The 576,716-nt window shown below is 40.1% G+C and overlaps 3 protein-coding genes across 23 annotated transcripts; 1 reads left to right on the top strand and 2 right to left on the bottom strand.

Annotated features, from left to right (window-relative positions):
* Window positions 1-367: 367 nt before the first annotated feature.
* On the bottom strand, window positions 368-77,546 carry LOC134568302 (2,4-dienoyl-CoA reductase [(3E)-enoyl-CoA-producing], mitochondrial-like). Its single transcript, XM_063426793.1, has 11 exons — window positions 77,400-77,546; window positions 63,353-63,536; window positions 56,960-57,000; window positions 56,006-56,232; window positions 46,952-47,173; window positions 44,474-44,545; window positions 44,041-44,257; window positions 42,279-42,487; window positions 37,578-37,650; window positions 26,670-26,787; window positions 368-824 (listed from the first exon to the last, which is right to left on the bottom strand). The coding sequence occupies exons 1-11, from the start codon at window positions 77,413-77,415 to the stop codon at window positions 629-631; spliced, it is 1,575 nt and encodes a 524-aa protein (XP_063282863.1). The 5' UTR covers window positions 77,416-77,546; the 3' UTR covers window positions 368-628.
* An 11,889-nt stretch (window positions 77,547-89,435) lies between these two features.
* LOC134568303 (2-epi-5-epi-valiolone synthase-like) lies at window positions 89,436-101,106 on the top strand. Its single transcript, XM_063426795.1, has 5 exons — window positions 89,436-89,778; window positions 95,327-95,954; window positions 97,906-98,139; window positions 98,744-98,996; window positions 99,836-101,106. Exons 1-5 carry the CDS (start codon window positions 89,483-89,485, stop codon window positions 99,910-99,912), a joined length of 1,488 nt encoding a protein of 495 aa, XP_063282865.1. The 5' UTR covers window positions 89,436-89,482; the 3' UTR covers window positions 99,913-101,106.
* A 49,129-nt stretch (window positions 101,107-150,235) lies between these two features.
* Window positions 150,236-383,541, bottom strand: MITF (melanocyte inducing transcription factor). Of its 21 annotated transcripts, none has more exons than XM_063426782.1 (12): window positions 383,359-383,541; window positions 351,660-351,701; window positions 224,519-224,768; window positions 178,592-178,651; window positions 175,005-175,097; window positions 170,909-170,938; window positions 170,275-170,389; window positions 167,046-167,102; window positions 164,346-164,421; window positions 160,602-160,661; window positions 154,368-154,515; window positions 150,236-153,157 (listed from the first exon to the last, which is right to left on the bottom strand). In XM_063426782.1, exons 1-12 carry the CDS (start codon window positions 383,460-383,462, stop codon window positions 152,762-152,764), a joined length of 1,431 nt encoding a protein of 476 aa, XP_063282852.1. In that variant the 5' UTR covers window positions 383,463-383,541; the 3' UTR covers window positions 150,236-152,761. The 21 variants fall into 21 exon arrangements, with proteins under 21 accessions (XP_063282852.1, XP_063282846.1, XP_063282841.1 ...); XM_063426776.1 differs by having other exon boundaries at window positions 170,350-170,389; window positions 178,433-178,651; XM_063426771.1 differs by having other exon boundaries at window positions 178,433-178,651.
* Window positions 383,542-576,716: the final 193,175 nt, after the last annotated feature.

A 576,716-nucleotide genomic window follows, 5' to 3' on the forward strand; every position in this document is an offset into this window, starting at 1 on the left:
GCAACATAAGCAGGAAAAAGTAAAAGTGGCTTTGGACATACTGCTTACCAAGGCCAAACCAATTGCAGGGTTATTCACTAAAAATAAAAATGTCAAGTATTCAAAGTGAATTTAACATTTAAGGCCACAATAGTCAATCAGGAAAAAAAATCACCTAACTTCGTGTTTGGCTACTTTGGCCTTACATTTGAAATTCACTTTTAATTCCTGACATTTCTTACTTGAATAAACTTGATGGTTTCTGTCTCTCTTTGGGTTTTGTAATCAGTCCTTACGATTCACACAGTACCCTGTTTACTGAACAAGCCTCTATGCATGCAATAGTCCCGAAGAACACACAGTACTCAGTATCAATAATCACAGTGTCTTTTCTAGAACAAGATGATATTCATTTTCGCATTTATTATCTGACATAAGTTAATTACTTGTCTTTGTAATAGTACAGGGAAGTAACAAATGTATTCTTAGGAGGTAATTTATAGTTTATGATGTTTCAATTGTATGATTTAAATAATGGTACAATATCAATCCTTATTTTTTATGTGCTAATGAAGGCTCATCTTGCGTTGTATATCACTGTGCTTACGGCTTTTTTTCCCGTGTTATTGATATCACACCGTGCTACTTTCTACCAAAGGCTCTGGCCTCCTTCGATGACTAAATTGTGTCCCGTCATGTAATCTGAAGCTTCGGATGCCAAAAACACAACTGCAGCCTGGAGGTCTGTTACTTGAGCCAGTCTCCCCGCAGGAATATCATTCATCCAGCACTGAACGAGAGGCTTAAGCGCATCTGTGTGTATCAATGGTGTGTCTACTATGCCCCTACAAAAAGAAAGAAAAATACATAAATATAAAATTCAATATATCTTGGACAAAATTAATGGTTATGTGATGATTCAAGTGCAGCAGAGCTGCAAATTTAGGATGAGGTCTGGATGAGACTTTATCAATGTGCAGTCCAAGTAATTGGTCTAGCTACATTCCAAGATATTACATTTATAGAATGTAACAAAAGCTGCAATTTGCAAGTGATGTTATTTTAATCCTGAACTGGGGATTGTTAAATGTATTTTATGCTTTCTTCAAAACCATTGGGAAAGTTGTGTCAGCTTTTTGACAGCTGTTAAAAATCACTTCCGACCAAGGGTACGTTGACCTAGATGACAAGTGATCCCATGAAATGCCTTTTATTTTGTAAAATGTGGTAACTCTTAGGAGATTCTTTGGCAACTGGCCTTTATCAGACTATACACCGCAATAATCAAGTAGATTAATAGTGTTTCATGTAATGGCTGTCAATAGTACCTGGCCAAATTTGAGAGGGGGGTATTGGAGAGGATTCAAATTACAGCAATACTGTAAATTCGAACTCCATGTCCGTTTGTTTTTCCCATTAAACTGTCATGTGCTCAAAGTCCTAGACTGATGTTAGATGTGTTGTTTAATGCTAGGAGCTCTGAATACTTATTATGCTTCCTTTTTTGACAGTGTATGTCATTCAGCACCATTCGTTGACAGGGAAAACATTGCCAGTGTAATTTTTCCAGGTTATTTTACAGAAGTTCATTGGGTACTCTTTTGGAAAGACTATAAGTAGCCCATCCTCTGTTGTCATAGTACCCAAAAGTTGCTTACTACTTTTGAGTGGGTTGTGGTACTGAGGTCTTGAGATAATGCTTCATTTTGACTATTCTGCTTTCTGTATTCTTGACAACTTATTTACCAGCTATTCTGTCTCCTGGCTTCCCAAACCTTTTCTAATTTGTGTTTACTCCACTGATTAGGTGTCTGGGTTTCACTAAGGTGTAGCGATATGACTTCATATCATTTTCATACTCTTGTAATTTGATATCTAACCTATTCACAGTGTTGTATATGAAATAAGCACCATATAGACAGCTCCTGACTCAATTAGATGTCAGTATTTAAAATTCTAATTTTAATTTAAAAAAAATTAAAACCAATTTTTGGTTTTTAATTGGTACTATTAGGAATGAGAAAAGGTTACATAAAAATAATACATTTTCACAGAATCATGTTTAAAAACAAATTCAAATCTGATTTTCTACACATATATACTTGACAGATGTTATAATATGACCAGTAAGTTAAGACATTGATAAATCAATTAAACAGGAATTCTGAATCATATAAATTCTACACAATGTAGGACAGTATTGCTCATGTGCTGCCCATCAACGTGAAGTAGATATGTGTGTACAGGAAAGTGTTGTTGTTAATCATAATCTTAGCAGAAAGCTAACTAGCTATCTGGTTGGCTTCATCTAACCAATCTCCAACCACCAATGTTGCCAGAGTACACAGCTGTCTGTAAATAAGCAAGAACTTTCTTAATAAGCTATCTCGTAAAAATCTGAAACATTTGCCCTCAAACCTGAGAACCTGCCCATTCATTTCGAGATCCCGAAAAATCAGAAGACCTTTTTTTGTCATGAATAGCATATCTTTATAACAGTCTGACTACTACACAATTGTGGCTGGGGTGTTAGACAGACAAGACATCACTTTCATAGACCAATATGCAAGCTTACAAAAAATATTGCACAATCAAACAAAATATTGATGGGCAGCATAAGTCGTTCACCGATGAGGAATTCTACAGAATATACATTATACATACTGCAGGGTATCACGTTTCATGTAACGACAATCACCATAAATTGATGTGTCTCCTGAAAAAACATGGTGGATATTGAAATCCTACTCATAAACGTTCCCTTCTTTCCCCAGTTTTTATTTTATATCTTCTCTGTTGTTCCCTCTTTTTACACATGAAGGGTACATCGTGTCTCCTATTGTTCAGCCAGAAAGGGATGAGGTGAATATACTGAATGTATGTAAGAATGAGGGGGAGTGTCAGTAATTGTAAATCTTGCAGGGCAAAACACTTTGACATGGGTTTATATGTATTCAGAATAGGAAGATCTTTGCAGAATGAGTGGTAGATAAAAAATAAAATAAAAAAGAGAATGTAACTATTTTATTTGTAGCAGGCTTATGTCTATGCACCACATCTACCATAACATTTGACTTAATGATTCATTTAAGTTGAAATTCTCGTGGTATGTTGAGCTGTACCAGCCATTGCTGTGTGGTGGTATAAGAAGGCCACTATGCTCCTTACTACATGTTCCAAAAATTCCATTCAGAGTTGTTGAATAAGATTTTCCTCTAATTCCTACTGCCAGTGCGTATTGTGCCTTGAGTTAGATCCAAACCCGACCGAGCATCATCCAGCCGATGGAACCCCGCTTCACAATGCATTAGCGATTGGTAGAAAACTGCCTGTTTTTAACATGCAGGTATCCCAGAAGTGGTCCTCCAGTGTGAAAACAGGAACCATTGATCACTGGGAACATACTCTATTTAAACAGCATATCTAAGGTCAATAATCAGTCTTCTGCTTTGTAACACACAGCTACCTCCCCTCCTTTGTGCGCCCTACATCCTGAGGCCCCAACATCTCACTAATGCCTGCTTTTGAAGAAATTTAGTAGCAGGCCTCATCCGAACTCATACAAGGATATAGCTCTTTTTTTGTGATTTGTCTCTAGCTACAAAAAACATTAGAAAAAGTTATGGAGAAGTAACTGAGAAATAAAAGGATCCTTTACTGATGATCTTTTCCTATGAAATTAACTTTGACTTTTGATAATCATATCTATACTTTTGAAGATCCACTTTCACCTAGGTAAAAATTCTTACACTTTGGTGGTTTTAAGATTAAATAGATGGGGGTTAAAGATTTAGCTGATTAATGTGAGCAGGATAATGATGATCTCCTGGAAATGATTACTTCCCACCGGAAATACACTGGTAAAAAAAAATTGTTGCGAGTTGAGGTTACTCAGAATATTAATACTACTCAGAATATTTAGCGAAGGCTAAAGTCCTAAATGGTATAGTTGGTACTTGCTAGAGAAGTTGATAGTTCACCTGGATAGTAAATCTGGCCTTAAGGAATGCTAGAAGAATTATAATTATAATTTTTCTAATCTAAAAGTTAGGGATCTGGGTTATTTAGATTACTTTTTCACTTTTAAGATAGTTTTCTCTTTTTTACTTTATTATATTGACACTGAGTCAGACTGAAAAGCAGGGCCGGATTAACATAGGGGCTGATGGAGCTGCAGCTCCAGGCCCAGGCCCATGGAATAGGCCCATTGGTTTTAAAAAAAAAAAAAAAAAATGTTTACATTTTTTTTTTTTTTTTTTTTTACACACTACTCTTAGGGTTGCCAGGTATTTCTCATGTATTTCTTAGGGTTGGCAGGTATTTCTCAGAAGTATTTCTCAGGTATTTGAGGCTGCCTAGCCGGTGCCGGTATTGCAGTAATACCGGCAATACAAATGTCTGTCTCAGTATAAACATAGATTATTCTGCAATACCAGCGCCGGCCAGTAGGGGTCGCTGTTTGTGTGGAGAGAGGCAGTGATAAAAAGTTACGGCATCTCTCTCCCTGCCTCTCTCTACTCACTGATCCGCGGGGAGCAGCTCTGCACAGAGAGTCCAGACAGCAGCTCCGAGACATGGGGACGCTGAGACATTGGGACACTGGGGAACATGGGGACCCTGAGCATGGACGTCCGCAGGAATTTTTCCGGGGGGCAAGGGGGGGTATAATTGTAATGACATCCATGCTTGGCCCCTTTTTGACAGTGTCATGAAGGGGAGGAGCATAGTCATTTTCACATAAAGCAAGGATGAATAGCGTTTTCACAACTATGGTGTCAGGAATATATGTTTGTATTCCTGACACTATAGTGTTCCTTTCATCAAATTACAGGAACATTCTGGTCACCATAACAACTTTATCTAAATGAAAATGCTGTGATGCAAGGAGGCCCCCTGGGTGCTCTTTCTTTGAAGGGTAAGGGGAAGGGGAAACCGTTTACCCCCAAAAGGCTTCCTTCAGCTTCCTTCAGCTCCAGATCTCCAGGTCGCTCAGTGATATTCGACTTCTGAAACAGAGTGTCAGGAAGTGCAGATTGACGTTGGGCATGGGTGCCGCGGATTGGCTAGAGTGGTCAGCTGACACTCTAAGCCAATCGCTAGTTCCCGATTCATAAAAATGTTTTACGTTTTTATGAATGGGGAGCTACTGATTGGCTTAGAGTGCTAGCTGAACCATCTAGCCAATCAGCGGTACCCCTACCCAGCGGCCCTCTGTGTTTCCTGACACTCAGTAAATAAAAGTGAACACATTAACACTGATATTGTTTGTTTTTACTTGGGGAGATGAGAAGGTCCAACGTTTCCCTGCCAGGCCCAGGTACCAAAGCCTTATGATGTGGTGTCCAGAATGAAGTGCTACAATCTCATTTTCTTCTCCTTCATTTGACACAGTCTTCTTTGTCTTCTGAGGCTCCTTCTGCTCCTTTACCTTTCTGCTACTTTCTGCTTATTTTGCGCCCTTCTGCTCCTTTCTCTTTCTGATCCTTTTCTGCTCCTTGATGGCTCTTCCTGCTCCTTGATGGCCCTTCCTGCTTCTTTCTGCCCCTTCCAGCTTCTTGCAGCCCCTTGCTGATCCTTTCTGTTCCTTCTGATTCTTCCTGCCCCTTCCTGCTCCTTGCTGCCCCTTCCTGCTCCTTGCTGCCCCTTCCTGCTCCTTGCAGACCCTTCCTGCTTTTTGCAGACCCTTCCTACTCATTTCTGCCCCTTCTTTCTCCTTGCTGCCCCTTCCTACTCCTAGCAGACCCTTACTACTCCTTGCTGACCCCTCCTGCTCCTTGCTGACCCCTCCTGCTCCTTGCTGCCTCTTCCTACTCCATGCTGCCCCTTCCTGCTCCTTGCAGACCCTTCCTGCTCCTTGCAGACCCTTCCTGCTCCTTGCAGACCCTTCCTGCTCCCTCTTCCTACTCCTTGCTGCCCCTTCCTACTCCTTGCTGTCCCTTCCTGCTCCTTGCTGCCTCTTCCTGCTCCTTGCTGCCTCTTCCTGCTCCTTGCTGCCTCTTCCTACTCCTTGCTGCATCTTCCTACTCCTTGATGACCCCTCTTGCTCCTTGCAGACCCTTCCTACTCCTTGCAGACCGTCCCTACCCCTTCCTGCTGCCCCTTCCTATTCCTTGCTGACCCCTCCTGCCTCTTGCAGACCCTTTCTACTCCTTGCTGACCCCTCCTGCTCCTTGCTGCTCCTTCTACTTTACCCTCCTGCTCCTTGAAAACCTTTCGACCCCTTCCTGCTTCTTGCTGCCCCTTTCTATTCCTTGCTGACCCCTCCTGCCCCTTGCAGAACCTTTCTGCTCCTTCTACTTTACCTTCCTCTATGCGGTCTCCCCCACCCCCCATGCCTCACTTACCTGCTCTGTAGGCTACCTCTGTGCTGCTCCCCTGCGGTTTCAGTCATGAGAGAGAGGCAGGGGTAAGCTGTAGTTTCCTGCCTTTCTCCATTCACAGCGCCACCTACTGGCCAGCGCTGGTATTGCACTGTATTCTCACACTAAAACGAAAAATAGCAGCACAAGCTGAAAAATCCGGGGGGGCCAAGTATCCCCCTTTACCCCCCCCCCCCCCATTTGGACGCCCATGCCCCTGAGACACTAGGGACACAGTGGCCCCTAGTCTGTCTCCCCATGTCTCCCAGCCACTGTCCCTAGTGTCTCAGTGTCCCCATGTCTCTAAGTGTCCCCTAGTGTCCTAGTGACATCAGGACACTGGGAGACATGAGGACACAGACTCTAAGGGACACTGGGAGACATGGGGATACAAACACTAGGGGACACTGGGCGACATGGGGACACTGAGAGGCATGGAGACACAGGGAGACATGGGGACACTGGGCGACTTTGAGACATAGGAGACATGGCAGTGTCCCCATGTCTCCCAGCCAGTGTCCCTAGTATCTCAGTATCGCCATGTGTCCCTGGTGTCTCTCAGTGTCTGTAGTGTGCTAGTGTTCCCTAGACTCCCAAAGTTCCCTAGTCTTCCAATGTCTCTGTGTCCCCATGTCTCCTAGTGTCTCAGTGTCCCCTAGTATAAAAGAAAAAATCTCAGGCACTCACTGTGATAGATTAAGGCAGGTTTATTGGACACCGCAACGTTTCGACCTGTACCCAGGTCTTTATCAAGTCTCCAATGTCCCCTATGTATCAGTGTCCCCTATGTATCAGTGTCTCAGTGCCCCATGTCTCTCAGTGCCCATAGTGTCTCTGTGCCCGTAGTGTCTCAGTGTCCCCTAGTATAAAATAAAAAAATCTCAGGCACTCACTGTGATAGCTTTAAGCAGGTTTATTGGACACCGCAACATTGTGACATGGGGACACTGGGAGACATGAGGACACAAACACTAAGGGACTGGGAGACATAGGGACACAGACATTCCCCCTTTTTGTGTATGTTCGCCCTTTCGGCCGTTCTGGGTATGTGATTTGTGTCAGTAGCCCACCTTTTTACCGCATCCATAGACTTCCTGCTTTACTGGACACTGCTGTTAGGGGGTATGGGTTTACTTGAAAGATGAAAGCATGAGATTAGCAAAGGGTATGTGTTTTCTCATAGTTGCATCCTATGAGTTTCCCTACAGCATCATCTCCATCAGATACATGACGCTTAGGAGGTAGGACTTTTTTAGTGTTTTTGGTCAATAATATTTTGTTATTAGGCCCATCATAATTATCAGGACCAGGCCCACTGGGCTCTTAATCCGGCCCTGCTGAAAAGATATTAATAAGCATATTAAAAGAGGAAAGTGGAAAGTTTGCTATCACTGCCTGCTGTACTGTTCTACTCCTTGAATTAGACCTAGATCATATTGTTAAAGTTGGTTATTCACAATTTAATACAACTAACATTGGTTTGTAAGATAATACTGTAGATTTTTGTTGTTTAGATTTCGTTGTAACCATTTTTTACCAAAAGGCATTAGATCTAGATTAGTATTATATTTTGTAAAAATTGGGGATACACAAGTTATATTTTGCCCCTATACACATGTTGGTTAACTATCTAAGGTTTTTACGGACAACACTAGGGACTTTTTACCAGTTTCACTGTCACTACTTTTCGTTATAAGTTTTGACTTTAATTGACAGTCTATTTATTTATTATGGTAATATAAATGGGCTTTCAGTACATTCATGGAGGTAGCCTAGATGCATAGCATACTTTAAGGTTAAATTACTCAACACTATTATGAGAAAGTGAAAAAAGGAAAGCATTTTCTTCTTTTTGGTAACACGTCCTCTTGAATGTACCCTGTTTTTTTTATCAGAGTTTAGAAATGCAAATTTGAGTGCACCAGAGAGCATGAGATCCTTTATTGGTGTATATGTTTGTTGTATATTTTTGCTGCATTGGACGTTGCTTGGTTTACAGGTGAGAATCCCGAATGCTATGTACTATGGGGAATTTAATAGGACATTATGAAACTTAAGGGCTTGAATTCCCTGCAAAAGAGATCAACTTAATGGTCAACTTAGTCAACTTATAATTTCAAGGAATCTCTGATCGAGAGAACAGAGAGAGTCTCAAGGGGAATGTTATTATTGGGTGGCAATATCAACTGTGTTGCTGATACTGCACTAGATAAAAAAACTGACAAGAGGAAACAAACTTAACTCTACGGCAAAATCCTTTGCCTTAAAGTGAACAAAATGTATCTCAATTAATTATTTATTGGATATTTGAAGGACACAGCATCCTGTTGAAAAGGATTTCACATAGCACTCTTTCCTACTCATGCATAGATGCTATCTTTACAAAATCCCTTATTTTAAAAAATGTATGTCTTCCCAAATAGGCAATATTGAGTGGTCAGATCCTCCTCTTGTCTTTTTCACACTTAAGAACAATTCCTAATATAGTATAAGACTGGACTGTAGATTAAATGAATACTACTTGATATCCAAGAATGCTAGATTGGATTTGATTAAGGAGGTACAGCAATTTATACAATGAAATAATAATAAGAGGCTACTTGATTAAATCCAATATTTTTCTGAGAAAGCAGAGAGGAAGACCCCTCTCAGATCTATACATCACACTGGCTAATCTCAAGCAAGAATAAATTAGACCATTTACCAGCATTAGCAGAAGATATAGGAAGGATCCAACAAGAATTAAGGGTTATACTGGATGAGAAGCTAAAAAGCCATTTATTTCACTAAACAGAAGTGGTACTACAACAGCAACGGGGTGAATAAAATCCTCACTAACAAGAAGAAATCATTAGGCAAAAAGATATAGAATTAAAAAGCTTATAGTAAATAACAAACCAATATTAGGTCCCTCCCATATTGCCGAGGCTTTCAAGAATCATTATAGTTTGTTGTGTAATCTGAGAAAGAAATACTCCCAGACCTTTTGATTAAATATTTTTTTGTGGACATATAATTTACCTAAAATACGAGAGTCAATTGTTCCTCCTTAACCTTTTTCTCTTGTCAAAGGTAAAAATGCTATTTGTAATTTAAAAAAGGGGAAATCACCGGGCCCCCATGGGTACTCTACATTATTTTACAAAATCTTGGATGAGCTGATCTCTCCTTAACTGGTCAGGATGCTCAATGAGATCACAGCAAATAAACTCTGAATTGCTGCAGGCTTCTATTTGGCTGATCCCTAAACTTGCAATATATCCCAGCTTTATACCAAGTTACAGGCCAATATCCATGATAAATCTAGATATTTATTTATTTTTGAATGTCCTGACACAAAGGCTACAACTAGTTATGGCTGACTTAATTCATCCAGACCATTTGGGATATATCCAAGCAGGAGAAGATAACATACGTAAATTGTTTGACCTGATTACTAAGACACACCGAACACCTACCCATACTGTCTTTCTGCCATTTACACTAAGAAGGCATTTGATAGGTTAAGTTAAAACGTTCTAGCTGAAACCATGGACACCTTTGGGATAAGGGGTTTCTTTTGTAATAGCTCTTTAGCTCTTTATATCAACCTCTGTGCTAAAGTAATGGGCCCATCTTTGAACTCATGTGTTTTAAAATTGGTCAAGGCAAAACACAGGGCTGTACGTTTGCTCTCCTGCTTTATGCCCTACCAGTTGAACCACTGGCTGTTGTAATCAGGAATTTGAGTGAAATTAGGATAACTGAGCTAAGTAATCAGATATATAAAATAATATTATGTATGGATGATATCTTCTTCATCTTGATATCTTCCTCATTCTCGTTCCCTGCTGTTCTCCTGGTTTTCACGAAATACACTAATTATAAATAAAAATCTATTCACAGGTCATCTCTGCATTTTTCTCATCTGAACAAAGATATTCTCTACAGTATAGTTTCCATTTCAACTGGATCAATTATAGAATTGGTTATCTTGGGGTAAGACTGTTATTCGATCTAAACCATACTCTTATGGTTAATTATGACATTCTGATTGAAGATCTTATTAAGCAGACTGATAGATTGAAGGTGACAGAAGTATTGTGGCTTGTGAAGGTAAATATGATTAATGCCTACTTGGTTCCCAAGATACTTTATCTATTAGGAGTATTCCCTTACGAGTGCCTGGGAAAGTTCAGGATAGGTTGTCTAAACAATTGGTCTCTTTTGCATGGAATGACAAGAGATTCAGAAAATCCCACAACGTTATTTAAAGGGATCAGAAGCAAATTGGTTTGGGCTTCCCCAATTTAATTTTACTACTCAAAGTATCTATGTTTTTGCATGTATTGGTTTGGGACACTAAGAAAGATAAGAATTTGGAGTGGCATCAAATTGAGAGATATGGATAAAAACCCATTCCATCTGTTATGAGAAAAACCCTCTTTGCTGACATATCTAATATTCAGAAGCCCTATAATAGGAGACGTTGTAAAAATAGGCATAGAGACACTTATGACCTCAGCTACACCGATTGAACCATTGAGATACTACATTGAAGACATTGATTTTACAAGTTGGACGGTGTCAAGGGTTAGTGCCCTGGAAGACATAAAATAGAATAACATTATTTTAACTCATAATGAGATTCAATCAAAATTCCCTCTCCCGAATTTATAATATTTTCATATCTCAGAGTTAAGTACTCCCTTCTTGTAAATCTCATTGCTCCTCCTTTAGAATTGGATGCATTTATTGGGAAACAGTATAAGTATACATGAATTTCCATAGAAAAATGGGAAAATAACTTAAAGATTCACGTCTGTGGATAAAGCTTGCGAAAGCAGTCCACTCTGTAAATGTACATGAAGTTTTCTACAAACTGCTCCTGGTACTGGTATCATGATCCTTCTTGTTTAAATACATTTGATAAATGGGTCTCAGGAAATTGCTAGAGATGCAACTTATTAGTAGGGACATTGTACCATATTTGATGAGACTGTACAAAACTGGATAATATTAATTCAGCGTTTACTAAAATTCTTAATTATATTCTTAACCCAAGCCTGTCTCTGAATCCTCAAATTTGGCTGGAAGTATCAGTGCTTTATAAATCTCTTTTATACCCAGTAATAAATATACTGCTGGCAATTAAATTATGGTCAGCATAGCTAGAGTTTGGTGTAAACCTGATCCTTCTTTATGGACTGACATAATCAGTTTTACTATCAGAACAATAGGAAAATATTTTTCTGCTCTAACAATATGTTAAAACCTACAAAAATATTTGGTCTTACCAACTAACATTTTGTCCCCCGATGGGATGGTATAAACTATTGTTCCGGATTCATTGTATGTTTGACTTTATTACTCAGTGTTCCAAATGGTCATTTGTGGATTAAATGTTGGTATGCCTATGTAGATGTATGAACCCTTTTTAACTGTTCTGTTATTTTATTGCTGTTGAGATATGGTCACTATAAGTGTTTCTCTTTTAAAGTCTCCTCTTTACCACATTCTAGTCCGAGATTTGAAATTGCTTGGCTTTGTATGTTTGTCTATTTCAACATTTTAAAAACTAATAAATAATTCAACCAATTTTGAAAAATGCAAAGTTATGCACTTCGGCGTAAAGAATACACAAGCAACGTATACCCTTAATGGAAGTGAATTAGCGATAACAACACACAAAAAGGACTTGGGAATTGTTATAGACAACAAACTATGCAACAATGTGCAATGTCAATCAGCAGTGGCTAAGGCCAGTAAGGTATTGTCATGCATGAAAAAGAGCATTCATTCTCGGGATGAGAATATCATTTTTCCTCTTTATAAATCACTGGTAAGACCACATATTGAATATGCTGTGCAATTTGGGGCACCTGTTCTAAAGAAAGATATTATGGCACTAGAAAAAGTGCAGAGGCGGGCTACAAAATTAATAAAAGGAATGGAACATATCAGCTATGAAGAAAGGTTAACAAATTTAAACCTATTTAGTTTAGAAAAACGTCGCCTGAGAGGGGATATGATAACATTATACAAATATATTCGGGGCCAATACAAACCATTGTGTGGAAATCTATTCACAAACCGGACTTTACATAGGACAAGAGGCCATGCGTTTAGACTAGAAGAAAGAAGATTTCGTCTAAGGCAAAGGAAAGGTTTTTTTACTGTAAGAACAAACAGGATGTGGAATTCTCTGCCTGTAGAAGTGGTTTTATCAGAGTCCATACAGATGTTCAAACAGCTACTAGATGCATACTTGCAAAAACAGAATATTCAAGAATATAATCTTTCAATGTAGGGTAGTGATGTCGCGAACATAAAATGTTCGGTTCGCGAACCGCGAACGTGAATTTCCACAAATGTTCGCGAACCGGGCGAACCACCATAGACTTCAATAGGCAGGCGAATTTTAAAACCCACAGGGACTCTTTCTGGCCGCAATAGTGATTGAAAGGGGGGGGAGACCTACTCTCCTTCCCCCCCCTGGCCCCCACCCCTATGCGGCGGGTGGGGGCCATAAAGATAATGAGGGGGGGACCTACTGTCCTCTCCCCAGGCCCCTACCCCTGTACGGCAGGTGGGGGCCATAATGATAAGGAGGGGAGGGACCTACTGGATTTCAAGCCATCCAATCACAGTGCTCTGTGTCATTTTACACAGCGTGGGAAAGTTCTTTGGAATTTTCCCACGCTGTGTAAAATGACAAAGAGCACTCTGATTGGCTTAAACCAGCCAATCAGAGTGTTCTTAGCCTAATTGCAGGGCGTGGCAAGGCTTTATAAGCAGAGCTCAGTCCGCGCGGAGCCCTCCATGGGTGAAGATGGATTATTTTTTTTTTGCGCTCGTTTTTTTTTCTCAATGCTTTCCTATGGACGCAAGCGTCTTCTCACTGTGAAAATCCCAGTGCGAAGCGTGGAAGCGCCTATTGCAGCTGTCAGTGAGCCAGTCACTAGAGGCTGGGTTAACCCAATTGTAAACATAGCAGTTTCTACAGCAGGCAGGGTTAACCCTAGATGGACCTGGCACCCAGACCACTTCATTAAGCTGAAGTTGTCTGGGTGCCTATAGTGGTCCTTTAAGTCTAACGATGAGGGTGTTGACACTGATTTTTCATGATAAGGTTAATTCACTAAATGGTGAAACGTGTGAAATTAAAATAGAATTGCTAATTTTTATGTAAAATAGCCAAGCTGTGACTTAAAGGATCACCATGTATTCCTGATCCTATAGTGTTATAACCACCATCTAGCCCCCCTGGGTCCCTCATGCCTCCATTAATTCAGCAAAATCTTACTGTATTCAAGCTTGAAGCTGTAACTCTGCATGCTGTTTGACTCAGAAAAACAAGCAGTCTACTGACATCATCAGAAGTGGTGGCCTGATCCAATCACAATGCTTCCCCAAAGGATTGGCAGAGACTGACAAAGAGGCAGATTAGGGGCAGAGCTAGCACAATTCAAACACAGCCCTTGCCAATCAGCATCTCCTCATAGAGTTGAATTGAATCAATGAATCTCCATGAGGAAAGTTCAGTGTCTGCATGCAGAGGGAGGAGACACTGAATGTTTGGATGCATTTTAGGCAGCCATGACCCAGGAAGGATCTCTAGCAGCCATCTGAGGAGTGGCCAGTGAAGTTATCACTAGGCTGTAATGTAAACACTGCATTTTCTCTGAAAATATAGTGTTTACAGAAAAAAGCTTGAAGGTAATTCTACTCACCAGAACAAATTCAATAAGATTTAGTTGTTCTGGTGACTATAGTGTCCCTTTAAGCGGTGTTGGAGAAGTTTTGAAAATTAACTTATGTGTGTGTGTGTGTGTGTTTAATAGGTGTTTGGTATACATGGGGATTGCTATACACACAGTCACTCATACACACTATACAGACACACACTGAGAAATAGTATACACACACATTGCTACACATAAACAATGGTACACACACAGTAAGACATCCTATACATATTGTAAGTAGTTGTTTAGTGATTTAGGGAATTATCCACTTTTTAAATGTTATTTTTTGTTCTTGTGTCACTCCCAGCAATGTTACATAACATCATGTGATGTCATGTCCTGTGATGTCACACATATATAATTAACTATGCAAATTAGCATGGTTGGCAGTTTTTGCCAAGAAAGGTGTCAACCCTAACTCTGCCAAACTCCTGCACATTGAGAGGGAGGTGTATGCAAACAGAAATGCCCACAGATTTCAATGCAGACACTGGTCCATCGGGCAAGTTCTACTTTTCCTGTAGGTACCCTAAATGCTCCAACTAGCAGTGAGCCTAAGCATATCCCATTGCTCCACAACAATGAAAATCAAAATAATGTACTCGTTGTGAAACAGAATCAAATGCATTCATAACCTGTTAGTGTAAATAATCCAAATATTCCACTAATTACAGTAAGTACATAAATCAATATCAGAGTCACCAAATCTGTATTGGTACTACCCAAAAGAAACATTATTGTGCTGTTTTTATTGTTGAGGAGAAACATATTTACAGCAAGGTATAGTCAAACCAGAAGATCCTACAATAAGTGAGCTGAACTCCTCCCTGACGTCAACCCTGATCAAAACAATCTGATCTTAGCGTAATGTTGTAGTGGGAGCTGTAATCTCTCACTTAGTAGTCAGCCAGGAGCAACAGCACTCAAAACAATGATTTTCTATGATTCTCTAACCTACAAATAGCATTCACATCCAATTTTATTAATGATAACAGACCACAATAAACTCTAGCATTTCGATTTCCCCAGGTTTTCTGAATATGACACTGATTGGTGATATCTTTGTCCTTTCCGGCATATTTATGTTTTGGATTTTTTTTTTTCTAGCAATGTATAATTTCTTTAGCCCCCAGAACAAATATATTTACATAACTCTGCTTAACAAGAAATTACATTTAACTTCTCAGGGATGACAGTAACTAAAATCGGAACTGCCAATTCTAGTTCATTAGCGTGGCAGAAAAGCATCCGAAATGTTAATAAAAATTCCAACATGCTTCTAAATTAGCGCTTCTAAGGAGCATGTGACACCTTGGTTAACATATTCAACCTCAATTATATTTGCCTTCAGCACCCTGTTATCTGGGACTTTTGCTGGCAATCAGAGGTGCTGTTTTTCAGCAGCCAATTTTCTAGATAATGTAGCTTATCAACACAGTGAGTAAACTTGCCAATGAAATCAGTCTGCACTGAACCACACACGGGCTAATTGCCTTCTTTTTTATGCATATTTACAGTCTGTCATTTCAAAGAAATCAGTGGCCCATTGAGTTACCCAGTTAACTGGAAGGACTGTCGCTTGCAAATGAAAATTAGCAAACAAACCACTGATAAATATGAAATGAGCAAGTATGAAAAAAAAAAGTATATATTTTTTTCTCTCTTTACACCCCGCATCCACTCCCCCATCTTGAAGCATCATCTTCATTTTAATTTAGACTATCAAAGGTCCTCTAGATGTGGAAAAAACAGTTATGTATCTTTTTAATGGTATGCCTGTTAAGAAAAAAAAAAAATAGCTAACAAATTTCAGGCAATTTACAGATAGAACGCTCTGTTTTCAGTAAAGGTTATACAGAGAGCATTGTCTCAGCCCTGGTGTGTTAAATACAATTCAATTATTAAAGCACATGGCATTTATGAAAATACGTTATTTACGCATGCAGCTTGAGTAACTCTTTCACTCCCAGGGAGATTGCAATATATTGCTAATAAAAATGCCCACTGTGCTCATATCATTCGTAGGACTACCTAACCAAAGTCACACATTTTCACATGTATTTATACTTCTAAAATAGAGATTGGTGATCGTAAAATATGTGATTTTATATTTCTTATATACATAGATGCTTTCAGATCTCCAAACTAAATTCTGATAAGTCAAACACGTTTTCAAAGAAAGCTGAATTAAATAAATGATTCTGATACCAGTTTGATGCTTATCCATACACGCACTATTAAATAATAACCAAGCATGGGAAATAAATTAATTTAATTGAAATCATTCTGGTAGTAAATAAAGTCGCCTATCAAAAACAAAACAAAACAGCTATTTAACATCAATTGTGCACTATGGGAAAAGAGTGATAATAACCACTTCTACCACAATGCACATTGGGTAGGAGCGGGAAAAAGTACTTTTTAATGGCCACCCAATAAATGGTACCCCGTATTTTTACTAAACATCTGCGAACATGTGGATAATGTGTAGTGTGTTCACTATTCTTCCCCTATCCCATGGAAAGGATGGATAATTAAATGTAAGTTGGAGCTCTGGGATACATTCTATCTTATAATCCCAGAAACTTTAGGTTAGATTGTTTTAGGAACTCCCCAATCTCCTTTGCTGATGCCTCATATTTCCTAGAGTGAGAAGAGAGTGCACTGTTGAGTCGGGTTAGCATCCCCTATCTACTGGACCCTATGCACATTCCCATACACATCCACCTTCTAATGTAAGTCAATCACTATTTTCTTCCTAGTTCACATTAATGCATGGTCCTAAAACTTGGGGGCTATATATAATATATTTAACAAATAAAAGCCCCTGGAGTTTTACAGAGCCATTGCATATCCCTGCAACCTATAGCAGTGTGACCTGCACAGTATGATGGTGCATTAAAATCTGTGCATGCCTATGAGATGCATACTTTGTTTCCCACTGATCTCATTGCCAATGACAACCAATGAGTGTTATTAATATAATGATCTCAATATTATCTCACCTTATACTTCCAGGGACATCATAATAATTATTGCACACCGACAGTCTTGTCATCCACAGATACTCTGGCAGCTTGGTCAGCCACATATATCCTAGTGGCCCAGTCTAGTCCTGGCTAGCACTGAGACCACAAAATCACAGTGCTTGAACTCTCACAATGCCAGACTAGCAAATGCCTTGCACAATTCCTGCCTGCTTCCTTACTCCTGCAGTACTGTGCAAATATTAATTTCAACATACTCCCCACTATTTTAATGTTCAGAAGAATGGTTTGAGGATGCTGGCCACAAACCCATTACCAGCTCACACATGCTAGTGTCCTGCCCCCCCTGCTTCCTTACCAGTCCAACCATTGATTCAGGTAATGACAAATGCAGACACTTTGCAGGTGATGAAGAAAGGTTTTGATTTACGTATTTTATTTATTAATTTTTTTGTGCAATAGAAAATAAAAACTCATGTGCATACATGGTTTTCAAGGGAACTGCTATTTATTGGCACAAGCCAAATTGATTTGTTTGTATTTGGTTATAAGGCCCACCATGTGTTGATGAAAAGGCCACTTTTCTTTAGGTTTGCATTTAATCTTTACAATGTATTGGCAAAAGCATCATTACTGCAGAAGTCAGATACAAAATTAATAAGGGGAATGGAAAACATTAACAAAGAAAGGACAGACAAACTGCATTTGTTTTCTTTTGGAGGCCTTTCAGAAAGAATAAGGTAGCACTTTAATTTCCATTAGCAGAATATACAGCAAACAAGAGGTTATCCACTGAAACGGGAAGAATGGTGTTTTAGCTTACAGTAGAGAAAAGGGTTCTTTACAGTAAGAATAATAAAGATGTGGAATTGTGTGCCCTAATAGAACATGTTATATTGCAGATATTATAAAAAATAAAGGCTTGGGTGTTTCTGTTTTTTTTTTTTTGTTTTTTGTTTTTTAAGCCAGAATATTTCTTGATATAATAATAAATATGTGAACAGGTTGTTGACCCAAGGAGAAATCTGATTGCTATTATGGAATCAAGAATTCATATTTTTCTCTTTTTGTGGCACTATTGGCCATCAAGTCAGATTGCTTTTGTTTGCGTTCTTTTGGATCAACAGCATTCAAAATGTGTTTAAAGGTTGAACTTGATAGTCAAGTCTTTTTTCAACCTAGATTACTATGTAATAATGTAATTAGACCTGCCTTCCTACTCTTTCAAGATGGTGGCTGCAAATAGACAAGATGGCTGCACATGTGCCTGTCCTCAAGTAATATGCACACAATTCCAAAACCCAGCATATACAGTATTGTGGTTTAGGGATTCTGTGAATGCCAAATCTACAGTATTTACCTATAATAAAAAGAAATGGAAAAAATAAATGCTAAACAAAATATAAGCTATATTTTATTCATGTGGCCAAAAGAGGGAAAAAGAGGAGGAACTGTGTAGGGATATAAACGGATGTATTCATGTGTTATATACTTATTAAATACATATGTTATGAATGTATGGATGTGGAGCAGTTTAATGCTGCTCCTCCATTTTTCCATTTGTTCATACTTTTCACTTCTGTGAATAAAATCAACATCTAGTTACTGTCCGATATATTTATCAATCATCTTTTTTCCTTATCAGTCATTTCTTTTTTTACTGCCATGGATGGAAGTCTGGGTCACAAAACAAATGAACACGCTCATCCATTGTCTGGTTTGTTTATTCATTGCATATCCTTGTAGTGATTCAGAGTTACACAATTCAGACAAAGCACCCAAAATCTGGACTGAACGGAATGCAGAATTTTATTGAGAACTATTACTCTAAAAAGGGAAATGGGCTGTGATCAGTGATGTACATACCATCACTCCAGGGGACCCAGCCGCTGTGTGAACCCCTGCAATCGCCGTGCCTGCCGGCAATGTGGGGTGGCCCTGGCCTGCACGCTACTACCGCCGGGGGCACGTGTTCAAGGGCCCATCGAGTGGCCCATGCTGCTAGGACCACCCAATGGCAAATTATTTCCAAGGGTCTGGTCAGAGCTGTGGCCCTTTAACAGCGCGACCGGAGCCCCCTGTGATGATGTCTGAACGCTGGGAGGAAGTGATAGCCGGTCACTTCCTCCCAGCAACCACCGGGAGAAGGAGAGCGCCGTGAGAAAGGAGAAGGAGAGGAGGGAGTCAGAGTGGGAGCTCTGACTCCCATCAGCCTGAGCCAGCTACTGGACCCCAGGAAAGTCACCCTCCTGCACCTAAAAGGTAGGAAACAGGAAGATAACTAAAAAAATTACATTTTGCATTTGTGTGTGTTTGTGTATCTGTGTCTGGATGTGTACCTGTATGTGTATTTGTATTTGTGTGTCTGTGTATATGTGTGTCTGTATGTGTATCTGTGTGTCTGTATGTGTCTCTGTTTGTATGTGTATCTGTTTGTCTGCTTATGTATTTGTATGTCAGTGTGTGCTCTATGTATCTATATGTGTGTCACTGTTTGTATCTGTATGAGTGTCATTCTGTGTATCTGAATGTTTGTCATTACGTGTCTGTGTGTCTGCATATGTGTCTATATGTGTACCTGTCTGTATGGGTGTCTGTTTATCTGTATGTGTGTCAGTGTTTGTATCTGTAAAAGTTTCATTCTGTGTATCTGCATGTGTATATCAATGTGTCCGTGTATCTGTATGTGTGTTAGTTTGTGTGTCTGTGTATTTGAATGTGTGTCAGTGCGTGTATCTGTGCGTTTGTATCTGTATGTGTGTTTGTGTATCAGCATGTGTGTCCATGTATGTATCTGTATGTGTTATATGGTGTGTATCTGCAATCATGTTAGTGTGTTTGTCTGTTTATCTGCATGTGTGTCAGGGTATGCACCTGTGTGTCTGTGTATCTGACATCCCCCACACACACTGTCACCCCCATTCACCCTGCCACACTCACAATAACGCTCCCAACCCTGTCATTCACACATGCCATACTCACCCTACCACACTCACCTCCCATCGCCCTGCCATACTTACCCTATCACACTCACCTTCTCTCGCACTGTCACACTCACCCCCCAATCCTGTCACAATCATTCTCCATCACTCTGTCACACTTGCCCCCTTTCGCTCCGCCACACTCACCCTATTACATTAACCCCTAAAATTCTATCATACTCATCCCCCCAACCATACCACACTGAATGAAACACATGGAGGGGCTGAGGGGCGTGAATGTGACACATGGAGGGGCCTGGTGGAGGGGGGGGGGGCAAGACATTTTCACACCGGGGCCCTCTGGTTTCTAGTTACACCTCTGGCTGTGATCATGCAATATTAAAAGTTGCCACCATCTCAGAATAAAATTTCAAGGTTGTTTGGATGGAGGAAATTAAAAATATATATACTTAAAAAAATCAGAAACACTAATTGTCCTGCATATCTTAAACAATACTTAAGATATAATCACCTGTATTTTGACATGGCTTAAAAAAGGAAATTGCAACTAGTTTGTTTCAGCGACTACAATAGATACCATGTGACCTTCATGTCGCCATTATAACTAAAATTTAACTCAAAACCTCACTGACATTAGGGCATTGGTCCTATTGTATTTTTTTTTTGGCATTGCTTGGTACATTATATATCAATAAATTCTTACTTTTTTTAACAACACTCCGAAAATGCAATGCTTGATAAAGATGTGCTTTGGGTGTGTGCTTTGTAGACCTTTGGCACTCGTTTATGGAGGTTTTTACAAGAAGGAGTCTTTGAATGATGCATCAATATCGAAAAAATTTTAGCTGTAATTTAATATTGGAAAACTGCCATTGAGCATCTTCATAGGCAAGACTCATTTGAATTATATCCAGATTACCTAAAACAAGTGCCAATGTGCTAATGCTCTCATGTATTGACTATTCCATACTAACAACCTATTAGCGACTTCTTTTCCATGCCAGGATTTTTATTTAAAAAGAAAATGCTTTTCTTAGAGCAAATAGGAACCCATACATTTTTGTAATAAAGATCTTTAATATGCAAAGTGCACCTGTCATGCAAATATGGTGTGTTGGCACTTTATAGGGCATACAAAATGCTTTTATACATTATGTTATTCAAATTGCTAGCAAATGTACATCTAGACTCAGCATTTTATTGTAAAAAATAAAATAAAAGAAATAAATAAAATTGAACTTATAGATCTATAGCCTCACCATTTAGGCATCCATTAAGTTCTAGGTTAGTACATAATAATAGATAACATGGATGCATGCATATGTTACAGGCTGTTGATTTGTACATAAAAGTGCTCTTTGGCAGTGTATGAAAATCATATGTTAATGGTGATACATTCATGCATAATTCAAAAGGGATCATTTGTGATCGTGATTAATTAATTGCGCATGAATGCCATCTAATGTCAATGAAAATCAAACAATAGCATGTAGAATAAATATGGATCTTAAGAAGAATCTTCAATGGATTGATGCGCATCAATGCGGTCCCAGGGTGCTAAAAACAGTATTACAACACTTAAAATATGAACATTTTCCAGGTTTTTCTAAGATGACGTACCTTGCCTCGCCAAGGATCCAAACTTCTGTTGAGCAGAACATTTTATTACACAGGTTTTTGTCCACAAGGACAAAATCGAATTAATACTGACTACCGCAATGGCAATTCTCCTATTTACTAATGTCAAATACAATCATTAGTAGGTAGAGAATATGCAACAGTCATCCAGATGCATTTTGTGTCTATAGTAAAAACAGGGCTTCCTAATGCAAATCCTATACAAAGTATAGGATTCTGAAGATTCACAAAGCATGGTTTTACAAAAATTTGGGATCTAATGCAACCGATAGGATGCACATTCGCTAATTATCATTTACATACTTTTTACACGTGAATGATCATTTCAAGTACTATTTGCTCACTGGCAGGGCTAGCAGCCAGTGAGCAAATAGTTAAATAAGCCTCGGCAGTGCAAGGATTAACCATGTGCAGCTGATCAGCGCTAAATAAGGACTAAAGACTAAATGACCAAATAAATAATTAATAAAAGCCTATGGGGGTCAAAAATATCCACATATTACTATAAATAAAGGTTTTAAACCTCTCTATGCCGCCACCTGCTGGATATCTACTAAATCTTTAAAGCTAGCGACTGGGCAGCAGTCTTCCCCATCCCGTTTATAAATACTTTTTTACGCTTTGAATTTAAAGCGAATCTCTCTTTGCTTGAATTGATTGACTTATCAGTGAGGCTTGTGTGTCAGATTGCTTTGATTGGGTGGCTTACAAACATTGAGAATTCAAAGCTTAGGAGAGCCTTTCAAAAGGCGTTTCCCACAATGAAACCTCCTTCCGCATGGAGTCATCATGGGACAAAAGTGGATTTACTTTTTTGCATTGATTTGGTTTGGTGATCAGTACTATGACAGGCAAATCACGCTTGAAGTCAACCAATCAGAGTCAACCCTGTTTTAATTTTTTTCCTCAGATTTTTGCGATCAGGTCCAACCAATCAATTTTCCCACTTTGATGCCACATTCTGGGCAAAGCCTTTGTGGGGGGGAAGTTGGATTCACTTATTTGAATCCTGATTTTAATTTTTGCCATTGCGTATTATGTTTTTTTATTTGGCCTTTGTGGGGGCTGAAGTTAAGAAGAATTAAAGATACTTTTTTTTTTTACAGGTATTAGTTTTAATGCTCACCCTAACTATAATTAAAGCGAGAGGGGGTAGGTAGTGTTCATATAGTTTAAGGGGGTGGCAAAGTGGTTTGGGACCCCTAGACAGCCAGGGAGGAAGAGACAATGGCAGCATTGTGGGAAGTGGACACTAGCATTTCACCCCCCATTGTATATTATCATTACAGACCCCCATCTGCCACTAATGTGGAATGCTGTGGCGAGGACATTAGGTCCCACCTTTTTAGTAAGCCTATAGTATCCCTCACCTACTGAAATAACCCCCCATTATGTAATTTAAAGTCTCCCAACCCAATGTCTATGCCCCCTCCCCAATATTTTACAGGCCAAATCCCAAAGGGATTGGGCCTTTGTAGTGACTGGGCAGCAATGGCTAATATAATGCTAACAGTGAAATGGGAGAGCCAATTTACTTCTTCCCCCTCCTTGACTGTATAAATGGTATCAGCCACTAAAACTGTATTTACGGTTTATAATGAGGGGGTAAATTGGTGTTCAGTGTGCTTGCAGGCATTAATTCCTTAAGGACCAAACTTCCTGAATAAAAGGGAATCATGACATGTAACACATGTCAGGTGTCCTTAAACAGTTAAATAAGTGACTATTGGCAGAGAAATGCAGCCATATACAGGCTGATAATCCTCCCTGGAATATAAATGAGGGTAAGTGATGCTTTATGGATTACATTTTGTTCTGCAAAGTACATGGAAGTAAAAACTTTTTTCGAATTAATTCTGGAAGTGAAGGGGTTAATAGAACCAAATTACACTGATCAACCACAACATTAAAACCACTGATAGTTCTGCCTTTCTGGTAATGATTAAGCCCATGGGCCGCCATCAAACGTCGGGAATATACGCAAGGCAGGACCTGTCCCAGCCCGGCGGTAGCCAAGGGGGCGACGGGGGCCAAGAGCCCGACCAGAGAGGTAGACGACTATATAAGCTTCCATAAACACTGTCGAAAAGCTTTGTTACATAGTTTAAACATTATCGTTATCGTGAAGTATTGCAATATATAAAATATAAAATAAACAGCAAACCAATGGTACTTAGGCAAACCGGTACAAAAGACCAAGTAGGACGGAGGACACTCGTGACAAATTCCAATACCAAAGATTCTGACTGTATTAACATAACTGTTACATTGTACCTCGTCAATTCTGTATTTGTCAAGCGCTTTATCCATAAATAAAGTATTAAAAAAAAAAAAAACACTGATAGGCGAAGTGAATAAATTGATTATATTGTTACAGTGGCTACAATGGTGGGAAATATTAGGCATCAAGTGTCAGTTTCATGTGTTGGAGGCAAGACTCATTGAGGCACGTGTCTGCTCAGATCACATGTAGCAACATACACATGCATTGCTATACACATACACTCTACACACATGTACGCACACATATATATTTGGGTATATTTCTGTGGAGCCTCAGTGTGGGAATGTGGGGGTTTATTTTTGTTTAGCGTTAGTGTTTGAATGTGGGGATGCATTTCTGTAAACGATCTATTTGCTGACATGATGGTGTAATTCTGTGGAAAATCAGTGTAGGTATGTAGGTGTGTATTTTTGTGGAGCGTCAGTGTGCGGTTGTGGCGGAATATTTTTGTATTGTAATATTGGGGCTCCTCTACTTGGAGAGGTAAGTATTAAACAGCATCAGATTTTTATATGTTTCCTGTTAATTAGAAGTGGCTCAGCTGGATCTCATATTTTCTGGTGGTATAAGATATACTTATACCTTTAGTGAAGCGCTAAAGTGCAAAAAGTAAATGGGTAACTTACCCCACATTTGTATTTAGATGTATAAGGGGATATTTTGAGTACATAAAAGACAAAAGAGCACAAATATAGTGCAGATGGTAATTATAAACATATAGTGTATCCCTAAATGGTCGGATCACTCACATGTAATGGAGCCTATATATATGTGGCTGTTATGCTCTTAGGGCAGCAACACACCACTACTTTAATGGAATATACCCTCCAAAAAGAGAAGAAGAAAGAATGGGTCACCAATGTGTAATTTCATTAATATAAAATGTATAAAATATTTAGGTAGGTATTAAGCTCCCCTTATATAGAGCCTAAGTCTCAGCTCTAAGGTATGCAGGTATAGTGTCACTATAAAGGGGATTGAACTTTCCGCAATGAAGATTCCTGATTCCTGAGGCTGCAGAGGACTCTTAATATACTATATCAATTTATTAACAAAAATTGGCTGACAATTGACTGACAAGGACCTTTTCTACAAGTGTGGACAGTATTTTATTTTACGTAAAACACTTTTTGTAAGGACGCCTCTCTAAAAGGAGGCTATTCTTTTTGGATGTTATATTTTGATCATGCTTTGCTACCTTGAAAAATCCAACCTAGCTGGGGTCAAATTAAAATGTGAAGCTTTTCTCTTCGTTCATGCTCTATATTATAATAATATATGATCCTCACAAAATTCTAAATTAAAGGTTTCTTTTTCTATTTAAAATAATCCAAAACTAATCTTAGCTAATGAACACAAAGAGAACCCTTCGCTAAAGCTAGCAGATATATTGATATATTTTACGAGTTCAGCTACATTGGCTTTACATTTTACATTCACTTTGAATACCCATCAATTCTTACTTTAATGATTAACTCTGTCAGTATCAAATTGGAAATGAGCATGGAAGAGATTCTGAACCACATTGGTTGCACAGAGTATGCCCACCTAATGCTTCTCCGTCAGTCCGTCATTAGCAATGTGTAACATATACACATTGCTTTACAGTTGGACTTCATAAAAACGTTGGCCTCATTGGATAAGCTTTTCAAATAATTGAATGTTATAAAACATATTTTTATGTTTTTTTATATATGAATATAATTGTTTATATATTATATATTTTTAAATTATATTTTGGAGAAAAAAAACATTTAAAAGTTTATTGAACAAAAAAAAAATTTAATTATTTGAAAATGTTTTTCCAACAATATTAAATCAAGGCTTTTGTCAGAAGTCTTTTTATGAAAAAAATGTAATATTCCCATACATAGAAAGGTATTATGCAATGAACCGAAGCAGGGAAGAGCAAACAGGTTAGTTATTTTATTATCAGCTTTAGCAACAGATACCTGTAATCGGTGTCTCAGTTGCCTGCAATTTTTAAACTTTCTTATCATCATGACCTACTTCAAAAATAATATTATATTGCTTCGTGAAATCTTATAATTTTTTTATTAATAAACTACTATTTTAGAATATAATCATCACATTTATAATTAAACATAATTACACAAAATATTGGTTTTAACTTGTCTACCAAATTCAAGTATTCACAAGTCTCTGTTCCCACTGTCAATCCTAATGAGTACCAATTGTAGCATAAAAAAGGGAAAATCCTTCTCGACTGCAAAAGAGAGGGTTTCGCTGGATTGGGAACATAGTAAAATCAGCACATATATTATTATTATCCTGAATATCCTGTTTAAAAAAAAAAATAATCCTCTTTTAAAATATATCTACTAAATCTGGTCAAACTACATCTTCACTGAATTGCACATCTTGTATCAGTGTACTCCTGCTTTTAGTAAAATCTCCTTTATGCAAGTCTCAGTGGATGAACTTTTATCATTTGTGCAGTCCTGTTAATGAAAGGGTTTTGTCCTATTTGTCCTATTTGTATAATGCCCTTTTTTTTTTTATAGATAAAAATGTTTCCACGAGAATGTTGCATGAAATACCCCTCCCTCACAAGTAGTTAGTTCTGTTATCCTACCTAGGGAGCATAATGTGTCAAAGTTGCTGCAAAAAGTCAGACTAAGGAACCATATCACAAAGATACAATTTAATATTTCAACCAGCACTACTCATAAGAGACTAAGCCAAATAGGCATACTTTTTTTTTTAATATATATATATATATTTAAACTTACGGTGATATACAATTCACTCGAACTCCTCTGTCAATCCATTCTGTGCCCAATGTCTGTGTAAGTTTCACCACTCCTGCTTTTGATGTGTTATACGCCAACTGCTTCTGGGGATGAGGAACTAAAAGATAATGAGTCAGTTAAATTGATATTACATCTGTTTGTATGGAACGCACAATGAATATTTTTGTATAACAGGCACAATGAATGTGTTTGTATAGAAAAGAATGTTACACCATTATGCCAGCTGAGAAAATTGTTTGATTATTGCCGTTTACCTGTGCTTATCAATGACTCTACGGAGGAAGGAGCTGTAAAACAGATCTTGTACTACAAATTGCAACAATCACTCTTAAAAAGCTGCCTGTTTCGGCAACTTAATAATATAGAGCTAAGTATAATTAAATCTTTGTATGATATATATTATATCACACATATTGTTTGGTAACGTGTTGGTTTTCTTAAAACCTGTAGACGTCATCTCTTCAAAGAGGTTTACAAACCATTGTATACATCCATTCTTTATTTTAAATATTTTTTGTCTTGAAGAACACATTCAGTCACATTATAATTTCCCTTGTTTTACAGTATAAGGCATATTCATTTTATTGACAATATTAATCTCTTAGCCTATGTGTATAAATTAAGGTTCATGCTCAAAACAGAAAGTTTAAATAAAAAAATTGGCTTAGGAAAGATGGGCAAAGATCTCTTGCTGTGTTGTATCAAATTTGGGACATATTTATAAGATGCAGGTTAAGTGAATTAACATCATTATGTTTCAGCTTGCCAATTTATTTCTTAAAGAACACTCTAAGCACCGAAACTACTGCATCCTGCAGTAGTGGTTATGGTGCTAGTGTGCTCTGGCCCTCCCAGGGCAGGGAGTCAACACACTTGAGAAATGTCTGACAACTTGCCTGGTGTCCTTTGTTCCTGCAAGTTAGCTCCACTGACCTATACCTCGCCATGCAGAGACATTGCCATGCAGCTCATTGGCTAAGAGCGTAAGCTTTCAGCTAACATACACCTTGTTACACCACCAGACTTAACTCTGCGCAGCTACTTCCCCAGGTGAGCCAAACTGTTTTTCTAGTTACCCAATGGGTTGTAGTGGTTATGGTGCTTGAAGTGTTCCTTTAACTTCAGAGTTATTGTTATTATTTTATCTGCAAAATAAAGACTTGCAAAGTCCTTTGTTTACAGTACATAATGAGTGTATTATTTGTAGAGTGTAATAGGTAGGGTAAAGGGCATTCGTTTTAAGTAATTCCATAACGCCAGAGCCAAAAAGGTCACGTTAAAGGTCCCAAACATTTACTTTCTAGCTGATAGTGTATATAGCTGTTTTTGCTGTTTGTCAGGGAGGCAGGGAATTATTTGGCGTAGATGTTTAATTGATTGTTATACGATTTATGCCACTACATGCACACATTTGATTTGACGTTGATCTCACAGTATATAGAGAGCCTCTTTAAAAGTGGGCATTATTATCAGCCTTAAAAGAATCTTGTATTAAAGGGCAACCGTTACTAGCCATGATATTTAATACTATAATTGCATACCTCCCATTTTTGATAAATATGTGTTTGCAAGATCTGAGATATAAAATTAAATGAATAAATTCACAACACTTTTTTTTTTTACTTCTTGTCACATGTTAATCATTTCCTACAATTCTTTGTAGCCGTCTCCCAGCAGAAAAACAAACAAACAATGTTTCTGTTCCATGCAAGTGTGTCCTGGCTTTGTCAGAGTAAAAACAGAGTATCATTAAAAAAAAAAAAAAGGTTACCAAAAATATAGATTATATTCAATGGTTTGTTAAATATTGTAATTTCAGAGAAATTATCCCATAAATGTCTCAAATTACCTGTCATTTTCTTATGTTTAATAACATTTTCAAACCCCTTGTTTAATTTAATGATTCACGTATGGTGTACTTTTTAATGTATGTTCATTCTTTAATGAATTTTTTTCTTTTCATTTCTGTATGTCACCTATAATATGTCATAGGAGAAATAAAAAGGGATACTAGTTAAAAGGGATACTATAGACACCAAAACAACCTTAGCTTAATGAAGCAGTTTCGTTGTATAGATCATGCCCCTGCAGCCTCACTCAGCCATTTAGGAGTTAAATCACTTGTGTTTTTATCCATGCAGCCTTAGCCACACTTCCCCTGGCTGTGACTTACACAGCCTGCATGAAAAAATAGTTTCATTTTCAATCAGAGCTTAACTTACTTTAGTAGTTTGTATCTCCTGCTTTGTAAATTGTATTTTAATCATGCAGGGTAAATTAAACAAAATGAGCAATCAGGAAGTTGAAATATTAGATCTCTTTTTACAGGACGTGTTTAGGAAGGCTACGCAAGTCACATGCAGGGAGGTGTGGCTAAGGTGGCATACCCAAAGGAATTTAACTCCTACATGGCAGAGGGGCTGCAGGGGCATGATCTATGCACCAAAACAGTTTCATTAAGCCAATGTTGTTTTGATGCCTATAGTGTACCTTTAATTATATTTAAAAGTCAAAATGAGTCAAAGTTAGAGGAACACTCCAGGCACCATAACAACTTCATTGCACATGCATTTTTTTATGAATGGGGAGCTACTGTTTGGCTTAGAGTATCAGCTGACCACTCTAGCCAATCAGCGGCACCACTGCCTGGCAGCACTCCACGCTTCCTGAAAGTTAAAAGCCGAATAACGCTGGGAACTTTGTAAATCCACTACTGCAGGCCACCTTTGGGGGTTAAACCAATATAGAATGGTTTAACCCCTTCAGGTAAGAAAGTGCCCAGTGACCTCCATGTACCATATCAACTTAATTTAATTGTGTACCTTTAAATTTGTGTTCCTTTAGATTTGAGTGTTCCTTTAAATTTGGTAGTTTTTGTATCTGGGGACTTATTCAGATTTACAAACTTCATCAGTCATTTTTCTAATCAGTATATTGAAATTGGTTTTAGAGCTAAAAATGTGTCTTAGTTAATAAAAGCCTTTATAAAACAAAATCATTCTTGAATTCCTGCAAAATTATTAATACAGGAACTCTAACGTTCTTGCCTGGCTGCTTCTCTGCTTAGATTTGTCAATCTGTATAGTAGTCAAAATATTTTACCAGGAAAGTTACACTGATATATTCATGTATGTCCTGTGTCATACAAGTTATTATTTCATAGGATTATAGTTAACGTATTGTTATACTGTATTGCAAGGCACAAATAGCTAATCACTTTGGCTAATTAAAGGTCTATTCTCACAGAGCCTAAGCTACAACGTGAAGACGTCTTAAGCATCAACTTGGCATTGGAGAAACTCTTGACAATATATCTAGCCGCTTTTTACTCTAACTAGAGATACAAATAAGGCACTTGGACATGCATGCATCATTTTCCAACTTGATTATTGCGAGTGCCTACTCATCAGCTATCCATACACTTGCATCGCCACTCTTCAGTCTGTAACGAATTCAAGCAGGCTGGTCTTTCTGGCTGACATCTACTCACACTTTTGCCTCCTGTGCCCTTTAGGATCCAATTCGACCTGCTAACACTAACGAACAAAGCCCTTAATAATTCCATTCATAGTTAATAGCTCCCGACTGATTCCTCTCTTGCAACTGCCATTAGTGTAATACTATCCTTAGCCTTTTGTGTCACTTTACCCCACTCCCTCTAGCATGTAAGCTCATTGAGCAGGGCCCTCAACCCCTCTGTTCCTGTGTGTCCAAAGGATATTTTCAGCATTTAAATGGTCTTCTATGACTATCAATCATAAATAGGCTGTACGATCAATGGTACATGTGCAGCAATCCCCACAGTGTATCATTTCACTTTTGCACACAGAAGTATGAGAAGTAGTGACCACAAGGCCTAAGGAGTTTAAATGGATGTCTTTCTGACCACCAAAGACACTAGAGTCACTCAAGGCATGTTTGTGGCCAAATGCAAACATTGACATTCCTCAGAAATGGCAATGTTTTTCGTTGTCTGAGAAAAGTGACATCATCTATGCACCAAATCCACTACATTAGGAGTCGAAACTTGGTCCAGTCACCGTACTGGTGGTTGAATAATGTTACTTTATGTTAAATTTTGAGTTAATGCTTATTACTCTAGTAAACAAAGAGGTGGAGGCTTCTGTTCGATAGTGTCTCTGTCACGATTCGGGGAAACCAACACGCTAACACACACACACAGAAAAGGTGCAGTACCGGACCTTAGAGTGGCCGGGCTAAGCACACACAGAATAGTCAGGAGACAAGCCGAGTAAGGGGAACCAGAAGACAGAATAACGAGAAACAAGCTGAGGTCAAAGGGTAGGAGAAAGTCACAAAGTCAGATTAACAAGCCAGAGAGTACATAACCAGAAAACACAAGTTCAGTATCAATACTAGTAAGCAAAGACCACAACAGGGCAGGGAGGAACAGGAAAGGTAAGTATTTAAACCAGAAGGTTAATTCTGATTGGATAATTTCCAATCAGAATTAACAATCACACGTGGGAGATATCTAAACCTCCCACTGTGATTGAAGCACTGTGCCTTTAACGCCAGGCCAGGTGACTGACCCCGGCGTGTAACAAATTGGGCGGTCTCCCAGCGTGCAGCGTCATGCATGCTGCCGCTGGGGGACTTGGAGGAAGATGCGGGCGGCATCCGTGGCTGGGAGGATGCCGCCCGCCGAACACATGGCAGGAAGGGGACCGCGGACGGCTGGAGGGTGAGTGCCGCGAGCGGACTGCAGCCTCCCCTCACAGCCCCCGCGGGATCCTGACAGTCTCTTGGCATATCCTACTACAGTCTTTAGTGAATGGCAGTGTCTAGCCTTTATCCTTTTTTCAGGAAACATCACTTTATGTTTGTCTGAATGTTAGGGACATATTATCCAGAAGTTATCCCTGTCAGTCTATTTATCACCTAATAAGGAATGTGTTGCTTTTCCCTTGGGCTATATATATATATATATACAGGGGAACAATAATAATCCCCTAATTGTAGAACCGATTCTTCAAAAGGCACATTTGAGTGAATAGTTCTGCAGCAGATTAATTCCCCTTGTTTTCCCTGTGGCAGTGTACAGATAAACATACTTTTTATTAAATCCATTTACTGAACAGTCAGGGGCTCCCCCGTAGTTTTTCAGCAGACTCATTCAGTGTTTTCATGAGGCACATTTCAGCCTTCACAGAACTTGTTATTGTGAAAGATGGTTTAAAGTATGAAAAATAAGCCTTTAGAGGATTGTGCATTTCTCACAGAGAGACCAAATGCCAGTATAGGATTTTACAAGGAGATGAATTAGAAACTCAACTTGATAATAACACTGTAAAAAAGGTTTACATTTTGGTAACTGTGAAGTCCGGCAATTGAGATTTAGATTTAAAGGTATACTTTTATGGGGAAAAAAAAAATGTTTATTCAAATTATTTTTAGTGTATGGCTAAGATTTCAAACTATCAGCCCCCAGATGTTTGCCGGAATCTCCAAGAATTCTTTGAGCACAGTAGCTAGCCAGAGGATCATGGGAGTTGTAGTTCAGTAATATCTGAGGGGTAGGGTTTGAAATACATGATGTAATATATAATCTCTTTCCCCCGTGCATAGGGCAGCTTTTTTCTTAAATGCGCCTTGTGATATGAAAAAGAGTAGAACATTTAACATCTGCATACTTACGAATATTTCCTGCTTACTTCCCTGGACATAGATGGACAGGGGATAGAGTAGGGATCAAGGGGATTTGCTGAAAGTCAAAGGAGGCATATCCACCGGCCAAATGTGGCAGGCCCATCCAACAAAGGGGAAGGATGTGCCTGCGAAAAGGAAGTGCTCGAGCAGACCATGCATGGAGCACTGCTAAAGTTCTCTGTGAATTGTCCTAGTGCCCAGTCCTCTCTTGGATTTTGCAATCTTCCAGCAGATTTTAAAATGTGGAACAGGTCCCTGGTACTTACATTTGTTGGGACAGTACCCCTAAATAAGTTTTGTCCTGGCAAATGAGGAACTTTTGGCACCTATGCCTAATTCAGCTGCACTTCTTTAACAATACTGCTGCTGTCAAATAGATTTTGATCACTAAAACAAATCAATGATGATGAGCCCCAAAATGTGAAACTGTACGTTCTATGGCCCTCTTGGCCTTTTTTGCTAAAATCGAGTGGAGTATCTCTGTTTCTCTGTAAGGAAGCACTGATCCTCTGGCCAGAGATATGGAGAAGTGTGTTGAATGTTTTCAGCTGCAAGAGTTTAACTAAGCCAACTTTGTACCAGGAGACCTCAAGACCTTCTTTCTGTTCGCTAATTCAAGGTCACTTGTCACTTGTTATCTGTACGCTTTAGAAAAATAAGTCATGTGGTGAATCATTTGATGGAAAAAAGAAACACAATAAAAGTCTATTCTCTAAATAAAGAAAATTACTTTTACGAGTTATATCTCTGAGAATCAGCTTCCGTGAAGATATTGCTTAGAAAAAAATAATTCCATACTGACACATTGAAAGATACACATAGCTCACCCTGTCTCACTGGGATCTGTCGCCTGTCTCGTTAGCTTTTGGGAAGGGTATATCCTATTGTAATAGCACCACCCCTTCACTTCTTTATCAATGCTCCTTTTCTTCAAGATACAGACAAAAACATATAATTTCTAACGGGTGTTTTTTTTTTTTTTTTTTAATGCTCCATTTTATTTTTGAGTGCTAGATAAAAGAGCTCTCACTTATTTTTAGGAGTGGGTGATTACATTTTATTTCATGCACTTTGTGCTTCATGGAAACAGAACCTAATTTATAGGAAAATTACTTACTTGTACTTACAATTTATTTTTGTTTAATTTTTACATATAGTAGCAATTCTAGGGCAATGGTGCAGGGATAAGCAGGGATATTGGCGTGGTGATTCCCCTATATTTAGAATGAATATACTCTATTTACATAGGGACCAAGCAACATCATTCTGAGATTTTACTCTAACCTTAATACATCCCAGCAATAACCATCAGTGTGATCTGTATAGAACTGGGGAACATTCATAAAAATATATGCAGTAACTGATCCTCATGTCTCCATTACTACCAATGATTGCCTTCTTATGAGGTTAATGATTCAGAAAGCTGTCTCATCAAATCTCAAAAACCACTTGTAGAACCCTCCACACCACACATTCACATCGTAGACTAGCAGTACAGTCCACCCATGAAGCCCCATATACTGCAGTCTCCCTAAACCAGTGGGCCAGTTCAGACCCGGAGACCCTTGAGATAGCATGCCTTGCATTCCTTTTAATCTGAAAAACAATGGTTCTGTGAGGTTCCAGCCCACAACCTACGTACACCAGTAGCCCCATTACCTACATTGCCAGCCTTCCCCTGGAAGCCATAGTGGTCCTATTTTAAAAGAAGGGAATGATGAACCTTACCTTTCTTTCCCAACCACAAGTACATATTATCCCTCCATGTAACAAGTATGAGTAAGGGATTGATAAAATAGTATATGTATCTACAAGTTAGATACCCCCCCAAGAATTATATTTCTCTCAGCCATAGAGGCATGGCAAAAATAAAATCTATTGTAACCAAACGCATATCCCAATAAAATAAAAACATGCCATGTTTATTTCATACCCTTCATCTGATCTCTCCCAAATACACATCGGGGAAACAATTTACTTGGCCACTTACAAGGACTTTTTTCATATTTTTAAACCAACTTTACTGTGAGCCAATCTCTTAGGGCAGGGACAGGCAACCTTCAGCACTGCAGATGTTTTGGACTACACCTCCCATGATATTTTGCCAACATTATGGCTGTAATAGCATTGTGGGAGATGTAGTCCACAACATCTGGAGTGCCGAAGGTTGTCTACCCATGTCTTCGGGTACAGATACCTAAGCGTGTATTTCTATTTTAGGACCGACAATGCCAGGGCTGATGCTGCAAACAGCAAGAATGCTTAACTGTTTAAAGCTCTAAAATGCCTCTTTTGAAGGTTTTTTGTTTTTTTTTAAATATGTCTTTGCGCAAAATCTGCACTTATACTGGGAAAATACAATCTAATTTGTAAAATGGGGTCCACTAGCAAGGGATAATCAGAGGTGTAGCAAGGTCAAGTTTATTTGTGCCCAACTCTACACCCCCCAACCAAGCATTAGGTTTCCCTGAGGACCGCGGTCCTTCTTTTGACCCATACACTCACTGACAGACTGTACCTGGGAGGGGGATACACACTGACACACAAACATTAATTCACACACACACAGACACTTTCACTACCCCATGATATGTCCTGTGGCACCCCATCAAATCCTATTCGCGTTGACAACTGCTCCCTCTGCACTCCCTTTTGCCACGCCATGTGACAAAAGAATGGCAAGATAGTGTGTAACAAATCAAAACACCCGAGCAATGGTTATTGAGAAAGAATACACTGTTTAAATAGAGATGGAGCACACAGAGATACTATGGTAAGTGTAGAAAAGTATGCGTATGAATTTCATCTCACATATCTAATTTCAGCATTATCTATCATTTACTTTGCTTTTTTCTTAAATGTTTAAAATATTAAAAGTGGCAAATGTGGGCCAAATTGTGAAAATGTAATTGTGTGTGTGTGAACACGTAAGCTAGAACCTCAGATGGCTGCAACAAGAAGAAAGTGATAATGTTTTTTATTCTAACAGTTAAAGGAAATTGGTCATTCGGCAGTGTGTTATTAGATTAATGAAACTGCAATTATTATGTCTGGTAGCTTGTAATTAGTTTTTGTATTTTAACACAATATCATGTACTGCAAATATAATTGAGTTTTTTTTGTTATTGCTGTTATTTATTTTTTTATCGTTTTTGTTTTGTTTGAAATAACCTTTCATCGTATCCCCTGAATTCTACTAGTAATCCAAATCGACTTTTCTTATCAATCAGCTTTTTTATTCTATAATGATGCCAATTTATAGAGAGAACATTTTTAAAAAAACTGACCATGATTAAAACATTGATTTGCTATTTTACAAAACACCTAATTTATTTTATATTTTACAGCCCTCCCCGTGACTATTTAAATTTATAAGAAAAAGAAAGTATATATATTTTTTTAATTATAAATAGGACAGGTGGCGTAGACACTTAACCAAAGACTCGTAACACAATTATAAATGCATTTTTGAAGAAACATTTTTAGTTGCTCTGTAATAAAGCGAACAGAATGCTGTCAAATGTCACACTGGGCACAGTAAAAATAAATGTTATTCCCAAGGAAAATAAAAAGGCTACATATTTATATAACATTCAGCAGATGGACGAAATATTAACTTAGTGTTTTTTTGTTGTAGTTTTATAGCTACTAGATTTCTTGCCTAACTTGGCAGCCCAAAGCACCGTTTGATTTTTGGATTTGGACAATACTGAAACAGATGTCCAGACCAATAAAATAAATTCCTGAAGGGCTATGCTTAATTTGTGTAATTGATCAATTTCTGTTCCATGGCCCTCAGATCACCAGCAAGTAACTGCCTTCCAGATTAGCTCAGCAGTTGGGATTTTGTTCCATATGTTAAAATGGTTTATTTAGCTCGTTGACTACACTGCTGATACAGCAGCACTAGACCAGGCACCTGTTGGCAACAGTAAAAACGTTTTACAACTGGCATTACAGTCTGGAATAGTGAACGTTACTAGACAAATATTGCACATAATTCTTGCTTAAAGCACCAGATTTGTGTCTTTAAATGCCTTCGCTTAAAGGAGTTTTGAGTGCTTGAAGTAAAGTTCGATCTTTCTCCCTTTACCCAAATTGCACACAAAAGGCTTGCCCAACGTACTTGCAGATAAGATATTATGTACTAAAGTAGCCCTTTAAGGGTTAATCAAATACAGATAGAAAGTTCATACGCAGCTTATTATACATTTAAGATTTCTACTACCAGAAAGCAAGGGAGATGTGTTCTGACCATTTATGGGTCCCTTTGTTTTTTGTTCTTTTTTTTTTTTTTTTTTAACCAGGCTATCAAAGAGAGGGAAGACACATTGGGGTATGCTATCTGTGAAGCTTTACACTTCAAGGGGATGGGGTTTGGCCACAATATGTTAATAGTTCACTCAAATGAACACTCCAAGCATTATAACCAGCACAGCCTGTTGTTGTGGTTATCATGCAAGGAATGCCCCGGCACCATCCTAGATATGTAACCAAATAATAATGCTAATGGAGAGGCATATATTGGTGCTGTCAGTTAACACAAATCAAAAAACGAATTTTAAGTAAAACATTTTGCTTGGCTCATGGGTAACCAGGGTTTTGGGATGGCACTGCCCTCCTTGTGATAGATACCATGATAACCCATTGGCACTGCCATCCTTGTGATAGATACAATGATAACCCATTGGCACTGCCATCATTGTGACAGATGCCATAATAACCCATTGGCACTGCCATCCTTGTGACAGATGCCATGATAACCCATTGGCACTGCCATCCTTGTGATTGATACCATGATAAACCACTGGCTCTGCCTTTCTTGTGATAGATACCATGATAACCCATCGGCACTGCCTTCCTTGTGATAGATACCATAACAACCCGTTGGCACTGCCTTCCTTGTGACGGATGCCATGATACCCATTTTACGTAATGTTACCTTTGTAATCATTTATTACAAAATAGCCATGCTCAGCCCCACAGTAATTATAAGAGTCTCTAAACTGTATCTCCGACAAAATTCCAGCAGATCACATAGGTGCTCCTCTGTGAAACAGGTTAAAAAAGCCATGAATGTTTGCTAATATATTATTTGACCTGCTACAAAGTGTCAGTGATTTACCACTTTCCAATACATGCTTAATTAAATCAGATGGCATGATTACTAATTAAACTATGAATTCTAAAGCTCAACTGTCAGCTGTCATCACTCACCTATTAAACTCGCCATAGACGCAGTATTAATTATCTTCCCATATCCTTGACTCAGCATAACACGGCCTGCAGCCTACAGAGAAGAATTAACGGCATAGTCAGTAACCCTCTCAAATGATTATTTTTTTTTAAATACAGAGCTGTTTAATTACCAGCCTACCCCTCCCCAAAAAAATATATTAATATTGTTAAAGAATCTTACAATCTGACTCTTTTCATGTGTTTGCTTAAAAAAGTAATCTCTTTGATTCTGCCAGTACCTACTCCAAGTCTCTATATTTATCAATTAAAAATAATGAAATCTCTAAATTAATTAGCAGTTTCAGCTGTTAATGCTAATTAATGATTACGCTATGGTACAGAAAGGCAGTGCTTCAAAGTGTACATAAAGTATTAATACTACTTTGCATCAGAGAGACACTGAATTAGCCCATTTGTAGCTAATTTCTGTTTCTGTCACTTAACAGAATTAACGTATTTGCCCACATGTAAAAAAATAAAAAATAAAAGGAAAATAGAGTTTAGTTATCACCACTTGCATTCATTAAGCATTTCCACTTCATCAAGCGTGTTCGTTACAGAGGTTATTAGCAGTATATACAACTTTCAGCAAATATATATTTAGATGTTTTTCCCCCTCCCCTTTTTCCATTTTAATACTATGTCTCATAATTTAATTCATTAATTATTAACTTTTCATGAGCGTTTGAACATCCTCTTCCCTCCAGTAAGATATTTTCCTCTTGGAGATCATTAGATGAGAAATGCAAAATTGTGTTTAAAACTAAACCGCAGGTTTTAGGTTCTCCAAGATCCCAAACACTACACACTGACTTCACTCACTGGGAGAGTCTCATGGAGGCTGTTTAAAATTAAGCTGCATGACACATCTGAGAGTTTCGATCAACATTTATATAATCAATCTCATTACTCTTTTCTGCCACGCACAAGTTTTCTGCAACTCTATTTCTTGAATTTTGCACTTTGAATGTATCCAACAGATATAATTCATCTGTTTTGTTCAGGACATTTTGTCCATTATTGATCCGATCTCTTTGTACCAGTGATCACGCACGCCTTTTGCTCTAATTTGTGCTTATATGTTTTTATCTCTCTCCAATTTTAGCCTTAGCAAGATCTTGATCCCTACCCTCAATCTTTTTACTGGCCTTTTCCCATACGGTAAACTTACTTTGTCACAAAACCTTTAGATTTATAGAATACACACCTGGATTTCTTCCCTCCTTATAATTCTTTACTCGTCATCTGTTTAACCATTTACTCTATGATTTCTTCTGTGTCCCTCACGTTCTGATTCATCTGACGTTCTGATTCACAGCCCTCATCACTTTACATCACTTGTGACTGCTCTACCTCTCACCCAATACTAGCTTCTCCCAACTTGCCCCTTCTCATACGTGACATTCTTAAGTGAGCCAGTCAACAGTCCATGTTCTATATTGTCTATATTTTCTTCTCCAATTCCTCCCTCACTACTAGTGCCTGCCCCCCCCCCTTCTATCTGCCACGCAAAATGCATAGCTCACATTTCAATTGTTTTCCCTTCTTTCATCCTGATCCATTCTTTCATTGCTATCTACTCTTTCTTTTCCCACCCACCAATCCAGCCAATATGTCACAACAAATAAAATCGGCTCTTTACTTTTCTCACTGGACCTGGTCTTGCTGTTAGCAGTAACTCACTAGCTTCAGGGCCTTTTCTCTTTTCATCCCAATACTTTGCAAGAAATCTTCACAGTCTTATCTGTATAACATGCAACGCTTCCTTCATTACCTCTAAACAATATGCTTAGTGAAATGCCCATTTAAACTACAGCAGAAGTAAATCCACACCTGTACATTATTTCTTTATCTGCACTCTCCATAGCTTCTTGGCTCTTCTGACACTACTACCCCCGCTTTACTATATTATGAAGGGTTTTTGCTGTCCAACATCATCAGGGTCACTGACTGTAAAGTAGATGGGGTGTGTATCTTATAACTCCAGCCCCAAACTTTAAACAGTGATCTTTTTCCCTCCACTCTCTTTCTCTTCCTTCAAAGTCATTGCCATCTGCTTATTTAAACCATTCATTCTTTGTAATACTGTCACTTATTCCTTCCATATTTCCTTTCTTAGAACACTTGTCATATTTTCTCATTCTGGGTGATTCCAAAATCCCCATCAACACCTTTGCCAACTCTGTGGCCTTCTTTCTAGACGTTCTTTATTCAGCTTCATGCAATAGACCAACTCACCTTTACTGTCTCCACTTTCCCCAATATGTTTATCCTCTTTCCAGACCACCATGTTCTGGAATGCAAAGTCATTCTAACCTTCACTACCCATTACCAAACTCAGACATGTAACCTGTCACAGCCTTACAGAAATCTTATTGCACTCCATTGAAAAACATTTTCTAGAACTCTCAAATCTCTCCTGTCTACCATCTCCAACTAAGCAACCTTCTTGTAAAGCTCCACCCTCTCATCCTTCCTGGAGAAAGCAGCGCCAACAAATATCTACTCCTTTCTACACCAAAACTCCAACTCTGCAATGCAAAGTTAACTTGATACTTCTAATGGAATTCTAGAAGAACTAAGAAAGCATATGTGGAGAATGTCCCCTATTTCATTCAATGCCCAGCACTATATGTTTATGCTATGTAAGTATAGCTTGGCACTCCCCCTTAAATACTTAATCACCATCTTCTCTCATTATACAGAATGCCTCCCCAAAACCTACAACACAAATGTATTTATCCAATTGCTGCTTCAATGTCCCATCAACCTTACAGCTCCATACGTTGGATTCAACTTTGCTGAAGAGATTTCCAAAAGAAGGCAACAAAAATAAACTTGTATTGCACCCTATCTCTCTCTATATCCTAAGTTTGCTATTAGCAATTACTGTTAAAGATATATCCACTCTCTTCTGTCAAGCTATCTTACCATATGTCTACTTGACACCTTTTCCTCACATCTTTATCAGTCTTTGTCCACCACAATTGTACTGTCTCTCACCAAAATCTTAACTCTCTCTCCTACGTTATCTTTCCCATCCAATTTAAATATGTGTACATTCATTCTCATTTTAAAAAGCTTATACTTGATGCGAATTCTCTATCCAACTACTATCCCAACGCTATGCTACATTTTGCCTCTATTCTTGTTAAACGGTTAGTACATAGCAGACTGCCAAATTTCATAGAATCCCTAGCTCCCTACTTGACCCTCTCCAATCTGGTTTCCACATTGCACTGAAACTGCTCTAAATAAGGACACTGATGATTCAATTTCACAGTACCCTTTTAGTCAACATGACCCCATATTAGAATAAGTGAGCTAGTGAGCTTTTAAACCTCCCTTACGACCCTACATGATATGACGCTGTTGGGGCATATGCTCTAAAACGTGAGCAGCCATTGCTGCCAAGTTGCTTGAAAATCTCCATAGACCACTCATAGGTGGGGGGTTGGGGGTCTTACGTCCCCCTATTATTTTAATAAGTAGCCCCACCAGCTGACCATTGAAATGAGAGCATGGGTGGACCTGTTCCCCGGGCAAGTCTCAAGAAAAATAAGACCTGCCTGTGTGAGTGTTCTGATTTGTTGGCTTACACACCAACCAATCAGAACTCTCAACTGAGATTTCAAAGCATGGGAATTTTGTGTGGAGCCCTTTTTTTCATTGAAATTACAGGAATTAATGTATTTGTTTGGCCTTTAGTGGAGCTGAAGATAAGATTTAAAAGAGAAAGAAGACATCTGATAGTAAGTATGCACATTTTTTACAGGTATTATATTTTTTTGGTCCTTTCATCACTATTATTTGATTGTGTGGGTGGTTTAGGGATTATGAAACTTGAGTTGGGAGGATTAACATGGGGGGGCTGGAAGGAATTTGGGTTCACAATTTATTATTACATTAATAGCCCAACCCACTGCTAATGAGTGGGGGCTTGGGGGGGGGGATTAGTTTCCCCTGCTTATTCATTTAACTATGACTCAACTAAACCTTTAATGGAAGGTATTGACCTCAGCTTTTACTGTCAAATATGGAGAACCAAATTGAATAGGCTCTAGAGCAGGTATAGGCGACCTTCGGCACTGCAGATGTTTTGGACTACACCTCCCATGATGCTTTGACAGCATTATGGGTGTAAGATCATTATGGGGGATGTAGTCCACAACATCTGGAGTGCCAAAGGTTGCCTATCCCTGCTCTAGAGACATACCTATTTAGTTGTTTATTGAATCCATATAATAGTAAGTTCCTATATTTACATTTTACATGTGCCTAGGTTCAGGAATCATGGAAATCCCAGCCCCTCACTGATTTTAGTACATTCCTATATGAATGCAATCCCGTTGTTTTTTTTTAGTTCAGTCATCTACAGAGGTTTGTACTGTGGACCTGTGCATATTCACAAAATTGGGTTTTAAAAAAAATGAATACATTTTAACTTGAGGGCTTGAAAATAAATTCAATCTTCGCTCCTCCCTACGCGTTCCATGCTCAGACATGTGCTTACATCGTCTAATTTGGCTCCACTCATCCACAAGCCTGACATAAAAAAATCTACCAGCCTATCCCAGCACAGAAAGACACTTTTTTTTTTTGTACAGATGTATTAATTTGCACTATTAGCTGACAAATGTTAATGACCCTTAACAACACCTTAGAAACATTGTAACACACCTGACAGCACATGAAAAGTCCTCGCAAATTCACGTTAAATGTTTTATCCCATTCTTCCAAAGTGGTATCTTCACTTGCCGAATTCATGTTAATTCCAGCGTTGTTACATGCTATGTCAATCCTTCCCCAATTAGCTACAATATTGTCCACAATCCTTTGTACATCTTCTTCTTTGCTCACATCAGCTGCCATAGCAACAGATTTTATTCCTACAGAATATTTCAGTAAATACAAAATTACTATTAGTTCATTTGAAAAAGTTGGAAATAGATGATGGAAAAGTAATAAAAAAAAAAGATGCATAAATTGCTTTATATGTAAATAAAAAAATAAAATAAATAAAAAATATCTTAAGAATAACATAACACCTAGATACTGAGAGTTTAGTTTATTATAAAAATGATGTCAGTTATATAATTCTTCTATATAACAAAAATGACTCTCTTCAGTTAGTATTTACTGCCACCTACTGGTAGATATATATAATGCATACACAATGTGCTTAACAAAGTTGTATCATATCATAAGTGTAGACAGCCACAATCCACCAGCATAGAGGGACTGCTACCCAGGATTAAATCACTGTAAGTGATAGAAAAGTGCAAAATGTATAGGATATAAACCAGTGTTTTTGCACGTTTAAAACTATACATTTTGCACTTTTCTATCACTTACAATGATTATAGTCGAATCTTTGTCTCTTTAAAAATTTTAGATTATGCAGATATTATATACACTTCGACTCCAAATGAGTCGTTCTAACCTATTTAAGGGTATTTCTTTTTATACACTTCCCCTTACATATAAAAACTCTGTGAATTTGATGTGCTTTATGTGTTAAGGATACTTTATATTAATACTCTGCAATCTTGATCAAGGATCTGTAATTGATAATGGAAATAACCTACTTAAGGGCATCTCTTTATACACACTTTCTTCTATATATGAAAACTCTTTGAACTTGAAGTGCTTTATGTGTGATTTTGATCAAGGATTTATAATTGATAATGGAAATTTCTGTACTCGTATACTCTGGTCTTATCTTTTTACTGTATTTATGTTGTATATGTGTTTTTTATGTCCTTTATACACTTGGATGTTATGTCAGTATCCACATAAAAATAATGTATACATTTTTAAAGCTCGTTCATTATTGGCAATTAAGTATTAGACTCTCTTTCTAATTAATGTAATTAATTTAGTATTGTTGATAAGTAGTATACTACTTCCAGCTGTTAAACTACTCGCTTAGGATACTGATTCACATGTGTATTTTATAATTGTGATTGTTTAAAGTTTGTTATATATATTGTAAAACTGATGTATGTATCAGCTTGACAAAGACCTTTTGGGGTCGAAACGTTGCTGTTGTGTTTGATTCCGGTTCAGCAAGCACCCTGGCTCAGATTTGTGGGAGTGAGTGCAGTTCCACATATACTATTCAAAGTAATCATAAAATAGTCCAATGGAAAAGTTATTGCAAAATACTGCAATTGTTAGACTGAACAAAACTAAAAAGTTGTGAATAAAGAATATTTTCAACTCTTTATTATTAATTTAATTCTGATTAAAAAAACATGTCATTCTATCAACCTCCCCTTCTGAAATGGAAAAGGAAAACAAATAACATATATTAATTCAAAAGCAAAGCAATTCTATAACAAGGGACCATTTTCAAAGCTAGACATTTATGGAATTGGCTTTTATTTTCAGCTCCATGTATTCCTGTTAGGTCTACGACAGAGAGAGGAGAATCTCATACCTTTTAACTCTAATTCGAGTGCCACAGTCTTGGCCTTTTCAAGTGCTATGTCAATAACGGCAATTTTGGCACCAGCTTCTCCAAGAGCATGGGAAAACGCTCTTCCAATCCCCTGTCCACCTCCAGTCACATAGGCTACCTTTCCATCCAAACGAAGACGGTCTAGTATGCAACATCTGTTGTAGCCCGAAAACACAGCATCATTGGATATGCCTTTCTATGCGTATAAAAGAAAATCACTGATTTATAATAATAGTAAAAAATTGCAATGCTCAAATAGAGAAGAACAATGCTACATATGAATTCGCTAGCACCCTGTTTTTTGCTCTATACATTTCTGGTTTCTAGTATGATATCCACTTTCTCCATCAGCACCATAGGATATGACACTCAACTCTACTGGAATATACAGACAATAAGAATACAGTCATACCTCCAGGACAACAGTGGGTGGTAACGGTTTCCTTTTTGCAACGGTAACTGAACAATATCCAGGACAAAATATCTATAAGAAAAAAGCAGAACAAAAAACTAATTAATTACACAAATACTTTACCTGCCTGTGTTCACTTATTTTAAAAACAATGTACTGGATTTATATTTTCATGTGACTTCAGAGCTGAAGGACATCTCAACTCACATTCCTCCAGAGTAGTCTGCAGAGGAAACATGCTCAAAGCTATAGACCATCCAGCAGGTAAGAGTGGAGGCAAGACACAAGTGGGGAAACCCTTGGTCTTCACAAGGACTTATAAAGGGCCAATAACGGTTTCAGTGGGGAACAGGAGGAATGCACCGCAGCACTCTCATCAAAGATGAGAGCCTCGAAAAAGATTCTGAAATCATTGAAGCTGCTATGCAGCAGATATTTCTAAAAAATAATAATTTGTAAATGGAAACTGGTGACAGGGGTATAATGTCTTAGCCCTATCGTTTTTGAACTATACTGTCTGGAGGGCCAAGGTTGGACAGCTCTGATCTGTGAAGTTCATAGTTCACTATTAAATAATTTAAGGTGTAACATTCTATGTGTGTATGTTTCCAATAAAAAAAAAACTCCACAATGAATTGTTGTTATAATAATTAGGGACAATGAAAGTCTGAATTTGCTGCATGTAAAACAATATTTAAAAAAGTGGGTGGCATAAAAAAGTAACTATTAATAGTTATTAATACCCTATACCCCCAATTAGAAATATGTTAGCAGAAACATGACCAGCCCCTGGTGCTTATTGCACCCAAACATGGATTACAGAATGTAGCAGAGCATTTCAGTACTCACTCCCCTAGTGAGCCATGTGCTGCATCATTCCCACTTGCAGAGCCTTGTGTCTTATGTGCTTCCTTTACTCCATGCAGAACATGTTTCTGTTTCTCAAGCTCTGTAATGCATCCTGCTACCTACATCCCTCTGGCAGAGCCTTGTGCAGACTAATTTTCCGTGGGGAGCCATGTGCTTCCTGCTGCATCTCCAGGATGGTGTATTCCTTCTCAATACCAGCAGAAGCTTGTTTTACCTCCCACTTGCTGCACAATCATAGACTACTTTATCCCTTCCCATAAATGTCTATACCATCATAAGAGCCATCATTTTCTCCCTGCAGAACTCTATTCATTGAAGACTTGTGGCACTCATTCGCTGATTCCTCTTCCCATTCTTGTAGTACCTCCTCCCCAGGGCCAGTGGAAGGCCAGTGGATGCATTTAACATAACGCACCCCCCTCACCCCCTCACCCCCCCCCCCTAGAGAAAAAAAATCATCATCACCTGTGTGCCTCTTAACCCACCTTTTGTGTTTCTTATCCCCTCTTTTAAATGTCTTAACCCCTTTAGTGTATCTTATCTCCTATTTTCTTTCCCATTGTGTGTCTTACACATCCCTTGTGTATCTCTTTCATCTCCACTCCACTCCCCCCTCCTTTTCTTGTCCCTTAGTGTTTCTCTCCCCTCCCCTCCCTGTCCCTTGGTGCACCCACACACCCTTAGTGGTCCCTACCCCTTCCTCGTGTGCATCCTATCTCTCTTGTAGGGTGGTCGAGCGGAGCGTGGTACAGGAGCTTCAGCAAATGGCACGCGAGGGAGCAGAGCAAGGAGATCACAGCTCCCTCGCCGCCTCTGATTCTACCACAGCTGCACGCTGGGGGGACCATAACGTGACCTGGTAGGAGGAGGCCCTTCCCTCCTGCCGGTCACTGGAACCTTGCACCCCCCAGAGCCAGTGCGCCTTAAGGCGGCCGCTAGAGCTTCCTTTTTGACGAGCCAGCCCTGCTCCTCCCACCTTCCTGTACACTCTTCTGTAAAGCCTAGTGGTACCTCTCTGTTTCCAAGTTTTGTACAAAATCCTGCCCCTGCAGAGCCTTTGCCAACCCCATCACTTCCTACAGTGCCTTGCCTTCTCCAGAGTCTTAAATTACCCTGCCCAGACGGTGGTACCTATTTCACAGTGACTTGTGTGACATCATTCAACCTGCAGAGACTTGAAATGCTTTGTTCTCCCCAGCAGTGTCTGATTTTACCTCTACGCTTTTTGCAGAACCCCTTACCTCTATACATAGCCCTGGAACTGTGGTGAACTGACAAATTGCACAGTTTAGACCAATATAAATAATTAAAAAAAAAATAGTTGATAGTTGCAGTTTAAAAAAAAAAAAAGATTTCTAAAATGTTCCTACAATTTGCAACTTATCAATTCCTTATCAATTCTTCACTATTCCCAGTTTATTCAACAAATGTCTTTAACACTTGGAAATCTAAAAACAGAGCAACATGTCTGCTACACCTGCAACAGTAACAGTGATAAAGACAAACAGACAGACAGACAGCTGCACCCCTTTCGAAATGTATCACAGAATAAATCACGCACAACTCGCCCGCCTCCAACACTTTTTTATCAAATCTTACAGTACTAACCTGTTCCACCCCAGGGTCGGCGTTAATTACATCTGTTATTTTCCTGGCCACAGTTTCATTTTCATTGCTGCTATTCATTTGGCTTGTCTTCGTTTGCAAACAGATCACACCATTCATTTTTAACATATTGCTGCTTATAATCAAGTTGTAATAGTTTATAAGATTTTGCTCTGTAGCATCGATAAACACCGTGTCAAATTGCTCGCCTGAAGCTACCAACTCCTGCAAGACAACAAACAGATGTGTAGCATACAGATAAATTCAGATCAAGTGTGAAAATGAACACCGACTTGTGATAATAAGCAAGACGCACTTCATAGGCAGAACCAAAGAAAGAATAGGCTTGATTTGCCGTGTTTATTCCGACAAGTGAGATGTAGCTATCTGCTCAAGTAAGAACATGCAATCTTAAAGTGGCATTAAATTGCATAGTGGCCAAGTAAAGCTCAGAAAAAAGCCAGAGTAGAACACCAACTAAAAAGCGTGAACAAGATTCCTGTGCCTTATTGTCTGAAGGCTGCAGAGAGAATTATTCAAAACAAAAATCCATGTAATTGTAGCTACATACAATATGTCACACTTGAAAGACCCAAGTACCTATTAATCTCTGGGAGCAAGGGGATCTTTACAATAAGTTTTTAACCCCTTGACGGCTAATGGCACACCACGCTGGCATAAAACCTGGTATTTAAAGAGCTTATATCAATATGGAATTTTGTCAGTACTTGTCAGCTTTAACCATTAGTAGTTAGTTTTTAAGTCCTGCAAATGCATTAGCAAGACATTACTTTTATTAATATAGTTGTTAATAGTATTTATGTATTGCCATGCTTTACAATCATTTTAATGTGAAAAACAACTAAGAAATAAACTACATACCTCCCAAGTGTCCCTATTTAGGAGGGACAGTCCCTGATTTGTGCCCAAATTGCTCCTAATGAATCTATTTTCTAAGAGCTGCATATTGTTACTGGTTCTGATTGTATAACAGAGCTCCACGGCAATAATACTCCCAATAATGAGTTTTTAAAAGATACCTGTACTGGAATTTTTATCTATGGTCTTTTGAAAGATAACATTCCATCTACACAGTGTGCTAGCAGTTGTGGTAGCAAATGTATGGATTGGGAGAAAAAACTATCTAAAAATAGGTTTTTCTCTTAGCTTTCAGTCAATGCCGAGGCAGACACAGAATGCAGAGGCATTGACTAATAAGGTCTTTCTGCTCTCCCAAGTATAGCAACCGCAGCGCATGCACAACATCACTTTTTTTTATGCCAATGAAGCCGGCATGCTGATGTCATGGAAGAGGGGACCACCCCAAGCAGGGCCAGTCAAGTTTTTTTTTTACTACAGTTTCACCTTAATCTACAATAGATGTGTTAAGAAATCAGTCTGCGCAAATAAGATACATTGTTTTTGTTGCATAAATTGTTGTTAGTAAGTCACCTTGGAACAGCCTGTGGTTTAAAAGAAGTCGTTATGCTATGAAATAATAGTGGTATATAGCATGAAATGAGAGTCACCATTAGAATAAAATAGGAGATGATGTGAAATGAGTTGGGTAACTGATAGAAAATTGGGTAATTATGTAAGGGAAACTCAGTCTGAAATATAGGGGCATGGATTGGAGACAGCTGGCATACAGTGAGGATACATTTATATGAGTAAAGAGAGAAGTGACAAATAGAGGATTGAAACTTGTATGAAAGAAAATAAACCTGCCACAAAAATCTTTAAGAAGCGTTATATTTTGTTGTCTTGTCATCAAATTGTGGTCCTTATTTTTTAGAGGTTAAAACATGAATCTCAAATGCTACTGAATAAGCTATTTAGCAAATCTACCCACACCATGATTTCACTCTTAATTAAAATTATACGGCCTTCTCCCGGCCTCTGATCACAACATTAGTTCACTTGCTGGATATTTAAATTGTAATTCTGCTAAGGTCAAGCAAAACTTCTACTATTCCAGAGCGCTGATAGAGGATAATTTTATGTTAAAATAAAAAATCTAATGCAGTAACATGCATATTCACTAGCCTTACAATAGGGAGCTCAAATTAGCCATAAAATGATCACTTCTATCTGGGTCAAAAACAGACGCAGAAAAAAAAAAAAGAAGAAGAATACAGGCATTAAGAAAATGGAATAAAGGTTTTAAAAGTACGCTGCAGTTTTCTGCTCTTTGTCATCGGCCCTTAGACTGAATTCAACTGACAAATCATGATCAAGAGAACAGGAGACAATTTCAAAACCCCAGAGAGTGTTAATGGGGAGAATGATTACTCGTATAAAAAGGGTTTTTAACTGATGGCATTAGAGGATGTGACACTGGCATTTAATATCCACTCTCGTACAAGTCTTTCATTTCAATACAACGCATTCATTCGCCTTGCATCGTTATCCTATCGGAGAAGGTTGAATGGTTTTAGTGAGCTGTTTGGTGTAGATGACTATTCTAAAAGAAGATTATGCATCCTGGTATGAGACTAACTCTATAAGTGAGAATTGTCACGTATCAAGATTGTTAATATCATGTTTAGTAATCACTATAGTCTTTATTAACAAATATTAAATGTAAAATGTAAAAAAAATTTAATTCAATGTAGCAATACACACTTTGTTTTTAGCTCCCAGTCAATCATTGTTACAAGCTCTGTCCTTTACAAATGGCAGCCAACATAGAGAAATCATATAAAAGGAGAATCAAACATTGTTTCTATTTGTCCTCATTTGCAGTGTTGTGAAATCTGAACTGGATTAAGATGCCATTTGCTAAATCTTTATACAGGGCCTGAAATTTCGAGCACTATATCACTATTGGGGTTTTAAAAATTACATGGACAGTCCATGTCCAAATTACAATTTCTATTATCATGGGCTAAATTTTCACTTGACAATAGCTAGTGGCGAGTGTGAAGGATTGCTTTAAAGGGTGCAAATTATTAGTTTGCTTCTTGGTCTGGGCAATCCAAGAATGCAACGTATGAAACAACAGTAAGTGAGTACAATCCTCATCAAACTATAAAACATGTATGTGTTCAGGAACCATAGGGGGAAATTTACCAAAGTAAAACCAGATGCTAAATAAGGATAAGTCACCAATGAATTCTATAGAATGTCCCCACAATTTAGCACTTTGCACCCAAATAGCACCTGTTTTGTTTTTATAAATCTCACGAACAGTGGCCTCGATTTAATATTGTTGGAAGAACTTTTCAAATTATTTATTATTGGATAAACATTTTAAAAAGTTATTTCTTCAAAATATTAAAATATCAAAAAGTATATTATATATATATATATATATATATATATATATATATATACATATCATTGTACAGCGCTACAGAATCTGATGGCGCTATATAAATAATAAAATAATAATAATAATAATAATAATATATATATTACAAAATTAAAATGTTTTTCCTAATATGAAACAATTTTAAAAGTTTATAAAAAAAACAATATTAAATCATTTGGAAAAAAAGCTTGTAAAAAATATTAAATTGGAGTCAGTACTCTCTGTAGAATTACATAGTGTAACCAGTTTTGGCTTCATGTAACTCCCATTCATGACAAAACTGCATTCAACTAGCAGGTTTGCATCCTGGCACCATTCATCAGATAACAAAGGAAAGGGAAGAATTTGGAAGGTAGGGGAGGGGAGAGTGTTCAGGCACCAAGAGTACCAGATTTCATATCAAAGTGGACTAAAGGAAGCAGGTTAATAGCAGGGAAGGTTGCTAATTCAGAGTGAGGTCATCCATCCTCTGCAGCTCATGCAAAGCCCTCTTCTTAAAGCTAGGTGTGAGCCAAAAATTAGGGAATCTCATGCAGATTATCTTTATGACTCTTTTCAGCTACTATAAGGCAAATGCATAATAGATAGTTTAAGCATTTTCCTCATGTGATGGGTTTTATCAGACATGAGTTTCCATCATCCTCAGTTTGTGGCTGATTCAGTGTGATCGTAGCAATACCTATAAATAAGGTACAGTAATTGTTTTAGTCCAATATAGATGGTAATTAAATATACATGGCAGAAATACACATGTACATACACCTACAACTGTTGTCTTTTTATGTTCTAAAGAAATATTTACTGAAATATTCTTCAATTTTAGAGTATTAATTTTCAAACAATTTTTTATTGAACAGTATTTTAAAATATTTCACATTAATTTGGTATATAAAGAAATCAACACTTAACAATAGAAACGAGTAGAAATAAGAAGGGAAGGATAAAAAAAATGATAAAAATGCAAATAGAAATAAAAAATCTTTATAGTAACCTTTTTGGGGTTTGGCTATAGGGCAACAGAGAATTCTGTGCTTACAGATTGACCATTACTGACCATGCTTAAAGGGACACTACAGGCACCCAGACAACTTCAGCTCATTAAAGTTGTCTGCGTGCACTGCCCCAGGTTCATTAACCCTGAGCCGGTAATTATTGCAGTTTTTAAGAAACTGCAATAGTTACCTGCTAGGGTTAGCTCCACCTCTAGTGGCTGTCTACCAGACAAGAGGGACGTCTGGGCTGTTGGCGACTTTTTGGACACGCTATACATTAGGATGTCCAGCGTCACCTAAAACCCCATTAGTGCTGCCATTGCCGGACAACATCACTGGACCCAGGTAAGTAACAGAAAGGGTTTTTAAAGGGGAAGCTAGTGCCAGGTAAACATGTTTGTTTTCATAGCACTATAGTTTCCCTTTAATGTTACATAATACACTAAATGATTCTAAAATCAAAATTTGCTTTGTGGAGCTTTTCCTTTAACACGGCAGAAGTTCTACTCCACATGGTAATGAAGAGATGATGAAGGATCCCAGTGTTTCGCAGTAGTACAGTGCAGGTTTCCAAATTGGTTCTAACTATTTGCAATTAAACATGTATTCACTCTTAATACAGTGCCCTCTGGTTAGCTTACATTTAAATTAAAACATATTTAATTATTACTGTGCCCTTTTTTTATTTCAGTCTTCTTTTGCTTGTGGACTTATACTCTGCACGTCCCTAAATGAAATTCCTCAGTGTGTGTTCTCTGGTAAAGCTGGGTGTCAAGGGAAAAACAAAAGAGAAAATAAATGCAATTTTTGGTAATAACAGCTCACAGCATTGAGCACTAGCCACTTATCCCTCGAATTCTCAGCTATTTGGGACTCTTTTCTGAATTAACCTTTCATATCAAAAGGAGCAATTCTACACACTAGAGACTTCAACACAATTTCATGCATAATTTATCCACCCAGTTTAACATTAAATGCTGAGTCCTTGACTTTGTGAAGGTGCTTTCTGTTGGCAGGACTTGCAAGCAGTTATTCGGTGTAAACGAGTGTGTATGATAATGTGATGCCATTCTGTCTTGAGAAAAAAAAAAAACAGGAGGCTATACACATGGATGGCAGCAGCGAACAATTGTCACTTTGCAAAATTGAAGAAGGTTCCTTTTTATGCTCTCAGTATCCCAATTCTCTAATATCTAATATATTACATAGTAACAAGAAATGAGTTTGGGGCACTTTCTATGCCCATACCAGATATAATCTGGAGTATAGATAAAGTATGAAAGATGTGGCCCACGTATTTCTTTCCTTTAATATATGCAGCCTCCTGCAAATAGACATAATTAAAAGTAAAAAAAAAGACTATTATGCTATATGAAAAAACTAATCCCCCTTCTGATCCCTTATTTTTGAATGGGAAAAGAGTCGGAGGAGGGGGGGGAGTCTGAGGCCTCTTGTTGGTTACTAAAGAAGAATTGTTACCTTAATGATAGTGACAGTACCCCATTCCATCACTCCTACTAAATGCTATAAAATGATGAAAGTAGGAGCAGAGTTAGTTAAATCTAGGGCCCTAGGTAGGATTCAAGATTGGGGTCCCCTCTTTGAGCCCTGGGATCTATTTATGTGAGTGTTGTGTGTGTGTGTGTGTCTGTGTGTTGCATGTGTGGGAGGGGAGACTGAGTGTTGTGTGTGTGAGAGTGTGGGGTGGCTGAAAGTTGTGTGTGTGGATGAGACTGGGAGCAGTACAGGAGGACTGATCATATCTGCTTGTGCCAGTTGAGTGTTGTTTGTGTGGTGGCGGAATTTTGTATGTGGATGAGTGTAGTGAGGGTATAGGGAAGTCTGATGATAGCTAAATACTATTTGTGGAGTTTCTAAGTGTGTGTGTTTTTGGAGGAGGGGTTGTAAACCCAAGGCGTGTGGTGGAGGCCATTCTGGGTGGATCCCTGATGGTCCAGTGGAGGCACAATGAGGATCCCTGGTTGGGGGGGGGGAGAAGGTTGTGGTCTGCACTTAAATACCTTCCTCTCAGTCCAGCACTCTTAAAGTCTCAGAGGGGACTGTGAGACAACTTTTGAAGTGACAGACAGATGGGCTGAAAGATGCTATAGATAGATTATAGATTCATATAGATTCATTATAGATTCATATTGTGTTCATACAGCGCAGCCCTTGCCCTCGCCAAACAGTCATACTTTTCCTCTCTCATTAGTTCATGCTCCCGCAATCCCAGGCATCTCTTTGACAGTCTCTTCTTCGCCCTGCTGTGTCCACCCCTCAATCTAACCTGTCACGGGAGATGGGACTCCTCGTACGTGTTCCCTTACCTATACTTTGTATCGTCTAATGTTTCCCTGCATTCAAATGGAATTCTTCCCTTCTGTTCGGTTACCAAACAGATTCTGTGGGCTCCCATTGTTCTCAAATCATGTTTAGGCTTGATTGGAAGCTTGTGCTTGACCCATTCTAAATACGATAAAGATTAGGCTTAAGTATTAATCTGTGGATAAGTATTAATGTCTCTTTTGGATATGATATTGGAACACAAGGCTTGTTCATATCAAAGGACGCCTTATCTACAAGGGAATCAAGACATATGGCAAATGAGAGAGTTAGTTTATACTGAAACCAGACTTCCAGGGCACTTATGTGTGACTTCCCACACCTTACAGAGTGGCTCTGCTGGGGTCCCAGCTTCAAAGAGGATTTTAGGTTGTAAACTCTGACCTCCCATACAGTCAAATTAATCCTTTTTGAAGTTGACAATCCCACTTCTACCAGGCAGCCAGTTCCTTTATGCACGAACATAACGTTTGTTTTACAGAACCGATCTGAGCGTTTTTGGATCAGATCGGGGCTATTCGGGAATATAATTTTTGTGGGGTTCCGATGCTGTTGTCATGTATTTTTGTGATATGTAAAAATTATATGTAAGTTTTCCTATTTGAGAGATAATTGGATTAGCTTAATTGGATCTCAATTATCTATCATACAATGGCTTGTGGGAAGGAAACCCCTGTGATTTTGTAATTGAAACCACATGCTTGGGGCGCTACATAAAAAGCAGAGTGTGGCCAAATAAAGTCATTTGCTGCTTTTACCCAATATGACTGGTTGCGTCCATTATATTGGGGAAAATCTATACAAAGGTAATACTTTCACCATATTCAGCACATCTGGAATTAGGATTAGTGGAGGATTAAAGGAATAACAGCAATAGACTCACAAACCCGTGACAATGCTGTGGCCACCCCTCAAACTAACCTTACAGCTGAGAGCTTTGCATGCTACTTTACCGACAAGATTTAACAGCTAAGGAAATAATTCTCCCCACCCTGCCTTTCTCTTTCTCAATCACACGTAGATCCTGCCGTTCCTACCCTTCAGACTTTCTCCCCGGCCACTGAACAAGAGCTGGCTCCGCTTCTCCTTTCCTCATGACCCACCACTTGCCCGCTTGATCCTGTCCCATTTCACCTTACTAGATCTCTCTCCCCTTGTCTTATGCCTTCCTTAACACACATCTTCAACTGCTCTCTCTCTTCTGGCATTGTCCTTGCTGACCTTAAACATGCTACTGTAGTAAGTATTCTGAAAAAAAGCATCCCTCAACCTGTCCTCCCCCTCTAACTATCGTCCCATATCCCTGCTCCCTTTTTACGCCCCCTCCACTCCACCGCTGCTCGCACCCATATGGACAACTTTCACTTGCAGGACTTCTCACAGGCAGCTCCCTTCCTATGAAATAGTCTGCCTACTACCATCATACTCTCCCCGAGTCTTCAATCGTTTAAGAAGTTCCTTCAAAACCCATCTCTGTAGGAAAGCTTATGGCCTCCCAGAGTAACCTCTACCTCACATACCTGTCTCTTGCTCTCTTCTAAAGGGCAGCCCTCTACCCTCTCCTCCAGCTCTGCTTCCATCCCACCTTATATGATTGCTATTTCCTGTCCTATTGTGTTTTACACCTCAACTCCTATAGACTGTCAGCTCGTTTGAGCAGGGTCCTCTTCAACCTATCTTCTAGCCTGTGAGTTTTCTTGTATTTGTCCTAGTTATAGTTAAATTCCCCCCTCTTCCCCCTTCTAATATTGTAAAGTGCTACAGAATCTGTTGGTGCTATATAAATGGCAATAATAGATAGATAGATAGATAGATAGATGGTTGTATGGACAGACAGACAGTCAGTCAGACAGGTCGGTGGGCAGACAGGCTGACAGCAGATGCAGCAATGTTTGTACAGTATAATGTTTACAATTTCAATGTTACTGCAGTGGAATATCTTTTTTATACCAAGCACGGAATTTGGCAGTTAAATGCTAGAAATTGCCACTCTACATGATAGACCTTTAGTGGCAGCACACTGACAATGGTTTTGAATTAGCATTATTTTGGCATATGGATAATATCACTTTCTTATTTGAAGCCACAAAATCTGCTCTAAATTTGTCAGTTTAGGTGCATGTCAATTTAAAATAACCATTTTCAGTCCAGTCGACGGAATGCAAATTAAATTTAGAAGCGAACCACTGGAAATGTAGAACAGATGTTGAAAGCAGTAATTATAATGTTGTTGTGTTAATCTGAAGAAGGAATGCATTTGTTTTAACTAGTTAACTGCCAAAATGTTTTAATTTGGCATCACACCCATCAGTTTGTATAAGCTACTCTTTCCTTCGGATAAAAAAATAATGTGAAACACAAGCAAATTAATTATAATTAAACATACACGACATGGCATAAAAAGGTCACCTTCAAAATGTCAGTGGTTGGTCCTATTCTCATGTCAATGCTCTCCTTCCATAGTGATCCTTGGGTTACTTCTTTTTCGTGTAAGTCAGACATTCCCACAACTATCCTGCCATCTTCTGGTACTAGAACACCCAAAGAAGAAAGCACGGAAGAGCTGGAACAGTCAGGAAGATACAGAATGTGTTTGGCTCCTGTTAGTTGCAGAAGCATTTTATGAATTGTGTTGCCTATAGAATATAAAATAAAAACGTGTTTAAAAAAATTAATGCAACCCCATATAAAAAAAAAACTAAGATATTATTTCATCACAATTGTCCAATTAACAACCATTGGAACCGAATTTAGCTTTTTAAAATCAATCTTGTGTCCTCTACCATGGATAGGCAACCTTTGGCACTCCGGGTGTGGTGGACTACATCTCCCCTGATGCTTTCCAACATTTTGGCTGTAAGAGCATTATGGGAGATGTAGTTTAAATAGTTAGATTTAAATTGGGACAGATAGATAAGAAGTATGGAGTGCTACTTCTTCTAATAATGAAAGCATTGCATGGTGCGGCAGAGAAAAATGAGAAATGGGTGGAATGGAAAGATCATGTAGGGGATAGAAATGTTGGGATACTTCACAGACCTGACCCTGGAGTTCCAAAGACCCAGATAGTGAGTATCATACGGTAATAGCCATATAAGGGTCATAGAGACCTTGTCATTTATTATGTCACCAATTGGAGAAATTTAGGTGCTCTTGATCGCATCAGCTATTTGGAGAGATTTGGTGATGTAAAAAATAGCAAGGCGTTCAGAACCCTCAAAGGTTAAGAAAAACCTTGAATGGAAAGCTTTTGCCTGGACAGATCAATAATATTTCAAACAAAATAAGCATGCTCAATTAGTACATTCATTTGCATAAAATATATAAAATATAGGATTTTAAGAATTTATTTTGTATTGTTACCTGTGTGTTCTCTAACTTCAGCCATTTCTTGGTATGTATCTCTAAATAGAAAAATAGAAAGGAAAAAAAAGTAATTAGTTACTTTTTTTTTTTTTTTTTTACTGAAAAGTTTATAGACTTTTATGTAAATCAAACAGGACAGGAATTGAGTACAGAAAATCAAATTGGGGGTGGGGTAAGGGTTACACATTATAGCATATAGGTGCATATACATAATATGCAAATAATGATACATTCATAATGTGACAGACATTGCAAGAGTCACAAACTGCCTCAAAGACTAGCAAGTTGTTAGAGCTGTCCCAAATGCCTAATTGTGCCCAAGAGTTACAGTATCATACATAGACTAGTTCTGTACACCAGGTATTACCAGGAGCTAAACCGCTCCACCCACAGCCCCGACTCCTTATTTGTCAGTCATCCACAGTGTCCAAATCTGGGCCAACCATTTTTTAATTTTAGGAGAATGGGAAGGCAGTAGCTTATGTACGTAACTGAGCAGTATTTTTGCTTTTATTTCTGCTAAGCTAGGGATAGCCAAAGTCTTCCAGTATGAGGTAATAAGGCTTCTAGCTGGCATCAAGATATAGAGAGCCAAAGCCTTACTCACGTGAATGATGTTTTCCCAAAAAAGAAGGAACAAAAATATATTTATGTCCAGTGCCCTTGCCACAGTACTGCAGTAATAATTTATGTACATTTCCCCAAAACTCTGAGAGATCAGATATGTTGTGTAATCAGTTAATTTTAAATAAAACTACCCACATTTTATTCTCTCCAATCTGGCCCTCTGGTCATGTTATCAGTAGAGTAGTGTTTGCAAGAAAGAAGCGCCCAGAAGAGCTTTGAGATGTATATCATGGTTTAAGCAAAGTCTCATGAGTTTTTAAGCATTGTTTGGAACATAAAATAATCTTCAACCACACACTTATATTCTGTAGTTTTTTTTTTTTTAGTTTTTTTCCTAATAATAAATAGTTATCAATAAAATCACAATGACCTGTATCCATATCAGTAATTTCCACACCTCAACATACAATGCATCGCCTGAATTACTATTTTCTTCACTAATGCTCACACCCTTATCACATTATTTAAGGGTCACTACAGGTTGTAGTTAACCTATGTTTTTTTGCATATTATAAAATTAACATAAAAATAATAAAACAAAAAAATAGAAGACACTTACGAGAAGTTTCTGAATTTGGTGCAAAACATTAAACTGTTCAGAATGTACAGCAAACTCTCATCAAACCAGATGATTGAATTTATTTTTTTTAACTTTTCATAGCATGGTTACGGTTTACCCACAAAGTATAAAACGGTATCACCTAAAACACAATTTCCAAAGCTTAAGACTTTTGGAGCTTAAAATGATACATTGATACATAAAATGAACTTAAAGTGATGCTATAGTCACCAGAACTACAACTTATTGTATTTGTTCTGGTGAGTAGTGATGTCCTGGACGGTTCGCCGGCGAATAGTTCCCGGCGAACATAGCTTGTTCGCGTTTGCGGCGGCGGGCGATCCGCCCCTATTCGTCATCATTGAGTAAACCTTGACCCTGTACCTCACAGTCAGTAGACACATTCCAGCCAATCAGCAGCAGACCCTCCCTTCCAGACCCTCCCACCTCCTGGACAGCATCCATTTAAGATTCATTCTGAAGCTGCATTCATTTTTTTTTTCTCAATTTATTAATTTTTTTTTCAGTGCATATAAATGTTACAAGCAGATACTCCCCCTAGACACTCTGTGTTACTGCAGATACTCCCCCCAGACACTCTGTGTTACTGCAGATACTCCATCCAGACACTCTGTGTTACTGCAGATACTCCCCCCAGTCCCTCTGTATTACTGCAGATACTCCCCCCAGACACTCTGTGTTACTGCGGATACTCCCTCCAGGCTTATAAAGCCTTGCCACGCCCTGCAATTAGGCTAAGAACACTCTGATTGGCTGGTTTAAGCCAATCGGAGTGCTCTTTGTCATTTTACACAGCGTGGGAAAATTCTAAAGAACTTTCCCACGCTGTGTAAAATGACACAGAACACTCTGATTGGTTAGATTCCAAGCCCACCAATCAGAGTGCTCTTTGTCATTTTACACAGCGTGGGAAAATTCCAAAGAACTTTCCCACGCTGTGTAAAATGACAAAGAGCACTCTGATTGGTCAGATTCCAAGCCCACCAATCACAGTGCTCTGTGTCATTTTAAACAGCGTTGGAAAGTTCAGGGCGTGGCAAGGCTTTATAAGCCTTCCCCGCCCTGCAGAGCTCAGTCTGCGCGAAGCCCTCCATGGGTGAAGATGGATTTTTCTTTTTTGTGCTCGTTTTTTTTTTAAATTGCGTCGGTTCTTATGGCTTTTTATTTGGCCTTTTTTGGGGCTGAAAAAATAAGATTTTAGAAAAAAGAAGACGTCAAATGGTAAGTTGAATTTTTCTTTACAGGTTAGTTATTTTATTCCCCCCTCACTATTTTTTAGGGTGAGGGGGGTAGGTAGGGGGTAACTTGTTTTGGGGTGGGGGGTGGGTGACTAGGGGATTGGGGACCCCTAGTCACCTTTGATTAGGGGGGGATTTTTATTTAGGGCCCCCACTCAGGGGTGGGGGCTGGGGGGGAGGACAGTAGGTCCCCCACTCCTCATTATTTTTATGGTCCCCACCCACCGCGCAGGTGTGGGGGCGGGGGAAGGACAGTAGGTCCTCCCCCCATTGTGATTTATGGCCCCACTCACCGTGCAGGGGTGGGGGGGCAGAAGGTGTGTCCCCCCAGTGTGTATCAGGGTCTTTGAGGACAGGTGTCAATCCATATGTAGGGGGAACAGTCCCTATTCTGCTCTGTGTCAGTGTGTGTCAGGGATCCTTAGGATAGGTGTCAATCCATATCTGCCAAGTGACCCTATGTAGGGGGAACAGTCCCTATTCTGCTCTGTGTCAGTGTCTGGGGGGAGTATCTGCAGTAAGACAGAGTGCCTGGAGGGAGTATCTGCAGTAACACAGGGTGTCTGGAGGGAGTATCTGCAGTAACACAGAGTGTCTGGAGGGAGTATGTGCAGTAACACAGAGTGTGTGGAAGGAGTATCTGCAGTAACTCAGAGTGTCAGGAGGGAGTATCTGCAGTAACACAGGGTGTCTGGAGGGAGTATCTGCAGTAACACAGAGTGTCTGGAGGGAGTATCTGCAGTAACAGGGTGTCTGGAGGGAGTATCTGCAGTAACACAGAGTGTCCGGAGGGAGTATCTGCAGTAACACAGGGTGTCTGGAGGGAGTATCTGCAGTAGCACAGAGTGTCTGGAGGGAGTATCTGCAGTAACACAGAGTGTCTGGGGGGAGTATCTGCAGTAACACAGAGTGTCTGGAAGGAGTATCTGCAGTAACACAGAGTGTCTGGAGGGAGTGTCTGCAGTAACACAGAGTGTCTGGAGGGAGTATCTGCAGTAACACAGAGTGTCTGGGGGGAGTATCTGCAGTAACACAGAGTGTCTGGAGGGAGTGTCTGCAGTAACACAGAGTGTCTGGAGGGAGTATCTGCAGTAACACAGAGTGTCTGGGGGAAGTATCTGCAGTAACACAGGGTGTCTGGAGGGAGTATCTGCAGTAACACAGAGTGTCTGGAGGGAGTATCTGCAGTAGCACAGGGTGTCTGGAGGGAGTATCTGCAGTAACACAGGGTGTCTGGAGAGAGTATCTGCAGTAACACAGAGTGTCTGGAGGGAGTATCTGCAGTAACACAGAGTGTATGGTGGGAGTATCTGCAGTAACACAGAGTGTCTGGAAGGAGTATCTGCAGTAACACAGAGTGTCTGGAGGGATTATCTGCAGTAACACAGGGTGTCTGGAGGGAGTATCTGCAGTAACACAGAGTGTCTGGAGGGAGTATCTGCAGTAACGCAGAGTGTCTGGAGGGAGTATCTGCAGTAACACAGAGTGTCTGCGGGGAGTATCTGCAGTAACGCAGAGTGTCTGGGGGAAGTATCTGCAGTAACACAGAGTGTCTGCGGGGAGTATCTGCAGTAATGCAGAGTGTCTGGGGGGAGTATCTGCAGTAACACAGAGTGTCTGGGGGGAGTATCTGCAGTAACACAGGGTGTCTGAAGGGAGTATCTGCAGTAACACAGGGTGTCTGGAGGGAGTATCTGCAGTAACACAGGGTGTCTGGAGGGAGTATCTGCAGTAACACCGAGTGTCTGGAGGGAGTATCTGCAGTAACACAGAGTGTCTGGGGGGAGTATCTGCAGTAACACAGAGTGTCTGCGGGGAGTATCTGCAGTAATGCAGAGTGTCTGGGGGGAGTATCTGCAGTAACACAGAGTGTCTGGAGGGAGTATCTGCAGTAACACAGGGTGTCTGAAGGGAGTATCTGCAGTAACACAGGGTGTCTGGAGGGAGTATCTGCAGTAACACAGGGTGTCTGGAGGGAGTATCTGCAGTAACACAGAGTGTCTGGAGGGATTATCTGCAGTAACACAGGGTGTCTGGAGGGAGTATCTGCAGTAACACAGAGTGTCTGGAGGGAGTATCTGCAGTAACGCAGAGTGTCTGGAGGGAGTATCTGCAGTAACACAGAGTGTCTGCGGGGAGTATCTGCAGTAACGCAGAGTGTCTGGGGGAAGTATCTGCAGTAACACAGAGTGTCTGCGGGGAGTATCTGCAGTAATGCAGAGTGTCTGGGGGGAGTATCTGCAGTAACACAGAGTGTCTGGGGGGAGTATCTGCAGTAACACAGGGTGTCTGAAGGGAGTATCTGCAGTAACACAGGGTGTCTGGAGGGAGTATCTGCAGTAACACAGGGTGTCTGGAGGGAGTATCTGCAGTAACACAGGGTGTCTGGAAGGAGTATCTGCAGTAACACAGAGTGTCTGGAGGGAGTATCTGCAGTAACACAGAGTGTCTGCGGGGAGTATCTGCAGTAATGCAGAGTGTCTGGGGGGAGTATCTGCAGTAGCACAGAGTGTCTGGGGGGAGTATCTGCAGTAACACAGGGTGTCTGGAGGGAGTATATGCAGTAACACAGGGTGTCTGGAGGGAGTATCTGCAGTAACACAGGGTGTCTGGAGAGAGTATCTGCAGTAACACAGAGTGTCTGGAGGGAGTATCTGCAGTAACACAGAGTGTATGGTGGGAGTATCTGCAGTAACACAGAGTGTCTGGAAGGAGTATCTGCAGTAACACAGAGTGTCTGGCGGGATTATCTGCAGTAACACAGGGTGTCTGGAGGGAGTACCTGCAGTAACACAGAGTGTCTGGAGGGAGTATCTGCAGTAACGCAGAGTGTCTGGAGGGAGTATCTGCAGTAACACAGCGTGTCTGGAGGGAGTATCTGCAGTAACACAGAGTGTCTGGAGGGAGTATATGCAGTAACACAGGGTGTCTGGAGGGAGTATCTGCAGTAACACAGAGTGTCTGGAGGGAGTATCTGCAGTAAGACAGGGTGTCTGGAGGGAGTATCTGCAGTAACACATGGTGTCTGGAGTTAGTATCTGCAGTAACACAGGGTGTTTGGAGGGAGTATCTGCAGTAACACAGAGTGTCTGGATGGAGTATCTGCAGTACCACAGAGTGTCTGGAGGGAATATCTGCAGTATCAGAGTGTCTGGGGGGAGTATCTGCAGTAATACAGAGTGTCTGGGGGGAGTATCTGCTTGTAACATGTATATGCATTAACAAAAAAAAATAATAATAAATTGAAAAAATAAATAAAATGGTTGCAGCTTCCGAATGAATCTAAAATGGATGCTGTCCAGTAGGTGGGAGGTTCTGCTAGGGAGGGTGTGCTGCTGATTGGCTGGAATGTGTCTGCTGATTGTGAGGTACAGGGTCAAAGTTTACTCAATGATAAAGAATAGGGGGTGGACCGAACATTGCATGTGTTCGCCCTCGGTGGCGAACGCGAACATGCTATGTTCACCAGGAACTATTCGCCAGTGAACCGTTCGGGACATCACTATTGCATAAACAATAATAAGGGTGTATATAAAATGTTACCTTTGCATAGAGGGTACAGATTAGTCAAGGGGTCTCCTTTTTTATAACAGATTAAACTTTACACCACTTTCTCCTCTTTGTGATAGATGCTACGAGGCCATATATTAGGATTGTCAATTACTTGAATACGTATGAATTCTTTACTATCTGGGGCAGGAGTCAGAACTTAAAGGTACTGCCCAATAGCATCCCAGTTTAATATACTTCCAAAACAAAATCAATTAATCGCAAAGGAAATGCTGTTATGGAAGCATACAAATTCAACAAACTGTTCTACAGCACTTTCAAACCCTGACAGACAAAATTAAGATTTCATAAGTATCCCTAGAAAACATCAAATTAGCAACCCTGCCAAATATGTGTCTTTATCATTTCTAAGAGATACGGAAGTTATTATATTACCTGCATATTGTTCCAGGACATTTTATATCATCACTTTCAACTTTCTCTGGGAAATGTGTCAATTTGCTGATAATGGAAGAGGCTGTTTGGAGACAGGTGTGTAGTTCTTCAGGAAAATCTGCATTTTTATTGCACAAATCTGTGATTTTCTGGAAATACAGAGAAATGCTTTCCAAAGCTGTGTCTGAAATAGAAGATGTCAGTTTGTTATTTGGAATCCATCAGCAAGCTGTGATCTAAACTACAATGATAAAAAGTCTAAAGTTAGCTTTATAAATGTTTACCCCAACAAAAAACAGTGGTTAAAGAAAATGTTGTTTTCCTTCCTATCCTAACCACCCAGGTCAAAGATAAAAAACAAATAAATAAAAAATAACAATACATTTATCTATGTTCTAGGGCTAAGGTCGAGTTCTCCCCTCAGCCCAATTTTCCTCCACTGATGGCTAACAACACCTCAATAACCCTACGAGAGGTGGAGTTACACCTCCAGAAGCAAAGGGGTTAAACTCTATATATGAAACATTATGTTGCAAAATGCTGCACATACAAATTCCAGGCACCGTTACTACTTCACAACACTAAAGTGGTCATGGTCTTGCAGTAAAACTTTAATTATCCTTTGAGCCAGTTTATTTTAAAGGATTACTCCAAGTACCACGACCATTTGAGTGATATGAAGTGGTAATGGAGCATGTAGTCTATATGTGCAGCATTTCCCAATGGAGGTTTAAATCTACCTCTGTAAGTGTCATTAAACAGCCCAGATCGCTCGCTGACGTCAATTCTGGCCACAATTGGCATCTGACAACAGCACACACAAAATGCTGGTGCCAGACAGCCAATGGTGGCATGCCTTCTCTCCTCTGAGTCCTCCTTGCCCTACTTCCACCTGTAGCGAGGGAAAATATGGTCAGGCATGGACCTAGGTGAGGAGTGGACATGGTATCAATGATGGAATGGAGAGTTTTAGCGGTTTTTGTTTTACTTTTAAATGGGGTGGTGGGGATTACTCTAAACAAAACCATTTATTTTTAAGAAAATACTCTTTTGCTTGGAGTAACACTAATTATTACAATGAATTTGCTTCAATAAGCATATAAATATAAGTTAAACTGTAGCAAAAATAAAAATGCATAGTTCGCCACATGCTGTACAAAACTCAGTTTTGACATCCAGGTCATGTCTATTAGATGTCAGATTAACAATAGAGCATGGGTTAGAGCATATATTAGCCAACAGAGCAGCCTCACTAGCCAACAACAAATTTAACAGTATAAACACCATCACAGTGTGAATTGTTGGGACTTCAAAGTGCATTTTAAATGTTAACCCCAAAATAGAAAAAAACTAAAAGTTGGCCTAAATTTTAAAATTCACTTTGAATGTTCAAGAATTCACACTTTAGCGAATAAGACATGACCAGTGTTGTAGATGTAACTGTTTTGTTTTCAAATATGAATTTCACATTTAATTCCTTTTTAATTCCTAACTTTTCGCATTTTAGTAAATAACCATGTGTGTCTATGTGATTGGCTGAGACAATCATTTCTGATCAAGGCCTGGCCAGCAGCAGCAGACTGGAATAAAAGGTAAGAGTTTACTATATTTAGGGAGAGAAGGGAATGCCAGGGGGGCAAGATGGTGTTTTTAACACTATAGGGTCAAGAATACATTTTTGTGTTTCTGACCCTATAGTATTCCTTTAAAAATAAATAAAAGCCACAGCAATGGAATCTTTGCCACAAAACCACTTTAGTGGGATGATGTGGTCATGGTGCATAGAGTGACTCATGAAGTGTATAATTAGTAATTAGAGATGTCGCGAACATAAAATTTTCCGTTCGCAAACGGCGAACGCGAACTTCCGCAAATGTTCGCGAACGGGCGAACCGGGCGAACCGCCATAGACATCAATAGGCAGGCAAATTTTAAAACCCACAGGGACTCTTTCTGGCCACAATAGTGATGGAAAAGTTGTTTCAAGGGGACTAACACCTGGACTGTGGCATGCCGGAGGGGGATCCATGGCAAAACTCCCATGGAAAATTACATAGTTGATGCAGAGTCTGTTTTTAATCCATAAAGGGCATAAATCACCTAACATTCCTAAATTGTTTGGAATAACGTTCTTTAAAACATCAGGTATGATGTTGTATCGATCAGGTAGTGTAAGGGTTACGCCCGCTTCACAGTGACAGACCAAACTCCCTGTTTAACGCACCGCAAACAACCGCAAACAGTCCATTTGCACAACCGCAAACTCCCCATTTGCACAAGGTTGGATACCAAGCTAGCCATGTCCCGTTCCTTGTCCTCACTGATGTCATTGAAGGTATCTTCCTCCACCCAGCCACGTACAACACCAAGGGTCCCCGAAAGGTGACAACAAGCCCCCTGGGATGAAGGGGATGACCCAGCAATGTTGCTCCTACCTGACCAACCCGACATGCTTAATAGCGGTCAGCAACTCGACAGAGTCTTACTTACCTGCACGTGGCAAGTGTGGCCTGGTGCTCACCGGGCGGGAGAGGCGGCCGATCTCCCGAGGAGTAGCTACTCCCGGGAGAGGCGGCCGATCTCCCAAGGAGCAGCAACTTCCCGGCAGGAGCTCCGTTACCCCCCCCCCCTCGGACCGGTGGGGGTTATCCCGGTCCACCCCTGAGAGGCAGTCTGGAGCTAATGGATGCACAGGCTGACATACTCATCTGCGACTCTCCCAATATGGCGGCAGCTGCGTGTCCTCCTGGTACCAGCAAAGCATGGCAGGATATTGAGTCTAAGCTGGATAGACTCTTTAATCAATTTTGGAAGCAAATAACAAGCAGGAAGCCCCAACAAGCTCCACCACAGCCCCAACAAGCTCCACCACAGCTTAGCGAAGCAGTCCTCATTAAAATCCACCAACGCAAAAGGCGTTGAGTTTATTGTCGTAGTTCCTTACATGCCTTTACCTTAACCGTTCATGTATTATGTTATTCACTAGTCTCATCTCATGGGGCGACTCACACTTGATTTATAACTAGTGGTGGAGCTGCTGATATAAATACACAGTTGATAACGTGCATGCTACACCCTAAACATGACAGCCATCTTTCACAACAATGTACTGCTATATACTCATACCCTCAGTGCAACTAGCCATGATATACGCACGTTCAGCCTAGCATGCTCAAATATAACACACTTCTGTCTAAAAAAGAATACAAAAAAAAAAAAGAATGCAGCTTCCAAATGAATCTAAAATGGATGCTGTCCAGGAGGTGGGAGGGTCTGGGAGGGAGGGTCTGCTGCTGATTGGCTGGAATGTGTCTACTGACTGTGAGGTACAGGGTCAAAGTTTACTCAATGATGACGAATAGGGGGCGGACCGAACATCGCATATGTTAGCCGTCCGTGGCGAACGCGAACAAGCTATGTTCGCCAGGAACTATTTGCCAGCAAATTGTTCGGGACATCTCTATTAGTAATTTCTAGTTTAAGTCATTAATACCACACACATAAAGCACATATGCTTGCTGTCAATATTGTGACTATTCATAATAGTGTAGATTTCAATAGAAAGCACTGCCTTTTCTCTTCACAATTAGCTATATTGAGAAACACACGTGTGCAGGGGCATGCTCGTGGTTTCAGCACATAGGCTTCTCAAACATTTTTTCACAGAACGTTTGGGCTGGGAAAAAAGGGGAGGGCTTGCAAAGGCTGCAGACAAGAGATCCACAGCCTTTGCAAGTTGCTTTTAGATATAACCCCAATAAAATAAATGCTTAAATAAAGCAAATTTAAATCTTGGTACCATCTGTACTACATAAACACACTGTTTTTTGAAATAACACCATCTTGCAGTTTGTGTATATTTAATAGCCACTGCTTAAATTAGTAATGAATAATGAGTAACGAGCAAACTAAGCTTTTCTATTTACACCTTTTATTGATATTTATTTCTAAACATGACACCCATTTTGAATACAAATTTCCTCTGTATGAAAGCAATTTAGTTACTAATGTGCTTATTTTGTCACAAAGCATAACAAATACAAAAATAAAATACTTTATTCTCATATATACACAATATTATATTCTCAAAGTATATACATATAAAGCAGAGACAGCTGGTGGTTGCAGGAGATGCATTGCACCAGGCCCAGTTCTGCAACCGGCCCTGCAAAGACTCTGCTGAGGGCCCTTATCCGGCCCTTAAAACAGCAGCAGATTATAGCGCTTCATGCTTTCACTAAGCGCTGCATTGGAAGCTCTTTGTTTGTGAGTGTATTTACTTCTTTTTTTAATTTTGGTTGTTTTTAATGGATTGCACTTTTTCATTCCTCTTCACTTTTATATATTTTATGTGTGAGGCTCATGTTCTAAAAGTGTCATTGGAGGTACCCATGTTCCTGTAAAACTCGTGACTGATTATCCCCCACATATCCCGTGGCAAGGATTGTATTGTCAGATGTGGATACATGAGGGTTAATAAATAGCTCCTTGGTTTTTTTTTTTGTTGCCAATTAAGAATTATCTTTTGGGACTATTTAGTTCACATATCTACCAAGTACTAACATAATTGTAATGTTATTTGTTGCAACCTGTGTTCTCTCCTTATTCATTTCACTCTTTCACTTAAATGTTAGGATATCCAAGTCTCAGTGTTTGCTGCCCTCTGGAGTCAGCGCTGCATCAATCTAACCCATTTACATGTGTATCTGTCTGTACATGGAGGGAAATCCCACATGAGGGTACCAAATTAGGGAGATATATACTTAACAGCACCCTAATTTGATATTTACATAGGGCAACCCCATATAAGGGAACTCAATAAGGAAGCTATATGCTAACATGCACCCTAAATTGGTATCCTTAAGAAGGCAATCCCACATAAGGGTACCACATGAGGGTACCAAATTAGGGAGATGTACTTAACAGCACCCTAATTTGATATTTACATAGGGCAACCCCATATAAGGGAACTCAATAAGGAAGCTATATGCTAACATGCACCCTAACTTCGTATCCTTAAGTAGGCAATCCCACATAAGGGTACCAATTATAGTGATGTTTAAGAGATAGCGTTATAATTTGGTATCCTAAATAGGGCAATCCCACATAATGGTACAAATTAGGGAGCTATCTACTAAACTGTAGTCTAATTTGGTGTTCTTAAATAGGGAAATTCCACACAATGGTACTAATTAAAGAGCTATCTACTAAACAGCACCCTAATTTGTTATCCTTAAATAGACAATCCCACATAATGGTACCACATTAGGGAGCTATCTATTAAACAGCGCCCTGTAGAGAATAACAGATGTCTGGATTTCTAATGTTTATATTTTGGGCCAAATTTAAGTTTGTTCTGAATTGATAATTACCAAATTTCAGCTAAACTAAAAGGAACCAAAATATATAAATTTTTGTCCTGTGCACTCACAATTTTCAGTTCCCTAGGCACCTACTCTTTTGGAATATGGCATCAATGCTCTTAAAGTGGCAGTCAAGCTGCAGGGCATTCTCTCCATATAATGTGGAGAAAAGACAAAAAAAAAAAAGTATATAGTTTTTATGTGGTATTTAACAGGTAAAAAACCTACACTTATATACTTGAGTGTGATTAAAATAAACTTCTAGGAGTATGCACTTAATGCTAATAAGTGTAGCAAGCACCCCTCATTTACATATAATTATATTTTTTAAAAGATTGACAAAATTAGATGCAGAGGCCACAGGGGGCTCGGCCCGGCTGGACGGACCAACGTTGACACAATTTTTTGGCATTTTACCATGGTAAACATTAGGGCATTCCTGGTACTTTAACCCCTTAAGGATTGGACTGTTTTTGCGATGTTGTACATTTGCGACCAGGCCTCTTTTTACACTTTTGTGGTGTTTGTGTTTAGTTGTAATTTTCCGCTCTCTCATTTACTGTTCCCATACAAATTATATATTGTTTTAGTGTTTCAAAACAGGAAAACGTATCACAACAATTATATCATCAGTAAAAGTGCTGTTTGTGTGTGAAAAATGCAAAAAAAAAGTCACTTTCACTGACAATATCATCGCTGTGATATGTTTTACTGTTTTGAATCACCCATATTTGTGTTCAGCAAAGTTTCCCGAGTAAAACAGTACCCCCCATGTACAGGTTTTAGGGTGTCATAGAAAGTTACAGGGTAAAATATAGTGCTAGCAAATTAAATTCTCTGAACTTTCGGCCTGGGTTGGCAGGCAGGTCCCTCAAATTGCAATCAATAAAATTACTTAATTATATAAAAATATTACATAAATACGCACATAGAATTTAAATATATATGCATATTTATATATTTGAAGTCTACGTGTATATTTATATAATTATTTATGTACTTTTGTATATGGACATATGTATATTTCGTTTATTTATTTTTATTTATTTATATAGACATAGATATATATATATACAATTTCATTCTAAGTGTATTTTGATATAAATACAGTTAGAATAAAATTTCATATAGATATATATATTTTTTTATTATTATTATTATTATTATTTTTTTTAAATTCTTTATTTTAGTAGCGCAGGTAGACACAATATTTCGACAAGCGCCACAACAGCGTATTTCAAGTTTTTTACATGGTAGACAGTGGCATGAGAATTTGCACAATTTTTATATTTAACAGCTTAACTAAACAGTTGATTTGTCTTAAGAAGGTTGAGTAAGATAAAATTAAGTAATGATGCTGGTTGCACAGCTAGATCGCCTGTGCTACTTGTGCGCCATATTACATTTTTGTGTGCACAGACATGTAAAATGGTATGCTTAGCCACAATAGCTTCTGCAGGCACAAAATATCACGCAAGGACATTGTCCTGGCTTTGGTACCCTAGCACATTTTCAGTTTAACAAGAGTAATTCAGGCTAGCATGTAATTATGTCCCAGTAGTTAGGGTGTGCTTAAACTGACAGGTTAGACAGGTAAACTGGACTTAACTAGGTAAAACAGTATGAGTTAGTTACATGTTGGGAGATAATAAAAATAGAAATAAAAATAATAATAAAAAAAATAAAAAAAAATAGGTAGACTATTATCTAAACATTTCTGCTTCATTTAAACGTTGCTTTGTAATACTAAGACTTAGGTATTGTTGCTCTTATGGCCCTAAACATCTCACCAAGGCGTTCACACAGATAGTATAATACCACCTAAGATTGTTATCGCATTATAAAACTCAAATATAACTTTAAATATAACTTTATCACAAGATGGCCGCAACAGAAGCTACAGCAAAACCTGTTCCAGGTAACTATAGTGCTGGTGTATTATCCCCTCACTCTTTCTTTGAAGATGTACGCCAGACAGTTAATGCATGTTTCGTTGTTCACTATCTGGATACCGTACTGCTTGTGCTTAAAGTGTAGTGTCCTAGTGCGTGGGCAGGACATTGCGTGTGTCCATGAGTGGTAAGGGATGGTTGAGTTAATGGCACGCTGAGTTAGCTGTCATGTTAGGTGCTTGAGATATTGTTAGGCGCTTAGATAAAAAGAAAAAATGCTGAAATAAAACAAAAGCTTGTGGCTGATCATGGGTCTAAAACTTCCACAGCGCCTGCATAGCTGGTATCTGTGACATCTAGGAGTCAGCCAACCCCACACATGGGCCACTTCGGGAAGTTAGTCTCTTTATCGGAGCTGCTTTGATACTATACTGGTAAACCGGTGAGCTAGAAAATAACAGTATGCGAGGCAGATATGTGTCAGGCCTAGGAAGCATATAAAATGATAATAACATAAAAACTAACAAACCAAACAAAGTCAACGGAAAAGGCATACATCATGGTACATTAGGAAGCGGTAGGTCTTGGCTTAATGAGCAGTGAGTAACCTGTCCCGGTGCTCAGCCCATACCCTTTGGGGGTAAGATGTAAGCATGCTTACAAACGCCCGGTCGTGACACATGTCCCATGCGCGAGAGTCTCAGTCCCGGTATCATATATAAGTGAGGGCATGCTGTAGGCATCATCCCGTCCTGAGCCCGGTATATTGCGTGCTTCAGGCACCTTGCTTGCTTGGTAAGGCGGCAGGCTCTGTTTTCCCTGACCTGTTGCTTGGTCGCTGACTTGCATCTGTAAACGCCGGTATTCCAGGAACTAGGCTGCCCGCTCCGGTCACTGTCAGGAATCCGTGCTGGGTCTCCATGGAGCTTGCCCTTAGGGGCAGTGTTTGATGGTGTGTTTGTGGTCCACTGTCGGCTCTGCTGCGTGGGTGTCTTCTGGGTGCTCGGAGTGCTTGTGCGATTGTTTCCCCTTCTGAGGCGCCATGTGCGGGTGAGCCGGAGCGACAGGAACTCGTCGCCATTTTGGGGCCTTCATCTTCTCATGAGTTGCAGGCGTCTTTCGCTTGTTTAGGGATGGCAATGGAGGTGAGTGATCATTAGTTTGCTGTTGCGCAGTGACATGCATTCTCCCCTCCAGGTTGCGCCAGGACTTGGCAAAGGCTCTGTGTCCGGTCGTGGGCTGATCAGGGCATCCATTCCCAGCCAGCTGTCGTGCTGTAGGTGTTCTGGACCTCTCACTAGCCTGTGGTGGCTGGAGCTTGTGCTCTAGTCTGGCCCAGAACTGCTCCCACATGGCTTCAAACCTTGCGTTGGAGGCCGCAACCCAGTCATCTGGGGGCTGTTGCTGTGCTTGGGCAGTGTTGCCGTTGGCCATTTAAATCAGGCCTCGTGGATCACACTTGAAGTTTCGTGCCTTGGTGCAGTGCGTGGTTGGATGTTTTCCGGACGGTTTTGTGAAACGGGATAACCCCCACCGGTCCTGGGGGGGGGGGGGAGGACTTCTTCCGGGGGTTCCAGTCCCTGCTTTTGTGCCCGGGGAGCGGCCGTCTCCTTGTGGCTCAGCCGTAGGTAGGCCGCAGGCCTCGGTGTGTCCAGTTGCCCGTGCCGGTACTCGTGTGGGGTACCGTTCGGTGCAGCAGCCTCTCCCGGTTGTGACTATCCAGGTCTGTGAGTCGTGTTAGCTGGGTGTAATGCCCCGATTTCTGTTCCCAGACGTGGGAGCTCTCGGCCAGCACGTCTGGGCTGCTCAGTTGCTTGGCTCAGCCCCCCTTATTATTATTTTTACATGTTTTTATTTAATTTAAATTACTTATTATTTGTATTTTATAATAATATTTATATAGTTATTATATATATTATATATACGTGTGTAAGTTAATTATATGTGTATTTTTATATTAATATAAGTACATATTAATATAAAAATACACTTAGTATGACATTATATATATGATATATAGACATATATTTTATATATAATATATGTCTATATATCATATATATATACACATATATAATTTTTTATTTTTTTCATTAACTTTAATTTTTTTTTATGATTTTACACTAGCAGGGAGACTGCCTGTCAGCACAGGCAGTCCCCCTGCAGGCAGACACATGGACACCTATTGTGACCATGTGATCCCTCTGTTGAGCAATCACATGGCCCCAGGGGTCCTAATCCGCCGCGGGGAGACTGTCTGGGCTGCAGGCAGTCTCCCCACAATGGGACCGACGACGATCGGGTAAGTACATTGGACCGTTAGGAAAAAAAAATGCCAATGACGGTCCTGAACTGTCCTCGGTCCTGAAGGGGTTAACCACTAAAGCAGGCTGTTGTGACAATGGTTCTTGAATGTGTTTATTCAATTTCAATCAGAGAACTGAGCAAGTGAGCATAACCCAAAAAGTCATAGTCAGTACGGAATTTTTTACATTCACAGCTCAGCACTTGGCATCATTTTATAAACAATACATTTACGTAGTTTACATTTCTATTCGTTTTACAAAGATTACATTAACATAGTACTGAGATACATGTAATACAAGCAGCAAAAGTCCCCAAAATTTCTTTGTATCGTAATAATAAATGTGTCAAGAAATATTTTGCTCAATGACAAGAGGAAAAAACAAATACATTTTTGGCAAATCATTCTGCAGCATATGATAAAATAGTAGGTTTATTAAATAAAAATAGAGTGGATTCACCACCAGGACCGCCAGGGATTGCAGTAAGATTCCCCCTTGCTGGACAAAGGTAAGATGGGAGGGGCGATATAAACTACAAACTATACATTTTTTAAATTAAACAAAATACATATATTGTTTTAATCTGCCCCCCACCCATAAACTGCACCTCTCACACACACTGCACCCCCATATACACACTGCACCCCTAAGTAAAGGAGGAGACTATATTTAGAACTGCCTCTCTTAAGTTAGAGAGGCAAAGGTTTAAAAATAATATCAGGAAATATTACTTTACTGAGAGGGTAGTGGATGTGTGGAATAGCCTTCCAGCTGAAGTGGTAGAGGTTAACACAGTGAAGGAGATTAAGCATGCGTGGGATAGACATAAGGCTATCCTAACTATAAGATAAGGCCAGAGACTAATGAAAGTATTTTAAAAAAAAATTATATGCCTCTATGTTTCTCATACACACACTGCACCCCACTAAATTCATACTAAATTAAGTTCCATATATAAATATTTGCTTAAAACGAAAGCCCTATTTCTCCTGAACAAAATGGTATATAATATGTGTGGGTGCATTTATTATGAAAGAGGCAAATTATGGTTGAACAGACACATAGCTCAAATTCTAGGTTTTGCTTTGGTACAGAACATTGACTATCCTTAAGGATGTATTAAAGGGTGGCTAGGGTCTTGGGCTACCTTAGCCACCTGGATATATAAAAGGGCTTAAAATAAAGTGGGTAGACAATGGCAAGTCCACCCCCTCCCCCCCATATTGAACTACTGACCCCCACCAGAAGCCCATGGGTACAGTGGCTAGGCGAGGTTAACAATAGTAATGTTCACTGCCCATCATATTTATAACCCCAACCATTGTCCATGGCAGGGGGGAAATGCCATCCATGTATCTATATTAGAGCCTCTACTTACTATCCATGTTGGGCAGGAGGGTGGACAGGGACATGTCCACCACTCCTATTGTAAAAATATAGTTTCCACTTGATGCTTATGTTAGTGGGCATGGGGGAGTACCAGTGCCAGGTCCCTCATACTCATTTATTAAAGGGACATTTTAGTGACTGAGACTGAGAGCAACAGCTGTTTCATGTAATGATGCTCACTGTTTAGCAGATATACTCCCCATGTGAGAGGATATTATAATTCTCCCTATAGTTAGATCAGGGTCGTACTTACCGCCAATAAGTTTTAAAATTATTACTTATATTTTTCACTGTGAAGTGCAGGGAGACGGATCAGTGCTGATCCTGCCCCCTGTAAAAAAATTAATAACGTTAAATTAAAATCCCACCCCCCTTTACCCAGTTTAATAAAAAATTAACCCCTTCCCTGCCAATTGATCACTGACTACAGTGATTCATTTTACTATGATCTGACTTTTTTTTTTAACCCCTGAGGGTTAATTCTTTTTTTTTTAACCCTCAGGTTTATTTTATTAATTAATTTAAATATTTTAAAATTATAAATTTAGGGAGGGTAGAAGTTAGTGGGGAATTGGGGGATTTAGTGTTAAGCTAACTAGGGGTTAACGTTAAAAAAAGTTTTAAAATAAGCTTTAAAAAGTTAAAAAATTAAGTTAAAAAAAGTTTTAATAACGTAAATAAAATAAAAAACACCCCTCTTACCCAGTCCAAATAAAAATTAACCCCTTCCCTGCCAGTCGATCACTGCCTACAGTGATCAAAATACAGATCACAGTATTATACTGTGATCTAATTTTTTTTAACCCCTGACGATTAACTTTAATTTATTTTTTAACCCTCAGGGGTTACATTTATTTAATTAACTAATTTAAATATTGTTTAATTAAATATTTTGCTAGCTAGGGTGGTCGGGAGTTATGGGAAAATGAGGAATTTACTGTTAGTGCTGCTTGCTGCTAGTTAGGGGTTAACGGTAAAGAAAAAGCTTAGAAAAATGACAGGTACTCCCCCTGCTGCCTGGAAATAAAATAAAATAAGTTAAAACAGTGTAACAATAAGATTATATATACTTAGATCATATATATTTATTATATATATGATCTAAGTATATATATATATATATATATATATATATATATATACACATATACACATATACATATAAATATGCATACACTGTCAACGTGTAATTTAATATTAATATATACATAATTATATATATATATATATATATATTAATATATATGTATATACACGTACAATGATATTGATTAAATATATATATAATTTTCATTATATATATTTATATATAATAAAAAGTAAATAAATATATAAATATGTTAAAAAATAATAAAAAATAAATAGATTAAAAATATATAAACATGCGTAATTTCGTTCTAATTGTATTTTAAAATTAATATATATATATTGATATCAAAATACATGTAGAACGAAATAATATATATATCTATATACATAAGTATATACGTATATATCACTATATATATACCTGTATATAAATAAAAATAATAGAAAATGTGTATATATATATATATATATATATACACATATATATATATATATATATATATATACACACATATATATATATAATAATTCTACGTATATATTTATGTAATAATTTTACATAATTAGGTCATTTTATTAATTACAATTTGCAGGACCTGCCTGAAAACCCAGGCCGAAAGTTCAGGGAATTAAATTTTCTAGCACTATATTTAACCCTGTAACTTTCCAAGACACCATAAAACCTGTACATGGGGGGTACTGTTTTACTCGGAAGACTTCGTTGAACACAAATATTAGTGTTTCAAAACAGTAAAATATATTACAACGACGATATCGTCAGTGACAGTGAATTTTTTTGCATTTTTCACACACAAATGGCACTTACACTGACGATATAATTGTTGTGATACGTTTTACTGTTTTGAAACACTAATATTTGTGTTCAGCGAAGTCCCCTGAGTATAACAGTACCCCTCATGTACAGGTTTTATGGTGTTTTCAAAAGTTACAAATATAAGGTTTGCGTTTCAGTTTTTTCACATTAAAATTCGCCAGGTTGCCTTTGAGACCGTATGGTAGCCCAGGAATGAAAATTATCCCCATGATGGCATACCATTTGCAATAGTAGACAACCCAGGGTATTGCAAATAGGGTATGTTCAGTTTTTTTTAGTAGCCACTTAGTCACAAACACTGGCCAAAATTTGCGTTCAAATTAGTTTTTTGCATTTTCTAATATTAACACTAACTTTGGCCAGTGTTTGTGACCAAGTGGCTACTAAAAAAGACTGGACATACTCCATTTGCAATACCTTGGGTTGTCTACTTTTGCAAATGGTATGCCATCATGGGGGTAATTCTTATTCCTGGGCTACCATATGGTCTCAAAGGCAACGTAACCAATCTGGCGAATTTCAATGTGAAAAAACTAAAATATGTAAAACGCTATATTTGACCCTGTAACTTCCAAAAACACCATAAAACCTGTACATAGGGGGTACTGTTTTACACGCGAGACATCGCTGAATACAAATATGTGTATAGTATTGCAGTAAAAGCAAACAGTATTTTGACATTCACAGTTAAAATGTCACGTAGAACTAAAACAATTAAAAAAATTATTATTTTCTCCCATTTATTTATATTTTTCATATTAAATTATGTTCCATACCTAAATATTTGATGTTATACGAAAGCCCTGTTTCCCCTGAATAAAATGATATATAATAAGTGTGGGTGCATTTAATATGAAAGAGGTGAATTACGGTTGGACAGACATATAACGCAAATGCCAGGTTTTGTTTACTTTTTTTTTGGATCACAACTTGTACATTTGGCTGCGGTCTTAAGGGGTTAAGGGGTTAAATACTTTTTTATTATTAAATGTTGTGCAGCACTGTGCCATGTGTACACCAACAATTAAAACAGATACATTGAGAAGAGTGAAAAAGAACAGGAGGTTAACAATATTAACCCAGCCCCTTGGAGAACCCTAAAAGAGAGAGTAGCCAAATGTAAATCTTTATTTATCCAGTATAAAAGGTAAATAAGAAGCGATTAATCCATACCTGTGCAGCTCTGCATGTTTCGGTATAGTAACCCTGAATTCCTTTATCAGCTGGGAAAGAACAGTCTCACTATCCAACGTGTGGACTTAAAAAAAAGCTATCTACTGTTGCCCAGAGTGTTCTTCACAATTAGAAGGGCATTGGGTTCAGAAGCTGATATGTTCCCCTGTGGCTATACTGAGCTTGTCCAGACGAGCAGGTTTGCCTTCTGAGAGACAACCCTCAAGAAGGAATGTTGTAACACTTCTATCTTTGTGTCAATTATAGCTTATACAACATGGTGTGTTACACAAGATTGTATAGAACTTGCCCAACCCATTTTTTAATCCAACAAATTATGTTATACAATTTTATGGAACAGAGTTAGATTCTACTAGAATAAATGTATGTCTCTGGTAAATCAGTTGGAATGTCCTTGTAGATGACAATGGGAGGAAAGCTATATAGCTACCAGAGTTAGGTTTACCTGCTGCAAAAGAACCCACTCCATAAAGAGAAACAAACAGTATTTTGCAATTATCAATTTAATTATCTATGTAAGTGCAATATTTCATGAAGCAATAATTCAGGCTGCACAATATATTTTCTTCTGCTCTATTCCCCAGTGGTTCTCAAGCTTTCCTTATCTCAATATATGGTATCTATTGTTTTCACAATACAAGTATTATAAATCAGGTATATATTTTTATTATGGTTTTTATTATTACTTTTTTTTTGTCTTTTTAAATCACACATGTAGGCAAATTATGTTGTACTGGATATTTCAAAGGTCCTTCTAATCACTATGTCATTAACTATATTTCAAGAGAAACTCTAGTCACCAGAAGCCCTACAGCTTAATGTAGTGATTCTGGTGTCTATAGCATGTCCCTGCATGTCCCTGCATGTCCCTGCATGTCCCTGCATGTCCCTGCAGGCTTTTCAATGTAAATGCTGCCTTTTTAGAGGAAAAAGTAGTGTTACATGCTGCCTAAGAACACATCTAGTGGCAGTCTCTCAGACAGCCACTAGAGGTGCTTCCTAGTCCAGTGCTGCACAGCGCCTTCATTCAGCATCTTCACGTGACATGGAGACGCTGAATGCTCTCCATAGAGATGCAATGATTCAATGTGGATATGTATTTTGTTGTGCATGCGCAATGTCCTCCCATTGCTTTTCTATGGGAAGGCATTGGATTGGCCAAGCTCATCAAGTTTGATGATCACAGCCATGGAGGCAGAGCACTCAAGACCTGCAATTTGTATAGGGTCGGGGACCTATACAGCCACTCAAGCACTTTAGTGTTAGGAATACACATTTAAACTGGAATTCACATTTTCGCTCTAAACTAGTCAAACTGAAGAATTCAACTAAATCTGCCAGAGTGAGCTTTTACAAGATCAGCTGTGATTAGCTCTGACTTGACCTAGCCAACCAACTTGTAAGGGAAGACTTATGTAATAATATGAGGATATAAAGCCCTGTAACATAAACTTCTGATTTGAGATGTACATGTGGAAGCGTGTATAATCTTTCTAGTGCACTATTTTTTTTATTTGTTTTGGAATTATACACATTTATATGATAGATATATATATATATATAGATAGATAGATAGATAGATAGATAGATAGATATAGCTATGGTGTATGGGCAGGGGAAGAAGAATTAATAACCATGAGTATGCACCCTACTTCACTAGGAAGTTCATTCTCTCTCCACAGGAGAGTCCTACATATAGTCCTTTCATTATAAGCTAGGCTTCCCGTCGATTTCCCTCATGCTTTGTAGCACTAGATGCTTAATCATCCATGTGGGTTTATCTTTTGTAACATAACCTTATACATCTAGACAAAGTAGACCCAACTTAACCAAAGAACTTCCTTCGAGGCATGCAAAATACCTGCCAGCAGGTAAATAAACATAAAAGTTGGACCAATCAAAGTCATAAAAACTAGAATGTGGTCTACTCCGATAATGGAACCCAAGAACAGAATCATCAAAATGTAAGCCAAAATTAAACCATTGCATATAAATAACCAGTTAAATTGGACATTTGTATAGGGCTAAGTAAGTCTAAGGACTTGTAATCAGTATTTAGAATTGGTGACAAGCATATCTGTGATAGACTGGCCTGCATAGAAGTTGCACATGAGCAATCTGGATTGCACTTAAGTCGGCAGAGATGGTTGCCTCCTTAAGGTATCCTTAAGGTATTGTGTTCTGCACTAGTATTGGGTGCAGATCAATTTACAAGCTCCCTCATGGTCCCAGTCACTTCTGAATAATTAAATAAACTACAACCAGTGTTCTGAGTCATTAAGGATCTTAAAGTGGTCCTCACCAGAAAATGGTGCAGACCACCATGCTCCCCGACCAGGCCACCTGGGGTCCAGTTCACCCTCCACCAGACCACCATGGATTCTGCTCTCTATATGCTTCCACCAGACCAGCATGGAAAGATAAGCAGGAGGGATGAAATAAACACACACATGCACTCTGCTTACTAAACACACAACTCTCAGCCACAACCCGAATCACCCACACACTCACTACATTTAGCCACCACACATCAACCTACACACAGGCACATTCACACCCCCTCCAACATACAACTCTCAGCCTCCCCCACATATACAACATTCAATTACTATACACACTCTTACACACTCAACACTCTCCCCCACCCATACAACACTCACAGAACAGAGCCTGTCTCTAGTAGAGGGCCCCGGTTTGGCATCTTGCCTAGTCCCCTGGGTAGCCGTAATTCAGCTCTGCATGTAAGCCAACTTTACCACTAAATATGGGTCAAAAAAGGGTTGGGCTTGTGCGGTTCCCACCAGAAGCACTACCTTCCAGTCTAGTGCTTTCATGTGCATCATATGGCAAGAAAGGGGACAATGTCCATTACAATATTTTAGTAATAGTACTTTCACCTCAAGAACTGAGTTAAGAGAGAAACTGGGCCAGAAGGAGTAAAAGTGCATGTACGGTGCGAGAAGTATTGGAGAGAAGTGAGAAAAAGGATTCTCACTGTAGGAGATGAATCAAAGGCATAAGCAGTAGGACTGATTTTTGAAATGTGACAGGGTAATTGTAGGAAAAATTAGGAGCTTGACCCTCTGCTAAAATAATTAATTATAAGCTGCAGGGCATACACACTGCTTTGAATTTAAAGAAATCCTTAAAAACAAGAATGCTGTTACCTTTAACCGTATCTTAATTAGTTCTTTTTTGTTTTTTGTTTTTTTTAAGTAAATATAAGCATCCAAATGGATTTCATAGCAAAGATTACAGAATTTTTAAGTAATCATGCTAGGTAAGTCTATTTAATAAAATGTCACTGGCAAGAATATTGCTTTTTTTTTTTTTGGAAAATTGTAACTAAATCATTAAAGTTCAGGAATATGTTTTATGTTTCCTACCCAAATTAGTGAAATATAGGCAAACTGGACAAGTTTTCAAGGGACACTCCAAGCACTATCACCACTAAATCGGTCTATAGTGGTTATGGTGTCAGTGGTGCCTGGTGCACCTCCATTATAAGTAGTAAACTGTTTTAGGGCTGTTTGACTTCATACAAAGCTCATTGGCTGAGACTGTCAGATGATTTCTCTCAGCCAATGGACTAAGCTCTGCACTGCCAGATTCCCGCTCTGTGGGTGTTTCCATATTGGACATACGGGTCGGGGATTAAAACATGGTGGTGTAGGGGGAAGGTGACTCACCATCATGGCCGACAGCTACGTTTAGTGTGAGCTCTTCACACAATTTGAGCAATCTATAACTTTAAAGTGAAGTGGCATCCCACAGATCTACCCAAGTGACAGTTAACCTGTCTTTGACAGATGGAGAGCCATTTAGTGCAACTCTGGAGCCATACTTTCTAGCCTACAGCCTGTCAAAGCTACTGAGCTACTAAGAGAAATCGCCAATCTCCCAGCATGGTGCCACAGGTGTGAAGCAGCTGCCCTGTATCCCCCCCCCCCCCCAAGACTGGTCCCCACTGGGGAAAAAGCAGCTAGCATTTCTACAGCAAGTCCTCGTGGCACGGGAAAATGGCCGACATGCAGACAGTCGTTTGTGAAGCAATAGGAGGCTAAGTTCCAAGCCGCCTTCGATGAAATCTGCACAGCTTTCTGGCACCGGGTTGAATCCCGTAAAATGCTGCCACAACCCCTTACACCTCCTGAAAATCAGGTGGTCGCAGCAGCTGACCCCACAGCCTGTCTCACCTCCAAACCGCAGACCAGTATGGCACAAAGCCCCCATTCACCAGCACCTGACTGCTGTCCAGATGACTGTACCACCCACCCGATGCCCCCCTTTCCCAATGACACACAGAGACCGTATTAAGTTGGGTAAGGGCATCGGCCACAGCTTTATTTAATTTTTCCATGCCAGCAACATAAAATACTGTCAGCTGTTGGGGTGATTGCCCAATAGACAGGTCTATCCCCACAAACCATGAGTCCATGAGCAGCCTGCCTCCGCCATCAGCTCCCAACAGGCTGCGACTCCCCAAGCCTCCTCGGCAACTCCATCACTTCTGCCTGCGCTGGCCAGGACTCCCACGTGCTGTGACAAAACAAGAAAAGACAAACCAACAACAAGCACCAGAAACAAAACCCACATTCCTTCAATAACCAAATGTCCTAAGGGCGGGAGGGCGGGAAAGTCAGGATCCCTGCACTTCCAAGAGCTGACTGGTAAGTCCCCTCCCCTAACTGTCCTTATAACTGTCTTCCATCTTAGCAACTATGTATCCATATATCCCCCTCCCATCTCCTATTCCTTTAAGACTCCTTAGCCTAGCCGCAGTCATGTCCCCCCTTCCTTGTCAGTCCAGGGAGGTGTCTTGACTGCTGTCTAGATGACTGTACCACCCACCCGATGCCCCCCTTTCCCAATGACACACAGAGACCGTATTAAGTTGGGTAAGGGCATCGGCCACAGCTTTATTTAATTTTTCCATGCCAGCAACATAAAATACTGTCAGCTGTTGGGGTGATTGCCCAACAGACAGGTCTATCTTCACAAACCATGAGTCCATGAGCAGCCTGCCTCTGCCATCAGCTCCCAACAGGCTGCGACTCCCCAAGCCTCCTCGGCAACTCCATCACTTCTGCCTGCGCTGGCCAGGACTCCCGCCACCACGATGACGACTTCCCCTCATGCCTCCTGCCGTCATCGCGCCCCCCGCCGACAGCGCAGCCTCAATCCCACTCTGCAAACCCGTGTTAAGGATGTCCAACCCTATCTCATTTAAGTGGACCCCATCCCTCCTCATTAAGTTCTGGTTCTCTCCTTCCAGCTCCACGTGTCGGACGACCACCCCACCTAGCTGCCAGACAAATTTCCCCACTGCAATATTCAGCTTGCGCCGGCTCTTCTCCAAACCGCGAGAGTGCGGCAGCGCGCGCCAGCACGGCCTGGAAACCACCTCCGACCAAACCAAGGTCATGTCCGGAAACAGCGCCATGCACCTCGCCAAGTCGTGCCAAATCACGTGGAGAAGGTCCACCGTCCTGGATACCCCCAAGTCGTTTCCGCCCGCATGGACCACCACCACCACCGGCCCTGACACAAACTTACGGAGCGCCACGAACTCTGGATATACTTGCTGCCATCGGAGGCCCCTAATGCCATTCCACCTGACTCGGGCCAAGTCCACTGAGAACCCCAAATTTCGTCCGTAGGCCCGGTCTTCAGCTCTCCTAGCTGCCCAGTACACATAGGAATGCCATAGAATCCACACGTACCGGGGCTGCCCACCTACAACGAGAAGAGGGTTACAGCATATGAGGTCAGACATTAGACTTAAAACGCCCCGACTCCCATCTTCCAATGCGTTGAATGCCCGCAGCCGAGTAACCCAAAACACTTGCCTGGGTAGCAGCCCCAATCCGAAAGGAATGGGCCGAAAACCCTTGACCTTCCATACCACCCGCGGCCAATGCTCTCTTCAGCATTGCCGAGAACTGATAGCGTGTTAGGGGAGACCCATCCGCGTGAGCCAACAAAGGGCCTCCCCGCTCCGGGCGCACCTCCAGAAAATCGTGAAAAGCCCCGACAGGACAGACTTCATCCCTCGTGGCCCCTAAACGAACCCAGGCACCCCAGGCCGCCTGGTCCGTCTTAGATCGCCGCACAAAAATGTCAACGGAGGAAGTAGACCACCGCACATCCGACAATGCCAAAGGCGAGGCCTTCCCCTTGCTCGGGGCTACCAACTCGCCGATGCGAAAGGCTCCAAAAAAGCAGACCGAGAAGGCCACGCGAAACAACTTTGATACATAATTTTTTTTTTTTTCTTCTGAGCTAGGTGCCCATCTGGGGGTTACCCTCCACTGCCGTACATGAAACCCAGGGAGACAACCGGATTCCGGAGAGTCCATGGGCCCATGACCCTCATAAGGGGATCAATGAACATACAGCATGGGCTCCCATTAAGGCCTCAGGCCGAAGACCCGCGGTTACCACATGCTGTCGGCAGCAGCGGCATGCAGCAGCGGCATGCTGTCGGCAGCAGAATATACAACAGTCTGTACACAAGCACTGGAACAACACTGGGCTTTCCAGTAAGACCTGACATGGGGTCTGCCTTTCTATATTGGCTTGCGTGTGGTGTGTGCTTTGCATTGCTTGCATTAGCTATTGTGACATTACAGGCCTGTTGTAAACTTTTTGCACAGAAATAATTAAGATTGAAAAAAAAAACATGGTGGTGTAATCAGTTTGTTTTTTGATGTTTAGAGATCGAGTTTAATAATGTGTTCATGCGCACTTTACTGGACGAAACGCGTTGGTAATCTAGCAGTTATCTGGTGAAATTCAATGTGATGTGTTCCAAATGTTCTTTTATTGAGTATTGTTATTGTTATTTAGATCCTGCTGCACACTTTGTTTTTATTTTGACTTTTAGTATTTTTTAGTATTAGTGTTTATTTAGTACGGAAAGCCAAGCATAACATAGTCCAGTATGTAATTGTTTGGTATCCAAATCATTTGGATTTCTCCCTATATCTGTGGTTTGGGAGTGCAATTTACCTACCACATTTGGGGGTTATTGCCTAAACAGTTCTATTTTTAAGATTATTTTGTTCCCATGCTGTACCTCCATATTGTTGCAAATATATATATTTGCAAATTTAGGACTGGGAATCCAGGGTGGAGTGAACTATACTTAATGCAGCAAGTGCTGTGTTAAAGGGATACTGTAGTGCCAGGAATACAAAGTTGTTAAAAACCCTTTAAGGGGGCGGAGCCTGACCTGCAAGCTTTGTAGACGCGTCTGCCACGAGCTCCCGCCGAGAGGGCACAAACCGGGGCAAAAGCAGTGGCTGCCCAGCCCAAAGCTACTCAGGGGTACATCACCCACGTCGGGGGTACCCTCTGGAACCCAACGTTGCCACCCCAGAGCCCGTCGAGGCCGGGAACACAGAGACACAAATGCGGCCTACTGCGGCTGAAGCCGGGGAGAGGCAGCCGCTCTCCTCGGCACGAGAGCCCTTAAGCGACTACCCTCCGAGCTACCCCCCCTCCCCGGACCGGCGGGGGATATCCCGGTCCTCACTAGACACAACGACCAGGTAGGAGACCTAGCCACAAGCCATATTGGGGCATCTGACCCGCGGGGCAAAGCCAAGATGGCCGCCCAGCACACACACAAAGCGCAGACCATCCAGCCACCTAAGTCCCCTATGGAGACATTCGACAGCCTATGCACAAGCTTCAAGGATATAGATAAAATAGCAAAATATAAAAATGTGCGAATCATCATGCCACTGTTTATCTTTTAACAAGCTTGTCATACTCTGTTGTGGCGTTCGTTGAAATCTTGTAACTATCTGCACAACCAAAAATAAAGAATAAAAAAAAAAAAAAAAAAACGTTATTTACTTACCAGATGCCAGGATACTATAGTGCCAGGAATACAAAGCTGTTAAAAACCCTTTATTTACTTACCAGATCCCAGCGCCAATGTCCCTCGGTGCTGGGTTGAAGCTCCGTCCCTTCCTCTGTCCCGCGGCAAAAAAAATAATCTGACGCTGGAGGTCTTCATGCAGAATCTGTTACGATTCCAGAAGCCATCTAGTGGCTGTATGCAGTGGTGTATTCCTTGTTTTGTGCTGCACTAGACATGGCAAAACTCAGACCCCTTCCATATTTCTCTTCCTGACAGACACACAACTGATGCATACACTGACATACACTCACAGATACACAGTCATTGTCACACACATTGTTTAACCAGCACACAATTTCACTGAAGCAACCATTCACAGAGATACACACTCACTCATTCACAGTTACACACATACTCACATTAACCAACAGACACACATATACACTAACTGACAGATACGCATTCACCAACAGACACATGCACACTCACTAACAAACATGTATACAGTCTCACTGACAAACACACATGCACACTCACTGACAAACACATATACACTCTCAGTGACAAACACACATTCACTAACACATACACACTCTAACAGACACACACTAACACTTACTAACAGACACACTAAACCTCTCAGACACACTAACAGACACACACATTTACTAACAGACACACACTTACACTAACACACACTCTAACACACTCACTAACACACACACACTAACACACTCACTAACAGACAACACTAATACTCACTAACAGACACACACCAACACACACATTAACACACACACACTAACAGACACTTAATAACATATCACAAACTAACAAACTCACTAACAGACACACACTAACGCTCACTAACAGACACACACCAACACACACACTAACAGACAATACTAATACTCACTAACAGACACACACATTAACACACACTAACAGACACACACTCAACAACAGACAAGCACAAACTAACATAACTTTAGGAGTGCTGGAGTGGATTTTTCCCTGTGGTCCAGTGGGGCTGGCTGCAGCTTGGCGGGCGGTCAGGAGGTCTGGCAGACAGGTGAGCAGTGGAGGTGAGCGGTGAGGGAGCTCTGATCTCTCTGCTCAGCTTCCTCGCATGCCTCGTAGTGATGCATGGGCCGGCGTGACGTCATATTTCCGATCTGGCATCACTGCAGTGCACGCAAGTGAGCTTAACAGGTAGAGCTCAAAGGAGAGTGCTCCCTCACCAGCCACATGGAACATTAGCTCATGCCAGCCTTGAGGTGGGCCCTGAAGTGGCTCCTGGACCCCAGGACAAGAGGCTGACAAGGCATTTGCCAGGTGTCATGCCTTAACTATGGTATCCTCTTACTTCCTGGTTCCACGGAGCCTAGCCACACCCCTTTATGACACGGTCTCCTTATTTAATCCGACCGCACCAGCTGATCGACGCTGGATTATTGAACTACGTTCCGTACTCACAAACCGGCTACAACTTCGTTGTGAAAGCCCTCTGTTACCGGACCGGACTGGAAGACTTCAAGTTCCCTTCACCTCTCCTCATCCACGACTAAAGCTGAACTCTCTTCACTCATGATAACCGCCTCTGAGGAGATCTCGGGAACCAGTGTTCTATGTGCCGGAAGCTAAGTAAAACCTCTGTGATAAGCGTTACATCTCAAAGCCGTTATTTCCTGTCTCCAAAGTCCTTCGATAAAACAAACCAGTTACAGCTAACTTCAACTCATACTCTATATAAGTTAGCTGCATCTGTCTTGCTTCAGTTAAATGCTATGGAACAGCTATTGTAACTTCTTATCACCTAATTCATTAATACTACTAAGAGACTCTTTCTGATTCAGTGTCTGCTAATTACTACCGTTTACTACTTAAAGCTACAGTGCCTGTAATTGTGGACTTCAGTTATCGTTTACTACTTAAAGCTACAGTGCCTGTAATTGTGGACTTCAGTTATCGTTTACTACTTAAAGCTACAGTGCCTGTAATTGTGGACTTCAGTTATCGTTTACTACTTAAAGCTACAGTGCCTGTAATTGTGGACTTCAGTTATCGTTTACTACTTAAAGCTACAGTGCCTGTAATTGTGGACTTCAGTTATCGTTTACTACTTAAAGCTACAGTGCCTGTAATTGTGGACTTCAGTTATCGTTTACTAATTAAAGCTACAGTACCTGTAAATTGGACTTAACGTCAATACCTTTTACTTTTTATAATAAATATTCAAACTATAAGAAATCTGCAGTTGTGTTCCTTCATAACAAATGTTTAGACGTGACACCAGGGTAGTTTGGGGGCGTTTTTTTGCCACCCCCTGAATGTGCCGCCCAAGCAGGGCCGGCCTTAGGGATGTGCGAGCTGTGCGGCCGCAGAGGGCGCCATGGAGCAGGCGACGCCCTGCGGCCAACACAGCTCACAGTTTGCCGGCTACCCTGGAGAAGGATTTCATTATTCTCCACCTGGGATAAAGAAAACAAACAAAAACAAAATTGCAGCGGGTGCATGGCTTAGCTTGCGGCGGGGACGGGGCTAAATGATGGTGGGGGCAGGGCTAGAAGTGCCGGGCAATTGCTGCAAGGCGAAGCAGGAAGGAGTCCCTGCTTCCCCAACAACCAGAATTCAGGAGCTGCACTGCTTCCACCTCCATAATGAACAGAGGTAACTCTGTGTTACTGTCTGCCTGTGTGTGTGACTTTCTGCCTGTGTGTGTGTGTGGGGGGGTGTCTGTGTGTATGTGACCGTCTTACTCTGTGTGTGTGTGTGGCTGTCTGCCTGCGTGTGTGTGTGTGGCTGTCTGCCTGCGTGTGTGTGTGTGTGTTGCTGTCTGCATCTGTGTGTATGTGTGTGTGTGACTATCTGCATCTGTGTGTGTGTGACTATCTGTCTGCCTGTGTGTGTGGGGCTGTCTTCATGTAACGGTGTGTATGTGTGTGTGTGTGTGCGTGTGACACTGTATGTGTGGCTGTATGTACGTAACTGTCCATCTGTACCTGTGTCTGTTTGCAATTGTCTGCCTGTAAATCTGTGTGTGTAATGAATATTTATTTTTAAATCAGTATTAATTTAATAAATACCCTATACAATCACTACACTTCTATCCACACACTATACATGGATGACAGGAGAGAGGGGGGCGCTGTGACAATGTTTTGCACAGGGCGCCTAAAGGCATAAGGCAGGCCCTGTGCCCAAGGCAAATGCCTTGTCAGCCTTGCGCTGGCTGTTTGATAGACAGCCACAGAGGGCAGACTTAGAGGTCACTTTTCATTAGAACTGAGGATAAAATCTACATTGAGTGACCGTTCCCTAGCCATCACTCATCTTTATCAATTATCTGTTTTTTTGCTCAGCCATTAGACATTTAATTTGTTTCATGATTCAGCTTAATTCCTATTCAGAGTTTCAGAAATTCGAACAATCACCTAATTGGCCAAAATTCTGACTAATTGTAGTTTGTAACAAATTTAACGTTCTAGTCTATCGTTTACCAGAACTAGCTGGCATTATAACATTGTAGAGTCCCTACGGAAGTAAAGCACATATTCATTAATTTATGAAATACATAATAAAACAAAACAAAAGATTTTTTTTAAACACAGCACTCCAATAGGCAGAATTACAGCCAGTTTCCATAGCTGTAATAATGACACAATTATTTTAAAAGTAAAAACCAATTAAAAAGAAAAAAATCTAGTTATATAATGAATAAAATGGTTGTACAAAAGAACATGCAAATGTTTGGTTTCTGTAGAAAATGTTCTGTGCATTATTGATTTCTAAGAATCACTTAAAGCAAAATACTGTGAACTGGTTCTCTGAATATTTTAAGTTGTTCATTTTCATACCACGGGGATCTCCCAGTGTATAGTTTGAAAATGTGAGGATGTTATGCAAGCAGAAGTTTCAGAGATTCGGTAAATTGTCTATAATCTGACTTACACAATATGTCACTCTGATTAGACTTGTGCATACGTGGTATATTTCACACCCTTTTTTCAAGTTATACAACACAGGCTTTTATAAACCAAAGAAAGATGAGATGATGGTTGTGCTAGATCCCTCCCCAAATCAGTGGTTGGATAAAACTATAAATACCTGTTCCTATGGTTTGAATGTCCAAAGAGTCTGTTTAACGTACTTGTTGCAAGACTTGACGAACTGTCTATTCTAACATTCTGAAATGCCATTGGGAGAGTTTTATGCATTGACAGAAGTCAGAGGAGCACAAAAAAGAGCAGCACTAATAAGGGAAATGAAAAAAGAGTCACTCATGGTTTCACCTATGGGTACATCAGTCAGCCCCAAAGAAGAGGCGATAAGAGGGACAACCAAGATAACACAGACACCTAATTGTACAAGCAATGAAAAGGAATACCAGCTAATTCAAGTAAAGAACACATGGCGTCGAGTTGACTGCGGGCAGGAGATACCACATTCTTGGGGAGAAAATCATTTTGTAGTTTCTCAGGCGAAAATGTGAGTATGTATCTATTTCACAAATTGCCACCGATTATTGCTGCAGACATTTAAAATAAAGATTTACATTTTTTTTCGACAGACAAAGAAAATCCCATTATATCATGATATATGAGAATCATGGGAGTTGTAGCTCAGCAACATCTGGAGGGCCGGAGTTTGGGGAAGCCTGGCATAGCTATTAAGAAAAGGGATCAAGATAGAGCAGTTCAGGTTCACTTTTCCTGTAATTCTTGGAACACCTAAATTCAGTATTACATGATAATTGAACCTGGTCACTTGTGAACATCTTTTTTGGCCCACAATTATCCCTACAGGCTAGCACAAGAGTTCCTTTGGTATGCAAGTCATTCCTTCTACCAATATGGCATTAAGAGGGGGTTACAGGTTCTGCGTGCATTCCCATGTTGCCTGCTACATTTTATTGGAGTACAATTTCAGACAGCTCGGAGATTTTACCTTCAGATGTACAGGTTCTCTGTTATCCTGTAGCTATGGTTACATATATATAGTAAGATTAAGATAATGAAACAGGAATTCATAATAAATCACTGACAAGCCAGTTGAAAGCAAGCTCTGGATTCTTTGCGTTCTGTATGCAAGTTATATATCTTCAGTGTTGTGGAACTGGTAATACTGGATTTTAGAAACTCTGAATGAAATTAAAGAGTTGATTATTCTACTGGAACCTTTTTATAAGATAGTATCAGTAAGATCACACTTGCATGGCTGTAGATAAATAATGATGGCATCTGGTACAAAAATAATCAGCCAAACTCTCCAGGAATCTGGAACCTGGAAAATCACTCTCCGGTTTCCAATGCTTCATTAAGCCAGATGGCCAACATGGTATCACAATGTGAATAACTAAGCTAATGCACAATATCTGTCCCCAGGATGGGCTGTCCACTCCTGCATCTTTATATGAAGAGTTATTGGGAATAAAGTCTGCTCCATCTGAACATATCAATCTAGAGGGTACTTTAGTTATGGATCCTAGTAAAGAATATGAATGAATTAAAAATAATGAAAGGAGCAAAATTGCAAGGGAGAATATTAATAGTGCAATATAATTTAAGATTTTTACACAAAATTCCAGGTAAAAATGTTCCAATCTCCTTCCTAAATGCTACATTCCATGAAAAATATTTTCTTGTGCGTGCATTGTGTGTTTCTGTGTGTGTGAGGGAGGCATTGTGTGTTTCTGTGTATATGTGCAAGGGATGCATTGACTTTGTGTGTAATAAATGCATTGTGTGTTTCTCTGTGTGTAAGGGAAGCATGGTGTGTTTCTGTGTGTGTGTGTGTGTGTGTGTGTGTGTGTGTGTGTGTGTGTGTGTGTGTGTGTGTGTGTGTGTGTGTATTGAGAGGGCTGAGTGGGTAGCAGCTCATTCTTTTTCTTATTATATTTATTTTGTTAATCTCATTTTTTTTTATGTTTTGCGTCTTTAGTGTATATCTTACAAGCCCTATGTTTGTCTCTTACCCCCTCTTTATATGTCTCCTACATCCTCCCAACTTCTTTGCGTGTCTTACTCTCCCCAGCCCCTTTGTGTGTCTCCCTCCCGAGCCCCTCTGTGTGTCTCTTTCTCCTCTACCAACCCCTTTGTGCTTCTGTTCTCCCCATTCCTTAGCCTCTCTGAATGTCTTCCACTCCCCTGTCCCTTAGTAATCTCTTTCACTCCCCCCGTCCCTTAATAATCTCTTTCCTCTCTTCCCCCTGTCCCTTACAGCTCTCTCCTCTTGTCCCTTACTGCTCTCCCTGCCTGTCCCTTAGTGCTCTCTCCTGCCCCCCCATGCCTTGGTGCTCCCCCTTGTCACTTAGTGCTCTCCTCTCCCCCCTGTCCCCCCTGTCCCCTGGTTGTCTCTCCTCTCCTCTCTACCCCTCCAGGTGGTCTTTCCTCCCGTCCTCCACTGGTGGTGTCTCCCCCTCCCCTTGTGGTCTCTCCATTCCCCCTCCCCTGGTGGTCTCTCCTCTCTCCCCCCCAAGTTGTCTCTCCTACCCCCCCCCCCTTCCCTCCCAGATGTGCCTCCTACCTCTAGTGTAGCGTGGCCGAGATTCGCTCCGGTCCGCAGTACAGGAGCTTTTGTCCGGTCCGCAGTACAGGAGCTTCCTGTCAGTCCGGCCGGGTACAGGAAACGGATGCTCCTGTACCACGGACCGGAGCAGAGCTTGGCCATGTTACACTGAATGATTGACTCCGGCTGATCCCTCATATCTTGCATCCCTGGGCCAGTGCGCCCTAATGGACGCACCGGCACGGGCAGTGCTGCAGCCACCTGAGGCTCTTTTTAGAGCGCTCAGGCGACTGCAGCATTTAAGGGGCTGGCGCTCCTGGCTGCCTAAGTCGCGTATAGGAAGCGCCGGCCCTGCTTCCACCTGAAGTAAGTAGATAGTTAATACATTGCTAAACACAAATACACACACCAGTCAAGCCAGAAGACTTGCTTTTCCCACAGAAATTTCACTTTAACAGTGCTTTCACTACTGCAAGTGATTCTGGGTAGGCATATACAAATAAGCTCAACAAAGAACCACATTTTTGCCTCATAATTCCACTTTATCCATGAATTCCTTGCCTACCCAGAATTCAGTGCAGTAGTGAGAGCACTGTTAAAGTGAGATTTTCACAACTATTTTGTACTTTATGTCTTTAAAGTATGTACTTTACAAGTGTCAGGGCTTACCTGAATGGGAGTCTGTAGCGCAGATATATGTGCTCACCCTTTCAAGTAATTACAGGCCAAGGTGGTCAGGTAAAAATTCACCTGGCCTGTGAGTCTGTGCACGGGGCTGTGCAGGATGATGCTCCAAGTCGCAGTGCAGATACGGACATAAACAGGAGAATCGTCGTTGGTAAGCCAAAGGTCAGTGGGTGCCAGAAATCAGGATAAACCAGTAGAGAGCCGAGGTCAGAGGATGCCAGAAGTCAGGGTACACAAAATAACAAGCCAAGGTCAGGAATCAACAGGAGAACACTGGAACACAAAACAGCAATACGGGAACCAGAGTCAGTGAACTGACACTGACACAGGGAGAGGCAGTGTCTTATACCTGGCTAATTGGCCATCAGCTTCAGGTTTGCTGAGAATATTGGAGCAGCCACAGATAACGTCCAGCCCCCAGTGTATTTGTGGTTAGCAATGTATTAACTATATATATATACTGATCAACCACAACGTTAAAACCACAGAGATGTGAATGACATTATATAACATGATAACATGATTATAATGTTACAGTGGCACCTGTCAAGGGGTTGGAAATATTATGCAGCAAGTAAACAGTCACTTCTTGAATTTCATGTGTTAGAATCAGAAAAAAACGGGCAAGCGGAAAGATCTGAGTGACTATTCAGAAACCGGACTTTACATAGGACACAAAGTCATGCGTTTAGACTGGAAGAACGAAGATTTCGTCTGAGACAAAGGAAAGGTTTTTTACTGTAAGAACAATAAGGATGTGGAATTCTCTGCCTGAAGAAGTGGTTTTATCAGAGTCCATACAGATGTTCAAACAGCTACTAGATGCATACTTGCAAAAACAGAATATTCAAGGATATAATCTTTCAATGTAGGGTAATAACTGCTTGATCCAATGATAAATCTGACTGCCATTCTGGGGTCAAGAAGGAATTTTTTTCCTAGCTTGTTGCAAAATTGTGCTTCAAACTGGGTTTTTTGCCTTCTTTTGGATCAACAGCAAAAAACAAATGTGAGGAAGGCTGAACTTGATAGACGCAAGTCTCTTTTCAGCTATGTAACTATGTAACTATGTGACTTTGACAAGGGACAAATAGTGATAGTTAGATAACTGGGATAGCGCATTTTCAAAACGGCAAGTCTTGTGGGGGGTGTTCCTGGTATGCAGTGGTTAGTAAAGGTAACAGAGAGGAGGTGATCAGCAGATTTTATATACATACGATACAGATGATATTCTTAATATATGAATCTATAAGTACAAAGCAAGAAACAGATTAGTTTGCAGCACATTGCATCACAGTTTGCTGTGTATGGGGCTGCGTAGCCATAGACCAGTCAGAGTGCAAATAATGACCCCCGTCCACCACTGAAAGCATCTTCAATGGGGATGTGAACATCAGAACTGGACCATGGAGCAATGATAGAAGGTTGTCTGGTCTGATGAATTACGTTTTCTTTTAGATCAGGTGGATGGTCGGGTGTGTGAGTGCGTTTTACCTGGGGAAAAGATGGAATCAGCAAGGATGTACTTATGAGAAGAAGGCAGGGTGGTGGAGGCAGTGTTATGCTGAGTGTGCTGCTTGGAAGCCTTGGGTCCTAGCATTCATGTGAATGCTACTTTGACACGTACTACCTGCCTAGAGTTTGTGACAGATTACGTACACCCCTTCATGGCAGTGGTGCTCCCTGATGGAAGTGGCATCTTTCAGCAGAATAATAAAGCCTGTAACACCGCAAAGATTATTCAAGAATGGTTTGAGGAACATGAAAAAGAGTTCAAGGTATTGCCTGGCTTCCAAATTCCTATGATCTCAATCTGATTGAGCATTTGTGGGATGTCCTGGAACAACAAATCGAATTCACAGAGGCCCCACTTTGCACCTTGCAGGACTTTAATCTGCTGTTAATGTATTGGTACCAGATACCAGAGGACACATCAGAGCTGTTTTGACTTGCTATTTGGCAGGTGGTAGTTTTACTGTTGTGAAAAAAAGTGTGCATGTGTGTGTATGTATCCATCTATCTACATATATATCTATTTATGTATTTATATTATCAAAGGTAAGCTCTATCTTCCCTGTAAAATATTAAAGGACCACTCTAGGCACCCAGACCACTTCAGCTTAATGAAGTGGTCTGGGTGCCAGGTCCTTCTAGGGTTAACCCATTTTTTCATAAACATAGCAGTTTCAGAGAAACTGCTATGTTTGTGAATGGGTTAAGCCTTCCCCTATTTCCTCTAGTGGCTGTCTCATTGACAGCCGCTAGAGGCGCTTGCGTGATTCTCACTGTGAAAATCACAGTGACAGCACGTAAGCGTCCATAGGAAAGCATTATGAATGCTTTCCTATTTGACCGGCTGAATGCGCGCGCAGCTCTTGCCGCGCGTGTGCATTCAGCCGACGGGGAGGAGAAGAGGAGGATCGGAGGAGGAGAGCTCTCCGCCCACCGCTGGAAAAAGGTAAGTTTTAAACACTTTCCCCTTTCCAGAGCCGGGCAGGAGGGGGTCCCTGAGGGTGGGGGCACCCTCAGGGCACTCTAGTGCCAGGAAAACGAGTATGTTTTCCTGGCACTAGAGTGGTCCTTTAATTAAAATATTAAAGTACAAAAAAAAATATGTGAATGCATTAAATACAAAATAAGGAAATTACAGTTGAAGACTAAGCAAATATTTAAATTGGGCCAGCTTGTAAAACTCTATGATATTAATAAATAAAACAGTTCAGAAAAGTTTAAACAAGAAAGATCATCATCAGGTCGAATCTGTTTTGTATTGATTGTTTCCCAATGCAGCTACAAGTTTGAATAAAACTATAATATGATGTTATTTTTTATTTCTCAACAGAAGTGAAAAAATTACAGAATCAGAAATCTCGTGGACGGTGCAAGCACCAATTTACTTCCAATACAAAGTCATAGAAAGTCAGAACCTATTAGATCCCTGTAATATGACACTTCTCTATGGCCATATATCAGATCCCCAAGAGCTAGAAGTTTACAAAAAAAATCCACAAAAACGATTTATTGTAATAGATGTGAATGTTGATGAATTATATGGCTCTAAAGTCAGAGAGTATTTAGAGGCCAACAATGTCACTTTTAAAATTCTTGCCCTTTCAACCACAGAGGAAACCAAGTCTATGAATCTGGTTCTGAAAATACTAGAGGAAGTTCACAAGTTTGGCCTTGATAGACGGACAGAGCCAATCATTGCCATTGGAGGAGGTGTATGTTTAGATATAGTAGGTCTAGCATCATCCCTTTATCGGAGACGCACTCCATACATCCGAATTCCCACCACACTCTTGTCTTATGTGGATGCAAGTGTTGGAGCCAAAAATGGGGTCAATTTCTGTAATTGCAAAAACAAAATCGGGAGCTACACTCCTCCTGCGGCAACTTTACTGGACCGCTCGTTTCTCAAAACAATTCCACGGCGTCACATCTCTAATGGTCTTGGAGAAATTTTAAAGGTATATCTACAGTTTAAACCATTACATGGTCCTTAATATGTGATAATTAGTAATATTTTGTTATTCAACTCAAAGAAACAGCTTCCATGAACAATGACAGATTTTGACAAATTAGAAAGGTGAGGTTATTATATAATGTATATATAAGTTTGAATAAAATCCATAGAAAAAAAAAATACTAAAAAATTGTCGTTGCAATAGTTGGGTAGCAGTAATATCTATTAGAGGGATACTTAAACCTGAAGCTGTGCCATCAAAAAATATAAATAAGATGCCTTAAGAGTTCCAGCAAATGTCTAAATTTTCTCGTACAGCTTCCTTTATCTAATGTGGCTTTGTTCATAACTTTTTTCATGAATGCAGATGCCCCAAGCAATGCATACACACTGCGGTTGTTTGAACTTTCTCATAAAAACCTGTACAAGGGCCAGTTAAGACATGCAGTGATAATGTCACTGTTAAAGTTGAGAAAGAAAAATTATTTAAAGAAGCAAAGGATATTTGGGATAGGCATGTACATTGATATATTTTTTAGAAAAAAATCCAGAATGAAAATAGTGCAGTGAACAGTGACCCAAAACATGGCACATATAATATAGTGAAACCTAATTTTAAAACCTCTTGAGGAAATAAACCCACCATAAAAATAGAATATTAATATGAATTAAAGGTTTGCCATATTTAACATAAAAAAAAAAAATGTTCCATGATCTGTAGTAGACTTTTGCATGTTGAATTAATCTATTTTGGTCAAATCCTTTCTGCCAAAATAGAATATGTTAAAGGACCACTCTAGGCACCCAGACGACTTCAGCTTAATGAAGTGGTCTGGGTGCCAGGTACCTCTAGGATTAACCCTTTTTTTTATAAACATAGCAGTTTCAGAGAAACTGCTATGTTTATAATGAGGGTTAATCCAGCCTCCAAATCCTCTAGAGGCTGTCTCACTGACAGCCGCTAGAGGCGCTTGCGTGATTCTCACTGTGAAAATCACAGTGAGAGCACGCAAGCGTCCATAGGAAAGCATTGTAAATGCTTTCCTATGCGACCGGCTGAATGCGAGCGCGGCTCCTGCCGCGCATGCGCATTCAGCCGATGACGTCGCGATCAAGATGGAGAGGAGGAGGAAAGCTCCCCGCCCGGCGCTGGAAAAAGAGGTAAGTTTAACCCCTTCCTCTCTCCAGAGCCCGGCGGGAGGGGGTCCCTGAGGGTGGGGGCACCCTCAGGGTACTCTAGTGCCAGGAAAACGAGTATGTTTTCCTGGCACTAGAGTGGTCCTTTAAAGAATAGTCGCATTTTAGTCATATGGTGGTTAGGGTAGGTAATATTTTCTTAATGAATAAAGGTTCCAATAAACAAATCAAACAAACCAAAATGCATTGAAATGGGCCATTCAGTGTACTGAAAAACATATTATCTATATTTTGCAGGACACTGATAGGCGCCTTTTCCTGTCATTTGGTTCTTTAGCGCCAAGGGTGGAATTATGAATCCAAACGAAAATGCGCTATTGCATGTTTTATTTGGTTTATGATTCAGCTGAATTTCAGCTCATCAGAATTCAAAAATCACCTAATCAGTCAAAATAAGGACAGAATGCAGTTTGTAATGAAATGCATCTCTAAATCTAGTCTAGCGTAGATCATGTTGCAACATTCCCAAAAAGTTAGTCAGTTGTTCAGTTTGCTGATTTAGGCAAAACATCCCATTCAGCTATAATTACAACTTGGCCTTTAAAGCCCAAATTTTGCAATTTGGTTTTCAATTTACTACAATACAGGATTTAGTGAATAAACCCTACACTTATAGTCTTGATATTTACCAAATGTTGGCATATCAACATACTGTAAATGTGCTCAATCCATTGGAAAAGATTGTTTAACTAGAACTGCTGTTAACATTTATTCACACAACTAATAAACAAATTAACTAATTATATATATATTTTCAGATGGCCTTAATGAAACACAAAGGTCTGTTTGAGCTGCTGGAAAGCCATGGAAAATATCTCTTAGATACAAAATGTCAGTCTAAAAATGGTCTCACAAGTCACAGGGATGCCGCACTCACAGCCATGCGTTTAGCGATTCAAACCATGCTTGAAGAACTGGCACCAAATCTTTGGGAGGACGACCTTGATCGCCTGGTGGATTATGGGCATGTCATAAGTCCTGAACTAGAAATGGTATGTTCAAATTGACTAATTATAACTAAATGTATAAATTCCATGAAATAAAACCGAGTGGTACCCAGCTGGTCATTATTTAAATCAACATTCTATAATTATCATGTAGAAATTTAAAGTCAATTCAACTGCAATCAACTGGACAATAAACTTTACAGGATTAGATAATACTTCATACTTATAACTAATAGCCAAAAGTGGTTTGTGATTGTTGAGACCTATGTTTGTTTGCCGTATCATAATTAATGGGGATGGGTGGGGGAAATGACCTAGTATGAATAATCTGAGTGCCCTTGATATTAAGCAATGGCCAATTAAAGAAATGAATGACCTCATCAAATATAATACTACATCTATGGTTGCCATAAGGCTCTATTTTAAATTTCCATTCCGTTACATAATAGTTATATCCATGCGCCTTGCACAGAAGGATGCTTTTATTGCACACATTTCACACACCCAAAAAAAAATGAATTTACTGAAGATATGATGATGTTCACTTATTAAACAGGTTATTTAAAAATGTTAATATATTTGGTGACCTTCTTTTTTTATTTAAATCTATGTGTCTTTTTAATCTGTGATAATTCTCTTCACGATATAGAAAGTGTTACCAGCACTGATGCACGGCGAAGCTGTGAATATTGACATGGCGTTCATGACATATGTATCATTAGAAAAAGGGCTTCTTACACCACAGGAAAAGGATCGCACACTCCAATGTATGAAAGGCTTGGAACTGCCAGTTTGGCACAAGGATTGCTCTCTACAGCTTGTCACCAAAGCCTTGAGTGAAAGATTCAAACACAGTGGTGGATTATGGCGCCTCCCTCTTCCTACTGGCCTTGGGGTTGCAGGTATGGTATATATTTACAGGGATATTACTAGGCTGCAAAAAGACCAGGTGGCTTCAGCCCATGAGTACATGTATAGCTCCTCCTACATATATTGATTTAAGCCACCCCAAAACCAGCCCTACACAATGCCAACCTTAACCTTGATGTGTTCTATAAATCATATTGTGACACCAAATCTTCGAATAAATTCTGAGTATTTTGTAGAGCTAGATATAGAAAATCCAAGCCTTCTGTATTAACATATCATGCTGCATTAACCACAAACCTGCACCTCCCTACACTACATTAGAACTCTGTACCCAGAGTGATACAGCCACAGAATTAGAACATTAAAGTGGTACTGTAGTACATTATCTAATTGCAGGTGTTACTAGTCTCTCAATATATCATGGGGCTTAGGGCTAACAATGAAAGGATGCCAGGATCAGAGCCAAGGCTGTTTGGCACAACTCCCAATAGCTTTAGCTAGAATCTGATTGAGCATAATAGGTGTTTTAGCCCTGCAGTGATCAACATCAGTAAGATGAATTAATTATGATGCTTAAATCGCACATTTAGGAATAATGTCTATAAAATAATTTTTGTATTTACAGTTCAGACAAACTGGCCAAACCATTCATGCATTCTGAGAGACTGAATGAATGATCATTCTACTCATTAATGTTTCTTTAACACTGTATTCAGAATAGCAACACAGTAATTCAGTCTGAAAATAAAGTCATTTATTAAGTACATTTTCATGTACCCTCTATTGCTGCTATTGATCCAACAAAGGAATTAAATATTAATATATTTCTTCATGTCATCTTTCTAATTCTATATATTTCTTGCTTTTTCAGAAATCTTCAATGATGTGTGTGAAGAAACTATGAAAAAAGCCTATCATTTGTGGAATAAAGAGTGCAGAGAATTATAGTTCTAAAGAATTAGACTCCTTTAACTTCCATGAATTCTGTAAAGGAAGTGCCTGGATTCCTTTTTAGCTATAAACCGTGTGCTTTGAGCATGTTTTTATAAGTCTTACGGAAATCACCATTTTTGTTGCACTGTAATGTAGAGTTAAAAGTGAAACGCGTTGTTACAAACCTAGTATTCTGTGTAGTTCTAAAAGTGCAGTGCCACATTCAGTACATGAAATATTGTATTTTTGTCTTTTAAAAATAGGCAAGTTGTCTTAGATCTCCGTCTACATCTCTTAAAAAAAAAAAAGTCTAGCAAGATTTTTGTGAACTTAAATTAAGAATGTTCTAAAAGACATCACCATTAAAGTCTATGGCAATTTTTGTAGATAAATCATTTGGAAAGCTTATTAAACCGGGGACATAGTTTTTTTTATTAAACAATCACATTTCAAATGCATTAACACCATCATATAAATAGTAAAAATAATTCATTATTGTGATCTTGTATTTTAAAACAATTACATATATCCACAGCCGTACTCTGAATGTGTTAAGCATAGTAATACCATTTTCTGGTGGCACTGTTTGTGAGGTTTTTCACTCTACACATTTACTCTATGTGTTTACAGATTCCGTAGCAGAGAAGGGTGAAGTGAATTTCTAGAACATTTTCTCTAATTGTAGATATCATTATATTCTGCAGCTCAAAAAAGCTGCAAATAAGCAATGTAGCATACATACTGTTAAAATACATCTTTATATATTGAAAGTGAAATGGGGTTCTCTTATCGCACTGACACAGTATGTTCTTATCATGTTCACCCAGTATATTAAAAAAAAATGTTGTATATTTTAGATTAGTTTAATAGTATGTATATATGTTGTGTTTGTTTTTTGCTAATGGCATAATTGTAGTGAATCATGAACTGAATTGCAAAATGTAGACAAAAATGTGGCTTTTAAAAAATAATTACTAAGGCAGATCTCGGTTAACTGAGATTTTGCATTCAGATTGGGTTGTGAGTAGGTGTCTTTTCTTGTTTTCCTGCCTCAAATCACCAAGATATTGCATTAAAAACTAGTGCCACTATGAGGATTGGGAACAACAGTGTAGAGAATAAAATATTGTACCCTGTGGGTACTGTAACTATGTCTGGGTTTTTTGCCCAAGCATTCAGCTATAAAATTACTAGTAAAAAAATAATAAATTGTGATATTTCATAACGTTTTGGATTTATTTGTCTTGTGTTTAGTTGCAATAAAATAATAAAACAATGTTATTTAAACATATGTATTTTTTTTATTAATTCTAGTAATAGGATCCCTGGGTAAAGCATTGTCTTGGACACCTGGACATTCCTCCTCCCCTCCCTCTCCCCCTCACCCTCCCCCCCCCCCCCCCCCCCACTCACTGGGGGGAACTAAAGTAAAGAGCTGCAAGACATACTTACACAGGCATATACACTGACAGACCACTGACAAATACACACAAAGACAGACATACTGACACACATATATTAACTGACAGACATACTCACACATTCACAGACATACTGACATGCACACATACACATACACTGACACACACATATATACTGACAGACATATTGACACACATGCAGACACACACACAGACACACATACATACTGACACATACACTGACAGACATGCTGACACACAGACATACACTGAAGGACATATTGGCACACACATACACAAACACACTAACATACATACTGACACAGACACATACACTGAAAGACATACTGACACACAGACACATACACTGACAGACATACTGACACATTCACTGACAGACATACTGACACACACAGACATACTGACACACACACAGACATATGAATATAGAAAATAATCCAGGCACTCCAACGAATTCCAAAATATAGGCAATCTTTATTGGAACAAGGAACCAAACAGCAACGTTTCGACCCCTAAGGCCCTTTGCTTGACAAGGCCCTTAGGGGTCGAAATGTTGCTGTTTGGTTCCTTGTTACAATAAAGATTGCCTATATTTTGGAATTCGTTGGAATGCCTGGATTATTTTCTATATTCAAATGCTACAATTGTTCCTTTTTTGGTACTGGGACATATCCAGTTGAGCACCCTGAATTCCAGACGAAGAATTGAGTGCACTTCCATCATCTATACACACACAGACATACTGACATACAAACACAACCGCTGATAGACATACTGACACACACCCATATACTGACAGACATACTGACACACACACAGACACATACACTGTTACTGGGCCCAAGGCAGCTGTCCTGTTTGCCCTGCATTAAAGACAACCCTGAGCAGTAAGATATTCATGCATTGTACTGAGCAGTAAGATATTCACACATTGTACAAACACATTGACACACACACACATACAATGACAGACATGCTGACACACTCAGACACATACACTGACAGACATACTGACACACACACACATATACTGACAGACATACTGACACAAACACACACTGACAGATATACTGACGCACACACAGACATGCAAACTTTACACTTTTAAACCATTTTCCTACCTTGGAGGGTGGCTTCCTTGGTGTCCAGATTGGGGGCTGAGGCTGTAGGGGCATAGCGACTGTCTCTCCCATGCCAGACCCCTTCCTCTCTGCCTCCTTGGTCTCTCCCTTTCGGTTCTCTGTGGGAGGAAGTTGGCTTGTGGCTTTCACTTCCTCCCAGACTGCCAAAAAGCAAGGAGCCCAAAAAGCATGCGAACGGGCCCCTGCGTACAAATGCCCACTGGGTGGCCCGTAGTACATGGGGAGGGGGCATAAATAGTTGAGGGCAGGGGGGCACACAGGGCAGCTGCTTTGGGTCTGCCAGGTGTTACAGCTATTCACACATTGTACAAATTAACCTATATTATAAGTATGTTTTAAAAAAAAATATTTAGAAAATCATTACCTTAAATCAAAGATGAAAATGCCAGATTACATTTAAATTGCCCTAAAAATATGTATTTAGCTTAATGAAGCAGTTTTGGTGTATAAATCATTCCATTGCAGTCTCTGCCATTGTGGAGTTAAATCACTTGCTTATACAGCCTTCCAAAACACTTCTTGAAAAGGAACCTAGATGTTCTAGACTCCTGTGTTGCACAGTCTGCTTAGTCTAGAAAGACTTATCTCCAGCTCTGTTAATGGCACCCGAGACCCTGCAGGAGCAGTTTTCAGAGCAGGAGATAAAAATGACTAAAGCAGGTTAACATCTGAATGAAAATGAAACCAATATTTTTATGTAGGCTGTGTGAGTCACAGCCAGGGGAGGTGTAGTTAAGGCTGCATAAACAGAAACAAAAAGAGAAAGGGGTATGATCTATAAACTAAAACGGCTTCATTAAGTTAAAATTGCTTTGATGCCTATAGTGTCCCTTTAAAGTTTAAATGTTAAACTTTAATGTTAAATGTTAAAACACATATGGGGTTTAGTCAATAAACAACGCTTTGTAACATACTGAAAAAGAAATAGGAAATTCAGACTATAACAGCCAAAATGTGATTAGTGCTGAGTTTGTTTATTTTCCAGATCAACTATATTGGCATCAGTCTTGCCAACATAATACAGTTTAATGGAGCACACATTATCAACCTCAAATAAATCATTTATTTTATGACAACTATGAGAGTGCTGGATCGTGCAGTAAATTATTGTCTAAATATTCATATATAAGATGCGATATAAAGTTAATATTTTTTTAAGATTATAAACCAAACTCCTATACAAGGAGGAGGTGTATCCTCAAAAAGTGTTTCACGTGAAAAAATTATTTACTTATAGCAGCGCTACATGGAAGTATGGGATACCCACTTTCCCACATGCCACATCAAACATAAACCTTCTGGTGGTATCAGAAAAAACGTACACCGACAGTGCAGTAATAAATGGGGGTAACTTACCCCAGGTATATAAACATATATTCCAGGGGATATATCCAATACATAAAAGGAAGAAAAAAAAAAACACGATATATAGGGCGAAAGTGCCACCCCCTTTTTAGTGTTACTATACTACATACCTCAGATACCTACCTTTATATTTTATCGATTTTATATTTTGGTGATTTTACACATTGGCGGTTTCTTCTTTCTTTCATGGGAGAATAGCGCTTATTGAAGGTGTGAAGCTGCCCTAACAGCATAACTGCAATTTTTACAGAGCCAATTTATATATGCTCTGCTACATGAGAGTGATTTGACTACTTGGGGGTAGTGATGTCCCGAATGGTGCGCTGGCGAATAGTTCCTGGCGAACATATGCAATGTTTGGTCCGCCCCCTATTCGTCATTATTGAGTAAACTTTGACCCTGTACCTCACAGTCAGCAGACACACTCCAGCCAATCAGCAGCAGACCCTCCCTCCCAGACCCTCCCACCTCCTAGACAGCATACAATTTAGATTAATTCTGTGTTTGTGTTTATTATACATTATCCTCCATAGCCAGTAACCTGTGTTTATTATACATTATCCTCCATAGCCAGTAACCTGTGTTTATTATACATTATCCCTCCCATAGCCAGTAACCTGTGTTTCATATATATTATCCTCCCATAGCCAGTAACCTGTGTTTATTATACATTATCCTCCCATAGCCAGTAACCTGTGTTTATTATACATTATCCTCCATAGCCAGTAACCTGTGTTTATTATACATTATCCTCCCCATAGCCAGTAACCTGTGTTTATTATACATTATCCTCCCATAGCCAGTAACCTGTGTTTATTATACATTATCCTCCATAGCCAATAACTTGTGTTTATTATACATTATCCCTCCCATGTGTTTATTATACATTATCCCCCCATAGCCAGTAACCTGTGTTTATTATACATTATCCTCCATAGCCAGTAACCTGTGTTTATTATACATTATCCTCCCCATAGCCAGTAACCTGTGTTTATTATACATTATCCTCCCATAGCCAGTAACGTGTGTTTATTATACATTATCCTCCCATAGCCAGTAACCTGTGTTTATTATACATTATCCCCCATAGCCAGTAACCTGTGTTTATTATACATTATCCTCCATAGCTAGTAACCTGTGTTTATTATACATTATCCTCCCCATAGCCAGTAACCTGTGTTTATTATACATTATCCCTCCCATAGCCAGTAACCTGTGTTTATTATGCATTACCCCCCCATAGCCAGTAACCTGTGTTTATTATACATTATCCTACCATAGCCAGTAACCTGTGTTTATTATGCATTACCCCCCCATATCCAGTAACCTGTGTTTATTATACATTATCCTACCATAGCCAGTAACCTGTGTTTATTATACATTACCCCCATAGTCATTTATCGTTGGACCTAGGCAGCATGATGTCTTAGGCCAGCCCAGAGAGTGAGTGAGTGAGTGAATAATATAATATATATGTTCAGAAACATTATTAGTAATATATGTAAATCGGGTTCATGCAAAGAGGGTGAAAAGGTATTAAAGAAAAACACACTTATTGCATCAAATTTACAAAGCCAAACTTTTAGAAACTTTCCTCATTTCTTTCTCGGGATGAGGAATATATTGGTTGTAGACTGAGGATTTCCATCTGCCCAATCTTTTAATAATGTGCACTGGAGTGTCAGTGTTGAAGGAGACCGAAGCTGCCCCTATTCTAAATGAAAGACCCGAGACATGGATACAACCCAATCTTAGGAGTAGTGTTCTGATGTAGAAGATGAATTTAGCCGTAGTCGGAGGGATTCAGTGAGAGTAGTGTTGAAATGTGTGTGGCATGACTGAGTGTGGGTAAGTAAGAGTCAAGTATTTTAACTGGGCACTAGTTCTAGGTGGGATAAAGTGGTATAGCAGATGGATGAGTAGTTTGGTTCATTTTAGAGGTTTGTAGAGAAAGTATATAGTAATCATGATTTTTAGCGATATCCAATATTTTTAAGGTGGTCTCAAACAAACATAAAATGCTATATAAAAATTGTGGGAATATCGAATAGTCGTGTACAGTAAATCAGAATATCGAACCATCGATCGGTAACCTGGATGAAGTAGGGGGTCTATCTGTTTTATTAAATACGCAGTAATATGCTTTTAATGGGATAGGACGTTAGGAAAGGTGTGTGATTGGGATAAGTGGTTGTGGCTGTATTTACCTTATCCTGGCACCGACCTGGCTCCTAAGCTTGAGCCGCGCGTGGCTGGATCACTCCTGCCTCTACACGGGCCGCATGCGGCTTGATCTGGTGGGAGCCAAAAGTTGATTCAGGCTCCCAGTGGCCCACGTCATTCCAGCACCTCCACACACGAACGTTTTGGGGGCATAGGCATGACGTAGGCCAATCAAATGTTAAAGGATATTTAAACTTCCCTAGCCCTATCCACTTTGTCCTATCGTGGTTTCTGTGTCAGTACCCTTTAGTGCGTTCCTTGATCTATTTTGTTTATTTTGGTATTGACCATGGCTTGGTTCTTGACTCTGAATTTATCTTTAACCCTTTCCTGTCTTGTTTGCCCGTGTGACTGATTACCATCTACCTGACTGCTATTAAGCATGTCGGGTCGGTCAGGTAGGAGCAACATTGCTGGGTCTTCCCCTCCTGGGGTGAAATTTGCTTGTTGATAGCTGCTTAAAGTGAGATATTGAGGGAGCTCACACGAAGTGCGTCTTTCCTCCATGACAGCTAGGCCCCGCCCCCCGGAAGCTGCATTCTTAGATAGAGGAGGGACAGTGTAGCTGCTGCTGATTTAATAGAGAAATCGATAGCTAGGCTAGTGTATTCAGTGTCCACTACAGTCCTGAAGGACTCATCTGATCTCTGCTGTAAGGACAGCACCCCAAAAAGCCCTTTTTAGGGCTAGAACATCAGTCTGCTTTTTTTTTGTAATCTAATTGCAGTTGCCTGCCTGCCAGCGTGTGTGTCAGGCTCACAGCATATACTGTGCCCACTTGCCCAGTGCCACCACTCATATCTGGTGTCACAATAGCTTGCATTTAAAAAAAACAAAAAACTTTTTTGACTGTAATATGATAGCAGTCAGTTTCCTTCACACGTGTGCGTTTCAGGGCCTGCCAGGGCACAGTGTCACACCAGTGTAACTCATATCTGGTGTAACACTAGTGTACATTTAAAAAAAAAAATACAGGGGCTTGTTGTTACCTTTCGGGGACCCTTGTTGTTGTACGTGGCTGGGTGGAGGAAGAGACCTTCAATGACATCAGTGAGGACAAGGAACGGGACATGGCCAGCTTGGTATCCAATCTTGTGCAAATGGGGGTTTGCGGTTGTGCAAATGGACTGTTTGCGGTTGTTTGCGGTGCGTTAAACGGGGAGTTTGGTCTGTCACTGTGAAGCGGGCGTAACCCTTACACTACCTGATCGATACAACATCATACCTGATGTTTCAAAGCACGTTATTCCAAACAATTTAGGAATGTTAGGTGATTTATGCCCTTTATGGATTAAAACCAGACTCTGCATCAACTATGTAATTTTCCATGGGAGTTTTGCCATGGATCCCCCTCCGGCATGCCACAGTCCAGGTGTTAGTCCCCTTGAAACAACTTTTCCATCACTATTGTGGCCAGAAAGAGCCCTGTCCCTGTGGGTTTTAAAATTCGCCTGCCTATTGAAGTCTATGGCGGTTCGCCCGGTTCGCCAGGTTCGCCCGTTCGCGAACATTTGCGGAAGTTCGAGTTCGCCGTTTGCGAACGGAAAATTTTATGTTCGCAACATCACTACTTGGGGGTTATACTTTAACCCCTTAAGGACCAAACTTCTGGAATAAAAGGGAATCATGACATGTCACACATGTTGTGTGTCCTTAAGGGGTTAAAAGTTCAATTACCATCGGCACTATATACTGTGTTTTTTCTGTCTTTTATGTATTGGATACATCCCCTGGAATATCTGTTTATAAACGTGGGGTAAGTTACCCCCATTTATTACTGCACTTTAGCGCTCCACTATAGGTGAAAAGTTTTTTCTTTTACCACCAGAAGGTGTGCATTTTTAAGATTGCTTGCACTAACCGCACTCCCTAAAAATGCAGAGAATACAATACAAAAAGAAAGCAGAACTGCTAAATAAAATGGTATTTATTCACAAAAGTAAAAGTCAAAAATGTTATCCACTAAATGGGACGCACAAGTGGTACTTTCCAAAAATAAAAAGGACAATTGAAACTTACAATACCAGAGCTGTGACCTCAGGCATCCCCATCCAAAACATTTTGGTAAGCCTATGCTTTTCTCCTTCCCATAAGCTTGCCAAAACACTGGGGACAGCTCTATTTGTGCTTTGTGTCATTTTGAGGTCTTAGTATGTATTTTAATGTTTACTTTTGCTAATTAAAAATAGTTTAATTTTATGTTATTTTGGTTTACTGCTCTTCTTTTACTAAATATTTGTAAAGCATGATGGGTGGGGAAGTTCTATGGTTACATTTAGGCAACACTGAGCGAGAAAAGTTAAAAGAACTTCCATTCCATGGTGGCCTCTGTTTGAAATCTCATAATAGTGGCTTGCTTGGTTTTTATGAGACAAATCCGCCACAATTTACCACTTCACTACATAAATCAATTGTATTTTTGCGGAATGAAATTTAGTCTAAAAAGAGTCACACACATATTTATTCTCTATGAATGATTGCTAGCCTGTCAAGTAGCAAATTTCTCTGTCAGAAGCCACTAGTCACTGTAATGCTTATAAATTTGCTGAAAATGCAGACCACACCTACACCTATATTATACTGCTGGTCAACTAATTAAGGTTATCTTGTGGCATGCTCCACCAGAGACTAGAAAATGGGCAGATTTAGAAGTGGGATTGATGGGATGAAGCCACGCAGAATTTTATATTTGATACTCAGACAGCTCAGTCTACTTCTGTCAGGATTACTGCAGATGCCCAACACGCAGAACTTAAGTAGATGATAAGAAAATACCTAAGATGAATTTCTGGGCCTTAGAATGGCCAGATTTAACATATAAAGGCAAAAAGACACAAGACGGGGTAAAGACAAGACAGAGAAATAACGGAAACGATGCACAAGCCACAGGTCAAGGAATGTAGAAATCAGAATAGTTAAGAGCCAAGCGAAAGGTCAAGGAATACAGAGATCGGATAGCCAAAAAGGGAAGCCAAGGTCAGATACACAAGAAATCAATACAAGGAATGCGCTCTCGGATAACCAATATGGAAACCACGAAATGGCACCGAGAAATGGAAAAACTAAGTTTTAAATAGCTTAAGATGTTCCCTGATAGCCTGTAGGGAAACATGTGACCAAGCGTGTGTGTGTGTAACACACCCATATAATTTTTAACGATCTGGCCCTTTAAGGGTTAAAGAGACAACCCTTAAGTTAAACACAGTTGCAGCGGCCGGCGTCTTTAATGATATAGACCCGTACGCTGAGGGAGGAGGAGCCACCACTGGTGAGTGATTGGCTGCATTCCCTTTACCATGTGGGAATGCCGCCGGATCGAGCTGTATCCGCCGGGTATGAGTGAACCCGGCAGGCGAGGACCTAGGTAGGAGATCGGCGGCATTCCCCTTAGCGTGTCAAGAACATCCTACCCAGCCACCATTAATTCCATTAATTTGTGGGATAGACAGCACTCAAATATGGGTTGAAGACCGTTCCGCGCCAATGACCCTTTCTGCGAAACACAGAATTGCCAGCAGGAATGATGGCTAGAGATTTGACTGGTCTTCAGAGGAACATAAACCTGTGCTAAGATTATAGACTAATTAACTTGCCAGGTCTTTCAACTCTATACAGCAGCAAGAAGTCTGCACAATGCCACAGGACCACTGGTGAGTGTAATGTTCCTCCTCCCAGGCCATAGGTAAGAGGCAGTGAGAGGGAAATAAAAAAAATATATATATACATATATATATATATATATATATTTTTTAAAATAATAAAAAAAAAAGCTTTTTGCCCACAGAATTCAGCTCATATCATACCCACATACCGTATTTATCGGCGTATAACACGCACTATTTCTCCCTGAAAATAAGGGGAAAATCATGGGTGCGTGTTATACGCCGATATCCCATATTTACTTACCTGTCTTGAAGCGTGGGCCGGTGTTCAGCGCGCACTGCGGTACTGGAACTTAAATTTCAGGTTCCGGTTTCCGGCGGGACTGAAAGAAAGTGTGCACACTATTGTGTGCACACTTCCTTTCAGTCCCGCTGGTACTGGAACTTAAATTTCAGGTTCCGGTTTCCGGCGGGACTGAAAGGAAGTGTGCACACTATTGTGTGCACACTTCCTTTCAGTCCCGCCGGAAACCGGAACCTGAAATTTAAGTTCCAGTACCGCGGTGCGCGCTGTGAAGCCGGCCCACGCTTCAAGACAGGTAAGTAAATTTGGGACAAGAGGGAAAGTGCACTAGGGGACACTATGGGGGGTGGATAATACTATGGGAGGGGGGGGGAGAATACTATGGAAAGGGGGGGACACTATGGGAGGGGGAGAATACTATGGGAGGGGGAAGAATACTATGGAATAGGGGGGGAACACTATGAGGGGGGAGAATACTATGGGAGGGGGGGAGAATACTATGGGGGGGAGAATACTATGGGAGGGGCTGGAGAATACTATGGAAAGGGGGGGAACACTATGGGATGAGGGGGGGGATTACTATGGGAGGGGTGGAAATTTCCTGCCATTTCCTTCTGAAAATGAGGTGCGTGTTATACGCCGGGGCGTGTTATACGCCGATAAATACGGTATTTACACACATACTGAATCCACTACACAACTACACAAACATACTGCATCCACTACACATATACTGCATCTACTACACAAATACACACACTGCATCCACTACACAAACCCTCTGCATTCACCACACACAAACAGTGCATCCATTATACACACCCTCTGAATCTACTATACACACACTACCTGCATCCACTATATACACACACTGCATCCACTACACATACTCTGCATCCTTTATAAACACACTGCATCCATTACACCAGGAGTAGTCAACCTTTTAATACCTATTGCCCACTTTTGTATCTTTGTTGATGGTAAAATTTCCTGAAGACCTTTACAATTTTGCAACAAACTAGGAAACAATTGACTGTCAGTCAGATCTCTACTTGAATCAACAAGCTGTTATCCCATAAATTAAATTATATTTATATTTATATTTTATTTAATTATATTTAAATTATATATCTCTGAATATCATCTTCTTGCAAGTTTTCAACCAGTTGCTGTACAAACATATTTACATACGTTGAGAAAACCATCTCTTTAGGAAGAGAATTACACATCCTTATTGTTTTTTCTGTAAACCTTTATTTTGCCTTAGGCTAAATCTCCTTTCTTCCAGTCTAAATGTGTGACCTTGTATCCTATGTATAGTTTTGTTTATGAATAGATTTCCAGACAATGGTTTGTATGGCCCTGAATACATTTGTATAATGATATCATATCCCCTCTGAGACACTGTTTTTCTAAACTAAACATAGAAACATAGAAATATAGAATGTGACAGCAAATAAGAACCATTCGGCCCATCTAGTCTGCCCAATTTTCTAAATACTTTCATTAGTCCCTGGCCTTATCTTATAGTTAGGATAGCCTTATGCCTATCCAACGCATGCTTAAACTCCTTTACTGTGTTAACCTCTACCACTTCAGCTGGAAGGCTATTCCATGCATCCACTACCCTCTCAGTAAAGTAATACTTCCGGATATTATTTTTAAACCTTTGTCCCTCTAATTTAAGACTATGTCCTCTTGTTGTGGTAGTTTTTCTTCTTTTAAATATAGTCTCCTCCTTTACTGTGTTGATTCCCTTTATGTATTTAAATGTTTCTATCATATCCCCCCTGTCTCATCTTTCCTCCAAGCTATAAAGATCCTTTAACCTTTCCTGGTAAGTTTTATCCTGCAATCCATGAACCAGTTTAGTAGCCCAGAAGGTATCAATATCCTTCTGAAGATACGGTCTCCAGTACTGAGTACAATACTCCAAGTGAGGTCTCACCAGTGTTCTGTACAATGGCATGAGTACTTCCCTCTTTCTACTGCTAATACCTCTCCCTATACAACCAAGCATTCTGCTAGCATTTCCTGCTGCTCTATTACATTGTCTGCCTACCTTTAAGTCATCAGAAATAATCACCCCTAAATCCCTTTCCTCAGATGTTGAGGTTAGGACTCTATCAAATATTCTGTACTCTGCCCTTGGGTTTTTACGTCCAAGATGCATTATCTTGCACTTATCCACATTAAATGTCAGTTGCCACAACTCTGACCATTTTTCTAGTTTACCTAAATTATTAGCCATTTGACTTATCCATCCTGGAACATCAACCCTGTTACATATCTTAGTATCATCAGCAAAAAGACATACCTTACCATCAAGACCTTCTGCAATATCACTAATAAAAATATTAAATAGAATGGGTCCAAGTACAGATCCCTGAGGTACCCCACTGGTGACAAGCCCAGGCTTTGAATATACTCCATTGACTACAACCCTCTGTTGCCTGTCACTCAGCCACTGCCTTACCCATTCAACAATATTGGAATCCAAACTTAAAGATTGCAGTTCTATGTGCAACAGTGTCAAAAGCCTTACTGAAATCTAGGTAAGCAATGTCCACCCTGATCTATAATTTTAGTTACCCAATCAAAAAAATCAACAAGATTAGTTTGGAATGATCTCCCTGAAGTAAACCCATGTTGTCTCTGATCTTGAAATCCATGTGTTTTTAGATGTTCAACAATCCTATCCTTTAACATGGTTTCATTCACTTTCCCCACTACTGAAGTAAGGCTTACTGGCCTATAGTTGCCCGACTCCTCCCTATTACCTTTCTTCTGAATGGGCACAACATTCGCCAACTTCCAATCTTCTGGGACTACTCCTGTTATCAATGATTGGTTAAATAAATCTGTTAATGGTTTTGCTAGTACACCACTAAAAAACAGATTTGTTAACCTTTCTTCATACCTAAAATCTTCCATTGCTACCTGCGAGTCTCTCGAGCTGCGCAGACCTCCTCCTGCCATGCGGTCAGACCACTCCACGCGGCCACGCAGCATACTGAGGGAATCTCACCTCCCTCGAGCCACGTAGTCCTCCTCCTGCTGCGCAGTCTGACTGCATTGCACATTTAAATGCATTCACCTCCTCCTGACGTGCGGCCTGACTGATCCACGCAGCCTCGTGGAAGGACACCTATGAATAGAAAGTAGACGTGACGTCATGCCGTTCTTAAAGTGACCACGTCATCACTGTGATCCTAATCTATTTTGAGTCACAATGATGACATGGACCTATCTAAACATAGGTAAGCCTATTTAAGGCTTGTTTTAGCCCCCGTGCATTGCCCTATCGTGGTTTCTGTATAGATCCTCACTTTGTGCTCTTAGTGATTCCCTATTGATTTTCTGTGTTACTTCGCATTAGTCCTGTGATTTCTGGTATCCTGACCCGACTTTCTATTGACCTTGTGAATTCTGATATCATGACCTCGGCTTCGTATTGACTTGTTATTTCTGGTATCCTGACCTTGGCTTTGTATTTGACTTGTGATTTCTGGTATCCTGACCAGGCTTGGTATTTGACTCGTGATTTTCTGGTATCCTGACCCGGCTTTGTCTTGACTTTGTGTATTTCTGTATCTTGACCTTGATTCTTGCTATATTAATATGTTAAGTCCAGCCACTTGAAGGCTCAGTAATATGCCTTTTGGATCCACCTTTTGTGGGTTTCCACTTTTCCTGCATGTTGGTGTAAAACTCCCATGACAGATCTGCAAGTCTCAGTGTCTGCTGTATTATTTTCACTTGATACCTTTGAAAAATGTATAAAAAATATAGTTACAAAAAAAAAATTCCATTCCTTTTATTAATTTTGTAGTCCAAATTTGGCTACCATATATCCTAAGACAGGGATTGCACTGTCCATGCTGATGACAGTAGAACTCTCCTTGGCTCTTAAAAGAATGAGTTAGTATTTCAGCACATTAAACGAAATACACGTTATTATTTTCATATTGCACTATTGTTTGTCTATTTTTATTTTTTTTTTTAATCTGAGATCCAATATAATGAATCTCAATTAATTTATATAAGTATAAATATATTATTGAACTTAAGGGCAATAATATAAAATATTAACCTATTTGGTGTGGTTTATCTATTTTATTTGGTTTATAATTTTGTAGTCCACCGCTGCATTTTTTCAAGTGTCATAATATCCTTCTTCAGAACAGGTACTCAAAATAGCACAGCATATGCAAGGTGGTCTTCCCATTGATTATTATGCTTTATACCTCGGAACTTTTTCCTTTTTCTTTCAATAATTTCTTTTTCTATACCCTTATAGGTATGATAACAAATTTGAACGATGGTATGCAAGAAGCAATGTAATTTAATAATTTAAGTTATTGAATTAATCTGGGAATGGGTGTGCAATTCGTCTCTTCAGCCTTTTAATATATGGTGTCACATTTATTTTACTCATGTTGAGAAAGTTCTGGTTGCAAATTTGAAATGCGTCCAATGTTCATTATTTGTTTTGTATTCGAACACCCCCCTTCATACAGGTGTGAGGACACTTATTCATATTTATTTTTATGTCTATTCACCATAAGTTGGTTTGTACTTTAGCCATGTTTTATTTTCCTAATAAATCAGTACAAGTAAAGATTGGCTTCATGGATATTTTTCTTGAATCTTGTGAGTGCAGTTTTACCCAATTTATTTATCACCCTTTCTTGCTTTAGACAACTGAAATTCTCGTGAAATGTAGTCTTCCTTCGGAAAAAAATGCAGAACTAGCCTCAGTAAGAGAGATACAAAGACATAGATATTAACCTCTACCTCACATACCTATCCCTTGCTCTATGCTAAAGGGCAGCACTCTACTCTCTCCACCTGCTCTGCTTCACTCCCACCTTATTTGATAGCTATTTCCTGTCTAATTGTGTTTTATACCTCACCTCATATAGACTGTAAGCTTGTTTGAGCACGGTCCTCTTCAACCTATCGTTGCTGTAAGTTTTTTGTAATTGTCCTATTTATAGTTAAATCCCCCTCTCTTATAATATTGCAAAGTGCTACAGAATCTGTTGACGCTATATAAATGGCAATAATAAAAATAATACACTCATCAGCCAAACCATTAAAAACCAACTGGCTAATATTGTGTAGGTTCTCCTTGTGCTGCTAAAACAGCTCCATTGTGTCAAGGCATGGACTCCATATGACCTCTGGACATGTCATGTGGTATCTGACACCAAGACATTAGCAGCAGATCCTTAAGGTCCTGTAAGCTGCGAGATGGGGCCTCCATGGATCAAATGTGTTGTTCCAGCACGTGAGACGTCAAGTGACATGTGACCAATATAGGAAATTAAAGGAGGAGCAGTAAAACAAATGTATACTTCCAAGCAGGATTATTTCAGAAACTTTGCCTGCAACTAAGGGCTGGATTTCCCATTACATAGAGTAGGCACTGACCTATAAGCACTTGTCCTTTAACACACTCTGTTAAAATCCCCCTACCTACATCCTGTGTGATGTCTGCTGGCTCCAGCACTCTGTGTTATTTTTATTATTGCCAACAGCGCTTTACAATATTATGAGAGGGGGGATTTAACTATAAATAGGACAATTACAAGAAAACGTACAGGAATGATAGGTTGAAGAGGACCCTGCTCAAACGAGCTTACAGTCTATAGTCAATATATCCAGTCTGAGGAGTCTGATCTGAGCATGTTAACCCCACCAGCAGACTGAATACAGCAATCTGCAGGAGGGAGAGAACTGGCCATGAGAAGGAAGAGGACTGGACTCTGGCAATCTAAAATGACAGATACACACACACAACCCTTTTAACCACTCTCTGCCCACACTGCTCAGCTACCCACCCAATAACAAATGTCGTAACAATTTGAAAGGCTACATGGACAAATTCAGGATTACTGGAAATTATTTTTTTAGAAGAATTGATTGAGCCCGACCAAATATTTCTGCTGTGCACAATTCTACTTTTCATAACATAGAATTTTATAAAGTGATATTCACTAAATGTCTTCGTCAGGTGTTAAGATAATTGAAGCTCAAAATTAACTTATAAAATCAATTATTCAACTTGTTGTTTTGAGCGCTTAGTCATCATGGGTAAAAATATAGACGTCAGCAACAGTTATACAAGACTAGTTTTATAACTTTCTAAGAATTAGAACCTCACCCGCGGTAAGGAATGTTATTTGTCAAGGCTCTAATAGTGGTTCTTTACTAAGGTCCAAATGCCCTAGTCCAGATCTGCAGGAATTATTAGAATCCGTTCAGATTTTACAGTACTGTCTCCAACCAGAATTTGTCTGGACTTGAACCTGTCTGAATACAATTGAAATCACAATTCATCTTGCTAACATTAAAATTCAAAACTATTTGCTTGCTGGCAGCACTAGAAAATAATTAAAAGTAGTTTAATTAGTTACAAAAAAATTGTTTGGAACAAGGGGGTAACTATGCAGTGCTATTAGCGGAATCTGTTGGCGCTATATAAATGGTAATAATGATAATAAAATTAATAAAAATAATAATAGGCAACCTGTAAATCCATTGACCCCCTTGTATGGTACTGGTTTTTGTTTCTTTCAGTTTTGTCGAAATTAGGTAATTAGCAATTTGATACAAACCAAAAATTGGTCAAATATTTTGGAAACATGATATTCGATACAGTGAACTGTTTCGTAGAAAGCTACCTTATTTAATACATAAATATCAAAATCAAAGCTCCAGGACTCAGCTAAGTACATTAAAATATAGTGATTAGCTGCTTTTTAGAAGATAAAAATACACCCAAGAAAGAACATAGCCCACCAAGTAATCACCTCATGCGTTTTGTGTTTAATCATTACACTTAGTCATAGGCATAGGTATGGTCCGGTATGGTCCGGTATGGTGCAACATAATAGAGAAAATCTTTATTAGCCACTTAACTAGTTAATTATTTAAGTTATGAAAAATCAAACTGTGGCAGCAGTTTTCCTGTAACACACCTCACCTGAACATACAGTGACGGAAAAAGTGTTTCATCACCTACTGATTTCAAATGCTTGTCCACTGACAAAGAAATGATCAGTCTATAATTTTATGGTAGGTGTATTTTAACAGTGAGAGACAGAATAACAAAAAAAATCTAGAAAAACACATGTCAAAAACATTATAAATTAAATTTCCTGTCAATAAGTGAAATAAGTATTTGATCCCCTATCAATCAGCAAGATTTCTGGCTCCCTGGTGTCTTAAAAAAGGTTAACGAGCTGAGATTAGGAGCGCTCCCTTAAAATGAATGCTCCTAATCTCAGCTCGTTACCTGTATAAAAGACACCTGTCCATGGAAGCAATTAATTAATTAAACTCTCCACCATGGCCAAGACCAAAGAGCTGTCCAATGATGTCAGGGACAAGATTGTAGACCTACACAAGGCTGGAATGGGCCAACACCATCGCCAAGCAGCGTGGTGAGAATGTGACAACAGTTGGTGCGATTATTCGCAAATGGAAGAAACACAAAATAACTGTCTGTCTCCCTCGGTCTGGTGCTCCATGCAAGATCTCACCTCGTGGAGTTTCAATGATCATGAGAATGTTGAGGAATCAGCCCAGAACTACACGGGAGGATCTTGTTAATGATCTCAATGCAGCTGGGACCATAGTCACCAAGAAAACAATTGGTAACACACTACGCCGTGAAGGACTCAAATCCTGCAGCACCCACAAGGTCCCCCTGCACAAGAAAGCACATATACAGGCCCGTCTGAAGTTTGCCAATGAACATCTGAATGATTTAGAGGAGAACTGGGTGAAAGTGTTTGTGGTCAGATGAGACCAAAATCGAGATCTTTGGAATCAAAGCAACTCGCCGTGTTTGGAGGAGGAGGAATGCTGCCTATGACCCCAAGAACACCATACCCACCTTTAAACATGGAGGTGGAAACATTATGCTTTGGGGGTATTTTTCTGCTAAGGGGACAGAACAACTGCACCACATCAAAGGGATGATGGACGGGGCCATGTACCGTCAAATCTTTGGTGAGATCAGGGCCGGCCTTAGGGGTGTGCGAGCTGTGCGGCCGCACAGGGCGCCATGGCAACAGGGGCACCGGGCGGCCGACACAGCTCGCACTCAGTCACTCACAGGCCGGCCCAAGTCATGTGCAGAGCAAGTCAAGTGCATTGTGCTGTGCACTTGACTTGCAAATTATGAAGAGAGCAGCGACCGGGAGAGAGAGGAGGTCAGGAGCACGGAGGAAGAGCATGCTCCGCCTCCACAGTAATTCGCGGAAGGATCCGCACAGTGAGTGTGAGGGAGGAGGTCAGTGCTGGTATCAAGGTCGGCAGACTGGGACACTGTCAGGAGGGTCCAGGGAGCAGCAAGATTTAATGTGAGTCTGCTTATTCTTGTTGTAACTATTGTTTTTCTTTTATTAAATAGATTGTTGTTTTTGTGTGTGGGGGGTTTGCAGAACGGGAGCAGAGGTTTTCTGGCTGAGATTTTGGGGAAGGGGTTTTGTAGAAGGGGAGGGGTTTTGGTTTAGGGAGGAGCAGAGGTTTTATAGAAGGGGTTAGGGTTTTGGTGTAGGGAAGGGGTTTTGTGGAAGAGGGGGCAGGCATTTCTGGTGAAGTGGCAGGGGAAAGGATTTTGTGGAGGGGGCATGGGTTTTGTTGAAGGGGAGCAGGGGGTTTATAGAGGGAACAGGGGCTTAGTTTAAGGGGGCAGGAGTTTAGTATAAGGGGGCAGGGGTTTAGTATAAGGGGGGCAGGAGTTTAGTATAAGGGGGCGGGGTTTAGTATAAGGGGGGCAGGAGTTTAGTATAAGGGGGCAGGGGTTTAGTATAAGGGGGGCAGGAGTTTAGTATAAGGGTGCAGGGGTTTAGTATAAGGGGGCAGGAGTTTAGTATAAGGGGGCAGGAGTTTAGTATAACGGGGGCAGGAGTTTAGTATAAGGGGGCAGGGGTTTAGTATAAGGGGGCAGGAGTTTAGTATAAGGGGGCAGGGGTTTAGTAGAAGGGGAGCAGGGATTTAGTATAAGGGGGGCAGGGGTTTAGTATAAGGGGGACAGAAGTTTAGTATAAGGGGACAGGGGTTTAGTATAAGGGGGCAGGGGTTTAGTATAAGGGGGCAGGGGTTTAGTATAAGAGGGGCAGGAGTTTAGTATAAGGGGGCAGGGGTTTAGTAAAAGGGGAGCAGGGGCTTAGTATAAGGGGGCAGGAGTTTAGTTTAAGGGGGCAGGGGTTTAGTATAAGGGGGACAGGGGTTTAGTATAAGGTAGGCAGGGTTTAGTATAAGGGGGGCAGGGGTTTAGTAGAAGGGGAGCAGGGGTTTAGTAGAAGGTGAGCAGAGGTTTATGTAGAATGAGTACAGGGCTTTTGTAGAGGGTGGCAGTGGTTTTGGTGGATGGGGAAGGTTTTTAGTGATATTATGTGTACATTGCTGTATAGTTGATATATATAATGATAACATGTGTTTTGTTAAAGGGGGAGAAAAAACTTTGTAGAAGGTTGGGCAGGGGTTGTATTAAAGGGAGAGCAGGGGTTTTGTAGACGGGCAGGTGTTTTGTAAAAAGGAGGGCAGGGTTTTTGTAGAAAGAGAGGCGGGGGTTTTGTGGAAGGGTTTTGTAGTAGGCGGAACAGGGCTATTGTAGAAGGGGCAGGGGTTTTGCTGAAGGGGGGGCGCCATATGTTGGGCTCGCACAGGGCGTCTGATCACCTAAGGCCGGCCCTGGGTGATATCCTCCTTCCCTCAGCCAGGGCATTGAAAATGGGTCGTGGATGGGTATTCCAGCATGACATTAACACAAAACACACAGCCAAGGCAACAAATGAGTGGCTCAAGAAGAAGCACATGGCCTAGCCCATCTCCAGACTTTAATCCCATAGAAAATCTGTGGAGGGAGCTGAAGGTTCAAGTTGCCAAAAATCAGCCTTGAAACCTTAATGACCTGGAGAAGATCTGCAGAGAGGAGTGGGACAAAATCCCTCCTGAGATTTGTGCAAACCTGGTGGCCAACTACAAATAATGTCGGACCTCTCTGATTACCAATAAGGGTTTTGCCACCAAGTACTAAGTCAAAGGGGTAAAATACTTATGTCACTCATTGACATGCAAATCAATGTATAACTGTTTTGACATGCATTTTTCTTGATTTTTTTTTTTTGTTATGCTGTCTCTCACTGTTAAAATACACCGACCATTAAAATTATAGACTGATCATTTCTTTGTCAGTGGGCAAACATTCAAAATTAGTAGGAGATCAATTTTTTTTTTCCTCACTATACCTAACAGAGATACATTTATACTATCCACAAAGAAATGGCATATATATGGTATAAAGTAAAAAATAATGAAATAGATAATCCACATTACAAAATATTCAAAATATACATAAACATACCACAATTCATACTGAATGGAATATATATAATGAATGGTCCCATATGCTGTCATTTCCCAAATCCCAAAAGTAAATTAAATCATAGAAAAACAAAACAATATTTATAAAATTATTAATAATAAGAAAACTACATCCTGAAACTGACAATAAGCCCATGAATGTGCATGATTTAATTATATTACACATAACAAATCCCATCAAATACAGAGTTCAAACCACTGGGTATTCTGGTCTGCCTATAAAATAATAATTTAGACTAAATATTTCAGGGTACTAATTATATCACCTCCCCTATTCTTTAGTTCTGCTGGATGTCTTCTATTTAACATTAGCTCGACTGTATTCCCTAAAATGTAAAGTTTCAGAGGATGGATTCAAATTCATAGTATAATGTGTACCTTCACACAATTTGTTTTAACACCTGTTTGGTCTGTCATATATGTTGTTTCTTGCAATATGTGGAAGTAAGTAAAAATTTCACACTTATAGTGTTACAGTTAGTATAATCAAAATTCATCTAACCTCGACCCATACTTGAACTAGTGAAACTATGACCTACTAAAATATGGATATACATCATAAATGATTTAGTACCACATTTATATGTACCCTTTTAATTCAACCATGTGCTATCACTTTTTGATGCGATGTAAATAAAGATGGTAACATTACGTTACCTAGTGTAGGCGCACGTCTAGCCACTGCTTCACACCCACATTTAGTAAAAATGTTAAATGTATTGTCACTAGACAAAAAGTGGGTCATATTTGTTTTTTTCTTTTCTTAATTGAGTAAAACAGAGGACTATAATTTGTCACAAACACTGTATAGGTTTCTTCACAAAGCCATGATTCTTTAATAGTGATGTCCCGAACGGTTCGCTGGCGAATAGTTCCTGGCGAACATAGCGTGTTCGCGTTCGCCACGGATGGACATGCAGACACGGATGGACAGCAGACACATTCCAGCCAATCAGCAGCAGACCCTCCCTCCCAGACCCTCCCACCTCCTAGACAGCATACAATTTAGATTAATTCTGAAGCTGCATTCATTTTTTTTTTTTGTTTGTTTTTTGTGTGTTTATTATACATTATCCTCCATAGCCAATAACCTGTGTTTATTATACATTACCCCCCCATAGCCAGTAACCTGTGTTTATTATACATTTTAACCCCATAGCCAGTAACCTGTGTTTATTATACATTATCCTCCCATAGCCAGTAACCTGTGTTTATTATACATTATCCCCCCATAGCCAGTAACCTGTGCTTATTATACATTATCTCCCCCATAGCCAGTAACCTGTGTTTATTATACATTATCCTCCCATAGCCAGTAACCTGTGTTTATTATACTTTATCCCCCCATAGCCAGTAACCTGTGCTTATTATACATTATCTCCCCCATAGCCAGTAACCTGTGTTTATTATACATTATCCTCCCATAGCCAGTAACCTGTGTTTATTATACATTACCCCCCCCCCCCATAGCCAGTAACCTGTGCTTATTATACATTATCCCTCCCATAGCCAGTAACCTGTGTTTATTATACATTATCTACCCCATAGCCAGCAACCTGTGTTTATTATACATTATCCCCCCCATAGCCAGTAACCTGTGCTTATTATACATTATCTCCCCCATAGCCAGTAACCTGTGTTTATTATACAGTATCCCCCCACAACCAGTAACCTGTGTTTATTATACATTATCCCCCCACAACCAGTAACCCTGAGCGGCGGTGGGGGTCCTAAATAAAAATTGGGGGAGGAACCTAATGTCCTCCCCCCTGGGCCCTGCCCCTGAGCGACGGGTGGAGGCCCTAAATACAAATGGGGGGGACCTAATGGAGGGGCAAAAGAGTTACATGGGGGAGGGGGATCATAAAAGGTTCAGGGGAGGTAATAAAAGGTGGGGGATATTGAAAGGCACAGGAGGGGAGGTGGGACAATGAAAGGTATAGGGGCAGGGGGATATTGAAAGGTGCAGGAATGCTGGGGGGCACAAAGAGAAACTCATAGAGGCTGAATAGGGATAAAGACACACAGAGGGGCTGAGGGGGGTCTAATAGACAGACAGAAGGGTTTTGGGGAGAAAGAGGCGTACAAAGGGACTGAGGGGAAGAAAGAGCCACACAAAGGAGCTGGGGAGAAGAAAGAGACAGACAAAGGTGCCGGAGTAAGTAAAAATACACAAGTCGGTTGTAAGAGACACACGAGAAGATAAAACATAGCAAAGCGGGTATAAGACACACAAAGGAGAAAAAGGGAGCAAGATATTCGAATGATAGGATATAAAACACTGAAGGGGGTAAGAAATTCAAAAGGGGGGGTTACATGACACACAGGTAAAGATGCATTTTTGGGGGGAGGAGGGGCGACAAAATGCATCTTCGCCTGTGTAATCAAAAATCCTTGCACTGGCCCTGGTAAAGTATACCCTTTTTCCTTAAATTTATTATTATCTGTACCAACCACTGCATTTCTTGGTTCTTATATATTCCCAGGTGGTTGATTATACCACCTCTGCCTATTACCACCAGAGCAGGTTATTTGCTCATCTCAATGTAAGTAGGATACTTGGTCTATTTATATACCTACCCATTGTGTGCCATTGGTCTTTGTGCTTTGGTTCTATTTCTGCATATCTCCTTTGGAGTGAAGACCACACACTGTTCCAGAGCTACCTGTATCCATAGACAGGGATTATACCATCCATGCCTATCCCAGTAGAGCTATTGGTAGCTCTTGGAAGGGTGAGTTTATTCACTCAATTATTTTATCACCACATCCAAAATTTGTCTATACTTTTTTAAGGTTCTTGCTGCTGATACAAACCCCATGTATTCTAATATCTACTTGTATGTATTATGTGTTTATATCACCTGTAAGGATTATAGTAATATTCCTATCTATGATTTTCACCAGGCACGGTTACCATTTATTTCATGTGTGTTTTGCTTGTTGTAAGGTTTGGGAACACCTGCTTAGGTCACTGCTGCCTTTTTGCAATATTATAGTGAGCGCCTATTATTGTTTTAGAAGTAACACCCTGAGTTTAGTGTAATTGATGCAGGAGCTGATTCACAAAAAAATTGGTATATAAAAATTTTTTTGGGGTATAATAATACCTATATTCAAATGAAAGTAAATCAAGTATTCCAGGAAAAAGTGCAACACTTATATATGGTGTGTACGTCTTTAAATCTGCTAAAAACAGAATCAATTGAATAAACGCCAAATGTTATACTTTGTGCAAAAAGATATAAACAATATAGAAGAACAGTATAAAGGAACTGTTTCCGATAACATAATGGGCTTGGTTGTGTATAATATCACAGCTATATGTGGTGTGTACGTCTTTAAATCTGCTAAAAGCGGAATAAGTAGAGTATATAACACATAAAAAACAAATTTATTCCTAATTTCTGTACTTTCTATAATCTATAAATATCACCCCTATAAGATCCACATATCTTTATATTATATTTATTTATACACTTCTAGATTCACACACAATGTTTGATCCTATTTCACCTGTGTATATATCATACACCATGAGTCCATTTTTAATACTATTTTTAATACTATTTTTAATACTATTTTAAAACTGGTCCTAATCTCTATATACACTTTTAGGTGTCCATCTATGTTATATATATGTCCATTTGTATGCACCCATGCCCACCCGTCTGTGGTACACAGATGGAATTCAGAGAGAGTACTATCACTAGCTGATATATCCATCAGACGATAATATAGTTATTTCTATTCCGACTTTTTATCTTACATAGAATGTGACGGCAGATAAGAACCATTCGGCCCATCTAGTCTGCCCAGTTTTCTAAATACTTTCATTAGTCCCTGGCATTATCTTATAGTTAGGATAGCCTTATGCCTATCCCACGCATGCTTAAACTCCTTTACTGTGTTAACCTCTACCACTTCAGCTGGAAGGCTATTCCATGCATCCACTACCCTCTCAGTAAAGTAATACTTCCTGATATTATTTTTAAACCTTTGTCCTTCTAATTTTAGACTATGTCCTCTGGTTGTGGTAGTTTTTCTTCTTTTAAATATAGTCTCCTCCTTTACTGTGTTGATTCCCTTTATGTATTTAAATGTTTCTATCATATCCCCCCTGTCTCATCTTTCCACCAAGCTATACATGTTAAGATCCTTTAACCTTTCCTGGTAAGTTTTATCCTGCAATCCATGAACCAGTTTAGTAGCCCTTCTTTGAACTCACTCTAAGGTATCAATATCCTTCTGAAGATATGGTCTCCAGTACTGTGTACAGTACTCCAAGTGAGGTCTCACCAGTGTTCTGTACAATGGCATGAGCACTTCCCTCTTTCTACTGCTAATACCTCTCCCTATACAACCAAGCATTCTGCTAGCATTTCCTGCTGCTCTATTACATTGTCTGCCTACCTTTAAGTCCTCAGAAATAATCACCCCTAAATCCCTTTCCTCAGATGTTGAGGTTAGGACTCTATCAAATATTCTGTATTCTGCCCTTGGGTTTTTACGTCCAAGATGCATTATCTTGCACTTATCCACATTAAATGTCAGTTGCCACAACTCTGACCATTTTTCTAGTTTACCTAAATCATTTGCCATTTGGCTTATCCCTCCTGGAACATCAACCCTGTTACATATCTTAGTATCATCCGCAAAAAGACACACCTTACCATCAAGACCTTCTGCAATATCACTAATAAAAATATTAAAGAGAATGGGTCCAAGTACAGATCCCTGAGGTACCCCACTGGTGACAAGCCCAAGCTTCGAATATACTCCATTGACTACAACCCTCTGTTGCCTGTCACTCAGCCACTGCCTTACCCATTCAACAATATTGGAATCCAAACTCAAAGATTGCAGTTTATTGATAAGCCTTCTATGTGCAACAGTGTCAAAAGCCTTACTGAAATCTAGGTAAGCAATGTCTACTGCACCACCCTGATCTATAATTTTAGTTACCCAATCAAAAAAATCAATAAGATTAGTTTGGCATGATCTCCCTGAAGTAAACCCATGTTGTCTCTGATCTTGAAATCCATGTGTTTTTAGATGTTCAACAATCCTATCCTTTAACATGGTTTCCATCACTTTCCCCACTACTGAAGTAAGGCTTACTGGCCTATAGTTGCCCGACTCCTCCCTATTACCTTTCTTGTGAATGGGCACAACATTCGCTAACTTCCAATCTTCTGGGACTACTCCTGTTAACAATGATTGGTTAAATAAATCTGTTAATGGTTTTGCTAGTACACCACTAAGCTCTTTTAATAGCTTTGGGTGTATTCCATCAGGTCCCATTGACTTATTTGTCTTTACTTTTGACAGTTGAAATAGAACCTCTTCCTCTGTAAACTCACGTGTAATAAATGACTAATTTATCCTTTTTTTAACAGAGGTCCCTTTCCTTCATTTTCAGCTGTAAATACCGAACAAAAATATTCATTGAGGCAGTCAGCTAGACCTTTATCCTCATCTACATACCTTCCTTCTTTTGTTTTTAATCTAACTAATCCTTGTTTTACTTTTCTTTTCTCATTTATGTATCTAAAAAAAGTTTTGTCCCCCTTTTTTACTGACTGTGCTATTTTCTCTTCTGTGTGTGATTTGGAAGCTCTTATAACTTGCTTAGCCTCTTTCTGCCTAATCTTATAGGTCGTTCTGTCTTCCTCACTCTGATTTTTTTTATAATTACTTAGTGCTAACTTTTTGTTTTTTACTATTTTGGCGACATCTGCGGAGTACCACAGTGGTTTCTTGAATTTTTTGCTTTTACTGACAAGCCTAATGCAATTTTCTGTTGCCTTCAGTAGTGCAGCTTTTAAATAATCCCATTTATTTTGGACTCCATTTAAATTGCTCCAGTCTGATAATGACTCCTTTACACATATTCTAATTTTAGAAAAGTCTGTTTTTGTCTAAAACTTTTGTTTTTGTGTGGTGTGACTCAGTCACTGTTCTTATATTAAACCACACTGACTGATGATCACTGGATCCTAAACTTTCACCTACAGTAATATCTGATACCAAATCTCCATTTGTTAACACTAAATCTAATATGGCCTCTTTACGAGTTGGCTCCTCAACGACTTGTTTTAGAGACAGTCCCAGTAGGGAGTTTAGAATATGTGTGCTTCTGGCATCTTTATATCTTTATATATTTTTTTCAGTTCACTCTAAGTTATATTCGAGTTCTCTCCCAAATCGAGGGACATTCTTCTTAATGGCCTTTTTTGACCACTAGCAACACCAGGACCATAATAAACATGAGAGATGCTTTCAGTATATCGATCTCTCTTGATGCCAAGCATAGATTATGTAAACACAAGATTAACCTGATGGTAGTATCATTAAACCATTCTCAGTAATTGATACACTACAACATCACAACACAATCCTGTGTATCTTATTAATTCATCTAATGATCTACAGATCATCCGAGACACGGCCGTTACATATCCACTAAGAAAATTCACTCACGTGTGACATATCAAGTTACATTATACATTCATAGGCTCTCAACTCGACATGAATTGATTAGGTTTCTAATAATGCTTTATAATATCTTACTGTATTGACTTGTATCAGTCACCAATATCTATTTTTATCACCTTCTAGATTTATTTATTTATACATTTATAAAAAAAATGTATAACTAATATTTAACTAATTTTGTTTTCTCATTTCTCTCCCTCTCTTCCTCTTCTTTCATATCCCCAACGCTGGGCATTGAGTATAGTTAAACAATGAAATCGTTCAATATTTTAGTTGTTCAATTTCTTTAATTGTATTTGAACTCTAACTTCCATTCTGAACAAATTTTAATGTATTATCTGTATCTTAAAATACCATTGCTTAAGGTTTGTTATATAAATGTGTAACAAAGTATCAACTCTGAGATATTTACATCATAACCAATATATGTATATATAAATCAATACATAATTCGGATATTGTTGTGCAGTATAGTAGTAAATTTTAGGTATCCGAAATTGAAATCATCACACCACTTCTGTATATATACATACTTTTTTATATATACTTTTTATATATACATCCTTTCTATATATACTTTTATATATATATATATATATATATATATATATATATATATATATTGTTTTATGTATATATATATATTTTATATATGTTTTATAAATACTCTTTATGTTTTTATTGTGCATCAAGGATTAATGAATTAGTATCTAATTATCATAATGAATTGTTGTATATAGGTAATGTAATTTATTGGCAATTAGCCAGATGCATATTTAAACCATTGCGGATCAACGAAGCTCTATCCCGTCTCTGAAGAAGTGGGGCTGACACCCAGTGGTGTATCCTGGTTTTGTGCTGCGCTAGGCAGGACAAAACTCAGGCGCCCCCCCGCGCCAGTCCCACCCAACCTTTCCCCCCGCCCCGCATTCTAAATACACACACACACATTCACTGACAGATACGCATACACTAGCTAACAGAAACATACACTCGCTAACAGAAACACACACACACTAACAGACACACTCACACTCAGTAACAGACAAACATACTCACTAACAGACGCACACTAACAGACACACACTCACTCACTAGCAGACACAAACTAGCAGACACACACTCACAGGCAAACACACACACTAACAGACACACACAGTCAGACACACACACTAACAGACACACACAGTCAGACACACACACACACTCACTAACAGACACACACACTCACAGGCAAAGACAGTAACAGAAACACACTAACAGAAACACACTAACAGACAAACACACTAACAGACACACACACTAACACACACACACTCACCCACATTAACACGTTTTTTAAAATTTATTTAAACACCCCCCCAGCCTCCTTACCTTTGGAAATGCTGGGGGGGGGTGTCTCTTCCTCCCTGGTGGTCCAGTGGCTGCTGGGCGAGCAGCACTGGCTGGCGGCCGAGCGGCACTGGCGTGCGGCTGGCGAGGGAGCACTTCCTCTGAGCTGTCTGCTCAGCTCCCTCGCGCGCCTCAGAGTGAGGCTGGGAGCCGGAATATGACATCATATTCCGGCTCCCAGCCTCACTCTGCGGCGCGCGAGGGAGCTGAGCAGACAGCTCAGAGGAAGTGCTCCCTCGCCGACTGCCCAGCAGCCCACCGGCAGCCCAGCATGTCTGTTAGCCGCAAGGCTAACAAGACATTTGCCTTGGGCATTTGGGGGCGGCTTTTTTTGCCGCCCCCTGGAAAATGCCGCCCAAGGCAAATGCCTTGTTTGCCTTGCGGCTAATACGCCCCTGCTGACACTCACGAAACGCGTTAGACTGAAACTGATCAAGCAGGATACGGACGCAGTCTCGGAACCAGCAGTAAGGATTTTACGTCTACCGAAAAACATCCCACGATCTGGGGACCGATTGGCTCATAGCGTGCATCGCTCAGAGTGAGGTCTGGGCCGCACGCTAACCTCACAAACGGCCGAAAGCTAGAGATATCTTTTTCTGTTACAAACTATCCACATCAATCCTAGCCGGTCCCTGTGGTTAACTCAGAATAAGGACAACAATACTGCTGGTAATATTCTTGCATACCGTTCCTGGCTTGTATTTTAAGTATTTTTATATATTTAATATGTTTAATAAACTTTGTAATTTTTTTCAATGTTATCCATCATTTTTAATCTACTCTATTTAACTTAGGTGGTTTAAAGCGATACCTAATTTTATTGCACTATAGAAAACAGTTCCATATACTGTATTTCTATTTCATAAGGTTTATATATTTTTGCTACAAAGTATAACATCTGGTGTATACTCTACTTATTCTGCTTTTAGCAGATTTAAAGACGTACACACCACATATAGCTGTGATATTATACACAACCAAGCCCATTATGTTATCGGAAACAGTTCCTAATACCATTCTTCTATATGGTTGATATCTTTTTGCACAAAGTATAACATTTGGCGTGTATTCAATTGATTCTGTTTTTAGCAGATTTAAAGATGTACACACCACATATAGCTGTGATATTATACACAACCAAGCCCATTATGTTATAGGAAACAGTTCCTAATACCGTTCTTCTATATGGTTTATATCTTTTTGCACAAAGTATAACATTTGGCGTGTATTCAATTGATTCTGTTTTTAGCAGATTTAAAGACGTACACACCACATATAAGTGTTGCACTTTTTCCTGGAATTTTTTTTATTTACTTTCATTTGAATATAGGTATTATTATACCCAAAATTTTAAAACCAGTGATATTCCAACAAATAGCCATTTTTTAGTGAATCAGCTCCTGGATCAATTACACTAAACTCAGGGGGTTACTTCTACTACTTTATCTCTCTAGACAGATCTTTTGGTGAATTCCTGTCTGTATCCAGTTTTGAGCAATTCACTACAAGTCAGACTCCCTCATCCCTGTGTGTTGCAGTAGGCATACCAGACCAATCTAGCCTATTATTGTTTGTTTTCCATTGATACATTACGTGTGTATTGCAAACAAAAATGATTCATAACAGAGGATTACATAAAGTGAAACACACTGGATGTCTTCATCAGGTGTTAAGATCAGTGAAGTCAAAACTGACATATAAGATCAGTTATTCAGCTTTTTGCTTCAAGCTATTCGAGTCATCATAGACAAAAACCTGCACATGTAAGTAACAGTTATATAAGTCTAGTTTTATAACTCCTAATAATGAGAACCTCACCAACAACAAATTAATGTTATTCAACCCAAGGCAACGTTAAGGTTATTTACTAAAGTCTGAATGCCTCTGGCATGGATTTGACAAATTCCTACAAACTTGTCCATAGCTAATTTTAAATAAAAATCGGGATATTCTTCAATTATTTCACAATTTCCAGATTGTACAGTCTTGGCTCAGAGTGAGCCACAACTTTGTCTGGATTTTAGCCTGTTTGAACATCACTGGACTGCTGAAATCCAGATCTGAATTATGCAAATATGGTCCTAGCGGTAGGATCATGTATTAGATGAATACGCTACCACCCAATGTACATTGGTAGTGGATGTACGAGGTGGACAATGGCCTCTTCACCCCACTTATTAGACAAATACACCTCACCATTTAATTGCCATTGGTTGGGGGATTGAGGGGTGAACAATAACATTGGCACGTCAAACTCCAAGTTTACATTTGATGCTTAATTAACCCCTTAAGGACTAAGCCAAATGTACATGTTGTGAACAAAACAAAACGTAAACAAAACCTGGCATTTGCGCTATATGTCTGTTCAACCGTAATTCACCTCTTTCATATTAAATGCACCCCCCCCCCCCTTATTATATATAATTTTATTCAGGGGGAACAGGGCTTTCATTTAATATAAAATATTTAGCTATTAAAACATAATTTAATATGAAACAAATGGGAGAAAATAAGAAATTGTGTTATTTTTTTAGTTCTACATGACATTTTAACTGTCAATGTCATAATACTGTTTGCTTTTACTGCAATAAAATACACATATTTGTATTCAGCAAAGTCTCACGTGTAAAACACTACCCCCTATGTACAGGTTTTATGGTGTTTTGGGAAGTTACAGGGTCACATTTGCACGTTACATTTGAAATTGAAATTTGCCAGATTGGTTACGTTGCCTTTGGGACTGTATAGTAGCCCAGGAATAAAATGTACACCCATAATGGCATACCATTTGCAATAGTAGACAACCCAAGGTATTGAAAATGGGTTATGTCCAGTCTTTTTAGTAGCCATTTGGTCACAAACACTGGCCAAAGTTAGCATTAGTATTTGTTTGTGTGTGAAAAATGCAAAAAACGCAAATTTTGGCCAGTGTTTGTGACTAAGTGGCTACTAAAAAAGACTGGACATACCCCGTTTGCAATATCTTGGGTTGTCTACTATTGCAAATGGTATGCCATCATAGGGGTAATTTTCATTCCTGGGCTACCATAGGGTCTCAAAGGCAACGTAACCAATCTGGTGAATTTTAATGTGAAAAAAATGAAACACAAGCTTTATATTTGACGCTGTAACTTTTGAAAACACCATAAAACCTGTACATGAGGGGTACTGTTGTACTCGGGAGACTTCGCTGAACACAAATATCTGTGTTTCAAAACAGTAAAAAGTATTGCAGCGAGAATATCATCAGTGTAAGTGCTGTTTGTGCTTGAAAAATGCAAAAAACGTCACTTTTACTGGCGATATCATCGTTGTAATACATTTTACTGTTTTGAAACACTAATATTTGTGTTCAGCGAAGTCTCCCGAGTAGAACAGTACCCCCCATGTACAGGTTTTATGGTGTCTTGGAAAGTTATAGGGTTAAATATAGTGCTAGCAAATTAAATTCCCTTTACTTTCGGCATGCGTTGTCAGGCAGGTCCCGCTAATTGTAATTAATTAAGATACCTAATTATGTAAAATATTACATAAATATGTATGTAGAATTAATATATGTATATATACGTATGTGTATATGCAATGCACCAGCCAGCTAACCCGGCCATGTGATTGTGAGGTCCTCGCAAGGACCTCACTCTCACATGGCCGGGGGGGCCCCCAGGAGGACGGCCATTTCACGGGGGGCTCCCTGGGAGTCCCCCAAACCGCGATCGCCGGCGACCGGGTAAGTTAAAAAAAAATGGAGGGCGTACTATTACGCCCGGCGGCGTTAAGAGACGCTTAAAATAGGGCGTAATAGTACGCACTCCGGTCTTAAGGGGTTAATGTACAGATCCTATTCTTCATATAGAATTCAAATACTTATACTGATTTTAAGCCAGACATTGGGACAAGGACAGGTTCCGGTATAACTCACCTTCCTCTGCACCCCACAGCCATCAGACAGTCAGACAGCCATCAGACAGTTACAGAGCCTCTTTAACAACCTACAACATATTCAACAAATAGGCTGTTTTGGCCAAAATTTTGCTACATTTCTTTTCAAATCACCACCATTTCTGGTTAATGAATAAACAATTAGATTCTATGCATTACATGTTTTAGAGCTTTTTTTTTTTTTTTTTTTACATTTACCTCATATTGCCTTGTTCATTGCAAACACAAAACAATCATGTCCTTACTGTATTTCTGATATGTGTGAAATATAATTATTTAATTGAATATTTAATAAATATGTACTACATTTAAGACACCTACATAGGGGAATTAACATTTTCAAAGTTGTGTTCCTTTAAATTAAATATATAACATATTAATTAAACAGCAACTAGATGCATACTTGCAAAACCATAATATACACTGATATAACTTTTCAATTGTAGTGTAATAGCTTGTTGATCCAAGGATAAATCTGACTGCCATTCTGGGGTCAAGAAGGGATTTTTTTCCCTAGTTTGTTGCAAAATGGGAGGTGCTTCAAACTGGTTCTTTTTAATTTATTTTTTTTGCTTTCTTTTGGGTCAAAAGCAAAAAAACATATGTGAGAAAGAAAAAAAGGATGATAGGCCCTCACTATAGTAGATGGTGAACAGGCAGCAGTATACAAAATAAGGATTCCCAAACCTTGTGAATAGTTTACAAGAAAGAAAGGAGGTGTATACCGCGCCTAATAGTTTATATATGCAAAATATACATACATATATTCTCAAGTGTATCCAGAAAATCAGAACCTCGGAATAAAACAACAAAATAAAAATAATAGTGCAATACAGTATGTTAATATCTGAAAGTGGTGAATATAGCTATACACAATCCACTCACATTAATATGAGCTATAACAGAGCTCAACAACAAATGATACCGCACTCTATATTAAATAATGCTGTAGAGCTGATTTTTTGCAAATATAAATTTATTAAATATCTAAAGATAAATATCTCGAAAAGTATTATTAATGGCAAAACGTATCTACAATCTCACCATGACACCTAAACAATAATAAATATATACACAATAAGCCCCCAATATAAACCGAAAATGCCAATAAAGCAACGTGCACAAAGGCACTAAATGATAGAGAGCCCTCTATCTGCTATATACAATGTACACCAGAGTCCATCAATAATGTAGAAAAAATGTATGTGGAAAATGGAAAAATGTCCAAAAAATGAAAAAAGAAAAAAAGGACAAAAAGAGAAAAATATAAAAAGGAAAATATAAAAGGAATATTATAAAAAGAAAAATATTTACAGTCCAGATATGTGTGCACTGATAATTGTATGTAGATGTTGCTCCAAATGCTTAATGGTTAGATTTCACCACAATTAGAAGTCAGAGGATTCCCTTTATCGTCTTCTAGTTGTATCTGTGACTGAGGGATTATCTCCGGTCTATGACAGGATAGAGGGACGTCCAGTGAGTCCTCCCTTGTCCAATGCGTCCTCCTATATCTTTCTCTTTGTTTGCTGGATGCTGTAGAGGGTCTCTGTTTGTCGTCGGTGGGGTGCTGTAACGGGCCATAAAAATTCAGAAGCTCCACCAGGGAGGCCCATAGTCAGTGGAACGAATTCGGTATTACAACCGCCAGCGGTGATTCTCGACAAATACTTGATTAAATATGTACCCCAACAGAAATCATATATCAAAGACACAAATGAATTCCTTAAATGAATAGACAGTCTGATAATTGAGGCACACACAGAGGTTTGGCTAGTCACGTTAGATGTCCAGTCATTATATACATCGATCACCCATACTGAAGGCATAGAGGCAGCAGAATGGACATTGGACCAGGATGACACACTAACATTGCACCCGGACACAAAAAGATACATTTTAGAGCTATTACATTTCGTCCTAACGGAAAATTATTTCCTATTCGAGGATAGGTATTATAGACAAATAAAAGGGACTGCCATGGGCTCGAATGTAGCCCCAACCTATGCGAATATGTATATGAACAGATTGGAGGAACTGTATATTTACACCACTCCATTGTTTAAGAATTGCATTACATGGAAGAGATTCATAGACAATGTCTTTGTCTGTTGGGGTGGGACAAAGATACAATTGGACACATTTTTCCATACTTTGAATATGTTAGATCCCAATATCAAGTTTACAATAACTTGAGACATAGAGTCTGTACCATTTCTAGATACCCGTGTCCATTTACTTGACAATAAGTTATACACCAACATCTACACAAAACCAACGGATAGGAATAATCTTCTTGAATATTCGAGCTATCACCCGCGCCACCTTAAAAATGGCCTACCATATAGCCAACTCCTAAGGGTTAGGAGAATTATTTCACAAGATAGTCAAGTGGAACCGGGACTAGATTTGATCTGTAAAAAAATTATGGATAGAGGTTACCCATCAGACATAGTCAACAAACATAAGGAAAGGGTTCAACTTATGGATAGGAATATCATACTTAACCCCACTAGAACTACAGAGAAAATGGAGAGAATACCCTTCATATCTCCATACACCCCCTATAGTAAGGACATTAAAAACATTATCCTTAAACATTGGAACATCTTTGAGGGGGATATTAATCTTCCAACTGAGTTTACAAATCCCCCACCGTTCTCCTCTCGTAGGGCACAGAACTTGAAAGATAGATTGGTACATTCTGACATTGGGAGCAGTAAAAAACAACGGAGATTTTTCTCTGAACCTAAAAAAGGTACTTTCCCATGCCTGAATTGCAGACATTGTAATAGCATCATAAGGGGTGAATACTTTGCACACCCTTTATCGGGGAAACAATTTAAAATCTCGGATTATTTCACATGTAACTCAGATTATGTGGTGTACATACTGAAGTGTCCCTGTGGTTTTCTTTATGTTGGAGAGACTACAAGACCGATTAAAGAACGTATTGGAGAACATAAGAGAGATATCAGGGCCGCTATACAAAAGGGAACTGATGCTAAACCAGTGCCTAGACATTTTATTCAACACGGTCACAGCGTTAACCAACTACGCTTTCAAGTGATCGATACTGTCAAGCCCCTACGTAGGGGTGGTGATAGACAGAAGGCACTTTTATGTAAGGAGACCAAGTGGATCAGCATTCTGGAAACATTATATCCACAGGGTTTAAATGAGGATTATGATTTGAAACACTTTTTATAATGAAGGCTCTCATTGTTTAACCTTATATGCTCTGCATACAGCTCCGAGTAACCATTATAACATCATGATTTTATTTTATTTCACATCAGATTTGACTGGTCCGCTTGGTCCCTTATCTCCTCTTTTGGCTCTTACAAAATTGACCAACGGTGGTCCGCAACCCGAATAATCACTACGGGGTCCACACTTAGAATAGCCACGGATATATTTCATTGAGTACACCACTGGTGAGTACATTTTTACTTTATAAGTGGGCAGGATATTTATCTCTGAGAAGCTGCTACAATGTTTCAGTACGTTATAGACACACCATCAAGGACTAATTGGTGTCATGGGAATAGTAAGATATAAATGTTTGTCTTAACTACTTGATAGCAGACTGTATGTTCCTGTACTAGTCTTCGTTTAGATTTTTTACCCCAAGAGGTAGATATTCCCTCACTCAAACCGTTTGGTATATATTCTTGGATACCCTTGTAATAATTTTACCAGCAACAAATTAATTTTTTCGCTTACGTGACATAAGAGTTCCAGTACCTATTTGACGACATACGTAATCTATATTCTTAAGAAAAGTTCTTCTGAGTTACAAATATCTTCTATAATAGGGAAATCAAACAGTCATGATTAAATAATTGATTGAATAATAGATGACTTAATAAAGGGACTGTGTCTCTTTAAAAATGATATGGAGTAGACAACAGCCATAGTATCTTTCTATAATAGAAACGACATATGATCTATAGAACAATATTTTCCCTTTTAGTTATTATTCATTCACAACTATAAATATATAACATACTAGTACTTTGGTTTTATGTTTATTTTATTTTTAACATGTTTAAAGTCTTTTCTGGGTATTCGGGAAGAGGATTGAGAGTTTGTAAATATGTAAATATGTTGATAAAGTTATTCTGAAAACTCAGCTTCACGGAGCACATTCATGCCGATCAATGTGTGACGTCATCACAGCGCGACCCGCGAGAAAGGGCGGGCGCGCTAAAGAGACATAAAAAGCATCTCACACTCACTCCCGATAGGGCCATTGAAGGGATCGTTGGATTCCGAGCGCGCAGCCCGTTACAGCACCCCACCGACGACAAACAGAGACCCTCTACAGCATCCAGCAAACAAAGAGAAAGATATAGGACAAGGGAGGACTCACTGGACGTCCCTCTATCCTGTCATAGACCGGAGATAATCCCTCAGTCACAGATACAACTAGAAGACGATAAAGGGAATCCTCTGACTTCTAATTGTGGTGAGATCTAACCATTAAGCATTTGGAGCAACATCTACATACAATTATCAGTGCACACATATCTGGACTGTAAATATTTTTCTTTTTATAATATTCCTTTTATATTTTCCTTTTTATATTTTTCTCTTTTTGTCCTTTTTTTCTTTTTTCATTTTTTGGACATTTTTCCATTTTCCACATACATTTTTTCTACATTATTGATGGACTCTGGTGTACATTGTATATAGCAGATAGAGGGCTCTCTATCATTTAGTGCCTTTGTGCACGTTGCTTTATTGGCATTTTCGGTTTATATTGGGGGCTTATTGTGTATATATTTATTATTGTTTAGGTGTCATGGTGAGATTGTAGATACGTTTTGCCATTAATAATAATTTTCGAGATATTTATCTTTAGATATTTAATAAATTTATATTTGAAAAAATCAGCTCTACAGCATTATTTAATATAGAGTGCGGTATCATTTGTTGTTGTATATATTATTGTGAGGTACCAGGAGTGGGTTACCCAGATATCCAGCACCTATTAGATGGAAGAGTGCCTGCACATTTCTCTTTGTTGTATATAACAGAGCTCAGCTCAGCTGTGATGCGCTTGGACGGTGCAATCCCCGTCTTAGGATATGTTGTTGTGGTTAACGCAGATATTTCCAAAGTGCAGTATGCGTGGTATATGTAAAAAAGGAAATAGCAGCCAATGGTGAAGTAAGTACTAATAATAAAATAAATAATGAATAGTATTGTGCTTACAATTGCTAGAGCATACAACTTGCTCTAGTATAATCAGCTTAGGTGGTATAATCCCCACCAAGGATATGCAGGATCCAGGAGGTAGAAAAAAAGAATGAGTATAAAAAGTAACTAAAATGGTATACTTTAATATAAACAAACATATAAAAAACCATAAAAGGTTTAAAAGAAAAGTCCCACTTTATATGTGAGAAAGGCTGAACTTGTCTCTTTTCAGCCTATGTAACTATGTAACTATGTAAATTGTTTCCAAACCAAGGCAGAGATGCTAAGAACAGTGGTTTGGCCCCAGGCCCGTAGGAACTCACTGTACCTGATAATCCATGCAACCATTTAAAAACACAGCAGTGGGCTACCTGCTTTGAAGCCTGCAGGAAAATTGGAAATATTGTTTAAAATTGCCTTTAGACATAAGTAATGATATACCTCTCAATCTGAGGTATAATATGAGATGTTGTCTTCATTGCCTATGGCAAGGTCTACAAACAGCTGTAATGAGAAAGTTTACATTTTGTTGACGTTTGTAAAACAAAAATGCTTAACTTCATGAACTATTCAAATACGTTACCTTTTTGACAAGTGTGGACAACACAACACAAAGTGCTTGTGTATGCATATGATAAGAAAAATGAGTGGAAAACTCAAGTGTGATTATTCCTTAACCCATTCAGGCATTGGAAACACCAGAAAAAGTTTTGAATTTCTCTATCTTTAAAGCCTGGTCCTGTCATGAGAAAGGTATATTGGCCTGCAGTCTGAAAGGTTATTATAAATCATACATATTATATGCTTCCTGCAAGTGTGTTATCTTCTACTTCCCGGAAGTAGGACATTCGGGGAATAGAGCTATAGTGCAAGGTGCTGCATTTGATGTCATACAAATAAATAAACTGGATTTGTTTATTGCTTGTGAATTCTCACAAATGTGGTTCCTGTTAAGTTTTAATAAGACTGCATTAAATTGAAAATAAAAATGTAAAACAGTGATGGTCTCTTTCTCTAGAGACAAGTTTGAGGTGAATAAAATTACAAAAATAATCTAATTTTCAAGTTTACATTATTGTTAAAATAGCTATAAATTTATAGCATTTTGGGGGGCAAAATTGAATAGCCTTTTCTCAAAAGAATGCAAAATCCAACCACAAATATCATAAACGTAAATACAGAAAAGTGATATATCTCAGATGCAAAAAAATAAAACATATTATGACTTCATATAAATATGAATTGGCTTCTCTCAACTCTCAACAGTTGAATATAGCCCTTCTATTATTTTTTTTTATTTTAAATTCTTTATTTTTTGTTGTGCAAGTTTTAACAATAAGCTTACTCAGCCACGACAGCAGTCGTAAGCAATAACAGGCATAACAGTCAAAACGTGGCATATGAATAGACAGCACAATTTTTGATTATGTTGAAAGAAGGTATAGACGAAACATATAAAAGAAAATTTTAGCTTTCTTGTCTGTGGTGAACATGTTGGGTGTTGGTCTTTATCTCTCGCTTTAGTGTGTGTGTGACAGGGTATCTCTCGCTTTAGTGTGTGTGTGACAGGGTATCTCTCGCTTTAGTGTGTGTGTGACAGGGTATCTCTCGCTTTAGTGTGTGTGTGACAGGTTGTCTCTCGCTTTAGTGTGTGTGTGACAGATTATCTCTCGCTTTAGAGTGTGTGTGACAGGTTATCTCTCGCTTTAGTGTGTGTGTGACAGGTTGTCTCTCGCTTTAGTGTGTGTGTGACAGGTTGTCTCTCGCTTTAGTGTGTGTGTGACAGGTTGTCTCTCGCTTTAGAGTGTGTGTGACAGGTTGTCTCTCGCTTTAGTGTGTGTGTGACAGGTTGTCTCTCGCTTTAGTGTGTGTGTGACAGGTTGTCTCTCGCTTTAGAGTGTGTGTTGCCCTTCTATTATTTTTAAGTCTGCCATTAGAACTTCTGAAGTGGTTTGGGATTCCTACACCGTTTTTAGATTCTGCATCACATTGGAATGGCCAGGGCTGTGGAGTCTTAATTAAATATTCGGTCATGTGTGAACTGCTTCAGTTTCCGAAATGTGTACCCTTTCTACAATAAGTATTAATAATAGCTGGAGTAGCATTGTACATTTGACCATTATTATTTACACTTGCCAATGATCCTAATTTGAACAAGACTACAGATCCCGCTGGCTTGCTGTCCTGATGTCCCATGTGTTCCTTAGGACTTTTTTTCACTGCTAGCAGCATTAAGGTAGTTTCTGTGGCACTGAACTTGGACAGAGTCTTGGCACAATGTCACTAGTCACAGCTATTTTAAACATCTTGCTTGTCAAGTGGTGTCAAAAATTACACATTTATTTTGTAACAATAATACATTTGTTTGTAAATAATAATAATACATGAAATTTGAAGAAAAAAAATTACAAATATATGAGGTCTGTCCAAAAAAAGTCCAGCAATTGTAGATATTACGAGAACAGTTTGAACAAGGTCGATATAACTTGGCAGCCAAGAAGGGTGGACTGAAATGTGCATACGTGAACAATGACTTCACTGTACTAGTCAGTGGAGGCACAAGATGCTGTTGAGTAAGCAGGTGTACTTTGTGGCCATCTCATTCAAAATGACTGAGCGAGTAGAGCAACGGATCTGCTAAATTTTGATTAAGCTTGAACATTCCTCCACAGAAACTATTCAGATGATTCAAAAGGCTTTGGGAGACGAAGCAATAAGTGCAGCGCAAATACAAGTTTGCCACAAACTCTTCAGAAATGGTCAAGAATCTGTTGAAAGATGTGAAGCCCTGCGACTTCTGGCTCTTCCCAAAAATAAAATCAACTTTAAAAGGGAAGCGATTTCAGACAGTGGATGAGATTCAGGTAAATACGATGAGGCAGATGATGGGGATTCCAACAAAGGATTTTGAAGCGTGTTTTGTACAACGGAAGAGACGCTGGGAGAATTGTGTGAGGTCCTAGGGTGCCTACATTGAAGGGGACTGATGCCTCATGTCCTATGTACATTGTTTCTTGTATCTTATATCTTCCTCAATAAATGTCCCATATTACATGGTTGGATACTTTCCGGACTGACCTCATAGGTTCTCTGGGTTTTAAATGTACTATATTTTATTCTAACGCCCTGAAGAGATCAAGTTGTGGTTAAATTGACCACAATCTTTTGCAATTTATGACACAATAGCAGAATTTCAGATATTTACCATCTTGTCTATTTTGGACATTATGTTACAATTTATCAGATCTAATTGTTTAATGAATATGACATTTCACATTTTTTTCCAATTTTCTTTAATAGGAGAACCATACTCCAACCTCTTTAGTAGTGATGTCATATAATTGTTTTTAAACAAATCACCAGCAACATACCAACATGTGGACAGCCAATTGGACATTTACTGATGGTTTAGCGTACTAGAGACTATTTTGAAAAAAAATCCTTTACAACTCAACGTATCCCTCAATACCCTAGTGTCACGACTCCCAGTCCGCGACACCACATGACCTCACAAACAATAAACAATACTTACCTAAGTTGCGGCGGATCACAGCCAGATCTGCCGGTGCGTCCATTCCCAGCGAGCGCGGCATTCCTATGGACACCGGTCACTGTAAAAGCAGCACAAGATATAGCCCTGCCTCCAGCATGGTTAGAGGTCGTGTGCGGCTACACAAAGGACGCACACGCACGTTCTGAAGTCAGGTCCACCAATAAATGAATGGGAAGGGCTATATAAGCCCATTTCTTTATTTCTTCCTTGCCCTGTTGTGGTTTCTACTTCTATGGTTATACCAGAGCATGTTTGGTTTATTGATTCCTGGTTTTTGATCTTGGCTTATTCTGATTATCCGTATTTCTTGTATCCCTGACCCTTTGGCTTTGTCTTCTCATTTTTGCTCCTGTCTGTGCCCCTGACTTCGGCTTGTTTCTGGCTATTCTTTATACGTTAAGTACGACAAATCTAAGGACCGGTAATATGTTTTTATAGTTGACTTGATTCTGCGTGTTGGGCCACAGCCCCCTACGGACACCTAGACCTCCAAATTGTTATGGTACAATTACCCCAACATGCAGTTCTTGAACTCACTCTGTCCAGATACTTAAAAAGTAGAAGTCCATTACCATTCCTTGAAATGATCAAGAGAATAGTCAAGACAGGCCATGGTTGAGGGAAAGCAGGTATCAACTTTAACAATGAGAAAATCCAGATCAGCGATATGGAAATCATGAGAGTCAGGAATCAAAAAACAAAATAAATAAAAATGACACAGAATGAGCTATTGGAATCATTGAGGAATCATGACATTCTCTAGAGCTAGAGGGATTTTCATAGCAATTAACACCATGATCGCTTCCTGCTTCATTCCTACGTCACATGCAACCTTACACAAATAATCCATGTAAATAGATAGATTAGAACACAAATCAGAAAATAAGGATGAAATGGAAACAGACACACAGACATGTCATAAGAAAAACAAACAAAAAATTATTTATTCATTCTATCAAGAACAACAGTTCAAATATTTCATTGTATACATGAATATTGATTCATATAATACAGACATGGACCAAATGTACATTAATGCTGCACGAGCAGTATGCTGTATATTAGCAATTTACAGTACTATGCATAAAAGCAAGAGGCTTCTTGTCCATGACATCATATTACAAAATATAGATGTGTGTGCTATGAAAAAAATCCTTCCAGTGCATATTATTAAAAAAATAAATTAAAAAAAAGTTAAAAAAAAATATTGACATGTTTTCTTTTGTCCTATTTGGGGAGTATTCACATCCCTGTTATTACAACACATGGTGAACGTATGTGATGGGAATGTTAATGTTAAAATAAATTCCTACAGAAGACCAAGGTTTCTTTCTAAAGAAAGCAGAAATGGTAATTAATTAATCTATTGCTTAATTTATATTTAAAAAAAAAAATAAAGGATGGAGTAAGATAAGAATATATAGCATACAATCAATATAAGTTTCAACATGTCTTGAATGCAATTTGGCACTTAACTCAATGTTTCTTAATTGTTACGTAAAACGTTGAGGTGTAAGTTTTGAAAGGAGCACATTGGACCTGGTGGATATAAAAAATGGGATGGCTGGCAATATCTTTGAAAGAACATCATAACCCATATATATAGGAACCTTAATATACATTTTTATTAGGCTTGCCTGTATTGTACTCTATGCAATCACTGACACCTAATAACATGGGTTGGATTAAATGTGTATGGAGGAAACATAAAAAGGATCCCATATTAGAAAAATACTACCTGAAATAGGCTAAATATTATTCTAGACAACATAGTAGTAGACCGAATTCTTAATATCTGGACTGCAAAGAGGTCTAGGACTCAAGAGGACCCTTTGTCGTCCACTCCAATGTACCAATCTTATCACCTCTTGTATTCTAAAAAAATATAATACATTACTAATGCAACACTATTTTCAAATGTACGTATCACATGTGGGGATTTATATATGATCATTATACATTTTGTACACCGCACGCAAGAACCCAGAAAATCAGCACTTGATCATTTAATTTGGCAAACATTCTTAACCTATTAATGTGTTTATTATATAATATTGGCACATGCTCTGGTTCATTTCAAAACCATAAACCTATCAAAGAACTAGAGAACTTGTCAAGCCTACATACAGAATTTTTTGAAAAATAGAAATTCTAGCTAAGAAAAACAACTGTATTGCATTTTAACATTGAGGGATTACCAACTCTACATAACTACGTTTCAGTTGCTTATGACAATCTTTGCATTACTTTTTTTTTAAATAAAACAGTCACAAAAATATGAAGTATTTATAAAAAAAAAAAAAAAAGTGTATTCGTGATAACACACACACACACTATCTATTTCGAGGGCCATCTTTCAAGTTTTACTGTGCTGAGGACCTTGGCACTCATGTAGCTATAACTCTAAATAAAATAAATTAGCAGCTAACATATGGAGTCCAGCCATGTTTGTCACATGTTTGCCAGAGAGCTTTAAGTAATTGGTGTGCATTAAAAAAAATGTTTTAAGAAACTTTGTGATACAAGACAAACATAAAGGATTACATTTTCATGCTATTAATGTCAGATGTTATCTCATCATCAAAGAGCCTTATTTTGAAAAATTAATTCGACAGTTGTGCTTTATTCTCAAAAATCCTCCATTGTCACACAAGTTAATGAAAGAATTATGAGCATGATATTTGGCCCAAAACATTCCATACTTTATTCACTGGAACTGCAAACAGTCTAACTACCATGTATATAAAATGTACCATGGGTCTTCTATTAATACCAGCATGACTAGTCACCAGGTATAGGCTAAACAATCTAATATACTTTTATAAAAAAGTTTCAGTTTGGTTAATGACACCAGACCCTTTCTAGAAATGACGGCATAAACATAATATGTTGTGGGCTGTGACTTCCTATCTCATGCCTCCCAATGGTCTAGTTTTCTGTGGATCAGTCCCTATTTCCAGTCCCTGTCCCACTATCCCGATTTTGTTTCCTGGTGTCTCACATTCTAGGCAGCACAGTGCAAATGTAAAATTAGACGCCCTTGTGTCGTCATATGGGCACTAGAACCATGAAGAGAGTGCTTCAACTGTGCTCTCTGCATGGCTCCATACATTGGGGGCTGGACTTGAACCCAGGCTAACATACTCTTTTAGTAATGCAGGTTGCATCACTGGCAATGATACAAAGGTCCATCCACACATGTCCTGATCCCATACCTCCCCATGTTGGGAAGTATGCCATTCCTGTGGTTAGATGATAAGAGTTATGGCACAGCCTCTCCAGTCTCCAGTATAATGGTATAGTGCACATATAAAAACAGTGTCATTGTACAGTTGCTACACTGCTGATGCTAAACATTTTGAAGGCAACGTCTTAAAGTCCACATGAAGCATGGAAAATGGGAGAACGTGAAGGGACTGTTATTTTTCAACTTAAAAAGTACCATCTGTTTTATAGAAGGTGGCATAATAAACATTTTTTAAAAGTTTGTACAGTATAATATATTTAGCTTTCTTTAAACATTCAGTGCCATTGTTTATCCAAATTCCCACTTCTCCACTCAAAAGGAACATGTGGAAAATAACCTCCAGTCAAGTGACTTAGATGCAGGTGATTAAGTTTAGATGGAGCAAAGCTGAGGTTGAAGAAATGCAGCCATAAGGAACAATGCCTTTGCTATCACTGCTATGACATGAGCAAGTAGGGAGTAAAACTGATCAGCACTAGATGAGACATAGCTCCCTAATGTTTCCTCATGTGACTGTACACGAAAGATGCAGTCTTCTCTAATAAGCAATTGAGAAGGGGCCTCACAATAGGTTAACAAGAAACAATGGCAGGATTTGGATTTATGTCTCATATGAAAAATGTGGGTATGAGTGCCAAGGGGAGTGTGAAAGTGGCATTGAATAGTTCCATAACATGATGAGCCTGCTAGTAAGCCTTTGTGAGTTGGGGTGCCAGTAACATGGAAAAGAAAAATGGAAAGTGGAGAACTATAAACATAAACACACACACACACACACACACACACACTGCATTATCAAACACATTTGGCACATAGTGGCAATCCCAACATACATACCTTCATTCAAACATACTTTGAAAGTCCTCGCAAATACTTCTTACATGTCCTTAACAAATACAATGCTGAATTAAGACACACTGGAGCTCTGTTGGATCACAAAAAAAAAATAATAATAATTTGCTGTTCATGTAAATTTGAAGTGGTGAGCTAGGACTGGCTAGCAGCTCAAGACTGGAAAGATCCAAATAGAATTAGCAGTGAGTAACCATAAAAGAGATGGAGATGTGTCAATAAATATTGGTAACACAACAAGTGGAATCAAGTGTGAGAACAGGTTCTACTTTTGAAACACATTTCAGATTGTTTAAAGGGACACTATAGGCATCCAGACCAGCTCATTGAAGTGGTCAGGGTGCAGTCTCCCAGGTCCCTTAACCCTACAAAAGTAATTATTGCAGTTTTTAAGAGACAGCCACAAGAGGGACTTCTATGTTGTTAGGCATACAATGCTTCCTATGGGGAAAGCCCTAATGCAAGCATGGCCATCGCTGTGCATGCTCATTAGGTCTTCCCCACCGGCTGACATTGGGAGGAGCGGAGGCGGTTAAGTGACAGAAGGTTTTTTTTTTAACCACTTCTGTACTGGGGGGTGGGGGGAGCACAATGGAAGGGGGCACAATAGGGAGCTATAGTGCCAGGAAAACAACTTTGTTTTCCTGGCACTAAAGTTTCCCTTTAAACTGTGCATGCAGATTTTTACTTTACTACAGTATTTTATCTCTTAACAAATCATGTTAGCCCATTATGTTTAGCTGAGCATCATTAACATAATGTAGTTCAGCTCCATCAGGGGTGTTTGCCTTAACTGATATTGGAATCTCAAAGGTCCTTTAACCCCTTAAGGACACATGACATGTGAGACATGTCATGATTCCATTTTATTCCAGAAGTTTGGTCCTTAAGGGGTTAAAGGGACACTATAGTCACCCAGACCACTTCAGCTCAATGAAGTGGTCTGGGTGCCAGGTCCCCCTAGGGTTAACCCTGCCGTTTCAGAGAAACTGCTATGTTTACATTTGGGGTTAAGCCAGCCTCTAGTGGCTGTCTTCCGCTAGAGGAGAGGTAAGGGAGCCCGGCGGTGGAAGAAGGGGGAGGAGAGGTAAGGGAGCCCGGCGGTGGAAGAAGGTGAGTAACTGAAGGGGCACCCTCAGGGTACTATATTGTCAGGAAAACCGATTTGTTTTCCTGACACTATAGTGATCCTTTAAGCAACTCTATCATGTTGTGTTATATGTCCACATTGGCCGCCCATTTTTTCAATTTTTCCTCAAAATGATGATTATTTAAAAAGTTATAAATAAGTTAAAGTAGGTACTGCTTTTCCTTATGTATAACCTGCAAGTTGACAGATTTAGTGAAACTCCACATCCCTTGTGAACTTTGTCAATTGTTAGCTACTTAGTACTCACCTCCCTACAGCGTTGCATCACCAGTCCTCTGTGTTGACTCTTGCAGGTTTGAGAGTCAACACAGTGCTGTGAACCGCTGGTGGTTCTCACAAGGCATGCGTGTTCTTTGATGCGCATGCTCTAGGAATGACAAAGGAGGAGATTTCTGGTGACAATCATCTTGGAAAACCTAAAATGGTGGCAGCATGAAAAAAGACCCCACTGGACCGGCACAACATGAATGTAAGTACCACCATACCCGGGGCCACTTATTATCATTGGTGGTCTGTAGGAAGACATAGAAAGGTTGGGGGTCGAACAGTATAAATGGTTAAAGAGCTGCTTTTAAGTGTAATTTATAAAGAATAATCTTAGAGTTGTTGTTTTTTTTTTTTTAATTAGAAGCATGCTTATGTAGATATTATACTGAAATATTTTCAACTTCAAGGTTAACCATAAAAGTCTGAAGTATTCTGCTAATATATAAGGACACATCCATATTGTTGACATTTTGACTCCTAGATGTACTTTAGCAAATGTCTTGATAAAGTATAAATGTGAAATGGATAGACATATGAAGAATGTAAGAATTGATGGAAGAGGTATTGCGGATGTTTCAAATATATTTGTGGAAAATAAAGGAATTGTTTTAACAAACATTGATAGGTCTATGTCATGGTGTGTGTTTGTATCAAGAGGGTGAGGCTGTCCTTTTACAGTGACTTAGGTGTAGAGCATCTCATAACTCGTGTATTTAACACTTAGAATATGGGGCTTATCGTTGTTATAGCTGCAAAAAGAAAGACAAGTCAAAACTCTTACACAACATTACAGCAATTACCAGAACCCAATCTTGACTTCACAAAAAAAAAAAGGGGTCAGGACAAAGGTTTCAACTCTGTACTCCAGGCTTAGAACCGGTTTCCTTGAAAGGAAAATATATGTAAAGTGCCTTATTTCACATTCTTAAGAACCTGTTTAACCATTATTGTCTACAAAACTCCACATAGATATATACAATCAATTTAGAGGAGTAAAGATATTCTACCATAGAAAAGGACATATTGCAATTTTAACAGATGTATATAGAAAAGTTGGCAGATCTCGACACACAGATATTCAATAAACTCCAAATTTTATCTAAAAACATCTCACCTAAAAAAATTAGCTTAACTAATGTAGCCCACATTTTGCCATTTGGATTTTAATTTGCTGCAATTTGTGGTCTAGTCGGGGGTTCTTTTCTAAAGTGTGAATTACCCAGAATTCAAAGTAATTTGCAAAACAAATATTAAAATAGCCAAACTGAAAGCATAGCTGTCTTAGGCAATTTATGTCATTTGGCCTTACACTTTAAGTTCAAAATAAAAAAATATTCTTCTAATCTGCTATGAAACAACAAATTTTACAAAATATGGTCGGTTACAGGTCAACCAGTTGTGTTTAATATGTTCCAAAATTTCAAATGAGCAAAGAGGGATACTTTAATCTTAGGGGTGAGTGTGCAAGCTGCGTCCAGGTTTGGGACTGTTTGAGAAATTTTAGATGACTTACTCAAAGCAATTTATGCAACTAAACTGTAATTTAGAATAAAAACAATGTATCTTACTTGATTGATTAATTGATTTCTAAACATGTTTATTGTAGTTTAAATGGACACTATAGACACCAAAACAACTTTAGCTTAATGAAGCTGTTTTGGTGTATAGAACATGCCCCTGCAGTCTCACTGCTCAATTCTCTGCCATTTAGGAGTTAAATCACTTTGCTTATGCAGCCCTAGCCATACCTCTCAGCCTTCCTAAACACTTGCTGTAAAAAGAGACCTAATGTTTAATCTTCCTTTATTGCAAAGTCTGTTTAATTTAGAAATGTTTTTATCTCCTGCCCTGTTGATAGTTTGCTAGACCTTGGAGGATCCTCCTGTGTTTGCTTAAAGTTCAATTTACAGAGTAGGAGATACACACTTCTAAGCAAATTAACATCTAATTGAAAATGCAATGAGTGAGTCAAAGCCATGTGAGTTGTGTAGCTAAACAGAAACAAACGTGATAGTTGAGCAGTAAGACTTGAGAGGAATGATCTATACACAAATACTGCTTCATTAAGCTAAAGTTGTTTTGGTGACTACAGTGTCACTTTACAGAAACATTGCAAGTTGCTGAGTTTTATTGCTGTGCATTTCCGTTATACACTTAAGACACACCAACAGTATGGAGCTCCTATTAATGAAGACATTAATGATACATCACCATCACCACAAGGGGGGTTCCCAGAGACATGCATAAATAAATAATTTGTCTTCAAGTAGGATATCTGTACCTGAGTTTTTGATAAAGAGTTCTTAAAACTGCTTCTTAAAACTGTTCCTGCAGCCTATTTGAGGACCTCTATTGGTACTTAAGGTTTTGAACAGATGGAAGAGAGAATACATTTGCATTGTTCTCGAGCTTGATATTCCACAATGTAAAACAGGATTCAGCTAGACTTACATTATGTAAGGCATCTATAAAGCCCCAGAGATAACTGAACATTTATTTTCATCTATGTTGTATTTTATTTCCTCAAAATGTTATTATTGCAAAAAAAGTAGTAATGAGTGAAGTCAGAATGAGGAAGAGGTAGTCAAGTCGTGCATACATTTAGACAAGCCCACCTCTCACTGTGAGTGTCCTTAAAAAGTGATGCTAATCCCCCAAAACATCTCCAATCTTAATCACTTTCATAGTCATTCTTCTTGAATGTATTTTAAGACAGTCCAACAAGAAGCCAAAAACTGGCACTTGGCTTATACAAAGATATTACACACAATAAATCTGGAAGCACTTGGGTTTTCTATAAGAATGCCTTGCTACACCCATAGTCACAAGAATAAATCAGTATCAGTCCTTTTACAACAGGTCAGTCAGTGCATATACACAAGAAATAGACTGAGTAAGGCACTTCATTCTGAATGATAACTGGAAAACATCCAGATTTGTCCGAGACATGCCAGGTTTTACTGAACCACTGTTGCACAAAATTAATCTACAGACCAGGTGAGTGTCTTTTAGAGCAGGTCATTACCTCCCATTTTAAGCTTGTCCAAACCCATTTTAACTTTAAATCCTGTCTAGCCATGTACAGTTTCATCCTTCGTACAAGAAGTGTAAAGGGAAGGAATGTAGAGGAGAGTATAGAGGAGGTGGCTGTATATGACTTTTTTAAGTATCTAACTAGGGAAATATTCGGGTGTACCAGGTGGGGGCGGTGGTGGGTGACTCCCAGATACCATGTAATCGAAAAGATCCATGTACACACAGACTCTATTGAATAAATGTTACAGGCAAGGCAATTGAGCCTTTATCAAGCTTAATATGCTGAAAATAGATAATGTTTTTCAATAAAGTCTGCTCACTATTCTAATATAGTGTGCACAGGGATCTGTTTGTATTATATAGTATATGCCTGTACTAGAGGTTGTTTTTACTGTCCAGAAAATTGTTATTCTTGTTATTCTATTGATAACGCCTTGTAACACAAAGAGTCCTGATATTGCGGAGCTCTAAATTAATTATTAATTTGAAGAATTAGTTGACTACTACTTTGCCAAGTAGAACACTTGTGAACACCCAACATGTTAAGAATTACACTGAATGTAACTGCAAGCAATAGTTCTTTTAAGGGAGCCTTTGTGTGTGCCCGACGCCTTTTAAAGGTAATTCAAGAAAAGGTTTTAAGCCGACCCGTACAAAGAGTGAACACTGTATTGCTTGCACTATGTTTGGCAAAATTCCTCTGGAACTGAAACGTTTTTAGAAGGCTTATTTTTATTCACAAAAACAAACAAGTCATTCTTTTTAACAACAAACATCTGCATAGTAAAAAACAAAAAACAAAAAAAATTCTAGTGTAATCTGAATGCCTCATTCACACAAAGGTTATTTTTGTGCCTTGAAAAATAAATATATATTTTACTAAAAATATTTTAAGTCACTAATCTTCAAATCTTTCTACTCATAATAACAGGAGAGCATTTACAAAAAGAATATATACTACCCGGTGAGTCGACGTTGATCTCACCATAGCTCCTTCATATATAAAATAATTCAACCGGTTCTCGACAAATAAAAAGTCAAAATTCTGCACTTTTAAGATGCATGTTTTTGAACAGTAAAATATAAAAGGATTCCTTTCTCTCACTGTTTTTTTTTCTATCCGCCTTAATAAAACAATCCATAAAAATATATTACACAACAATCAAAAAGTCAGTATATAACACAATTTAGAAAAAAAATATATAAACATAAAATGGCAATTTTCATAGCATCTAGCATTCTTCATTAACTCTTAATTGATGCATTGTTTTGTGAAACAGTCACATTATTACATTGAATTGATGATCTCTAAAGCATTGAGATCTCACTTTCTTTCACAACGTCAGTACTATTTGTTCATAGTACTCTATGGAACCCTTCACATTACTTGTGTAGACTGTAACATTCTGTTTACCTTTCTACCTACCCGAAATCAAGATTAACAATTTGGCATTTGTTGTGTCTCATCACCAATGCATATTTTAGAAACAATCTCCAGTCTGATAGGATACAGGATAAAAAAGTTGAAAAATTGGTGCAAGGCTGAAATGTATCAATTGAATAATATCAAGAAATACAGGAACACTTAGGGGCTTCTTCACTAAACAGTACATTTTAAATATTGAAACATTTAGGCCAAAATAGCAAGTTTAGAAAAATTCTACGTCTGACTACTAAAGTCAGCTCAGATATTTTTTGTCAAAAGGTGCAATTAGTTTTTTTAATTCACCACAATTTGCTGTTTAATGAATAAGCCCTACATTTATATATAGTTTTACTTATATTCAAGGATTTTTATTTTATTTAATTCCTCTGTCGGATTTTTTTTTTTAAGATAATTCACGGCTAAACTTCACATCCCAGATGTTTGTCATTGTGAAATAAATTTCCTATGAAGCACTGCCAGCAAGCATCAATAGAAACGTCATTCTGACAGGGTTAATCATTAAAGTGAGAATTAGCGTGAATTCAAAAATAATTCAAAGTAGATTTAAAAATTAAGGGCAACGTAGCTGAACTAGAAACATAGCTGACTTCTAGTTTGGCTATTTTGGCTTCAAATTTGAAATTCAACTTTGAATTCTTGACAATGAAGTCTTTAGTGGATAACGCTGTCAATCATAAGGGGAGTAGGCAGTATGTGGAGTTTGTATGCACCCAGTGCAAAATCAGTTGAGTAATCATAGCTGATATCCTAAAAGAACAGTCAGGAATAATTCATTTACCATTGTGTGCATATGACTTGCATATGCACTTTCAAACCTTGTCTAAGAGAATGAAGAATTAATAAGTGCGCTGAAAAAAAAATGGTAAACCAACACCTGGCTGGGACACCAAGTTTAGTTAGCTCTTGCTTGTCTAGGCATTTTTCATGAGCCTCATAGGAGCCACATTTTTAGAGCCGGATAAATACAAGAGCAGAAATGCATACATTTACCTGCTTCCATAGTTTACTACATTGTGTACCTGTTCGATCTTTTGAAAAATATTCTGGACTGAACTATAGCAACACTTAAATGTATACAGTATTTATGATTCTACAGTGTTGTATGTTTGTATAATGTCATGCTTAAAATGCAAATATGCATTGCAGGGGAGGGAGGGAACAAAAAAAAAAAAAACAACAACATTATTTCTGCCTAAACGTAACACCAACCAGTGCCAGAGGTGTAACACAAGACACATTTGCAAATATCAGTTTGGTTTTTCACATTCATATGCATATACCTTTTTTGATAGATGGTGCACTGCAGATATAGCTTTAAAAACTATTACAAGTAATACCAAAACTTCCTGGATCTATGAGACGGTTATTGCGTTCACTCTCGGAATGCCAAAAGATCACGAGCACACTGCAAGGTGCTGATGTGTACACTCAATGAGTCAAAATAGTTTGGATTATGGTTTTGACATTCGTTTTTTTCAGTCCGAGAATGTAAAAGGTTGTATTTCATTTACACAATACTTTAAAGGCAAAGCAAGTATTAATATGATCAAGTTTTCTTTACAAAATGTTTACAAAAACAAAAAATTTAAAATAAAATGAAAGAATCAAACAGGAAATAAAAGAAGTTAAAAAACAAACAAAAAAAAAAACATTATTAAGTGCTGGCCTAAGAATGGGACACAGCGAGGTTTCTATGAAAATAAAGATATCCATAAATCTAGGATAAACATTATCTACTCCTTAAAAACAATCTAGATTATTGAAGTTCACAAGGCTACGTGCTAGAGCCATCGCTAACAGTTATGATCGGTCTCCTCCATGCTAATGCTGCTCCTCCGGCTGTTCGTCTTAGAAGCCCCAGGAGAAACAGAATGAAGCTGGTCACCTACTCTTGGTGACAGAGTGTCGTCCATAAAAATATCTTCCAGTTTGGAACCCATTTTGGGGCCGATACTGTACGCGTTTGGTGAATCAGTCATGTTTCTCAGGTTGTTACTGAAAGTGATAGTGCCATCTGTAAGATCCAGGGTCGTTGTACCAGAAAGATCATGGTGGTTTTGCATAACGTCTTGGTTGCAGCTATCAAGCATTGGCTCCTGTTTAATTACTCGGTTGACCAGGTCAGAAGAACAGAGGCCCGATGCAGGGATTATTGAAAGTCCATGAGCTCGGGCTTGCATCTCCAGCTCCTGCAAGATACAATATGGAGATAATTCTCTGTTTATGGTTTTGTGTTTTTATTATGTTTAGTTTTTTTTTTACAGTTTCCTGGGTTGGAATTGGTTATGTATTTAATTATCAACCAAAGAAAAAAAAAGATCAATAAACATATATCCATATATTGTGGCAAATTAAACAAAGTTGCAGACAGAAGGCTCATGATCTTCTAAGCACAAGAAGCTTAAATTGCAAATTTAAATTTCTGAATTAAGATTGTAATTTTTGTAATTTGTAATTTTCAGTTCTAGGTCCATGAATTTGCACTCTCTAGCACTGTCTTTCACAATATAAGTAAGTAACCTTCCTAAAATCTTTAAATTTGAAATTAATAGGACACTTCACACATTTAGGTATGTTACCTATCAGTGACTTTTGATAAATTAAAAACCAAACTGCAAAATTGATGCCAAAACCAGAAATTGTGGTTAAAGGCTAAATGATAACAGCATTGCACATATTCTGATGACTTAATAATGTATTGTTTATTATAGAATTTCCAGAAAATAGCTTACACAATTAATAATTTAGCTGTGAGATAACCAATATTCAAAAGCCCAAATCAAGTTTAATTACGAAAAGCATTTTCTGAGGTTGTGCAAATAGAAAAAAACATTTGTGACACATGTCATTATGGATTATCTATACGGATTCAAAGAGCTATAACCGAATAACAAAGACAACACTCCCTTAAGGCACTGGCTGACATTACATCTATTTAGTTAAGTTAATTGCACCTTGAACACATTATCTATGTGCCTCGTGAGAAGTCGAAAACTGAAAGGCAAGATAGGAAAATGAAAATTCATAATAATTGGGCAGAATTATCATGATTGCACACTGCCTCCATTCTGGATATAATTCAGCATAGAGTTGTGTCCCTATTTTTTAAAGCACTATGGGAAAAAAAATACAAATGAAAGATTCACAATTTTTCTTTTTTGTTGTGAATAGGCACCTTTACCAGGATAGGGGAAGTGACTACAATTCCAGACAACGCTATTCCCAATATTGCCAATGAGAGTGCTGAGGATAACCAATAAAAATCCATTTTGACAATAAATAGAATTACAAAAACAAACAAACAAAATATGAAGACAGTGCCCTAAATTCATCAAGTTAGGAGTAACATGGAGTAATTGACACCTAAGTCTCTTTGGTAGTCTACAAGCGGTAACAGACCTGTATTCTGAGTAGTAGGTGTCGGTTGGCATGTTCTAGTTTCTTCTGTTTGTTTTCCAGTTCCTTTGAGCGCTGTTGCTCTCTCTGCAGTTTGCGAATGTAATCCACCGAAGCTTTTAAAATGGTTCCCTTGTTCCATCGCATGTCCCTATGAACAAAAAAAGAAAAGAAACACTTTTTTTCAAACGTTCTAGGCTGAAAGAACATATGTGGTGTGTCACCATCAACATTACGTTCAAGGAGATGGATGTGTTTGGAAATATGAAAGAGATATTCCAGAGCTCTCTAGACTATTTCCCCATAGCTGTACAGTCATTTGTCCTGGTTAATACAGTCACCATATTAATATACTAGATTTTCCTGAAATATACATCAACATACCTTAGCATAACATTGGCATATACTGGTTAAACGTTAGATATGTTAAAACATGGCATTGGATTATTTTTTATTTTTTTTAAATGCGAGGTCATTATAATACCAAAATGAGTCTTAATTGGGAAAAGTCATGCCCAAGGATTTTTAGTGTTATATTTATTTATCCTATATATATATATATATAAAACACCTCCAGAATCCGAGCACTTTGGGTGTACTGGAAAGTAAAGTTTACATTTTGGTGGACCAGAAAAACTTAAAAAAAAAAAAAACATCTACCAAATAATGAAGTTACAAATAAGGAAACAGTGGTGCAAATAAATATATAAGTATTGTATAATTATATGTTTTCACATTGTCATAACATTGCCCAAAATATAACACCATCATTGCAGCCATGTTGCCACACGCACACTAATGCATGCACAGTAACATATGATGCACTGATGCATACACATATATACACTCTACTCTATGATAAATGGAGATAGTGCAATTTTTTTTTTTTGCCTCACAGAAGAAAATGCATTTTATGGGGGATGGGAGGTGTGTGTCTCCTAATCCCTCTTTTTGGATTTCATACCCCCTTTTTCCTTTTATGTGTCTTACCAGCAGCTACACCAGGGCCCGTGCGCTGTAGGGCCATTGAGTGGCCCATGCACTTAGAGCCACCTGATGGTAATGTTCAGGGACCCAGTCAGTGCTGCAGCCCTTTAACAGCACAACCATGCCCCTGTAATCATGACAGCCTCAAAGGAAGTGGAAGCTGGTAACTTCCTCCCAGCTGACACCGAGCCACACTGGAGGAAGGCAGAGTGAAGGGGAACACAGACTGAGAGAGCATCTGACTTCCAACAGCCTCAGTCAGCAATCTGGACCCCAGGGAAGCCACCCATTCTGCACCCAAAAGGTAGGAAACAGGAGGGTGGCTAAAACAAGTACAGTTTGCACATGTGTCTGTTTGTGTGTATCTGTGTATGCCTCTGTGAGTCTGCATGTGTATCTGTGAGCCTGTCTATCTGCCTGTGTATCTGCATATGTGTCTGTGTTTGTATCTGTGTGCCTGTGTATTTATCTGTGTGTCTATTTGTGTGTATCGGTGTGTCTGTGTATCTGTTTGTCAATATGTGTATCTGTGAGTCTCTATGTTTATCTGCGAGTCTCTATATGTGTCTGTGTATCTAACTGTGTGTCTTTGAATCTGTCTGTGTTTCTGTATTTTCTATTTGTGTGTCTGTGTGCGCGTATGCATGTTTATCTGTGTGACTGTTTATCTGCATGTTTGTCAGTATGCGTATTTATGTGTCTGTGTGTGTATCTGCATTTGTGTATGTATGTGTATGTGTCTGTTTATCTGTTAGTGTGTGTCTCTGTGTCTTCATGTGAACGAGTCTGTGTATTTGTGTGTCTGTATATCTGCATGTATGTCAGTGTGTTCACCTGTGTGTCTGTGTATCTGTCTCTGTATCTGTCTGTGTGTGTCTGCGTGTCTGTACCTGTGTATGTTTATATCTGTTTGTGTGTCAGTGTTCGCATCTGTATGTGTGTCAGTGTGTGTACCTGTGTATCTGTATGTGTGTACCTTTGTATCTGTATGTGTGTCAGTGTTCGCATCTGTATGTGTGTCAGTGTATGTACCTGTGTATCTGTATGTGTGTACCTGTGTATCTGTATGTGTGTCTGTATATGTGCATGTGTTTATGTGTATCAGTGTGTGTGGCAGTGTATAAGTATATGTGCATACATCTCAGCATTCAAACTACACACAAATAAACCCCTGAATTCAAATGTTAACACAACATACCACACAGTCACACCCATATATTCAAAGGCAAACACTACACACAAGTAAACCACTACTTTCAAGTGGCAACAGTACATAAAATACACAACACTACAAACAAATACACCCCTACATTCACACACATACTCCATAAAAACATGCTTACATTCAAGCACAGAAAAAACAGCTGCTGGGTGCTATAAAAAGGATATATACGTGCCAAGTAAAAAGGGAAGGGGTATGAACAATGTGCAGGCAAGCCTCTGATCAAAAGTCACTCCCAACTTCAAGTAACTAAAAGACAAAGTTAAGGTAAGGGTAAACCAATACCAATATTCAGGGCGCCACAATCACTTCTGTGTACCATATGGAGACTGTCTTCTAGCTATAATTGTCCTTAACCAATTAGTGTTTTGGGGACAAGCTGGTATGCAGAAGTGATTGTGGCACCCTGAATATTGGTATTGGTTTACCCTTACCTAAACTTTGTCTTTTAGTTGATCAGTGCTATATACAAAAATGCAAGGATGGGCAAATGGTAGATCCCCAGCTGGCAAAGCATTGTGGGACTTGTACAACAGACAGGGATCTACCTTTTGGCCAGCCTTGCAAATTCTTGTATCAAGGCCCTCTCTACTTTAGTTCCCCCAGTGTGCCTTACATCCATCCTTTGTGTCTCTTACTTCCTCCAGCCCTTCTGTGTTTCTTTCACTTTCTCCCTAGCCCATTTGTGCATCTCTTAATACCCCCACCCAGTCTCTTTCTGTGTCTTTTACTCCCCAGTACTTCTGTGTGTCTCTCCTCCAACACCTTTGTGTGTCTTTTTCTAACTTTTCCCATTCCCTCCATTTGTCTCTTTCCCCATCCCATCTGTGGGTATCTTGCTTTTTATGGCTCTTTCTTCACTTCCCCAGCCTTTCAGTGTATACGTCTCTTTCTCCCCTTCCCTAGCTCCTCTTTGTCTCTCCCTACCCAGGTCCTCTGTGTTTCTTTTTCCTTTTCTCTTTTGTGTATCTATTTTTGTTCCCATGTTCCTTTGTGGTCTCTTGCCCCCTTTTTCCTTCCTACTTGCTTACAACCTTGTAGATGGGCTAGGCGGACCATGGTAGAGGATAAAGAAGATGCTACATGGGGTGTCTGGCAAGAAGGGTAGCTTACAGTCTCCAAGACCTTGCACAGCCCCCTCCCTGGGCTGCTGCATCCTTAGGTGGCCACCTGTGCCATAAGCACACATATACACACTTTCATGTACACTCACTGACTGCTGTCACAGAAATCACTTTCAACCACCCTTCATTACTTTGTTCTCTGAGAGTTTTGCTGGCATGTCTCCCTGCAGCTCCCTGTCAGCTGCCCTCCATTTTTCTTGCTATCGGGGAAGTAGGCTGGCCTCTATTATTGATTTCTTATCTGCCACCCTCCATTTACTATGTTCCTAGGAAGGCGTGGCTGCAAGCTGTTCCCCTGCCTGATTCACACAGAGCACGGAGGATGTGATATCATGTCACATATCCCTCTTTTCTTCCGTGTGAATACAGTCATGCAGGGGGGCTGGAACTGCTGATCTGTGTCCGCTCACCACTCTCTTCAGAATGCTGGACCTGCCAGAGAAAAGAACTGAACAGAGAGTAAATCTCTGTGTTCGGCTGTGTGAATGACTGTCACAGCGTTGCGGCTGTTAGTGCCGCTGAGCTGTGACTGTCAGGACTCACTAAAGGCATAAATTGCTAACAAAATTTTTTGCAATAAACAAATTTCATTTGCAATTATGGAAATCGTGTATACACGATTCCGGGGTATGAGCGCACAATTATCACAGTATTAAACAGCATCAACAAACAACAAAATATGAATTGCAGCAGGAATCATTCAAATACTTTCAGCGGTATATATTCAAACAAAGATAATAAATGTACAAAAACGTATAATAAAAATCCATACAAATAAACAGGTGTCTCTGCATTATTAAGGTGAAGTCTTCATTTTATGCTTTTTTATGTTTGTTTGTTTTTTTTATACATTTTTGTGAATTCATGCTCTTTGTATCATTATATATCTCTAACAATAATTTAATGATTTGATACATTTTTAAAGAGATACCATAAGTGCAAGGAACACAAAACTGCATTCCTGGCACTATAGCTCCCTCTGCCTGCCACCTACCTCACGGCGTGAATGTATTCACCGACGTGAATAAAGGGTTAAAATCCCTTTATTTGCTTACCTTACCCCTGGGTCTCCTCAACCTCCTCCGACATCCCGCGACATGCAGGTGTTAATGCGCCTGCTCGGCAAATGCCGCGTGCACATTAAACCTCCCCATAGAAAAGCATTGAATCAATGCTTTCCAATGGGGAAAAACCTGATGCTGAATGTCCTCATACACAGCATAAGTACCTCCAGCATTAGTTACTGAAACAAAGGTCCATTAGGATCCAGGAAGCGCCTCCAGTGGCTGTCTGGGAGAAAGCCAGTGGAGGTACACCTAGTGCAGCAATGTAAACACTGCAGTTTCTCTGGAACTGCAATATTTAACATTGCAGCATTAAGTGTAATTGGGATGCTGTACTCAGACCACTACAATGAGCTGCAAATGGTCAAGGTGCCTACAGTGTCCCTTTATTACACATTTAAAAGAAAACAGCTTATAAGTTGAAAAGTGGTTAACAGTTATAAGTGATTTTTATTGTTTTATTGAATGACTGTCCCAATAAATGGATGGTTTCACTTTTAATATCCAAATTCCATTAACTGCCAACCTTATGTTGCATGCATGATGGGTGTAAAAAGGGGCTGTAAAATGCAACCGTGTATCTAACTTGCACTTGGTTGTATAACAATAATAGTTACTATAAATAGTAATTCAGAAAAAGGCCTATCAGTGCCCTCCTCCCCAATATAATTATATATAAAGCTACAGGGTTATGACATAGGTATTCAATGAGAAAATAGAAGTACAAACAAAATAATAAGAATGCAGTATATAATAATACAGTAAACATGCTTAATGGATTCTAAAACACTACAATTATTTAGCCCAAGGATTACAGAACCTTATTTTTAACATTATTCTTTCTAACACCTTTTTAAGTAAATTAAACTCCCCAAATGTGCTAATCTTGTGCTTGCAATCACAAACCCCTGGATGCAGTAAATTCCTAGCTTCTTCTCAGCAGGAGTTACATACTAAATCACAGCTTCCTTGCACAGCATGTTGTAATTCTAATAACATTTGGATTCCTCTGAGAAAAAGGGATGATGAGAGATTCTCTCTTTACCTGGGGGCATTTACATAAATAATATTAAAGGGACACTATAGTCACCAGAACAACTATAGCTTAATGTAGTTGTTCTAGTGTATATAACATGTCTCTGCAGGCTTTTTAATGTAAACACTGCCTTTTTGAGGCCTAGTAACAGTCCTATGGGAAAGCTTTGGATTGGCTGAGATCATAAAATGTGATGATCTAAGTCAAGGAGGCGGAGCCATCTGCCACAAGACCATTGCAGTACTGGAAATAAGGTGAGTTGAAAACGTTTTTTAACCCCTTAAGGACCAAACTTCTGGAATAAAAGGGAATCATGACATGTCACACATGTCATGTGTCCTTAAGGGGTTAAAGGCAGGAGATGGCAGCCGGCCACCTAAATGGCGCTTTCAAAGCCATAATGTCAGGCATCCATGTTTGTATTCCAGACACTATCGTGTTCTCCCAACATGCCTAGAATTGTGCAGTGAAACTTCAGAGACATGTCACACTAAAACTGCCTCATTAAGCTAAAGTTGTTTTGGTGACTATGGTGTCCCTTTAATAAATATTTCAGTGCAATGTATGCTCATTCAGCGGTAATAGCAAAGGTGCCAATGCTATACTCAGTAATACATGTGGCTTATTGGTTAGTGCATAACGAACAAGTTCACTAAAATGGATATATTAACTAAATATATTTCCTAATGGCTTCAAAGTGCACAGTAAATTCATGAGGGAAAAACATTTTCTTAGAAAAAAAAAAATAGTCATCTAGGAAATAAAACTACATTTGTATTAATGCAAAATAAAAAAAATACACACCAGACTCTACTAGTGCCAGGTTCCACTTCGCTAGGGCATCTAGAACTCGCATTGTAAGACCTACGGTAGTGACAAGGAGTGGGTGATCATTGTGTGCAATGAATTCTGGGACACAAAGGACAGCAAGAAGTGATGAGGGAACTGGGAAAAGGGGGTACATTTTATTTCCACAATAGAAAAGGGACAGACGCTACCCTGTTCACAATGCATTGCTGATGTTTTACAAAACTAAAGAGAAGCAAAGGTGTCAAGTTTTATTTTTTTTATTTTTACATTACAAAATACGGTAATTCTCCTAATTCAGTCTATATAGGGTTTCTTGAGTAAAGCATGTATCTTTAAAACTTTAATGTCACATAAGGATCAGTCATAATTTTAATTATGTTTTAAAATAGCTTTCATTAGTTAGAATATAAAATGAATTGTCATACTGCCAGTATACCACATTTCTTATAGTGGTGGCTGGTGATGTTTAGAGATGGCACTAGAATATACCACTGGAATTTGACTCTGTCCCTTAACTTGCCAGGCTCTGCCTATTTAACCCTGTATACTCAACCCATTACCTAATGAGTTGTTACATTCTATAAGCATACAGATATACATACTGTGGGGAAAAAACAATCATTAACCTGCCCCTATTGGCATTCCCAAAACAACCTTAGAAGACAGAACAATACAATTTTTGGGGGGATCCAGAATCTAGTGGCACAACTGCAAGCCAATGGGCGATATCAGACATTTTTTTATTTGAGTTAGATTAACACTGTTTAAGATGTTTATACCTAATAAATGAGGCATTTAAAAAAATTGTAACCACAAAAATATAGTACTACAATATACCCATAGGCGGGGATCATTCTGCCCAGGCGTGCAAGTCGGAGCTGTATTTAAGCTCCCTGAAAGTGTGAGTGTACAATTTTTAATTTTCCTTACTCTACTTACTACACTATCAGTCCTTTTTGTTTTCTCTTTTTTTTTTTTGGTCATTGCATACATTCCCCAAAGGACACTTCAGGTGCTGCACCTTCTTTTGCTGTTTTATCCTACCCCCTATCGAACAAGAGTGACTCCGTTTTAGGTGATTGAGCTGCCTTTGGACTATATCAGTATTGTACAAGCACTGAACTTTTTCTGTTTTATTTTTTAAAAATGCCCAGAAATCTTGGCATAATTAGTTGCTCATTTCAAGACTAAAGAAATCCTTTATCTTTTTTTATTATTATTAAAATGATATTGCTGCCCCACCTGCTTCTATAGACATGTGGTGTCTTTCCTTCTGAAACAAAATGTGGAAGGAGTACTGAGGAATTATTTCACAACATTAGACAATGTAAATTTAACACATTTCTTCTTTTGGAAACTGTTATTTATAATTTGGACATATTTTATTCCACTGACAGCCCATATTTGTGTCACTTATTCTATTTCAATATTTTCAGACTATTGTACTTAAAATCATCATAGCGATTACAATCATCACAAAATCTAAAATTAATAAAATGTGGAACTTGCCAGGGAATTATTTTTTTTTATTTGACTACAGTAATGGGTAGAAACTACATTCACATAAGCAACCAGCCTACAGAGTGTGAGAAGTCCGGCCTTATGCATTGTATTCTTTGATCACTACCATTATTGGTCTGAATATAATGCTATGTGTGTTAAATGTTTTCCTTAATTGCACCTCACCCAGAGAAACACGTGGTTTCAAAGAACATCATAACAATTGCAATTGGGGGTTATTATTAGAAATCTGATAAAACAAAACATGGATTGTATCACCAAACAGCCACTAGATGGAACTGTACTTCCAGCTGGTTTCCGAATGTGACTATGTTGTATATTGAATAGGATTTGATCAACGCACAATTAACCAATCAAGACTTTGCAGTACAGAAATTGATAATCCATGTAAGGGTAATAGATAAGCAACCAATATAACCAGTATGTCCTTTATTAATATTCAGTACTCCTGACTTAGACATGAGAAAGATTTTTTTACTGCCACCTGGTAAAAATCCAGTCTGCTATTTCCTCAGGTTTTTCCCTCTACAGTCATTCACTGAGTCTCTTTTTGTTTTTGTTTTTCCAGTTTCTCTTTATATCTATTTCACTCTGCACTTGCCTCTGTGATTCAGTCACTATCCGCTAATATTTAACCTACGATACTCCCTATTCTCTGTTCCCCAGTTTTCCATCTCCCAGTCTACCTCCTTATGTTTCTTTACCTTCTCCATCAAACCATTACTCCACTAGTATATTTCAGTAATTCTTCATCAGTCTAATTTGACAACCCCAATAATAAGGATGTGGAATTCTCTACCTCAAGAGGTGGTTTTATCAGAGTCTATAATGTGTCTTAAACAGCAATTGGATAAATACTTCTAAAAAATTATATCCGTGAATATTATGTTTTGCATGTGGGCAACTGTGTTTGAAGGGTTTTTGAGGGTACACTTATTTAGGAAGTGTTTGTACATTGCACTGTGTTTTTTAGTGGTATCATCTCTTTTTGTTTTGCATGTGGGATAACGCCTTTTTGATCCAAGGAGAAATCTGACTGCCATTTTGGAGCTGAGAAGGATTTTTTTTTCCTTAGGTTTTGCGAAATTAGAAAGAGCTTCAAACTAGTTTTTTTTTTTTTGCCTTCTTTGGAATCAAAGAATATGCAACAGTGGTAGCAGTAAATATATAACATGTTTTTTTTCTGAAATCGCATGACTATATCAATACCCCAAACAATGACTTGACAAAGGGTGGCTACTGAACATGCTGAGATACTTGTAACAATGATGTCTTCCATGTACATGTTTCATGGTCTAATGGAAAGTTACAGGGTCAAATGAAGAACTTGCCCTTTTCAGTTTTTACACGTTGAAATTTGCCAGATTGGTTTGTTGGGCCTATGTTGCCTTTAAAGCTTTTATGGCAGCCAAGGAATGAAAATTACCCCCATCATGGCATACCATTTACAAAAGTAAACAACCCAGGGTATTCAAAATGGGGTTTGCCTACTCTTTTGTAGAACCACTTACTCATGAGCCCTGGCCCAAGTTAGTGTTCATATTTGTTTTTTTCTCACTAGTACAACAATAACCCCCATATGCAAGTATTGGAATGTTGCAGATGTGAGGAAGGTTAAACTTGATGGACACGTGTCTCTTTCCAGCCTATGTAACTATGTAATTATGTGGTGGGATCCGTGTTTGCATGAATGGGGGGGGGGGGGGGGAGGGCATTCTCCATCAGTCTAATTTGACATCCCCTTCTATGTGTCATGGAAGTTGTGTTTGTGAATTGTGGGAGAGTAGTGCACTTGTTTGTTAATGGAAGTTGTAGGTAGCTGCACATGTTGATAGGAACAGTGGCTGAGTGTGTAGAGGGCTTTGAGTGTGAAAGGAGTATAGCACTGCATAAGTGCTTTTGACTGTTTCTGATCGTTTAATTGTGTGCATGTTTAAGGAGATAGTGGAAAATGTTAATGATAACTTTTTTTGACATATAACAGATTTGTTATGGATTATCATATTCATAGCTAGTTAAAGAAGCAAGAACCTGAGACGGGATCTCTAAAAGCCATAAAATCCATTTGAAGAAAAATATTTATTAAAAGTAACAGTAAAAAAATGAAAATAAATAGAACTAGCTTTTTAAAATAAAAGAGACAAAAGAGAAAATAGAGAAAAAAAATTAAATACATGTTCTTGAAAAACATATAAGTAAAATTTAAATTGTACTTACGGGTCATTAGATTTAGGTATTAAAGTACCTAATTCTTTAATTCGATCATTGATGTTAAATCTCCTCCTTCGTTCAACTACGTAAACAAAAATAAGAGTGTAAAACAACACATGGGAATCAGTTGGAACAGCCGATGTTCTACCTTTTTTCAGTAATAAAGCTTTAAATAAGTTACATTCGAAACAACAAACAGAAACAAACAAACGTGGTGAGTCATGATTCTTAACAACAACAAAAAAAGTAAAATTTTGTTAATAAAGAAAAAAAATGTCATTAGCATTATGCTTAATGCACAAAATTCAATACAATACGATGTTCTGAAAAAAAACTGACAAAGAAAATGAGAATTGTTGTAATGAACAATAATAGCCACTAGAGGGAATAGCTGCACTTCCAATGAAATTCAAAATGAACTAGTTTTTAATACCTTGTGCATTAGGATGTACTCTGCATAGAATATTACCAATAAAAGATTGGCAGTATCAAAATGAAGGTCTGTGGATCACAGCAAATTTTTCATTCTTTGATGTGACCTCATAAAAGAGCCCCATACAATTGTTCATTATGCATTTCCACAATATGCGTGGAATATGTACAAAGAATATTTCTATGGAAAATCTTGAAAATTGGCACAATAATCAGGAACATAAGGTTTTCAGGCAGAATACTCCACATTTTTAAATATACCTTATTTTTTAGGAACTGATACAGCAAGGCCAAGCTTTGTTTAGTCTATGCAACAGTGGTAGCAGTAAATATATAACATGTTTTTTTCTGAAATCGCATGACTCAAAAGTATATCAATACTCCAAAAAATGACTTGACAAAGGGTCGCTACTAAGCATGCTGAGATACTTGTAACAATGATGTCTTCAATGTACATGTTTCATGGTCTAATGTAAAGTTACAGGGTCAAATAAAGAACTTGCCCTTTTCAGTTTTTGCACATTGAAATTTGCCAGATTGGTTTGTTGGGCCTATGTTGCCTTTGAGATCATATGGCAGCCAAGTAAACAACCCAGGGTATTCAAAATGTGGTATGCCTACTCTTTTGTAGAACCACTTACGCATGAACCCTGGCCCAAGTTAGTGTTCATATTTGTGTTTTTTTTCTCACTAGTACAACAATAACCCCCATATGCAAGTATTGGAATGTTGCAGGGTCAAATATAGGGTTTGCAAATTAAATTCTCTGATATTTTTCCTGGGTTGTCAGAGAGGTCCCCAATAGAAAAATTTATAAAATAATATAATTATATATATAATTAATAATTATACTAAATAATAAGAATTAATATATAAATACACTTAGAAAGCAATTTGGTTAGTGAATAATCGTATTAGTTCTACAACTAATCTTATTACTATTCATGGGTGAGCTATTTCACCCTGAGTCATTCAATAAACTCTGTATTTTTGTGAATAAAATCCGAATGGAAAAACGGTGTCAAAAATAGCTGATCTGGATCATTCACCAACACAGGAGTAGTCCTAACTTGATTATTTACATTTCAGATTTATCATTAAGATTTAAAGGGGCACACCGGACTCCTAAAGCGATTTATCTTGCTGAAAGGCTTTATTTGTGAAGAGTGTGTCCTCTTCAAAAGTGCAGAGCTCAATAGATATTGGCAATTTTATATATTAAAGGGTCACTATAGGGTCAGGAACACAAACATGTTTTCCTGAACCTATAGTGCTAAACCCAGATTTTAGTTGACTTCATCCCCCCCTCCCACCCCCTCCCCCCCCCCCCCCCCCCAGTATAAAACTCACCTTTTTTTCCAGCGCCGAGCGGGTCCGCCCCCTTTGTGACATCATCGAAATGGCCGATTTCTAGCCAATCCAATGCTTTCCCATAGGGAAAGGGATTTTAGGATTGGCTAAAATCGGCATGGGGGCAGGGCCAAATGCCATTTTGGCCAATCAGGACCTCCTCATAGAGATGCATTGAATCAATGCATCTCTATAAGGAAAACTCAGCGTCTCCATGCAGAGTGTGGGGACGCTGAACGGCAGGGCTGCTTGCTGTGCAGCCCTGAGCCAGGAAGCCTCTCCAGTGGCCATCTGAGGAGTGGCCACTTGGAGGTGTCCCTAGGGGCAATGTTAACACTGCCTTTTCTCTGAAAAGGCAGTGTTTTCATGAAAATGCCTGAAGGGAGCTATTATACTCACCAGAACAACTACATTAAGCTGTAGTTGTTCTGGTGACTAGTGTCCATTTAACTGTATTACATCTACATGGTTGTCAATCAGACAACAGCTCCTTTTACTTCCTGGTGTTCTTAGCTGAGTTGAGCTAAACTCAAGTGGCAGCAACTGCTCAGAGCACCTGCCTTGCAAAGACTTCTCATTGTGCTGCATTGGGATGTCTGTGATTGGACAGCCACAGACAGACCGTGCTGGGGAAGAAAGGGAGGGCTTGCAAAGAAAGCAGACAAGAGAATGGTAGCTTGCAAGATTTTGCATGTTTTCAATGGGAGTAAATCTACCAAGCAGTGATTTTGTATTTAGGCATTAAGGTCACTTTAATTTAGATTATAAAGCAAGACTACACAATACAAGTTCCATATATTTATTGCAGCCGATGGCAACTCCTATCATCTTGTTTGCTAGAGACCAGTACAAAAAAAAACAAACAAAAAAAACAGGGGAGCCACAGCCTTCAAACATACTGCCACAGTAGAAAGATTAACATACTTAGATTATGATTGTCTTTCTTTTGCCTCTCCTTGGCCAGTGCTCTTGCTTCAGATTCTGAAAGAAATAATGGTAACAGTATTTTCTAAATAATATATCGAAAGACAAACAAAATACAAGCACAATATATTTTCAAAATTTGCATCCCTGAGGAATATACAAGCAATAGTGCACATAAACTAATCACATATAAAAACGCATTGAGTATTACAAAAATTGTATTGCTGATATTTTGTGGTTAAATTGAGAAGTTTTTTTGCATTGTTTTTGTTTGTTCATTTGTTTGATTTTCATAGTTATTAAATTGAGTTCTCAAAGACATTTTTTTTATATTTTAATAAAAATACATTTATTAAACTACTAAAATACATGTATTTATTTATTCACTAAACCTCAAGCTGTTTGGAATCGGCCAATAAGGTGATAATTCCCATCTATTCAAAAATTATTGAAAATTATTTGGGATGGCATGCAGAAAGAAATATGGTGATATAGGAAATATGGTGATAAAATCTCAGATACTGGAGACCTCAGCAAACCCAAAGTAGATTGTAAATGAGCCAAGATCAATCTAATCGCTGGATTCGCTGTTCTTCTGAGAACATATGAGTTTAAACATCAATGTGGACATTAGAATAAAATTGTCTCGAGTCTAGACAATATTAAATCACACCACACCTCCCCTCTCTTTTGTATAAGCAATATTTAAGGGTCTGAGTGCTGTAGTGGTCTGGGAATGTGTTGCAGGGAAATACTTAGAAAATGCACTTTCTACAGGGAACATACAAGCTTGAAACACACTTGAACACAGCTCTGATCTGTGAGAAAAGTACATTTGTCCAGTAATTTGTTGTTGTTTTTTTTACGGACGTTGGCTGAAAGCAAAAGTTAATACTGCCTCTATTATAATGTGTCTTGTTTCTCCCTAGGGCCAGCCTTTAAATCTCATTCCACCTCCCAAGCCATTATTTGCTTAGTATGTCCATGTCCACCTCTTTGACCCCTTTCCTTGTCCATGCCCCCTTATCTACTCTCTGGCCAACCCAGACCCCTCCCCTTTCTCTAATTGCCTTAGCATACACCTTCAGTCCATCATTGCTTCTCATAGAGAAGCATTTGATTAGACTGTGGCCCAGAAGGCGATAATGCTTTGTTGATAAAGAAAAGGTGGATTCAGTTGAGGAGAACTTTGTCCGGCACTAGCTTCCAAATAAGTTTTACATTATTTTACATGGTTATTCAATAAAAATAAAAATAAAAACTTGGAGGGGTTGGGGCTAGAGGTATATAGAGAACAATACAACTAGACTAAGAATAAAGGATTTTAAAATTAGGCTGGAGTAAGCCATTCACTTCTAACTCTGGCTTTACTACCTAAACCTGTAGGTCTGTATGATCTTTTTCTCACGATTGCTACAGTATGTTACAATGGCTCTGCTTAAAATGTTACTCAAAGCACCATAACCACTTCATTGATTTCAAGTGGTCAGGGTGCCTGGAATGTATGTGCAGCATTTTACGTAGTTTAACCCCTTTGCTGACGGAGGTATAACTCCATCCCCAATAGTGCAGATGTTCCAGGCTGGCTAGTTTGCAATTGTATGTATAGAGTTGCAATCATTGGCTGAGAGTAGTCAGCTGGCTCTCTCAACCAATGAATGGCTGGCGAAATCGATGACTGGCTTCTGCAGCTGTGCAGAATATTTTTGCACATAACTGGCCATCTATGAAGAGATGTCGTATTTTTTTGACTATAATCATCAAGAGCATTTTTAAAGATCATAGGATAAGGAATTGCAGATAATTGATAAAGAATTGCCATTTTGTTAAAGTGAAAATTAGTCGTTGAAGATTTTTTATTTCCAATTTGCCTATTCAACGTAACATGTTTGTCAGTTAATCACAACGTATGATTTGAAATTTGTATATGCTATTTTTTCATTATTTTTTGGGGGGAAGCCTAAAAGTAGTCCCACCACAGCTAAATAGTGAATAAATATATCCCCTGGTATATTTTGATGCTTACGTTAAAAATGACTAAAGCCAAACCTAGGACTGAAGAGTAAGACTAAAAAGATATATCCAAATTACTAAACTATGACTAACAAAAAGTAAAACAGTCTTTACGTTTTTTTTTCTTCTGCAGTAACATATTCACAATGCACACATTGTTATTAGACTAAGCCTATTTAAACAAAAAGAGCATTATAAATCACAGATTCACTATTTAGAAGCAAAATGTTACATTTTGCTGTTTTAGCAATCTGGTTCCTAAGGAGGCACCCATTTTAGAATAGAATGTAATGATGGTATACCTATGTCTCTTGTTGGTTTTATGCGGTTTTATTGTGTATGCGGTTTTACTATATTATTTGACTTTGTTATCAGAGGCTTACTAATTTTGATGGCAATACTGTATGAATATGCAAGTTTGGAATGGTGCAGTCAAGAGTTTTTTAATTGCAAGAGCATTGTCTGTTAGAACCAGGGGTATGAATTGTCAAAGTGGCTTGTATGCAGTGGTGCAAGTAGCTTTCATTCATGGCTGGTACTGCTCTCATTCAATAATAACTTTAACTGGAAATGGTCATTACAACTCTGAAATATGATGTAAACAATGCAGCTCTGATGCTCTAAGCAACAGAGTTTTACTGTTCATTTTTGCTGAAACCATGTTTGGCTATTTGGAAGTAACATTTGTTTCCAAAATGGATTCCTTCATTGACTCCATTTTGATTTTCAAATGGGCCTACAAAGACACATGTTGCATTTTACAGAAACCAGGTCATTAGACAGAGGGCTGTATTTTTTTTTTTTTTTTTTTAACTATCAGAATATAATAATCTAAAGCCAGGGCATGCAGCCTTCAGCACTCCAAATTTTATGGACTGAATCTCCCATAATGCTCTTAGAGCCATTATGCTGACAAATCAGCAGTGGAGATGTTGTCCACAACATCTGGCGTGCCGAAAGTTGCCTATCCCTGATCTAGAGGCAGAGGTGAACTTGGTATCCAGAATACCTTATCATTTACTATCCCAGCCAGAAATTAATTCATCTAAAATACTTGTTATCTCTCTTGATTTCAGTATTTTAATTATATTTTGTTACCAGCGTTTATGTTTATATTCACTTTTTCATTTACTAATTATCTTTGAATACCATCTTACTTGAACCACTGCTGTCATGTGTAGAAAGATCATCAATCTCTCTAAAACAAATTATTTACCTGTAAGCTCCCTTTTGATATTGGGAAGATTAGCAGGGCAAGAATTACTGATGTTTAAACCCGAAGGAGGCATACCTTGGTTTCCATAAATGTCAAAATTACCAGACCCAGGCATCTGAAAGAAAACAAAAACAATATTCTTTTTTAGAAACAGTTACAACATACATAACAAATGTACTATAAGATGTTAAAGTAAACTACATATATTTAAAGAGTACCAATACATTGGGGGAAATGGATAGAAAGCAATTTTAGCTTGTAGTTATGTAATTATGTAAAAACAGCCTTAAAACCAGCACTTAATTTCATTATTAAGACTATTGCTGTAGGTGATTTATATTAAAAGGAAAATATAGCAAAAGTTACTCATTTTTATCACAGTGCATTTTATTTTTACTGTGAAAAATAAAAGACTAAAAATTGACAATTAAGAAACAAAAGTTGAAATTGTGATTTTTGTTTTGAGGTCTCTTCTTTAAAGTTAGCTTAGTCAACTTTATACTTCGGAGAAGTGAAGGGTGCTTGAATAAAATTAATCGTGAGGGCATATTTAAGTATTAGAAAAGGCACCAATATTTATGCATTTCCCCCATTATATTGATTTCTGATGATGAAGAAAGATGGTTAAACTCACATCATGGATGACAGATCCGGTTTGATAAATCTGAAAAAAATAAATCCCAAATCTGTTCTACATTTCTTGAAAAATAATACATTTCAATTGGGGAAAAAAGTATAAAGAAGAAAATGACAGCAAAAAAGCTTAAGGTAACTACAATGAAATGGTTTCTACTAATAAATTACATAAATGTTCTGTTTAACCATTTGTATGCTGGGGGGAGCAGGAACACAATACTTGCCAGTTAATGGAATATAGATGGTCAAAAGCAGTAATCCACATTGATAATATTTTTATTGATGTCAAAAATAGTTCGCATAACTTTTATTTCAACATGTGATCCCTAAAATTATACGTCAGGTATTACAAAACATCTAAGTAAAAGCAATAGATTACAGAACACTAACCAAAAAGATTAAACAACGATTATTGACATAATTGGTGCATCAATATACTTTATGTGTATAAGAAAAAAACATGGGCATTAACTGTTCTATTAGCCCTAACCCTATCCATAATCTAAACCCTAATCCTAACCATTGAAATTTGACGGTTTCAATGCCTTTGCTTTGATCCTATGCCTCTCAAACTTGGTGTGCATCAATCATGCCTTTAAACTCACAAAATGCATTACAATGCCCTAAGATTAAAGGGACACCATAGACACCAAAAGAACATTAGCTTAAGGAAGCAGTTTTGGTGTATAGATTATGCCCTTGCACACACACTGCTCAATTCTCTGCCATTTAGGCGTTAAATCACTTTTTTTATGCAACCCTAGCCACACATCCTTGCATGTGACTTACACAGCCTTCCTAAATACTTCCTGTAAAGAATCTTATAATATTTACACTTCCTTTATTGCACTGTCTGTTTAATGTATAATGTCTTATCTCCTGCACTGTTAATAGCTTACTAGATCTTGCAGAAGCCCCCTGTGTGTGACTAAAGTTCAATTTACAAAGCAGGAGATAAAAACTTTTCAAGTCAGTTAACATCTGATTGATATTTAAACCATTTGTTATGCAGGTTGTACCAGTCACAGCAATGGGAGGTGTGACTAGGGCTGCATGGACTTAAGCAAAAGTGATTTAACTCCTAATTGTCAGAGAACTGAGCAGTGAAACAGCTTCATTAAGTTATTTTGGTGACTATAGTGTCGCTTTATACAAGTTCATAAAACGTTTGCTAATCAGTGATGCAAAAAAAGCCTAATTTTCCCAGGGAACCCTGCTTGCTAATGAAACCTTAATTATCATGCCAAATGTATGTATTATAGTGTGGCACTGGTAGCAAAAAAACATAAGCATATATGGAATTGAGTTAGTGATAGTCACAATGAACAAACCTAGTCTAATTCTAGTAAAATTGGTTTATTTCTAGTAGGAAAAATATATTTAATGGTTACATTTGGCTCTAAGAATCCAGGGGTTGTTAGAAAAAAAAATGTGCTACTTAGAAATAACTTTTAGTTCTATGAGATAAGTGAATATTGATATAGAAGTAATGATCTGAATCAAAGAGGTATATGTGAGTTTGTATTAAGTGAAACACAACTAGTAATAATAATAATACTATAATAAGTAATACTAGGTGCCCCCAATGACATAAGACGACACTTCCTATATAATGAAAAAACAAATGTATGGGTATGAAATATACTTTTTATATGAGCAGTTGTGTGGCTTTTATTTTAGGCACGTGTTTGTTTGCTTTTTATCTTTGAGGAACCCATATGGCTTACATGCTATTATTCCTCAGCTGTGAAATTATCTCATTGACCTACTCCTCAATTTTAATAGAAAATGATTAAGCATCACTTTGACGAAACTCCTTTATTAGACTCTCCCCAGTGTCTAAAGGGGGCTCTAAAGTACTGTTACAATAAACAAGTCTTTGCAGGCAGTTAGTTGCCTGGGCCAGATAAACATAATTTGCAACCATTAGGTACCCGCTTAATGCGCAACTCATTTTTATCTTCTGTTCTAGGCTGCAAGAACCTAATTCATAGTGTAAGGGGTTCTCTATAAATGAGGCACAGTTTTTACAGAGAATTGCTATAAATTGTGTAGGCAATCAATCAGATCAGTCATGGATAACCTTTAGGAAAGCATCATAGGACATATAGTCCAGAACAACTTTAGTACATTAACTAAGTCATCATTAAGCTACATCAATGCATCATGCTCGCTCGTAATATTACGACATAAAAAGCCTCAAAGCGGGGGGGCGGAGCCAGCGCCTGAACGAGCAAGTCGCACCACACGACAGCTCCGTGATTGAAACCCGCTAAGCCACTTCTTTCAGCGGCCAAAATATACCCCGAGACCCAAAAACCGGCACATCAACCCCGCACACCATGGGGAAGAAGGCGAAGAAGAGCCGAGCCGATCCGGATCCCGGTTCCCGGGATATAAGCACTTTTATGCGCCAGGCGCAAAGACACGCGCCCGTCAAGATGGCGCCGCAGGAGGCCTATACCTCCCAATCCTCGGATGAGGAAAGCATACCTGGCTCTCAGCCTGCTCCCGGGAAGCTGCAAACCCGACCTCTGCCGCCTCACGACCTAGGGGACGCGGCCCCAGCAACAAAGGCCGACATCAAGGCACTAGTGGCGGAAATTAAAGCTATGTTCGACGCAGACATGGCACAAGTGAGAGGGGAGGTCTCGACGCTCAATAGCCGTGTAGTGTCCATTGAAGAGTCCTTCAAAGGCACCAGGGTGGCTCAAGCGGCCACAGATGCAACACTGGGATCCCTGCAGAAGCAATGCACCACGCTGACAGCCCAAATGGCAAGCATGGAGGACAAGGCCAAAGCAAGGAATCTGAGGATCCGTGGAGTTCCCGAAACGGTTACTACTGTGGAGCTGCCACATTACTGCAGGAGGCTCATAGCCACTTTGCTAGTCCCAAAGCAGGCAAAACAAGCAGGTATGGACTCATGCTTTCGCCTTCCTAAGGCGAACAAGGCACCCCAGGAAGCTCCTAGGGACGTGCTCATTAAGTTTGTAAGGGACTCAGACCGAGGGGCCCTAATGGGAGCTGCAAAAGGCTCACCTACAGTTACATTCGAGGGTGACACCCTAACGCTATACAGGGACTTATCCAGGCAGACTCTCATGTGGCGCAGGTCACTCCGCCCTGTTACCATGCAGCTCAGGGAGAACTCCATCACCTACAAATGGGGCCCACACCGCCTTATGACGGAACGATCAGGACGGCAGTTATTCATGTCACACATCAATGAGGCATCTACCTTTTTACAGGCGCTAGGACTCTCACTGCCGGAGGCACAAGTAGGCGCCCGCCCAATGTGGAATATGGAAGACATCACCCCGTTCACCCCCAGAGCAGTGACACCGAAGGCGACAGGCTCCTTAACCTGAGACTCTTCTAGTGGGCATACCACCCACATTTGGACTCTGCTACATACTATTGCAAACACGTAAAGTGGACTCGCAGTCTAAACCCATGTTTTGTTTATAATTGATGACTATGGGTACATAATGTGTTTAATGTTTAGTTTACACAGTTAAATCTTTCTTTAAAATGAAACCTAGACTACTCGCATATCGCTGATAGCATGTAAAGTCTTAAACTAATAGCAACTGGCTCCGAAAGCAACTAGCCGGTAATTTTGAGTAAGAGGACACCCCCCCCGACCATAACCACCCCCCCCCCTTCTCCCTCCATCCCCCCCCCCCCCCCCCGACCAACCAAGAGCTCACACGCAAAAGTAATCCTGGCATCCTACATCCGAGCTCCTATAGCTGGGTACAAGCACCCTCCAGAATCGCAGCACCGAATTAAACTGCTTAGCAAGTGGGGGTTTAGAAGCAAATGTCAAAATAAAAAACGGGTTGACTAGCAAAGGTGCGAACTTTTTAAATGTGATACGTTTTTTGCTATATGTGTTAAATGCAAATGGATTATATGCAGTTGTACTATATACATATGTTCCTTTATACACACCTGTTGTAAAACAAGTTCGAATTATTGCAAACCCACAAAAATAAAGAATTTAAAAAAAAAAAAAAAGCCTCAAAGCGCCTTGTAATCTTTGGTATGTAAGCTTGAAAATTTACAAACAGATGTGAAATGTACCATACCGTGTTTGCCATGTGCATAGCAGGATCCATTAGAAGCATGTCTTCATTATAGCTGGATTCCAAACTTATTATGTCATCGATAACATCATCCATCTGAAAAAGAAATCCTAGGTCAGTTTCTGATTATTACGTAAATACAAAAAAAAATACATTCAATCGTTCTGATTTAATCAGAGGAATAAGAACAGCCTGCCCTTGGACCTAGGAGCAGGCTATTTTTCGCTTAATATTTTCATGTCTAGAACTGAGGTAGATTTAATTCCTACTACCTTTTCTCTCCTCAATTTAAGTCAAAAACAGTATTGTTCATTAAATCACGGGGTTGGGTTTAAGTGGGTCGGTAGGAATATTTATTATCAGAATATATGAGTATAATTATTAACATGTATACATTTTCCTACACTAAATATATAAAATGGAATTCCAGACCATATTTCTAAAAAATATCTACTGGATCGTAAATGTGCATGTTGAATTTTCTTAATGCCTTCAATAATAAACGGATTGTTTTACTAGGAAGAATACACTGACTTAGGTATACTACCTATGGTGCAGACGATATTATTATCCACCGTTGTTATTTATTTATTTTTTATTATTAATCCCAGGCTGGTGAAATACTGAAATTTTGCTGCCAGATTCAAATCTTCAATCCTGATGTTTAAACAATCTATACAGCTATTATAATAACCAAGACCCCATAAAGAGCTTAATTAAATGTTCAGCCATTTAGAGGACTCGGGAGATGCATATGGTTGTCTTTGTTAAAACTAAAAGTATCTTCTTGTTTTGTTATCACAAAAAATAAAAAGATTAAATGTAATTTAGTCTTGTTTGTTATTTTATATTGAAAGCATATTAGTGAATAACTCTTTTCTGTGTATCTCATCATGGGTGCTTGTTCTGTGTGGCCATTTTAAGGACTTTTTGATCCAAAGTATCTCTATGCTACTAAGATAATGTGCAATCTGAATGTCTAGGCAGGCTTATTCATGAATTCAAAGTGAAATTCTAATTTAAGGTCAAAATAACTCTTTAAGTCACCTATTTTTTCAGTTCAGCTAATTTGGCCTTAATTTTTAAATTCACTTTGAATTCTTACTTAAGTCGGTAAAACAGAGTGCACATGTGAGATGCCCAGTGTTCATGGATTATGTCAGAATTTCTAGCTTTTCATTACCTGCATGTTTTTGGTCAGTTCAGCCAATTTTCCAACCAAAGCTGATTTAAAGATGGCCACTCCCGTAGAGAAAGTATAAACCAGGAGATTCTCTGACCAGAGTTATTTACCTATATGTATGCATTACAATATAATACACACGAGAGTCTATAATAAATTGTAATCTTTGGTTTTTAAATAATAATAATAGGAATTGTGGCAGTTATCCTTTAAGCAATCTGCTTGTCACAAAATAATACAATTTATGAATTCCGTATTTGAAAAAAAATAAAAATATTAAGCTATTTCAAGTGTAGTGATAATCATTGCAGGTCTTTTTAATTTTAAAATATAATATTTGGCATGCGAAATTGGTGTGACATGGATGTATATATATATAATCATGTAATAAGATGCCCAGTCCTTGTCTATACAATTTAACAATATTTTCCAGATTCCTTCTGATAGTCAAACAGAGAACATTCCTGCATGAACACAGGAGAGCCGATATGTGGCTCAGGCACTGAATCTAAGTAGAAACCTCAATTCTCTCAACTTCCTGTAGGTACTAAAATGCTTAAACCTGTGTGTATGCAAAATTAATGTGAAGCACTTTCTCAGATTCTAATCAGTACACATTTTCACAAGAACAAGAGGCTATTACATCAAAACCAAGGTTCTGAACATTCCTTGATATTGCGACAGTCTTGAGACACCGTTTGATTGTAACTGGCTTAGTAATACTAATAAACCACTATCACAACAATTAATGTTCTGAAAACGTATGTAGCAGGAATTTTGAGGGAGGGCTAATAGTGAGGATGGTAATCTGTCCAAGATTAAGTAGCAGACCAGGATTTTTTGTGATTATTTTTATGTTTTTATTCCAAGGAGACTTGACTTTGTTAAATTAGAGCACATGTTTATTGGAGTTCATCTGACCGGAAATAGAATGTACTTTGCAAAAGCACTTTAAAAGAAACTTTATTATTTTTTTTTATTTATTATTTTATTTGTCACACAAAAAAAAAAAAAAGAGGCTGAGGAAAATATTTTGGAAAAAATAGAGCATTACTTCTAATGCTATTTAGTTCTGCAACACCTACAGTTTTATTCAATGTGAGAATTCAAGGTCAATTTCAAATTTTAGATCAAAATAGCTGACCTGGAAAAATCCTCTAAATCAGCAATGCCACCAATTCAGCTAATCTAGCTCTGAATTTGAAATTCCCTTTGAATTCTCACTTTCATAAATATCAATGTGTGCTGGGGCCTGCAGCAGTATGTCATGATTGGGCCTTATATGCTTATTTTGTTTAGTTTTAAAAGTGTGTGTGTGTTTGCTTGTTTGTTTGTTTGTTTGTTTGTTTGTATGTTTGTTTTGGTGCATTACTGTGTTTAAATTGCTTTACAAATTATTTAGTGTTTTGTAATCAATGTATTCTGCATGCCACAGATTTTTTCAATTTAACTTGAAATCTCATTAAAAGAAAACAATCATTCAACAAAAAGATCATGCAAACGGAAAACATTGTTTTTGTGGAGGGTTGGGATAGTTTAGTTTTTTTTTTAATATACATTAAAGTTTTGATTGTTTTTCTTTGGAAAAGACAAAGACAAGACAGTTCAACAAGATACCAAGATGTGTGGGGTTTTCTTTTATTCTCATTTATGTCAGTTATAAGAATTATTTTCTTCCATGAATTCTAAATAATATTAAAATCATAGGTTCATGTAACTATGTGAAAAAAATTAAAAAAGAGAGAACATTTATGAATGTTGTGTTTTTTTTCCGAGACATTTAAAAAAAATTCTACTTGAAATATTGTGAATTACTATTTTAAATGCATTATATTAACAGAACAATTAATTACATTTAATTACATCTATGACATTAGCGTCAAACAGGGCTATTTTGAAAGTACTTAATTTTTAAATGTATACACGTATTTTCACATATTATACATATGAAATGTTTTATATATATTTCATTTTTATTTGAATATTTGAAGAATAAACTTATTTTAGATTCTATTTGTTAAATATTGAAAATATATATTTATATCTATTTTATTTATTTTTAATTACCGTTTAGGAGGGATGATGCATAACAATGATGGATGAATTAAAATCTATCAATTTTTAGTATCTAATTTTTAATAAAAACTAATGAATATTAATTATGATATTAAAAAAAGTAATTAATAAATGTGTGAGGGGGCGCTGGTTTTACTGTGATTGTTATTGCAGCCGAGATATGCACAGTTACCTCTTTCTCACAGGTTGAGCTAAGTGTCAGCATAGCCATTGGGCTGTTGGGAGCACTGCTTCCTGGTCCAGGGGGCATGATGTGATCACAAGGCTGATTTGGACAAGGCAAGCTTAAAGCTTGACCAGGGTGTTTGGCTGTAGTCAGGTATTGCTTTACCTGCTGTTTTTGAGCCTGTTGAATGTGGTACTTGGTAGGATTTTCAAGGTGAGTCTGCACCTGGAAGATAAAATTTAAAAAAGATCATCTGTCTTGAGAAAAATACTAAGTAAGATGCATTAAAATATCCCGATATGTTAAGTGCAGTGGTGTTTAATCATTGGCAATGCAAATATTGTAGACCTTATTCCCACAGCTGGTCAAATGGATAGTTGGATATCACAGAAAACAATATAATTTAAAGGGCCAACCTTTGCACCATAACCACTTTGCATCATTGCAAAGGTTGTGGTGCAGAGACAGTACCCTGCACCAATCCTCCTTGCCAAGAATACTTCTGTTCTAGGATCGTATTTAACCCCTTAAGGACCAAGCTTCTGGAATAAAAGGGAATCATGACATGTCAGACATGTCATGTGTCCTTAAGGGGTTAAGATGCTGTTTTGCAATACATTTAACAGGTATTTCAAATCGCATACTGGGTTAAACAATTGCAATATGCTACAGTTTAAGAATAAAGAGTATTTATGTGATTCACGATTAAAAGCAATTTTACTTATTTTTCACAATATTATTATATTATTATCCCACTTCAAACAGATGATATAAATTCAAGTTCTTTTTTTTTTTTCAAATCATTGTATACTATCTTCTCAGTTTAAGCAATATATCACTGAGTATTCTATTTCTATCACAGGTAACAGAATGTACACAGCAGTAAAAAAAAAAATACAATAAGATGTGCCAGGTTCACATCAGAGGTAGAATCATACAAAAATGGGTAACACCAGAAAGTGATTCTTTAAATGTTCAATATATCCAAGCTATCTATACTCTCTTGGCCCCCAGTCTATTAAATAATCAATCCAACAATGAATAGGATGAATGGAGGAAAATAAAAAAAGTTTCATATATTTATATATATATATATATATATATAGAGAGAGAGAGAGAGAGAGAGAGAGAGAGAGATAATTCAGGCACTCTCCCTTAAACGACTAAAAGTTTTCTTGCCTTCGGTGCTACCAGCGTCGGAAATATATAGCAAAAGATGAAGTAGGAGCACTCAAAAGGACTTTTACGTGGTTTTAATGTGGTAAAAAGGTTTACAACAAAGTGTAACGCATCAAATCAATCAACGTTTCGACCCCCTTAGGGGTTGAAACGTTGATTGATTTGATGCGTTACACTTTGTTGTAAACCTTTTTACCACATTAAAACCACGGAAAAGTCCTTTTGAGTGCTCCTACTTCATCTTTTGCTATATATATATATATATATATATATATACCGTATATACATATGCACATACATATACATACATGTGGACAGACAGACAGAAAGATAGATAGATAGACAGACAGACAGACAATAGATCATTCAGAAAATGATGTATGTGTGCATGCATATATTTTACCCACTACTAGAGGATTATTATAAATGCTGCATACAAATAAAATAATGAGTATATACATACATGTGTCTGTGTGCAAGAGTTTAAAGATGCACAATAAACAGCCAATTACTGAATTTATCAAACACATAAAAATTGGTGTAGGGTTTAACAAACAAAAGAAACACATCCAGTTAATATGGCATTGACATGTATTACGGTGTCAAAAATAAATGCAAAATCTCCCACCTGGTAATGGTTATAATCAAGCATTTCCAGCATTGTTAGATTACGAATATCCCGTGGTATCAGTCCAATTGTTGCAGTATAATACTCCTTAAATTAACTTATCGCCTGCTCTGCTCTGAAGTCGCCACTTAACAAAACAATCCCGAACACGTTTACTAAACTGTGTGCAAGAAACTCCATCACAGCAGCAAAGGGCTTAAAATAAGCTAAGCTAATTAGTTACGCGTGTAAGAAACAAACAGTTCATACAAGAGTTTTTTGGATGGGATGCAAGTGTAGCCTTTTTATTTTGATACTATTTTTTTTTATTATGACTTTGACGTCATGCTTATTCATGAACATAAAAGGATCCTTTTAGTGCTGGGTTATCAAAGTCAAACAGACAAATAGCTTAGGGCTTTCTGTCTATTCATCTTTTGTTCCAGTCCTACGGATCGACAATGGTATGTCTTTTTAAGCCATAAGGTTAAAAGTTATATGTTCTCTTTAAGAAGCAGAAATCGCACTAAAAGCTCTGCTCATGAGTTTGCCCTACACGTGTAATGCGCTCTTCTGTGTTTTATAAAACAACCAATGCAGAACTGGAAACAAGCAGATACCGTGCGTGATTCAAATCCAACTACCATGGCAGACCTAGTCTAATCTTGGCAACAATATGTAGGAGTAGGGCTGTCAGAGAATATAGTGTCATCCAGCCCAAAAACACCTAGATGGCACTGATTGGACAATGCTAGACTTGTAGAAGGAGTGAATACCTGCATATACTATCAAATGACTAATTTAAGATAAATCATTGATATAATGGAAAGTTTATCGATGATTACTTAACTGGTTAACTCAGTAATTTTCCTTAGTAATATGCTAACATAAAAGAAGGACCAACTCAAAAAATATGTGCATATATAACAAATCTTCACATGCATCCAGGGAGATAGATATGCATTCATCTAATTCTAAAATTTGTAATAAATGTAATAACTGTATAGCTTAATGGTGCACCCTCTTGGCTTGAATCTAAAATACAAGAAAAAATATTCTGTCCATGCACTACCATGAGATGGGCACAAGGGAGCCATCTGACACCGCAAGAATGTCAAGGTGTGCATGATGTCACCTTCCAGAGAGGGCAGACAGTTTGTTATCTATATTGACCTGTATAATGTTATGCATAGGTGACATATTGAATCAATATACCTGGTTCATAAAATCATACAAATGTTTGTGCCAGCCATGGTACAAAAAAAACTGATTTTATATATTGAGGTGATTATGCTTTAAAATCCTGTACTGGGCAAAGACTTTGCACAATGCAAAACCTTAGAACTGGGAAACCCAGGTTGGAATTCCGATCAGACCACCTTACCAGTAAATGTCCTCGGGCAAGACACCTAACCATATATCCTAACCTAGCTCAAGTACTAATACATTGTAAGCTTCTTTGAGAAGGCCAATTTGTGGCCAGATATTTAACACCACTCTGATATCTAACTAGACAACTACCCAGGAACCACCATAATGGGAAAATAATACAAAAGTTCATATATATGTGAACCATTTTCACTATTGGGAGAAATTGGAAATCCAGAAATTACATTTACAAAACCGAATACAACATTTCTAAGTGGCTGTAAACATTTTCACTCCCCATTTATACTTATTATATGATTATCCAACTACCCAATGTCATACATTACATGTGCATATTGAGAGCATTTAAAATATATATATATTTTTTTTTTCACGCATCCACCATTAGCACTGGAACAAATTAAATAGATTACAGTTGATGAAACATGTTTTTTTAAACAAAGCACCAGTTTGTGTTATCAAGCTTGTGTGTTTCTGTAAAGCAAAATTGGTTTCACACATGTTAAATGAAAAGTATATCAAATTTTGAAATTTACTTAAACCATGGTATGAATTTTGAGTAAAAAAAACTGCAATCTTTGTCAGTTCTCTTCCAATTCACTAACAATAATTTATTTAAAAAAAAAAAAAAAAAAACTGAATGTTCCTTGTTATTGAATTGCCCTGATGCAATATTCTTTTCGAAACAGTTTCCAAACACAAATAAAAAACAAAATACTCAATGTAATGGTTCCGGTGACTATAGCATGTCCCTGCCATGTTAGCACTGTAAACACCTGCCTTTTCAGAGAAAAGGCAGTGTTTACGGTGCTGCCTAGGAACACCTCCAGTGGCACTGACTCAGATGGCCATTAGATAAGCGTTCTAGTCCTGCATGGAGGTGCTGAACGTTCCCCATAGAGATGCATTGATTCGATCCGTCTCTGTGAGAAGATGCTGATTGGTGCAGCTCGGCATTTTGCCCCATAGCCATCCAAAATGGGGAAGCATTGGATTGGCTGAGATTATCAAGTATGATGATCTTAGTCATGGAGGAGTGGCAGTCGTGGCGAGACCGGTACGGTGCTGGAGAAAAGGTGAGTAAAATAAAGTTTCATTGGAATCTAAGTTGGGCCTGTCGTCTAAACAGCCATACCCAGCACTATAGTGTAAGGAATACATATATGTATTCCTAACTTAAATTGTATTCGTAACATTATAGTGTTCCTTTAAAATGGCAATTTAAGCATCATAACCACAATCGTGTTTTTACCAATAGGAGTTTCCTTGCACCATCCAACTGTTAAGATTCAAACTGTTTTGCATTGGTCTGACACTTAAATGTGTTTCCTTGGAGCCTGTGGTCCAGCCTCTCTTCACAGACATCACTAAAGCAGAAGTTTCCCTTTCATTTAAAGGGACATTATAGACATTTTATCTGCTGCATCTCATTAACTGGTTATATAGTCTGGAGTACCCTGGTGCTGTCATTTCATTTAACATTAAACAGTTTTTAATATTGCTTTTATGTTTTAATGCTAAACAAGAGTCCCAGCAGCCCATCCGCTCTGTGCCACTATGGCTAATGGAGAAGTATTGGAAAGGTCAGCGGTCAGCTGACTGCTTTTCGTGTATCAAAGCTCTCACTGCCGTTATGAAGGATATGACTACAAGGAAGTATGTGATCTTGCCAGGTGGGGCTGGACTGAGGATGGCCAGGGATCCTTAATTAATATTAAACTGCTCAAAAATGGTTTAACACTGAATGGAGGGACAGCGCCAGGGGGAAGCAGGCACTATAACCAATTCAAAGATATGAAACTGTAATGGTGACTACAGTGTCCCTTTAAGCAATATTAATTTCATCCAGCTTTGTTTGGAATTCATTGGTTGAGGAGCATCAGCTGAGCCAACGAAATCCACTGAAAGACAGAATTGATATCGCGAATACAAAAGACATTTGTTAAACCTATTATTTTATGCTATTGATCTAATCAATTGTAGCCATTTACAACTATGCCACATAAATGGGAAAAAAATATCAATAGAGATATCTATGAAGAGAATTATACTATGGGTAACATGAGGACATAAGTATCAGGCCATTTAACAGTGGGATAGCGCCAGGGAAGTCCTAACATAATAAGCACTACTGCAGGCATTTGTGGATATGGTTCTTAAAGTGCCCCTTCGTAAGAAATAATTAAAGGAACACTATAGTCACCTAAATTACTTTAGCTAAATAAAGCAGTTTTAGTGTATGAATCATGCCCCTGCAATTTCACTGCTCAATTCACTGTCATTTAGGAGTTAAATCACTTTGTTTCTGTTTATGCAGCCCTAACCACACCTCCCCTGGCTATGATTGACAGAGCCTGCATAAAAAAAGAAAACTGGTTTCACTTTCAAACAGATGTAATTTACCTTAAATTATTGTATCTTAATCTCTAAATTGAACCTTAATCACATACAGGAGGCTCTTGCAGAGTCTAGCAAGCTATTAACATAGCAGGGGATAAGAAAATCTTAATTAAACAGAACTTGCAATAAAGAAAGCCTAAATAGGGCTCTCTTTACAGGAAGTGTTTATGGAAGACTGTGCAAGTCACATGCAGGGAGGTGTGACTAGGGTTCATAAACAAAGGGATTTAACTCCTAAATGGCAGAGGATTGAGCAGTGAGGCTGCAGGGGCATGTTCTATACACCAAAACTGCTTCATTAAGCTAAAGTTGTTCAGGTGACTATAGTGTACCTTTAAAGCAAAAATTAAAAAGAAAACAACTCTGAATGCTTCTCTTTTTCAGCAATTCCTCAGGCATGATTCTCTTCCGGTGGTGTGCTATTAACCATGAATTGGCTGCCAGACAGGTGGCAATGCAGATCCCATAACCTTGCCATATAGTTTCATTGATGTTTTTACATGGATGGAGCTAACTACAGCCATGTACATAACATATTAGTAGAGGAGTTGGGGACTTCAATGATGTTTGCCCACTTTGCCATTTTCATAAACTAAAAATAGCTACATAAAAACAGCAAAACTTTTTTTTTAATGGAAAATGCAAGGCAAAAAAACAAAAGCAGAATTGAAATAACTGAACCACAAACTGGAAAAAAGATTGAGATGGCGTAATGCCATTGCATACAGGTCACTGACCTGCCCTCTTTTCCCCCCTACAACCAGCATCCCACTTCCCAGCATGCCCAAGTAATTTAGCTGAGATGCCCAATTATCCTCAAGTAATCTTTATTGCACAAGTCAATCGTCAAGTACAATAGATATTGGAAACTCTCTGTCTCACGTGTAAGCTACTATGATGTAAGTCTGTATACATGCTGCATTTGTGATGCAAACTTTATAATGACGTGTAAAACTTGAAAAAAATGTATTTACCTGTTTGAATTATTCATTTGTGGGAAGTATGAGAAAACTTACTATTATGAGCAAAATTTACAGAACATGTAACAATTAATGTCACCAAAAATAGAAATTAAAGGAATGCACCAAGCACCATAACCACTACTGACTGCTACTTCAAAAGTAGTTGGATGTTTCCCCTGGACCAAGCATGGCCCAAAATATGGCTACGCTCATTGAGAACACCAATCAGAGTGGCCCTGCAGTTGAGCTAACTGATTCTCCTTGACATAGATATAGATACAACATACATACATACATCACCAGTAATAGAAACAGAAAATATAGTTGACTTCAGTTCAATTAAAATAATTTGGAGGGATAATAATTTGAGGACAAGTTTGGTGTCTACTCCACAGTCAAGCTGTAGAATAGAAGCCAGAATAAAACTGCTTGTTATATATATATATATATATATATATATATATATATAAATAAATGTAGAAACCCAGGGTGATTGCACAACAATCTGCGTGAGTTGATGTTGTTCCATAAATCTTACTAGTGCAAACGTATATGTAAAAGAATACGGTATTTGCCCTAAAAGCCATGACAACCAAAATATTGTCCTTTTTAAATGGAGATTGTTGCTCAATACAGGCAGTGTCTTTTGTTCTTACAAATATTGATGTAAAAGCCCCCAAAAAATAATTTATGATGTTGAATAACAGAAGCCAAACTGCGGGGAAAACATACCACAGCTTCAGAGAAAATATTCATGAGGGTCAAAGACAGAATAGACTTTTGTTCAGATTCTATTGCCTAAGGTCCAAGAGTTTATCAATTAAAAATAAGTTATTTTTCCAGTCTTCTCTTCACACTGAATAGCACTTTTTGTGTTTCAAAGGGCTACAATATCATGGGATTTTGAAGTAAAGGTTAAACCACTTAATGATTTTACATTTATTTTGGGCAAACAAGGGTCTGACCATAAGACCCCCACCTCTAAGTTTTCCATTGTACTAAAAAAAAAAAAAAAAAAGATTTTTGTGGCTGTGTATTTGAAATATTGCTAAATATCTGAAATAAATAAATAGATCAAGAATGTCAAATATGTACATAAATATACACAATCACACAAAAATAAATTCAGCGCGGAAGCAAAGTGATAATAGTCCAAAAGCAGCTTGAACACCAATACGGAGACTCTCTTTAACGACCAGAAAACTGGATAAAAACAGGGGGGTAGGTGCAGCGCTTCAGTAATCCTTGACAAGGTATTTGTGAAGAGAACCAGAGAAGAAATAATAGTGTAGTATTTAAAACTGTAGTGGTGATAAGTAAAATAAAAGATGTGCACTCACACTTCCCTGGAGCTTCAATACAGCTCCAGTGTATGCATATCTTTTATTTTATTTATCACCACTAAACTTTTAAATAATAGTGTAGTATTTAAAACTTTAGTGTTGATAAATAAAATAAAAGATGTGCATACACTGGAGCTGTATTGAAGCTCCAGGAAAGTGTGAGTGCACATCTTTTATTTTACTTATCACCACTACAGTTTTAAATACTACACTATTATTTATTCTCTGGTTGTCTTCACATATACCTTGTCAAGGATTACTGAAGCACTGCACCTACCCCCATGTACAAAAATATAATTGCAGGTCTGGAGCTGTTGAACCCAGTAATAATTTAGTCAGATTTAGTTGACTATAATTTTGGAGATTTAGTCGACTAAAACTAGACTACAACAAAAATAATTCAGATGACTAAAGTACGACTAAAGCTAAAATGGCTTTTAAGTCAAAAGACTATGACTAAAATTAAATTGAAAATTGCTGCCAAAATTAACACTGTCAGGGAAGACACATGGGGGAGGGAGAAGAGGAAACAAGACACATGGGGGGCTGAGGGAATGAGATACATGGGGAAGCTAGGACAATGAGACCCATGGAAGGACTGGGGGACACACACAAAGAGACATAGAGGGGCTGGGAAAGGCGAAAAAGAGACAGAAAGAGGCTTTAACTAAACTCTATAGCTTTTAGGCGTGGTGACTAAAATCTACTCACAATTTAGTCAACTAAAACTAGACTAAAACTAAAACACTTTAGATTACTAAAATACAACTAAAACTAAAATGGCATTTTAGTAAAAAGACTATGACTAAAACTACATTGAAATTTGCTGTCAAAATTAACACTGGTTGAACCACCTAAAGGAACAATATAGCGTTAGTGTTCTAGTAACTATTTAGGTGTTAGGTCCTCTATAAATGAAATTTTAAAAATGTTTAACTTACCTTTAATTTCCCGACTAGCCATTCTCTCTGCAGCCTCCCCAGCCAAGAGCCTCAATTCTGGTGATCCTATCCAAAGAAATGCTTCTCCACAGAGAGGTACTATAAGGCTAGTTCTCATGCACAACAAAATTAAGCCATGCCCAATTAACATCTCCTCATGGAGATGCATTGAACGACAGCCCTGTAATCTTTGCAAGACCAGAGCCAGGAAGCCCCTCTTGTGGCTGTCGGGTGCATGAAGCTCCCTGTTACATCTACAGCACTTTCTAGTGTGATCAATTATGGTATGAGGATAAGCACAATAGCTAGCATTTAAAGCTTACCACTGGCTTCCCACCTCTAGTACCACAAAACAAATGCGTTTTGACTGTAAAAAAGTCTTGAAGAAGATTCTTTTTTTTTTTTGTAATTCTTTATTTTTGATGTGCTTAAAAGGTACATGCGTGCCAGTAATGCCACAACAGCAATTACTCGCATTTTAAGGTAGACATTATGCGGCAAGAGGAAATACAGCACAATTTTTGTTTTTATGAACATGCTTACGAGTAGCTTGGCACAGGTTATATAGGAAAAGGAACAGCGATTCAAGAGTTATGCCTTTGATTAGTCTGGGACATGTACTTATGTCAGTGTGGGCTAGAAGCTGTGTCGGTTAAACAGGTACTGTCGAGTAAAAGTAGATTTACATTGTAATAAAACTTGGTCAGTGTTTATTATCAATCGCATCAATACTATTTTCAGTCGCTATACTACTGTTATCAGTTGCATCAATACTGTGATCAGTCGCTTTACTACTGTTATGAGTCGCATCAATACTGTGATCAGTCGCTTTACTACTGTTATGGGTCGCATCAATACTGTGATCAGTCGCTCTATTACTGTTATGGGTCGCATCAATATTGTTATGGGTCGCATCAATACTGTGATGGGTCGCATCAATACTGTGATCAGTCGCATCAATACTGTGATCAGTCGCATCAATACTGTGATCAGTCGCTTTACTACTGTTATGGGTCGCATCAATACTGTTATGGGTCGCATCAATACTGTGATCAGTCGCATCAATACTGTGATCAGTCGCATCAATACTGTGATCAGTCGCATCAATACTGTGATCAGTCGCTTTACTACTGTTATGAGTCGCATCAATATTGTGATCAGTCGCATCAATACTGTGATCAGTCGCTTTACTACTGTTATGGGTCGCATCAATACTGTTATGGGTCGCATCAATACTGTTATGGGTCGCATCAATACTGTGATCAGTCGCATCAATACTGTGATCAGTCGCTTTACTACTGTTATGAGTCGCATCAATACTGTGATCAGTCGCATCAATACTGTGCTCAATCGCTTTACTACTGTTATGAGTCGCATCAATACTGGTAAACTTAAATGATTTTGGTTGCTTATACAGGCAGTTAGCAACTAATATCTAGTATAAGTCAAAGGAACACCATTCGCAGTAACAATTAGTAGGTTAACCCCTGGTATTTTATAGGATGCCCTGACATGAGTGAGATGGTAACTGGTGGTGTGGGGATACATGTGTAACTTAAATGCTGGGGTTAACTTGGGACAGGTTCTGCTGGGTGTGTGGGACCTCTATGGTCGGACTCGGGCGATGGGGGACATTGTGATGTAAGCAGTTAGAGTTAGCTAAGCTAATGCTTCTGCATATCCCCCCCTCCCCTCGACTGGCTGCTATTCACCCAATGCCCGTTGTGGCTATCAGAGTTCCGTCTGTAATGAGTGTCCCAATTGGATCCTCTGTGGCGCAGCAGGGTGAGGGGATCCTCCAGCCCTCGGCTTGCGGGGAGGTGTGTAACCCTTGACCGCTTCCTCTGGTGCTTCTGATCAGGCCTTTGGTTCTCTTTCGGATGGCTTCTCCGGTCGGAGGCTCAGCCTTGGTTGTAATCCGTGGTGTGTTCACTCGTTTGGTGCCGATGCTCGCATCCACGGCTGGAGAGCGTTGGGTTGAGCCGTGATGGGCGCGGGTGCGTTGGTTCGGTGCGGCTGGCTTAGCCGTATCGCTCTTGTGTGTGTGGGGGCAGACGTTTGCGCTCGAGCTGCCTATGTTGCCGGTTTCTCTTGGCTGTGCTTGGGAGCCGGTGCCTGCGCCCCAGTGGCCGGGCTTTGTGTCCCTCCATGGTTGCTTTTGGCGCCCACAGGGCCGGGAGGTCGCCTGGAAGACCCTTGTTGGAATGTCATATTGTCGTCTGCGGGTGAGAGGCCGGATCCATGAGGCCACCGTTTTGGCAGCTTGGTGATAAGGCACTCCCCTGCTGCACAATATCGCACAGAAGTGCAAGCATAGTCGGTCCAGGGTTTCCAGGGGGTGGGAGGGTACCCTCGTGCTCCCTCTCCCTGTGTCTCGCCTGGCGGCCATTTTAGGTGTGCCTCGCTGGTCCTGTGTCTCGGCATGCTTTGTGGCTGACCTGACTCTTCCGCCAACCCGGCTCACCTGTCTTGTGGGGACCGGGATGACCCCCGCCGGTCCTGAGGGGGGGGGGGGTAGGAGACCCTCAGCGTGTCTTGTGGGGTTTGGTGCCGGTAAGAGCTTCTCTCCGACTCCATCTCTATTAGGCCGCAGCCTGCTTTTCGGTCGCGTGGCTCCGCCGGGCTCGCAAAAGGTATCCTCCGATAGCGGGGTGTTCCCCCGACGTGTGTGGTGCCCCTTAGGTGGGCTGTGGGCTGTTTAGCCGCCGTTTATGCCCGGTATATTGCCCGCCCGGCAGGAGCTCCTTTCTCCCACGTCTGTGTGGCTCGGCGGTCAGCGACAGCATCTGTCTTGAAGAAGATTCATCCTCATACCTCAATACCTGCCGTTTTTTCCCCAACATGGTATATATATATATATTTATATTTTATTAGCTTTTATTTGTTTTATTATTGTGATAGCAGTAGGAGGTGTGTGTCTATTATTAGTGGTAGTGGGTGTACAACATGGGATGCAAATAATAGGTGGTGAATGTATGACATATACATGACCTATCACTAGAAATAATCAGTGTCATATACCCACCTCCAAACATGCACCCACCCATTCTCATCACATACTGTCCACCTGCCATATATATTGCTCTGTGACATGCCCACAAGTTATATACACATATGCAGCCTTTGACATACCTCCCGACCTCATATCTCATTAATATTCACCCACTCATTTTACAATAAACCCCCACCTCACTTCATAGTCATATACACCCAACCATGATCACATTAACCTAAAAAAGTCAAGTATGAAATCATCAACAACAATCAAGACAGTCACAGACCGCTATCTAGGAGTGAAGAAGGGCTCCAAGCTGGCAACCTGCTTAGGGCCATGTAAGACCTTAATGCAGTTATTGATGTTTTTATAGTTTCTGGGCTGTTGAAAGGGTTTCTGGTTTGGCAGTCTGTCTGATGTTATAAGAGGATTTCTTGCTGTGCAATTTACGTAGGAGAACACCACAAGCACCTGCAGGCTAAAATACGATAATGTTCACATCTCCATTAAATCTTTACCCCTCGAGGGTGTAATTTTGTTTTTTTAATTTAATATATATAAATTATAAATGTAAAATACTCAGTTTTGCTCCCAAGAATCCCTTTTTAGAAGGGACAGACCCAATTTTGAGTCCAAATTCCTCAGATCCCCCTTTTCTAGAAGCTCTGTATTGCTGGTGTGTCTGAGTGTATAACAGAACTCCACAGCAATAATATCCCCAGTAATGTGTCTTTAAACAGCAAGAAATGGCTTTAGAAATCATTCTGTGTAAATAAGATACATTGTTCTTGTCCTATGTTACTTTTTAGTTTCATACATTATTAGTAAGTCACCTTAAATTTCTCAGAACAGCCCTGCCTACCATTCACATCGCTAAAATTAAAATGTCCCTCTTTGTCCATTTGAAATGTTGGGAGGTATGCATTAGAAATTCCTGTATTTGCTGCAAACTCCCATGATGTGACCATTCTGCAGTGAGCTATCCTTAAACCAATAAGTGACTAAGCCAATAATGATGATCATTTAAATGATCACTATAGGGTCAGGAACACAAACCTGTATTCCTGACCCTATATTGTTAAAACCACCATCTAGCCCCCCTGGGCCCCTCATGCCTCCATAAATATAGTAAAAATCTTACTGTGTTTAAGCTTGAAGCTGTAACTCGGCATGCTGTTAGACTCAGAAAAACAAGCAGTGTGTTGACATCATCAGAAGTGGTAGCCTGATCCAATCACAATGCTTCCCCATATGATTGGCTGAGACTGACAAAGAGGCAGATCAGAGGCAGAGCCAGCATGATTCAAACACAGCCCTGGCCAATCAGCATCTCCTCATAGAGATGACTTGAATCAATGAATCTCTATGAGGAAAGTTCAGTGTCTGCATGCAGAGGGAGGAGACACTGAATGTTTGGATGCATTTTAGGCAGCCATGACCCAGGAAGGATCTCTAACAGCTATCTGAGGAGTGGCCAGTGGAGTTATCACTAGGCTGTAATATAAACACTGCATTTTATCTGAAAAGACAGTGTTTACAGCAAAAAGCCTGAAGGTAATGATTCTACTCACCAGAACAACTACATTAAGCTGTAGTTGTTGTGGTGACTATAGTGTCCCTTTAACTTTCTATAGCACTGCCGAATTCCTATAAACAGAAGAACTGTTTCTGAGAGATTTAGTTTAATTGTAAGCTTTCTATTGTCTAATGCTATGCTAATTAAACGACAGATCCCAGAGACCATAAGTCACAACATCATATATAGCAGTATTTTGGGAGAAAAAAGGAAACATTGCAGGTTGAGAGGGACAGGCAGGTGATGCTATAGACAAAAAATTATTGTTTACAAATAAAAAATATATACATATATAAATTAGCGCTGGAGGGTTTTCAAATGTCTGATTAATCACCAGGAATTTATTATTTTCACCCTAGAGTACAGAATTATCCAATATTTTATATATATATAGTAGTCCAATATTCTTGCACTCCTGGTATCAATGACATCTATGCCTGGTGCTGGTCTGACCAAATACAAATATCCAAATAAAAAGACTGCATGGTAGGTAAAAGCCCCTCAAAGTTGTATTTTAATCGCTTCAGTAGCTTGCGACCGTCCGCTTTGGCAGTTAGGCTCCGCCCTAACTCTCCTCTTCTTCAGCCCTCCAAAAAGGCCAAATTAAATTCTATAATTTCAGATGCAACAAATAAAAAAAAAATGGAATCTCAGAAAAAAAAATACAATGCCATAAAAATAATCCATCTCAATGAGTAACATTTTTTTTTAAAATGTGATAAATAAAACTTGTAAAAGAAAATCCTCATTTTTATTCCAGACTCAATGGATGCAAGGCCTCTGTATATTTTGCCTTTATCAAAGAAAATAAAACAAAAACAGGATTATTCACCAATGTAAGAATTTTCAGGAATTCAAAGTGAATTCAAAATTTAAGCCAAAATAGCCAAATTAGAAAAATTCTCCTATGTCAGTTTGGTTTTCAATTCAGCTATCTCGGCCTTATATTCAAATTCCCTGCAACTCTCTTCACTTTAGCAAGTAACCTTGTCAATAAACGTTTTCACTTTGAAAAGTCAATTTTTTTTATTTTATTTGGCTTTGAAGTGCTTTATTTCACTAGTTTTGTGCTTATATATAGAATCAATAAAACTATTTTTAAATCACAAGTATTCAAGGGAAAAAAAGGCTTCTTGCAAAAGAGTTATAAATAATTCTTACAGCAAAATAAAAAGTATGTATACCATGTTAATACTAAAATGAATAGCAATAATAACCTTATACAGTCTATCCATTTTATGGTATCATTTTTAAACAAAGATCTTGTTTGTATTATGAAGAGGAGACGTCTGCTCAAACCAAATGTGAAATTTGAAGGATGTGGGTTTTTATTTCAATAAGTCTTCTTGACAATTAAAAGAACTGATTCATGGTCATATGATCGACATATTTAACCTGTTTATTCCCAAAGCCCTCTGGTACTTCAAATGGATACTGCTTAATTTTAAAAGTCATATAAAGACAAATGATTAGGTCTGGTTCATAAAATCTATCTTTCTATCTATCTATCTATCTATCTATCTCTGTTGATCTGTCTATTTGTCTGTCTATCAATATTTTAAATGTTTTAATTTTTTTGTATTTTATTAAATATGTTTTAGAAATCTTTATATAAAGGGAAACTATAGTGGTAGGAAAACAGTTGTTTTCCTGGAACTATGGCTCCTTATAGTGCTCCCTTCTGTTAAAAGCCCCTTCTGACACTTACTAGATTCCAGCACTACTGTCCCTTAGCGCTGGGTCAGGCTCTGCCTCTGCTGTTCCCCCACCGGCTACCTAATGTGCATGCGCAGCGATGGCCGCATTCACATTAGTAATTCCTCCATCTCAAAGCATGTATAATGCTTTCCTATGGGGTTTTGGGTGACGCAGGATGTCCTTATGCATAGCGTGAGAGACACTGCACTCAGGGCCGGCCTTAGGGGTGTGCGGGCTGTGCGGCCGCACAGGGCGCCATGGAGCAGGGGGCGCCGTGCGGCCGCACAGCCGGCCGGGATTTAAAAAAAAAAATTTATTTTTTTTTTTTTTTTTTTTTTTAAATTTGCAGCGGGGGCGGAGCTTACCGTGCGGCGGGGGCGGAGCTAAAAGCACCGGAAAACTGCTGCAGGGGAAGCAGGAAGGAGTCCCTGCTTCCCCACCAAACAGTCACCAGGAGCTGCACTGCCTCCACAATGAGTGATTGTCAGGTGAGTGTGACTCTCTGCCTGTGTGTATTACTGTCTATGTGTGTGTATGACTGTCTGCCTCTGTGTATTACTGTCTGTGTGTGTGTATGACTGTCTGTGTGTGTGTGTGTGTGTGTATGACTGTCTGCCTGTGTGTGTCTGTGTGTATGACTGTCTGCCTGTGTGTGTCTGTGTGTATGACTGTCTGCCTCTGTGTGTGTATTACTGTCTGTGTGTGTGTGTATATGACTGTCTGCCTCTGTGTGTCTGTGTGTATGACTGTCTGCCTGCATAGGCGTGCGCACGGGGTGTGCCGGGTGTGCCTGGGCACACCCTAATCCCCGCAGCACGCCTATGTATTGAGACCGGCAGGGGAGATCTCAGGATCTCCGCTGTCGGCTCATGCAGAGCCGGCGCTATCCGAGCGCCGGCTCTGCTCTCAGCCTCCCTCCCCACCGACCCACAGGCAGGGAGGGAGGCAGGAGAGGACCGGCGGAGCTCTTGCCAGCAGCTCCGCCGGGTTCCTCTCGCGAGATTTGAGCGTTGCCGCAGCAACGCTCAAATCTCGCGAGAGTGAACTCTAGCCCCGCAGGGTAGAGTTCACTCTCCACTGGACCACCAGGGATGGCGGTAGCATGGTCCCCCCTCCCTACATAAGGTAACAAGGGAGGGGAGATATTAACTAAACGGCACCTCACCTCCACTGGACCACCAGGGAAGGCAGCAGGAACAAGAATCCCCCCTCCCTACATAAGGTAAGAAGGGAGGGGGGATATTAAGTCATGTACCCCCACCTCCACCCCCCACAATCACCCACACACATACAGCACACACACCCACACACACAGCACCTTCACACATACAGTACCCTCACACAGCACACACACACACATACAGCACCTTCACACATACAGCACCCACACACACAGCACCTATACACATACAGCACCCACACACACATACAGCACCCACACACACATACAGCACCCACACACACAGCACCCACACACATACAGCACCCTCACACAGCGCAAACACACACACACAGCACCCTCACACAGCGCACAAACACACATACAGCACCCACACACACAGCACCCCCACACACACAGCACACATACAGCACCCACACACACAGCACCCCCACACACACAGCACACATACAGCACACACACAGCACCCACACCCACATACAGCACCCACACACATACAGCACACACACACATACAGCACACACACAGCGCCATCACACACACACACACATACACAGCGCCCTTACACACACACACACACAGCAGTGTGTGTGTGTAAATAAATATATATATATATATATACACACATACATATACACGCGGCGTGTGTTTGTGCTTTAGGGTGCACACCCTAATGCAATAGGCTGCGCACGCCTATGTCTGCCTGTGTGTGTCTGTGTGTATGACTGTCTGCGTGTGTGTGTGTGTATGACTGTCTGCCTCTGTGTGTGTCTGTGTGTATGACTGTGTGTGTGTCTGTGTGTATTACTGTGTGTCTGTGTGTATTACTGTCTGTATGACTGTATGACTGACTGCCTCTGTGTGTGTCTGTTTGTATTACTGTCTGTGTCTGTGTGTATGACTGACTGTCTTCCTTTGTGTGTCTGTGTGTGTGTGTGTGTGTGTGTGTATGACTGTATGTCTGTGTGTGTGTGTGTGTGTATGACTGTATGCCTGTGTGTGTGTGTGTGTGTATGGCCGTCTGACTCTGTGTGTGTGTGTGTGTGTGTCACATACAACCAATACACGCATATCACACACTGTTAATACACCCATTACAAATATCACACATAGCATACATATCACACACAGTCATCACACCTACTATCACATACACAGACAACACAAACATTACAGCATACATGGATGACGGGGGGGTGGGGGGGGCGCTGTGAAGATTTTTCGCACAGGGCGTCTAAATGCCTAAGGCCGGCCCTGACTGCACTCAGACCATTTCAATTAGCTGAAGATGTCTGTGTGCCTATAGTTTCCCTATAAAGGAAATACCTATCCAGAGATACAGTATGTTGTAAAGATTTTTTGTGAATTAAAAGGAGACTCTAAAGGTTATGATGAATTTGGGTTATAGAGGCAGACTTTATGTCACCAATTTAGAAGTATATAATTAATCCTTTAGTAATATCTTAAGTGGAAGCCAAATAAAAGGCAGTCTGGGGAACTAGGTTATTGCCAAAGTCTTTAAAAACCTGGCACCATAAGTACTACAGTGCACAGAAGGGATCATGGTGCTCAGACTTCACCCACAAATATATATATATATATATATATATATATATATATACTTATACATTATCCAATTATGGCCTAGATGTAATATTTTTAGATACAATTTTTAAAATTAATGTTTTGAAACATATTTTAAAATTTTGATATTTTTAATATGCTGATATATTGTTTTTAGATATTTTAATATTTTGAAAAAAAAGCATTTAAAAAGTTTATCCAAAAATATTAAATTAATGTGTCTCCCAACTGCCACCTTCCTCTAACAAAGAATCATATCACTAACATTTTCCCCTCCAGCCCGTTCCTCCCAGCCCAGAGCTCCCTCTCCACGATCCAGCAGCACTCTTAAGCCTGCAAAGGAGCCACTGAGGCATGGTGCATCTGACCACGAGCTATCCGCAAACCTTTTGGAACTCCTGATCTGGTTGACGAGGGCACTCTCAGTACCAGAACCACCAAGCAGGGTGCTTTTTTTTTATCAGGGGTGAAAGAGGAGATGGCAAGGCAAGGTATGCCGCCACAATTATATCATTTGAAAAGCTTAGCCAACATAAAATATATTTCATTATAACCCCTATAGCATTTAAAGGTTTATACAGGGATGTATTGGATGAAAATAAGACAGCAGAAAATAAGAATCAATAAGGCTTGGGTTTAAAAAAGTCTGTAGAAATAAACTACAGTAGAGAGTAGGAAAAGATTCATTGGGGAAAGAGAAAATAAAAGAAACTTAGACTGGCAATGGGAATATGGAAATTTAGAAAATAGTGTGACAGGTACGGAAGTACTATGTGGGGAGTAAAACTGGGAAATAAAATAGTAATAGAGATTATGGGTGGAAATGAGAATTGCTTAGAGCAGCGGTCCTCAAACTCTGGGCAACCTGGGGTGCCGCGACGTGCACACAGGGGGTGACACGGAATGTTTCCCCGGTGCTATGATTATAGCACCGGGGAAACATTACTGCTGAACAGGGGCCAAGTCAGGTGCCACGGTCCTTTAAGACCATGACCAGACCCCTGTAAAGTCGGCTGGCTGGGAGGAAGTGACAGCCTGTCACTTCCTCCCAGCACCCTGCAGGGAGACAGTGCAGGAGGAGGCAGCAGCAGCGTGAGGGGAGAGGAGCATGAAGAGTTCCAGACCCCTCACTCCCACCACCAGCAGAACTCCAAGCCACCCTCCTGGCATATAAGGTAAGCTGACAGGAGGGTGGCTAGAGATATTAAAAATAAATCACTTGTGTATGAATGTAAGTATGAGTGTGAGTATGAGTGTGTGTATATGAGTGTGGTAAGACCACACCTTGAATATGCCGTGCAAAATTTGGGCACCTGTTCAAAAGAAGGATATCATGGCACTTAAAGTGCAGAGAAGAGCTACAAAATTGATAAAAGGAATGGAGCATTTTAGTTACGAAGAAAGGTTAAAAAATGTAAATCTCGGCGGAGCCTAACTGCCTAGCGGACCAGACGTGCCCGAATAGGGCTCCCGCGTCTGGGGACATAATCCGGGGTGATCCAGTCCCAAAAAGCGACATTTGCCTACCGCAACCTATACCATGCGACCCGGGAGAGGCTGCTGCACCAGACGGTGCCTTTCCCGATCACATCGCTGCTGGAACGAGGTTTGCGGCCTACACAAGGAAGAGACCTGGGGAGACAGCAGCTCTCCGGACTCACTAACCACGGCTGGACACCTCGGGAAACACTCCCTCCCCCCCACCCCTGGACCGACGGGGTTTATCTCGGTCCACGCCAGCACACAACACCTACCGCACAGCCGGCAGACGGCTAAGTCTGTGGTCGTCTGACGTCCAGAGAGCCTTCGCAACATGGCAGACACACTCACTATCAGAAACACGCGACAGTCCAGGCCAGACGGGAGCGCTGTGCTGGATGGCATGCTACAACGCATCAACGAACTCTTTACCCGATTCTGGGAGAAGCTGGAGGAGCGTATGCTGACAGCTAATGGGGAGCGGAGGAGCACACGGCTGCAAGCGGGTGAGAGGGAGACCCCACAGGGCATTAACTCCCGCCGAACCCCCAACCCACGTATTCATAACACACCAACGAAGGAGACCAAGTGAGTATACCTCTCAAACCCCCCCCAAAGGGGACAGGGGACGGGTATTAGCATTAAACGCATGACCACCCAGAATCCCCTGTACAATAAAGCGGCAACTGACAATGGCCGTCCTAAAAGCCTTCCCGGGCCGAAGACCACTCGGAGGAACCCTCCCAGGCACCGACCACATCACCGGAGAGTAGGCCACCGCAGACGGCGGCAAAACATCCACGCTCTACATGGCGCCCAACTGAGGATCAACCCGGCCTCACAGAGATACCGAGTTCGTGGATTGATGGTGCAGGCCTTCACAAAGACCTGGGGCCGGCAGGCGGCTGCCACATACCCGCATCCTACTGCCCTTGGGGGCGCTCTCCTAACCATGGGGGCCAACATACCCAGTAGAGGTATCGGCTGATCTGTATCTCTCTGCCCAACAGACCGGACAAGACACCTTTGGCAATGGGCACTAAACTCCCCACCTTGAAGGGGCACACCTGATAACCAATGAACTTCAATTAAACGACAAATCTCACCTGTTATCTGATGGCTGTTACTCCTAGGCGTTCCATATCCAATACTTCACACACCGGAGACATACCCAGCCTACAAGGACTTCCTAACCGGGACATGAAACCTAACATTAAGACCCGCACACATTTACCACACGCGGTTGCTGAACACGAAGCGGACAAGGTGCGGACCTAGCTCACGTGGCCATTTACAAGTCCCTCACATTCTGGACTTTCCCACCGCTGGGCAACCCATCTCGACTGCCTAAGATGTGATGTTTCTGCACGTCTAGAGCGGGACTCAAAAATCTCTTTACTTGTTTCGATTGTGCCTGACTTTTCTCATACTAAAAATGCATATAATACCGCACAATGATGCTTAAACACATGTCACTCTAACTCTAATGCCCACCCTGTTAGGCCTTGAGACACAGCGGAAGGTTTAAATGTGCCATTAACTGCATACTTGTATATATGTTTTCCAAATTGCATGCTCGAAGCCTGTGCTACAGCGCAGGGTTGGAACACGGGGGATGTGATGCCTAGGGGTCCCGTAGCCTCTTTACAAATAGGCATACGCATAGCAGCTACCCGGTAGGGTAATTCACACTGTTATCTCCGAGCATAACGAGAGGCTGACCGGAGATTAGATTTAAGTAACAAACAGACCTAAGGAACTTGGTGTTGAGATATGCCCACTTCCTGTTAAACGTTACCGTACCCAAATGTTTATTAATCAGTCTCTCATTTAGCCTGTGTGTAGCCTCGCTGGGAACTCTGACTGTAAATATGACTGACAATTTGCAACCATTTATGCTTGGACTTACTCTGAGCGAATTCCTAGCCTAATTACGAGGAACCATAATGTACGATGTGCATGTTGCTAATATGCAGGTGAGGCCCACTTCACTTCACTTAACTCACCCTTACTGGTTTCCTTTACCACTTGTAAGCGGAACATCGTTCAGCTTGGCTATACTTTCAGTTTACTAAACAACTTAATCTGATACTTATAATGAAAAAATGTGCAATGTTTCTTAATGCCATACCAATGTTATATTATGTTTAAATACCTGCTTACACCAGCTGTTGTGGCAGTGCAGGCATCTTTGTTCTCTCTAAGCACAAATAAAATAAAGATTGACAAAAAAAGTTTTAAATCTCTTTAGTTTGGAAAAACGGTGCCTCAGAGGGCATATGATAACATTATACAAATATATTTGGGGCCAGTACAAACCGTTATCTGGAAATCTATTCAAAAACAGGGCTATACATAGTACACAAGGTCACACATTTAGGCTGGAAGAAAGGAGATTTCATCTAAGGCAAAGAAAAGGTTTTTTTTTACAGTGAGAGCAATAAGGATATAGAATTATCTGCCTGCAGAGGTGGTTTTATCAGAGTCCATACAGATGTTTAAACTACAATTGGATAAATACTTGCAAAAACATAACATACAGGGATATAATTTCTAATTAGTGGGGTTATAGCTGCTTGATCCAAGGAGACATCTGACTATTTTGGGGTCAAGAAGGAATTTCTTTCCTAGTTTGTTGCAAAATTGGAAGTGCTTCAGACTAGGTTTTTTGCCTTCTGTGTGTATGAGTTTGAGTGTGTATGAGTATGAGTGTGTGTGTGTTTATATATGGCAGTGTGCTTCTGTGTCTGCGCACACATCTGCGTATGTGTGTCTGTGTGTCAGGGTGTTTTTATGTCAGTGTGTGTATCTGTTTCATGGTGTGGGCATGTATCAGCGTTTGTGTGTGTTAGGGTGCATGTGTGCATATGTCGGTGTGTATCTATGTGTGTATATGTGTCTGTGTGTATCTATATGTATAAAAACGTGCACTATTAGCACATTTGTTAATTAGCGCCAACCCTTTTTCTTTCTATTTTTTGTATCTATATGTGTCGGTGTCTACGTGAATTTGTGTGTATGTGTCTGTGTATTTATATGCATCTGTGTGTTAATGTGCATGAATATCTGTGTAAGTATGTATGTATGTATGTATGTGGTAGTGTATGTGCATACATCCAAGCAGTCAAACACCAGCACAACATACAAGCACACTCCTGCAATCTAACTTAACTATTAAATACACACACCTGACCTCTCCATTCAAACTAGAAATTTGACTTGGTGTGCCTTGGAAAAAAACTGAAATATTAAGGAAGCCTTGAACCTAAAAAGTTTAGGAACCAATGGCTTAGAGAGCTACTTTAAGAGAGGAAACAGACTGGAAACAGAAAGAAGAGAGAAAGAAGACTAGAGCTCTTAGAGTGGGGAGAGAGTGCCCGTGTGAAAGATTGATACAGGGTACGTGATTTAGCCTTTCATACTGCATAAGATATAAGTGTATAAAATTAGGGATTCCTTTGCTATTTAGGGCAGAATACTTGAAATGGAGAATTTCCAGTTTAGAAATGTGTTTATCAGTTCCATAACTTGTAAATTATTAGGTGACAGAGGTTAATATGAGGACCCAGATGTATTTGGATTAGATTCCTGTACTCTAGCAAGCAATGGCTGACATTGAACTGTGGAATATGGAGTAAGAAACCACCTAGCTAGACAAATGGGCAGCATCCATGCACAGTACTAATCTCCAATTTAAACTAAGCCTTATTGGAGACTTAAATTGAGCCATTAAACTCCTAATCTGGCACTGATGGTCCCTTAATTTCCCTATGCTCTATCCTATCCTTTTTCCACTTGTCCGTTCTTACAGTAACTATTACATTTTAATAAGTAGCCACATTAGCCTTCCTGGCATTACCGGGGAGGGTCCCTGCTGGACTGAAACCTTTTACAGAATTAAAGAGACACTTTTTTCTCCATATTTCCCCTCCAGAAAAATAACTTTAGTGTTTTTTTTAATATTCTTCTTTATTTTTTACTGCAAATACTTTTTGCCCCCAAATACAAACTGGTGGAGAACTGTCCCAGGTGCCCTATGGACGAGCCTTCATTGAAATACATAGAAATATACATGGCTAATGGTCAAAATGGTTTGGGAAACGGCACCTTAGAGGGAGGTATTAAAAATTTCCATACTGTTAGTAATTGGAATGCCACCTGCAGGAATTTGGAGTCCAGAATGTATTGTTGCACAGTATTCATATCAGGGCTAGCTTAGCCAATGGGCAGATACCTACAGGTGGCTAAGTGCACTTAACTTGAAATGTTTTTCCATTTTTAGCTATATTTTAGAATAAATTTCTTTAATTTTGCTGCAACGTGGTAAGGTAATTTAGATATTTCAGTTTCTGTACGAGAAATCCTGATGCTAATTGGATGACTCCTGGATGTTTTGGTGTCTACTGTGACTATTGGCACCTGCGTTGTAAATCTACCCCGGGTACCTAAGCCACTTTGTTGTGCTGTTGCCTAGCACTGGATGCTTTGACTTAGAACTCAGTGTAAATCACCTCTATAATGCTTGTTAAATAATCAGCTACATAATAACAGTGTGTTAATTTCTTTGTACTTTAATTCTGGATAATGTGGGAGCATATTTTCACTGGTATGTTTCCTGTGCAAATTAACAATTCATTAAAGAATAAAATCTTCTTATGAAATAATCCTGAGAACTGTACAAAGGAGGTGCTTTTTAAATATCCAAGGCTGTGTTTTTGTAGCGGGTGAACTTGCAGTCATGTATCAAAAAGCCAGTAATAGAATATAACTGACAAGATATTGGAACATAAGCTACCCAATCAATTAGGTGCTGCTATATAAAGCATACAGATTTTGGGGGGGATAGGACGGTGTCTAAAGAACATCTACAATTAACATTATTCTGAATATTATATTTTTCAACAAGCATTTTCCAGAGAAATTTGATGGGTAACATCATTACATTTACATTACATTTACAATATATATTAATAATTCATTATAACAAAATAGCAAACAGCATAGCATATACATTAGCAGTAATAATCCAGTTCAGTTGTTCAACCCATATAAAAGTGTGAGTAGAAAGCAATCAATTTAAACTAAAACCAAACTAAGGCCCCAGCAACAATTGGTCGGTGATGGACATTTAGACCATTGAAAAACTAGAGTGTAATGACAGCAGACGAGGTAAAAGGAAGGAATAATTATGGGGCAGGTAAAAAAAGAAAAGAAGAACCCAAGTTTATTGCAAACTATACATGTCCTTGCTGCTCAACCATGCTTAAAGGACCACTATGGGCACCCAGACCACTTGAGATTAATGAAGTGGTCTGGATGCCAGGTCCAGCTAGGTTTAACCCTTCTTTCAATAAACATAGCAGTTTCACAGAAACTGCTATGTTTATATCTGGGTTAATCCAGCCTCTAGTGTCTGTCTCATTTACAGCCGCTAGAGGGCTTGCGTGCTTCTCACTGTGAAAATCACAGTGAGGAGACACCAGCGTCCATAGGAAAGCATTGTAAATGAGACTGGCTGAATGCGCGCGTGGCTCTTGCCGCGTATGCGCATTCAGCCGAAGAGGAGGAGAGGAGGTGGAGAGGAGGCGGAGAGGAGGCGGAGAGGAGGAGAAGAGTCCCCCGCCCTGCGCTGGAGAAAGAGGTAAGTTTAACCCCTTCCTCTTCATCCAGCCCAGCGGGAGGGGGACCCTGAGGGTGGGGGCACCCTTAGGGCACTATAGTGCCAGGAAAACGAGTGTGTTTTCCTGGCACTATAGTTGTCCTTTAATTAAAGCTAGCCAAGCATCCTGGGCAATGTCATTCATAAACATTGCGGATGCAATATTCATACATAATAGTCATTACTAATGTAGATTAAATTGCCTAGATATCCTATAAGGTATTGTATTTACTAGGATAGGATTATATTAGCAATATTAGGAAAAGAAAGGGTTTATCAAAATTACATAAAAGTCAGATACAAAATGTTAATGGCAACAATAAAGGTGAGACTCGTGTGGAGACCAACTTTGTTATGCATTTACATTTTGAATATCTCTTTAAAGGCTTAAGTAAAGCATAATAACTGCTACACCCCACTGTACTCTGGAGCCTCAGTAATTGGGCAGGCTGCCTTGCAATGGTTTGCCTCTTAACTGGGTCCCATCAGGTGCCAAGCCTCTTGTCATGACTGACTGAACAGGAAGCCGGATGCTGATCCTGCCAGTCATTCATTGTCTGAAATAATAATTTGAGCGCTCTCAGTCAATGAATAAAGCTCTCTACAAAGAAGATTCACAGAATTCATGTTAGCCAGCACAGAACTCTCATTCTAAGTAGGCTAATCATAGTCACTAGAGATAGGCATACACCTATATAAAATATCTATATATGTGTAGCATTTCATACTGAAAAGCACAACTTACAAGGTCCTTGCACCGTAATGGCTTTAAAACACAGTGCTTGGAGCACACTTAAAGGAGCACTCTGGACCCAATAACAACTTCATTGAAATTAAGTTGTTATAGTGCTATAGTCCCCGGCACCGAATCTCCCTGCCTCTCTGCCTTTTCATTTTCTAAATTTCTGAGTGGCTGAGAGCCTGAGAAAAGGTACATTTCTTTTCAAGCCAGTTTTATTGATGAAGATTTATTGATTGGCTAAGAGCATCGGCTTACCACTCTCAGCCAAGCAGTGGCGTTGATGTCCTATTCTGCAACAGCCTTCCGGTTTAGACATTTTTAGAGAATGGAAGGGCTGAGAGGCAGGGAGATCCTACACTGGAGCAAAGATTTGGGGGTTAAACTGTTCAAAAACGGTTAAACTCCTTAAGGTGAGTCAGCTCCAGCAACCTCCTGGCACCATCACAACTTCCTTTCAAGGAAGTTGTTAAGTTGTCTAAACTGTTCCTTTAAGTTGACTGGGAAATTTAAAGTTTAGGTTTAAATTAGCCTCAGATTCTTTTCTGGTTTGGCTATCTAGGCTAACAGGTTGCAATGTTTCTTATCATTTCTCTATAAATCTGGTTTGGAGAATGAATTTTGAGGTTTATATAGAATTATCTAAATTTCTAGAGATACCCCTGGTCCCTCACCAGCACTCACATTGAAGGAAAATGGTGCATTTTCCCGAAAGGTGGCATCATTTTCCCCAGCAGAAATAAAGAAAGATATTGCAATGATGCGTTTTATCTAACTGAGATCAAAGAATATATTAAATACAAACATAAAAAAGATCTAACAGTTTTTAGTGCACTTTTGATTTTGGCCTTTACAGCTTTTCCAAGTACTTCAAGACTAAAAAAAAAAAAAAAAAAAAAAAAAACCCTTAGTAATACCCCCTCCCATTAAAATGTTCAAAGAACAAAATAAATCAATGTTTTCCGAAATTTTTGTTTGGTTTTAAGCAATTATTTTCTTTTTACACTATTCATAAGGCACAAGGAACACTTGTTTAGAAAACACGCCCGCCTTAAAGATACGAGCTTCTTGCAAAGAATGCAGAGTGCCACAGGACTCAACGAAGAATAGATATTTTTGTTAATTCAGAATTTGGCTGTGCCATTAAGATAGCCCATGGTGCTTATTTTAGACGTCACAAATAAGTCAATCAGGAATTTTAACACAGTCGCCCTGAGCTCAAAACGTCTTTTAAAATACCCAAAAGTATTTAATATGCTATTCAACAATGATTTCTTTAGGGTGTATATTGTACAACATTAAAGTACAGCTACTTTAAGTATGCAATGTTAAAATGTTGGTTTGCTACATTTAAAGAACAAAAATATTATTATAAAATATAGAATATAGACGGCATTACTTTACAAAGAAATTGGATTAAGTAAAGAAAAGTCGTTTAGTCTCAAAGTTTGAACTAAATGAAATTAATCTTAAGTGAATTCAAGGTGTTATCACTATACTATTGGACAAAGAAAATGTTGAACAAATTATACAACATGGGTAATTCACTGAGGATTTGTTTTTATTTTGTTGGGTAAGATTTTCAAATGATTTCATATTTTTTGGATAAATCTTATAAATGATTTCATATTATGAAAAATATTTTTAATTTTAAATATATATATATATTTTTTTATATATCCATATAGTATTTTTTACATATGTTTTTTTTTTTTGTATTCTCATATAAAACATAGAATAAAATGCCAAAATATACAGCAACAGTAACTTGTTTTTGAAAAAAGTCAGCTAGTATATCTTTGAGTAATAAACTAACTCAGTATAGTTTTAAAAATAAAATAAAGAATATGGCGATTCAATAACGTTGAGGCATACATCTAAAGAAATTAAAATAATAATTAAAAGACAATTTCACAATGTATTTTTTTTTCTTCAAGTATATTTCATTCTTAAATTTGCTTGAATTGTGTATATATAGGTATAAACTAACTTTTAAAACTTAAAAAAAAAGTTATTATTAAAAAGTTATTATTAAAAAAGTTATTATTAAAGCTATTATTGTTTACATAGCAGGGTTAACCCAACCTCTAGTGGCTGTCTTCCTGACAGCCGCTAGAGGCGCTTCTGCGACGCTGGATGCGAAATTCGCATCCAGCGCGCAGAACGTGCATAGGAAAGCATTGAAAAATGCTTTCCTATGGACTGTTAGAATGCGCGCGTGGGTCTTGCTGCGCATGCGCATTCCGCTCCACGCGGGAGCTGACGTCGGCTGGGGAGGAGAGGTCACCAGCAACGAGAAAGCCCGGCGCTGGATAAAGATGACCTGCTGAAGGGGTTTTAACCCCTTCAGCGCCACAGGAGGGGGACCCTGAGGGTCCCCCCAAGGATGACATAGTGTCAGTAAAACGGGTTTGTTTTCCTGACACTATAGTGATCCTTTAACATTATTATTTTTATGTTTACTACGTGAGATCGAAGCACCATAACTACTACTGCTTACTGCTAGGCAGTTATGACTGCTGTCTCTATGGTTTTTATTTATTTTTTTACTCTGTAAGCTTATAATTTGCTGTGCTGCATATTTAATAGGGTAAAACCATACAGCAGGATACAATATATTTTGATATACAACTAGTACTTGTTCTGTTTTAAGTTTTACATTGTATCTCTCCATAATTATAGGGAACTCACTAATGTATGATAGCAAATAAACACTACAATCACCATAACCACTACATCTGATGCTCTCAGTTAATAAGCTAGCCCAGCACTGCAGGGCTTAGCTCAGGAGCTTCCAGCTCTCTGAAAGCAGGGAGTAGTGAAGTGAAGGTAAGGAGCCTCCGGGTAACCACAAGTTCTAAAGCCGTTTCCCTACTTACAACAGGGAGGGGGTGCCAGTGCATTCCTGGAACCATAACCACTAGATTGTGCTTAAGTGGTTATGGTGCTTGGAGTGCCCCTTTAAAGATTTAAAACAAATAAATAGAATGGCCCCAATACAGGTCTTGTTTAAAAGCTAATATACCAGCTATATATAAAATTAATGAGAGCAATGAAGTGTTACATTAGACTATGTGAGAAGAGTCTGAATCATAGTATAACACTATTGTATAAAATACAGATGGCAGTCAGCACATCACAAATATATCTCATCATTACCAACCCAAGGGTGTTTCAGGATGAGCTAGTACTTGCTACAAGTCCGGAACCGCTCAGCAAGTCTGACCTAAGTGATTTGCGGTGCATATATTAAACCAACATAATCTGTTGAAAGTGTAACCCTCTCTAGCAAATCTGCGTCGGTCTTCTGTAATTCAATGAATCAGGTTAAAAAAAGCCCCCATTTAAAGCCGAGCCAGGTAACTTAATGAAACTCTCAAAGATGGAAATTAATTGTATTCTTATGAAATCAAAGCCTGAGTGCTCATATGCTCACATTCCATGTCTCTGTTGGAGAAGAGAAACATGGTGCTGAGGAGGTAAGTGTGGTTTTGTACTTACCTTCACTGAGCTACTTACCCAATAATGCTTCACTAGCATATACTGGGGTCAATTTCAATTTACTGTCATTTTCAGTTCTGCTTACATTCTATTTTATGTTTTCACTATAAAAGATTGACTAACTCCTCCTAAAGGCTGTAAAGAATGACCCAAATATGATTTGAGTCACAAAGGTCCTGGGCAGCATCATCTTTTCTCATATAAGATTTACGTTGCCAAGATTTTGCCAACAGTTTTTGGCAAATTAATGTAGTACCCCTAAGTAAAGAGACCCAGTCCTTAGCGGTCTTTGTATGAATGCAGGAGTAGTGTCAATACTCAGGCATAGAGAAGTGATTACTGTCTGTAGCAGTTGTAGAGTGTGTACAAATTACAATAAGGAGATCCACCTAACAACGTTTTCAACCATACACTACATTGCTGTTTCTTAGGTCTGCATTTTGCTTGATGTATCCCAGGGCATTCATCAAAAGAGTTACTTTACTAATGGGTTAAGAAAACAAAGTATAATAAACCCTCAGCTCTTCTATATTTTAAAGGGACACTATAGTCACCTGAACAACTTTAGCTTAATGAAGCAGTTGTGGTGTATAGAACATGCCCCTGCAGCCTCACTGATCAATACTCTGCCATTTAGGAGTTAAATCCCTTTGTTTATGAACCCTAGTCACACCTCCCTGCATGTGACTTGCACAGCCTTCCATAAACACTTCCTGTAAAGAGAGCCCTATTTAGGCTTTCTTTATTGCAAGTTCTGTTTAATTAAGATTTTCTTATCCCCTGTTATGTTAATAGTTTGCTAGACCCTGCAAGAGCCTCCTGTATGTGATTAAAGTTCAATTTAGAGATTGAGATACAATTATTTAAGGTAAATTACATCTGTTTGAAAGTGAAACCAGTTTTTTTTTTCATGCAGGCTCTGTCAGTCATAGCCAGGGGAGGTGTGGCTAGGGCTGCATAAACAGAAGCAAAGTGATTTAACTCCTAAATTACAGTGAATTGAGCAGTGAAATTGCAAGGGGAATGATCTATACACTAAAACTGCTTTATTTAGCTAAAGTAATTTAGGTGACTATAGTGTTCCTCTAACTACTCAGATTGCAAACATTTTAAGAGTGAGAGAGATTCATGATCTGCTAGCTGATAATAAAGACATTGGCAGGAGCCATGACAGCCACAAATTTGTACGTCATGATGCCATGAAGCAATGGAAGCCAAGCAGTGCAATGGGCCCATTATACTGAAGACACTAAACAATTGTAAAAATACATAAAACAGAAGATTAAAGGAAAATAGTATTTATTTTAACGTTTTGTCTATCGTTGTGCCTCCATTCTTAGGCCCAATGTCTCTGATTACTTTAATAAAGAGGACAAGGTGACAACTAGCGCCAAAATAATATGAAATGGTAAAAGTTACTTTCACAACCGTTACCTTGCGAAGCAGATGTAGATATGTATGTTTTACGAAGCCTATGACCTGCATTGTCACCTCCCGGACTCTATGACAACAATGAATGCGATCAGTGTATTAAAGGAAGCTTCACATGACAGAGTAGATATTTAAAAGATGTTTCCTTTTCTAAAATGGGAATGAGGGCCATAGAGTACTAGTGTTCTCTATGGGTTGGAATTAAGAGCCTCAGGGCTTCATCATGTGTTTTCTCCACTATTTCCAAAAAGTAGTTTATCAGTTGTTAGTAGATGTCATTAACCTTTTGAAGAGTGTCTTCGGTCTAGCAGACAACAGGTCTCAACAAAAAAAGCCTTATATGAGTATAAAGATATATGATCACCCATCCATTGCTATACTTCACGATCCGGTCTAAGATTGCCTTAATTCAAACTCGTGCTGTAATTCACCAATACTTGCTACAAGTCACTAACCATTCTGTAATTTACTGTAATTATCATCTGCCATACTGCACTCCAATGTCTTTTATGTATCCCATATTGCATAGTATATACATACACATATTTTATAGCAAATAAGGAGAGTGCAATACACGTTTTTCACATTTTCCTTATATTAAATGACATTTCAATGTGTTCTAACTTCCTCAAAATTGCAATCAATCAATCAGAAGGCACCACAAATTATTTTTTTCATGTTTTCTCACCTTTTCCCACTTTCTCCTCATATGTAGCAATAAAAAAATACAGCTTTTATTTGTTACTACAAAAACATTTTTTTTTCTTCATATAATGAAGTTTCAAATAAAAAGTCATGAAACTAAAAAGCATTACTGATCTTTAAACCAACATTATAATAGGGCGATAATGTTCAGTTTAACCCCTTAAGGACACATGACGAAAATATTCTGTCATGATTCCCTTTTATTTCTGAAGTTGTGTCTTTAAGGGGTTAAAAAAAAATGCATTTAGTTATCTACATAATTCTTATTAATTAACACAATCTTCAGTTTGAACAACACCTTTGGCTGAAAATATTTCCTGTGATAGTCTCCATGTACAGTATGAGAGTCCTAATTATCTCAATGTGTCTCAGTACTGCATTTAAGGTCTGGATGATCCTTTGAGTCTTGAAATAACAAAAAGGTATATAAAATAGGATTTTAAATGTACAATATTTGGCATGCGCGCCTCCAAGATTTCTCCAGGGCTGCACCTCTTCTGTGGAACTTCCTTCCCTTCTCCGTAAGACTTTCACCCAGTCTCCACTAATTCAAAAAATCATTGAAAACTCACTTCTTCAAGAAAGCACATCAATTAAACTGTTAGCAGGTTTTTATCCCCCACCCTCCATGACTCCTCTCCTGCAACTGTCAAAACTTACCTACTAAGCCCTCAGTGAATACTTTTCTAACAACCTACTTCGTACCCCTACTTTTACCCTTTGTGTCACAATACCCCACACCCTCTAGCATGTAAGCTCATTGAGCAGGGCCCTCCACCTCTCTGTTCCTGTATGTCCAGTTGTCTGGTTACAATTACATGTATGTTAGTCCACCCACTGTACAGCGCTAAGGAATATAAATAATAAAATAATAATAATAATAATAATATAATCAAAAACAGATTGCAAAATCATTTGGGCAGGCCATGGTTTAAAACAGTATGCCAGCTTTTTAGGTCTGTCTCTGTGATCTAAAACAGACTGTAAGTGAAGATTCTACCAAAACTATTCACTACTGTGAGAATTCAAAGTTAATTTTAAAGTTAAGGAGAATATAACAAAACTGAAATATTTATCTAGGCCAGCTATGCTACCAGTTCAGCTACTTCGACCATTCATGTGTCATTCAATTTACTTTCAATTCTCACTTCAGTGAATAACCCTGATTGAGATATAACTACCTGGAAAAGCGTTTTGTCTAGTACTCATTCAAATCAGGTAGCAAGCTTTTTAATTGTAATTGGAGCAGTGGTGGAACTACCGGCGTTGTTGTAGTCAATGTGGCCCCATGAGGGCCTGCAAGCTGTGGTGGGTATATTTGGTGGCCCACGCACTTAACACGACCAGTTTAGAATGGTTGGGAGTCACTATGGATGGAAATTTTGGCAAGTGCCATCCTAATTTATGCATATCCAATTGGAATGTCTAACAAGGTCAGTGCAGACCGGTACTTTGGCTGCATCGCTGGTGTACAGGTAATTTCATCCCAGCTTACTAGAGAACTAGGCATGGAAGGGAAGGAAAAGGCACAGAGTATTGGGGGAGAGAAACTGGATCAGCTACAGACTCCATCAGCCTTTGAATTCTCTCTTTATGGGATAACTCTAATTTGAAGAGAAATTTAAATTAACTTTATATATTATTTAAAGTGAGGTTCATTTTGGTAGTGAAAACATGTTTTTAGTTACAAAAATGAAACATGACAAAATTGTCAGAGAGAGAGATAATGTGATTTCGCTCCGCATAACATTCCAAGCCAGATATTGGCTGAATTCCGAGCACAGCATTTAAATAAGAAATAAGAAAATCAGCATTTCACAGTTGTTTATACAACATAGTGTCTAAGAAATATGATTATGTGAAGATGATTTAAAATTTTGTACACTAATTATTCTGGTAAATATTTGGCTTCCTGTTACTAATCTTTGAAATATGGTCTTTTGACCCAAGCCAATTTTTTATATCTCTTACAGGCCATGCACTAGCTAGTGATAAGTGCCACAAACAGCTCCTCTGGGAAGTTGGCAAGCAAATATATTAGAATACATTGTGGTGGTCATGTTTGAGTAGACTGACGCAATCAATCCTTGAGTGAGAATACTGTCCAATCTATACAGTGTCTGCCTATTTTATTAGAACAATGGAGAGACTAAACTTCAATCTATGCAGAATTGACCTTGCTATCCACATGGTTTGTGGATCCAAGTCTTTTTTAATAATATTTATTTAAGACTGTACATAAGTTATTCACGTGCAAACTGTTGACAAGTGGACGCAGAGCCAGATTAAGAGCCCATTGGGCCTGGTGCTGACAATTATGATGGGCCTAATTACAGAATATTACATTATTATAGACAGAAAACACTAAAACTGTTATATCTCCCAAGCATCATGTATCTGGTGGAGGTGGTGCTGGAGGGAAACTCAAAGGATATAGCTATAAGAAAACATATGCACTATGCTTTCATCTTTCAAGTAAATTCATAACCCCTAACAGGAGGTCCGGTGAAGCAGAATGTTGGTGGGCGGGGTAAAAGGGTGGGCCACTGATGCGAATCACATAACCAGAACTGCCAAAAGGGTCGAACAAGCCCAAAAAGGGGGCTGAAGAAGATTAGCCTGGTGTAAATGCATGACAGGCTAACTGACAAGCATGCATGCTGTCCAACAAAGGGCATACCATGCAGACAGCACCCTGAGCTTGGCATAACTGCGTCTAATGACAGGACAGTCCCCTAGCACTCACTTGCCCACTCCTCTACTTACTGCCTTACTAGCAGGCAGAAGCTCCTGTTATACAGTCTGGGACAGAGGAAAGGTGTATGAAGTGAGTGTACAAAAAGGTAACATGTTTGAGAGACTGACGCAGCAGGAGCATTTGCATAGTACGCAAAGTCAGCTTTACCTTAACTAATTTCATTATCATCCAGTCCACACAGGTTTTGTTCCCCTACATTTCTCTTAAGTTTCCATACTTAAGCAAGAGCATGTGAAGAGAATTATAAAATAAATATATATAATTATTATTTATTTATTTAACAATGGGCCTGCAGCTCCATCAGCCCCTGTGTTAATCCGGCCCTGAGTGGAAGAGTAGCCATACATATTTTGTAATATTTTACAACAAGAAGGGCTGTGAGCCCAAAAAAACAAACAAATAAACAAACAAACCAGAGAACAGCATGAATAGCATGATATAATGATACCAAAATATACTTAATTGCACATACAACAAGGAAGAGTCATTAGTATATAAGTCATCTCCTCAAAATTCCACTGATAAGTCTCAGAACATATGTGATGCAGAAGAAGAGAGATGTACATGAACTGTCATGTGCCATGATGCCACCCCTCCCCCATTGTAAGGAGTCAAACATGTTTTAGTATGTATTGACTTCTTACTGGGGTATCCCAAGTGCTGCTCCCTGCCTCCACCACATACTCCAAAGAGTAAATATTTCACCAGCAGAATTTCCATTACCTAAATGACAGAGAGCATCAGCTGATTGCTCAAAAGATCCTCATCTGTCTATTAGCCAAAGCAGAGACAATACTAACGGATTCAACATTCATAGGGTGTGTAATGCACCCCAAGAGATAAAGTGGTGTGGTAGGAAAAATGTGGCACCAATGACTCTAGTCCCTATACTCTTGGGGCTAAACAAAACTATGGACACTGTGTATGAATGGTAACTTCAGTCACTGCAAGAATGAGCCAAACAATGGAACAGAGAAATTATATATTTTTTGCCATCTGGAGTAGAGACCTGGCCATGCTTTTGGTCTTTCTATGCAAACATATGGTTAGCAAAGTAAAGAAAGCAATAGAGGGTCGCTCAAATATATTCTATTGGACAAAGGTTTAAAATACTTATTTTATAAGAAACATAACAGAGACCACAATAAACTACCAGAGAAAGTGATGCAAATAAGTACTTTCAACATGCAAAATGGGGATGGAACCTCTGATCTTTTGTCACCTGAAGAGTGAATTGGCACGAGAACCAGTGCACTAAAACTTGAGGTTTAATACTCTGACAACAAAAGGACGATCCAAATAAACATTAGTCCCATGTGCTTGTGTTGGTCATTTTTATCTTTGCATTTTGTTATTAGAAACATTTATTGCTTGTGTAGAAATACAATTAATTTAATTTTAATTTCACCTATTGATAACTTCTGATGTGAAGTACGTCAATAATGAAAAACTACAAAACCAAAAGACGTCTATGACGACATGCAATGCACATGTTTTTGAAGCGTCCCCTTACATTAACTGCTGGCCACCACTCAGGAGAAGGTACCGGTATATTCAATCTTCTCAGAAATATTACTATATATTTGCCTGAGATTTTGCCAGCACAAGGTATAGATAAGATGTATATCTACCGGATGCTGACTTTGCCTTTTGCATTTATGGTAAATTGCGAAATAATTTGATATAATGAATATATTCTCACTGAGATTATGAGAACACGTTTGGACCTAAATAATATAAAACTTGTATTTCATGAATAACTATAGAGACAGTCATATAAACGTATAATCAAATATATGGACATATTTGAAGCTGTATTGAACATTTATGGGAGCTTTGCCTTGATATACATTAGGATGTAATGTGGGTGGCAATATTGTCTTGTTTCCACTGAGCGCTATGGTTCGGGTCGGTACGGTTCAGAAGGGTTAGAATGGTCCAGCCTATTCGGGTGAGCATTTCCACTGCAAGTCGGACCACCAGGGAGCATGCAGGGTTTGAACCAAATGCCTAACGTGTCATTTGTCGTGAGCATTGACATTTTCCTGTTCGCCAATCAATGGTTTATATAGTGTGACGCCAGTAGCTCCGCCCTAACCGTAACGCACTATTTCCTATGGATCTACATCTGAAGGGGACCCAGGAATGGTGCGGTTTGGTTCGGTTGTATGGGCCACTTTCCTCATGGAAACACTCAAAATAGTGTACAAGACCATACCGACCCGAACTGAACCGCTCACTGGAAACGGGGCAATATGTGTTCCATTGTTGTATATTAGGATGTATCATTCATGTACAAATGCTTTTAATGGATTCATAGAAGGAATAAAAACGAACAAACTTGTTTGTGAAATGACGTGTATGAATGGGCTAGTTTCTCTCATTCATTTTAATGGTGGTGTACAGAACATCAGAATTATTTCATTCACTTCTTAGTTGCTGTAACTATGAGAAAGTCTGAAATATTGAGAAATCCATAGGTATCTTATATATATTTAACTTTTTGGAACTTCATATTGTTTTTTTAGCATGTGATCTGTACCGTACATTAAAAAGGAAGTGAAAGGGGGGGCAACTGCCGGGAATGACCCTTTAATGCACCATTACGACCTAATGTTTTTACTTAGATGCAAGACGTTAAATACCAGCTCGTTTCACAATCTGTGCACAATAACGGTTTTGTTTAAGAGCCAAATTGTAGTCTACAAACTTGTTGATAATGAACCAGAAAGCATTATTTTAGATCATCCAGTTTTAAGAAATAAGCCATGGAAAAAAAAAAGTAAAAGAGCAAGGCTAATTATCAGCATTCCAAGATGAATTACTTAGCGGTGTGTGGTAAATCTCTGTGAGTTTTTTTTTTCCTGAGCCCCAAATTTGTCTGCTTACTTCTCAAAAGGTTAAAGTTCTCTCGGGTAATTGACGCACCAATCAAATTTTAGACATGATCTTTAAGGTAAGTATTTTTACTTCTAAGGTTTTGGAGCCCAGCCTGGCACCCAGTAGTGCCTCGGGAAAAAAAAAATCTTAATCTTGTCGCAGCCGGGCAGGTTGAAATTGCCATGCAGTGCTGGGTAAAATGCTGCATATTTTTAGCTTGGCCAGTAAGAAATTCCATAAGCCTCTTTTGAATGGCAGGAATGTCTCTGAGTTGTCACTTTTAATTTACTCACAACTAAGTCTTTGGCTGTTAAGAAATTTTAAAAAAAAAGTAGTGTTACACAACTGGGAAAAAGAATTCAGTAACATTCCAGATCCTTGCAGACTATGTATTATGCATTATGGGGGAGTCTGGGGATTCGTCTTCTGGTAAGCTAACAATAAGCACCACTGTGCCACTTAGATGTGGATTTAACACCTATTTATTTTAAATACAATATCTAGGTAATGAAGTACAAATAAGTATACATATACGAATAAAAATATACTGAGCTCCTAATGAATTTCAGCAGCAAGCAGGAAATCATAGATGTTTATTATCCCTTATTCAAACTAATGGGAGATCCATCTTAAACACTTATAAGCGCAGTATATATTTTGGAGCAAATGGGAAGACAGCATACCAGCAGCTATGATGCAATGGATTCCATTCACTAGAACGGAAGCCCCGTGCAGCAGCCCTCAGTATATATGAGTAGTAACTCTTCTAGACGGCTACGCTCAAGAACAGTTCATACACATTAGGAAACAAATTTCAGTGTGCTTTTTGATGGTTACAGTAAATGCTACACTAATTCTGGTTTTATCTATCTGCATAAAAAAAAAAAAAAAAATAGGCCAAAGGATTTTTTAATACTTTTCATTTTAAATATATTTTTTGCTCCACCAGCACACCAAGATCTAATTTTAAAAAGGATAGTTGTTTTTTTTAAACATATTTGTTTTTATTTAATTTTGTCAAAGTTAAAAAGGATACTTTTAAAATTGTCTTCATATTGTTTTTAAATTATTTTAGACTTTTTTTTCAGTAGCCTCTAAAATGTTTTAATAAGACATATGCACATAGCTTGCATTTTTAGACCTCCTAAATGTCCTCGATCTGGTGGGAAAGTCCTGATTTTGGAGCAATGTCTCGCAGTCATCCTGTCAGAGACACTGGCCAAACAAGCCCATTTGTATGTTTACATTCATAGTTCTCTGCAATTTAGCAGGTCTGTGAATGAAACTGCTGCACAATTATATAGGAGCACCTGAACATATAATAGAACGGGCTCTGCACGTGGGAGTTGGGATTTGTAGTACATGTGTCCAGGAGGAATATGCAAACAAGTATTTGAATAGCTAATAGACAGGAAATGCAAATATTGTGATAGATTTGAGTAAGGGGTGGACTTATAGTTGTAGCAATATGTAACAATATGTTTGGATATGGACAGAGAACTTCCTTACATCATAACCTTCTCAAGAACCATGCACTGTTCATGTGCTTGGTGTACCCTTGTCATTGTTTCTTAAAACGGTTTGGAATCCGAAATGCAAACTAGGGAGGATTGAATAGGTAATCATGAAAATATATACAATACGAGCTTAGTGAACCACTTCTTTCCAAAAAGATACGCAATGAGGGAATATCTTCCTGACATGTTAATTCACTAACGTGATAATACAAAATGAATTTAAAATTGCAGGTCGATATAGCCGAAATGGAAAAAGTTAGCTGAACTTTCAGTTTGGCTACTCTGGTCTTAAATTTGAAATTCCCTTTGATCTCCATTTTAATTCTCACTTTAGTGATTTTCTTTCCAAAAGAACATGCCCCGAGAGATACAATATTACTGAGTCATATATTCTCAAAGGCGAACCCTTGAGAAAGACTGAGCCGCTGTATCTAATAAAACTAAAAACACAAAAAAGAGCCAGAGGCAAAAGAACAGTCAAGAGGCAGAGTACGGACTAGGCTCTTCACAAAATAGTTATTTTAAAACCCACTGGACAATGGCTCTGTATCAGAAAACATGAATATCATAATGTAACATCTGTCGGATTATAGATAAAAATGTTCACAAACACCTACATAGCCAAGGTTATCCATCATGGTCTCAACCCAAGATATTAGACATGTAATGACCAAAGACTAACTTAATCTAGGCCCTGTTAAATAATCTTGGTTGGCATTAGAGAACCATGGCATAGCTGATGACTTTTAAATCTCCTATTTGACCAAGTTTGTGAAAACACAATTGTATTTCCTTAGCATGCAAATTCACACTTTATACTATGCACACTTTCTGTTCCTCTTTGTGCAGGCATTTGAGCTTTAATATGGCTGCCTGCATTAAAGAGATAAAGGATCTGACTTTCTGAACTTTACCTCCCATTCCTATGCCTTCTGATAGGCTTATCTGTAACATAAAAATTATTCTGGACATATATTCTGTAGCATGTCTCAATCCATGCTAAGGGTGTCCATTTTCAAACTTAGCCCTGACTTTCTATTCACTACACTGAATGATCACAGAGATTTCTAATCCAACATATAGAAAATGTATTGAAAAATATGTAAACACAATTAGCCAGCCATCATCATTAGCCAGCCCAGAACAAGAGTTCCAGGCTGGCTAATGTTTATACAGTGTGTATTTCTACACACAGACACTCATTGGCTGAGAGTGATCACCTGATTCTCTTGGCCAATGAAAGAGTGGCAAGATAGGCATTGGCTTCTGCAGCTCTGCACACACAGGATATTGGATACCTGCCAACAGAGGGGACCGAGCTCCGAGAAGGACCAGGTAAGAGGGCACACCATTGTAAAACGGTTTTCCCAATACCAGGGAACAGTGCCAGGGTACTTCAACCATCACAACCACTAAATCCTTTGCAATTTTAGTAACTAAACCATGATTTCTATCTCTTTAGACTGTTTAGTCTTGTCTAAAGAGCTTGCAATCTGCTAAATAGGGTCCTACATCATACATCTGTGCAGCTAGCTATGCACTACATCATATATAAAGTAAAATATGGACACATTTATTTTGAGAGTATAATTAATCTTTAAAAGGAAATATCTATTTAAGTATATCCTAGCCCTCGCAAAAGCCATGCTATGTGGATGTTCAGAAATGTTTGGCTGCTTCGCGGGGCTGAATTTTGTGCACCTGTTTAAAGAACATTTTGTGTTTTGCACCAACGAAGACCAACCTGATGAGAATTCTTTACAAAGTAGCACTGATTTATGAGAGTGGAAAATTTAGAGGTGTACAGGATGAAAGCACCATAAATCAAAGAACACAAATGTGTATGTATAAAAAAAATTAAATAAAAAAAGTTACCTATGAAATACAAAGCACAAAATGTATCCAAGTAAAAATCTTTAACTAAGTAATGTTTTTTTTGTTTTTTGTTTTTTAAAGTCTATGGGACTTTCAATTTTTTAAAGGCAATAGACGAGTTAAACGTTTCTTTTTGTGGCAGGCATTATGCATAATAAATGTAACTCCGATTCACAGCTGCTAGCTGCTCCAGGTTTACTCTTTATACATTTAACACTTTAGTCAAGGATCAACCCAATGTGACCTTGGTAAATATAGACCTTAGTCCTTGGTTCCATAGGTTCCATAGGTCCCATCACAAGCCTAAGAGATGTTAATGCTTTAATGATACAGAGAGGCCTGCTTGGGTCAAAAGCTAGACCAGCTTTTACAAGGAATTAAGAGTTTTTTTTGCAAATCATCGAATAACCTCACAATAGTTTTTGTAACACTGACCAAAAAAAAAAACACTCTACTCAGATGATCTCTTAAAGAACATGCCACTCTCTGGAGCACAAGGGTGGAGATCAGAGACCTATATCTCTCAAATTTAGAAGTCAATTGGAACTACAACTCCCATGATGCTCTGCATGCCTTTAGAATGACAAAGCATCATGGAAGCTGTAGTTTTAAAAAAATCTGGGGATCTACCTTTTGGGCACCTCTGTTATAGTGCCTAAAGAGAGAATAGGAAAAGAAAGGCTTAGTAATTGGTCCAGAAAACAAGTGCCAAGGGAGACATCAAGAATGAATTTCACAGAGCGTGGTAAGGAAGCATTATAGTGCATATTAAGGACAGGCACAGGCTTGTCATATGTTACTTTCAGTGATCTGTAAAGCAAACATCAAATTAAGAAAATTAAAACAATAAATTAAAAAGAAAAAAAAACACAACTTTCTCAAATTAACATTTACACATGAAAACAACACCTTGCCTTGTTGTTTCAATGACAGACAAATATGCTATATGAAAAATAATTCCCAACTGCCTCACATTATCTGAATGTGTAATTCATAGTATTAGCTGCTTGGCAGACACTGAAATAGCAAAAATATTATAGAATCGAGTGTTATGTTGCTAAAAGATGCTCCGTGTAAAAAAATTAAAATTGTCACATGTCCCTCTCCATTAAAGGGACACTATAGACACCCAGCTCAATTAAGTGGTCTGGGTGCCAGGTCCCCCAGGTTTTAACCCTTCAGATGTAAACATAGCAGTTTCAGAGAATTGCAGGGTTTATCCAGCCTCTAGTGGCTGTCTTCCTGACAGCTGCTAGAGGCGCTTCTGCAACACTGGATGCGAAAATCACATTCAGCGTGCAGAACATTTATAGAAAAGCATCGAGAAATGCTTTCCTATGGACTGTTTGAATGCGCGCTCGGCTCTTGACGCACATGCGCATTCTGCTCCACTCAGGAGCCGACTTCGCAGTGGGAAGAGAGGTCACCAGTGCCAAGGGAGCCCAGCGCTGGATTAAAGTAAGTAACTGAAGGTGTTTTAAGTGCCAAGGGAGGGGGCCCTGAGGGTGAGAGGGACTTAAGGGTTATATAGTGTCAGGAAAATGAGTTTGTTTTCCTGACACTATAGTGATCCTTTAACTTCTTTATTGGAGAGACCATTTGGAAAAAAATTGCATTAATGAATAAGCACTTAAGTTCACAAAACACATGACAGCACGTTAACATCTTTCATTTGAATGAAAATTATCCTAAAGTTAGCTTAACACTCAAAAGTTAGCATATTACAGGAATGGTGCATAAAAAAGAAAAGAAAGTCTATTACTTGCAGCAAAACCATTGTCAGTGATATTTTCTAAAGTTAGTAATTGGCTGAGAACCCTCAGCCAATCATATTTTCTAAATCTGTACATGCATGCAGATGTGTCTGTGTGATAAGCTTAAAGGGACACTGTAGGTATTATAACAATTTAATCCCATTCACTTTGTTATAGTGCCTAAAGATCCCAGGAACTGTCCCTCCATTCAATGTTAAACCATATTTGAGCAGCTTAAGAATAAATGAGTCCATGACCACCACAGCCCAGCTCCCACTGGAAGTCTGAGATGACTTACTTCCTTATAGCCATATGAATTCATATCAGAAATGGTAGCTATATTAGGCTTTAAGTGGTCAGCTGACAGGCTCAGCCAATCACAACTGCTCAAAATAATGCTTCCTCATGCTTGGAACTTTCATTTAGCATTAGAACATTAAAACGGAACCAGGGGGACTCCAGGAACTAAACCAACAACAATGAAATTAAGCAGTTAAAGTGTCTATAGTGTCCCTTTAATCAATAAAACAAATAACCTGTAGATCAAGGTAAATCAGCAAGAACCTCTAGATACAATTTGCATAATGCTCGAAAACCATCCTAAAAGAAAAGGACCCAGTACATATATAATATGTCATTCATGAAAAAATAATATTCCATTAAACAGAGACAAAACAATCTAGTCGACCTACCATTATTTTAAAGCAGAACTGGCTAGCCCTCCCCTCTACCATTCACTAGTTAGTTTATATTGTCCCTTTGAAGGGACACACCGGACCCCTGACGCACTTCAGCTTTCTGAAATACGTTATATCTGAAGAGACTTCAATAGAAATCGACACTTTTATAAATTAGCCTTGGTTCACCACCTGGCTTTTAATCAACAGCCGGTCCTGTCATATCCTGGTTTGGTTAGCTCAGTGAAGCTAAACTCAAGAGGCAGCAATTGCTCAGAGCACCTGTCTTGCAAAGACTTCTCGTTGAGCTGCATTGGGAAGTCTGTGATTACACAGTCACAGAAAAACTGTGCTAATGGAAGAAGGGAATGGCTTGACAAGGCCTCAGGCAAAATAACTTGATTAAATCTGTATGTTTTCATTGGGGTATATCTACTAGACTGTGATAAAAGAAATATTTTTATTTTAGTGGGATGTTCTTTTTAGGCTATATATATATATATGTGTGTGTGTGTGTGTGTGTGTATGTGTGTGTGTGTTTATGTATTGTATTATATATATGATTTTTAAACAGATTTTTGCAAATGACAGTCTGAAAATGGTATTGATGATGGTTGTCCAACCTTGTCCAACTGTTTTTGGACACATACATATATACATATATGTGTTTATCTAAAACCGGCTGGACAACCATCATCAATACCAGTTTCAGACTGTCATTTGCAAAAATCAGTCTAAAAATCATACTGTATCATTCTGAATCAAATACATATATATATATATGTTAATAGAAATTGGATATATATTTATATTGTGGGAAAATAAAGTAACATTTTTGTTTATAAAGTCCTCATTTAAGCTACGTAAAATTACACAAATATTGTCCCATTGATTTTCTCAGCAAGCATTTTGTTGCCCTTTTTTTTTTTTACTGAAGATGTATTATGATGTTTAACATGATCCATACTAAGCCTAAATGTGTGAAATTAAATCTATTCTTAAGCACAGAGAATTTTCTAGTAATTAGGAAGCTCTGTGTCCCCCTGGTGCACATATACTAACAAGCCCCTGCTTTTATTAGTCTAACAAGGAATCAAAGCTACTAAGAGCAGGAATTCATCTGAGCAAAAAGGATTACAATGATGATTTGGGGGAGGGGGTGAAAAGGCTACAACACTACAAAACACACAAAATGGAAGTTTCTTTAAATATCACCTTCAGTAAAATAGGCAGCACTGCATGTCAAAAGAAACAAATTGACACTGGATTAATTCACAAACAAAATGGATACGTTTCAACTCTTTTTGCTTCTTCTTCAGTTTTAGCCAAAATGTTTAATTTTGTTTCTTTAATCTATACCAGTTTAGTAATTAAATGCATGTATCAATATAACAACGTACGTTGATACATTATTGACCTACATTTATAAACAAAACCCTGAGCAGTCCTTATCAGGAAAATATATTGATACAGTTAATTTGGAAGGGGGATAGTTAACAACCATAAATTTAGACACTATACTTATATAAATGATTTTAGCATTTAAATAGATTTCAAATCTTTTAAAGTGCTAATCGCAGTAAACATTTGATTGACAGCATCTAGAATAATTGTATCTGGTTTAAGTACTAGTCCTTTTAACCCCTGCCACTCTACTTTATTCTGAACCCTGCGGCAGGTATATAATGCCGTTTGATCAGATGGCAGAAGCAGTGGTTTAGTAGACTAATACAAGAATTGTTTTCTGGATGAAGCGAAAGTCAATAACTAGCCACCTTCCCCAAAACTGGCCCGGTAGATTAGAATACTTAATAGATTCCACAGACCCCACACATGGTCCAGAAGTTCAGGATATCCTTGTAGCACAGGTGAGTTTATTCATTTCTCATTCATTTTCTTTTAAACTCCTGATGTCTAATCGGACAATTGGGATAGCTACAAAAACAGGCTTGACTAAGGGCCTAAAAAACAAAGCTACACGGTACATTAAAGTACACATTTAAAATGCATGCGTCAAGGCTGAGTTGGATAGATGTGACAACAGCCATTTTACTTGTAAAACCTTTTTTTACTTGTAAAACCTTTTAAATGTGCTTTCGGATAATTTTTATTATTATCATTGGCATTCATAAAGCGCCAACATATTCCGCAGCGCTGTGCAATCGGGGGAAAAGACAGTACAATATAAACAGAACAAAACAAAATATAAAGAGAGCTCTGCATGTGAGCTGTGATCTAGCCACTGAAGCTCTTTTATAGAAAGTACTTTGCTAGATAGCCCGTGAACATACAATCTAAAGGTTCAAATGGGGAGTTGAGACAAAAAGTAGCAGAGAGAATTTGGAGCTGATGGCCAGAATTAAAGACTTAAAAGGATAATCACATCCACTGGTAACAAGTTAAGGGAATGAGGAAGTAAATGGCAAGAAAGCAATAGGGTTGCTTAAAAACCCAGTATAGCTGCCCTTTGGTAAGATTTTCAGGCCGCCAGAAGACTCCTTTTTTAGATCATAGTGATGGGTATTACAATGACACACTGATAAACCTAAGACGAGTCAGTCTGGCCTTTCAAATTATTACAACGTCATCGTTATTATTGTTCATTCATTATTTTATATATGTGTTCTTCAAGATAATCTAATGCACATTCCAAACATTGCTGCATTCCTTTACTGTTAGCTTTTACCTCTGCAACTGAAAAGCTACTGCAGGTATTCACTACTCTTTCTACGAACTAATTGTAGCTCACGTTACCATTCAGTCTTTCAACCTACAAATTCTAAGCTATGCAACACCTAAACTTTCTTGAATGTTTGAATTACAACAGACCATGTAAAGCCACAAGAAAACAATATATTTTGAAAGACGATGTCTATGACAGTGGGTTAAATCTCCAAAAACATTTGGGTCCCAACAGCAAATATTAGCACAACGCTCTGTAGTCCACATGGACGGCAATCATTATTTTGAAAATACGCTCAGGACAGGCATTTGATCATGAAACATATGACTAAAACAGTTCAGATATGGGTAAAAGAGAAAGCTGCAATGGCAATTTAGACAATGTGGGACGCATGTAGGTGCCCCAAAAATATGAAAAATCACATTATGTTAATGCCACGGAGCATTGGCTTATTGTGATGTTTAACCCAGTCAATGCCAGTTGCTGGTCCCTGTGGCACTCAAATGGTTAAGTAACACTGAACAAAACAGCAACACTATCTGGGGGAAAGTATTTTGGGAAGGGGTAAAAAGTGACCAACCTTGAGAACTTCCATTGGCACCTGTGAGGCAGCGGGCAGGCTGCTGGAGACACTGACGTTAATGGCTGGTGTATGGTTGACAGGAGTTCTGTGTTGCATGAACTGAGATGCTTGCTGTTTCTGTTGCTGTTCCCGACGCTCCTGTTGTTGCATCTGCTCACGCATGAGCTGCTGCCGTAGCAAAATCCGTGATGTCATATTGGAGGAGCTTAACGGAGGCTTGGACACTCCTGGATGCTCTGTTGAGCTGCTGTGGGAAGGGAAAAGAGAACCTCCTAATTAGTCAAGAATATTAGCTGTGTGCACAGTGCATGTTTAAAGTGTGCTCTGATGTTTTTAATCCTTGGTGTACCAGAGAAGAACTTAATGCCTTATTTTGCAAGGGATTACCTCTGTGGTACTTGATGAGTTAACGAGATTGTACATAAAAAAAAAAAAAGAAAACTTACAAAATTCTTGACATGTCATAAAAACAATCACTATGCAGAGTAAATGTAGCTTTCTTCATTTCTGGTCTCAGCCATGTTTTAAGAATTTAAAGCAGTAAGAGTTACCCAAGCTTGTTAGGGCAGAAACGCTAAGCCAGGCATAGGCAACCTTCGGCACTTCAGATGTTTTGGACTACACCTCCCATGATGCTTTGACAGCATTATAGGTGTAAGAGCATTATGGGTGATGTAGTCCACAACATCTGGAGAGCCAAAGCTTGCCTATCCCTGCCCTAAGCTGTGAAACTATGGCCCTTGAAGTATCTTATTCCCACAATGCTTTGCAGCCAAATGTAGTGCACAAGGTGTGCCATAATTTTGCCCGTATTCTGATCACAGCTGCAACAGTCATAAACACGTTATAAAGATGTGAAAAGATACGCAAGGAGCATCAGTCAATCAAGCAGGAGTATGGTGCATGCTGGGAAATCAGTTCTAACCACGAATGACAGATAATATAAGTGGAAGTGTGCTATTTGAAGAACTCTTTAAAACTGTCGAGCCATTAAATAAATATTAACACAATACGCATAGTGTTTTATGTTCTGCTAATTTATGTACATTTTTTTTTAGTTGACAGATTTGCTTTAAATATGAGATAAGTAGACTCACTAGGGCTTATTTACTAACGTGAGAATTCAAATTGAATTTCAATTTATGTCCAGAGTTCCCTAAGTGAGAGCATAGCATGTTTAGAGAATTGTTCCTGTTCAGCTATTTCTACCTTAAATTTGAGATACACTTCACATTCTCACTTTGGTGACTACCCCTGTCTATGTATATTTTAAGCATAAATTTAAGAACCTAAAGTGGATATGAAGAATATATTCTAGAGCAGGGATTTTCAAAGCCTGTGCACACTGGCAGGCTAATATGTATCAAAATATATTACTAGGATAAGCTGGAGATCCCAAAGTTGACCATCACCACTGCAAAGGGGTTAAGTCAGCAGTGAGCAAATATTTGTGAATTGTACAACCCAGGTGCAAAGTTTAGGTATAAATAACTGTGTTGGAAATATAACAGATTTTTTCTTTTTTTTTTTGTCTGGCCAGATATTTGCTAACTTGGTGACTTAGACCAATGTTTTTTGTTTGTTTTTTTAATCAATTTAGCTGTCAATTCAGTGCAAATCGCTAGGTGAATGCACCCCTAACAGATAGCACTAGAGGTATGGTTATGCATACAATACATTACTGTCACTTAATTTAACAACTTGTCAAACTGTAAATGAACAGATTTCCTGTTTAAATGGGAATTGTCATTTTGCCAGAAGTTACACAGTTGAATAAAACACTGAAAATCATCTAGAAACTTGTTCTGCACATTTTAATGTGATGTTTTGATTTCTTTAAATGTATATTAAAGATTTAGAAAGAGACATAACAAGTTGAATCCTCTCATAACTGCACTAGGGGCGGACAAACAGGGACACCGGTGGAAATGTATTAAAGTGTTGTTCTAAAAAGTAACCTGAAGTACTAAAAATGTCGTAATCGCCATGAAAACCAGGAGACACGTTCCATTGATAATTTTTTTTTACTACTTTTTAGAACAGAAAGCTTTAATATATTTCCTCCATTTGTTTTCCAGTTTTTTTCCCATCCACATACCATGTTCAAAGGCAGAAAATAGTTGATAATAATAACTGACACAGAGCCAAGATGGTGACCCATAGCAAACAGAGGTGGATTTTTACATTATTATTTTTTTCTTCTTTTTATCAGATCTCAAAACACATATTTGTTAAATATAGGGATAAGTAAACATATTGTTAAAAATCTGGAGAGAGATGTGTCTCCTTCAAGTAGCTTGTTATAACAATAAATGGGTTTCCTTTATTTCTACCAGACAAGCCTCTAATATATCATTTTGTCATTCTGCCAAACAAAAGAAAGTTATCCAATATTACCGTCTTGTTTTTTAGTTTTATTTTTAGTTTCTCTTGCAACCATCACTTTAATGAGATGGTAAAGATGAGCTTGTGTATTTTAGCATACAATATTTTTTTTTATATCGGTTAAATATCACGTGTGAATAAAGTACTGGATGATTACTATGAAATGTATCAACTCCTCAAATTATTCTTAATATTTCATGTATTTTTTTTATTTATTTTTATCAAATGCTACAAATATTTCATAGTGGCAAAAAAAGGAAGAGACCCTATTAAATTATTCTAGAACATTGAAGGTGATAGATAGAGGTTCAAGAATAAAAAGAAGGCTCATAATTTAACCCCTCACTGAGGCGCCACATTTGGCTTTGTGTGCAAATTTACTGGATCGCCACTAACTGGAACAGGCACATAGAGGCATATTTATCAAAGGGTTCTGAAAAGGGTTGGTGTAATAAATATGATCAAAATGATGATGGAATTAAAGTGTTCTAAAATTATCTAAAAGGTGACAGTGTAATACATTTCTCAAATAATTACCTAAAATAAGATGTAAAAGTGACACTTTGATAAAAATCCTCCAAAGTATTATGCAGACATTAATATATTTTTATATAGCAGCACTGCCTTCTGCAGTGCAATAAGGTCCATTTCCCTTTCAACCTTTACTAGTTGCCGATACAAAAGAGGATGACAATCATCTAATTCCAAAATGGAAATATCCTTGTGGTAGCCGTTATCCTACACAACAAATATATTATATATCTGAATATACTGTTTTTTTTAGAAGAAAACAAAACTCAACTTTTACATTGTTTATTTTGAAACTTCTGACCAAATTTCTCTTTAGTATTTTTATTTGTGATATTACAGAAGGTCTTGATGGTAAGGTATGTCTTTTTGCTGATGATACTAAGATATGTAACATGGTTGATGTTCCAGGAGGGATAAGCCAAATGGCAAATGATTTAGGTAAACTAGAAAAATGGTCAGAGTTGTGGCAACTGACATTTAATGTGGATAAGTGGAAGATAATGCATCTTGGATGTAAATACCCATATTTGATAGAGTCCTAACCTCAACATCTGAGGAAAGGGATTTAGGGGTGATTATTTCTGATGACTTAAAGGTAGGCAGACAATGTAATAGAGCAGCAGGACATGCTAGCAGAATGCTTGGTTGTATAGGGAGAGGCATTAGAAGTAGAAAGAGGGAAGTGCTCATGCCATTGTACAGAACACTGGTGAGACCTCACTTGGAGTATTATACGCAGTACTGGAGACCGTATCTCCAGAAGGATATTGATACCTTAGAGAGAGTGCAGAGAAGAGCTACTAAACTGGTTCATGGATTGCAGGTTAAAACTTACCAGGAAATGTTAAAGGATCTTAACATGTTTAGCTTGGAGGAAAGACAAGACAGGGGGGATATGATAGAAACATTTAAAAACATAAAGGGAATCAACACAGTAAAGGAGGAGACTATATTTAAAATAAAAGAAACCACCACAACAAGAGGACATGGTCTTAAATTAGAGAGGCAAAGGTTTAAAAATAATATCCGGAAGTATTACTTTACTGAGAGGGTAGTGGATGCATGGAATAGCCTCCCATTGAAGTGGTAGAAGTTAACACAGTGAAGGAGTTTAAGCATGCGTTGGATAGGCATAAGGCTATCCTAACTATAAGATAAGGCCAGGGACTAATGAAAGTATTTAGAAAACTGGACAGACTAGATGGGCCGAATGGTTCTTATCTGCCGTCACATTCTATGTTTCTATGTTAAACACTCCACAAACCTAAAGCACTTTAGCCTGTTGAAGTTATTTATCTGTGAAAAAGGTGTCCTCTTCATTAAACAAAAAGTACAGATGCCAATAGAAACTGGCACTTTTATAAATGAACCTTGTTACAACCTGGCTGTCAATCAGACAACAGGTCCTGTTACTTCCTGGTCTGGTTAACTCAGTGGAGTTAAACTCAAGAGGCAGCAAATGCTCAGAGCACCTGCCTTATAAAGACTTCTCATTGAGCTGCAGTGGTGAGTCTGTGATTAGACAGCCACAGAAGGTCTGGGCGGGGTTAGAAGGGGACAGCTTGCAGAGACTACCATCAAGAGATCTGCAGCTTTTGCAAGCTGAGTTGAACTGTTTTTAAAACATGCATGTATGTTTGCATGTTTTCATTAGAGGTATATCTACTAAATAGTGTTTTTATATTATGATTTGTGCAGTGGAGTGTCCTTTTAAGCACTCCACCCCTTCATTCACAGGTACCTCACAAGAAGTGACCATAGGAATTTATAAATTATGAAGAATCTGTGCAATCAATTTTGCAGCTAGTAAATTCATATATCAGATGCTTATCACATGTACATTTTGTCTAAGGAGTGTTTCTGTCCTTTCTAGCCTCTGTTGGGCAAGGGATTTAAATAATTGCTTTGACCCATGAAGCATACTAGAATATCTACTAAATGATCTTATTTTGTTGTTGCACACAGTACATTCACAAAAGGTGGTACACAGCTCCAGGCATTCAATGATATATTATATTTCTATACAATTTTAACAATTCAAAATATAGTCTGGAAGACATTTTTTGCCTGGCGTGTCTAGTTAATCTTGGATGTAATTTGTTCTTTTAATCAAACTGGTTAAAAGCCATTAATCAGTCAACTTAAGGAATCTACTAATCACGCGCAATCAGTCTTAGATCTAAGAGTTATATGTTAAAATGATAAGTGTTACAATAAAAATCAGTGTTATCGGTGTTTGGGTAGCCCTTGCGGAATTGATATTACATGCTGTCATTCCTCTGCAATTAAGATTATACGGAATTACCAAACATGGTGAATGCATATCAGCATTCTATATACATACCTATAAAACTCTTCCAGCTTGATTTAGAGTCTGTATTAAAAACCATGACATTTGTGTTTTCTGTGCTTTTTAAAGGAACCATAAAAACTGTATCACAAAGAAGTTGTTATGGTGCAAGAAGATTCTGGGCTGCACCTTACCTTAATGGGTTAAAACTGTTAATGAACAGTTTAACCTTAAACTCTAGAAGACGCACTTGGTCTCTCTTTCCCTTCATTTTCTCTGAAGGTCTTAGCCTATCACTAGCTCCCCATTTATAAAACAGAGTAAAAAGATATAGCAAGTGAAAAGTCTGTTCTTGAACGTCATGTGTTGGAAGCAGGAAAAATGAGCACGCAAAAAGATCCCAGTGACTTTCACAGAGGCCAAACAGTGATGGCTAGACAACTGGGTCAGAGCATCTCCAAAAAGCAGGGGTGTGGGGTGCTCCCGGTATGCAGTGGTTAATACCTACTAAAAAGAGGTGCAAGGAAGGACAACCAGTGAACTAGTGTCAGGGTCATGGGCACCCAAGGTTCACCAATGCACATGGGAAACGAAGACTAGCCCAACTGGTCCGATCATACAAAAGAGTTACTGCAGTTCAAATTGCTGAAAACCTAATGCTGACCACGATGGAAAGATATTAGATCAAATGCTGCTACACAGACTGGTCAGAGTGTTCATGATAACTCTGTCCACCACTGAAAGTACCTTCAGTGGGGACGTGAGTATCAGAACTAGACCATGGAGCTTGGTCTGATGAATCATGTGTTCCTTTATATCAGGTAGATGGTCAGTTGTGTCGTTTACCTGGGAAAGAGATGGCAGCAGGATGCACTATGGGAAGAGGGCAGGCCAGCGGAGGCAATGTCATGCTCTTGGCAATGTTTAGCTGAGAAACCTTGGGAACGGTCATTTACGTGGATACAACATAAATTACATGTACCACCTACCTAGGGATTTCTGCAGACCACATACTCTCCTCCATGACAATGGTATTTCATAATGGCAGTGCCTTTTTTCAGCAGAATAGTGCACCCTGCCAAAGTGTGAAAACTGTTCAGTAATGGTTTGGAACATGACAAAGAGTTTAAGGTGTTGCCTTGGCCTCCACATTCCCCAGATCTCAATCGGATTGAGCATCTGTGGGATGTGCTGGAACAACAATTCTGATCCATGGAGGCCCCACCTCGCAGCTTGCAGGACTTAAGGATCTGCTGCTAATGTCTTGGCACTTGATACCACAGTTAACATACAGAGGTCTTGTGAAGTCCATGCTTTGATGCATCAGAGCTGTTTTGGCAACACAATATTAGGCAAGTGGCTTTAATGTTGCGGCTGATCAGTGTATATTTCTGGGTACTGCTAAAACCACATAAATAGAAATTCAGTCAGCCTACCACCCAATAAGTAATTGCCACATTAGGCATGAAATGCAGTAGGCATTTCTCTTTTGGGTTTGTGCTGTGTATTTTTCCTGAACATTATTTTTTTCCAATACTACACTATTTTGCCACGTCATAAAAATAATTATAATTTATCTAAATATTGAGGGTCTTCCCAGGCTGGGGTCCTATCAGTAAGATCCATTGGATCTAGTAAACCTACCGAGTGATGTATGATGATTTGTTTTAATTTGATGTATGATGATTGTTTTTAAATAAAGAAGAACTGGAATGTTCATACACAATCATCACAGAACACTTTTCACCCAAATATCTCAGTCCCTACACGTTCGTCCCCACAGCAGTGATGTAGTTAAAAAAAAATAAAAATGTTTAATGTATTGTTTAGGTATAATATACTGATGAATTAGGTCAACTAATGCACAGCTGGATAACCACAGCTATAAAATGTTTCACTTCCTTTTGCAGCTGTTCTTAGCAGAATAAATTTAGAAACTGCGATGATTTTTAGCAGTTTCGCTAACACCGCATCAGATTTCTCACTGCAAATCAGAACCCTGATATTTCTCTAACAAACCTGGCATCAATCATCACATTCTCTAATTAACAAGCTCTTTAGGTATGAGAGGGAGTTGCGTTCCTGTCTGTGTATCTGTTTATGCCTGCGTGTTTTAAAATATAAAAGCTACGGTAAGCTGTTATCAAAGAAAATTACACATGCGATGGCTACGATTTAATTAAATCTGTTCTTAAATTATTTTATTTTTTTAAATATATATATTTTTTATATCATGGACAATACGTTGTCTTATAAATCATGGGGAAGTCCTTGTTATTGTTTCAGCAAAAGATCAAACACAGGGAAATCTGCTTGTGCTCCCTGGAAATCTAACTAAAGATTGTCTTGTTATTCGAGAGCTGTCAACTTGCAACATTCCCAAAGATTCTGATCCTTTTGATACAAGAGAAAACCTTTGTACGGAGGCTAATGCAACTGTGGAATAATCGCACTAATTAGCTACTCCAGACAAGTCAGTGACTACGATACATGCAAAGAAAGAAAAAAAAAAAAAACACAAAAAACTTCCAATTAACAATGAAGTAAAACTCAGATTCAAAAATGTACCAGGTACATTTAACAGGATATTTTACAAAGCATGTCAACAGCAATATATGACTCTTTAAAAACACAAGGAGAGTGAAATCCTCTATGTCTTGGTGGGGAATGGGCAGGGCCACACTAATACGTTCTTCTGTAATTCTTACTTATTTACACAATGTCTAGACATCGTCAAATGTGTTCTTTTATTTTCAAACGCGGTTACAAAGACCCAAAAATGATGGTAAAAGCCAAATTTGGCACCTGGTCTGTCTGTTTCCTTTTTAAAAGAAACGGTCACATCTACTACTGAATAAAACATGGAAAATCACCTATAATGTGTGTTAAAGGGGCACTATAGTCACCCAGACTACTTTATATCAATGTTTAAATTGAAGAGATACAGCCACTAGAGGCACTTCTGCTGCATTGAGTGAGTAACAGTAGGTCATATAACACGGAAGCCCACAGCAAAGCATTGGATACAATTTTAGTAAATGGAAGCCTAAATACGCATGTAGCGCTAGCCGTGCATGCGCATTAGAACCCCAATGCTTTGAATCATCATGTAGGTGAGCATGCCAACCCAATGATGTTGCGGGAGACAGAGAGCTGGGCAGCACTGTAGGAGACTTGGTGCTGGGAAAAAAATAAGCAAAACATTTATTGTAATATTCTTTATGGAAACCGATGTGGGAACACCTTAATACAACTTGAGAGGGGCAGTATAGCGTTAGGAATACAGGTTTGTATTCCTAATACTATACTAATCCTTTAACCATGTGTTGCTCGTATTCTTGTAAATGAATATTAAAGGGACACTTGAGGCACGAGAACGACTTTATGTCAACAACGCCCTTCTGCTTCCTCTTACGACCCTGCTTCAGTGCAAGAAGAACCTTGCCTTGGTGCTGGGTCTAGCTAGAATGAGCATTATATTCTTTCTATCTGCCTTTCTTTCTTTCCTTATTTAAAAGAGGGAGGGTACGCCTTAAATGGTTACAAAACCCAAAAAACGATGTTTATTTTATTTTAATTAAATATAAAGAATAAAGTATCTGTTCTTTATGATAAAATGTGTCCCTGTTATTCCTGTATTTTTAATAAAGATATAATGGTTTGTGTATCTCTCTGCCTTTATAAGAAAAAACACTGGCCCGTTAAAATTATTGGTACTTTGCATGTACACATGGGCTTTGTTACTTACATACTGTATCTGAAACTTTGTAACTACTTCTTTCTGCATGCATACATAATAGTATACATTGATGAGAAGCATAATGTTTCCATTTTCCCCACATTGGATTTTGCCTAATGTAAGCTACCGTAGAAGAAAGTCCACGGAGCGTGAAACCACATTTAACATCACTGAGGACCTATGAATGTCACATAAAATAAATATGAACATCAGCGGGGAATTGGAGATTAGTATAACTCTTGAGCAGGACAAAAACAACACACAACACATATTTAATTTTCCCTTTTATGTGGGGACGCCCTGTCTTCCATGGGTTTGTCACAGTCAAATTCATTTATTTTAATGTGATGCCAAACAATGGTAAAGTTCTTTGATACAATTCCTTTTTCATGGCTGTAGTCTTCATATCATCTTCCAATCAGAAATCATGTAAACTGACATTTATGAGAGCATGTACAGAGTGTGATAATATATTTGTAATTGCATTACTTAATTGATGACAGTTAAAGGGATACTATGAGGGCCAGGAATACAAAGCTGTATTACTTGCACTATTGCTACCTCTGCCTCCCCTCCCTCACCCCCCTCCCCTCCTCTCCCCCGCCCCCTCCCCCCCACTTCTCCCCTATGCCTGCTGGGTGAATTAAGGTTTAAAAAGCCTTTATTTACTTACCTGATCCCAGAATTGATGTCCCTTGGCACGGGTTAGCGGCTCCGCCTCCTCCTCTGTCCCATGACAAGTGGGCGCTAATGCGCATGCGTGGCAAATGCCATGTGCGCTTTAGACCTCTCCATAGAAAAGCATTTAATCAGTGCTTTCCTATAGGGAAAAATCTGACGCTGGATGTCCTCATGCAGAGCGTGAAGATGTCCAGCATCAGTTATTTGACCAAATGTCCGTTAGGATCCAGGAAGCGCCTCCAGTGGCTGTCTAGGACAGTGGTTCCCAACCCAGTCCTCAAGTGCCCCCTAATAGTCCAGGATTTAAGGATTACTCAATTGTGTCTAAGATGTTTTTGGAAAAAAAACAAAAAACACTTTAGACACAACAGAGTAATCCCTAAATCTTGGACTGGTAGGGTGTACTTGAGGACTGGGTTGGGAACCCCTGGTCTAGGAGAAAATAAGTCCGAATGAATTCAGATGAAAATCATTTTCATTTCATTTGAAACAAAATTTCTTCCATTGTGAGATTCACTTAGACCAAAAATCATCTATTTTCATTTATTTTATTCATTGGGACAGATGGAATGCCGCGGTGGTTTACATAAGTAGATGAGTCCCTAATATAGTTCCCTTATGTGGGATTGTAACATAGCTTCCAAATTGGATATCCTTCCTTATGTGGGTTTACTATATTTAAGGGTACCAAATTAGGGAGCTATCTACTAAACACAACAGCTCCCTAATTTAGTACCCTTAAATATGGTAATCACAAATAAGATACCAATTTATAGATAAGCAATAGATACCAATTTAATGAATTTAAAAGAACAAAGCACACATGGAAGAACGTAGTTCCACCCGCATTAGTTAATTCTTTCATTGTGCCATTCAGACATTTGTTATTAAAAACTAATAGGAAAATGAGCCGATTTTGTCGAAATTCTGACTCTTTCTAAAATGAATGCCCAAATCTAGTAAGAAAGATTTTTTTTGGCAATACAAATGTATAAAAGGAATAGTAATATCTTATCCCTTAATAAGTTATAAATAGGGGCGGAGCCTTACCAGCGAGCTGACAAGACGTGTCTCACATGAGCTCCTGCTGTACGGGCTGGAACACTCTCAATATTGATCCATAAAGATTGGGGAAGCCTGCACGCACCGCTGGTTACCAGACCCGATGCTCCGAGACACTGGGAGCCGTGACAGCAGGATGAGGCCTACTGGAGATGGTGGAGTGGAAAGATGGCCACTTTCCTCCTGCTGCACCAAGCCACATGCGAGCAGGCCTCACTCACCCCCTCCCCCCCCCCGTGGACCCGTGTTGGTTATCCCGGTCCCTGCCAAACAAAGCTGCCTCAGCCTCCTACATCTCTGAGGGTCCAGCAGCCCTCACAAGTGCGGAGGACTCCAAGATGGCGGATGCATCAGATCCAGCTACATGAGACATGCTGCTGCAGCAGCCTGACACGATGGGCCCCAGTACTAGAGCCATGGACACTCTTGAAGCAATCTTTGACCAATTCTGGGCTAAGCTGCTGGCTCGTATCAGGCCGGCAAAGGCTACAAGCATAACAACCATAAGGGGCCTAGTTCACAGCAAAAGGAGGCCTGGGAAGCCTCTCAAGGGTGCAATGTTGTCCCCCAATTCAGAAACCCACAGAAGATGTCCACCTGGGCTGAGAGCGACAAGAGCTACGACCCACAGGTACCGGCCACACATGCGGAGGGCCACAAGGCACAAATGGCGATACACAACTGTAACACGCAGGGCCCACGGCACCACCCTGACCGGGAAGACCCTGGACCTCAATGGATCTCAGGCTCGTGGCAAGAGGGTGCGAGCTCTCCCACAGCACTGGGGCTGGAGGGGCATCTCACCTACACAACGCTGCACTGCTCCCCAAAGCAGCCTGAACCTGATCGCGAGATGTGACCCCCGCAGGGGTGTCAAATGACTGCTCCGCTTACCAACTTGAGGGGCCTGCATGGCAACCCGCCACTTGGGTCCGCTAAAGTACCACCACGGACTCCTTCTCAAACCATGTAGAAGATGGCACCAGTTCGAGCGGTTCAAATGCTCCGAATATTTTCTACATGTTTCCTGTGTCCTTTTGCTTAATTTTCAGCCTTTTCACTTATGATTTTACGCAGTTCCCATGCCAAGCATTGCTGTCTGAGTAATTTGAACTAACAATGTGAGAACTCTCTCTCTACGTAGCGGATGCTAAAAATGCTTGCTAGTTTATAGAGAGTAGCCATATTGTCCTGTATACCAACGCATGTTGACTCTCCTAGGAAAACAGTTGTGTCCCTGTAGCTTGTAGTATTTTGTAGGTCGGCAGCTTTATATTATATTATTATTGCAAATAGCCTACAATATGAATGGTAGGTAGACCTGACAAGAAATCTGCCTAATCTCCTATTCCAATTGTATTACACAATGCTTATTAACTGCTCAAACAATACGATATGCCTGTTCTATTACTTCTTGCATACATAGGTAAGCTTTACCTATGTTACGCAATAGTTAAGCATGTTTCTACTTTACCTAAATACTATAAAATGAGGCTTTAATAGCTAGGAAATGTTGAATTATGCTGTAATATTCCTAAATTGTATACACATCGTGCATTTCCCTTTTTTTATTCTGTACAACCCAACTCAAATGCCCCAATAAAAGAATGATTGACAACAACAAAAAAGTTATAAATAACAGTAATAACAATATTAATGATATTCTTGTCTCTGCAATCCAATTGTAGTTTGGGTTATAGTAGTAAAAGTCCATTCTCAGTAGCTAACATTGTAGATTTCACTAGAGGTCCTTGATCTGCCCTCTAGTGTTGAGAAACAAGAAAACATGTCCCTTTAATTTATTTTACCCCACTTCTCAACAGTACCTTCTGGTGTTAGACAAATAATAATTGCATATTGTATGATATTAAATGTACTACATTTTAGGCTCACTGTAGAAAGAAGAGGCCTCTACTTTTTGAGGATTTGAGTTAAGGAGTAAATCTCTTTAATTGGTTCATTTGAGATGTGTCTTCAGGCTATAAAGAGCATAAAAAAAGCTCAGGTGTATGTTTGTTTTTGCTTGCTACAGTACAAGCAGTTTGCAGAGAATTTTATTAAAATAAATTACTAGTATTAAACATTTCACAATAACTTCACAGCCTAATCCCTTTGGTTTAACACAAACCTGTCAGATGGAAGGTGATAATGAGAGAATAGGTGGCAAATGTTCCGGCTCAGTAAGGACCTGTGTCTGTTCTAATCCATATCCCTGATTTTGCTTGGTTGCCCGTTTCAGTTGCTGGGCTGTACATGAAGTCGAAACAGTGGCCGGAAACTGAGCAAACTAGCCATACTGACCAGGTTCTACACTAGGGTGGCCTGTATATGAAAGAAGGCAATGTTCCATAGGAGCAAGGAGGCAGGCCATTCAATAGTAACAAGAAAACACCAAACTGGGTGTATCTAGGTGTTTTGCTGTAATGTCAAAAAGGATAGGCTGCATTCAATGTTCCATCTAAGGACCTTTTAAAAATTTCATGGAAAACAGGATTTTTTTTTGCCCACTCTTGTCTAACCCTGTTTCCCTAGCATAGCACAGATGGGTCCAGGGAGCATTGAAAAGGGCCAGGATCTGCGGCAAAGTCTTACCACTGGATTAAAGCTAAGTAATATTCTTAGTACACAGTAGGGGGTGCTAAATCTAAAATGAAAAAGGAACACTCCGTTAGAAATACATTTATTTGTTTCTAACTTCAGAGCGTTCCTTCAACTGCGATATTGCTGGTAGTATTTGAGCTGCACAGAGTAGAATAATAAGATGATCTTAGGTGCCCTGGAATTAACACATGTGCAAAATATTTTTAATCTCAAGAAATACTTACAGGGATATTCACTAAAGTGAGAATTATAAGTGAATGTCTTATTGAAAATTCTCCAAGTAACTATGCTTTTAGTTGTATTACTCTGTCTAACAGGTTTTATTTTTTATTTTATAATGCCCTACTGGATAATATGTACTAGGTCCCGCCACTTCTAAACTAAAAATAAAGGGTTAAACTTACTTGGAATCCAGCGCTAGGCTAAGCTCCATGCTCTGTCTAAAGTCAGCAGTGCTTCTTTTGTGGTCCAATCAAAGGCTTTACAAAGAGAAGCGTTTCATTGGTCCGTTTGCCCTGCTCAGAGCACACATGCACACTCTGAGCTGGGTAGGGGAAGAAGGGATAGAATGAGGAAAATGACCATGTATGTCACCAGCACATTGTGCTTGCTGACAACAAATGTCAGTTTTGCACATAATTGATGGGCTGCCAAAGTCACGTGTGCCTGGGGTGTAGTAACTATCTCCCAGGATACAAGCCTCAGCAGAATCTCTGCACATACTGGCGCTTACTAAAATGGCCATTTCTAAAAGCGCAAGTGGTCCTGATGTTTGAAGTAACCCTTTCAATTTGAATTTTACTTTGAAATCACTTAGAATTCTCAGTTTAGTAAATAACAATGTTAGGGTTCATTTAAAACACAGTAGTACAGTGAGGTGTGTTAAACCAAGCTGTAAAAGTGAGGCCAAGTTTTTCGGGAAGGGGGTATTTCATGCAAAAATAAAAATGTTCATAGTCCTACTGGTTTTGCACATAGAGACACAATTCATTTACAAAACAGTAGATAGTAGAAAACAGAAGGTCACAATTCAGGCCAAAGCAGCTGATTACATTCTTCCACTAGTTATGTTCACAATCTTGGTATTTTAGCCTGAATTTTTAAACTTGTTTTTTTTAATGCATCACAATTCACTATTTAGTGAATAAACCTTACATATTTGCCACTTGTAGTCACCAAGTATGTTTACAATTCTTGGAGAGCAGCAATTGCAGGTCAGCAGGAAGGATCAGACATGGTCATAGTGCCTTTGGAACATACTGTCCTCTTTGTAATTTATGGCAACTATTAAAAGCAAATATTGGCAGCTTGGGGGAGCTAAAAGTTTCACATTGAGTAATAACTTGAAACTGCAGTCCGTATGACCTGAAGATTAATCTAGCTTAAAATAAAAAAGGTAATAACAAACAGCGTCACATTTTAAAATTCTGACATTGTCACACAAATCAAGCATAATATGTGACAAAAAATATAACTGGAAATGCTGCAATTACATACAGTGAAAAATAAAAAAAAAAGTGCACAGAAAAAGCTATGCAAACTTTTAAATATAATTATAAAGTAGAACTTGGTATACACCAATGAAATGGCTGTTCAAAAAACTAACTTTGAATTCACTTTTATTACTGGCTTTAAAGGGACACTCCTGGCACCATAACCACAACTTGTTTAGTATGGTCAATCTGTTTTAGTAACTAGGTTTTTCAAGTGGATTAGAAAACAAACATGTATTTCTAGCTATAGTTTTAATATACTTATTTACTGACCTTTACTGCCTCAAGAATGATGATCTCAGCCAATCTAATGCTTCCCTGTTGGGAAGCTAAATTCTGCAGCTACCGATGGACTTACCATAAAACTTACAAAAATATGTAGTGCTTATAGTGCATTGAGTGTCCCTTTCATTCTAAAAAGAAAAATTTAAACAGGCACAGAACCTGTGCCGGGTTATCCTGGCCGTGATCCTTAGGCAATGGCCAAATAAAGTTATCTAGATACATTGCACCAAGCAGCTTTGATCTGCCATCAAGTTCTGTGTCTCTTTGATTAGACAAATATCATATTTGTCATTCTACAATCATGAATCAGCAGCCATGAAACTTGGTGATTAGTAAAGTGACCTCCGGGACTTAGTGAGTACAGTGGCGTCTTTAAATAAACATGTTTTTTTTTTTTTTAATAGAGATAGCGGATGTTCAGATTTTACTTTTAGGTGATGTCATGATTATTACAAAACAAACACCGATTATCATTACATGAAAAGGTTTATTAAAAAATAATCACAGTACAAAAGGAACAAGATGATAAAGGACTTAAAAGGAGACAAAAATATTTTGTGATTTTTTGTGGCATTGACTGAGGACACAAATTCTGACAGTATAAGTCAACTTCTGCTCTCAAATAAGCTTTGCATTTTTGGGATTTCTATTACATTACATACTCTACAATGCTAAAAATAATATACATATTTTGCAAAGCTATGACTATAAGCTGCACGATCATTTTGTGATGAAACAATCAAGGAGAAAGGGTGAACCACATTTTGGACCACTGCACCATATATATAATTTAAAGGGACACTACAGGCACTCAGACCACTTTAGCTTATTGGAATAGTCTGGGTGCAGTGTCCCTGTTTATGCTAGTCCTGCAATGTTAAAAATTGAATTTTTTAGGAAACTGCAATGTTTACATCGCATTACTAAGATAGCCTCTAGCGGCTGTCTGGCATGTTACCGGACTTTTGGTCGCCTAACTGACGCTGGACGTCCTCACGCTGTGCAAGAGAAAATCCGGCATTAGTAAAATCCCTATAGGAAAGTACTGATTCAATGCCTTTTATATTGTGAGGGCCTTACACGCTCGCAGCGTTCACCATGCATTCGCATTAGGATGGTGTCGGAAAAGGATCGTATAAGTAATAAAGCTTGACTTTTAGCATGTCCATATAATTTTCTTAAAATCAAAAAACATCATCAGTGCTTGATAATGTATTGATAGAAAATCAAAGAGACTTACTGAGAACATCTAAATATATTTAGGGAGGGTGCCATACAAAATAAACGTTATTCTAATATATAGTATACAGGACAGTATTATTTTTGTTTGAACACTGTGGATAATACTAGAGGAATTAAGTCAAGCTTTTGTGTAGAATGCCAACCATTGATTAACCAATGAAATAGATCATCAGGTAATCTGGCAGCAACTTTGCAGATTAACCACAACTACTTTTAATTTGTTCATTTTCAGCTATGGACAAATGTTACACTAGAGTAAAAAAGGTTGGACACTGGTGTGAAATTGGGAAATTTAGAGAAAGCACCCGAAGTGGTGCGAAACATGTCCAGGGCTTCTCTAGACTTTCTTTAGGGTCAGCTTCTTTGGTGGTCTCTCCCCTGTACATCAGCTGCAGGTGGTTCTGTGCTCAGGTTTTGGACTGTTTATGTTTTTGTCCACTCACTTTTTTCATCTTTATATGCTTGGACCAATATTGCATACACGAGGACTGCTGTTTCAGTGTTTTGCCATATGTATTTAACTTTTTTGAATTTTTTTTACGCTTTTTTTCTGACGTATTTTTGGGGATTGCCTACGAGTGCGGATCAGCTAATCTGTCCTGTATGAAATATGGTCTGAAATTGGGACTGTGCCAAATGCACAAATACACATAAACATTTTTACTGACATTAGAACTGTTTCATCATTTTTGTTATATCAAATCAAATTTTCAATTATGTTTTTAAGTACGAAACGATAAAATGTAATGCATTTGCACCTACTGTTAAAGTAAGGACACAATGTTTACCCAGAGACCTTTGTGCAACATTCTTGAACTTAATAATTGATGGTGGTATATAATGACATTTTATTTAGCAATTCTGCCTGTTGGCACAGCATGAAATGAATGAGAAAGATTTGGCATTTTGTTAAACATTCTCCTGCCAAGGACACGGGCTGAAACTATGAGATTTTTTACCCTGACATCTTGGTTAAAGGAGAGCAGTATAGTGATACAATATAAAGCTCTTGTTGCAAAGCGTGGCTTCATATAAGTAATGAATGCATGGAGAAGTAAGATGATGCAAGTTATTGTCCTGGGTAACCTGGGGAATTATATCATAATAAAAAGGAGGCAGAACAGGGCCTCCAGAAATAAAAGGCAGAGATCTGCATCAAAGAGGGAATGAAAGTCAATTACCTGCCTCTTGAGTTTAACTCCACTGAGCTAAATAACCAGGAAGTAACATGACCTGCTGTCTGATTGATAGCCAAAGGGGTGTAACCAGGTCAATTAAAAAACGTTTAATTTTATCTGCACTTTTTGCAAAATGAAAAAAAAAGAGGATAAGAACTTTAGTAAGCTAAAGTACTTTGAGTCTGGAATGTCCCTTTAAAGACTATTTCACTTTTCAATTGCATGATCAAACTTTTGAGGGATTTCCCACGGCATTTATAATCAATTAACTGGATTAAGAAGTATCACTGATGACTTTATAAGCCTGGCACTGTCAGACCAAAGGGCATTGCACATCGATTACATATTAACACCCCTTTGTGTTCTGTTACTTGTACAGGAATTTTTAGGCTGCTGAATCGTCATAGGTAAATCATGTACCATCACAACAACTTGCTAATGAGCACGCAATGCTTCATATTGTTAAAGGGGCATTCATGTTTAAAATTTAAATAATTTATATTAACCCCCTAAAGGTCATGATCTGGTCCCAAAGATTCTTTGCTAGGATTCAAGGCCCTGGTTATTTTGCATTTGCAGATTCATGCAGCCACAATGAGTGAGAATACAATTTTCATATGGGATGTTTAAAGGGATACTATAGTTACCCCAAAAAATCAGTTTAATATAGCAGTGTTGATGAATAGATCATGCCCCTGCACTTTTATTTAAGTCAATTTTGTTTTTGGTTATGCAGCCCTAGCGACACCTTGCCTGGCTGTTACTAACACAGACTGCAGAAAAAATGGTTTCATTTTCAATCACATGTTAACTTGCTTTAGAAGTTTATATATCCTGCTCTGTAGACTGAACTTTAATCACACACTGAGGGTCCTTTAGGATCTTGTAGGCAATTAACAGAGCAAGAGATAAGAAATTCTAAATTAAGTAGACTGTGCAATAAAGTTTAAACAGTAGCTGACTCTTTACAGGAAGTGATTAGAAAGGCTGCATAAGTTACATGCAGAGAGGTGTGATTAGGGCTGTATAAACAACGTGATTTAATTCCTAAATGGCAGAGAATTGAGCAGTGAGACTGCAGGGGCATGTTCTATAAACAAAAACTACTTCAATAAGATAAGGCTGTTTTGGTGCCTATAGTGTCCCCTTAAAGGATAGCTTGGCATAGCATTGATTAAGGCAATTAGTTATTAAGGGGATATAGTACACAAATTAATACGAATATTTACGAATATTTCTGTAAAAGTTTGATGTTGCCTTTATTACTACAGGAAATCTGCATCGGTGAAGGGGTTAGGGGAAAGGATGCCATTAATTTCTAGTCTAGGCATATTAGGGTCAGAGACCATGTATTGCGTTGTGACTGTATTCTGAAGGCATGGCTCAACCAAGATAAATAAATGTTTATAGTTCTCAGCATCCGGGGTATTAAGAATGATATTAAAGGACCACTATAGGCACCTAGACCACTTCAGCTCAATGAAGTGGTCTGGGTGCCGAGTCCATTTAGGGTTAACCCTGCAGCTGTAAACATAGCAGTTTCAGAGAAACTGCTATGTTTACAATAGGGTTAATCCAGCCTCTAGTGGCTGTCTCATTGACACCGCTAGAGGCGCTTCCGCGCTTCTCACTGTAAGACGCTTACGTCCATAGGAAAGCATTGAAAAATGCTTTCCTATGGATTGATTAAATGCGTGCGCGCATTCAGCGCTGACGTTGGAAGAGGGAGGAGAGTTCCCCAGCACCGATGGAGCCTGGCGCTGAAGAAAGGTAAGAGTTTAACCCCTTCCTCCCCCTTCAGCCCGGCGAGAGTGGGACCCTGAGGGTGGGGGGGACCTAAAGACCCTATAATGCCAGGAAACCGAGTTTGTTTTCCGGGCACTGTAGTGGTCCTTTAAGAATATCATAGTTAAAACAGAGCAGTTTACTTACTCCAAAATCTTAAAATAGCATAAATGACTTACATACTTATCAAATTCCACTCATCTTATTTTATATTTATGTATTTTCGTAATATTAAGACATCACTTTACACGAAATCCCCAATCTGTATTGCAAAATATGTGCATTTTTCCTACAGCCTGTAACATTATTTTCATACGGAAACATTTAGTATTGAGAAACAACTCTGCACGTAGAATATAAACTCCAATGCAAACCTCAATGAATGATCAAGATCTTAGCAATAAAAGTGTGATTAGTGATAACCAATCTCATCATGACTGCATAATCAATAAGTAAACCTTCACCCTCACTTACCCAGTCACAAAATAAAAACCTATACTATAAATATGTCCTGATTGATTCTTACTACATTCGATCCCCTGGTAACTATCATGCAGCCAGTTACCTTGAGCCATGTACGCTCCTGTCTTGGAGAAAGGGTGTACTGGCTGGAGGATTGGTAAAGAAATGTACTACATATCCAGGTGAGCACCAGTACAAAAATGGCAGGGTATAAAAGGTTAAAACATTCAGAGGTTGACCCACAAATTCTGGTTCCTTTGGCTTTCATATTTATTCACTGTACATATGCTGTACTGCACTCAAAATAAAATGTTTTTGAACCCCCCCACCCCTCCTCCCCCTGGCATGTAAAAGGTTAAAAACCCTTTATTTTGCTTATCCGAATACAGCACGGATCTCCCTTGCAGCTAGCTTGGTGCTCCAACCTAATGTGCACGCGCGGCAAGTGCCGCAAGTGCAATAGGCCCACCACATAGGAAAACATTGAATCAGTGCTTTCCTATAGGGATTTCACTGACGCTGGATGTCCTCATGCAGAGCATCAGTCGCCTAGAGTCCGGTAAAATCACAGAAGCGCCTCTGGTATCTGTCTGGTAGCTGTCTTAGAATTAAGACAGCTCATTGAAGTGGTCTAGGGACATTGCACCTAGACCACTTCAATGAGCTGGTCTGGGTGCCTATAGTGCCCCTCAAACTTCTTTAACTAAACCCAGACTGCTCTCAGTCAGTGAGCTAAGCTCTGCATCTCCAGGCTTAGGTCAATGCAAAGAACATCTGGCGGTGACTGGCACCTGTAAGTCCCCAGCAAATACATTGACTAATTACATTAAAGGAGGTGGAGATTGACTACTTACACTAAAGGGGGACACCAGGGCACTCCTGGCAACATATATCCACTATATCATGATGTAGTGGTTATGGTGCTTTTAGTGTTCTTTTAAATCTAAAGCAACATTTATTTTGCTCTTTAACCAGCATTTTCTATTATATAAAATGCCTATGATTATTTAACACTCCTCTACATTACTCTTAAAAAAATAATAGAATGTACTTTTGAAAGTTTACGTGCAAACACATTATTTGTGGTTGATTGCATAATACTTTTAAATGAACATTCTGTTCTTCAAAAACAAGAATTTGAACTGTGGCCCATACATACATAATGAACACCAATTGAGATGACATTGGTCTTTTTGATCTATTGCAATCACTGATTTCTTCATCTCCCATTTGAACCTCCTATAACCAATTAACAATATTTAGATAAAAGGATAACACAAGTCAATATTATACAGCCCAGTTAGAAAAAGAAGTCCAACATTTTTTATTTGGACCATTAACAGGGAACTCACTAGAAATTAACACAAATTATACACACTTTTCAATGTTGTATTCGTTTTTTTTTTTCTTACGAACTTAAGAATTGAAAGTAAATTTTAAAATTTAAAGGTATATATATATATCATATTTAATGTGATGCACCACTTTTTTTTTAAATGTAATCATGAAGATTTAGCAAGTAACATCACGAGGTAGTTGAATCCTGGCATAATCAGGCCGGAAAATGGTCAGTATTCTGTTCATATTTATTAAAGGGACACTGTAGGCACCTATTATATCACATCTTCTCTGTATGTTATCTATGTGTTGACTGTCAAGTGCCAACGACAGACCCTTTAATACCCTTTAACAGTGATTAGAAAAAAAGGGAAATGGAACATGCGTTTCTCAACAGTGGTGCTGTCGTAGGGACCAAAATATATACAAAATACACATTAAGGAACAGTGCACACACAAAAAATACAGTTTTAGTTTTTCAAGACTAGTCAAAATCACATATCTAAGTAAATAAATAAGAGGATTCAGTTCCACCATATGGCCATATCGTGTTAAGCCCACCACTACTTCACAGTACCCCAATATCAGTGGGTTCTACACTAATTTACATTAGGACTAGTGCTAAATGAACTTAAGTAAGTATATTCGAAATCCTGCAAAGTAATGGTTCTCCTTTAATGGGTATTGTTTTATCATTTAACGGTTGTATTTGTACAAATATAATACAAATACACAACAATTAATAAATATCCATAGTAGCAAAATTATTATATATTTTTTTTTTTTTTACTTTTATTATGTAAACAATTTTGCCGTTACATCTATGCTAGATTTTGCAGTCTCTTTTAAAATGAAGTTGGCTTTCTAGAAAAAACTGTAAGTCAAGTAATCAGGATATAGAAACTAAAATGAAGCATTTTTATCTTTTTTTTTCTCCAAAACTTCTGAAGCATCACCCTGGACCACATCGGTGACCCAGACTCTGTATCCTGACGAGTGAAGGGTTAAGATAAAAACAATGCACACAGTGTGATGTCAGGTAGTGTAATGACAATGACTTGCCAGAGGACAAGCAGAGGAAAGTTCCTGTGTGGCATGTAAGGAGGTGTGTGCATCACATGTCTGGGGGTGTGAGGAGGTGGGAGGAGTAACCTAGATGTAACAACACACACTTTGAGTAACATTTGTCTAGATTACTTTGTGCAGTCTTGCGTGCATACAGTTGTAAGAAATGTTAGTGCAAGCTAGATCGGTCATGCTAGTGTGACATTTTTAACTCTGTGTTCTAAAAAATGATTTACTTTGGCTAACCCCAGAGGAGGTTTAAATTATGTGTATCAAAGTAAGGCACTACAGGTGGGAAAAAAACACCCCTAAATTTCTGTACAAATGATTCATTCACACAATCATCATATATAACACAGGGATGGGGTACCTCAGTACAATAATTAAGGATTTAGTGAATGAACGACTCTGTGCTTAGCTGCATGAATGGTTGAGAAAAGAGTTTTCAAATGTAGGCCAAAATAGCACAGTTGTAAAAATTCTAAAAAAAAATCAGTGGGATTTAGTTATTTTCATGACAATGGGAAACATTTATCAAAGAGTTTTTTTTTTTTTTACAAACTTGAGAATTCAGAGTAAATTTTAAATTTAAAGTCAAGATCAGCAAACTGGAATGATTCTCGCTTTCACTTATGCTGCTCTGGTCCTAAAGGAACACTTTAGTGCTAGGAATAGTGTTGTAAAGGGTTAAATTACCCTTTATTCATTTAACCAATTCCAACGCCGATGTCCCTCGGCGCTAAGTTGTGCCAAGGGACATCATTTAGAATTCTCACATTAGTAAATAAAGCTGGAAGTGTATTCTGAAAAACAGGGCAAAGTACTGTGAGTGGGGCAATCACCATGAAAACCCGTTGGCATCGGCAGGCATATTCCATTTGTGAGCTCTCCCTTTTTACATCTTTGCATCACCTTTTAACCCCTTAAGGACTGGACTTTTTTTGCGATGTTGTACATTTGCGACCAGGCATCTTTTTACACTTTTGTGGTGTTTGTGTTTAGCTGTAATTTTCCGCTCTCTCATTTACTGTTCATATACAAATTATATATTGTTTTTTTCAGGACAAAAGGGGCTTTCTTTACATACCATTATTTATATAATCTCATGTAATTTAATTTTTAAAAAATGAAAAAATATGATGAAAAATTGAAAAAAATACATGTTTTTTGACTTTTATGTGAAAAATATTTTATTCATCTACAAAAGTGAATGAAAAAAACTGCTAAATAGATTCAAAATGTTGTCCTGAGTTTAAAAATACCCAGTGTTTACATGCTTTTTGCTATTTTTTTGCATGTTATAGGGCTATAAGTACAAGTAGGATATTGCGGTTTCAAAACATATATTTTTAAAATGTATCAATAGTGACATTGTAACACTATTATCTGTCATAAATCGCTGAATAACACCCCACATGTACATATTTTTTTTAAAGTAGACAACCCAGGGTATTCAATATGGGGTATGTCCAGACTTTTTTAGTAGCCACTTAGTCGCAAACACTGGCCAAAGTTAGCGTTCATATTTGTTTGTGTGTGAAAAAAGTAAAAAACTAAATTGAACGCTAATTTTGGCCAGTGTTTGTGACCAAGTGGTTACTAAAAAAGACTGGTCATACCCCATTTGCAATACCTTGGGTTGTCTTCTTTCGCAAATGGTATGCCATCATGGGGGTAATTCTCATTCCTGGGCTACCATACGCTCTCAAAGGCAACGTAACCAACCTGGCCATTTTCAATGTAAAAATATTTGACCCATATATTTGACCCTGTAACTTTCAAAAACGCTATAAAACCTGTACATGGGGGGTACTGTTATACTCAGGAGACTTTGCTGAACACAAATATTAGTGTTTCAAAACTGGAAAATGTATCACAACAATTATATCATCAGTAAACGTGCTGTTTATGTGTGAAAAATGCAAAAAAAGTCACTTTCACTGACAATATCATCGCTGTGATATGTTTTACTGTTTTGAATCACTAATATTTGTGTTCAGCAAAGTCTCCCGAGTAAAACAGTACCCCCCATGTACAGGTTTTAGGGTGTCGTAGAACGTTACAGGGTAAAATACAGTGCTAGCAAATTAAATTCTCTAGACTTTTGGCCTGGGTTGGCAGGCAGGTCCCTTAAATTGCAATCAATAAAATAACTTAATTATGTAAAAATATTACATAAATACGCACGTAGAATTTAAATATATATGCATATTTATATATTTGAAGTCTACGTGTATATTTATATAATTATTTATGTCATTTTGTATATGGACATATGAATAGTTCGTATTCTTTTTATTTATTTATATATACATAGATATATATACAATTTCATTCTAAGTGTATTTTGATATAAATATATATATATTAATATCAAAATACAGTTAGAATAACATTTCGTATAGATATATAATTTTTTTTTAATTTTTATTATTATTTTTAATTTTTTTAATTTAATTTAAATTATTTATTATTCGTATTTTATAATAATATATATATACAATATATATATAGTTATTATATATATTATATATATACGTGTGTAAATTAATTATAAGTGTATTTTTATATTAATATATGTACATATTAATATAAAAATACACTTAGCATGACATTATATATATGATATATAGACATATATTATATAGGTATAATATATGTCTATATATCATATATATATACACATATATAATAATATTTTTTTTTTATTACCTTTCACTTTAAATTTTTTTATGATTTTACAGTTGCAGGGAGACTGCCTGTCAGCACAGACAGTCCCCCTGCAGGCAGAGACTAGGACACCTATTGTGACCATGTGGTCGCCCTGATGGGCGATCACATGGCCCCAGGGGTCCTAATCCGCCATGGGGAGACTGTCTGGGCTGCAGGCAGTCTCCCCACACCGGGAGCACCGCCGATCGCCGCCGGGGGAACGACGGCGATCGGGTAAGTACATTTTAAATTTAGGACGGTTCAGGACCGTCGTCGGTCGGCAACGCAAAAATGCCGATGACGGTCCTGAACCGTCTTGCGTCCTTAAGGGGTTAAAACACTCACTTCAATAATAATAACATTTGAGCAATGAGCGCTTTTCTTGGTTAGCCATTTCTATCCCATAAGGCTAGTCAGCTTTTCTGTTCCCACAGGGTTAGCCAATGAGCACGTATCTCAGTTAACCCTTTAAGTCCTACAGAACTAGTGAGTGCCTGCTACTCTCTAATACTAAATGCTATTTGTGCTCTTAGTTTGTAAAGACATGTAGCAATGTATAGTGTGCTTCAATGGGTATTTTTCCACCAGCTTTATAACTTTATGCAAAGTCTCTGAAGTCAGAGAGCAGAATGTTTTTTTTTTTTTTTTTTTTGGTTTAATGTCAATCTCCGTCATGACCCAAGATTACTTAGTTAATTATTAATAGGCTTCGCCATTCCATAAAATGGGAATTTATAAAGAAATATATGCTTATCGGCATGAATGCCTTATCAACAGGGTCCCTGGATAGACAGTATGACAGATAGATAGAGCTAAATAAAAAGTATCTTAGCTGTGAAAAGGAAAAGAATATTCTAAGATAAAATAAATACAGCTATCAGTAACAGGTGCATTTCAACCAAATCTATCAGTTTTGGACCGTTCTCTCCTAAATGGAATGTAGAGGGCAAAGCTTAAAGGGACACTATATTCACCTGAACCACTACAGCTTAGTGTAGTGGTTCTGGTGTCTATAGCATGTCTCTGCAAGAATTTCTATGTAAACACTGTTTATTTCAATGGAAAAGGCAGTGTTCACATTGCTGCCTAGTAACACGTCTAGTGGCAGTCACACAGACAGCAACAACAGGTGCTTCCAGGGGCAGTGCTGCACAGTGAGCATCACCGACATTTAGCGTTTCCACACTCTGCATGGAAACACTGAACGTTCCCCATAGAGATGCATTGATTCAATGCATCTTTATCAAGAAATGCTGATTGGCGCAATGCTGCATTTTTCCATGCTTGCACAATAGCCCCCCATTGATTTCCTATGAGAAAGCATTGGATTGGTTGGGACCATGATTCATGATCTAGGGCTAGGCTATGGAGGCTGAGTCACACAGGGCCATCCATTGCGAGACCGGTGCAGCATGGGAGAAAAGGTGAGTCAAATCACCTTTTTACTGAGATCTGAGGGGGTCTGGTCACCTAAACAGGCACTTCAGGACTATAGTGTGAGGAATACATATCTGTATGCCTGACACTATAGTGTTTCTTTAAACACTACCCCTAAACAACAAGATTACATGATTGCATTACACCTTTAACTCCTTGAAGGACCAATCAAATCTAAGGTTGTTATGACAGCCCTAGCAATTTCAATTGTTCTGAAAGAGTTAAGAATGCAGATTCATATGCAAATTTAAAGAAACATTATCCTTCATATTTCACACATTCTGTAACACCCTCATTTGACAATAACAAGCACATGGATTTATGATTATCTATTATGTTTAAAAGTCATGTTTGTGGGCAAGGAATGTGTACTGCTAACAACTCATACCCACTCACAGAGTGGACACAGATACATTTCCATTAAATAAGGGAACTCGGGGTGATTGCAGAGAGGACACAATTTATTATTGTCATATTTTCTGAATGCCGGCACTAGTTTGCAAACAGTTAATTTTCCAAAGTGCATGGTGTACAATTTAGAGCATATAGAATTTAAAACCCTTAGAATAGACAGGTGTCCTCTGAGATATTAATCCCGTCATTCTATTCCAGGTGTGTTACAGATTGTAAATTTTGCAACCAGGTACAGAAACGGGCACTTCAACAGTCGTATTTAACTCTCGAAATACAATGCGAAAATCTGCAGTATAATGAATTCTGGTTCTGGAATGATACAAGTGCACCAGATTTATAATATAATCAGCTTTAATAACAGCTTGGCTATTGTAGACTAAATTTTGAATTTCCTTTTTTTTCAATTCACTACAATTCACTGTCCAGTGAATAAACCTCATCGGTTTGATTAATAAATTGCTATTATTATTTTGAACTGTAATCATGTGTGGCCATATCTCAATTTTCATCTTGGGATGCTGATTGATAAAGCTTATTGCAGGGATGTACACATTTCATTAATGAAACTGTGTCGTCTCTTAACCCCAAATTAATAAAAAAAAAAATATGTTTTATAATAATAAGAGTAAATAAATTAAGTTGACCTGGTAGCTTTACTTTTGTAAATACCCTAGGCACACTGCTAATATTAGTATACAAACACATTGGCATGTACACAAACCAAGAGAACGTGGTCCCTCACTTTCAGATGCAGAGGTAATAGTTTTATTCATATATGTTTGCATTTGAAGGCTGGTAACTTAACCACACTGTACTTTACCCTTAATAGACAGTTGATTAAAAAAAAAAGTGCAGTAAGTATACCAACCTTAGAGATCACTGCCTCACAGAGCTTACAATCTAAATAGTCCAAAACAGGTTTTCCTACAGTAAGTTTAATTACATGGTCCAAAAAAAATGTCAATATTGACATGTATCCATTTATCAACAGCAACTCAATATCCAGTTGCAAACCTTTTATAACTACATGCAATGTTTATTGATTATTGGTATAGCTCTAACATATTCCACAGCGCAGTACAATGATTGTAGATTAAGAACTGTACACATCTAGAAGAAATGAAAAGGTTTTAATATTTTTTTTTTTTTCTAAAGGAGGTTAACCTTGTGAAAAGGGCTCCCTCTGTCAGTTAAGGGGTTAAACACTGACATGGACATGGCTTTGTTATCTAGGTGCTTCCTGATCACAATCTAGCTTTGGATACACAGTAGCCTTCCTAAGATCCTAAGGGTCCATCCCCTCTATGCTGTATGCACATGCACTGATTTACTTACAGACAAAAGTGTGGAGAGAACATCTGAACTCCCAGGGTCTCCATGACTCTATTTCTTTAAATGTCCTTACAGTTCTCTCTAAGCCCTTGGACTAGAGTGAAAGTCAAATGTAGTAGTTACTGTGCATGTGTCACTGTGTCACTGTGGGTGGGTCCTGATTACACCTTGGCAACTCCAATCCAGAAAAAGGCTGAGTGCTTGTTCTGTGTGTGCCCTAATGACTGTCTGCTATTACAGACCTGTTTAATCCAGCACCTACCTGGGGAAGAAGGACAACCTTGCACAGACCTCAGAACCAAGGGCAGGCTGGCAGGGAGGTGTGTCATTATTCTTTCTGTGCCAAATCAGGCCATCACTAATTATTATTACTGCATAGGCAGACATTGTAAATACATTTAGAGGTGGACAAGTTAACCCAGCATGGGATATTAAGAGTAGGCATTTTTGTAGGAATACTGATATCTGGGGGGAGGGGGTAGAACCTTTTGTTAACATCTGGTACTCCTTTCTTAAAGAACATAGTTTTAATCATTATTTTATTTTGCATTCAAAATGTGTGCACTGTCAGTCAGAAGGTTCTGTCATTTTAAATGCTAGTGGGAAGCAACATTTTTTTTTCTTTTTGTTTTGGAGGCTTTGTGGGGTTTTTTTTAAAGCAATATTTAGGATCAAAAAGAAAAAAAAATAGAAAACAGCAATGTATAATTATCATTGACTGTTTAAGAAACCTGTTCAAAATGTTTATAAATCGAAAATCTCTCACAAAAAAATGAAGCGTTTATTTTGCCAAAAGCTACAGAAATAATTCAACAAAAAAAGTATGTTATACATTCCATTTTTCCTATGAATATGTTTGGCATTCAGAAATGCAACATAAAATATCCCCCATATTTAAAAACTGGAGAAGGTAATTCACCATGTTTTATATGTTGCCTAAATAGCGAAGCTTACTGACTTAACAGTCAGGACCCCATAACTGGATGCAACGGGGGTCTCCGAAATTACATTATGGCCCCAAATCCCTCTTTTCCTCTTTTCTGTCCTAACATCCCTCTTTTCTGGGTGCTCTATATTGTTGGTGTGTCTTTGTATATAACAGAGCTCCACAGCAATAACACTCGCAATAATGTGTCTTTAACCCCTTAAGGACACATGACATGTGTGATATGTCATAATTCCCTTTTATTCTAGAAGTTTGGTCCTTAAGGGGTTAAACTACAATAAATGTGTTTAAAAATCAGTCTGAGTACATAAGATACATTGTTCTTGTACTAAATTACATTTTAGTTCCATAAATTGTTAGTAGTAAGAACCTAACATTTCCTAGAACTACCCCGCCGCTCGCCACAACTTCTCACACCCCTTAAATAAAAGAGTCCCTCTTAGTCCATTTGAAATATTGGGAGGTATGAATACACTATAGGACCCGTATCACCTCGTGTTATCCCAATAATCCTGGACACCGGGGAACAATCACGCTTTAAGATACCTAAGCTGCACTCTGCATTGTGAGTACTTTAGTAAATGTGCTTTCATATAGATGACAATGGCTTGGCACAGCTGGGAGCATTACTGAACATATTGGATGCCTGGCATCATTGTCCTTCCCCCTCTTTCGCCAGGCAAGCTCCCTTCCTAAAATCCGATTTCCTTATGTTTGGAAGGTATGTGTCTGAATGGGTCTTTTAGATCTTGTAAACCATTGTGGAATATATTGGGACTATATAAATAATGCACACTAATAAAGCCCATTATCCAACAACAGCTAGGATCCCACTTACGAAGGCACAAAGAACATACAGGACTATTCACTAAAGTGAGAATTCAAAGTGAATTTAAAATTTAAGTTCAGAGTAGCTGGCTGGAAACCAGTTTGACTATTTTGACCTTAAATTTGAGATTCACAATGAATTCATATTGACTTCTCACTTTAAAGGAGCACTATAGGGTCAGGAACACAAACATCTATTCCTGAACCTATAGTTTAAAAAACACCATCTAGCCCCCCCTGGCACTTTCTTGCCTCCCTACATACCTCCTTGCCTCCCTAAATAAAGTAAAATCTTACTTGTATTCAAGTCTGCAGCTGCTTCCTCTGCTCCTGATCTGCTTGCTTGGTGGACATCATCAGAAGTGGTGTTCTGAACCAATCACAATGCTTTCCCATAGCATTGGCTGAGACTGTCAAGGAGGCAGATCAGAAGAAGAGCACAAGCCAAACACAGCCCTGGCCAATCAGTATCTCCTCATAGATATTAATTGAATCAATGCATCTCTATGAGGAAAGTTTAGTGAGGGTGGAGACATTAAATGGCAGTGCTGCACAGTGTGCAGCACTCAGCACTGCCTCAGGAAGCACCTGTAGCAGCTATCTGATGAGTGGCCAGTGAGGTTATCACTAGGCTGTAATGTAAGCACTGCATTTTCTCTGAAAAGACAGTGTTTACTGCAAAAACCCTGAAGGAAATGATGCAATTCACCAGAACAAATACAATAAGCTGTAGTTGTTCTGGTGACTGTAGGGTGCCTTTAATGAATATCCCTGATAGTTGCCAACTGTCCTGAATTTGCCAACTGCTCCTAGGAAACACACCACATGCTAGGGGCAGAACTTCTAGGGTGTCCTGCTAGTGTAGTCACCCAAGGCAACCCAGAATGGTGGCCAGAAATATGTGTTTTCTTTTTCTATGTTAGTCAGTTTGTGTGTGCATCATCTTGTCAGTGTGCTTGTGAGTGTGTTTGTGTGTACCTGTATGTATCTGAGAGTGTCATTATGTGTATATATTATGCATATCATTACTTTGTGTGTATCTGTGTGTCTGTGTACATTTGTGTTTGTACATGACACCAAAGTGTTCCGGATAATTTTTTCAAATGTTGGCATCCATGCAGGGCTGGTGCAAGGATTTTTGGGTACATAGGCGAAGATGCATTTTTCCGCACCCCCCTCCCCAAAAAAAACATCTTCACCTATGTGCCTCTTAACCAGCCCATCTCCCCTCTCCGTACATTAGTGGTCCCCTCCCTTCCCTGTCCCTTAGTGTTCCTCTCCCCTCTCCCCTCTTTTCCCTGTCCCTTGGTGTTTCTCTCACCTCCCCTCCCTATCCCTTGTTGCACTCCCCACCCCCTTAGTTGTCACACTCCCCTTCCTGGTGTGCCTCCTACCTCTCTTGTAGTGTTGCCGACCGGAGCAGATCCCCTACAAGAGCTTCAGTTTTCTGTACCCGGCCGGACTGACAGGAAGTGCTCTCTCAGTGGAATTAGATGAAAAGAGGCCCTAGGCTATTCCACTTATGAGGCCCTTTCACCTCCCATTTTTAAGTTTGTAAATTACATGAGAGACAATAAAATACATCATTACTGTGATATATATCAATATGTTAAATGAAACATGTTGTGATTGGTACTAACCTTTATAAAAAATGTGGCACGGATAATAACTTAAAAAAAAGTTGAGATGAGGAGAGGGGGGGGTGATTGTGAGAGGAAAGGGGGGTGATGAGGAGAGGGGGGGGGTGACTAAAATTACCTTAAATCCCTGGTGGTCCAGTGGGGGCTGCCTGGTGGTCCGGTGGCCCTCAATTCCGGTCTGCACCTCCCTCCCCTTAGTACGCCACTGGTCATATCACATGCGTAGAATTTCTCCTTATTTTCGGTTCAGTGTTTTAGTGTTCACTGTTTTTAGAATAGTGTAATTTGAATTTTGCTAACAATTTGAATGTAGGCCCCTCTTGATCTTGAGGACCTAGTTAGCCTATATGAAAATCCGGCCCTCCTGGCCGGGTACAGGAAACAGAAGCTCCTGTAACGTGCTCCACTCCGCCACCGCTGGGGTCCAGTGTGGCTGCTGGGAGGCGTGTGACTGTTGTATAATCATAGGCAGTGAGGGAGCTCTAATCTCTCTGCTCTGCTCCTTGGCGGGCTGTCTACTGATCTCGGGAGCCGGAATATGACATCATATTCTGGCTCCCACGGCATCAGCAAACGGCGCGCAAGGGAGCAGAGCAGAGAGATTAGAGCTCCCTCGCCGCCTCTGATTATACCACAGCCGCGCCGGGGGGTCCAGAAGGTGGCCTGGCAGGAGGGAGCTTGCGCCCCCAGAGCCGGTGCGCCCTAAGGCAGCCGCTTGTGCCGCCTTATGGAGGTGCCGACCCTGCATCCATGCAAAGAATGTCTGCAAACATCATAGCATTTAAAGGAATACTTCAAGCGCCAAAGTCACAACAGCTCATGGTACCAGGGTACCGTCTACTATAAGTAGTCATCGTTTTAAAATAGAAATCCAGTACAAATTCGATTTGGCTCTAAAAATGGATTACAAAGTTCAATAGGTTTTTAGAAGATGTATAAACAATTTTCTGCAAGTCTCGTGTACTATGCTGGCCCTCTGAGGTAGGCCAGGTTTGATGGAACTATGTTTTAATGAGGTGAAATTAATGAATTCCAAAAGCTGGCTAAAAATGCACAATATCATAATATTTAAATACAGGTGTTTCTGATGTCTTTGTAGCTAGGTAAGATCATAATAGACATAGACATAATGCTCCAAAACCAAAATAACATAAAATCACTTCCAAAACTTTAAGCAAGTTAGTCTTCACTGAACTTGCAATGTACCATGTAAATAAGGTGCCACTATCAAACTCTTTCAGACAGCCTATCTGATCTATCTCAGAGACCATTCGTTAAATTTGGTAGATTTGGTTTGATTTACAAACAGAAACATAAAACAAGGTATTTTTCCAGACACCAACAAGATTTAACACACTGCTTCCCAGACACAGTTCACCTCATGGATAGTTAAAGGCAGCAAAATTAGCCCTTACCATGCTGTAATCAATCATACTAAGACAGGGCTTGACAAATCCCAGGCGCCAAGGCGACTAGAAATTTCGCCCTGGCGTCTGGGATTTGCCAGCTCTAGTTTTGGAGGGAGTTTTGATGGTGGCCGTCATGGAGGGAGTTTTGATGGTGGCCGTCCGCTGGTACATGGAGGAGCATGGATGAGGTGGCCGCCCGCAGGAGCATTGTGGGCAGCGCGCGAGGGAGCAGTACTCTGCCTGTAGCTCCTCTCTGCTCCCTTGCGCTTTTTAATGATGTCGGGAGCTGGAATATGATGTCATTCCAGCCCCGGCATCATTACAGAGCGTGAGGGAGCAGAGAGGAGCTACAGGCAGAGTACTGCTCCCTCGCACACAGCAAGAGAGCAGCCCCACTGGACCCCAGGTAGAGACCCTCTCAGCTCTCCCAAAGGTAGGGAGGCTGAGTGGGTTTCAATTCAAACAAAAATGTGTGTGTGTAAGCCTGTGTGAGTCTGTGTCACGTATTCATCCGCTTATAAAAATGTGGTTAATGACATTTACTGTCCACACAGGAAAAGTTGTGCCGAGCAGCAACCTAATCCACAGAAGGGTTAATGCTGAGCAGCAATTATGCAAATGAAACCTGGTAACTGACTTTGGGGTCAAAGGCTGGTTACAGCCTATCAGATCTAGAGGAGGGGTATTTAGGCCCAAATCTCATCCTGCTCAGTGCCCTGTCGTGGTTTCCCTTGTGGTTGTCCGAGAGCGCGTTCCTGTTTATAGTTTTCTACCTGGTTTTTTACTTTGGTTTTGTTTATTGACTTCTCTATATTCTGGTATCCTGACTATTCTTTGTACGTTAAATCCGGCCATTCTAAGGACCGGTAATACGTTACTTATTTATCATCCGTGCTGTACAGTTCTACGTGCTGGATCAAACAGTAATCCTGACAGTATGTCAGTGTGTGTGTGTGTGTGTGTGTGTGTGTGTGTATGTGTATGTGTGTGTGTGTGTGAGCCTGTCAGACTGTATGTGTGAGTGAGCCTGTCGGTGTGTGTGTGTGAGCGTGCCTGTCAGAGTGTCTGTATGTGGTTGTGTGAGAGCGAGAGCCCGTCAAGAGTGTGTTTGAGCGCCTGTCTGAGTTTGTGTGTGTGAGTCTGTCAGAGTGTGTGCGTGCAAGCCTGTTGTCAGCGCAAGAGTGTGTGTGAGCCTGTCAAGAAAGTGTGTGTGTGAGCCTGACAGTGTGTGTGAGAGAGAGCATGTTAGTGTCTGTATGTGTGTGTATGTGTGTGTGTATGTGAGCGAGAGCATGTCAAGAGTGTGTGTGAGTGCCTGTCAGAGTTTGTGTGTGATCGCCTGTTAAAATTTTGTTTGTGCGAGTCTATTAGTGTGTGCTGTATGTGTGTGTGTGTGTGAGAGCCTGTCAGTGTGTGCACATTTAGGTACCTGCCCCTCTGATCGCATGAGGAAGACGTTTACTCACCTTTCTTCCCATTTTCCCACACCATGCCAGTTTCGCCATGGCTGAGATTATCAATCTTTATGATCTTAGCTAAGGCAATGCTTTCCCTTAGGAAAACAGTGGGAGGATTTTGTGCATGCGTAGCAAATGTACCAATCTGCATCTCCTCAAAGAGATGCATTACATTAAACAATATCTATGAGGAACATTTAGCGCCTCCATGCAGAGCTTGGAGACACTGAACCTGGGTGCTGCACGTGGTGCAGTAGTGACCCCGGACTCTCTTGTGGCCATCTGAGTGACTGTCACTAGAGGTGTTACTAAGCAGCAATGTAAACAATGCATTTTCGTGGAAAAGGCAGTGTTTACACTGAAACGCTTGCAGGGACAGGCTATAGACACCAGAACAACTACATCAAGCTGTAGTGGTTCTGGTGACTATAGTGTTCCTTTAAGAATTGCATTTTCTCGTTAAAAATTACTGGCTCCTAACTTTTTTAGCTGGCTCCTATATTCCAAACAAATTTGTCAAGCCCTGTACTAAGAGTAACCTTTACATGCATCCACTACCCACTTCATGTTAGTTAACCATATTTTGACTATAGAAACAATGAATCCTGCCACATTGATTGACAATATTTTTACATGGAACAGTTAATCATGCCCACTGGACATCTTCATGCTACCTTATATTCATAATGAGGAGTGGATCTGGAGGCACTAATTAACACTAATTCTCCTAATCAAAACCCCATCACTAATATGCCTAACTCAAATTTGCCAATTCTGAGTTCTCCTAACCCTAATTCTTCTAACCCTTAATTTTCTAACCTCAAAAACCTAAAACTAATTATCAAATTATGAAGCTTGAAAGTCAGCTACTGTTCTTTGAAATGCCAGAACCTAGTATTATTTTCTAGTCCAGTCTTAACTGTAGGCATTGGTAGCATTTTTAATTTTTACTTCAAAATGTTTTTCAGAATTCCCATTAACACCATTGGAACCCACTGCCACTATAACCGTAAGGAAAAATATATTTTCTAAACTGACTACTAATTAGCCTCCAAGTTCCGATTTCCAGTCATACTCAGCCAGCCTTAAAGGAACAAACTATTTATAGTGCAATGTCTACATAAAACAAAACGTATATATAAATAGAGTGTATTCATGCTTACAGCCCTGCACCATATTGTTATATGCCTGAGGATAGTTCATAACCACGTTAAATTATAAAGACAATTTTAGCACATTAAGTTGGTACCATGGAAGTTATCAATGAGTCCCTAAGCGGATTTCACAGATGCTTTGCACACCTCTAAAAATAACCAATAATCTACATCTATTGTAGCCATATCCTCTGTGGCTGGTTGCTCTATTCAGAGGCTTTGTAGATATGGCTGGTACAGTGCCAGCTCTCAAATGGTGTAAACAGGATTGAGAGCCAGGAAATGCTCCAAGACTATGCTGTTCACATCTGCCTAAATTTATGAAAGGTGAAAAGAAGGTTTATCTACAAAACCACACAATTGTATAAAGACCAAAGTTAATTCTTTCACAGCTGCAGTTTGTGTGTAATCTTGCATGTTTTGGAGCTATAACCTTTCTAGCATATCAAACAGATTGTTTATTTATACTATAGAACATAATGTAACAGTGTGTGAGTTCTGAAGATTCTGATTAGAGACCTTCAAGGGCGGAGGGGTAGGGTGTGAGGATATTTTTAGCTGTTGTCATACAAGTACATTAAGGATAAGATACTTTTTCAGTACCCGGGTTAATCCTGTCCGTCATACGGAGAAATTCAAGGTTTCTAAAATAACATTCAAATGATTTCTTGAGAATGCTGAATTTGCATATTAACTCAATTCATATTTTTTTAGGTTTTATGTTAGTAGTATATTAAACAGTCCCAGCAGAACAGCCAGGAGAGGACAGAGTAAAAAGATAAAACTAGCTTGCCTAAAATACTTCTCAGATGTAAACATTGCTTTGAATTTGCAAAGAGAGGATTTGACATATCAATAAAGTCTAGGTTCTCTAGAGGATTTCACGAAGACAAAGATGCACACATTTACAGGTGTCTTGAGTTCTTAATAACATCTCTATTAACAATAACTCTATGGTGCCATAAGATATATTTAGTTCTAGCTGAAGTACTGTCTGAGTGGATAATTAGAAGTACCTTCTAATTATCTGTATTTAGTTCCAGTGGAAGTTCCTTTTGAGACACATGAAAACGAATTTAGAGCTATACAATATTCTACCCTATTGTATATGTCCCAGAAACCATATGTGATCACACATGTTCAGAAGTCCATTCGATTTCATCTATATACCTGTATAGTAGCAGACATATGGAAGTAGAGCTACTCATGGGAGCACATTTGTGGAAAAGATGAAAGAAAACTCCATGAGTAAGTGAAATAAAGTGGCAGTAACCTTGTCTTATTGCTTTAGTTGGCATTCATTGTTTTTTTCAAGAATTATATATACCTCATTGAGTAGCTCTATTTGCACAAGTGAGATAAAGTGTTTACAGACACATTCCTAACTTATAAAAGGTATACTTTATTGATAAAACTGATTAAAACTGGTCGGGCTTTAGAAGGACTATCGTCAGTAAGACAACTAGTGTTTTCGGGGAGTTGTAATACCAATCAATCTCAAACTGTAACCTTTAATATCAAGGAGAGGGAAGAGATATGTGTCTCCAAAGATGTCTGATGTGCTTAAGTACAAAACTGACATAATGTAATATCCCAATATCCCAGGACATCTAACAAGAACCTTACTCTCTAGGTCAAAGGTAACTTTAACCAGTCAAGATGCATTGAAATGGCTATCAGAATATCATGAGAGATTAAGCCTATGGCACTTGGACTGGCAGTGGGTGTCGGTAGGCATGTTCATTTTGGTTGCAGATTTGTTCAATAAACAGATTTAGTGCATTGCTATTTTGATGTTTACTAAAGAAGCTGAGGGATGACTTCTGCCCAGTGAACCTCTGACACATAATTGTTCTCTGCCTAGGTGAGTTGTGTGCAGCTCGAACCACTTGCCACCAGGCTACTACAACCATGCATTTCCTGCCCTCGTGAAGACTAATCCACTGTTAAACATTTCCCACCCACATGAGCGAAGAGTGTGAACTTCATAGAGAATACAAATGTATGTTTTAATTTGCTGCAATTTCTGATATTTACAGAAGCCCAGAGGGGCCATTTATTTTTAATATTTATTCTAATTTGTTATCGCAAGAAAACAAGTTGTCTTCTCAAGATAACAACTTGCTTCTCTCAAGAAAACAAGTTGTTTTCTCGAGATAAAAAAGTCAGAAAAAAAAAATGGCCTCTCTGGGCTTCCGTAGATATTTTATATAGATATATAGAAAGAGAGGGGTGTCTCCATGGGTGAGGAGACAACCAAGATTATATCAATCCATAAGAAAATAAAGAAGTGGCAGGATGATCACCATTGTAAACTACTCTTTTAATTTCACCACAACTCTAGTTAACTACGGAATAATCATCTTATGTATTCATTTTAATTTAATTCAATCTTATCTTTGCTGTTTATACAGCTGCATAAAAACATGTGCATTTATATTAAAGTGATATAAAAATGTTATATTATATTCTAGGAATGAATTTATAGAGTTTTATATCACCCATTAACATCACTTAAAACACTTTTCGGTCGCAATGAGACACTGACACAACATGCCCCCTAGTGGAAACTGTGTGTATGACAGACAACTTTGCAAATAGAACATCTCATAGAATAATCATCTGAAACGAAGCAGGCAGAGCTGTACGCATCCATGTAATAGGGCCACATTTCTCATCATTCTCTGCCTTCATTGGACACAGAATTATGAGAGCTGTGCAACAATAGATGCACAGCAAAGCCTGACATCATTGTATTAAAACTTCCTCATCTTAAACTCTATGCAAGAGGAAGACATTACTTTTTTTTTAAAAAAAAAATCAGATGGGCATTTTTTGTTATTATGAAGGGTACAAACTGTCTTAAATTCATCCATTCTATTAGTATCTACAATCTCCTCTCGAAGGCCATTCAATGCATCTACAACTCTTTCACTAAGGAGCACTCAGTGACTCGTCTGCACTATAGTTTAAATCAGAACTATAAACATTTTTTTTTACTTTATATCTACCTGAATTAGTGAAAAGATAGTTTAAAATCATAGGTGGTAAAATCCAAAGTTAGCATCATTTTAATGTATTTTAATACAAAAATTGTCTCTATCACAGACACAACTGTACATATCTGATACTTTCTAAATGGAGATTTTTTTAAATGTTGCTCTTTTACAAAAAAATATATATATTCGTTTTAACATAATTTAGAGGTAGGTTATTACGTAATGTATTTATTTTTTAGATTTGTTACATTATTATTATTTAATTAAAATACTATAAAAATAATAATGTAAATTATTAGATTAATATTATCTTTTTTAATTATCTGTCTAGAATTATGTTAAATGTTAGTTCGATATCCAAGCATTATTTTGCAAACATTTGTTTGAAGGCGAAAAACCGTCACTTTTACGGATTTTTTATATTATTTTTACTTATTCATATAGCTAACAAATATATATTTATATGTGTGAAAATTAAATTAAATGTAGAAATCCACACTCCTTTATAGTGCATCTGGACGCCTACATCTTAGCTCCCTGTCAATGGCTGTTATATGCTCTATACTTCGCACCTGGCAATCAGAGAAAAAAAACATATGCAACAAATTAAACTAGGTTTCGTTTTTTCCTCCTCATTTGCAATATGTGCCATGGCTGTGCCAGGACTAGACTAGATTTTATTGCCAGTTGTTAAATCTATATTATAAATTTAAAAGAAAAAGGAGTATTCCATGAAATATTTTTAGCACCATTTATGGTGATTTGTAATCCTTCATTCAATAGTGTAATTTCCATAGACGTGACGGATCCCCTTTAACTTAATGTATGCCATGGGTGAGCAGAAGATACATTGAGCTTCAAAAGAAATTGCATGTTAAATCCTTCATATGGCAGCAGAGAACCTGTGACGAAACATGGCAATGCCTATTTCAAAAAAGCCTACTAAGCAGATAAGATATGGTTTATGGCATAGAATTGGGCAGCCACAAAAAATCCAGTGTAGTATAATGACTATAATACATAGCATAATAGAATAATAAATATAATTAAAGTAATTATGTGATTATTAAAATTATACATTGATCATATTTCAAAACCCTCTGCATGTCATATATATTGTAATAGGTGTTTAATTGGGACAGCATTATATTGGGCTTTAAACTGTACTCCTGAAGGTACCACTTGGGGATTTTGGCTATTGAGAACCAGTTGAGACCCCCTGTCACAGATAATATGTGTTAGAATAGTCCCGTACAGACAAGATATGGGTGTTCCTCCCTAAGCTACATCCTTTATGTTTTCTGGACACTAGGTGGAGCCAAAAACATATTTTTTTACTTAATCTTAAAGTGTACCTGTGACAGCAACACAAGTTGAGCTGATTTAAACAGCTCATCCTATCATTGTGTGAGCAATGTTGCTAGAAATTTTATACATTTAGAGATATTTTCAATATATAACAGTCCCTCTCCCACCTGTTAATCAATACACGGTATGTCATCTATGTAACATTCTGAGTGACAATAGAGAAGCAAGAAATTCTACCAAATACAGCACATGCACTGTACTGGCTATATTTATTTCCCACAGTGAGCGCATCTTGTGCTCTTCTGGGGCCTATAGGAACAAGTGACACATGTCACTCTATCCTGACACTGATGTCCTGGTATTGCAGCCAACATGTCAGTGTCTACTTGGAGTTGCTTCCTGCTCAGAGAAGTGCATCAAGCAGGGCCAGTCGAGTTAGATGACTGTACATCTAGTTCTTTGTAGACCCCCAAACTGCACTTTTCTTCTGTACATCATTATATGAACACTGATATATCAGTACATTGCTTCTAGTATTTAACAGATCCATTTGTGCATGTAAGATCTCCTTTAACAGGAGATTGTTTCATGATTGATTCTCAAGTGACCCTCAACGGTGCACTTTTTTTAGCATTGCCTCCCACGGGTGGATTAACTTTAGTCTGTGACAATGATATGAAGATTAACAAAGCATACATTATAACAACTTTCTATAAATATCGTAGCATCTATTCCCACTTATTAGTTAGGGGTGATCTACCCTACAGCAGTACGAGAACAGAGTAACATGACAATTTATATAAGGGGACCTTTTTTTTTCTCTTTTTAATGTACAGTTCTTCCAACAGTTATAATATATAACACCGGTGCTAATCAAATGCCTAAGGGTCCCTCTAAAACAAAGTAGTTGTTTTAAAGTAGTTTTAAAGCCAGAAGAAATATGAATCCTAATCATTTGAAGAAAGAAAAATAGGTCTTATATTGATTAAGTAATCTTCTGAAAATGTTACGACCGTTATGTTTTTAAGCCGTTCCCTTTCTTAGAATTTCAATCCACATTTAGCCCATGGAAAGGTTAAGTTTACACAATCAGTACTTTGTCATTTCAATGAAAAAGGCGTTAGTCAGCATATTAACTTCCACATCTTCCACATTTTCATAACGGGATGTATTCACTAAGCTATGAGTTGTGGTAAGTAGACAACAGACTTGCAAAATTTAGAGATAAAAAAAAAAAAGTCAACTGAAGAAAAAAAAATAACCAACATTTTGGTTTGGAGATTTTTGCCATTTGCCCCTGTTAGCCTATTTTTGTTAACTAAATGTTATACATGAGATGATTTCTGAATACAGTTAAGCCGGTCAAATACATCCTTTAAAAGAACATTGAAGCGTTAGGAATACAAACCTGTACAGTGCCCCTGTTTGCCATAAAAATAATAAAATAAAAAATATTTTTACTCATCCAGTACAGAGGGAGCCTCCGCCTTTCGCGACATCATGGAGGAGGCATGGCATACTCTGCGATGGTCCAATACAGATACTCATAGAAAAGCATTCAGCGCCTGATGCACATACACAGTAAGCACTGCACATGCATTCAAGCTTCCACATAGGGAGATTTTCCCATAGGCTTCTGCCTGTCAGTACAGTGAAAGTGTCTCTAGAAACAGAAGCCTTCTAATGCTTTCCTGTGGGAGATTTATTATCTCAGCCAAGGGAGTGAAGCCAGCCATGGAGAGAGGAAAGGTGAGTAAACGTAACCCCTGCGGGGATGTGACTAGGCCTCTATAGTGTTAGGAATACACATTTGTACTCCTAACGCTACAGTGTTGCTTTAAGTAGTTAGTATCTGAATATCCCCACAGAGGTATTGTTATGGTGGCTCAGACTAAATGCAATGAATGTAATGTTAATAATATTATTTTGTATTGTTAGCCCTATCTGAGCTGTGTTAGGGTATCACTCTCATCAGACTCAGTTTAACAATGCTTTATCTTGAGAATGCAGCAAACATTTCTTTAAATGTCATGCTTTCTCACACAGTCTGTGACCAATAGTTATTTTAATTGTCTTTCAACTGCATAATAAAAATGCAAACCCAACGCTCAGGGCGTGTGCAAAAAAATTAAATAAAAAAATAGGACTTTATGATTTTTACATGTTTCTCCCCCCCCCTCCCCACCCCCCTCCCCCCAACTGTATTAACACAGATGTGCCTTCCTTTTATTTTTTTCTCAGCATTATGCATGTTATACTCTGCTCCCCTTGCTTTTCCTTTTCAGGTGTAATCTCCTTTAAATAGATGTATCTTTGGCAAATCCCTTTTTAGTAAGAGTAGCACTCATTTTAACCCTTTTTCTGTTCTCGTGCTTAAATGAAAAAACCCAGTGCTCAAAGGCTGTAACCCCACCTACTCCATCCATATGTATGAGTAGGTGGTATTACCAAAAGAAGGAATGAACTTATTATTAGCATTTTGATTTGATTGACTAAAGGTCAGTACCTCCTGCCTACCTCATACTTCTTACAAAGGACAGGACGGTTTAAGAAGGGAGGGAAGTTCAAATCAGTATACCAAGACATTGATAAAAACCCAAAGTCAGGGCGATACACGTTTGGTGAACATAAAGGACTTGAATCGGAAGGAAGGAATTTCCGCCGAACTAATTGGTTTCTGCTGATCGAAAAGACTTATATGCACATACAGAGTATAGAAGATCCCTCTCTAGATTCTGATTATAGGAGAAAAGGACCAGGGAACAGAGCTGCTCCCTGCAAATACAAGAGCATATCCCCCACCCCTGGCGATCTGGCCAGAGGACTGCTGCATCCTGTAACCCTTGGTATGTTGGTAATCTCTTGCCGAAATCTGTGAGTCCAATTGTAACTTGTATTTGTATATTTAATAAACAATCACTGTTTTTTACAATGTTACGCTGTTAGGGTCCTTTGTGTCTCCCTCCCTTTTATTGTTTTTTTTTTCCAATACTCCACCTAAAGACCATCTGGAATTCTTACAGATAACATTTTAAAATACTATTTTTTTGGGTCATTTTTATTATTACGCTTATAATACTTTGTTATTTATTGAGGTTTTAGCGCAATCCTATTTTTATTGTTGTGATTTATATACTTTTAGTAGGTTTGAGGTTATTTTTCTACATATAGGACTTTTGCCCCTAGTGGTTAGTAAGGTTTACTACATCCGCTTTCCTTTTTAAAGAAGCTTAGTGCCATTTTAGAATTGAATACCCCAGCATAACATTTAAAGCAGGCTTCCCCAAACTCCGGCCCTCCAGTTGTAGCTGAACTACAACTCCCATGATTCTCAGCCTATCTATTTCATTCATAGAATCATGGGATTTGTAGTTTAGCAACATCTGGAGGGCCGGAGTTTGGGGAAGGCTGATTTAAAGCCTTGTAACGTATTATCAGGAGTGATTAACCTGTCCCGGGGTCATTCTCTCTACTCTTCTGCAGTTTTTCTTCTCCATTTGTATGTTTATTATATTGATTAAACATTCTGCATTTGGTTGGCTCCTAACTGTAATATATGGCTATATACCTCAAGTAGGGTAAACCTCCACCCTGATACCAACACTCGTGCTTTGTTGCCAGTGCTGCATTCACAGTGGTTCCTACAATTGGGGATCAGAAGGAGGTCTCTTCTGCTCTCCTTGTCTCTCAATTACTCTGTATTGGGTGTTTGCTGAGGAATTGAGAGACAGATAGGGATCATAGGCGTGCGCACGGGGTGTGCCGAGTGTGCCTGGGCACACCCTAATCCCCGCGGCACGCCTGTGAGTCCTGCAGGAACGCGTGGGAACAATGTTCCCACTGTTCCTGCAGGCACTCTTCCCCCCCAAATGCCCTCCACCTCCCCCCCGTGTTCACCCTGTCATGGGGGGGCAGCAAGAGGTGATGGACACCTCTCCCCCTCCCCCCCCCCCCCCCCCGGTCAGGTGCCTGTCACCATCCGCGGCGAGGGAGCTGTATGCTGTCTGCTCCCTCTCGCCGCGCGCCGCTTGCTGATGCCGGGAGTCGGAATATGACGTCATATTCCGGCTCCCAGCTATTGTAGACAGCCCGCGCGGCGAGAGGGAGCAGACAGCACACAGCTCCCTTGCCGCGGCTGATATGGAGAGAGGCGCCCGCCCCACTGGACCCCAGGGACAAAGTCCACGCCAGCACTCCAGGTAGGGAGGCTGGGTGGACAATTTTTTATTAAAAAATAATAATTTGTGTGTGTGTAAGTGTGTGTGTGAGTGTGTCTGTAAGTGTGTGTGTCTGTGAGTTTATGTGTGTGTGTGCCTGTAAGTGTGTGTGTGTATGTGTGTCTGTGAATGTATGTGTGTGTCTGTGAGTGTGTCTGTGAATGTATGTGTGTGTGTCTGTGAATGTATGTATGTGTGTCTGTGAATATATGTGTGTGTGAGTGTATGTGTGTGTACGCGTATATATATATATATATATATATATATATACACACACACACAAGTGTATATTTTTTTTTGGGGGGGGGGATCTTGGGAGAGTTCCCACACTTTATTCCCCAGAAATAAAGTGTGGCTCTGCTCTAAGCCTCCATGGGCCGGAGGGGAGATCAAAGATCTACCTCACCAGCCCACAGCAGCATGGAGGGAGGCAGGAGAGGACCCGGGGAGCTCTAGACAGAAGCTCTGCCAGGTTCCTCTCGCGAGATCTGAGCGGTGCGGCGGCAATGCTCAGATCTCGCGAGAGTGAACTCTAGCCCCGCAGGCTAGAGTTCACTCTCCCTTGGACCACCAGGGATGACAGCAAGGACCCCCCCCTCCCTACATAAGGTAAGAATGGAGGGGTGTTATTTACTAATCTGCCCCCACCTTCACAATCCCCCCAAACATACAGCACACACACATACAGCACCCACACACACACAGCACCCTAACACAAACAGTGCGCACACACAGCACCCTCACACACAGCACACAAACAGCACCCACACACACCGCACCATCACACACAGAGCATCCTCACACACACACACACACACACACAGTACACTAACAGCACCCTCACAAACACACACACACACAGCACCCTCACACACAGCACCCTCACAAACACACACAGCACCCTCACACAAACAGCATACTCACACACAGCACACTAACAGCACCCTCACACACACACACACCACACAAACAGCACCCTCACACACACACCACACAAACAGCACCCTCACACACACACCACACAAACAGCACCCTCACACACAAAGCACACTAACAGGACCCTAACACACAGCACACAAACAGCACCCTCACACACAAACCGCACCCTCACACACAGCACACTACCAGCACACTACCAGCACCCTCACACAGCACACACACAAACAGCAGTATATGTATATGTGTGTGTGTATATATATATATATATATATATATATATATATATATATATATATATACATGCGGCGTGTGTTTGTGCTTTAGGGTGCACACCCTAATGCAATAGGCTGCGCACGCCTATGATAGGGATAAAAAATGTGTTTGAAAAGTTTGTTTTTCCAAACCTATACATTTGGTAGCAAAACTGCGAGCACAACAAATAGATTGAATTTCAAACTATTTAAAAAAAATAAAAAAGCTAACAAGGTGTTCCCAGACATATTTCAAATTCAAAATACAAGCAGCAAGCAGGTGTGTTGTACAGAAAGGTGCAATATTGAACAACTGTGTGCTCAAACAGTGGCTAAAGACATGTGAGACTTTTTTAGAACAACACATCTAGATAACAAAAAACGATGCTATTCTTTTCCATAACGTAAATCCATCAACCTCTATCTAGAACTACAGTTAAACATAAGATAAGATTTGCAACTCTTTGTGGTGTGCATATATGTATGTGTACACATTATAAATACTGTTTATATTTATGGTTGATTTGCAATATATAATGATAATATGGACGTACAGACTTATCCTGGAAACGTAAAACAAATATTTAAAAAACAGAAGGGATGGAGAGAAACAGTCATGCAAGTGCAACATCAGCAAGATTTAGAAAATGCAAAGCACACGCTGAACAATATAGAAACCAGAGTTAATGATCTTGAAAAGAGGCACATATACTGCATTTATAACGTGCTAGTAACAGCCACAGCCAATGTAGAAAATTCCTGCACTGCCAAGAGGGATTGAAAAAACCCAAAAGATAAAAAATTATGGCCTCTATTTAATATTTTTGGATGCGTTTTTTTAATAATTTCAGAATTAGAAAAATATTTTAATATTTATATATATATATAAAATATTTTAAAAATGTTTTTAAGTTTACTCAAAAAATATTAAATCATTTGAAAAGCGTATCCAAAAATATTAAATTGAGGCCTATTTAGCTCTAAAAAAAGTAATTCTTCCAAGAAGCTTGCAATTTAAAATAAAAGAGGCTTAAAATTATCCCATCCATATATGTCATATTTTCAAAGTGGTTTAAAAAGTATGCTCCTGTTGAACAACTAACATATGCCTTGATTGAATATTTTCGAAGAAGCTTTTCAAATTATTTCATATTTTTTAATAAACTTTTAAAATGATTTTTAATAAAATACCAAAAATCTATCATATATAAAAAAATATTCAAATGTTAACATTTTTCATGAAGTCAAAATCATTTTAAAAGTGTATGCAGAAATATTAAATTGTTATTTTGTTTGTTTGTTTTTTGTTTTGTTCGTGTTAGGTTAGCTGTCTTGAGTACAGTGGCTGTGTACAGCACCTTCCTCCTGTACTTTACTGAAGCCTATATGAATCCATGTGTGCAGGGCTTCTCAACAACATGTAGTGAGCAGAATATAAGCAATGTTATGACTACTCAATAGGGTATATGCACATCCTGCAATAACAGCTTCCAATACTCTTAGAAAATGCATATACGTGGTTCTAAGCAATTAATTGTATCTTTAAGTGCGTTATACACAACAGCATTTATCTTTTTAATGGTCAAATGAAAAAAATTATATTTTAATATTTTTAATGTAATAAGTGCTATAGAGCAGCAATAGAAACAACATTTTATTAATGTCACTCTTTTTTCTATAGTGTGTGGCCAATAAAATTGTGTTGTGCCTCCAGAACTAGGTCTTGCCCAGTTACTGCGGGGAAATGGGTTTCCTTGTACTTTAAGTGGTTCCAGAGCGGAGGAAGGAAGGCAATAGCGAAAATAACCGGTCGGGTAACCAGGAGTCCGCTGCAGTCAGTATTTACTCCCCTCCGTGTACATAAGATAGAAGAGGAGATCCCATTTACCATGCCCCTTTTCCCCATTGGGGGAGCCTATGTGCATTTTTTTAATTACACATCTGCAAAAATGGGTTAGATTGAGAGATCCCATTGAGCAACAGAGGGAGTGGGCTATAAGTGCTAGTTTGTCAACCCGCTCAAAAAAGGTTTCAAAGAAAATAATAGCATTCATAGACTCAGAGCCCCATAATCACTACAATTAACTGTAATGGATATGCTGCTCAGAGTTAAAAAAAATAAAAGATTGCCAGGAATTTATCTTGCTCAATATTTAGCCCAAACACCCTAAAGATTGAGGTGTATATTCAATGAAGATAGACCATTTAACAATGAAGATAGCTAATTTAACAAGCCAAATAGGAAGAAATAAGGCTTGGTCAGTATCTGCTTTTTTATTATCATTAACCTGGTCAGACGATGGGGTCATATCAAGCCAGTCAGAAGTAATAGCGACGGGCAAAGAAAATCCACTCTAAGGATATCAAAGGAAGAAAAGAATGCAAGGTCAAACCTGCTCACATTACTACAATGCATCTAAACCGACCCATCAAAGAACATATGGACATGGAAAGGTGAGTACAACAACATCAAGCTGGACAGTATGTACAGTGCTACTGAATTTGCTGGTGCTATATACATAATAAAATAATAGTAATAGTAATAAGGAATAAGGAAAGAACTCTCCCCACCCTGCCTTTCTCTTTCTCAACAACGCGTATGTCATGCCTTCCCTACTCTTCAGACTTTCTCCCCAGCTACGCAACAAGAGGTTGCTGTACTTCTCCTTTTCTCCTACCCCACCACTTGCCCGCTTGGTCCTGTCCCATCTCACCTTATCCCACGGCAACAGGGGACCCGCAGCAACGGGAGCCGCCACAAGCGGTGAGCGGGCAGGGTACCTGACAATTACTAGGTTGAACTGTCTCCAAAGGTGTGGCTATCAAATTTGAAGCAAATCGATCAAATGCAAAGGAACTGGTATTAATGAATTTCCCTGAAAGGTTCTAGTCACAAACCTACTATTTAAGGGGGTAGGGTACTTTTCACCTGTGCAACCTAAAATGAGTCTTGTATCAGGGGCCCTCACTTTTTGCTGGCCTCTGAGTAACCAGCTATAGTCAGCTTCCCACACAGCATTAATAGATTCAGCAAATCCTTTTTAGACTATTTAACATCTGCTAGATGTCATTTAAAACATTTTATAACATTATACTGTGTTTTTCCGATTTATTTTTGTTCGTGTAGAAAACCTGGGATGATACTGATTATAACTCTTGTGATCTGCTATATTTTCATTTGTATATGTTAAAAGGGAAACTGCAGGCTGGAAAAACTCAAAATTTAAATTTATTAAAAATAAACAAAACAAAAGAAATAATAATGTTTCTAATACCCCACCTCCTATAGTCTGTAAGCTCGTTTGAGCAGGGTCCTCTTCAACCTATCGTTCCTGTAAGTTTTCTTGTAATTGTCCTATTTATTGTTACATCCCCCCTCTCAAAATATTGTAAAGCGCTACGGAATCTGTTGGCGCTATATAAATGGCAATAATAATAATAAAAAAAGACATTCAATTGAATCTTTTATACTGTGATTAAAGACTATGAATAATGCTCTAATACTGTATTTTGTGTTAAACCAAATGTGTAAGTTAAGTTAAATAGTTGTAACTTGTGTCGTATTGTTTGTAATATATTGTTACATGTTTTTACAAACAAATTAATAACTGCATTTAAATAATGGACTGATATAGTTCTTATTAAATGGTTATTTTGCACCATAGTACAATTGGCCACCAACACGTGGCTCAATATTGTTACTGAATGTTAGCCTGATATGAATGTCAATGTCATAGAAGCTGTTTTGTGTGAAAAATCACTATAATATTTATGTTACATGGTTTTATTAGGAAGTTTTTTTGATTTGTTCAAGAGAAGTAGAAATCATTACCCGTTTTTTATTTTATTTTCATTGTCTAGATTTACTGTTATGTTAAATTATAATATGTTCTACATTGTTAATATATTTTTATAAAATTGTTCAATAAAATTATTTTGAAAAGGAAAAAAAAAGTTTTTATAAAAAAATAAAAAATAAAAAACAAAAAAAAACTTAAATACACATTTAACATCCTATTTTCTTACAAAAAGATACCTGGGAATTTCTTTACGCGAACACAGATCTCGTGGTTTAAATGACTCCTGGTAAAACAAAGCTATGAATCCGGGAACGAGTTCCCACAGGGGTGTTTGCTTTCTTTCTCATTTCTCTCGTGATAATACAGAATTCCATATTTGAGGTTAGATTTCCATAACATACATTTAAATACAAACCTACAAAGGGTATTGCTAGGGGTAAGCTGACAGGGGTTGGAGCCCTTGGAACCCAAGTCTTATTTTGTCCACTATAATGCTGCAAGAAAAACAACACCTCCAATTACATAATTAGGGACAATGTCACTTTAATTCACCATAGTTTGAGTTAGTTGTTTAGCACAGTGTGGGGATACTGCCAGTAGTGAGATTCAAAAATTTTATTAACCAGTTCTGACTTTTCATGATTCCAACTCCATAGGGCCGGCCAAAAACATTGTGCTATCTGGATCCAAGACTCTTCCCCTCCCAGTCATGCATGCGCACACACAAGAACATTGGCGCAGTCACTCATATATACCCTTTGATAGAAAAACACCCTGGGGGGGCAATGGAATGCAATTAATGCATTAAATGCATAAACATTGTATTTCAAGGCAATGAGCAGTAAATACAAATATGTATATATATATATATATCCAAGGAAAGTCCTGAGGAAAGTTCACAATTGTGAACTGAAACGTTGACCATTTGAATTAAATGCAAAAAATATTTTTGAAGTCCTTGAGTGCTAGCTTTTGTCTTGGAGGGTATATATATATATATATATATATATATATATATATCATGCTAATAAACATATATATATATATATATATACCCAATGAACATTAAATGCGTAAACCTGGAATATCATGCCAACAAGGAGTAAAAGACTAAACAAGGTATATTATAAATCATGCCAATGAGCAATACATACATAAACTAGGTATATCATGCCAATGAGCGCAGTTAATGCATAAATGCAGAATATCATGCCAAAGAGTAGTAAATCCATAAATTTGTATATCATGCCAATGAGCAACATGTGCCTCCAAAACGCCTGATAATTCCATGTGCCCTCAAACAGCCTACCAGCCATCTCTCTGCCACCAGTCTCCCTGTGCCATGTCTCTTCCCTTAGCCTCTCTGTGCTATCTCTCTGCCTCTAGTGAAGGTGACAGTTTGAGTGGGATGGTGACCGTGTGAGTGGAGGGTGACAGTTTGTGTGCTAGGGTGACATCCCCTCCTTCCATCCATGTCTCTCCCCCCTTCCATCCATGTCTCTGTTCCCCTCATGTCCCCCCTCCCTCCATGTCCCCCCTACACCTTCAATCTCACGTCTCTCCCCCTCCTCGTATCTCCCCCTACCCTTCCATCCATGTTTCTCCCCTCTTCCCTTCTTACCATGTCCCCATCCCCCTTCTATCCATTGCTCTCCCCCTCCTCTCATGTTCCCCCTACCCATTCCATCCATGTGTCTCCTCTCCCCTCCATTTCTCTCCACCCCTGCCATCCATGTGTCTCCCCCTTCCCCTTTTAACTATGTCTCCACCTCCCTTCGGTCCATGGCTCTCTCCCTCCCTTCATGTCTCCATCCCCAGGGCCATCTGTAAAGTGGGGCAAAAGGGGCCTTTGCCCCGGGCCCAGTCATTCCTAAGGGGCCGAAAGCAGCTGCCCCTTGAGCCCGCCTGCTGCTGTAGTGCATGTGGCCCGCGTGGAACTACACTCACTGACACATACACACGTTCCTGTACATCCAGTTGTCTGGTTACAATTACATGTCTGTTAATCCACCCATTGTACAGCGCTACGGAATCTGATGGTGCTATATAAATAATAAAATAATAATAATAATAATATTAGCCCAGAGATTGATATATCAGGAAATGCTGTGGATTTTTAATTTGAAATCTTTGGCCCCCCGGGGTTTAAATGTGGATCTAGAACTTGTAAATATTTTATAACTAACCTGTATATAAGGCACATAGACTTGGAACCTTTTAACTTAAGGCGAGTCATTGGTGAATAATTGTCCATAAAGGAAATTCTATTCCATTCTGAGAAATTATTTTAAATTATCTATGGTTTCCATTTCCTCATTTCAAAGACCCTTTCAAATTTCTTTGGATAGAATTAATAACGATTTATCATTACACGGAGATTTGTGTTCCCCTTCATTTGCATATAGGTAATTTTTTTCCTGTTAAGTATTGTTATTAAGGGTACAGAAATTCCTGTTTTACCATATGTACACCTCTGAAAGATCGATAGAGACATTAGATGTCACTACTCCAGTTTTATATTTAATACTTTTTTATTAGCATGATTTTCGAAATTGATATTTTATTAACAAATGTCTAGAAGAATTAAATTCTTTACTTCATGTTTCAGTTTATAATGTATTTCATTGTTCCTGATGTTATCATAATCTTTTGCACTATAATGTCTCCCCCGTTATGATTTTAGATGTGATTTAATATTTTTATCGATATGAAATACGTAAATGTGATTTAAAATTTCTAAATTGCTAAACAATGACAGGATACTGTTCATCCTCCACTTTGAATATGTTTTAGACTATTAATTTGATCAGCAGTTTTGGACTAGCTGATCAAGAGAAAATGTATTTAAAGATGCCGTTCTCATCCGATTCACTATCTTGACAAAGCCCGGTGTAAGGGGCGAAACGCGTTGATGTGATATCGGGTGCAGAGGTCTGATGCTCATAGCCGGTTTACCATTGTCCACACACTGACGCTCCCAAGCTGCAGGAGAATACCCACCGTATCAGCGCTGAGATCGGGCGGGAAGTTTGAAACCACTGAGTAGCAGCGGACGGTAAACGGCTACACAGCCTCTGATTTTACAAAAGTGTTTTTCGTGATATATTGGAAACAATTATCACAACTTGTTCAAGTAAGGGTTCCTATTTGGGGGGAAGGGTATCTTGTGATTTAATAAAACGGTTTTACACTATGAAAGTTTTCTTTTGTATCTTTTAAAGGTAAAAGCTACAGTGTATCTCCCATCTCAACACAGGATTAACCCCTTCAAGACTACCTTATAAGACTATATGGACTCTTAAACAAGTTTTTATATATTTCTAGTGCATAAATCTAGACTACTGTGGGATTTTAAGTGTTTCTATCTATTTACTATTGAACTCACAGAATTTTGGTTGACGATTTTTTTCTGCACATTGTTACAGGTTGCCTCATTGTATAGGCTACCATATATAGCGCTGACATTTTTGAATTCTATATACTAGGGCATGATCATTAAGGAGTTTTGCTTTATGTCTAGCTGCTAACGTTTATACCACTATTTTTATTATTTATTACTTTTATTACTTGTATCTTGTTTGTATTTACTTTTTTAAAAGGTGCGCTCTCCTGTATTTTTCAAATTATTTTTCAAATAATAATAATATGTTGGGAATATATTCCAAATAGTGATTTTAAAAAAATGCCAATGGAGTGTAACTTTAAAATAAATTAGTATTAAGCAACTACATTTTTACAACCAGACACTTCACTACCCCACCCCACACTGAACTGGAATAACACAGACACATCTTGGTCCCCTCTCGGCTCTCCCCCTCCCCCCGGTTACCCAGCACCGAGACATGCATGCACACACCAAACGACACAACAGGGCCGCCACCCAGCCATCAGCAACAGAGACACATTATCCACTACACAACAATGGGTGTCTAACGACCATGAATCCGTGACTACTAACCATAAAAGGGACACGGACTATATATCAAAGGAGGGACTTAAAATACCTCTAAAAGGAACAATGGGCCCTTGCCTCATCGCAAACTGGGTACATATGCAGACCCTAGGGAACACAATAGACTCTCAGACCAACCAAGGCCGGGATACCTCGATAGCCACAAACGCCCCATGGCATAAACAACTTCTGGGGAAACTCAATCCAATTTGACTCAGCTACATCACTACATGTGGAGCCTCAGCCACCCCTCCCCGTTACAGGTCCTGTAAATCATCCTATTCCTACGATGCGCACTGTATATTATACTGTTGATTGACTCATGCAAAACTGACTTTTGAATTTCATTGTACTATTTAACCTCTGAAACTAAATAAAAACCTATAAAAATAAAAAAAATAAAATAAGAATTATGGCAATTGGCTAATAATTAGTGATTTTTGGTGTGGGACTTTAGGAATTGTGAACTCATCTGATGTATGGTCTCTGGCAAAGCTCAATAGTTAGCTCAGTGAGCTGTCGATTTTTCTGTCTCAGATAGAAGATTAGAGCAATAAATTAGGTCAGCAGAATCTGCTGTCACCAACTTTTTTATTCTGCCTAGCCTTCTCACAGCCTCTCAGAGCGCAGGGGAAGGGATGTGATATTGACCTTTCGTCACATCTTATCTCCAGCCGCCTCCTCCAGAGTTCAGACCTCCAGCCTGTCTACACAAGCTCTTTCTCTATGGTAAATGGGAGTTGAGAGACCTTCTGGCTCTCTCACTCTCTGCAGCAGCATCGGATAGGCAGACTGGGCTGTTAATGGCATCAAAGCACTTTCCACACAGACAGCTCTGCTCCGCTCGGTAAGCTGTATCTGTACAGAACAGCCTCCCTGAGTCCCTCATTGCTGCTGATGCAGCTGGATAAAAATACCGGCAGGGGAGAGCAAAAATCAGTTATCAGACCGAAAAACTGATTTTTGCGCTGCAGTAGGGGGCTGGTTTCACCAACGGTTCTGCGAACTTGTTAAATCTTAGGGGTTAGAGTTGGACATAGTGTATGGTATAAAGTATATGTTAAGGGTGATTGGAATAAGTATTTTTATGTATATATCTTCGTGTATTAATGGCTCGCAGTAATACACTTCTAAATCACCCAAAAATATTAATACGTAATCTGACGATCTATAAAAAAATAGAAATGTATTCTACTCACAAGGCAAGCAGAAATTCATAGGTAAAAACTTAACAGATGGCACATCTTAACTGATGTTACAGAGAGAGATTGTCGATGAAGAAAATGTTTTTGTCCAGAAAGTCAGGGGAACGATTGAAGAGTAGTAGAACATGTTCCTTTGTCTACTGTTGTTTAATAAACATGACTGTAATGACGTCAGAACTTTTTGCTAAAACTCTGGCCATATCAGGTCACATATGGCGACCCTCGACCCTCAATCTTCTCATTATACACCTGCATTCCAGACTTCTCATGGTGCAGCACAGCAAATTACCACCTGTTATTTTTAACACATTGGACATCCATACCTAATATCAATAGGAACAGGTGCATTTTGGGAGGGGCTTAAATTAATATATTTAGGATGCGCCATAAAATGTGCCCTTGTTCAGAAGCCCCAAGTCTTTCTGCTGCCTTGCAACAACCCTGTATCCTATATTGCTGAATAAACTGGTAAAAACAGGATTAATTAGATCATCATTAGAGCATGCCAGTGTTGTATATCCTTTAGATGGGTGATAACATTTTTTTCCAGGGACCAAAATCAGATCTCCACTGTACGGGAAAGGCAATGCCGCTACAATAAACAGTCTGTTATGGGTAGGAGCATATGGCCTCACTAATAATATGTTCATGTTGTAACTGTTAGGGATCCAATAAAATGGAATAGGGAACATATTTTTGGTACTGGCCAAGGGGTTAAAAAACATGCTCTAGCGTGTAAACACTTGTGATCAGACATGTTTGGGTTTGGGTAGGTACAAACTTAAAATAGCTTTTTTACTGGGCCTGATTTCAAACCAAGGATACAGGCAATTCCAACACCTGCCCTAAGAGCAGGGCCGTCTTTCCCTATGGGTACGCTGGGCAGCTGCCCGGGGGCCCCACATGCATGGGGGCCCCACTGCACTGCTCAGCGTGCACGGCGGACAGGGAAGATCCATTGATCTCCCCTGCCGGCCCACGGAGAGCTGGCCCTGTTTTATGGCCATGGGCCCTCTCGGCCGGTACCCACCCCCCCACACACAGCACTCCTCACACACACACACACACACACAGCACCTCTCACACACAACACCCCTCCGCCCCAAACACAGCACCCCTTCCACACACAGCACCCTTCACACACACGCACACAGCATCCATCAGACACACACACAGAGCACCCCTCACATACACACACAGAGAGCATCCCTAACACACATGCACACAGAGCACCCCTCACACACAGCACCCCACACACACTCAGCACCAGTACACACAAACACATACACCGCACCCCTCAATGCAGTATGTGTGTGTGTATTCAGCAGTCTGTCTGTGTGTGTGTGTGTGTGTGTGTGTGTATTTGGTGGACTGTGTGTGTACTCAGCAGTCTTCTGTGTGTGTATTCAGCAATCTGTGTGTATGTGTGTATTCAGCAGTTGGTGTGTGAATGTATTCAGCAGTCTGTGTGTATGTATTGTATGTATGTATTGCATTTGTTGGAGATACTAATAAATATAAGCTTAATTTTATCTATAATTTATTTTATTTTTCTTGTGTGTAGGCAGGGCCCCAGTGCACTGCTTTGCCTGGGGCCCATAATGTTTTTAAGATGGCACTGCCTAAGACTCCTGTAATGTCCATCAAAACTTGGAATTGGGCTGGATTTTCTGCCCTCTCTGGGGTATATGTGTGCTTCTCTGCGGCCGTGCCAGCAGCCCTGTTAAACCACAGGATTTTTTGACGGATATGTTTATAACAGCCACCCTGATCACCTGACAGAACAACTTTGTCAATTAAGCTCATACAGAAGAGTGTCAAGTGTATCCAGCACACACATTGAATGCATGAACTCGATGATATGCCTCCGATTGACATCATGGACACACCCACCCATATGATCACCTTCCCCCTCCCTATCCCAATTTCACATATGCTAAACTGGGAAATCTGTTTTTTTTCCAGAGACTTATCTCATTCTTCTCCCAAGCCTGTTAAAATACAGTTTTCCCACTTTTGGAGAAGAAGGGCACCCCTTCTTCTGTTAGCCCCACCTTTTTGTGGCTTATTTGTCATTCCTTTAAGCCACGGATCATCTTCTTCCCAATGCCACAAAATGATCTCCGGGACAAAAAGAAAGTACATTTCCAGGTATGTGAATGAGCAAGTGCTTTTGCTAATTGGTTTGACTTATCTCCAAAATCTCCATGTCAGACCATGCTTGCTTTATTAATCCACTTATAGCTAGTTTAATAGCTTTTTGTCTGAACTTTATTGGGCTAGTAAAGGGGATACTTAGATTTAGATTAACCACCCATTAGTTCATGTGCACATGCACATTTTAAGTGCTTTTAAACTGGATCCTTTGTCATCTCTTGTTTTAGTATACAACCTTATGTATACATACCTGTATATTTTGTTTAATTATTGTTCAGTTCACTAGAAAATGATGGTGTTTTATAGATACAATAATAATCAAGCCTGTCTAAATTGTCAGAAACTACATGGCCTGGGAATTTCCAGAAATTCCCAGTGCATAGTCGACACCTGCATGGACTAAATTCTGCTGAGATCAGGAGATGTGGCAACAATGCAGGGAGTAACCATGTAAAAACCCTGCTCGGCTCTAAGAAATGAATGTAATACAAGACATAAAGTTAGGCAATAACAATAACGTGTAATATATAGGTAGTAACTTGAAAAGTAAAACAAACTCATCTGCATTTTACTTTCTATTCTTAAAGCGCATATTTCAAGCAAAGATGACAAGATTTGCCATTTACATACACGTTGTACATGCCGATTTGTTAGAAAATGTATAGATTTGATGTGATCCTATACAAGTTTTAATGTATACTTCTATTCAGAGAGCAGAAATAACAACTTTTTGCCATAGTTCTAGCAGTCTTCATGGTAGTTGACAAGATGAGGAGTGGCGAAGTCACAGGGCATGCTTTGATCACCTATACATTACTTCCAACAGTGGGAGGTATTGAATTGGGGACATCAGAGAACAGACTAATATCAGCTAATGGTTTCAGCCAATCACTGTGTGTATGTTTAGTCGTTCAGTTGTGTCCGACTCTCCATGACCATATGGACCATAGCCAGGTTCATCTGTCAGTCACTGTCCCTCTGAGCTCCAACAACTTCATGTTTGTGGCTTCAGTGACCTCCTCTATCCATCTCCGTCTCTGTCGTTCCCTTCTTCGTGCGCCTTTAATCTTTCCCAGCATCAGAGTCTTCTCTAGAGAATCCTGCCTTCTCATTATATGGCCAAAATATGTCAGCTTCAGTCTCATGAGCATAGCTTCCAGTGAACAGTTTGTCTTGATTTCCTGCAGTACGGATTTATTGGATCTTCTCGCAATCCAAGGGATTCCAAACCTGTTTTCGCCAACATCACAGTTCAAAGGCATCAATTCTACAACGCTCATCCTTCTTTATAGTCCAGCTCTCACATTCGTATGTTACTACTGGGACTACCATAGTTCTGACTATGCTGACCTTTGTTGATAGTGTAATATATTTAGTTTTTACCAGTTTGTTCAAGCTTGCCATAGCTTTCCTCCCCAGAAGCAAACGTCTTTTAATTTCATGACTACAGTCACCATCTGAAGAGATCTTGGATCCCAGGAAAATCAAATCTGTCACTGCCTCCACTTCTTCCCCACCTATTTGCCAGGAACTGAGATTGCTGTTTGCCATGATCTTAGTCTTTTTTAACGTTGAGAAGCAAGCCAGCTTTTGCACTCTATTCTTTTACCGTCATCAATAGGTCCTTTAGTCCTTCCTCAGTTCCTCAGCCAATCACTTGTACCCCTCATTGACAAAAATGCTTTAGAAATGTACATACATGGGTAAGATAACAAGCAGGACCTCCAGACTTCATAATAACTTCATTGATGAGATTGATGAGAGTCTGCTTTTTTTTTTTTTTTTTTAAAACAGTTATTTTTCCAGTTCAGCTCTAATGTACTAATTTCTGGAACTTCCATTTCAATTGTCCTCAACTTTAAGACTGGAAAATAAGCCCACTTGTTATTAGATCAGAGCAGTATCTACAGAAAATACACAAACCCCATGGAAAACTGGTCTTGAAACACAATCCACAATCTTCAGAACGACAGATTCAAAAAAACAGATATGTGCAAAACCTAAATTATTACCCTTACAAAAGAAAAACTGTTACTACAACCACAAAGGTATATCAAAGACACCCAGGAACCTGTATTGTAAAATACGTGACCTAATTACACCAAGTCATGAAACATATTTAGGGACTAATTTTCAAGTCTTTAGAAAAAATGTGGCATATCGGCATGGTGTTAGCCAGACCGACTGACAGCCCATCTGGCCAGCGCCAGAAAAGAGGAGTCCAAGAAAAGAGTGTTATGGGACACCTGAAAACAAGCCCGGGAACAGAGGGACAGGACTTTGTGGAAATTGGAAATTGTGACTGTTCAGAGGCATGTTTTTAGACATCGGCTTTTAAATCTGGCTAATGGGCTGGTAAAAATTTTAAGGCCTGACATATCTACTACATTTGGTAGGTATTAAATTGGGACTATGGTGGGCTGAATGAGGCATTCTAGTGACAAATTAAGCGCTATTGGTTGCTTGGTGGGGGGAGTGAGACCTTAATGTCGAGGTGATGTGTTAGAGTTACAATCATGTAAACCAGTCCCCTTTTTGCCGATAAAGCACTTTTTGTATGGGCAAAATAACCCATTCAGTTGTCTTTTTATGTTACCAGAAGCAGAGCCTACCAAAGCCAAACCCAAAGGGCAAACCCAGGACAGCTGTACTGGGGACCAAAATCAGAACTGTTCCACTGAATCAGATTAGTTTCTAAGGATCTTTTATCATTCATTTTTTGCCAGCAAAATCTTATACTATAAAATAATTATTACATTACATAAGGCCAGTGAACAAAGGTTTCACATCTCTTACAAAGCATCACTATTATTTCCAGCCTTTAAATGTTTGCTCTATATTTATCCCTGGCTATATTAATTTCATCAACAAAGTCATAAAAAAATGCCGTTACAATGTGAACCCATGTCTTATTTGCTTGACAGGTGCAATTTAGAAGATAGATTTATAGCTATAAAATGTACTATCAGAATTGCAAACTGCAAAATATGTAATTAAAATAGTTTTCACACACACACACACATTATTTATACACAAATACATATATAAATATACACATACACATTTTAAATGACGTGTCTGTTATTGTGCATGCAAGATCTGATGGGACAGATACCAGATACAAGCCATTAGTTAGTGAGCTTATGTGAATAAGACACAAGGCCGCCTTTAACCCCTTAAGGACACATGACATGTGTGGCATGTCATGATTCCCTTTTATTCCAGAAGTTTGGTCCTTAAGGGTTTTTTAAATCAAAAGCACTTAATTGTCAAAAATTTGTTTAGCATAAATTTTTTTAACTACAACACATAGACCTTCAATCAGTTTTTTCCCCCCTTCATTTAAAGGGACTCTCCAGTGCCAGGAAAACAATCCGTTTTCCTGGCACTGCAGGTCCCCTCTCCCTCCCACCTCCCATTCCTGGTTGCTGAAGGGGTGAAAACCCCTTCAGTCACTTACCAGAGGCAGCGACATGTCCCACGTCGCTGCTTCTTTCTCCGCCGCCGCTCCTCCCCTTCATTACGTCAGCCGGAGGGGGAGACTGATCCCGCCCGCCGGCTGGGGAGACCTAATTCGCATATGTGGCAATGCCGCGCACGCGCATTAGACCTCTCCATAGGAATGCACTGAAAATGCTTTCAATGATTTCCTATGGGGAATTTAGCGACGCTGGAGGTCCTCACATAGCGTGAGGATGTCCAGCGACGCTATAGCACACAAAATGTGTGCTATAAACCCGGAAAGGCCCTCTAGTGGCTGTCTAGTAGACAGCCACTAGAGGAGGAGTTAACCCTGCAAAGTAATTACTGCAGTTTATGAAAACTGCAATAATTACAGTTGCTGGGTTAAGGTTAGTGGGAGTTGGCACCCAGACCACTCCAATGGGCAGAAGTGGTCTGGGTGCCTGGAGTGTCCCTTTAAGCATCTTTACGCAGCAAGTTGTAAATGACATTGAGGCTATATGTGCGTTGTTTAGTCCCAAGCAATGGAGTTACAGAAATCTCCAGCTCCACACAGGTCGAGATTTTTTTTCCCCCAACTCTGCTACCTTGGGTTAAACGTTACACCTCAATGTGGGTTATTTACTATGCAAGTGACTTCAAAATTTAAACTGAAAACTGACTTGGAGAATGTTTCCATTTCAACTGTTTTGGCTTTGTATTTGAAATTCCATTTGAGTTCTCTTTGAACTCCTAACAATTCTCACCCTAACTGACTAGCAAATTTAGGCCAAAATAGCTCATTCTAGGACAACATTTCATTCAGCAGAGATGGGTATTTTATTCACCTCTGCTATCTTCTTCAGGTTTTTGTCAGCTCACCACAATCTACTGTTTAATGAGCAAAGCTTGTATTGCTTTTATCATTGTTACAATTCTAATAGTAAATACTTTGTGGGTTAGCAATAAAAGTGTCTGTTCTGAAAAGTGGTTTGAAGATGGAAAAGAGGTGCAGACAATGATGCAATGTGCTTGCTGGTTCCACTTGTACATATGGCGTTTGAAAATGTGATCATTTTTCAGAACATGAGACTTTTATATATACCCCATTTGTTTTCTCAATTTAGGCATCTAAGGAGAGATTTATCAAGGCAACAGATTTTAACAAGTTTAACAGTTGCTATTTTGGATGCACCTGTGAGCAGGGGTGGATCACTAGTACCCCAAATTAGGGAGGGGGGTTGCTGGATTTGGTGCCAAATTCTAAAAAGGTGGACACATACACATATAGACATATACATGTGCACAAAAAAAAATTAGGCAAATTTACTAAGATACAACACATACAATGACAGATACCTATAAACATTTGCGCTTGCAGCGTCTGCAATGACACTGTTGCCTAGTTTGTTGTCTATAATTGTTCCCAATCAATTTTCATTTAAAGGATCACTATAGGGTCCGGAACACAACCCCCCTTTGCCCCCTCAGAATGGGTTAAAACTTACCTGAATTTCAGCTCTCCACAGGACTGCCGGCACTGGAAAACATGGGGAAAACATTGGATTGGCTAGAATTGGCAAGTGGGCGGGACCAAACACCATTTTGGTCAATCAGCGCCTCCTCATAGAGATGCATTGAATCAATGCATCTCTATGAGGAAAATTCATCGTCCCCATGCAGAGCATGAAGACGTCGAACGGCAAGACTGCTTACTGTGCAGCACTGAGACAGGAAGCAGCTCCAGTGGCCATCTGAGGAGTGGCCACTTGGAGGTGACCCTAGGGTCAATGTAAACAGTTGGCAGTGTTTGCATGAAAATTCCTGAAGGGAGCGATTATACTCAACAGAACAACTACATTAATCTGTAGTTGTTCTGGTGACTACAGTGTCCCTTTAAAGTTATCTCTAAATCAACTCCATTTAGTGAATAATCTGATTGTTGTTGAAAACAAAAGTGAATGTATGGTACTTATTTGTGTTGAAAATTAAAAAAAATAGGACAATATAACAGATGCAGCTACAACCTAACATAGTGCAAAGACCCGATGAAACATCCTCTATTTCATTACATGTTAAATTAGAGTGTGCTATGCCTTTACATACACTATAACCATATAATATAGTGAGTAAAACTAATATATAAATTGATTAATACATTTATCTCAATAGCAAAAAACCTGAATTCAAAAAAAAATGCAAATTACTGCGTATACATATAAAAACCATTACGTTTATAAACCCCTATCTGCAAATAGCAAGGGTGAAACAATATTGAGTGCAGAAAATCTAGTGATAGTGTTGCAGTAGTGTGTTCCTTATTCCAAAATGTATGACTTTACATTTAGCTGTATAGAGTCTCATCTGCCACTTACCTTCCCTGTCCCCAACTGTATTCAAATCCCTCTATAAAGTCATATAGATATATACATACTAGCATATTTGTATAACTTTTGTTGTAATTGAAAATGCTAAAGAAACCATATATTTTAAATTACTTTATGGCAATAAAACACAATATTAATGAAAGGACTAATAAAAAAACCATGCAGTTAAGTTATAATTTAATTACCTATATCAAAATAATATATTTTCCACCTAACTACCCAGCCATCTACTTTTATTTTATCTTTCCATTTACCCATCATCTGTGTTTATGCTTTACATCTTAAAGTTGATGTGTTTTTATTTTTATTTTTTGGTCTTTTTAATCCTGTAACATCACTACAGCCATTAGGCTATAATTTAAAACAAATTGAAAACAAAAAACAAAAATGTATACAGGGTTATACATTAGTGAGAATTTTATGTGAATTTCAAAAGTAAATTTCAAATTTAAGACCAAAGTAGCCAAAATGGAAAAATTCAGTCAGCTACACTTCCAGATCGGCTATCCTAGCCTTAAATTTGACATGCACTTTGACTTCACTTTTGATTATCACTGTAGTGAATAAACCTGATACTTACCTGATATGATACATTTAGGCAAAAATAATACATCTCACTAAAAACGATACAAATTTATCAACTATTATGCAAACTTGATAATGCAAAATTAAAGAAAAAGAATATAAGAAATATGAAATGTGTCAAAAAGAAAAGCAATATACAAAATATATTTAAAAGAATACTAATATAAAAGTTGAGAAGATACCAATTATAAATAAATCTATAAATAGGAACTTACTACTTGCAATTAAAATGTATATAAAAAAACTACTAACTGCCACAGGACATTGAAAATCATTGAATGAAACAATATAAATTATCTGCATTACTACATTATTAAACCATAGTTAAGTTTATCGAATTCTATGTTGACACTTACAACATTATATATATTTCTCTAAAAGGGAATCCTTCCAGGCAACCTTACCTTGCCATTCGATCATATTTCAGCTTTTGGCTCAGTAAGCAGAGGCTATTCATGCTGTACTCACTATGTCACCGGAACAAAAAAAAAACAAAACAAAAAAACCACAAAAACGAACAGAGAAAAATCTTGCTAATCACCAGTTTCCAGCAAATGACTCTATACACTCCCACGTTCACAAGTACAACCTCCAAATCCTGAATCCCTACTAATATTTAAAGCATCCCAATAAAAATAAAATAATATAAATTGATAGCGTCAGATCCTCCCAAACGTGTACATTTCTCTAGTCTGCTTCCTTTTTTAATTAATGTACCGAACGTTCTTGACTTTGTTAAAACTGTGTTTGTTGATGCAATATTTTAGCACAATATTTGTTTTTGTTTTTAAATCCGGCTACATTTTTCTGTTTGATTACAGGTCCGTGTGTATAAAAGCAATCTCAAACATTTACCTTAAAACAACAGCCTAAAAAAGATATCTGCTATCGACACCGTCAGTTAATTAATATGTTTCTTTTAATTAAAATAAAAACGTATAATTTAGCTATTTCCAAAAAAATAAAACTGTATTACAAAAGTCTAGAAAATGTGTTTCTGCTGCATTATATTAGGTGAAATGCTTACATGTGCACTACTGGAGTGTGTGCACGTTTTTGAGCATGTTGCTTGAATAATTCAAACCAAATGCCAAAAAATGAGCTGACAGCACAAACTGAGCCACATTTTATATTATCCCAGAGACTGCAACATTGTATACAGTCTAAGTAACGTAATCACTACAGCTTGGTCCTTTCTGGGCACTGTTCTGAGTTTTGTGTCAGTTTATGAGCTGTTTGAGAAAATCAGGGGCAATTCTCATCTTTCAGAAACCCTTGTCTTCTCAACCACAGTGACAGTGCACGGTTTATATTATCAGTATACATTTTGTCCAGCCTAGATAACATTTATAGATTGAGAACATTGGCCAGCAACACTGTCAATCAGAGACAATCACCACTGTTCCACGTTGCACAAAGTGTACATAACATAATTATAATATTTTAGACCTTAAGGGAACATTCGAGGCACCGAAACAACTCCATCTAACTGAAGCTGTTATGGTGCCAGGAGGTCCCCAGGCACACTCCTACCTTTAGGGGTTATTCCTTCCTCAAACAGTATAACCCCAAAGTTGCCTGCAGCGGCGATCACAGCTCCCCCACAGCAACTTCCGCCTTCAGGATTGGAAGAAAGTATGGAGTGCAGCCATGCAGGGGTGCCATTGATTGGTTGAGAGTGACCAGCCGATGCTCTCAGCCATTCAGTGATTCCTCATTCACAAAACTGGCTTGCAAAGAAACATAACTTTTGCAAGCCAGTTTTGTAAATGGGGAGTCACTGATTGGCTGAGAGCGTCAAACAGTTTAACCTCTGAAGGTAAGAGTGTGCCATAGATCTCTAGATAAAGTTGTTATGGTGCCTCAATGTAGACTAAACTGTTCCTTTAATGTCTAACACAATGTCTACTTCACAACTTTGTGTTGATGAGAAAGGGACAGTCTCTAACTACCAGGGGCAAAGATACCAGTTTGAGCCACCCCTTCGTAGGAATGATGAATGTGGTAAAGCAGATTCAGATCCCACCCCCACCCCACCCCATCTAAACCCTTAGGTCCTAAGTGGCTGTCTCAAGTAACCTTATGATTAATTCTGAATCTGACCAGGGGCATTCTCGCTTCTAAACATATTGACGTTAAACCAGAGACTGGGCCTAGAGACTAAAAGCAAAATCACAACCACACTGAGCTGTAATGTTGCTCAGTCAGTGTGTTCCTTTAAGGTACATCAAGCACACTGAGGTATATAAAGGAGTTTATAACCTGCACATTTTTAAAACAAACAAAAAAATATTTTAATAGTTAATGGTATAATATTAGCTAATATACAGTGTTGTCTCCTATCTACATTAACTATTCTGTCCTTAAAGTTCAAATGTTATATTTGCATCATGTTAAACCATGAAGGCAGCAAGGTCACTCGAACAGTTAGGGGCTATGACCCCGGAATAATGAAGGCCTCCCTATTGTTTACATGCATTCTATTTGTGTCTAATTGTACTATTCTTGGTTACATTGTTGAAAAAATTTGCTGATACATACAGACAGTAAGCACAGGTGCACTATAATTAAGCTTTCACGTATACACTAAAGGGACTTGTTTATTAGCCTATGTTCCAATCACAGAGCTGCAGTGTATTTTTTCCCCCAATATTTCAATAGTAAACTACAAAAAATTATATATTCATGCAGTTGTTTTTTTAAAACAAAGCAAGCTTTATTGACAGATCAAAGACTTTTGTATGTCATGCATAAATAACATAAATAAGTAACAGCTGTTTCAATACAAAATGAATGCAACAGTGTCCGGATATATATGTGGCATAAAAAAATCCCACCTTACCACCTACTGGGAAGTACTGTGTAGAATAGAGTAGAAAACTTCAAGAAGTAAAATAGTAACAACTGTTCAACAAGTTGTGAAATTTCCAATCCTAAAATCACACAGATAAAATATTAAGATCGCTACAATCCAGTCTATACACACAGAAGAAATGGGAAAAGGAAATAGAAGAGGGGGGAAAAGAGGGGGGGAAAGGAGGGGGAGAAAATAGACTTTAATAGTCAGGAATGGGAGGGTAATTAGATGCTGGGAAATCTAGGAATGTGAACCAATAATTCCAGCGCTGGGTATATTTTTCATGCATCTGAGGGATTGTAGGCTTTCAATCTCTTGTATCCAGGCCCATAACGGAGGGGGATGATGGTTTGCGCTAAAATCTAGGGTTGGTTCCTTGCTGCATTCTACAATTAAATGACCAGTGTTTTACGAAAGCGTAACACAGAGCGAGCTTCCATGAAAGAGCATTGCTTCTGAGGTGAAGGTGCTCTGTTACGGTAGTTCTATAAATCTTTCTCTAACAAGAAGAAATCCTCAGGCAATCCCACCATATGTGCAATAACAAGACAAGTATCAGACAGTACCAGACAACAACAATCAGACTGAGCAGGTTGAATACCATGAATCCTGGAAAAGGTCATATACCAAACGAAAAAGCAATGGAAAGCCTGAGCTATGGTGGATAAGGTACATGTATTTGTTAGCATTAAAATCCTACCCCACTCCTCAATGAGATACCAAACCAGAAGCGTAACTAGAAACCACCAGGTCCTGGGGAGAACATTGCCCTGGGGCCCCTCCATGTGTCTCATTCCTCCCCAGTCCCTCCATGTGTCTCATCCTCCCCTCAGCCCTTCCATGTCATGTGTTATTCTCCCATTCTGCCCCCCAAGGCCCACTATCTGTGTTATTCCCCACATTCCTCCCCCCCCTCCAGCTCTCTCAGTGATCATTTCCTGTTAGGCGGTGGTCTGCTCAGCCACGATACATAGACTGGCAACAGAGGAGCAACAGAGGAGTGCTGTGGTGGGCCCTCCCCTCCTGCTGGTCACCCAGCGTCTATGAGGCCCTGAAGTTATAGCCCATGGTCGCAGGGGTTGACAGTGCAGCCCAGTCCCTGTAGTGATGGGTCCGTTCGCTGCTGTGACCACTGCAACTGCGGTACTTATGCCACTGTACATAACTGGTCCTTTCAGATTCCTGCAAAGCAAGGAGTGTCCATTCTGAGTGAGCATGGAATCAATTTGAGAGGCTGGCCTATGAGGAACTGAGCCAGCCACACACAATTGTTTAAAATCAGTATCTATTGGTTATTATTTATTGCTTGATCTGTGAAACCATAAGGCAGGAACATTTTCTTATCAGTGTACTGAAAAATATATGAATAATAGTACTTTGTGTATATGTTTAGCAGCACACTGAATTGCCCATTTCTGCACCTTTTTGGTCTGTTCTTCTTATTCGGATTCTGAACAAACATTCGGCCGAGCTGGAACGATAACTGAACTTTCCCTGAAAAACTTCTATCTTTAGAAAAACTGATTCTGGAGAACCAAACATTCTCACCATGCAGGTCTAATTTCTAATTTCAAGAAACATTGAGTTAATTTCACAGAGACAAACTGTTCTTTATACAACAGATTCTAAGAATCATACCACCACTGTCATTCAGTCAACATTGCCCCTACTAGATGGGTATTATATGCCACATGAGCGTCTGCCACTCCTAGAATTGGAGTTATAATAGGACAATGGATTGTATATGGTGGGATTGCATTCATTTCTAGAAAGTCCACCTAAAAATATATTGTCAGAAGTGAATATTTTGATTCCTATTAATCATCATGACCTAAGTCATCTGCATATAAAGCTGTAAAGGGTGCAGTCCATGCAAGCCACAGAGGGGGTGGGCTGGAGGTGAAGTATACTGATAAATAGACTGGCTTGGTCAAAGGGTGTGCAGAACTAAATGTGTGCTCAGAGAATACAGGAATTCAATGAGTAATACAATAGAGATTCTATGGCAAATTATTGGATAAAATAGATGATCTTGAATCATTTCCCCAACCTAGCTATATTCACAGCGTGACTATAACCTAAATATTGCCATTCAGATTTCAGTTAAATACATATCAGATTAGTGGAAAAACTCTCTCTGGATATTTTTGCACCAGGATATTATTAAACATGTAACATGATTTACCCTGGGCTGGAAACACGGGGTTCTGGATTTACTGTTAGATTGCGTGGCTTTGAGTTTGGGAGGAAGGACATGGCAGATTCGTGGGGAACGTCCACTCTCAATGTCCCAGTCCGCTCTAATGTCTAAGTCACTTTGTGCATATTAGGGGCACAAAGTAATTGTTAAACCCAGGCTGGCCTGCCCCAACCAGACTTTCACAAACTAATCAGTTAGGACGTCCCTATGCACCAGACCGGGACAAACCTAGAAACTCTGTGGAACTTGGATATTCATTAAACTGGGAATTAACTGAACATAAAAACACAAATTTCAGGAAAAAATCACCAAGATCAAACAAAAATTCTTAGTTAGAATTTTTCCATTTGGGATATTTTGGCCTAAAATTTGCAATCCTCTTGTCAACTCTTGTCAACTATGTACTTTAGTACATATTGCTTTTTTTGTCCATCAAAAGTAACTGTATTTTCCCTAGAGCTTTATTACCTGAAATGAATATAATTGTTCTAATCCAACTTCCTTAAACTTACTGTAAGTCATTGAATGCATTTAAAGGGATTGTATAGTGCCCCCTTCCCACTTATCTGAATCCAGGTTGATGTCCCTCTGCGCTAGCTCTGGCTTCACCCATGCAATGGCCATTGGGGATGGGGATATGGGGATTCCGGTTAAGCTGGACGTCCTCATGCATAGCGCCATTTAGTCATCTAGGCACCTGGAAGTCTGGTAAACAGCCACTAAAGGAGGAGTTAACCCTCAGAGGTAATTCTCAGAAACTGCAATAATTACCACTGTAGCGTTAAGGGACATAGGACATTGCAACCACACCACTTCAATGAGCTGAAGTGGTCTGGGTGCCTACAGAGTCCCTTTAATTGAAAGTACTGATTAAATCCACAATGTATTTGGCAGTGAATTCAACATCTTAAATGCCCTGACTGTAACAACAAAAACAAGAGAAAATGTTTTATTTTCTACACACATCGAATTAAAATCAGAACCGAATATAACTCCCATTAGCTTCTTTTCTTCATAATTGCTTCATAAAAAAGAAAACAAGCAGCAATATAAAGTTAACACAAAAGCCAACAGCCTTTAAATCTCTGAAATGTGCCTAATGCCATCTAAAATGCCATGTGATAAAGTGAAACTCTGCAAAATAACTAGAATAAAATACATTATTCAATGTACTTAGCGTTCAGAAACATTATTAGAATTTTCCTTAAACCATCACAGTTAATAACCTCAGATGTCAACACTATTAAAAAAAATGCAGGAATTCATTTTAAAGCTAAACCAAGAAGTTACATTTTTCGCTGCAAACAATTACAAATGTTATGATTAAGAAACACATGTCTGAGTTTTAGGATGTAAAATAAAATGTTAAGCCCAATACAATGAAAAAAAGATATATTACCATATTTATAGCTAACACTATTACTACTATAACTATTACTCAGCTTATTGTCCCCGGCTGCAAATAGTAAGGCGTAGCCAGTAATTGTGGGAGAGGTTACCCATAGGGTGCCCACGTGTCCTGGATTGCCCGGGACAGTCCCGCATTGTGAGGGTCTTTCCCGGGCACCTTCATTCCAGGACAATGTAATGTCCCAGGATGAGCTGGGCCCCACATTAGTGAAGAGGGGGCCCGCTGGCCTTCCCACTATGCCAGCGCCACAGGCACCCATGTGCGTGCGGCAGCCGGCAACCCTCCCTCCGGAGTCCCAGCGCTGCAAGGAGGAAGTGAGGACATAAGCGATGACGTCACTTCCTCCCAGCGCTCTTTGCAGACAGACGCCCGGGAGGAAAGAGAGAGGAGCTCCCAGGACCTTATACAGTGCTAATTATATAGTTCAAATACTCTCCAGTTTCTGCCTCCTTTTCCTCCTACCTACACCTCCCTATGGATCTTTCATATAATGCAGTCTTTTTGTGGTCATCAAATGCATCTTCATGAGTAGTAAGTGTTGCAGCACATTAACAACTTTGCTCTATGTATTTCTTCAAGAAACCCCATTGGAATGCATTGTCTGGCAAGATTAAAATAGCAAATCTTCCTTCAATTTGACTGTAAACCAGTCAAACATAAAATTACATTTTTGGCATTTAAATCTTAGAGCAAATGATTTCCTTTTAATAAGACAATACTATGTTAATATTATTGCAATATCACAGAAACACGCAACGGTGACATAACATCATATTAAAGAGTCACATATAATAGCACATTAATATTATATTGCTTACACGTCCCTCACCATTTTCCATTATTGGTGCAGAGCAATTATATTGCTATAATTTCTGTTACGTGAATGAAACAATAACTGTGTATTCCTCTTTACTTTTTTACCTCTCTTATACTACAGTGTAGCACAGTCAGTGTCCTGGACAATGGTCTCCTAGACAATTACACATCCTTCCTGTAATTTCGATCTAAAAATTATATGGCCTGCTAAACACTAACGCATAGGAAAAGTAGGACACAGACCACGACCCTCAACATACAGCACACGACAGGGCTGGCACAGACCGAAAGGAAAGGGATAGCTACATGCCTACACTACCAGGTGGAAACCCAAGCCTGACCTTTAGATTAAACTAGCATAGCCTCAGGTACCCGGGATTCCCTCTCCTAACTAGGACTGTCGCAAAAACCCTGCAAAAGGGAACTTGGAAAACCTCTAGGTGGGAGCCACGGGGAACTGAAAACACAGACAGTCGCTGTGCCATAAGAGATAGTGCTGTATAGCAAGAGTCACTTGCTGCCATAAGAGATAGTGCTGTATCTCCCCCTTCTTTTTTAAAAAAAAATCAATCAAGGCCTTAGCCCTCTGATGACACCAGAGAACTGTCCCCAACAAGCATAGTATGAGCGCATCATTAGACTTACTCATACTTTGTTCAGGGCTCCGGTGCCCCGAAATAGTTTTCTCTGCAGGGCATTGGCGGATCCAGGGGGGGGGGCAACGGGGCAATTGCCCCCCCCCGAGATTCTCCCCTGCCGGCTAGTGCAGGGCTGGCATTGCCCAAGCGCCAGCCCTGCAATGTGCCTGCGGACCGGGGAGGGAGATCAGTGATCTCCCTCCTCGGTCCGCAGGCACATTACTGACAGCCGACCGGAAGGGGAGGGTGAGAGGACCCGGGAGCTGTTACCAGCAGCTCCTCCGGGTCCTCCTCTCGCGAGATTTGGAGCGTTGCCGCAGTTACCACGGCAACGCTCCAAATCTCGCAAGAGTGAACTCTAGCCCTGGAGCGCGGGCTAGAGTTCACTGGAACCACTGGACCACCAGGGATTCCCGACTGGGACCACCAGGGATCCAGAAATGTCCCCCCTCCTCCTCAATAAAGGTAAGAAGGGAGGGGGGACATAAATATATTTTATTAAATACATATTTTTTTTTTTTTTATTAAAAAGCCTCCCTTCCCTCCTCCCCTCCCCCATACACACTGGCCCCATACACACTGCCCCCATACACACTGCCCAACATACACTGCCCCCATACACACACTGCCCCCATACACACTGCCCCCCATACACTGCCCCCATACACACTGCCCAACATACACTGCCCCCATACACACACTGACCCCATACACACTGCCCCACATACACTGCCCAACATACACTGCCCCCATACACACACTGACCCCATACACACACTACACACACTGACCCCATACACACACTGACCCCATACACACACTGACCCCATACACACACTACACACACTGACCCCATACACACACTACACACACTGACCCCATACACACACTGACCCCATACACACTGCCCCATACACACTGCCCCCATACACACTGCCCAACATACACTGACCCCATACACACACTGACCCCATACACACACTACACACACTGACCCCATACACACACTGACCCCATACACACACTACACACACTGACCCCATACACACACTACACACACTGACCCCATACACACACTGACCCCATACACACACTACACACACTGACCCCATACACACACTGACCCCATACACACACTACACACACTGACCCCATACACACACTACACACACTGACCCCATACACACACTGCCCCACACAGACATACAGTGCCCCCATACACACACTGCCCCCTAACACACACACTGCCACCCTTACGCACTCACACTCACTTCACCGCTCACACACACACTGCACCTTTCACACACACTTCACCCCTAACACACACCACTTCTCCTATGCCCTATATCCCAGCAGACCCCAGGTAAGTTGTCAAACTGTTCTTAAACGGTATGACTACTTACTCCGGGGTGGGATCCTGGCACTACTGGCACCATAACTACTACACTGAGCTGTAGTGGTTATTGTGCTAGGATTATTTTTTTTAAATAATCTACAAGTGCCCCTCCCGAGATCAGGCTCTGGATCCGCCACTGCTGCAGGGTCTGCCCTTAATGTGCTGCCCTTCTTGGTTGGCAGGCAGCTTAGTCCACCAGGGTGATCTGCAAATAATTCATATGGATTTCTGGGTGGGTCTACATACTTTGGGAAGTGCCAGTGATGCAATCCCATCACTGGCCTGCCCCTTTTACCCACTTCTCACCCACTTATCGGGATGCCGGAGTTGGGAGGTATGCACATGTGCAAATTGATTTGGCAAAATTCATCAGTGATGACGTCACTGGAAAAGGATCGGACAACAGTGAGAAGACTATCTTGGCACAGGAATAAATGCAAATTTTTATGGCTTTTTTTAATGAGTTAAAAAAACAAAACAAACGGCGACAATATTCTAAAAAGAAAAAGAAATACATTTAATTAAAAATAGAAATTTTGTGGTTTTTACATTGTTCCCTTAAGTTAACATTTGAAATGTAAACAGTAACTATCCCATTGCACAGAGCCATCCAGAACCATAGAAAAAAAATCCCTATTTTTACTTCCTTCTCCTCCAGGCAAACAGGCACTCTAAATCTTAAACTGAGACAGAATATTGGGAATTGTACTTTACGTGCAAACAGATTTAATAAAAAATGCTCCTATCCTGCATTATCTTTTGCTTAATAAATTTTAATTAAACGTAAATTGACATATACTGTTTGCATGCATTTATTTAAACATTTAATTTCCAAGCGTCACGGCCTACAGGTATTTCCAAACAAATATATCGAAACAAGTCTTTAGAAGATTGACAGGCATTGGGGATCCAGGTCGTTAGATATAATTGTGAGCTATAGTATGAGCATAGTGGTTGAATAGTAATTCCATTAGATAAAATGCAAAGAAATACAGAAATAAAATGTAGTTGTGCACTGCTTTATAGGATTCACAGAGGCATTCATTTTGATGGCAAGCAAGATCTAATCATTTTACAGCACCAATGTGTTGTAAACTCTATGTATCAATATATATTATTTCTTGTCATTATCTCTACATTTTCCTTTCTTTACCATAGAAAAGTCATCTTGTACTCGAATAAATTCCTTGATATATTTATGTTTTAAAAATGTCCTCCTTCTACATTTTCTGCTTCAAGCTATATGTCACCCCTTTACCCTTTTCTCTTCTTTATTAAGCTATATATAGAGCTTTATATAATATATATATATATATATATATATATATATATATATATATATATTATACACACACAAAACTCACCTAAACATGCACACATTATAAGAGAGCTGGAATCAACTGATAAAAAATATTTTACAGAATCCATAACATTGTTTTTATTTTATTTTTTCTTTATAAAAATGTGAACACTTGTTTTTTATGCTTATTTTTAGGAGATTAAATCCATCTCTTTTATTAGAGATATAATGCCCTTAACCCCTTAAGGACACATGACATGTGTGACATGTCATGATTCCCTTTTATTTGAGAAAGTTGGTCCTTAAGGGGTTAAACCTATTATATTTTAGGGTTGCTTAAAACCTACATAAATCCCGAGCACAGTGTACATTTAGTAATATTTAATCTCTGAAGTTTCGCTCTTGCATTTAGAAATTGTACAATAAAGTGTTTTGTTTATATATATATATATATATATTTTTTTTCCATTATAAATTCTACTATGTGGATACTGTTTAACTGTACGTGCTTTGAAAGTGTTATCTGGAGAGGTCATACAAACAATAAAGCTAATAACGACTTCATATGTCCATTGTTAAAACAAGTGGTCAAGATGACCTCTGAGTCTCGCATCCTCGGCATCTAGAATATCACAGCACACCGTGGAACATTTATACAAGACGCAGGACAACTAATTAAACAAGAAGGGGCCAATTTACAGTATTCAAAAAAAAACAATGGCAATTTAGAAAAAATTATATTTCAAACACTGAAAAAACATGGATTTTAACACTGTCCTCGATGAAATCTATAGGGTTTTCTGGTTTAGCACAGGAGAGCTGACAAAGGTGAAAGAAGGTCAATTGTCACCAAGGCCATCGTTTCCTAACTCAATTCTCAAGGCAATCCATCAGTCCGGGTTTTCTCTGTATCCCCAGTAAAATAAAACAGTTAATGTCTAAATCCAGACTCTTAAGTATGCCCTGAGGACTAGTTTGAGAACCGCTGGCCTAGGCATAGTCACACGTAACGTGGGCTGGGAGATGTGCAGTTCCAAAATGTATCCAGTAAGATATAATTTATATTAATCGGTCATTTGATTATTGCCATAATTTAGTAGATGCTTTTTCTACATCATCGTGTACACGAGTAGTAGTTGTATGTGTTAATAACCAAGGTGCTTGTGCATCTGCCCACAAATGATATGCCAAGCATCCCTTATTGCTTAGGATGTAGTCATATGCTAAGAAATTTGGAGTCAATTTTTTTTTTTTTTGGTGTCGGTTAAATGGAGTATGCTGCCACAAACAATCATACAGTCATCTTTGAATCTAGTTTTGCTGACAATATTTCCATTTGGATTGTAAGCTCTTTCGAGCAGGTTCCTCATCAACCAGTTGTTCCTGCAACAATTTGTAATTGTCTCATATATTGTTAAATTTCCCCCTTTATAATATTGTAAAGCACTATGGAATAAGTTTTGAAAGCTAATAATAATAATAAAATATCACAAAGAACTGATAACATGTGCATCTCCTTTAAACATTTCCCCTACTGTGAATGAGATGTTCACGTAAATTATCTTACTTCGTTTTCCCTTAAAGGAACACACTAAGCATCATAAACAACACATTCCACTGTAGTGGTTATAGTGCCAGGAGTGCCTTGGCTCTGTTGTACGGAAGTAGCTTTAGTACAGTTTGACAGCTTACATTGATCCTACAGAGCACCCAGGGAGAAAACTTCTGCTTCCAGTCTTCCTCTTTCAGATAAGCTGATTAGCCCTACAGAGCTAAGCTGGGCTATGCAGGACTGCATTCATTGTATAAGAGCGTTAGCTGAGCACTCTCAACCAATGAGCACAGCCCTACGTCAGGCATAGCCCTTTACTCTAGAAAGACATCCAGCTTCTCCTGCAGGCAAAGACAGAATGTGAAGTAGGTGCCCAGGGGACCAAGGTAAGTTGGCAAAGCATACTAACATGGTTTGACTAGTTAACATCAGGTGGCGCCAGGATCACTGTAGTGCTTATGGTGCTTGTCTTGTTGTTTTAATAAATAATTTGGAAAAGAAAATAACTTCCTCTAACACCCATTACTGAGTAGCAAAGTTAATGCAGAGAGCTGGCCTCTGAAGGAAAGAAATGATTACGTGCGAATAACATACTAACTTGCAGGAAATGTTAATGCTATGTTTCAGAATGAAGTCAGGAGCCTGTGCTGTGATAAATCTGCATTATATGTTTGAAAATCCTTCAAGGTTAAAAAAATAAAATAAAAGCTGGCCTCTGTAACAGATGTCGAATATGTTACTTCTTTCAACAGGAAAAAGAAAAACCAAATATGAGCAAATTAGCTTTGATACAGTAGTACAGGACTTTCTTTCATGTCATCATGAGATTTTTAGCCTTGGAACACTTTTTAATTCCCATTAACATTCAATCTGATCCACTGGTCAAGCACGTCAAAAGATGAAACAGTATTAAAAATGTATGAGCGGAACATACTGGTGAAAGCTAGACTAACTGTTTGACTTTCTGCATGTTAGATTAAATGCAGATATTGGGATTTGTTTCCCCTTTAAAGATGAGATACAAAGAAAATGTGTAATTAAAATGAAAATGTAAACTGGCATATTTTTATCACTCTCAGCTTGATCCTCAGTTTACAGAATATCTGTATTCTGTAGCAAAAACCAGCATTTTGACACACGTTCCTTTTTCAATTGTAGCTCAAAAGGCTTGGTCTACCTGATCACCTGTCAATGCCATATGTTGTACGTGGGAAAAACCTTCCGCCCCTTCAGAAGAAGAATTCTTGAGCACATTAATTCTGCTAAAACTACAAGACATATAGAAACCCCAATCTCAAGACATGTCAAAAATGTACATAGCGGAGACCCCACAGTTCTGAAATTTCAGGGCATTGAACTTATTAGACAGGACCAAAGGAAGGGTAATTGGGACCAACATTTCAGGAAAAGGGAATGCTATTGGATTTATCGGTTGAAAACTCTGTCTCCTAATGGACTGAAGGAAGGATTCACTTATACTCCCTTCATCACATGATCTCTACATAATAACGATAACAACTTGTAACTTTTAACCAGCACTGTAAATAAATTCACTGTAAATAACTTAGTTAACCACTTACATTCGTCACATAATTTAAACCCTGGGCCAATCCCCTAGAAGTCATTTGATGCAATAGTATTCTTGAACATTATCTACTTATTATTATCATTATTAAACACTGAATATGACCCTTATCAATCTTTACACAGTCCAGGCATCTTCCAAATAATGCCAATATTTAAGGATTTACTGCAGGGTCACACTCTTCTGTTCCACAATGTTTAATCATTAGCTCCTAATTTTTTGGAGCTATTAAAGTAGAGGAAGGAAAACAGTACACTGTATAGTCACTATAAAAGATTTTATTTTTATATACATACAGCTATCTACCTCCCTACTGGAAGTGATAACTCCAATAGACATTAGATGAATCAATAGTTTCTAAGAATAGTAATGTTCAACACATCATGACTCATGTGTCTCACTCACAGATGTCCACCAGCCCGTGATCGGCGAATTTTAAGCCTGATTCGTCAAGTAAATGACGCTTGCCATCCAATCTGACTTGTTCCGTATATTCACGGGCAGTCATGCGGGGCGATGCGTCATCAGTGACGCCAGGACATTGACAAGTTAACCAACCAATTCGCCCCTCTCGCCACGGTTAAGTGACAAGGGGCGATACGTCATCAATGACGTCTAGGCATCCCGGACACGTGATTGTGTGACGCGGGAGGTATCCCTACATCTGATTGGCCACAGTGTGGTTTAAAAGTCCCGGCTTTTCGGCGAGGCTTTCTCAGCCCCTGACGAAGGTGTTGCCATACACCGAAACGCACGCCGGGCGTCAGCTCGTCACTCTTTTCCACAGCACTTGTTTTCTTCACTTAAGGGACACCTCTCTCACGATGGGTATTTAGACCCTCATAGGTTAATCATTTATTTTACTTTGTACAGTGCCGTTCCTACACTCAATGTGACGATATACTAGGCAGTAATTGGTCTCTGTATAGATTAAAGTTGCAGACTAGAACACCCTTGAAGGTGTTTGGAGGATACTAGGGACTAGCACATAGCCTTCTCTTTTTAAAGACAGTGGAAGAGCTTCTTTTCAGTCCCCTGATTTATACCTCCTTCTGGCAATAAGGGGTAACTTTATCTCTGCAGGTTGAGTTACAGATTAGAACACCCTTGAAGGTGTTGGGAGGAGATTAGGAACTAGCATATAGCTTGTCCTCTCTAAGATATTAGAGGAGCTCACTTACAGTCCTCTTATCCACTCCTCCCCCTGTACATTACTCATACCAAGCGGTTACTCGACTTGCACAATTGATTGCAATGTTGTGGCAAAAACCTTTTTTTCATTTTTCACTGCCCTAGTATATCTATGGGAATTTATGTGTCTCCCTTTTATGGTAGACCTTTAATTGGTGATATCTTGCAAAATTATGGCTTAATAAAGACAGATGTCAGTTGATTACTTTGCAAGAGCACCAACATACAAGACATTAGGGAGCCCTTCTTTTTCTCGCCCCCCCCTCTTTTTTCTTTTCCCAGTATACACACATCACATCACTGTAGGTTTCCGTAGGTACAAACCTCCAAGTTGTTCAATATATAACCTTGCCAGCCAAAACTTCTAATCTATACAGTTTACAGAATATCCCTAACATTATACAAATTTGGTGGGATCCCATACAATAATTTTCTTTGATTTCCTCTAAATCTGACAATGGACCTTTTCTTCCCCAAAGGACATTATTAACAGAAATAAAAATCCCCAAGATATTTAGAAAATATAGGTCTGGCTTTCATTCATTTGAATCAGAATCAGATATTATTCTATTATGTTAGGGGGGGAAAATTCATATGATTTATCAACAAACAATCACATAGACTTTAATGGTGACTTCTGTAGACAAACCATTTGAAAAAATGTTTTTGTTTAGTTTTTTTAAACAAAATTGGAATAATTCAAACAAGTAAAATTAAGGACAGCCATAGTCAGTTGCTTGTCCGTAAGTCAGCCCTTTTTGGCACCCGCAATTACAAAATTAGGGAACTCTTCAATGATCAAGAGTGTTTGGTTCCCGAAAATATTATTAAACAAATTACCTTTTCTGTCCATAAAATACTTGTATGAAACATTGAATAATGTATCTTTGACTACACAAGACAAATCAAACTGCTAAATAAGGATGTAGAGTATAAAATACACGGTGCACTGGGCAGGAGAGCCTAAGATTTCTAGAAAGTTCAAGGAAATTATATACACGAGCTAAAGTCTGTAAGGTGGACATAGGTCTATAAGAAGAATGCAAAGTCATATATGAGTCACTAAAAGACAGAAGATTCAATTCAGAAAGGGTAAGGGACAGAGGGAAGATTAACTAGAAAATGGACAGAGGGGAGATAAGCCCCCCCCCCCAAAAAAAAATAGAAATGCAAAAGAAAGCTACAACACAGATGGGATAGATGTATCGGAAAAAGAAAAGAACGAGAGAGAACAAAAAATATTGAAAAAGGACAAAAGAAAGGAAAAAAAGTTGGTAAATAAACATGTTCATTGTTACGAGTAGTTACCGGTATATAACATCAATTTCATATTGTAGTGTTATTTTCTAAATGGATGGCAAAATACATAGAGCAAAAGGTAACATATCCCATAATAAAAAATGTTCATAATAACTTCATAACTAAACACTAATTGCAAATCAGACTAATTAGCATCACTTGTAAATATTTCATATCTCCAAACCTTTGAAATGGACAAAGAGGGACACTTCCATCTTAGGGGTGTGACTGGGGTTTGGCCAGGGACAGGGCTGTGCTCAAAATGTTTAGGTGACTTACTAATAACAATGTATGCAACTAAAAGGTATAATTATGAAGCATTGCTGAAAATGTTGGCGAAATATAAATGTTAATAATAATTATCAAGCGTGTGCATTAGTCTAGGTTCTGAAGATGTTCTCCACTTTGGTGACCTTAATACAATTAGAAACTCTATTTGTCACTGCACTCAAAATGTGTTAAAGCCATATAAGCAGTTTTCAGCTATTTTAAGCTTTTTTTCAATAGATCTCAATCTACCTGCAATTGAGCTATTTATACAAGAGACAGATATGTCACGCATCTAATTGACCTCCTCTTTTATAATTCAACTTCCAATCTTTTGACTCAAATCCCAGTTGTAGAACAGATTATAAATATGGAAAAATGGTGTAAAAAAAAAAAAATCAAAGTACATGCTTGTGAATATTATATGATATTATATGATATTATATGAGATCCTGTCTAAATAAAAGTGCAAATACAATCCTTATCAGTTTATCAGCAACATGTAAACATTAAACATGTTAAAGGGATACTATAGTCACCAGAACACCTACAGCTTAATGTAGTTGTGCTGGTGAGTATAATGGCTCCCTTCAGGCATTTGCATGTAAACACTGCCCTTTCAGAGAAAAGGCAGTGTTTACATTGCCCCTAGGGACACTTCCAAGTGGCCACTCCTTAAATGGCCACTGGAGGGGCTTCCTGGCTCAGTGTTGTACAATAAGCAGCCGTTCAGCATCCCCGTGCTCTGCATGGAGATGCTGAATTTTCCTCATAGAGATGCATTTATTCAATGCATCTCTATGAGGAGTTCCTGATTGGCCAAAATGGCATTTGGCCCCGCCCCACGTGCCGATTTTAACCAATCCAATGCTTTCCCGTGGATTAAAATCTACCATTGTGATGATGTCACAAAGAGGGCAGAGCCAGCACCTGCAGAAATAAGAAATAAGGTGAGTTTTACACTTTTATAGGGGGGCAAGCCACCTTAATGGTGGGTATAGCACTATAGGGTCAGGAATACATGTTTGGGTTCCTGATCCTATAGCGATCCTTTAATACACATGATATGTTATGATGTGTAGCATGCAAAGAGTAAATTGTAGTAAAGAATAGTGGAAGCAAATCATATAAGATGATCCTTATTTGATAATAAAGGGGGCCTTCGAAGGGGCATTTCCGTCCCGAGCGCGCAGCCCAGTCACACAAAAGACAAGTGAGATGAGTGACCACAATTGCAGACCAGATCATATGAGGATTGCTTCCAATTACTGCTTCACTTGATAAAGGGATAATCTTTTGAACACCTCTCTCTTCTAACAGTCAATTGGACAACTGACTGCAAGTGAATAGATTTAATTCCACGGTCCACATCTACAGTATGCACAATCTGTGGTGAGATTCAACCATTTTTTTCATCATAAAAACAGTACATTCTTTTATTATTTTATAAATTTTACTATACAGTGAGCACTATCGGTTGTCTCTTTTATCCTGAGAACTGGACACCAGTGACGGAGAGGAATCCATTTATATCCCATAAGCGGGGATTAAACCGCTGTATGCGCTTCACCCCAGAGCTGGATATTAGCTCTGGTAAATGTGAGTTTTATACTATTACTCCTTTACGTCTACATTTGAATTTTGCATACTGCACCATTGGTTGTCCTTCTCTCTCTTTTTATCTTTTATATAAAGTGGATCCACTACAGCAGTAGAAGACCTCACCACCAAAGACTATTTGTAAGGATAAAATAGTTGGACTTGTTCCTTTTAATCTGACTTTTTATTACTGTCAGGATCGGGACAGGGATCCAACACGCAGGGTACAAAGAGTGGAAAGGTACGTATACCGGGCCTTAGAATGGCCGGACTAACGTACCGAGAGTAATAGAGAATAGTCAGAGACAAGCCGAGGTCGGGGGAACGAGAAGACAGATAAGCAAGAGACAAGCCGGGTCAAGGGATAACAGAGATAAGCAGGGTAGTACAACAAGCCGAGTCAAAACCAATAGAGTAAACTAGAATACCAGAGCACTGAGTGACTAGACAAGCTAGAACCACGACAGGGCAATGAGCTGAAGAGAGAAGTAAGCTTAAATACCCTGGCTCCGGATGGTAGACACGCCTCTGACAAGTACCGATTGGATATCGGACACTTGAGTGGCAGGTCGCTCGTGATAGCGTCATGACGTCACGTATTGAGCGTCCCGCTAGAAAAGGACGTGGATTCCTCGCGGTCGGTGTTTAAGTGACTGGATGAACCGCGAGGAACGAAGGAAACAGCTCGTTTGGATGGATAAGCTACTAAGTCTCTACCTCTTTTAGAGGTAGAGACCTCAGGTACCCTGACAGTACCCCCCCTCTCAGATACGCCCACCGGGCGGAAGGAACCGGGACGAGATGGGAAGCGGAGGTGAAATGCTCTGCGAAGGCGAGAAGCATGAACGTCCTCCTGAGGTACCCAACTCCTCTCCTCAGGACCATATCCCCTCCAGTTGACCAGATATTGCAATTTTCCCCTTGAAATTCTGGAATCAATGATGGAGCTGACCTCGTACTCCTCCCGACCCTCCACCTGAACAGGACGAGGTGAGGAAACCTTAGAGGAGAATTTGTTGCAAATAAGAGGTTTCAACAAGGAGACATGAAAAGAGTTAGGAATGCGTAAGGCAGGTGGCAGAGCAAGGCGATACGCAACCGGGTTGATACGAGTGAGAACCCTGTAAGGACCTATGTAGCGAGGAGCAAATTTCATAGATGGAACTTTTAGGCGAATATTCTTAGTACTCAACCACACCCTATCCCCAGGAACAAAGACAGGAGCCGCTCTTCTATGCTTGTCAGCGTGTTTCTTGAATAACGAGGAATTATGTAACAGAATTTGCCGAGTCTGATCCCATAATTTCTTCAGGTTGGCGACATGATCATCCACCGACGGTATCCCCTGAGAAGAGGAGACCGAAGGAAAAATTGAAGGATGAAAGCCATAGTTCATGAAGAAAGGGCTAGAGCGAGTTGAATCACAAACAAGGTTATTGTGTGCGAACTCCGCCCAAGGAATCAAACCGACCCAATCGTCCTGGTGTTCGGAAACAAAGCAACGTAGATACTGCTCGATCTTTTGATTGGTACGTTCAGCAGCTCCGTTAGACTGAGGGTGATAGGCAGAGGAGAAGTTCAACTTGATTCCCATTTGAGAACAAAAGGATCTCCAGAAACGTGAGACAAATTGAGAACCTCTATCAGAAACAATCTCCGAAGGAATCCCATGTAGGCGAAAAACCTCTCTCGCAAAAATCTCTGCCAATTCAGGAGAAGTCGGAAGTTTAGGTAATGGCACGAAATGGGCCATCTTAGTAAATCTATCCACCACCGTGAGAATAACAGTCTGTCTCTTGGAAGCAGGCAAATCTACGATAAAGTCTATGGACAAACAGGACCAAGGTTTCTCAGGAATGTCCAAGGGGTGTAACAGACCACAAGGAGATGTATGAGGTTGTTTAGTCTTGGCACAAGTCTCACAAGCTGCGACGAACTCCTCAATATCTTTTCGTAGTGAAGACCACCAGAAATCCTTGGATATCAGAGAGTATGTCTTGCGAATACCAGGATGGCCAGCTACTTTACTTTCGTGAAAACATTGTAAGAGCTCCAGTTGGAGTTCAGGAGGGACAAAGTTTCTTCCCTCAGGAGTGTCTCCGGGTGCCAGATGTTGTGACTTCAAGATCTGGTCAAGTAGCGGAGAATGGATTTTGAGACTGGTATTAGCAATAATATTGCATTTGGGTACAATGGAGGACAAAAGTGGTTCAACTGTAGCAGAAGGCTCATATTGGCGAGATAGCGCATCGGCTTTAGAATTTTTTGACCCAGGTCTGTAAGTCAGAACGTAATTGAAATGGGTAAGAAATAACGACCAACGTGCCTGCCTGGAGGACAAACGCTTGGCCTCTCCGATATAAGACAAATTTTTGTGGTCCGTTAGAATGGTAACAGGATGTAATGTACCTTCCAATAAATGTCTCCACTCTTTCAAAGCCTTGATAACCGCTAGTAATTCTCTGTCACCAATGTCATATCTGCTCTCTGTACCAGACAATTTTTTAGAGAAAAATCCACATGGATGTAATGGTTTATCAACACCCAACCTTTGAGATAGGACAGCACCTAAACCAGTCTCTGATGCGTCTACCTCAAGTAGGAAAGGAAGGGAAGTATCAGGGTGAACAAAAATTGGAGCGGAAGCGAAAAGCTCCTTGAGAGTTTTGAACGCAAGAAGAGCTTCAGTAGTCCAATTCTTAGTATCAGCCCCCTGTTTGGTCATATTGGTGATAGGCGCGATAATTGAAGAATAACCCTTAATAAAGCGCCTATAATAATTAGAAAAACCAATAAATCTCTGTACGGCTTTAAGACCTTTGGGTAAAGGCCACTCTAGAATGGACTGGAGCTTATCCGGATCCATCTTAAATCCCTCCCCAGAGATCACATAGCCGAGAAAGGTTACCTGGGTTTGATCAAAACTACATTTCTCCAACTTGCAGTACAAGCCATGCTGGAGAAGCTTGTGCAAAACCTTCCTGACTTGCTTGTGATGAGTCTCAATCTCACTAGAATGTATGAGTATATCATCTAGGTATACAATGACGCAATCTTGCTGAAATTCCCTAAGAACCTCATTTATCAGATCCTGGAATACAGCTGGTGCATTGCATAACCCAAAAGGCATAACTGTATATTCATAGTGGCCATATCGAGTATTGAATGCCGTCATCCACTCATGTCCCTGCTGGATTCTCACCAAGTTATATGCCCCTCTGAGATCTAACTTGGTGAAAATTGTAGAGCCCTTCAAACGATCGAAGAGTTCGGTGATCAAGGGAATCGGGTAGGCATTTTTAATGGTTATCTTATTTAGGCCTCGATAATCAATACAAGGTCTTAAAGAACCATCCTTCTTTTTAACAAAAAAAAATCCAGCCCCGGCAGGAGAGGAGGACCTCCTAATGAATCCTTTGTCTAAATTTTCGTGAATATACTCCTCTAGAACTGAGTTCTCTTTCGTAGATAACGGGTATACATGACCTCTGGGCGGCATGGTACCAGGGAGTAGGTTAATTTTGCAATCAAAGGGCCTGTGTGGGGGTAAGGTATCGGCTTTCTTTTTGTCAAATACTTCCTTTAAATCTAGATACTGAGGCGGAATTTGTGTCTCTGTAGGATTGTCAGAGTTAGCCGAGGTGTTGGCTAAGCAGAGAGGTGAGACCTTCCGCAAGCATTTCTCTTGACAATTCTGTCCCCATGAAACTATCTCCCCTGACTCCCAATTAATAATAGGGTTATGTCTCCTCAACCAGGAGTACCCCAGGACTATGGGAATAGACGGAGAAGAAATGAGCAGTAAGGATATGTCCTCTCTATGTAAGATGCCAACAGTTAAGTTAATCGGTATGGTCTCACGGAAAATAACAGGCTCAAGTAACGGTCTACCATCGATGGCCTCAACAGCCAGTGGTGTCTCTTTTAACTGGGATGGAATAGCATGCTTGGCAGCAAAACCCTGATCTATAAAGCTCTCAGCAGCTCCAGAATCGATTAGTGCCATAGTCTTTACTACTCCCTTTTCCCACTTTAAAGAAACGGGTAACAGAAGCCTGAGCTCTTTGTAGTTGTGAATAGAGGACAAAGTAGAAACACCCAAGGCCTGTCCTCTAGAGAAACTTAGGTGCGAGCGTTTCCCGAACGATTAGGACAATTTAGGCGTAAATGACCTCTGACTCCACAATACATACATAAACCCTCCCTTCTCCTGTACTGTCTCTCCCTCTCTGTGAGATGAGTACTGCCTATCTGCATAGGTTCAGAAATACGTAAGTCCTCGAACTCAGAATTTTGAAAGGTAGGCGCTAGTTTAAAGGAGGGTCTACGGGTCCTATCTCGAGTGTTCTGCCTCTCTCTTAGGCGTTCATCAATACGAGATATAAAAGAAATTAAATCCTCCAAATTCTCAGGGAGTTCTCTAGTAGCGACCTCGTCAAGAATTACATCTGATAACCCATTCAGAAACACATCTATATAAGCCTGTTCGTTCCACTTAACTTCTGCCGCCAAGGACCTGAACTCTAGTGCATAATCCACAAGTGTTCGATTGTCCTGTCTAAGGCGCAACAGTAATCTAGCTGCATTGACCTTTCTACCAGGAGGGTCAAAAGTTCTTCTAAACGCAGCTACAAAGGCATTATAATTATAGACTAGTGGATTATCATTCTCCCATAAAGGATTGGCCCATCTCAGAGCTTTCTCAATGAGTAAAGTAATAACAAATCCAACCTTCGCTCTATCTGTAGGATAAGAGCGGGGTTGTAATTCGAAATGGATGCTAATCTGGTTCAGAAAGCCACGACACTTCTCCAGTGACCCGCCATAGCGTACTGGTGGGGTAATACGGGAAGAAGCACCTACAGTGGCTACCTCTAGACCTGAGACTGCAGGAGAAATAGAAGGAGTATGTGTCTCCTCAGGTGGGTTACTAGCACGAGACAAAAGTGCCTGTAGTGCTAGAGCCATCTGATCCATCCTATGCTCCATGGCGTCAAACCTGGGATCAGAAGAACCAAGCTGACTGTTTGTACCTGCAGGATCCATTGGCCCTGTCGTAATGTCAGGATCGGGACAGGGATCCAACACGCAGGGTACAAAGAGTGGAAAGGTACGTATACCGGGCCTTAGAATGGCCGGACTAACGTACCGAGAGTAATAGAGAATAGTCAGAGACAAGCCGAGGTCGGGGGAACGAGAAGACAGATAAGCGAGAGACAAGCCGGGTCAAGGGATAACAGAGATAAGCAGGGTAGTACAACAAGCCGAGTCAAAACCAATAGAGTAAACTAGAATACCAGAGCACTGAGTGACTAGACAAGCTAGAACCACGACAGGGCAATGAGCTGAAGAGAGAAGTAAGCTTAAATACCCTGGCTCCGGATGGTAGACACGCCTCTGACAAGTACCGATTGGATATCGGACACTTGAGTGGCAGGTCGCTCGTGATAGCGTCATGACGTCACGTATTGAGCGTCCCGCTAGAAAAGGACGTGGATTCCTCGCGGTCGGTGTTTAAGTGACTGGATGAACCGCGAGGAACGAAGGAAACAGCTCGTTTGGATGGATAAACTACTAAGTCTCTACCTCTTTTAGAGGTAGAGACCTCAGGTACCCTGACAATTACTGATTGTGGCACAGCCTTTTTTATTGTTTTTAATTCCCTTTTATGAGCCCATATTCATCTGGCCCACATTTCTAATGTCTCTCTTCTTTAAAACTCCAACATTTTGGTGTGTGTGTGTGTGTATATATGTATACCAGAGTTTCACAGAAATAAACACAGTTATTTGTCTTATAAGGATTATACACGTCTTCAGATATTAGTCTGCATAAATGATAACACTGTGGGCTTGTTCTAAATTACATTTCCAGTCACACAAGTGGTTATCAGTAGGTCATAAAAAGTTTTGTAATAACCACACCTCTAGTTACACCATCAAAAAATAAAACTGTCCCTCTAAGATCACTGGAAATGTTGAGAGGTATGACGTAATCGGTAGAATAATTAGCTCCAAATGTGTGGAGAAAGCAAATTGAGGTGTAAAAATTTAAAAATGTTAAATGAAATAGCTCTGTACTTGCTTTGCTTGTCCGATGCCCTAGTCATCTTGCAAAAAAATAATTAATCAGGAATGTTTGTGACTCACAGCTTGAGAATGAAACTTAGTTATTTTTAACTTTGCAAAAGTGTCAAGGACCCACAATCAGTCATCATTTGCAAAATATAAATGTCCCAATATGAAACAGCATTAAACAAAATAACAAATACTAGAAATAGATAAAGATAATTGTACTAACATGCCAACACACAAATTGGATCACATTTTTGTTTTGAAATCAACTGGGATATTCTGCAGACAAGTTTTTAAGAATGAACAGCAACACTGTTTGTTTGGAAAGCGACATATATTTTCAGTGGGATGAGATATGGAGGGGGTTACACATAGCTCTTTTAAATTTTCAAATAGCACCACTTGACAATATGATCCAAGACTATATATACGCAAGTATCTTCTTTACATTGATGCAACATGGATGTTCACATGTCCATGCAGAGAATCATGGGATCTAACCCCTGAAATTTGCCTATTCAAAATATCTCCCCCAAATTTATCCAAAAAAAATCGATTCTACTAATAATTTATTTATTGATTGCAGCTAATTCTTTAATACCGAAATATTGGAATTCATGAAATATCCAATTCATTAAAGAAGTTTTCAATGTAACAATAGAAAATAAACACAGTTATTTAAATATATATATTTATTTATTGATTGCAGCTAATTCTTTAATACCGAAATAATGGAATTCATGAAATATCCCATTCATTAAAGACGTTTTCAATGTAACAATAGAAAATAAAAAACAAAAGATGTGAAATGATTTTTAGGCATTAAAATATTAATTTGCATCATGAATTGGCAATGTGGGAAGAGGACATAGTAAAAAAATATATCTGGTGATGTCCCCCGGCCGATCAACCTGTATTTGTTTTTATCTTATTTGTTTTTAGTTATGGTTATTATTATTCTTATTTTATTGGTATCTTCTATACGTATATGTGTGTATTCATATCAGCTTTTATGTTTTAACTAAAAATATATGTATAATATTGGTATATATATATATATATATATTGTTATTCTTTCTACATATTATGGATGTATATATTATTATTGTTATTTATCCCATATTGTAATCTATTTCACTAAACATTTTTTTATTTCTGTAAATTGTTACATATTTTAAAATTCAATAAAAATTATTTGGAAGAGAGAATTGTAGGATACATAAACATTTACATATTATGCCAAGCTTGAAGGCCTTGAATATAATGTAAATCCATTCTTTTTAAAGATAAATTATTTGCAAACAAACAAAATAGTATCACTGACTTTTATTCTGTCAGGTCCCATGCCCCCGCGCCGCTCGCGTCAACCTTGCTTACCCCATCACTGCGAGTGGCGTCATCTGGTCCCTGTCTGCTGTGTGTGGCATCCTTATATGTGTGCCGACTCGGTCATGTGACCCGGCACACAGTGATGACCTCAGAGACCACAAGGGAAGGAAGAAACATCTCCCATGTGTTGTGATTAACACTAATTGGAGGTTAGCCAGACACACCCTGTGTGTATATAAGCTAACATCCATCTTATCTCAGTGCCCTGTTGTGGTCTTTGGTTTACCATTGAGCCTTACTCTGTATTTGGATTTTCTGGTTACCGATCTCTGGCTTGTCTTACGAGTATTCTGTCCTCTCTATCCCAGACCTCGGCTTGTCTATACGTTACTCCATCTTTCTGTATTCCCTTGACCTTGGCTTACTTTGACTATCCCTTTTGCATAGCGTGATCCATTCTATGGACCGGTATTGCAATTCTCTCTGTTGTGTCCTGTCTTCGTGTTTAGGTTCCCTAGTGAACGTTACATATTCAGCTTTCAGGTTCTGCAACTTGATAGATATGGCAAATGTCATGCTCCAACTCCAAATTAACTTAACTGATGGTAAAGTGGTAAATTTTGCTTCTCAAAGATGTTGAAGATACTTCATGCTCTGCTAATATCTTGTACACTAAAGGGTGAACTCCTAGACTGAGGGGACAACTTGCCTTGCAAGACATTTATAGACACAGACACTATGAAGCTACTTTTACTTTTAGAGGATTCCCCTCTACAATAAGAAGGAAGTCTAGAGCTCTTACTAACGTTTGAGAGCCAGAACACGGCTGATATTATTATCCCTAATATGCAGATAAACATAGTCTTTATCTTAGCTTAGACATATTAATTGTCCCAACAGAAAGTCTGCATCAAGCCAGCTAAAATATAAAGCAAATTGATATGTTGTCAGACTATCTGGATAAATGTTACCCAACACTAAATTAAGTTTTGTTTTTTGTTTTTTAAAAAGAAACACTCCCTGTATAAGCCACACCATTGCTAAACAGTATAACATTCTCCAAATGATGGGTTACTGGGTGTACACACTCTGTGGGAACATTTATGTTCTCTTCTAATACTACTGAATGCATATCACAAATGTCCTCCTATGTCTACAATAACTGCACTAAAGAACAGTGTTCAAAACTATCACTGTAAAAAAGCAACATCCCTACCTAGCTTTATCTTTACTTTTAGACACTTCAGCTATAGAGCTGGGCAGTCAGGGTTACATTTTACATTTTTTATTACTATTATTATTATTATTATTATTATCATAACATCAAAAGGGAAATTGCTAATTATTCACAGCATTCTTTAATATTTTTACATAAATTAGATAATTACTAAAGGGAGGATGGGTAAGCAGCGGAAGATTTATTTGAAAGGGACTGGACATTATTTATGAATGAGTAGATGATTGAGGGCTTTGGCTACACAAGCGAGTTATCTTAAAACTGTGGCAATGTGACTGAACATTCTTTGGCACCTTAGGGCTTGGGTGAAGAAGGGTGGAATGGTGTGCTGGACCTATCGTTATTAGGACCAGAGGACTCCGTACTCACAGGATCTCTATTGGGCTAGAAAGTTTTTAGAACAAAAATTAAACTTGCACCAATACTCTTCCAATATCCATTGGTACACTGCTATTTCAAATAAATATCACTTTGTATTCATATTTTTAGGGGTGTCATGAAGTAACACGTAAAAAATAAAAAACATAACAAAAGTACTTCCTACATCTTCAGGTCAGTTTGCATCAAGCAGTTTTCAGTGGCATCTGGTGGCATTATTCCATTGGTACAGCATTTAGCCTTTAAAGGGTCTGGCTGTGCACCATAATCACTACAGTACACTGTAGTGATTACTATGCTAGACATCAACTGGTGCTGCTTTTGAATGGTTTGACATTTATCTTGGTCTGCAGGAACCTCTGATCGGATATCTCATGTGATATACCTAAAGTGAAAGTTCCTCTTACACAGCAGATATATGAAATTCATCCCTATTTCGATGCAATTCAATGGCTGAGAGCATCAGCAGACACTCTCAGCCAATTAAAATTATCCGAGAACGGGTAGAATTGAAATCACTAATCAAAACATTTGCTGGAAGAGCAGGCTGGAACAGAGTGCTCTTTTAGTTAATTTAACTGTAATACTTATTCAGCAGTATCAATATAAACATTACTTCAAAATAAGAACTATGCAAAATGGTGCTATTGTGACTTTAAAACAAAAACAAATAATAATAGCCTATTGGGCATTATTCTTTAGGTCCCCCTACTAAACACTAATAATTGTTTTAAAAAAAAAAAGTTTAACTCCCCTGAATTACAGCGCAGGACAAAGATCCAGGGGCAGCTCAGCACGCCCTGTCCTGACAACACGCCTGCCATCGCTACGTCCAAGCAAAGGCTTCTCATAGATGGGAGGGGTAGAGGGAGTGAGCTGAGGGAGGAATGGACCCTGAAAAAAATGAAATGGAGGGGAAAGGGAGACAGGAGGGCAGCAATAAAGGAGGTAGAGAGGGGAGAAGCAGAGAACGTCTGTCACCAGCGTGCAGTGTGTGCTACAAAACTGAGTTATTTTTTGCACAGAACTCACATTTGGCATTTACGGGCTGCCAAAATCATGTGTGCTGCGGGTATAACACGTCCCCGACACACAAGTGCAAATAACTCTGGATGTGCAGTGTTTCAAGCAGAAACACTGGAGATACTAATTCCTTGCTCAATGATGCCTTCTGAAATCAGAAGTGGTCATGGAAATTGGAATAAACTCTTTTTAAAAAGTGTGTATTCGTGTGTTTTCGGTATCTTGTGTGGAAGTGTCAGTTTTGGTGTATGTTTTTAAGCCAAGCTGAAAAATATCCCACCCTCACATGCCTCAGGTCCCAACAAACGATTTTTTGCACTAGTGAAATGTTTGTTGAATAATCGGTTTTACATCTTCTTTGCCAGTAAGTTGCCTTTAGGCTAAATTTTAATTTATATTATTAAAAAGCATGAATTAACAAACACGGAACTGCACACACTGTTTCAACATTTATGATTAGTTCCCAGGCACGTATTATTCTAAAATAATGTGCAGCTATTGTAGCAACAATCTTCATCACTGCGGCATTGAAATAAAAGTCAGCTATCTGCAAATTCAACACGAAAGTTAGCTTTTTATTTCTAACCCAAAATGACTCAGCCTATAGCAATGTGCTTACACAAATATTAGTCACAGACACTTGTGGTTACCTGAAAACCGTCCAGCAATGTCATTCAAGGCACTTAAGTACTCATCAGAATTTTAAAAACAGGCCATTTTAGTAGAATTGTCTTTTTATCAATGTTATCATTCAGCTGTTTATCTCAATATGTGTAAAGTTAAAGTGGCACTACTAGATTTTTTTTTATAAAAAAATCAACATGAGCCGAGGGGCGGCGTACAAATACGCGATGACACAATGCCACCGGGTTGCTGTACATCTATACTTACCCACACCTAATTAAGGGAACTGACCCAAAACTCACTAAGAGGGCCCGGGAGCCCAACACAACACCCACTATAGACAGACCCTAACAGATAACGGTTGAACACAAGGAGAGTACGTCAGGGCACTAGGCAGTGACACAAGGATGGCCAACACCCAGCCATAACCGCACCAGATGGTCCGCTGACCCTAAAGGAGAAAGCCGCCCGGCCACAAAGGCCCATTCTTACTAATCCACAGGACTATCAAATTCCCTTCCCCACGGGTGTTAACTAGCAATCAGACGGAACTCACTTTTCTTAAGCAAAGTCTACCTTTGAAAAATATTGTTACTCATGTATGTACTGTACTCTTGTATTGTTTTACACACCGTATGCTTACGGAATTTCTGATAAACGTTACCTCAATAAAAACAGATTGACACAAAAAAAAAAAAAAAATCAACATGGACTGAGTTGGAATTTCAATACAATAGAAGCATAGGCCTTGGTTTTATATTTTTGGATAACCTTTTCAAAGTATTAGATTTTTTTAAAAATATGTTTTGATATACCCGATATACTTTTTCATAGATAATATATGTTTTAATATATTAGTATTTTAAATATATATATATTTATTTATTGATTGCAGCTAATTCTTTAATACCGAAATAATGGAATTCATGAAATATCCCATTCATTAAAGACGTTTTCAATGTAACAATAGAAAATAAAAAACAAAAGATGTGAAATGATTTTTAGGCATTAAAATATTAATTTGCATCATGAATTGGCAATGTGGGCAATGTGGGCAATGTATATATATATATATATATACAGTTTATCTAAACATTGAATGGTGGCCATAATCAAAGGATGCACCACAATAAAATCTAGAATAGAGTAGAATGCTAAGGAGCTAGTGATCAATCGTGACAAAGGCAGTAAAAAAAGAATTGGTTGGGAAATATTCTTTATTTTATGGTGAGTGGAGGACATTAAAGGCATTTATAAAAGTGAAAGTTTCTCCTGTGACTTGAGTGCTTCCATGATGGTGCCTTTGGGGAGATGAGCTTTCAATGCCATATATTATGCTAAATGTCTAAATATGTAGTATCGGCACCTTCCTGATCTTTTATATCCCATGTTAGCTCATGTTAGCCACTAGCTCTTTGATATCCAACCTCTACTGTAAAGTTAACCTATCTTAAACCGATTTCATAATTTTTCGTCCTTTCTGCAGACTATTCTTATGTATTAACTTATAACGCTACTATATATAGTATCTCACAGTATCTTATACGGGCTGTACACTTACTACTTTGCATTGTAGCAGAGTCTCATTTCTTCAGTGTTGTCACATAAAAAGATATAATAAAATATTTACAAAAATTTGAGGGGTGTACTCACTTTTGTGAGATACTGTATATATATATATATATTTATTTTTTTGTCTCCACCTCACACACTTTACTCAAACATCTTCAATTCCCATGCAAGATATCTCCCTGATCACTTCCCGCCTTGGCTATTGCAACCTTCTCCTTATCAGATCTATGTATATGAAGTTCCTTATCAGGCTTACTTACACAACCGTAATCTACGCAAATCTACACTGCTCAAATTGTTACTAGTCTTTAAACCCACTCTATAAAGTCACCCAAAGGCTACCATTCCTACCAAGAAAAATGATAATTTCATAAGCCAACTTATTAATTGTAAAATGCAACTCTCTCAAAATAAAGATATATCAGGATAAAAGCTGAGGATACAGAAAACTGCAATGTTGGGTAAATAACAAAATCTTGGGATTTTGGGGCCTCATTCTCGTGGTTTATTGTGATGTGCCCATGCCTCTATATTCCCTCATTTTTTTCATCATATGGGCTTCATCATTAAATATAAATTAAATAGATGTAAAAAGTAAAAAACTTAATACACACACATATATACTCACACACACACACACACACACACACACACACACACACATATATATATATATATATATATATATATATATATATATATATACACACACATATAGACATACTATAAATATACAGCAGGCTAGCCTAATAATAGCATCTATTGTCAGCAGAAAACTACAAGGCTGTTATTCACATTCCATCTGTTGCGCAAAGGAATTTGTTTTGATATCTCACAGAATGTGTCTATGTATCTCAATAAAGGGAGCGTTCTGGAAAAAAAGAGCACGAACAGTTTAATATCACATCCTGTCACCAACAGGTTTGAATTAAAAACAACGAAGGAAGGTATTTGCATGAATAATGTAGAGTCGTTGTTTACATATACACCACTTTTGGGATTAGAGTAAATGTCTAAATTACAGAAACAAAAAATATAAAGTTGGAATCCAATGGAAAGCCACAGATTGGTTATCATAACTCAGCAATTTAAAATGATCTACTAAAGTAATTTATAAAATGGTGCGACTGTGCAAAGATTTGACCAGTCAGTGTTCTGCAATTAAATCTGTTTATTAGTATTTTGTAATGGTTCATCTGAATAGATTCATGTTTTTGGCCACTACCTACACTATTATCTTAGGTAATGACATAGAGCAGGGATAAACAACCTTCGGCACTCCAGATGTTTTGGACTACATCTCCCACAATACTTTTAAACCCATAATGCTGGCAAAGCATCATGTGAGGTGTAGTCCAAAACATCTGGAGTGCCGAAGGTTGCCTATGCCTGACATAGAGGGAGGTCATTCACATCAAGAGCATATATTTTGGTTTTGGCAGCCATGCGTTGCATTCCTGTACCTTTCATGTGCTCTGTCATGACACACAAAATGGCTACTGTGCAATATGCCTCATACTAACACATCGTTACATACCCTGTGTTGCCCTAAATTCCTTCCACTGAGGATGAAGCAGAGCAAGGCTCGTAAGAGGCAACTCATGCAGGGGAGGTAACATTTAAGACACTATAAATTGTGGCATATTCAATTTGAATGGTAAATGTAGGTTACAATAGCCAAAATGTAACTATAGGTGAGTTAGACAATTTTTCAAATTAGTTTTTTTTTTTGCCTAGAGTTTGGATTTAATTCACTACAATTCGGAGTTTAGTATAGATTAGCTCCATCGCCAAAATATATACTTATAATCAAATCACTTTAAAAGCTGCTCATACATTTGGATGATTTGTGAGTCTCTGACTTAGAGAGAACATACAGATGACCCTTTATGTAGATTCTGATACTTCCTCATTGTAAAAAGCTTTTGTGTATGTCCTAGTAAACTGTTAAAAGAAATAATAAATACATGCCACTGTACACCCACAAGGCATTGCATGCAATTTCATAATGTATACACAAAATGCATTGTGTGTGTAATTAACATACATTAACCATTGTGTATGTGCCCCTTAAACCTCACATTGAAACTTTCCAGTAAAAAGATTTGATCTTCACATTTACTGGTAATTTTAGCTGTATAAAAGTAACACTATAAATGGTGGATGGTAAACCTTTAATGTCATTAAAGGTACCATCCAGGTACTTCAACTAACTAAAGTTGCTATGGTGCCAGAAGACCCCTAAATGAAGTTGCTATGGTGCCTAGGGGCACTCTTACCTCAAGGGCTTACATATTGATCAGTTTAACACCAAAGTTGCGTCTAGTGCTGATCTCAACTCCCCCCCCCCCCCCCCCCTGGGAAGCATCTGACTTCTGAAATTTCAGTTTCAGGAAGCCCGGAGTGTTGCCAGGCATAGGCGCTGCTGACTGGCTAAGAGTGGTCAGCTCATGTTCTCAGTCAATCCATAACTCCCCATTCACAAAACTGTCTTGAAAAGAAACATACCTTTTTCAATACAGTTTAGTGATTGGGGAGTCATTGATTGGCTTAGAGCAGGGGTTCTCAACCTTGTCCTCAAGGACCCCCTACCAGTCCAGGGTTTAGGGATTACCTGGGTGTGTCTAAGGTGTTTAGAAAAAGAAAATAAAAACACCTTAGAGTCTAAGGTGTTTTTTCCCCTTTTTCTGAACACCTTAGACACACACCAGGTAATCCCCAAATCCTGGACTGGTAGGGGGTCCTGAGGACTGGGTTGAGAACCCCTCACTAGAGCATTAGTCTCTTTACCGACCTTATGTTTAGAGTTCGTACGAGTATTTACTAGGTAGCTAATAACCGCACAAAGCATTGCCCATGCCAGCAGCCTCCTGTGTGAGATAAGTATCTCACAAGAAGACTGAATATAAGACTGCAGACTTAGACTTAGACTTAGAAGCATTTATTAGAAAGCAATTCTCTGGGTACATTTTAAAAGATCAAGTATTTATGTAATTACATTAGAGTTTGTTTTACTACTAATACCTATTTTCATTTATTTGTTTACAGATTCCAAAATGGTTAGCACTTGTTCGCATCATAGATCCACTATTAGAGAGAGAAATTATTCACAAGATAGTTTTTCAAGAACAGTGCATCAAATCTAAAAGAATCTATAAAGCAAGTGCCAGAGACAGTGTGACCATAGTCACAGTATAATGTGTATGTATCCAATTAGTGGGCATTACTGGCATACACTTTTATGTATTTTCAATACAAGCATTGGAAAGACGTATAGCAGATGCAATGTGCTGTATCCCAGTGGTCCTTCCTTAGGCAGCGTGTCATCTAATACCAGCTGGGGTTTACATTAGTGCAGCTCGGAGACTGCACAGACTTCTAAACCGGTGCCAAATTTCATTGCAATAATAGATTGTCTCAGTAACACATTTGCTGCCTTTCCAAAACAAGCAGGCTCTTCAATAGTGCAAAATAGCTCTCAACATAATGCTGCTGCCCAGAGTGTTGGGAAATTAAAAAAAAAAGAAAAAAAGAAGAAGATGCCAAATATGAGAAAATCTGTTAGAATAAAATGAAAGCAGCATTGGAGAAAATAGAAAGGAACCCCAAACAGTGTGCAGTGGATAAGTGTTGTGTGGATGAGGCTGAGAGCTGTATCGGGTAAGGGAGGGTGACTGAGTATGCCTATGTTGAGTGCTATGTGTACGCTGACTGACTAATTTTGTGTGTGGATGAGAGGGTTGAGTAGTGTCTAGTTTTGGAGGGGAATTTTGTAGGAGTTTTTTTCATATAACCCCATCCTACTTACCTTGTAGAGGAGGGAGGGTATATTTGATGGTTAGTGGACCTGTAGAGGGCATTCTCTGGTGGTCTGGTAAGGGAGCATTGTAGTCTGCACATCTATAGAGTCTCACCTTAAGATCTTTCTCAGGAACCGGCCAATAACTCTTAACTTTATAACTCGGAGTCACTAAGAAGTGCCGTACTGGGATGGAGCTCTTGAAATGATCTGCACCCAATAGAAAATACAGACCACAATGCTCCCTCAAAGAAATGAGGTGGTGGAAGGCCAGGCAGGCATGTCTATTGATTACCTGCCAGATAAGAGAAGGCCCACCCATCGCAAACAGAGATGGAGCTGCAGGCCACTGTCTGAGCTCAGTGCCTAGGCAGCCCCTATGCCAATTTAATAAGTCTCTACTTATGGTTGATGATATGCTATGAATACATGACAGAACAGAAAACCAATATACTGATTCACCAAATATTTAAATGAGAATTACACTGATGTGTTTTTATTATTTTGTCGTATATAATTTGTTTGTAGTGCTGCAATGGCTAATCTTGACAATGTTTTGAAAACGATAAGCCCCATGATGCTCACTTAACCTTTAGGCAGCTCTATGTTGGAAAAGTAGTTCACAAACATCTGGAGAGCTAAGGTTAGAACCATGGAATTTCTCATTTAGAGGAACACTCCAAGCACCATAACCACTACAATGTACCATAGTGGTTATAGAGCCATGTGTGTCCTGGTGCCCCCCAATTTAAGAAGTCAAATGGTTTGGTAACAGTTGGACCTCTTACCCAAGGTCTGATGGGCAATGTGCACACCTACTCTCTGCTACATTACATGTACCTTTAATTATCACATGCACATCCTACATTTTTTTTAATTTACTTTTTAGTGTGAAGGTAATCCTCTTGTAATTGCCTAACAGTTAACAAACTCTAATTTACAGTTACTGCCAAAAAAATAACTTGGGTTGATGGTAATCTCTATCAGAATCAGTAGCATCTGGTTTTACACTGTACAGGCAAGATGATTATATATTTTTTAACTCTCTCTGTTGTCCTAACAGGTCCATAAAAACCAAAGTCTTTCATTGAGCTTCCAGTAAAAGAAAAAAAGAAAAGAAAAAAAACTACTAAATAAAGATAACAACAGCACATGATCAAGGTAGTTTTACCTTTCTATGTTACAATGTGCAAAACATTTCTGATGACGGAGCCTGTTTATATAGGGTATATACCCTGATAAAGCAGGTGCAGAGGTCATGGACATAGGACACCATAGAGAGTCTGGCTTATCACTGTACTAATTTATCTGCTTTAAGGAACACTTCAAGCACTATAATCACTACACCTGCTGCAATGTTGTGGTTCCAGGAGTACCTGGCATCATTCCACTGTAAGAAGTAAAACATTATAATAGAGTTTTGACAATTTTCCTGAGTCCTGTCAATTGCCGGCAGCCACAGCTCCTTCTCCCAGCCTTTTTCTAGTAGGAGAATCCAGTTAGCTCTTCAGAGCTAAGCAGAGCCATGCAACACCTTGCTCACTGGCTACGAGCCAATGCATGTAGTTATGGATTGGCTGTGCTTACTTCTATATACACATCTAGGTCCTCCTGTAGGAAAAGAACAGACGCAGTACAGGTGCCCAGTGGACCAAGGTAGACTGTCACTAAATGTTTTGACTACTTACCATGGAACAGGGCCAGCGTATTTTAGCTTCTAATGCGCAGTCCATTGACTGTGATGTCAACTTCCCTACATCAAGGACATTCCCAAAAATATAAACTTAAACTGACATTTGTATTCTTCATTATTTTAAAATGGGTAGCGCATCCTTTTTAAATTGCATTCCATTACATATTCCTGTAAACCAACGTACGAAGAGGTACCAAACTGTAACTCTATTGTATCATTAGTCGCATCAAACAAAAGATTTCTTGTTTTGGAGATGAATGTTGATTTTGTTTTCCAAATGCAACTGTAATCTAGTGTTCCGGCACAGATAAATATCAGTATTTATCAAGTATGTTCACTACAAACCTCACTAGATGTTTTAACCTATTGCCTCACTTATTAAGTAAGAGATTCTGGTCTGCGGCTAATAAGAGGTTTTGAAGAAGTCTGGTTCACACAGGGTCAAGGTCTACTTTTATTACAGTCATTTTTGCAACAATTAAAAGATTCTAAATACCAGTTCCTAGTATCTTCTATTTTTATTTTTACAGTCAAGTGCATGCACTACGCTAGAATTCACCGAGAACTAATAGAATTGCTAAATTTGGGACAAAATAACTGAAATTAGCAAACTTCTACAAATCAGTTCTTTTTTTTTTTTAATTATTTGCATTTAAATAGTGCCAATATATTCCACAGTGCTTTACAGTTAAATAAATGGGAAGAGATGAAGAATGCCCTGCTCACACAAGCTTACAATATATAAGGATTTGGGGTAGGCAGGTATATATCCGTAGGTTACTTCAGCCTAAAATATACATATTTTTGTCATTTGTCCACAATGATGGCTATAGTGAAATGGTTTTTAACCTATTGAGTAAAAGTTTAAAACATGCACATGGTATTCACTCAGTAAATCATTCTTTAACAGTAAAATTAGCTCAGTGATCCATTTTTTTAAGGGAACACTCCACTGCCCAAACCCCCCCAAAAAACATATAAAGCACTGCTTAGTAGTTGTATCCGCAATGAAAACATGCATTTGTAAATTTGGGGTACATCTAAAAACAGATTTGGAAAATATGCAATTCTATTTCCTCTAGCCTTTTCAAGCTCTCCCCTTCTAACCCAGCTCAGACTTTCTGTGGCTGTCCAATCACAGACTTCCCAATGCAACTCAGTAAAAAGTCTTTACAAGGCAGGTGCTCTGGGTGATTGCCTTCCTCTTTTGCTTAGCTTCACTGAGCTGCGCAAACCAGGAAGTAGCAGGTCCAGATGTCTGATTGACAGCTAGGTGTTGTAACAAGATACATTTCTAAAAGTGTCAATTTCTTACGGAAAAAAAAAGACACACTCTTCTCACATAAAGCACTTCAACAAGATGAAGTACTCTATTGGTCTGGAGTATCCCTTTAATACAATATAATGTAGTAATAAATAATTCTGCCAAACACCCTCTCCCCTGTTTATGTTCAAAGTACATAATGCATACGAATCATCATATGAAAAACATTTATGGTTGGCAAAGCATGTAGATTTTTGGCACGTGTAGTGGGAACCAAGACAGGTAAATATTAGCTTAGTTAGATACAATGCTACATCTTTGATTAGTGATAGCTTGAAGTACTGAAAGTCAGCTGTCTTAAATATATATAAAAATATATGTATATATTATATTGTGTGTATGTATAAATATATGTGTATATATATATATATATATATATATATATATATATATATATATATATATATATATACATATATATATATATATATATATATATATATATATATATATATATATATATATATATATATATATTATATTGGGTTGGATTGGATTTTGCGCTTGCCTGAAGTTGTGGGAGGGGTTACCCGGCTATTTAAACTCAGGCCCCCTACACCACAGGGCTGATGCTGCCTGGTTCATCCCTCCCACCTCTCCCCTTATACATATTACTATTACAGGTGGGCCCTCTTTTATTACAGGTCTACCCGATACGTCGGTTTCGGCACACCACAACCGACTTGCTCATATATCTAACTTATCATGTATACGGCTTTTGTCCCCGACTACAAATAGGCATATATTCAGATTTCAGTGGCCACCTTATTTTGTACAATTGCATGCTAATACAAAAAGCTAATCAGCTAATCATGTGACAGAAAATGAATGCATAAAATCACACAGACACAGTCAAGAGGTCCAGTGGTTGCTCAAACCAAACATCAAAATGAGGAAGAAAAATATGACATTGACTATGGAATAATTGTGGTGCCAGATGTGGTGATCTGAGGGTTTCACAAGTTGCTGAGTTCACAAATTGCTGTGTTCCTAGGCTTTTCCTGCACAGCCATGTCTATGTCTGCATAGAATGATGTGAAAAACAAAACATTCTAGTAAGAGGAGGTCCTGTGGGTAAAAATTATCTAAAAGAATGGCCGATTTGACAGGTATCACAATACCTGGATGTTTTCCTCCTTCCCTGAATTAATTTTTCCACCTTGTGTCATTCTGACATCATGTCTGACACTAGACGCTACAATCCTGATGCATTTCATGATGCTCTTTCTTACCGCCTTGAGTCATTCATACGACACCATGCGTTTCGGTGTTGCAATTATGATGCTGACCAATTAGATTTTATCTATGCCTAATAAAGTCCTCCTTACAGACAGAACATTGCCTTGTCATAGTCCGATTTTAGTTATCTGAGTGTGAGATTCTAATTGATATTCTGATATCTGACCTCAGTTTGTTTTTGATTACTCTCTCTGTTATCCATGGCTCGTTGTCCCATAAATGTGTTTCTCTGTATCCCTTGATCTTTGACTTCTTTGTTTACTCTCCTTTTGCCTGTTTTGCATTTCCAGTTAGCACTTTAAGCCCAGCTACCTCTAAGAACTGGTAATTATTATTATAATTATTTTACTATTCATATAGCACCAGCAAGTTCTGTAGTGCTGTACAATGGTTGGACTAACAGACACGTAATTGTAACCAGACAAATGGACGCACAGGAACAGAGGGGTTGAGGGCCCTGCTCAATAAGCTTACATGCTAAAAGGAATGGTGTATAGTGACACAAAAGGTATACGTAGGGATAATGAAATAGGTTGCTAGAAAAGTATTCACTGAGAACTTAGGTTATTTTTGACAGTTGCAGGAGAGGAGTCCTATGGGGGGTGGGGGATTGAAAACCCGCTAACAGTTTAAGTGATATGCTTTAATGAAGTAGTGTGTTTTCAAAGACTTTTTGAAGGAGTGGAGACTGGGTGAAAGTCTAACAGAGAAGAGAAGGGAGTTCCACAGAAAAGATGCAGCCCTGGAGAAGTCTTGGAGGCGAGCATCAGATGTGGGAGTATGGACAGAGGATAGACGTAGGTCTTCAGCAGAGTGCAGGGGCCTCGACGGGACATACTTGTGTATTAAGGAGGATAGGTAGGTTGGAGCAGCATTATGTAAGGACTTGTAAGCAAGCACCAGAATCTTAAATTGAGCCTTATATCTAACTGGAAGCCAATGTAGGGACTGACAGAGGGGCATGCGTGGGAGGTGCGGGCAGACAGGAAAATTTGCCTCGCCGCCGCATTCATTATACATTGCAGTGGTGCCATCTGGAAACACGTAAGACCCCTGAGAAAGGGATTGCAGTAGTCAAGGCGAGAAAGAACAACTGCATGGACCAGAACCTTAACTGCGTCTGGTATTAAATAGGGGCGGATGCAAGGTATGTTTTTTTTCCATTTAATGTTTTTTATTGGTTATTCATTGATTCAATACCATAACAAAGGGGGAGGGGGGATTGGGTACAGAAATGAAGATGGGAGGGGAGGGAGGGGGATCATACCAAGATTTCTGTCATAGTATACAATCACATTTGTTACGAACGTTAGATATTCCATGAACGTACATACGTTGTCATTTTTTTGCTGCATCTCTTACTTCTACACATTCCTTCTTTGTTATCCCTATCGTATTCTGGTAAATCCTATTTGCCTATCCTTCCCTATTGTTTGTCCCTTTGAGCTTGTCTGTCTAGACGGCCTTCAGTTGTTGGGGGTTGCTCAGTCTCCCTGTATCCCATAAACTCTAAGCCTCTGTGGTCGTTGTCGTCATGGGGAGGACCCAGCGATAGCAGGTTTCGTATAGGTGTTGGGTATCAATATCTTTGCAAACCTCTGTCACTAGTGGTGACCTTAGTGCTTTCCATAATCTAGCTATTGCCCTCTGGGCCACCAGTAGGATGTGGAAGGTTAGTTTCTGTACCTCTTTGGGTGTGTTTTCGGGCATGTGTAGCAGAAGGCACGTTTGTGGTGTGGAGAGTTGTGTGTGTGTGGTTACCTGGATTAGTTGGCAAATATCTCGCCAGAAGCTGGCAATGAGTACACACTGCCACCATATGTGGAGTACTGTTCCCTCCCCCTTTCCACATCTCCAGCACACCGGAGATGAACCTGGGTATATCTTTTGTATGCGAGTGGGTACCATGTACCATCTGTATAGGGTTTTTCTGTATTGCTCTAGCAGGGTTTCTGATTTGATTAGTCATTTGGTCATTATTATAGCATGTTCTCAATGGTCTTTACTTATGGGGCACTGTAGGTCGTGTGCCCATTGTTTGGCTGGGCTAGATTCCGCGAAGTGTAGTGTGGGTCGGAGGAGCTGATAGCACCAGGACAGTGGCTTAAACGATGGCGCCCATGAGCTCTTAGTGGTCATCTGTTCCCAGTTCGTCGTAGTGAGGGAGCTTTCGTCTGGGGTGGAGGTCCTGCATGTGTGTTTATGTATGAACGAGCTTGCAAGGTATGTTTTTGAGATGGAAGTGGCAGGATTTGGAGATCAACAGGACATGAGGGGTGAAGGAGAGGTCGGAGTCAAAGAGAACACCTAGGCAGCGAGCCTGCATGGTAGAGGTGATGGTGGCATAAACTACTGTCCATTCCTCATCCTGCCATTGTTTGGTTTCACTAAAATATTTATGCACCCAAGTCTTCTATCTTCTATCGATTACTTCCAGCAGCAAGTGCCACACCACAAAGCACATATCAATTCAAGCTAGTTCCTTCGAGCATGACAATGATTCCAAAGGCATCCAAAGTCACCATATTTCCATGCCCCCAACATACCTGATTTTGGCAGGACATTACCTATTTTGGGGTTTTGTCCCAGCTTTGTTCCTTGGTGTCCTAAGTAACATTCATGCCAGGATGACCTGCCAGTAATTTGGGCAGACCTGTTTCCTTTCCAGGCTGGTACACTGCATTTGGGAAGATCCAGTGAAGTATTTGTGTCGCTGGCTAGCCCTTTTTACCCCTCTCCCATTGGTATCTCACTTCCCGTGATGCCAATGTTGAGTGGTATGTATCTCAGTCCAAAGGAGGACCTGTAGCACACCATAGCTGCTAAAATAAGTTATAGTAGTTATGGTGTTTAAGAAGGTGTCCATTATTTTCTACACATTCATAAAGGTAAAGCCATAACTTTTTCCCATCATATTCAACCTTCCCTTAATGTCACAAGGAGTTTCCAAAATTATATAGCTAAAATAAACCAGTTAGCCATCATTTTAACATAAAACTGAGAATGTGTATGCATTTACTCACTGTTTAGTGACAAAGCATCAATGTAACTGCCGGTTTGCTAATATAAAGCACTATGTAAAGCCTCTGTCCCATTTAAATGGGATTGTACAATGTATTCGCTCAGAGTACAATTTGTGAGTTGAGCTATTGGCTTTCTTAGTGGTGATGAATCAGCAAGCAGTCATCCATCTGGCTTGTGCAGATTATTTTCGGTTAGTATGCTAGCAACAAAGTCCCGTTACTTATTTCACTGGCAATGGAAACTATTCTCTTAAAATAACACTAAAAGGTAAAAACTGTAATATAATCCTGTTGCATACCCAAATATTCATATTTATTTAGTGTAGCATCCTGTTCTATCACACTTCTGAAAAGTTTTTAAACATGTATAATAACACACAAACTTTTTAACCCCTTAAGGACACATGACATGTCTGACACGTCATGATTCCATTTTATTCCAGAAGTTTGGTCCTTAAGGGGTTAAATAAAAAAAAAGGAAAACAATTTAATGTAATAGCAATCAACTTGTATTACCCTAACTTAACCCCTTAAGGACCAAACTTCTGGAATAAAAGGGAATCATGACGTGTCACACACGTCATGTGTCCTTAAGGGGTTAAAGAAACAATGTAAGTACCATAACCATGAGAGCAAACTGTAGTGGTTATGGCGTCAGGATTGTCCTGTGTCCTCCCGTTCCCCATGGTGAGTAATACAACTGTTTTAGAATGGTTTGAATTCTTACCTGGAGTACACTGAGCACTGCTGGAGAGCAGACAACACCCGAGCCATTAGACCAGGGGTGCCCAAAAGGTAGATCCCAAGTTGTTTTACAACTACAGCTTCCATGATGCTTTGGCATTCTAAAGGAATGCAAAGGCATGCAAAGCATCATGGGAGTTGTAATTCTACAACATCTGGGAATCTACCTTTGGGCACCCCCTGGCATTAAACAGTTGCTTGATTACTTTTGAGGGGGGGCGGGGAATGGTGTACCAGGGCATTTCTGGCACCATAACTACTACAGCAAGCTATAGTGGTTATGGTGCTTCCAGTGTTTCTTTAAAGGGACACCAGTTTTTTTCTTCATGCAGGAAGCCAGTTTTTTTCTTCATGCAGGCTCTGTCAATCATAGCCAGGGGAGGTGTAGCTAGGGCTGCATAAACATAAACAAAGTGATTTAACTCCTAAATGACAGTGAATTGAGCAGTGAAATTGCAAGGGAAATGATCTATACACTAAAACTGCTTTATTTAGCTAAAGTAATTTAGGTGACTATAGTGTTCCTTTAACATGTGTCGGTTTATTCACTGAACAGGAAATTGAAGATGTTTGATTAAAAAGGTGAAACATTTTGCCTAGTTTAGCAAATAAACCCTTTATGTATTTGTTACATATAATGTTACTGCATCATTTAAGTCAATACAAGGATGGGTGTTATGTTTCAAGCACAGATATATCCAAACTTTACTCCCCACATAAAATGAATAAGTGAATAAAAAGTCAGAGTAGCAAAACTGAAAGCATAGCCTTACAGACCTTAATGGGACACTGTAGGCACCCAGACCACTTCAGCTCATTGAAGTAGTTTGGGTGCTGTCTCCACTTAGTCTCCACATAGTGCTGCAATGTAAAACATTGCAGTTCCAGAGAACATGTCTACCCTTGTTTACATGTCTGCCCTCTGTGGCTGTCTACCAAACCGCCACTGGGGGCACTTTTGGAATCCAATCGGATTTTTGGTCCGTTATCTGATGCTGAAGGTCCTCACGGACCTCCAGCGTCAGATTTTCTCCATAGGAAAGTATTGAATAATACTTTCCTATGCGGTGGTCTAATGCGCGCACGCCCATTGCCGACGAGGGACGTCAGTCAGCGGGGGCGGAGCCTGACCCAGCGCCGAGGGACATCGACGCTGGATTTAGGTAAGTGGCTGATGGGTTTTTAACCCCTCTAGCCACGCGGGAGGGTGGCTCGCGAGGGAGAGGGGCACTGTAGGTACCTATAGTGCCAGGAAAACGGGTTTGTTTTCCTGGCACTATAGGATCCCTTTAAACTTGTAATTCAATTTGAATTAACTTGCAATTTTTACTAAAGTGATAATTTAAAGATAATTTCAAATTTAAGGTCAAAATATGTGAATCAGAAAAATCCTCTAATTCAGCTATGCTTTCAGTTCAGCTATTCTGGCCTTAGATTTGTAATTTACTATATTGAATAACCCTGTGTACATTCTTAAACCAAACAACATAAATCTGAATGCTTTATATTATTAACCTCTGGCAGTCAGAAGAAAATGTTTAGGCTCATCTAGATAAGAATATAAATTCAGCTTATACAAAGGTTTGAAAATATGATTTAATTAAACTTTATTTAAAGGAATTGTAAAATAAAAAACTTAATGTAACTGTTTTCAGGTGTTTGCTGGTGTGCTCTAAATCGCCTGTATTCCTTTCTGACATATAAAGTATGCAATTTTGTTTTGATTCAATGTTTACGACATTCACGATGCCTTAAGGCATCAAAAAACATTTTCTGAGTTGATCAGTTCATGTTCAAGCAGTTGAAGATAGTATGATAGTGTGTCAATCCAAATCAGAACGTTGCTGAGATAGTTAAAAGGAAACGGTCATTTCCCATGATTCTTTTAAATAACGTGTCTGCTTACCCCTGCACTTAATAAATATGTATTTGTTAGGTGTGAAAAAAAACCCTTAAAGGAACACTATATTGTTTGGAATCCAAATATGTATAATATACAGTTAGGAATACAAATATACAAATAAAAAAGGGCCCCGTTCCCATGTGAATAAATGGTTAATGAACCATTAATTTGCTTACCTTAATCCAGCGCCAGGCTCCCTCGGCACTGCTGGCCATTACTTAGTGCTTTCCTATATGGAACTTTTTTGACGCTGGACTCCGTGAGGAATAAGTGCGATTAACTCTATGTAATTCGCTAAAGCGGCCTCTAGTAGCTGTCAGGGAGAGAGCCACTAGAGGCTGGATTAACCCTGCAGTGTAAACATGTTTCCAGCTGCAAGGTTAAAACTAGAGGGACCTGGCACCCAGACAATTTTATTGAGCTGAAGTGGTCTGGGTGCCTATAGTGGTCCTTTAAATGTAGAAATCTACACCTGTGTCTCCCTCTTAGCCCCCAACAATCAATTTAAAAGCTCTGTCTTTGGCACCTAGCAGTCTGCATAGGGAATTCAGCCACCAAAACAACTTTAACTGAATGAAGCAGTTTTGGTGTATTGATCATGCCCCTGCAGTGCCACTGCTTAATTCTCTCACATTTATGAGTTAAATCACTTAGTTTTTGCAGCCCTTGTCACACCTCCCTGCATGTGAGTTACATAGTCTTCCTAGACATTTCTCGTAAAGAGTCATCTAATGTTTAGACTTCCTTTATTGCAAATTCTGTTTAATTTCGAATTTCTTATCTCCAGCTTTGTTTATAGCTTGCTAGACCCTGCTGAAGCCTCATGTTTGAAATTAAAGTTCAAGTTACAGAGCAGGAAGTAAAAACTTTTAAAGTAAGTTACATCTGATTGAAAAGTGAACCATTTTCTTTTCATTCAGGCTGTGACAGTCACCAGGGGACGTGTGGCTAGGGTTGCATAAACCAAAACAAATGTGATTTAACTCCTAAATGGCAGAGAATTGAGCAGTGAAACTTCAGAAGCATGGTCTATACACAAATACTGCTTCAATAAGCTAAATTTGTTTTGGTGACTATAATATCCATTTAAACAATGTTTCTATTTATCCTCGCTAGCAATGTTTGCCCTGGTTTTGCCTTGTCTGATCTAGGTTACAATGTAGTTATAGGTGATTTGAAATGTTTTAGCCAATGGTGTTAATTCCAGTGACAAGTATGCAACCAAATCCCAGCTTCAAGTCCCAAGTTAAAAATATCATCATGACTTATGAAGAACAATTTAATAGTGAAGTTAGTAGTTAATCCACTAAACTATTTAAAGTTTTATTTGAATTGTCTAAAAAGAAAGAGTTCTGAAAAAGTTAAAATAAAATACAAATTTCAGACCTACTGATTTTGCACATCAGCTTCAAAGTTAGAATTATCTGGGGAACAAATCGTTCTCAATATCAGCCTTTATTTTGTTTAATAGACAACACAATCAGAGATAAGCACATATCCTCAATGATGGCTTTACATCTTGTAAGACAACAACAATCTATTCTAGAGGAAATGTATAAATATTCACGCACATCATGTAGTCATATCATTCTTGTCCAGCAATACTTAAATCATGGCAACAAACCAGAGCTCCTTGTTTAGTAAATTAACACGTCATCTAGTTTTGAGGTTTCCATGTCAGGCAGTAAGAGGCAGAGGAGATGGGCTAGATCAACCGATCAGAGAATTTCAGTTGCCTTTTAGATACAGCTATACCCTTAGTAAAGGATGTAAAAAAAAACAAAAAAAAACAAGATTGCTAATCACATTTTCTAAAGTAAATGGGTGTTTAAGATATACTAATTATCTTCAGCATGCAACACGGAGTCCAAAGATTGAAATCAACTCTGGTCACCACAGTTACATATGGGAAAAAACAGATAAACACAACATTACTGAACATAGATAATTAAATCAATTTATAAGGTTTCGTTTATTTTTTTTAATCAGCAAGCTCTACTGTAAAAGTAATGTTTTGATCTCTACATAAAATATCGATGCTTAAACTGCAAAGTAATTGTGTTTGCATTAAAGGGACACTCCAGACCCCTAAAGTACTTTAGATTGCTAATTAGCTTTCTTTCAGATTTCAATAGAAACTGACACTTTTATAAGTTAACCTGGTTACACTAACTGCCTGTCAAGCAGACAATAGGTCCTGTTACTTCCTGGTTTGGTTAGCTCAGTGGAGCTAAACTCTAGAGGCAGCAATTGCCCAGAGCACCCGCCTTGCAAAGACTTCACATTGAGCTAAAGTCTGTGATTGGACAGCCACAAAAGTTCTGGGCGGGGTTTGAAGGGGAGGGCTTGTAAAGGAAGCATTTTCAAGCTGTTTTTTGGTATACCCCCAATAAAACAATGTATAATTACCTGCATGCATGTTTTAATTTGGGGTTATATTTAATAAACAGTGATTTTTTTATTTTTATTTATTTGGGCAGTGTAATGTCCCTTTAAATTAAATCAATCACGTGATTACTGTCCTATATTTCATTCACGTTTTATTTTATTATTATAATTTTTTGTAAAGATTTTGTTTTTGTATGTGAGCCTGTTGATTAAAAAAAAAAAAAAAATGTGATGACTATGACAACCAAGTTGCATAATTTAGGCAACAACAGTTGAGTTGGTTTAAAAAAGTAGATCAATTAGACATTTAAAAATGTAAACAGGGATATCCTCCATGTATTGTCTAAACATTGGGGATTCGGTTATTGAATTGAGATGATGCAACTGTAGCTTGGCACCGTACGGAAGATTTATTGAGACAAAAGAAGTGCTTTTCATGGGCCAAGTGCTAATATGGAGCAATTACCATGAAACCAATATATTTTCTCTCGATATTTAAAACTGCACTCTTTTTATCTTGATTAATCTTTCCCATACAATCTAATGTTGCTTTGAGACCTCAAATATAAAAGTGCTAATTATCAAACCTTCAATGCTGACATGTACAGTTAACTGGCAACCTAGTATGACTGATCATTCCAGATGCATTTGTAATTTTAAATTAGATACTTCAACATTACACTCCCTTTCCCTGTGATATCTTATTTTGACTATCCTCTTTATCAATAAACATAAATCACACAAAATAAGAAGAGAACATAGGAGAATGTCATGATTCTGCCTAGTGATAGGGGTTGATGTATAAGAAAAGCAGAAGCAGTGTTTTTTATTATAATTATAATGTATATAGTACAATGTATAATAAAAAAAAATAAACATAGAACACTCAGCAAGTTGACAAAAAGTATAGAAACATAGAATGTGATGGCAGATAACCATTCGGCCCATCTAGTCTGCCCAGTTTTTTAAATAATTTCATTAGTACCTGGCCTTATTTTATAGCTAGGATAGCCTTTTGCCTATCCCACGCATGCTTAAACTCCTTTGCTGTATCTGTAATTTAAACCTACCAATAATATTTATAAAGGTTTAAAAAGTGTTAAAGGGACACTGTAGGCCCCCAGAGCACTTCATCTAATTGAAGTGGTAAGGGTGCAGTGTCCCTATCCCTCTTAGTCCTGCAATATAAAATATTGCAGTTTTAGAAAAAATGCAATGATTGCATTGTAGGACCAAGACTGCATTTAGTGGCTGTCAACCAGAAAGTAGTAAACATAGGTCCTCGCAGGATCCTCCATAGAAGGACACTTTAATGTAAGGGTGCGGGACTACTATAACATCACCCTCCCGTAACTATCATGACAACTTGGAAAAGGAAACACGAATAGAGTAATTTACTAAAGTACAAATTGTCAGGATTTCAAATTGAATTCAACATGAATTACAACTTCTGGTAAATGTTGTTTTTTTTTAAATGAGAACATTGGTGACTGGAGATTTTTTTCTAATTTGGTTATTTTTGTTGACACTTTGCAAATCCCTTGGCATTTCTCAATAATTCACAGTTTAGTAAATAAATCCTACTGTATTCTCAAAAACAGGAGTCCGATTAGAAGCATGTTTTCCATTGTTTACATGATGGCTTTGCTTAACAGAGGATCAATCTTCAGACCATGTTGCACATACAGCCAGTGAGATAGCTCAGAGGTTAATGCTCCAATTGCCAGCTACATGTACATACACACCTGAAGGTTACACGATTACTTACATCTGGATCAACTTATCCTTTAATTTGCTGAGGCCAATGAATTAGCGACATGGTTTGGAGTAATAATAACAGTATAAATAATAAATACATTTAAAGAGACTCTATAGGCACCCAAACCAGTTCCACTTAATTTCAGTTAAGTTGTCTGGGTGCCGTGTTCCTTTTATTGCACTGTTTTTATTGCTGAATTTAAATTCCTCTAGTGGCTTCCGCAGAAATAGCAGAGTAACACTCAGCAAGTTCAATCAAAGACCATCTCATAGAGACCATCCGATGGGAACAGCGCAACATTTTTTTGTGCATGCGCTCTAGACTCCCAATGATTTCTTATTGGAAAACTTTGGATTGGCTAAGAGCATTGAGCTTGATGATCTCAGCCAAAGAGATGTGCCAGTGCGCTGGAGAGCAGTATGGTGAAGGTAGAAATGTAAGTAAAACTCACCCTTCGAGTCCTCACGCAGTGCGGTGGGAAACATTAGTTCATAATCCTTTAATATCTGCCAGAATTAACCCCCTAAGGACCCCCCAAAGGACGACAAAAATTGGCGTTCAAATCCGTTTTTTGCATTTTTCACACACAAAAAAATATCAACGCTAAATTTGGCCAGTGTTTGTGACTAAGTAGCTACTAAAAAAGACTGGATATGCCCCATTTGAAATACATTAGGTTGTCTACTATTGCAAATGGTATGCCATCATGGGGTTAATTCTCATTCCTGGGCTATCAATACGGTCAAGGCAACGTAACCAATCTGGCGAATTTCAATGTGAAAAAACTGAAAAATTTAACATGCTATTTTTGACCCTGTAACTTCCCAAAAGACCATAAAACCTGTACATAGGGTGTACTGTTTTACACGTGAGACATCGCTTTAAACAAATATGTGTATTTTATTGCAGTAAAAGCAAACCGCATTATGACGTTAAAATGTCAGACACAACTAACAAAAGTAACAAAATGTCTTAATTTCTTCCATTTTTTATATTTGATTCATATTATATTACGTTTCATAGCTAAATATTTGATGTTAAATAAAAGCTCTATTTGTCATGAATAAAATGATATATAATAAGTGTGGGTGCACTTAATATGAAAGAGGTGAATTACTGTTAAACAGACATTTAGTAAAAAGTTTTTTTTACGTTTTATTTTGATCAAAACGTGTACATTTGGCTCAGTCCTTAAGGGGTTAAATGTAGAAGTCCTGGTTCGATAAAGTCTATGTTTACATAATAAATATTTTTTTTTAGAAAGTCATAATTGTGTTACTTTAATCACTCTTAACATAGTGGCTTGCACGATAGTTTCTGCTATCCACGACTTGCAAGACGAGTCATTGCCAAACGAGTTCTTAAAACATAAAAAGACAGGTCATAGAGCGTGGTGCCTGGATGAATTGTGAGGCCTACACAATGGCAAGCCACTGTTTATAATCCCTAGTATAAACAAGACTTCTAGTAATGATCCAGAGAGATCCGAAGATAAGAATCTCTGAAACTGCAGAGATGATTCCCATTCCAGAGCCTCATACAATCAGCAGTTTGCCTCGCTTGGCATTTTCTAAATACACATAATTTAGGCCAAAAAAGGTAATTAAAAAAAAAAACACAATGAACGAACAAGTAATTGTTTTAAATGTACCAACCAGTCATTTCAAGAGAAATAGCATTTTAGTTACAAATATATAGCTTTCCTTTATGGGTAATATTCTATTAAAAATGATATAGATGTCACCATATTTGATTATGTTATTGAGAGATGGCTATAATAGAACTACGGCATTGTTTACTAACAGCAGCTGCAATGCCTTCTTCAAACTAGCAGAAGTGACAATTAACCTGGTGAAGCTACTGTTCCCATAACTCTCAGCCTCCTATGCTAAACTTCACAAAGCTTTATGGGAGTGGTTTCAAACAATGTTTGGATTAGCTAGAGGTGTGAAAATAACTATAAAGTCTATACATGCTATAAAAAATAATTCTAAACAAGATATAAAGTGATCTGTCCAGATATATTTTAGAATCCAGTACTTCATGGATGATGTCATCTGTGTAATTATTTCCTGTATTGAACGGTAATAATGCTTGAATCCTAGTGCAGTCTAGAGGCATGTATATATATATATATATATATGAGCAAAAGCTATTTTAAGACTTGAGCGGGGATTTGACAAAGGGCAAGATACTGAGTTTCTCTAAGCTTTTGTCCATCTCAGAGTTCTCATATTCTTTGTTTTTGTCGCAATGCATTAACTTGGCTCTCCCCAAGTTAAAAATGTAATCCAGAGTAAGACCTCGTGTTCACAGTGCCTGGAGGAGTCTCAGCTACACCTTGATGACGAGGCACAAAGAAGGCCGAAACAATTGTCTGGGGTTGCTGTATCTCTCGTGCAGAGAGAACTTGTTGGCATTTCAGTTCTGGACTACCATTACGAGTGGGATCAGTCTGATATGCTTCGGAATATGTTCTCTCTGTAATGGCACGAGTGAGCAAAAACTATTTTGAGACCTGAACAGGGATACAAGGACAGGCTACTGAGTTCCTCTAAGCTTTTGTCCGTTCACAGAGTTCTCATATTGACTGTTTTTGCAGAGGATATAAAAGTCCAGGTCTGTCCAAAATTGGGAGTTACACTCCAGGGTGGCAGCTACGGCCATTTTAATGACAGAGGCTGAAATAGCTGTCACCTATGACTGTCACTCCCACTAATGCTGACCAGCATTAGAAACTGATAATAAAGTTCTTATGAGTAGGACCCTCCTGTTTTTTCAGTTGCCATTATTTTGTTAGTCTAGTATTCGTTGTTATGTATCCCACCTGTGATCCTGTAACATGGTGTGGAACATATGGGTACCATGAATATGATGTTGACTGATAATATATATATTAATGTTAATATTAACAAATGCCAAAATTTCAAATGACCTTCTTATTTTATTTCATCCACTTACTGGATGCCAATGACCATCACTCTCAGGCAAACATTGGGACTGACAGTGGCTGTAATTCCTGTCTAATGCAACATGACCTTGTTAATAAATGTTTAACGCTATCACATTTAATTTGTCGACACGCCGGATATATTTCTGTATCTGTGACTCAAAATGTGGGTGTTAGATTAGCCAAGTGGAAGTTTTACTGAGCTTTTATTACAGTAAAGCAAGCCTTGCCCTTTTTCCCCATAGAACAGCATTGCAATCACCACGCTGATTGGAAGGCGAGGCGAGCAGGTTATAGACCAGCTCATATCTAACAGGAGCAGGCAATGAGAAGACATGGGTCGGTATGACCAAACACCAATAGGAGATATTTCCCCTAGACCAATTCCTGCCTAATAAGAGGCAGCACTTCAGCAATCTCTGCAAAGGCACAGAAACCTCCATTGTTCTTTCTGACATGTCTCGCATGGAAATCAAATAATTAGCCTACATACAGAAAACAAGTAACAGAAGCAATATTTGAGGCTGTCATGGCATCCCACATCTTAAGATTACTCAACTGATTAAATACTTCAGCATGCTTTCCAGCATTTCAAATGGACAAAGGGGGAAACTTTCATTTTAGGAGTGTGAGTGGTGGTGTGGGAAGGGGTGGAGCTGTTCTGAAACATTCTAGTTGACCTACTAATAACAATTAATGCAACTACAACGTAATTTAGAAGAAGAACAATGTATCTTATTTACAGACACGCATTTCTTTTTTTTTATTGCTGTGTAGCTCTGTTACACACACTAGAAAAGGAGAACATTTGGAAAGTAAAGAGTGACATCGACATTTGGGCCCAAAATAGGGACTATCCCTCCTAAACAGGAATACTTGGGAGGTATAATTTAGGTCTAAAACTTGTATCAAAAGAGTCTATGCACTAAACAGAGATTTAGTGGATTATTAAGCAAATGCTTCTAATTTTGCTGCTTTACTTAAAGAGACACTAATAACCATTTCCTATCTCTGAATTGGTTATAGTGCCTGGAGTCCCCTGGCACTGTCCCTCTATTCAGTGTTAAACCATTTTCAAGCAGTTTAACACAGAATAAGGGTCCCCTACCTGAGGTATGGCTAAGGCAGAGATTACCAATTTCCTTCTAGCCATGTAAATGATACCAGCAATAATCCCTGTGATAGGCTATGAGCGGTCAGTTGACACTATCAGCCAATCACAACTGCTACCTAGGGTGGATGGGCTGCTGGGAACACACGTATAGCATTAAAACATCATAAGCAGTTTACTTCTGAAAGGGAGGATAGTGTCATGAGACTCCAGATACAATAACCACTTCAATGAGCTAAAGCAGTTACAGTGTCTACAGTGTCCATTTAAATTGTACTAGTCTGTTATCTCAAAACAGCAGCATTGGTAGATCTTTCAAAGCAAAGCAGTGATGTCTGAAGCACACAAAGAATGTTTTGTGATTTTTTTTTGCTTGATTATTCACAGTTTAAACGTTTAAAAAGGTAATAGGGTAAGCTGAAAAAACAAATGAAAAAAAAAGCTAAAATAACAGAACTTCTGGTAAAAAAAGCACAATTCGAGATTTATTTAATTTGCAAAAAACTTTTGCAACTTTTTTATGAGCGCATCACAGCTCACTGTTCACCGATCCCTTTAGAACAGCAGTGAAAACAGCTAATCTGTTCATGAGACGATGTATTGTTCAAAATTTAAGCAAGTTAGCTAATTCAAAGGTAAACATTCCAGGCAGCAATAGCTAAAATTATGTCAAAAGAGAAATTCTGGTGTTTCCTTTGATGTCCAACCGTCATCTAACTTGAGGTGTATGAAAGAGTTAATTACAGCTGCACACATGCACAGTTTGCTGGTAGAAATAATCACTGCGTACAGTTCTGTAAACTAACCTGTAAAATTCGACCTGTGGATATGCAGTTAATAGCCGTGTGGCTGATATTTGCTTATTTGGCAAATCCACTCATTCTATCAGATGAGTGCAATGGACATTGGTGGGGTAAATTACTCATCTCATAAACTGCTGCTAGACAGGGGTCTATGGGGGAGAAAACAAAACCTGTGGGGAACTCCGTCTGTCCCGCCAAAAGCTGTTGGGAGCCATGTTTTTGGAGCTGGCTGTTCTGATTGTATTGTCACAGCAGGCACCAAGGAGGTAAAATTATATGTAGACAGAAAAAACACAATTAACCCTTTTAAACTGAAAGCTCTACTTCCATTGTTTAATTGAGGGACTATTTTTCAAAATGTCATTGAATAACCTGCACCTTTTTACTGGTGAAAATGATGAATTCAGATGGTCTTTCCAAATATTGATTTTTCAACTCTTCCACCATTATATCTATTGCAATACTTTTTAAGTAGTGTTTTCTATTTAATAATGAACAACCCAAGCACCAATGGTCTGACAATTTACTGGGGATAGTTCCAGTCTGCAATTAATGGGAGACTTACTCCCAAATGTGTATGTTTTGTATGCTTGAACATTTCAGAATTTTCTCTTTAAAACAAACTGAACTTAAAGGAACACTATAGGGTTAAAGGGACACTCCAGGCACCTAGACCACTTTTGCCCATTGGAGTGGTGTGGGTGCCAACTCCCACTACCTTTAACACTGCAAGTCTAATTATTGCAGTTTTCATAAACTGCAATATTTACCTTGCAGGGTTAAGTCTACTAGACAGCCACTAGAGGACACTTCCGTGTTCATAGAACACAAAAAGTGTATTATAACGTCGCTGGACGTCCTCACGGTATGTGAGGACCTCCAGCATCGCTGAAATCCCCATAGGAAAGCATTGAAAGCATTATTCAATGCTTTCCTATGGGGAGGTCTACCGCGCATGCGCATTAGGTCTCCCCCGCTGCGCGTCCTGAATAGGTCTCCCCGCTGGATGACGTCGGTGGGGGAGGAGCGTGGGCGACATGGGAAGGGGATGGGAGGGAGAGGGGACCTGCAGTGGCAGGAAAACGGTTTGTTTTCCTGGCACTGGAGAGTCCCTTTAAGAATACCTGATGCTATAGTGTCACATATAGTCACGTATAGGTGACCGCCCACCTCCATAAGGAGATTAAAAGTAGTTCACTCACATTTTCTCCCACACTGTGCGGCTCGCCCCTTCTCCTTGGCTAAGATCTTCAGTTTTGATTATCCACAATCTAATTGGCTGAGATAATCCATCTGATTGATTATTATTTCTGCGGAAGCACCACTAGTGGCTGTCAGAGTGATGGCCACTGAAGGCATTTAAACCCTGCAATGAAAGTATTATTTTTCACTTGCAGGGTTAAAAGGAGAGGGAGATGGCACCCAGACCACGTCATTTGGATGAAGTGATCTAAAATCAGTCATCAGTGTGTTAGCTGCCTTATTCAACTGCATCACAACAGTGATAAACTTGGTTTCAGCTATTTAAGTCTCTTTTTAATACTTGGAAATTTAAAATATTTTAAAATAAGTGCTTGCAGAAATCTATAATTCTTTTGTTTCATGGAGAATGAAAATAAATCACTGAACTCGACCGAAAGGAAGTAGAGTGAAAACCACAGAAAGAATTTCACAACTTCCTAGAGATTAATAAAACAATCTGTCACTGTTAATGCAAACTCAGTGGCCACTGTAGTATTACACAGATCTGATCTATAAGTCTCTCTCATTAAGGAATTCAGCACATACAAAATATCTGAATCCATACATATTAGTCATTGTGTCCAGAAAGCAGCAAATTTCAATGCAGTCTCTCCCACATTGATTTGACAAGACACAAGCAATGAAGGGGCATGTGGGGCAGCCCCCTCCCCCTGTCCTGTCTGACGATTCTGCTGAGAGGGTGAACAACTAACCATGTCAAGATTTTGGGGTATTATAAAAAAAATAAAAAATAAACATTTTTAATATATACATTTTTAGTGTGCTCTAACAGAGTTGATGATGTCAACTCGTTGGTTTTGCATTGAGCCTCAAATCCAAGTTGTCCTAAAAGACTGAGGTCAGAGTATTGTTCTGTCTTTGAAGGCAACAGCTTTAGCGGACCCCTCAACAATCCCGATTTTGGCGGAACAGTCATGATTTTGGTGTCCCATCACGTCTACTTACAAAACTGAATTAAAATAAAAACATAACACAGAATCTTTTTTTTAACTAGTCTATGTCGGCTAGGTTAAGGATGGGCAAGAAATGTTTCTTTGCATATTCACATTTCACAAATAAAAAGAAAAAATCACATAAAAGGTAAGTGGAAAATTACAGGGGCAAGGAAAAAGTGATATAAAAAAATGATATATATATATTTTTGTAAATTTTGTTTTAAATCAGGTATGTTTAGGTGCTTTTTGTGGATGTTCCCATATAGGTTCTTAGTTATATTTATTTCCTGATTATGTAGAAGAACTTGAGTATTTCTATTCATACTGCATTATATTTAAATTATATAAATTTAAAGGGCAAGTTTGGGCACCATAACAACTTCATTTCTATGAACTTGTTAATGTGCCAGTAGGTCTCTGTTGCTTGCTCACCTTTAGGTGTGAAACCGTTCAAATGGTTTCACCCCAAAGTCTGGGTTTCAGCGCAGGATCTTTATGCCCGTGTCCAGTTTGCTGAAAAGCTGTAAAAAGTAAGATTATAGCTGCTGTGGGTAGAGGCTCCGAATCAATCAGTGGCTCCCCATTCACAAAAAAGCATGGGGGAAAAAACAAAAAATGGCTTTTAAAGGTGTTTTCTGATCAAAAATATCAGGGATAATATTTAACTTTTAATAGAAATATTGAAAAGAATTTCACAAACTTCTTTAGGAAAATAAGTGTGGAGAACGTCTACCCATTTTTAGTACCTTTTAGGAGAAGTTAATAGTACAAGCTAAATAATAAAACAGGAACTGATAGAGAATGTGTATAATCAGCATGCACAATATACAGTCTGCACAGTGGGTAGGAGCGGGAAAATTACCCTTTACAAATTAAATAGTAAGCCCACCAAGAAAGATAAGAGATAATAAACCACAGCACTATCTCAAAGGGTACCTATCCTGCTGATATGCTAGAAGCTGACAACTAGTCTTATCCTGAATATACTCGTCCTCAACACTCCTCCCTCAGCGTTATAAAGAAATGAAAAAAATTAAAAGATGGATAAATACCAAGATCATGGTCAAACATTCATAGCTGTTCAGCAAACATAAAGAAAATAGACATGCCAATATAACTAAGACAATAATGACCGGGACCTAAGACATTCAGAGGTCTTCTGCAAATTTTAACATCTGCTTAAAGGAGCACTAGAGGTCAGGAATACATTTGCGGGGTTATATAGGGTTAAAACCACCATATAGCCACCCTGGTCCCCTCATGCGTCCTTAAATATAGTAACATCTTACTTGTATTCAAGTCTGCAGCTGCTTAATTTGTCCCTGTTTCCTTTAGACCTGCCCACTGCCTGCTGACAGTGGTAGCCTGATCCAATCACAATGCTTCCCCAAAAGATTGGCTGAGACTGACAAAGAGGCAGATCAAGGGCAGAGCCAGCACAATTCAAACACAGCCCTGGCCAATCAGCATCTCCTCAAAGAGATGAATTGAATCAATGAATCTCTATGAGGAAAGTTCAGTGTCTGCATGCAGAGGGAGGAGACATTAAATGTTTGGATGCATCTTAGGCAGCCATAACCCAGGATGGATCTCTAACAGCTATCTGAGGAGTGGCCAGTGAAGTTATTATCACATAATTGTCTGACTCCTTGTGGCCAGTGCAGTGAAGTTATTATCACATAATTGTCTGACTCCTTTTTAAAATCATAATCACCCAAATGGCCCTGATTAAAAGTTAAGTTGAATGTTTAACCTTGTTACAGACACAAAAGGTTAATTGTCTACATCATGTGGATGCACTGAGCAGGCTGGATACTGAGCCATCGAGAGCAGAAAATAACTGTCAAAAGACCTGCGTAACAAGGTAATAAAACTTTATAAAGATGGAAAAGGATCTAAAAAGATATCCAAAGCCTTGAAAATGCCAGTCAGTACTGTTCAATCAGTTATTAAGAAGTGGAACATTTAGGGATCTCTTGATACCAAGCCAAGGTCAGGTAGACCAAGAAAGAAATCAGCCACAACTGCCAGAAGAATTGTTCTGGATATAAAGAAAAATCCACAGGTAACCTCAGGAAAATACAGGCTGCTCTGGACAGTGTGGTTGTTTCAAGGAGCACAATACAACGATACTTGAACAAAATCAGCTGCATGGTCGAGTTGCCAGAAAGAAGCCTTTACTGCTCCGATGTCACAAAAAAGCCTGGTTACAATATGCCTCACAACACCTTGACACACTTCGCAGCTTCTGGCACACTGTAATTTGGAGTGACGAGACCAAAATTGAGCTTCATGGTCACAACAATAAGCGCATGTCTGGAGAGGGGACAGCAAAGCCTATTGTAATGCTCAATTGTTGATAAGATGGAAACAACTGCAGATTTCTGAGCTTGATAATGTTTATTGCTTTTAAATAAAAAAGATAATCAATTTGAACTGTCTCTTTAATTCCTGGCAGGTTATAAACAGCAGCGGAGTTGAAGTTGTTTTAAGATAAGGCAAGTTTAACACAACCAGCGAGAAGTTCCAAATTAGGATGCAGATGATTAATTAGTAGGTGTTGAAAACAAGGTTAGGAGTTTAGGTGGAGCAGATAGCGAACCACTTAGAATTAGGATGGTTATATATTAAGCTTGAGCCAATCTGGTTTACTTAACTTATGAAGGAGCGATAATCCAAATTGGTGATAGAGATTCCACAGAGAATCGAGGTTGCAGCAGGCAAGAGAATATCCAAAAACAGTCCGAGGTCGTAGGAGAGGAGAAGGAGGGTAAACGATTAAACAGTCCGGGTCCGATACACAGTAGAAGTAGTAAATATTCAGTTTGAAGTTCGCGGGAGCTTTCGAGTTGATCCAGCACTGTGGTGTTGACGCGGTCTCTCTATGAACCCTGGGAACGACCACGTCATAGGAGGGGGAGTGTCCGCGCTCCGAGAACCCGGAAGTCCACGGTTAGCGAATGCCGGAAGGTCTGACAGAACCCCCCTCATAAGAAGCAGCCACCGGATGCTGTCAACGAGGTCTGGATGGGTAGCGAGCATGGTACGCATTGATAAGTCGACGAGCATGCACCGCTGAGGACGACACCCATGAATCTTCGTCAACTCCGTAGCCTTTCCACCGGACAAGATATTGTAAGGAACCACGGTGGATTCGTGAATCGAGAATCCTCTGGACCTCGTATTCCTCTTCACCTTGTACCAGAATGGGATCAGGAGTGGTAAGAACATCCCTCATGAAAGGGTCGGAGTGGTGTGGTTTAAGCAATGACACATGGAAAACTGGATGTAGTTTCATGGTAGGTGGAAGTTTCAATCTAACCACGTTTTCGTTGATAAGCGACAATATACGAAAAGGGCCAAGGAAGAGTGAACTCAGTTTCTTTGAGGGACGGTTGGTGACAATGTTTTTTGAAGAGAGCCATACTAGATCACCAACCTTGTAAGTAGGGGAAGGTCGTCTACCAGTATCGAAAAACTTTTTCTGAGCAGATGATGCATTTTTAAGGTTATCACGTAACCTGAGGAAGAGGGCAGACATGAACGAGTTATGGTTGGAGACGTATGGATTAGAAGAAGGAAGTCCTTGATCGGGGAATGAAGAAGGATGGAATCCAAAATTTGAGAAGAATGGAGTCATTTTGCTACTAGAGTGTACCGAGTTGTTGTATGAGAACTCTGCCATTGGTAACCACGTGATCCAATCATCTTGTAAATGAGAGCAATAACACCGCAAGTATTGTTCAACACATTGATTAACTCTCTCTGTTTGTCCGTTGGTTTGGGGATGATAGGCTGAAGATAATTTACGTTGAATGTTGAGGGAGGAACACATCTCATTCCAGAATTTGGAGGTGAACTGTGTTCCTCTGTCTGATATGATTTCTTCAGGAAGACCATGGAGTTTCACGATGTTGTTGATGAATATTTTTGCAAGTTCAGATGAAGAGGGTAATTTCTTTAAAGGAATAAAATGGGACATCTTGGTGAAACGGTCTACCACTACCAGAATGGTGGTATGATGTTGCGAAGGAGGGAGTTCTACCAAGAAGTCCATTGAGATGGACTGCCAAGGTCTTTCTGGAACAGGTAGGCTCAGTAATTGACCGAATGGTGGATGATGGTCAGATTTTGATCTCAGACAGGTTGGGCAGTTTTTGACATAAGATTCTATGGTTCTGTCCTGGCGAGGCCACCAGTAATATCTTTTAGACAGCTCCAGTGTTTTCCTTGTACCAGGATGACCAGCCAGAGGGGAATCATGAATCAAGGAGAGTATTTTATTCCTAAGCAAGGGAGGAATGTATAACCTGTCTTTGAAGTAGTACATACCGTCCTTTTTTGATAGATTGCCTTGTTTGGGAAGTTCAAGATCTTCTTCTTTAAGATGTTTAATATCATCAATTAATGACGAAATAATACCTATGATTTTAGGAGGTTGAGTTTCGTTTACAGGAAGATCTTGGTGAATTCTGGACAGGGCATCTGCCTTTTTGTTTCTGGATCCAGGTCTGTAGATGATTTGAAAATTGAAACGGGAAAAGAAAAGATTCCAGCGTACTTGTCTGGCAGAGAGTGTTTTGTTGGAATGAAGATATTCAAGGTTCCTGTGGTCGGTATAAACAATTACAGGAGTGCGTGTGTCTTCAAGTATGTGACGCCAGTTTTCGAATGCAGCTTTAATACTTAATAATTCTTTTTCTCCTACAGGATAATTTCGTTCAGCAGGAGACAAAGATCGTGAAAAAAAAGCTACTGGATGGAGAGGATCTTGAGGCGTTTGGTGTTGAGAGAGGACAGCCCCGATAGCTGTGTCAGAAGCATCCGTTTCCATGACGTAGAGAAAAGCAGGATTAGGTAGTTGAAGAATGGGAGCACTTGTGAATCTCCGTTTTAATTCATCAAAGGCTGCTTGAGCCTTATCGTTCCAAGCAAAGGACCGTTTACTGCTATTGAGCAGGTTGAGGGGATGAGCAACCTTGGAGTAATTTTTAATGAACTTCCTATAGAAGTTGGCAAATCCCAGAAAACGTTGTAAGTCTTTAGTATTAGTAGGAGTAGACCAGTTGACAATGCAATCTATTTTGGAGGTATCCATACTTATTGAATGAGGGGAGATAACATATCCCAAAAAAGTGATTTCATTGACTTCAAATATACATTTTTCTGGTTTTGCGTATAATTTGTGTGTTCTTAATCTGGATAATACCCATCTCACGTGTTTTCTGTGTTCTTCAAGGTTGTTGGAGTAGATGAGAATATCATCTAAGTAAATGATGACACAAACGTCTAGGAGATCTCGGAAGATATCGTTAATGAAATGCTGAAAGGTTGCAGGGGCGTTACATAGCCCGAAGGGCATGACAAGATATTCGTAAAGACCATATCGGGTCCTGAACGCCGTTTTCCATTCATCATTGGCCTTGATTCTAACAAGGTTATATGCCCCACGAAGGTCAAGTTTAGTGTAGATGGTAGCTGTTCTTAATCTTTCAATCAACTCATTGATCAGGGGAAGAGGGTAACGATTCTTGATAGTTATTTTATTTAAAGACCTGTAATCGATGATTGGCCGTATAGTCTGGTCCTTGTTTCTTACAAAAAACATGCTGGAAGCGGCTGGTGAACAGGAAGGTCTAATGAACCCCTTACGGAGGTTTTCATCCAGGTATTCCTTGAGGGTTTTTAACTCTGATTCAGAGAGAGGATAAATATGTCCAAAAGGGATAGGAGCACCAGGAACAAGGTCAATCGGACAATCATAGGGTCGATGAGGAGGAAGTGTCTCTGCTTCCTTTTTACTGAACACATCAGCGAACTCTGAATAGCTGGAAGGTATAGTGGATTCCCCAGTAACATGCAAAATGGGGATGTGTTGTAGACATGTTCCCTGGCAATATGCAGAGTTAAACGTGAGAGAGAAAGGAGCCCATGTAATAAGTGGGTTGTGAGTCCGTAACCAGTCTATCCCTAATATTATTGGATAAAGAGGAGAATTTATGACATCAAAAACAAGAAATTCAGAATGGACATAATTAGTAGTAGTCCTTAAAGGGACAGTTTCAAGGCGAATGGGCCCCGAGGAGATTAAGGAGCCATCAATAACTCTGACAGAGACGGAATTACGTTTTTGAACACAAGGAATTTTATTTTTTGTAACAAAGGATGAGTCCAGGAACACCCCATTAGCACCGGAATCAATAATGGCCTTAGTCGTAATTCTTTCTTTGTCCCACTGTAATATGAGAGAAACAGAGGAGAAATGAGAGGTTGGTTTAGAAGGAAGTACACTCATTACAGTCGTGGTAGAACCATGCTTACCGCCTCTTGGACGTTTCAATAGGGGACAGTCTGGGACCACATGTTCTTGCGAAGCACAGTACATGCAGAGGTTCATTTGTCTTATTCTGGTTCTCTCTTCTGGAGTAAGAGGACTTCTCACAACCCCTATTTCCATAGGTTCAGCGGGAGTTATAGGTTTCTCCGGTGCCTTTGAAGAGGTGAAGGGTTTTTTCCATAGAGAGCTAGTGAGTGATTTCTCAGCTTTTCTTTCCCTAAGTCTTCTGTCGATACTGATTGACAGTTGGATAAGTGTATTTAGTGTAGTAGGTAGTTCAGTTCTGGAGAGCTCATCCTTGACAGCTTCAGATAACCCAATACGGAACTGGTTACGTAGAGTTATGTCATTCCACTGAGTTTCTGGTGCCCATCGTTTGAATTCAGCAATGTAATCTTCGACAGGCCGGTTTCTTTGCTGCAGTGTTCTAATGGTTAAATCTGTAGTCGCTTGTTTGTTTGGGTCTTCGTAAAGAAGAGACATGGCTTCAAAGAATTCATCCAGAGAATCCAATATGGGATCATCATTCTCAAGAAAGGAATGAGCCCAGGCCATGGGTTCACCTCTCAAAAATGAAATAACAGAACAAACTTTAGATCTTTCAGTGGGATATGATCGGGGTTTTAATGCAATCAACAACTTGCAAGAATTGATAAACTCTCGGTATTGGGACCTGTCTCCAGAGAATTTTTCGGGGTTGGAGACAGCAGGGTCACTAGCCGAGTGTGTAACTGTGTGAGGAGTATGTGTTTGCAAGTCCCTTACATAAGTAAGGATTCTTTCATTGGTGATCTGTAGATCTTGCATGCCTTGAGTAAGAGTATCCACTCTTTGGTTTAATCTGGTGATTTCAGAAGTGAGATCTGCTGTATCCATTAATTAGGCTGGATCAATCTGTAATGCTCAATTGTTGATAAGATGGAAACAACTGCAGATTTCTGAGCTTGATAATGTTTATTGCTTTTAAATAAAAAAGATAATCAATTTGAACTGTCTCTTTAATTCCTGGCAGGTTATAAACAGCAGCGGAGTTGAAGTTGTTTTAAGATAAGGCAAGTTTAACACAACCAGCGAGAAGTTCCAAATTAGGATGCAGATGATTAATTAGTAGGTGTTGAAAACAAGGTTAGGAGTTTAGGTGGAGCAGATAGCGAACCACTTAGAATTAGGATGGTTATATATTAAGCTTGAGCCAATCTGGTTTACTTAACTTATGAAGGAGCGATAATCCAAATTGGTGATAGAGATTCCACAGAGAATCGAGGTTGCAGCAGGCAAGAGAATATCCAAAAACAGTCCGAGGTCGTAGGAGAGGAGAAGGAGGGTAAACGATTAAACAGTCCGGGTCCGATACACAGTAGAAGTAGTAAATATTCAGTTTGAAGTTCGCGGGAGCTTTCGAGTTGATCCAGCACTGTGGTGTTGACGCGGTCTCTCTATGAACCCTGGGAACGACCACGTCATAGGAGGGGGAGTGGCCGCGCTCCGAGAACCCGGAAGTCCACGGTTAGCGAATGCCGGAAGGTCTGACACCTATAGTGAAAAGAATACCATCCCCACTGTGAAGCATGGTGGTGGCTCACTGATGTTCTGGGGGATGTGAGCTCTAAAGGCACGGGGAATCTTGTGAAAATTGATGGCAAGATGAATGCAGCATGTTGTCAGAAGATACTGGCAGACAATTTGCATTCTTCTGCATGAAGGCTGCGCACTGGATGCTCTTGGACTTTCCAGCATTAGTATGACCATAAGCACAGGGCCAAGTTGACCCTAAAGTGGTTACAGCAGAAAAAGGTGAAGATTTTTTAGTGGCCATCACAGTCTCTTGACCTTAATATCATCAGGCCACTGTGGGGAGATCTCAAACGTGCGCTTCATGCAAGACAACCAAAGACTTTGCATGACTTGGAGGCATTTAGCCAAGACGAACAGGCACCTATACCACCTGCAAGAATTAGGGGCCTCATAGACAACTATTACAAAAGAATGCACACTGTCATTGATGCTAAAGGGGGCAATACACAGTATTAAGAACTAAGGGAATGCTAACTTTTGAACAGGGGTCATTTCGTTTTTTTCTTTGTTGCCATGTTTTATTTTATGATTGTGCCACTCTTTCACAACCTACAGTTGAATATGAATCCCATAAGAAATAAAATAAATGTGTTTTGCCCGCTCACTTATGTTTTATTTCAAAATAGTATATATATTGACAATTCTCCAAGGGTATGCAAACTTTTGAGCACAACTGTATAACAGGTCAAAGTTTCAGTCCTTTGCTAGATAAAAGTCAAGCAAAGGACCAAAACTATTATTATTATTAGAGATGTCCCGGGAACTGTTCGCCTGCGAACATAGCTAAACTTTTACCCTGTACCTCAAAGTCAGCAGACACATTCCAACCAATCAGCAGCAGACCCTCCCTCCCAGACCCTCCCACCTCCATGACGATTAGGGGGCGGACCGAACATCGCATATGTTCGCCTGCCGCGGAGACCCCGAACAAGTTATGTTCGCTGGCGAACAGTTCCCAGCGAACTGTTCGGGACATCTCTAATTATTATTGCCATTTATTTAGCGCCAACAAATTCTGTAGCGCTTTACAACTATGACCTGCCATTTACCGCTACTGCACAATAAATCATCACATTTGCAAACGATCCGAGTGTTTACGCTCTATGAAGGCTGTTTTATATATATATATATATATATATATATATATATACACACACACACATTTTTTATTTTTGGCATTTTATTCATATAGGTTTTCATTCAATAAACTTGAAAAAAAAAATGGAATTAGACACACCTACTTGTGATGTCATTTTGGTGATGAAAGACGTATGATTCACTAAAATAGAAGAAGAGAATTTTTGTAAAATACAGTATTTATCAGTGAATGTTGATGCTACAAAGACAAAAACAATACACATATTTGACTCATCCTATTATACTGGAAGAATATCATTACTATGTAAAATGTGTCTTATTCATTTTACTTTTTTTGCAAGGAGTTTGTGGGATTTGCCTGGCTGTGGGTTATTATATTGTTTGCTGACCCAACCCTTTAGCTGATTGGCACTCCCTGGCATCTCAGCTCACTAGCCGATTTAGCTACCCGTATCCGCCCAACAGATAAAAGAATAAGTTTGAAGTGCTGGGATGTTATTTTTATTTATGTATTGGAGAGGGGGCAGACTAAGAATTATACTTAAACACAAAGAAGATTGACACATACATTCAAAGAGTACATATTACAAAAAAAGAAATAACAGATGGTTAAAAACAGATTAGAATTGTTTACTAAGCAAGTAAATTAATTTATTTAACATTTTTGTGATGATATCCCTATACGTTTTTGTGGCTAATTTTATATCTGGTGCTGATTTACAATGGATACCCACAGCGTTCACATCCAATAGAGGTAGAAGCCTCATAGAGATTTTACTAACCCTAGCAATGCCCATGATAACCTCTAACAAATCCTGTGTAAGCATACAAACAATAGACCTAAATAAAAATCCCTCACAAAGAAATCTTTAAACCTATTAAATTAATGTATTATAGTGTTTGAAGAAGAATAAGGCTTACTAAAGGGACTCTCCAAGCACTATAACCACTACAGTGCCCTGACATCACCCCTCCAATTTAAGTAGTCAAACTTTTCTGAGAAAAGAAGCCCTCTGCTGGCAATGCAGAGCTTAGCTCATTGGCGGAAGGCAATCAGTCGAAGCTCACAGCGAATAAGCTGGACTTGCACAAGTATTTTAGCAAAAAGTAGAAATCTGACATTGACTGCTAATTATCTAGAAGCTCGAAATTCACATCTACACTGAAACGACATGATGTGTTTTTTATAGACAGTTACCATATTTTGATTAATTGTGAAGAACAATGTAACACCCGGCCAACAGTCTCTATGTCTGTCCTTGCATTCCTCGTACAGGCTGGCACCATTCTTTAAAAATTAATCTGACTGCCCACTGTTAACAAAGAGCATTGCTCTAACTGCAGTCATTTACTAGAAGTCCCTAGAGTTACAAAAATGAACAAATTGTTCATTACTCTCAACCTACAATTTACATTCTAATTTTGGATTAGTGAGATGGAAAATGAAAAAGAAAACCTTCACTTTGATGATGAATATTATTACAATTCTTTCATTTCAGTGATACGAGGAAAATATTTAGAGGGTTACTCCAACCAACATGATCACTTTGGCTATTAGAAGTGGTCATGGTAGTAGGAATGTTCTATACTGAGATATCTGCACTTTTGTGTCGGGTGCAGGTACATCTACAGCCTGGAACGCTGTCAATTCTGTGCAAAATTTACGTGTAAGGCGAATCAGCTTTGCAGGCAGCGCATCTACAGGGAAAAGCCTACTTTTTCCTCCCACCTGCCTGCATTGGTATTTGTTGATTTTTTAAATTCCCCTGCTCTGTCCACCACTACCTTACGAAGCATTGTGCGTGAGCATGCACTCTAAACCTGTCAAACTGTCCAATCATGTGCTTCTCTATTCAAAGAATTTGATTGGACAACAATTGGGCACTGTTGACTTCAGATCAGACGTGGAAGACAGCGTCTGGTAACTTTGCCAGGAGTTGGATACCTGGTAATTTTAACACTTTATTTTTTAAGTTTTAAGGGTGGGCGGCGGGCATAGTAAATAATGCTCAATAGGCCATTTGAAACTAAAATATAGGCTTAGAAAAAGGGTAATAAAAACCCTTTTACACAAAAAGTATTTAAAAAAAAATTTAGTTTGCCATATAAACTCATTTTAAACATTTTTTGGTAACGAGGACACACCTTCTATAAAAACCTTGCACTCCTAATGTATGTTTCCTGTTTTGCAACATCATTCATTCACAACACATAACATGTGACTAATTCTAAATAAAGATTGCTTCCGAAATTAGACCACCTTAAATCATTAACTCCAATCACACTGCAAAACGCCCCTGCACTGTAAAAATGTTAAAGACTCATCAATGATGTCACAATGACAGGGCTTGTGTTCAATAAACCAGGAAAATGAGTTTCTAGAAAAAGTGTATTCATGTTCCATTTTAATCAAGTTACACAAACAATTTTACAAATTTTAGCCTTGTGGCATATTTAAGGGTTATTAAATAATTTGTTTTGTTCATTGTTTCAGCAAGATGAGATGTAATTAGCAACATAAGTATCATACTATTATATTTTCTTTTTTATTATTTTTTTTAAGCTAACTTGTAGGTAGAAAACCATATAGGTCTGAATAATGAGGACACAATAAAATTAAAGGGACACTCCAGTCTCCTAACATACTGCAGCTTTAAGTTTAATTGCATGTCTCCTCTGGCAAATTTAAATATAAATGGCGATTTTATTAATCTACTTAGTAAGTCGGCTTAAAGTGAGTTCTTCCCATGGTGGGTTCATGCATGCACAATGTCTCAATGCTTTTCTACAAGAAACTGATTAATGATATCTGCAATGTGGAGATTCTCCCATTGCTGGAATAACAATGAGTGGAATTAAACATTTCAACAAAAACAATTAAAATATATTAGGCAAGATGTAACAGTGACATATTCTAAAACAACAAGCAAACATGCACTACACGACCAAAGTATTTTGACAACAAACACTACTATTGTGTGTGGACATGCAATATTGATACAATGCTTTAAAGGGTTACTCCAAGATCCATGACCTCTTCACTGATTAAGGAGGTTATGTTGCATGAAGTCTGAATTTGCTGTTTTTATCTTTGAAACGTTGCGCATATGGAAATGAACCGCTCTGCTGCTGGAGGTGTGACTTTACTTCAAGCAGTGTTATTGGGGTATCACTAACTAACCCGTAACAAAAGTTCTAGGCTGACTAATGTCAATTATGTGCATAATATGCACCTTGCACCAAAACGCACATCATGCTGGTGCCTAACAGGCATTGATTGCCCGCCCACCCTAACCTCCTCCCCTACACTCCCTCCCTATCCAGCAATGGTGGATGGCGTGATCTCAGCCTATGAAGATCGAGCTGAGGGAAAACTTGGCCTTGACAATGGAACCAAGTTGTTTTAGACTTTTGTAGGTTTTAGCCAATGGAAGGTCCATCCCCCTTCTATATTTTATTAGTAGCCCCCCCCCCCCCCCCCCCACCTGCTGTCCATTACATCCCCTCTGGTTACTAAATTTAAAGCACCACCCGCCATCTTTGGTCTGAGTTAGGGGGGACACTAAGTCACCCCACTTAGTAAAATCATAGCCACTCCCTGAGGAATAAGGTGGGGGTTGCAGGGGACATTAGGTCCTCCCATTATTACATTTGTTGCCCATACCCACTACCCAAGAGTGGAGGCTGAGGGGGCATTATGTCCCCCTAGGATGTCCACCCCATTTTTTTTTTTTTTATTAGCCCGTATATACTGACCATGGGTGGGCGCACGAAGGGGATGTATTCATCCCTGTTATTTTACAGACCAAATCGCTATGGGTATAGGTCTTCTTGGCGATTGGGTAGTAATGGCTGGCCAGTTACTAGTTTATGGTTGCAGCGAGCACTGGAGATATGCAAAAACCCACAGTATGCCAGGTATAGGCATAATGGAGGTTTAAAACCCCTCTTTGAGGGATTTTAAAATGTAATACATTTTTAATGGGGTAGCTGGCTAGAAAGTGATTGCCTGCCGGCACATAATTAACTTGTACGCCGATTTTGTTTTGTTTTTAACTATTTGCCCGCTGGTTACTAGTGCTGCCAGTAATAGTACTTCAAACTATTGAATTTTAATAATTGATTGAGTTTAAAATAGATGCTTTGCACATATTCCAAATTCTATTCTTTTCATAGGATATGGATGCGAAAATCACTGATAAAAAAAAAAAAAAAAAGAAGACACCAAATGCTTCCGACCAAATGACAAAGATTTCAACTGGATATATCTGAATTGCCATTCCAGTCAGAATTTGGTCATTTTCACTAATTTATTCAATTCAGAATAAGTCCATTGTTTAGTGAATAACCCAGTTGGTCTGATTTTCTTTTCTATTAATTGCCCCAAATAGTTCCCCTAATTGTCCTTCAATAATTGTGAATTAGCACAATAGTCAATTTGTTTTAATTCTAATATGCCATCACCTTCAGGATTACCCACTAATGTGTGAGTTGTCCACAATTCAATGTGAATTTTAAATTTTAAATATTGCATTATTAAAATAGCTGAATTAGAAAGATTGCTGACTTAAGTTTTTTTTCCCTAATTGGTTATGGTGTCCTAAACTCTAAATTTCACTTTCAATTTGTGTCAATTCACACTTCAGTAAATAAACTCATTTGTTGGAACCTATTACACAAATTCAAGGTAATGCAAGGATACACTAACAGTAATCCTTTTAGATTGGAAATTATTTTGGGCAGGGTCCTCCACACCTACTGTTCAATCATGTTTTGTTAGAATTTTGTGTTTGTCTTGTTTACCTGTTGTACAGCACTGCTGAATACGTTGACACTATATAAATAATTGTGATTAAAAATGCACATAACACGATAACAAAACACATTTCTACCAGGCAGAGATAGTTTTACACAATATTAGGTGTTGACTTATAGCGCTGATGATAACAGTATGCAAATATAATAAACATTACCCATAATCTCAGCTGTTTTACATTATATTTAAGTCTTAATTTTTTATCAGCTTTGAGGTATTGGTTGCCCATTCCTGGAACAAATGAACAAACAATAAAAAAAAAAAAAAAAAAAACAGAAACAGAAACAGATGGAACAGAGCAATTTTGCAATCCTGAGCTGGTGGACACATCTGGATCAACATTCAGCACAGAATGCAAATTGTCCCAGCTTTATGGCCAAAACTGTTCCCTCCCCCTTCAACAATCAATGTCACTTGTGTGAAGCAACGCACCAGAGGTTAAAAATGGACAGAGTCGGCAAAGCTATAAATAGGAACTATCTGGTAACACATAGTTACGCACTGAAAATCTGCATTTAAAAAAAGCCCAGCATTAATCATTCTTTTGCAGAGATGAGTGTTTTTGAATGCAAAATGCACCTAAAAAGTATAACCCCCAGCCACCCCCAAATAGAAATTAAGGATCACAATTTGCATTATAGCTGTCCATAATTAGAAAACAGAAGATTTTATGTGTGTGGTTGAAAAACTAGATGCAATCTATAATTGATAACAGTGCTGTGTTAAACGCTGTGTAACAGAATAAAATAATAAATGCAACTGTTAAAATCCCAATCTTGTTAATAGGGGTAAGCAGCAACCATTAAGTATATTAAAGCAATTATTAAAGGCAAGATTGAAGACATTTTTAATAGAAAGAGATAATGGTCATGATCTCAAGTTGAAAAGGGCCTGGTTCAAGGGCAATGTGAGTAAGTATTTTCTTTACAGAATGGATAGTTGAATCATGTACTAGACTTCCAGTAGAGGTGGTAAAGATTAAGACTGGCAGGAATTTAAGAATGCCTGGGAGGTACATAAGGCTGACCTAAGAACTAATTAAAAATGGACAAAAAACACTTAATCTTAAGGTCGTGGTTTTAGTGTGTAGATCCTGCTGTTTTTCAGGCAATTTAAAACATTCTGAGAAATGGCAATGTTTGCTTAAAGGGACACTCTAGGCACCCAGACCACTTCTGCTCATTGGAGTGGTCTGGGTGCCAACTCCCACTACTCTTAACCCTGCAAGTGTAATTATTGCAGTTTTTTATAAACTGCAATAATTACATTGCAGGGTTAACTCCACCTCTAGTGGCTGTCTATTAGACAGCCACTAGAGGTCACTTCCTGGGTTCTAGCACAGGAAACCTGTGCTAGAGCCTCGCTGGACGTACTCACGCTGTGTGAGGACCTCCAGCGTTGCTCAAAACCCCATAGGAAAGCATTGAAATGATTTTTCAATGCTTTCCTATGGGGAGACGTAATGCGCATGCGCGGCATTGCCGTGCATGCGCATTAGGTAACCTCGGCCGGTGGGCGAGATCAGTCTCGCCCACCGGCCGACGCAATGAAGAGGAGGAGCGTCGCGGAGGCGGAGACAGTAACCGGGGATTGGGTGGTGGGAGGGAGAGGGACCCTCCAGTGCCAGGAAAACGGATCGTTTTCCTGGCACTGGAGTTTCCCTTTAAAACACACTTTTTGGTGACTGTCAGACTGCACTAGACTCTAGATCTGCAGTACCAAAGGTTGCCCACCTGTGCTAGACCTTGATTTACAAAGGTCTTCATGTTCAGTATTACCACGCCCAGCACAATGACGCTGATGCTAATAATGGTTCTTATAAAGAAGCACTATATTCCAAGTTTCTCTGTGAGAAGTATTATACTGCCATAGCTCGATAATTGCAATCACTGTGCCTGTAGTGCTTCTCTAGGATCTGATTGGTCTCTAGATTATCAATGTTGATGATCCATTAGTGGGAGTATCAGGCTGCGGCAAGGAGACTGTTCCAGCTCGACATTACAAGTAAGTTTAATGGCTTTATGTAATTTTTTTTTTTGTTCTTTGTTTGTGTGGAGAAACCAACCTCACCACTGGGCATTGGAGAAGCCAGGTTGCTCGCCTGCTCCCTCTGGATTATTGCCCCACATTTAAAACCGTTTATTTTCCCTGCAGAAAGGCTTATTCGTGCCTTTCTGCCTGGGTGTTCGGTAGATTGAATCTACCGAACCAATGCAGGAATGGAGGCATCACCTGGGCAAGGAGTGTGCCGCTGATTTTCCTCCCAGAAGCTGCGATTAACCGCAGCTTAATTGGTAAATGCTGGGTGGCTGCTGTTCGTATAGCCGAACACGTGGCAGCGGCCATCTTAAACTCCCGAACGGCCAGTGGTGTTCAGCTTCAAAACTGTGGAACTCGAAACGGACAGTTAAACTCACAAACACCGCTGAGCCGCCGACCTCCCTTTTCTTGTAATTACACGGACATCGGGTCATTCGGCACTTTGTACATTGAATAATGCTACCCCAGATAGCTAAGCCATGGAGCCCATTCGTGTAACGAAAGACTATAGGAAAGACTTTGGCTCCATGGCAATTAAACTGTATGAATGTGATCAGAGCGAAATTCGGTAATAATGTGCGCTCAGATCTAAGCTATCTGGGGATATGTAGAATGTATATGTTTTATTCATTATTTGCAACATTGTGTATTTTTGTGTCTTTTTACTGATGTGCTCAATTGAGTTTTGCCTCTGTCCTTGGAGATAATTGGATTACTTCCCAATTGTCTCCAGGATAGAGGGGAGGGATTGTAATGTACTGTGGGAGTGTTTTAACCCTGTATGTCTGTGATTGGTCAGTGTATACTTTGTGTCCCAGTCTTCCATCTGGTCCCCTAAGGGAGTGTCCACCAGGTGGAAGACCTGCATAAATACTGGGCAGGTAGCCCCATTAAAACAGATTCCTGCTGACCCTCATACTTGTGGGGGTTTATTTGTATGGTGATTCTCGTTCAGATGTTTGGAGGGTATACGATTTGTATGGTTCCTGTTCGGCTGATTGGAGTGATCGGTAGTGGCCTTCGCATTCGGGAAAGGAGCATCCTATACGGTTTTAACCCCTTTTATCCCTGGGTTACCGTAACAGTTTGGTTTTTAGTTTGTTACAAAGGGAAGTCCAGTAATATAAATGTATTTATTTTTAAACATTGGTGACACTTTAATTTTTAATATAGTTCATCTATAATATGGGGAGAATTGATAGGCCATTTTTCTTTGCTGTAAAAGTTCATGTTTCTATGTACAGAACATCAGGCAGCCCAACTGCTGTTGGACTCAAAATCATACTACCCCGAATCAGCCACGGGGCAAAAAGCACAAAGTATCTCTAAACTTTCAGTTTAATTAGTACTTTTTTTTAACAGAAGCACAAATATATCTTTTAAGCTGCCTGTTAATGTTACAAAGCTACATTCACATTTAAATGGGCAAACATGTACCATCAGCTAACCAGCAGAATAAAAGAGTTGCTTACTTGCTTCTTCGATAGAAGTAATCTATGTCTTGCCCTGTTCCTTCAAGAAACCACTTGGAGAAATGGTAGATTCACATTTTGTAAGTTAAAACTAATTTACAGAAAATAATCACCTTACAAAATGTCTTCGCAATGTATAGATGTTCATTTTGTCTGAACCCTCACATATTACCACAAATTACTAAACAAACTGAAAACAAAATAGAACAAGACAGATTAAAATGAATTACAAACAGATATCATAAATAAATGCTTATGGTAATTAATGTTGGGACTCAATACACTGAAATTGCTTTTATATACCTATAGGGTTACTGCTCTGACCATTACTACTATGACCATTATAATATTACGTTTACCCTGACACCATTTTCTGGTAATGGCGCAAATTGTTTTTACAACAGTTTTCCCTCTTTTCTGGATCCCTGTTAGGCGCTGGGTCTCTTGTGCAGCAAGTTTACAACATTCAACATCTGCAGAGGAGCAGAACCAGCAGTGGCGTACATACAGGGGTTGCAGGGGTCGCACTGTGGACCCCGGCGACCAATTGCCCGCCGCCATGTGTTGTGGCCCGGCATGCGCGGTGTAACCCCCGAGGGGGCGGGGGGCATGGATCAGTTTTGCACCGGGGCCCCATGGATCATGTGTATACCACTTAGAAGCAGTGTTATTGCTCTCAGCCAATGAATGACATTGTGCGCGGAAAAAATATGCACAAAATTGACATTAGCCATCCTGGAACTCTTGTTCGGGGTTGGTTGATAATGTTCCAATGACAGTGTGGAGTTTCACCTCTGGCAGCAAAGGAGATAAACTCAGTATGTGAAGTGTTTCATAGTGAAAAACTGCACATATAGACTCCAGGTACCATGACCACTTCAAATCACGGAAGTAGTCATGATGCTTTGACTACCCCTTTCATTTAAAAAAATTCTGACTACATCAAGCCACACACCGCATGAAGTTTTCATATATAACATTTGTTTGTAATGCAACTTTATTTGTCTTCTCTTTTTTTATTTTGTCGTACATACCTTTTCCTGCCCTATTTGTAATCTCTACTTCCTCCATGTAAAACTACTTGAGCATTTGCCTAATCAGTGTGGCCAAAAGCAGACCCCCTGATTTGTTTGAACTACATGAGTAATGCTTTGCCAGCCTTAACCATGGCAATGGGTCATGCGTGGTGGAGATCTACATCTAGAGTTATGCCCTTAAACAACCCTGATTTTGATGGTTTCAGAACAAAGAAAGTTTTAAATGAGTTTAGCGTTATGTCACATTGAAAAGTTTTACAAAAAGTATTGGCAAGCTGTAGTGGTTCTGGCGACTATAGAGTGCCTTTAACTATGAAGAAGGGTTTGAGAAACCCTTTAACTAACAAAAGTTAGATATCTAGATAACTCCCATGATTCTTTAAGAATAGAGGTTGGATTAGAGGTAGAATTAGCAGTAGGATTATGGTTAGGGTTAAGGGATGGATTACAGATAGGATTATGTTTGTTTTAAGGGTTGGATTTGGGGCAAGATTAGGGGAAAATTTATAAATGTGTGGTATCATTGTAGTCAAGAACAGTATCAGAATAAGCTGTGTTTGCAGTAGTAAGACAAGTGTGGTCTGTGAATTTCCCCAAAACAAAACACAAAAAGAATAAATAATTTGATTAGGTTTTGTGATAAAATGTATAAATATGAAAAGTGTCAAAATGCTCTTAGATACATTGCCTGGGAGATGTACTTTCTACAAATATATACTTTTGTGTAGCAGTTCTTGCTTCTGTGACTACTTTAAAGTTGTAATCTCAGCGTGACAAATTTTGCAATACTTAGCGTTAAAACTATAATTTGCTCCTTGCAGTTTTTTTTTTTTAATTCTAAAAATTAATTGAAATCCTAGACATATTGAACATTTTAACAATCAAGACTAATTAGTGAATCTATTTTGAGTTAGTTTTATTTGCACTTGGTGTGTAGCCATTATCAAATGTAAAACTGAGAAAAAAATAGTTTTTCTCAATTTTTTTTTCATTTTATCTCTGTTTAAAATTGTGCTTTCTTAATTAGAAAGGGTGAAATTCTAGTAGAATGGACACATGGCAAAAGGGCCTAAAAGGCCTTGGTCACAAACGTGTCACATCTCAAAAAAGCCTTGATCCTTAAGGGCTTGAAGTAGTTGCTCCCCAAATACATGTATTTATAGGTTAATGTTATGTCGACACTAATGGTTAAAGGACCACTATAGGCACCCAGACCACTTCAACTTAATGAGGTGGTCTGGGTGCCAGGTCCATCTAGGGTTAACCCTGCAGCTGTAAATATAGCAGTTTCAGAGAAACTGCTATGTTTACATATGGGTTAATCCAGCCTCTAGTGGCTGTCTCATTGACAGCCGCTAGAGGCGCTTCTCACTGTGATTTTCACAGTGAGAAGACGCCAGCGTCCAAAGGAAAGCATTGAGAATGCTTTCCTATGGACTGACTAAATGCGCGCGCATGAGCATTCAGCCGATGTCGTCCAAAGGAGGAGGAGAGTCCCCAGCGCCGAGGGAGCCTGGCGCTGGAGAAAGGTAAGTGATGTAACCCCTTCCTACCCCTAGAGCCCGGCAGGAGGGGGCCATGAGGGTGGGGGAGACCTATTAATACTATAGTGGTCCTTTAATTTAAATCTAAGAGATCAGAGGATGAATAATCTGAATTAAATGGTCAAAACCCAATATGTCAGAGGATCGAATCAGATTCTGGGGTTAGGATCTGATATTCCATCTTCTTTGATTTTCACCAGCCATCCTGATACCTCGCATACCTGATCCTATCTGACTGGACGAAGGTGATCCACTGTCTTACATCGCCATGCTGGCTTCATCTTCAGTGCATAGACATGTGAACAGACTGATGCCTATATTCTGTGTCAAAACATCAGATGCTTGTGAAGGACGAGAAGGGAATTGCCTGTACGGTCCTGCTACAGCACTCAGCATACACAAGTTACGATTTGCATAGCGGTGTATATGAAAACTAACACCCCCCCCCCCATGACTCTTCTCCTGCAACTGTCAAAAATAACCTGCTAAGTTTTCAGTGAGTACTTTTCTAGCAACCTATTTCATTACCCCTACTTATACCCTTTGTGTCACTATACCCCACTCCCTCTAGCATGTAAGCTCATTGAGCAGGGCCCTCCACCCCTCTGTTCCTGTACGTCCATGGAGAGATGGGGTATCATATTATTTATTTGTATGTATGTTCGTAACTTTTAAATAAAGATAACAAAAATTAACAGTCTTAATACAAATTCACTAACAGTATAGCAGTGCTCCTAAGTGTCCCTATTTAGGAAGAAATACCTGTGTCTACAGTGACTGGTTAAGTCATACCACAAATAATACATACCTGTTTTCAGGTGGATGGTATGCATTTCTTTAGCAGAACTTGCTGATTCTTTTGACTGACCTGATAAGTTATTCTGCACTGGCTTTTATTACCATATATAAAGCATATATGAAAATCTATACACTGAATGATTTAACAGGGAATGTATTAAAGCTAATTAAAATAAGGTATATATTCACCACTAAAATAAACCCCTTAAAGCACTGTTATATAATTGAAGTCTTTACTAGAGGCATATCAAACTCTGCCCTTAGATGTTGCTGAATTACAATGCTCATGATTCTCTGTTTGTCTATTGCATGGGTCCTCAAACTCCGGCCCCCCAGATGTTGCTGAACTACAACTCCCATGATTCTTTGAATTACATAGATAGCCAGAGGATCATGGGAGTTGTAGTTCAGCAACATCTGGGGGGCCGGAGTTTGAGGACCCATGGTATTGCTATGAAATATTTCTGGGAGCTGTAGGCCATAAACATCTGGGAACTCTAGTATGAGATCCCTGCTTTACTACTATTATGGAGTCACATTTGGCTGGACACGTATTACATCAAGTGACGCAGGAGCATCCCACAGCCCTATTGTTCATCTGCATGCTAGGAATTATGGGATAGAAAACACGTTGTGTGTGCAGCTGCCATGTTCTATGCAGAAGACATTTTGCAGGAGAAGGACATTCTGTTTTAAAAAAACAAAACTATTTTAATCTAGATATATTGTCTTGCAAGCAGGGGCGGACTGAGAACCCTCAGGGCCCCCGGGCAAATTAAATCAAGGGCCCCCTTACAGGCCCCACCCATACTCCGCAGCAAGCGCCACCCTTGTCCTGCCTCCATCCACACCCTACACAATCTTTAGACACAAGGAACAAAAGTGCAATAATTCCTTCGAGGCCCCAGTAGAGACTACAATTGAGGGCTAATGGGCCATGGAGGGGGGTCTTTCTAGCAGAGGCTATCTCAGTGTCCTTTAGAGAGTGTGTTAGAAAGAATCCCCTCCCGGCCCCATTAGAGACTACAATGGAGTCTAATGGAGCCTGGAGGGGGGTTTCTCCAACACTCTGGTTCCTATTCACAATATAGCAACACAATATAGCTCGCTGATACCTAGGCCAAGTTGGCTCCTCTTACCTCAATTACGGTTGCTGGTTGGCAGTCTGTGGGCTTGCTGGAAGGCTGTGGGCTTACTGGCTGTGGCTGGCAGGCTGTGGCTTGCTGGCAGGCTGTGGGCTTGCTGGCTACTACCGGCAGGCTGTGGGCTTGCTAGCTGCTGCTGGCAGGCTGTGGCTTGCTGGCTGCGTCTGGCAGGCTGTGGCTTGCTGGCTGGCAGGCTGTGGCTTGCTGGCTACGACTGGCAGGCTGTGGGCTTGCTGGCTGTAAGCCTGTGGCTTGCTGTAGGCCTGTGGACTGGCTACTGGCCTGTGGGCTAACTGGTGGCCTGTGGGCTGGCTGGCTACTGGCCAGCCTGTGTGCTGGCTGGCTGGCCGGCCTGTGGGTTGGCTGGCCGGCCTGTGGGTTGGCTGGCCGGCCTGTGGGCTGGCTGGCTTGCTGGCTACTGGGGCACTTGTAGATTATTTAAAGACATAATCCATGCACAATAACCACTACTGCTCTGTGTAGTGGTTATTGTGCCAGGAGGGCCGGGCCCCCCTCCCACAGTAAGCAGCCAAACCGTTTAAGAACAGTTTGACAACTTACCTGGGGTCTGCTGGGATATGGGGCTGTAGTAGGGTATAGGAGCCGTGGTGTAATGTGTGAGGGGTGCAGTGTGTGTGAGGGGGTGTAGTGTGTGAATGTGTAGGGTGTGTGGGGCAATGTGTGTATGAGGGGGCTGTGTGTGTATGGGTGGGCAGTATGTGTGTGTGTGTGTGTGAGGCAATGTGTGTAAATGTGTATGGTGTGTGTGGGAGCAGTGTGTGTGTATGGGGGCAGTGTGTGAATGTGTATGGTGTGTGTGTGGGGGCAGTGTGTGAATGTTTATGGTGTGTGTGGGGGGGCAGTGTGTTTCGGGGGCTAGAGTTCACGCTCACCATTGCGTCCACCAGGAATCCCTGGTGGTCACAGTGTTGAGAGTGAACTCTAGCCCATAGCTCCAGGGCTAGAGTTTACTCTCGCAAGAGCCGTAACGTTGCCATGGTAACCGTGGCAACGCTCTGTGCTCGCGCAAGAAGGACCCAGAGGAGCTGCAGGCGGAGCTCACGGGTCCTCTCTTCCTCCCTCCCCTGCCGGCTGCCCGCACGGTGCCTGCGGGCAGGGGAGGGGGGAGGGGGCGGGCAATTGCCCCATTGCCCCCCTGGATCCACCAGTGATATATACAGCCCTTCTGTGTGCCTTTTTGTCTCCCCCCAGTCCCTCTGTATGTTTCTTTCTCCCCCTCACTGCTCCTGTGTCCATGTCTCCCCTCTCCATCCCAGTCTCTCTTACCCCTCTGCCTCTTTCTCCCCCTCCCCTTGTGTGTCTCTCTCTTTTCTCCCTGTGTCTCTCTCTTCCACTGTTTCTTTCTCCCCCCCTTTCCCTGTGTCTCTCTCTCTCCCCCACATCTCTGTTCCTCTCAGTCTATTTCTCCCCCATCTCTCTATTCCCCCTCTTTCTCCCCCTGTGTCTCATTCTTCCCTCTCTGTATCTTTCTCCCCCTCCCCATCTCTCTATTCCCCCCTTTTCTCCCCCTGTGTCTCATTCTTCCCTCTCTGTCTCTTTCTCCCCCTCCCCATCTCTCTATTCCCCCTCTTTCTCCCCCTGTGTCTCATTCTTCCCTCTCTGTCTCTTTCTCCCCCCTCCCCATATCTCTATTCCCCCTCTTTCTCCCCCTGTGTCTCATTCTTCCCCCTCTGCCTCTTTCTCCCCATCTCTCTATTCCCCCTCTTTCTCCCCCCTGTGTCTCATTCTTCCCCTCTGTCTCTTTCTCCCCCTCCCCATCTCTCTATTCCCACTCTTTATCCCCCTGTGTCTCATTCTTCCCCTCTGTCTCTTTCTCCCCATCTCTCTATTTCCCCTCTTTCTCCCCCTGTGTCTCATTCTTCCCCCTCTGTCTCTTTCTCCCTCCTCCCCATCTCTCTATTCCCCCTTTTTCTCCCCCTGTGTCTCATTCTTCCCTCTCTGTCTCTTTCTCCCCCCTCCCATCTCTCTATTCCCCCTCTTTCTCCCCCTGTGTCTCATTCTCCCCTCTCTGTCTCTTTCTCCCCCTCCCCATCTCTCTATTCCCACTCTTTCTCCCCCTGTGTCTCATTCTTCCCCCTCTGTCTCTTTCTCCCTCCTCCCCATCTCTCTATTCCCCCTCTTTTTGTCCCCCTGTGTCTCATTCTTCCCCCTCTGTCTCTTTCTCCCTCCTCCCCATCTCTCTATTCCCTCTCTTTCTCCCCCTGTGTCTCATTCTTCCCTCTCTGTCTCTTTCTCCCCCCTCCCCATCTCTCTATTCCTCCTCTTTCTCCCCCCTGTGTCTCATTCTTCCCCCTCTGTCTCTTTCTCCCTCCTCCCCATCTCTCTAGTCCTCCTCTTTCTCCCCCTGTGTCTCATTCTTCCCCCTCTGTCTCTTTCTCCCTCCTCCCCATCTCTCTATTCCCCTTCTTTCTCCCCCTGTGTCCCATTCTTCCCCTTCTGTCTCTTTCTCCCTCCTCCCCATCTCTCTATTCCCCCTCTTTCTCCCCGTGTCTCATTCTTCCCCCTCTGTCTTTCTCCCTCCTCCCCGTGTCTCTCTATTCTCCCACTGTCTCTTTCTTCCCTCTTCCCCCTCTCTGTTTTATTTTCCTCCCTCCCATTTACCGACAGAAGTCAGAGGGGGCCGGCCTCGTTCCACTCTGGAGCTGCCGGGCCGGGTGGCAGCCTCGCCGGTCCGGCGGCACTCCTGTCCTGTCACTAACGCTGAGGACGGAAGGAGCATGTCTCTCTCTCATGCTCCCTCGCGGTTCCCACAATTCCCAGCACAGAGTGTGCCACCGGACCAGCCACCCGGTGGCACCTACTTGCTTAGCCCCAGTGGGCCAATCTGGCCCTGCCGCCAGGCCCCCTGATGGCGGGCCCCCCTCCCGGCCATGCCCTCGGACCATGTCCGAAGTGCCCGACCGGTCAGTCCGCCCCTGCTTGCAAGTACATCAATATTATATATTTGATTATATATTAATTTGATACCTAAATGGAAGTGCCCTTTCAGATCAATGTATCTATGTGGTGACTAAATTAAATGTAACTAAATACCAAGATTAACAAATCTCTGTTAATATAACCATTCAAGGCTGAGACAGTCAGGTTGCATTGGGCAAGTAAACACATTTACAACTACCTAGTACAAGATAGGTTTGTCAAGTGCATCGGACCATCAGGAAAGCCGTATCCTGGTGGTTCAATGGTGGCCACTTCAGTTTCCCTTTCCACAGCCACTATCCATGTAGTACAGCTGTTGTCATTGTAAATAGGAAGTCAGACTCCCATATTCCCTCATGTACATGGTCTGATTTGATCTTTAGTGTGAAACTGCAGTGATACATATCAGGCTTAGACAAAAGTCACCAGAGCAACAAAATTCACAGCAATAAGAGGTGTATCACAGAGCTCCACAGCAACATGCCATAGAGTAAAGAGCAGTTCAAATGCAGAGCTCCACCAATATAATACTCACATTTAAACCACTTTCATGGTATAGGTTTGTACAAATGAAATATATATATATTTTTTTTTTATATGTACTCTTTCATGTCTTACTGTTTCATGACTTATTGATAATGATTTATATAAATGAGTTAGTTACTACCTATGTGCAAACAAGGCATTGAATCTTCCTGGGTTGGGCAACACATGGATGCCCACACAAACTATCAGGGGTGGAGAACTTTTTGCCCTCCAGATGTTTTGGACTACATGTTCCATAATGCTCTTACAGCCGTAACGCTAGCAAAGCATAGTGGGAGATGTAGTCCAAAACATCTGGAGGATCGAAGGTTCACCACCCCAGAACTAGAGGAACCATTGACGGAAAATAGAGACCCAAGAGAAAAATATAATGTGTATCAACTGCAGAAGATCTTTGAATATAAAATATATTTGATCTGCTTTTCTGTCCCTTTATGTGGAAGAATAACTGAGCACCTGGTCGTGCAGAGATACTGACAAAGCAAGAAGGCCACAATTTAAATACAGAAAGTGCAGATGCTGACGTCAGCAGGAGAAACAGCAGGACTTAGAGAAGCGATGAATATTACGCTTTGTAAAACAAAAACAAAAGAGGTCTGGCAGACTCTTGGTTAGAACTGATGTAAAAACATATGCCCAGTAAAAAAATAATATCAATAGTCTTACTGCTACACTTAATAAACATTTTCAATCGTAGGTCCTCTGGCAATGTCCATCTAGATAAAACTATATTTTGGATGGTTTCAAGGTTTGCTTATTTGGCAGTTGCTCAAGTACAACTATCAATCACAGCTAGAATTTTAAAAACTTTACAGAGAGTTTTACTGAATATACAGAGGTGACAAGTTGGCCAAGGACTATGGTAGAAAGTGTCTACTTGACTGCTCAGTTTTAGTGAAATAAGTAACAATATTTTTTTTAATTTTTTTTACTTTCAAAATACTATTTTCTCTAGGCTATTCACCAGGCACAAAGTCTGGCACTGATTTTTTTAAATGCAGTATTTCCCCCAAATTTACAATTCAAAGTGTCAAATAATAAAAATTAAAAAAAAACTGAGGGAAAATCAGACATTTTCCTTGAATGTGCTAATTCAGTTCAGAGTGGTGTCATTGTTCTTGTACCAAATCTTATAAAAATACAATTTCAGCCCTAGTTGCTAGCTATTACTCCCACCACCAAATGGTTAACTATTAGTAGCCGGTAGATATAATAATATAATGTGTGATATATAACATGATAGATGTAATACATATTAGATAAAATTATATTTAAAATATTCTAACAGATTTCTATGTGAAGGACAACAGGATAATTGCCTGCAGGGTCCTCCTACAACGCTCGACATACAAAATATGCAATTTGCATGGCCTATATGATGTGTTTTTAACAACTGAACACTATTCTTGTCTAGATACCACCACTTTAACAGCTTTGCAAATGTATGTATATCGAGAGAATGGCACATTTTTAAATTACTTGTCAATTACAGCGGATCTGACACTTCCCCCTTCCACCCCGCCGAAAAAATGAACATTTCATAAAGATGAAATCATAAGATAAAGCAGGGAGCTGAAGAGGGCTCCATGGAAGAAGACAATGGCTGTGTTTGCCATGGATAGGTTCACATACCTCCCAACATTTTAATTGTAGGGGTGTAAGTATGTGTGGCCATGGATGGTGCAGTTCTGAGAAATTTTACGTGACTTTATATGCGATCATCTGAGCAACGTAGAGTTTGCATACACCAGACTTGCCAAATTTCTTAGGTGTTTATTAAAAACTGCATGTACATGCTTACAAATAAGCTTTAGTGCTTAAATATTTGAATACATGTATTTCTTAATATCTGATGAAATGAGAGTTTGCACTCATTAAAGTGGCTTTTCATTATTACACTAAGATGAGGCAGGTGTAGTTTTTAGTCTAATAATGACAGGTGATACGTTTTAACATCTTGCGTAGAGACTAGGTGCTACTTGGCATTTAGCAACTTCAATTTATCCATGTGGGAGACTTAAAAACTTACAGCAGTCACTTATCACCAGTCTCTAAATATTAAGTTCTTAGCATGAAAAAAGCTGGTTGTTTCGGGTATCAATAGAGACAGACATTTTAACATTGTCCAACTTGATAATTGGCACACTAAACAAATCCATGTTATAATGTCATACAGCGAATGCGTGCTTAGAAAAAAATATTTGGGGCACGTTTCACATGCATCTTCAAGGCTAATGCAGGCGTATTTCAGAGTAGGCATTTGGAGAACATAACAAAACATTGAGATATTCAGTGTGTGGCTAGACTTGGACCCTTTACACCCTTCATTCAGCATTGAGACCTAACCAGAACTTGCAGCAAATATAATACATTAAGGTGCAACAGCTCAATGGCCGAGAAGGAACATAGTAAATTATAGTGTATGACTTTCTTCAAAGCAACATGTGCCTTGTCTGTGCCGGGACTGAAATGGACTGTCATGTCAAGAGTTAAATTTTAATATGCATTTAAAAGAAAACAAAGTGTGATATGGTCAAAGGTTAACACAAGTTATAGAGTATTCTCAATGGTTTATTCAATGGATTTATTTCCAGATAATTCTGCTTCTCTAGAAATGGGTACTACGCGTGTGAGCCTACTAAATACTAGGGGGGAAAAATAAGATAAGTTAATTGAATAGTCTAACATCCCTTAAATAGGTTTTGTTCTTGCATTTGTTTTCACAAGTTAGTATTCTAGGTCATCTTAGGGTTAATCAAGCCCTACGGTGAACATAAAATGAGATAATGACTGAACTTCAGTGGTTCTGACATTAGCAGGTATAAATATTACAACTTATTAGTGAGGACACAATGACTATACCATGAACATGCTCCTGGGAGTAACGTGTTTCTTTTATATGTTTGAGACTTAATCATTCAAGCGGATCATCTGCTCTTTCATAGGCCACATCTGCCATAACCGTCTAGCTCAGGGGCAACATTTGGCACTCCAGATCTTGTGGACTACATCTACCATAATGCTCTTACAGCTACAATGCTGCAAAAGCATCATGGGAGATGTAGTCCTAAACATCTGCCGTGCCGAAGATTGCCTACCCCTGGTCTAGCTTGTCAATAGTAAAAATCAGATCATTGCCATAAATCCTGCTGCAAAATAAAATTAAAGGTACCCTCCAGCACCAACACAACGTTAATGCATCTGAAAGCTTCTGACCTCAATAACTTACTGTTATTATGTGAATACTCTAAACTGCCTCTTGAGTCCAATCTATCCTATTATAGAATGTGTATTTTTTGCTGTTTGCTGTACCTGCTCAGTTTCTGTCCAGGACTGAATTGAAGACTCTAATAACATGGCTGTTCATGTAATGAGAAATCACAGCAAAGGTTTATGGTAGTTTTTTTTTTTTTTTATCATAATATTTTTTTTATTGAAGTTTTCAAATACATAATATACAGTTTATTATGTTATAATGTACATTCTATTTTAGGTTTTAAACTAGAATAACATAGAGTAAAATAAAAGAAAGAAAAAAAGTAAATAATTAGTTAACAAAAGAAAAATGTATAAAGATTAAAAAAGAATAAATTAATATTGGATTTTAAACTTAAATTTGCATCACGTTATTTCTTTTTTGTTTTGTTTACGCCCTGTTCGTTTATAGTTTTATTTTTAAATAAAAGAACAGGTTTCTGGTAGTTTTTTGTTCTGATGACATTTACCATATCAATAAAAAATGTTTAAAAAAAATGGTAAGTATGTTACAGCTTCCAGACACCTACTGAGCAATACTGTAGGGGATACATTTACTTCTTTGAAACGTCCCAAAGAAAATCATCCTGATAGGCTGATCCTTGATTGAGCAGTGCAAAAATCGCAGCATGATAAGTCATTCGCAGATGCTCCAAGTATCTTTATTATTTTATTTTTTTGGATTGGTTATTTTTGCATATTTTTAATGCTCTATCTATGCAATGCAATTTCCAGCTTTGAGTGTCCCTTTAATAGCTTATCCTATGGAATGATAGTCAGAAAGGCATTACAGAGGAAAGATAATGCCAAGAACATTACATTTGTATAAACTGTACATAGTGGCTGAGTAGCACGAAGAGGCAGACCTGGGCATTCTTTGAAACAAATATACAGAGCACTCAACTGTGTGGGCAACCGTAGTAATAATACTCTATAAGGTGTTAAATTGGAGAATCCTGTTACCATCTTAAGACAAAACATGGACAAGAAAAAAAGAAACCCATAGCACACAATGTATTTAATACAAAATAGATTTTATTTATACATCCTATAGCCCAAGAGTGGCACAAATAAAGTGCATGTTACAAGTATAAATATATACTTGCACATAGATTTGTGCAATGAACACCCTTTCCATGATGTGTTTCATCATGGAGGATTACCTTTTGCACTTTATGCTGAATGTAATTGATATTCAATATATGAGGGAATCTCTTTGGCCCGTTGCGGGTACGCAAAGGGGATAATTTGGATCCTGGGATAGAAGCTAAATGTTCTAATTTTGCGTATCCTCGGGTCAGATCATTTTCATTAAGTGTTAGCTTATTGGCCGCTGTAGTCCTGCGTACTTTCGGCCGTTGTAAGCGCAATGACGTCACGCGTTTTCTCACTTCTTCCTCCCCATTACGACTGTTTTTAATCACTTTAACATGCTACAACCAACTAGGGGATATAAAATAAGACAGAGACCATGGGTCATTACTGAGATCCCTTGAGAAAGATGTCCAGCCAAAACGTTGTTGTTTTTTTTGGTTTCCAGCCTCTGGTCATTACACCTTTAGCTACACTTGTGGGTTTCTATGTATGCACTTTAAACTTGTTTGGTACATTGTTATTCTACACATATAGATATATATTCATACTTGTAACATGCATTTTACTTGTGCCACTCTTGGGCTACTGGATGTATAAATAAAATCTGTTTTTCATACAAACATTGTGTTCTACGGGTTTCTTTTTTTTTTTTTTTTATGCTGGGCATTCCTGTTGCTGGCCTAGCTACCAATCTCCTTCTTTAGCTCTTGAATGTATCTATTTACATTCTGTATGTCAGTTATTTGTTGTCAGATATCCCCATTTCATAATTGCAAAGTGCTCTAGAAAATGTTGAAGTTATATGAATGCTAATAATACTAATACTCCATTACTGATTTATGCACAGGACCCAATAGAGAGGGTTAATATTTCTTCAAAGGAATTTTCTTGTTGTGTCACTGTTTGTTTACTACAATGTTATCAGCTCTTACAAATGTAGTGATTTTTACCCTTTACATCCTTCTCCTTTCACTTGGACAATCCAGGCAGCTGATTACTTATAATGCATATTAAATCTTATGGTAAATCCATACGTTCCTTGGTTTAACGCTCACAGTTGTTAGGTTTATAATAAAATAAAATAAAAACAATTATTTTAAAAAAAGAAAAAAAAAACGCTACTGCAAGTAAATAAGAAATGGGCAGAATAAAAAAGTAAAATGTATTTTAAAAAAATCTTGATGGTGGAAGAGGGGTCAAAAGACTGGAGACGCTGGAAAAGAAGACCAAGGAAGTGGGTTGAGATAGATTGGGAAACAGACAATGAGATAGGAAAATCAATGAGAGATTCCAGTAGGCAGGGGAAAAGTGTACAGTGCAGAGGAACAGAAAATTGACTGAAGAGGAAAAGGTGAAAATGGGAAAATAATGGTTTTGGGGATGTGCAATAAAAAAGTGTCAATGTATACTTTAAATACACGTTATATCCTACTATGATATTTTGGCAAATGTATATGTACATATTTCAGTCATAGAGCACATATTTGCCTTTTACATAACCTTTAACTGTAAGGAGATTTTACTACCCCTTGAAAACCATTTAGGAGTAGTTTAAATTACACTTATACTAAAAGAAAAAAATTACAATCCAGAGACACTTAAATATGTTGAAGGCAGTTGACACAATATAGTTACATGTATTTAGCCAGTAGTAGGCTGGGATCAATCCCAGGATATTGTGCAATATTTTGTGTTTGCAGGTGGAGGTATTTAGTCACTCATAGTGATGTCCCGAACGGTCCGCTGGTGAATAGTTCCTGGCGAACATTGCGTGTTCGCGTTCGCCACAGACGGTGAACATATGCGATGTTCGGTCCGCCCCCTATTAAGGGTCCCCCCTCCCTGAGCGGGTGGGGGCCCTAAAGTACTAAATGCCAAACATTGTTATATAGGGGAATATTCACTAAATGCCAAACATTGTTATACAGGGGAATATTCACTAAATGCCAAACATTGTTATATAGGTGGAATAGTCACTAAATGCCAAACATTGTTACATGGGGGAATATTCACTAAATGCCAAACATTGTTATACAGGGGAATATTCACTAAATGCCAAACATTGTTATATAGGGGAATATTCACTAAATACCAAACATTGTTACATAGGTGAATATTCACTAAATTCCAAACATTGTTATACAGGGGAATATTCACTAAATGCCAAACATTGCTATACAGAGGAATATTCACTAAATGCCAAACATTGTTATATAGGGGAATATTCACTAAATAGCAAACATTGTTATACAGGGGAATATTCACTAAATGCCAAACATTGTTATATAGGGGAATATTCACTAAATGCCAAACATTGTTATACAGGGGAATATTCACTAAACTTCAAACATTGTTATATAGGGAAATATTTACTAAATGCCAAACATTGTTATACAGGGGAATATTCACTAAATGCCAAACATTGTTATATAGGGGAATATTCACTAAATGCCAAACATTGCTATATAGGGGAATATTCACTAAATGCCGAACATTGTTACATAGGGGAATATTCACTAAATTCCAAACATTGTTATACAGGGGAATATTCACTAAATGCCAAACATTGTTCTACAGGGGAATATTCACTAAATGCCAAACATTGTTATATAGGGGATTATTCACTAAATTCCAAAGAACTTTCCTACGCTGTGTAAAATGACACAGAGCACTGTGATTGGATGGTTTTCAAGCCATCCAATCACGGTGCTCTGTGTCATCTTACACAGCGTGGGAAAATTCCAAAGAACTTTCCCATGCTGTGCAAATGACAAAGAGCACTCTGATTGGCTTAAACCCACCGATCAGAGTGTTCTTAGCCTAATTGCAGGGCGGGGCAAGGCTTTATAAGCCTTCCCCCACCCTGCGTAGCTCAGTCTGCGCGGAGCCCTCCATGGGTGAAGATGGATTATTTTTTTGCGCTCGGGTTTTTTATTTTTCTTCTGGTTTTTTTTTTGCGCTCGGGTTTTTTTATTTTATTTTAAGTTCGTAGGGTGTGATGGCTTTTTATTTGGCCTTTTTTGGGGCTGAAAAATGAAGATTTTAGAAAAAAGAAGACGTCAAATGGTAAGGTTAATTTTTTTTTTTACAGGTTAGTTATTTTATTCCCCCCTCACTATTTTTAGGGTGAGGGAGGTAGGTAGGGGATAGGTTGTATTTGGGTGTTGGGGGGGGTGACTAGGGGCTTGGGACCCCTAGTCACCTTGATTGGGGGGGGGAGATTTTCATTTGCGGAAGTTCGCGTTCGCCGTTCGCGAACCGTAAATTTTATGTTCACGACATCACTAGTCACTCATATTCAGAAATGAGAAAAGCAAGCAGTACAACGAATACCTTCAAATGTCATGGAGATATCCCATCGTGCTCTCATTGAAAATATATCTAGTTTTCTCTAACGTTTAGTTACTAACACGTGAGTTGGGTGTGATGTCAACTTATCAAAATATTCAAACAGGAATAAAAATAGAAGGATATACAAACTTGTTTTGGTCTATGTTTCAGGGTTAAATTGATTAATTGATTAAGCAGCTTTAATATAGTGGCTGACCAGTTATTGTTACAAAAAAATAAAATAGAATAAAAATAAATAAATCTGTTGGCATGGTAAGAACTGATAAGTGTGTGTTGGAAAATAACATATCGCATTTGTCATGATTATATCTGTTGTTTCCATTCTCCCTTTACTGTTGGCTAGAAATGCTGCATTGTTGAGGTTGATTAACTAATCGTAAATATTTTGGGACATTTTGGAAAACAAAAATGTCCTCTTGAACAAGGCATGACATCTTATTGGGAAAGGGATTGCTCCCCACCATCTTTAAACTACACCAGCTGCCACTACACTTAAAGGGACACTATAGCCACCAGAACACATACAGCTTAATGTAGTTCTTTTGGTGAGTATAATCATTGCCTTCAGGCATTTTCATGCAAACACTGCCCTTTCACTCCTCAGAGGGCCACTGGAGGTGCTTCCTGGCTCAGTGCTGCACAGTAGGCAGCAGTGCCGTTCAGCGTCTCCACGCTCTGCATGGAGACACTGAATTTTCCTCATAGAGATGCATTGATTCAATGCATCTCTGATAGGAGGTGCTGATTGACCAAAATGGTGTTTGGCCCCACCCCCTTGCTGGTTGTAGCCAATCCAATTATTTCCCCATGGGAAAGCATTGGATTGGCTAAAAATCCACAATTCTGATGATGTCACCAAGCAGTTGGGGCCAGCTCCGGCAGGCCTGTGTGGTGCTGGAAATAAGGTAAGTTTTATTAACTTTTAAGGGGGCTAAGGGGGGGGGGGCAAGCCATCTCAATGGTGGGTTTTGCACTATAGGGTTAGGAATACTTGTTTGTGTGCCTGACCCTATAGTGTTCCTTTAAAGGAAGACTATAGTGTCAGGAATACAAAAATGTATTACAGACACTATAGAAATGGAATGCCCCAAAGGTCCCAAGTCCTCCTCTCTCAAGAGAGAGACCCTCTTTACTCCCATGCTGCATCAGTCTCGCCATGGCTTGCCCTGCCTGGCTCCACCTCCACATCAATTTTGATGATCTCAGCCAATTCAATGATTTCCTATAGGAAAGCATTAAGAGTACATTGCACATGTGGTGCAAAATGAAGCACTGCCCCAATCAGTATTTCCTCATAGGGATGGTTCTCAAGTCACCAGAAGTCACCAGTTAGTGAATAGACCACTTTAAATAGTTAAAGGACCACTCTAGGCACCCAGACCACTTCAGCTTAATGAAGTGGTCTGGGTGCCAGGTCCAGCTAGGGTTAACCCACTTTTTTTTATAAACATAGCAGTTTCAGAGAAACTGCTATGTTTATTAATGGGTTAAGCCTTCCCCCAAATCCTCTTGTGGCTGTCTCATTGACAGCCGCTAGAGGCGCTTGCGTGATTCTCACTGTGAAAATCACAGTGAGAGCACGCAAGCGTCCATAGGAAAGCATTGTAAATGCTTTCCTATGCGACCGGCTGAATGCGCGCAGCTCTTGCTGCGCATGCACATTCAGCCGACGGGGCGGAACGGAGGCAGAGAGGAGGAGGAGAGCTCCCCGCCCAGCGCTGGAAAAAGGTAAGTTTTACCCCTTTTCCCCTTTCCAGAGCCGGGCGGGAGGGGGACCCTGAGGGTGGGGGCACCCTCAGGGCACTCTAGTGCCAGGAAAACGAGTATGTTTTCCTGGCACTAGAGTGATCCTTTAATTGCATCCGTATCACCATGAATTAATAGTTTCAATCCCTAATAATTACAGATTGGGTTTTCCCCTTCTTTGGATCAACAGCAGTAATACCAACACAGATATGTGAAAGGCTAAACTTCAGTGTATATTACAACGTTACTATGTAACAAGAGAAAATTGCTTATTTAAATCTGGGCATTTTATAGCTTTGGTACACTATATCAGAATTAGTATTAATCATTACCAAAAAAATAAACAAACATAGCCTAACAGAGAGCCAAGCAGTGACTACAGCCAAGTTGGATATAATTTGCTTAAATTATTTAATTCACTTGTCAATGTACCATAATTTAGTGACTAGTTAATGAACCTCCCAAACTGTGTTTTATTAGAATTCCAGCATTTGTTTGTGTTGGTAACATATTGGTTGATAACATAAACATGTTTATCTGAAGTCTTATTGGACTTAACCAGCTGACTTCTCACGGTGCAGAAAAAAAAATTTACAATTGGGAAATCCAAGGGTGAGTAAAAGTTTTCATCCTCCAAGTTCAATAATATCAGAACCATTGGTTTATAACAAGGTAAATCACCTATACCTCAAGATATTCTTAGTAAATCTCAATATAGCTATCCATAAAAAAAAATCAAACAAACAACTACTGTGGATTATTCACTAAATCGTGAATTCTGGAGACCAGATGTGGCGAAGGCAAAATGCTAAAATGGCAAAGCTTGAATAAATAACTTAATTATAGTTTTCACCTATTGCGACTTACATTTTACAATTCATTTTTGAATTCACAACAAACAAACTGAATAAACTGCAGTGGGGGCTGGAAAACATTACAGTGCATTCATCTAGTACGCCAGCAAAAACCTTCTAATTTGCCAAGACCAGATACGACTTTTTTTCTCTTCATCGTCTTTCACTAACCAGCAACCGACGGTAATTCACTAAGCCAGCGGTGCCAGGGCCGGACTGGCCTACCGGGATACCGGGATATTTCCCGGTAGGCCGCCGGCCCTGGGGCCGCTTTGAGATATGGCTGCACTTTCAGCCACAAGAGAAAAAATTATATTTAGCCTGTTGGTCTATGCGGCCGCGGACTCAGCCGCAACCGCGCCGCCGGCCGCTACTGCGGCTTGCTGTAAGAGGAGGCTGGAACTGAGGGGGCGCACAGATTTTTCCTGTCAGCCGCCGGATGTGAGCGGCATATGACGTCACATCCGGCGGCTGCGCGGCGGCGGTTCTACAGTCAATGACTGCACCATTGAGCTGCATCGTGTAGTACAGCAGGTAAGAATGGCTTGGGGGACCTATTGTGTTTTGCATTTGGGGGATGGTGGGGTCAGTAATGCATTAGAGTGGTCAACTGTGTATCAGGGGAGAGGAGGGGAGGGGGGGACAACTGTGTATTAGGGGAGGGGGGTCAACTGTGTATGAGGGGAGGGGGGAGGTAAAATGTGCATGAGGGGAGGGGGGGTCAACTGTGTATTAGGGGAGGGGGGTCAACTGTGTATTAGGGGAGGTCAAATGTGTATTGGGGAGGGGGGTCAACTGTGTATCAGGGGAGGGGAGGGGGGGGAGGTAAAATGTGTATGAGGGGAGGGGGGAGGTAAAATGTGTATGAGGGGAGGGGGGTCAACTGTGTATGAGGGGGGGGAGGTAAAATGTGTATGAGGGGGGAGGTAAAATGTGTATGAGGGGAGGGGTGGTCAACTGTGTATGAGGGGAGGTCAAATGTGTATTGGGGAGGGGGGGCAACTGTGTATTGGGGGAGGTCAAATGTGTATTGGGGAGGGGTAGGTCAACTGTGTATTAGGGGAGGTGAGGGGGGAGGTAAAATGTGTATGAGGGGAGGGGTGGTCAACTGTGTATGAGGGGAGGTCAAATGTGTATTGGGGAGGGGGGTCAACTGTGTATTGGGGGAGGTCAAATGTGTATTGGGGAGGGGTAGGTCAACTGTGTATTAGGGGAGGTGAGGGGGAGTCACACTGCCCCCACATATACACACACTGCCCCCACATACACACACTGCCCCCACATACACACACTGCCCCCACATACACACACACTGCCCCCACATACACACACTCTGCCCCCACATACACACACACTGTCCCCACATACACACAAACACTGCCCCCACATACACACAAACACTGCCCCCATACACACAAACACTGCCCCCATACACACAAACACTGCCCCCATACACATTGCCCCCATACACACACTGTCCCCATACACACACTGCCCCACAAACACACACTGCCCCACAAACACTGCCCCCATACACACACTGTCCCCATACACACCGCCCCACAAACACTGCCCCCATACACACACTGCCCTGCACACACTGCACACCCATACACACACAGACACATACAGTGCCCTACACACACTGCTGCCCCCCATACACACATTGCCCCACACACACACGACCCCCCTATACACACAGTGCCCCCCCATACACACACTGCTCCACACAGACATACAGTGCCCCCATACACACACTGCCACCCTCACACACACACTGCCCCCTAACACACACTGCCGCCCTTACGCACTCACACTCACTTCACCGCTGACACACACACTGCACCTTTCACACACACACTTCACCCCTAACACACACCACTTCTCCTATGCCCTATATCCCAGCAGACCCCAGGTAAGTTGTCAAACTGTTCTTAAACGGTATGACTACTTACTCTGGGGTGGGATCCTGGCACTACTGGCACCAAAACTACTACACTGAGCTGTAGTGGTTATTGTGCCAGGATTATTTTTTTTAAATAATCTATAAGTGCCCCTCCCGAGATCAGGCTCTGGATCCGCCACTGGGTCTGGCGGCACACTCACGGATACTGACAGGCGTGCAGCTGTCAGTAAGCATTGGAGGAATGAGGATGGGGCGGAGCTAACTACCATGCTCCCATGCGGTTCCCACAATTCCCAGCACAGCCACACCATAGAGTAGTAATTACTCTATGATGTGTCCATGCAGGGAATTGTGGGAACCGCATGGGAGCATGATGGAGAGAGAGAGACAACATCACATTGCTGTCCCTGCCGTTCTAGATCTGATTTCAGACAAGGTCAGTCTCAGTGGGTGAAGGAGAGAAATAGTGGGAGGTGGAGAAGAGAGACACAGGGGAGAGTGATACAGAGAGCTAGTAGGGGAGAAAGAGCGGGAAGAGAGAGACAGAAGGGGAGTGAGGGAGAAAGAGGGGAAAGAGAGACACAGGAGGAAGGGAGGGAAAGAGACAGAGGAGGGAGAGTTAGAAAGAGGGGTAAGAGAGACACAGGGGGAGGGGGGTAAAGAGACACAGGGGAGAATGAGACAGAGGGGTAGTGGGGGAGAAAGAGGGGTAAGAGAGAGACACAGGAGGAAGGGAGAGAAAGAGACAGAGGAGGAAGAAAGAGGCAGGGGGAGGGGGAAGAAAGAGACGGAGGAGGAGAAAGAGACAGAGGAGGAAGAGAGAGAAACAGGCGGAGGGGGGAAAAAGAGACAGAGGGTGAAAGAGGCACACAGAGGGTCTGCGGGAAGAAAGAGGCACTTAAAGGGACCGGGGGAAGGCAAAGAGACACACAGAAGGTTTGCTGGGGGACAAAGAGACATACCAAAGGTTTGTGGGGGACAAAGCTGGGCTGGGGGAAAAATATGCACACAGAGGGACTGGGGAAAACAAAGAGACACACAGAAGGTTTGCTGGGGGGGACATAGACACACACAAAAGGCGATGGGGAAGAGACATAGAGAGGGCTGGAGAAGGGTAAAAAGAGACACACAGGCTGGGATGAAGTAAAAGATACACGAGGGAGTTAAAAGACACATAAGGGGGGTTCTAAGAGACAGGAGAAAAATTAGAGACAAGATACACTAAACGAGTTAAAAAAAAAATCAAAAGAGGGAATAAGCAACACAAGAAAACAAGCGAAGATGCATTTTTTGTGTGTGTGTTTGGCAGTGATGCATTTTTTGTGTGTGTGTTTGGGGGTGATGCATTTTCGCCTGTGCTGCCGCGGCGCATTGTTGGGCTGGTATAGAATTTTTTCCAGGGCTGCTTTTAGTTCCCAGTCCGGCCCTGAGCGGTGCCCAAAAGGTAGATCCCCACCTGTTGTAAAACTACAGCTACCATGAGGCTTTGCCATTCAAAAGGCATGCAAAGCATCATGGGAGTTGTCGTTCTTCAACATCTGGGGGTTTACCTTTTGGCCACCCCTGCACTAAGCCTTTGAGAGTGCCAAAGCAGTTGTATTTTTCCAATTCCGCTATTGTTGCCTAAAATTTCTAATTCTCTGGTCAATGCAATTCTCCGGTGAATTCAAGACATTTCACAAGTTTGTGCAAACTGTTGGTGTTCACCATAACAGTGATTTATGTTCAAATTACACCTTTCTACAACTCAGCTACAGCCATAGTTTTGCTATATTTCATCTTATTAATTTTTTAGTTAGATTTTTGATTTACATTAATTCAATATTTATTTAGTCAATAAACTTTTGCACATTTTTCAGATCACAAAGTCAACATAACCACCTTCTGCCTAGTGGATTGAGTGAATTATAACATATAAAGTCAGCCATGCAAACGTTCCCAACTATTAACAGTCAAGCATGAGGCACTTCAAAATAAGAGCCTTTAAATAGACCATCAGGAAGCTTCCAAATGGCAATATGGAGCAGCTAACTTATTATGGTACCTAAGGAAAGCCTAACTTGATTATATATCCCTAACTCTAACACCTGCATTAAATTGTTTAAAAAAAAAAAAAAATATATATATATATATATAATAAACCAACAATATCACTAATAATAAGTACTATTTAGAATATATTATTTATAGTCAGCTCTAAATTGTGAGATCCTGCAAAGCTACCCATACACCCTTACTGTTTGCCTACTCATCCTGAAACTCGCCCAGACACCTCATGACCCTGAGACAGGAGTAAAAACTGACACTTAATGTTCACATAGAATGTAGCAAAGAGATGGGCACCTTTTGTTTTATTGTGGTGTCTGGACTACCACTCAAAACATGCAGAGTCAGCCTTTAGCATCCAAAGTTTACCATCTGATATAATAATTGACTTGGAAACAAAAACAAGGGTCATACATTCTAGACTTTAAAAATAATAATTCCAGTATAATAAAGTGCCATAGAATACTTAGTTTATCATCATATTGTCCTTCAATTCTGTTAAAGAACCTTCCAGCAGGGATGGGGTTATACAGTGTATACAAGAATGCATCTAACAATCTAACAAGAGCTAACTGTCACATGAAACCCATGCTTTCAATACCCAATATTCAAGAAACAAGTCATTAACCCTGCAAATTCCGACTTGTGTGTATGTATATATCGATGTGTGTGTGTGTGTGTGTGTGTGTGTGTATATATGTGTATGTATGTATATATCTGTGTGTGTGTGTGTGTGCATATATATATATATACATATTTATTATTATTATTATTATTGCCATTTATATAGCGCCAACAGATTCCGTAGCGCTTTACAATATTATGAGAGGGGATGTAACTATAAATAGGACAATTACAAATAAACTTACAGGAACAATAGGTTGAAGAGGACCCTGCTCAATCGAGCTTACATTCTATCTATCTATATATATATATATATATATATATATATATATATATATATATGTGTGTGTGTATGTATATATCTGTGTGTGTGTATCTGTGTGTGTGTATCTGTGTGTGTGTGTGTATATATATATATTAAAGAAAGATAACTGTCTGAAAACACACACACATACACACATATACCCATATAAGTGACACATATTGTTAAATATTGTGTGTATAATATAATATAATATACGTGTGTTTACTAGAAATACAGCTGTACTCTGCGAGAAGGGCTGGTTAACCCTCTCAGTGCCGCCTTGCGTGGCATTGCAATACTCAAACCAGATGTCACAAACCTGTATTTTAAAGGCTGACTTTTTAGCTCGTAGTACGTTTTGGGTTCTTCATGAAATTCTTCTCCTACATCGAAATCAGCCACAATTCCCGATTCTGACTGCATTGTTGCTGCTGTCAGGACTAGCACCAGCTCAGACTGCGAGCTCTCCCAACTCTCCTCTGTCAGTGACACTCACTGTAAACTCCCCCGTCCTTGCCTGCACTTAGTTGGTACATACGGGAGCTTCTATAGCTATTCCTTATTGACAGCGTACTGTACTCCCGGATGTTTGCTCCTTCCTGACATCTAGTGGTGGTTTTGGGTTTTTAAACAGCCCCCGTGGCTTTGTTCGCTGAATTATATACAATGTTGCAAATGCTGTTCTGCACATTCTAAAAAACTTACTGGGTCTAGTCTCAACTGTACATTATTCTGACAGTTCTAGAATGTTATTCTAATGGCTGAATACATGTGGTGAGCACTGAATTTCAATCTTACTGGAAACATTTAGACTAAAAAAAAGGTTTGGAAACCTGGCAATGGTGCTCTGAGCTGGCATGAAAATTTAAAGGGACAGTCATCTTAAAGGACAACTGTCACCTCAAAACTATGTTAATGTAATAATAATTTCATCAAGTTTTGAAAGGAAATATATTTTTTAATGAAATATATTTTTAAAAATAATAAAAAGGGAAAAAAATGCATCCTGACATTTAGTACATGACAGGATATATACATGTACCTGGCGTGAGATGGAGTTTGAAAATAGACAGATAGACAGATAGTCTCTCTGGTCTTCCCTGCTTCTGCGCAGAGAGAGAAGCAGGGAAGACCATAAACACTTACAGACACTGTCGGACCCAAGGTGCATGTATATGGCTGAAGGATCCTGTCAAATAAAACAGTAGAGATTTTTTTTTTTTTTTTTTTTACATATACCGTGATCAGCCACAACATTAAAACCACCTGACTAATATCACGTAGGTCCCCCTCATATTGCCAAAACTGCTCTGATTCATTGAGGCTTGGACTCCACAAGACCTCTGAATGTTTCCTGTGGTATTTAGCACCAATACATTAGCAGCAGGTCCTTTAAGTCCTGCCAGTCGAGAGGCGGGGCCTCTTCTGAATCAAATATGATGTTCCAGCACGTTTCACAGATGCTCAGTTGGCCAAGACATTCATTCCTGAATATTTTTGCAGAGTGTCAGAGTGCATTATCCTGCTGAAAAAATAAGCCAATAGGGACTACCATTGCCATGAAGGAGTGCACATGGTCTGCAACAATCTCTAGGTAGATGGTACATGTCAATGTAAGATCCACATGGATTCCAGGACCCAAGGATTCACAGCAGGACATTGCCCAAAACATAACACTGCCTCCAGCAGTTTGCCTTCTTCCCATAGTGCATCCTACTGCCATCTCTTCCCCAAGTACATGACACAAATGCACCAGCCGTCATTACGTTTTTCAGCAATTTAAGCTACAGTAGCTCTTCCGTGTTAACAGATAAGACGGGCTGGCCTTTGCGCAATACGTGCATCAATGGGCACCCATAACCCTGACGCTGGTTCACCGGTTGCATAGGGACAGAATCTAAATCGATATCACATAGGTCTTGACAGCTAGGATTACTTAGTAATCGAAATTTAAAAAATATTGAGTGGTGGGGACTGTGGTTGAAATTTACTGTCAACTGTGAATAGTTGAATATAATTTAAAGTGAATCTGCTACTTCTCTGGGGACATGTACAGGCGTAAATAGTGCTGTAGAGTTAAGTTTTAAAAGTATCACTCTCAGAAGCGCTTCCAAGTTCAGGGTAAAATCATCATCACCAATGATACTTGATAGAAATGCTGCTTGTTTGGGAATTCCTTCCATATTGGCTAAACTACAAAATGAGAAATTGGTAGCCAAAGAGAGCAAATCCTCCCTCCTCCACAAGGTGCTACAGCAGCTAGATAAAGTTAATGTAAACAAAGCTCTGGTGCCAGACGGTATTCACCCACAAGTACTTAAGGAGCTAAGTGTGGAAATGAGTAAAACCTCTGATTTTGTTTTTTCTGAGTTTTTTTTTGTGAATCTGTATTTTATTAAAGGACCACTATAGGCACCCAGACCACTTCCGCTTAATGAAGTGGTCTGGGTGGCAGGTCCATCTCGGGTTATCCCTGCCTGCTGTAAACATAGCAGTTTCAGAGAAACTGCTATGTTTACATATGGGTTAATTCAGCCTCTAGTGGCTGTCTCATTGACAGCCGCTAGAGGCGCTTCTCACTGTGATTTTCACAGTGAGAAGACACCAGCGTCCATAGGAAAGCATTGAGAATGCTTTCCTATGGACTGACTGAATGTGCACGCGACTCTTACCGCGCATGCGCATTCAGCCGATGACGTCCGAAGGAGGAGGAGAGTCCTCAGTGCCGAGGGAGCCTGGCGCTGGAGAAAGGTAAGTGTTTAACCCTTTCCTCCCGCTTCAGCCCGGCGGGAGGGGGGCCGTGAGGGTGGGGGCACCCTCAGGGCACTATAGAGTTTGTTTTCCTGCCACTATAGTGGTCCTTTAAGGTTAGGATTGTCACAGAAAACAGAACCAATCAGTCAATGCAAGTTGAAGTAAAATAGTTAAATATTACAATGACGAGTTACAACCTCATTTTTTTATATAAGTACACGAGAATTACATTGCTGCTGTCAAGTCATTAGATACTGTCTACGTTGTCTATCCAGACTAGAAAGCCATGACAGGATAGTGTCAGGGTACCTGTGGTCTCTACCTCCGAAAGAGGTAGAGACTTAGCTGTTCCTCCATCCAGACGGCCTGATGGCTCCCTTCCCCACGGTCTATCCGGTCATGCAAGGCCGGCCGCGAGGGAGTGACTGCCTTTTACAGCATCTAGGCAGGAAGTTGTCATCAGGACACTCCTCCGGAACGACCTGTCACTCAATTGCTGCAGGACCAATCAGGACGCCTCGGAGGCGTGGTTACTGCTCTGAACAGGGTATTTAACAGAGCTTCTTTCATTAGCTCATTGCCCTGTCGTGGTTCTAGCTTGTTCTAGTCACTCAGTGCTTGTGTATTCTATTATCCCTTTTGATTTTGACCCGGCTTGTTTACCTTACTCTGCTTATCTCTGTTACCCTTGATTCGGCTTGTCTCTCGCTTACCTGTCTTCTGTTACCCTCGACCTCGGCTTGTCTTTGACCATTCTATACTGTACTACTTACGTTAGTCCGGCCATTCTAAGGTCCGGTATACGTATCTGGCTACTGTTTGTACTCTGCGTGTTGGATCCCTGTCCCGATCCTGACAGATAGTGACAGATGTGGGCTTAAATAACATTGTTATTAGCAATAATCAGCATGGTTTTATGAAACATAGGTCATGTCAAACTAAGCTAATTGCATTCTATGAAGCAGTAAGTAGAAGTATAGATCATTGTGTTGCAGTGGATGTGATCAACTTGGATTTTGTCAAGGCGTTTGATACGGCGTTTGATACGGTTCCTCACAATAAGTTAGTGTTCAAACTAAAAGAAATTGGTCTAGATGAAAATTGTTGTTCTTGGGAAGAATATTGGCTTAACGATAGAGTACCCATTGAAGTAGAGTAGCCATAATGGTAGATTTTAAAGCTGGGCAAAAGTGGTTACCTCCGTGCTCTGTTCTGGGACAGCTTCTATTTAACATATTTATACATTATCTTAAAATAGGCATTGGAAGTCATGTTTCAGTGTTTGTAAATGCCACAAAACTCTGTCAAGTAATACAATTTGAGCAGAATATAGCTTTGCTGCAAAGGGATTTAAAAAGATTGGGGAACTGGGCACTCAAATGGCAGATGAAATTTAATTTAGAAAAATAAAAAGTTATGCGCTTTGGGATAAAGAATGCATAAGCAACTTACAACCTAAATGGTAGTGCCAAAAGGTTTTGTCATGTATATATAATTAATTCTTGCGATGAAAATATAGTTTTGCCTCTTTATACATCACTGGTAAGACCACACCTTGAATATGTTGTGCAATTTTTGGCACCCATCTAAAGAAGGATATTATGGCACTAGAAAAAGTACAGATGCGGGCTACAATATTGCCATACATAAAGAAAATGGTTTGTGGTATAATGTGGCGCTATGATGTCAAAGAGCTCGCAGTGCAGCTAAAACCACGGTGAAACTAATCACACAATTTCACAAAAGTACATAAACTTGAATCATATACAAAAAGTGGATAGTGCACTAAAAAAACAATATAAGTGTAATATCACTTTTGTGCACAGTGTGTATATAAGTAAAAAAAAAAAATTACATATACTTGATGGAAAACTGTGTCCAATGATGTTCTAATTTTTTAATCCACTTCAGCCAGTCTTGCACAGGCTCATGAAAATGTTAGTAGGATGGAATATAATTCTGTGTACAGATTGTATTGCCCTATGTGAGCATTTCTCTTTTAGAAACATCATTGGACACAGTTTCCTATCACACTAAATCGACCTACTACCTGCAAAGATGCTCCCGTTCAACTGAATGCTGCTGGAGGAAGTTACTGCACCTTGTCAGACTTTCTTTATTATAAATTTGTTTTGTGTTCATATAGCACAGCCCTCACCCTTGCTAAACAATCCTACTTTTTTTCTCTTTTCACGCAATCCCAGGCATCTCTTTAATACCTTCAACTCTCTCCTTCGCCCACCTCCAGCCACCCCTCAAACTGACCTTTCAGCAGATAGCCTTGCATGCTACTTTACCGACAAGATTAGACAGTTCTCCCTCTCGCAACCACAAATTAACCGTATCTTCCCTACCCTACAGGCCTTCTCCCCAGCTACAAAACAGGAGGCGGCTTCGCTTCTCCTCTCCTCTTGTCCCACCACCTGTCCCCACCTTCCCACCTTATCAAATCTCTCTCCACTTGTCTTGTACCATTCTTAACACACATCCTAAACTGCTCTTTTTCATCTGGTGTCGTCCCTGCTCCCCTTAATCATGCTACTGTCATACCCATCCTAAAAAAGCCATCCCTTGACCCGTCTTCCCCTTCCAACTATCGTCCCATATCCCTGCTTCCTTTTTCTGCAAAACTTCTAGAGAGACTTGTCTTTACCCGTATGACTCACTTCCTCAATTCCAACTCCCTCCTCGATCCTCTTCAATCTGGCTTTCGCCCCCTCCACTCTACTGAGACTGCTCTTATCAAAGTTACAAATTATCTAATCACAGCTAAATCCAAAGGCCACTACTCCATACTAATTCTTCTTGACCTCTCTGCTGCCTTTGGCACAGTGGTGGGCTGCATACATCTTTTATGTATGTCTAAATCTCCAAGACATGTCCCTTCTTGGTCTCTCTGCTCTGCCAGTGATCTTCTCCTGTCCGCTGCTCACACCCTTACTGCTAACTCACTCTTGCAGAACTTCTCACGGGCGGCTCCCTTCTTTTGGAATAGCCTCCCATCAGACTCTCCCCTAGTCTTCAATTGTTTAAGAAGTTTAATTATTATGGACTTATCTATACTTATCCAAATCTGTCTCTCGCTCACCATAAAGAGCCATACTCCACTTTCACCTCCAGCTATGCTACCTTTCCATCTTGTTTAGTGGTTGTCACCATTGCTGCCCTGTTGTGTATTTGTACCCCTCCTCTAAACTGTAAGCTCGTTTGAGCAGGGCCCTCATCTACCTATTGTTCCTGTGTCATTGTGTAATTGTCTAATTTATTGTAAATTTCCCCCTTTCATAATATTGTAAAGTGTTGCGGAATTAGTTGGCGCTATATAAATACCAATAATAATAATAAGTGTATGTTAAAAAAAAAATTATTTATATATACACTGTGCACAGAAGTGATTTTACACTTATATAGGTTTTTAGTATTTGCACTTTTTGCATTTGTTTCAGGGCTACAACATTGATTCAAAGAATATTTTTAAGAGCATTTTAGTTATAAAGAGATGTTAATAAATTTAAATATCTTTAGTTTGAAAAGCAGCACCTTAGAGGGGATATTATAGCATTATGCAAATGTAGGTCTCCCTTTGTTGTAACTGTTTGTAGAAAGAAAATACAAGTTTTTTTTGTGTTTTTTTTTTTAAATTGCTTCTGCCTGTGCCACTTAAACTAACTTAAAACCAACTTTCTATTAATACTTATGATGTGATGGTTAGGTTACTGCTATGCTATGGCAATGCCAGTGGCACAGTTTCACCAAGTTTGATTCACTGATTTAGATCAGATTTGTATTTTTTGTTTTGCATGTAAAGGGACAGATTATTCCCTGAAACCCAGTGAGTGTCAGTAGCACTACCTGTTTTTGGCCCTTTACTGCACAAGTGAACCTTGCACAAAGTCTGAAAGCTCTGTTTAAAACTCTTCTTAGATAGAAAATACTTTTTTTTATGAGTGTGTTTAGTCTAGTTTGTGCAGTACACTGTGTGAAGTGTGTGCTGTGTTAAATGTAGTGTTACTTAAAGCCAAACACAATAAAGCTGCAATAGAAGTAAACCAACCAAGCAGCAACTAATTTTTCAACTCGAACATCCATATCGACTTAATACATTTGTGTTAGTTTAAACAACTCCAATTCATATCCCAGTGTATTGTAATAATAATAAAAAACCCGCCATCACTAATGTTATACCTTAATCCCAAGAAGAAATTGAGGGAGGTAGCGATCATGTTGCCAAATCCACCAACAGAAGTAGTTTCACGGACTCTCAGTCTTAACATCTCTATCACAGCCTTGAGAACTGCTGCAACCACCACCGCTGCCTTCACCATTATTAGCAGTATTTAGCATCAAGATAGTGGGACAGCGTACCCATTGCTTAAGATTCCAGCCCCAGAAGGCAACTGATTTTTTTCTCTTCCCTTTTAAGCGGCAGTTGGTGACTCAAAGTCTACAGTAGCAGAATAATATGTAGTTCCAGCAGCTTCGTTAGCTAGGTCCACAAAGAAGACCACTAGCTCCACTATAATGTTTGCATACACTTCCAATAACACTGCAGTTACTACAGCTATTTCAAGCATTAATACCTTCTTGTAGCCCTTACAAGAAGCAACTAAGGAAGAGCTCAGTAGAGTTTAGTTTCAGGGTGCAACAGAGCCACATACTACTCTCTCTTGGTGGTTGTAATGAAGCTGGTGATATTGCGGTTTTCCCCACTACAAAGTGCAGATATAGCACTTTTAACAGTGGTCCAGGAGCTACTCGACTATGTGTCTGAAGAATTACAAGAGTAGAGGCTGTGGAGGATAGGCAACAGCCTACTATCGTCTCCTTTAGTTAGTGAGAACTCATCTCCTGCATCCAACTTGTCAAAGTCCATCTTTATCTGCTTTCCAACCAATGGAAACAGTGGTAACATCAGTTTCACTAGCTACCACTGGCACAAGTAGCAGTAAATGCAAAATGTGCGGCAAGGAAGTGAGTAGGGAGAAAATGATTTTATTTGTTTTGCTGTCTTATTTATTTATTTATTTATTATTGCCATTTAAATAGCACCATCAGATTCCTTAGCGCTTTACAATCAAATGCCTTTCATTATAGAGGCTTAGTTTCCCCCTTCATGGCTGAGTCTTGTGGTGTGACTATGCTTGTAACCTCAAAAAGACTGTTAGACACAGTTGGGAGAAGCTGATGGTGTATTTTTTCCCACACTGAAGGATGGTCACTGACACTACACACTGGATGTGTGGGAAGAAACATTTCTTCTTTTCAGGATGGAGGAGGTAAGTGGGTTGTTAATTGACCAGTGTAGCCGATAGGCCACTATTTTATTCCACACTGAAAGATGGTCACATCTATTTTTCAGGAAAAAGTGAGTGGCAATTGACAACCCATTCACCACTTCCACTCTGAAAAGAACAGAGCTTTTACACACAGCCAGTCTGTAGAGTGTGTGATTGTCCTTCAGTGTGTAAAAAAAAAAAACAATGCCCTACCATCTACTCGACCAACCATAACTGCAGATGTAGCAAGCACAGCAAGACTCAGCTAGGCAGGCCGACACCATTACAATGAAAGGCATTTGAAAATAATTGATAAGAAAAGGCGAGTGAGCAATCAAAGACAAACTCACTCAACTCACAATTGTATTTTTGGAAAAATCCATTTTTTATATTAAATTACTGATTTTTCAAAAACTGAAGGATCATCACTGAATATGTGAGAAGCTCTGTTCTTTTCAGGGTGAAAATAGTGATCTGGTCGTCAATGGCCCACAGACTTTTTCCTTTCATTATTTTTTTTAACTATATCAACCTTAAATCATTTCTGCTGCAGCTGCTCCGCATTATTCTTTAATACAAGACTGGAAAAGGAAAAACCACTAATCGTAATTTATAGATATGTAAGAATATAAAAATGACAAGCTGAGAACTCAAAAGTTCTAATAGGCATTGTAAATATTCCTACCAGTTAGACGTTTTTGCAGGCACCCTTTTGGCTTGCCAGAATATTTCTCCAAATATTTTTTTCATGGACTATATTTGGAAGAGCCAAACCGATACATAGACGAGTATCGAATGACCTGAACTAAATGTTACTTTCGGACTAACTGGTTGAACCACATTTTTTTATCTAGGCACAAGTCTAATATTTATACAACACGTGTCTAGAATGGTCTTTATGGATTATGATTAGTAGATAAAGCAATCTTGAAAGAACAAGATAATATTTTGAAATATTTAATATATAAATGTTCATTATCTGCCTTCCTGTGCTACCCATACAACTCTCTTCTTTCTTTATCCAAGCAGATGGTCTTTGGAGTCTATTCCTCCTCATTCCACCCACAGGGCTGTAAAAATGAAATACTTAGATCTTAGTCAAGTTACTGATTAATAGAACATTTACTGTCACTACTACATAGATAATGTAAGGTGTCACAGACAATATATTGCCCACTTCCAGGGACACATATTCCTCTTCATATAGCTCTGAAATTACCGTATGTCTTCTAGCACAGATATCAATCTCTTACCTGTGTTGGAGAAAAAATAAGATAGACTTAATCAGCACTGGGAAGAAAGGTCTATGAAAATAGACAAATCGTTTTGGAAAGATTTAATTTCATATCTGGGGTCCACCTGATTTCATACTCCCTGCCTCCACTGCAGTTAGAAGCTTTCAGCTCGGAGCCAGGCCCACCAGTTCATAGCTTTGCTCATTGGCTGAGAGCAGTTGTCTTTCAACCAATAAGCTGGCTCTATATTGCAGGGCTTTCCTCAGGAGAGCTACCAAAAACTCCTAAAATAGTGCTTACGTCTGTGCTGGAGGCAGAGAGAAGAACACAGTTATGAGGTCAGAGCATTCTTAAATTGTTTGACTAGTCACAATGGGGATGGGGTGCCAAGGCACTTCTTGCACCATAACAACTACAGTGCAGTCTATTGGTTATGCTGTTCACATAGTACATTTAATTCTAAAAAAAAAATGGAGTGAGAAACCAACATACATTCACCTGACTAAAACCATAGACAAAACCCAGTACAAAAGAAGGCTCTGAATTTAGAATTGTCCCTCATCCCGTTGACATCAATAAGTCTAGTTTGACATTTGACATTTTTCCACATTCTTTTTTTTTCTTTGCATTAGTATATTCATCATATATCTACAGGTAATTAGAAACTAGACTGACAGGGTAAAAAATAAAAATAGAAGCAGACCTTTTAATAGAAGAGGGATCTGGTGACTTTCCTAAAAGAGAGGTAAAAACTATTATTTTGTCTTCATCGAGTATAGCCTTTCACACATCGGTGTTACTGCTGTCGTTACTGCTGTTGATACAAAATGTGAAAACTTGGGGGGGGGGGGGGGCGGGGGGAGGATGGAATCTTTCTTGACTCCAAAATGGCAGTCAGATTTCACCTTGGTGGCAAGGTGTTTCCCTACGTATTCTCCTACTGTCCTACTAATTTTCCATTGCATTTTTATCTCTCTCTCTATTGGTTTAGGAACTAGTAGCCATTACAATACAGCAATTTTGCATCTTGGCAGTTGACAATGAAGCATGTTATGTAGATATGCATTGTCAAAGCTGCCATACATAATGTTATCCATTATGATGTAACACTGCAGAGATACCCAATAAAGACTCACTCTGGGTTTTTCACAAAATGTATGAATTGCTAGAAATCCAAAGTCAATTTAAAGAAAAGGGAAAAATGAAGAAGATGAAGTCGAGCCAAATATCTAAATAGGACACTAATGACGGGAGGTAATCCCAGTATAGAAACTGTATAAATGGACAAAGAATAGTGTACCAAAGGGAGCTGGGATACAATATAGTCAGAGGGTGTCAGCTGACTTCCAGACTTAAAAGTACAAAATAAGGAAAATAAAATGCATTTTATTGAAAAACAATAAAAAATTACCCATTGTGTTAAAAAAAGGGAGTGCTTGTGTACAGTGATATGAAATAAGTATAAAACAATGGGTATATAGTAAGTATAATTATATTGATTCTGACCATTAGAATAGGGTGATACTTATCGAGTTACCTATTAAGGGTTTGAAGTGTAACGTTACTCCAACAAGAGTAAAAAAATATTTGGTTATTATTATTATTATACATATATGTATGCACATGTCTGTGCCACGATGAATATAAGAGCTATATGAATATATGCCAAATATTATGGTCCTAATGGAGTAATGTGTACTATGTACAGGGAAATAGTAAGGAGGAGGGGAGGAGGAGAGAGAAAAAGAAAACCTTCAGAGCCCCAGTGATAGGTCTAATCTGGTAACAAGGTAGTTGTCTGGCTCTATGTGTAAACCCTCCTGTGCCTTAATGGGCACTTAATCATATACTCCCTGCAAAGTAATGTGCCGCAGGTAATACCACTGCTGAATAGCGATCTATAGATCTTAGGATATCATGAGAGTTAGTCCTAAAGTTAGGTATGTTCTACAGATCGTTATGATGTAAGTCTTATTGCAGTCTTCTTCCCGTGTCTTCGAGGGCACCTATTGCAGTAACAGTTGTAAACTAATAGCAAAAAGTCCCTATGGAGATGAGCAAGATGATTCGTAGGAATAGTTGGAAAATAGATCAAGCAATTCAAGTTTCCTTCTAATGATTACTATAATAATCTTGCTCAAGTCTCCCTCCCGTGCCTTCAAGGGCACCTATTGCTATTCCCGTTCAAACTAATAACACATGATCTTTAGAGAAGCCAAATAGCTTAGTACATGTGTGAGTTAGGAGTAAGCATGATAGCAAGTCTGTATGGGTCCAACTCCACAGATGCTCCTCACAGGCGTGCGCATTAGACCTCTCCATAGGAAAGCATTATTCAATGGGGATTCTGACGACGCTGGAGGTTCTGAGGACATCCAGCGTCGTTTAGAAAGCGTCGTCCAAAAGTCGTCTAAGAAGCCGGAAGTCCCTCTAGTGGCTGTCTGGTAGGCAGCCACTAGAGGAGGACTTAACCCTATATTGCAGTATATAAAAACTGCAATAATTACACTTGCAGGGTTAAGGGTGATGGGAGTGTGCATCCAGACCACTTCAAAGAGCTGAAGTTGTCTGGGTGCCTACAGTGTCTCTTTAATATTTTGATCTAAAATTTGAAATTGACCACTCCAAATTACTGGAATTTAAATGGTCAATTTATGACATGGTAAAAAAACAGCAATTAGTGAATAAAATCATAATTCTTTGGTGAGCTACTGGATTCCTTTTATTTTAGTAGAATATTGCTATTTCTAAATTATAGACAATTCCTGCATCTTATTTCCTGAATCCCTACAAAGAGTAAATAGGACTCTATCTGGTCAAATCTGGTAAGATCGTTACACCACCTGATGAACAGTAAATTAGCCCAATTGTATCTGTAGGGTTTTATGTCAGCTCACCATTTGCAACCACATTTGCTTAATTGATTTCCAAACCTCAGGGTTTTGTCACTAGACTTCAAAAGAGGAACCTGACCTTTTTGATACAGAGATACATTCCTGCAATTTGATTTCCAACTTTTAGGACTTAGTCACAAGATTTCAAAGAAGCCTGTATTTGTATTATCATTAGCATGTATATAGAGTCAACAGTTTACACCATGCTTTATAGTTTTACAAGGAGATTATTTAACAAGTATTGCAAATATAATTTTGACAGATACAAGTGGTGAAGAACACCCTGCTTAAATGAGCTTACAATATATAAGAATAACACAGTGATATAATTAAATGGACTAATCACAAGTACTGTCACATTCCAGGATTTTATCGAGGATTCTAATGAAGAATACAAAATGTGTTACATGTTGCATTCTGAATGTCAATGTACAAAACATTGTGGATAACAGTGTAACAATAATATTATGATTGTTTTAATTTCATAACCAACAAACTGTAACAAAATACATTGTACAATTCTATGTTACGATGTTACAGAATATACGAATTAATGTGTATAATAGGGTATAATAATTAATGTGTTGACAGTGTGTTGATCCAAATTCATATCAGATTGCCAATTTGGAATTGAAGAAGGTCCCCCCCCTCACCCCCTGTCTGTGTAACAATTGGAAATTGCCTTGTTTTGGAATAACCAAAGAAACAAATGTTCAGACAGTTAAACTTGACTTGTGTCTTGAACTTTAGTCTTTCAACCTCGATTATTATGTCACTATGTCAAAGTTATCCCTCTATCCTGTCACACCTGTTGTCCTGTTGCAGATATTCACAGAACCCATGGAACAGACACAGCTGATTAGTGGATTGGTTGTATGGGATTATGCTTCCGTTTATCCCTTGTACTGTCCCTTAATTTAGTGTTAAACCATGTCCGAGCAGTTTAACACTAAATAAGTGTCCCTAGTCACCCAGAGTCCAGCCCCTGCTGGAGGTATGGCTAAGGCAGAACTGCACACTTTATTCTAGCCATACCAATTAATACCAGCAATGGGTACTGCTATAGGCTGATAGTAATCAATGGAGATTGTCAACCAATCACAGTTGTCCATTGCTGCTCAGGCTAATGCTTTCTCATTAGCCCAAGCAGCACAGAGGGGACAGGCTGCTGGGGTCTCTTGTTTAGAAGTAAAATATTAAATATGGTTTAATGCCAAATGGATGGTTGGTGCCAGAGGACTCCAGACACTATAACCAATTTAAGCAATTATTGCTCGATATACGTAGCACCATCTCCATGAGTTTCAAGTATGTTTACCTGCAGTACCTCGTTTGATAACAGGAATTAGGCTATCAGGGTCAAAACTTCTGGTTTTCTTAGTGAGGTAGATAGTTAGATAACTACTGGCGATCAGATAGGTGCCCTTGAAGGCACAGGCAGATAATCCCAGAACAACAGTATCACAGTTTGAGGGAGTTATCCTATTATTTGATACCAGACAGGTTCCCTTGAAGGCACAGACAGCTTTACCACCTCCTCCTTAGAACCTTCCGACAACTGATACGTATGCGAGCTGGCAATCTATCAGCTTTAGTTTACCAGGTAGAGAGTTATTTACACTTCAATGTCAATATTTTTGCCCTTGCTGGCACAGCGATTTCCTTTTTGTTCGCAAAACTCTCCCTCTCTGGTACCTGCCAGATTTCTAGGCAGTTTATCAAGGAAACATTACATTACCATATCTGTTTGCTAAATATTTTTTTTCGCTTATTTTTAGCTGATTCTGCCGCTATAATCTATTCATGGCTTTTAAATCTGGGTAATTCTATTGGTTGACATCTGTTCTTGACACCAAGTAAACTATTCACTTCATTGAGACACATTATAATAATAGTGCTTTGCTCTCTCCTCCAGCTCTGCTTCACTCTTACTTGATATTTCCTATCCTAATGTTTCTAATACCCCACCTCCTATAGACTGTAAGCTCATTTGAGCAGGGTCCTCTTCAACCTATTATTCCTGTCAGTTTTCTTGTAATTGTCTTATTTATTGTTACATCCCCCCCCCTCTCAAAATATTGTAAAGCGCTACGGAATCTGTTGGCGCTATATAAATGGCAATAATAATAATAATAATAATAATAATAATACTGAGGTTACCAACCACTTATGGTTTTTTTGTAACACATCTCAGGGTGATACATTGTTTGTCTCTTTTCATGTGATACTATGTATTGACAACATAAGATTACTTATATTCTATGCAAGGTATTAGTGTTTCTCCCTATTTGTTTCATCTACGATATCTGAACCTTCAGTACACCAGTAGAACTTCATGAAGATATTCTTAATTGGGACCAATTTTTACCCAACGTATGTCCGTTGCTAAATATGTTTTTTCCTTTTCTCCCCTTTTACCATTAGACCTAGGTTCATCTTATTATTTTCACATGTGCTGTGTATTTCCTTTTTTTTTTTTTAAAGCATATTAACCCCTTCAGGACCGCTGACGGTTCAGGACCGTCAGCGGTAAAACGTGCGTTTGGACCGCTGACGGTCCTGAACCTTCATAACGGTTTTGGGCTACTTACCTGATCGCCGTCGGTCCCACGGCGGCGATCAGCTCTCCTCCCGGTCCAGGGGGACTGCCTGTCTGCCCGGGCAGTCCCCCCTCGGCAGATCAGGACCCCACGGCCATGTGATCACTCGATCACATGACCGCAATAGGGGTCTTTGTATCTGCCTGCAGGGGGACTGTCTGTGCTGACAGGCAGTCTCCCTGCAAGTGTAAAATCATAAAATAAAGTTAAAAAAAAAACAATCAGTGTAAAAAAAATTATAATATGTGTATATATATGATATATATACATGTATTATATCTATATATATAATATATGTATATGTATCATATATATAATGTCACACTAAGTGTATTTTTATATTTATATATACGTATATTAATATAAAAATACACTTATATTTAAATTACACACGAATATATACAATATATATAATAACTATATATATGGTATATATATATTATTATAAAATACAAATAATATGTTAATAAAAAAAAATAACAAAAAATAAAAATAATTTTTAATAATTAAAAAAAAATTATATATATATATTCAATTTTATTCTAACAGTATTTTGATATTGATATATATATATTTATATCAAAATACACTTAGAATGTAATGATATATATATCTATGTATAAATAAATAAATAAAAATAATACGAAATATACATATGTCCACATACAAAATTACATTATTAATTTCATAAATATACACGTAGACGTCAAATATATAAATATGTATATATATTAAAATTCTACGTGCATATTTATGTAATATTTTTACCTAATTAAGTAATTTTAATGATTGCAATTTGAGGGACCTGCCTGCCAACCCAGGCCAAAAGTCCAGATAATTTAATTTGCTAGCACTGTGCTTAACCCTGTAACTTTCTATGACACCCTAAATCCTGTACATGGGGGTACTGTTTTACTCGGGAGACTTCGCTGAACACAAATATTAGTGTTTCAAAACAGTAAAACATATCACAGCGATGATATTGTCAGTGAAAGTGAAGTTTTTTGCATTTTTCACACACAAACAGCTCTTTCACTGAGGATATTATTGCTGTGATATATTTTACTGTTCTGATACACTAATATTTGTGTTCAGCGAAGTCTCCTGAGTATAACAGTACCCCACATGTAGAGGTTTTATAGTGTTTGTGAAAGTTACAGGGTCAAATATAAGGCTTGATTTTTTTTATTGAAATTTGTCAGATTGGTTAGGTTGCCTTTGACAGCGTATGGTAGCCAAGGAATGAGAATTAGCCCCATGATGGCATACCATTTACAAAAGAAGACAACCCAAGGTATTGCAAATGGGGTATGTTCAGCCTTTTTTAGTAGCCACTTAGTCACAAACACCGGCCAAAGTTAGCGGTTTTTGCATTTTTAACACACAAACAAATATAAATGCTAACTTTGGCCAGTGTTTGTGACTAGGTGGCTACTAAAAAAGACTGGACATACCCCATTGTAAATACCCTGGGTTGTCTACTTTAAAAAATATGTACATGTTAGGTGTGTTTCGGGGATTTATGACAGATAACGGTGTAACAATGTCACTATTGATACATTTAAAATATATATATATTGAAACAGCAATTTCCTACTTGTATTTATAGGCCTATAACTTGCAAAAAAAAAGCAATAAAGCATGTAAACACTGGGTGTTTTTAAACTCGGGACAAAATTTTGAATCTATTTAGCAGTTTTTTTCATTAGCTTTTGTAGATAAGTAAAAGATTTTTCAAGTAAAAGTCCAAAAACATGTTTTTTTTTTTATTTTTCACCATATTTCATTATTTTTTTTAAATACAATATATGACATAATATAAATACTGGTATGTAAAGAAAGCCCTTCTTGTCTTGAAAAAAACAATATATAACTTGTATGGGAACCGTAAATGAGAGAGCGGAAAATTACAGCTAAACACAAACACCACAAAAGTGTTAAAACTGCTCTGGTCCTTAACGTACAAACATCGCAAAAACAGGCCGGTCCTGAAGGGGTTAAGAATAAAGATTATTATTTTTTTTTAATCTTCATATAGGGACAGACTTCCTCTTCCATTTATCTTTACATTTAACCAAGGGTTATCCCCTTCTCTGTCCCTTCTATTTAAATTCATATGATTATTTGGCTTCACCCTCTCTAAACATTAAATATGGTTTAATGCCAAACAGTGTCCCAAAATTTCGATGGTTGATGCCAGAGGACTCCAGACACTATAACCACTTCAAGCAATTATTGTGCCTACAGTGTACCTTTAATGATAGAAACCTGATTCTAGATACATTTCTTTAACATTAGAAGATTTGGAGCAATCCATTTGACGGCATTTAATAGTTTAATAGTTTTGTAAACTGTAATGTGTCTGTAAAATGTAATGTGTCTGAGTGAGTCCACTACTACCACTAGACCAATTTTTTAAGCTATGGCCAGGGCTATCTATATGAATTTCGAGTGTTTTTCTGCAGGTTTGGTTTGGTTGCTGGTAATAGTTTACATCATTTTACTGTTGCTTTTATAATGTTACTTGTGGCGAAACCGTCCTCGCCACGTGTCCTTGGAGGGGGCTGCTTGCCCGCCTCTTGCCTTTGGACTATGGCCCTGGGAGATTGGGCCCTTATACAAAATGTATTCGGCCATAACAGAGTGCATGTCACTCATTCTGGCCCTTTAAACACAGTGGGGCCATTCGGTACTTGCCCTGTGTGAGCAGTGATACCCCCAGATAGCTATGCCATGGAGCCTATTCATATAATGAAAGACTATGGGAAAGACTTTGGCTCCATGGCAATTAAACTGTATTTGTGTGGTCTGCGTGCCATTCACCTAATAATGTGCACGCAGACCTGAGCTATCTGGGGATATGTTACATGTCTGTGTTTAATGTATAAAAAGTAACTTTATATATTTTAAAACATAATCCTGTATTTAGGTCCCCACATGTGTAATGGAGTTTTGTATTTGACCTGGTAGATAATTGGATTACTTCTCCAATTATCTCCAGGGCAGAAGGGAGGAAACCAGGATGCATTGTGGGGATGTTTTTACTTTTACTGTTTGAGTCAGATTAAAATACTACCAGCCAGGGGGAACAAAATATACTTTTACTAACTTTTGAACCCCTGGTCTGATTCATGCCATATATTAATATGTTGTTTCCCTGAATGATTGTGGATATGTATTTTTATGTGAATGTGATGTATGGTTTTAAAGTTACAGAGTATGTGTGGAAACTGTATTTTTACTGTATGTAGTAATTATGTTAATTGCTTATCTGAGGGGAGGGGATGTGTGGGTTGTACTGTTACTTGATTGGTTGTTTTATGCCTCCCCCTGGGTGTGTCCAGTATGTGCACAACTGTAATAAAAAGCAGGCTGGGTGTTCCAGACCTGAGTTCCTGCTTGACCCTCAAACCGATGTGTCGTCTCGTTTTTGGGGGAATTGGATTGTATGCTGACTGCCAGGAGTGTAAGCGGATTATATGCTTTTCCTGTTCAGCTATTCCAGGGTTCGTGTGTTTCCAGTTCGGGAGTTGGAAGATTTGTACAGTTTGCAGTCCGGGAGATTGGTGCTTGCAGTAGCTGCTGGTCTATGGAAAAGGGGGATATCGCCTAAACTGGGTTTTATCCTCTTGTAAGTGAAACGGTCCGTTACAATTGGTGGCAAGCGGCGGGATCGTTCCTACAACCAGAAGGACAGCTACAGGTAACACCATCCCCTGGATTTACAAAGTGAGGGCAACGCCAGTACCCGTACAGCGCCCCTATCTACAAGGAACCAACTTCAGCAGAGCAAGTATGGCACCCAGCTACACTCAGGAGGCGTTTGACAAAGAGTATGCCTCGCGGATGGCTCTCGTTACATTTGTCCCCTCTGAGAAATTCATGCAGTTGGTAAGGAGCCACGTAGACGAGTACCTGCGGTTCATGGCAGATCCAGCCAAAGGTATCGGTCGCCCTATCCGATGGCAGAGTGCATTTCGGGGACTCAAAGGAGTAACCCGGGGAGCTGATGGTTTCGTCCGTCTTCCCCAGCGACAGTGTGTGTCCCAGGGAGCAGAAGGTGCAGTCCTTCCTCCCCAGCGGCAGAGTAAGTCCCAGGGAGCTGAAGGTGCAGTCCTTCCTACCCAGCGGCAGTGTGTACCCCAGGGAGCCGAAGGTGTAGTCCTTCCTACCCAGCGGCAGTGTGTGTTCCAGGGAGCAGAAGGTGCCGTCCTTCCTCCCCAGCGGCAGTGTGTACCCCAGGGAGCTGAAGGTGCAATCCTTCCTCCCCAGCGGCAGTATGTATCCCAGGGAGCTGAAGGTCCCGTCCTTCCTCCCCAGTGGCAGTGTGTACCCCAGGGAGCCGAAGGTGTCGTCCTTCCTCCCCAGCGGCAGTGTGTGTTCCAGGGAGCAGAAGGTGCCGTCCTTCCTCCCCAGCGGCAGTGTGTACCCCAGGGAGTTGAAGGTGTAGTCCTTACTACCCAGCGGCAGTGTGTACCTCAGGGAGCTGAAGGTGCAATCCTTTCTCCCCAGCGGCAGTGTGTATCCCAGGGAGCTGAAGGTGCTGTCCTTCCTCCCAGCGGCAGTGTGTGTCCCAGGGAGCAGAAGGTGCCGTCCTTCCTCCCCAGCGGCAGTGTGTACCCCAGGGAGCTGAAGGTGCCGTCCTTCCTCCCCAGCGGCCGTGTGTACCCCAGGGAGCTGAAGGTGCAATCCTTCCTCCCCAGCGGCAGTGTGTATCCCAGGGAGCTGAAGGTGCCGTCCTTCCTCCCCAGCGGCAGTGTGTACCCCAGGGAGCTGAAGGTGCCGTCCTTCCTGCCCAGCGGCAGTGTGTACCCCAGGGAGCTGAAGGTGCAATCCTTCCTCCCCAGTGGCAGTGTGTATCCCAGGGAGCTGAAGGTGCCGTCCTTCCTCCCCAGCGGCAGTGTGTACCCCAGGGAGCTGAAGGTGCAATCCTTCCTCCCCAGCAGCAGTGTGTATCCCAGGGAGCTGAAGGTGCCGTCCTTCCTCCCCAGCGGCAGTGTGTACCCCAGGGAGCCGAAGGTGCCGTCCTTCCTCCCCAGCGGCAGTGTGTCCTGCAGGGAGCAGAGACCGTCAGTCTCACACCCCAGCAGCAGGACAAAATAATGAAAGGGGAGACAGCTGGTCCCCCTCTCCACCAGCAGAGAGAGTGTCAGGGAGAGGAACCTGTTAACCCCTCTCCCCAGCGGCAGTTGACAGTCCAGAGAGAGGAGCTTGTTACAACCTCTCTCCAGCGGCAGCCTAACCCACCAAGGGGAGATGTTGAGCCCCGCAACTGTGCAGATGGGACCGTAGTCTCTGCACTTACAGCCCAAGGGGTAGGGACGGTCGGTCCTGTCCCCCAGCCACAGAGCAGTGTAGCCAGAGGGGAGACAGTCGGTCTCTCCCTCCCACAACCAGGCTCCAACCAGGCTACTTCCGCGGTAGTACTGGCACCAGGGCAGAGTACCGCTGGTCTCTGCCCACTCAGCAACCCACCAAGGCAGACAACCAGTCCCCCACGCAGCCGTGGTGAGACACCTGGACCTGGACAAAGTTCTCCTCTACCCAGGTGTAATAAACAGTTATTGTGGGTGGGCTGTACTGCTGTTTCTGTTTTGTGGGTGGGTGGCTGGACTAACCAGGGCACTGACCGGCAGGAGGTCAGATACCCTGTTAGTCTGGGGGGTAAAGGGGAGAAGTGTGCCGAAACCGTCCTCGCCACGTGTCGTTGGAGGGGGCTGCTTGCCCGCCTCTTGCCTTTGGACTATGGCCCTGGGAGATTGGGCCCTTTTACAAAATGTATTCGGCCCTAACAGAGTGCATGTCACTCATTCTGGCCCTTTAAACACAGTGGGACCATTCGGTACTTGCCCTGTGTGAGCAGTGATACCCCCAGATAGCTATGCCATGGAGCCTATTCATATAATGAAAGACTATGGGAAAGACTTTGGCTCCATGGCAATTAAACTGTATTTGTGTGGTCTGCGTGCCATTCACCTAATAATGTGCACGCAGACCTGAGCTATCTGGGGATATGTTACATGTCTGTGTTTAATGTATAAAAAGTAACTTTATATATTTTAAAACATAATCCTGTATTTAGGTCCCCACATGTGTAATGGAGTTTTGTCTTTGACCTGGGAGATAATTGGATTACTTCTCCAATTATCTCCAGGGCAGAAGGGAGGAAACCAGGATGCATTGTGGGGATGTTTTTACTTTTACTGTTTGAGTCAGATTAAAATACTACCAGCCAGGGGGAACAAAAGATAATTTTACTAACTTTTGAACCCCTGGTCTGATTCATGCCATTTTTTAATATGTTGTTTCCCTGAATGGATTGATTGTGGATATGTATTTTTATGTAAATGTGATGTATGGTTTTAAAGTTACAGAGTATGTGTGGAAACTGTATTTTTACTGTATGTAGTAATTATTGTTAATTGCTTATCTGAGGGGAGGGGATGTGTGGGTTGTACTGTTACTTGATTGGTTGTTTTATGCCTCCCCCTGGGTGTGTCCAGTATGTGCACAACTGTAATAAAAAGCAGGCTGGGTGTTCCAGACCTGAGTTCCTGCTTGACCCTCAAACCGATGTGTCGTCTCGTTTTTGGGGGAATTGGATTGTATGCTGACTGCCAGGAGTGTAAGCGGATTATATGCTTTTCCTGTTCAGCTATTCCAGGGTTCGTGTGTTTCCAGTTCGGGAGTTGCAAGATTTGTACAGTTTGCAGTCCGGGAGATTGGTGCTTGCAGTAGCTGCTGGTCTATGGAAAAGGGGGATATCGCCTAAACTAGGTTTTATCCTCTTGTAAGTGAAACAGTCCGTTACATTACTTACTGCATTATTCAGCAACGATTGAGTCAATTTTTGAATATCTAAGTCTATCTGCCCTTGCATCCGTGTTTCTCACATTGCCAACATGTGACTGCTCAATATACAATCTCCTGGCTTAGTTTTTCATTTTGATATCCAGAGGTGGAAGAGATAGAAAGTATAGAGGGATAGTTAGGGGGGAGAAGAGCAGTATGAGAGGGGGGAGGTATCGGTGGGTGGGTCTGAGACAGTGGAAGGGGGTCACAAGGGGGGGGGGGGGGCGAGAGAGAGAGACACGAAAGCCTGCCCGGATCTACCTCATTCTTTACATAAGATGAGGGAGAGTATGTTTTGTTAGTATTTGTTTAGGTTTTGGGGTTTTCAGAGATATCATTAATGGAAAGCTATTACATGAATTGAGTGTATGTCTAATTTTTAAAGTCCTCTGGAGCCTCCCGAATCTTCATAGAGGTAATGCCATCCCCACTAAATTGGCAAAACACCATTATACCTCAGAGCCAGGATTTTTAAGCTCTGTACAAGGTGAGCATTATATTTAGAGCACCTTTTACTTGCATTTTATTGACAGACTGCACTTTGGTTCCTTTCTCTCCTTTGTTATTTCCTTAAGAAATATCCTTCAGCAGATTGGAGGTGTGATGCTGCCTTAAAAGCATAAAAGCCCAATTACAGAGCCTTTATTTATATATAGGCTCCTTTAAATGTGAGTGTTTTACTTTACCACCTTTCATTTTATCCTATCCTATATACCGTCTGCAGTATATTGTATTTTCTATTTCTTATATGTACCATGAGTTAAAGATTGTAACAAAGTTACGTGGGGTAAGTTTACCCCATTTTTGCACATATATTTTAGCTCTTCACTTAAAGGTGTAGATTTTCACTTATACCACCTTACAGATTTAGAATTGTGGGGGTGGATGAGAAGGTATTCCACACAAGTGTATAGAGCTGCTACTATATATTTATTCTCCCAAAGGTGTATCTTGTCTTGTAAATGTCTTCAGGGGCCCAGTCAGTTCTGCGACACTTTAGCAGTGTAACCGGGCCCCCTGTGATAAGGTCAGAGTGCTGGGTCAACTTTTACATAGGGGCCGCATGGTTTCTAGTTATGCCTCTGTGAGGGAGCATTGTTGTTTGCACCAATATCAGGTGCACAGGGCCGGCGGGACCTATAGGCGCAAGATTTGAGTGCACAGCGCTCCCTCCTGCCAGTCACTCAGTGTAGTGTGGCCGGGCGGCGTGGAACACGGTACAGGAGCATCTGTTTCCTGTACCCAGTAGAACTGACAGGAAGTGCTGTCTGAGAGAGCACTTCCTGCCAGTCCAGCCGCGTACAGGAAACAGAAGCTCCTGTACCGCGGTCCGCGGCACCCGGCCACGCTACAAAGAGGTAGGAGGCACACTAGGGAGGGGAGACGCCACTAAGGGACACTGGGAGGAAAGAGGAGAGACCACAAAGGGAAATATGAGCACTAAGGGACAGAGGGCAGGGGAGATCACTAAAGGACAGGGGGCAAGGGGGCAAGGGGGCAAGGGGGAGCACTAAGAGACAGGTGGGGAGGGGAGATCACTAAGTGATGGAAGAGCACTAAGGGATGGCAGAGCGCTAAGGGATTGGAGGGGATAAGATAGCACAAAGGGATAGGAGGGGATGAGAGAGCACTAAGGGACAGGAGGGAAAAGGAGAACTCTAAGGGACAGCAGGGGAGGTGGGAGTTCTAAGAGACATGAGGGGAGACCTCTAAGGGACAGGGGGAGAAGAGGAGATGAGATTACTAAGGGACGGGGCGAGTGAAAGAGATCATTAAGGGTCTCACACACAGACACACCAAAATATACAATGTGTCACGTTTAAACATTTGTTATGAAGGAACACAACTGCAGATTTCGTATAGTTGAATATTTATTAAAGAAAGTAAAAGGTAAAAACTTTAATTCCAAATTACAGGCACTGTAGCTTAAGTAGTAAATGATAACTGAAGTCCACAGTTACAGGCACTGTAGCTTTAAGGAGTAAACGATAGAAAATTGCAGACACTGAATCAATAAAGAGTCTCTTAATAGAGTTAACGGTTTAGGTGAGAAGTAATTACAATAGCTGTTCCATACTTTAACTTAAGCAAGCCAGATGCAGATAACTGATATGAAGTATGAGTTGAAGTTAGCTGTAACAGGATTGTTTTTACCGAAGGACTTTTGGAGACAGGTAATAACAGCTTTTAGATGCAACTCTTATCACATTGGTTTTACTTAGCTTCCTGCACATAGAACACTGGTTCCCGAGATATCCTCAGAGGCGTATGAAGAGTGTTTAATCTTTAGTCTTGGATGAGGAGAGGTGAAGGGAACTTTGCAGAGTCTTTCAGTCCGGTTTGGTAGCAAAGGCTTTCACAACGAAGTTGTAGCCTGGTTGTGAGTAAGGAACGTAGTTCAATAATCCAGCCCTGATCAGCTGGTGCAGTCAGATTAAATAGGCAGACCGTGTCATAAAGGGGTGTGGCTAGACTCCGTGGAACCAGGAAGTAAGAGGATACCGTAGTTAAGGCATTACACAATGCATCCTACACTCACACAGAAACACACCATGCTTCCCTTTCACACACAGAAACACACAATGCATCCCTTACACATACACACAATGCAGCCCTTGCACACATACACAGAAGCACACAATGCATCCCATACATACAAAAACACACAATGCATCCCTTACGCGCACACACACAAACACACACTGCTTCTCTTACATAAAGAAACACAATGCACCCCTTACAGACACACTAACTGCATTACATTACATACATACACACACAGACTCACACAATGCATCCCGTACCCACACACAACCAGAAACACACAATGCATTCCTGACACAGAAACACACACGCTACATCCCTTACACAAATTGATATCCCTATACACTACATTCCATAAGAGCACACACATTACATCCTCTACAACAACACATAACACATCCCCTACACACACATACATACACTCCACTCCCTGTGAGTCTTGAATGCATAAGGCTTATGGGCGGGCCTTGTAGGCATATTCACGGTCAGGCCCTGTAAGGGGCACCAAAAAAGTGAGCTGGTTCCTGTTTGTTGATATTTGTGAGCACTGCCTCCAGAGTGCCTGTTTTAACACCAGACCAGTGGAGCCAGACTGCAGTCTGAGCATATCATCATCCGCTAGTACTCATCTAGTGGTAAGTAGGCAATCCAGTTTATTATTAGTGGCACTATTCTCTAATTTACCTCCCATTAAACGGACATTATAGTCACCATAATCACTACAGCTTAATGAAGTGGTTCAGGTGTCTATAGCCTGTCCCTGCAGGCGTTTTAATGTTTTAGAGAAAAGACACTGTGTGCAGCACTGGCGTTGGCTCATATGGCAGATCATATAGGTGGGGCATTGTCGTGTCACATGGTGGGCAGAGCATATGGGGGGCGGCACATTTTTGTTTTCCTAGGGTGGCAAAAATGCTTGCAACAGCCCTGCAGGTGCAGAACACTTTAAAAACTCACTTGTGGTCTGATGCTCTGTCAATTACTCAGAGAACTGGATGTGGTGCTGAGTTGAGAAGCAAGGGGGACAGCGAAGAATCTCTTAAAGTGATCTCCACCCAATAGAGGGGCAGACCGCAAAGCTCCTTCGAGCAGATGAGGGGGCACAGAGCTGAGAATGCCCTGCCAACTCAAGGATGGCCTCTTCACAGCCACAGCTGGAAATCTAGGCCCAGACAGCCACAGCTGGAGATCTAGGCCCTGATGGAAGTCTTGCTTACAACATGCTATTGTTTTCCTAAACATTTTTAAATCAACAGATTGACTCAGTTTCAGAATTACTATAGCTCTTCCTGTGGTCAATGACATTGCTGAAATCTTTTGCTTTACATTTTTTTAAACAGAGAAGTGCAGGGGTCCTCAATCTATAAATGAGAAGTAAACAAAAGTCAGTATTGAATCAGATCCTGTTTTTTTTCCCGAGGTTTAAGGTTGGATAAAGCCCATAAAATGTCCGTAGTCAGTCTTTCCAGTCTGACCTCATTTAAAATATTTAAACCCCTTATCTCATCATTGGGGCTACAGTGTAAATCTGTAAACAGTAACTTTAAATTGTTGAATTAATGCTTTTGCAATCATATACAAATGAGTTGCTGGACCTGTGTAGTCCGAAAAGAGTGGATGGTTTCCGATTACCTAGGTTCACAAGCAGTTTGCTCAACCTGATACCCCAGAAATAAATGTCATTTTTTGTAGATTCCACTAATGCCATAAGACCCCTTTTCTCCACATGTTCAGTCCTGTTATAGTTTGAGGGATGTGTAGGTGGATTCCATACGCAAGATAGGAAATTGTGTGTCCTTGTGTTACTACCTTTGAGGCTTGCCAGGAGAGCAGAGGATCAAGTAAGGTGTTAAATAGCATTGCCACAAATATAGCTAGGTCATCGCCAGTTTCGAAAGTTCAAGAGCAAATCACCCATGTTCAATCTAGGTTTACAGGGGCATGATCTAAGTATGTTTTGTAAGGAGGAAGAGTGTGTTTGTGGAAGGACTGAATTGGACATTATAAAGAAATCTATCCATGAAATTGAATTCTGGACCCTCACAAAATATGAGTATTAAACAATCTAAGAATAGCACGCCAAAAATACAAAAAGTACAGCTCTAATATAAGTTACATTTCCAAAAACATTTCTTTCTTTTTAAAAAAAAAAAAAAAAACATCAACAAATATTTATAGTGTGCAAACATAATATATCTGAGTAATCCTATAGATTGTTTTGGTACAAAAAACATAGTGTGGTATATCAAATAAAACATGTTGGTATTCAGCAACCCAGAACCATTCACAAGCCAAAAGCATGTGCTATAAATTCAGAATGAGGTTGCCCACTGAGGGTTAGTGCCAGTATATCAACCTTGAAAACCTAAATCTATGTAGTTACTTGACCCACATGGATGGAATCTTTCAGATCTCAAGACTTGCAAAGGGAGAAGAAATAGAATTTACATGACCAAGACCAAAAGTTTTTGACATCTTTTAACTACGGAGTTTTCTTCAGTAAAACACTGCAAAGTCAAAATTCATAAAAAACTGATTAGAGAACAACCACGCATAGACAGACATCCTTGTACCAACTTTGTTGGACCTTGCAAATGAAACTGGCAATAGACATCTGATACAGCAATCTCATATGCATTGCACTCCCTTGGTCTTACCTTAACATGTATTTTAAATATGCACATATATAAAATATACAACATACAAGACATATCATCACAATATATTAAGAGTTTTATATATTTATAGTCAATCTTTCTTTATTAAGAAGTTTTCAAGGGGTACAGAATAAAAAAAAAAAGGGGGGGGGAATACATGTAATTTCACGTTTTAACCCCTTAAGGACTGGACTTTTTTTGCGATGTTGTACATTTGCGACCAGGCATCTTTTTACACTTTTGTGGTGTTTGTGTTTAGCTGTAATTTTCCGCTCTCTCATTTACTGTTCATATACAAATTATATATTGTTTTTTTCAGGACAAAAGGGGCTTTCTTTACATACCATTATTTATATAATCTCATGTAATTTAATTTTAAAAAAAATGAAAAAATATGATGAAAAATTGAAAAAAATACATGTTTTTTGACTTTTATGTGAAAAATCTTTTATTCATCTACAAAAGTGAATGAAAAAAACTGCTAAATAGATTCAAAATGTTGTCCTGAGTTTAAAAATACCCAGTGTTTACATGCTTTTTGCTATTTTTTTGCATGTTATAGGGCTATAAGTACAAGTAGGATATTGCGGTTTCAAAACATATATTTTTAAAATGTATCAATAGTGACATTGTAACACTATTATCTGTCATAAATCGCTGAATAACACCCCACATGTACATATTTTTTTTAAAGTAGACAACCCAGGGTATTCAATGTGGGGTATGTCCAGACTTTTTTAGTAGCCACTTAGTCGCAAACACTGGCCAAAGTTAGCGTTCATATTTGTTTGTGTGTGAAAAAAGTAAAAAACTAAATTGAACGCTAATTTTGGCCAGTGTTTGTGACCAAGTGGTTACTAAAAAAGACTGGTCATACCCCATTTGCAATACCTTGGGTTGTCTTCTTTCGCAAATGGTATGCCATCATGGGGGTAATTCTCATTCCTGGGCTACCATACGCTCTCAAAGGCAACGTAACCAACCTGGCCATTTTCAATGTAAAAATATTTGACCCATATATTTGACCCTGTAACTTTCAAAAACGCTATAAAACCTGTACATGGGGGGTACTGTTATACTCAGGAGACTTTGCTGAACACAAATATTAGTGTTTCAAAACTGGAAAATGCATCACAACAATTATATCATCAGTAAACGTGCTGTTTATGTGTGAAAAATGCAAAAAAAGTCACTTTCACTGACAATATCATCGCTGTGATATGTTTTACTGTTTTGAATCACTAATATTTGTGTTCAGCAAAGTCTCCCGAGTAAAACAGTACCCCCCATGTACAGGTTTTAGGGTGTCGTAGAACGTTACAGGGTAAAATACAATGCTAGCAAATTAAATTCTCTAGACTTTTGGCCTGGGTTGGCAGGCAGGTCCCTTAAATTGCAATCAATAAAATAACTTAATTATGTAAAAATATTACATAAATACGCACGTAGAATTTAAATATATATGCATATTTATATATTTGAAGTCTACGTGTATATTTATATAATTATTTATGTCATTTTGTATATGGACATATGAATAGTTTGTATTCTTTTTATTTATTTATATATACATAGATATATATACAATTTCATTCTAAGTGTATTTTGATATAAATATATATATATTAATATCAAAATACAGTTAGAATAAAATTTTGTATAGATATATAATTTTTTTTAAATTTATTATTATTTTTAATTTTTTTTATTTAATTTAATTTACGTATTATTTGTATTTTATAATAATATATATATACAATATATATAGTTATTATATATATTATATATATACGTGTGTAATTTAATTATAAGTGTATTTTTATATTAATATATGTACATATTAATATAAAAATACACTTAGCATGACATTATATATATGATATATAGACATATATTATATAGGTATAATATATGTCTATATATCATATATATATACACATATATAATAATATTTTTTTTTTATTACCTTTCACTTTAATTTTTTTTATGATTTTACACTGGCAGGGAGACTGCCTGTCAGCACAGACAGTCCCCCTGCAGGCAGAGACTAGGACACCTATTGTGACCATGTGGTCGCCCTGATGGGCGATCACATGGCCCCAGGGGTCCTAAACCGCCATGGGGAGACTGTCTGGGCTGCAGGCAGTCTCCCCACACCGGGAGCAATGCCAATCGCCGCCGGGGGAACGACGGCGATCGGGTAAGTACATTTTAAATTTAGGACGGTTCAGGACCGTCGTCGGTCGGCAACGCAAAAATGCCGATGACGGTCCTGAACCGTCTTGCGTCCTTAAGGGGTTAAATTATGCAGGTTCAAATTCGACCATATTGAACAAGTAACTATGCAATCTCAATATGCAACATGTCACACTGTATGCAACTATGTATAATAAAACTTTTGTACAGCAGTCGTATGTGACCCTTTCCATTACCGCTCGACATTGCTATCTGGAGTTGGGACGTCCCAACCGGACAAGTCATACATCATTCCCCTAAATTTCCAGCTTGCCGGGCCCACTTCCCGTGTCTGGTCTCTCTCTCTGGGATAAGGTGTACAGTCAGAGTATGCATCGTGATTCCCTGTCTCCGGTCAGCAGGCGTATCTACCTTTTGTAAGCATGTCTCTTTGTCTTATGTGTGTGCTGGGATGAGCCCATTACCCCCCTAGTGATGTATGGAATCTGTATACCATTGCTAAGTTATGGTGTTTGCATGGGAAGTGAGCCCATTATCGTGGTGTAATGGAACATAACATACAGTCGGCAGCCATCTCCAGTCCGTATTGGTGTTAATACCTCAACACATATATATATTGAAAAAGTGGTTCCATTACTCATGGGTTTGGAGAATACCTTTTTTACAAACTGTGGGGTTGTTCTGGGCAAGTCAGGTCCTACTACCTCGCCTTCGGTCTCTGTCCTCTATCCACGGGGTGGGGATTTTGTTCCCGGGGTATGTGAGTCTATTTCAGTGCGTCACAAGGGGTCGTAATTGTCAGGTGTTTGTATCCGTGGGTGTAGTCCTGCTTCTGATGGGTCACTGTCTATGTCTCGGGCACTGTCTATGTCTAGTACCCTTGTGGTGCGGCACAAATATTGGTCTACCAAATATCTGCGGACCTAGGGGTCCAAGATCTCGACATGCCTCTCCGTTTCAGCCAGTGCGCCCTCGTCCAGCTGTGTGCGTTTGCCTTGCGCCTGAGTTATCTGCACAGCCGTAGTCATATGCATTGTGGAACATGTTGTGTGTGGAGCTAAGCTACGTGTATAATTGTTGGTTACCATAGTTCTGGTTAACCGTGGCGTATGTAGGTTTCTATGTACAAGAGTTGGGGTGGGAAAAAAGGGGGGGTTGGGAAGGGGGGGGGTTCTCCACTCGAGGTGATGGCGGGCGGGGTCACATCCCCAATTCTCCCCGTCCAGCCAGCCGAGCGCACCCGGGGTTCCCAATCCGTTCGGAGGAGCTTAATATCTCTTATTGTCGCTCGACCTATCTACACTGTACGCTGTAGGGTAACATTTACCTCGGCTACCTTCCAGATATGTACATTAACCAGGGTGTCCAGGTTTGAAGATAGCGTTCTGTGGTTCCATGTAGTGATGCTGTCAGCTGTTCCATCCCGCGGATCTCCTCCACTTTGGCCATCCATTCCTGTGCAGAAGGTACCGTCACTGTCCTCCATTTCATAGGGATGAGAGATTTAGCGGCGTTCAGCAGATGTTTAGTCAGCGATTTTTTGTACTTCGATATGGATACCGGCGTGTGGTGCAGGAGTATCGGTAGCGGTTGGAACGGTAGATCCGGGTCTATGATGTCCGTGATCCGCTGGTGTACCTGTTGCCAGTACGGGACTACGAGTCTGCAGGACCACCAGATGTGTAGGTCCGTGCCGTCTTCTCCACCGCAGCGCCAGCATGTCGCAGGGACCGATGGTATCATCCTGTGGATCCTTGCAGGGGTCCTGTACCAGTTGGTCAGTAGTTTAAAATTGAGCTCCTGCTGTTTGGAGCAGAGGGAGCTCTGCTCATTGGGGGTCCGACAACAGCACACCCGTGCTCTCCTCCCAGCGCGTCACATGATTGAGGCGTATCGGTTGTTGTGATGACAGAAGCATTGCATAGAGGATCGAGATTCCTCTACAGAGATGTGCGCATTTCTTGCAGATTTGTTCAAATTCCGTGAGGGCTCTATGGAATAGTCGCCTCCCCTGTTGGGCTAGGTAGTATGTTTTGGTTTGGAAGTACCTGAACCTATCTAGTCCCGTAGGGGTGCGTTCCGGCATCAGATCCTGGAGTTGTTTCAGCTCGTCCTCTCCACACCATTGTAGCATATACGTCCACTCCGAGAGGCCGAAGGTCGCGATGTCCTGTGGTGATAGACCGCCCGCTAGTTCCGGATTATGCGTTATCGGCGTTAGTGGGCCTGGGGTGGTGGTAAGCGTGAGGGTGATCCTGATGCGATACCAGGTTCGTAGGGTCGCCCCAACGAGCGGGTGACCACGTAGGTGTACGCTCGCTAGGGGGTCCCCAAGCCAAACCGCAGCCGGTAGCGTTCCAGCCATCTGAGCCTTCTCCATTTGTATCCATCTCTTATCGGATTTGGGTACGTGCCAATCCACTATGCGTTGGAGGTGGGTTGCCCTGTAGTAGTCTAAGAGTGACGGGAGCCCCACTCCCCCTCGGGCCTTGGGCAGGCGCAGGTGTTGCTTTTTCAGTCTGGGGGTCCTAGATTGCCACACAAACTTGGTAATGGCTGTGTCCATTGATTTGAAGAAAGTCTGAGGTATGCCTATGGGGATGGCCTGGAACAGGTACAGTAGTCGTGGCAGGAGGTTTATTTTTATTGCGTTCATCCGGCCAAACCAGGAGACACATAGACCCGACCAGTGCATCATGTCCGACCGTAGTCTGTGGATCATAGGTTCGAAGTTGTGGGCATACATCTGAGTCAGGTCGGTGGACAGCCAGATCCCCAGATACTTGATTTTAACGGGGCACCACTTGAATGCATATTGGGTCTTGAGATGAGTTGTCATTTCCTCTCCAGTTGTAACGGGTAGGGCCTCCGATTTATCAGTGTTCAACTTCATATTGGAGACCTGCCCGTATTCGTCAAAGGCCCTCAGGAGATTCGGTAGGGTGGCCAGGGGTTCGCTGATGAAGAATAACATATCATCCGCATATGCGGCTACCTTATGCTCCTGGCCTCCCAGGGTAAACCCCCTGATACCCCCATCCCGTCTGACCGCCCCCAGAAACGGCTCCATGGAGAGGGCAAACAGGAGGGGGGACAGTGGGCACCCCTGTCTCGTACCGTTGTGGATCCGCACTGGGTCCGACAGAGCTCCATTAACCCGGATCCTAGCGGAAGGAATCGTATATAGCGACGCTATCCACGTTATGAGGTGGGGTCCAAAACCCATCGCTCGGAGAGTTGCCAACATGAAACGCCAATCCACCCGATCAAAGGCCTTCTCCGCGTCTGTGGAAAGGAGGAGGACCCTCAGCCTGGAGCGCCGTGCCGCATGGATGACATTTAGGGCCCGTGTGGTGTTGTCTCTCGCCTCCCGACCTGGAATGAACCCCACCTGGTCCGGGTGGACCAAAGCAGGCACCACTCCTTTCATTCGAGTCGCCAGGATTTTCGTGAACAGTTTTAAATCAGCATTCAGGAGCGAGATTGGCCGGTAACTTGCGCAATTAGTGGGGTCCTTACCCTCCTTATGGATTATCGCAATTGTTGCCGTAAGGGCATCTCTGGGTAGGGTTGCGCCATCTAGTATGGAATTGAGGCCAATGAGAAGCTTGGGTAAGAGCACTTCTCCAAATTCTTTGAAGTAACGGAGCGGTAGACCGTCCGGCCCAGGAGCCTTATTCAGTTTAGAGCCCTTCAATGCCGCCTGAAGTTCCTCGAGAGTGATCGGCGCTTCCAGACTGTCTGCCACCTCTTCGCTTAAGGTTTCCGTGACGTGGCGTTGTAGGTAGCTACTTATGCGTTCCTCTTGCCGATGGTGGTCTCTATCCCCGTCCTTAGGTGGTAAGTTATACAGGTCACTGTAGAAGCTATGGAATGCGTCTGTGATCCTATCTGGGAGCTGAGTTACCCCATGGGTTCTATGCTGTATTTTCGTAATTTGGCACTTACGACATTGCTTTTGTAGCATCCGGGCCAAGAGTCGATCGCATTTATTCGAGTATTCATAAAAGAAGCGCTGCGATTTGCGTATCGTAAATTGGAGTTTCTGTTGTAGGATGTCCCTCAGTGCGCCTCTGGCGTCTAGTAGTGCCTTGTAGTTCTCCTCTGATTGGGTGTTTTTATGTGCAGTTTCCAGGGCCGCGATCCGTGATGTCAGGTCCTCGATTCGCAGTCGCTGTTGCTTCTGTCTATGAGTACATATTCTGATCAGCTCTCCTCGGATCACACATTTATGAGTTTCCCATATTGTCAATGCTGGGATTTCCGGGGTTTCATTCTCCTCGAAGAATCTTGTCAGTGTCGAACGGAGCTCGGCTGTAACCAGGTCATCAGTAAGGATGGACTCGTTCATCCGCCACTGTCGCTCCCTAGGTCGGAATAGAGGGGATTTGATGGTCGCCGTTATTGGGGAGTGGTCCGACCATCCCATCGGCCGGATCTCAGCCGTTAGCAGCAGAGGCAGTAGTTCTCTGGCAACGCAGATGTAGTCCAGTCTGCTATACGACTTATGGGCCGTTGAGTAGTAGGTGAAATCCTTCTCGTCCGGATGTAGGACCCTCCAGCTGTCCATGAGTCCCGAGTCCTGGAGCGCCCTACGGATCTCGTGGAGGTCCCGAGACGGGAGGGAGCTCGTACCCTTTGAGGTATCTATTCTCGGTTCCAGGGCGGCGTTCAAGTCGCCTGCTACAATAAGGAAACCTTCCCTGAACAGTTCAAGTTTGCGCAACGTTTTGCGGAGGAAACTAGACTGTCGGGCGTTTGGTGCATAGAGGCTAGCGAAGGTGTAGGTGTTGTCCGCAATCTTGCCCTTTATGAATAGATATCTCCCCATTTCGTCCGCTTTGGTCGCTGTGCATTCAAACGGAATCGTACTAGCAAACAGGATCGCTACCCCAGCCTTCTTGGCAGTGTGGTGATTAGCGAAGAATCCTACCGGGTATCTCGCGTCCTTCAGGCTTGGTCCATCTGGGCCTCGAAAGTGGGTCTCTTGGAGGAACGCCACAGACACCCGTTCTGTCCAAAGGGAGCGTAGGAGATGAGACCTCCTTTCCGGGATGTTTAAGCCCCGGGTATTGCTCGACCAGACACGGAGGGGAGCGGGAGCGAACCCCGTCCCCACCATTCCCGGGGTGAGATTGGGGAGAAGGGAGGTCCGGGAGGGGGACAGAGGGAAGGAATGTGATCTGCTCGATGCAGGTTCACAATGACTTGGCACCTGTGGTGGTGGTGTCGTGCGGGGTCTCTATGTGGGTAGAGTCCTACTTGCACCCACCAGTGTTAGGGGGGTGCCCGTCAATGGGGTACGTAGCCCTTTAGGCTCTGGTACAGTGTTCAGTTTACGAGTATGGTATGTGTTTGCAGAGAACTCTTAGGTGTGATTAAGATACCTGTCTGCGGACTAAGAAATCCTACTACAAGGTATTAAGCCCTGTCTATCAGGGTGTAATTATCACTAGTGTCGTGTCCCTAGGGGTAGTGATCAATACCCTCCCCCCTGGCCGAGGGAGCGTAAGTGACACGGGAGGCATGTGGTCCGTATAGGACATTTTATAGTCGGATTTGTCGGATGATGGTGGGCGACTAACAGTGTCCCAGGGGCCGGGTCCGCCCACCAGGTCGTCGTTTGGCTGGGGGGGGAGTACCCTCCGCCCGGGGTTGGTGAGGGGGACGGTCAGTGTATCTATTACTTGCTTTAGCAAACCCTGTCAGCCTGCCCTCATAGTGTGGCCCGTCTCCCTTATCAGTATGTCCCCTGGCGAGGGTGGGGTGCATTTCCAGGTTGTCGCCTGGGGGGGGTGTCAGGGTCAGCCATCGTCCGGGGATCCCACGGGGGCGACTTCCGGGTTATCCTAAGAGGTCAGGGCCTAGTTCGGTAACACATTCCCTCCTCCTACGTCACCTCCTCTCCCTAACCGTCCATGTGTGGTAGGGGGTCCTATAGACATCCAAAGACTGCTTAAGCGGGTGACTGGGTGGTTCTGCACGTTATACCAAAAACATTAAAACTAGCAACAACATTAGTAAACTTAGCTCCCCCCGCCCCCACCCCCTAGGACCCCGTGACCCTCTCTTTGCTCCCCCATAACATCCGATATAAGTAGAGGTCCTTATGCGGATAAATGACCCCAGTCAGCCAGGGAGGTGAGGGGACGCCCATCCTGTAATAAAGGTGGTCGGGGCAGCTGTCAGCTCTTCTCGTTCACACAGCCGTGCTTATCTATGTGAAGCCTGGGGGTCTATGCGTCTTACATGCCCCAATCCCTAGTCTCACAAAACATTGATTGTCCCCCCTCCCCCTGCAGCCCCCCACCCAAAAGGCCTGCTCTGGGGATTGGAGCCACACAATACGGCTGCTGGCTTCGGCCAGGGTTGTGGGGTACCGCCTGCAGACAAGGTCGCACCAAACTCAGACCCTTCCCCTGCATGCTATGCCCCTGCTTTGAGTCTCAGGGTTCGGCCTCACAGATCCCATCCCCCTCCCCAAGAGTCCAGCAAAGAGTCCCCCAACCCCTCAATAATCCTCAGCATTCACCATTCACGGCAGGACCCCTTAATCCCCCAAATCACTGTAAGCACTCACCAGTCCCCATGTCCAGGTCAGGGTCCGACTACTTTACTCTTCAGGGCCCTCCGGGCCTCCTCTCCGTTGTGGTTGCTCTATGCGGCCAGGCGCGATGTCGGGTGGTCTAACAGGAGCCAGCGGGTCTCTCCTGGTGGCAGCGGCTTCGTCGAGGATCCAGTTTCGAACCCTTACTTGAGGGAGGCCCAGCGTCCGTTGGAGTCTCGGGACATCTTCCGGCCAGCGGGCCGTAAGCCAAGCGTTGCCATGCCTCGCCTGCAGGCTAAAGGGGAACCCCCAGCGATATTGGATTCTTTTTTCCCTTAGTGCGTTCGTCACAGGACGGAGGGCTCTCCTGGCATCGAGCGTCAGGCTAGATAAGTCTTGGTATAGGGAAATTTCCGCTCCCTGGTAGTTAAAGGCAGGGAGCGCTCTCGCGGCCGCCATTATGTTATCTCGGAGTCCCGGCGTGGCTATGCAGCAGACCACGTCTCGTGGGTTCCCATCTTGCCTTGCTGGACCCAGGGCTCTATGCGCCCGCTCAAAATGTATGGTGGCTGGGGCTTGTGTTCCCAAGATCTGCCGGAAGAGATCGGTCAGCGAGGTGTGAAGCGGTACATTACCCTCTTCAGGCAGGCCGCGGACCCTGATGTTATTGCGTCTGCTTCTGTTCTCTAGGTCCTCCACCTGCCTGCGGATGGCGAGGAGCATGTTACCTTGCCTTGTCACTGCTACTTCTGTGGCCCTGTGTTGGTCCTCGCTATCTTGTACCGCCGTCTCCATTTCGTCTACGCGGTGTTCTAGCGTGGTAAGGTCCGTGCGGAGGCCAGCCAGTTCCTCTCGAAGCGCTGTGCGCAGTTCCTGAACTATGGCTCCCCTGTCAGCTTTGGAGAGCATGTTAGCAGAGATCCGGGTAAGTTCTGTTCTGATGAGGGCAAAATCACTTGCCTGGGTGTCTCCCGTCTGCATTTCTCCTGTGCTCACTGAGCTTGGTGATGTGGGCGCCATCTTGGCCGCATGCTGCGGCTCCCTGGGATCCGACGGTGTTGCTACAAAATCGTCCATCGGACCTGTGTATCTCCTCGGGGAGTTGGTCCCCGATGTCTCCGGGGCTAGGTGCTTCTTGGTTCTGACCATTAGTACCCGTGTTAATGCTGTTTTTAAGGTTAATTTTGGCCAGGGGTGCGGAGCTGATTTACTGAGCGTCCTGCACCATGCTCGTCCAGGCCACGCCCCCCGAGTTTTATATATTTAAAACAATATTTCAGATGGAAAGAACTGGTGAGAACTGGAGCCTGGCCCAGCAGATCCCTCCCAGCCCCCAGGTGCTGCTTGAGAAAGCTGGGGGAAGGAAAACAAAAACCCCATCAAACTGGTGCAAGGGGCGTGGCCAAGCAACGCAGCGGGCAAGACGTGTGTGTGTGGAGCTCCTGCTCAAAAACGCACAAAACTGGCTGAAACGCCACAAAATTAAGGCACAAAGCCCTATAAATCGAGGAACAACTGGAGCTGAACCCCCCCCCCACAGAGAGATGGGGCGGAAAAGCAAGAAGCTCGCCCGCACGGAGGGCTCTTACCAGCCTGATATCAGGCGATCCTTTGATAGACCGCAGCACCCTCCGCAGCCTAAGATGGCGCCGGACAGGCCTAGCAGCGCCAGTGAGGCAGAGACGTCCAGCGCAGATGAAGACCCCCAAACCGGGAGACCGGCCACCGCAGTGTACAGGCAAGGGGACTCCGACTCAGATGACTCGCCCTCCACGAAGGGAGACATCAAAAGATTGTTATTAGACCTCCGGGAGGTGTGGAAATCTGACCTCGCCGGGGTACAAGCAGAGGTGGCAAACATCACCACGCGTCTAGGGGCAGTGGAAACACGAGAAACCCACAGAGACTCGGCCCTTACAGAGACCACAAAAAGGGTGGAGGCCTTGTCACAGCAACTCCAGAGCCTCACCCGCACTGTCACATCGCTCGAAACACGCCATCGGAAGAGAAATGTTCGTATCAGAGGAGCCCCTGAAGAGGTAGGCCCTGAAGCCCTTCTACGGTACGCTAATAAAGTTGCAGAGACTATGGGAGCTAAATGGGAGGGTGAGGCACGGCCGATAACTGCTGCTTTCAGGGTCAGAAAAGCCCCAACAGCCCCAGCAGATGCCCCCAGAGACATCATTGCCATTACTAGAGACGTCTCTGTTAAGGCGGCGCTCATGGCCCACTCCCGAAAATCACCCACCACTGCCGTGGATAATCACAGTGTTAGAGTTTTTGACGATCTCCCCTTCACAACCCTGATGGAAAGGCGTAAACTTATACCCATCACGAGTCAGCTAAGGGAGAGCGGCATCCGCTACCGTTGGGGGGCAGCAGGTACGCTGATTGTACCCTACAAGGACACTGTACTAACGCTGTCACCAGAGGAAGACACCACAAAATTCCTGAAAGACTTACAGCAACTGAAGGCATCGCCTCTAACCCAGGGAAATAAAAGGCCCAAGGACACAGCCGGCGTGGAGGAAGAACAGGAAGGAGGCTTCAGGGCCGAGGCAAAACGGGGTAAATCCCGCCAGCAACACCCCGCACCGCACTGAGGGAGAGAGGCAGTATTAGCTTCCTACCCCCTCCCCAGGGGACGGAGAGCAGCGTAGAGCTGAATATATCTACACCGACCTCACTGCAGCGAGACCGCACCTTGCAATCAACGGACAGATTTTACCCGCAAAATGAGCCTTCAAGATTATGTCACGGGACATGTATAGCAGAGAGACGCTTTCCAGGCCCTTCTCCATTGATGCCACTGTTTGTCTTTTTTGGACTTATGATTTAAAGCTTCGTTGCTAATACTGTGATTTCGCTTCACATACTTGCATGTCTTAGTTCAATACTGTGAGTAGCGGGAACTGAATAGCTAGCTACTCTATGCCATGAGTCGGTAAGCGAGGCATTCAGAGGGTTAAATAGACTTTAGGGTCACAGCCCATAGTTTGACACACCGAGGCTCTCATCTACCTACCAGTGGGCTTCCCGATAGGTCGCGACCTGACTCTAGACAGAAGTCATGACATACACGACTGCCCCACACCAGGACAGAGGGCCCTCACACGCGTAGAACATGGGGACGGGCCCGAGAAGGGGCCATGACTAAACGGATAGCCCGTTACCCACCGCACGAGAGACCCAAGCGCCTAAAATAAATCACTACAGGACACAGCGTCCCCTAGCAGTGGCACTGTATGGCCCTCATGTAATATAGATAACAACAAAAAGAATAACTCCAACTGGCTCCAGGGCAAACACGAGTCATATACGACTGCCTTTAATGTACAAAAATGTTTATTCTCAAAGTATGTTATTTCACTGTTATCTTTCACATCACGAAACCATACCTCCCAGGTCATATGTACAGCACACCACAGTTATATAGCAGATTAGGGGTGCTCAGGGTTTATACATATCCGGTGTGGACTCGCGATAAGCTGTTCCGGTGGTGTCTATGCAGCTGGTACTTGCTGTGTGCTGATGCCGGGGCTATATGTTAATCCACCCGCATCCGAAAACAAGGAATTTCAATTAAAAACGATACAGAAGGGGGGCAAACTAGACAGGCCAGAAGCACAAGAGAAGTCTCATGTTCAGAGACCATGCTGAAACTCTGATACAAAAAACAGACAAATGAGTAACTAATGAATCTGCTCACAGGTACCCTTACAGGTTACCTACTGTTAGCATATGGCCAGCAAAGAATAACTCACCTAACTCCTTGGCAGTTAGCTTCTGCCTAATCAAGTTACTATGTTCTAGCGTACATACTCATAGGGTCAGACTAGACCGCATACGCCTCACACAAATTGTACAGATGCCCTGGAACTCAAGCGGAGATGGAACTCCCAGCACTCTAAGCTATGTACAAAACAAATTGATTTTTAAGCCCAGGCACCACTTATCTATTTTAGTTAATTCATTCAATTAATTCCTCAGGCACTTTGAAAGCGATTACAATGCCTACAACTTTGACACATAGGCCTGGGAAAATACCCTACTGCACCAAACTCTGTTGTTCATTGTTTGCATGTTACTGATAATCTAAAAACTGTGCAAAGTAAATGTTATGCCATGTTATCACTTGTTGACAATGGTCTGCCAACGCTATTGTGGCGTGACAGACATACCTGTTTCTTAATGCACAAACAAAAATAAAGAATTTAAAAAAAAAAAAAAAAAATTTCAAGAAGCAATTTAACATATGGCTTTTCTTAAAACAAAACAAGACATAGAAGATATAATAACTATCTTCAATTCTTTACCTTCAGTTAATCTGACTGGACTGTGTATTAGCTAGTTGGTACTGTTAGCGCTCAACAAGAGAAATTATAATTCTTGCAACAACTTTTACCATACAGCATCAAGCACTCCATCTTGCGGCTTCTCACAGATGATCTTAGGTCATTCTAATGCTTTTCGATGCATGCACAGCACTGTGCTCATCCATTCGGATGTCTTTATGAGGACATGTCTCTAGTGGCACTACTAGAGGTATTCTGACCGGCAAATGTAAACATTGCCATTTCTAACAAATGACCTTTGCATAGACAAAGTCTAAGGCAAAGAAAAGTTTCTTTTTTACAGTAAAAACAATAAGGATGGGGAGTTCTCTGCCTGAAGAGGTAGTTTTATCAGAGTCTATACAGATGTTTAAACTGCAATTGGATAAATACTTGCAAAAGCATAACATACAGGGATATCATTTCTAATTAGTGGGGTAATAGCTGCTTGATCCAAGGAGACATCTGACTGCTATGTTGGGGTCAAGAAGGTATTTTTTCCTAGTTTGTTGCAAAATTGGAAGCGCTACAGACTGGGTTTTTTGCCTTCTTTTGGATCAACAGCAAAAACATATGTGAGGAAGGCTGAACTTGATGGACGCAAGTCTCTTTTCAGCTATGTAACTATGTAACCTGTCAGAGTGCAGGCACAGTGTCTATTCCAGTGTAAGGCAACTCTAGATCAACACTCCAGATCTTGGGGACTGCATCCCCCCTGATGCCCTGAAAGCAATATAGCTGTAAGAGCATTATGGGAGCCCACAACTTCTGGAATGCCGAAGGTTGCCTAACCTCTAATCTATGCACTAATATCACCATATTAATGGAACACTCCAACATTAAAAAATAAATATATTTAAGATGTAGTGGTGTTGATGCTTAAATTGTCCCTTTAAATTTTGCTTTTAAACATTATATATATTTATTTCCAGCACGGTCGCAAGATAACAGCAAAATATGTTTCTCACTTTTTTTTCTATATTTTGTATATTTTGCTGAGTCATTCTCAAGCCATTTGTTCCTGAAAATCACAGCTGCTATTTGTTTACAATCTATCTCCATAACACCTAACTTATTTTTGAAAGACAAATGCACACGGCTCAGAGATTAACGCTATAAAGCAGGTTAGTGATTGAGTTGCAAATTTAATATATTGTGTCCAAAATGTTCCACAGACCAGGTCTATTGTTAAAGCCTGGGCTCAAAATTCCAAGTTTAGACATATTAGCAAGACTTAAAAGTTACTCACCTCCTCAAATGTGTGCAAACATCATTCTGATTTATGTTTTGCCTATAGCATGCAGTGTTTGTGTCTGTTATTATAGTTGTGTGTGTGCGGGGTCAACAAAGCGTGAATGTGCAGGGATGTAAATGAGTGGGTTTATAAGTAAATGGGTGTAAATAGGAAAAGCATAAAAAGTGAAAGTTACCTTATCATATTTCTATCCTACCAGACCTAACTTAGTTAATGGCATGTGCCAAGTACCATAACCACTACAGTATGCTGTAATAACCATTCTTAAAGGGCCCATCTAAGCACCAGAACTACTATAGCTCTCTAAGAGTGTTAGCTGAGATGCTAATCAAATTAATTAATTTTCAAACATGGGCAGAATTTAATATCGTAAATATGGATATGGTAACTTCTGAATTATCGATATGTAGTAAGAACAGATTGGACGGCAGGCCCATGGGGGCACTAGTATGATTTATGCTGTTCAAAAATGGTTTGAATTTTACCTGGAAGAATGGTGACAGGGACACCTGCAATCCTATCCAGTGGTATGGTGCCTACATTGACTCTGAAACTGTCATTTTTGAGTTTCTCATGAAGATAGAATCTTTATGAAAATAACAAAGTTTGCAAGGGAATTTCACAGGATTTTTGGCGAAATATGGAATTAAAATAGGCAGAGCTAAAAGCAGCTCCTGCTGCAATGTCTTTCGACTTTTAACGACATGGTAGAAAGAGATGCAATGGTACAGCTGATAGGAACAGATATATCTCTGTACATAATCCGCAATATATGCCTGAGGCTTCTTGTTATATTGTGAGTACATGAGATCATCTATGTAGCATGTGAGATTGTTTTGCAGAGTCTTTCACAGAACTTTATTCAGGCTCCTGGCAGATTAAATCACCAGCAGCTGAAGACAGAGCTGAAGAGAAACACGTCTGTGCCAAATAGAGAGAGGTTCAGTTAAGTATTAGTGAACATTTTGCATGTGTTCCCCCATTATATAGTTGCCAACAATGGAACAATATTTCCAGGGACATGTTTTGGCAAGTATGCACACAAATGTTCACACACACGACACACATGCAGATACATACAGTGATACATTGACACAAACATACACACACAAATACCTACACACACACACACACACACACCTGGGCATATACATATATATATAGTGTAGATTGGATTAGCTGTATTAGTCCAGTAGACACAATGCCAAAATACCAGAGTATTGCAGTATGCAATGATACCTTTTTGTTGGACTAACATAACATTTCAAAGACAATAGAGTTTTCCTCTCTGCTTCAGGTCTGAAGCAATACTGATCAATCTGAGTTTAACACTTAAAACAACTGATGTTAAAGAAGAGGAGGGGTGGGGGGTATTTCGGGTGTCATAAAAAGCCATAAATAGTCATATTTTTTTTTTCTCTCTTTTCAACTAGCTTATTGACTCTCCTCTGTTTATTTACTTTTTTGTGGCTATTCTCAGCCAACCTGCACTTTTCACTTTCAGGCACATATTTGGCTATTTATGACACCCCACCCTCCCTCCACTTCTCTACCATCAGTTGTTTTAAGTGTTAAACTCTATCAGATTGATCTGTATTGCTTCAGACCTGAGGAAGAGAGGAAAACTCTCCAAAGCTTGTCTTTGAAATATTATGTTAGTCCAATAAAAAAAAGGTGTCACTGCATACTGCAATACTCTGGTATTTAGGCATCTTATATATATAGAATGACAAACACATACAGATAATACAGTGATACACTGACACACATACACACTGACAAACCGAAAGACAAACAAAAACAAGAAAACACATATTTCTAACAGCCTTCTGGTGGGCTCTGGTGTGGGTTCACTGGATGCACCACTGGTAGTTCCACTAATGAATTGCGGCAGGCTCTAGAGCTAATTTTTTTCTGAACCCAAAACATTGGAATGGCCCAGCAAATTGGGAACCGTTGACAACTATGTGGAATCCAAAGGGCTGGATTTACCCTCTCTTCTGCCTCAAGGTCAGTTTCCTCATTGTGCCACAGCCCTAAATATATATGAAGCACGGTGTATTTGATTGGATAGATGAATGTGACGAGTTTGGGGTATGTGATCGGGTGGATGAATGCACACGACTGATTGTTAATTATGACTAGTTTGAAGGCTGGATGGCAATAAGTGCAAGGTGGGCACGGTTAGGTAACATGTTATGTGACCAAGTGTGTGAATGTGACAGGTTGAGTGGGTATGACTGGGAGATGACATGGGACGATCTGACTGGGTGGATAGTGGAATATGACCGGTTCGGAGTATGTGGCTGAATGGCAATGTGCATGTAATAGCATATTTGTGTGAACTGTTATTGACTGCATGTGAAGGATGGGTGTATGTGTGTAAGAGCTAGTTTGTGCATTTAGTGTTGTGTTTTTATAGAGTGCCAGTGTGTGCATGAAAGAGCATATATCTGAGATGTGTTAGTGTGAAAAGGTAAGTGTTTAGTATGCGTGTGGGTGTTTTTCTGTGTTCCCAATTCTCATCTGCCCCTCTTTATCTTTCTCCATCCCCCTCTATACATTTTGTTCACCCTCACATGTGCTCACTTTCCCCTTACCCCAATTTTGCCCCTCTCCCAGAGCTTTCTATTTCTTCAATTGTTCCCCTTTTCTTGTTCCCCCTTCCCTCACTTCACTCCTTTTCTTCCTACCTCTACCTCCTTCCTTCCTACTATCTACCTCCTATTCCTCACTTGTTTCCCTCTTCTTTCCCCATCCCTCACTTCACCCCTACCTCACGTATACCCTTTTAATTTCCCAAATCCCTCACGCGTTCCCCTCTTCTTTCCTCCTTTCCATAACTTGCTCTCCTCTTCTTTCCCCTTTCAATTACCTGTTCTGTTCTTCTGTCCCCCTGCCTCACACAATTGTTCTCTTCTACCCGAATCCACCACTTACTCCCCTTTGCTTACTTGTAATATTCTGTGCCCTCTACTACTCGTTCTCCTGTAACTACAGGAAGCCGGTGGTACAGGAGATTGCGCAAATTTTTGATAATGATGTCAAGTTCCTTCGGCTGCCTGCAGGGAAGCGAGGACCTGCTACTGCTGGTGCTGAATGAGAAGGGGAAAGAGCCATTTCTCTTTCTTACCCGATCACTCCTGCTGTACCACCAATGATGCAAGATTCCAGCAAGAACGCCCCGAGGCCGTGGCCTCTGTTGTCTTATAAAAGATCCGTTCTTGGATCGCCTTCATATAATCTGACATATATCTTTGTAATGAAATTGTTTTGGGATGAAGTCCTGTGAATTTTTAAACTAGTCCTAGTCTGAAGTGCTTATTTCAGCAAGCAGAAAATGGTTAACTGTAAAAAAGTGCAGTGGGTATTAGCTTAAAAGTGGGTGAGCCTGAGGTTGTTTTTTTTTTTTTCTTCTTTTCATAAATAAACCTTAGAATCCCAGACCTGCCATTGGTTAGGACAAGCAAGGCAACTCATGCTTTGTTTTTTTTTGTTTTTATAGGCCTCACTGGGTTAAAGGGTTGCTTTCAGAAGAGGTCATTGCGGTATGAGTTTGAACTTTCGTGAGGGTGTGACACTCTGTTCTGGCTGCCTAATGTCAATTCTGTGCAATTTTTTCATCAGTGCACACTGAGTGCTGGTGACATTTGTAATGAGCTTCTCTCTTGTGGGCAGTGCGTCTGTAAGGAGAAGCTTCAGTGTCACCTCCCTCTGTCCTGTCTACCTCCCTGGCTGAGAGTCTTTGATTGGAACACGTATAACTTGGCATCATGTCAGACAAGACATGGAAACAAAACTAGGAGGACCTTATCCAGTGCCAGATTAAAGGTAAGCATTAATTTGTTTTGAAGGGCTTTAATTAAATAAGAGTGGGTGGACAAGATAAATAGGGCATAGCAAAGCGAAAGAAAGGGTCTTAGTAACCCTTTAAGTTATCTAGTTTTGTTATTATTTTTTATAATATTAGTTCATATCTAATTATTATTTCTTATTATTTTCTCTTAGGTTGTGCATCTCATGGAATGGTGTAACACATCTTTACAAGGATACAGAGTCTAAAACAACACCAGCACGTAAGATGTAACTGCCTGCACTGCAAATAAATCTTCTATATTCAGTGTGCTTCGTGAAGTGAGCTGACATCAGCACTAGGGAACTGGCACAATTCAGCAGATCCACGGCAGCTCATTGCTGTAGCATGTCAGTGAGCATAAAGACACACTGCTCTGTCACTATGCAGCAGTATCAGTGGCCATTAAGAATCCAGCTGGAACACAAGCTGAGGCTGTTAAGCGGACCTCAAAATCCAGCACATTTAGCAAATTGTGTCTGTCTGTGTATCTAAAAAGGATCCCAAGTCTAATATCCAAATCTTACAGGGTTTCCAAAGCAGCTTTAAGGAAAAGAGATGTCTCCAAAGAAAAAGAAGCAGGGTTATTTACTAAAGAAATTCAAAGTGAATTTTAAATTGTGGAGCAAAATATCCAAACTGGAAAAAAATCAATTAGAACTCACTTTGAATTCCAAAAATTCTCACGTTAGTGAATAACATGTATATGTTGGTTTTTAGTTGACCTCTTTTTCACCTATTTGTTATGTTACCCTCTTCACTGCTGCTGCTGATGCATATTTAGCAAAACGTGTGTTTGCCCAAGTTCCAACAGCAGTGAGAGGGATCAACGTCACAGAGGTGGAAAGACCATGGCTACTGAGGAAATACAATGGTATGTCCAAACCAGAAGCAAAGACTAAACGTAGTAGCAATCAGACTGAGCAGATATATATCAGATAAGCAGAGGGTAAGGGAATAAATGCCTTGTCTACCAAAGAATAGTCCAAGATGTTTTCACAGCTGCAGCATAAGAACATATCCACCAAAAAGCTAAGACTGACTAGTACTGGAAGCACATCTGGTAGAAAGAAGCAAGCCACCAAGGCCCAGTGGTTACTAGACCTGAAAGCAAACCACTGCAAAAAGCAGAACAGGAACCAGTCACCATCACAGTTGGAGTTGCCCAACAAGTAGCCCACTTGAAGCGTTTGTCAGAACCAGGAACTGATATGACCCAAACCTACGGGATAAAGAAATGAGCAATGCTGTATGAGCGCCTGGTAGCACAAACAAACCAGCTACTTACAGCAGGCTCCCACTCCGACTGGCTACCACAAAGCAGAACAGAACTGATCATGAAGGAGCCTCTTAAGGGAACAACACCTTCTAACTACTGACTAATCACCTGCCTCCCCACAACATGAAAGGTCCTCTTAGGCAACATAACCTCCAAGATCGATAAGAATATGTGTCAGTACATGAGCAATACACAGAATGGGATTGGAAACATCAGAAACTCAAAACACTAGGTACTGGTAGACCAAGCAGTCACGTAGGATTCAAAGACTAAACAGACAAATCTGTGCACAGCCTGGATTAACTACAAAAAATCCTATGACACAATGCCACACACATAGATCCTGGATTGCTTGAATAGAATCACCAGAGTACCACCAGAGAGTCAGACTGGTCCTGATGACCCAGATCAATGTCAAGAACAAGTTCAACATATTAACACATTTGCCCTATCATTCACCAGGTACCAAACTGGCAAAATAACCTGGCCATTGATATCAAGACCCACGCACAATGTTTGGAGGATTCCACCAAAAGTCCAGCACTCACAGTTTGTGCCAAAAGGATTGAAGTGGGGCCTGATAAATGTCAAGGTCATAGATCTGGACGAAAAGCTGAGCATCCGCGTGTACATCACAAAGATGGCTCACAAAGAGGAGACAACAATGGATAGAGGATGCAAATAAGGAGGAGGTCCCAAGGCAAGACAACATTTTCCATGGGATGTACCACTGACAGATAATGGATGTGACCCACATTACAAAATCCTACAAGTGGTTGGAAAAAGTAGGACTAAAAGACAACAATTGGGCATGAATCCTTGCAGCACAGGAAAAGGCACTCAGCACTAGATTAATAGAAGTTACCACACTGGATGGGATCTAAGGTGCAGATTGTGCACAGAGACCTTTGAGACAATCCAGCACAGAGTAGCCATGTGCAAGATATTCACACGAAAAGCATACATTGAGAGGCACAACCGAGTTGCTGGGATTTTACTAAAACATCTGCACAGAATATTGGTTGTGCATGCCTAAGTCCAGATGGCAGGAACCACAAAAGGTGGAGAATGACAGAGCTACGATCCAATAGGGCTTCTAGATCCAGACAGACAAGAAAGTACTGGCCAGCCAACCCAAAAGAAGAAGGAACTTAAGACGGTAACCAAATACTAAGGGCTGGAAAAAAAAGCTAAAAATCATGTGGAAAGTGAAGGCAGTAGTAGTCCCAGTTGTGATAGGAGCAATCAGGGTTATGCTCCCCAAGTTGGCAGAGTGGCTACAGAAGATTCCAGGTGGAACATATGAAATCTCTGTCCGGAAGAGTGCAGCTCTAGGAAAAGTTAACTCAAACACATTTTACATCAGTAATACATCATAGCATTGGTTCTACTGTGGTTGTAGCATATGTGGCTGTGGTGGATTAAAAGCCTTACACACACAGCTAGCCTCTAAATAGCTGAGTGTAATGGGAGTCATTTGTAAAAGTAACAGAAAGGGGAGGGATTACAGTAGTATGCTGGAAATCTAACAGTGCTTAAGCAGTCATCTTGGTTAATATTAACAGTCTGCCTCTTTACAAGATAATCAGCATAATTGCTGATAAAAAAAGATAAATCTTATTTCCTCTTTTTTGCTCAGCTTTTGGTCAGAAGACATATGATATTGTTGCCAGATGATGCTTTTTAAGGCAACTCATGTGACATAATTATAGGAAATCACCAGACTGATTCTATGTCCCATCACAAACCTTTAATTGAAGAGAAATTGATGATTTTTATTTATTTTTTTATTTCAATGGGGATTATTCACTAAACACCAAAAATGAAGTGAATTTAAACCAAATTACAACATTTTGGCTAAAATAACTGTTACTATAGCCTAGTTGGAGAAACTGTCAAGTTCAGTTGCTTTGACCTAAAGTTTCAATTTAATTAAAATTCATTCATTTTTGTGTGTTTAGTAAATAAACCTAATAATATAACTTCAATATAGGTGAATTTTTCAAAGTGATTTTGCTAAATAAGGGGATATCCATACATTGTAAATGTTATGTCTTATTAAAGGGACACTCCATTGCCCAAATACAATAAATAAATAAAGCATTTAGTATATATACCCCAATAATAAATAATAATAAAAGGAAAAAAAAAAACATTTGGTAGATATAACCCAATGAAAACTTCCCCATTTCCCCATTAGGAAAATAGCTAAAAATATCTTGTATAAAGCTTTTGAAAGCCTTCCTCTTCAATCCCCGCCCAGACTTCCTGTGGCTGTCCAATCACAGATTTCCCAATGCAGCTCAATGAGAAATCTTTACTAGGCAGGTGCTGTGGGTAATTGCTGCCTCTTGAGTTTAGCTCCACTGAGCTAACAGGACTCCGTCTCACCTCCCTGCCGCTCTGCATGTGGGGGCTGACTCAGTAGGAAGAAGGGATGTTGCGCAGCTTGTGCTTTATTGGTTGGCTGCCTGAATCCTGTTCACAGATTGGCTGAAGACAGTTCGTGGGAGATGGCATCAAGCAAACTGAACGAGGTGACTGACATCTGACAGGGGGTCATAGTGCTGCCTGTAAGATGTCCTGTTGTTGTGAGCAGGCAGTGTTAAGATTCCCTGTCACACTCACATCGCTCTGTCAGCTTCATGCCGTCTCCTGCGATCTTCCACAAATCTTTTCCCTGCCTGTGCTGTGCACAACGGTACATCTTGGGAACAGTGAGGTGCAGCTTATGGGGAAGCCAGTCCCACAGAGAGGGTGCATCCAGGGGCCTGGTGCAAGAGCAAAGAAGGGCTCCCTCTACGCCCTCACTGATACACATACACTTGCTGACAGTCAAGCAGCCATTGGCATACAGACTTTCAATTACAGACAGACACTCTCACTGATACTAACACACATACTGTCAGTGAGTGTATGTCAGACACAGTAATTGGTGCACACACTGTTTAACCAACACTCTTTCACTTACAGACACACGTACATACTCTCAGATAAAAATACATTGACAGACACACACTCTCACTAACAGACACATTCACTCATTTGACACTGATAGACACACATACACTCAATGAGAGACACACAAATTCTGACAGACACGCACGCTCACTGACAGACACACTCAGTGATAGACACATACATGCTCACTGACAAACTCACTGATACACAAACACTCAGTGATTTGACACACACACACACACACACACATTCTCTCACACACACACTTACAAATTAATTTTATTTATAGTCTTATATTATAATTTGTTTTAGGTCCAACCAGCCTCCCTAGGGTTGGGAGAGCTGGTGTGGGATCTCTCACTGCTCCCTCGTGTGTCGTTTAATAAGGCCAATGTGACATCATATTCCAGCTCCCACATCACGACAGAGGGAATGCGATGGAGCAGAAGCATTAGTGCTCAGCCCTCCCTGGACACACTATATTCCAGTTCAGGTAAGTAGGTGCATTCTCTGCCTCAATGAACAGCTGACTGCCTCTTGGGGGGCCCTGAGGTGATGCCAGCTCATGGGCCTCCTAACAGGCAGAACACATGGGGCCCGGTCCACTCGTCAACCTCAGCAACCTCTGTAGTTCAGCCACTGGCAGTGACTAGGTGGCTGCCTAGTTTGCCTAGCTGCAGTGCCGGTTACTGGTTGCCTTAATAACCCCTTTTATATTGGACTTATTGCACTATCATCCTTCCTTTGTTTCCACATATGGATCCCACAGTTGTTCCTATCCAGCTCCTACTGAGAACATTCCTCCCACGAGACTGTTGGCTGTCCCTCTGTCTTTTTGGTATTATTTGTGGTTTGAATTTGACAATTCTATTGGACTCTTTTAAAGATATATTTTTAAGTACTTAGCTTTTTTCTTCGGCGCAACCCTTCTCTCTTTAACATCTGAATTGTTCTTGCTAGTACGGAACCCTACGCTAGGTTTAGTGCCTCCTATATTTTTATTTTATAGTATTGGTTTCTCTAGCGGTTTCCTTTGTTTTGTATTTTACTCTGATTACTGGTTGTCTCATTGACAGCCTTGTCTGTGTCACAAATGTAATTTATAAAAGTACCAATATCTATTCAAATCTGCACTTTTTGTAAAAAGGACACTGTTCCCAAGGAGATCATTTCTGCCAGTTGTAGTGCATTAGGGGTCTTGAGTGTCCCTTCACATATACTTTCATAAACAACTAAACTTTCTGTATTTTTTATTTAAAAATACAATTATTTTTAAACACTATAATAATGTAATGTAACTATTAAAATTATCAATTAATTTCAGATGTGTTGTGGATGTGCTGTGGCAAATCATGTATAATCATTTACTTACCTGTCCACGCAAGATTTATTATCATACACGCTTTTCTGGACTAACTTAACCTTTAAACGCTATAACAGTAATGCCACATTTATAGGACACTTGTAAGTCCTGGATTACTATTGATGATCTAAACTAGTGGTAGCTTGTAAGTTTCACATACAAATCAGGTGTCACTCCCTACTTCTCCTCAATTTGACATCACCCCCCTTGGTCCATGCATTAGGCATCCTTTGTGAGTGTCCTTCTATATGTTCCCTTATGTTCATCTCCATGCTCATCTTGAGTGACCCTCTGCATGCACCTCCTAGTGCAAGCATGCCAAACTTGTGGCCCGTGGGCACCATGCGGCCCACTAGGACCATCTTTGCGGCCCGGTGAGCCGCGAGTACATGCTGGTGTTAAAGCAGACTAGGCATCTGCTTTCCCCACATTGCAGGTGCTTACTCTGCTAAAACTTACCTGGCCGGGGAGGAGGGCCAGCGAGGGAGCTCAGTGTTCCTGCTCCTCACCGTCTGTAGTGAAGCCGGGGGCGCCGGAATATGATGTCATATTTCATCACCCGGCATCACTAAACCGCACGCGGGAGCAGTGAGGAGCAGATAGAAGGAACCCAGGGACTTGGCAAACTAAATGGAATTCTGCTTAAAGAAACACTGCATGAAAGTCAAACACAAAACATATGCATGTAATTTGTTTTGCAACTTTCTTTTGCATTTGAAATCTTGGTGTGAAGGTAAGTATGCACACCCTACACACAATGCTTAACCTATGTTATTCAAGGTATAGCAGTGTATCACCGGACATTAGTGTGGCCGGGCTTAACAAAGCCTTTAGCTGGTAAAATATCATAGTGAAGGGAAACAAGCTGAGGTCAGGTATTTCAGAAAACACGGTATCAATAAGCCAAGCCGGGTCAAGGAGTAGGGAGTTCAGAGAAGTCAAACAACTCAAGATAGATAACAAGGAAATCAAAGATAATCAAGAGCGCCCTATTGGGATCACAAGGAAACCACAACAGGGCACTGAAAAGATGGAAAGTTTAAGTATTAATAAGCCATGGAGCATTACCATGATAGTCATGCCCCCAAAACGTCCGTGAGTGGCAAAAATGTGATGACATCATTCATGGGCATGGCTTAACAATGCCATAAAAAGGCAGAGCTAGAGAGCCTGGTGTCAGAAACAGGGGGCACCAGGTGAGTGGCATAGTGCAAGGGTATGTATCTTTACAACTGGATTGCAATAGCTGCAGTTTTAGTATCTGCTGCTACTGTAATCCACAACCCTTCTTACCCCACACAGATTTTCTGTTGCTGTCCAATCACAGACTTCTTATTGAACTGTTGGCTGTTATAGAGCTCATTGAAAAAGCCTTTTCAAGTCAGGTGCGATAGGCAATTGAGTGCCTCTTGAATTTATTTTTGTTGAGCTAAAGTACCAGAAAGCAGCAGGCATAACAAGGTATAAATGTGCCGATTTCTATTGAATGGGGACCTATATAAAAAGAAATAAAAGAGGACACATTACTCACACGTAAAGCACTTCAGCAAGATGAAGTGGTTTATACGCCTGGAATATAGATTTAAGCTCCGCCCACTGCAAACAAATTCCAGAGATTACACTCCCCATTAGAAGAAGCAGTCCCTTATGTATAACTTAAAAATGAAGGTGAATTTAAAAAAAAAAAAAAAACCAGACGTATTTTAGGCTGGTTCTTCACTTAAATTCTTCAAGTAATTAGTAAGTAGACAGCACAAAAATAACGTAAAGTACTCAGGGCCGGCGCGTCCATAAGGCGGCACAGGCGGCCGCCTTAGGGCGCAACACGAGGGGGGGCGCAAAAATCCGAATCCTGGGCCCTTTGCCTGTGACTCGCATATTAAAAATATTTCCTGCTCCTGATTTGCTGCCCGGTTCCCAGTGCTGCTCTGATATGTCAGAGGAGTCTGATGGGCGGGGCTTCCTCCTCCCTGCATTCCAACTCCCCGCGGTCTCAGTTGAACTGAGCTCAGGCTCAGTGTGCAGCTTCCCTGCGTTGAGTCCCTGCTGCACCTGGACAGGACACACACCGAGCTATTGATGGGCCTGGCAGCATCACCAGTGAGCAGGTAAGGAGAGCGGCATGTCAAATGTTTAAATTAACCCCCTCATTACCCCATCCCTCTAGCTGTGTCACTTTGTTCTTAGCCCTGTTTCAGTCTGTCCCAATAATCCCCTCACCCCTAGCCCTGTGTCACTGTACCCCTAATCTACTCCCCCTAGCCCTGTCTCACTGTACCCCTAATCCCCTTAGCACTGTGTCACAGCCCCACTAATCCCCTGCCCTGTGTCACTCTGCCCCCTCAGTCCTGTGTCACTATGCCCCCTAGGCCTGTATCACTGCCCCCCTAGCCCTGATTTACTATGTCCCCCTGCCCCCTAGGCACTGCCCCACTAATCCCCTGCCCCCTAGGCCTGTGTCACTGTCCCCCTAGGCCTGTGTCACTGTCCCCCTAGGCCTGTGTCACTGTCCCCCTAGGCCTGTGTCACTGTCCCCCTAGGCCTGTGTCACTGTCCCCCTAGGCCTGTGTCACTGTCCCCCTAACCCTGTGTCACTCTGTCCCCCTCAGTCCTGTCACTCTGTCCCCCTCAGTCCTGTGTCACTATGTCCCCCTGCCCCCTAGGCACTGCCCCACTAATCCCCTGCCCCCTAGGCCTGTGTCACTGTCCCCCTAGGTCTGTGTCACTTCCCACTAATCCCCTGCCTCCTAGGCCTGTGTCACTGTCCCTCCCCCTAGGCCTGTGTCACTGTCCCTCCCCCTAGCCCTGTATCACTCTGTCCCCCTAGCCCTGTGTCACTATGTCCCCTTACCCCCAGGCCTGTGTCACTGGCCCACTAATCCCATGCCCCCTAGGCCTGTGTCACTGGCCCACTAATCCTCTAGCCCTGTATCACTCTGTCCCCCTAGCCCTGTGTCACTATGTCCCCCTGCCCCCTAGGCCTGTGTCACAGCCTCACTAATCCCCTGCCCTGTGTCACTCTGCCCCCCCCCCGTCCTGTGTCACTATGCCCCCTGCCCCCTAGGCCTGTGTCACTGTCCCTCTAGGCCTGTGTCACTGCCCTTTGTCACTGTCCCCCTAGGCCTGTGTCACTGCCCTGTGCCACTATGTCCCCATGCCCCCTAGGCCTGTGTCACTATGTCCTCTTGCCCCCTAGGTCTGTGTAACTGCCCCACTAAACCTCTGCACTCTAGCCCTTTGTCACTATATCCCCCAGCCCCCTAGACCTGTATCACTGGCCCACTAATCCCCTAACCCTGTGTCACTCTGTCCCCCTGCCCCCTAGCCCTGTGTCACTGTCCACCTAATCCCTGCCTCCAATTACTATGACACTCTGTCCCCTAATCCCTGCCCCCTATTACTATGTCACTCTACCCCCATAATCCCATGCCCCCCGTAGCCCTGTGTCACTCTGTAACCCTAGCCCTGTGTCATTGTAGCTCTAATTCCCTGCCCCCCTAGCCCTGTGTCACTGTCTCCCTGCCCCCCAGCCATGGGTCACTGTTCCCCTAATCCCCTAGCTCTGTGTCACTGTCCCCCTAATCCCATGCCCACAGCCCTGTGTCACTCTGTTCCCCTAATCACTGCCCCCTATTACTATGCCACTTTGCCTCCCTAATCCCCTGCCGCCGTAGCTCTGTGTCACTGTCCCCCTGCTTCCTAGCCATGGGTCACTGTCCCCCTAGCCCTCTGTCACTCTTTCCCCTAATCTCCTGCCCAATAAACCCTGTGTCACTCTGTCCTCCTAATACACTGCTTCCCTAGACATGTATCACTTTGTCCCCCTGATCCCCTGCCCTCATAGCCCTGTGCTAATCTGTCCCCCTAATACCCTGCCCCCAGTCCTGTGTCACTCTGTCTCCCTAATCCCTTGTCTGCCTAGCCCTGTCACTCTGTACCCCTAATCCCCAACCCTGCTATCACTTGTCACTCTACACCCCTAGCCCTGTATCACTTTGCCACATAATTCCCTGTTACTATCTGTCCCCCAACCCTTTGTTACTCTATCTCCCTTATGTCATTGTAATGCCCCGTCTCTCTAGCATTTTGTTCCCTTTGTTTAAATTTTTTTTTTCAATATATTACAAGATCAACAATTTAATAAATAAAAATGTAATTCCTTGTGAGCCGTAGGTGGAGTGCATGGTATGCACCTGTGCCTGGTGCAGTCTATTATAATTACTGTCTCATGGTTTTGGTGCCCAGTTATAGAGTCAATGCACTCACACTGGAATTCCTAGCCTGAACTTTGACTCATAACAAGCACCAGACTAGAAGGAGGGGTCTGCAGTGCACCAGTCATAAGTACAGGACATGCGTTTTACCACCTGGCCACCAGGGAATTTAGCTCCCTCCATACAAAAAAAATGTAAACAGGAGTAGAGGTAAAACATCTTTTTTATTATTGTATGCATTGAGCACCCACTACACACAGCCAACACATGCACATGAAACATATCACACACAGACCAAACACAGCACATCACATTATTATGAGGTTTATTATAGTGGAGCTCTGTGATAGTGTTATACAAAATGCACATACATTTTATAGGTGTGGAGCTCTGTAATAATCTACTATGCACATTAACGATTTGTGATACACTCAAAAAATAAATTTCTGGGTTTTTTTTGCTGTGGATCTCTGGAATTAACTCGTCCACAACACATAATACTGTGAATTTTAATGCCCAGGATCAAGGTAAATGAGGAAAACCCAGTCCAAAGCAATAATCTTTGTGTTTGTAAGTGGCACCTCTGTATACATCAAGGGAGTGATGGGGCGGCAAAATGCATCTCCGCCTGTGTACCTAAAAATTCTTGCACCGGCCCTGAAAGTACTCCACAACACACAAAACATGGAAAAGTTATTTTTCTTCTATGAATAAAATGTATATAGACTGAATTGTAATATTTACCTTCATCTGATTCTCGAATGGACACAGAAATCACAATCCCACCTCAACTGTGGGCAAAGACCTGGAGATATTTGGTTCAGTCAGTGCAACTCAAGGCAACACTGCTTTAACATCACATGTCATCCAACACAATTGTACTTTAAATATAGTATGCCAATTCTATTCAATTATACGTGCCGGACATACCATAATCATATAGAAAAGTCATGAGATTGTTTGCATTTACTTGCAATGAACTTTTTAAGTATGATAGTACAAACTGCAAATATACTGAATGGCACACTGTTCACAAAACATGCGGGTGACACCATCCTTTTTGATTAGGTACACATATTTAATCTGTGCATTAGCTGTCCAAATCAACAGCAAATATATATATATAAAAACATTCGTACATTTATATTCTATTAAAATATGTTTTTAAGATATATGAAAGAAACAGGAGTTCGGGACATGGGCATAATATGTAACATTTATGATGCAACCATCAAAATATTGGCATTTTAATAATGACTACATTCATTTTGCATCCAATGTTTTCAATTGTTCAATATTTATGTCCTAATACAATCTGCATTTTTTTTAAAATTTTATTTTATTTTCCTTTTTTTTTTAATTTATTTTTAATGTGTCTTTTTCTTTGTTTCTTTAGTTTCCTTTTTTATATCCTTAGTGCTTTTTTATTTCCTTTTTTTAAAAATTATTTTCATTTACTTTTATTTCATGCAATAATAATTACCAAAAAATACATGTTTCAATCAACTTCATTGATCTTTTTTTATTATTTCAGTATTTTATATATGCATCTTTGTTTGTTAAATATATTAATGTATTGATTATTAAGTATATATGATACATGATAATTTTTTAAAGAAAAAACGGTCGCTTCCAGAGAAGTTCCTTGTTCCTTTAACTCAATAAACATTATTTTAGGATTTCTTGGCGTGAATCGAGTAGTAGAGGTTAGTAACAAACTTCTGCTATTTCCCAGGTTTTCTGCCCATGATGCCTATGGCATATGCTTTTATCTCATCCTTAGTACTCTTGCCAGCTGTATCGCTAACATGCATGTACCAAACATACAGCACTGTTAAGTAATTTACTTATATTCCCAGCATCGACCACCAAAGTTGGTAAGGTATAATCTTGACAAATTAAGTATTTATTTAAATTCTTTATTAAGTTATGACCATGCACGTACAGTTCAGAGGGCACAGTACAATACTTGTTGAAACATCAGAAGATACGCTCATAACAAACAAAATTTAAAGTCAAGGGTCAAGATAATGTTCCAAACCATATACAACAAATAAAACAAAGTAAAAAAAAAAAAAAGAGAGAGAATGAAAGAAAGGGTGAATCCATGGAACAAAACAATCTATCATACTATGTTGACTTTCAAGTACTGTTTCCAAAGCACTTTGACCAAGTATCCAAACCTTAGGTAAAGTATTTTTAAAATCTCTTAGCACAACTAATATCTAAATGTGAAAACAGAGCTTGAGAGAAATCCAGGATGCAGGCGTATATTCACGGTTGAGTGATAAGTGAAATTTCCTTTAAACCTTTTGAGTGCAATCTTCAAATATATATATTTTTTTCTGAACTCAGTACCCTGTGAAATCGTATATAGTGTTTGTCTTTCTAGTCTGTGTTCCTTTATGATTGATTTGAATTGTATACGTTTTGTGAAATATAGAACATACAAGCGTTAAATAAATAAATAAAGCTAAAAAACGTACGTCCACTCCAGTACCACGGTCAGTTCTCCTCTGCTGATATCACTCCCCATTGCTGGAAATGGATGGTTGTAGGGGGAGGACAGGGTGAGCAAATTACATAAATGGCATGAAGCATTCCACCATTGGACACCTGTCGTCGGCATGTGGTGCATGTTACCATCAGACATTCAATACGCACATAAATTATATTAGCCAGCACTGAACTTTTGTTCCGGGCTAGCTTATGACGTCCCAATGGCGCTGACAAAGGTTGAGTTACACCCCTAGTGGCAAAAGGGTTAAACTCAGTATGTGCAGCATTTTGTTAGCAATACACTGGACACACAGGCCATAGGCACCATGACCATTTCAAACCACTAAATTGTATATGGTGCATGGAGAGAAGGGTCAAAATTCCATTTCCTTCTTCACTGGTGGGATTTATTGTGTGATAAGAAGTGTTTCAGCAATTGTTTGTGTTTGTATAGATATTAGTTAGTTATTGAAAATCACTTTTTATTATTTTTCTCAACCATACATTATTGCCCTCTGTCCATTGTGATAGTGATTAAGGTTTATAGACATTAATATATGATTTTATTTAAATTGGGTTTACATGGGACAGCTGAATTAGTTGTCAGTTTTAAAAACAGTTTAAACTCATAAAATGAGTTACGCTAGTAAATGAGAAAAAAACTTGCATTTGTAAAATTGGCCATATCTAGGAGCCATATACTTAGAAGTGCTGGGAAATCAGAAACTTTGCATTTTTGCATATGTTTATATGTTTATCAAGTCAAAATACAGGACTTAGAAGCTTAGGAGTGGAAGTTATTTGACAGAGGACACAGGGAATATATATATATATATGTTTATGATTATATAGATCCATCCAGGATTCACCTGTGGAGTTTTATTCATCGAATTAAACTCCATAGGTAAATCCTGAACGAATTATTTCGTTTGGAATTTTTTTTATACGGAATTAGATTAGTTTTGTATCAGTTGAAACACATTTGCGCACAAGTCTGACAGTGATTATAGATATGATATATGATGATATTATAAATATGATTATAGCTCAGTGTATAATAAATCGGTATATTGTGTTTGTGTGTGCAAGCGTGTGTGCGTGCGTTTATGTGTGCATATAAAAATATATGTTGTACCTTGCACACAAGCTAACCTTTCTTAGTAGATCAAAACCGGGTGCATTACCAGGGCCAAATGTCCATAAATCCAAAGTAGATGGCTGCACTCACGGGATTTTCGTTTAAAATATAACTTTTATTCCATTTCCATAAAAATCAACGTTTCAGTCCCTCTTGTGGACTTTCATCAGGATTAAAAAATCATTGAACAACATTTTACTTATATAGGGATACAATTATTGAAATAAGTGTAAATAACTCACCCCAGGTGTAAGTATGGTGAAATCCGGCGTTCTAGCCGTTGGATTGCGCCTGTGCGGAATAGTGCCCGCCCCCTTACGTGACATCATCACGTCATGACGCTATCGTTAATACTATATATTATATATATATATAGGTGTGTGTGTGTAATAAAACACTAAACAGCAAAATTCAGGCAAAAATAGCCAAGCTTTGATAATGGCTAAGAACATCATGATAAATATATGCATATATCATATACACATAAACGCGCCCACACACACACGCGCACACACAAACACAATATACAGATATGTGTATGTATTTAGTATGCGCTTAGCTATAATCATATATAGAAAATCATCATATATCATATCTGTAATCATATATTTATCCTGATGTTCTTAGCCATTATCAAAGCTTGGCTATTTTTGCCTGAATTTTGCGGTTTAGTTTTTTTATTACATACAATTAATGTTTTAGTGTTGTTTATTAAACCCCAACGTTTATTTCAGGTTATTTGCAATAAAAAAAAAAAAAATAATAATAATAATAATAAAAAAAACTTTTTCCAGCAGCGAGGAGAATCACAAGTCATTGCTACATCATATTAAATGCACTTGGCATCATTCTTTCTACTGCAGGTTGAGTACAAATAATAGAAAACTTGAATGTTGAAAGTGAGAACTGAGCTGGGAACATTTAATATGAAAGTAAAAATCACCAAAATGGTTTTATTTTTTTTATTAAACGGTTGTTGTTTTTCTTGTATCTGCTGCTTCGTATATAAACCACTTTTTAGTGTGTTTTTTAAAGTCTACCAAAGACAAATATCTTCATCTGAAAAAAGAGGAACAAAGAACGTTGTTGTCACTGAATTTATTTAATATATTTAACTACAGTACACACGCATTACATAATCAAGAAGTCATGAGTTTAAAATGATGTAGAAATTTTCCCTGTTGATTCAAGATCATGTGGATGACTTTAGGGGTTTTTATTTTTAATTTTTATTTTTTTATCCCTTTAAGAATAGAGAGATGTTTGTGGGTTTACTTTAAAAACAGCAAGTCATTTCAACTATAACATTTGTTTACATTCTTCAGTGCCATGCAATGGCAAATGTGAGCATGCACTGTTATGAAATCATTTTTCAAGATGAGAGAGAAGATTCTGCTCACGCAGATTTCAACTAACCTCACTGGAATCCCTAGTGAAAACGTGCTATCTCTGTGTACAAGTGGACACATTAGGGGACATGTATTAAAATTTTAAGATTTTCCTTATCATATTGTGTAGGAAAATATGGATTTTATTAAAGACAGATTGTGAGTATTATGCTCCAAACAGTTGCAACCAAAGAGTTAAATGAAAAGTTTAAATCCACTAGAACAGGTATATAATAGGTAGAACCAACCATAGCAGTTAATCCAAACCCTCTTGCAAGCTGCAAAATCTGAAGATAAATCATACATGTAGACATAGGCGTGCGCACGGGATGTGCCGGGTGTGCCTATCAAAGATCTCCCTCACCGGCACACAGGCAGGGAGGGAGGCAGGGGAGGACTCAGGGGGCTCCTGCCAGCAGCTCTGCCTGGTTCCTCTCGCAAGGTCGGAGCGTTGCTCAGATCTCGCAAGAGTGAACTCTAGCCCCTTCTGGACCACCAGGGATGGCAGCAGCACAGTCCCCCCTCCCTACATAAGGTACGAAGGGAGGGGGGATATTAACTAAACGGCCTCCCCCGCCCCCCACACAATAACAGCACCCTCACACACACACACAGTGCCCTTACACACACACACACATCACTCTCACACACAGCACCCTTACACATACACACACACTAACAGCACCCTCACACACACACACAGTGCCCTTACACACACACACACATCACTCTCACACACAGCACCCTTACACATACACACACACTAACAGCACCCTCACACACACAAACACACAGAGTGCCCTCACACACAGCACCCTTACACACACACACACACATACATACACACACTTACAGCATCTTCACACACACACACACACACACACACAGCACCCTCAGACATACAGCACTTACACACAGACAGCACCCTCACACACACACACAGTGCCTACACACACAGCGCCCTCACACACACAGCACCCTCACACACAGCACCCTTACACATTCACACACACACACTAACAGCACCCTCACACACACAAACACACAGCGTGCCCTCACACACAGCACCCTTACACACACACACATACACACACTTACAGCAGCTTCACACACACCTCACACATACAGCACTTACACACACACAGCACCCTCACACACACACACAGCGCCTACACACACACAGCGCCCTCACACACACACACAGCACCTACACACAGCACCCTCACACACACAGCAGTGTATGTGTGTGTCTGTGTATGTATGTATGCATGTATGTATGTATATATATATATATATATATATGCAGCAATTGTGTTTGTGCTTTAGGGTGCACACCCTTATGCAATAGGCTGTGCACGCCTATGCATGTAGAAACTTGATAAGAAGAATAACCTTTAGAATAAAAATGGGAAAAGTAGGAATATCTGTTGAATATTATCCAGGTTCAACTGTGTAAAAAAAAAACCAAAGAGACAAAAGGGATTGCTTAAGGTAGGGAGGAATAATACTTGCCTACTGTCTTTAATAAAATACAGATTTTTCCCTATCAACATGATAGGGAAAAAAATCTTAAACTTATATAGCAGACAGGAGGCTCCTTTTATGCTAGTTAAAAGCTATAATAAACATTACAATAAAAAGAGTAACAAAGTATGACAAAGTTACCATAGAAACATGAGAAACAGGAAGCAAATAGAAAGTTTTTAAAGCAGTCAGAAGACCAATCAGCGGCTTTTAGAATATTAGAAAGTGAACCTCCAGCTTGGAAAGCTTTGATAGACTTAACTCCTTTGGAATCAGGGGAAAATTTAGTAATGTCAATTACCCATCTAGCCAGATTAACTGTGGGAATAGGTAGGTGCAGTTTACAAAAATAAATGAGTAACTGTAATTTATCTGAAAGTCTAATCAAGGATGTTTTGGATTCATAATATTTGAGATAGTGGACTACAGACAGATTAGGGTGTTCCCCAAAAAAAAGGTTTTGGTATATCTGAAAATGTTAAACTGAACCACTTGAGAGATAAATTGTTGGTGTGATATGTCTAGTACGTCCGATAGTCTTTTAAAAGATATTAAACAAAGTAGAATGGTCAGTTAAAAGAAAGGAATGTAATAGATAAATCATTGTTACCCCAAGCCTCAAGTAACTGGGAGACCAGGCTAACTTCTCATGTTTCGTTATATCTGGGATGGGGAGGTTTCTGGAGAATGATATGTGTCATCAATGCCAGGCACCTGACTATGTCTTTAGTGATATTTGAAATTTCACAATCAATCTTGGACAACCTGAAATTCAAGTTGTTTGGACAGAATTTGAGAAGGAGAATTTTCATAGGGATCTGTCAAAACATTTTTGAACATTGGGAGCATTCTGGGGATATCTATCAATATTCCCAACAGTTGTGGAAACCACGGTTGAGTTGTACATCATAGGATTAACAAAAGAATAGTGGATCACTGTCTGAGTATTTGAGATAAAACTTAAGAAATCATGATGAATGAGGGACATACATAATTCATCCCTAGAGTCTTGTAGTAATGTATCTAAGCCACAGGCCTCTGGATCTAGACGTCAACTAATAAGTGGTAGACGATGATTGAGATGTGACACAAACAAATCAATTTGGTGAGGACCCCAAAAACGATCGAGATGGAGAAAAATCTGGCAATCCAGTTTCCAATCTCTGTAATCAGTTTCAGTCAGGAACCACATGGGACAGGCCCAGAAGATACTCCACTTAAGGGTATATCTAAACAAAAGTGCCAACATTTTTGGCTAGATCTGCAAAGGGTTAGTACTTTGTTCTCCTGAGACAATTTATAAATTGTACTGCTGAAATGTTCTCCATCTTTAGAAGGATACAACAATTCATCTGATTCTTTGTGAAGCACTTCAAAGGAAAGACACTCGCTAATAGTTCTAGGTAACTTATGTTTAAAAGCAGTCTTGTCTAAGGATCACTTTCCTCTCATGGAGGATGAAATGCTCAGAGTTGACCAACCCATATGACTCGCGTCAGACTTGATGATTAAACCTGGAAGAGATCCAAATATGGCTTTCCCAATCAATGCTTGAATATTTTGGAGCAACCAAAGAAGTTTTTCTCTGGATTCGGAATCATGGAGAATCTTGTCTGAGTAGCCTAAACAATCTGAAAAGTGTGCTGCTTTTAAGTGTTGTAATGGTGCTGGGAAAAAGGCTTAAATTGATGAGGCTAAAAGGCATCCGAGCCAACAAGCCTAAGGAAACCAAATCTTTCCTTAAGAGAGTCTGGATTTCCTCTCAGATACACTTGAGTATCCAATATAGTGGACAGAAGAAGGCAGATCTGGAATCCACTAGAAAACCCAGAAATTCTATGGTCTGAGTAGAATTGAGAATAGATTTGGTATGATTGATGATGAAGCCTAAATCTGAAAAGAGGGTATGTGTCCAATCCAGGTGGATGAGTCATTGGTGTACGTGTTGGGACATCATAAGTATATCGTCTAGATATATAATCAACCTCACTCCTCTACTCTGAAGTAAGGTGGTCACTGGTTGCAATAGTTAGGTGAAACACCAAGGGGCTGAGGAAAGATCAAAAGGGAGGCAAGTAAGTTGCCATTTTTGACGTTGTCATAGGAATTGTAGATAATGTTGGTGATATGCATGTATCAGTATTGTTAAAAAGGCATCTTTCAAATCAATCTTTTTCATCCATTTGAAAAGAAGATCACAAAGAAAATGTATCCCTTCCCTTTTTGAAATGCTGACATTTTACAAAAGAATTTAGGAGACTTAAATGTATTACTGGTCTGAATCCTAAAAATTATGTTTTTAGCAGGAAAAGATTGGCTCGCAAACTTGGGACATCTAAAGGAGCCGAGATTATGGTTCCGTTAAGGGATAAATCTTTGACTTGCTGTGATAACAGGGATTGATCTTCTGTTGGAAATGTCAGACCATGGGAACAGCATGTGGAAGAGCAGGATGAAACAGAAATCCAACATAGCATACCTCCCACAAAGAAGGAGTGGAGATTTACTCAACAAAGGTGGCCATTTACTTAAATAGGCCCCTTACACCCTTCTCATGGATGAGCTCCCTATCCCCTGCTTAAATCCAGGTCATTCTTTGTTCTTTGCTCAGTTGTGAACTCCCTAGAGATTACAAGCCTCCTCTGCCCCTTTATCCCTTGCTTGCCTAGTTAACCCTTGCGATCACATGGCCCAGAAAGGCTGGATTAGTCGTGGGGGGAGGGGGGAGGGAGGGGCAATGCCTGGATTGTCAGGAAAGTCCCCCCACCGCTATCTCTAGCAGGAGATCAGCGCCAAACAGATTAGTGGCTAGGACAGTGAGGATAGCAATTGTTGGACCTGTGATGACCCCCTCTGGTGTTCATGGTGATTGTTTTCTAGTGCCCCTTTTGTATTTCTCCCTTTTTTAAAGTTGTGGCAATAATAAAGTTTAGTCCAAAACAGAAAGATGTAGGGAAGAAGTCTGTCAATATTGATACAGAAATCATGGCACTTAGTCTTGTTTTGGGGAGTGCTGCAACCCTTTAGCAGGAGAACTGTCACTTCTCTGTAATTTACACCACTGAATAAAATATTGAAAATCACTATAACTTTGTTTTAGGAGATGTTCCATCTTCATTTAAGTTTATATACAATGTCTAACAAATGGCATCATAATCCAGTTCAGATCAGGCAAAGCCAGGACAAATATTGCTTATGATGAGGAGAAATAGAACAAACATTTCTTCTCTTCTCTGTATGTTTCTCCTCGGCTGACTGCCTGGTGCATAAGACAGAGCTTAGAACAATGATTGACAGGGAGCTACGATGGAGGCACCGAGTTGCAGAATAAAATGGTGTACACTTCTAAATTTAAATTAGTTTTTCAGACCTCAAATAAATATTTGTTACATTTAATGACACTAAAAAACATCATATTACAAATCCTGGAAAATAATTGGGGGGGGGGTTTAAGGCACATTTAAAGAAATTCAATTTGTAAACACAATAATACAGCCATCAGAAATGTACTCACCTCAAACCATTACATTGCATAAGCATTAAATATACCAAAATATATGTCTTAGTCATGTCTTACTTGTGTGCCGATCCTTTTACTTTATTCTGAATGAGCATATTATTACATCACACTGTTTGCCAAGGTTGAAACACAGGTAGTTCTTATCAATACTATAAATGTCAGGTGAGCATGTAACACAATCCTAGTGTCATATGACAGTGGAAACTATTCTTATTACATCATTGTTTCCTAAAGTGTAGATACTTTTCCATTTGCCAAGTCTACCTTTCCTTTTTCATTCAATGAAAAAACCTAGAACGGGTGTGTTCAGTTATCAGTATGCACACCCTGCACGTGAGATGACCTCACCAGCCCGAGTTCTGCTTTCAAGGTTTACTTGTTACATAATGTTAGGTGTGACTGATCCACCTGAACCTGCCTGTCCTTTTGATACAAAGCCTGCTTTGACTTGGAAGGCAGGAGTATGCCACCTAGTGGATTGAGCAGTGGTTTGCACATAACAATGTTCAAACTTGTTGAAGACTGATAGAGACGCATGTGAAGTTGCATAGGGTTAACTGTCATTACACCTATTTCTGCTTCGTTTGTTCCACTGGTCTCATTATTTTTCTTATTTTATTAATGGGAGTAGGACTCTCTGGGCCAGTTTGTATCTGACTGTCAAATTAATCCTAGTTATATATTTACTTATTAATATCATTTGTATTCACGTAGCACCAACATTTTCTACAGGGCTTTACAATCATAGAATGGCGATATCTAGCATTGAGTAATTGACATACACAAATAATGTTGACAGAGTTGGAGAAGGCCCAGCTCAAAGAAGCTTACAATCTTCTCTAATTCAAAGTGTCGTGGATCCAAGTGATTTAACCCCTTAAGGACCAGTGATGGAATTATTACATCATGGCTTAGGACCCATGACGGAATAATTCTTTCATGTGGTATTTTACCAACAGGCTGGACACAGGAGAACCCCAGCTATCATTAATTACTTTCATGTAACCTATATTGAGCCAATAAGTATCTATGAAAATGTTTAGATACAAATTTGAATTTATTGTAAAATATACCCAAGATAAATACTATATTTACACACACACAAATTATAGAAAGAACAGTCAAGAGTTCAAGATGGAGAGTCAAGATGGAGAGTCAAAAAATATTATTCCATTATTCCAGGTAAGTAAATGGTGTTTTAGTGGATAATTCCTACTGTGAATAAAACTTGTAGATCTCTTCTCAGCAAAGTGAAGATTTGTAATCCTGCAGGTTTCATTGCAGCTTAGTGATATCAGACAAGGTCTTCAACAAATCTGAGGTCAAGTGCTGAAGTAGTGGTTGGGTGGCATCAATTCCAAAGAGTGCAGATAAAACCAAAGTCCTTAATTCAACACCAGTAAAATACATAAAGAGGGCATCTATCAGGGTTCTCACCATGACATCCAGACGTGGTCGCCCCAGAAGTGCCCAACAGGAGATTTGAACCTGGGAACTTTCCGGTTCTAGGCCTGCATTCTACCTTTGAGCCACAGCAGTTTTGTTTTTTGCAAGCTATTCCAGTACTTTGACCATTGCTGTTCTTCACCTGACCCTGATCAGACATCGACAGGGTATATAAACACAGCCTCACCCTGTGAACTGGATCAAGTCTTTGATCCTGTTGTGTGTGTTCCGTTCCAGTGTTCTACTTCACATTGACCCCGGCTTCTCACTTCTTTAATCCTGACCTCTGGCATCCCTTGACTTCGGCTATCCCTTGACTGTCCTGCTGTTTGTGTCCTTGCCTGTACTGCGACTTGGAGCTTTATCCTGCACAGCCCCCATGCACAGATTCACAGTCCAGGTGGTTTCCTATCTGGTCACCTCGGACTGTGTCTATTTGCAAGGGTGAGCAACACCCTGGGGTGCTACAGACTCCCATCTCAGGTAAGATTCCTGACAGCATCTTGTCAAACATGTAATCCGAGAGGGAAGTTCAGGTGAAAATAATCTGAGGTCAGATATTGGTAATCCAATAAGGACGGCATTTTGCCCTATATGTTATCCAAGATGGGGGAGTCCCGGTGAAAGAATCTAAGTTTAGATACTGGTAAAGCAATAAGACAGATGCCTTGTCCCATACGTGATCCCAGATGGGGAAGTTCAGGTAAACCGAGGTCAGATATCAATATAGCAGTCCGAGGTAACAACAGTAGAGAGGAGTTTGATGTTTGTTAATATAGCAAATAGGAGGAGGTATTATGGAAAAGAGATTGCATTATTGGATGATTTAGTAGCTGCGGTGGAGCTTGTGAAGGTAATTCCTGAAAAAAGCAAAGAGGTGAAGGAGACAATGGCAAGGGCAAGTTAAGCGATGCAACAATTATTAGTGCAAGAAAATTCTGGTGTTATCCAATTACATAGTTTGACGTTACGTGATATTGTTGGGTTTTCTTACTGGAACATTACATCTACTAAATACAGGATTCATTAAAGAAACATCACATTGGTGAAGTACATGACACATACATCTATATAAAGCTCAAAATATATAATGTGAGAGTCCCCAAATCTCCAAGCTTAACAAAGGTCTCTGCGCAGGCCAAAACGTTGCCCCTCTTTCTGTTCTTATAAAGCTTATTTTTGTAAGACCCTGAGTGCCTGGATTTACTTCATATCTACTAAATTGCCAACCCTGGACTTGGAGTGCCTGGATTCTGATGCGAGAGTGCAGACCCAAAATGCACCATAGACCCATCTTCAATTTGCCATTTTCTTTTCCAATTGCACTCGGCTTGTTAAAAAAATCAGCTCTGTATTTTCATAAACACTTAAGAAGGGTATATGAAGAGGGCATTCAGCTGAGCATAATTGAGTGATATATACAGTAACACACATTACGTTTGCAAAATAAACTGCTAAATTACAATGTGCATGTAAAAAAAAAAGAGAAAACACAATGCTGTAAAATGTTAAGACATTTTGTGCTAAAATGGCTGTACAAAAAAGCTCAAAATATACCACATGACATAGCCCGTACTATATGCTTTCACAATTGTATGCATTTATGTGGTAATTTGAAACTGAGACATTGACATAGGCCCATTAAAACCATTTATATAAAGTTGAATAGTGAAAACTGAAATGGTCAGGCTTTATATGACACTGTAGCTTTACATGATAGTATCAAAGGCATACACTGGGGGTTCTGTTGTACTCAGAAGATGTAGTTGAACACAATGTTAGGTTTTGAACAGAAGCAGCACACATCAGCTTTAGGAAGCAACCATGTCATATGTATGTATGCTAAAAATCTGGAGAGAAAAAAACACAACACAACATTTAGCACAGATTGGCAGTTAAATAGCTATGTAAAAAGTGTCAAATATTCTTAGATAAATATAGATAAAAAAAAGGTCAAAATAGGAGTCAGCGCTAGAATGCCACAGAAAAATGTTTTATGAAGAGGTCACAGAAAAATGTTTAATAAAGAGGAAATTTAGATGTCTACTAATCAAAGAAATACATACTTTTGTGTGGCCATTTAGCTTTCTGTGATGGCTATTTATCGTAACTTGGGAGACAAAATACCAAATTCTAAAATTGTTCCACACGGCAGAATTTTCTATATGTATATGACGCATTAAATTAAAGCCTTTTGTTGCCCTTTAAAAAATGATATATAATATGGGTTGTTGCAATAAATGAGAAAGATGAATGTGGAAGTTGAATGCACACGTAGCGCAATTGCTTGTGTTCTTATATACAAAATAAACAAACTGAAGTATGGTCCTTAAGGGGTTACATTGTAATTATGGTAAATAACACGACAGAGACTTTGAAATAAATAGATATGGGAGTCAAGTTGAATACTATCTACCAAATTGAAGAAACTTCTACTAAGGGGTTTGGGAGAGGGAGGACCACTAAGGGGTTTGGGAGAGGGAGGACCACTAAGGGGGGGGGGGAGGGGAGGGTGAGAAGACCACCAAGGGGGGACTGCAGAGGGACAGGGGGCCAAGGGAGAGCACTAAGTGACAGAAGGGGAGAACACGCAGGGACAGAAGGGAAGGGGAAATCAATAATTGACCGGAGGGGAGAGCACTATGAATTTTTAAAAAAATAAAATAAAGAGCTGTTCCCCTCTCAGTCCCTATCCTACCCCACAAACCCTCTATTTTACACTACACACATACACAATGCATCCCCCCCCCCCCCACACACACACAGAAACATACAATGCATTCCTACTCACACACAGACACACCCAAAACACACAATGCATCCCTTACGTTCTCTTACATAATTAATGCACCCCTTACAGACACACACTGCATTCAATTACATACACAGAAACAAACCTTGCACCCCTTACACACACACACACACACACAGAGAAACATACAATGCATTCCTTACACGCAAACACACACTACATCCCCTATAAACACACTACATCCCTTACACAAATTGCACACATTAAACATCCCCAACTCATGGATGGGCCATGTAGGTGGATTTATGGGTGGGCATTGTAGGCGTATGCCCCCTGGGGGCCCAGACCTTGAGCTGTGTAAGGGGCCCTAAAAAATGGAGCTGCTCCCTGTTCGTTAATTGTTGTGAGCACTGTTAAAAACAGTCTCCAGAGAGCCTCTTCTACACCAGACCTGTGGAGCCAGACTGAGCCCATCATCAGCCTCTTGTCCTCATCTGGTGGTAAGTAGGCAATCCAATATATTATTAGTGGCACTAATCTCTAATTTACCTCACATTAAATGGATACTATAGTCACCAGAAGCACTACAGCATAATGTAGTGGTTCTGGTGTCTATAGCATGTGCCTGTAGGCTTTTTAATGTAAACACACTGTCTTTTCAGATAAAAGACACTTTGTGAAGACTGGCGTTGGCCCATATGGCAGAGCATATGGGCGGGGCATTGTGATGTCACATGGTGGGCAGGACATATGGGGGAGGCGGCAAAAAATTTTCTGCCTAGGGCGGCAAAAATCATTGCACTGGCCCTGACTGCATATACTACACACACACTGCATACACTACACACACACTGCATACACTATACACACACTGCATACACTATACACACACTGCATATACTATACACACACTGCATACACTATACACACACTACATACACTATACACACACTGCATACACTATACACACTGCACACTGCATACACTATACACACACTACATACACTATACACACACTGCATATACTACACACACACTGCCTACACTATACACACACTGCATACACTACACACACTGCACACTTCATACACTATACACACACTGCACACACTATACACACTATGCACACTGCATTCACTCCACACTTCATACACTACACACACACTGCACACACTACACACACTGCACACTTCATACACTATACACACACTGCATACACACTATACACACTGCATACACACTGCACACTTCATACACTATATACACACTGCACACTTCATACACTATACACACTGCACACTTCATACACTATATACACACTGCACACTTCATACACTATACACACACTGCACCCTTCATACACTATGTACACACTGCACACTTCATACACTATACACACACTGCACACTGCATACACTATACACACTGCATACACTATACACACTGCATACACACTGCACACTTCATACACTATACACACTGCATACACACTGCACACTTCATACACTATACACACACTGCATACACACTGCACACTTCATACACTATACACACTGCATACACACTGCACACTTCATACACTATACACACACTGCACCCTTCATACACTATGTACACACTGCACACTTCATACACTATACACACACTGCACACTTCATACACTATACACACACTGCATACACACTGCACACTTCATACATTATACACACTGCACACTTCATACACTATACACACTGCATACACACTGCACACTTCATACACTATATACACACTGCACACTTCATACACTATATACACACTGCACACTTCATACACTATATACACACTGCACACTTCATACACTATACACACACTGCACCCTTCATACACTATGTACACACTGCACACTTCATACACTATACACACACTGCACACTGCATACACTATACACACTGCATACACACTGCACACTTCATACACTATACACACTGCATACACACTGCACACTTCATACACTATACACACACTGCATACACAATACATGCAAGCTGCATACATTATACACACATGCTGCATTCACTATACACACACTGCATACCCTATACAAGCGCACACACTGCATACAATGTGCAAACACACACTTATACATGTGTATCTGTATGTCTGTGTATCTGTATGTGTATCTGTTTGTGTGTTTGTGTATCTGTTTGTGTATTTGTGTATCTGTTTGTGTGTCTGTGTTTCTTTCGGTGTTCAGTGCCAAATACATAAAAATAAATTGCAGTTGTTTTCAACATTTCAAAGTTGGAAGGGGAAGGGGGGGGGGGGGGGTGCCAAATACTCCAGGTATGCCCCTGAGTACAACCTCAACATTTTCATGTTCATAGCAAACAGATTGATAATGGTTAGGCGAATCACCTTTTATTAACCGGACTTTAAGTTGCAAATCCTCTTGTTCAAAATATTTTTCACTTTAAAAAGGGAAATTCAAATGAAGTTAAGTAAAATCATAGCAAATGAGGGGTTCCCTTTAATGGTTTTGCCATAGCTCTACCTGTATGGGAGTGGGAGATCGCTATGTCATTGAACCTAATATGAAAATGGTTAGGTTACTGTGTCTAGCATAACAGTGCCACTTACACCAACTTTTAATGGAAGATAGAGATAGTCTGTGTCAATGACTCTAGTGTGAGATTGGTTAGGTAACTGCTGTGCCTAGCCACTGCCAGTAACACAGAACACTTACACCAACTTTCAGTGGGATATAGATAGTTTGTTCAGTTGTTTAACTGTTGCTAGTGTGAGACTGGTGGTTAGGTTACTAATGTGCCTAGCCACTGCCAGTGCTACAGAGCCACTTACACTTTGGGTTGGAGATAGTCTGTTTAATTATTTAATTGATCCTAGGGTGAGACTCGTGGTTAGGTTACTGCTGTGCATAGCCATTGTCAGTGCCACTAACACTGACTTTTATTCACTATTTTTGAGTTTGTCAGTTTTAACAGTTTGTAGAAATTCCTTTGTTGGAGTGTGCTGTTCAGTAAAAAAAAAAGTTCCTCTTACCTAGCTACTGCCTGTGCCACACACACCAACCTTGAGTTGGAGATAGATAATACGGGTCATTGATCCAAGTGTGAGACGGGTTACATTACTGCTGTGCCTAGCCATGGCTTCTTACACCCGTTTTGAATTACTGATCTAGAGTGTGGCAATTTATATTATTTTTTGTAACTGTTTGTAGAAAAAAAATGTTTGTTCGTTTGAATGTGTTAAGTCCAATGTGTGCTGTGTAAGTGTGCCAGCATTGTGCAGTACACTGTGTGAGGTATGCAGTTTACTGTTTATTAAAGTTAAACACAAAAACGTTACCATAGGAGTAAATCCACTAAGCATTTCAATACAAACATCTAACTTCTGAATAAAGTTGTGCTAGTTTACACAAAACACATCATCAGAAAAAACACTACAACGGTTAATATTCAGCCTCAGGATGCTGGGAGTAGCATGTCTGCTACGTCTGATCACCACTCAGATGGCAGAAGTTATTTTTTTTTCATAGCATTTTCATGCAGCAATTGAGGAATCAAGTATAGCAAAACAATCAGTAGTTGCAACAAAGTTAGGTAGACCCACAAAGAAGACCACTAACTCCACAATAACTCTTTGTGTCACAGCTAGTTCAAGTGTTCTACCTTCTTGTAGCCCCCACAAGAAACAACAAAGGAATGCTCAGCTGAGTGCACTTTGTTGGAACCATCAGAGGCTCTCTTTACAGAGTAGGTAGAGAAAAAGAACTAAAGCAGTGTCTAAAATGTCTGATATTGGTGGTGGCAGTGATTAATGTGGTGGTGATATTTCTGTTTCCTTCACTATTGCAGACATAGCACTTTTACCTCTGTCCCAAGATCTTCTCAACTATCATCCATAGGAATTACAGGAGGAGAGTCTGGAGATGACATGCAGCAGCCCATTTGCCTCCTGCATCCACTCCATCACTGGCTGCTTTTGAATCACCTCATCCAACTGAGACAGTTGTGATATCAGCTGTGCCTGATATCTGAGGCACAAGTGGCACCCACTGTCATTTTTATCATCACCACCATCAACATCACTAGTTCCTTCATCATCATCAATATTTCCATTAGCGTTAATCAACCAAGTGCTAATATACGGGCTAGTGTTGCAACAGCTTCCACTGATGATCAATCTGCATCATGAGCAGCTTCAAGTCAAAAGGTTGAGGCTAATGTATTGTGACAAAGCAACGTTTGAGCTGTCAGGGAGCTTCTGTGGCCCCAATGGGTGGGTGGGTGGTGGCTGGGTTGGGGGGGACCCCTTCTGTCATGGTGCACTCTGGGGTTACTGGGGAGGCAAAGGGGGCAGCAGGCGGACTTCAAGGGTGCTGGGGGGTCTAGGGGTCCCATGGCAGCCGGACGGTGGTCAGGGTTGGGGCAAGGGGGCTAACGGCTCCCTTGGCGAGATGAATATAGCTCAGGGTGGGCTTGTCCCCCTTGCTGGGTTGGGGGAGGGTCCGGGCACGGGTACCCAAAGGAGGGACCAGCATCATGCGTGGTGGGGGCACACTAGGGAGAGTACACCAGCTCGGGGGGGGGCAGAGACTGGGTGGCAGGCAGGTCATTCGGACCGTGCCTCAAGGCAGGGGGAGGGTGGCCTGGACCATGGGGTATGTACCTTGGTGGGGAATGTCTCATCCCCTAGATCATGCCGGCAGGGGAGGCGCTGGTCGCTGGGTAGGTCCTCTTCGGGGAGTGGCAGTTCTTATGATGCTGGGGGGAGGGGAAACTGGGCCACTCCTGGTAGTGCACGGTTGCGCCGGTCTGCTTCCGCTAGCTTGGCAGGAGATCAATCTGTGAGCCTCGGGCGGGGGCGGCACGGAAGGTCACCTGGAGGGGATGGCAGGAGCCATAGCCCCAGGGTCGGGGCCTCCCAGGCCTCCGGGGGGAAGAGGTTTGACAACTCTCAGCAGGAGGCCTTGGAGTCGGGCAGGCGCTCCCAGGGGCGAGGCGGAGGGTGGCTTGGGAAAAGTACACCCTGCCTAGGACTTCTCATTCTCATTTCAGTTCTCTGAGCCATTCTTCTTCTGGGCGTTCTCGGCATTAGGTGGGCTCCCCAGTATATTTTTATAGGTGTATCTTGTATTTTGTATGGGCTCCCCGGTTGGCAGGCAGTCGGCGGATGGTGCACATCCTGGACCTGTGGGAGTTGGCAGTGCAGCCCCTCGATCGTCCGGGATGAGGGGCTTGGCTGGTGAGTCTGATGTTTCACAACACTCTGACACATTGCTGAACAAATTGCAGTCCCGGGGAGACGCAGGGGCAATGGAAGGGTTGGTGGAGGTCGAGAGCGAGAGGGCGGAATTGACAGGTGTTCCGGATGCGGCAGCACGCGTATGTGTCGTTCGCTGGGCCGTTGGGGGTTCACTTGAAACAGGACGTGAAGAAGAAGTTGGGGAAGGGGAAGTTTTGTGAAATGAAAAAGAAACAAAGATATAATTCCTGGTAAACCAGGAAAAATAAATGGGTGGATTGGCGCTGTTCCAAGAAGATGCAGCTACTCCCAAGTGCTACAGAATCACCAAAAAAGCACAATAGATATACATAGAAAATAGCAAATTGGATTTTGGGAGGTGCAACAGAAAATAGATAATAAACAGATTATACTTATATTCAATGAATCCTGATTTGAACCTAGAATTCAAGAAAAAAACATAGTATAATACTGTTACACTTTTTAAGCAGAGTGAAAACAAAGGTAATGGGTCACTCACGATCTGCAGAGCCTTAGGAAGCAGGCTCTGGCTGTAAAGGCATGTGAATAATAAGCTTATTCAAGCTATCTCCACTGGTTCTTGATGATAAGGCACTTTTTCTCCCCCACAAAGGACAACAGCAGAGTAAAGTGAAGTAAAAAAGGTTTTACTGGTTTAAAAATTAATAAGAGCAAAGGCACAACGCGTTTCGACCGTGAAAGGGCTTCCTCAGGTGCATAATTCACAAGTTACACTTCATTCTGTTTTATACACATAAATTAATTAAACAATCCTAAACACATGATTGGTTGGAGGACCATATATGGTCTTTCCGACTTGTCTCCGCCATATTGGGAAGGTCAAATTAATACAAATTCATACAATCTACTAAAAACATTATTATCCAACATTATAACCCTAACTGGGCATCATAAATTATATAAACATTTACATTAATAGTATGAAAATACTTTGAGAGCCCCCAGTTCTCTTCGAATTTTTCGGCACTTTTTTCTTCATCCGGGATTCCAAGATGGCGATCGGGTGTCTTCCGGTTTTTCTGACGTCATAGCTTCAACGTGATTCGTCCAGACATGTCATGTGATCGGAGGATTCTTCCCTTAATCAAATAGTAGAAAAAGTCCTTTTGGCAGCAAAAAGCCATTTTGGAATCTGGCATAAAGTCCTTTTGATAAGCTTTTTAGAGGAGAAAACTAGTAATAAAGACAAATGTCAGAAACTAGATACTCAACTTACAAATATATTCGAGAAGAAACCTTTACAAAGAGAGGTTAAATACACAACCTTCTTCAAACAATTAGACATCATTAAATAATTTTGGTTTAATCAAATTAAATTAAATAAGAGCTGCCATTTCGAAGTCCAAGTTGAGCCCACTTGGAGATAGAGTCTCCAAATTGAAAATCCATCTCATTTCACTACGATTCAAGGTGGACTCAACTTGGCCTCCTCTCCAATGGCAGTTAATTTTTTGGATGGCATAAAAAATAAGCCCTGTAGGGTCTCCTCCATGAACATTGAAAAAATGGGAAGACACATTGTGTTTAAGAAAACCTCTCTTTATATTATATATATGCTCACGTATCCTTGTTTTGAGGCTCCTAGAGGTCCGCCCTACATACTGGAGTCCACAAGGACACGTGAGCAAGTACACAACATTTTTACTATGACAAGTAATAAACGACTTTATTTTAAAAATCTTAGATCCCATTTTTGATTTGAATTCTCCTAGCTGTTTGGGTTTATTTTTAAGGGTTTTACAGCCCACACATGTTCCACAATAGTGGAATTCCTTATTTGATATTTTATAATTACTCAGAAAATTGTCTTTCTGGTTTGGCACATCTAAATAACTGGATGTTAATTTTTGTTTTAAGTTTTGTGCTCCCCTGAAAATTAATTTTGGTCTTTCTTCCAAATAGGGTAGAATCTCTCCATCTTGCTGGAGGATGTGCCAGTTTTTTGTTAGGACTTTTTTTAGTGCTTTATGTTCTTGGTTGTAATTAAAAATAAAAGGTATTTTGTCTTTATTCTCCGCTGTATTCTTTTGTTGATATTCAAGTAAGGGGTCTCTATCCATTAACCTAATTTTCTGGATCTCACGATCCAACTCCTCAATACAGTAGCCCCGATCAATGAATTGACCCTTAAGAAACTCCGCTTGGGAGTCAAAAGTCTCCAGTTCAGTGCAGTTCCGTCTCATATGGAGAAACTGCCCTCTAGGTATATTACTAAGCCAGGGGTGGAAATGGCAACTCTCTTTATGGATGTAACCATTCACATCCACCGGCTTAAAATATGTCTGGGTGATGATATTAGAATTTTTAATCGAGATTTCCAAATCAAGGAAGTGAATGCTCTGTTGGCTAGACTCTTGTGTCAACAGAACATTCCACTGATTGGAATTTAGGAAACCAAAAAAATCAAGAAAGGAACTGGAATCTCCTCTCCAAATAATAAAAATATCATCAATGTAGCGTTTGTATAGGGCCAGGTTCGCGCTCCAGCCATGCTGGGAATAAACAAATTCTCTTTCCCAATATGCCATAAACAAATTAGCATAGCTGGGCGCGAACCTGGTCCCCATAGCTGTCCCCCTACATTGTAAAAAGAAATCTCCCTCAAACCAAAACAAATTATTGCGGAGGATAAAAGAAATGCCCTCCATTACAAATTCTACCTGATCGTGAGGATATAGTTTCGAATTTTCTAGGAAAAAACGTGTGGCCATGCATCCAATATTGTGTTCGATGCATGTATAAAGGCTGGTGACATCACACGTGACAAAAAGGAGATCACTTTCCCATTTAAAATCCTTTAATATCTGAAGCAGACTCTTAGAGTCTTTCAAGTACGAGGGGCTTTCCTTAACTACCGGTTGGAGGAGAGTATCGATGTACTTAGATAAATTGGACAGGAGAGATCCCACCCCGGACACTATCGGTCTCCCTGGGGGATTTCGGATGTCCTTGTGCAGTTTTGGTAATATATACAAAACAGGTATTTTAGGGGATTTGATGTTCAAAAAATCATATTCTTTTTTATTTATAATACCCTTTGAAAAACCTTTATCTAGAAGTTCAATAAAGTTCTTCTGGATATCTACTTGAGGGTTATATATTATAATGTTGGATAATAATGTTTTTAGTAGATTGTATGAATTTGTATTAATTTGACCTTCCCAATATGGCGGAGGCAAGTCGGAAAGACCATATATGGTCCTCCAACCAATCATGTGTTTAGGATTGTTTAATTAATTTATGTGTATAAAACAGAATGAAGTGTAACTTGTGAATTATGCACCTGAGGAAGACCTGTCACGGTCGAAACGCGTTGTGCCTTTGCTCTTATTAATTTTTAAACCAGTAAAACCTTTTTTACTTCACTTTACTCTGCTGTTGTCCTTTGTGGGGGAGAAAAAGTGCCTTATCATCAAGAACCAGTGGAGATAGCTTGAATAAGCTTATTATTCACATGCCTTTACAGCCAGAGCCTGCTTCCTAAGGCTCTGCAGATCGTGAGTGACCCATTACCTTTGTTTTCACTCTGCTTAAAAAGTGTAACAGTATTATACTATGTTTTTTTCTTGAATTCTAGGTTCAAATCAGGATTCATTGAATATAAGTATAATCTGTTTATTATCTATTTTCTGTTGCACCTCCCAAAATCCAATTTGCTATTTTCTATGTATATCTATTGTGCTTTTTTGGTGATTCTGTAGCACTTGGGAGTAGCTGCATCTTCTTGGAACAGCGCCAATCCACCCATTTATTTTTCCTGGTTTACCAGGAATTATATCTTTGTTTCTTTTTCACTTGTTATATTGAAAATCACCCGGGTGTGGGCCGCTATCAAATATTAATATGGATATCTTTGAAAAAAGAACCAGAATGCATAAATGTACTGCTGAGATTTTTCAAGAAATAGAAATAGAAACATCTGAAAAATATACAATTACTGATAATCTTGAGGAAATGAGTTCCCTCCTTGAAAAAATCTTAATTAAAGAACTAAGGATTAAGTGGGAAGTATTCACTATGGAGAAATATCTAAGCGACCAAATAACTCCTAGAGGCCTTAGATTTACCAAATACCCTACTTTTGATAGGGATGACAAGAGATTCATGGATATATGGGAGGGAGCTTTGGAATCCTTCTCAATAACTATGATGAAAATTATAGTGGAACAGAGAAAAAGAAATTTGGAAGTGTTAGATAAAATCATTGGGGAAATACGCATGAAACTTGAACCCTATATTGGGACTAGGGATTTTGAATCTATATCAGATCCAATTATGGGGAGACTAGATAAAATAGAGTCTATGATTATCACCAATAAAAAGAAAAAATATCAAAGAGACACCAATGATTATGCCACCAATAATATTAAGAAAAAACCAAAGGATTTCATTAAGGGGAGACCTAGATTTAATGAAACCTACCAGGGAAATAAGATCCAACCTTTTTCCACTAACCAACCTCTAAACAGACCCCAACGGAGACAAAGTATTAGATCAGAATGGACTGAGGTTACAAGACCCAAACAGAAAGAAAGGACGTACAATCAAGGGAAAACTCAGGGGCGGGATAAAAGAGAGAACTTTAGGACCCATAACTACGATGAAAAAGATAATCGACCTAATCATCTTAGCCAAGGATCAAAATATCCCCATAAGGAGCATAGGGTACTAGGAAGACAAACAAGAGAGATCCCCATTACAAACCGGTATGAACCGCTCAATCAAATAAATACTGACAACACCATTCCTTTTTTAGAGAAAGAATGGGAGGACTCATCTATAAGAACCCCGATCCCTCTCAAAAGACGATACAGGGAGGTAGAAGAAGGGGAAATAGGAGAGGAAAGAAATTGGAAAGACCAAAGAGGAAAACTAATGAGGAGATAAAAATCTTTAACCTCTCAAAGAAAACCCTGAATAAAGATCAAATAAAAGTACTGGGAAGGGGTTTCAAATTTGTGCCCAGCTGCCACATTGATCAGTTTGATGCCTATACAGACATCAACCGCTTTATGAGGAAACTGTGTATAAAAAAATTATTTGACAAAAAACCTATTACAGAAGACCCTAATGGACAAAGTTTGGGAGATTTTGTCCATACGGATCTAAAACCTCCCTCTTCCTTTTTTCCAATTCATTTAAAATCTAACTCCATGAAAGTTTTTGAACGAGCATGTATCAATGACATTAAAAAGATAAAGTTGAACAAAAAAGGAAACCTAACAAAATCAGAGATCTCTGCTGTAAGAAGTCTTAAAGAAGACTCCCAAATAGTCATAAAACCCGCTGACAAGGGGGGGGGAGTGGTAGTTATGATAGGGAGAAGTACATCTTAGAAATTTATCGCCAACTAGGAGATAAAGAAACCTATCTGAAACTTAATAAAAACCCTCAAGTAGATATCCAGAAGAACTTTATTGAACTTCTAGATAAAGGTTTTTCAAAGGGTATTATAAATAAAAAAGAATATGATTTTTTGAACATCAAATCCCCTAAAATACCTGTTTTGTATATATTACCAAAACTGCACAAGGACATCCGAAATCCCCCAGGGAGACCGATAGTGTCCGGGGTGGGATCTCTCCTGTCCAATTTATCTAAGTACATCGATACTCTCCTCCAACCGGTAGTTAAGGAAAGCCCCTCGTACTTGAAAGACTCTAAGAGTCTGCTTCAGATATTAAAGGATTTTAAATGGGAAAGTGATCTCCTTTTTGTCACGTGTGATGTCACCAGCCTTTATACATGCATCGAACACAATATTGGATGCATGGCCACACGTTTTTTCCTAGAAAATTCGAAACTATATCCTCACGATCAGGTAGAATTTGTAATGGAGGGCATTTCTTTTATCCTCCGCAATAATTTTTTTTGGTTTGAGGGAGATTTCTTTTTACAATGTAGGGGGACAGCTATGGGGACCAGGTTCGCGCCCAGCTATGCTAATTTGTTTATGGCATATTGGGAAAGAGAATTTGTTTATTCCCAGCATGGCTGGAGCGCGAACCTGGCCCTATACAAACGCTACATTGATGATATTTTTATTATTTGGAGAGGAGATTCCAGTTCCTTTCTTGATTTTTTTGGTTTCCTAAATTCCAATCAGTGGAATGTTCTGTTGACACAAGAGTCTAGCCAACAGAGCATTCACTTCCTTGATTTGGAAATCTCGATTAAAAATTCTAATATCATCACCCAGACATATTTTAAGCCGGTGGATGTGAATGGTTACATCCATAAAGAGAGTTGCCATTTCCACCCCTGGCTTAGTAATATACCTAGAGGGCAGTTTCTCCGTATGAGACGGAACTGCACTGAACTGGAGACTTTTGACTCCCAAGCGGAGTTTCTTAAGGGTCAATTCATTGATCGGGGCTACTGTATTGAGGAGTTGGATCGTGAGATCCAGAAAATTAGGTTAATGGATAGAGACCCCTTACTTGAATATCAACAAAAGAATACAGCGGAGAATAAAGACAAAATACCTTTTATTTTTAATTACAACCAAGAACATAAAGCACTAAAAAAAGTCCTAACAAAAAACTGGCACATCCTCCAGCAAGATGGAGAGATTCTACCCTATTTGGAAGAAAGACCAAAATTAATTTTCAGGGGAGCACAAAACTTAAAACAAAAATTAACATCCAGTTATTTAGATGTGCCAAACCAGAAAGACTATTTTCTGAGTAATTATAAAATATCAAATAAGGGATTCCACTATTGTGGAACATGTGTGGGCTGTAAAACCCTTAAAAATAAACCCAAACAGCTAGGAGAATTCAAATCAAAAATGGGATCTAAGATTTTTAAAATAAAGTCGTTTATTACTTGTCATAGTAAAAATGTTGTGTACTTGCTCACGTGTCCTTGTGGACTCCAGTATGTAGGGCGGACCTCTAGGAGCCTCAAAACAAGGATACGTGAGCATATATATAATATAAAGAGAGGTTTTCTTAAACACAATGTGTCTTCCCATTTTTTCAATGTTCATGGAGGAGACCCTACAGGGCTTATTTTTTATGCCATCCAAAAAATTAACTGCCATTGGAGAGGAGGCCAAGTTGAGTCCACCTTGAATCGTAGTGAAATGAGATGGATTTTCAATTTGGAGACTCTATCTCCAAGTGGGCTCAACTTGGACTTCGAAATGGCAGCTCTTATTTAATTTAATTTGATTAAACCAAAATTATTTAATGATGTCTAATTGTTTGAAGAAGGTTGTGTATTTAACCTCTCTTTGTAAAGGTTTCTTCTCGAATATATTTGTAAGTTGAGTATCTAGTTTCTGACATTTGTCTTTATTACTAGTTTTCTCCTCTAAAAAGCTTATCAAAAGGACTTTATGCCAGATTCCAAAATGGCTTTTTGCTGCCAAAAGGACTTTTTCTACTATTTGATTAAGGGAAGAATCCTCCGATCACATGACATGTCTGGACGAATCACGTCGAAGCTATGACGTCAGAAAAACCGGAAGACACCCGATCGCCATCTTGGAATCCCGGATGAAGAAAAAAGTGCCGAAAAATTCGAAGAGAACTGGGGGCTCTCAAAGTATTTTCATACTATTAATGTAAATGTTTATATAATTTATGATGCCCAGTTAGGGTTATAATGTTGGATAATAATGTTTTTAGTAGATTGTATGAATTTGTATTAATTTGACCTTCCCAATATGGCGGAGGCAAGTCGGAAAGACCATATATGGTCCTCCGGGGGGGCGGGGCCTGACAGCCAACATGGCAGGACGTGCTCTATGAGAGCTCCGGCAAAAACGGGCAGAATATTAGCAATCCCGGCTACATTAATGTGGCCAGCACCACACGAGACCCGAAAACAGGTCCAGGACCTTACCAGGCACGGAAAGACACCCGATTTGTACAGTTTCGCACTGCGAGCACAAGTTCCGACCATGCGGCCTACACTGGAGCGGAGCCCGAGGCCTGGGGGAGGCGGCCGATCCCCCGACCTGGGACCTGCTCTCAAGCGCAACCTAACGACAGCCCTGCTGCCCCCCCCTCTGGACCGGCGGGGGATATCCCGGTCCTCGTGGGGGTCGATTACCCCCCACACACAGCTCCAAAAAGCGACGACACTCGAGGCTAACCAGGACTATAACGGTCCGATCAAGATGGCGGCCAAAGCACAAACAGCGCCAAAACGCTCCCTCACTAAGCCACCTGAAAACGTTTGGGTATTCCTTGAACGGATCGGCAATCACTTTTGGACCAAACTCCAGATCAGAGGAAGGTCCCTCCACTCAGCAATGTGTGCACTGGCGACATGGATACGACCAGCGACCCGGCGCCAACTAGGCAGACACATGCCCCCAGCCTCTGGAGCGTTCTCCGGCCGGACACAGAACCGGGGACCGAAGCGGCGAGTGCGGACGACATCTCCCTCCGAGCCAATGAGGCCCAGAGAAGGCCCAAAGCGGAACCGGAGACCCGGGCAACACACCAGGATGCCCATTACCACGCAGTATACCAAGAAATGCAGGCCTGGGTCCGATCATCGGCCTGACAAAGCCGGCCACATCTCCACCCACGCACACGACTCATCAAGTCAACCCGAGACTTACCCGTACAGACCAACCCTAACGGAGGCAAGGTGCTGGAGAGAGCTGGCGGAGCATCACGACCGGAGACCGGAGACAAATGGGACCCAGGATGCCGTGCTGAAACATGCATTCCCCCAGCAAGGGGTAGGGTGACTATGCACTATGACTCTCAGACGGGCACCTACTCCTAACGTATGCCCCATCTACCTGTAAGAGACTTGTGGGTCCTCTGTGGCTCATATACTACACCACACTCCTCGTCTTATCCATCGCTCTACTTTATCTGTGCATGCTAGATACTTATTCTATCACCAACTGAGGCAACTGCTAACTGTTTTGTATCTGGTGCCTAGATATCCCAGAATAGCCTGCAACACTAGCTTAATGTTCTCTTTACAAATGTGCCCTAGGGCAGTGTACCTTAGCTTGATGAGACCGCCTGTTGAAAATGGTGATATTCAATCATACGCATCTCAGGGAGCAAAGTTTTTCTTTAACTTGTGAACAGCTTACTGTCTACCCATGTGTTACCAAATGTCTGACTATAATAATTTAGCATGTTACCAAACGGATCTTAGGATCCATAGCTTGTATTTTCCAACTAAAGTTTAACAACAAAAATTTTAAAAAATGAGGCATCACAATTCTGGAAATGTAACTTAACCTTGATGATAGATGTATTAACCCTATACTGTAAAACATTCGTACATTTCCCCCTTTTTCTATTTTGTACCCCATCTTATATGCCTTTAATAAAAGAAAGATTGACAATCATATATGGTCCTCCAACCAATCATGTGTTTAGGATTGTTTAATTAATTTATGTGTATAAAACAGAATGAAGTGTAACTTGTGAATTATGCACCTGAGGAAGACCTGTCACGGTCGAAACGCGTTGTGCCTTTGCTCTTATTAATTTTTAAACCAGTAAAACCTTTTTTACTTCACTTTACTCTGCTGTTGTCCTTTGTGGGGGAGAAAAAGTGCCTTATCATCAAGAACCAGTGGAGATAGCTTGAATAAGCTTATTATTCACATGCCTTTACAGCCAGAGCCTGCTTCCTAAGGCTCTGCAGATCGTGAGTGACCCATTACCTTTGTTTTCACTCTGCTTAAAAAGTGTAACAGTATTATACTATGTTTTTTTCTTGAATTCTAGGTTCAAATCAGGATTCATTGAATATAAGTATAATCTGTTTATTATCTATTTTCTGTTGCACCTCCCAAAATCCAATTTGCTATTTTCTAAGTTTTGTGAAATGTTCTCGCTTATTCCCTTGGAGAACTTTATTGACCTCAAGGAGGAGGACAAGAAGGACGAGAAGAAGGAGGAGGAGACACGGAAGTGGTATCGTAAGATACCGAAGTCTTTCGGAAATTAGCTGAAGGCGTTCTGCGTCCTGGTCAGTGTTCTAGGCGAGAAGTCACTGGGGCTGTGTTCATCGCTGTTCTGCTACTTGGACGGGATCTGGGAGGCATACCACACGTAAGGCAGGCTAGCGTGGTGGAGGTACGATGAGCAGTTCTGATAACGGCTGCGACTAATCCGGGTATGAGGTGGGATCAGATGGAATGTAATCTCTGGATAAAGCTGATGATGGTGTAGAAGGTGCAGTCATTTCAGCACACGGCCGGTGCAAGGGGGCGGTCCGCTTCGTTGGCTGCTTTCCAAAAGGACTTATACTGGTTCCACAAGTGTTTGTGTTGTGGGGGCTCCCACGGACTCAATCGGTGCTTTAAGTTGGGGGGAGCTGGGGGGACTGCCTCGGCTGGTGGGGGTAACCACTGCCGCGGGGCCTAACCCTAGTGAAGTTAGACACAATGGTACCGTTGCTAAGCCGCTACCTTAATAGGGCGGATGCCGAGTTGCTGAGTGCAAGTTTCGGGTCGGGTTTCTTTATTCCCTTTCGGGACAGGGGCGGGTCACGGGGGTTGCGCAATCTGTGCTCGGTGGTGGAGTTTCGGGGGTGGTGCGGTAGATGCTGGCGAAAGAAGTGCAGTTGGGCAGGATGGTGGGCCCTTTCGTGGTGCCTTCTCAGGGTGGTTGCCAAGAAGGACCCTGGGAAGTTTCCTAGGATTGTCATCACTTGCTGGGATGCTTCTTTGACGGGGGGTATTTTGTCGACTTATGTCTCCCGATGGGCTGTTCGATTTCTTGTTCGTACTTCGAAAAATTCAGTTCCTTCTTGGAGTGGGTGGTTTGGATGGAGGCGGGGAGTAAGTCAGTGGTGCTTGAAAACAAATGTACAATTCTTCTTAACAGTCACAATGCAGAGAATTGTTTTACTATGTGTGCAATGGCTTCTAGCAGTGGGCACTCAGTTTAGATTCTTTAAACAGATTGTGGCCGTTTGGTGGCATCTGGACAGGATGAAAGGAGTAGAAGATGTGCTTAAAGCGTCAGTGTCACCATCTGGGGACTTTGTAAAATTCTTAATGACCCCCGACAGTGACATCGCTGGTGACTGGGGGAGGCAGGTAAAAATGAGATTTACTTACCTGAACCTGTCCCTTTGCGGGCGCCGCCATCTTCCTCCTGCCAGTCCTCTTCAGCGGGATCCTTCATAGACAGTCAATTCTCTGCAGAATGTCACTTTAACAAAATTAGGACATAGTTAAATAGTGTGAACAATATCCAGATTTTGCAGTCAAAACACCCCCAAACAGATCCAGAAGGACCATGGGAGTTCAAAGTCTACTAAATACCCTGAAAGCAATTGTCCACTATAATACAATGAGTATGTTCTGCTTGTGTAATACATTCAAACTCTATTGTTGTTCCTCTGTGTGTCAGTTTTGCTATTATATACAATACTAAATGTATACAGTGGTGCAGAATGAGTTGGTGCCATTTAAGCCAATAATAAAAATGGTAAGAAATGGTAACTGTACATGCTAGTATACCGGTTGTGTATCCATGACAAATGAATCAGGAATTGTACACAGCAGATTCTGTCACTAGATGGCAGCAAAGATCTGACATTCCTTTAAGTATTTCTATGTGCCTGTAAATCCAGAACACGCTTAATGAAGCATTAATTTGCTGCAATTATTTTTTATTTACTATTCATCTGCATATTTTTGCACTTATTTTTTGCAGTACTTTACAGCACATTTTTGAGCGAGCAATACAGACAAATAATTATTAATAAACTGTTTTAGGAATACAAAAACAAAGATGTGATTTGGGTTTCTCAACTGATTCTTCTAAATGAGCTCCAGGTTACAGACTACCATGGCAGATGCAAAAAAATGTGCACCCTACGCAAGACTAGCTACTTGCATCTCCCGCCCACCCAAAACAAAAATAGCCCTCCCTGTGTGTCTTCTAATTTCCATACCCCAGTACGAAATTGCATCATGTGACTTTGTGTACAGAGCTTGGACATGAAATGAAAACGTAAAGGGACCCTCCAGATCTCTAAAGCGCTGCAATATGCTGAAGTGCTTTATATGTGAAGAAAATGTATCAATTAACCCCAAATGAAAATATGCATGTGATTTGCTTTAAATGATTTATTTGTGTGTATATGACATCTTAGCCTGCAGTAGCTGCAGATTTAATAGCTACGGCTACTACAAACCCTTTCCTAACAAAGCTTCCATGGCTATTCAATCACAGATTTCTAAATGCACATTATTGCAAGGCACCCACTCTGAGCAATTTCCTGCTTCTTGAAGTTATATCCATCATGGTACTAAACTACCAGGAAGTAACAGGAACAGCTGCATGATGGACATCCAAGGAGGCATAACAAGGTCCATTTAGAAAAGTTTTGAATTCTATTGAAATCAACACTTATAAAAATAAATACATAAATAAAGTATTTTCACACATAAAGCACTTCAAGCTTACTTGCTTTATGTATTTGGATTGCTCCTTTAAGGAGTAGTTTTGCAAAAAACAAAATAGCCTCCTGCTTTTCTTCTGTTTCCATTAGGGAACAGGCTATTGAAGGCACCTGCACAGACCTTGTTGTTTGCATGGAAGCACTTAAAGCACTTAAAGTCAGTGCATGAACTCATCCCATTACTCTATTTACATAAGCTTACTTAGGGATGCATTGAAATCTAGCAGGGTTATGTACTAAAGTGAGAACTGTCTGGAATTTAAAGTCAATTCAATAAAGTGATTTTTTTTTTATTGATTTTTTTGATTTTTTTTAAGGGCCAAAATGTTTAAACAATTGTATTTTTAACATTTACACTGCCCTATTGGGCACTACTAAATAAATGGGTAAGCACCTAAATGGTAGGTGCAGCACCTAAATAGTCCTTATTTGGGGAAATGTAATGACAAAAAGACAAACATAAAAGAAACTACAAGTGTAGTATATTAAAACTATAGTTAGTATAAATAAGATAAAAAATGTGCATTCACACTTTTATGGAGCTTCAATGCGCCTGGGCGCAATGATCCCCCGCTTAAGCATAAAGTACAGTACTGATTCTTCGTATGATCGTGTTTGTAGGAGATATCCTCGTAGAAATAAAATAGCTAAAAATCACAGTATAGTGTAGTATATTGAGCTTTGGAGCAGGAGTAGGGGTAAATATAAAATGTGCACTCACATGTAATGGAGATGTAAGTTTGGCTCCAACTTAGCGTGTGAAGTGGTATGATCCCCACACAGGGATATAAGTGTAGACAATCTTTCTCAGTGAATATATATATATTGATGTCCTGAGGAAAGACCCGAACCGGGACTGAAACGTTGACGAATTTTGCATATTTTAATGTAAATTAATAAAAGTTACATTTTACATGACCGAGAGTGCGGACCACCTCCTTCATCTCTACATGTCTGTATGACCAGGCCCAGCACCCGGTAATATTTTGCTTTATATTTTATTCAGCCTGTGTGCAAGGAGACTTTGGATTCGGATATATATATATATATATATATATATATATATATATATATGAATCCAAAGTCTCCTTGCACACATATATACACACAGTATAGTGTAGTATATTGAGCTTTGGAGCAGGAGTAGGGGTAAATATAAAATGTGCACTCACATGTAATGGAGATGTAAGTTTGGCTCCAACTTAGCGTGTGAAGTGGTATGATCCCCACACAGGGATATAAGTGTAGACAATCTTTCTCAGTGAATATATATATATATATATATATATATATTGATGTCCTGAGGAAAGACCCGAACCGGGACTGAAACGTTGACGAATTTTGCATATTTTAATGTAAATTAATAAAAGTTACATTTTACATGACCGAGAGTGCGGACCACCTCCTTCATCTCTACATGTCTGTATGACCAGGCCCAGCACCCGGTAATATTTTGCTTTATATTTTATTCAGCCTGTGTGCAAGGAGACTTTGGATTCATATATATATATATATATATATATATATATATATATATATATATATATATATAGAAAAGAACAAATAAAACCCCAATAGTGTACACCATAAAAATGAAGTGTAAAGCACAATAAAAAGATTAAAAAAATACTCACATGCTTAAGAGCAATGTACGGTTTGCTCTATCCAATACGCTTAGGTGGTATTATCCCCACCAAGAATGTAGCCCAAGGATTCAGCAGCAGCAGAAACAGGTCCAATAAAAAAGTACTTTAATGTTAAAAAGTACTTTAATGTAAAAACAATAAAAGCAAATAGCAAGGTAAAAAATAGATTAAACAGTATATTTAGTATACTTAACGCGTTTCACCTAACCATAGACTTTTCATGAAACACTACTTAGGCACTGCACCTACCTCCTGTTTCCCCCAGCTTTTAACTGGACAAGAGAGATTCCACACTTGGTGTTTGAGCTGCCATTGGACCTTAATCATCTAACATAAGCATTGAATTATAGTGGTGTATTATTTACTAATATTCACCATTTTTTTGAACCACAAACTCTGTAAATAACGTGTGGTGAAGTTCTCCTCAAGCATTTCAACACTGTCATGCCACATCACTTCTTTCTTCAGCGTGGCCCAATCAAATAGATCTCAAAGAAAAGCATTTGATTACTTTGTTCTCTCCAGCTGCATTTGTACACTTTAATCTAGGGAGGGGAGGGAGTAGGCGGGTGGAAAATGGAGGGACGGTGTTGTAGCAGACTCCATTCCCTTATGTTCGGTTGTCCGTAACCCCTTGTTCCTCTTCCGAAAGACTTGTGTGTGGTCCCTTGTTTTGCCCCAGTGAACACTGCCCTACCCTGGCTGTTAACGACAAATTAACGACCTAACACCTTCGCTTGAGTGCTTTCCCTGGGTGGACATTTTGTCCCCCGAACACAGGCAGTGGTACTTGGTCGAACGCCTTGAACTGTTTTCAGCCTCAAGTTTCTGCGAACCCCAAGATGGTACCACTGCCCGTCCCACTTCTCGATCCCCTAAAACCCCTGGAATATTATTTTTGTGGGGTTCCTGTATTGTTTTCTGTTTTTTGGGGGATATTGTAAAATATGTATGCAAGTTTCTATATTTGAGATAATGGAGTTATCCTAATTTGAGCTCAATTATCTTCCAAACACAAAGGCTATTGGTAAATAAACCCTTTAAAAAAAAAAACACACAAAAAAAACTAGAACTATTAATGAATATAGGGAATATAGGAAGTTGGGGAAGGCAATGAGGGCTCTAATGAAAGAGGGATGGACGAAGGAAGGGGAGCGCCCCCAGCCCTGTCTGCTAAGGTAGAAGCTTCTTAAATCTGTCGCCAGTCCTGATGACATATGTAATTTGTTCACAGAATTAACATTAAGCAGCCTTAAGCAACTCTGCACATACAGACTCCCCAATGACCACTTCTAAACGCGTAAATGAACATGGTGGCTTATTAACCCTTTAAATGAACACTATATAGTCAGGATACAAACATATATTCCCTAGCATTATCTTCCTTAAATAGATGTTTATGTACTACCCCCACATCTCCCCGAGGAGTTAAAAGATTAAGAGTTTACCTACCTTTTCTCCATAGCCGCGCTGGTGCCGCTGTGCCTGGCCACACCTTCATGGCGGAGATCATCAATCTTGATGATCTCAGCCAATCCAATGTTTTCCCATAGGAAAGCATTGGGGGGATAATTCACATGCTTGGCAAGTCCTCAAAAAGATGCATTAAATCAAAGCATATCTTTGGCGTGCATTCAGCGACTCCATGCAGAACATGGAGACGCTGAGCGTAGCACTAGACTAGGAAGCACCTCTAGTGGCCGTCTGAGTGACTAGGTGGCCATGTAAACACTGCATTTTCTATGAAAAGACAGCTTTAACATAGCACAGCCTGCCCGGAGAGGCCACAGACATCAGAACCACTACATTACGCTATAGTAGTTCTAGTGACTATAGTATCCCTTTGATTAAAAAATAGGTGCATTGGAAAACATTTACCAAGTCAACTATAGTTACAGTTTTCTTATTTTGTCAAAAATGTAAAATTCACTTTACTAAATAAAACTGTAGATTTATTGAGTATGTGCACAAAATATATGAATCAACTATAATCTGGAGTTTTAATGTGTGATCAAGTGTTTAATGTGTGATCAACTGAGTATATGCGTTGGAGAGTCTTCCAAGTCCCGAAGTGAAGCAGCCCAAACATCAGCTGAGACTTGATTAATGGTACAAAATGAACTGTTTAATTATGGCCTAGTGGCCTATTTATATACACAGACACCCAGCATGGGGTCTGCATTCATTTGTACAGTAAACCCGCCGAGACGCTTCCTTGTCTGGGAGAGAAGTGAGCTTGCTTTTACTTAAACTAATTATATCCCAGGCACTCAAGGTGCAATACAGAAAATACAAAACAACCCAAAATACATATTAGTTTGATAGGAACCCTGACGGTATTCATCCACTAGTGGAACTAAGTGTAGAAATATGTGAACCTCTGTTTTTAATCTTTCAAGATTCTTTTCTTTCAGGAAGTGTTCCGGAGGATTGGAGGAAGGCAGATGTGGTTCCTATATTCAAAAAGAGTTCCAATTCCTTGCCTGGAAATTATGAGCTTAACTTCTGTGGCTGGGAAAATATTTGAAAGGTTTTTAAGGGATAATATTCAAGAATTCCTTGAGAAGAACATGGTTATCAGCAAAAATCAGCATGGTTTTATGAAGCACAGGTCATGTCAAACTAACTTGATTGCATTCTACGAAGAAGTGAGTAGAAGTGTAGATCAGGGTGTTGCAGTGGATGTGATCTATTTGGATTTTGCCAAGGCATTTGATACAGTTCCACACAATAGATTAGTGTTGAAACTCAAGAAAAGCGGTCTAGATGAAAATACTTGTTCTTGGGTAGAACATTGTCTTAAAAATAGAGTACAAAGAGTCGTCATTAATGGTAAATTTTCAAGCTGGACAGAGGTGGCAAGTGGTGTCCCTCAGGGTTCTGTTTTGGGACCCCTTCTATTTAAAATGTTTATAAATGATCTTGAAAAAAGCATTGAAAGTGTTCAGTGTTTGCAGATGACTCAAAACTCTGTAAAGTAATACAATGTGAGCAAGATATTACTTTGCTGCAGAGGGATTTAGATAGACTGGGGGGCTAGGCACTTAAATGGCAGATGAAATTTAATGTTGAAAAATGCAAAGTTATGCACTTCAGCGTAAAGAATGCACAAATAATGTATGCCCTTAATGGAAGCGAATTAGGGATAACATGACACTAAAATGATTTGGGAATATAATTCTGCCTATAAATCGCTGGTAAGACCACATCTTGAATATGCTGTGCAATTTTGGGCACCTGTTCTAAAGAAGGATATTATGGCACTAGAAAAAGTGCAGAGGCGGGCTACAAAATTAATGAAAGGAATGGGACAGGCTCCACGGCACAGGCCCCGCCCCCAAACGAAGCTCCGCCTCCCGATCATAAGCCCCGCCCCCGGTAGGCTTGATGTGCAACAGGTAGGCTTGATGTGCTCAGGTGTGTGTGTGTCTGTCTGTCTGTCTGTCTGCTGGTGAGGAAGCTTGTGTGTGTGTGTGTGTGTGTGTACTCAGCAGTCTGTGTGTGTGTGTGTATGGACTCAGCAATCTGTGTGTGTATGGACTCAGCAGTATGTGTGTGTGTGTGTGTGTATGGACTCAGCAGTCTGTGTGTGTCTGTGTGTGTATGGACTCAGCAGTCTGTGGGTGTGTGGGTGTGTGTATGGACTCAGCAGTCTGTGAGTGTCTGTGTGTGTATGGACTCAGCAGTCTCTGTGTGTGTGTGTATGGACGCACCAGTCTGTATGTGTGTATGGACTCAGCAGTCTGTGTGTGTATCTGTGTGTGTATGAACTCAGCAGTGTGCGTGTGTATGGACGCAGCAGTCTGTATGTGTGTATGGACTCAGCAGTCTGTGTGTGTGTGTGTCTGTGTGTGTATGGACTCAGCAGTGTGTGTGTGTGTATGGACACAGCAGTCTGTATGTGTGTATGGACTCAGCATTCTGTGTGTATGGACTCAGCAGTGTGTATGTGTGTATGGACGCAGCAGTGTGTGTGTCTTTGGACTCAGCAGTCTGTGTGTGTGTGTGTATGGACTCAGCAATCTGTGTGTGTGTGTGTGTGTGTGTGTAGGGACTCAGCAGTCTCTGTATGTGTGTGTATGGACTCAGCAATCTGTGTGTGTGTGTGTGTGTGTAGGGACTCAGCAGTCTCTGTATGTGTGTGTATGGACTCAGCAGTCTGTGTGTGTGTGTACTCAGCAGTCTGTGTGTGTTTGTGTATGGACTCAGCTGTCTGTGTTTGTGTCTGTGTGTGTATGGACTCAGCAGTCTGTGTGTGTGTGTGTGTGTATGAACTCAGCAGTCTGTGCTTGTGTCTGTGTTTGTATGGACTCAGCAGTCTGTGTGTGTAGGGACTCAGCAGTCTCTGTATGTGTGTGTATGGGCTCAGCAGTCTCTGTGTGTGTGTGTGGACTCAGCAGTCTGCATGTATGTGTATGTACTCAGCAGTCTGTGTGTGTGTGTATGGACTCAGCAGTCTGTGTGTGTATGAACTCAGCAGTCTCTGTTTGTGGCTGTGTGTGTATGGACTCAGCAGTCTGTGTGTGTGTGTGTGTGTGTGTGTGTGTGTGTGAACTCAGCAGTGTGTGTGTATGGACTCAGCAGCCTGTGTGTGTGTGTATGGACTCAGCAGTCTGTATATATGTGTATGTATTTAGCAGTCTGTGTGTGTGTGTATGGACTCAGCAGTCTCTCTGTGTGTGTATGAACTCAGAAGTCTGTGTTTGTGTCTGTGTGTGTGTATGGACACAGCAGTCTGTGTGTGTGTATGAACTCAGCAGTGTGTGTGTGTGTATGAACTCAGCAGTCTGTGTGTGTGGACTCAGCAGTCTATGTGCCTGTGTGTATGTACTCATCAGTCTGTGTGTGTATGGACTCAGCAGTGGGTCTGTGTATGGACTCAGCAGTGTGTGTATGGACTCAGCAGTCTGTATATGTGTATGGACTCAGCAGTCTGTCTGTGTGAATGGACTCAGCAGTGTGTGTGTATGGATTTATCAGTCTGTATGTGTGTATGGACTCAGCAGTGTGTGTGTGTGTGTATGGACTCAGCACTGTGTGTGTGTATGTACTCAGCACTGTGTGTGTGTATTGACTCAGCACTGTGTGTGTGTATTGACTCAGCAGCGTGTGTGTATGGACTCAGCAGTGTGTGTGTATGGACTCAGCAGTGTGTGTGTATGGACTCAGCAGTGTGTGTGTATGGACTCAGCAGTGTGTGTATGGACTCAGCAGTGTGTGTATGGACTCAGCAGTCTGTATATGTGTATGGACTCAGCAGTCTGTATGTGTGTATGGACTCAGCAGTCTGTATGTGTGTATGGACTCAGCAGTGTGTGTGTGTGTGTGTGTGTGTATGGACTCAGCAGTGTGTGTGTGTGTGTGTATGGACTCAGCAGTGTGTGTGTGTGTGTGTGCATGGACTCAGCAGTGTGTGTGTGTGTGTGTGTATGGACTCAGCAGTGTGTGTGTATGGACTCAGCAGTGTGTGTATGGACTCAGCAGTCTGTATATGTGTATGGACTCAGCAGTCTGTATGTGTGTATGGACTCAGCAGCCTGTGTGTGTGTCTGTGTGTGTATGGACTCAGCAGTGTGTGTGTGTGTATGGACTTAGCAGTGTGTGTATGTATGGACTCAGCAGTCTGTATATGCGTATGGATTGAGCAGTCTGTATGTATGTGTATGGACTCAGCAGTGTGTATGGACGCAGCAGTTTGTATGTGTGTGTATGGACTCAGCAGCCTGTGTGTGTGTCTGTGTGTGTATGGACTCAGCAGTGTGTGTGTGTGTGTATGGACTTAGCAGTGTGTGTGTGTATGGACTTAGCAGTCTGTGTGTGTTTGGACTCAGCAGTCTGTGTGTGTGTGTGTGTGTGTTTGGACTCAGCAGTCTCTGTGTGTGTTTGTGTGTATGGACTCAGCAGTCTGTGTGTGTGTGTGTGTTTGTGTGTATGGACTCAGCAATCTGTGTGTGTGTGTGTGTGTGTGTGTGTAGGGGCTCAGCAGTCTCTGTATGTGTGTGTATGGACTCAGCAGTCTGTGTGTGTGTGTGTGTGTGTGTGGACTCAGCAGTCTGTATGTGTATGTACTCAGCAGTCTGTGTGTGTTTGTGTATGGACTCAACAGTATGTGTGTGTGTATGAACTCAGCAGTCTGTGTTTGTGTCTGTGTGTGTATGGACTCAGCAGTCTGTGTGTGTGTATGCACTCAGCAGTCTGTGCTTGTGGCTGTGTTTATATGGACTCAGCAGTCTCTGTGTGTGTCTGTATGGATTCAGCAGTCTGTATGTGTATGTACTCAGCAGTCTGTGTGTGTGTCTGTGTGTGTATGGACTCAGCAGTGTGTGTGTGTATGGACGCAGCAGTCTGGATGTGTGTATGGACTCAGCAGTCTGTGTGTGTGTGTATGGACTCAACAGTGTGTGTGTGTGTGTTTGGACTCAGCAGTCTGTGTGTGTGTGTGTTTGGACTCAGCAGTCTGTGTGTGTGTGTGTTTGGACTCAGCAGTCTGTGTGTGTGTTTGGACTCAGCAGTCTCTGTGTGTGTGTGTTTGTGTGTATGGACTCAGCAATCTCTGTATGTGTGTGTATGGACTCAGCAGTCTGTGTGTGTTTGTGTATGGACTCAGCAGTCTCTGTGTGTGTGTATGAACTCAGCAGTCTGTGTTTGTGTCTGTGTGTGTATGGACTCAGCAGTCTATGTGTGTGTATGAACTCAGCAGTCTGTGCTTGTGTCTGTGTTTGTATGGACTCAGCAATCTGTGTGTGTAGGGACTCAGCAGTGTGTGTGTGTGTGTGTGTGGACTCAGCAGTGTGTGTGTGTGTATGGACTCAGCAGTGTGTGTATGGACTCAGCAGTCTGTATATGTGTATGGACTCAGCAGTCTGTATATGTGTATGGACTCAGCAGTCTGTATGTGTGTATGGACTCAGCAGTCTGTATGTGTGTATGGACTCAGCAGTCTGTATGTGTGTATGGACTCAGCAGTCTGTATATGTGTATGGACTCAGCAATCTGTATATGTGTATGGACTCAGCAGTCTGTATATGTGTATGGACTCAGCAGTCTGTATGTGTGTATGGACTCAGCAGTCTGTATGTGTGTATGGACTCAGCAGTCTGTGTGTATGGACTCAGCAGTTTGTGTGTGTATGGACTCAGCAGTGTGTGTATGGACTCAGTGTGTGTGTATGGACTCAGCAGTGTGTGTATGGATTTAGCAGTCTGTATGTGTGTATGGACTCAGCAGTCTATGTGTGTATGGACTCAGCAGTGTGTGTGTGTATGGACTCAGCAGTGTGTGTGCATGGACTCAGCAGTGTGTGTGCATGGACTCAGCAGTGTGTGTGTATGGACTCAGCAGTGTTTATGGACTCAGCAGTGTGTGTGTGTATGGACTCAGCAGTGTGTGTGTATGGACTTAGCAGTCTGTGTGTGTGTGTTTGGACTCAGCAGTCTCATTGTGTGTGTGTGTGTGTGTGTGTGTATGGACTCAGCAATCTGTGTGTGTTTGTGTGTGTGTGTGTGTGTGTAGGGACTCAGCAGGCTGTGTCTGTGTTTGTATGGACTCAGCAGGCTGTGTTTGTGTAAGGACTCAGCAGTCTCTGTGTGTGTGTATGGATTCAGCAGTATGTATGTGTGTGTGTGTGTACTCAGCAGTCTGTGTGTGTTTGTATGGACTCAGCAGTCTGTGTGTGTGTGTGAACTCAGCAGTCTGTGTTTGTGTCTGTGTGTGTAAGGACTCAGCAGTCTGTGTGTGTGTGTGTGTATTCAGCAGTATGTATGTATGTGTATGTACTCAGCAGTCTGTGTGTGTGTATGGACTCAGCAGTCTGTGTGTGTGTGTGTGTGTGGACTCAGCAGTCTATTTGTCTGTGTTTGTATGGACTCAGCAATCTATGTGTCTGTGTGTGTTTGTGTATGGTCAGCAGTCTGTGTGTGTATGGACTCAGCAGTCTGTGTGTGTGTGTATGGACTGTATCAAAGGAGATGTTTTTTAATAATCCTTGGTGGAAAATAATGAATTCTCCACCAGGGATTATTAAAAAGAAAAAAAAAAAAAAACATTGTGTGGGGGCGAGGCTTAACATGTGGCAGGGGCGGGGTCAAACTGTGGTGAGGGCGGGGTTAAATGTGCCCCCCTACTTTTGTCCCTGGCCCACCATGTGCCCCCCCTGAAAATGAATCCTAGAGACGCCACTGTCAGTAAATGTGTGTGTCTGTTAGCTAGTGTGTAAGCATCTGTTCGTGAGAGTGTGTGTGTGTGTCTTCAGCACTTACCTTTCTCCAGCGCCGGACTCCCTTGGCGCTGGGGATCCCTCCGCCTCTCAGCTCCGAAGGCTCATGCGCGGCAAGAGCCGTGCACGCATTCAAACCGCCCATAGGAAAGCATTACTCAATGCTTTCCTATGGACGTTTATTGTCTTAGAATTGCGGAAGCGCCTCTAGCGGCTGTCAGTGAGACAGCCACTAGAGGCTGGATTAACCCTCAGTGAAACATAGCAGTTTCTCTGAAACTGCTATGTTTTCAGCTGCAGGGTTAAAACTAGAGGGACCTGACACCCAGACCACTTCATTGAGCTGATGTGATCTGGGTGTCTGTAGTGGTCCTTTAATTGTGTGTGCATCTGCATACACTGGCGTACATATCACGGTCGCAGGGGTTGCAGCCCTGCAATCCCTGCGACCAGGTGCCGCCACCATGTGTTGCGGCCCTGGCCCGCGCAGAGTAAGCGCATGGGGGGGGGGGGAGCCACGGATCAATTTTCGCACGGGGCCCCATTGGTCATGTGTACGCCACTGAATGGGACATATCAGCTATGAAGAAATGTTAACACATTTAAACCTGTTTAAGTTAGAAAAACTAAGAGGGGATATGATAACATTATATAAATATATTCGGGCCATGGGGGCTCAGATGTGGAAATCTATTCACAAACCGGACTTTACGTAGGACACGAGGTCATGCATTTAGAAGAAAGAAGATTTTGTCTAAGGCAAAGGAAAGGTTTTTTTTTTTACTGTAAGAACAATAAGGATGTGGAATTCTTTGCCTGAAGAAGTGGTTTTATTAGAGTCCATACAGATGTTCAAACAGCTACTAGATGCATACTTGAAAAAACAAAATATTCAAGGATATAATTTTTCAATGTAGGGTAATAACTGCTTGATCCAAGGATAAAGCTGACTGCCATTCTGGGGTCAAGAAGGAATTTTTTTCCTAGCTTATTGCAAAATTGGAAGTGCTTCAAACTGGGTTTTTTTATTTTGCCTTCTTTTGGATCAACAGCAAAAAACACGTGAGGAAGGCTGAACTTGATGGAAGCAAGTCTCTTTTCAGCTATTTAACTTTGTAACCCCCACAAGTATTATATCCCCGGATAGCGTGGATCTGAGCGCCCAAGTTGTCCAAATAGTGCTCCGATACATGAATTCTAGTCGAATCGCCACAGGAGTAAAGTTCTGACCTGCCACACATGTGATCATATGCCCAAAACAGTTTAAGGGCATTTGGTGCTTTGGCCACCTTTTGGGAGTTCCCACGCGAAGACAAACGAATGTTTCCCCTGGCTCGTAAGTAGCGAATGTTAACCTAGTTTGTGCAATCATTTCCAAGAATAGCGCTCTCCTGTCTTGTCGGGAACGGAAGCAGGCGTCAAAACAAGGTCACCGAGGTTCACGAGTTGAAGTATACATCTTTGAGTTCCAGACACTCAACGACCAAGTGCCGCTGCCCGTGTTTGGGAGACAAGATGGGCGCCGTTTTCCAGAGCACATGTTGTTCGGTTATATGAACAACGGCCACCCAGGGAGAGCACTTCAGTTTGTGGTTACTTTGTAGTTAACGAGCCAGGAGGGTGGTCGGTAGATTGCAATTACAGAACGGATGGAAAGCACTTTGGGTTCGGGGAAACATGGAGGACGAAATAGGGGGAACTCTTCCTAGAAGCTGAGAAATAGTGAGTTTATCACAAAGACTGACATGTGTTAAGGGTCAGAGGCTGTGTAATTAGAAAGCACAAAATGACAGCTTTGTCATAGGTTACACCAATGAATGATGGGCCTAAGGAGTATCTGTCATTAAAAGGCATCCCTTGAACATATTGGAAGGGTGGAGCATGACTACTGCACTCAATGGTAAGGGTTGTTGGTTAAGTGGGAAAAGGGAGAAAATGTTGCAAAATTTGGGACCAGAATAAGATGGGAGAAAGGTGAAGTAAGACTCAGCAAAATGGTTGAGTGAGGCTGGCCTGTCTATCTCCTGATGGGGTTCATTTCAAATTGGCTTGCATACATTTAATTTGGGGCTGTAATCCAGAGCTGAGTGTTCGCTGGCTTCCAGTGGGGCACAACAGCAGTTTCAATTAATTTGGGGTTGAGTTGCAGTGGCATTTTTCCTTGCCAACTCAACCGTACAGGCGGTGAGATTCTGCCTACAGCGGCTTGGGGAGTTGTAATCTACAAGGATAGCAAAATTGCAGACAGCTCAGTACTCTGGAAGAAAGTAGAGGTTAAACTGTCTGTCAGATCTCACCCAGCAACCGACAGCTTGTAACGTTATTGGCTGGCAAGTTAAGCATGTTAATAACACAGTGGCCTATGCCATTTTTGTGGTGGGTAGGGCATCAAAGTTATTGATTAAGATGTGTGGTAAATGTGAATTGTTTTGTGGGTCAGCAGTCATGTGCTAGGAAAGCTGAAGATAACACGCTTGTTTGGAAAACAAAAATCAAGTACCTGAAAGGAATATCCCTTAATTTTAGCCTTAATTCTTGAGGTATTTTATAAGAATATATCCTCTGTGCATATACGTTATCAAGAGCTAATATGTATTCCCGAATTAGTATCAGATGTTAAATTTCCAAATGGTCTTCTATCAGAGAAGTGGGGCTTGCAGCTAGAGAGGATTTAATATTACTTCCCATATAGAGCAAAAAAATGCCATAGAATCCACTATAGAGAATAATAACTTACATGTATGCGTTACAAAATACATAAAGAGGCTCTGTTACATATTTCTTTTACATTCAATTTTTTTTTTTTCATGATGACATTAAAAAAAAAAATGCAATACACTACGTGAAGCTCAGAAATCTCCAGTCTCACCTGTTCTTAATAGAAGCATTGATATCTCTTGATTTGTAGATTGTTTGCACCATCCATCCTGGGGGACAATACAAGTAGTGCAAAATGTAAAGGTTAAATCGATGGGCAAATAATATTATAGCCTATCTTTAGCTAGTGACTTTGGTCTAAAAATTTTTTATTAAAAATAACACTCATAAAAACTATAATGTTAGTATGTTTTTTAAAACTCAAGCTGCATAGCACAGTGCAATGATCTAGAAAACAGACAATATTGTGTAATTGTAAAGCGCTGGGGGAAATGTTGACACAATATAAAGGCTAGTGATAATAGATGTTCGATATTGATAAAATATAATACTGTGGTTATTCCTTTGCTGCTAGAAAAAAAAATATATTAAATTTAAATGAGAAACAGCAGAAGCTAGAAAATAATATTCTGGAAAATAAAATGGACATATTAAATGAAACATGCATGCCTCACAACAATCTAAATGGCCATGGAGGGATACAAGGGGACTAAAATGCCAATCAACAGCCTCTTCTGTAATTATTTACAAAAACTCATGACAAAGTAGCTATCCTGCAATTTGAAGACCTGTCGCTGTGCGGACGCTTGCTGCAGTGCACTGTACACTTCTACACCCTGCATATTCTGTAGTACTAGAAAAAAAAAATAGGTGATAGAAAAAAAGCACAGAAGAATTTGGATCAATTTTAAGTGCAAAGATGGACTGTGGAACCTGAAGACAAAAGCATGAGATTTTCAACTTGCATGTGAAATGAGAGACAAAAAAAATTTAGTTTTATACACTGATCAGTTACAACATTAAAACCACCTGCCTGGGGGGCGGAGCCTAGCATCCAGGCTGAACGGTTGTGCTGAACCTCAGCTCCCGCTCTATTCTGCATTTTCTGGGGGTAATTCCCCTGAAAACCGGCACAACCGCGCACTGGAGGGAAGATATCATGAAGGGGACACCCAGGGAATCGCCCAATACCAAACACAAGCCTGTAATCCCCCGGGGACCCGACAAAATACCCTGAGGCCTGACGGAGATCGAGCAGCGGGGAGACGGCCGTTCCCCGTGCTGACTGACCTGGTCGCAGATCCCTCTGCGTTATCTCCTTCTACCCCCCCCCCCCCCTCTAGACTGATGGGGGTCTTCTTGGTCCGCACCAAGCGACAGGAGGGGCAGCCACAAGTTGAACCCACAGCTCAACGAACCGCAGCCGGCAAGCACACCATGCGAGCCAAACTGCATAACTGAAACGGACATCCACAGCGATGCTCTGCAGCGGATAGAAGCTGCTTTTGCCCGATTCTGGCGCAAGGTAAATGAACGACTGCAAGCACCTCAGACAACCCAGAAAACACTAACATGCAGGAGTAAACAGAATCGTGCCCACGGGGAAAAGAAAATGGTACCACCGCATAGGTAGACAGAACACAAGAATGGAGCAGGGAATGGGGGGAAGATGCGCCCCACTCCGGGCAAAGCAACTGCCCCCAAGCACGCCATGCAAGCACACCCGCCCAGGCCGAGGGTTGTGAGGAAATCGCCTCCGCAGCATCAACCACCCTGCAGGGGGAATGCCCGCTGCAGGCGGCGAAGGTACACCAGCTCCACCCGACATGGGAATTCCTCGATCTCTCAGAGCCCTCAAGGCAGTGGTCTGAAGATGCCACCCTCCATAAGGGCCTGGGGCTGGAGGGGGACCTCGCCCCGCAACTGCCGCACCGACACCTTCTGCCTTCCCAACCCTGATGACAACTTGCCACGAACCGGCATGAGTTGAAAAGGACTGAATGCAGACACACAGAACTCTTTAACTTTTTCCTTTCATTTTCTTTTATTGCTTAATCTTTGCCCAATGAAACGTTATACCCCTAATTGCTGTCAGTAATGACCTACTGTTATGCTTATAATGTCGCATAGCATCCACATTATGCAATCTACCATGTAATCTAGACGGCTACCCGTCTGATGACTAAGCCTCGGGCACATTAGACCGACCTGCAAATTGAGTATAGCGTACTTTACCCCACTCTGGCCCACAACAGCTGCCTAACCTGATAGCTCTACTAGTGCGTGTCAGAGCAAAACTAGAAAATAGTCATATATAGCAGACCCTGTATAGCCTTACCTCACTAAGCACAGTGTCCTGTTAAATGCAAGTGTTACAAGCTGATTACTCTGTGGATACCTTACACTCGACTGTACCTACCACTCATATTTACACCGCACCTACCTGTTTGACCTGCGTAGCACTACACTGTTAAACTGTACATACCAAAAAAAAAAAAAGAGGTTGTAATAATGAGAAGTTCATGCAATATTTTTGCTATCTGTTATGCACAATAAATATTTTATTCATGCATTAACTCCTTGCTTTCTTTTCTGTACTGCTTCATCATATGCCTCAATAAAAACAAAGATTGAAGAAAAAAAAAAAAACACCTGCCTAATATTGCACAAGTCCCTCTCGTGCTGCCAAAACATCTTTGTTGCTTCGAGGCATGGATGCCACAAGAACCTCTGAGCGTGTCCTGATGCTTAATTGGATTGAGATCTGGGGAATTTGAGGCCAAGGCTACACCTTGAATTCTTAGTTATTCCCTCAAACCATTCCTGTATGGTAGTAGAGTGCATTCTGCTGAAAGAGGCCACTGCCATTGTGAAACACTATTGCCATGAAGGGGTGTACATGGTGTGCAACAATCTCTAGGAAGGCAGCACGTGTCATCGATCTGAATGCCAGGACCCAAGGTTTCCCTGTAGCAGAATATTGCCCAGAGAATAACACTGTCTTCTTCTCATTGTGCATCCTGCTGCCATATCTTCCCTAGATTAATGATTTACATGCAACCAGCCATCCACCTGACCTAAAATAAAGCATCAGCCTAGGCAAATATGCTCCATTGTCCACTTCGGATGATCACGTCCCCGTTGAAGATGCTTTTGGTAGTAGACAGAGGTCATCGTGGGCATTCTGACTGTTTTGTGTAGCAGCAACCTGCAATGCACTGTGTGTGATCATGCCAGATAGGCTAGTCTTCACTCCCCATGTGCATCAATAAGCCTTGGGCTCCCATGACCCTGACATTGGTTTACCAGTTTGTACCCGAAAAATGGACAGTGCACTCGCTGCAAAGGATTACTTCTACCAAGGTGCACTGGACAGGGAGGGCAAGTTCAACAATAAATCCACTGGAAATATACACAAATGTCTAGGCATACCCAATTGTTTCTTCAAGATGCCATCTTTATTGTGAAACAAAATATAATGACAACGTTTGGCTCCTATACGACGCCTAGACCTAACAAAAATGTTTTTTTCCCCCCTAAAACTCTCCCTTCTACCTTCCCCTTGCTGGCTCAGAGCAAGAACAGGCACTCTGGGTCAGCGCAACGGTCACATCAAAGTCTATAAGAAGCCTGTGATTGGACAATGCATGGTCAGCGATGACGTCAGATAGTGGAGGTCAGTGCTCTTACATTTTGCCTAGCGCTGGATTTCATGTAGGTTTTCTGCTTTTTTTCAGGACTTTCAGAGCAGGGGACCTATTAGTAATGTCCCATGACCCGGACATTGGTAATGCCCAATAGGGCATTTTCAGTTGTTGTTGTTTTTTTTTAAAAGTGTTTGACAATGGTTAGACAAAGGTTAGAGTCACCCTTTAATTTTCTCTGTTTTAACCAATTTAATATGGCACCACTTTTGGTTTTGATTTTGAATGGTCTACTCTATTGGCTTGTCTCTGAAGGTAACTATCTACATTTGCCTAAGTCTAACTATTCCTGTAACAGTCTCTGTCCATGTCTGATGTCTGTCTCTGTAGGTAGCTATCTCTGTCTGCCTCTGTATATAACTGTATGTCAGTGTTTGTGTTTGTATGTTATGGAGATACTCAGACATAAATACACTCCAAGAGATACACGCACTGACGCAAACACACAGATTGACACACATACACAGTTAAACTCACTGACACAAACAAGCAAAGCTACATTCATCTATATCAACAGACACTGACACACACACAGTTACATACACTGACACACATATACTTAACCTCTCTCCCAATCCAGCTTTTCTTCCTTTGTTGTCCACTATAAATGTCTCCTCCAGGCCCCGGCCCCACTCATTATGGTTTCCTGCAGCCCTGTGTCAATCTATTTCACTGCAGGAACTACCTGTGTTGCCAGAGCTAACAAGAATTGCCCACTTGCTGAGGTAGGCCACCTGATCCGCTGGTGCCCTGGTGCGGTCACACCAGCTATACTGCCATTAGCCACACACTAGTAGTCCCATGCCACTATACATGGTTAACTGTTTTGTATCCTCTCCATATATAAATGTGACATATATGTTTATATGCCTAACAATGACACAGACTCTATTTTGTCCCCCCTATACTATTTATGTGCTGATGACTATAAGTAAATAGGCAGTAAGAAAATTGAGGAGGCTTTGATGTAAGAGAACATGGTTCTAGGTATGGAAGCTTAATTTGGGAAAGGTTTTAGCTGTTTAAATGATTTTTTTGTTTCAATGAACAGGTTTAGGATAAATGGACTGAATGTATAAATAGCTCTCTATGCCCTGCCTCTGATGATCGCACTCCGATAAGAGATCTTGGCTCCCAGCATCAAATTATAGAGAAATTTAGCTTTGTCACTGAAGTAGAATACTTTCAGTCCCATGTGTCTTCTGTACATTGCAAAGTCATGACTGCAAAGTCAATGACACATTGCTTTTTAAGACAATTATGGATGACATAGAAAACTTTGCATTATCACCTGGCCTCAAAATCACATTATCTAAAAAGCTGCTATACAGGAGCAAAATAATGGTGTTCAGTTTTACAGCGTGAGTTTTCTGTCAGTTTGACTTAACCCCTTAAGGACACATGACGTGCCTGACATGTCATGATTCCCTTTTATTCCAGAAGTTTGGTCCTTAAGGGGTTAAAGAACAGTTGTTTTTCAAATCAGCTTTTTTTTTGCCTACATTTTACAATGTATGTTTTAATTTACTAGAATTCTGAGTTTAGTGATTTAAGCACATTGTGGTGAATTGGAAATCAAACTACAAAACTCAGGTTAAAATAATCTAGCTATTTTTATGTAATTTTACTGTGGATTTTAAGGTATGACCTCATTAGGGTTTAAAGAGCAGTTTAGAATAGCTCTCAGGAAGAACTGTTAACTTGCTGCATATCCTGTTAACTTCCTATACAGAGGTCACTTCATGCATTGGAACCTGAACGTTTGCTTTTTATATGTGAGGTCTGTGCACAGTGTAAGAGTAATGTATGCGGTGTGGGACAGAGAAAACATGTATGTAGCGGGTATAGAAGAAAAGTGACATGCCACATTGTTAGAGAGACTGAAGCAACAAGAGCATTTGCACAGTGTGCAAAGTCAGATTTACCTTAAATAATTTATACTCAGCATACCTTAAATACTTAATTCCCTCTGCACTAAGCAAGAGCATGTGATGAGTAGTTTTAAAAAAAAATGGCCTATTCCATGGCTATGAGTCTGGAGCTTCCACTCCACCAGCCCCTATGTTAATCGTGCCCTGCAATGGTTATCCATTCATAGAATAAGAACATCAGCTGACGTTCTTAGTCTATCACAAGCACCCAAGGTAAAATCTTCCTTACTAGTGTATGGGCAGTAGGAGTGTTATGGTACTTTTTGAAAGTAAACCAAAATGTTCAAAGTCTATCTGTTCCTGTCCAAATCAATAAAATTAAATTGCGTATATACGCTGAAGTAATTAAGTCTGACACACGAGGTTCAGGTTAAAATAACTTCGAGAAAGTTTATTGGCAAGTGAAGTAAAAGCGGGCGCGCAGGCCCTTTTAAGAGGCATTTTGCGTCATCATTGATTATTAGAATATCAGCAAATAAACATCATCAATTGGATTAATTGTTAAGTGACGGAGTTAGTGTCTTACCTATTGGTTAGTAAAATTAAGAGGTTAGTCCCGTGCCCACCCATCAGAGGTGGGATTATTCTGGACACGGGTGGGGGACAAGGGGGTCCTAAGCGTCATTTTACACGGTCAGTGATATCAGGCTTTATGTCCAGGTGCAAGGTCTCTTATGAATAGAACATTTCATTACTACTGTGTTCTGTGGCCTTCAAACTGTACTATCTTACAAGCTCTTAAGGAGTAGCCGGCAAGTCTTAAGGAGTAGCCAGCACCTCCTGGTACTTGTCCTTGAAGGAAACACGGTCTTTGTCTACTGTATTAATTGGGTTGAGAAGTTCAGTCACGTAATGTAGTTTTAAAATGAACAAGTTAAGTCATGAGGACAAAATGGAGGATTGAAGAAGTCAGGTTAGGAGGACAAAATGGAGGACGAAGTCACAGTATAAAGTTAAAATGGAGTTAGTACAATAATTCAATACAAGTACAATAATAATTTTTAATAATTCCACATCAGTCCCCCCTATGAAATGTTAGATTCTAAGAGATAAAACTTTATTATGTTAGTATCAGAAGACGTGTTAACCCAAAGGCACAGAAACCCCGTAGCTGCTAGCTAGATGTTAATGCAAAGTGCAAGGCTGTCCCTAGATCTGACCCTGATAGGCTAACCATCCGTCAGTATGGCTCTCGAACGCTTCACACCCAAGGGTATCCCATGGCAGCTAACCCACCACTTCTCCACATGGGGCCTTTACCATTCACTGACAGATGCTGTCCCTGAGCTAGTCCCTTCCTAGAATTCCTGCACTTTATCAACAAAAGGGAATGTTTGCAGCGGCAGACAGGGTGAGTTGATGTCTTGGAATTCTTGGTCATCAACTTCGAGATGGGTCAAAGTGGGTGCTGCTTGGTCAACAGTCTTCATGAGGGATTTTCTCAGACATGGGAGGACACAACAAAAGAGAAGAGCAAAAATAAAAAGAAAAATTAGTATAGCCATACCAATCTGCATTAAAGCCTTTTGCCATCCTGTCATCCAACCAAACCATCTTTCCCAGGGATCTTTTATCCCAGAATTCCTTTTTAACTCTTCAGACAGGTCATTTAATTTTTCTATAGCTAGTGTGACTTTACCATTAGGGCCTGTGTTTTCTGGGATGTAGGTACAACATGTCATGGTGTCGGGCAAAATCTTACAAACCCCTCCTTTTTCGGCTAAGATCATATCTAGGGCCATTCTATTCTGGAAAGTCATTTGGGATGTGGCCTGCAACTGTTCGGCCAACCCCTGGAGGGCGTCTCTGGTGTAATTGACAAAACGCTGTTGATTATAATAAATGTAATTTATCCAATTTAGATTCTTGTTTGCGGTAACTATGGTAAAAATTGATTCAAATCCTGCAGCAACTTCATCCCTAGCTTTAAACTCGTTGGGCACCCCCCTGGGCACTCCAATGGCATCAATATATACATGAGGATCAAAACTTCCTTTCACTGGGGCGTCACGTTTAACCTTAGTGTGGCTGAACTCATGGGTGTTGAGGTGTGTATCAGAAATAATATGTATAGGCATAATGGCCTTAGTCAAAGTACACTCTCCCCACCATTCTGTGTCCATTCTGGATCTTAGCTGTAAATCCCCACACAACCAATAAATGTCCCCTAGTGACCTAGTGTGATGTTGCAGCAAACGTACAGGGACAGTTCTGTATGTAGCACAATAGCCTTTGGAAAAGTTACCTACAAATTTACCAATACCATCGTACATGGCATAGCAAGTGTAATTACCTTTATATACGGTAATACCATCAGGGGGGTTTGACATCGTTGGCTAGGAGAGGATACTCCTTTGTCCATGCAATACATATGGACCTGTTAAAATTATAGTGATAGGCAAAAAGGCTTAAAATACATTCTTCTATATCTACAGGTAGGATTAAAGGTACGGTACCCAGGTGAGGCCGGGCACCTCCACACACGTAACATGCAGTTCTATTATGCTTATTAGCATTATATTTCATCCATTCTAACCATAAATTTACATCATTAAAACCTGTTTCGGCGGCCATGGTATCTTCAAAGGTGGGGTTAGCAATGGCCATCATGTCTTGAAAGGTCTGGATATGAGGTTTTAATGGGTTAGGGACCATATGGGTGGCCCCTTGCCACTCAGAAGAGTTGCACATATCTTTAAGGTAGAAATGCCCTAATTTTTGGTAGGAACCCTTTTTCCAATACATTCCCATCACATACTGGTCTGCATCTGTTGGGCTTGGGCGCTCAATGTTAAGGATTAATTTCATTGGTGTACTCCCCCCAGGCTTTCTCAAAGTCATTCTCTGGAGGAGGGATCTACCATGATCATCTACTTTAGATACGGCACTTTTTGGTTTGTAACCCCAGGCAGGCCCGGCATTCCATCCCGCTGCCCCCCAATGGTCACAATTGTGCCCCCATTGCTTGTCAACTACACAAACATATGGGTCTTTCGAATGAGGGATATCTCTATAGATGCTCTGGATTTGTGGTGTGGGAAATGGGCATTCTACAATATCACAATAGTCAAAGGTATAAGTAGCCACCTGGGTGCATGATGAATTATACCAGAAGGTGTACCCACTAATGTCTTTGGTAATGGCTACTTGCTGGGCCTTCATAAGGCTAATTAAGGAGAAGATGTACCAGAGATACATGTTTGTGCGATATTCGCTTCCTCTGGGGCAGGAGATTTCTTGCAGTGGGAAGCGTGGACCCAATTTGGCCTACCGGCCAATTTGACGGAGGTTGCGGTAATCAGGAGAACTTGGAATGGACCGTCAAATCTTGGTTCCAGGGTATTTTTCCGCACAAACTTCTTAACCAGGACCCAATCTCCAGGAAGTAGGTTATGGGAACCTGTATCCAATTCGGGATCTGGAATTGAAGAGAAAACTTGGGCATGTATTTTGTTTAAAACACTTGCAAGTTCAGTTACATAATCTACTAAAACATCTGATTGGAGCTGTAACTGCTGTGGATAATAACAACCTAGTCTGGGTGCTGTCCCAAATAGAACCTCATATGGGGACAGTGAATGCTTCCCTCTAGGTGTGTGCCTGACACTGAATAGAGCTATTGGTAGGCTTTCTGGCCAGGGCATCTTTGTTTCTTGTGACATTTTTAACATTCTGGTTTTTAGAGTGCCATTCATGCGCTCCACTTTACCACTACTTTGTGGGTGGTAAGGGGTATGGAAGGCTAGGGTCACCCCTAGAGCAGTCCAAATTTCTTTAGTCACAGTTGCTGTAAAGGCTGGGCCTTGATCACTCTCAATAACTTCTGGGAGTCCGAATCTACATACAATATCTGTAAGTAGGCGCTTTGCGGTTGTTTTTGCAGTGATATTGGCCACTGGGTAGGCTTCTGGCCAGCCTGAGAACATGTCCACTATTACTAGTGCATATTCATGGGGCCCACTCTTGGGCATTTGGATGTGGTCAATTTGAATTCGCTGGAAGGGGTACATGGGCTTTGCCAGGTGTTTCGCCGGCACCTTAATTGGTCTTCCTGGATTGCATTTTGCACAGATGACACAGGCTTTGCAAAAGCTATTGATCAATGTTGTGATTCCAGGTGCTTCATAATACTTCTGTATGAGGGCGGCCATCAATTCTTTTGACAGGTGCGCAGGCCCATGTGCCCATTGGACCACTGCTGGGTATAGATTTCTGGGAAGACAAAATTTGAAGTTGTTGTAATATATTCCATCCTTTTGGACCGCTCCTTTCTTTTTCCATTTCTGGATTTCCTCAGGAGTGACTGCAGCTTGTTGTTCTTGTAAGATTCGCAAATCAGTAGGAAGAGTTTGCAAAGCAAAAATAGGGACTTCTTCTTCTTCTTCTTGTCCGGACACTTCTTCATCCACTTCCTGCAAATCCCTGGCCGCTAACTTAGCAGCTTGATCAGCCAAATGGTTGCCCTTTGCTTCATCTGTATCCAATTTCCCATGGGCCTTGACTTTCAAAACGGCCACCTCTTCGGGAAGTAGGAGGGCATCCATTAGCTCCTTGATTGCAGTGCTGTGTTTGACTGGTGTACCGGCGGTGGTAAGAAATCCTCTTGTCTTCCAAATTAGGCCGAAGTCATGTGCCACACCCAGAGCATATCTTGAATCTGTATAGATGTTGGCACGTTTTCCTTCGGAAATTTTGCAGGCTGAAGTCAGAGCCTGTAATTCAGCTTCTTGTGCAGACATTGCTGGTGGTAAGGATGATGATTTAATAACTTCATCTGTTGTGGTTACGGCATATCCTGTATGATATGTTCCTCCTTCATCGGCATATCTTGATCCATCCACAAACAGGGTAAAATCCGGATCTGGTAATGGATTCTCATGCACAGTTGGTAAGTGCACTGTTTCCATTTTCATCTGTTCAAAACAGTCATGAGGTGTTTCTGGGTCATAATCATTCTTTATGACCAGGTCTTGAAATTCCTTTTCCAGGAAATGGCGTGGCCATGCTTCCAGAAGGTCAGTTGTTGGGTATTTGACAATACCATTTTCCTGTAGCTGTTCTTCATTCATGGTGGCCCATAGTTTTGCCATGGGCCCAAGATCATTCCATGACTTTGTTTTCAACTTGGTAACAGGAATATGTGGGATAGCGGTATCCCAATGGCGGTAGAGGTAGTTAAGTTGTTGAGGTAGCTGGACCAAGACCATGCTATTACCTTCAGAGTCACAATAAAAGTCTTGTGCAGTGAGCTTTACATCGGTCCAGTGGTAAAGCTCATCTTCATAGCAAGGTTCGGGAGTAATATTTGGCTTGTACCACATGGTACAGAAGGCGTAATCCGGGCCTTCACAAAGAGGTGTCTCATCTTCATGAAATGATAAATGTGGATGCATGACTTTCTTGATACATCCACAGAGCAGGTAGATGTAGGTTTCATCTGTGATAAATCCATAATAGATACCCCCCTCAGGGAGTGGAAGAAGAGTGGACGGATTAAGCACTTGACATCTTTGGATGGAAATGTTGTCAGGCAAAAGAAGATGACACTGTAGGCGCAGGTGTCTGGCTGGAGACACGTGCTTGAGCTGGACTTGGTTGACGATGGCAGAGATGTCATGAGGGGCCAAAACAACCAGAGGGTGGCCAAGGACCAGGTCTGAGGTCTTCTCTATGAGTTCTCTCGCAGCAAAAACAGCCCTGAGACAGGAAGGAGTCCCTCTGGCCACAATGTCCAGTTGACATGAGAAATATCCAATAGGCCTCTGGCGGCCTCTTAAGTCATTAGTTTGGGTGAGCACTCCTGTTGCGTGGCCTTGTCTTTCAGAGACAAACAATTTGAAGGGTTTGGAGTAGTCAGGTAGGCCCAAGGCAGGAGCAGAGGCAATGGCCCGTTTTAAAGCATCGAAATTGGCCAGGGCTTCATTGGTTAGACAGAACGGGTCAGACTTAAGAGCATCATAGAGAGGTTGCATAAGCAGAGAGGCTTCAGGGATCCATGCTCTGCAGTAGGAAATGAGGCCTAGGAAGGCATGAAGAGATTTAGAAGTCCTTGGGGGCGGAATATCCAGCACAGCTCTTACCCGGTCCCGAGTAAGATGTCTGGTACCTTGAGATAGGCAGTGTCCAAGGAAAACTACTGAAGGTTGGCAGAACTGTAGTTTGATGAGCGAAGCTTTGCATCCTTGTTCTGCCAAATAACAAAGCAGACTAATTGAGCACTCTTCGGTAGTGGGTACGTCATCTCCACAGAGCAGCAAATCATCCACATACTGAAGCAGAACAACTTCTGGGTGCTCGGCTTGCCATGGGTCAAGGATGGTGGCCATGGCCTTTGCAAATTGACTTGGTGAATTTTGTGCCCCTTGGGGCATGACAGTCCAGGTATACTGCTGCATCTCATGAGTGAAAGCAAACAGGTATTGACAGGATGGGTCCAGTGGGACACTGAAAAAGGCATTGGCCAGGTCAATAACTGTGAAGAATTTTGCAGATGGTGGGACTCCCGAGAGCAGAGTATGAGGATTTGGTACAAGAGGGGTGTCCAGGACGGTAGCTTCATTAACAGCACGGAGGTCCTGGACCATCCTGTACTTCTCTGGTTCACCCTTTGGAGTTTTCTTTTTCACAGGAAATAACGGGGTGTTGCATTCAGATTTACATTTTACCAGGGCACCCTTCTCCAAGAGTGCCTTGATGTGGACAGAAATTGCAGCGGACTGTGCTGGTTTTAATGGATATTGTGGTTTTCTTGGTAACTTAGCTCCTGGAATAAGCTTTACCACCACAGGGGGAACATTTAGGTGACCTATGTCCTCTGGGCCTGAGGACCATAACTTAGCGGGCACCTGTGTTTTTAATTCCTCTGGGAAATTGGACCTTAATTCTGCTACCCCCTCACGGGGCATTTCTAAATGCAGCATCAGAGGCAACGAGCATAGGGCTGAAGTGTCTGATACAGACAGAGGTGTAAACATTTCTACCTGCCCATCCGGGGTAAAAGTGATGGATGCTTGCAGGCGTGAGAGGACATCAGCACCTAACAGGTTAATGGGGCATGTGGAGGATACTACAAAGCGAGCGAGCAGGCTAGAACCAACTCGCAGCGGAGTTGTTAAAGGGCTACGTCTTGGCTGGCCATCCACTCCAACACAAGAGACATCAATACTGGACAGGAAGGATGGGTCTGGCAGGTCTTGTTCTCGTAGAACACTACGGGCTGCACCTGTGTCAACTAGAAATGTGGTGGGGTGGCCTTCAATGGGTAAAGTCACTGTGGCAAGTGGCCCCCCTTTGTCCCCTGTAGACACTGCCATGACAGGGGTCACAGACACAGGCTTGCCAATTTCCTATTCATCAGGTTCCTCAACTATTGGAACCTGTTTGGTGGCTTTGGGAGCCGGGGCAGGCTTGGGTAGTTTTCTGGGTTCCCTTTGCTCCCTTTTAGGTTCTGGACAGTCATTCCTAAAGTGACCCTTTGCTCCACAATTAAAGCAATGTCCCCCCTCCTCCGGTCTGGGACCTCTTGGGGCTGGAGCGGAGCGGGATACCATGAGAGGAGCTGAAGTAGGTCTCCTTGGGGTCTGAACGGATTCCAAACCTCTAGCAACTAAAAGCAGGGTATCCAGGGGAACAACCTTATATTCAGGGCGTGCGGCAATGATTCCCTTGCGTATAGAGTCTTTAACACCTTGGACAAACGCACCTGACAGCATTTGTGAATGAATCTTATCTGTAAGATCAAACCCCAAATCTGTGAACATTTGATACAGTCTTGCATGAAACCTTTCCACTGATTCTCCTTTATCTTGAATAACATCAGTAAGGCCAGCAGCCTGATCCGCAAGTTTGTCCTTAGCCCATTCTCTTAATTGGGTGCAAAAAGTTACTCCAGAGGGGAAATCAACATCACTGCTGAGCAAATCTGTACTGAGGTGTCGGGCCATACTTGGCCAATATGCATCCCCTGCTTTGATAGCACAAATGCTCAGCAAATCACGCCATGCGGCGGAATAAGTCTTTTGGATTTGAACTATCCCTCGGTAGAAGGGCATAGGCTGTTTTTCTGGGTCAGGGAGTGATTTCATTAGAGCACTAGCTTGAGTGGGATTGAAAGCAACATATTTAGGAGGGGCCTGTTCTCCCCGACCCTTGTGGCCAAAAGGGTCATCGATAGAACGGTGAGTTGGGGCTCCCGCGGCAAGCTCCGATGAGACATGGGACACCCTGTCCATCTCGTCATCATCGAATTCTATAATATTGGCTCTTTTGCGTGGTGCAGGGCCCGAATGAGGTGAAAGGATCGGTGGTTGGGAACGAGCCCCAGATGCAGGGGTGGCTAGTGAGTCATTACCTGGGGATAGGTAGTCACCGGGGATTACCGGCATCAGGGCCGAACTGGGGGCCGCCATATTGGTGGCCGGAAAAGGTACTACATTAGGGTTAAGGGAAGAAGTGGCGGCCATGTTGGAAGAGGGCACATCCGGGGCAGACTGTGCCGGACTGGGCATGACCGGAACCTGGGGCGTGGCTTGGGGGGTGGGGAGTGGATATCCGGGATAGGGCAGGGCCATGGGATATGGGAAGGGGTAGGGCCAGGCTGGGGAGGGGAAGGAGGTGGGGTATTGAGCTGGGGTGGAGATGGGAGGGAACGGAGAGGGATTGGTAGGGGTGGGTGTAGAGGGAGGAGCCGGGGCAAGGGCGGAGGAGATGGTTAGTTGGGTGGAAGAAGAAGGGAGGGGGTCATGAACAGAGAGAGAGTGTAGGGCAGGAATGGCAGATGAAGTGTCAGGGGAAGGTATAGCGGGTAGCATAGGGATGGATGAGGATGATGGGAATGTTAAAGATGGGGCAGGGGAAAAGAAAGATCCATCAGAATTCAGGACCGGGCAGACAGGGGAGGTGATGGGATGGGTATTGGGAGTGGGGAACATAGTCAGCTGGCTATCACTTATTGCTGACTGAACCTTGGGGATAGACATTCCCTGGGCGCCGGTTTTGGGCGCTGGCTGAGGATAGACCCCAGCAACACAATTATTATGATACACAAACAATTTCACACCTTTGTGATTTATCTCTTCCTCAACCCAACCTTCTAGCTGAATAGCCTTCGCTACTCTATACCATGCTTCAGCAGTCTTTAATAAACCATTATCTGTAAGCTTGCCTTTCTTTTCTGTCAGTAACCTACGCCAACTTTCTGGTTGCAATCTTCCACATGTCGGTACAGCAATTCTACATACTTTTGCAATTTTTTCAACACCTTTAACCATTTCCTCACCCTCTCTGTCTTCGACTAAATCACATGCTAACCAGCCCTTACTGGGCTTGCTTAAATCCTGTCCCATAATCCCTTTACCCCTATACCAGCGTCCTAGATATAGAGAGAGAGAGGGAAAACTGAACAAGAACGTCTACAATGCTCGACTGCCACCCGAGAATCGTGGGATTTTCTCAGGTGCGTCTTCCCAAAACGTAGACTAGTCACTGAATCCGCCTACCCGGGGTGGTAGACACGGATTGGAGCGAAGTGAGAAGTGTGTGACCAATCACTTCTCTTTTTAAGAGGAATGGGAGTGGATAGTATAATAATATAGGAAGTATAGAAAAGATGAAAGACAAGGAAAATCCTTAGAGACAGACACAGGAGTTCATGAGACTCCTAATTAGACAAACAAGACAACAATACAATTGAAATACAGTGCATGCATCACAGTTCAAATGAAATCAACAATAATCCCTTTCCTTTACTCGTGTGCTTACTCCAAAGTCACCTCCCTCAACCCCGTAGTGTCTCCGCTCGGAGAACGACTTTCGTAAGTCTCACTACCAGCGGCCACGGAAAACAACTGACACCGGTCCGAGTTCCGTCAGCCTCTCTCTACTCTGCAGTCCACAAGAATGTGGCCACGTCTATCCTCACTCCCGTAGTGCCCCTATAAAACCCACTTATAAGTCTCACTACCACGTGATGCGGAAAACAAGCAATGCCTACTTGAATCCCCCCAGGAAACAAAGTCCTCTGCCACAAGACTAAGCCCCCCTCACAAATAAACAGAAATACCATGTGCACAAAGAAGCTAGTTAGGCTCTCAAAGTGACACAAGAAGGATCACAGGAAATTATGAGTCTACACAAAATCCACAGTTCCAACACCCCTCTTTTTCCTTACAGCCACAGCCACGAGGCTCCTAAAAGAGGTAAACAGGTAAAGAAGACCCCCAGGAACGCATCCGCAGGTCAACCCCTCTTTTTCCTTACAACCACAATACCGTGGTTCCTAAAAGAGGTGAAACAGGCAACAGAGACCCCCAGGAACGCATCCGCAGGTCACCCCCCTTTTTCCTTACAGCCACAGCCACGAGGCTCCTAAAAGAGGTAAACAGGCAAAGAAGACCCCCAGGAACGCATCCGCAGGTCAACCCCCCTTTTTCCTTACAACCACAACACCGTGGTTCCTAAAAGAGGTAAAACAGGCAACAGAAGACCCCCAGGAACGAATCCGCAGGTCCACCCCCCTTTATCCCAAAAGAGGTAAAATACAAACAGATAGACACACACACTGAAGACCCAGGCAAGTCCCCTCAGGTCCACCCCCCTTTATCCCAAAAAGGGGAAAACAAGCAAGACAGAACCCCAGGCAAATCCCCTGCAGGTCCACCCCCCCTTTATCTCAAAATGGGGAAACAGGCAAACGATTCAAACACACCCAGGCAACAGATAGACTAAAATGCAGGTAAACAAGTGAGTAACGAGACACCGGGCAAGATATTACCTGTCTTTGATGTCCTCCCGGGAAGCAGTCACAGACACGTGGACGGGTCAATCAAAGGGGCCGGAACGTACCGGTGGCTCTGCAGAAGTCTCTACCGTGTATCTGGAGGTGATCAATCTCCCTTCCTTCCCCCTGGATTCCTCCGTCCACCCTTGTCTTCCTTAGGACGGCTCACCGGCCGGACATAGCCCGATGCCCCACGTTGGGCGCCAAGTTGTTATGGTACTTTTTGAAAGTAAACCAAAATGTTCAAAGTCTATCTGTTCCTGTCCAAATCAATAAAATTAAATTGCGTATATACGCTGAAGTAATTAAGTCTGACACACGAGGTTCAGGTTAAAATAACTTCGAGAAAGTTTATTGGCAAGTGAAGTAAAAGCGGGCGCGCAGGCCCTTTTAAGAGGCATTTTGCGTCATCATTGATTATTAGAATATCAGCAAATAAACATCATCAATTGGATTAATTGTTAAGTGACGGAGTTAGTGTCTTACCTATTGGTTAGTAAAATTAAGAGGTTAGTCCCGTGCCCACCCATCAGAGGTGGGATTATTCTGGACACGGGTGGGGGACAAGGGGGTCCTAAGCGTCATTTTACACGGTCAGTGATATCAGGCTTTATGTCCAGGTGCAAGGTCTCTTATGAATAGAACATTTCATTACTACTGTGTTCTGTGGCCTTCAAACTGTACTATCTTACAAGCTCTTAAGGAGTAGCCGGCAAGTCTTAAGGAGTAGCCAGCACCTCCTGGTACTTGTCCTTGAAGGAAACACGGTCTTTGTCTACTGTATTAATTGGGTTGAGAAGTTCAGTCACGTAATGTAGTTTTAAAATGAACAAGTTAAGTCATGAGGACAAAATGGAGGATTGAAGAAGTCAGGTTAGGAGGACAAAATGGAGGACGAAGTCACAGTATAAAGTTAAAATGGAGTTAGTACAATAATTCAATACAAGTACAATAATAATTTTTAATAATTCCACATCAGGAGAACACACATAATCAGAACACGGTTGCCATGAGTGCAACTTAGGGGTTAAACCATTCAAAAATGGTTTAATTTCATAAGGTAAGATGCCACTAAGATTACATTGTTTCGGGGACTGGAATGTTCCTTAAAGGCCAATTGAGTTTTTGTTTTTTTAAACTTGAATAATGTGGTAGGATTTTAACTTTATCTTTGTTGGAAATTGGGTAATATAGTATACAGATAACATTTTAATGGTTACGAATGACACAAATATATTTTTTGCATGGCAGGTGCACTTTAAAAGGTTACAATTTTTGGTGTATGTGGTGGGAGAAAGTCACAATCGACAGGTTGTTCATATCGAAAACTAGAATCAGTTCTGCAACCATAATGCTCTTCGTACAGACACTGGAGATAGAATACCTTGGGAAAAGCTTTTCATTTTCTACTAGTCTTTTCTTCAGTTGATATTCTAGGAATGTATTGTAGGTATTACAAAGATCAGCCAAGAGGAATAGCTAAAACATTCACAAATACTTAATAAATCATAAAAGACGAAGCACACATAAAAACCTGGTTCCTGATGCTAATCCTACTCCAGAAGATATGGGTTTGTTATGAGGATAAATAATACATTTTTCATGCGGCTTCAGGGCAAAACCGACAAGACAATATGAAGTAATACAGCAAAGAGATAAAGATATGAACTGAAATGGAAGCTTATTACCCCTGGGATAAGAACCAACTAAGTGTATGCAGAGTCCTCATACAATAACATTAATTATCACATCAAAGGTGAAAATTGTATGCGGTTTTAGAAGGAATACCATAAAATGCATATCGAATTACATATTTAAACAGCAGATTTTGTTTCATTCGACATAATGTACATATTATAAATTATTAAATTTAAACAAGGACAAAATTGTAACAGAGCAATATTTAGGTTATGAATAGTGATGTCCCGAATGGTTCACTGGCGAATAGTTCCTGGCGAACATAGCTTGTTCGCGTTCGCCACGGATGGCGAACATATGCGATGTTCGGTCCACCCCTATTCGTCATCATTGAGTAAACTTTGACCCTGTACCTCACAGTCAGCAGACACATTCCAGCCAATCAGCAGCAGACCCTCCCTCCCAGACCCTCCCACCTCCTGGACATCATCCATTTTAGATTCATTCAAAAGCTGCATTCTTAGTGAGAGGAGGGACAGTGTGCTGCTGCTGATTTAATAGGGAAATCGATAGCTAGGCTAGTATATTCAGTGTCCACTACAGTCCTGAAGGACTCATCTGATCTCTGCTGTAAGGACAGCACCCCAAAAAGCCCTTTTTAGGGCTAGAACATCAGTCTGCTTTTTTTTTTTCCTGTGTAATCTAATTGCAGTTGCCTGCCTGCCAGCGTGTGTGTCAGGCTCACAGCGTATACTGTGCCCACTTGCCCAGTGCCACCACGCATATCTGGTGTCACAATAGCTTGCATTTAAAATAAAAATACTTTTTTGACTGTGAAATAATAGCAGTCAGTTTCCTTCACGCGTGTGCGTTTCAGGGCCTGCCAGGGCACATTGTCACACCAGTGCAACTCGTATCTGGTGTAACAGTAGTGTACATTAAAAATAAAAACTAGAAATTTGACTATGAAATAATAGCAGTCAGTTTCCTTCACACGTGTGCGTTTCAGGGCCTGCCAGGGCACAGTGTCACACCAGTGCAACTCATATCTGGTGTAACAGTAGTGTACATTTAAAAAAATAAATACAATTTTGACTGTAATAGATTGAATAACAGTTAGTTGTCTGCAAGCGTGTGTGTCAGGCCTACAGCGTCTACTCTGCCAACTTCTGCCAGTGCACAGTGCCACTCATATCTGTTGTCACAGTAGCTTGCACGCATAGTACCACTAATCGAAAAAAAAATGACAGGCAGAGGCAGGCCACTCTGCAGGGGCCGTCGTGGTCGTGGTGCTGTGATTCCCTTTGGCCCTAGAATAATGCCCAGTGTTCAGGCCACGTAACCTGAACTCGAAAAGTTCTGAGGACATAGTTGACTGGCTAACACAGGACGCCCTGCGAAGAGTGCTGGATCAGGCCGTAGATGAGCGTGAAGAGGAAGAGGAAGAGTTGTTGTCACCATCACCACCAGAAACAGCTTTATCACCATCGCTTGCTGGACCTGCGGTAACGCTGGAAGAGGATTGTGAGGAAGAGGAGTCAGAGGAGGAATGTGGCTTTGAGGAAGACCAACCACAACAGGCATCCCAGGGTGCTCGTTGTCACCTATCCCGTGGTGTTGTACGTGGCTGGGGGGAAGAACATACCTTCAGTGAGATCACTGAGGACGAGGAACGGGACATGAGTAGCTCGGCATCCAACCTTGTGCAAATGGGGTCTTTCATGCTGTCGTGCCTGTTGAGGGACCCTCGTATAAAAGGCTGAAGGAGAACAACCTGTACTGGATGTCCACGCTACTAGACCCCCGGTATAAGCAGAAAGTGCCTGAAATGTTACCGAATTACCGCAAGTCGGAAAGGATGCAGCAGTTCCAAAATAAATTAAAAAGTATGCTTTACACAGCGTATAAGGGTAATGTCACAGCACAACGGGAATCTAACAGGGGAAGACGTGAAAGTAATCCTCCTCCTCCCACGACCATGCCGGCAAGGACAGGACGCTTTACAGACGTGTAGTTGATGGAGGACATGCAGAGCTTTTTAAGTCCTACGCATCGCCACAGCCCTTCGGGGTCCACCCTCAGAGAACGACTCGACCGACAGGTAGCAGACTACCTCGCCTTAACTGCAGATATCGACACTCTGAGGAGCGATGAACCCCTTGACTACTGGGTGTGCAGGTTTGACCTGTGGCCTGAGCTATCCCAATTTGCGATAGAACTTCTGACCTGTCCCACTTCAAGTGTCCTGTCAGAAAGGACCTTCAGTGCAGCAGGAGATATTGTCACTGAGAAGAGAAGTCGCCTAGGTCAAAAAAGTCTAGATTACCTCACCTTTATTAAGATGAATGAGGGATGGATCCCGAAGGGACTGACAGTGGGCGATACATTCGACTAAAAAAGGCCTGATGAGGGGGACTTCTTAACACACCACTCCTATCTGGTGGCACATTAGATTACACGTGCAGTGCCCCAAATTTGAAGTAGGAGGACCAACCAAGCATCTTTTTCCATCTGCCGGTTCCTAAAATCGATGCCATATACACGTCCCCTGATAGGGGACGTAACAGGGATTAAACTGATAAGAATAGGACTACTTAACACACCACTCCTATCTGGTGGCAATTTAGATTGCACGTGCAGTGCCCCAAATTTGAAGTAGGAGGACCGACCAAGAATCTTTTTCCATCTCCCGGTTCCTAAAATCGATGCCATATACACGTACCCTGATAGGGGACGTAACAGGGATTAAACTGATAGGAATAGTACTAATTAACACATCTTATAATAACGCAGAGAGAGGCAATGCAGAGAGAGGAGTCTGAAGAAGAGGAGTCAGAGGAGGAAGGTGGCTTTGAGGAGGTGGAAGACCAAACACAGCAGGCGTCCCAGGGGGCTTGTTGTCACCTTTCGGGGACACTTGGTGTTGTACGTGGCTGGGTGGAGGAAGAGACCTTCAATGACATCAGTGAGGACAAGGAACGGGACATGGCTAGCTTGGTATCCAACCTTGTGCAAATGGGGAGTTTGCGGTTGTGCAAATGGACTGTTTGCGGTTGTTTGCGGTGCGTTAAACAGGGAGTTTGGTCTGTCACTGTGAAGCGGGCGTAACCCTTACACTACCTGATCGATACAACATCATACCTGATGTTTTAAAGCACGTTATTCCAAACAATTTAGGAATGTTAGGTGATTTATGCCCTTTATGGATTAAAACTAGACTCTGCATCAACTATGTAATTATCCATGGGAGTTTTGCCATAGATCCCCCTCCGGCATGCCACAGTCCAGGTATTAGTTCCATTGAAACAACTTTTCCATCACTATTGTGGCTAGAAAGAGTCCCTGTGGGTTTTAAAATTCGCCTGCCTATTGAAGTCTATGGCGGTTCGCCCGGTTCGCCCGTTCGCGAACATTTGCGGAAGTTCGCGTTCGCCGTTCGCGAACGGAAAATTTTATGTTCGCGACATTACTACACAGGGAGAGACTTTTGATATTAAGGGGTGCCCACAAAGACACAATAGGGAAAGTTCCAACTAGATAGCTCTATATTCCTCTACCTGTGCCGCCTTTTCTCTCCTGAGACTCAGCACTGTTTAATTATTAGTTCAATTGTAGTTAAATATAAATCAACCATTTCATATATTGAGTTACAATATCTTTTTGTTTATACACAAATGAGCGCATTCAGATCAATCAAGAGGTTTAGCCACCTCTATATGTTTTCCAAATTATAATTATTCTGTTTTTGGTAGCCTGCAGTACACCCCTATGTAGGAGGCTACCTTGCCAATTACACAAACAACAGTACTGTAGACTTTTCCAATTATTGTTGTAATTGTCTTTATGTTTTATTGTGTATCAGTATTGTTTTGATCAGTCTGTGTTAATTAGAATAAGCCCATCAGTCAGTGGACTTTTTTTATTCAGTACCTAGTACCTGCTGCAAAAAACTTAGCAGATAACCTGTGATTGGATGACTCGAGACAAGGTGCTACAGCAGTTAAAGAAAATTAATGTAAATTAATGTAAAGCTCCGGGGCCTGACTGTATTCACCCATGAGTACTTAAGGAGCTAAGTGGGGAAATAAGTGAACCTCTGTATTTAATCTTTCAAGATTCTTTTGTTTTAGGTATTGTACCGGAGATTTGAAGGAAGGCAGATGTCGTTCCTATATTTAAAAAGGGTTAAAAATCCTTGCCTGGAAATTATAGACCTGTGAGCTTAACTTCTGTGACTGGGAAACTATTTGAAGGGCTATTAAGGGATAATATTCAGGAATTCATTGGGAAGAACTTTGTTATTAGCAATAATCAGCATGGTTTTATGAAAAATAGGTAATGTCAAACTAACCTAATTGCATTCTACAAAAGAAGTAGAAGTATAGGTCAGGGTGTTGCAGTGGATGTGATCTACTTGGATTTTGCCAAGGCATTTGATACGGTTCCTCACAATAGGTTAGTCTTCAAACTAAAATAAATTGGTCTAGATGGATATTCTTGTTCTTGGGTAGAACATTGGCTTAAGGATAGAGTACAACGAGTTGTCATTAGTGGTAAATTTTCAGGCTGGACAAAAGTGGTAAGTGGTGTCTCTCAGGTTTCTGTTTTGGGACCACTTCTATTTAACATATTTATAAATGATCTGTTTTAATGTTTGCAGATAACATAAAACTTTGTAAAGTAATAAAATGTGAGCAGGATATTGCTTTGCTGCAGAGGGATTTAGATTGGGGAACTAGGTACTAAAATGGCAGATACAATTTAATGTAGAGAAATGCAAAGTTATGCACTTCGGGGTCAAGAATGCACAAGCAACTTACACCCTGAATGGTAGTGAATTAGGGATAACCACACACGAGAAGGATCTGGGAAGTGTTATAGACAACAAATTAGGCAGCAATATGCAATGTCAATCTGCAGTTGCTAAGGCCAGTAAGGTTCTGTCATGTATAAATAGGGGCATAAATTCTCGGGATGAAAATATAATTTTGCCTCTTTATAAATCACTGGTAATACCACACCTTGAATATGCTGTGCAATTTTGGGTACCTGTTCTAAAGAAGGATATCATGGCACCAGAAAAAAGTGCAGAGACGAGCTACAAAATTGATAAAAGGAATGGAGCATTTTAGTAACAAGAAAGATTAAAAAAATTAAATGTTTCGAAAAACGGCACCTCAGAGGGGATATAATAACAGTATACAATTATATTCGGGGCCAGTATTTCCATTATCTAGAAATCTATTCATAAACAGGGCTATACATAGGACACGAGGTCACGCATTTAGGCTGGAAGAAAGGAGATTTCATCTAAGGCAAAGAAAAGTTTTTTTTACAGTAAGAGCAATACGAATATGGAATTCTCTGCCTGAAGAGGTGGTTTTATAAGAGTCCATGCAGATGTTTAAACTGCAATTGGATAAATACTTGCACAAACATACAGGGATATAATTTCTAATTAGTGGGGAAATATCTGCTTGATCCAAGGAGATATCTGACTGCTATTTTGGGGTCAAGAAGGAATTTTTTCCTAGTTTATTGCAAAATTGGAAGCGCTTCAGACTAGGTTTTTTCCCTTCTCTTTGATCAACAGCAAAAACATATGTGAGGAAGGCTGAACTTAATGGACGCAAGTCTCTTTTCAGCTATGTAGCTATGTAACTATTTAACTAGTAAAAGTTAAGTTTTAATTACTGTTGTTTTTTTACCATATGCAGTATCCCACTATATCTATCTGTCATATCCTCCTATCTTATTTTCTGTGTTGTGAACTTCTGTCAGGGGTTACCCCCGAATTAGGAGGATTCGCTGACATCAGCTCCAGTCTTCTTTTTCTTTCTTCAATTTTTATATTTAAATGTTATTTCTCTTTTAACTTCCTTTTCAATATTTATATCTGAAAGTATGAACGTATTGATATTAACCTTATAATTTACCATCCCTCTATATACTTCAATTTCATCCATGAGGAATCCTAGAGACGTTATATAATCTTAGAGACGTCATAAATACTCATATATATTAGATACACATGGATATTACATTACATAGACAATACATACAAAACAATTTATGTATAAGAAGAGATGACTGAAGGGGTAAGCCGTTATCTTTATCTAATCTTCTTAATTAATATTATCAAATGTAATAAGCTAAGGACTTGTTGACCACTGTAACATTATTTGTATTTTTCAATTCCTTAGGATTTTCACAGCTGTCAAAATATGGACCAAAACCAACTTCTCCACCATTGATGGTTTTGGAAAATTCAAGCAAAGTAAGGCAATCTGGGCAGTATAATCCAATTATTATTTTTTTAATCTAACCTTAAAAAGTTGTTTTCTATATTATTTTGACTTTATCATATCCCCACTAAATATTTACATATAAGCCTTTAGTATTATTATAGGTCAAGCATAAAGCAGTGGAAGACTTTTGCTTTTTTAGCCAGTCTTGATGGATGTAGATACCATCTCTTTATAAATTTATAATGGATATATAGGAGATTTAAACAGTGTATTAATGTGTTAGTAATCTGAAAGGGGTTATTCCATTCAGATCTCTTCCATGTAATCCCCAACTCTTTTTCCCAGATAGATTTAGCTTGAGATTCAATTACTTTGGCTTTTGAGACTTTTTTTTTATTTTTAAAAATATCAAGTTTATCTGCCAAAGGAGAAATATTTTTCTAACAGATGGTCATTTAATATCTGTTTAACTTAAGAAATGTTTAAATCTCTGAAGTGGGTAAACTAAATCATTCATTAAATCTAATAAACTGAATAATAATGACAATAAACAATTTATCTGTGCAATCTTTTATTGATTCTATTTTTTTAGATTTCAATTTTCGGTTATCTTTTCTATTATATCTATATTTCAAAATGCAAGAATTCTATTATTTAGACCCAAAAGGTTCCTAATTTTCTTCCAGCATTTATAATATTTTGTCCTCCCTGAAGATTATTTCCTTGTTTCTTATTTATATCCCTAAATATCTGGTTTGTTTTAGATTCATTTTACTTCTTTCAATCTCATTCCAACCCTGGTTTTTTGAATATTCTTCATGGGTTTGAGTTATATGAGACAGCATGTTAGCTTATACTCACATATAATTATTAAAGCAATTTTGGGAGAGAGCAAGACAACTTTCAGAAACACGGAGTGGTATAATCTGGAAGGGATAGGTAAATTTAGGTTCACCTGGCCCCACAAAGAAAATTCATATTGCCTCCACTTCTTTAACTCTCTATTTGTTAGTTTTAATAAACCAAGACAGTTAATTTCCATTATCTGGTCCATATTTCTTCCTATTTGTAATAACTCAATATATAAAATAGTTTTTAGCTATGAGAAATCATATTTAAATGTTATTTCTTTTTTAACTTCCTCTTTAATATTGATATCGAATAGTATTGATTTATCGAGATTAAGCTTAAAATTTACCATTCTCTTTATTTTTGTCCACGCAGATTCCTATAGATGTTGTAGTGTCCTCCAGTGGGATTAATATATCACCAGCACATTAGAGGAGTTGTAGTTCTTGCTGGTTAATTTTAAATCCTTTAATATTGTGGTTATTCCTTATATTGGAGGCCAATATTTCTATTTCCAGAATATATAGAGTAGTTGGGACCCGGGGTAACCCTGTTGAGTCCCATTTTGTTAATGAGAACCATTCGGAGCAAATATGGGCTACCACTCTAGCCTCTGGAACACTATAGGACCATAATCACTTGATACATTTTTTTGACACAGTTTTGACAAAGTCTTGGTCATAAAATCCCAAATTACCAAAAGACTTCTCAATGTTTATCGACAGGGTCAGCAAGGGACTATGAAAATCAGAGGTCGATAAGATTGTATTAATCATCTTTCTTGTATTATATGTCAATGTTCTATTGGGAAAAGAGCCTAGCTGTCATTGTGAATTCTAGAATGATAATGCATGTCAATCTGTTTGCTAATATAACCAAATATAATTTCACATCTTCATTGAGAAGTGATATGTGGCAGTATCTTTCCATTTTTTAGGTGATTTTTCTGGATTTAATATAGGAATAATATTAGCTCTTATTAGTTCAGTAGGGATTAATTCCCTGTAAACGATATTGTTAAATCTGATGGTTATTATATTAAATTTTTTTATAAAACAGGTTTGTAAACCCATCCAGGCCTGGAGTTTAGTTTTTATCTAGATTATCTATAACAGAGTATATCTCTTGTCTTGTGTGGCTGTAGAGTGAGTTCGGCATTGTCTTTGTTAGTCTGAAATCTTTTGAGTTTTTGTTCTAGTTTAATATTTATTTATGTCCGCTTCAGTATAGCAGGAATTGGACTTTTCCTATACTTTTTTGCATCATATATATATATATATACACACAATTCCCTGAAATTATTTCGGTTACGCAATGGCTAGCCATTTTCCTTTTTATTCTATTAGGCATAACTTTATGGGCTCTATCGTATTGAGCATAGTATTTAACGTTTAATATTTTCATATTCCTAGCTTATTTTTCATCTTAGTTTCTCATTAATTTTTGTTTGTAATTTTACCATTAGATTATTTTTTTTGTAGAATGGATCTTCTGTCACCTCTTTTGAAACTTTTCAAAGTTGAATGATAATTCCTCATCCTGTTTTATGTAATGGGCATTCAACTTTATACAATGTCCACGAAGGAAAGATTTAAATGTACACCAATTGTTTATTGGTTGTGTTATCTGGAAAATTCTCTTCAAAACAACCTTTAATCATGTCTAATATGTGATCTATATTATCATTCAATCTCCATACTGAATTATTACAAACATTGAATTGAGCCTTTATTTCTAATGAGATTATGCTGTGATTGGGCCAAGTATTGGCAGACTATATTGGCCAAATGGTTCATATCTGCCGTCATATTCACTATCTGTTGAAGGTATAAGGGTCTATTCGCTGAATTGTGAGTTGTCAAGAGCTGAAATGTAACCCAAATAGAGCATTTTGAAAAACAAACATCCTATTTCAACTTATGTGATCTGTTTGTTTAGTGATTTAATATGTTCAGTGTTTTTAATCATTTATCGTTTTTAGAAGAATCATTTTGTGGGGCAGAAAGTAAGCGTTTCATGGAGAAATTAATTTACAAACCGGGGATTCTCAGGATTATTTATTAAATTGAGCAATAAAAGTGAATGTGGCGAAACCAACCTCGCCACTATGAGCTGGAGAAGCCTGGTTGCTCGCCTGCTTCCTTTGGACTATGGACCAGACTTTAAAAAGCTTTATTTTACCTGCAGAAAGGCATATTCGTGCCTTTCAGCCGGGGTGTTCGGTAGATTCCAGCTACCGAACAAACTACCGTATGAGGGACCACCTAGGAGATGGAGTGTGCCGTCAATTAACCGCCCAGAAGCTGCGGTTAACCGCAGCTTAATTGATGAACGCTGGGTGGCCTTTGTTCGTTTGCCGACCACGAGGTAGCGGCCATTTTAATCGTGCGAAAGACCAGCGGTGTTCGGCGAGGATTCTATGGAACTATAAACGGACACTTAATTGCACGGACACCGCTGAGCCGTCTGTCGCCTGGGTCCTAATCGTACAAGGTTAACCGAACACTGGAATTCGGTATTTCTATGGGAATTGTAGTAACCCAGATAGCTATACCATGGAGCCTATTTGTGTGATTAAAGACTTTGGCTCCATGGCGATTAAACTGTATTCGTGTAGTCTGGGTGCCATTCACCTAATAATGTGCACCCAGACCTGAGCTATCTGGGGATATGTAACATGTCTGTGTTGGGAGGAATAAAAGTGACTTTATATATTTTAAAGCATAATACTGTATTTAGATCCCCACATGTGTAATGGAGTCTTGTCTTTGTCCTGTGAGATAAGTGGATTACCTCTACAATTATCTCCAGGGCAGAAGGGAGGAGACCAGGATGCATTGTGGGAATGTTTACTGCTGTGTGTCTGTAATTGGTTTATGTCTGTCCTTTGTTACAGTCTTCCATTTGGTCCCCTAGGGGAGTGTCCACCAGGTGGGAGACCTGCATAAATACTGGGCAGGTAGCCCTGAGTAAATGAGTTGCTGTTTAACCCTGAAGCTGGAGTGTGTCTCTTTCTTGGGGGGGAAGGGGACTGTATGTCGACTGCCAGGAGTGTAAGCTGTCCATATTGCTTTTCCTGTTCGGCTGCTTCCAGGGTTCGTGTGTCTGCTGTTCGAGAGTTGGTGAATTTGTGCAGTTTGGGAGTTCGGGAAGTTGGTGCTTATGGTAGCTGCTGGTCTATGGAAAAGGGGATTATCGCCTAAACGCATTTTTCCCCTTTTATGCTGAAACGGTCCGTTACAATTGGTGGCAAGCGGCGGGATCGTTCCTACAACCAGAGGGACAGCTACAGACAACACCATTCCTGGATTACAAAGTGAGGGCAACGCCAGTACCCGTACAGCGCCCCTATCTACAAGGAACCAACTGCAGCAGAGCAAGCATGGCACCCAGCTACACGCAGGAGGAGTTTGACAAAGAGCTGAGATCACGACTGATTTTCTTCGGACCCAACCCCCCGGAGAAATGCGTGCAGCTTGTGAGTGGACATGTAGATGAGTACCTGCGGTTCATGGCAGATCCAGCCAAGGGTATCGGTCGCCCTATCCGGCGGCAGAGTGCGTTTCGGAGACTCAAAGGTGTACCCCAGGGAGATGATGGTGTCGTCCATCCTCCCCAGCAGCCGTGTGTGTCCCAGGGAGCCGAAGGTGCAGTCCTTCCTCCCCAGCGGCAGGCTGAGTTACAGGGGGCAGAGATTGTTGTTCCTGCCCCCCAGCAGCAAAGTGATATGCCAAGAAGGCAGTGTGAAGTGAAGGGAGAGGAGAGCAGCGTCCTCCCTCCCCAGCGGCCGTGTGTGCCCCAGGGAGCTGATGGTGTCGTCCATCCTCCCCAGCAGCCGTGTGTGTCCCAGGGAGCCGAAGGTGCAGTCCTTCCTCCCCAGCGGCAGGCTGAGTTACAGGGGGCAGAGGTTGTTGTTCCTGCCCCCCAGCAGCAAAGTGATATGCCAAGAAGGCAGTGTGAAGCGAAGGCAGAGGAGAGCAGCGTCCTCCCTCCCCAGCGGCAGTGTGTGCCCCAGGGAGCTGATGGTGTCGTCCATCCTCCCCAGCAGCCGTGTGTGTCCCAGGGAGCCGAAGGTGCAGTCCTTCCTCCCCAGCGGCAGGCTGAGTTACAGGGGGCAGAGGTTGTTGTTCCTGCCCCCCAGCAGCAAAGTGATATGCCAAGAAGGCAGTGTGAAGCGAAGGGAGAGGAGAGCAGCGTCCTCCCTCCCCAGCGGCAGTGTGTGCCCCAGGGAGCTGATGGTGTCGTCCATCCTCCCCAGCAGCCGTGTGTGTCCCAGGGAGCCGAAGGTGCAGTCCTTCCTCCCCAGCGGCAGGCTGAGTTACAGGGGGCAGAGGTTGTTGTTCCTGCCCCCCAGCAGCAAAGTGATATGCCAAGAAGGCAGTGTGAAGCGAAGGGAGAGGAGAGCAGCGTCCTCCCTCCCCAGCGGCAGTGTGTGCCCCAGGGAGCTGATGGTGTCGTCCATCCTCCCCAGCAGCAGTGTCTGTCCCAGGGAGCAGAAGGTGCAGTCCTTCCCCCCCAGCGGCAGTGTGTGTCCCAGGGAGCAGATGGTGTCGTCCATCCTCCCCAGCGGCAGTGTGTCCTGCCGGGAGCAGAGACAGTCAGTCTCGCACCCCAGCAGCCGGACAAGAGAATGAAAGGGGAGACAGCTGGTCCCCCTTTCCACCAGCAGAGAGAGTGGCAGGGAGAGAAGCCTGCTACCCCCTTTCCCCAGCGGCAGTTTACCGTCCAGAGAGAGGAGCTTGTTACACCCTCTCTCCAGCGGCAGCCTAACCCACCAAGGGGAGATGTTAAGCCCCACGACTGTGCAGATGGGACCGTAGTCTCTGTACTTACAGCCCAAGGGGTAGGGACGGTCGGTCCTGTCCCCCAGCCACAGAGCGGTGTATCCAAAGGGGAGACAGTCGGTCTCCCCCTCCGGCAGCCGAGCTATGCACCTAAAGGGGAGACAGTCAGTCTCCCGCAACCAGGCTCCAACCAGACTACTTCCGTGGTAGTGCTGGCACCAGGACAGAATACCGCTGGTTTCTGCCCCCTCAGCAACCCACCAAGGCAGCCTAACTGTTCCCCACACAGTCATGGTGAGACACCTGGACCTGGACAAGTTTGTAATTTTTTCAGGTGTAGTACCCAGTTATTGTGGGGGGGCTGTACTAATAGTTGTGTTTTGTGGGTGGGTTGCTGGACTAACCAGGGCACTGACCGGCAGGAGGTCAGGTACCCTGTTAGTCTAGTTGGTAAAGGGGAGAAGTGTGGCGAAACCAACCTCGCCACTATGAGCTGGAGAAGCCTGGTTGCTCGCCTGCTTCCTTTGGACTATGGACCAGACTTTAAAAAGCTTTATTTTACCTGCAGAAGGGCATATTCGTGCCTTTCAGCCGGGGTGTTCGGTAGATTCCAGCTACCGAACAAACTACCGTATGAGGGACCACCTAGGAGATGGAGTGTGCCGTCAATTAACCGCCCAGAAGCTGCGGTTAACCGCAGCTTAATTGATGAACGCTGGGTGGCCTTTGTTCGTTTGCCGACCACGAGGTAGCGGCCATTTTAATCGTGCGAAAGACCAGCGGTGTTCGGCGAGGATTCTATGGAACTATAAACGGACACTTAATTGCACGGACACCGCTGAGCCGTCTGTCGCCTGGGTCCTAATCGTACAAGGTTAACCGAACACTGGAATTCGGTATTTCTATGGGAATTGTAGTAACCCAGATAGCTATACCATGGAGCCTATTTGTGTGATTAAAGACTTTGGCTCCATGGCGATTAAACTGTATTCGTGTAGTCTGGGTGCCATTCACCTAATAATGTGCACCCAGACCTGAGCTATCTGGGGATATGTAACATGTCTGTGTTGGGAGGAATAAAAGTGACTTTATATATTTTAAAGCATAATACTGTATTTAGATCCCCACATGTGTAATGGAGTCTTGTCTTTGTCCTGTGAGATAAGTGGATTACCTCTACAATTATCTCCAGGGCAGAAGGGAGGAGACCAGGATGCATTGTGGGAATGTTTACTGCTGTGTGTCTGTAATTGGTTTATGTCTGTCCTTTGTTACAGTCTTCCATTTGGTCCCCTAGGGGAGTGTCCACCAGGTGGGAGACCTGCATAAATACTGGGCAGGTAGCCCTGAGTAAATGAGTTGCTGTTTAACCCTGAAGCTGGAGTGTGTCTCTTTCTTGGGGGGAAGGGGACTGTATGTCGACTGCCAGGAGTGTAAGCTGTCCATATTGCTTTTCCTGTTCGGCTGCTTCCAGGGTTCGTGTGTCTGCTGTTCGAGAGTTGGTGAATTTGTGCAGTTTGGGAGTTCGGGAAGTTGGTGCTTATGGTAGCTGCTGGTCTATGGAAAAGGGGATTATCGCCTAAACGCATTTTTCCCCTTTTATGCTGAAACGGTCCGTTACAGTGAATATCAAATTTAACCCCTTAAGGACTGGACTTTTTTTGCGATGTTGTACATTTGCGACCAGGCATCTTTTTGACACTTTTGTGGTGTTTGTGTTTAGCTGTAATTTTCCGCTCTCTCATTTACTGTTCCCATACAAATTATATATTGTTTTTTTCAGGACAAAAGGGGCTTTCTTTACATACCATTATTTATATAATCTCATCTAATTTAATTTTAAAAAAATGAAAAAATATGATGAAAAATTGAAAAAAATACACGTTTTTTGAATTTTATGTGAAAAATCTTTTACTCATCTACAAAAGCGAATGAAAAAAACTGCTAAATAGATTCAAAATGTTGTCCTGAGTTCAAAAATACCCAGTGTTTACATGCTTTTTGCTTTTTTTTTGCATGTTATAGGGCTATAAGTACAAGTAGGATATTGCGGTTTCAAAACATACATTTTTAAAATGTATCAATAGTGACATTGTAACACTGTTATCTGTCATAAATTGCTAAATAACACCCCACATGTACATATTTTTTTAAAAGTAGACAACCCAGGGTATTCAATATGGGGTATGTCCAGACTTTTTTAGTAGCCACTTAGTCGCAAACACTGGCCAAAGTTAGCGTTCATATTTGTTTGTGTGTGAAAAAAGTAAACTAAATTGAATGCTAATTTTGGCCAGTGTTTGTGACTAAGTGGTTACTAAAAACGACTGGACTTACCCCATTTGCAATACCTTGGGTTGTCTTCTTTTGCAAATGGTATGCCATCATGGGGGTAATTCTCATTCCTGGGCTACCATATGCTCTCAAAGGCAACGTAACCAACCTGGCCATTTTCAATGTAAAAATATTTGACCTATATATTTGACCCTGTAACTTTCAAAAACGCTATAAAACCTGTACATGGGGGGTCCTGTTCTACTCAGGAGACTTTGCTGAACACAAATATTAGTGTTTCAAAACTGGAAAATGTATCACAACAATTATATCATCAGTAAAAGTGCTGTTTGTGTGTGAAAAATGCAAAAAAAGTCACTTTCACTGACAATATCATCGCTGTGATATGTTTTACTGTTTTGAATCACTAATATTTGTGTTCAGCGAAGTCTCCCGAGTAAAACAGTACCCCCCATGTACATGTTTTAGGGTGTCGTAGAACGTTACAGGGTAAAATACAGTGATAGCAAATTAAATTCTCTGGTCTTTCGGCCTGGGTTGGCAGGCAGGTCCCTTAAATTGCAATCAATAAAATAACTTAATTATGTAAAAATATTACCTAAATACGCACGTAGAATTTAAATATATATGCATATTTATATATTTGAAGTCTACGTGTATATTTATATAATTATTTATGTAATTTTGTATATCGACATATGAATAGTTCGCATTCTTTTTATTTATTTAAATATACATAGATATATATACAATTTCATTCTAAGTGTATTTTGATATAAATATATATATATTAATATCAAAATACAGTTAGAATAAAATTTCGTATAGATATATAATTTTTTTTCAATTTTTTATTATTATTTTTAATTTTTTTAATTTAATTTAAATTATTTATTATTCGTATTTTATAATAATATATATACACAATATATATAGTTATTATATATATTATATATATACGTGTGCAAATTAATTATAAGTGTATTTTTATATTAATATATGTACATATTAATATAAAAATACACTTAGCATGACATTATATATATGATATATAGACATATATTATATAGGTATAATATATGTCTATATATCATATATATACACATATATAATAATATTTTTTTTTTTTATTAACTATAACTTTACATTTTTTTATGATTTTACAGTTGCAGGGAGACTGCCTGTCAGCACAGACAGTCCCCCTGCAGGCAGAGTCTAGGACACCTATTGTGACCATGTGGTCGCCCTGTTGGGCGATCACATGGCCCCAGGGGTCCTAAACCGCCATGGGGAGGGGGGGCGGGGCCGGACCGCCGAGCGGGATGGTCGCATGTCTGAGCGGCTCCTGCAACCAACCGCAATTTACACTGTATAAACGATATATTACCGTCAAAATATGGATCGCCAGTACAGTCACCCAAAGTTGAGAGACTACGGGACCCGGGGAGAGGCTGGCTCAGTGAGCTTCAGTCCCCTGGGGGAGGACAACACGCTACCCCAAATGGGGCCTTCTCCTGCGGTGAGTGGGGCAGACGGCCGCTGCCCCACTATCCTGCACCACGGAGCCCAACTAGGGATGCAGACCGGCGCAGACCCGGCCCCGTTCCCCCCCCTTTGGACCGGTGGGGGTGATCCCGGTCCTCACCCTGTGGCCCTGGCCGTGACACCGCAATTGAGGTCGGAGAGTCCAGCCGCTGCACCTAAAATGGTGGGCGCCATGTGCGCAGACGGCGAAGGGAAGGCCTGCTCCCAACACGCGCTCACAGCCACCAAGGCTCCTGCCTCCCACTCAAACCGCACAGAGACGGCACTACCAGCACGATTTCAGTGCGCGAGGGACAACAGCTGCACTGAACATGCATCACACAAAGCAGCAAACATACCCATCTACAGCAAACCGTCAAGACAGGCTCCTCTACTGGCGGACTGCCCGGAAATCACCAACACTCCAGCCCACACCGGGAAGATTTAGCAAGCGGCAGCACACCGCAGTATACACCCGGCTCCCTATCAGGGCAGACACCAGCCTGCGGAGAACCAAGGGTGGCAAGCCCATTCACCTGCCTCGGCACCACTGCGAGACCCACATGATAAGCGGCGGACCAACTTCGCCCTGCAGCCTGCTCGGAAGGACACTCACCCCATACAACCAAGACCCAGCAGGGCAGGTATGGGATTTAAAAACAGGACTGCCCCTGTCTGTCAAGCCTTGAGCCCGCCAGGACACTGAAATCTTCCCACTGAAGCGGATTGGGAAACTCTGCTTAATCAGGGTGATAACTTCGCTATGATCTGGCTTTATATACGAAGTCCTTTACTTAATCTGAATAATATCCCTAGCTAGGATACTTGCTGTATAAAAATGTCTGTACACCCAAGCAACTTATTAGCTGGTTAGGATGATGTACTATTCAGCATGCTATTAACTTAAGTCAGACATGTTAATCAACTTCTTGTAATCATAACCCATGCTAATGTAACTTGTATTTACTAACATTCTGATCTAAGCAACTTTACTTTAATATTTCAAAATGTGCCGATAATCTCAATGCTCCCACTGTTATGCCTGCAAATTATGCTCGGGGAATGCTATTGGGGCACCACGAGCTTGTATGTTATTCACTCAACGCACAAAAAAAATAAAGAATTTAAAAAAAAAAAAAAAAAAAAAAAAAAAAAAAAAAAAAAAAAAAAAAAAAAAAACCGCCATGGGGAGACTGTCTGGGCTGCAGGCAGTCTCCCCACACCGGGAGCACCGCCGATCGCCGCCGGGGGAACGACGGCGATCGGGTAAGTACATTTTAAATTTAGGACGGTTCAGGACCGTCGTCGGTCGGCAACGCAAAAATGCCGATGACGGTCCTGAACCGTCCTGTGTCCTCAAGGGGTTAAGGTCAATAGATGAACTAAAAAAAATCTAAAAAAGTCAGCTATGCATTTAGTTTGGCTAATTTAGCCTTAAATTTGACATTCACTTTGAATTCTTTAATAAATAGCTCTATATGTATACATTGTGTGCCTTTCTAAAATAAAACATATGTCCATTGCAGTTGTGTAAAATGATCACTTAACATAGACACCGCAACCATTTATAATTCGTATAGATTTTATTGATCCAACATCCCTCTTTGCTCTCTCATGTACAATATAATTGCTGTCTCATGGTTTCTGTGTCAGTTAAGCTCATGTAATTTTCAACCACCTTGAGATTAACAGGTATCATGTTAATTATTGTTCTCAGAACCCTATGTTCATGTATTTATATTACACAATACAAAGCTAGGTATAGCAGGATTACAAATTTAAAGGAACAGTATAGCATTAGGAATACAACCATGCATTCCTAATTGCTATAGTTTTAATCTATCTTCTACATTAGTGTCCCCTGCCTTGTTAAGGATTGAAGTGTGAGGTTTTTTGTACCTTTCAGCCCTCGCTGCACTGGTGTCCATCCTTGACTGAGATCATCAGTTTTGGTGATCACAGCCAATCAAATGCTTTCACATAGGAAAGCATTGCGAGGCTAGTGCACATGCATATCAAAATGCCTTGCTGCGCTAAATTTCACTCAACTAATTGGACGGAAGAGCCTCTAGTTGCTGTCAGTGTGCCCGGCAGCAATGTTTTTGTTTGCAGGGTTAAAATGTGGGGGACATTGTACCCATACAACTTCATTTAGATGAAGTGATATAGGTGTCTATAGTGTCCCTTTAAGCAAATGAAGAACCTAACAATTTAAGCATCTCTTCATAGAAATTATTTAAATCAATGCATCTCTATGAGGAAAGCTCAGTGTCTACATGCAGAGGGTGGAGACAATGAATGGAAGTACTGCACCTTATGCAGCACTGCCCCTGGAAGCACCTCTAGTAGCCATCTAAGGAGTGGTCAGTGGATTTATCCCTAGGCTGTTATTTAAACACTGAAATTTATCTGGAAAGACAGTGTTTGCTGCAAAAAGACTGAAGGGAATGATTATACTCACCAGAACCAGTGGCAGAACTACCGCGGTCGCAGGAGTTGCAGCTGCGACTGGGCCCGCCACTCCAGGGGGCCCTGTGGACACCTGCGACCGGGTGCTTGCAGCCATGTGTTGTGGCCCTGGCCCGCTGCCCGCACGTTCAGGAGCCCATCGGGTGGCCCATGCTGTTAGGGCCACCCGATGGCAAAGTATTACAAGGGGGCCCGGTTAGTGCTGCGGCGCTTTATTTTTTTAATATATATATATATTCTTTATTTAAAATCTTTCAAATATTTGGGAAAACAAAAAAAAAGGATTACAGAATGAAAGGGAGGGTAGGTACATATCGGGGGAGATACAATCTCAGTTGTGATAAAAGTGCTTTGCAAATCTCACGTAACCGAACTGGAAGAGCAGGCAGGTCTTATGCCAAGGAGTACCAAGAGTACACATGAATACGGATGCCAATAGACTACGTTGCTGCAGCTCCTCTCCCTTTGCCAGCAAATAGGGAATATATGCGGGTCTAGGATGGGGGAGGGAAGAGGGGGAGAGGGAGTAGCTGCTTGAATGCACCCTTTTAAAGTTCGGTTGTGTGCTAAGGCGTTCCTCCTGATTTTCAGTTGCAGGCTGGCTTCAGGTTGTGTGTTTCTGCGGAGTTGCGTTAAGGCGCTGTGCCGTGTGCATAGAGACTAGGTGACCTAGAGAGTATGACTCACCTGTTATGCTTTGTATGTGTCACGGGCATATGCGGTTCTATGGTCATTTGTACGTGCACAGCTGGTATCTCCTGTAGCGCTGAGTTATTAACCCGTCTCCCCTACAGTGGTTAGTCTCCAATACAGGCCTGGAAGCCTGTGGTATGCATCGAATGTCAACCCCAGGTGGGGACCTGCTTATAGTCGGGATATCCCTACAAGGTTGTGATGCTGTCCTCAATAAGATAGAGTGAACAGTGGGTCGATACTCCGCTGAGAGGAGCAAACCCGTACCAGCAATGGGAGAGGAGGTGTGGAAGAGATCGACAAGGCGGGGAAAGAAAAGAAGAAAGGGCAAAGTAGGCAGGAAGGAGGGGAGGGGGGCGCCAGGTCCCACTTGTTGTCTCTTCTTGGACGAAGTGTCAAAGCATCGAAGGGTGGCGGGGGGAGCCCTTCCCGCTAGTCGCCCGCATCCCATTTTAACCATGGTTCCCATGTTTTTTCAAATTTCCCCGTGTGATAGCCGTCAGCTTGTCCATAAGACAAGTTTTGTGTGTTTTTCTTATGATTGTGGTCATAGGTGGAGCACCAGTTCTGTGCCAGTGCCAGTCGAGCCGCGAGAGTGAGTTTGTGTAGCAGTCGTTGTTCCGGTTTGGTCCAGTCGTCTTTAGGTCTAGATAGTAGGAATACCCATGGGTCAATTTCAATATTGCATTGGAAAACTTTAGCTATGAGGCCCCCTACCTGTTTCCAGAAGGACCCTGCCACTCCCATCCCATGTGAATGAATGTCTTTGAAGCCCCGCCTGTTCAAAGTTCTTGAAGTCTTTGGCCCTCATCCCCGGGGGAAGGCTCTATTTCTAAAGAGGGGTAGAATTGGGGAGGGTGTTGTTAAGCCATATTTCTGGGCATATTGTCCCATACCCTTATGGAATTGAGGATCGCCAGGCACTCCGTATGTAGAATAGCTCTATGTGTTTTGGGTAGCCAAATATAGAATTGTGGTAGGTCTGACCCCATAAAAATGAAAATCCAGCGCACTCCCTTATCTACTAAACAGCTACTTTGGTGCTGACAGATTTTGCTAGTTTTATCTTTTGCTAATCTAGGCAAAAAATAATGGGGGTTTAGTTACATTATATGATCATACATTGCATAAGCCTGCCACAACGTTAATGTACCCCATCTTTGGCAGGTCCTACTCTAACAACCAACTGTCTACTAAATGAGCTACTCACTTGGGGAGATTCTTCCATCTCGAGTTCTCTGCAGTACAAGGCTAAACAGGGTCCTGAGATGAGGCAGCTGTGACAAGGAGGGGTGTAAAACCAAGGAGCTGGCTAGATTCCTATATATATATATATAGGAAAACAAGGGGCTGGCTGCACTCACCTGAACAGGTCTGACCCCTTAAACAGGGACTCCAAGTTAACCAACTTTCTTTCCTCAGATATCTGGGCGGCCAAGTAATAGTAAAATAGCTTGGGCAGCCCCAATTCTACAGTGGCTTTCGATCAATTGTGAGTATTATGTGAGATCCGATGTCGTTTGTTGTTCCATATAAAACCTCCGATCGCATTCTGTAATGGTGCGAGATCCGATTTAGTGATTGGAACCGGGAGGGCTTGAAACAGAAAGAGTAGACGTGGGAGCACATTCATTTTTATTGAGTGTACCCTAGTGATCCACGAGATCGGTTTGTCAACCCATTTATCTATGTCCTTCATCAGTGATTTGAACATAAGTATTTTATTGATTTGCGGTTGATTTGGATATGATGTGTTGCGGCTATGTTGTTCGTGTCAGTGTCTGTCATGTTGAGTGGGAGGGCGCTTGACTTGCCAAGGTTGACTTTGTATCCCGATAGGGTACCATATTCCTCTAGGGTCCGTGTCAAAACTGGCATAGAGATGTTGGGTCTCGTCAAGATAAGGAGGATGTCATCTGCATAAGCAGATACTAGGAACTGCTCTCCTCATACTGTCACCCCGTGGATGTCTGGATAGGACCTAATTTTGCTGAGTAGCGGTTCCAGAGCTAGGATGAACAGCAGTGGGGAGAAGGGGCATCCCTGCCTCGTTCCATTTCCCAGGCGGAAGGGGGTGTTGGGTGAGTGCTGTGATGCTTTAACAGCATGACTGGGCCCCCCTTTGATGATGTCAGACTGAGCTTGCAGGAAGTGACTACCCTGGTCACTCCTCCCAGCTAATACAGAACCCACACGGGAGGAATATGAGAAGAGGAGGGAGTCAGAGTGGGAACTCTGACTCCCATTAGCCTGAGTCACCACTGGACCCCAGGGACATCACCCTCCTGCATCTAAAAGGTAGGAAACAGGAGGACGACTAATGTATGTGTGTGTGTGTCTCTGTATGTGTGTGTGTGTCTGCATGTGCGTGTGTGTGTCTGTATGTATGTATGTCTCTGTATGTATGTATGTATGTATGTGTGTATGTCTCTGTATGTGTGTATGCCTCTGTATGTATGTCTGTGTGTATGTGTATCTATTTGTCTGCATGTGTATCTGTATGTCTGCAAATCTGTATGTGTGTTACTGTTTGTATCTGTATGAGTGTAATTCTGTGTATTTGAATGTTTGTCCTTAAGTGTTTGTGTATCTGCATGTGTGTCTGCATGTATATATGTATCTTTGTGTTAGTTTGTGTGTCTGCATTTGCATGTGTGTCAGTGTGTGTATGTGTGTCTGTTTTTTAGCATGTGTGTCCATGTTTGTATGTCTGTATGTGTATTATGGTGTGTATCTGCATCTATGTCAGTGTGTGTTTTTATTTGCATACCTGCATGTATGTCAGTGTATGCATGGGTGTGTCTGTGTAACTGTCACCCCACCACACACACTGTCACCCCCTTCACCCTGCCACACTCACAATAACTCCACCAATCCTGTCACTCACTCATGCAAAACTCACCTCCCATCGCTCTGCCATATTCACCCCATTACACTTACCTTCTCTCGCATTGTCATACTTACCCACCCATCCTGTCACTCCCCCATGCCACACTCACCCTCTTTCACCCTGCCACACTCACCTTATTTCATTAACTGCTCAAATTCTGTCATATTCAACCTCCCAACCATGCCACACTAACCCTGTAAGGCGTGCATGAGACACATGGAGGGGCTTAGGGGCTGGGAGGGGATGTATGGGGGGGGCAGGGCAATTTTCGCACTGGGGCCCCATGGTTTTCAAGTTACGCCTCTGACCAGAACAATACAATAAAATAAGCTGTAGTTGTTCTGATGGCTATAATGTCCCTTTGAAATGTTTTGGTGCTTAGAGTGTCCCTTTAAGTTTCCTGGTCACACACATATGGCTGTCTGTGCCAGCCTGGAAAGTTAACTAATAGCTATATAACTCAGGGAGATTATCATCCTTTAATTGTCCGCATGAAATTATCTGCAGGTATTTGTGTTCTCAATTATCTCTGATTCCTATGATGCTAAGTAATGTCTGGGGGGGGGTCAGTAGCACCAATGTATTCCTGCATTGACAAAAATCTGTGAGTATCAGTCTCTCTAATCCCTTCCTACAACCAAGGGAGCTAGTAATCATGACCCATTGTTGGTAGCGATTATATGGACCCCCAATGGGTCAGGCCTAAAGAGAAATCATGCTAGCAAGCCGCCCTCAGTGTCTCACATTCACAAAAATGTATTGAAACTGCTGTGTTTACGGTAATTTGTGTAAAAAACAAACAAAAAAAAAACAACAACGCTATCTTAGCTATTCAAAACTTGCCAGTTTCAGTCTACATTTTGCAATACCGTTTTCATTTCACTGCATGTTGGTGTTTAATAAATATGCTTCAGCAAACTGATAATCTTCCAATTCACCTACTGTGGCATAAAATTTAAAACTCACTTATTTTGATTGTACATGTTACAGACAATAGCATCCATAAGCACTTTAACGTGCATCACACCCAACCTCCAAGCAAGACGGCTTTCATGACTGTTTACACAAAACCTTTCCTTATTTTGTTATACAAAGGAAATGTGAAAACCGAAAAACAAAGGAAAAGTCACATCCAGGGATTTATTCACTAAACACCACATTGTATTGACCTGAAAAACAAATTGCAATATTTACACACAACTCAATTCAATGTTTTATGAATAAGCCTTCCTGAGTCTGATATAAATAAATAGCTTTATGTAAAACAATTTAGTAAGAGAATCAGACTTTTTTGATATTATATTTTTTGTAAAGAAAGAAGAAAAAAAAAGGAACGCAGTGTCATACAATAAAAAAAATGGTCAATTTCTGCATTTCTGTAGATATATCAAGAACAAGAGGTGTGGAGAGAGAAAGCAAATGTTCTCATAGTTTTGAATAAACACATTTAAATGGATACTATAAACTCCAAAACAACTTTAAAACAACCCCTGCAGTCTCACTGCTCAATTCTCTGCCATTTAGGAGTTACATCACTTTGTTTATGCAGCCCTAATCACTGTCCCACCTCCTCATACTCACTCCCCTCCTACCCTACACTGAAAGGGTTAAATAACCTTTCTTTCACTCACTTAAACTCCTCACCAATTGAATCAATGCATTCGTATGGGGATTTTAAGGACGTTGGACGTCCTCATGCAGAGAGTGAGGATGTCCAACATTGTTTCACGGAGTCAAACCCTGTGAAACAGCAGAAAGCACCTCTAGTGGCTCATTGGGCTTGGGAAGGACTGTGTATCAAAGAGTCCAGAGGGTGAGTCCAGTGATTGCTATGTAGAAGAGATATGACAATGTTAATATAGCACCAAATTTCCAAACATGCGAAACGAGCAGGGCCGGACTGGCCCACCGGGACACCGGGAAATATCCCGGTGGGCTGGCACACTAGGGGGCCGGTGCGCGGCCGCCTAGTGTGCACCAGCCTGGGCCGCAATTACAGGGTGACCGGCAGGAGGGGATGCGCTCCCCTCCTGCCGGTCACAGAATGTAGCGTGGCCGAGCAGGCAGACCGGGTAGGGGAGCTTCTGTTCCCCTACCCGGTCTGACCGGAACCTGCAGGCGAGAATGCTCCTCCCGCGAGAAGGCAGGTTGGTGTGTTGCCGCGCGTTACCATGGTAACGCTCCGACCTGCCTGCTGTTCTCGCGGGAGGAGAGCGAAGTCAGCCTGCAGCCAGAGGAGCTGCAGGCTGAACAGCACGCGCCACCACTGGACCAACAGGGATTGAAAAGTTCCCCCTCTCCACTGGGCCCTGACCAAAGGTAAGGGGGAGGGGAGTAATATAAAGTTTGTTTGTTTTTTATACATAAATATATCAATGCTATAACCCTTCCCCCCATACACACACTACACTCCTCCCCCCCACCAACAGCACCCCCCACACACACAGAACCCCCCCACACACACAGAACCCCCCACCACACACAGAACCCCCCACACACACAGAACCCCCCCACACACACAGAACCCCCCCCACACGCACACAGAACCCCCCCCACGCACACAGAACCGCCCCACGCACACAGAACCCCTTCACGCACACAGAACCCCTTCACGCACACAGAACCCCTTCACGCACACAGAACCCCTTCACGCACACAGAACCCCTTCACGCACACAGAACCCCTCCACACATAAACAGCACCCCTCCACGCACACAGAACCCCTCCACGCACACAGCACCCCTTCACGCACACAGCACCCCTTCACGCACACAGCACCCCTCCAAGCACAAACGACACTCTCTCCACACACAAACGGCACTCTCTCCACACACAAATGGCACTCTCTCCATGCACAAACGATTTATTTCATGTTTGGGTGATAGTTTTCAGTTTTCAGTTTTTTTCCCGCTTCCATATCTGCGCACTATGCTGGCGCGATGCATTACGGGGCTGGTATGGAATTTTTTTCCAGGGCTGCATTTCATTCCCAGTCCGGCCCTGGAAACGAGGTATCAGAAATGAAATGGTCTTGTACCATAGTTGTGGTAAAGTTAGGATTCTATGATAGCGTCTAAACAATCTCTAATATGGGATAAAGTCTAAGGCTTAGGATTTGCACCTATTGGCATGATTTGCTGGAATCCGATATATAAAGCAGGATGTCATCCACAAAGACTGTGATAGCTATTCACCTTTTCCTCTCAGACATCCCAGCGGAGATGTCCGGGTTATGCAGGATACAGATTTGACCAAGAATAATCTATATTTCTTTTTTCCTGCTTGTATATTATGTAAAAAGGTATCTCACGAAGCTATATGCACGAGAAGAAAAAGTGTCACGTTTGCAACGTTCTATTGTCACGTTCTATTGTCATATTACAAGTATTCAGACAACATTGATAACTCCAGATACAGGTTGACGGAGAACACAGTTGTTTACATCTTGGGTGCCATTTTTGTTAATATTTTACACATTGGAAGAAAATTATTATTTTCAATAATTAGATCACTTTTCTAGTCTAACATGATGGCATATTAGTACTTGTTTCTGGTGATAATCATTTTATATATAAGACCTAGCACAAAATAGTATGCTAATGGATTTATTAGCGAATCTGTGAGTAGCACATATTAATCCAAATGGCCAAACCTAGACTAAAATAGCCAAAGCTATGACTGTAGCTTAATTAGGAAATTTGCCATTAAACTTGATCAATATCTACAGCTTCACTTTGTAAACTCAAGTTTATTTCAGAGTTTAAAAAGATATACTTTCCATGACGGACAATGCAATAAACAGCATTCAAATCATGTCTAAAATAAATAAATAAATAAATAGACAAACGTTTTAGCCAACAGTAAAAAAAAAAAACAACTAAAAAAATAGATTTTTGCCTTTACAATAAAAAAAAAAGCAATAAAGCATTAGTATTAAAAGACAGATTTACAAGCATTATTAAAGGGAGCACAAAGGTTAATGGAGAGGATAGTGTTATCACAATAGAATCAGTAATCAGGAAATTACCTCTGTGATAAGTCTCCTGTGACCCTTCCTCTACCAACAGAACATTTTCTCTCCCACGCTACAACTTCCCAGTTTGTTGGTTTGCTCTAAAGAAGACAATCTGCAAACAAATAATATCTGCTATAATAAAAAATAATAATTATGATATTTTTAACCCACTGTGGCTATGAATACATCTATAAGTATTTGTTCAAAAGTTCTTTATGTATATGTTTATTGGTCACCCATTTAATTGATAAAAAAACTTAACTCTTTCACATGCCATACTACATGGCAGTAAATATTCATCGATGTTAAGCCTGTTATATTGTTTATATTCAAAAATGTGCACGCACTCATGCCACTGCTCAATCTATATGAATATATGTATACGGCGTTGTGGCGTTTAAAATGTCAAGTACCTACCTACACAACAAAAATAAAGAATAAAAAAAAAAAAAAGACGATAATCTAAGGTATTAAATTTGGGGTATTTTGACTCTTTTCATGCAACTATTTTACCACCAAGCTATGTCAAATGAAAAAAAAATTATAATTAGTGATTTTGTTTGCACACATAGCAATTTAAGAATATATGTACGGAGAACTTTAAGGATTACTGCCAAAGAACATCCCAATATGTATTCAGCAACATCTCCTGAGTACAGTGATACCACACATGTATAGGTGTGTCGGGTTCTTTGGGGGCTAAAAGACCATATTTAAAGGGTGCGCGTTCCAGTTTTCCGACTTGGAATTTTCACAGCTAGTCACCATGCACCCATGTCACCATCATGACTTTAATCTTTTTTTCACCCTTCTTTCATTAGATGCTCATATTTTTTTTTAATTTATATTAAATATTTAGCAAATTATATCATTATCCAGTTCAGACAAGGCAAAGCCAGGGCAAACACTGCAAATGAAGAGAAGAAACAGAAACGCTATTTCATTTCTCCTCTTCTCTGTAAGCTTTTTCTATGCAGATTGCCAGGTGCAAATAACAGAGCTTATAGTGTTTACAATGACTAACAGGGAGCTAAGATGGAGCGAGACCCCAGTTGCAAGGTTGAGGTGTATGGATTTCTACATTTAACTAGAATTTTTACACTTTGCAAACACGTATCTATTTAATATAGGGATAAATAATCATCATATGAAAAATCTTAGGAAGTAACAGTGTCCCTTTAAATCAAGGGTAGTGGCATTTATAGTTGTTGGGGACCTTTGGACCCAACCTGGCCTAAATAATATACTAACGTGAAACTTGTTTACTGGTCTGTGCAATGACATGGGCGTGGATCTACACGATCTTACAATGCTCATTAGATAAAAGAACAAATAAAATAACACGAAAATAGTTTTTATGTTTTCTTCACTGCATTTTGAACAGTTTTATAAGACAAGAGGAAATGTAGAAGATGTAATTAAAATAAAAAAAGAAACTTGGTGACTTGTTGGTTAAGAACATATTTGTTTGTACCACTTTAATTTATTACAGTGTCTTCATTATTGAATTGGCGTCTCTTACAGGAAGACCGGAGATAAACGATCCTCATAAACTTCATGAACAGTCACATAACGCAAGATAAATATTTTTCCTGCAGAATTAAAATTACACCTCTCTGCAATTACTGTCAAAAGGGATTTAGCTGGCTGATAAATATTTATGAAGATTAAAGGAAACAATGTTTTCAATAACAGAATATTTAAAGCTCTTACAAAATAAAATAAATACAATTTAAATAATTGTCCATCGACAAGATAGTGGTTTGCAGGAATGTTTAAACAGTAAGATGAATTATTACAAAGATACAGTACTCAGCTAACATACTAGGTTTACATAAGCGTTAAAAAAAATTAGAATATTAAAGGGACACTCCAAACTCTGGAGTTTACACGTATAATTTTAATGCAATAAATAGATAATGTGTTCCTTATGCAATGCAAAATAAAATAAAATTCTAAAAAATTTAATCAAAAATACATTTTAGTTCCTTTGAGGGCCTGCATTTGCGTTTTATATATAAAATCCTAGTAGTCCAGCACTCTAGGGTGCTAGCTTCAGCTAATGTGGTGTATACCAACATTAAAGAGACTTGTTCATGCCTCACAATCTCTGTTTTTATTGCATTTGAAGGCAGTCCAAATCATGTGTCAACATTTTGAAAAAAGTTTGTGAATAGGATTGAAAGGTCAACAAATTCATAATTTATACAGTATATGTATAATAACATTTTTATTTTTATTTATTATGTAGTATAAAAAGGAGGTCTGATTTTAAAGTTCTGAAACCCTCGGTCAATGACAATTGTATTTCTAAAAGGACCACTAAAAATAGTACGTGAATCAAAACTTGTGATGGTCACATTACCAGCCAGAACTTTAACTGCTGTCACAGCTCTGTCATAAATCTTTGCCCTGTAGCAATTCTGGCATGGTTAATAGAACAGCCTCCCCTGGGGAGGACGCAGGTCTTTATCTAATTAGATGGGCAATTCAAAATGTACTGTATGAATTAGCTTCATTAATAACAGTGCATGTGCACACGAACACACATACCGCATTTTTCCATATGTGCAAGACTATGTTTTTTTTCTAAAATGTTTTAGTGTAAAATTGGGGGTCGTCTTATACAGGAATGTCACTGCAGGAGTTAAAAAAACAAAAAACACGTGTGCTTGGGGCCTAAGTTAAGATGGCGCCTGACGCATTTTAGTGTGCCATGGCCCACACACATACCTGGCCTCCCTCCTGCCGATCTACTTCTGAATGTTGTGGCAGGGATCAGGGAGCAGAGGGAATACTACTGTGATGTCCCAGCATGCCCTCACATCACCTGCTGTATTGTGGGAGCTGTAGTCTCCCAGCACTTACTACAGAGCCAATATCTTAACAGAGCACTGTAGCACAGGGGAGGCATGAGAATCAGAATTGTGTTGTTCTCCTCAAAGTCACATCTAAAATAACAATTTAATTTATATTTGATGTTTAAAATATTGATTTCTTAATTTTGGGCTAAAAAAATTGGGGGCGTCTTATACATGGAAAAACACGGTACCCCTTGTGTATATGTATTATAGGTTATTGGTAACATCGAGAGAGAGAGAGAGAGAGAAAATGCATTCTGGTACACATATGTGTTAGGCTGTGAAAAGCCTAGGGCCAAGGTAGACCATCTTTGGCACTTAGATGTTGTGGATTATATCTCCCCTAATGCTTTGCCAGCATTATGACTGTAAGAGAGCATTATGGGAGATGGAGTCCACAACGTCTGAGGTACTGAAGGTTGCCTAGCCCACCTTATGTTTGTATGCTTTTCATTAGTCTACCTCTTGCATTTTAAATAATTACATATTTATATTATTTGTAATTACATAGCAAAGAGTATCAGTAAAAGGGGTAACCAAAAATATGCAATCAGATGTATTGAAAATTGAATGAGAAATATCACCTTTAACCCCTTAAGGACCAAACTTCTGTAATAAAAAGGAATCATGACATGTCACACATGTCATGTGTCCTTAAGGGGTTAAAATAAGCCTAAATCCCTCTCAGGCTTTTCTAAGTAGACTTTATCTGGGTCCAATTGGTAAAAACAAGCCTGGCATCATTCTCCAGTTGGTAAAATGAGACAGCCAGGTACATTTAATTTAGGGCCTTTGATAAAATAGGCTGCCTGGTATCATCTTCAGGTGACAATTATGAAAATAGAGACAACATGACATTCTCTCCTGGGTTCAAATGGTAACAAGAGGTAGCCTAGTACCTCACCTTGCGGTTCATCTTGGTATAAATAATCACTGTGTTAGTAATTTGCTTCACAAATGCCATAAATGTCCAGTCCCCAAACTGACTATTTATTTTGTAACGTAGAAGAATAGGGCATAAGACTTTATTTATTGACATTGGCAAAAAGATTGACCCACATTTAACATAAGACAAGTCACCAAAGTCTGAATGACCTTTGGAGATCTCGTTAGATGCCCTGCAGCTCTTGTCACAAAGAATGTTAGAGCTGGCTTACTGAGTGACCAGAGTTTTATGCTACCGCAGTTTGTGACAGGAGATGTCTTTTGTGTCTCCAAGAAAGATTTTGTTTTTTGGCATCAGTTGTAAATGTCAGTCCCTTGGAGCTCACTATGTCAAGTTGAGGGCATGGTCCCAGCTTGTATTCTATCACTAATCAGATGTGACATTTGATAGAATTTTTACAATTGCAATGATGATAATGATACACTTTATATTGTTACTGCTCAGAACATCTTATGTGCATTGAAAGTAAGCATTCAAATATAGAGTGGGGAATAGGGTGACTTTTGCCTTTGCAGCTGTGACACCACGCATTCAGACAAGCTCAACTGATAACAGGGAAGTGCTCCATAGCCTGCCTGCCCTGTGGTAAAATGACCACTTAAGAATGTGTAATAAATGTATCTGCTCACATCTGCTATTACCAGTGGTTTTACCAAGGGGCATGTCAAACTAATTCCATCCTTCAGTGTTAGGTTACAAAATGACCATATATTATTTTTTATGTATTGTACAAATAATGCATTAAAAATATTGCACCATTGTCCCCCAATGTGCAAATTAGTGGTTCTGCTAGACCTTCCCACACCAAAAAATAAATAAAAATACTCCAATTGGGAGCATCTTATACTGGTCTATGAAGACAGATCTTATCCCCTACTCTTATGTCCAGCAATCCCCACCTTCAGTTCCAATCATCATGTAGGACAATTGGAACTGTTGACTGAGAGCAATCAGCCAATGCCCTAAACCAATATACGTAGCCCTGCATGGCACTACTTCGCTCTGTTTGATGGCCAGCTGAAGGAGCCTGGCATGACCAGGTGAGTTGTCAAACTGTTCTAAAATGGGTTTCCCCTGGTGCCATAAAAACCACAGAAGGCTGTTGTGGTTATGGTATTTGAAGTGTTCCTTTAATGTGAGGATCATTTAGAATAGATATTCAAATAAAATGAAAATTGGCACAATAAAAGTTCAGAGTGAGTAATTTGCGTGCTTCTTGCAGATACCAGTGATTGGGGAACTCTTAGCCCACCAACAAAAAAAAGTATGTTCAAACATCACCCTTCTGCTTTTTTGTTCAAATAATTCTCCTCCAGGCCTTTAGTTAACTTATAATGTATAAAGTGTAATTTATCTTAACTTTAAAGTTATGGACTGATATATAAATGTGAGGATACAAAGTTCCCCATTTATCACAATTATTACAGCTGTTGGAGGGCTGTTTAATATAACGCTGCTCATCTATCACAACTAACCAGCGTGGCAAGACCAAAACTATACAGCGTTCACTGTGCTCTGTGAAACTAATTAGGTTTAGAAGAGTTTAAGTCAATTATGTAATAATGTAGTGATCCTGAACATTGCCTTAAGAGCATGACATATTAGTGGTTCCTGCTAAATTTGTTGTCTATTATCTACTAAGGTGAGATAAGAACCCCAAGAAGGGAGGGTGGAAGGAAAATATATAGTTTTCCAGTATTTTTGCAAATCTGTTTAGAAATCAGAAATTGGCACAGAATGGTAAATCAATTGATTGGGTATTGACAAGGGATAGCTTAGCTGTGACAATAGCTGAATTGGCGAATATTTACAAATGGGTTATATTGTTTTCATTAAATTTCTATTCAACATTGTTGTTCTAAACTTTGTCACTATAAATCGAGATCTATACCTGTTAAAAAAAACTCTTCTGTAATCACCTCATTACAATATTCCTATAAAGACCAGTAAAACAAGAGAAATTTTTTTTTACAAAAAGTATAGAAAATGAAATGCTGAAAAATACTTTAAGTATACATTTTTAGATGAAACGTGATACTCAAATAATATCAAGTGGATCTTCTGACACCTAAAGTTCAGGAATACATCTGATTAAGGTATACACCCTTTTTCACACAGTTTTATGAATCGAGTTCTAGTGATGGGCTGAGAGTGTCAGATGGAAGCCCTTGACCATCGCTGGAAGGATTTGGGCAGAGCAGATGGGCACCTAAGACTTTCCATCACCATAACATCATCTCAATTAAGTTGTGGTGGTGCCCAGAGGGTTCCTTTAAATTTAGTGACACACGAGGAATTGTGAGTACATGGAATTTATCTCCCACAATCGTAACAGGAGAAATGCTTCACAAACAGCTTCCTATAAGAATCAGATGTGATAGCATGGATACTCTGTTGAACCTTCTCACATAAAGTCAGACAGATGATAATGCCAGGTGTCACTCGCAAGTAATGAGTGGTAGCAATCCCTATTTTTTTATTATTTTTTTTACAAGGTTTGCTCTATTCTAGAACAGTTGGCATTGTGCTTGTGGGTCTCATTGCTGGCAGGATTAGTCACTAAAATTATGCCGGCCGCTGCAAGTGACGTGAACGTGCGTGCGGCGTCACGTTTTTACCGTGCACGCACGTTCTGGGGTCATGCGACCCAAAATAGCAAATAGCAGGGTTTACTGGGTTATTTAAACCCAAACCTGCTTATCCGAGAGCGCGTTCCTGTTACTATTATTTGGTTATTGTTCTTGGCTTGGCTTGACTTTCCGTATTTCTGGTATCCCTGACCCTTTGGCTTTGTTTATTACGTATTTGTACCTTTCTGTATTCCTGACCTTGGCTATTCTTTAATCCGGCCATTCTAAGGCCCGGTAATATGTTGTTACAGTTTGTTTGTTTGTTTTTTCTCCGTGTTTGACTTAGTGTTGCGTCACTGGTTCATCCTGACAGAAGGTTTGTAGGGTATCACGATTACTTACCTCTCTTCCAGGCATCCACATGGGGAACTGACTGCAGAGAGCTTCTCTCTCCAGGCGTTCAGCGATTCCTATGCCAGACTCTTCGGCTCGGCCCTTTCTTATGACACGGCTCATACACATTGATGCTAATGATGGGGATTCACATAATTTCCACGCTCCACTTACATTTTGGGGGCATGGTTTGAAAGTTAAAGTGCTCTCATTTTAAATATGGTGCTTTATGCTTTAGTCAGTGTCCTATTGTTGTTTCCTTTTAGTCCCTGTAGTTTGTTCTGTATACTCAGTGTTTATATTGGCTTCTGACTTGGTTTTTGTCTCACATTCTCCAGTCCTCTGGTTCCCTTGATTTTTAAATATTTGCCAACTATTCTATCTCAGCTATGTTAAGCCCGGCCACTCTAAGGTCCATTAATACGTTGTATTTAATTCACATAAACTTTGTTTGGGTTGATACCGTGACACAGGGGAATATGGAAGGGGCAGTCAACTTAAGATAAAGAGGCACAGAGGTGGTGAATGGCTCAAGAGTGGTTTGAAAAACACATAAAAACATGCACAAGGAGGGACTATGAGACCAACAAGGCCAATTAATTTTACAGAGCTCAGTATTATAAAGCTATATTTACATTTGCATAAAGCAACGCAATCCATCATGTATTATATTATCACAGCTATAATAAGAGGTCTGTACTGTAATGAGTTTTTATGCATACATTTTGAACCTTCACATGCATATAAAATGAGTTATTTTAAATACTAAAGCCTGTGGTATGATAATCCAGATATGTATTGATTTAATGGTCCTTAAGCAATATAATGCCTTTCCCCCAATTTCATGGATGCTGTTAATTTGAATCTCCTTCTTAATGAGTTGTGTGAGTGATGCAGTTGGGCGCAACAGCTGAAAGACAAAGGAATTCTCCTCTGATTAAAAACCTGAGAGATCAGAAGACTTAAACGTAAGATTTGGTGAGGGCTGCATGTAGAAATAAAGCACTAGAATATTTTTAATGAGAATTAATCTCACCATTAAACACATTTTAAGCATACATTGACCTTTTAAAATGCCATGGTTCAGAATAATCAAAATAAAATGTAATGTATCATGCGAAGGTCTATAAATCAAGCGAAATCTCGGTGTCAAAGTCCCTGCCAAAACACCAGCTCCCTTCAAACCCGGTTTAGTATTATTATGATTCATACAGAGATTTGTATTTACATTGTTTGTAAGAACATTGGTGATAAACTAAACATATGATTATAGATAAATGCTAAATCATTAGTTTGCTGTTGAAATGCCAAACAGAATTTTTTTGTGGCAAAAGTGTGACCTGAAAATATTGTCTGTGTTGAAAAGATGTGGAAAAAAATCACACGAAAATGTATGTCCATTGTCATTTCATGCATCCTATATAAGCCTAACCAAGTACCATACCGTATCCCTAACACCCCAACCTCTCCTTAACTCTGTCCTTAACCCTGTCTCCCTCACCCTAATCGCTAAATGAATATGCTTTGGATGTCCTTCCTAGTTGATATAAGATAAATATTGTGACGAATATAGGTAGTATTATAGCAGCACTATTTTACTACATTGCCTTGATAAAAGGAGAAACTCCCAAATACTTGTCACTACAAATTTCTATTAAAAAAAAAGGTATTAAATGAAATGATAATATTTCACTATTTTACATTTACATTGCTGGACCAATATTGAACTCAAACATCATGACTATATATTTTTATCGCAAGATCATGCCTTTGGCGTGATTGGCGACCTTTTGTATTCACCATTTTCTTTATTGTAACTTTCAGGCAAGTTTGTAAATGCATCAGCAGAAATATGATAGAAAAACTATCTTTTAGGCAGCATTTAGGCAGATTTCAATACCTCTATTGGGAGAAGGCCATGGTATGGAGGAAGGGGTAGAGTCCATTCATTGGCTCCACCTGGTTTGGAGCCAATGAATGGACTCTACCCCTTCCTCCATACTAGTAAAAGTACAAAGTTTTTGTTTTTTTGTCAAGCTTCTTCTGGCAAAATTGGTGTAGAAGGCAAAGTACATAGATTATATTTGTTTTGTGTGTCATTCTTTATAAAATCGTAGTCTATGAACTAATTTATAGAAACATAGAATGTGACGGCAGATGAGAAACATTCGGCCCATCTAGTCTGCCCAATTTTCTAAATACTTTCATTAGTCCCTGGCCTTATCTTAAGTCTAGGATAGCCTTATGCCCTATTTATTGGGCTAGATTTCCACTTCCAAGCGATTAGCAACTCTTAGCCGTGGACAGAAAGGGGTTATACACTGCTAGTGAACTAATTTCTGTATAATGAGGGTTTGGGGATGATTCTACAGCTTGAGAAAACAGGCCAGTTTATTTTTTGATTGTTCGTAATAACTTTTCCTTTGGTGTTAGTTCTACAGTGTGCTATAGCATTCAGTAGACCCATACTTGTCAGAAAAAGGCTCATCCATCTTTACTGTGAATTCTGACATGACTCCTCTGATAAGCCTATCATCACTGGAGTTTGATACCACCACATACCACATTATAAAATAAAATAAAACATGACGTTAAAATAAAAAAAAGTTTTGTTTGACCACCAACGCAAATTGTTAGATATGTCTGCATGAAATGGGCAAGGACATTGTCTTTCCCCCAACCCCTGTTCACAAAAAAAGCAACATATGCAGCTTCCAATTACACATGTTCGGAAAAGATACATGAAATTTTACAATTTGTCCGAGCTAAGATATCCTTAATATTTATTACATACATAAATTTTGCTAAATCCACACAACATAGGTTTAAAATAGATTAGAGGTGCAGTAGGCTATTAAGTCAACAATTGAGAGAGAGAACTGGCAGGGTGAGATTAGCATTGCCACATTGATGGGGGTAACAGATTGAACGGTGTCAAGGGAATCTAGAAATTCCCAAAGGATATACAAATGAGGCAAGCCAAGGAACTGACGAGGAAACAGGAAAATAATGAGACGGGATCAAATAAACCTAAATACGTGATTTTCATCTACTATGATAAACGTATCTAACAGAGCATGGAGTACAGGAGTAACAGGAGTGTAAAAATGCTTGAAATGAGGTGGGAACTGATAAGGGAAGAAAAAAACAAGAGGTATTTTGCAAGGATTGGGGGAGAGAGTGTTTAAAATAAAATTAAATATGAAAAAAGACAGTTCTGTGGATGACAAGTTAGAGGTATGTAAGACTTTTATGTCAAACATTTAAGGATTCAAATTCACATCCGATTACCCTCGACAGTTTGTAAACTGTATGATTGAATTTGACAGTGCAGTCATTAGGGAAAGGTTTTTCATATATACTGAACGCTGAATGACCTTTAAATAGTGAATTCTTACAATGCATGGAATGAAATCAGCCTTATATTTTGTGCTTTGTTTGGAGCTGTATATATAAAGTTTTTTTGCACGGAGGGTTCAGTAATGTGATGCAATAAGATGCATCAATTAAGTATGTCATACATCCCAATAGGCTTGCATTTGGTGAAGCAGTCCCAATTCAGACTAATATTAAAGGAACACTATAGGGTTAGGAGGGGTTAAAACTCACCATATTTCCAGTGCCATGCTTGTCCGCTGGCGCTGGCCCTGCCCCCGACTCGCATACTTGGTGACCATTAGAATTTATGATTTTTAGCCAATCCAATGTTCTGGCCAATCAGGACCTCCTCGTAGAGATGCATTGAATCAATGCATGTCTATGAGCAAAATTCAGTGTCTCTATGCAGAGTGTGGAGACACTGAATCGCAGTGCTGCCTACTGTGCAGCACTGACCCAGGAATCACCTCCAGTGGCCATCTGAGTGGCCACTGGAGGTGTCCCTAGGGGGTAATGTAAACACTGCCTTTTCTCTGAAAAGGTAGTGTTTGCATGAAAATGCCTGAAGGAATTGACTATACTCACCAAGTCAATTACATTAGGTTGTAGTTGCTTTGGTAACTATAGTGTCCTTTTAAAGGGACACTATAGTCACCAAAACAAATTTAGCTAAATGAAGCCATTTTGGTGTAGACCATGCACCTGCAGCCTCACTGCTCAATTCTCTGCCATTTAGGAGTCAAACCAATCTGTTTAAGCAGCCCTAGACACACATTCATGCATGTGACTTGCATAGCCTTCCTAAACACTTCCTGTAAAGAGTCATCTAATGTTTACACTTCCTTTATTGCACAGTCTGTTTAATTTAGCCTTTCTTGCCTTCTGGTCTGTTAATAGCTTGCAAGACACCACAGAAGCCTCCTGTGTGTAATTAAAGTTCAATTTGCAAAGCAAGGGATAAAATATTTACAACTGATTAAAAAATGAAACCATTTTTGTATACAGGCTGCATCAGTCACAGCTAGGGGAGGTGTGGCTAAGGCTGCATAAACAGAAACAAAAGTGTTTTAACTCCCAAATGTCATTGAATTGAGCAGTTAGACTGCAAGGGCATTATCTATACACCAAAACTGCTTCATTAAGCTAAAGTTGTTTTGATGATTATAGTGTCCATTTAAACACACTATTTTGTGCAAGTGTAATTTTTAGTGCTCATTATATCTTCAATATTTGACACAGCAGTGCAATAATATTCACAATATTATTTTGTTTTGTCAGTCAAAGTACAAATAACTAAAATTAGTTGGAATGATCATTATTGAAACCTTTATTTTCACATACATTTCTGTTTTTTTTTTTCTCTTTTATTATTTTTCCACTTGCAGCTGGTTACTGTATTCCCACTCTATCAGTAAAATAAAACTTTTTAAAAAAATAATTGAGAATGCAAATTTAGCCACCCGGTGTTAAAAATATAGCTGGCAATGTTCAAAGAAAAAAGGACCTGATTAAGTAGCTGAATCACAATCTCTGGCTGCTGTACAAAAAGCAGACATGCAGCTGCCGTACAATTACAGTGAATTTATACAATAAGCAGAATACTAATTTGTGATGATTAAGGGTCCCTCCCTTCAACTAAGCACTGGTACAGAATGATAGCAAGAGCATGAAGAAGATAAGCAATCTGTATGCCTTTCACAGCTCCTTAGACACAGGCAGTTTAAAGGGCTGCTATAACCCTTTTCACATTGTGTTTTATGGTTTATCATGCCCTTTTAGGCATTATAAACTATGTCCAGCTCCCTTTTTTCTTTTTTTACTATTAAGCTCTTCTAACTAATAAAAACTTACTTTGAATCCAACGCTGGGATCCATCTTTACATACCCCGTCTTGACTTACACTGCATCAATCCGTGGACAATCAAATGCTTAGGGATGCCCACGCACTGACCAATATACACATTCTGACCGATGCAGAGATAAATAAACAGACATACGCTGACCGATACAGACACAGACACACACTGACCCATACAGACAAACACTGGCCCATGCAGACAAACACCTTGCAGACACACACTGACCCATGCAGACACACACTGACCCATGCAGATAAACACTGACCCATACAGACACACACTGACCCATACAGACACACAATGACGCATACAAACACTGACCCATACAGATACACACTGACCCAAACAGACACACACTGACCCATACAGACACACACTGACCCATGCAGACACACACTGACCCATGCAGATAAACACTGACCCATACAGACACACACTGACCCATACAGACACACACTGACCCATACAGACACACACTGACCCAAACAGACACACACTGACCCATACAGACACACACTGACCCATGCAGACACACACTGACCCATGCAGACACACACTGACCCATACAGATAAACACTGACCCATACAGACACACACTGACCCATACAGACACACACTGACCCATACAGACACACACTGACCCATACAGACACACACTGACCCATGCAGACACACACTGACCCATACAGACACACACTGACCCATACAGATAAACACTGACCCATACAGACACACAATGACGCATACAGACACACACTGACCCATGCAGACACACACTGACCCATGCAGACACACACTGACCCATACAGATAAACACTGACCCATACAGACACACACTGACCCATACAGACACACACTGACCCATACAGACACACACTGACCCATGCAGACACACACTGACCCATACAGACACACACTGACCCATACAGATAAACACTGACCCATACAGACACACAATGACGCATACAGACACACACTGACCCATACAGACACACACTGACCCATGCAGACACACACTGACCCATGCAGATAAACACTGACCCATACAGACACACACTGACCCATACAGACACACAATGACCCATACAAACACTGACCCATACAGATACACACTGACCCATACAGACACACACTGACCCATACAGATACACACTTACCCATACAGACACACACTGACCAATGCAGACACACTCACCCATACAGACACACACTGACCCTTACAGACACACACTGACCCTTACAGACACACACTGACCCATACAGACACACAATGACCCATACAGACACACAATGAGCCATGCAGACAAACACTGATTCAGAGAAGCGCTTCAGGCTAGGTTTTTTGCCTTCTTTTGGATGAACAGCAAAAACATATTTGAGGAAGGCTGAACTTGATGGACGCAAGTCTTTTTTCAGCTATGTAACTATGTAACTATGATTCATGCAGACACACACTGACCAATGCAGACACACTGACCCATACAGACTGACATACACAAACATACTGACTGAAGCAGACTAACACACATCTTACCTCCATTGCTGCTCCTATGCTCATCTTGCCTGCGGCTGGCAGCCCATCACTTCCTCTCTCAGCCCCGCCTCTGCTATTCTCCTGTCCACTTGCCCCCACATACATGAAAGGGGCGGGAGCGAGCGATTGAAGCGCCCTTGCGCTGCTTTGGCATTGGATGCCTAGGAGGGGGCCTGACTCTCAGGGCTGACGTGGATGATCAGTGTTCTACCGGGCGCTAGTGAGCAGCAATGTAAGTGCTTCCTAGCGCCTGGTAACATAGCCGGCAGCACTCTCAAAATAATAGAGGGGCAGCCGCGGGCCTATGCAAACTTGATCATAAAGTCAGTGTTTGTGTGTGTCAGTGTATGTATCTGTGCATGTGTATCAGTGTTTGTGGATCTGTGTGTGTGTGAATCTGTGCAAGTATGTATCACTATTACAGTGTATGAGTATCAATCTGCTTGTGTTTTACTTGTAGTCTATCTGTGTATATATGTATGTGGACATCTGTATGGCAGATTATGACAATGTGCCCCTGTGCCTATGTGTTTGAGGCAGTGTATATGTATTTAAGAATACACATTTGCACACAATTGCCAATATAACAAACACGCCCCTGCGTTCAACCGTCAACACTGTATTCATAAACAGAAATGTATTAAAACAGCAAAACTACACACCCCTGCATTCACATGCCAACATTACAAACACACTGCTACATTCACTAACACTACAGAAAAAAACAACTTTAATTCAAACACCAACGTTACATACACACATCTAAATTTAAATGCCAACATTACACACTAGACCCCCTGCATACAGACATCAGCATTATACACAAATAAACCAACATTCACTCAAATATACTCCATATAAAAATATGCCTGCATTCACAGATACTGCATACAAATAGAATCCTGCAAAGATGGATAGATAATAGTTCCACAGCTGGCAAAGCATCATGGGATATGTATGGCTGCTGAGGATCTACCTATTGGCCACCTCTGTTCTATAGTGGGGGGTGTGGGGGGTGTCCATTTTACCGATTCTTGCACCGGGGCCCTAAAGTTTCTAATTACGCCCTGCCCTCCTTATCTCTGTTTAGGTATTTTTTGGATACAGTCAGAGAATTTGGGTAAGCTTGTTATTTTGTATGTTATCTCTACAAACATCATGAAATTATAAGAGGAAAAATTTTGCACCTCCTTTTTTTTTTTTTCTTTTTTAAATATTATTTCGAAAAGTGAAGTTTATATGAAACTTTTTTTCTAGACGCACATACACCATACACACGCATACACAACACCCTCTCCCAACCCTGTTCCTCTTTTGTTCTTCCATTCATTGGGACAGCATAGATAAGTTACCAGCAAACACGAAACAGGTGTGTCATTATACTTGCTTTTACTGTTCTGAACAAACACAAAACCCTTTCCTGCAAGAGCTCTTGAGCATGGGCCTGTGCATGGGCTGTCCTGGAAAGGCATCAAACTGATATGTCCACTTTTTGAAATGCCGTTGTGTTGGGGGTGCTACTTGTAGTTTATTATGCATTTGAAGGCTGCTTGTGAGGCTGTGTGTGCAGGGGAAAAACTCACCCACGTGTTTGTGAAACATGTTAAAAAGATATACGTGTATACATAAATGTAATTCACAGGTGGCTTTATTTCAGTTTTGTTTACAAAATAGTGTGATTCAATAAATTCTATAAGACAATTATATACAAGTGGGGGGTACCTGTGTCTGGACCGTGCTTGAAGGTGGGCTTGGCGACTGTAGGAAAGGACATTGAAGGCTTGAAATGAATAGGAAAGACAAGAAATATTAGCCTACGTAGAGGCTAATTGGGATAGAATTTAAAGGGTTGTAGGTGAATGCTACATGTGAAGGGTGTGGTTGGGGAGAGACAAACAATGGGGTTGGGGAGGGACCAAGAGGGGAGCTTTTTTTTGTATTTTTGGAACCAAACAACACACTCATTGTTAAAGATATAAGGATACTCTTGTGTTTAAAATCGGAAATTTAGAAGAAAAACCCTTCATGGTTTACCTCTGAGAAAAGAGCTTTATGCCTAAACAAACAGGGAAAAGGTTTATTGACCACACATGGTACTGTACTCTTCTTACATGACACAGATATTCTAGATCACTTACGTATGACTCAAGGTGAAGTGCACTCACTTCCTCTTACATAAACCTAAGATTGATAATACATACACTATAAAGCCTGTGTTTAAATCATTTATCGATGATCGATGATGCTGCCACTGTTCTAAATGAATAGACATACCCAATGTTTGTTTGGCATTGTACGGTTTCATTGTCTTTGCAACATAGACTACCACATAGATTGGGTGGCGCATATCTAAATGCCTCCTAAAAGGTGAACAAGTCAAAATCGACCCTAAAAAAACACAGAATGAACAAAACATTAGTAGCTTGTCTTTAGTTATTTCATGCAGTGGACTCCGAGAGTCTCCCTAAGTATTCATGGCAATCAAGATGTAGACCACTTGCCCACCATGCCTAGGTGAGCACTAGATTCAAATTACAATCGAAGTCCAAGAAATAGTGCAGGTTAACGGCTTTACGGACATGGAGCTGAAAGTTTTAATGGGTCTAATTACATTTATTAACTGGATGTTGCAGACATATTTCAAACGACAGTTGCAAGAAAAAGTATGTGAACCCTTTGGAATGATATGGATTTCTGCACAAATTGGTCATAAAATGTGATCTGATCATCATCTAAGTCACAACAATAGACAATCATCTGCTTAAACTAATAACACACAAAGAATGAAATGTTGCCATGTTTTTATTGAACACACCATGTAAACATTCACAGTGCAGGTGGAAAAAGTATGTGAACCCTTGGATTTAATAACTGGTTGAACCTCCTTTGGCAGCAATAACTTCAACCAAGCGTTTCCTGTAGTTGCAGATCAGACGTGCACAACGGTCAGGAGTAATTCTTGACCATTCCTCTCTTTCAGTTCAGCAATATTCTTGTGATGTCTGTTGTGAATCGCTTTCTTGAGGTCATGCCACAGCATCTCAATCGGGTTGAGGTCAAGACTCTGACTAGGCCACTTCAGAAGGCATATTTTCTTCTGTTTAAGCTATTCTGTTGTTGATTTACCTCTATGCTTTGGGTCATTGTCCTGTTGCAACACCCATCTTCAGTTGAACTTCAGCTGGTAGACAGATGGCCTTAAGTTCTCCTGCAAAATGTCTTGATAAACTTGGGAATTCATTTTTACTTCGATGATAGCAATCCGTCCAGGCCCTGACGCAGCAAAGCAGCCCCAAACCATGATGCCCCCACCACCATACTTCACAGTTGGGATGAGGTTTTGATGTTGGTGTGCTGTGCCTCTTTTTTGCCACACATAGTGTTGTGTGTTTCTTCCAAACAACTCAACTTTGGTTTCATCTGTCCACAGAATATTTTGCCAGTACTGCTGTGGAACATCCAGGTGCTCTTGTGCAAACTGTAAACGTGCAGCAATGTTTTGTTTGGACAGCAGTGGCTTCCTCTGTGGTATCCTCCCATGAAATCCATTTTTGTTTAGTGTTTTACGTATTGTAGATTCACTAACAGGGATGTTAGCATTTGCCAGTGACTTTTGTAAGTCTTTAGCTGACACTCTAGGATTCTTCTTCACCTCATTGAGCAGTCTGTGCTGTGCTCTTGCAGTCATCTTTACAGGACGGCCACTCCTAGGGAGAGTAGCAGCAGTGCTGAACTTTCTCCATTTCTAAACAATTTGTCTTACTGTGGACTGATGAACAGCAAGGCTTTTGGAGATACTTTTATAACCCTTTCCAGCTTTATGCAAGTCAACAATTCTTAATCGTAGGTCCTCTGAGAGCTCTTTTGTGCGAGGCATCATTCACATCAGGCAATGCTTCTTGTGAAAAGCAATCCCAGAACTGGTGTGTGTTTTTTATAGGGCAGGGCAGCTGTAACCAACACCTCCAATCTCATCTCATTGATTGGACTCCAGTTGGCTGACATCTCACTCCAATTAGCTGTTGGAGATGTCATTAGTCTAGGGGTTCACATACTTTTTCCACCTGCACTGTGAATGTTTACATGGTGTGTTCAATAAAAACATGGCAACATTTCATACTTTGTGTGTTATTAGTTTAAACAAAACAAGCAATTTACTTGCTTGTTTTGTTCTATTGTTCACAAGGTAAAAGGAACTCCTTGTTGGTGAATAGCTGCTTTATTGGATAGAGAGCACTTATCACTTTTTTCACTATCTGTTATTAGTTTAAGCAGACTGTGATTGTCTATTGTTGTGACTTAGATGATGATCAGATCACATTTTATGACCAATTTGTGCAGAAATCCATATCATTCCCAAGGGTTCGCATACTTTTTCTTGCAACTGTATATATATGTGCCCATATATATTAACATTTGTGTACATAAACTCATAAATGCATTCATATATGTACAATATCATCGAGTTGAAGTCGTATTGGTTACTTTAGTGGTCCTCAAACATCTAAAATGCCTTCCAAACAGTTTACCTGCCTCAGTGTATCGATATTTACTTGTTTTGCATAATTGTTTTAACCTTTCACTTAGTCTACCACTTGTCTGGAACCAATATGTCCTGATAGTTGCACATCGAGTGGGAATGAGAGGAGGGTAAGTAAATTTAAGACAAGTGAAGGCATGAGCTGCACTCCCAGATATGTATGAGAGTCCATTTAACTAGATAATATCTAAAATATCATGAATACATTTGTATTGTATGCAGAAAAAAAAGGACTTGTTTTTTCAGGATATTTAGGACAAAAATCTCAAATGCGACAGGTTCGCTTAAATGATGCACCCTTGCTGCACCCTTATCAATAATTCATTTGACTTGTTCTCCTGCTTTGACCTGAATTTATACCGGCACTGCAAAGCCTCTTGAAAATATTCCAAGCTATGTCCCATCATTCTCTATGCCAAGTCTAATTTCCTGTCTAAGGCAGTAGATACAAAACAAAATTTGATGCAGAAAAGGTAAAGGCTTTAGTACAAGACCTTTCTCTATTTAACCCTTTGCGAGCCAGAGGTGTGCTCGGTTCATTGCCTTTGCACCGAGTTGGACACATGCCAGGCACTCAAAGGGTGAAAATTGTACCACACGGTATATTTATTTGTATTTGAAGTGCTGTACTTGAGTTCTTAACACATTTTAAATATATAGCTGGCACTTCTAATTTATGATGCGATTACTTACCTCTGTACAAAGTATCTGTCAAACTTGCCAACAATCATTCACTATCACTTCTAAGCGTTCTACGCATGGGTGACTGAATCCACAGGGTAAAAATTAAAAGTATATCCCAATTACTCATTGTTATCAAAAAATTTGACTTGTAATAGCTGCCTTATTTAGTGTGGCTTTGAATTTACTGTTGAACATTTTTACATAAAATCTAAAATTTGTTAAACAAAATGTGCCCTGCTTTTTTTCTAAATGATTGATACTTGTTTGTTGAAGATTTTCTCAACTTGGCTTTTAGATACAATTTGTTGCACCTCCGCTGCCTTAAACAGTGAATATCCAATAAACCATACCCTGCCTCGTAAAACCAAATTAATAGAGATGATCTAGTGTTGTAAGTTACATTTATTACATTTGTTATTTACATTTATTAGCTACTCAGCTAATGCAATGAATGTCTGCAGCAGCCCATGCAACTGTGGATTATAATGATAACCCGAGAGAGTTGGGGACGGGTTAGCGCAGAGCTCTTAGTTTATATTTGCCATTCAGAGATTGATGGGCTAATGGGAAATTTAAGTTCTATATTAACGGAGAATCAGGAATGGGGACAAGCCGTAGGAATCACGAGAGCCCTGTGTTTTATAATACCACTCCAAAATAATAATTCACAAAGACCCTTCTGCACAATGAGCACTACAATGATTATGGTGTGTTATGAATGACGGCCGTTTTAAAGGTTCAAAGGTTGAGACAGGGGCCAAGCAAATATTACCTACTCTGGGCCTGGCAAATGCTAGGAGTGCTCCCTAACCAGGAAATCTTTTCCAGTACAGCTGCCCTAAGTATGGTTCTGTGTTCAAGCTTGTTAATTCACTGGACCCATTATATTATGGGATGTGGATCAGGAAGTGTCCTGGAGGAATTTTCGAAATGCTACACAAATCTAAGTGATCTGGGCAATGAACGAAGTAAATAATGATTTGTACCACTGATGCCAGAATGAACAATATAGAAATGAAATAGGCTTTACTGCCATGTTAGATAAATTAAAGAGGCATTCCACCACCATTATGTCAAGGGCTAACCTAACTCTGACATGCAAACCCAGGGAGACAGAACTGGAGTGTGTGACGGTCCTTAGAGTAGCTGGGCTAGCACTATGGATAGAAAAACAGAGTGTCTCTAAAGTCGAGAACAAGCCAAAGTCAGGATTACAGTAATCACCATAAGTCAAACAAGCAGGAGTCAGTAACCAAATAACCAAATAATCAAAAGGCAAATGGAACTCACTCTTGGGTAAACAGGAACAATGACAGGGCAAGGAACCAGAGGAAACCTAGAAGTTTATGTATACCCCAAGGTTGAATTGTTTAGGCTTGTCAGTAACAGAAAAAAATTCAAGAAACCACTGTGGTACTCTGCAGATGTGGCCAAAATAGTAAAAAACAAAAAGTTAGCATTTAGTAATTATAAAAAAAACAGAGTGAGGAAGACAGAATGATCTATAAGATAAGGCAGAAAGAGGCTGAGCAAGTTATGAGAGCTTCCAAATCACACACAGAAGAGAAAATAGCACAGTCAGTAAAAAAGGGGGACAAAACTTTTTTTAGATACATAAATGAGAAAAGAAAAGTAAAACAAGGATTAGTTAGATTAAAAACAAAAGAAGGAAAGTATGTAGAAGAGGATAAAGGTCTAGCTGACTGCCTCAATGACTATTTTTGTTCGGTATTTACAGATGAAAATGAAGGAAAGGGACCTCAGTTAAGAAAAAGGATACATGAGTCATTTATTACACGTGAGTTTATAGAGGAAGAGGTTCTATTTAAACTCTCAAAAGTAAAGACAAATAAGTCAATGGGACCTGATGGAATACACCCAAAGCTATTAAAAGAGCTTAGTGGTCTACTAGCAAAACCATTAACAGATTTATTTAACCAATCATTGATAACAGGAGTAGTCCCAGAAGATTGGAAGTTGTCGAATGTTGTATCCATTCACAAGAAAGGTAATAGGGAGGAGTCTGGCAACTATAGGCCAGTAAGCCTTTCTTCAGTAGTGGGGAAAGTGATGGAAACCATGTTAAAGGATAGGATTGTTGAACATCTAAAAACACATGGATTTCAAAATCAGAGACAACATGGATTTACTTCAGGGAGATCATGCCAAACTAATCTTATTGATTTTTTTGATTGGGTAACTAAAATTATAGATCAGGGTGGTGCAGTAGACATTGCTTACCTAGATTTCAGTAAGGCTTTTGACACTGTTGCACATAGAAGGCTTATCAATAAATTGCAATATTTAAGTTTGGATTCCAATATTGTTGAATGGGTAAGGCAGTGGCTGAGTGACAGGCAACAGAGGGTTGTAGTCAATGGAGTATATTCGAAGCTTGGGCTTGTCACCAGTGGGGTACCTCAGAGATATGTACTTGGACCCATTCTCTTTAATATTTTTATTAGTGATATTGCAGAACGTCTTGATGGTAAGGTATGTCTTTTTGCTGATGATACTAAGATATGTAACAGGGTTGATGTTCCAGGAGGGATAAGCCAAATGGCTAATGATTTAGGTAAACTAGAAAAATGGTCAGAGTTGTGGCAACTGACATTTAATGTGGATAAGTGCAAGATAGTGCATCTTGGACGTAAAAACCCAAGGGCAGAGTATAGAATATTTGAGTCCTAATCCTCAACATCTGAGGAAAGGGATTTAGGGGTGATTATTTCTGATGACTTAAAGGTAGGCAGACAATGTAATAGAGCATCAGGAAATGCTAGCAGAATGCTTTGTTGTATAGAGAGAGGCATTAGCTGTAGAAAGAGGGAAATGCTCATGCCGTTGTACAGAACACTGGTGAGACCTCACTTGGAGTATTGTACGCAGTACTGGAGACCGTATCTTCAGAAGGATATTGATACCTTAGAGAGAGTTCAGAGAAGGGCTACTAAACTGGTTTATGATTGCAGGATAAAACTTACCAGGAAAGGTTAAAGGATCTTAACATGTATAGCTTGGAGGAAAGACGAAACAGGGGGGATATGATAGAAACATTTAAATACATAAAGGGAATCAACACAGTAAAGGAGGAGACTATATGTAAAAGAAGAAAAACTACCACAACAAGAGGACATAGTCTTAAATTAGAGGGACAAAGGTTTAAAAATAATATCAGGAAGTATTACTTTACTGAGAGGGTAGTGGATGCATGGAATAGCCTTCCAGCTGAATTGGTAGGTTAACACAGTGAAGGAGTTTAAGCATGCGTGGGATAGGCATAAGGCTATCCTAACTATAAGATAAGGCCAAGGACAAATGAAAGTATTTAGATTGGGCAGACTAGATGGACCGAATGGTTCTTATCTGCCGTCACATTCTATGTTTCTATGTTTTGGTTCATGTGACACCTGTGCCTCAGGAACTTTATTGAAGTGGTCTGGCTGCAGTGTCCCTGTCCCACTTTTTTTTAGGGAGAAACTGCAATGACTACTTTGCAGCACTAAGACTGCCTGTTAGACATTAGTCTATCAAACAGACAGTCACTGAATCAATGACTTCCTATGGGGGAGGGCCCAATGCGCATGCAACGCTTGCTGCGCATGTGCATAAGTCTCCCCCTTCAGATGGCGTTGTAGAAGATTGAGTGCCGAACCAGCACCATGGGCAATCGGAGCCGAAATCGGGTAAGTGATGAAAGTTTTTTTTTAACCCTTTAGTGCCCTCTGGTTCACCCCTCCCTCGTACCCTCAGCATTAATAGTGTTAGGAACACAGATTTGCATACCTAACACTATAGAATCCCCTTAATTTGCAGAATCAAGTGGTAAAAACCATTATACACAATCTTTCCTCTCACTCAAAACCTGGGCAACAGCAGCGGAGAACAGGAGCTTCTGTACTTCTGGATCAACCAACTTCTACAGCTCCAATCCACACAGAGTAAATACATCTGATTTCTAAAAAGGATGCTGTGATATGCATTAGGTCAAAAAGTGACAGCTGCAAGGCAAATGAAAACATAAACACTGTGTCTGGAGAACATGTCCGTGATGTGAAATTTTTTTAACATCATGAAACAAGAATGAAAAAGCATGAGCTGCACACCGGAGAGTCCCCCTGAGAGGAGTGGTGAAGTGAAAACCAGAGTTCAGTTCATACAAATCAAAATTCTCAGAAAAGTGACCCCATGTTCACAGATCAACCACCCATAAGGAAATCTGAAATAAACATAAAAGGGAGGGGAGGTGGAAAGAGGGATTAAATATGCAAATTGAAACAATCGGATATATAAATCATTTAATATGCAATGACAGGGTCTCAGATGAACTTTTTTTAGCAGTTATTTTCTTCTGCAAGGCAGGAGGGTTTGGAAATTTCTCACAAAAAAAGCAGTACCACACTCAAAAGCACAATGAAAAAAAAAATATCTGGAGAACGAGAATCCATGCAGTGCAAATTAATTACAATATTGCGAGAAAGGCATACTGACTAGGCATGTGCATGGGGAAAATGTTCGGTTCGGCATTCCAAAATTCGGAATTTTCGCAATTCGGGACTTCGGCACTTCGGAACTTCGGAACTTCAGCACTTCGGAACTTCAGCACTTCGGAACTTCAGCACTTCGGAACTTCAGCACTTCGGAACTTCAGCACTTCGGAACTTCAGCACTTCGGAACTTCAGCACTTTGGAACTTCAGCACTTTGGAACTTCAGCACTTTGGAACTTCAGCACTTTGGAACTTCAGCACTTTGGAACTTCAGCACTTTGGAACTTCAGCACTTCGGAACTTCAGCACTTCGGCACTTCGGCAGTTCGACACTTCGGCAGTTCGACACTTCGGAAATTCGGCAACTTCGGAACTTCGGCATTTCAGCACTTCGGAACTTCGGCACTTCGGAATTTCGGGACTTCAGCATTTCTTTTGCAGCCGCTTAGTAGATAACTCCCTAATTCTCACGGTATTAGGAGGTTATCTACCAAAAGGCTGAAAGACCTAAATTGGTCATTCAGACAAATTTACTAATACTAAGTAAAAATGACTTGGTATTAGTAAATTTTGCCCCTACTCGCTATACTGCGAGTAGGGGCATGTCTAGTAAAAAGTGAGCAGCCTGTGGCTGCTCACTGTTTTAAAAAAAAAAATAGCCCCCCCCCCCAGCGGGTTGGGGCCCTTAAGTAAAATGATGGGGGGTTCTATTGTCCACCCCCCGCCCCCACCCCTGAGCGGTGGGTGGGGGCCCGTAATACTAATAAGGGGGGGCACCTAATGTCCTCCCCCCTGGCCCCCACCCCTGAGCGGCGGCCCTAAATACTAATAAGGGGGGGACCTAATGTCCTCCCCCCTGGCCCCCACCCCTGAGCGGCGGGTGGGGGCCCTAAATTGGAATAAGGGGGGGACCTAAAGTCCTCCCCCCTGGCCCCCACCCCTGAGCAGTGGGTGGGGGCCCTAAATTATAATAAGGGTGGGGACCTAATGTCCTCCCCCTGGCCCCTACCCCTGAGCGGCGGATGGGGGCCCTAAATACTCATAAGGGGGGGACCTAATGTCCTCCCCCCTGGCCTCCACCCCTGAGCGGCGGGTGGGGGACCTACAGTAAAATAGGGGGGGACCTAATGTCCTCCCCCTGGCCCCCCACCCCTGAGCGGTGGGTGGGGACCCTAAATACTAATAAGGGGGAGGACCTAATGTCCTCCCCCCTGGCCCCCACCCCTGAGCGGTGGGTGGGGGCCCTAAATACTAATAAGGGGGAGGACCTATTGTCCTCCCCCCCAGCCCCCAAAAACTGAGCGGCGGGCGGGGGCCCTTAAAAAAAATGTCCTAGAAAGGGTGGGGGGGCAATTGGTCCCCCCTTTAGTTTAAAAGTGCGGGTGGGGGCTCGGGAAGGGGGACCTTTTTTATTTTTAACAGTGAGCAGCCACAGGCTGCTCACTGTTTAATATACATGCCCCTACTCGCGGTATAGCGAGTAGGGGCATAATTTACTAATACTAAGTAATCTTTACTTAGTATTAGTAAATTTGGCTGAAAGACCAATTTAGGTCTTTCAGCCTTTTAGTAGATAGCTCCCTAATACCGTGGGAATTAGGGAGTTATCTACTTATTCATTCCTGTCATTACACTGACTGGCCAAGTAACTTACATTTTATATGAATGTATGTTACTTGATTGTTGTAAGTGTTGCAAATGATTACAGGTGAATCCTGGCTATGTTTGTATACTTTTTATTTAAAATTGTATACAATGTAACATTCTTCTTCTTTCACTGGGTAAGTATATTAGTACTTTGGCAATACTGTACTTCGTAACTTCGGCACTTTGACACATCGGAACTTCGGCACTTCGACACTTCGGAACTTCGGAAATTCGGTAATTTCGGAACTTCCGGACCTCGGCAATTCGGACATTCGGACATTCGGAAGTTCCCGAATGTCCGAATTGCCCGAAATTCGTCCGAATTCATATTCGGACCGAAACAAATTGCACATGTCTAAAACTGACCATAATAATCAGTAGTGCTAAGAATTATAGCCAATGCATCTCTGCACTGGGCATCAAAAAAAGAAGCGGGTAGAACAAGAAAAACAAACAAAAACAACAAACAACTAAATGAAACTTGTAACTGAACGCGTTTCACGTCTCTACTGGATGCTTTTTTTGGAGCACATCAACTGCCCTTGTTGCTGTGTTTGTGACATGTTATATATCCATTCTCATTAGATTTGTTGGACAAATCCTATTTTCCATTATTTGAGGTAATGGCACATACTCTCGTTTGCTTTACTTCAGGTGAATTCTTGGCTTTGGCAAGGTAGGTCAGGTCACGGTCATAGCAGTGATGATCATTGTCCTGGAACAAAGGGGTTTGATGTAGCAGGATTGATTTAACATGGAAATATAAGGTATTCCAAAATTTCCCATCTCAGTGGGTAGCTCCACTGGGTACATTTCATTATAAGAGCAAGAAAAATAATTGGAAGCTCCCCATAAATATTAGAAATGTTGGCTTGAATCTGGGAATAAAACAGAAGTAGAGGGCTGCAAAGAAGGTCAGTTTGTGGTTCTCAAAGGAATAAGGAGGTTTCCTGAGTATATTAGATACAAATACAGTCTAGTCCAATCCATTACAGAAACAAGCAGCATGTCTTCTTTGGTTGTGATTGGGGCCTTAGCATACCATGGTATCCCGAAAATGTTCTCCAACTGCGCAGATTTCACCTGTTTGGCAACAGCAGTGCCAAACATTCTCCAGATGCCGTCTCCTAGGACACCGCATCTGTACAGAATATTGCATCTCAATTGGTCTTCCAAGAGACCAGTTTGGTTACTAGAGCCATGGCCTTCTAGATCTTTAGAGTAGTTAGCTAAAGAGTTGGCAAACATGCATACATTAAATTACATTTGCCAGGTCTCCCATCTTAACTTTGGCAAATATCCTAAAAAGCCTTTAAACACAATGTTCTTGTGCAAACTAGAATAACACCCTTTAACATCAATGGGGCTCAAATCATAAGTCAGACAAATAGAAACAGAAGGAATTATGGGAAAAATAAGTCACTTTAATTAAGGACAGGAAAAAAGATGAATAATTTGATTCTACCGAGTTATGTGCAGTACATATTATTTGATACACATTTTGATTGAGTAAAATGTACAGTATGTTGAGACCATGGATGCCCAGTGGTTGTTGGTGTACATTCCCCAGAATTATTTTCCAGCCAAATGTTAATACACATCATGCTGGAAACTATAAGAAGAATGTTATAGGTCATAATTGGGTTTTAGATGATTTAATTTCCATCTTCTAGTCTTCATTGATGACCCCATGATTTCTTGGTCAATGAGCTGAGAACATCTCTGAAGTTTCTGTTTGAATTTTCAAGGACTCTGTTTACCAGATATATACTCTGAAATATCCCTTATAAATTATAAACTGAATATTGTATTGGGCAGAAATGCTGATGCTACATGTAGCATAATGTCAATGATGTGTATTTTGTTTAGCACTGATGTCTGACTATGCCATGAGAAATTGAGTTCTCAGTCCCATCTCATGTAGCGTGGACATAGAGCATCAGATCCCTAATTAAACATTAATTCCATTCCTAACACTTGATGGCAAGAAGCCTCCAAAGATGATAACATGTAGGTTTGAGAGGAGGTGTCTAGGATTCATAAATGAATTATTGGACTGCAGCGCTCATCCCGCATCTCACCCAATTCTTCAATGTATCATGGTTAATCCACCCATACCATGCCACCTATGTGGCCGAAAGAACACTTTCCATTTCCATTTATAGGTTTCTAAATATTTGAACTTCGTCTCTGCCTCATGTTGGATGTTCTCTTGGAAAAACAGAGGACTAGCGAATTGATTGGCCATATGTATTACTGCTCCATTGTTTGTATGTAATTAAAATGTAGATTAACTGCATTTTATGATTTATTTTCTTTCGTTCTCAACTCCATATAGTGCAGAGTGAGAAATTTATTTTACAGTCTCTCTGTGCAAAGCAGAGGCGTTGACTGGAGCTCTTATGCAGAAATATGTTTTTTTTTTTTTGTTTGTTTGTTTTTTGCAGCGTACCAGCAATGGAAATAAGGGTAAGAGGCAAATTATTTATTGTCTAGATTTTGCTTTTGCAATAGTGTAACGCAAAACATGGTGGTTAAACTAAACACAACTGAAGAAGGAAACTATTTTAAAAAACAAAAAATAAAAGACACTATCAGAAGAAGGAAGGTTGAAGACTGAGAGCTTGTAAAGCAACACTACTTTTTAAAAAACGGTAGTAGATACCTGGAAAATTCTTCCAGTGTCAAAAGAAAAGCTAAAATAGTAAAGGGATTATAGAAAGCTTGGTATTAGCTTAAAACTATCTTGAAAAGAATTTATAAATATCAAGCTGGGGATTCAATGTGGACAGCTAGAAAGGCAAATTCATTCTCATCTGCAGTGCAGTCACAGTCTGTACAGCTATGTGTGAGCTGCATGATGGGATACTTTATCAGATACATGTTTAAGGTACTCTGATATATACCCACTCAAATTTAATTTATTATTATTATTTTTCTCATATATTCATTGCATATAGTGTAGTACCTGCAAAATATATTCTTCTGTATTCTAATATTAATTTGCGAATATAAGCAACAGGAACTGTTTACATCAGGTAAAATGTAAAAAGAAACAGTATGTTTATCTTTGGGTTTTTTCCTTCTTAATACTTATGGAACATTTATACAATTGCTAGTTGACTTCTCTGTTTTGAAATTATGTATCCTCTTCAAGACCCATAGCAATCAAGAATGTCACACAAACAGATGTTCATATCCCTGGTCCTGGAGGGAGTTAAAAAATATATATAAATATTTTAATAACTAGTTTAAACAAACTGTATTCACTATGAGTTTATCTGTAACTTGAGACATGCACATAACTGCAAATCAATGCAAATAATAAGACTAGATGTCTCTTTAAATCACAACAAGCTATGTATGCTCCAGTCCACACCAAAAAATAAAATACAAAAATAAAATAGATAAACAAATATTTCTGATTTTAATATTCATTTCATGAAGGGAGGGGGTCCATTAGAATTCGTTATAACTGCAGCAGTGGTTCTCATTCAGTGCACATTCTGTAGAGCAAGACTGTCTGCAGTGATAATAACTCCAGTCAGTATCCATGTGTACAGAGTATTTCTATGGATTCGTACCAGGGGAGGGGATAAGGGTGGGTCTACAAGTAGAGGCAACCCCCTCTTTGATGTGACAAGCAGGCTTTGGGACTTGGTATGGATGAGTGGGACTGGAGCTGATGTACAGGGCTGCCTGGTCCATAGAGCAGCTGAGGAAGGGAGAGGGAAGTGTGGCTTTGTTTGTGTAGTGCAAGCACTGGATCTATTGCTGGGGACATAGCAAGGCGTGGTGCAGTGTGTGACTTGCTCTTAGTAGTCACAGCACCTAACACACTGTTATTAGCACCTTCATAATAACCATCTCAGCACCCAGCCTCATGTGCAAGCAGACACAACAAGCAAGGGGAGATCTGTTACAATCAATACAGCCCACCAGACCTCCTTCACAACAAAGAGGTAAGATTTCTATTTATCTTTTAACACGTTTCTCTTATTTTCTTTATTGCCTTTGGTATACAAAAAAATATTCCCTGTCTGCTTACACGAATCTATATAATAGGATAGTCAACACATTGTCTTAGAGTCTGCATGCAGATCAAATGGCCAAAAGGGGCATTTTATTTTAATTAACCCCTCGATGAGGGGGTCTGGGATCTGCTCATCCCTGTCTGATACCCAAAGGGTTAATTTTTAGCACTTCTATTTGTTAATACATATATCTGCCTATGCAGTGACTAATGGAATATTTTTTTTGTAGAATGTTTATGTGTTTATTTTGTATGATTATATTTACATTGTGAACGTTCTACAGTTTGCTGCATGGGACAATGAATGGATTAGTGGCACTCTTAGGATACCCATTGTTTTTTGGAGTATGCCAGCCCCTCCAGGGTTTCCCCCTGCATCCTGTTAAGCTGGTAATAAACATGCACTGCAGCCTCTTTCCAAAATGATATGGTACAAATCCTAAGAGAAAGCTGTATTGTGAGGCTATGGGCAGGATGTAGTGTGGAATAAAAAAAAAAAGGGTTTTCTATGGAAATGAGTATAAGATATTGTCCCCAGTGCTCAGATCCCCTCTGTCAGTGCAGAGTGAAGGGAGACATTGTAATAAATACAGGATATTCAACTAGGAAATGACTGTATTCCCTTTTAAACCCTGCAGTCAGTATGATCAAGCCTGCTTGCTAAAGGAAATCCAAAAATACAGAAGTATATATTTTGTGTATATTTGGTGTGGTGATAATGTACATACAATGTACATACAGTTTTGTTTATACAAATAGTTTTTTGTTTTTTTTCAAAATGCAGAATTAAAATAGAAAATGAACTGTTTAACTATTATTGTTTGCCAGTAATATATTTTTGTGTGATTTATTTTTTGGCATATAGGAAATGGCTTAGGGGCTTATTCACTAAACGAAATTTTATTGAATATTTCCAGTTTGGAGAATATTTCCAATTAGCTAGTTTTGACTGACAAATTGCAATTTAAAACACCAGGTAAATAAATTAACGCTACATTATGAAATAACCCCCTTTCAAAAACATCTTGATGAATAACTTATTGTGTGCATGTGTTTTGTTCATTATTGATATTTGTTGATCCACACCTCTTGGCTCCTTAATCTTTTTTTTTTTTTATTATTATTATTTATTTTTTTCCTGTACAGAGGAAGTTATTATGTTTGTTTTAGAACATTTGATGGGTTTGGTTTTTGCAAATTTAACTCCATAGGAGATTGAGGGTGTGTGTCAGAGGAGCACTGGGCATGTGTCAGATGGCCTCTAGTGTGTCAAACAGGAGATCTGCTAACAGTTGGTTTACACAAAATCAATCAATTCCTGGGTTACTCAGTTATTTGCCATTAACAGGTCCCTGTGCAGCCTAGAGCAAGGCAGGTGTTAGCGTTTTTAGTTTAGAATTTGTTTTAAAAAAAATAAATAAAAAAAAATTGCAATTGGTGTAACTTGTTGAACACCAAATGCATGAGAAGCTTCCTTGGTATGTAAATATTGGGTTTTAGTCATTTTACAAAGAATTGTATTGAACTGAAAATGAAATTGCTACATTTTGTCAACAACAGCTGATATAGGAAAATCCGCAAGCACAGTTATAGTCATTGCTCACTGATTTCAGCTTAAATGTTGGAATACATTTTTCAAGTAACTACGACGCAGTATTTAATGACTAAAATACACTTGTAAGCCAGCGTATTGGGAGCTAAGATGATTCAAGACCGTCCATGAACTGAAAATCAAATGTTCTCATAGGGAACTTTTTCACAATCATTGTATAAATAAGGGCGGTACTTCTATTATTTTGTGAATGGGGGGGGGGGGAGGGGGGAATTACCTTACCTAGGGTCTGCCATATGACACCTTCCTTCCTTCAAAAGGTTAAAGTTTACTGAGAGTCCTTTGTGTAACATTGTGTTGTCCATCTGACATATAAAGGCATCACATTTACAATATGTTGTTTGATATATTCATTGTCTGCATCTCATGATCTGCTATTTGTATACAACGCATTGCAAGATTCAGGATATTCATTGAACTTTTTCTGCTTAATCATCATTCCCGAGTTAGAATGTATGTCACTCCCCGCGTCCGTAATGTATGTTCTGCATTATTTACACCGATTCATTTACCATCTGTGCACACTTATACCAGCTTGGGAGCACTTCACACAATTGTGCATCTTACCCTGACATTTTATCCGTTATCCTGTGTCTTGAAATTGTGTCTGCTCATTAAAGCATCATTTACTGGATCAGCAATAATGACATGCTATGTATGTATATTCAGTGAGCTTGGAGATGCAAATCAGAGACGGAAATCGTTTGCATGTTAGAGATGTACCCAATGGTTCATGGAAACAAAAGAATGATTGATCAATAATACTTTATACAGACTGAAAGAAACAGAATGTTACGGTCTGACTATGGATAATATAATGGAGTAATAATGTGTGAATATTAATACAGTATGCCAAAACTTTATCAACCTTGTATCTATGAAAAGTTCAAGATTGGCCTATATTGTTAAAGGAACTCTCCTACCACTGTAGTGGAAGCAATCTTTAGTGGTTACGGTACCAGAGAGTGTTCTGGTGGCCCCCAATATAAGTAGTCAAAACGTTTGCCAACTGTTTGACTTCTTACCTGGATTCCACCCGCTTCTGTTGGTTCTCCAAAACTACACCGTGCTATGCATGGCCAGCTCATTGGCTGAGAGTGCCCGAGAGCTGATTGCAGAAATTTCATCTCCCTTAGTTACAGTGTCATCTTCACCTGTCATACCCCAGGTAAGATGGATATGTAGTGGTTATGGTGCTTGGAGTGTTCTTTTAACCTCCCTGGCGGTCTGATTATGTCAGTATTTTTTTATGTTAAAGCGGTACATTGTTTTTACAATGTATTGTGTGTATTTATTTATTTTTACACTAGGGGCTCGTAGGGACAAGGTAAGTTATACCACAGTGTAATCCCGAGCGTAGCTCGTCGTTACCGCTTTTGGTACTGAAATTAACTCAGAGCCATGCTCGGGATTACCGCCAGGGAGGTTAATTTCTGACGCAGTATGCTAAGAGGGAGGGATATGCAGGTACAAGTATTGGCAGGAGTGCAGTACTTTAGAACTGGGAATGGGGGGGCAGAGAATGTAGGTTTAAGGGATTATTCTATATTTTAGAAGTGGACATGGTGCAAGCAATCTAGATGTGCAGTTCTTAAGTTTGCAACTCTGTTTATACAGAGAAATCTGTAATTTTGTGCAGGGGTGTAATTAGTTCCCTGGCACATGTGACCTAGGCCAAATACTAATACACTGTTCAGCCACAACATTAAAACCACTGACAGGTGAAATGAATAACATGGATTATATAATTACAAATGAACCTGTCAAGGGGTGGGATATATCAGGCAGCAAGTGAACAGCCAGTGTTTGAATGTCATGTGTGATAAGCAGAAGAAATGGGCAAGCAAAAAGATTTGAGTGACTTTGACAAGGTCCAAGGGACGGAGTCAGAGCATCTCCAAAACAGCAAGTATTGTGGTGTGTTACTGGTGTACAGCGGTTAATACCTACCGAAAGTGGTGCAAGGAAGGACAACAGTTGAACCGTTGTCATGGTCATGGGTGCCCAAGGCTAACTGATGCACTTAGGGAGCGAAGCCTTTCCCTTCTGGTCCAATCACACAAAACTACTGTAGCTCAAATTGCTGAAAAACGTAATGCTGGCCATTAAGGAAAGGTGTCAGAACAAACAGTGTATCACAGTTTGATGTGTATGGGTCTGCGTAGCCGTGGACCTGTTAGAGTACCCATGATAACCTCCAGAACAGGACCATGGAGCAATGGGAGAAGGTTGTTGGGTCTGATGAATCATGTTCTTTTAGACTAGGTGGATGGCTGGTATGTCTGTGTCATTACCTGGGGGAAGAAATGTCAGCAGGATGCACTATGGGAAGAAGGAAGAATGGCGGAGGCAGTATTACGTTGGGAAACCTTGGATCATGTGGATGTTACTTTGAAACGTACCATCTACCTAGAGATTGTTGCAGACCATGTACACCCGTTCATAGCAAATGTGTTTTCTATTGGCAGCACAATATCACACCCTGCACACTGCAAAAAAAACTGTTCAGGAACAGTTTGAGGAACATGACAGAGTTTAATGTGTTGGCTTGGCCTCCATATTCTGCAGATCTCAATCTTATGTGCTGGAACAACATATCCAATTAATGGAGGCCTCACCTCGCAACCCTCAGGACTTAAAGGATCTGCTGCTAATGTCTTGTTGATACTGCAGGATACATTCAGAGTCTTGTGGAGTCCATGTGTCGACGCATCAGAGCTGTTTTGGCAGCTCAAGGGGGGCCTACACAATATTAGGCAGGAGGCTTTACTGTTGTGACTGATCAGGGTATGAGTCCTGTCATAGAATGACATCTGTCGTCATCATTCACTGCATGCTGGCAGTGGACGTAATCAGCTTCTTCTCTTGCAGGCAGCACTGCGGGTGTACCTGCAAGTAGAAGCCTGTTCAGGCTGTGTGCATGCAACTTGCGCGCACACACAGTGCTAATAACAGCTGATATTAATGTTTAATCCTCCCTCCAGCAAGCCAGCCACTTGACCAACCCCACTACACTCTGTACAGCCCTCCCCTTCCTCCTTACCCTCCTCAATGATTGGAAGAAGAGCGGGCATTAGCAGGGAGTTGAGCGGTCACTCAGCTCCTCTCGATGCTCATAAAAACAAACACCGCTCACATGAGTGGTGTAATGTACACTGGTGCAACTATATTTTATGAGAAGCATTTGATTGGACCACGAATGGTAAGAGGATGACTCCATGTGACAACGGAGAAGGTGGGGACACAATCATGGAGAACTTGGCCTGACGTCCGGGGCCAACATAAATTTACTGAGCCTTATCTTATTTGTAAAAATGTAAACGGATTAGATCAGATCCAAGGCTATTTAATAGAGATTGTGCAGTCTGGACTGTAAATAGCTTCCAATTCCCTGTCTATATAATTAAACCCTTTAAATAAAAGTATATCCCTTAGTAATAGAGACATTCCCAAGATTTTGTTTCATGGGAGATACATTCAAAGATTAATTACAAAACAAATGTAAAAAAATTAAACGCACGGACACATAGATAGATATATCAGTATGTTTTCCCTCGCTGGCTCCTGGCAATAATCTGATCCCTAGACTGTGTGCACTGACCTGAGTCTTTCCATTGTGCACCGAAAACAAAGCATTACAGTTTGATATATTCTCTCCTTGGCAACCATGCTACGCTAGAATTTTATTTCCAATATTTAGAAGTCTGAAATATTAAGGGACATGATCTCGTGTGCCAGAGAAAGAAACAGGTGAATAAAAGCCGAGTTAATGCACGTAATATGGCCCTTTTACCCTTAGCGAAAGTTTGAGAATTAAAGAAGTGTTTTGTAGTCCCGTGATGGTACTAGGTAATTATTTATTCATGCCTCTTGCCTGCATGCATTAATCAAGCTGTTTATCTTTTGCAAACCTGTTAATGTAAACTGCATGCTTTGTGCTTGAGCACTCTTCTGTTCTGTAATAGACGTTACAGGGGGTAGAAGCCGGATTTTTTATGAAAAATAAAAGACTTTTTCAGATTATAATTATATTTTCACATCAGCGCAATTTCATTTCTGCTTTTGGTTACCATTTGCTAACTAATTTCCTAAGAGAACCTTGGCACATGGACAAAGGGCCTTTCTATTCATAAAACAAGCTAGAAGACATTACTTCTTGCAGGCTTTCAAACTTTCACAGACAGGAAATGCAACGTTTTTACGTTAGCTATTTAAGGTAGATTTGTCTTCTGTGTCATCAAGATACAATGCAACAGATCTTCCATTTGGCAGGAGACCACTTACTCTTATTGTTTAAAATGGGAGTCAAAGAGGAAGACAATTATTTGCTTGCGTTAAAGGTGTTACATACAAGGTTTTTCACTGCACTGGCAATTGTGAAGCAGCTTAATTGGAAACAAAATCACCAATGTTTTAATTTTGACTTATTTTGGCCTCAAATTTTTAAATTCACGACGAAGAGTTTACTGGGTTTCCTATTGCTAAGTTCAATTTACTGGGTCTGCTGATATAAAGAGCATGATGTAGGTTATCATGTGATATGTGCATGTCACCCTTTTATCACAAACCACACAGCAATGATTGGTTTATGGTGATAATTTATCAAGAGTCAAGTCAAATTCTCTTCCTCAGCAAGAAACGAGCATTAGTATTTGTCGTTATGCAGAAAGATACAACTTTTCTATGTTTATCTAGCTAGTTGAGGGAAGCTGCGTATATTTGTTTTCAGACTGTAATAAAAAGTAACTCTGGCACTCTTAATTAAACAAACACAATAACATTAAAAATACAATGTATTCCTAACGCTATAGTGTCTAGTCACTGCCCCACCCCCTGCTCATAGGGATAAAAAAACGTACACGATTCTAGTGCTGATCTCCGTTGGCACTCCGCCTCCTCCTACGTCATCAGGTGCTATTGCACATGCGCAGTGAGCTCTGTGAGCGTATTAGGCCCTTCCTATACAAAACAATTGCTTCAGTGCTTTCCTATTGGGATTTTACCAACGCTGGATGTACTCATGCAGGGTGTGAGGACATCCAGTGTCTGTTAGGTGACCAAAAGTCGGTTAGCCACCAAGAAGTGCCTCTAGAGGCATTCATAGTCCTACAAGGTTATTATTGGAGTTCCTCTAAAACTGCAATGATTTACATTGCAGGACTAAGTGGGACGGACCACATCAATGAGATGAAATGGTCCCTTTAAGACTGATGCTGGGAAGGTTGTGCCCATGCTTGCCAAAATGCAAGACTGCGCCATTCAGATGGTCTCTGTGAGATTATCAGCTTGAAATAGCCGAGTTTTATTCTGTTTCGTCGGAAGTGATTCTAGTGGCTGTCACTAGAGTAATTTAAACCCTGCAATGAAAACATTGTAGTTTCTGCAAAACAACAAGGTTTTACTCTGTGGGGGCTAAAACTAGAGGGATATGGCACCCAGATCACTTTGTTGAGATTAAGTGGTCAGGGTGCCTATAGTGTAACTTTACTCAGTCATAATGACAGCATTAGAATTTCATTAAAATTCCACCAGAATCAAAATATATAAGTCATAGAGACTGTGTTGTCTTATGGTCAAAGCTAAAGTTAACAAACTTGACAATGATGGAGATTCCCCCATCAAATTTCACCATCCATCACTAGCAATGTATATGGAAAATACGTACTTTTTCATGTATCAAGAAAGTTAGTCTTGCAGTAACACATCTTGTGCAAACTCTGACATTGCCCCCACAGTTTGTGATAATTGAGGTGCCAAGAGCTGAAGATATTCATCATAACAAATATGGTGGTGCCCATGTGGTAGAGCGTCTGGGGTCATGCTGGAATACATTTTTAATGCTCTCACCCAATATTTGACGGTACATGGCCCTGTCCATCGTCCCTTTGATGTGGTGACATTGTCCTGTCCCCTTGGCAGAAAAACACCCCAAAAGCATAATGTTTCCACCTCCATGTTTGACAGTTGGGATAGTGTTCTTGGGGTCATAGGCAGCTTTCCTCTTTCTCTAAACACGGTGTGTTGAATTGATGCCAAAGAGCTTGATTTTGATCTCATCTGACCACAACACTTTCACCCAGTCCTCCTCTGAATCATTCAAATGTTCATTGCCAAACTTCAGACGGGCCTGTACATGTGCTTTCTTGAGCAGGGGGACCTTGCGGGCACTGCAGGATTTCAGTCCTTCACGGCGTAGTGAGTTACCAATTGTTTTCTTGGTGACCATGGTCCCAGCTGCCTTGAGATCATTTACAAGATCCTCCTGTGTAGTTCTGGGCTGATTCCTCACCGATCATTGAAACTCCACGAGGTGACATCGTGCATGGAGCACCATACCGAGGGAGACTGACAGTTATTTTAGGTTTCTTCCATTTGCGAATAATCGCACCAACTGTTGTCGCCTTCTCACCAAGCTGCTTGGTGATGGTCTTGTAGCTCATTCCAGCCTTGTGTAGATCTACAATCTTGTCCCTGACATCCTTGGACAGCTGTTTGGTCTTGGCCATGGTGGAGAGTTTGGAATCTGATTGATTGATTGCTTCTGTGGACAGGTGTCTTTTATACAGGTAACCAGCTGAGATTAGGAACACTCCCTTTAAGAGTGTTCCTAATCTCAGCACGTTACCTGTATAAAAGACACATAGGAGACAGGAATCTTGCTGATTGATAGGGCATCAAATATTTATTTCACTCATTGACATGCAAATCAATTTACAACTTTTTTGACATGTGTTTTTCTTGATTTGTTTTTTGTTTCTCACTGTTAAAATACACCTACCATTAAAATTATAGACTGATCATTTCTTTGACAGTGGGAAAACGTTGGTAATGAGCAGGGGATCAAATACTTTTTTCGCCTCATAGATAGATAGATATTACTATGAGCTCTTGCCTGTTCCTTCTTCTCAATATAAAAAAAATGCTTGTTTGCAGAATATTACAGTCAAAGTATATATAGCAGGCTCTGGTGTTTGATGTTTTCTGTTATAGAATATGAACATTTCAGCTTTCTTTGATCATTGGAAATAATGTAGCTGCCTTTGAACATTACCACTTACTAAGATGAGTCTGTGAATCATTTTCCAATACCTAGCTTCAAATAGAAAAAGCATTAAGTTCCTCTATCAAATGTGTGATATCCCATAGTTTAACTGTGCAGCTTGAAAACAGATTAATTACGTTTGACTGTAGATGTGTGTGAATGCCAGTCATACTCCCAATTAGACAGTAGCAACATACAGAACTTTGAAACAAATTGGCACCAGTACAGTGTGGTATATTGTTTTTTTTAATATATTGAATCAATCTGTTGTGTTATTAAATGTATTATAAAGAATTTGGGGGCAAAACGGGGATATTTTAATTTCAGCGTGCGATTAATGGTTTTGTTTGAAGCATGTATCTTGGAAAGTGCCACAATGGGTACTTGAAACTCTTGCTCTATAACTGCAAGTATACTGAAACATCAGCCAGTTTCAGTTTTTTTTATTTAAGTGGCCAGGGCAATGCAGTCCTCTGCCAAAAATGGATGCAGGAAAACTATAACACACATGCATTAAAGGGACACCTAAACAACTAATGTATTAATGTAGCTGTTCTGGTGTGTATAGTCTGTCCCTGCAGGCTTTTTAATGTAAGTACTGCCTTTTCAGGGAAACGGCAGTGTTTGCACTACTGCGTGGTAACACCTCTAATGGCAGTCACTCAGATGACCACTAGACGTGCTTCCTGGACTGTTCAGCGTCTCCACACTTTGTATTGAGACATTAAACGTTTCTGATAGAGATGCATTTTTTCAAGGCATCTCTATGAGGAGATGCTGATTGGTGCAGCATGGCATTTTGCCCCATATGCCCAATAGCCTCCTAATGTTTTTTGATTTTTAATGGGACTGTCGCCAGGTTTTAATGGCACACTGGGAAACTTCCCCCATGGTAAATGGGCTAGCGTGTGAGCGTTCTTTGGTCTCCCCTCTGGTTGTACCACCCTTCTCATGCCTGCCTCCCCAAGGCCACCATGATCTTGTGGTAAAACCGGCCTTGTTAGAGGCACTCCAGCTGTACAATAAGTGCTTCTTGCTCAACAGCCTCCAGCTTGTCTTGAATTCCTGATTATCCCAACTCATCTGTTGTTGTTGTTGTTGTTGTTGGTTTTTCCACCTCAATCTAACACCTAGCCCTCTAACTCTGAATATCAAGGCAGCTTCAGAAGGACCAGTTAGGTGGAGGGAGGTTAGCAAGTAGGTTAATGGATATGCCGCCTTTGCAGCAAAAAGCACAAAAAGCACATAAGATAGAAATTGCCAATGGTAAAATGAACAGTAGCTTATGACGAATATCTTCAGGAATATTACATCAGTAGGCAGCAATGGTTGATTAGGAAGGACGTTTTAATGAGACAGAAATCTTGAAAGTGACAGGTGCACTTGGATACCAGTTTTCTGCAGACTAATGCCTTAGGGCACTGTTAATCCTGGTGCAACTAACAGAGCTCGTCTGAGATTCCTATGAGAATTCCTAATTTACTAAGCAGCTCAAAGCTTTGCCCAGGTCTCCCAGGCTGGCAGCAGAATGTATCTTGGTTTGGCAGCATGGGGAAGTGCCCTGAGCATGTTGCATTATTTAATATGGTTGCCAGGTAGCAAATGGTATTCCGTGTATACTGATGATTCCATAATGGCAAAAGTTAGAAGTGCAGTGTGATATGTCAATGCAGCAGTGTTTTATTGTTGCCATTCAGAATGCTGCCATCTTTGATGGATCTGCCAAGTGTGACAGAGGGTGTTGTAACCAGCTGGTACTCACAATAGTGGCTCGCTAAAGATCAAATGGCAGTGGTTGCTGTATGAAACTGCTATTCAATATGGCTGCTCACTGAACATTATGTGACAAAAAATGCTGTATTTAACGGCTATTCACAAATTCAAGGCACTAAACGTCATGCCACGTAGGGTGGAGTATTGAACTGATTTTCCCAGTAACAAGTCACCTGTCATCATGTGACTTGAAGGTTCTGTTTAATCAACTGATCTACTCATAGCAACAGCACCATATTTTACCTTACAATAGTCTTAGCTGACTCCAGTTTATTCTAACTTTTAATATTACTTGTAGATCACACATCTATGTAAAACATCCAGGATAGGGACAATAGCCAATAAATTAGATGTAGATAACCTGTGGAGGCTGGTGGAAGCACTTTTTAACAGGCTTTGCAATAGAACTGCTTGCTATCAGTGAAGACCAACACCCGACGCATGCAACATCAACCCAGCATGCCTTGCTACTACAAACATCAAGCCATACTCATTAGTCAAGTCAGCAAGGTGACTGGAAGATTTTAATTTTACAGTCTCTTTCTGCTGGCCTATATCCATAAAATTCTGCATTTACACTGTATACTGAATTTAATTTTTATTGTAACAATTTAAATGTATACTATTGTTATTCTGTACTTGTTTATCTCTGCACCTGTTTTATGACATTGCTTTCTGGACCATTAAGCCTCTTCAATTTCATGATTTGTACTACTACTTAATATTGGCTTAATCTGACCCTTTCTTTCTTTCTTTCTTTCTTTCTATCTATCTCTCTCTCTCTCTCTTCTATACTACTGATAAAAGTTTTACCAGGACTTGCAATAGAATGGACATGCTTCATCCGCTCTAACAGGATTTCTGATGTCACCCATTGACTTTGCATTGGGCTGTTAGCTTCTGAATGCCCTAAAATACAGACATGATGTCTCATTGGGTATGGAGTTACTACATAAGTGGGCAAAGAATAACAAGTTAGGGGGTGGAGTCAAATTCATTGGGTAGAGCTTGCACCCCACCATCTTGAAACTTGACTAGTCACCACTGGTTATTATATATATATATATATATATATATATATATATATATATATTTTATTTTTTTTTGGACAATAATTTATTTGTTTTTTTCAATAACAAAAGTAGAAAGAAAGAACCTGTAAAACAGGAACAATGTAGTGTGTCCAGAGAATATCCTATAGTAGGGGTTAACCCTAAATAGTGAACTAACAAAAAAGAAAAAATGAGGGAACCCTAGGACCACACAGTCCCGGGTGCCCAGGTAGGATATCTCAGTGTGAACAAATACTGTTAACAGACCCCATTATGTCCAAATCGCTGAAAATATACTCAAGGATGTAAACACATACACGGTACTTACGTCCAATCCTGCACCTAAATTTATGTCGGAATACAAAACTCTATTAGACAGGGCGTTTGATCATGGGGTTCTTACTAAGGACGAGTACAACAGTATTCTCGTCAAAAACCCAGTGATCTCAACGTTTTACTGTCTTCCGAAAGTCCACAAACAATACGAGTCACTAACAGCTAGACCGATTGTATCAGGTTCAAACAACTTCATATGTAAAGGGAGTAGGTACCTAGATAAAATCTTAAGACCCTATGTTGAAAAGCTACCATCCTACCTAAGGGACACTAAGGACACACTTAAATGTCTAAAGTCCTTAGTAGTTCCACAGGGGGCGATTTTGTGTAGTCTGGATATTGAAGCGCTATATTCTTCAATACCTCACCAGGATGGAATTGCACATGTGGGCCATTTTCTGGAAATGAGGGGTTCACAACACTCAAGACATACTACGTTTGTCTTGGACCTGTTACAATTTATACTGACCCACAATTTTTTCCTTTTTAACAGTCAGTTCTACCACCAGGTGCGGGGGACAGCGATGGGTACGCCTTGTGCCCCATCCTACGCTAACCTGCACCTGGGGTGGTGGGAGAACTATATTGGACAAGCTGAACACCTGGTACACTTCATGGAGAAGGTCTTTATATGGAAACGTTTTATTGACGATATCCTTATAATATGGACAGGCACAAAAGAGCTCTTTATTGAGTTTGTGGAAACCCTGAATAGAAATGACTTTAACCTACGCCTGACTATGGAGATAGGTACACCCTCCTTAAATTTCTTGGATTGCACATTCAACATTACAGAGGGACTACAGATCCACAGTACCCTATACCGTAAGCCCACATCCACCAATAATATGCTGAGCTGGAACAGCTACCACCCTACTTCACTCAAGAGAGGCATCCCAGTGGGACAGTACCTCAGATTAAAAAGAAACTGTTCCTCGTCTGAGGACTTTATACAGAAAGCTGCCCTACTGAGAGCCAGATTTAAAGCCAGAGGCTACCCTAATAGGTGCCTCAAATTGGCGTACCAAAGAGCACTTCTGAGTGAACGTGAAACCCTCCTTGAGGACAAACCAGAACCTTGCCCTCAAAAAATAATTAGATGTGTGGCAAACTATGATGCAGGATGGGATACTGCAAAAAGGGTGCTGGCCAGATTCTGGCCACTTCTTACCCAAGACCGCCATCTAAGAGACGTAGTCCCCTCACATGTATCTATAACTGCCAAGAGAGGAAAAAACCTAAAAGACCTGCTGGTACCAAGTCATTTCTCCAAACCTGGTAGTAGTAATAAAAAAAGTTGGATTAATGTGCAAGGGACTTATCAATGTGGACGCTGTGTAGCATGTCGCTACATAGATAGAAATTCGAAAGTTGTAACCGACTCCTCTGGTACATTGGAGTTTCCTATCAAACAGTTATTTAACTGTAACTCTACAGGAGTTGTATATCTCCTTACCTGTAAATGCGGACTAAAATACGTCCCCTTAAAAGACGTATAATGGAACATATTCACTCGGTCACATCGGATAGAGACACTCCAGTGGCGAGACACGCTAGGTTACACCATAGCGATACACCAAAATGCTTTAAGTTTGTCGTGGTTGAAAAAGTACAGTTGGGTAAAAGGGGAGGCGACTTGGATCTCATTTTAAAAAGAAGAGAATGTCTATGGATTCATAAACTGGACACTCTCTCTCCAAATGGCCTAAATGAAGGCTTTACCTTCACCCCATTTATTGAATCTTAGATCATAATTTATCCATCTGAGTATGTATTTGTGAGATATTTACTGTGTCTATTATATATTTTTACATATTGCATCCTAGGCACAAACGCATGAGGACAGCCATCTATTTGAGACCTGACGAATTTTCTGTTCACATACCCACCAATCTGTTCATCAAGTGATACCGGTCCATTCATATACTACTATAGGGAGATTGGTGTGTACTTCTAACAACCTCTTTTTCAACACTCAATGTACAACTCCCCCCTTTTTCGAATTCCATATTTTATTACGGAGACACTGTATGAAAGGGATCTACATTGAGTATATGTGCCAGGTGTGAGTACAATGGAAGAAATACAACTATACTGGCCAAAGATGCCAGGAATGTAGTTATCGTTATATATATTATTAACACCTTGTATTAACACAAAGGGATTTGGCATTTATAAGTCCTCTATCCCCTGTGGGTTTGGACGATTCAGTAGGGAAGCAAGATGTCACTTTCACTTCATTGTTACCAATGGCAACGGGAAAAAGCACTCCCTGTATTTTCGGCATTAAGCTCTGCCCACCCGTTGACAGGATGATGGACAGAGTCAACCTCGAATTGCAGTAAGGTGGGCGTGGTTAAGGATAACCGCAAAATGGAGGTGATGTAGTAATTAACACCCTCCCTGGAATATCGGCACTAAGCCCCGCCCACCCTAGGATTGGTGACCGGGAACATGACATCAGTAGTATCCAATCGCGTCAATGGGGGACGTGCGAATTGACACGCCCCCTATTCGCGATCGGATTGGTGTTTGAAATTTGATGAGGGGTATAAGGACACGCTCAGGTAAGCGTCCTCATTGATAGCCTTTGAGAAAGGCGCTAGTTTAAGCGCCGAAACGCGTTAGGCGGAGGATGGGTTTTTAACTCACTTTATTTAATGTGTATCCACTAGATTGGGGTGTATTTATCTATGGGGAATTTTCAGCGTTAAAGGTTCTGTGCTGTATGCAAACTAGGTAGGACATTGACCGGCACACAGGGATCTTAGTTTGAGCAAGGATTATTAGGTGGCTATTCTGTGATATGGAATCTATAAGCATAGCTGACTAACATAGACAAGTGCAGCAGTAAGATTTTCATCACTGGTAGACCTATAGGACCTTATCCTGAGACTCTTTATACTAAGGTTACCTATGGCAGTGCTCCCCAACCTTTTTATCGCCGCGGACCGGTAAACGTTTGATAATTTTTCCGTGGCCCGCTTGTTTTGATTTAATAAGACAAAAAAAAAACCAAACAGTCACATATATTAAAAAAAACACGCAGACACATACATAGTCAGAAAATCACAAACACAGTCACATAAAGACATAGACTCAAAATTGTGTGTATGTGTGTGTGAGCGGTGCAGTGTGTATGTGAGGGTGGCAGTGTGTGTGAGAGTTGCAGTGTGTGTGGGGGGGCAGTGTTTGTGGGGCAGTGTGTGTAGTGTGTGTATGGGGGCAATGTTTGTGGGGCAGTGTGTGCAGTGTGTCTATGGGGGCAGTGTTTGCAGGGCAGTGTCTGTAGTGTGTGTATGGGGACAGTGTTTGTGGGGCAGTGTGTGTAGTGTGTGTATGGGGCAATGTGTGTAGTGTGTGTATGGGGCAGTGTTTGTGGGGCAGTGTGTGTATGGGGCAGTGTGTGTGGTGTGTTTATGCAGTGTGTGTAGTGTGTGTATGGGGCAGTGCTTGTGGGGCAGTGTGTTTATGGGGCAATGTGTGTAGTGTGTGTATGGGGCAGTGTGTGTAGTGTGTGCATGGGGGCAGTGTTTGTGGGGCAGTGTGTGTAGTCTGTGTATGGGGCAGTGTTTGTGGGGCAGTGTGTGTGGGGCAGTGTGTGTAGTGTGTGCATGGGGGCAGTGTTTGTGGGGCAGTGTGTGTAGTGTGTGCATGGGGGCAGTGTGTGTAGTGTGTGCATGGGGGCAGTGTTTGTGGGGCAGTGTGTGTAGTGTGTGCATGGGGGCAGTGTTTTTGGGGCAGTGTGTGTAGTGTGTGTATGGGGCAGTGTTTGTGGGGCAGTGTGTGTATGGGGGGTAAGGAGGGTAGGGAGGCTTTTTTAAATTTATTTAATTAAAATTAATATATTCATGTCCCCCCTCCCTTCTTACCTTTACTGGGAGGAGGGGGGACATTTCTTAGTCCCTGGTGGTCCGGTGGGGAATCCCTGGTGGTCCGGTGGTGGTGAGATGAACTCTAGCCCAGTTACAGGGCTAGAGTTCAATCTCGCGAGATTTGGAGCGTTGCCGTGGTTACCGCGGCAACGCTCCAAATCTCGCGAGAGGAGGACCCGGAGGAGCTGCAGGTAAGAGCTCCTGGGTCCTCTCTCACTCCCTCCCCTGCCGGCTGTCAGCACAGTGCTTGCAGACCGGGGAGGGAGATCTCTGATCTCCCCTCCGGTCCGCAGGCACATTGCAGGGCTGGCACTTGGGCAATGCCAGCCCTGCATTAGCCGGCAGGCTCGCACACCCCACACCCCTGGGCGGCCCGGTACCGTTTGATCCACGGACCGGTACCGGTCCGCGGCCCGGGGGTTGGGGAACACTGACCTATGGGACTCAGATACTTTTTTATGCTTAAAGGATTGTACCGTTGAGGGTTTGAATCTATTGGCACACTTTATATAGCATACCTCTACCCCAGGTTTCATTACCTTTAGTAATCTTTCTGGTTACAAGCAACTCTATTTGTCTAGTCTCCCTTCTGTGCTTGGGGGTCACTACCTAGTATTACACCTACTTTTCCCTGTCCCCATAGCTTGGTGCTACACTTTTTTTCTTATTTTGTTGGTGTCTAGTATGTTAATAAAATTATGACTTTTTAACAGTATTTGTTCACACTGAGATATCCTACCTGGGCACCCGGGACTGTGTGGTCCTAGGGTTCCCTCATTTTTTCTTTTTTGTTTTTTCAATAACAATACAAAAATATATACGGTTTACAGACATAAATATTCAAAGAAAAGATGATTATCACATATCATCCAATGTTACAAATAAGACATAAAACCATACAAACACAATCAAAACAGCGTGTTTATGGGTTATACCTTTTATCCTATCAAGGGGTTATTATCCTTATCTCAAAAATTCATTTTTTTTGTTTTGATACCTGTGTCAACCAGTTAACTGATAAAGGTCTTTCAAGAATCTTAATCCATTTATCCCAAATTTTATATTTCTCCGTACTAATACAAAAGTTAGAAGATATTCCTCTTTCCATCTTACATTGATGAATAATGACTTCTTTACATTGTTGCCATGAATCTATTATCATATTTTTCCAATTCCTGGCAATAGACAATTTAATAGCCATCAATGCGTGAATTAAGAAATATTTCTCATGTTTCGGTAGTTGTGGTAATTTTGGATGTAGCAGTACCATTTCTGGCGCCTGGTTAGTATATATTAAATATATACAAGCTCATCTAAAGCGTGAACTATTGTTCAGACTATCTATTGTGATATCAACTGAAAAATGCAACTTAAACTGTAGGAAACCGTACCAAAATACACCAAAGGCATTGTTAATGTGTTGTGCTAGGGTCAATTTTAGTGAATATATTTCTAATTGTTTAATGGCAGTCACATAAAACATTTATATGGCAAACTTGGTAAAACCTGGTAAACTTTGGATATATGGATTTGCATTAAGAAATGTTCAAGAATTAAATTTGGAACTGATAGCCTATATTTGAAGCTGGATGTCACACTTTGTTTGCTATTTTAAGGTCTGATTGCAACTGCATTTGAAAGGAATTAAAAATATCATTATGTTGTAAGCAGCCGAAACATTTTACTCAAGAAATACACAGCAGGCTTTAATTAGCACCTTCGCTAGTGTAGACGGATTAAATTCAGCTCGTTGTGAAAGAAGAAATGTAATCTTCAACTTTATATGTCATGTAATTCAGTGTGAATTTCTGTTTAAGATGTTAAAGGCGCATAGTATCTAAACAGTATTTAACGGTTGGTTTGTAGATTATATGGTTATAATTTGGGATTAACTTGGATTTTACAAGGTTTGCCTGGAAAGTATCCAGCCATTGTTAATATAATGAGAACGATTTGCGCTACATCAACATAACATGTCAGCCAAGGAGAGTGGACTGGAATGCGTATGCGTGAACAATGACGACTTCACTGTACTAGACCTTGTGGACGCTAGACGCCGTTGAGTAAGCATGTGTACTGTATGGCCTTCGCATTCAAAATGACCGAGCAAGTAGAGCAGTCAATCTACATCAAATTTAGCATCAAGCTTGAACATCTGAATCAGATGATTTAGAAGACCTTCTGCGACGATGCACTGAGTACAGTGCAAATAAAATCACCCAGATGACTCAGCCCACCTATAGTCAATATTTGGCACTCTGTGACTTCTGGCTTTTCCCAAAACTAAAATTACCTTTATAAGGGAAGAGATTTCAGACAGTCTAGATTCAGATAAATATGACGAAGCAGCTGATAATGATTCCAGCAAAGGATTTTGCAGAGTGTTTTAAACAGTGGAAGAGATTCTGGATGAACTGTGTGAGGTCCAAAGGTGCCTACTTTGAAGAGAGCTTAGGCGTTATTATCCTATGTCAGTGGTTCTCAACTAGTCCTCATGGCCCACCAACAATCCAGTATTTATGTATTTCCCTGTTTTATTCCAATGGAGATACTGACAAAACCTGGATTGTTGGTGGGTCTTGAGGACTAGTTTGGGAAACACTGTCCTATGTACAATGTTTCTTGTATCTTCTATCTTAAATGTCTCTATTACATAGTTGGATACTTTCCGGACTGACCTTGTGTAAGCATTTTTGCAAGAGAAGTTATATAATTGGTGAAATATACATGTAATTAAAACGTTATGTACTCGTAACATATATGTTTCTATTTGAGAAAGACCAAGAATTTATAAGAGACCATATCGAAAATAGTATCATGAAGACCAAGAAACTATGAAAACAAATATGGTTCAGAAGTGACACTAATCAAAGTTTGGTTATAAAAACCAGTTTGGACTTTCTTGGAAGGTCCTGAAGATAATGTGTGGTTGTGGACTGTTTTTGCTTGTAATGAAAGATATGATCGGAGGAATTATGTAATATTAAAGCTCATAGCAGTTGTACAAGATAAATCAATTCAAATTAGCTTCATACCTGAAATATGTGAGTAATGAACCATATGTCAGCTCAATTACAATAAGACATAACTCTAATAAACTCCTAATTAATTCACTTATTACGTATTGGCATGACTTACGCAAAGTATTATTTTTCCATGATCTTTTCCTGACTATGCTTGGGTCCTTGCAGGATATTGTAGGATTAGGATACAATGAATAATAAAAAAAAAAAATTTCACATACAGAAGCAAACTAATTTTACTTGTTATTTATGACCCAAATTTTTAAACCATAGAATACCAGTTTTAAATACTAATACTTTATTTGTTCATTGCAGCTGTGCCAAAGAAATTAAAATTACAATACACTATTTTGCTGCAGCTGTTGTCATTAGCTAAGAATTCAGACTTTTATATTTTTATTTATTTTACTTTGTTATTTTGCTGCTGCTGTGATAGTAGCTGTAGATGACACATAAATTATGTTTACGGTCCACATGGATGCAATTATTTTAATGGTACAAGGAGTAGTACCTCTCTTTATTTTCTTGAAGTGGTTGACTAAAGATGAATATTTATAATTGTTTTTTTTTTATATAGGAATTCAAGTCTCTTAAATGTTTTGACCTGGTCTAAGCCATTTACTGCCGGAGAATAATTTAAAGCAGGTTGTTAAAGCAGATCTGTTAAGAAAAACTAGAAAATAAGATGAAAACATACAAATGGAACGCATGTTGTGGGCTGGATTTTTTTACAAAGGGTTGGTGCCTTTTCAGGTCCCCCATCAGTAGTAGTGCTTGTTTGCCAACATCCCGGATTGCATTCCTTCCTTCCATCAGTGGTAAACAATAATCAATGGCTTGATATCGGTAACGAAAGGGAAAGGAATATCTTTGGATATGGTGCCTGAACGGTATTCAGTTCTACAAATTTTGTAGATAAGAATCACATTATTATTATTATTATCTATAAGGTGCCAAAAAAGTATGCAGCGCTGTACAATGGGTGGACTAACAGGCACGTATTTGTAAGCAGACGAGTTGGACACACAGAAAACAGAGGGGTTGAGAGCCCTGCTCAATAAGCTTACATTCATCAACATTCTCAGTTTATGTAAGATATGGCAAATCTACCGGTATGCCATAATTTTTGGTACAGAAACATTAAAGTGTCGAGTGGAATATACATGTTTGTATTAACTTGGAAAGTTCTTGGAGAATTGAAAACATTACATGTCTGGTCCCCAAACTATGTTGCCTACAAAATAGTCCTTCAATTGGCTGAGCTTTTATGCATGTCTTAAATTATTAAAGAGACACTATAGGTAACAAACCAACTTTAGCTTAATTAAGCGGTTTTGATGTATAGACCTTACCCCATGCAGTCTCACTGCTCAGTTCTCTGCCATTTAGGAGTTATATCACTAGCCACACCTCCCCTGTCTGTGGCTAACACAGCCAGTATGAAAATAATGGTTTCAATTTCAACTTGCTTTGGAAGTGTTTATCTTTTGCTCTGTAAATTGAACTTTAATCACAGACAAGAGGCAGCTGCATAGTCTAGAAAGCTATTAACAGTGCAGCAAATAATACATTCTAAATTAAACAGAATGTGCAATAAAGGATTTTTAAACGTTAGATGACTCTTTACAGGAAGTGTTTAGAAAGGCTGTATGAGCCACCTACAGGGGTGTGTGACTAGGGCTGAATAAACAAAGTGGTTTAACTCCTAAATGGCAGAGAATTGAGCAGTGAGATTGTAGGGGCATGATCTATACACCAAAACTGCTTAATTTAGGTAAAGTTGTTTTGGTATCCATAGTGTCCTTAGTGACCGTAAGCCAGATACACAAGACCTTAATAACTTGCACAGCATCGTATACCTGATTTTATTAAAGACACGGAGGCTCCTATTAAGCATATCTCTTTCTTTATTTCCTCAGCAGCAAAGATAGAGGAATATAAATATTATCAGAATGAAAGAAAAAACTGTACAGGCATAACGAGTAGCCAATCACATAACAGAGGAAGTAGCTATATAAGTCCTGTGTCTCCCACAATCCCCCTCTTTCTTTGCTGCTTCCTCAGACAGCTAAGTATTTTACTTGAGCTCTCCTACTCATTGCATTTTGTTTACTTGTGATTCATGTTTTGCTTATGCTTGTTTCATTATTGTCGTTTTTATTTATTGTTGATTACTATCTAGTACCTACATCGTTGGTGTATTGGGGGTTTCCCCTAGGGGCTTTACCCGCCGCCGCGGGCTGTTTTTCCCCATACCGCCCCTGTTGCCGCTTCTCGGCGCTATCTCAGCCGCGTGCCCCTTTCTCTGTGGACGCGACTGAGTGTGCTCGTTTTCCCCTCTCACGGGCTGCCCACGCGGGTAGGTGCACGCGCCCCTTCCCCCGCCTGGAGCCGGTCCACGGGCACACCCTGACACGTGCGGCGGCCATTTTGGGCGTTCATTCGTTTCACCCTGCTGTGCCGTGCGGTCGGTCCCTTTACTACGGGCCCCCTTACTACACCAACGATCAGGTTTAGCTTTTCTCTGTTTCTGCTGGGTTAATCAACCCATTTCTAGTATTCGGTTTGCTCCCCTTATACCTCATTATGCAGGATAGCAAGGATGGGCCTACCGTCCCCTCTGGGGATTTTCCAGTAGATAATCCTGAGGGCGCTATGGCCTCTCAGGAGCTCCAGGCCCTGTTAGAAGCTACTATGGCTTCCTCCCTTGAAAAGGCTATTGCCTCCGCTATGGGGACTGTCTCATCCTCTTTTGCCCAGTCCCTTCAGTCTGTGCTCTTGCCTTCTATGACTGCCCCTAACCCTCTGAGTGTGGGGTCCCCCTCCCCTGCCCTAACTGTGCCGGGTGCCCGTAAGGCAAAGGCAAAAGCTAGACATATCGGGTCCCACTCCTCGATGCAGGCTTTGCCTGTCATG

Source organism: Pelobates fuscus, chromosome 7 (assembly GCF_036172605.1).
Source record: "Pelobates fuscus isolate aPelFus1 chromosome 7, aPelFus1.pri, whole genome shotgun sequence".
Taxonomy (NCBI): Eukaryota; Metazoa; Chordata; class Amphibia; order Anura; family Pelobatidae; genus Pelobates; species Pelobates fuscus.

Coding starts and splice junctions, on each gene's coding strand:
- LOC134568302 (XM_063426793.1), bottom strand. Junction 44,546..46,951: donor CCGACCCTGGGGTGGAACAG/GTTAGTACTGTA, acceptor TTTTTCTTATAG/ATATTTTGTCCTGGATATTG. Junction 26,788..37,577: donor GTCTATGGCGAGTTTAATAG/GTGAGTGATGAC, acceptor ATTATCTTTTAG/TTCCTCATCCCCAGAAGCAG.
- LOC134568303 (XM_063426795.1), top strand. CDS start 89,483: ATGCCATTGGGAGAGTTTTATGCATTGACAGAAGTCAGAGGAGCACAA. Junction 98,140..98,743: donor TAAGTCCTGAACTAGAAATG/GTATGTTCAAAT, acceptor TTCACGATATAG/AAAGTGTTACCAGCACTGAT. Junction 98,997..99,835: donor TACTGGCCTTGGGGTTGCAG/GTATGGTATATA, acceptor TTGCTTTTTCAG/AAATCTTCAATGATGTGTGT.
- MITF (XM_063426771.1), bottom strand. CDS start 383,462: ATGCAGTCAGAATCGGGAATTGTGGCTGATTTCGATGTAGGAGAAGAA. Junction 175,098..178,432: donor GCTCAACCTGTGAGAAAGAG/GTAACTGTGCAT, acceptor TTTCTTTTTCAG/ATGGATGATGTTATCGATGA. Junction 153,158..154,367: donor ACCTACTACTCAGAATACAG/GTCTGTTACCGC, acceptor TGTATCTTGCAG/GAGCTGGAGATGCAAGCCCG.